A 576716-nucleotide genomic window follows, 5' to 3' on the forward strand; every position below is an offset into this window, starting at 1 on the left:
CACTATTTTTTAAAAGGAACCTCCATACTGTTCTTCATAGTTGTTTCATCAGCTTACATTCCCACCAACAGTGTAGGAGGGTTCCTTTTGCTCTGTACTCTCTTCAGCATTTATTGTTTGTAGACTTTTTGATGATGGCCATTCTGACTGGTGTGAGGTGATAATTCATTGTAAAATTGATTTGCATTTCTCTAATAATTAGTGATGTTGAGCATCTTTTCATGTGCTTTTTTTGGTCATCTGTCTGTCATCTATGGATAAATTTCTGTTTAGATTTTCTTACAATTTTTTTTTAAGAAAAATGGAACTGGAGGAATCAGGCTCCTTGACTTCACACTATACTACATATCTACAGTCATCAAAACAGTATGGTATTGGCACAAAACAGAAATATAGATCAATGGAGTTGCACACAAATCCCAGAGATAAATCCATGCACATACGGTCAACTAATCTATGACAAAGGAGGCATAGATTATTATTAAATTATTAAAGACACTGTGTCTTTAATAAGTTGTGCTTGGGAAACTGGGCAGCTAGATGTAAAAGAATGCAATTAGAACACCCTGTAACACCATACTCAAAAATAAACTCAAAGTGGATTAAAGACCTAAATGTAAAACCAAGTACTACAAAACTCTTAGAGGAAAACACAGGCAGACCACTCTTTAACATAAAGCACAGCAGTAGCTTTTTGATCAACCTCCTAGAATAAAGAAAATTAAAGTAAATAAATAAATAATAAACAAACAAATAGGACCTAATTAAACTTAAAAGCTTTTGCACAAGGGAAACCATAACCAAAATGAAAAGACAACCCACAGAATGGGAGAAAAATCTTGGCAAACAAAGCAATGGACAAGGAACTAATCTCCAAAATATACAAACATCTCAAACAACTTTACACCAAAAACTTCTACTGCTTGTTGGTTTTTCTTCTATATTTCTTATACAGGTCACCTACAATCCCTTTCTCTCAAAATGTCCCTATACTCTACATGCATTGCAGTTTATTGCCATACATTCTCATAATATACAGTGTTTTAATCAGTGTTGCATTAACTGACCAAGTGAAGCTATATTCTTTTATTGCAATATTTTGATTATCAAATATTACAGGAAAATTTGAGGTGGTGAAGAAAGCAGTTCTCTGCATCACGGAGTAATGAAGACAACCAGATTTTCTGCATAAAAGTAGACTGGATAGAGTCAGGGAACAGATGGGAGGAAAGGCTTGAAGTACCTTCTTACCTATTTAATATATCTCTCTTACCGAGAGTAAAGTCTGTGTATGCCAAAAGCAAATGCCTAGGATTATTTTATCTCCGTCCCATTCCATCTGCTTTTTAATTAGTGTCAATTCCATCTAGATTTTTGTATTAATTTCTTATGAGTATTGGCTTCCAATGCTATACACAGTGTTGGCCTTCTGTGTCTGCATAGATACTTTAATGACAACCCAGTGGTAGTTGGATTGGTTAGATTCTATTTTAAACTTGACCAGGATGCCTGTTAGATTTTAAAGGTTGAATAATAACTTATTATTGAATACTAACGAATTATCAATTAAAAATTCATGTGAGGTCAAGGTAACTTCACTTGTTCTTTCTTCCAACTAATAGTTTAAATGTCTATCATAAGCCAAGCATCTTTTTATTTTTATGGTGGACCAAAAACACATGTTTTTAACCTCATGACATGTGATATTTATTGAGGGAAGCAGATAAAATACAACCACATGAAAGAAAAACTGAACTCTTTAATATAGTAAAAAAGTGTGGTATATGGTAGCATATGAGTAGATATGGTCTAGTTTGGGATCTCTGGATTGTGACAATAAACTAACATATAAAGGACGAATCAGAGCAAATTATCACAGGAAAGAGGAAATCACCACAAGAATGGATGCGCAAAGGTCTGGGGTTGAATGGAACATGGTATGCCATAAACTGGTAGAAAAGAGTGAGGTGGGTTAATACTGACAAAGAGGAATATCTGCTAAAAATGCCGGGGGAATCTTACTGGTTATGTTAAATGCTTTAAATATTTTAAGAGAAACTGGATGTCACGACATCAAAAATTTAGTTTTTAATATGATTACACTAGAACTGTGGTTTCCTATGAATTAGCCACAGGGCTCATCAATAAATTTGCACTAGTTCTTTTCAACTGTTCAATAGCTAGATGTGGCTGTTGGCTATCATATTGAACAGCACAAATACAGAATATTTTTTACCATTGTAGAAGGTTATATCGGACCTTCTAGTCTAGAGAATTCAGTGTGAAATATATGGAAATCTAAATGCATACAATAAACCCAGCAGCAAGGAGTTTATTTTTCAGTTAAGAGACAATAGGAGTTAGGGTATGTATCAGTTTACTAGGACTGCTGTAATGAAGTACCACAAACTGGGTAGCTTAAAATATCAAATGTTTAGTGTCTCAAAGTTGTGGAGGCTGTAAATCTTTTAAAAAGGTGTTGGCAGGGTCATGCTTGCTCTGAAGGATCTTGTGGAGTATCTGTTTCTTGCCTTTTACTTAGCTTTCAGAGCTCTCAGCAATCCTTGGAATTCCTCGGCTTATAGACATATCACTTCAATCTTTCTGCCGCTGTCATTGCATGACCTCTTCTCTGGGTGTCTGTGTTTCTTTAGCTCTTCTCTTGTTATTAGAACACTAGTACTATTCAATTATGGCTCACCATAATGACCACATCTTAAGTTACCTTTGCAAAAACTTAATTTTCAAATAAGGTCACATTTACAGGTACATGCCATTAAGACTTAAACTTATCTTTTGGTGGGGGCAGGTTTCAACCCATAATAGTATGGAGTGAAGTTGACAGATATGAGTAATATTTAATAAGCAAATTAAATATAAAAAGGAGTCAGTGACAAGTATATTTTAAAGAAAGTTATTAGTAGGACTTATTAATAGGAGTTGCCTAATGGTCACCCATTCGTTCACGCACACAAATAACAAAATGTATCTTAAATATAGACTGCTAGTCAAAAAGTGATTGGGATACTTTTTAAAGAGCTATAGGCCTTGGAAGCTGGTGATAGCGGGGTTGTAAAAATTATGTTCTTTTCTTTCACCTAAATTTTTAATTCCCTGAACTTTGGGAAGAAAAAAAATCAAAGAATCCAATGCCTAACTCTTTCTTGGGAAATTTTGAAAATCAGAGGCCTGTTTTATTTCCCTGTAACATACAGATAGGAAAGTTAGTATGAGATGACCAACATGGGGCAAAACTATATGCTTTCTGTGGGTTTAACTAGGTCCTCTGGAAAGAATTCAGGTTATAACTTTCTTAAAAAAATACAAAACCCACCCAAGAGGACTGCTTTTGGAAAAGACACCTCGAAAGGAAGGGCTGATCTCAGATTAGGACATGAGGGAGTCATATACGATGTACAGGAGAGTTAACAAATAGGAAGTTTAGTTCCCAAATAACAAAGTTCCAAAGAATCTACAAAAGTAACCCACAAGAGAAAAAAGTATTTGAACATTTGTAATACAGAGTACATCAATGTACTCTGTTATGACAAAAATATTAGAAAATTTACACTGACAGTATATAGGGCCTACAGCCATCTTCCAAGTCAGACTTAAGGTCCATCTCTCTCTCACCTTAACAAATATGCATCTTTCACCCAGCTGGAAAAAGGAATGCCACTTGCTAGGGCCATTTCAATAATGAACATCTGTCCATGAAATTTGATGCATCTTCCACTCTATTTTTTTTCTTCTATGGCATTTAATAGCATTAAATGGCTATGAGACATATGGAACATCATATTTCTTATCTAGATATCACCTTTCACATGACATCCTTCCTCACATTCTGAAAATTTGATGTGGAGATCCAGTATGCACTGGGTATTAAAGGGAAAATCGCTCATAACATATAAACTTTAATCCACAATGCAGTGAAAGAGATACGGTGCAGGAGATATTAAACTAGCATAACTTCCATTCAGTAATCTACCTAAGACATATCTATATATTGGGATAATCCCAAATAAAACAAACATTACAAAATAAGCAAACATCTAGAATACTTCCAATACGTGCAAGTCATCTGGAGTGATCTGAAGCAGGATAATGCTCTATTTCCTACAAAGATTTTTATGGCGATCAGTCCTACTATTCATTTATTCAAGTATTATTTAACAAATATTAATTAATCAACTATCATGTGCCAAGTACTAGCCTATTTAGTGCCTTTTTCATGGACCTGTTGATGATAGGAACTTTTTTTTTTTTTTTTTTTAGTATATGTGCTGCTGAAGTGAGCACAAGGGACTTCTTTTTAAACTCTCAGTGATTTTCATGCTAGAATCTTGAATCTTACTGTAATTTGCTTTTTTTATTTCTAGTTAACATGCATTCACACTTCCAAACTTTAGCTTTAGTTCCTTTCACATGACATTCATATCATATTTTGTTTAATTCTCAAAACAAAACCATTGGATAATAATACTATAATCTTATTTAGAGGTGGGCAAATCTGTGTTCAGAAAGACAAGTGACTTTCTAAGTACTATTTTTTTTGGGGGGGGGTCTTTTTGCCATTTCTTGGGCCGCTCTCCCTGGCATATGGAGGTTCCCAGGCTAGGGGTCTAATCGGAGCTGTAGCCGCCGGCCTACGCCAGAGCAACAGCAACGCGGGATCCGAGCCGCGTCTGCAACCTACACCACCGCTCACGGCAACGCCGGATTCTTAACCCACTGAGCAAGGGCAGGGATCGAACCCGCAACTCTCAGGAGTTCCTGTTGTGGCTCAGTGGTTCACAAATCCGACTAGGAACCATGAGGTTACGGGTTCGATCCCTGCCCTTGCTCAGTGGCTTAAGGATCCGGCGTTGCCGTGAGCTGTGGTGTAGGTTGCAGACACGGCTAGGATCCCGCGTTGCTGTGGCTCTGGGGTAGGCTGGCGGCTACAGCTCCGATTAGACCCCTAGCCTGGGAACCTCCATATGCCGTGGAGAGCGGCCCAAGAAATGGCAAAAACGACAAAAAAAAAAAAAAAAAAAAGAAAGAAGTAAAGCAGAAGTTTGACACAACAAATTCATTATACACTCTTCCTTTTTTTTGTCTTTTTTTTTAGCCATGCCTAAGGCATGAAGAAGTCCCCAGGTCAGGGACCAACCCCAAGGCACTATAGTGACAACACCAAAACCTTAACTGCTAGGCCACCAGAGAACTCCACACACTCTTCCTTCTTAATTTCATGTGAAATATCGTTTTTTTGATCTGCTCTAAATCTGACTCTACCTTAGATATGTTGCAGCTTCTGAACTAAAACTCTCCCATCCTGCTCATGTCTGATCTCTGTTTTGTTTTGTTTTTTTTTTTCAATAATTTTTTTATTTTCCCACTGTACAGCAAGGGGGTCAGGTTATCCTTACATGTATACATTACAATTACATTTTTCCCCCACCCTTTCTCTGTTTTAATGTCAGGAATCACTCTGTTTTCTTCTTTGTTTTCAGAAATTGGACAGACCACTCCCTTCCTCTTCATGCCTCTCCTTATCTTTAATGTTCATTTCTATGGCCACATTCTGCCACTGTCCTATGCAATTTTAATGAAAGTAGTTGAAGGCATGATATACAATCAGTTTTTATAGATAATTTTTTACATTTGCTATGATGAAAATGTCCCATTTTAAAGAATATACAATTTCTCAAGGAAGACAACTGTTAAACCAAAAATAACATAATGAAACAAATACGGTAGGATTAAAAAAGACACAGAGGTGAAAGAAATTTTTAGAAGTTATATCACCATATTTTCTCATTATTATTACTTTGATTTTTTGTACCATACAATTCGGAACTTAATAGTTGTTGTTTGGAACTATTTTCCTTTGTGTTAGTGTTGTTACTTTTATCTTCCTAACTAAATTACAAACAATGTGAGAATTTTAACCTAACCACATACCTAAGACAGTGCTAGATAACTATGAAACATTCAATATATATTTGTTGACTGATCATCATAATTAAGTGATAATGATATATAGTATATTCTTTGGAATCAATTTTTCACAAAAGAATAATGCCATCTATAAATAGCAAGTAAATATTCCTACACCAAATGAATTTTTTTTGTTGTTGTCTTTTTTTTGGTCTTTTTTGCTATTTCTTGGGCTGCCCCTGCGGCATATGGAGGTTCCCAGGCTAGGGGTCTAATCAGAGCTGTAGCCACCGGCCTACGCCAGAGCCACAGCAACGCGGGATCCGAGCCGCGTCTGCAACCTACACCACAGCTCACGGCAACGCCGGATCCTTAACCCACTGAGCAAGGGCACGGACCGAACCCACAACCTCATGGTTCCTAGTCGGATTCGTTAACCACTGCGCCACGACAGGAACTCCCCAAATGAATTTTTAACACTGAAATCCATATCCTCAGATTGAATTTCACATAAAATTAAAAAAAGCCTTTTTGGCATATTTTGTTAATTAAAACTATCAAAAGTTAGAAAGGAAATGATATAAAGATTCATGTGTTTAGAAAAGGTAAATTTTGGAAGCCGTCATTGTAAAAATTCAAATGCCTACTTTACAAAAGTATTTAGAACATTAGAACAACACTTTAAGTCATGAAAAATAATGAAGAAAATGAAACTTATTATCTTTCACAAAAGCATAAGCCGAAGAACAGCTGCTCCAGTCAGTCATCGACATGCCATGAAATTTATAGACAAGGGGACTTGTCAACAGTATGTGTCATGGTCTGTGTGAACACAGCTGCAGTTGGGATTTTCAAGCTGACCCCCATCTGGATAGGATGATGATGCTTTCCTGAAAGATTCTCCACAAGCCCAAAGGACGGGCAGAGGAGGTCAAAATAGAAGGACAGATGGTAAAGTAAGTGAACATGACTTGATAATTCTCAACTACGAAAAAAAAAAAACTTAAACCAGTGATTTCCTAAAAATACACTAGTATCTGAATTTAATTCCCAATAATAAAGAACTTGCTTAGGATCCTGAGGAAGAGGAAGTTATGTGTGAATTAAAAGGATGCACTGTTCTTTTTTTTTTTTTTTTTTTTTTTTTTTTTTTTTTTTTTTTTTTTTTTTGTCTTTTGTTGTTGTTGTTGCTATTTCTTGGGCCGCTCCCGCGGCATATGGAGGTTCCCAGGCTAGGGGTTGAATCGGAGCTGTAGCCACCGGCCTACGCCAGAGCCACAGCAACGCGGGATCCGAGCCGCGTCTGCAACCTACACCACAGTTCACGGCAACGCCGGATCGTTAACCCACTGAGCAAGGGCAGGGACCGAACCCGCAACCTCATGGTTCCTAGTCGGATTCGTTAACCACTGCGCCACGACAGGAACTCCCACTGTTCTTTTTAATAATATTTTATAATATTTAGAGTCCATTCTTGACTCGGATCTGCAGAGCCATTGAGAAAAATACCTTGGAAGCCAAATGTTTAATCTCTACATTCAACTAATTTTTTTTTTCCCTTTTTTTCTTTCTTTCTTTTTTGGGGGGGGGGGGGCATGGCATTCAGTGGCTTGATGTTGAATCTCAGTTCCCAGACCAGGGATTGAACCCAGGTTGCAATGGTGCAAGTGCCAAGTCCTAGCCATTAGACCCCCAGGGAATTCCTATAAAATTTATTTTTAAAGGAACTGCAGAAGTTTCCACTGTTGCTCGGTGGTATCATAACCAATTAGTATCCAGGAGGATGTGGGTTCAATTTCTGGTCTCCCTCAGTGGGTTAAGGATCTGGCCTTGCTGTGAACTGTGGCGTAGGTCGCAGACACTGCTCAGATCCCAAGTTAGTTGGCTATGGCCTAGGCCAGAAGCTGAAAATCCAATTCAACCCCTTAACCTGGGAACTTCCATATGGGCTGCAGGTGTGGCCCTAAGAAACAAACAAAAAGAAATTGGAGATTTAATATTTTAAGCGATAGTTTCTAATGTAAATGTGCACATTTAAATCTCCAAAATTCACATTATAAAACAAAATCAAATCATTTCATAAATATTCTAGATATCACAAAATTTGAAGTAGAAAGCTCATATTGTATACTGAATATGTATTGCATAATAATAAAATCTGGTACACATTTTTAACCACTAAAAAAATGCAAGTTTTATAATAGTGTATGTGTTATATATAAAAATATATATGATGCCTGAGTTTTCTCTGCTACAAATTATGAGATGAAAAAAAATACACATTTCACATTTTTTTGTGACTATAGAGTATAAGCTTATTTTTGTTAGCGGCAACTAGAATCTACCTAGAAAACTGCTGGAGCATTCATATATTATTAGCGTAACATAAGATATTTAAATTGTTCAATATTTGAATCCCATCTTATATGTAGAATATGCTGTATAATTTACATTTTAAAAGTTTTCAAAATTACTAGAATAAACTTTTTTCCTAAAAATAAATCTGTTTCATTACTTCACTGTAAAACCATTTATTTATTATATGGTTTTATAGCCTTCACTGAATTTACATACTTTATTACCATATATGCATGGCATTTTGTCATCTGCATTGAAAAAACACATTTATGTAAGGTTAGAATAAGCTATAACTCTAAGGATTCATTATTTTTATCATTTTTTGAAATAGCACCATAATTTATGAAGCTGTCTACCTGTTTCAACAATACTACAATTTCTCAAATTGTGACTGCTTCTAGTGCTTGTACAATTTTCTGACCTTCCTCAATAGTTGTAAACATTTACCTTTTGAGGAAGCAAAATGTTGTGGAGAGAAAAATCACCAACTGATCCACACATTAACACCAACAAGTAAAGTTGAGAACTGTTAGCTTCTCCTCCATCAGATTATTTACATTACTCACTTGAAGGTACTAGATTTATGTTTCATTACTGATGCAGAAGAAACAATCTGTGTTATTTTAAAAACTCAAAGCAGTGGATTTATGTGAACTACTGCAAAGTACTTTGGAAACTGCTGTTATTTTAGTTTATATCATGATGTAATTGCAAATTAATGAGAAATGTTTTAGATAGTATAAAATAACCTAAAACTGAAGAAAATTCCCAAACATATTGATCAAAAATGGACTTGTGACCAAAAACTCTGTCATAATTATCAATGGCAATTTAAAGACTTAATATATAACATGGAATTAAATAAATGAAAAAGAGACAGAGACAGAAATTATCTAATGACAGTTGAAAGAATACCAAGTACAACCCTACATGCACTAGCCCTTTTCTTCCTCTTCACCTTTAAAAGGTGCATCCAACTCCCCATCATTTCCTGCATATTATACTCCAGTACTGGAACTACTTGCTGTTCTCCAAATATGTAGTATATGTGTTGCCTCATTGCTTTTGCACATGCTCCATATCTGCCTGGATGTTTTCCATTGCCCTAACTCGCTAACTCCCAACTCTTCCGTCCCTGAAGGATTATTATTTATTATTATTTTTTTTAATTTTCTAAACTTTCTATCACCTTCCAAATCTGAGTTACAAGCACATGTGTGCCCCTACAGAACTGAGTGCATTTTCCTATAACATTTCGGTGCTTCTCTATAACCTGCAGCTTAGGGGAGAGCAAAGACCATATTTGTCATGTATATTCTTGATCTCCAGAGTTAAGAGTAGATCTTAACAGAGAGAAAGTACTCTAGAAAATTTGCTGAAAGAATAAATGATTTCTGAAAAAAAAAAAAACATTAAAAGAAGATTTACCTGACACTGAATTTGGAGAAGTCCTTTGATTAAATGGAATTAAAAATAAGTTAAATGGCAGCAGTGGTCATTTGATAAGCAAATAAATGCATGCTAAATGTTTTTATTACCACTGTTTATAAATTTCACCCATTTGTTTTGTGTCTGTGTCTGTGTGGTTTTTGGTTTTTGTTTTTGCTCAGCACATAGGAAACTTTTCATTATATTGTAAAGTGATAATGCTTTTGAGTACTTCATATTTGTTATTTCCTGAGCATTATTACAGAGTTGAATTTGTATTACATATATGACATTTTATGTGAAACTCCTCTGAGAGACAAATAACATAAGGAGGTTATTATCTTTTTCAAAAATGAGCAAAAATCACCATTCTATTGAACTATACCCATCATAAAAATTTAAATAACATTTTACGAGAATATTATGGGTGTTTCTCTTTACACATGAATTCTCACACTAATAATTCAATATATTTACTGTTTAGGTGATCAGAAATTATTGTACAGAAGCTCCTATCCTACAATTGACCTACTCAGTGTCTCCCAAACCCCACTCAAAAAATCTAATCCAGCAAATGATCAGGGAGATAAATGAGACTAGAAATGATTCTTAATTTTAGTTTTCATTAGTTCTGTATTTGAAAGTTCCTTGCTTTGGCAATCGAAACCTTCAAACATATCACCATTTTGTTGTATGTGTTTGTGATTTTATTATATGTCTAATTAATGTATTATCACCTATTATATGCAACATTATATCAAAATATTCTATATGACTTGTTAAAATACAAAATTAGAAAGCACAGTAATAAAGATTTCTAGTAATTGAGTGGATTGCCAATGAGCACTTAACTCTAATTTAACATAGAAAAAGTGAATTACTATATATTAGGATATTTAAGTTCATTAAGTAGCTTCCACATTTATCTAGCTCATACAAGTGCAATTATAAAATGAATTAATACAAGTTTAAAATATGCTACATGAGACTTTTGTCATCCTAGTCTACAAAATTTCCCAATGTACTGATTACTATGATTGTCATTTTTCATTAAACAGAGATAACAACTATATTAAATAAGTTTCCCAGTTTCTAATAGAAAACATTAGCTGAGAAAATATGAGGATACTGCTTTTTCTGAGTTTCAATTACTTGTTCTTATTACACAATGGCGCCTAAAATATGTTTTATATAATTTTAGCTTTGGAGCAATTTGCAGAATCAGAAAAGGTGAAATTTCTGGCAGTTGTAAGATAAAATATTTTACTGCTTAATTGATTAGTAGGAAGTTGCTCTAGACTAAGATTGTGAAAAATATACACATTTTTCAATGTTTAGTATACATGAATAATTTATTATGTGATATAAAATACTTTTATAAAAGGAACAAGTTTACTGAATACAAATATTACAGAATTGGCACTTGGGCATAAGGAAAAACATGTAATTTTTTTCTAAACATTTCAAAAAAAAGAAGCTTCAGAAAGGAATCACATTTTCTTATAAGTTACTAAATTTGTTTTTAATTTGATGAAACATGGCAGAAAATATCTTGAGGTAAAAGCATCATCACTAATCCCCTAGGGAACTAGCCAGTTGTACCTTCCTTTTCAGAGGTGTCCTGATAAATTAAACATATTTAAGAAATCTCAGGTTTATATAAATTTCACTCCAATGATAAGAGGCATAATGGACTCTTCATATTTAGGATGTAGAAAGAACATGGCTATTCTCACTAAACAAACTGTTGCTAAAAAGCAAACTGAAAAATCATTTACCTTGATCTGAGTTTTGATGATAAGTTTCTATATTTTCATCCATTCCATCCATTAACTCTTATTTACTGGAGGTCATCAGGCACTATGCTACCTGATGGGGATACAAAAATCTTTAGGACACAATTCCTTTTCATGTAGAAACTGAAAGTAACTGAACAGAAAGGAAGAGGAATGGTATTTAAAACTCAAGAGTCCACAGGTACAAGGATAATATGCAGGAGGGAATTTGCCCAGAGAGAAACTGAAAATGATACATGCTTACCTTAAAACTTACATTTTAATTTAAACCATCTTCTACAATCCTCACTCAGCTCAGCAACACTGTCTCCTTGTTATTTCTCAAGGACCCCCAGGCAGGCTCCTGTCTTGGCCTTGACTATTACCTGCCTTACTCTTTCTTCCCATAATTCTAACATATCTACCATGCTTTTGCTCAAATCACCTTCACAATGAAATCTACCTTCTCTGTAGTGTTTTAAATTTTAACCCAAAAGTTATGTTCTTCATCCCATGTCTAATTGCTTGACCTACTCTCTTCATGGCATTTATTTTAATAAAGTAATATTATTTATTTTGTTTATTTCCTATGACTCACTCTTGAATATAAGCTACAGAAATGAAGGGATCACTGCTTATTATTTTCACATTTTATAACATGTTAAAACAGTGACGACTCAGTGAATGAACTCACACAATTTTACATTTGTTTTAAAATTTTTGTATGGAAGACATGGGTCTTTTCCTTAAATACAGCTTTTCCTTAAAAACAGCCTCAAGGGAGTTACTGTTGTGGCTTAGTGGTAACGAACCCAACTACTATCCATGAGGACTTGGGTTCAATCCCTACCCCTCTCAATGGGTTAAGGACCCAGTGTTGCCATGAGTTGTGGCTTGGATCCTGCATTGCTACGGCTGTGGCATAGGACGGCAGCTGCAGCTCAGATTTAACCCCTCTCCTGGGAACTTCCATATGCCACAGGTAAGGCCCTAAAAAGACAAAAAAATTAGCCTTAAGTATAAAAATAAATACAACTGATATTCTGCATAATAGTAATGGAATCAAATGTGCCTATTTTGTTTCATTTAAAATGCTGGGTCTTGGAGTTCCCGTCGTGGCGCAGTGGTTAACAAATCCGACTAGGAACCATGAGGTTGCGGGTTCGATCCCTGCCCTTGCTCAGTGGGTTAACTATCCGGCGTTGCCGTGAGCTGTGGTGTAGGTTGCAGACGCGGCTCGGATCCCGCGTTGCTGTGGCTGTGGCGTAGGCCGGTGGCTACAGCTCTGCTTGGACCCCCTAGCCTGGGAACCTCCATATGCCGCAGGAGCGGCCCAAGAAATAGCAACAACAACAACAACAACAACAAAAAGACGAAAGACAAAAAAAAAAAAAAAAAAAAAAAAGAATGAACATCAATAAAATGCTGGGTCTTAATTTCATTGCAGAGAAGAGAGAATGCAAAGATCTTCTAGTCACATATCTGTGTGGAAAATACATCTCAATAAGATGACTGAAAAATCTAGAATTGTGGGTATATTATATGAATATTAAAGATCTGGGGAGAAATAGGCCTTAACATTAGGCTATACTGGTTCCAAGACCTATTTACCTATCAACCCAGGAGAATATAGCTTTCATCAAGTCAAAGAATCCTACATAAAATGAAAGGAAAACAATGAATGATTTCCTATTTTTTCTGGCTTAGAAATATTTTGCGATCGTGATAAGTATATCCAGTATGACACATTTTCAACATCTATCATTTTTTTCAGAGCATGCAGGTCAGATTTTTACAGAAAAATAATATTCTTCACGTATATAATGTAATTATAATGTATAATACCTAACTATATTTTAAATTATTAGGTAAATGTTTTTGTTCTTTCTTCTAAGATCTTCTGCTTTTACAATGTTGTAATAAATAAACTCATTTATTTTACAAACCTGAACATAATATTTATTATACTGACAATCAGAATAAGTAAGTATCATTAAATTAAATTTAACTAAGCATTCAGTCTAAGGTTAAAAGTATGTGGCCACAGTTTTGGACGGAACATCTTTAAATCTTTTCTATTATAGTAGTTACAATTTTTTGGAAGAATTCATACTATCAAAATATATCACTGAGTTAAGCCAAAAGAGATGAGAATAATATATCGATTGAAACTTTTAGGATGACTTTTAAAAACTATGTTTTTTGATATTCTATAATCATTGTACCGTAAGGTGGCTTTAAAAAAAAAAGTCAATGATACTACCACTTGTGTTTTATTGTTTGGATGATTTCCATGTCAGAGATCATTATATTTTTATTACACCTTCCTTATGGAGAATGACAAAAATGTAATCATTTTTTTCTCTCGAGTAAATTATTTTTTTAGAATTATTAAGGCAGAATAATGACCCCTGATGATATCTAGATTCTAATTCCTAGAATGTGTAAATATTACTTGATATGGCAGAGGCAATTTTGGAAATGTAAGTAAAACTCTTGAGATGAGGAGATTATCTTGCATTGTCCCACGAATCCTTATAAGAGAGAGACAGAGGGAAATATGACCACAAAAGAGAAGAAAGAGAGATTACTCCAAAAGCAAAGGGACTAAGAAAAATCGAAAGATATTATACTGTTGGTTTTGATGATGTTCAAGAGAGGGGCCATGAGCAATGACTGCATCTTAAGAAGCTGGAAATAAAAGAAAGTTGATTTTTCCTTAGAGCCTCCAAAAAGGGTATATACCCTTTGATTTCAGAGCAGTAAAACAGCCCATCTGGAACCCCTAACCTCCATGACTGAAAGATGATAGATTTGTGTTATTTTAAACTATTAATAAGTTTGCAGTAATTTGCTAAGGCAGCAATAGGAAACTACAGAACATGGTGAATCATGGAACTCTTCATGTAGCCTTTTTGCCTTTGTCTTTAAAATGCTAGGATTACATTGTTATCACAGTTTTAATCAGCATAGTTGGCTGGCCTTAATGGTTTGCATTTTACCCATGAACATTATTCTCACTTTCACCTCATTTTCCCTTCATCATTTATGACTCTTCCAGCCTTATCTGATATTTTATTGTACTGTGTACATTATGTAAGGTTAGCCAAAGGCATCTGACAATTTCATTTACTTTCCTTGATTTCCTTTCTTATCATTTTCATCTTAACTATCTGGAACTTTGTAATGGATTTCTTAAAATCTGATTAACACCAAGGGGATTTTTATCTCCCTGTGGCCTAAGGCACTGCCTGGTAGTAAGTTAAGGACTTAAGAAGATACTCTAAATCTCACATACTCTAGAGTGCCATTAATGACACTGAAGCAATATGTACTAAATATACTGTTGTATATTCAGTACAACACAAGCTTCTCAGCAGGTTTCAGGATCTATATATTTCATTCTTTTTGAACACTAGGGTTTTAGACAAATTCCTAAAAAACTCACAGAAGGAGAAAGAAAAATAATAAAAGAATAAAAATATATTTAATACATATAAAGTACTTAAATATTAATACATATAATACATATAAGGTGCTATATACATATATATGTATATATAGAGAGAGAGAGAGTGTGTTTTAAATAATAGCAGTGATGGTAGTAATATTAGGAAGTGTACATGAAAATTAGTTACACTGAAGTATTTCAAAGTGTGAAGTGGTGTAGTTACTTGTTTAGACAAAGTACCTGATATTATTTGGAGATGCTTAATATAGCCAGAATTCAATAGTCTTAAAATATATTTGTAATAATGGTTACTTTGCTTAGTAAGATTCTGAAATTAAAATGCATACAAGGCCATGTACAGCAATGTAAGATTATCCTTGTAAATTTATTTTAAAATTGCAGATATGGCTAGGTAGCTCTGTGCAGAGATGAAATTATTTCCTGCTAAAACCACCTGAGGATGAAATTAAACATACTTTAACTGGGCTATGCCTGCGGGAGATCTCTGAAGAGTCTGTTTGTGTAGAAAATGTATGAATTGCTTTTCTTACCTCCTGAGGTGCTCCTGATGATGACCTCTATGGAAGAAATATTAAGTGCTTTATAACTTCCCCAAATAGAGGAAGTACCAAAAAAAAAGTAAAATAAATAAAAACTTAACCTCAAAATGATTTCAAACGGGAAGAGTTTCTCAATCAAATTTTCAGTTATTGAAGCCATTAACTATAATAAAAAAGCATGCTTTTTATAGAAGAGTTTGCCTTGTTTTTCTAATTTTTTTTCAAGGATGTTTTTTAAATCTTGGAAGACATTGTCTAACTTATTCAGCTTGGCCAATAATGCATCAAAATAATAAATAAGAACAACCTATCACAATTGAAGGAAAAAAAGTCATCGAAGACAGTATGTTTACCTACAGTAAGATATCAAAATAAAAATAAAATACAATATGCTAAGGCTCACTAAAATGATCATTATATAGAATTTTAAATTGTGTTTAAGTGCTGAAAATGGGGCTGTTTTCCTTATTATAGTTTATATTTATGGCCTAGATAATGAATGTGTCTAGGGGATCCCATCATGGTGCAATGGGATCAGTGGCATCTCTGCAGCACTAGGACATAAGTTCAATCCCTAGCCCAGCACAGTGGGTTATAGGATCTGGCGCTATCACAGCTGCAGTGTAGGTTATAATTGTGGCTTGGATCTGATCCCTGGCTGGGGAGCTCCATACACTATGGGACAGCCAAAAGTGGAAAAACAAAAAGTAAAAAACAAAAAAAAACCAAAAAACTTGGATTTCCCACAGCACAGTGGGTTAAGAATCCGAATACAGTGGCTTGGATTGCTGCAGAGGCACAGGTTCAATACTTAGCCCCATACAGTGGGAAGATCTAGCATTGTCACATACAGCATAGGTGAGAGCTGTGGTTTGGATTCAGTCCTCTCTTGCCAGGGAACTTCCACATGCTGAGGGTGTGGTCATAAAAAAAAAATTATTGTATCTATGGCCTGGGTGATGGTGATGATTTCACAGGTATATACTTACCCCCAAACTCACTTCGCTGAATACGATAAATATGTATAGCTTTTACAAGTCAATCACAGTTTAATGAATGATTTAAAAGTATAATAAAAAATAATTGTAGCTGTGTTTCATTAAAATGTTATTTACAAAAACAGGAATTGTGTCAGATCTCATCCATGGGCTATAGTTAGTCAGTACCAGATTTACATGAATGTGTCTATATGAATTGAACATACATAGAATAGTTTCTAGTATTTCTTGAAGGTAATATCAGCAATGGAGTGGTAAAGGAAGCCTTCAATTAGATGATGAGATGGAACAAGGTCTAAAGGTTGAGAAGATTCGGCTAGGAGAGGAAGGGCAAAGACTCAGGTCAAGAGACAAACTAAGAAAAATGTGGTGGTAGAGATAAAACCACACAATTTGGTCCAGCTGCCAAAGAAAATTTTTTGACAAAGTGTAAGGGAAATATTAATTGGTTTTGATTATTTCTTTCTATTCATGGGAATAAAATGTGACATCTCTATCCTAATGAATTTCTGGGAATTTAATATAGCACAACTTTTTAAGAGTTCTGTCCGCCTTCTCTCAGTGACATTTCCTGCTGAAACTGCAGCCCACATCACTATGGACAGCTGCAATAAAAATGTGAAGATCCATCGCTTTAACCAGGGAGATGGTTTAGTGGGTACTCAGGAACCATCATAACCCAATGATTCATTTTCTTCTCAGGCCTTAATCTTGAATTCTCTCTTTATAGTATATTGACCTTGAACAACAGACACTGTCAGGTATTTCTCTAGCAAAAATGGATTTACTGGGAATCAACAAAAAAATTGCAATTTGGGGTCTACAGCCTTTATCAAACCAAGTGCAAGGCCTCCACAACAATGGAGAGGAGAACTATTTTAAATGGAGAAAAAGAACTGGGAGGGCTATAGTAAACAAAGACTCCACTGGAGGAACTGAGACTTGAAAGTATAGTGGCTCTTTATTGGCTGAATTGTGACAGTCTTTCATTGGCTGAGTTTTGCCAAGAAGAGGAACTCCTTCTTCTATTTGTTAAAGGGCAGGACAGCTCCCTTTTCTGGCCTCCCAACTCTATTTTAATGGTGATTTCTGTTAATTAGTCAGCCCAGCAAACGGAAGAGCTGGAGAGAATACAAGGCTATAGTTTCCTAGTCACAACACAAGAAAAGTCACTTCTGAGGTAATAAACAACTGGCAACAGTGTAGTTTTGGGGGGAAGCAACCTTTTTTTAATTCATTTGAGGAAATGTTTATCCTTACAGTAAAGTTGAGCAACTGCAGAGAAGACATAAAAGAAGTTTTGTTAAACAGTAAGTCCTCAGAAACAAGATGCTGGTGTGACCTGGTTAGGAATCTTGTGGGGTTCACAGAGATCAGGGGAATAAATGAAGACAAGCTGGAGCAGACCCAAAAGAGACAATTTTCCTAGTCACATGGAACTTAAGGTTTGTGAAAGTTCCTGACCAAGACAGCCTTAAGGTTTCCTTCAGTTTGACTAAATTTAGACAGACTTATTTCTGACTCTAGGTCCTGACCTTTCTTTTCTTGGAGTGTTTTCTTTAGCAAGCCTGCAATAGTAAATTGTTTTTCTGCTCCTTTGAGATGTAAATCTCTTAAAAACCTCTTGCCAGTTTTATAAGCTAAGAATGTCTTTCTCAAGGACCAGGGAGGCTTTTATTTGAAATGTAAACATGAAGGAAGTTTGGCCTCTACCTCCCAATCTTCACTGGGCACCTTGCTCCAACTTATAAAACTACCTACTGTCATGAAGATAAAAGGGTGTTTGCCTTCCTTTGGGTAAATCCAATTAGCAAAACAGATGGTCTATTAACCTTATATCCCAGTTTTAAAAACTCTGTATCCAGTTCTTAAAATCCCTTTTAATCACATGATGCTCAGGCTCAAGAATGAGATGTCTCCCTAACCAGAAAGTGACTGTATTTACTCTCTATTTTGCAAAAGTCTGGAAGTGACTGGGCTAAACCTACATTAGTGAGATTGTGTGTTCTGTCCAGACTGTACAACACATTCCGATTATAAAAACTAGGTTATTCAGAGTCATGTTTCCCAGAAAATCAACAGGAAGATTTGAGCAGGGGGCAATTTCCCCCTCTACCCCCCTAGAGTTCTGTAGTTGGATTATTAATAAAATTAACACAAAATGGAATAACAGGAGAAAAAGAAACAAATTTTAATCTATGCACATGGAGATCTTATGGTAATGCGACCTAAGATGTAGAAAAAGGGCAGTTTTTATACATTTTAGCTACAGAAACAATAAATTTGACAGGAATTGACAGGAAAAAGAAACTTAGGTTTGAGTGCCTAATTAGTAAAAAATTTAAGCAAAGTTTGAGCTTGGGATAGTAAATTAAAATAGCAAGGTTCATGTGCACAGACTTCTCCTCCCCAAATTCCCATCTCTGGCAAAAAAGGTTATCCTTCTACCTCCAGAGGCAGGGACTACACCTTTCATATGAGAGATTTATTTTCTGCCTGGGGTGGTGGTGCGGGAGGAGGAGGTGGGGATGGTGGTCCAGGTGTCTCTCCTGCACTGGATCTTTCAAAAGTAACTTTAAATCAAAATAGTCAGTGTGCCATTAAGGCATAGTTTGGGTGAACTGCCTGGAGTCCCAACAATAGTATCCTGTGATAACTGTTCTGAGAAAAGGGTTTTTGTCAAAAAGAGTTGAGAAATGCTCAAAAATATACATTACTTTATAAATTTATTGCCAATAACTTAAAATTAAATGGAGAAACACAAAGACTGTGTCCTAGCATCTCACTGAGTTTCATTAAGATATTCATATGAGAAATATTTACTCCATATAATTCACGTGGTATATCACTCTTATTTAAATACAGATTTTCAGAGACCATTTTTATTTACAATTCCAAGCAGTCATCAAAATATGAAAAAAATTTAAAAAGGAGAAGTGGAGCCTCAAATAATATCATTAAAATAAGTTTATTACATCACTGCCCAAGTTACTATTTTAAAATAAAATAATTGGTAAACAATGCATACAATAGCATAATTTCTGGAATATGTTTTTATAGTTCTCATTTCTTCAAAGTTATATTCCTCTAATAATTTCATTCAGGCAACATATAAATAATAATATATGACATGAGTATGTGATTTTGGTACTGTACCATCATAACTTAAGGTAAGAAGCTTAGTGCACAGTGCATGAGACCTGCTTAAACATCTTTAAGTCTTCCCCTGCATCTGCAATTCTTTCAAACATAATGTTTTTAAAAATAATGTTTAAGTAATACAAATATAATATAAACTTCAAAATATTTAGTATCACTTACCTGTTTAGTCAATGGAACTATATATTAAAAGCATGCTTCAGATGATGAAAGAATAAAAAATATCACCTACAAACCATATCAATATTTGTAAATATTTCTAAACCAATGACGGTACCTCAAATGCAATAAGCACCAATAAAAGGATTATTTTATCACACAATGGTTTTAATTATAGATCTTGAGATTCAATTTTTGATTAAAAATATTGTTTTGCCTCTCAGTTGCGATGGAATTTCTCTGGAAGTAGTAAAGGATTAGAATTTCAGACTGAGCGTGTCTTCGTGTGTGTGTGTGTGTGTGTGTGTGTAGGGAAGAGGGAAGTGTATGAAAGCAAAACTTAGTATAATTAAAAGTAAAATGCCAATTTTGGCAATGTATAAATATTTTTTAGAAATCCCTTAAATGAAATTCTATGTGTGGAAAATGTAAGTATTCATATTTTTCATTGGCTTCCCTAATGCTTAGAGCTGTCCTAGTGACTAAAATATTTTATTCTTTTTAAAGCATTAATATTACACAAATTATTGCATTATATTTTCCTTTTTTGTTGCCAATTATCACATTTTTTAATTTTGTTTTGGCAGCAGCAAGCATTACATTTTTCATAAAGTATTTCAATTAAACAAGTTCTGTCTCCAATGATATACAGAAAATAAACTGATAATACTAAACACCAGGATTACTACAAATGTGTAATATATACATTCATTTATTAATACCCTATTATTCTATAAATATGAAAAGTTTGTCTAAGTTGATCTAACTTCTTTACACTGTTGAAATTTTAGTATATATTCGTCATTCAAAAATGAATGTACATGTGGAAAAAATATCAGAATAATGTAACATGATGTAGAGAAAGATACTATTGTCTCCATAGTAACAGTATATTTAGCCAGTTGCTGTAGCACCATGGAAACTGAAGAATAAAGACTATTGAGTACACAGAAAACATAAATTTACAAATTTAAAAGATTTATATTGGCAGATTGGCATCTAACTACAAAAAGATACCCTTGCTTAATTATATTTGGGATCAGGGTCCTGCTTAGTCTTACAGAATTGGGCTTATGAAGAGAGGTCAACTGCTGCAATTTTATAAGGACTACCTTATTTAATTGTTGAAATATGCATGGTGAGTCTCTCTGAAGGTTATTTTAAGAAATAAAGTGAGATTGTGTTCTCCATAAACTCTAAAGAGTTATACAAATTCATCATTACAATTCTTCTCAATCTTCATAATAAAAGTCTGTCACTTTTCTTAATAGTAATACTACTTGTTCATATATATATATCTTTTAATAAAATAATTATTTTGTTCACTTTATTTTACACAGGAAGTTTATTAAAGTGTTTTTTTCCCTAAATATTTAACTCTAGTTTTCTCTTTTATACGAGAAAAACTGAAAATTAATACATAGTTAATAAGAAGTATGTAATGGATGAAAGGATGGAGTGAACCTATGGCCTATAACCAATTTTCCAAGGACAGAGAAAAAAAATTGAATTTGAAGGTCCAGCACCATAATAGTTAATTTCTTGGCTTTTTACTTGTAGAGCTAATCTAAATGGAATATATCTGAGACTAACAATTTCTTCATGTGAAGATTAAATTTAAACAAGAAAATAATGTTTTGGCCATTGCTTTGTCTCTCTAGTTTCAGCAAATTTTTTTAAATACAGTGTTTCTTTATACTTTTTCCATCACTACAACAATAGCATAGAAAATTTTATGTGCGGTCTTAGTGACATAGTAAAATGTTATTTTATCTGTAGTCACTTTGCTGTGCATGCTGATGTCAAGAATCCTGAGTTAGTTTTCTGAAAACAATAGAAAGAATCATGTTAAAATTATCCAATTAGTTTTTATGGCATTGAAACAGAAAGTGGTGGTTAAGCATTTAGATTCTGGAGATTTACTGCCTGGCTACCAATACAGCTCTGGTGCTTACCATTTCTGACATGGGGTAAATTACTCATGTTCTCTGCCTCATTTTTCCATCTGTAAATTAGTGATAATAGTATGTACATCAGAGGCGATTTGAAGACTAAATGAGCTAAAGCATGCAAAATAATTAGAAAGGTTCCCAGCATGAAAAATATACCCAGTAAATGATAATTACTAATATTAGGGAAATGTTTATCTTTATTTTCAAATATTTCAGTTATGTTGGGCAATAAAATATGTTGATAAAAATGAATATATACATGGAGTTCCCATTGCGGCTCAGTGGTTAACGAATACGACTAGGAACCATGAGGTTTCGGGTTCGATCCCTGGCCTTGCTCAGTGGGTTAAGGATCTGGCATTGCCGTGAGCTGTGGTGTGGGTCACAGGCACAGCTCGGATCCCGCGTTGCTGTGGCTCTGGTGTAGGCTGGCAGCTACAGCTCCAATTTGACCCCTAGCCTGGGAACCTCCATATGCTGCAGAAGCGGCCCAAGAAATGGCAAAAAGACCAAAAAAATAAAAATAAATAAATAATATATACAGATATAATAATTTCCTATAATATTTTAATCCCTCTTAATTTAAGGATAGGAAAGATATACTTCTCAAATATATATATATATATTTATGCCTGACAAAATACATATATATGTATATGTATATTATGTATTTAAGCCAGACAAATAACATCTATTCCAGCCAAGTATGTGCACTCTATTTTACTAATGAAATTTTAGCTCAACTTGATTTGATTTTTATATTTTTCTACAAAGTACATAGTTTACTCGTACTTTCTTTTCTTATATTTTAATGCCCTATACTTCCTCCTTCTCAAAGTATTTTGCATTTTTAGAACACTATTACCTACAGGTAATACTGGAAGTTCTCTTTTTGATTCTTTTAAGGTGTTACTAATCTTTAAGCAGAAAATTTAGCTCTTAGCAAATACAGCATTAGGTTATGAGATTTTTCTATACTTTAGGTTACTGGCTATATGCAAATTGTTACTTTAAGTAAGATGGAGAAGACACTGAAAATAATAGAACAATTAAGCAAGAAGTGTGATTATGTATACTAAATGATTTGACGTCTCACAAACATGGATTCTAAATTCTGCTTATGTCTAGTATTAGTTTGATGGATATGGGCAATCACCTGAAAATCTTCATCCATACACTTGTGATAAGCCGAAATTTCAGGAAAATTGGAAATATTATTTTAAAGGGGATAAAGAACATAAAGTATTAAAAACACAATAGAAATTCACTTAGTAACAATAATAGATATTTAGTTACAAAGTTTGAATTCCCTTTTCCCTCCTTTTTTCCTTTCTTTCTTTCCTTCTTTCTCTCTCCCTCCCTCTCCCTCTCTCGCTTGCTCTCTTCCTTCCTCCTCTCTTTCTTTTCCTTCCTTCCTTCCTTCATTCCTTCCTTTCCCTTCCTTCCTTCCTTCCTTCCTTTCTTTCTTTCTTTCTTTCTTTCTTTCTTTCTTTCTTTCTTTCCTTCCTTCCTTCCTTCCTTCCTTCCTTCCTTTCTTTCTTTCTTTCTTTCACCACACCTATGTCATGTGGAACTTCCCAAACTAGAAGTAAAATTGGAGTTGCAGGCTTACATCACAGCCACATCAATGCTGGATCCAAGGTTGCAGCAATACTGAATCCTTAGCCAACTGAGGGAGGCCACAGATGGAACCCACATCCTCAAGGATACTATGTGGTTTCTTAATCCACTGAGGCACAATGTGAACTCTGAATGCACTTTTTTTTCGTGATGGTGATACCAAGTTTCTTAAGCTGAAAAGTCAATGAAAATTGTTAAATTCTCAAAGAATACATATTTTCTCAGAAAGGCTAGTGTTAACTTAGTGTCTGAGACCTTAAAAATACATTTTAAGACTTCAATCCCTAGTTGCTTTAGGTGTAAGGTTAGGTTGTTTATTTGAGTTTTTTATTGTTTCCTAAGGTAAGCTTATATTGCTAAAAACTTCCCTCTTAGAACTACTTTTACCACATCTCATAGGTTGTGGATGGCTGTGTTTTCATTTTAATTTGTCTCTAGGTATTATTTGATTTCCACTTTAATTTCTTCAGTGATCCATTGGTTGTTTAGTATCATATTGTTTTGTCTCCATATGTTTATATTTTTTGTGGTTTCCTTCTTGTAGTTGATTTCTAGTCTTAATTTCATTGTGGTCAGAAAAGATGCTCAATATGATTTCAATTTTCTTAAATTTACTGAGGTTTGATTTGTGGCCCAGAATGTGATCTATCCTGGAGAACTTTCTGCATGTGCTTGAGAAGAATATGCATTTCATTGCTTTGGATGGAATGGTCTATAAATATTGATTAATTCTATCTGGTACAATGCAACATTTAAGGCCTCTCTTTCCTTGCTGATTTTCTACCTAGATGATCTGTCCATTGCTGAAGGTGGGGGGTTAAAAGTCTTCCACTATTATTGTGTTAATGATAATTTCTCTTTTTACGGCTCTGAGCAGTTGCCTCATATATTGAGGTGTTTCTAAGTTGGGTACATATATATTTACAATAGTTATATCTTCTTCTTGGATTGATCCTTTGATCATTATGTAATTCCCTTCATTTCTCCTGTAACAGTCTTTATTTTAAAGTACATTTTGTCTGATATAAGTATTCCTACTTCAGCTTTCTTTTAATTTCCATTAGCATGGAATATTTTTTCCATCCTCTCACTTTCAGTCTGCATATGTCCCTAGAAAGGAAGTGGGTCTCTTTTAGACAGCATATATATGTGTCTCGCTTTTATATCCATTCAGCCACTCTATGTCTTTTGATTGAAGCATTTAACCCATTTATATTTAAGCTAATTATTTAGATGTATTTCTTACTGCCATTTAGTTGTTTTAGGTTCTTGTTGTTGTTGTTGGCCTTTTTTCTTCCCTTCTTCTCTGTTATCTTGTGGTTTGATGACAATAGTGTTGTGTTTGGATTGCTTTTTCATTTTTGTTTGTGTACATATTGTAGATTTTTGGGTTGGGGATATAAGATACTGTTGAAAGAAATCAGAGATGACACAAACAGAAGGAAAGATATACCATGTTCTTGGATTGGAAGAATCAATATTGTCAAAATGACTATACTACCCAAGGCCGCCTACAGATTCTATGCAATCCCTGTCAAATTACCAATGGCATTTTTTTTTACAGAATTAAAACAAATATTTTAAAAATTTATGTGAAAACACAAAAGATCCTGAATAGCCAAAGAAATCATGAGAAAGAAAAACAAAACTGGAGTAATCAGGCTCCCTGACTTCATACCATATTACAAAGCTACAGATATCAAGAGTATGGTACTGGCACAAAAGCCAGAAATAGAGTTCAATGAAATAGGATACAAAGCTCAGAAATAAACCCACCTAACTATGGTCAATCAATTTACTACAAGGATGGCTAGGATATACAATGGAGAAAAAGCAGTCTTTTCAATAAGTGGTGCTGGGAAAACTGGACAGCTACATGTAAAAGAATGAAATTAGAACATTCTCGAACACCATATACAAAATAAACTCAAAATGGATTAAGGACATAAATACAAGTCCATATACTATAATCTCTTAGAGGCAAATATAGACAGAACACTCTGAAATAAACTGCAGCAATATATTATCAAAGCTACCTCCTAGAGTAAAGAAAATAAAAACAAAAATAAACAAATGGGACCTCATTAAACTTAGAAGTTTTTATACAACAAAGGAAACCATAAGAAAAATGAAAAGATGACCCACAGAATAAGAAAAAATTATTTGGAAATTGATTGACTGACAAGGAATTAATCTCCAAAAGTTATAAACAGTACTTGAATCTCAATATCAAATAAACAAAACACCCCCCCCAAATGAGCAGTAGAGCCAAATAGATATTTTTCCAAAGAACACAATCAAATGGCCAAAAAACACATAAAAGATGCTCAACATTGTTATTATTAGAGAAATTCAAATCAAAACTACTATGAGGTACCACCTTACACCAGCCAGAATGGCTATCACCAAAAAGTCTACAAATAATAAATGCTTGAGAGGGTGTGGAGAAAAAGAAACCCTCCTAGACTGTTGGTGGCAATGTAAGCCAATACAACCACTATGGAGAACAATATCAGGGTTCCTCAAACAAATAAAAAAAAAAAAGACTACCAAATGACTCAGTGATCCCACTGCTGGGCATCTATCCTGAAAAAAACTGTAATTAAAAAAGTTATATACAGTCCAATGCTCACTGCAGCATTATCTACAATAGCAAAGACAGGTATACAACTTAAATGTGCATCAACAGAGGATTAGATAAAGAAAGAGGTAATATATATAATGGAATATTACTCAGCCATGAAAAAGGAAAGAAATAATGCCCTTTGCTGCAACATGGATGGACCTAGAGATCATTGTACTAAGTCAATTTAACCACAGAGTGAAAGACAAACATCACATGATATCACTTATATGTAAAATCTAAAAAAAAAAAAAAGATACAAATGAACTTATTTGCAGAACAAAAACTGACTCTCAGACTTTGAAGACAAATTTATGGTAACTAAAGGTGTCAGGTGGGAGGGTAGGAGGGATGGATTGGGAGTTTGGGATTTGAGTATACACACTATAGTATAAGGAATGACTGACCAGTGGGGACCTGGGTATAGCACAGGGAACTTTACTCAATATTATGTGATAATCTATATGGGAAGAGAATCTGAAAAATAATTGATGTGTGTATATGTATAACTGAATCTCTGATCTCTGTTGTGCAGCAGAAATTATGACAACATTGTAAATCAATTATACTTTGATGAAACTTTAAAAAACAGAAGAAAAGAGTTCCTGTTGTGGTTCAGTGGGTTAAGAATCCAACATAGTGTCCATGAGGATGCATGTTTGATCCCTGGCCTTGATCAGTGGGTTAAGGATCTGGTGTTACCGAAAGCTGTGGTTAAGATTGCAGGTATGGCTCAGATACTGTGGTGTAGGCCTTCAGCTGCAGCTCCATCTCAACCCCTAGCCTGGGAACGTCCATAGGCTGCAAGTGCAGCCATAAAAAGAAAAGAAAAATGAGAAAGAAAAAAAAAAAAAAAAGAATTCATTCTCATTCCCTGCATGGATGCCCTGAATATGCCAAATCTTTCTTTGTCTGAATTAATCACTGAAGCCAGGGAGATGAATTTTTTGCTTGGCACGTACAGGGTAACATGGATGTCTCCTGTTCTAATAGAAAGAAGTAGATTAAACTCCACCCTAGCCTGTAATGAGTTCATGGGTTTACCACAGTAAAGAGAGGTGCTGTTACTAAATACAGTGAAAGTGATATTAGTTGATTTAAAAAATATACATATCCACTATTTGTGGAAAATTTTAGATATATTCGTAGATCAGTTATTCGGTAACTTGAAAAATTATTGTTACTTATTACCTGACCTATTTAAGGGCTTGAATTTTGGTGGCAGGAATAACGGCTTTTCTGGTTGCCCTAAAACTGCTCAATAAAGCCTAAAGTTGAAAGAAAACAGAAGTTCCCGTGTGGTGCAATGGGTTACATTCCCTTACTGCAGTTGTGGTACACACTAGAATGAGGTAGAGGTTCAATCCCTGGCCCAGGAACTTCGACATGCTGTGGGAAAATAAAAATAATGAATAAACAAACAAAAAAGTAAAGCTTTTATCCAGTTTCCTGGGTTAGAACATGTAGACCATGATGGAATATAAGAAAAAGAATGTGTGTGTGTGTGTGTGTGTGTGTGTGTGTGTGTGTATACATACACACAAATAATATCTACACATATATATACATAACTAGGTCACTCTGCTGGTGTCAGCAGAAATTGGTACAACATTATAAGTCAAGGATATATTAATTAAAAAAAAACAAAAACAAATGTGAACTACCCACTTTCTGAGAACTGTATCAATATTTGCACTCAGACACTCTGCCCCAGCCCCCCTAATATTTTGTTGCACCTGAGAATCCATAAAATAATAGTTTTCACTCAGTATCTGCAGGGGATTGGTTCAGGATGCACCTCAGATACTAAAATCTGCAAATGCTTAAGTACTGTAGTGGTCCCTCCATATCTATGGTTCTGCACCTACTGATTCAACCAAATATTGACCTTTTGGTTCTACAGTATTTATTGGAAAAAAAAAAAATCTGTGCATAAGTACAAGTAGACCCAGGGCGCTAAAACCTGTATTGTTCAAGGGAGGGACTATTATGACTATATGCAGTAGTAACTATGCAGTAGCCCTTACAAACACCAGCCAGTATTCTGGTATATATACGAGGATATACTCAAACAACAAAGTGGGATAGGAAATATCATCATTATCCCCAGAAGAGTAGAGGGAAACACACAGAAGGTAATATTAGCCTAAGGTACACAGCTAGGAAGTGGTGGAAACAGAACTTCATCCCAGGGAGTGTGAGTCACAAATTCACAGACCACAATCTATGAACCCTAACCCCATGCTTTTCTTTCTACAACACTTGCAGAGATCTGTGGTGTGGAGATGGAGCATGAGAATAGTCACTTGTTACAGAACTTGTCTGCTAAATAATCTGGGGAAAAGTATACCTCAGTGTGTTCACTAAATATTTTTATTTCAATGTGCTACATTTATCAAGGCATTGCAGGGAAGTATCAGAAAAGAATTGCCCACTTTGCAAGCAATGAACACAAGAGATAAAGTCCAAAATTTTAGAACTTCAAGTGTTGCAGGAAACAACTTTCTCATTTTTCTCATGCTCAAATAGTTAAAAATAAAACTGAGACAGCCTTTGATCAATAAAAGCAGATTAAAATCTATCCTTGTGTTGAGAATCAAATTAAGAGGATGATCAATATACTTGATATCAAAAGCTTTAAATGCCTCTGAGTAAAAGTCCATCTAAGTGTGTGGAATCAAGTAAATCCAATTTGAAAAAATTGCTCAGTGGAAATAAAATAAAATAAAATAAAATAAAAGCTATCCCACAAACCTTGATAAATTGAAAGTACTCTCAATTAATTTGAGGAGGATAAAAGTTATTCATTTAGACTGAAAGTTCTAGGTAGGAGTGGACCCAACATTCAAAGATAGGCAGCTGAACAACACATATTCTTGCAAAATTTCAAAAGAAAAACATTTAACAAATCCTACTAAAAACAATAGGAGTGGTATAATACCTAATTTATCATCAACAGAATTTATAAGAAAAATAAAATTATATCTACCAAATTCTGAGAAAAATAAATCTTGGGTCTAGAACTCGATACCCCATAAATGTATCTACCAAGCATAAGAATAAAATAGACATTTTCAAAGATACGAAGACTCAGAAAGTTACTTCTCTCACATTGCTTTTTAAAAAATTCACGTGAGAATGCATTCTTTTAGAAAAAAAAATACAAAAGGAAAGAAATCATGGCATTCTAAAAGGCTTAGTACAAAAGGGACGTTGCAGAAACTTCTTTTAGACTTTTCTCTTCTGGTCATAATTTAGCTTCACTTTCAAAAATAACAGTCAATTAGTAAAATACCAAATTTAAACAATTTTAATTAAATAACACACAATGAAATGCTTACCCTGTAATTCTAGTTATCACTTTCATATAGGATATTTTTAATGAACTATCTGGATAATTATTGTAAAATTTTATTTTTACTTATTTTCCTGAAAAAAATCAAATATAGTAATATCAAAATTTGAAGCATTACTTCATTATCATTCCTTACGTCTCTACATTTTAAAAGATAGCACTAAGGCCTTCAACTAATCCTCATCCCCAAACAGAAACAACAAAAGGCATGATCACTGAATCTCTAACAATTATGCCTATATAGCTGATTAGTAATTTTTCTATTTACCTATCATGATCAATGTAGTAAGTTTTAACATTACTAATAACAATTTAAGATTCTTATAAAACTTTATGATATAGGCCAGATCAAAACTTCACACTGCTTAAATAAGCACAAAACATTGGGGGTATTATTTCAAATTGAGCCTTTTCTATTATTTTTGCCTCCATTTTCTATGGCGGATCTAATTCATTTCAAATTATGCTCTTATTCTAGGTATACTTATTTAACTGAGACCCAATTTTGCTTTCTAGAGACCATTCCAAAACTTCAGAAAAGGTAAGCAGGCAAATGACATGTATCCATATCCTTTAGGTTTGGCCGGATAAAAGTCATTGCTTAAATCTGCCCCCAGCCCATCCTCCAATGTTGAAAGCCACAACCACTCCAGAATACTATCTTTTGTATAACCATTTATATTTTCCTCATAGGATGGGGTGCAGAAGAAGGATAGTATTTCATGCATCATAGTGCCATTATATGTGTCATGATACAGTATGTTCATAGGTGAATCCACTCATTGAAGAAACAGTCAACCTTCTGAAAATATATTAAAGGTTGTTTTAATTTAACTTAGTTTCACTGAAATTTCCGAGCTCTTTTCATTATCCTAAGCTGCTGTATCACTTTCTTCTTCTCTTGCCTTACTTAGGCTTAATGGACTGCTTTCTAGTTACATACCTACATACCTTTCTCAGTAACTACTCAACGTGCTATTTCAAAGTAGAAACCATATTTTTGTAGTATCTGTAGATCCAGCATTCAGAAAATTTTCTGGCACATGGTAGGTGCCAAATGAATATTTATTAATCTGACCTAGAAAAAGACTATTTGTCAAGAAGCATTGCCCTATTTAATCAGTGGACAAGCGCATTTTGCTTTTTTTGAAGACTTTCCAAGAAATAAATTATTTCTGAATGCACACATTATTCCTTTCTGGCACGCCTGGAAGGATTATTTGAAGCCCTGTAACTAATATAATCAAGGGAGTGTGACTTAAAGGATGAACTGACTCGTTGGGCTCAGGAAAGCATTTGGCAACTTAACTCACTGACATGAACTAATAGGTTTAACAGTTCTTCCAGAATACTGAGGTACTTTTTGAGAGATGCTACAAAAATTTTGCATATCAACAGTAATAGATATAACTTATTAGTGTTTCTACATGCTTTAAGAAGTCTGATACACATAGATTCTTATCAGTTGCGTTCAGGTGTTATTCCCACGCAAATGGGAAATGCAAAAAGAGCATCACTGAGTATACTTGAACTCCACAGTTAGCTGCATATCAAGTCATTTACACTTTTTGGCAGCTTCCTGCAGTATAGCAATGTTGTTTCCTGCCATTAACAGATGGAGTCTCAATATGAGAACTGCTACTGTAAAACCTGCAATATGTCAGGTGAAAGATTAAGTGAAATCAATGTTAGAAGTTGCTATCATATTATATTATACAATTGTATGTACTGTGCCACTTATAAGCTTCATGAATTTACTTATTAAAGCTCAAGATTTATGACAGAAACTTAGTATAGATAAGGTGCTCTCTGGAAACAAACTTAATGTGCCCTATGTGAAAGACAGATGCTATGGAAGCTATAGAGCATCATGCTCCTCTGCTTTCCAAATTAAAGATGTACAAAACGAGAACGTTTTTATGACTTGCTGTTAAGGTTGATGGACCTAGAAGTTGACAGCTTTTAAAATGTTTAAAGTGCATATAATTGCATATATCAACATCAAGATTTTTTTTCCTTCTTTTTCCAGATAAATAGCTTAATAATCTCAAAGAGCATTGTTCTGAAATTCATAAACTTTACTAGACAAGCTGCTTAAAATGTATGATTTTGAGATGCCTATTTAATATTTATGTTTAAACTCAAATGTCTTTGTACTAATACAAAGGATTGGACTGTCAAACTTTGTACTAATACAAAGGATTAGACTGATTCAAACAAATCAGAGATCTGGTCCCCATTACTGAGCTTTATTACAGTTTTAATGGTCCAATCAATATGAAGGCACAAGTGAAACAGAGACTGGCCTAAGCCATCTCTTTCTTCAAATATCAGACATAGATCTCTGTCCCACAGTAATGAATGGGGTCTCTATCTAACAAGGTATACTGGTTATTACCTCACACAGCAGGGAGTATAGACGTTATGAAACAGCCCTGTATTTTTTGTCCCACGTGTTGTATAGCTTATGTGATATTCTACAGAAAACCATACATCATAAATCCATTGATCCTAAGCTTGTTTGACATAAGCAGTTTCTAAACCAAGGACATCCTGCTCAAGGCTCAGGGCATTTCGTAACAAGCATCTTCATCTAAAAAAAAACAAACAACGGTGCCCATTTATAGGAGGATAATCATTAGCAAGTATCCAAAGAAACTGGGTTCTTCATCTACATTCCCTCCCTCCCAAAGAGTAATCAAAGAGAAATGAATCAGAGACCATGTGCATTAGCCCTTTCTTTTCCAACTGTCAGTAAGTCCATTTTTTAAGAATTTTGTGACCATGGATTTCCCATCATGGCACAGCGGAAACGAATCCAACTAGGAACCATAAGGGTGCGGGTTTGATCCCCGGTCTCGCTCAGTGGGTTAAGGATCCGGCATTGCCCTGAGCTGTGGTGTAGGTCGCAGATGCGGCTTGGATCTGGAGTTGCTGTGGCTCTGGTGTAGGCCAGCAGCTACAACTCTGATTAGACTCTAGCCTGAGAACCTCCATATGCCACGGGTGCAGCCCTAAAAAGACAAAAATGACAATAAAATAAAATAAAATAATTTTGTGATCATGGAAAAAAGAAAGTTACCATCTCTGACAAGTGATCCTGCATGTCACATATATTCAGTAAATAGCAATAGGAAAAACTGTATAAAAATCACATTTAATACCTAAATTTATTTAATTAAATTTAAATGTAATCATTCCAGAGCATATTAAATATTTAATAATTTTATCAACACATATGACACAAACTTACTTCTGTAGTGTAGTATTACATACTTATAAAATCCTTACGATTTTAGGAAAACAGATAACTCTGATTTATAAAACAATTTGGCGCCTGAGTCAGATATTTTAAGGAAATTATTCTGTTTATTCTGCCAAAAAATTATCTATTACGAGACAGGCATTTAATTTATAGAAACAATTAAATAGTTAATCAGACCTCATCTTCTCATTCACATGCCACAGAACCTGAAAATGTGCAATCTGTATTCCTTATTAAATGATAGTTCAGTGCATCCATTCACTTTGTCACTGTACAGAGCGAGCATCACAGGTATGCCACCAGAATAATTGCACGAAATCCCATTTAGAAGGAGTCTAATGCTCTGTTACTACCATCTTAAAATTCTTAATAAATTTATCTTTGAATTAGTGCTCTACATGTGAGATGGGACAACGACTCATATGCCTGAGGCTTGTGTCTTTTGTTCACATGTGGACCAGCTTCCCATTGCCTAACTACCTGCGCCTGGGTCTCAGCTGCCTATTTCCTGATCCCTGGTGCTCTGACCCTTGTCCATTTTCCTTTCCCCATTGGTACACTGTTGCTCTCTGCTCCAGGGAGAGTCTGTGCATGACCTGGGGAAGGTTGGGGTGCCCACCTGATGCATCTCATGGAGGAGCGAGTGGCAGCACTATGGCACATTTGGCAGAATAGGTGGGATTCTCACCCACATCCAATCCCAGTACCAACTGTGTTGCATAATATACAATTGTAATTTACGATTTTTTAACTGCAAAATTTTAATCCTGCCTGAAGACTATATAGCAACAATAAGTTGAGGTTATCTGAACCTAAACATTTGGAAGAGAGGCTCCAAATTTGTGGGATCCATGTCTTTAAGAAATGGTGTCATCTAGATAGTGATGATATCTGTGAAGCCTGGAGGAATGACTTCATAAGAGTGAATTCTGACCAGGTAAAGGGCCCTTGCTAGAGGGAAGTTTCTAGCATAGCAAAACTAGAGGAAGCAAGTCCCCTCTTCCATGCTGGCCTACAAATCTCCATCTAAAGCAAACAAACTGAAGAGTATAACAGGGAGCTCTCTAGCAAAGGAAGAGAGTGGTGTGAGTTTGGAAGTGAACAAAACTTTAATTTCTAAACAGTATATAGCCTCAGTGATCCATCCTGCTCACATGTTCATTGATTCTTGCCATGTTTCAATATCTTTTACTAATAGACATGGTATTTACAGATGCCTCATTCCAAATGTATAGAAGCAAACTAACTTCTCAAAAATAATTACGATCGTTCACCCCAACCAATATAGCAACCTCCATCTTAGCCTCTGGTCAGTGGAATAAGGACCCAAAGCTTCAAGTGATTTGTTGACCTCAGGTTCAAAAGCATTTTGTTGCATCCTCTGGTATAACTCTGCCTCTGAGAACAAAGTCTCTACATGTACAGAGTTCAAAGATTCATAAATATAAATCAATACCTACTCAGTGAGAAACAGAGCCACTCCTACTCCCATATCTTGCTTCCTATACTTGTTCAGTATGACAGTAGGAGAATCAAAAGGTATGTATTCAAATCATCACTGATTCAAATCACACATTGCTTCCAATTAGGATATCTTAGACTAGGTGTTATAAATGAATCCCCACTAATCTATTCCACTGGGTGTGACTATAAAGCAAACCACTTGAATGTCATGAATTCAAGCCCATTTAGTAATTGTTTTTATTTTTAAAGTTTTTGTTTTGTTTTGTTTTGTTTTTATGACCGCACCTACTGCATACAGAAGTTCCTAGGCTAGGGGTTGAATTGAAGTGGTAGATGCAGGCCTACAGCACAGCCATGGCAACACCAGATCTAAGTCACATCTGAAACCCATGCTGCAGCTTGTGGCAATGCCTGGATCCCTAACTCACTGAGCAAGGCCAGGGATTAAACCTGCATCCTCACGAACACTATGTCGGGTTCTTAACTAGAGGAGCCATAATGGGAACTCCTCTTTTTAAACAACATTTAATTCAAGCTGGGTGTTGCACAATTTTTTTTTTTTTTGTCTCAAGTAAGTTGTTTAGGTAGAATTTTTATTGGCTAAAACTGTGTGGGTTTTGTATTATTTCATTTTATAGTAGGTTGGCTAGTTTCTTCACTATATATTTCTTATTCATTTTTGCTTTTCCTGTACCAAAAAGTTAGGGTGGGAGTTAGGTTAGATAGCATTTTATGGTTCTTAGTTCATGGGTATTTTTTCTTTCGATGAAATTAATACAATGCTTTTAAATTATGATACCTTTTGAAACAGAGTGGGATAGGGTATATTTTTAATATTACAATTCATTTTTGTTTTGTAGGATCTTTGATTTTCACTATTTGCTTCTATTTCTCCCTCTCCCTCTGAGTTCCAAAGAATATCTCCTCATTCCAAATTGCTTTACTTCCAACTCCTGATCTTTAATAATAATTCATTTCTAAGATTATCATCTCTTGGTCTAATATTTTGCTTTTATTAGTTAATATTTATAGTGTTGTTAAGAAAATTTTGAGAGATTAGGATTTAGGCAACCTCATTATCCTAAAAGAACCCAAAACTTTGCACATATTTTGAGGCTACAAAAAAAATTATAACTATTATTTAGGTGTTTTGTTTTTGTTTTCAGTCAACATTAATTAGAATTATGAAGGTAAGCGCCCTTTTTCTGCCCATAAGTCTTGGAAACATTTCCATATTTTTATTTGAAATAATTTTCTTTCTACCTGAAGAAATTATTTTGGTATAACTTTTACTGCAGTTCTATAGGTGACAAATTTGTTTGGTTTTATTTGACTTGTGAATGTCTTTAAATGTCTTTAAAGTTAACTTTAACTTAACTTTTTTTAATTTACATATATATTTTGGCCCCACCCACAGCATGCGGAAGTTACTGAGCCAGGGATCAAACCCACGCCACAGCAGTGATCCGTGCCACAGCAGTGACAACACTGGATCCTTAACCCACTAGGCCACCAGGAAACTCCTGATAGATGTTTTCATTAAAATTAGGTTTCTAGGTTGGAATATATTTTTCAATCTTTTGAGTTATCAGTTCCAGTGTTTTCTGAATTCCACCGTATCATTTGGAAAATCATCTCTTAATGTCAGTGTTGATACTTTAACAAAAGTAATATTACTAACTTACATTTAAGATTTTTTTCTTATCATTATGTTTAAATGTTTAATCAGTTTAGTATGGATAGAACTAGATACGGTTTCCTTTTAATTTATCATACCTAGATTTATAAGGAATGTTATATCTCTGGGTTGATGTCATTCACTAGTTTTGGAAAGTTCTCAATCATTATTTCTAAAAGTATTGTGTTTTCCCAATTCTCTCCTTTACTTTGAAAATAGCAATTACACATATGTCAGATCTTTTCACTGTTTCCCATAGGTCGCATATGTTCCTGCCATTTTATTCTCTATTTGGATTTTTTTTAATATTTTTTTCCAGTTCATAAATCTTCTGTAGTAACTAATCTTCTGTTAAGTCCAGCTATTGGGTTTTTAATTGAATTTTTGTATTTTACAACCTTTGAGTTTAAAGTTAATAGCCAAATTGATACCAAATTCCTGGTGAAATCACCTATCTTTTCATCTATTTCTTTACATAAATCACAATAATTTAAATATCAGCTATGACAACTTTAATACTCAAATTATCTATAATTATTTTTCACTCTGTTGCTTTTTATTTAACATTTTGTACATTTGGACTTGCACCCAGGCGTATCTGGTACTTTCAGTTTAATAGCAGATCTTATGTATGAAAAAGGAATACTTAAAGTTCTAGCAGATGCTATATTTATTAGGAGAATATTGTTTTATGGAATACTATTAGAATTTATGGTATCTTCCAGCTTTAAAGAGCTAAAATTGACATACTCTTAACTCCACTTGATTTCTTAGATGATACAGAAAGTAGGAAATACTTCAAGTTACATCCATTTTTTCTGAAATCCTTCCAAACTGATGCTTGCTCTCTCAGGAGAATTCCAGTTTTCCCCAAAAATGAAACTTCTATTTTGTCCTTTCTTCTTAATTTTGCATATTTTCATAGAAACATGGTTTGTATGTGCAAGAAACTATAAAGCTCTTTCCCATCTAATGATGCATAATTTTGTAATCCAGACATTAATACTTTCAACATAATAAATATAATTTTAAACTATAAAGTACTCCAGAATTTGTAAAGTAGCATATCTCCCCAAATTCAGAAGTAACAGCAAAGGCTTTCTAAATTATATTTAAACAATCGGCACAATGGTGTATTAGCATGGTTGCTGGGTCACTGTCTAGTCTTAAACAGTGATAACTAGGTAACTTTTAAATGAACCTCAGAGCAAAATATTCAAATTTAGAGCTCTGTCAAATCCTAGATTCCTACACATTGAAAATTTTAGGTCATTCAGGATAGCAAAATTTAGCTCTGTCATTATACAATAGTAACAAAGAAGCACAAATTATAGTTAATCCAATTTTCTTTACCTTACTCTATCAACTAGTCAAAATGAGCATTTACCACTAGAATTTCAGTAGAGAATAAAGGGGGAGAGGAGACAAGATGGCGGAAGAGTAGGGGGACACGCTCACCCTCTCCCACAAACACAACCAAAAAAACCACATCTATAGGATAAATGACTCGCACAGAACAGCAACCAATTGCTGGCAGAAGAACCTAAACTCCAATAATGGCAAGAAGTTCGTGACATTACTAGGTAAAACAAGAGAAAAGAGGAGAGTGAGAGAAGGTGAATCCAAGCTGGACAGGTGCTCCCGAAAGGGAACTGCGGAGGAGAAAGGGATTCCGCACCCTGGAAAGTCACCTACTCGGGGGAAAGATCAAACGAACCAGAGGAATCTCCAGATACAGAGAAGAGTGTAGCAGTAAGTTGGAGTTCTGAAAAGCAGATCGAGAACTGAACGGACCATCTGAACTATGGGCACAGTCACCAAAAATTGAGACGCCTGGGTGGGGGCTGGGCACCGAGACCTCGGCTCCGGAGGTTAGTCCCCAGGAAAGGGCTGGGGGGGGCGGGGGCAGAGTGGAGCGGAGACTGCTTGGGAGGTCTAGAAACCAGTCTGTCAAGTTTGATGGGGCAGAGACTGCCTGGGAGACTAGAAAGCAAAGCTGTCGCAGGGGAAGGGACCAATACTCTAGGGGCGGGGAAGTGGAAAGCCACATCAGAGGGATCCTGGGAGAAGAGCCTGGTCTGCGCCCGTGCTGGGGAGGGGAGAGAAAAAGGGGTGGGTCCCCATAGAATACTCCCCATGCCACAGCAAGCTTACAGACCCGCTAGCTAGCAGAAAGCTGTGCTTCCCAGTGCATCCCCTCCCCCCACCCCCACCACCCCCTACGCACTTGCCGGACCTGGGCAGCCCGGCCTCAACAATTGCCTGAAGTCTACCACCACAGGGGCTGTCCCTGCACAGGCCTGCTTGCCCTTTGGAGGGGCTACACCCCCACAGAGCAGTACCAAACACCATGAGCCCCCGAGAAAAGGCCTGCAGCCCAGAAAAGCTAGAACAAGCCTAGCCAGGCCGTGAAAAGATCTGCCTAATTCTCTGACAGTCTTTTCGAGTCAGCCTGCCCTGGGGAAAAGCCTCTTGGGTTTGCAGCAGCACAGCTAGCCACCCAAGCCCTCAGGGGGAGCCAAGTTCTCGTGGATCAGCTGCATAGGACTGCCAGCTCCAGGCAGGACCCCCTGCAGCCCAGAAAAGCTACAACAAGCCTGGCTGGCCATGAAAAGATCTTCCTAATTCTCAGACGGTGTTTCTGAGTCAGGCTGCCCTGGGGAGGAGCCTCCTGGCCTCACAGCAGCCCAGCTAGCTGCTCCAGGTCTCAGGAGGAGCTGCACTTCTGCAGAACAATGGCACAGGACTGCCAGCTCTCTGCAGGACCTCCGCACACCAGAAAAGCTACAACAAGACTGGCCGGGCCATGAAAAGATCTGCCTAATTCTTGGACGGTCTTTCTGAGTCGGGCTGCCCTGGGGAAAAGCCGCTTGGGTTTTCAGTGGCCCAGCTAGCTTCTCAAGCCCTCGGGGGGAGCCACACTCTTGTGGAAGAGCTGCAAAGGACTTCCAGCTCCAGGCAGAACCCCCTGTGGCCCAGAAAAGCTACAATAAGCTTGGCCAGACTGTGAAAAGATCTGCCTACATTCTCAGGTCGCCCTTCTGAGTTGGGCTGCCCTAGGGAAGAGCCTCTTAGGTTCTCAGTGACCCAGATAGCTGCTCCAGCCCCCAGGGGGTGCTGTACTCCTGAGGAACAGCTGCCCAACACCGCCAACCCCCTGCAAGAACCCCACAGCCTAAAAACACCAGAGCAAGCTCTGCATGACCAAGTGAAATCTGCTACCATCATGGTATGGATCTCTCAGTCCTGTCTGCCCTCAGGAAGTCCTCCTTTGCTTCAAAGAAACGCTGTTAGCCCCATCAACACTCCAGAAAAGCCACACTGCCTCAAAAAAGACTGACCAACAATGCCAGCCCTCAGGAAACATTCCACAGCAGTGACAAGGCAAACACTGCCCGGTCACGGAGAGTACAACTCCCTCAGGAAAAAGAAAACAACAAGCAAGATGAAGAAGCTGAGAAACCACCCCCCAGTCAAACCAACAGGAGAACTCACCTAAAACAGTCAACAATGAAATAGATCTCTGCAGTCTGACAGACCTGGAGTTCAAAAGAGAAATAGTGAAAATACTGAAGGGATTAAGAGAAGATATGAACAGTAATGCAGATACCCTCAGAAAGGAACTAGAAAATATAAGGAGGAGCCAAGAAAAACTAGAACATTCATTTGCAGAGATACAAACTGAACCAAGGGCAGTAAAAACCAGAATGAATAATGCAAAAGAACAAATCAGTGATATGGAAGATAGAATAATGGAAATCACCCAATCAGGTCAGCAGACAGAAAGCCAAATCAAAAAACAGGAAAGCGATATAAGAGACCTATGGGATAATATAAAGTGGGCCAATCTACACAACAGGAATTCCAGAAGGAGTAGAAAAAGATAAGGGGATGGAAAATATATTTGAAGAAATTATCACTGGAAACATCCCAAATCTAAAGGATACTGAGTTCAAGATACAGGAAGCACAGAGGGCCCCAAACAAATTGAACCGAAGTAGACCCACACCAAGACACATAAAAATAAAAACGGCAAAATTTAACGATAAAGAGAGGATCCTAAAGGCAGCAGGAGAAAAGCAGAATGTTACCTACAAGGGAACCCCCGTAAGAATATCAGCTGATTTCTCTACAGAAACACTACAGGCCAGGAGGGAATGGCAAGAGATGTTTAAAGTGCTAAAAGGAAAAAATATGCAAGCTAGAATACTCTATCCAGCAAGAATATCATTTAAAATAGAAGGGGAAATAAACATATTTTCGAACAAACAAAAACTCAAAGAATACAGCAACACAAAACCCAGGCTAAAAGAAATACTGAAAGGGCTTCTCTAAACCAAAAAGAAAGGAAGGAAAGGGAAGAAAAAAGAAAAGAAAAAAAAAGAAGAAGAAGAGGAAGAACTAGGTCTGAGGAAACCGCAATCAGAGAGCAGTCACTCAAATAAGCCAGCATACAGATTTAATCATGAACATGCTTCAAACAAAATAAAATTAAAAAGAAAACAAATAGGAGTTCCTGTCGTGGCGCAGTGGTTAACGAATCCGACTAGGAACCATGAGGTTGCGGGTTCGGTCCCTGCCCTTGCTCAGTGGGTTAACGATCCAGCGTTGCCGTGAGCTGTGGGGTAGGTTGCAGACGTGGCTCAGATCCCACATTGCTGTGGCTCTGGCGTAGGCCGGTGGCTAAAGCTCCGATTCAACCCCTAGCCTGGGAACCTCCATATGCCGCGGGAGCGGCCCAAGAAATAGCAACAAAAACAACAACAAAAAAGACAAAAGACAAAAAAAAAAAAGAAAAAAAATAGTCATCAAAATCATAAAATGTGGGCAAGGGATGTTAGGAAATAAATAGACTCTTTTTGTTTGTTTGTTTGTATGTTTCTCTTCTTAATTTTAATATACTAATGAAGTGTCTGAACCTACAGGACCATCAGGCTAAAACACACAATTATAGGAAGGGGTTAGCATACTTAAAAAACAGGGCAATCACAACCCAAAACCAAATATTGCATTCGCAAAAAATGAAAAAAAAAACACAAAAACAAAAAGCACTCAAGCAGATAATAACAGGAGACCATCCAACCAAAAAAAAAAAAAAAAAAAAAGAAAGAAAGGAAGAATGGAGAACCATAGAATCAACTGGAACACGAGGTCACGAGGTTCAAAATGGCAATAAATAATCATCTATCAATTATCACCTTAAATGTCAATGGACTGAATGCTCCAATCAAAAGACACAGAGTGGCTGAGTAGATAAAAAGGCAAGAACCTTCAATATGCTGCCTACAAGAAACTCACCTTAGGACAAAGGATACATATAGATTGAAAGTGAAAGGGTGGTGAAAAATATTTCACGCCAATAGACATGACAGAAAAGCAGGAGTCGCAACACTCATATCAGACAAAATAGACTTTAAAACAAAAGACATAAAGAAAGACAAAGAAGGACACTACTTAATGATTAAGGGATCCATCCAAGGAGAGGATGTTACTATCGTCAACATATATGCCCCAAATATAGGACCACCCAGATACATACAACAAATATTAACAGACATAAAGGGAGATATTGATGAGAATACAATCATAGTAGGAGACCTAATACCCCCCCTCACATCAATGGACAGATCCTCTACACAGAATACCAATAAAGCAACAGAGATCCTAAAGGAAACAATAGAAAAGTTAGACTTAATTGATATCTTCAGGACACTACATCCAAAAAAATCAGAATACACATTCTTCTCAAATGCTCATGGAACATTTTCAAGAATCGACCACATATTGGGACACAAAGCTAATCTCAATAAATTTAGGAGCATAGAAATTATCTCAAGTATCTTCTCTGACCACAATGCCATGAAATTAGAAATCAACCATGGGAAAAGGAAAGAGAAAAAACCTACTCCATGGAGACTAAACAACATGCTACTAAAAAACCAATGGGTCAACGAGGAAATCAAGAAGGAAATTAAAAACTACCTTGAAACAAATGATAATGAAGACACAACCTCTCAAAATCTATGGGATGCTGCGAAAGCAGTGCTCAGAGGGAAATTTATAGCAATACAGGCCTTTCTCAAAAAAGAAGAAAGATCCCAAATTGACAACTTAACCCTCCACCTAAATGAACTAGAAAAAGAAGAACAAAAAAGACCTAAAGTCAGAAGAAGGAAGGAAATTATAAAGATCAAAGAAGAAATCAATAAAATAGAGACTCAAAAAACAATAGAGAAAATTAATAAAAGCAAGAGCTGGTTCTTTGAAAAGGTAAACAAAATTGACAAACCCCTGGCCAGACTCACTAAAAAGAGGAGAGAAAGAACCCAAATCACCAAAATTATAAATGAAAAAGGAGAAATCACAACGGATACTGCAGAAATACAAAAAACCATAAGAGAATACTATGAACAACTCTATGGCAACAAGATTGACAATCTGAAAGAAATGGACAATTTTCTAGAATCTTACAGCCTGCCAAAACTGAATCAAGAAGAAACAGACCAACTACCAGACCGATCACTAGAATGAAATTGAAGATGTCATAAAAACACTCCCTACAAATAAAAGTCCAGGACCAGATGGCTTCACAGGTGAATTATATCAACCATATAAAGAGGAATTGGTGCCCATCCTCCTTAAACTCTTTCAAAAGGTTGAAGAAGAAGGAATACTCCCAAAGACATTCTATGAGGCCACCGTCTCCCTAATTCCAAAACCAGACAGAGATACCACCAAAAAAGAAAACTATAGCCCAATATCATTGATGAATATAGATGCAAAAATTCTCAACAAAATCTTAGCCAACTGAATCCAAAAACATATCAAAAAAATTATACATCATGACCAGGTTGGGTTCATCCCAGGTTCACAAGAATGGTTCAACATATGCAAATCAATCAACATCATACACCACATTAACAAAAAAAAAGTCAAAAATCATATGATCATCTCAATAGACGCAGAAAAAGCATTTGACAAAGTCCAACATCCATTCATGATCAAGACTCTCGCCAAAGTGGGTATAGAGGGAACATTCCTGAATATAGTCAAAGCCACTTATGATAAACCCACAGCAAATATAATACTCAATGGGGAAAAACTAAAAACCTTCTCACTCAAATCTGGAACAAGACAGGGATGCCCACTCTCACCACTGCTCCTCAACATAGTTTTGGAAGTCCTAGCCACAGCAATTAGACAAACAAAAGAAATAAAAGACATCCATATAGGAAGAGAAGAGATCAAACTGTCACTGTATGCAGATGATATGATACTATACCTAGAAAACCCTAAGGACTCAACCCAAAAACTCCTGAACTGATTAATAAATTCAGCAAAGTAGCAGGATATAAGATGAACATTCAGAAGTCAGTTGCATTTCTGTATACCAGCAATGAAACATTAGAAAAGGAATATAAAAATATGATACCTTTTAAAATTGTACCTCACAAAATCAAATACTTCGGAATACACCTGACCAAGGAGGTGTATGCCCAGAACTATAAAACTTTAATCAAAGAAATCAAAGAAGATGTAAAGAAATGGAAAGATATTCTATGTTTCTGGATTGGGAAAATCAATATTGTAAAAATGGCCATACTACCCAAAGCAATCTATAGATTCAATGCAATCCCTATCAAATTACCCATGACATTTTTCACAGAACTAGAACAAACAATCCAAACATTTATACGGAACAACAAAAGACCCAGAATCGCCAAAGCAATCCTGAGAAACAAAAACCAAGCAGGAGGCATAACTCTCCCAGACTTCAAGAAATACTACAAAGCCACAGTCATCAAAACAGTGTGGTACTGGTATCAAAACAGACAGACAGACCAATGGAACAGAATAGAGGACCCAGAAATAAACCCTGACACCTATGGTCAATTAATCTTTGACAAGGGAGGCAAGAACATAAAATGGGAAAAAGAAAGTCTATTTAGCAAGCATTGCTGGGAAACCTGGACAGCTGCATGCAAAGCAATGAAACTAGAACATACCCTCACACCATGCACAAAAATCAACTCCAAATGGCTGAAAGACTTAAATATACGACAGGACACCATCAAACTCCTAGAAAAAAACATAGGCAAAACACTCTCTGACATCAATATCATGAATATTTTCTCAGGTCAGTCTCCCAAAGCAACAGAAATAAAAGCAAAAATAAACCCATGGGACCTCATCAAACTGAAAAGCTTTTGCACAGCAAAGGAAACCCAAAAGAAAACAAAAAGACAACTCACAGAATGGGAGAAAATAGTTTCAAATGATGCAACCGACAAGGGCTTAATCTCTAGAATATATAACAACTTATACAACCCAACAGCAAAAAAGCCAATCAATCAATGAAAAAATGGGCAAAAGACCTGAATAGACATTTCTCCAAGGAAGATATACAGATGGCCAACAAACACATGAAAAAATGCTCAACATTGCTGATTATAAGAGAAATGCAAATCAAAACTACCATGAGATACCACCTCACACCAGTCAGAATGGCCATCATTAATAAATCCACAAATAACAAGTGCTGGAGGGGCTGTGGAGAAAAGGGAACCCTCCTGCACTGTTGGTGGGAATGTAAACTGGTACAGCCACTATGGAGAACAGTTTGGAGATACCTTAGAAATCTATACATAGAACTTCCATATGACCACACAATCCCACTCTTGGGCATATATCCGGACAAAACTCTACTTAAAAGAGACACATGCACCCGCATGTTCATTGCAGCACTATTCACAATAGCCAGGATATGGAAACAACCCAAATGTCCATCAACAGAGGATTGGATTCGGAAGAGGTGGTATATATACACAATGGAATACTACTCAGCCATAAAAAAGAATGACATCATGCCATTTGCAGCAACATGGATGGAACTAGAGAATCTCATCCTGAGTGAAATGAACCAGAAAGACAAAGACAAATACCATATGATATCACTTATAACTGGAATCTAATATCCAGCACAAATGAACATCTCCACAGAAAAGAAAATCATGGACTTGGAGAAAAGACTTGTGGCTACCTGATGGGAGGGGGAGGGAGTGGGAGGGATCGGGAGCTTGGGCTTATCAGACACAACTTAGAATAGATTTACAAGGAGATCCTGCTGAATAGCATTGAGAACTTTGTCTAGATACTCACTCACGTTGCAACAGAACAAAGGGTGGGGAAAAAAATGTAATTGTAATGTATACATGTAAGGATAACTTGATCCCCTTGCTGTACAGTGGGAAAATAAAATAAATAAATAAATAAATAAATACATAAATAAATAAATAAATAAATGTGCTTGATGAAAAAAAAATAAAAAAATAAAATTGCTAGTGGAGGGAAAAATAAAGAATAAAGGGAACATTTTTTATATTACATTTGATACATAATTCAGTGATGTATCAGATATAAATGAATCACTGCTTCCATATGTTCCTGAATCTCTTACTATTGGTTCCATTACAGAATGTTCTTATTTTCACTGAGTGAATTTACTGGACTATTATATTATCTCTATTGGTATAAATCTTTGCTTGGTTATTCAAATTTAAGAAGATAAGCTATCCAGAGGGCTCAAAAAAAATCTTAAGAAGCAAGAAACATACTTTATTGATATCAGTATTTCTTCCATGCTCTTTCCTTCTACCATTACGCTAAGGAGTCCTGATTTTCACCAGTTAGTTTGCTTTATGTTGTTCCATTGCAAGCAAGAAAACAGTCCTCATTCACTTTTAAAATAAACATTTTTAGAAGACTTTAAGATTTACAGAAAGGTTGCAAAGATATTATGGAATTAAAATACGCACACACCCAGTTTGGGCTTTATTTATTTATTTATTTATTTAGTCTTTTTATGGCTGCACCTCCCAGGCTAGGGGTCAAAACAGAGATACAGCTACGCCACAGCCACAGCAGCATGGGAACCGAGCTGCGTTTACGACCTACACCACAGCTCATGGCAATGCTGGATCCTTAACCTACTGAGCGAGACCAGGAATTGACCCCACATCGTCATGGATACTAGTTGGGTTCATTACTAGTGGCCATGATGAGAATGCTCCAATTTGGCCTATTTTTAACATCTTATTATGGTATATTTGTTAGAATTATTGAACCAATTCTGGTACATTACTATTAATCAATGTCCATAATACTGTATTCATATTTCCTCTTAACTTATTTACCTGATGGTATTTCTGATTCAGGACTCTTTCCTTGGTTTTGATGACCCCAACAATTTTGACTATTACTAGTTGAAGTAGTTTATAGAATATCCCTCAACTAAGAATTGCTTGATGTTTTTCTCATGATTAGACCCAGGTTAGGAGTTTGGGGGTAGAAACCACACAGGTGAAATGTCATTTTATCACATCACGTAAAAGATACAGACTATCAACCTGAATTAACACTCTTGATATATACCCTAATTGTCTGGGGTAGTGTCTGTCAGGTTTCTATGTCACTAAGCGCAGTTCAACTTTCAACAGTACAGACCACACAGCTTAAAATAGAGTACTTTTGTTTTGGCTGTGCCCCTTGATCCCTGGACCAGGGGTCAAGCCCACGCCACAGCAGTGAGCTGAGCCACTGCAATGACAATGCCAGATCCTTAACCTGCTGCACCACAAGGGAACTCCAAAATAGAGCATTCTTTTTTTTTTTTTTTTTTCATTTTTGGCTGCCCCGTGGCACATGGAATTCTCAGGCCAGGAATTAGATCCAGGCCAAAGTTGTGACCTAAGCCAGAGCTGCAGCAATGCTGGATACTTAACCCACTGTGCTGGGCTAGGGATCAAACTTGTGTCCCATGCTCCCAAGATACCACAGATCCCATTGCACCACAGTGGGAACTCCAAAATAGAGCATTCTTAATTCTGTCTCTTGTGACATTTCATTTATCCATGTGATAATTAGCCAATACGTTACTATTATTATTTATACAACTATATTTTAGACTAGGAATAAGTTAACTTTATTTAATCCTTCTCTAATGCTCTTTAGTATTTATTTAGATCCAAGTTTCTGACCTCTATTACATTTTCTCCTGCCAAAATAACTTTAACATTACTCATTGGAAACATCTGCTCACAATAAATTACATCAGCTTTTGGCTGAGAATGTCTTCATACCTCCTGAAATTCTGAAGAATAATTTGGCTGGATACAGAATTCTAAGTGAGTGTTTTTGTTTGTTTCTACCACTACTCTAAACATTTGACTCCACTGTTTCTCTCCCATAGTTTCTGACAAGAAATTTGCTATAATATGCATTCTGTTCCTCTATAGGATCCCCATTCACTTGCTTCATTCAAGATTTTCTCTTTATCTTTGCTTTTCTGCAATTTGAATATGCTATTCCTATATGTTTCTTTTGTTTTTTTATACTGCTTGCTGTTTTCTAAGTTTTCTGGATCTGTGGGAAGGTGTCTGTCTTCAATTTTCAAAAGTTTTCATCCTTTATTTCTTCAAATATATCTTCTTTGCTCCCTCCCCCTCCCTCCCTCCCTTTCTCTCTTCCCTCTATCTTCCTTTCTTCTGATATTCTAATTATATGTGCACTTCTACATGTGGTATTGTCCTACATTTCCTTGATACTCTGTTTATTACTATTATTATTTTCTCTTTGCTTTTCAATTTGGAAAATTTCTCTTAATGCATCTCTGGCTCACTGATTCTTTCCTCAGCCATGTCATGTGTACTTAAGAGCTCATTAAAGGTATTCTTCATTTCTTAGCTATTATGTTGTTAACTTCTAAGATATCCTTTATTACTATTATTATATCATTAGAATTTCCATTGCTTTGCTAATATTATCTATTTCTCACATTGCTTGGTTTTTCAATTAGATCTCTTAACAGGATAATTATTATTTAAAATTCTTTGGCAATTCTAATGTCTGTGTCACAACTAAGTCTGGCTGTTATACTTGCTTTTTTTGTTCAGAATTTTTTTTACCTTTTTTTTGTGTGTGTCTTGCATTTTTTTTGTTAAAATATGGGCAATGATATATAAGGTAATAGGAACTGAGATAAACAAGACTTTAGCATGAAATATTATGTTAATCTGGCTAGAAGTTGAGTTGTGTTTAACATTGTAAATACCAAATAAAAATGTGACTCTGTTCTTAAAAAACAAATAACCTATGGCTATTCCATTCAAAATTACATTATCTTCAACATCTTTCAATTCTTGATTCAATAGTGTAGTAGCCAAACACATATGACTTAGAAATGCTTTTTAAATGCTGGTGCAAATAACCACATATCCTTGTAATGTATAGAACAGTGAGATCAATAATGTCACAAGTCATAGGTTCTACATGGGAAGGATACTGAGGTTACAGAAGTCCTATTTTATGTGAGAGGTTATTATTTCAGAAAAAGGCACTTCGATCTTTTAAAATCAGTTTTGCAAGATAACATCATCCCATGACATTCTCAACCCACCTCTATTTGATACAGTGCTTAATATATCAGAGTACTGTTTTCAGTACTCTTTACTGTTATTGTTTTCATCCCATTTATAATATAAAATCATTTTATATTATAAGGATATCAGAGGCTTTATCAAATCTGAACATTTGGTCATGATTATACACAAAGGAAAAAATATTTCTAGGTTAGGATTTTTAAAGAAGTAGTCTTTTTTTTTTTTCTTTCTCTTTTTAGTCTTTCAAATAGTGGTTTTTAGTTGTCATTTCAGGATTTTTTAGTCTCATTTTGTAAGTGGTCACTGGATTGTAGTGAACAATCAGATTCTAATGTAGGGTTAAATCAACATGAAAATGCCTAAATGCATAGTCAGTGATTTTGATGATTTTTCATCCAAGGTTGAAGTCAGTCTTCAATCACAGAGCTTGGAAAGCTATACAAAATGTTCCTCTGAGATGACAAGTTTTTTGTCAATTTTCTGGTGCTGCTTTGAAAACCAGGCTGCAATGCATACTTGCATGGCCTTGCTGACCAGACTGCAGTAGCTTACCTGTTTTTGTTTCTCTTTCAGCACTTCTCTGAAAGGGTCAGAGCATAAGTGAGAGCCAAACCAGTAGCTCTGTTCTCTTTTATTCCAGCCACAATCACATGGTTTCTGGGTTCCTGTGTTAATTATGGCTACTGGAGTCTTAAAAGCATTTGGCCAAATGATAATTATGGCTACTGGAGTCTTAAAAGCATATTGCCAAATGGTATTTGGCAATACCTCTCATCAACCCAGGCACAGTTGGATTTCTAGTCAAGTCCATTCCCTGGACTATGAGAAGAACAGGTAGATTGTCTGTTGGCAAGAAACGTAACCTCATTCAAACCTTAATTTGCCCCCAAAAGGAAGAGATTTATCCTCTAGCTCATATCACACAGTTTTGCCAACAGACGAATTTGATTCTATTTCACCCACCTAACTCAGGCATCAATATATGTTCATTTTATACTTCACAGTACAGTTGAAATTTACCAATAATGTACTATGATTTATATATTGTATATATGTATTTATATTTACAATACAATATATAGTGTATATATATATTATATACATATATACAATGTAATATATATTGTAATGTATACAGATATAATATATATAGTATATACATATATAATATATACACATATACACTATATTGTATTATATATATTATATAAATTTATATATAGTGTATATATATATTTATATTTATATTTACAATCCAGCCACATAAACCCTGATTACTATGTCTGTGGATCTGTTTCTATTTGTATATAGGTTCATTTGTGCCATATTTTAGATTCCACATATAAGTGGTAATTCATAGGGTATTTGTCTTTCTCTTTCTGATTTATTTCACTTAGTATGAGTATCTCTAGGTGCATCCACGTTGCTGCAAACATCATTATTTCATTTTTTTAAATGGCTGAGCAGTAGTCCATTGTGGTCCACTGTACAACATCTTCTTAATCCATTCATCTGCCTCAGAGATATAGGGAACAGACTTGTGAGAAGGAGTGGGATAGACTGGGAGTTTAGGGTTGGGAGACGCAAACTATCACATTTAGAATGGAAAAGCAATGAGGGAAAAAGCAAGAGGGAACTATATCTAATCTCTTGAGACAGAACATGATGGAAGACAGTATGAGAAAAAGAGTGTATGTATGTATGACTGGGTCACTATGCTGTATAGCAGAAATTGTCACAACACTGTAAATCAACTATACTTTAATTTCAAAAATAATGGTATTATAATTAAAAAGAAAAAAGAAAAGATGACTGCAGCAGCTCAAGTCATGAGTTTGATCCCCAGCCTGGAAAGTGGTTTAAAAGATTTGGTATTGCCTTAGCTGTGCCATAGGTCACAAATGTGGCTTGGATTCAATACCCAGCCCAGAAACTTCCATATGCCATGGGTGCAGTCATAAAAATTTAAAACAAAATCTTTTTTTGTATAACGATTTTTATTTTTATTTTTTTCCAAAATCTTTTTTTTGTATAATGATTTTTATTTTGATTTTTTTCCATTATAACTGGTTTACAATGTTCTGTCAATTTGCTAGTGTACAGCATGGAGTTCTAGTGTACAGAATGTAAACATGTATACATTCTTTTTTGCCCATTATCATGCTCCATCATATGTGACTAGGCATAGTTCTCAGTGCTACACAGCAGGATCTCATTGCTATTCCATTCCAAAGGCAATAGTCTGCATCTATTAACCCTAAGTTCCCAATCCATCCTACTCCCTCCCTCTCCCCCAAGGCAACCACAAGTCTATTCTCTAAGTCCATGATTTTCTTTTCTGTGGAAAGGTTCATTTGTGCCATATATTAGATTACAGATATAAGTGACATCATATGGTATTTGTCTATTTCTGACTTACTTCACTCAGTATGAGAATCTCTAGTTCCATCAATGTTGCTGAAAATGGGATTATTTTGTTCTTTTTAATGGCTCAGTAATATTCCATTTTGTATATATACCACTTCTTCTGAATCCAATCGTCTGTTGATGAACATTTGGGTTGTTTCCATGTCTTGGCTATTGTGAATAGAACTGCAATGAACATGCGGGTTCACATATCTTTTTCAAGGAAAGTTTTGTCCAGATATATGCCCAAGAGTGGGATTGCTGGGTCATATGGTAGTTCTATGAGGAATTTTCTAAGGTACCTTCATACTGTTTTCCATAGTGGTTGTACCAGCTTACATTCCCATCAACAGTGCAGGAGGGTTCCCTTTTCTCCACGCCCCCTCCAGCATTTGTTCTTTGTGGACTTATTAATGATGACCATTCTGACTGGTGTGAGGTGGTATCTCATGGCTGTTTTGATTTGCATTTCTCTAATAATCAGGAATGCTGGGCATTTTTTCACGTGCTTGTTGGCCATCTGTATATCTTCCTTGGAGAAATGTCTATTCGGGTCTTTTGCCCATTTTTCCATTGGGTTGTTGGCTTTTTTGCTGTTGAGTTGTATAAATTGCTTGTATATTCTAGAGATTAAGCCCTTGTCAAATACATCATTTGAAATTATTTTCTGCCATTCTATAAGCTGTCTTTTTGTTTTCTTTTTGGTTTCCTTTGCTGTGCAAAAGCTTATCAGTTTGATTTGCTCCCATTGGTTTATTGCTCCTTTTACTTTTGTTGCTTTGGGAGACTGACCTGAAAAAATATTTGTAGATTGATGTCAGAGAATGTTTTGCCTACGTTCTCTTCCAGGACTTTGATGGTATCTTGTTTTATATTTAAGTCTTTAAGCCATTTTGAGTTTATTTTCATTCATGTGTGAGGGTGTGTTCTAGTTTCAATGATTTGCATGCAGCTGTCCAGGTTTCCCAGCAATACTTACTGAAAAGACTGTCTTTTTCCCATTTTATGTTCTTGCCTCCTTTGTCAAAGTTTAATTGACCATAGGTGTCTAGGTTTATTTCTGATTCTCTATTCTGTTCCATTGGTCTGTCTATCTGTTTTGGTACCAGTACCACTCTGTCTTGATGACTGTGGCTTTGTAATATTGCCTGAAATCTGGGAGAGTTATGCCTCCTGCTTGGTTTTTGTTTCTCAGGATTGCTTTGGCAATTCTGGGTCCTTTGTTGTTCCGTATAAATGTTTGGATTGTTTGTTCTAGCTCTGTGAAAAATGTCCTGGGTAATTTGATAGGGATTGCATTGAATCTGTAGATTGCATTGGGTAGTATAGCCATTTTTACAACATTAATTTTTCCAACCCAGGAGCATGGAATATCTTTCCATTTCTTTACATCTTCTTTAATTTCCTTGATTAATGTTTTATAGTTCTCAGCATATAAATCCTTTACCTTCTTGGTCAGGTGTATTCCCAGTATTTGATGTTTTAGGTTGCAATTTTAAAAGGTATTGTATTTTTGTATTCCTTTTCTAATATTTCATTGTTAGTATACAGAAATGCAACTGATTTCTGAATGTTAATCTTATATCCTGCTACTTTGCTGAATTTGTTAATCAGTTCAAGTAGTTTTTGGGTTGAGTCCTTAGGGTTTTCTATGTACAGTATCACGTCGTTTGCATACAGTGACAGTTTTATCTCTTCAGAAGTGAAGATATTAACCAACTTTTATGTGAGACCAGAGAAGCCACTATCTCACTATGGTTCTTGAGTGGACCCAGAAGACACTGCCATTTAAAAGATAGTTTGAGTTAACTTAGGTTCTCCTACAAACCAACTGCCATGGCTGGTTCATTCTAGAGCCCCTTGTATTAGCAATACAATGACTGAAGTGGCAGGCTGGCTAGCATGCAACAGAGACAGTCATCCCATTCTCTCGACTACTGTGTGACTTTTTTTTTTTTTTTTTTTTTTTTTTTTTTTTTTTTTTTTTTTGGTAAATACTTACCAGAGAACAGAATGTCTACATATTTAGAGCTTAGAAACACATGCCACTCTTATCAAATTTTCCTTTTCTCTTTTCTCTTTTTTCACTTCCAAGCATTTGTATAAGGCAACTTATTTGCTACTGTTTAAGACTCGGGAAAAAAAAAAAGACTCAGGTATTTATCTACATCTTGGGCACTTCAGCTTGAATTCAAAGTGAACATCTACTGTTACCACTCTTTGGCTCTGCCCACACTCTTTTCCAGCATATTTTAGACAAAATCTTCAAATAGGTCTATCCCTAGTATCAAGATGCCATTTCAATCCCTAGGTGAGTAAAACTCTTTTGATGCCTGGTCCTAGGACTTTTTTCTTCTGACAAATGGTCCTAGGAAAGTCATCATATACCACTTTTCATAAGTGTAAGCTGAGAAAAAGGCACCAATTCAACAAATAGATGTTACTGGAACCTGGGGCACTTGTCCACATGATTTATTTTTGATGTCTGAATTTGTTTGGGCCTTATTCTGGATGTATCTTTCCATCATACAATGGATTATTGCAGATTCCACTCATTATAGCCTGCATTTTTGTGCTCCCCAAATTCATGTTGATACCTTAACTCCAATAGGATGGTAATGGATGGTGAGGCCTTTGGGAAGTAATTAAATTATGAAAATGCAGCCCCCATAAAGGAATTAATTTATTTATAAGGAGAGGAACAAATCCAGTCTATTCTCTCTCTCTGTCATATGAGGATATAATATCAAGACAGCCATCTATAAAGAAGAAAGAAAGCTCTCACCAGAACCTGGCTGTTCTGGCAATCTGATCTTAGACTTCTAGCCTCATAGCTATTAATCCATTCAGTCAATGTAATTTGTTATAGCAGCCCATGCTGACTAAGACACCTCCAAATTTAATAACTCAGTGAAAATCCAGCTCTGGTGAACAACTCTAATCATCACTTGATTCATAGACTCTACTAGAAAGTAGTAGCTGTTTTCAAGAGTGATTAATTCTCTGTCAGAGAAGACATAGTTTTGTTACAGAACCTTTGAGGTCTACATTAGAGTTCTTCAAAGTTATAAAATCAATAGGATAGATATAGATATAGGTATATAGAGATACAGAGACAGAGACGTACAGAAATAAATTTATCCTGAGGGGCTGACACATGACATTAACCATTGTAGGGTGTTTCTTCCATGTTTCCATCGGGGCCTGAAAAAGACTCCACTCAGCATCCCCATTGTCCTTGTCACCTCTTATATAATATGGCCCAAGTGGCAGAGCAGATTTCACAGTAGCCTCTTTCAATTGAGCCCTACTAAAATAGTTTCAAATCCAAACTCTGCCTCTTATTAATTGTTAGATACTTTGAAAATTATCATGTTCCACGAAGGTTCTATTTCCTGAAATAGTAGTATGCTGCAGAAGAGACACTACTTTCTAAAATTATTGGGAAAAAAATATAATTAGTTACCTTTATAATATTTCATTGTTGATATGATCTATAACAACAGTTTAAACAGTGGAAAAAGTCTAGATCTAATTGGTGTTTAATCTAAATCCAATTGATATTTTTCAGTATATATTTATTTTAGTTGTAACCCAAGGCATCTTTGTTTTCTGGTTTTCCTCTTTCTCACTAAGGTTATTTATAGGATAATGACAAAGTTTTAGATTTTTTTTGGTAATTTTTTTGGTAACTATTCTTTTTCACACATATAGAAAGAAGACATTTCTGAGGTTTGTCTCTGTGGCCTCTTTCAAGTCTGATCTACATTCTCTCACTTTAGATGATCTAATTAATTTATGCCTAAAGTTTTATTTCTTATCCATGTGCTGACAATTCACAAATGTTTCTCTGTCCACAAGTCTCTTCCCAGCAGAACATTCACATGTGTATTCCAACATCTTCACAGTATCTTCCACTCATGGTTCTCTCCCATTTTAACCTCAACCCACAATTACCAAATTTGATAATTTCAATTACTTTTTCTTGTAACTTAGCTTATAAGAAAATTATTTTATTTTTCTACTATCTCTGGTACAAAAAAATTAAATCTCAGGAGTTCCCGTCTTGGCTCAGTGGCTAGTGAATCTGACTAGGAACCAAGAAGTTGCAGGTTTGATACCCGGCCTTGCTCAGTGAGTTAAGGATCTGGCATTGCCATGAGCTGTGGTGTAAGTTGCAGATGCAGCTTGGATCCAGCGTTGCTGTTGCTGTGGCTCTGGCCTAGGCCAGCGGCTATAGCTCCAATTCAACCCCTAGCCTGGGAACCCCCATATGCCGTGGGAGAGGCCCAAGAAATGGCAAAAAAAAAAAAAAAAAAAAAAATTAAATCTCAGTTCTTTTGAGGGTTGTCTCTCTCCGGGGCCCTGAGAAGGTTCAGAGAAAATTAATTTCTGAGAACACTCTTGCTCAGTCCAGTAGTCTCCAGGCCACACTGTGTCCTGGAGACATGTTCAGTCTGCAATCTCAGGTTTCTATGCAGGTGGTTACTCTGGTTATTCCTGTGCCATAACTGAATACAAGGAGCTTTGAAAAGTTTAGCAGCTCTCTGTCTAGCAGCCTTCATGAGGAACACGCTATCTCCATTCCTTTCTAAGATTCTGGCTGTTCCAGGTAATCTCTGCAAAAGAATGTGTTTAAAAACTCTAACATCAACAAAATTCAACACCACAGTCCTCTTACCATTTTTAACTCTGAGGACTCTTCCTCTACCCTTGTCAGCAGTTTCTGCCTTGCTCTGCCAAGCATTTTCTTTAACCCCTTCCAACTCTGTGAAATTCTGCATAATCTCCTTCTACAATATACTGGAGTAAAAGGAGAATAAGAAATGAAATGTCATATTTTTATTGTTTATAACTCACCTTGTTTTGTCAGTATATAATTCAGCTCTCAATTTAATCAACCACAAGTGAGATAAAAGAATTATTTAAGGTTCTTTCCTCTCAGTTTAATATCAATTCTTAATGATTCTGTCTCTAGATCTCTCAAATCCATCCCCTGCTCACTAGCTTTACTGCCACTACCTTAGCATAACCCCTATTTTCCCTTTCTAGCTCTATTGCCTCCAGCCTCAATTCCCTTCAAACAATGTTCTTATCTATTGACAGACCAATATTTATAAAATGTAAATCTCATCTTGCCATCACCTTCTCCACCTCCAGCTATTTATATCCCTTATTGGATCTTGTAAGAAAAGCTGTTTTTGTCTTTTTTTTTTTTCCCCCTTTGCCTGGAAAGGAAAAGAAATCACCTAGTTAATGACAGCTACTAATGTACAAGCTTTATATCCCTTCTGTCTTCTGGTCCATACGTTACCCTATTCTAAGACGAGGAAATTGAGCTTAACCAACTGGCCCAAGTCATCTACTCAGTCACTGATAGAGCCAAGATTCCTACCCAGGTCTCTCTTAGTCACTTATCAGGCATATATGGATCTTCCCTCTTTCTTCATATTCTTGCCAATGCCTGTCATCCTACCTGTGTTCTAGTCAAACCAAAGTACTTGGGTCTGATTTTGTTTTCTTTTTCCCTTAAAAGCATGTCATAACTTTGTCCCTTTGGATGTATTTTTCACTCTACTTCACTAATTGTAGATGCTTTCTCCACTCAATCCAACTTGTATTTAGGGCAGCAAAAATATCACCATCTCTAGGGAGCCAACTCTAAAGGTCAGTGTTTGATGTCAAGTGCCTCATTTTATGCAGCTGGAGATTCCTGTGTACACCATCATAAAAAGTATGATCCACTTTTGTAACTGGTTTTCCCCTTAAATATTTTCCGTAGGAGTAAAGGCGCTCCTGGAGAATAAGAAACTTTCTCATATTTTTATAGCACCACAAGGATGGCAAATAGTGCCAGATATCTGGAAACATATAAAGACACATTTACTTAGTAAATGAATATATCTATATTAATTTCATCTTGACCATAATAAGTTCCTATTTCTAAATTACAAAGTAGACCTCTGATGGCATCCTTCATGGCCCAATGATAGGTCTTTGCACCACAAGGCTCATTTTCTAAAGGCCTCACTCCCTCTGTTAAGATTTCTGTATAGATTGTAAAACTCCAGAATTGTAGCATGTATATATTTTTTTTCTTTGGAGTCTCAGTTCTCTACATATCACCTACTTAAAACCCTTGCTTTTTATAAGAATTACTACTGCCCTAATATTTTATTATTATTTCATATAAGAATTATTACTGCCCTAATGCTTTATTATTTCATTCATTCTATTCAATAATTATTTATCTTCTTTGATGAGCTGGATGAACGAGATTTTTAAAAGTTTCTCAATCAAGGAAATGCTTATTATTTTTTTTGAAAAACATAGCTTCCCATTGTCAGAATTTTAAGATGATCCCTATGACTCCTGCCAACTGGTGTATACACACGGTATCATTCTCTCTGCTTGAGTGTGGGTAGGACATATAAATATGATGAGATGATCACTTCATCTATCAAGTAGAGGAGGTTTTTCTGCTAAATTTTAAGACACAATTTTCCATGTTGTAAGAGGGGTACATGGCTAGGACATCAGGGAAATTCCTAGGGGCTGAGAACTACTCCTAACCTATAGCTACCAAGAAAATAAGAACCTCACTTCTATAACTAAAAGGAACTGAATTTTGTTAAAATCTACCTGAACCTAGAGTGAACTCTAAATGTCAGATGAGATGGAAGTCTCTGCCAACACTCTAAATTCAAATGGTGAGACTCGTAGGTAAACTATATCTGGACTCGTGAACCATGATACTGTCATGTAATAAAAGTTTGTGTTCTAAGCTACTAATGCCTGTGGTAACCTGTAACACCACAATAGGAAATGAATGCACTGGTCCTCACTCTGGTCAGTAACGTTATGGACATTGTCACATTTCCATACTGTCATTTCCAAATGTCACTGCCATATTTCTTACAAGTGGAAAACATTTTACAGATATTGTATGGTCTCTTTCTTTTTTTTCTAATGGATTCTAACCTTAGAACTGCCTATATGCTATTTTTTGTACTGGTCTCCATCAGATCTCAGTTTTTGCTGAACAATGTTTTCCTCTGCTCCACTAACTAGATACAATACTGTCTGCTTCTAACAAATTGCCACCATTTATCAGCAATTAGCGGCAACTGGAACTAGAAGAGAAAGAAACCTCCAAGGATTAGAGAAGAAAACTTCACTTTCTGACCTTCCAATCTGTGTGTAAAAGGCAAACTTTGCGTCTGTGTGGTTCTAGAGTATTATTAAATGGAATAATGCAAATTCATATTTGCTGGAGTTCCCATTGTGGCACAGCGGAAACAAATCCCACTAGGAACCATGAGGTTGTGGGATTGATTCCTGGCCTTCTCAGTAGGTTAAGGATCCAGCATTGCTATGAACTGTGGTGTAGGTCGCAGATGCGGCTTAGAGCTGGTGTTGCTGTGGCTGTGGTGTAGGATGGCAGCTGTAGCTCCAAATAGACCCCTAGCCTGGGAACCTCCATATGCCACAGGTGTGGCCCTAAAAAACAAAAAAGGCAAAAAAAAAAAAAATTGCATAGTGATTGCATATCTTATCAAAATATTTAAACGTATAACAGTAATTTGAACATTCGTCTTCAAAATACAACCTTGAGAAGTTATAGAACAAGCTATTATCTTCATTTTATCATTCATCTGACTTCACCACAGTTATTTAAAGAATCACGGTAACATTGATCCTACTGTCAGCCTCTTTCTATATAGCAATTCTATGTATGCTGTTCATCTGCCTTCATTGCTTCCTAAGAAAATATAAACACTCATTTCATGTTTTCTATATCAAACTTCATAGTATCCATGAAACTCTTATTGAGACTTTCTCTTTTAAAAAAATAAGTTTGTTATTTTTCTAAATATCTTATCAAAATATTTAAACATATAACCATTGAAAGAATTTTACCATATCCATTCACATATCCATCAAGATGCCAGCATCAACATTTTGCCATACTGCATGTATCACATATCTATTTATTCTTCTATCCATTCACCCATCATTCCGTCGTATTTCTGGGATACTACAAATTAAATTTCAGATGTCAATGGAGTTCCATAAATAACACACATATCATCGGATTTCATCATTTAAAATATTTTTCTTTTTTCCTTATTTTTAAAATTTTTTTATTATTTTTATTTTTTCTATTATAATAATATTTTTTCTTTTGATATAACTTTTACACGCAATTGAATGAATAAATCTTAGGTGTACATTGTTTCAGTGTTGACAAAGGCATGCACTGAGCTTAAGATACACAAAACACAATGACAACTTCTTCCTAGTTGGTATAAAGATAGTTTTGTGTAAACTCCTTCATCAACATGCCCCTAGCCTAAAGTATTTGTCCAAACCCAAACTTGCTTAAACTGTCAGTTTTCCTTGTTAAACTTAAACCTACAGAATATACTTCCTCAGCCTTGCTTACCTTTAGGCCATTTACTTTTGAGAACTGTTTTTCCTGGCATCTCACATCCTTGTCTCCTTATTCCTTTTATTCCAGATCAACTGTCTACCTTGAGTTATTAAAAAGAGAAAAAGAAAAAGAAACCTTTTCTTTATGACCAGAAGGAAAAGGGAATCTTGCTTTTCAAAATGAACCCTGATAGTGATGAATACAGATGTTCTCTTTGTGGGTCCACTGGTGGGGAGGCGAGGAGGGGCTTCATTCCAGGGCATTTTGACAAGCAGAAATAAAACTCTTTGCTTAATATTGCAAAAGAGCAACAAATCATCACATGTTTATTAGAAATGCCATTTCCAATTTACTGAAACATAAATAGATGATTAACACGTAGGCAAAGTTTTATTTTGGCACATTTTCTATATTCTTATATTATTTAATTTTTTAGATACTTGCAAGCAGGAAATAATACAGAAAGAGCACAGTACCACTTTCAGAGTGATAGGCATTTGCCGCAAATGGAATTTTAGCTTGACACATAACTCTCCATTAGAGATTAAAATAATAGATATTTGAAGGTGAAAAGGTAATGCAAATGGGTAGTTAAAAATATGCGAATATACATTAGTGAATCCTCATTCTTTTTTATAACCTGGATCAGTCAACATCCAGTTCACAAAATAAGATTCTAGTTAATTTAATGAGTAAGGAATTTATTACGAGCTTGGTGTTTATAAAAACAACGGGGAGCTTGAAGGAACTAGATCCTTGGTTAAGTCTCAAAGAATATTTCTCAGAATATATAGAACTTGCTCCAGTCCACCCTTAGTGATGTATGGACATCGGGAAGACACCACTGCTCCTAATGCTGTCAAAGCGACAGGTTCTTGACATCTAGGAACCTGGAGAATGGACAGCATAACTCCAATGCAAGACTTAAAAAGCTATAGTAAAGAAATCTCCATTGTAACTACTCCTGCCATTGATATTGTCACATCTGCACATCAAATAAACACAGAAAATTCAGAAATGCTTTTCTAAACTCATTTAGAAAAAAGTCAGGGTAAGTAGCAGCCAAGTTCTGTGGCAAGCTATCTAATTAGTGAAAGAATACTCCTCTTAGATTTGAACATAGACGTGCAAACTAATATGGGATCTATAGTCTGTAGATCACACATATCTCCAACTAGGAAAAAAAAAAAGCTGGAATAAGTTGAAATGCTCCAATCTATGTTACCATAAAAGCTATGACCTAGTTAAGCCCAATAGCTGATTGCATATTTAAGACTGTATACAGAAATATTCCATTTTTTAGTAAGAGAATTGTATTCTTTACAAGTCAATTTTCTTATTTGGAATAGGTCATGTTAACATAATTTAAATGAATCTGAAATTACATTAGAAAAGTGGATGACAAGGCAATTGATGTGGAATGAAAATGACTGGTTCCTTTTGAAGTGAAAAATATACAAATAAAAATGTTTCCAATGAATTGTTGTAAGAAGAGCTTTATTAGTACATAGAGGCAAAATACAATTTCCACTAATTATTCATTTTTTTTTAAATAAAAGAAACGGCATGAAATGACTGAACAAAAATGAGCACACGTTCCCCTAGGAGTTTCTGCTATATTCTTTAAAACCAGTTCATGGTTTCCAAAAAGGGATGCCCCAAGCATATCCTTCCTCGATTAAGCTAGTTCATAGCATTTGGCAGAAACTGAGAACAAAAGGGTTAACCCAATTTCAAGTTTGTCTTTGTTGCACTCTCAAATCTCTTTTGGTGAGAAATGAAAGTGAACTGCCTTAAGTGGTTAAAGAGTAGAAACAGATCAGTACAGCTGATCTCTGGCCTTGGTAAGAGGATGGTTTAGTTTATTTCTTCCTTAGAACAATGTGTCTTAGTTGATTGTCATTGCCTCTTTGAAACAAAAAGACCTCCTGAAGCAAATTCGTCTTTCAACAAGTACAGTCTTCTCCAAGGAAAACTTCTAATCAGAGATTACACATTAATCACAAAGGTAAAAACACTTCATGCTTACTGGAGAGGGTTCTTGGAATTTAGTATTTTCTGATTCATGTGCTTTTTATTTAATTCTAACAGAAGCTAGAAAAAGCAACAAAATTGGCAAAATAAATTAATTATGCAAAGCTTAATTGGAAAATACCCAAAATATTTCACAGTATGAAAAAAAAACTGTTTTGTCTTTGAACGTGATTAGTGTTGCATTTCTGATAAAGACGGCTTCCTATTAAGATTGAAAGTGTTCAAAACATCCATGGGGTTCCACAGTCCCCTTTGAATAGGACCTTCTTTATATAAAAAGAAGCTTGGGCAACACACAAAGGTTATAATTCACAGCAGAGAATATTTTGATGCAACCTACCACAATGAGGGGTACCACACACTACTGTCCTATAAGACGCTATCACAGTACCTAATTTTTCACATGCGCCCACATAACAAATAATTTCAAAGACATGCAGCAACTGGAGCAATGAGAGTAGCATCAACATTTATTTATTCAAAAAGCTCAACTGAAGATTTTTAAAAGCAACAATAGCCAGGCAATTATCATATCGCCAAATACCTCTTCAAAAAGTAGAGTAGAACAAAAGCCTACAGGTAAAATATATTACTCAACTAGAGAACTACCCTCATGAACTCTAAAGCCCGAGCAAATGGTGACAAACAATACCCACATGGCAGAAGCACCTGTTTAGGAGGAAACAGCTGCGACAACTGGGCCTCAATAAAAGAGGAAATTAATTCCTATGCTTTACAACACTTAAAATATGTCTAAACCGGAGTTCCCGTCATGGCGCAGTGGTTAACGAATCCGAATAGGAACCATGAGGTTGCGGGTTTGATCGCTGCCCTTGCTCAGTGGGTTTACGATCCGGCGTTGCCGTGAGCTGTGGCATAGGTCGCAGATGCGGCTCGAATCCAGCGTTGCTGTGGCTCTGGCGTAGACTGGTGGCTACAGCTCTGATTGGACCCCTAGCCTGGGAACCTCCATATGCTGCGGGAGCGGCTCAAGAAATGGCAAAAAGACAAAAAAAAAAAAAAAAAAAAAAAGTCTAAACCTAAGAGTTCTTAATTTTACTTTAAAAATGTTCAACTTGGAGAATGACAGGAAACCACCTTGTAATTTTGAAAATTAATAAATAAACGACAAAAAATCTAGCATCTCTTTTGTTTTCCTATATGAATCATACTTCACGGGACCACACAGTTAATCTGAGATATTTTCATTACTATAAGTTGTTCAGGGGAGTTCCTATTGTAGCTCAGCAGGTTAAGAAACCGACTAGTATCCATGAGGATGCAGGTTGATCCCTGGCCTTTCTCAGTGGGTTAAGAATCCAGAGTTGCCATGAACTGTGATGCAGGTGGCAGGAGTGGCTCGGATCCTGCACTGGTGGAGTGTGGCTGTGGCGCAGGCTAGCAGCTGTAGCTCCAATTTGACCCTTAGCCTGGGAACTTCCATATGCTTCTGGTGCAGCTCTAAAAGAAAAAAATAAAAGTTGTTCAGCCTACGAATGAATAAGGCAGGACAGGATTACATTATTGTCATTTGGAACCATACATGAAGAAATAAATCTATATAATAATTATTAATACTTAAACATATTGCAGAAAGATAAACAGCAGAACATTAGTCTTTGTTTCCTGAAATACATGTCACCTATTCCTGACCCTCCCTTTCTCCTTCCTCCCCCCAAAAAATCATATCTTAATTTGATCAAGACTCTATAACTATTTACAAAATATATAAGGAACAGAGGGATGCTATATTACACTATACATATACTACCAGAAATAGCAAAATTATGAAAAGCTCCATAGGATAAATGACGCAGAAAATTTTGTGAACTCTCTCAATCTATAGACCCAAGGGTACCCAGAGGAGGATAAGTACAAAGGAAATCTAATCTATGCACACCATGACATTATTGTAAAATGTCATGACAAAATTTCAAAAGCAACTTGAGTGGTTAAAAACATGCTACACACAAAAGAAAACGATTATAGGAATAATGGCTGACTTTTCATAAACTTGGATGGTAGAAGGAAAACAAAGGATACTTTTTAAAAGTTCATATAGAGGATAAAAAAAGTTAGCTCAGAATGTTATACCCAGTGAAACTAATCTTCTAAAAATAAAGGTGAAAAAAGATATTTTAAGATAAGAAAAGCTAAGTGAATTCATTGCCAATATATCTGTGCTACTAGAAATTCTAAATAAAGTTTTTAAAGTTTAAGGGAAAAACTCATCAGATAGAAACTCATATCTAAAACAAAAATTGGAGTTCCTGTTGTGGTGCAATAGGTTAATGATCCAACCTGTCTCCATGGAGGTACCTGTTCAATATTTGATCCTTGGCTGGGGAAATTCCATATGCCTTGGGTGAGGCCAGAAAAGTAAAAAGGAAATGAAAGAAAGAAAAATGAAGAATGTCAAAAATGATAAAGATATGAGTAAATACAGACTACTTTTGCTTCCTTCAATTCATTTAAAGCAATTAAACTGAAAAAGTTGTAGTGTAGGGTTCATTATATGTGTAGAAGTGAAATATGTGACAATAATAAAATCAAGTATGGCTAGGGGTGCAAGAGAATTGTACAGCAAAAAAGGTCTCAGATTTTACCAGAAGTGGTATAATATAAACTCTCAGTAGATTGTGAAAATGAAATATGTTTTTGTCTCTAGATTAGCCACTAAAAAAAGTCGTTTGAAAAAGCAAACAGCAGAAATAATATAGAATAAAATAAAACAACTTAAAAATATCCAGAAGTAAGGCAAAAAACAACAACAAGGAGCAAATGGTTAAAAGAGGAAAAAAACAGAAATAATTTGCTTAAACGTGAAGAATTAATCACTCCACTTTAAAGTAAGAAAATGCCAGATTGGCCTACTATATTCAAAGATGGAATGAATGCAAAAAGATGGAATAAATAAACTGAACAAAATGTAGGCACAAGGAAGTTAATGGCTATAGCAATATCATCAGAAAAAAATGGACTTTTAACACAAGATATTTTATGATAACGAGATAATGTAACGCACTGAAAAGGAGATTTCTTTAGAAAAATTTAACAGTACAAATGAATTGGAACAGAGTTGCAAAATACACAAAGAAGGTAATAGAACTAAACCTAAAAATAGAGATGGCCACATCACATTTAAAGATTTTAACACCTCCCCTCAGTAATTGATAAAACAAGGAAACACACAAAAATCAGAAGTATTTATACTTTTGAACAACACTGTCAACATGAATATAATTCAAATATTTAAAAAAAAGAAATACTTCCACTACTGCAGAATACACATTATGTTCTGGTGCACATGGACCATTCACAAAGATATATCAAACTGGGAATATAAAACAAGACTCAATTTTTAAATGAGTAAAATGTTACAAAGTGCCTTTTATGTTGGCAATGGAATTAAAAATAGTAATAAGAAAAAAGTTTGAAAGCATCAAATTCTTGAAAATTAAAACATGTCTAAGTAACCCATTTGTGAAAGAAGAAACACAAGGAAATTACAAATATTTTTAAATAAATGAAAATTAAAACTGCACTTATCAAAATTTGTAAGATGCACTGAAGGAGCACTTAAAAGTAAGTTTATAAATTAAATGTTTATAATAGAAAAGAAAAAAAATGTTTAAATTCAGTGAGCTAATGCTCACATTAAGGAACTAAAAATTATATGGCTATCTGAATATTTATTTAAAAAAATCTTAAAAAAATAAAGTACATGTAAAAAAAAACCTTACAGTTAACGTCATACTTAAAAATGAATAAGAAACAAGGCAAAGGTGTCTTCTCTCAATGCTTCCATTCAACACTATCTTTGTCAGCAGGAGAGAGCAAGAAAAATAAATAAAAATGCATAAAGACAGGAAGGGAAATAGGAAGTCTTTTTCCACAGAAGTTACGATCAAGTATATTATGAAATATTAGGAGTCTACAAAATTCATAACTAAAAAGTAAGTTTGGATAGATTACAAAATAGATTACAAGGTCTAAAAATAAAAATTAGTAGCACTTTATATACTAGTAACAGACAACAGGAGAATTAAATTTTAAAAATATAATTTATAATAACATAAATATCTGAAAAAATTACTCCTTAAAAGATGTGAAAGATCTTTACATTTATAAACTCAAAACATTATTAAGACAACTGAATGAAGAAATGTAATGTATTATAGATAGGAAGATGTAGTAAAGATGTAATACTGTTAAGATATCAATTTCATAAAATTGAGCTACAGATTCTATTCAATTCCAATCAGAATAACAACACATATTTGGCGAAATTGATAAACTATGTGTAAAATATGTATAAAAATAAGAAGGATCTAGGGTAGTCAAAATATCCTGACAGAGAAAAATATAGGATGGTTTTCTGACTTTCTATAGGGCTACGATATTTCGAGAAGTGTGTGAATGATATAAAAATAGATATCTCAGTCAATGGAACAGATAGAGAGCCCAGAAATTAACCTCACATAGAACAGCAAATTAAGATCCATCAGAGTTGCTAAGGCAATTGAATTGGGAAAGAAAAGTCTTTTCAAAAATCTGCTGCTGTAATAAATAGATGAGCATTAAAAAAATAAAATCTTAATTTTCATTGCATAGCACACACAAATATTATGGAATTTCTATAGTAAAAGTATTCTAATAGTAAATGTTTAAATTTTTAATTTTCTAAAAGAAAATATGGTAGACTATCTTTGCTATCTTTTAGTAGTAATTGATTTCTTAGAATATAAAAAACACTAGCTATAAAATATAAAACTATAAAAACTGGACAACAACATTGATTTTCAAATCAAAGAGTATAATTAAAAAATGAAAAGCAAGTCACAGATTAGGAACAAGTATTTCCAAATATCTAGTACACATAAATAACTCTTACAAAGAACATGTACCCTAAAATGTAGCTGAACAGGGAACTATATATATATTTAATATGTATTATATATCATAATATACTAGGCTATATTATGGTAAATACTATAATTTATATATAATATTTTCTATTATACCTATCTAAGTATAGTTATATATGTACCTATAACCATATGTACATTCTATTATACTATATATATTTATATTATATAATATATAATGTACTGCATCTATATTTATATATATTTTTATATTATATGCCAGATAAAATCAATATATAGATTATATGATCTTCTACATATCAAAAATGAAGAGTCAAAAACCCAGTTGACTTTGGCCATGATGTAAAGGACCTAAAATGCTTACAAGAGAAAAAAGTTAAAAATATACATAGACTTTTCTTAATAAAGTCAAATTTACATGTACATTATGACCGAGCAATTCCACACCCAACCTGAGAGAAACGAAAGTGTATGTCCAGAAAAATAATTATATATATCACGTTTAAAGAAGCTTTATTAATTGTTAAATCAAAATTAACTCAAATGTCCATCAACATTAGAGTGAAAAACTGTGTGATATAGTCACATAGTGAAATGCTACTTGGTGGTAAAAGACTGCTATATGAAAAAACATGTATGAAGCTCATAAACACCTTGTGAGAAATAATTTTGTCACAAAGTAAGCCATTATATATGAATTTCAATATAAGATGAAATTAACTTATAGTGGAAAAGTCAGAACCAAGGGTTGATGGCGATTAACTTGAAGGAGGCACAGGGGAAGTCTCTTGGATGATGGAAATGTATTCTGATCAGGGTACTGTTTACAGGTATGTATACATTAGTCACAACTCACAAAACTGTCACAGTCTCTGTGCATTTCATTATATGTAAATTTTACTCCATTTGAAAAAGTAAATGGAGAGAGAAAATACAGATTAAAACATTAAAAAGACATCCTGTTCCAATATATGGGCATTCTTTGTATGCAGATTCAAAGATATCATATGTTAAAATCACTTATAAGACACCATGAGGAATTCCTGCTGTGGCGCAAAAGATTGGGAACATCTTGGGATCACTGGGTCTTAAGTTCAATCCCCAGCCGGGAACAGTGGGTTAAAGATCTGTTGTTGCTGCAGCTTGGCTTATGTTGCAACTACCCCTCAGATCTGATCCCTGGCCTGGTAACTCTATATGCTGCAAGATGGCCAAAAATGGGGAAAGAAAAAAAAAAAAAGGACCATGAGAAAAGTGAATATGGATTAAAACCTATTACGTTGTTGTTAATTTCTCAGGTACTTTGCACAATGTAGAAAGCTACTCCAAAAAATGAGAGAGGAAGAAATTCTAAGAGATCCCCAAGTCCCTGATAGGTGGGGGCTCTTGTACCACCCCTGGACCATTTCTGAACTTCTGGTATGTGGGGGGAAAGTGAACATCAGTTTAAGTCAGTTTATCAGGCTCTTGGGTGTGAACAGATGATTTATATGACTGACTAGATTGGAGATACCTCTGTTACAGAGTCAACTAAAAGTTGCTATAAATTTAAACAATAATCACTCTAGCCAATCTACTGGCATGTTCTAGGAGGAAAGATTGATAATCTTAATAACCAGTGGGCGAATTAAGACGGAAAAGTTTTCATTGCCTGCTTCACCTTCAACATCACTTAGACCAGCCAGAAGAAGAACAAAGGACAAGATAACTTTACAGACTATTTATCCCTTTACAGGCCTTCTGGAAGCCTTGCCCTGTGAAGTCTAGTTACATCTCATTGGCCAGAATGGAATTACATGATTGCAGAGACCAACTCAGCAGGTGAGGGCTGAAGAACAGATGCTGTGAAACTTAAGAAAAAAGTTAAACATAAAACAAGACAGAGACATTTATCTTAAGTAAAGGTGGGAACCAGGGGACTTAAGGTCTCAGGGACCAAGAGAGGTGCCTCAAGAAACCACAATGCTTTTATTGTGCTCTTTATGATTAAGTCAAGTGAGGAGGGGGTTGTAGGTGCAGGATATAGTTTTTTTTTATTATTATTATTTTAAAAGTTCTTTTATTATTTTAAAAGTCACATAGCTGGTAGATGGTTAAGCTTTTATTCTGACCTTTAGGCATTTAACAATCATTAGCATTTGAGGAAGCTTGGCATTAGCTGTCTATGCATAGCATCTAGAGAATCATCACTGTGCTTCCACAAAAGGAATGCCTAACTGCAGCAACCCTGTGTGCCTAGGTTTGCACCTCCTTCTCCTTGCTAATGCATATTCTGCTGATGACCACTCATAAACCCCCTGGGGCCATGAGGTTCATCTTCCTCTTATTCTTAAGAGGATATATCATGCTGTGCAAATAGGGCGTGCCTATCTGCAGAGGTCAGGCATGCACAGACCAATGCATTATGTCCTCATTCAGCTGACCCTTTGAATAACTTATGCCTTTAGGTCTTTGTTCTTAAGCTTATGTCATTTGCCAGCACTGTGACTGTTTTTTAAGCAGGAATATAGGGTAAAGGTAAAGCAGGACAAGATGGAGTTTTTAGCATAGAAAATAGAAAGAGGGAGGCTAAGGAAAGATTGTAGAAACATGTCCCCTGACACATGATATCCTGAGAATAGTGATTACATTTTGGATAGTGTCACAGTCAGAATGAGAAAAGTAGGTGGTCATCAGAGCTGCACATCTTGCTCAACCTCTCCATGAGGTTATATGTCTATATTTGTGTATGAGGGGTTAGTATGACAAATTAAGACAAGTCTCTTATGAAAACAAATCTATAGCCACTTTGCCTAATCCACTCAGTTTCCCATGGATAATTTCAAATTACTTTATTTTACATAATTCTATTAATAATGAATGTCATGGCATAAAATTTAGGCAAGGAAATTGGACATTTAGAATAGCAAGTTTATTCAGAACAGAATCCAAATGGAAGGTTCTGGAAGAATAATTTAATACATAAATCCAAGTTTTTAAAGGGATATATTATACATTTTTTTTCCCTATTTATCGAAAGAGCAGCTAACTAAGCAGTAAAGTGTCATAGAAACAAATTTGAAAAATCCTAGGTGGTCATATAGTCCAGACTCCCAAACAGTTTATAAATTCTTTTACATGTATACTACAATTGTAGGCAGGAATAATTTTAAGCAAATGGTAAACACATCATTTTATCTCCTAAATACCTAGCTATACGGTATTTTTAATGGGTCAAGGGATTTTCTGAACTTTATTATAAAGTTATGCTTTCACTTCAGAAAAGGAGTAAGATATTACCACTATTGGTAATTTAACAAATTAATACCAATAAGTTACACACAATGATTATTGCAAGGCCCCAAAGAAACCAAACCAAGAACAGGTAGTCTTCAGAGGTAGGAGACAGGGAAGAAGAAACTTTTTCAGAAGTCCCAGGCTGAAGAGAGCTCTGCAGTAAAGGGATTGTGAGGCAAACCCAAAAGGAAGCTAAGGCTTCAGAGGATGACAAGGCCAATTTCATCAACAACAAAATCATGTCTAGGTGAGGCTCTCAAAATACAGTTATTTGGACAAAATATTAACTACTCTAAATTTCAGTGTGGTGACGGTGAATAATGTATCTTATTTTGAAGTCTTTTTTCAATATTTCTAGTGAAAGTGTCCTGAAACTTTATGGGATTTCTTGGCCTTACCTAGTATGTTAAATCTCTTTCTGGGTCTTAGGAAATGTTGACCATCAACTGACATAGTAGGAAACACTGACATTAATCCTTTGATCGTTAAAGTTGTGCTGGCACATCACAGAAAGCAATAGCAGGTAAAAGAGACCTGTTACAAAGCATTTTCCTTCTCCCTTCTACCCCCATTTTCCCTTCCTCCATGCACATATGTACATCTGCACAGATTATTTTTTAATTTATTGAGATAACATATTGATTGAAATGCATAGTGTGAACTATTATTAATAGTAGAGCCACTACCTTTTCACTAGGCATATCGCTATGTAATTCCCATAGAAGTCAAACACTCCAAAGATGTGGATACAGCAGAAACTGACAGAACATTGTAAATCAACTATAATAGAAAAATTTAAAAAAAAATGCCTTTGTGCTTTTTCCCCTTTTATAAACTCTTGCTCAATAATAAGGTAACCACTTTTTAATCTATTAATGTTGATTGCCTGTCTTGAAATCCATGTAAACAGAATCACACAATATATACTCTTTTGCATCTATGTACCTTTATCCATAAAGTTCTTTCATGTCATTATGTGTCTGGACATTTCATTCTTTTCTATTGATGTGGAAAATGGGTTCCTTGTGCTATTCCTGCTATTACTCAGATCATGATACCTTCAGTAGCATATACCCTGGTAACTTTTAAGTTACAAAATCAGGCTTACAACTACCAGAAACATTTTCTTTCCAGCAATCATTGATTCAGCTACTATTATTCCAGGCAAAACTTTGAGTTAATGTACAGTTTAACTGCTTTTTAACTTAAATACACTGAAATTAATTTTAATATTTTGGATATTGAAAAACTTGCACATTCCCTTTCAATAGTAAGTATAAAAATGGCAAAATGGGTTAATCTATTTCCAATAGCAAATGCATGCTGAAATTCACGTTACTTATGCATTAATTCAAAGATTTTAAAAATATACATTGAGATCTAATAAGGGCTATAAATTATGTTCAGTTCAGGTAAAGAATTATAAAGGAAAAAATATCAACTATAACAAGAAATCTATTTCAGGCATATTTTTCCCTGAGGTCCACAAATGTAAAATCTGACAACAGAATGTGGAAAGTATTAGGACAGAAGCATATACTTTTTGCTAAGAAGGTACCGATGACAAAAGATTAAATGTGCTGGAGCTAAGAAGGAGAGGCAGAGGTGGTGAGTAGAACCATTAAACAATCTTCAAAGGAAAGTACACAAACAACCTTAGATGAAAAGATCGTTATTAGACTAAAATTGTCCTGAGCTTATGTCTTAATAAATAATTGCGTGTTCTCAATAAGGAAATTTTTAAAAAATGTATGCAATACACCTCTACATAAAACATAGCTAAGAATTATTTTTGAAATACACATGAATTAGAAGATATTGTGATTAATTAAAACAACTTTTTTCAGCAGTCATAACATTGTGGCGTTCATTCATACTAGTTTTGGCTTGCACACAAGTTATATCAAAGTTTTTTGTGTGTGTCTTTTTAGAACCATGCCCACAGCATATGGAAGTTCCCAGCCTAGGGGTCAAATCAGAGCTGTAGCTAAGGGCCTAAGCCATAGCCACAGCAACTTGGGATCTGAGCCCTGCATCTGAGACCTACACCACAGCTCACAGCAATTCTGGGATAGAACCCATGGATACTAGTTGGGTTCATTACTGCTGAGCTACAACAGGAACTCCAAGTTATATCAAAGTTCGATTAAGTTGATCATCTTTTAACTGGTTTCTGTACCTTTTTTTCCCCCCATAACCATGACATATAATTATAACTAATACTACTAAATATTTTGAAATAATTGAGTTCTAATAGGCACATTAAGGCACTCACACTGAGATATAATGTTCTGTATTTCCTCTTTATTGCTATTCATTCCTAAGTGTAAACCAGATCCTTATTTGTTATCTCAGACTTTAGAGCAACATTAGCTTAAAATAAAGTAAGTGCAAGTACTGAAAAATTTTTGGTTGACTTGAAGATTTTTGTGACAGATTTTCTTTCTTATAGAATATGTTATTTCACTGTATTTCCTTTTTGTTTGTTTCTCTTTTTTTGCTTTTTAGGGCCGCACCTGCAGCATATGGAAGTTCCTAGGCTAGGGGTCGAATCAGAGCTACAGCTGCCTGCCTATAAAACAGCCACAGCGGCGCAGGATTCGAGCCATGTCTGCGACCTGCACCACAGCTCACGGCAATGCCAAATCCTTAACCCACTGAGCAAGACAAGGGATCAAACCCACATCCTCATGGATTCTAGTTGGGTTCATTAACCACTGAACCACAAAGGCAACTCTGCAACTCCAGTAACTCCTTTTGTAAAAAAAGATATAGCCTATAATTGAGATTTTAAACATACAGTTTTAGATATTAAGAGAGAATATGTTTTTAAGTTATATTCACCCATAAAGGGCTCACATACCTATGACAAAAATTTTTAAGCTGATCAATTTCAATACTGATAATTGGTCTGTTCATATTTACTGCTTCTTCCTGGTTCAGCCCTGGGAGACTGTACCTAAAAACAATCAAGTCTATTATTTGTATTAATAATTCTAATTAAATATCAATAAGAACAAACCACAATAAAGTTTTATGATAATGGGCAATTTTATCTGAAATGATTTAGGATTAAGATTGTTTTAATTTGTATTCAAAACCTCTCCTAGAATAAAAATAGACATTTATGGGCATCTTGATTTTAAAATTTCAAAGTACTTACTTTAGTTTCCATACGAAGACACGGAAGAAAGGAAACTTAGCTAAAACATAGAGAATTTAAAACCTATGGCTGGAGAAATTTTATTTTTGAAGGCTTTTATAAAATATTTACCCACAAATAAATACAATGAAGGGATCACAGAGCTACAACACTCAGATCCTTCAGTTGCCAATCTCCATCAGAGTTGCCCTCAGCCTCTCCAGAGAAAGCTGCACATCAAAGGAAAGGTGATGAAGTTCTTATCAAACAGTTAAAAACCCCTGCAACTCTCCTTGACTTTCTTTTCTCTAGATGGTTTAGAAGTGATTGAAGTAGGTAACATTCTGTCAAAATGGTGTTATGTGAAAGGAATTTTTTAAGAAAACCTAGCCATTACACAAAGTTTTTCATACAGTTTCCATCAGCTTTTATACATAGCACCATTTATGCAAACGGGATTAACTGAATTATGAACATGCTTAATCAGCAAGGTTTCCCTTGTGAGTTATAACTAAGAAATTATGGTAGTTAGCATTAAAAAAAAAAAGTCTTCTGAAATCAAGCCAGGTTCATGTTGAATTCTGGATTCTTTAATACGTAATTTTCCATAAGTGTCAGATCAGTATTGTGCATTATCTGCCTTTTAGAGTTTAGTATTAAGAAAAGAAATGTTTTGCCATTTCAAGTCTATTTCTTTTTTGATATTTTCAAAATGCTGAATGATAATGTATAGTGCAGGCTTGACTGGCCATTTTCATTCAAACATTCAAGAAAAATACTTTATAGCTGTTTATCATACACACCTCCTCTATTAGTTCAAGTAAGCTACGTTCCTCTGGACGTAGATGTCAAAAATATTTGATTATGACATAGATATATTTGAATGGGAAATAAGGCATTAGTCTTCCACTGAAGAAGATTTTCTCCCCAAATCTAGCTTATTTAGCTAGAAAAAAATTGCAGAGAAAATTGATTTCAAAGATAGGAATATTTTGTTCTTGAGTTTGGAATGGGAAAAGCTGCAAGGACTCAGAATTACATAATCTTTGTCTTTGTAACTCTTATGGTACTTTTTCCACAGGTGAAATTAGAGATATGAAACAGCCTACCAGTGACACTCTCACATGGCTTATTTCAAACACATTAGTTTTTTATTTTATATCCAATATTCTACCATCCTCCTTTTATTTATTTATTTATTTTTATATTTTGGTCTTTGTTCTTTTTTTAGGGCCGCAGCTGCAGCATATGGAGTTCCCAATAGCTGCCAGGAACTGTTGCTGCCGGCCTATACCACAGACAAAACAACTCGAGATCTGAGCCGTGACTGCAACCTACACCACAGCTCATAACACCAGATCTTTAACCCACTGAGCAAGGCCAGGGTTTGAACCTGTGTCCTCACGGATGCTAGTCAGGTTCACTAACTCCCGAGCCATGACCAGAACGCCTACCATCCACCTTTTAAATAAAAACCTTTATTAATATAGTGACCTTAGAAAGATAAACTCCATAAACTTGAATTTTAGAACAGAATTTGAATTATATTCAGATTATCTGGTGCTGAATAGCATACACCAATATACTCAGTGTTGTCCCACATATTATACCAATGAGAAACGCTTCTGTGAGAAAGGTTTTCATGGTAGCAAACTCACATTTTTACTTTGTAGAACAGTGAAACCTGAAAATGCTAATTTTTACCATGTTGTAGTTCAGGAATAAATAAATGAAGACTCAAAATTCAATATTTGATATCAACAGGAGTTTAAGAGATAAAAGTAATTACATAATATCTTGACCAATTTAAAGAAGATGACATAGTAGACAGTAATGGGTTCAGTTATCTCAGCCAGCCTCCAGAGGACCTGGATGCTCCTACTAGGTTCCTACAAGGAAACTAAGAAAATTATCTTCCATCCACTCAAGAAATTCACTTGGCTGCTGCCAAGACTCTTTTCTAGGTGGTGCTGGCAGCTAATAAAAACAGTATTTCTATACGTTGAAATTCAGTGTGTAACCTGGGTTTCATGTTGCTAGTCAACAGCTGTTACAGGTTTGCAAGCATCATGTATATAGGAAGCAAAAGAAGTTGAAGACTAAATAAAGGCAAAGGTGGTCCTCCAAAGAAATTATGACGATTTTTAAAAATCACTGCCACTAGTGTTGCCTTTCAGTGATATTTATATTCATCACAGTTTCCTGTTTTCCCCCTTTCTCTTGTGAGCGCCTGGGTTAACTGCAAGATGGAGAACCTCACTTATGCTTACAAAAGGGGCATTTCTCGTTATTAGGTAGTCTCTCTCCATTTACTTCTCCCTTAAGAGAAGTAAACTCTCTCTTTTCTGTTCAGTCTTCTTTACTTTCATGTAGTTCTTTTTATACCCAGTTTTGTACAATAATCTTAGCTCCTGTTCATTCATAACCATTTTTATAGATAGTTTTGAATTTTCACATATCCAACCATGGCTTTATCTGTAAACAACGTTTAAATTCATTGAGCACTAAGGACATTATTTAAGTCTCCTGTACCACCTCAAACTCCAGAGGAGCTCATCCTCAGGAGCTAACAATCAAACAGTAGCTTGATGACTTTTCTCTGAAGAAAATGAGGACATGGAATACTAATTCAGTTTAGTACATTACTACTAACTCCACAATGCCTCACTTCGCTCCATAATTGAAGTCATCACCAGAAACACAACTTATCAGGTCCTTTTATATCAAGCAATTCTAATACTTAAAATGATTTGTAAACACTACATCCAAAAATTTGGGGCATAAGCAACCCCCCTTTAAGTTTTAACTAGCTCTCTAAATGTAAATATTCTTTCTCTAATTTACTAAATTTCTGTCGAAGACACCTCTTCTCTGAAGCTCTCTTGAGCAGAGACTATTTTTTTTTTCTTTGCCTAATTTGCATTACTCAGTTCTTAATGGAGAGATACGGAATTCACACTGTTCTCTGTTATCACTTGGAAGTCATTTTCCTGTCTTCTTCCTTCAAAACTCGCAGGTCATTTGACAATCATGTCAAAAGACTATAATATCTAGTATTTTTCTATGTAGTTTTAATTTACCTCCTGGTCACTCTCACTGTTTTTTTATCTATCCCTTCTTCCGTTGTTGTTTTAAGTGATTTTCATCTTCATTCACATAAAAGATCTACCCAAAACCTTCTGAGTTCCTTAACTTTTTTGGTCAGACAGCATGTCTCCAATTCGTTTTAGCTTTTAACTACCATGGTTACCCTTTTTATTAGCAATGATAGCCCCAAATCTAATACCTCAAGTTTTCTGACTATAGCATTACCATACTAACAATTCTACAACCTCTTTCAAGCCACCAAACCTTTTTTAAAATTATAATTGATTACACTGTTCTGTCAATGTCTGCTATACAGCAAAGTGATCCAGTCATACATACATACACACTCTTCTTCTCATATTATTTTCCATCATGTTCGATCACAAGTGATTGGATATAGTTCCCTGTGCTATACAGGACTTCATTGCCTATCCATTCTAAATGTAACAGTTTGTGTCTATTAACCTCAAACTCTCAGTCTATCCCACATACCCCACCTCCCCCTTGGCAACCACAAGTCTGCTTTCCATGTCTATGAGACTTTCTCTTCTGCAGATAGGTTCATCTGTTCCATATATTAGGTTTCACATATAAGTGATATCATATGGTATTTGTCTTTCTCTTTCAGACTTGTTTCACTTAGTATGAGAATCTCTAGTTTCATCCATGTTACTGTATGTGGCATTATTTTGTTATTTTTTATGGCTGAGTAGTATTCCATCGTGTATATGTACCACATCTTAATCCATTAATCTGTTGATGGACATTTAGGTTCTTTCCATGTCTTGGGTATTGTGAATAATGCTGTAATGAACATAGGCATGCATATATATTTTTGAATGAAAGTTCTGTCTAGACATGTGCCCAGGATTGGGATTGCTAGATCATAAAGTAGTTTTACATTTAGTTTTCTGTGGAACCTCCATACTGTTTTCTGTAGTGGTTGTATCAATTTATATTCCCACCAACAGTTTAGGAAGGTTCCCTTTCCTCCACACCCTTTCCAGCATTTGTTATTTATATTCTTATTAACGACAGCCATTCTGATTGGTGTGAGGTTGTACCTCATAGTAGTTTTGATTTGCATTTCTCTTATAATTAGTGATGCAGAGCATTTTTTAATGTGCCTGTTGGCCATCCCTGTCTTCTTTGGAGAAATGCCTATTTAGGTCTTCTGCCCATTTTTCAATTTGGTTGTTTGCTCTTTTTTTTTTTTTTTGCTGTTGAGTTGTATGAGTTGTTTGTATATTTTGGAGATCATGCCATTGTTGTTTGCATCATTTGCAACTATTTTCTCCCATTCTGTAGGTTGTCTTTCTTTTCTTTTGTTTTTTTTAATGGCTTCCTTTGCTGTGCAAAAGCTTTGAAGCTTGATTATTTCCCATCAGTTTATTTTTGTTTTTATTTCGATTGCCTTGGGTTATTGAAATTGGAAGAGAAGAGGTAAAACTGTCACTATATGCAGATCACAAGATACTATATATAGGAAACCCTAAGGACTCCACATAAAACCTACTCAAAATGATCTGCAAATTCAGTGAAGTAGCAAGACACAAGATTAACATTCAGAAATCAATTGCATTTCTGCACAGTAACAATAAAACATTAGAAAAGGAACATAAAAATATGTTTAACCTCACCAAGAAGGTCAAAGACTTATATGCTAAGAACCATTAAACATTAATTAAGGAAATTAAAGAGGATTCAAAGGAATGGAAAGATATCCCATGCTCCTGGATTGGAAGAATTAATATCGTTAAAGTGGCCATTCTACCCAAAGCTATCTACAGATTTATAATATCCCCATAAAGTTACCCATGACATTTTTCACAGAACTAGGACAAACAATCCAAAAGCTTATATGGAGCCATAAAAGACCCAGAATTGCCAAAGCAATCTTGAGAAAAACAAACAAACAAACAAACAAACAAAAAAACCAAGTAGCCCTCAGATGGTACCCTGCATGTATACATTAAAAGACTGAGTGGATAGCTGAATGCAATGCAGCATTTGGGCTCAGGTACCATCAGAGCAAATGTAGATTATCCAGTATTATCTACCACATAACTTCTTATATTTATATATATATTTTGAGTCATACTATTTTATTTAATATTTTAATATATTTAAATAATATAATATAAATATAATATAATATAAATATAATATATTTAAATAATTTTGAGTTTGAACACTATCATAGCTACCAAAACCTCATTAATCTTTTGAATTTGATATTAGAATTTAAAGGTGTTTATCTTGACATACAAGCATGTGTTTGTTAAAAAGAAATATTTTAACATATTATAATTAGGGCTCAAATGATGTTAAAATTTTAAGAAAAAATGTTTCTTTTAAATTCAAATCAGTATAATAAAATTATATATTTCCTTATATTTTCCATTTATTTACATAATTTATCAAAAATATTTCTCTCAAACAACATATTACAATCTCTAATTAATGAGAAAGCAATGGGAGGAATGTCCCTTTTTCTGTCTTAAAAATACTATCTAATATATATCAGGAAATGTTCATGATAATCCTATTTAATTTTATGCTATTTCCTTAGAAGATATTATTTTCCAGACACTTTAATACAGGTAAAAATTGAGCTTAAAATCATGAAGTAGATAATGAATGAAAGAGCATTTTATATTAACTTTTACTCATTAGCATTTAATTAGAGGCATTAGGTGTAATTTTTAGTAGCATAAGACTGATTAATAATTTTGAAAATTTCATGAAATTTATGTTTTATCTTCCCACTCAGGAAGTCACAAAATTTTGCTTATCTTATGAGAGAAAATAACTGGAAATCTGTTATTTATAAAAATATGATAGCTTTAGGCATAGGTAGGAAGGTAAGGTGTGGAATTGATGTCTTCCTTAGCACACTTTCAGATTTTATAGACCAATATTAAAATCTTAAACTGAATCCAGGGTTAAAAAAATGATCAAGAAATACTGACTCATTTTTAACAGAAAGAAACATCTTAAAAAGTTCTAGTCTTCTACCAAAAAATTCCACCTTGAGGTAGTCAGGAAGTAAATAGTGAGGAAGTTAAAGGTCCTTGATAGAGCTAAGTCATCAATGATTTCCTTCACTTGCTTGCTCTAACCAGTACTCTATTGAAAACTTGAAGAGGGTGCTGTACAGATCCAGAATTTTCTTTCATGCAGCTCTCTTCTTCTCATACTCTGTCTCATGAATTCTAAGCACCTTAGTACCCTTGGCCATTTCCATCTGTTCAGCTCAGGGAATGTGCCAAGATTTCCTGGGTCCTCTCCCACTTCACCTTATTGCCTAAAAGCCACTTTATTGCACTCTCAAGGCTGTCAGCTGATAAAACTGCAGGACTCACCTTGTTGGTTTCCTTTCTTTCAGGTCTTGCTGTCTCTTTTTGCCTAATATTCATTGTCTTGAAGACTGTTGTTTTAAGTGTTTTGGCTTTATTTTTTTAATTGGTTATACAGTAGTATCAATCTTATTCTGGGTTTGCCTTCTTTCTTGAACACGGCATTATCCAAGAAAAGGCTGCAGCATTTCTTACTTTTTCTGTTTGCCTCATCTTTTTTTTTCTTTAGTGTTCATTCATCATTCCTTAGTTTATTCTAAAAACACATGTTGAATCTCCATCATGTATTTGGCAATGCAGTAGGTGCAGTTCTTTAAGAGATTACCCTGATAATTCTTCTCACATACTATTCCTGGATGATGCTGAGATCATAATCTATGTTTTTACAACATCTTTGGGGATGAAAAGGGGTGCTGAAGTACTTACAACTGGTGATTTAAGCATGTAATTTGCATTTAGACAGAGTGGGTTATATAAATCTAAGATGCCTAGAAAAGAAACAAATTTGAGGATTAATAAGATGAACCGGGCAAGAAATGCCTGTACTTGGTTAGTAACAATAAATGTGGATGTTCAAGTAAAGAAAAATGTATCTAGAAGGTAAAATTTGAAGTGTTTGATAAATTTTTAGCTGTGGCATATGAGGGAGATAAAGGTTTCACTAGTGGCAGTGACTGAAATCTGGGAATATAGAAAGATGGGCCCTTTAGGGATGAGAGAACATGAGTGGAGCATTTACCAAGTTCCTTTCAGGAGAAAGGTTTTCCCAATACAAGCAGGTGTGTACTTGCCAGACATGATCCTTTAGAAACACTAACTGCACTGGGTACTATTAGTCAAAGAAAGGCAAATCAGAATTTCAGTCACTAGTAGCTATCAAATATCTAATTACACAGGAGGGTTCTTAATTCTTTCTGACCCTTCAGTTTCCTTTTTCTATATGTGACAATATTATTATAAATATCATGTTTACTCTGGGAGAGTAAAGCAGGATAGTAAGTAGGAGAACTTTTAGCACAGTACCTAGACATAAAAAGCAATATGATCTTTATTTTTAAAATTCTTAGGACATGTTATGTCTCTTGTTAAGCAAGCAGCACTATAATTATAATTTTGAATAAGCATTTAGGAAGCTTACAGGCTAAATACTTATATATATAATAGAAGAGAGAGAGAGAGAGAGAGGCAGAGCAAGATGGCAGAGGAATAAGAGGTCATGCTAACCCTCTCCCACAAACACATCAAAAAAACTCACATCTACATGTAAAATGACTCACACAAAACATCAACTGAATGCTGTCAGAACTTAAACCTCCAAAAAGGGCAAGAAAGTCTTGACATACCATGGTAGAACAAAAGAAAAAAAAGAGAGAGAGAGGAAAAAGGAATCAGGATGGCACTAGCATTCCAGAGAGATGCTGTGTAGGGGAAAAGGAACCCACACCCTGGGAAGCCACCTAACCAAGGAAAGGATAGGTGGAGCCGGAGGGACCTCAAAGTTGCTGAGAAAAGCGCATCAGCAGGACTGAGAAAGAAAAAGCAGAGAGCCACACAGATCATCTGAACCACTGGCCCAGAAACCACAGCCTGAGACATTTGGGGTGCAGACTGACTCAGGAGGTCAGTCTCCATGAGGAGGCTGGGGTTGGCGGTGTGGAGACTGCCTAAGGGGATAAGGAGCAGTGTGCCATGGGTGGAGGGAGCGGTACTCCACTGGCTAGGGAGTGGAACGCCATGGCGGAAGGAACTGGGGAGAAGTTTGGGACACGTAGGAGAGGCAAGGCGCCATTGTTAGGGAGGGAGAGAGGAGGAGGGGTGGACCTCCATTGGAAACTCCTTGTGTCGGAATGTGTGCCTGTGCCTGTGGGCTCTCAGAGGGTGGGGCAGTTCTGGAGCAGGCTGCCCAGGGTGAGAAGCCACTTGCTACTCTGTGGCAGAATGGATGTCTCTGGCACAGGCAGCCTGCAGGGTGAAGCCACTTGCTAGTCTTCAGGAGACCAGACGGCTCTGGGGTAGACAGCACACAGTGAGAAGCCTCTTGCTCGTATATGAGGGATTGGGCACTTCTTGTAGAGGTTACCAGTGGCCAGGCACCTCAAGTATGGTCTAAAGGCATCAGGGGGCAAAGTGTGACACGGTGCCCACCAAGAACCATATGCTCTTGCTCTCACTCCCCTGGAAACAATCCACCCTAGAGCTTTCACTGTCAAACACTCTGGGTGGCACCAAGACAATTTGTCACTGTCCCTTCCCAAGACCATACAACCTCCTGCGTGGGCTAAGTGAGACAGGGGCTTCTTGCATAGCCTGCAGGTGGTAGGGGCAAACCATCACAGTTATCCCTAACTCCAGAGGTAGGTGTGGCCCACCGCCACTGGGGACACCTGAATAAAAATCACTTTCAGCCCCAACCACCTCAGAGGGCACCACAGAGAAGGACATTATGACAGAACACCACCTGCTATTGCTCTTGTTCCCCTGGGAGCACACGTGCCCTGCTGCTGCCACTGACAAATGCTCAAGGCAGTGCCCAGATGCTTGTTCACCAACCCTTCCTAGGAATCTGCACCTAAGAGCAGCTTGTGCAGCACATCCTCTGGGGGCTAAACAGGACAAAGTGCTTCTTGCATGGTCTACAGGAGGTGGGGGCAAACCACCAGAGTTTTCTCTGGCTCCAGAGGTGGGAGTGGCCCACCACCACTAGGGGTCTGTGAACAGGCACCACTTGCAGCCTGAATCACATCAAGCACACACAGAGGAAGGCATTGAGACCAAACACCACCTGTTGGTGCTCTCGCATCCTGGGGAACACAACAGCCCTGCTCCTGCCACTGCTGAATGCTCTGGGCAGTACTCAGATACCTGATCTCTGTCACTTCCCAGGATCCTGCAACTAAGAGCAGTCTGTACAGCACCTCCTATACGAGCTAAGTGAGATGGGTTGCTTCTTGCATGGTCTACAGGTGGCAGGGGCAAATCACCGCAGTTATCACTGACTCTAGAGACAGTCATAGCCCACTACAACTAGGGGTTCCTGAACAGGCACCACCTGTGGTTCCAGTCACCTCACAGGAGGGCAATGTAATCAAACAATAGTTGTGATTGCTCTCACTCCCCTGAGAACTCACACACCCTGCTGCTGCTACTGGCAAATGCTCTAGACACCTTCTAGATCGGCCTAGATCTTATTATCACTTACCAGGACTGTGCAACTAGGAGTAGACAGTGCCACCTTCCCTGCAGGTCCTTGCTGCTGGTGAGAGCCCAGCAACCAGGCCCAGACTACTGACCCTACCCGTTGTGCCCTTCTCTCTGAAAACACACTGAGCATTTTGGGACTAGCAGCCTACTCACACCAAAGATAGAGACAGAAAATAATCAAACTCCTACACCGAAAACAAATAGTAACCCCCCCAAAAAAATACAAAGGTGTGCTCTTCCTTAGAAGTAGCCTTACAAGACTACAGTTTGGTTTCCCCCAAACTCACAGAAAAAGAAAAGCATAAGCAAGATGAAGAAGCTCAGAAACCATTCCCAGTTAATTCGCCTAAAGCAGTTGACAATGAAACAGACCTCTGCAGTCTAACAGACATCAAGTTCAAAGGGAGAGAGTGAAAATACTGAAGGAATTAAGGCTTAACATCAAGGAATTAAGAGAAGACACAAACAGTAATGCAGATTCCCTTAGAAAGGAGCTAGAAAATATAAGGAGGAGCCAAGAATAGCTAGAAAACTCATTTGCAGAGATGCAAACTGAGCTAAAGGTAATAAAAAGCAGATTGAATAATGCAGAGGAAGGAATTAGTAACATGTAAGAAAGAATAGTAGAAATCACCCAATCAGGACAGCAGACAGAAAATCAAATGAATAAACATGAAAGCAATATTACAGATCTACGGGATAATATAAAGTGGGCCAATCTATGCATAATAGGAATTCCAGAAGGAGAAGAAAAAGAAAAGGGGATTGAAAATATATTTGAAGAAATAATGTCTGAAAACTTTCCAAATCTAAAGGAAACTGACATCAAGATATAGGAATCAGAGGGCCCCAAACAAGTTGAACCCAAAAAGGCCCACACCAAGACATATTATAATAAAAATGGCAAAAGTTAAAGAGAGGATTCTAAAGGCAGCAAGAGAAAACCAAAGTGTTAATTATAAGGGAACCTCAGTAAGTCTATCAGCTGATTTCTCTCCAGAAACACTATAGGCCAAAAGGGATTGGCAAGATATATTAAAGGGCTGAAAGGAAAAAATCTGCAACCTAGAATACTCACCCAGCAAGAATATTATTTAAAATAGAAGAAGAAATAAAGATTTCTCCAACAAACAAAAGCTAAAATAGTACAGCAATACCAAACACTTTCTAAAATAAATTCTGAAAGGGCTTCTCTAAATTAAAAAAAAAAAAAAAAAGAAGAAGAAGAAATAGAATGGAGGAAACCAAAATTGGAAAGCAATCATTTAAAAAAGCCAGCATACAGATCCAAACATGAAATGTTCAATAAATAAATAAATAAATAAATAAGACTTCAAAATCATACAATGCGGGAAAGAAAAATAAAAAAACATAGATTCCTTTTTTTTAAATGTTTTAAAAAAGATTTTAATGACGTGTTTGAGACTATATGACTATCAGGCTAAACCAAGCGGATATAGGAAGGGGTTAACATACTTAAAAAACAGGGCAACCACAAATTAAACTGAACATCACATACACAAAAACTGAAAAGTACTCAAGTATAAAATAAATGGAAATCACCCAACCAAAAGAAGAAAGGAAGAAAAGAGAAACACAGAATCAACTGGAAAACAAGGCTTAAAATGGCAATAAATACCTATCTATCAATAATCACCTTAAATGTCAACAGACTGAGAATGCTTCAATCAAAAGACACAGAGTGGCAGATTGGATAAAAAAGCAAAAACCTTCAATCGGCTGTCTACAAGAGACTCACCTTAGGGCAAAGGACACATACAGATTGAAAGTGAGAGGATGGGAAAAGACATTTCATGCCAATGGACAAAACAGGAAATCAGGAGTTGCCATACTCATATCAGACAAAACAGACTTTAAAATCAAGGCCATACTGAGTTTATTTTTGTGTATGGTGGTAGGGAGTGTTCTAATTTCATTCTTTTCCATGTGGCTGTCCAGTTTTCCCAGCACCACTTATTGAACAAGCTGTCCTTTCTCCATTGTATATTATTGCCTCCTTTGTCATAGATGAGTTGGCTGTGGGTGCGTGGGTTTAATTCTGGGCTTTCTATCCTGTTCCACTGATCTGTACTTCTGTCTTTGTGCCAATACCATATGGTTTTGATGACTGTTGCTTTGTAGTGTAGCCTGAATTCAGGGAACCTGATTTCTCCAGCTCCATTTTTCTTTTTCAGGATGTCTTTGGCTATTCTGGGTCTTTTGTGCTTCCAAACAAACTTTAAACTATTTTGTTCAAGTTCTGTGAAAAATGTCCTTGGTAAATTGATAGGGATTGCATTGAATCTGTACTATTGCCTTAGGTAGTATAGTCATTTTGATAATATTAACTCTTCCAATCCATGAGCATGGTATATCTGTCCACCTATTTGTGTCATCTTTGATTTCTTTCATCAGTGTCTTATAGTTTTCAGAGTACAGGTCTTTTGTCTCTTTAGGTAGGATTATTCCTAGGTATTTTATTCCTCTGGATGCAATGGTAAAAAGGGATTGCTTCCATAATTTCTTTTTCTGTTCTTTCATCGTTAAGTATATAAAAATGTTGTCAAATTCTGCATATTAATTTTGTATCCTGCAACTTTGTCAAATTTGTGGATGAGCTCTAACAGTTTTCTGCTAGAGTCTTTGGGATTCTCTAGGTATAGTATCATATCATCTACAAATAGTGATAGTTTTAATTCTTCCTTTCCAATTTGGATTCCTTTTATTTCTTTTACTTCTCTGACTGCTGTGGCTACGACTTCTAAAACTATGTTGAAGGGTAGTGGTGAGAGCGGACATCCTTGTCTTGTTCCTGATCTCAGTAGGAATTCTTCATCTTTTCACCATTGAGAATGATGTTTGCTGTGGGTTTGTCATATATGGCCTTTATTATGTTGAGGTAGGTTCCTGCTATGCCTACTTTCTGAAGGGTTTTTATCAGAAATGGGTGTTGGATTTTGTCAAAGGCTTTTTCCGTGTCTATTGAGAGGACCATGTGGTTTTTATTCTTCAGTTTGTTAATGTGGTATATCACAGTGATGGATTTATGGATATTGAAGAACCCTTGCATCCCTGGGATAAATCCCACTTGATCATGATGTACAATCTGTTTAATGTATTGTTGGATGTAGTTTGCTAGTATTTTGTTGAGGATTTTTGCATCGATGTTCATCAGTGAAATTGGCCTATAGAACTAGATATAAGACCAGACGCTATACAACTCTTAGAGGAAAACACAGGCCAAACACTCTCTGACATAAACGACAGAAACATCTTCTCAGGTCCACCTCTTAAGAGTATTGACAATAAAAACAAAAATAAACAAATGGGACCTAATCAAACTTAAAAGTTTCTGCACAGCAAAGGAAACCGTCAACAAAATGAAAAGACAACCCAGAGAATGGGAGAAAATCTTTGCAAATGAAGTGACTGACAAGGGATTAATCCATTAAATTTATAAACACCTTCTGCAGCTCCATACCAAAAAAACAAAAAATCCCATCCAAAAATAGGCAGATGATCTAAACAGACAATTCTCCAAAGAAGACATACAGATGGCCAAAAAAACACATGAAAAGATGTTCAACATTACTCATCATTAGAGAAATGTAAATCAAAACCACAATGAAGTACCACCTTACACCAGCCAGAATGGCCATCATCAAAAAGTGTACAAACAATAAGTGCTGGAGAGGGTGTGGAGAAAAAGGAACCCTAGTACACTGTCAGTGTGATTGTAAATTGGTGCAACCACTGTGGAAAACAGTATGGAGATTCCTCAGAAAACTAAACATAGAACTACCATTTGATCCAGCAATCCCACTCCTGGGCATCTATCCAGAGAAAACCACAACTCACAAAGACACATGTACTCCAATGTTCACTTTATCAGTCTTTACAATAGCCAAAACATGGAAACAACCTAAATGTCCATTGACAGAGGAGTGGATCAAGAAGAGGTGGTACATATATACACAATGGAATATTAGTCAGCCATTAAAAGGAATGAAATACCAGCATTTTTAGCAACATGGATAGACCTAGAAATTATCATGCTAAGTGAAGTTAGCCATACAATGAGACACCAACATCAAATGCTTTCACTGATATGTGGAATCTGAAGAAAAGGACAGGCTGAACTTCTTTGCAGAACAGATGCTGACTCACAGACTTTGAAAAACTTATGATCTCTGGGGGAGACAGTTTGGGGGGTGGGGGGATGTGCTTGGGCTGTGGGATGGAAATCCTGTGAAATTAGATTGTTATGATCATTATACAACTACAGATGTGGTAAATTTATTTGAGTAATAAAAAAAAAGAAAATAAAAAAAAATAAAAGTCAAAAAAAAAAAAAAATCGGAGTTCCCATCGTGGCGCAGTGGTTGACGAATCCGACTAGGAACCATGAGGTTGCGGGTTCGGTCCCTGCCCTTGCTCAGTGGGTTAACGATCCGGCGTTGCCGTGAGCTGTGGTGTAGGTTGCAGACGCGGCTCGGATCCTGCGTTGCTGTGCCTCTGGCGTAGGCCAGTGGCTACAGCTCCGATTCAACCCCTAGCCTGGGAACCTCCGTATGCCGCGGGAGTGGCCCAAGAAATAGCAACAACAACAACAACAACAAGACAAAAGACAAAAAAAAAAAAAAAAAAATCAAGGCCATAAAGAAAGACAAAGAAGGGCACTATTTGATAGTTAAAGGATCCATTCAAGAAGAGGATGTTACAACCATCAATATACATGTACCTAATAGAGGAGCACCCAGATACCTCCATCAAATACTAACAGACATAAAAGGAGAAATAGATGGGTATACAATAATAGTAGGAGACTTTAACACCCCACTTACATCAATAGGCAGATCCTCCTCTAGTCAGAAAATCAATAAGGTAAAAGAGATGCTAAATGACACAATAGAAAAGTTATACCTAATAGACATTTTCAGGACATTACATCCAAAAAAATCAGAATATACGTTCTTCTCAAGTGCACATGGAACATTCTCGAGGATAGATCACATACTGCGGCACAAAGCTAACCTCAACAAATTTAGGAGTACAGAAATTATTTCTAATATCTTCTCTCACCACAATGGCATGAAACTAGAAATTAATCACAGGAAAAGAAATGAGAAAAAACACACAACATGGAGTCTAAACAACACAGTACTAAAAAACACATGAGTCAAGGAGGAAATCAAGAAGGAAATTAAAAAATACCTCGAGAGAAATGATAATGAAGACACAACCAATCAAAAGCTATGGGAGGCCACAAAAGCAGTGCTCAGAGGGAAATTCATAGCAATACAGGCCTTCCTCAAAAAAGAACAATCTCAAATCAACAATTTAACCCACCATGTAAATGAACTAAAAAAAGGAAAACAAACAAATCTAAAGTCAGCAGAAGGAAGGAAATCATAAAGATTAGAGAGGAAATCAATAAAATAAAGATGAAAAAAAAATAGGAAAAAATCAATCAAACCAAGATCTGGTTCTTTGAGAAGGTAAATGAAACTGACAAACCTCTGGCTAGACACATCAATAACAGGAGAGAAAAAGCCCAAATAAACAAAATAAGAAATGACAAAGGATAAGTCACAACAAATACTACAGAAATACAAAAAACCACGAGAGAATACTATGAACAATTGTATGTCAACAAATTTGACAACCTAGAAGAAATAGACAACTTTCTAGAGACTTAGAGCCTGCCAAAACTGAATCATGAAGAAACAGATCAACTGAGCAGACTGATCACTAGAAATGCAATCGAAAATGTCATAAAAACACTCCCTACAAATAAAAATCCAGGAACAGATGGCTTCAAAGGCAAATTCTACCAAACATTCAAAGAGGAACTTATACCCATCCTCCTTAAACTTTTCCAAAAGGCTGAAGAAGAAGGAACACTCCCAAAGACATTCTATGACGTCACCATCACCCTAATTCCAAAACCAGACAAAGACACCACCAAAAAAGAAAACTATAGGCCAATATCCTTGATGAATATAGATGCAAAAATTCTCAACAAAATTTTAGCCAACTGAATCCAACAACCTATCAAAAAGATCATACACAATGACAAGGTTCACAAGGATGGTTCAACATAGGCAAATCAATCAACATCATGCACCACATTAACAAAAGAAAAGTCAAAAACCACATGATCATCTCAATAGATGCAGAAAAAGCATTTGACAAAGCCCAACATCCATTCATGATCAAAACTCTTACCAAAGTGGGTACAGAGGGAACATTCCTTAACATAATCAAAGCCATTTATGACAAACCCACAACAAATATAATACTCAAAGGAGAAAAGCTGAAAGCCTTCCCACTAAAATCTGGAACAAGACAGGGGTGCCCACTCTCACCACTGTTATTCAACATAGTACTGGAAGTCCTAGCCACAGTAATCAGACAAAAAAAAAAAAAAAAAAAAAGAAATAAAAGGCATCCAAGTAGGAAGAGAAGAGGTAAAACTGTCACTGTATGCAGATGACATGATACTATATATCAAAAACCCTAAGGGCTCAACCCAAAAACTACTTGAACTGATCAACAATTTCAGAAAAGCAGCAGGATATAAGATGAACATTGAGAAATCAGTTGCATTTCTGTATACTAATAGTGAAATATTAGAAAAGAATACAAAAATACAATACCTTTTAAAATTGTCCCCAAAACATCAAATACCTGAAAAATACACCTGACCAAGGAGGTAAAGGACTTATATGCTGAGAACTATAAAACATTAATCAAGGAAAACAAAGAAGATACAAAGAAATGGAAAGATATCCCATAGCTCACGACCTTGAAAAATTAATATTGTAAAAATGGCCATACTACCCAAAGCAATCTACAGATTCAATGCAATCTCTATTAAACTACCCATGACATTTTTCACAGAGCTAGAACAAACAATCCAAACATTTATACGGAACAACAAAAGACCCAAAAAGAAAAACCAAGCAGGAGGCATAACTCTCCCAAATTTCAGGCAATATTACAAAGCCACAGTCATCAAGATAGTGTGGTACTGGTACCAAAAGAGACAGACAGACCCATGGAACAGAAGAGAGAACCCAGAAATAAACCCAGACACCTATGGTCAATTAATCTTTGACAAAGGAGGCAAGAACATAAAATGGGAAAAAGACAGTCTTTTCAGTAAGTATTGCTGGGAAGCCTGGACAGCTGCATGTAAATCAATGAAACTAGAACACACCCTCACACCATGCACAAAAATTAACTCAAAATGGCTTAAAGACTTAAATATAAGACAAGACACCATCAAAGTCCTAGAAGAGAACATACGCAAAACATTCTCTGACATCAGCCTTACAAATATTTTCTCAGGTCAGTCTCCCAAAGCAACAGAAATAGGAGAAAAAATAAACCAATGGGAGCAAATCAAACTGATAAGCTTTTGCACAGCAAAGGAAAGCAAAAACAAAACAAAAAGACAACTTATAGAATGGGAGAAAATAGTTTCAAATGATGTAATTGACAGGGCTTAATCTCTAAAATATACAAGCAACTTATGCAACTCAACAGCAAAAAAGCCAACAACCCAATTGAAAAATGGGCAAAAGACCTGAATAGACATTTCTCCATGGAAGATATACAGATGGCCAACAACACATGAAAAAATGCTCAGCATCCCTGATTATTAGAGAAATGAAAATCAAAACTACTATGAAGTACAACCTCATAACAGTTAGAATGGCCAAATGCTGGAGCGGGCATGGAGAAAAGGGAGCCCTCCCGCACTGTTGGTGGGAATGTAAGCTGGTACCACCACTCTGGAGAAGAGTATGGAGGTACCTTGGAAAATATACATAGTACTACCACATGACCCAGCAATCCCACTCTTGGGCACATATCTGGACAAAACTTTCCTTGAAAAAGACCCATGCACCTGCATGTTCATTGAAGCACTATTCACAATAGCCAAGACTTGGAAACAACTCAAGTGTCCATCAATAGACTACTGGATTAGGAAGATCTGGCATATACACACAATGACTACTACGCAGCCATCAAAAAGAACAAAATAATGCCATTTTCAGCAACATGGATTGAACTAGAGATTCTCATTCTGAGTGAAGTAAGTCAGAAAGAGAAAGACAAATACCATATAATATCCCTTATATCTGGAATTTAATATAGTACACAAATGAACCTTTCCACAGAAAAGAAAATCATGGACTTGGAGAATAGACTTGGTTGCCAAGGGGGCGGGGGAGGGAGTGGGATGGTATGGGAGTCAGGGGTTAATAGATGCAGACTGTTGCCTTTGGAATGGATGGGCAATGAGATCCTGCTATATAGCCCTGGGAACTATGTCTAATCACTTTTGATGAATCTATACATGTATGTGTAACCAGGTCAACATGCTGTACATTAGAAAATTGACAGAACACTATAAACCAGCTATAATGAAAAATTAAAAAAAAATTAAAATCATAAAATAAAATATATTTATATATAGTGAGAGACCAATGTAAATTATATTAATATTTGCACTTTACACATTTCTGCAGCTTTCTTAGTTTGGATAAATTCATCTGAGTTCAACTATCTCTACATATTCTGCTCAGTTTATTTTTTTTTTTTAACAAGTTGAAGCTAAGATGGACCAAGATGACCCTCCAAGGTGCTATCACTCTGAAAGTTTGTTTCAGTAAAATAAATGATAACTTTGTTTCAGAAGATATATCTATTTTATTGCTCCCTAACTGCAACTCTAATGACCTTAAATTCTCCTAGAGAACCCTAGAAAATATGAAACCAAGACTCATTTGCTCCACTGAAGAATTAAAGATCTTTCTCCTCATGTATGTTAGCAGTTTTAATAATCTTACATATAGTTCTGGAAAGGTAGAATAAAGACCTTAGTGAATTCTCTTTCTCTCTAAAGCACTGAAAATATAAGCAAAACAGCTAAAATCAACCACGCAGAACACTAATAATTAACAAACCTGCAAAACAAATGATCCTAGAGAAACTACTGAATCAGTGATACAGCTAGGTCTGTGAGTTTTAACTGGGCTATTCTTATTACTCCTTCCTTCTTTGCTCAGCAGCACACTAGCTAAGAGTCAGCAGCATTTCAGACAATGGAGAAATGTGACCTCTGTAAGTATTCCCTTAAAAGCACCACACCCAGAAGAACACAGTCAGTATTTTCATCTGAACTTGCAGATTCCCACAAAATCTCTGTTTTCATGGTGTAGTGATTCTTTTTTAAATTTAACTCAGAGACCTTAGCTCATCTGAGGGGTGGGGTACAGGAATAGACTGTTAATAATAACTGGAGACTTTGATACTCCACTTTCAACAAAAAAAAAGGAAAAACTAGGGAAAAATTCAACAAAGAAATAGAAGACGTAATCAGTATTATAAACCAGCTAGACCTACCATCATCTGTCAACCAACCAGTCATCTGTAGAACACTCCACACTATAATAGCAAAATATGAATTCTTCTCAAGCATACATAATCATATAAATATAGAACAAATTATAATAATCAAAGATATATGATATGGTTTTAAGAATGTGCATGCAGAAAAATGGAATAGAATTGAGATTCTAGAGGTAATCCTTATATTTATGGTCAACTGATAGTGAACACGGATGTCAAGAAAATGCAATAAAGCAAAGAATAGTTTTTTCACACATAGTGATAAGAAAACTGAATATTTACATTCAAAGAATCTCTTCCTCAAATCATACACAAAAATTAACTCAAACTGGATCACAGACCTAAACCTAAAGGTTAAAATGAAATCTACAGAAGAAAACATCAAAGTAAATCTTCATGACCTTGCGTTAGGTAATGTTCTCATAAAAATCACACATAGTAAAAGCACAACTGGCATAGAAATAAAATAGACGATTTAAATTTAATAAAAATTTAAAAAACTTTGTACACCAAAAAAAAAAAAAATCAAGAAAGTGAAAAGTCGAATTTAAAAATCAGAGAAAATGGAGTTCTCATTGTGGTGCAGCGGAAACAAATCCGACTAGTATCCATGATGATATGGGTTTGATCCGTGGCCTCACTCAGTGAGTCAGGGATCCAGCGTTGCTATGAGTTGTGGTGTAGGTTGCATATGCGGCTTGGATCCTGCATCACTGTGCTTCTGGTGTAGGCCAGCAGCTGTAGCTCTGATTCAATCTCTAGCCTGGGATCTTCCATATGTCACAGGTATGGCCCTAAAAAGCAAAAATTAAAAAATTAAAAAATTAAGAGAAAACATTTTCAAATCATGTATCTGCCAATGGCCTTGTATCTAGAATATATACAATTTTACAACTTAACAATAACCTCAGGAGTTTCATGGATGAAATGTTAAACTAACCCATATACAGAGGAAAAGGGGAAACCAGATAAAGGGGCAGACCACTCCAGATTGGTAGGTGGCAATTTTAATAAGCAAGGGAATTTACATATGAGACTTCTCTTAGAAGTAAGATGAATAGCTCTTCACATCTGCCTGCCAGAATCTCAAGTGTTTATATAAAGACCATAATGGGGTTCAGTCACTATACAGTCCATATAATCTCAATAACACATTTATCTCTCAAGGCTGCATTCTTGAAGAGTCCCTAGTATGGAAGCATTGAGGAGAATATACATTCCCAGGACAGGGGAGGGGTAAGGAACTTCCGATATCCCGGATCCTGTTATCAGGTCAACTTACAGTCATGTATTCTAGATGACCTCTTCCAATGTCAAGTAACCAAATAGGTAATGAATTAGAAGAGACATTGCTCAAAAAGTTTGCCAATAAACATGAAAAGATATTTAACACTACTAATCATTAGGAAAATATAAACCAAAACTACAATGAGACAGTACTTTTGTATGCCTTAGGATGCCTAACATAATATTGAAGAAGATGCAAATAAATTGGGGCCTTCATGTATTGCTGGCAGAATATAAAATGGAACAGACACTTTGGAAAATTGGGAGTTCCTCAAAAAGTTAAAAATAAAGTTGTCATATAACCCAGAAATATATATATATAACCCACTCTTAAATACAGACCCCAAAGAAATAAAAATCTAAATCTACACAAAATCATATAAGTGAATTCATTGTGAAAATGTAGACATGACGTTCCCATTACCCATTAATGTATAAGCAGATGATATATTCATAATATGGAATATTATTTAGCAAAGAAAAAAAATGAAGTGCCAATACATCCTGCAACATGGAACAACTTGGTATACATTATTAGTGACTGTCTAGGGCTGAGGTGGGAAGTGTGTTCTGGAATGGCAAGGATGCAGGATAAGAAGCTAGAATGGAGCTGCTAACATTTATGAGATTTCGGGGGTGATGTGATGAAAAAATTCTAAAATTAGATGTGATGATGGTTGCAAACTGATTCCACATGAGGGTTCTGATCTACAGTCCCTTCTAACCAAACTACTTAAACGATACACTTAATTTTATGAGTACCCTCAGCCTATGGACATTTCTGGGCTAGTGGTTGAAGCAGAGCTGCATCTGTGACCTACACTGCAGCTTGCAGCCACTGAGCAAGGCCAGGGATGGGATGCATATCCTCAGGGAAACTATGCTGGATGTTTTAACTGGCTGAGCCACAACAGGAACCCCTTTATGAGCAATTCTAAAATTGCATATATCTAAGGCAGTTCTGTCCCCTTCCCTTTAAGTGTGTAAACTATGGGACAGTCAATGCCTTCCAAGACCATGCTCCTTTATTTATGGCCATGTACCTGTGCTCTAAACACTAAAGTTAAAGGAAATCTTGCTTTTGGTTAAGTGGAAGGCACTGCTTTATTCTTTCAAATGAGCAAAAATAAAAACATTATCTATAAGGCATTTATAATAAGCAAAACAATGCAATGATTTTGAAATATAAAATTATGGTGGAATTGAGGTGTTTTTCCCCCACTAATAATTTAATACTTATGAGAACTTAGGTGGCTTTGAGAACTTTGGATGACTAAAATGCAGATATAAATCAGATTCAGATAAAACAGACACAGAATAATGATATCATCTTTAAAAAACTAGTAATAATTATTAAAGAACAAATTGTTTTTAAGTCTTGAAAAAGTTACCAATAAAAAGCAGTCTTAAAATTTTTTAAGTATTTATTTTTTATGAAAATAAAACCACCAATTTTTTCTTTAAATATTTTTAAGATGATTTACTGTACTTTCAATCAAACTGAAGGATATAATCTTAGAATAGTTTGTCAATAGTTTGACACACTCGAAGCATTCACCCACAATTATAAGAGTTTTCTAATGTTGTATAATTAAGGTCTTTTCCTTCTAAATGTAAAGTTCTTTTGTTTTACTTAATTAAAATGGTTTTTCTTGAACCTATGATGATTCTAAGGAACTTCTGTTTTCATCTTTACAATCAGCTTTTATTTTTCCCTGTGTTTAAAATATATATATATATATTGTTCAATATTTTCCACTTCTAAAAATGGTTGAGAAGTGAAAATTCCCTAGAAAAGAATAAGAAGTGTTTATTCATTCTTAGTGAAAGGTTTAATAAAGTGTAGTTCTATATACTAATTTATTGTTAGTACTATGTTTAGGAGAGTGAAAATTTAGCATATGTTAGAATGAGGAAGAAAACAATCCAAATATTTTAAATGTAAATGAAGAAATACATTGGCCATGGTCTATGCACTCTGCAGGGTATATTCACTGGTTACAGGGTTTCATTTATTGGCATACAGAGATTCATGTTAGGACTTAAAAACAAATTGGATTTTCCCTTGAAATTCTTAAATGAACTTGTAATGTCACTATTAAAGACAATTTGTCCCTAATATATCTTACCTATCACAATATGTTTATATTTCATAAAACTTGAAATGTTAAATTTCTTTCTTATTTATGACAAAACTTGAGTCTCAACTCTCATCAAAATGGGCATATATGATTGTTTAAAGGATTTCTATTTTTCCGAAAGGACTGGCCATTGTATCATTATCTGTAAAGTTAGGTCACTGCCAAAATAAATGATTCCTAGGGTTCATTCAAGATCTTACCTTTTCTTGATATACTAAAACCTTCTTGAAATGTAAGTGAATTTTCTTTTTCTTTTATATTTTTGCCTTCTTATCAGTGAAAATGAAGAACAGCTGTCAAAATCCTTGCTCTAAAGATGTATTTATAGCCTGAGAAGGGCCTTGGGAGATCATCGATCCTCTCCGCTTATGGGTAAGGTGTTGGGTAACAGTGAAGGTCACTCAGCAAATTCATGGTGAGGCTGAAGTGAAGGAGCAGTCTATTGACAAGCCTGAGCTCTCTTCAGTCCTCAAAGCTTAAGTACATTATTGAATCACCCCAGAGTTCTTTCTTTCCAGTCTAAAGAAAAAGAAATCATTTCATGATTTTCCTTAAAGCTAATTTTAGAACCATTGGATAGACAAGCAAAAAATATACCAATGTAGTCAAACTTAATAAACTGTGCAAGGAAAAAACTTAACCCCTTTCAAGCTGGTTACCTCCCACACCTAAGTCTAATGGGGGAGAATCATCACATATAGTCAAAGAATCCCTTCCAGAATAGAGTTTGTATTTATATTGTATTTCATATATTTAAGTTTTGTTGAAATTAAGACATCATAAAATAAATTAGCAGAGAATTATGGAATTGTGCACTGCGTGCATTACTGTTGGTGATGAAGGAGCCGATAATATTGTTAAATATTTTTTCCTTTTTCATTAAAGAAAATGAGATAGTTCAGATAAGTTTGATCACTTAAGCATCATCAGCTTATGATTTAGGCAAAATGTCTATGATTAAACAGAGGAAAACATAATAAATGTATTTTTAATAAATAGGCATATTAAGTTCTTGGTATTTGTACTAATTTACTAGATAGTATGTTATTACACTAACAATATAAATGACTAGTTTTATATATTTTTCCTATGGTAAAAGATATATTTTAAATCTGATTACTTAACATAATTTCTGGTTAGGAATTTATTTCAATGCTATGCACAATGCAATAGTTTTAGAGATATTTTCATTCAGAATTCACTCTTTTTTAATAATCACTATGATAATTTATCATATTACGTACTTTTTAGCTGACTTAATCTGTCGATATTGTAATTGCATCAGATACCTGAGCTTTTCAGAGTTAGTAAGTATAAACCATAAGGAGACTATATCCCCCATCTAGATTTTATTAAAAAAAGCAACAAAAATGATGCCAACGTCCATTGCATTTTTCATTAAAATAATAAATTTTGAAAGTCTTGATAGAAATCTCTAAAAGAAATCATAGGTAAGATGGATAAATAAAAACACTTGAAATGAAAGTTTTAATTTTGTTGTTTTTCAGATTCTTATAGCATCTCTTTCTCTCTCTGTTTATCTCCACATACACACACAACTATGTTTATATAAATTATGCACACATACACTTACACACACACACACAGTTTATATTATTCTTAAATGCCCTGCTTGTAAGGTTTTCTACTGTGTCCTGAGACTCATATTCTAGAAGAAACCAATCTGAACTGTGAAAATCCTCATTTCCACTGGGAATTTTATTTTTAGATTTTCACTCTCCTTCCATCTGCCTTTGAGCAATTTTCCGTGCTTCAAGCATGAGCAAGCAGTATTAATCCAATTTCTAGTTTCTGTGAAGCACATTATGTTAGATCATATGAGATCATATGCACTTCAGTGCTTCTTCTTAGAAATTCTGTGTTTACTTAACTGTTTCACTATCAAACTTTATCAACAAGAGTAGCAAGGAACTACAACAAACTAGGTAAAAATGTGACTAATTTTATTTTCCATCTAACATAGAGTCCACTGATTCAAGAACAATGGAATCTTTCTTTTTTTTTTTTTTTTTTTGGTCTTTTTGTATTTTTTAGGGCCAGCCACACTCGCAGCATATGGAGGTTCCCAGGCTAGCGGTCGAATCAGAGCTGTAGCCGCTGGCCTACACAAGAGCCACAGCAACAGAGCCACAGCAATGTAGGATCCGAGCCGCGTCTGTGACCTACACCACAGCTCACAGCAATGCTGGATCCTTAACCCACTGAGCAAGGCCAGGGATTGAACCCACATGCTCATGGATGCTAGTCAGGTTGGCAACCACTGAGCCAAGACGGAAACTCCAAGAACAATGGAGTTTTATGATATGACAATGTACTCTTTGACACAGAAGAAAATTGCACATTGGGAGTTGAGCAAATATCAATAAACTGCAAAAAAATAGCTTATTGTTCTAATGCTCATATACTTTAATATTGTTTGAGGGAACACATGAAAACTTCTTTAGTATTAATAAGACAACACCATTTAAATGAATTCGTCAGATTTATACAAATTTATTTCCTTCATTTAATTTTTTTGCGATATTAGAAAAATGCGATGTCCACTCAATGTGTAAAATTGTCCTAGAAATGGAGTAATCTAAATTTAAAAGCTATATCAACTCTTACAAGTCAAATAAAACACTGTACAATTTAGCCTTTAATATCTTCCAAATACAGTCCCTGCCCCCAAAACATATTTACTATGTACATATCATAAGCATTTTTGAATACATATTAAAATTTTGATTAAACAGTAGACTGTATTGATGATAAATCAGAAATAAATGAACTTCTCATGATACCCAAATTTCCTGGGTAATTCCAGATATATTAACAAGGTTTATTGTTTTATCAAAAGGGAGTGTAATTTGAGCATATGGTGTCAAACTACCAATGTATTTAGTAGTGCTACAAATAAACAGTTGGTCTTGAGAATTTCATGTTAGGAATTATAGAACATATGTTCTTCAACTTAAAACAATCTGTACAAAATTTAATTCAATTTCACACATATTTAGGTAATGACTAAATAATAGGCACTGTACTGCAAGCTGTTAGTCAAATCCCTCAAAAAATACTGTATAGCAATAAAAAGAAATAAAATGAAAATAAAGCCTAATACAAATGGAAAAAACCAAACAAATCATATACTATTTTTTTTCTAGATTTTCTGCCATCCAACTAATTAAATATCCATCACCTCACACAGTTATCTTTTGAGGGGGATGAGTGTTCTTAAGATCGACACTCTTAGAAAGTATCAATAAAGTACTGTTAACGAGTTCTTGCTCTTTATCATATATGCGATTTCCAGAATATATTAATCTTGCATAAGTAAAACACTGTTCCCTTTGGCAAATATCTGTCCATTCTCTTCTTCCCACCTAGACCCTGGTAACCACCTTTCTAATCTCTGCTTCTGTAAGTGCAATTACATTAGATGCCAAATATGAGATAATACAGTATTTTGCTTTCTGTGTTCAGCCTATTTCCCTTAGAATGATGTCCTCCAGGTTCATCCATGTTGTCACAAATGGCAGAATTTCTTTCTTTTGAAAGACTGAATGATATTCTATTATATGTGTATACATTCATATATATATAACAAGTGTTCGCAAGAATGTAAAAATACATAAATACCACATTTTCTTTAGAAATTTATCTGTAAACATCTAGATTGTTTCCACATCTTGGTTATTGGGAATAATACTGCAATAAACATGAGAGTGCAAATATCTTAGATACTGATTTCATTTCTTTTGGATATATAGCAAGAAATGGGATTACCTGATCATATGTTATTTCATTTCCTGAGGAACTATTTTCTATAACGGCAATTTACATTCTCATTAACAGTGTACCAGGGTTCCCTTTTCTCCACAGCCTCACTAACACTTACCACTTGAGTGAAGATGTGAAGTGATAGGTCTTTATTGTTTTGATTTGCACTTCCCTGCTGATTAACAAAAGTGACTACCCTTTATATACCTGTTCATTTGCATGTCTTCTTTTGAAAAATATCTATTCAGATCCTTTGCCAATTTTTAACTGAATTATTTATTTTTTTTGCTACGGAGTTGTGTGAGTTCTTTACATATTTTGGATATTAAGCCCCTACAAATATTTTCTACCATTCTATAGGTTGCCTTTTCATTTTGCAGATTGTTATCTTTGCTGTGCTATAGCTCCTAGAGCTGGTACAGGCAGTGTTCTGCCTCCTCAGAGTGCCAGCAAGAAACTAGGTTGTAGTGGTGGATCCTGTTCCCTTCTTTCTGCACCCCCAAACAATGGCTCCTAGCTTCTATGCCAGTCTGGATTTTCTCAGCTTGCCCCCTCAAATGTAGTCACCCTAGACTCTAATGCCTTTAAGCTGGCTGTTTCCATGCTGCCAACCCAGTTCCCCCATCTTCCTCACCCAGCCCCAGTTCAGTTTGATCTCCAAAGCCTGAGTTTCAGTTTCTGGCAAACATGCCTTCTGGGGCTGGGGAGTATAGAGCAGTAGCACTGACCATTTGTGCAGGATGGTTTTTGTTTTAATTGCTAAAAACTGATTGCTGTGTTCTCCTCTTAAACTCTGAGTTCCTCCTCTATCCCAGTTGCTCTCCCTGCCAGTGGGGAGACTTTCCAGGATGCAGGAACTTTTCTTCTTTCCCAGCTCCAAGCTAGGAGCGCAGGTCCTGTGCCCCTTCCTTACTCAGTTTCTTTTTTCTTTTTCTTTTTTCTTTTGTCCTACCCAGTTACATGGAGATTTTCTTGCTCTATCAGAATCCTGAGGTCTTTTTTCTGCATTCAGTAAAATTTTCTGTGTGAATCATTCCACATGTAGATGTGTTTTTGATGTATTTGTGGGAGGAGGTGAGTTTCACACCCTGCTACCCTTCATCTTACCCCCCCCCCCAACTGTTAAACCTAATCAGAATCCAGCAAGTAAAGGCTGCCTGGTGATACTGTCCATAAAGGTTGACACCCTGGTGGTAAGTGGCTAAGAACCAAACATGTGGGGAAGGCAAGCAGAAAAGAAAACCCACATAATTCATCTGCTGCTCCCATTCTCAAGGTTTACCGTGAAGAAAAAAAAAAAAAAGACTAGTTATTCTTTGGTAGTTACATTTTTATGAATTCTTTAAGTAGCTGCAAGCAGTCTAGAGTGTCCACTTCCAGTCTGGAAACTCACTAGCACTTCACGCCAATGTCCAGGCATTGGAGGACAGAATCACAGTGTCAATGGCACCGCTGATATTTACATCAACAAGACACTGTGATTTGGGGACTTTACATTGCCTCACTTTCATTAGTACTGAATTTCATCTTTTAGTTCTTATTTTCATCTAACATGATCATTTTCAGGCCCTACTTTTTTTTTTTTTTTTTTTTTTTTGTCTTTTTGCCATTTCCTGGGCCACTCCCGCGGCATATGGAGGTTCCCAGGCTAGGGGTCGAATCGGAGCTGTAGCCACCAGCCTATGCCAGAGCCACAGCAACGTGGGATCCGAGCCGAGTCTGCAACCTACACCACAGCTCACGGCAACGCCGGATCGTTAACCCACTGAGCAAGGGCAGGGATCGAACCCGCAACCTCATGGTTCCTAGTCAGATTCGTTAACCACTGCGCCACGACGGGAACTCCTCAGGCCCTCCTTAACTTGGTAGTGAACAAATTTTATTTTGTTAACCCTCTACTTATAGTTGGAAACTTTTTAAGAGACTAAACATCTTTTTCCTTTTGGGACAATTTAAATATAACTTGAAGTTTGAAAAAATATGACCTACTTCCTAAAAGCAGAATACTATCTGAACTCTGGATTAGATATTTTAGTTTCTCAATTATGCAGTGATACTGTGTCAGAATGTTTGTATATTTCTTATCCTCATGCTCACACAGACCACTCGATATAAAAATGACAATCTGTCTTGATAAGCCAAGAGTAAAGGAAGCAGAGAGCTGACATCTTTCTAATGGCTGCTCTATTATTAATATAGTTTCATATGATATTATTTATTAAGAGACCTTTAATTTGAATTGTTTCCTGAGTCTTCTCTTTCAGTGACATCTGGGTATAGTGAAAATAATGTTATATTTGAAAATAGGACACATCTGAGCTCAAATCCTGATCAGTCCTCTTTTTCAACCCTTCCTCCAGAAACCCACAAATAAACAGGTCCACCAACTCATATTCTTCCTTTCTGATTCTAGGTTTGTACAATGATAGCAATATTTGGCAGTGAATATCCTTTTCCCCATTCTAAAATTAAAGCAGATATTGCTGATTCATGAAGAGTTTTTCCTATTGAACAGAGATACAGTGAAAATTTTCTTCTCATCATTTTTCTGCAGCCAGAATGAATTCATAGGTAGTGGCAAGAAAGCTGAAACTTACTTTTCTTCCCTGAGCTAGTTACTCAGCTTTTTCAAATTTTGGATTCTTGGGCAGTAAATTGAAATTAGAACACCTATACCTCAGAGTATTTATTTATATTTCATAAGATGAGGTAGGTAAAGTGTCTGACATTTCACAGGCACTCAATAAATGTTAGCTTAGGTCCTACTTTCTCCCTCTACATCAATATCATAAAAAACAGCTACTTATACAATCTCATTGTTTCTAAGTCATGTTACTACATAATTGTTTTATATTTAATATTTATACTTTTTTACATTTAATTCATGTTACATAATTAAATTTATCAAGGTTAACATATACATGTATACATATCTGGTTAGTTTAACATTTCAGTTCTAAAATATTCCTGGTGCACTTAGCATTTACACAGTTTCAGAGCTCCTTGGAAGATGCTGATGTTAAAAGAAAACTAAGGCAACATACTTGAGATCTAAGACTTCAAAAATTGTGTGAGAAGAGATGGATACAAAAACTAAGTACATTCAGCGTCTTTGTTAATATTCCCACTGCTCTTTACACTGGTTTTTAACAATTGTTCACCTTTCACAGTCAATCTATAGAGGTTGATCTCATCTCAGATTAAATGTCACTATCCTGGTCATATCCAAACTAGAATAACAACTGGTCTTAATGGAATACTCAGGGATTGCCTATATCACACTTCCCTTCATGCAATCCAGGAGAAGCCCTAGGCACTTTAACTTAATCCCCTTCAGTTGTTATCTAAATTTCAGATGGCATCACAAACATTCTGTTCCTGCAATTTTCAAATTGTTACATGTTGGAAATCTTTACCTCTCTGTCTCACGCGTGCGTGTGTGCACTCTCATATGCACCTATACACACGCACACTCCTCTACAATAGTGCTGACTCTAAAGAGGAAAAATAAACACTCTCCCAACTGCCCTATAACTTACAAGCTCACAAAACTATAATGGAATTAACATGGCCTCATTATTATGCAGTGCTGTGATGCATCTTCCCCTTCATCTTTCCACCTCCTCCCCTTTTTAAATGTGCTATTTCAGGTCTACCTGGAATAATAAATTGGCTAATGCTGACTCATATATCTCTTACAACCTGCTACCGTGGCTCTACTAAGACCAGGTGGAGGCTCTGAAATTACTTCTTATACATACTTGATTAAATTCTTAGCCAAGGGCCATTCTTCTCCTCTACCTCTCTATGGGGAAGAGACAGTCATTTTCTTCTTCCAGTTATAAGAGCTTTTCAAGAAGGAACAAGTGGTCTGTGATTTTGATTGCTGTGGAGAGGTCTAGTCAAGTAAGGACTTAGAAGAGACTGTTGAATTTGTTAATTAGTAGGTCGTTGGTGAATGGAGCTCTCAAAGACTGTAGTTTCAGCAAATTGGTAGGAGGAAAAATAACAAAGAGTAAGTTGAGACTGGAAGAAAAAAATAGTGGAGGCAACTGTACTATTTTGAGAATTTTTTTGGTGCACAAGTTGAAAGAGAGAGAATGGAGATTGGGGAAATACTGGTTTCAAATGGTGACATTCTAAGATATGATATTTAATAATGTTTAGTATTCCTGACTAATGAGCCATTATAGTTCCCTCCTTTTTTTAAGAGCCTGAGCTTAAAAAAACAAAAACAAAAACAAAAAACATTAGAAACAGAAGCAACTTGTATAGTAATTAACTTCTCTTTGGGGATGGTTATATAAGTGTATATCTTGATTGGAGAGTGTGTACAAATTATTTTTTTTCCTAGGGACTTGTTTTATGTCCAAACCATAATCAAACTCTTAAGACTGTATAGGATGTCTGCACACCATTATTCCTTCACTCTTAGGGGTGGAGGGAGTACTCCTTAGTTGTCTTCAAGAGTGTTGGGTCAGCCCTATAGAAAGGATGAAAATAGAAATAAATAAAGCTTTCACAGTTTTGGCAATGTCCCAGTGAGGCCTGAAAGATGAGGTTATTAGTAATAGGCTCTCCCAAATCTCATAGCATAGGGACTCTATGTTAATCTCATCTCTACCCTAACTGCACTCCCTATATCAAGAGTTCCTCCTAAGCAGTGGAAGCAAACTGGTAACTGAGGAGAGCTCCCTTTCCTCACATCAGGGATAGTGACAACGAATTGGGCAACAGGCATTCTTTCTCTTTTCTTTGGTCATTTTCCACTGACTTGGGTCTCTACAAAACCTCACTCAATTCTGAGGTCCTAAACCAATCATTCCTGCCTTTCAGCATTGTATAAGGAGCGCTGACATGAGGCAATAGAGCCACTGATCACCAGAAAATGTGGGCTCAAGGGTTAGTTCACCTCAGCCTTGGTCCTATTCTGTTGCCTGCTGGGAAATCACAGTCAAACACCTAACCTATAGAATTTTAAGTCTCCTGGAGTTTCTGTCTTGGCTCAGTGGTTAAAAAATCCAACTAGGAACCATGAGGTTGCGGGTTCAATCCCTGGCCTCACTAAGCAGGTTAAGTATCTGGTGTTGCCGTGAGCTGTGGTGTAGGTTGCAGATGCGGCTCAGATCCTGCATTGCTGTGGCTCTGGCATAGGCTGGTGGCTACAGCTCGCATTAGACCCCTAGCCTGGGAACCTCCATATGCCCATAGGTGCAGCCCTAGAAAAGACAAAAAAAAAAAAAAAAAAAGAATTTTAAGTCTCCTTACCTAGGACATAGAGGAAATTGTGCTATCTTTGCCCTAGGGTTCTTGTGAAAAATAAATGAAATCTGTATGTGATCTTCTAAGCATAGCCAATAGCATGGAGAAAAAAATAAATTAAAAGCTATTGTCTGTCCTCTTAGTTCCTTTTTTCTATTTTCCACATACATTAAAAATAAATTAATATATATTTTTCTAATATTCACCAAAGTGTACTCATATGTGATCCCAACAACTGTGAGTTCATTGATCAGATCACATGAAAAATGACTACAAAAGTCTGGGCAGACCTGCAGAAACATAAATCTGGCCAAGATTAATAATAATCATGAGCAATAGAAAGACATATCTGTGTGCATCCATGTGTATAAAGTGCTGCATACCATATTTATCCTTTTCTTAGTTATACTTCTAAAAATAAAAATTATACAAGGTAAAACAATGAGAAGAAATCAACATTATTGGCTACTAAAAGATGAAATGATTTTTGATTATGTTTGTTTTCAAAACAAGATTACAGTGATGGAGTATCACTTACATTCTATAAAATATGTTTGTCTAGAATTGCTTCTTAAGAAAAGAGCTGTATCGTCAATATGACTACTACCAAGGGCTCTTTGCGCTTGGGGAGATTTGGAAAGCACATATATTAAATACTCTGAAAAAAATTCTGAAAGAACCCAATTAATTTTATCTAAAATTTACCCCCAAATACTGAAATCTTACAACAGTAATGTTTTGAGCAAAGCACTCCAAAATGTGCTGAACTAGTTAGAAGCAGGGTTTTTTATTCCATCTCTGACCAAACATGCTAATAAACTTCTGAATGTACAAAATCTATGCTCCTGCTAAAAACACACATGGATGAAGTAAGAACTTGGCTGTAACAGTAACGATTACAGATAAAAAGACACAAAGAACAAGATCAAACTGTACTTTGTGCAGGTCAGTGGTCAAAGCTATGAGGAACAGCCAACTTTTAAGAAAAAGTCTTCTTTCTTTTCTTATACAAATACACTCGGTCATCTTGCCTCAGGAAGTGTTTCATTTTCTGTGAAATCTGTTTATACTTTGCACTCTTTTCACAATTTCTCAAAGAAGTGAGTTAGGTGGAGCCAAAGCAATCTGCTAGTTGTTACAGCTCTGACTCCATAACCCTTGGTGAAATTCACCATTGGAGATGTCTCCATGCTGTGCTATTACATTGCAATTTGACACTACTTTGTTGAAAAAGAAAAACAAATTACATGACTGTGCTGTTTGGAAAGCAACATTTCCAGATAAAATCTCTTTTGATGTCTTCTCTCCCCTAGTGATTGAAACATTTACAATATCCATTTTAAGCAAAAAGCCATTGGTCATAGTTTGGCACCAATTACAACTCTGGACCCCATATATGTATTTCTTTCATCATTATGGTTTTTGAGATTGAACATGCTTTTGAAACGTCAAGAAATTTAGTTGAACTTTTATCTTCCCCCTAGTATACCATTCTAAAAAAGACTATTTTACTCTCCAACATAAAGTGAATCTAGATGGTTCTCTTTTTCAGAAGTAAGAAGAACTGGATTATTTGCACGTTATATTATTCATTACTTTTTTGATTTATGTAGTGTTAACTGAGTTTCAAAGATAAAAGGTGAAAATTTCCCATCTCCTCAAATCTTAGAGACTAGTACAGAAGACAGACTTTTATAAAAATAAGTCCTATGAAGTGTTTGAAGTACTATAGTAGAGGAATGTCCCAGGTGCCAAATATTGTGGTAGCACCAATACTGAAACAAGCAATTCTGCTTAATGTGGAAGGGAATGAAGAGTGGATGGTAAGAATGAAGAGTGGTGCTAAGTCTATAAATTAAAAATAACTTTTAAGTTAACTAGATCTACATGACTGAGATGCCAGGTACATAGTTCCAGGATAACATATATATTTAAATCTTGGGAATCTAGGTACCTTGTTGGATTGTTAACTCATCTATTACACAAAATAACTGATCTAGAATACTGAAGAAATAAATACTTTGCTGAAGATGAGATATAAGTTTTGATAATGCCATGTTTGAGGGGTCTGGGTGTATGCAGATGAACTATTGACTAGAGAAAGATATTTTGGTTTCACTCTCAAAAAAGAGGTATTGGCTATACTTAAAAATTTAGGAGAGGTCATCTAATCTGTAAGAACAATTCTATATGCATTATAAGGTAGGCACTTTAATAGTTTCTAGGAAAATATTCTGTGAACAAAGCAGGCACGTTCTTTATCTCCTTCAAGCTGGCAATCTTTTGGAGATAGAGAAAAAATTTTGCTTCCATGTGCACTGTAAAATACACTCTTCAAAGTTATTCAATTCTTCTCTCTCCTTTTATTGGAACAATTTTAAAACTCCATAAGTTGTAGATATATGATATTAGTGAAAAATAATTACTACTAATAGATTTAAAAATTCTGTTCAATTCGGTCTGTTCAATTGACTTCCATGCAGTACCATGTAAACACCCTTCACTGCTTCCATTTACACATGCACTTTGAGATTCCTGAACTATAAATCGATTATTTGGATTCTCCATTAACTTGGTTAAAACATCATCTTAGTAATTCATTACATAAAATCTTGAATACTTATGTTATATTCATGTGATACTGTCTTTTGAAAATTGTCTTTCAATAAGGAGACTATGAACACTGAGCACACACTGATATATGATGCATTCTCCAAAATGAACAGCAAGTCTAATCTGGTAGTGTGCCACAAGGACACCAGCCTTTGTCCTCCTCGTGAGACAGTACTAACACAACAAAGTTTGGTAGTAATTATCCAGGTGAATTTTGGGAGGGTTCAAAACAGAAGAAACAGAAAACTTAAGGACCTAGAGGCAAATAAATGAAGTGCTGAATTTAAGGAATAGATTCCAAGTTGGATGGAAGAAAAAAGGGGGAGAGTTTCAAATATAAAAAGGCAGTCAAAACCAGGCACTCAAGCTCTTCCAAGAATGTATAATTCCTCTCAAATCAATAAAATGACATTCAAAAAAATTTAAGCCATGAATGTAATAATGAGTATTTCTTTTTTTTGTTTTTGATATTGAGAGGGAAATAAATTTAATAGTAACAAGATGGATGCATGGAAACTGATAGGAGTAAGCAGAGAAACGTTACAGAGGTATTTATAAGAACAACATCTTGAACATATAGTTAAATATATATTTATTAAATGAATGAGTATATAATGAAGAACCCAAAATAATTCCTAAAACTCTGGATTATTCAGTTGGGTAACAGGAAGTGTTATTTACTGAGATGGGGTTTACTGCGGTATGAGAAAGCCTTAAATTTAAGTGGTGACAGTATATAATAAAGAGAAAAGTTAAAGTCTAAAAAATAAATAAATAAATAAATAATCAATAATGTTTATCCAGAGAAAGTAGAAGAATATAGGATAACAAAGCCCAGGATTGTAACTGAGAAGGACCCTGTCAGGGCTCCTGGGTGCAAAAAGGCTTTCTGTGTCTCCCATTTCTTATTTTTAGGAAATGGGCCGCATTCAGCCCCCAATAGCCTTTCTTGAGTTCCAAGGGACAGGTTCAGACAGTTGCCGATCAGGGAAGGGAAAGGATGCAAAGACAAGGGAAGAAGAATCAAGAAACAATAATAGAGCCTTGGGCAGAATCCTGCTTCCCTCTCAAGGGATACACATAATGATGAGGGCATCTTATATAACTAAGAGAAAAGTTATATTCTTTACACTTTTTTTTTTAGAAATGAATACTTTAAAATTGAACAGCTTAGAGTGTTCCTTGTCCTTCTCCCTGACCTAATTGTGCCCTAAACGCAATTACCCATAACCTAAAGATTAGGCACTTTGAGCACAACTGCCTGTGGGTTAAAGATTATTAGCACATATTTTTCAGGAACTTTTGTTCTAATCTCTGATCAATATGCCCTTCTTGAAAGTACTGTTATTCTAGGCAATAACCCAGATATTACGGTCACGGGCTCTCTCCTAACACCAACTTTGATGACTAAGATTCCCCCAAAGAAAGGAGAATGAGTGCTTGTCCCAATCCTGATTGTTACGTAAAAGCCTGTTTTTCTCTTTTTTTACTATAAAACTTCCCAATTCTTGCCAATGGAGGGCACACTCTTTAAGGCATTAGCCTATGGTGGCCTACTTTGCCTGGCAAGGCAATAAAAGCTCTCTTTTTCTCCTTCACCCAAAACTGTGTCTCTGTTTCTATCTGGCACCGGTAGACAGAGGCTGAGTTTTAGCAAAAAGATGGAGAGACTGTATTCCTCTTCCATTGTGAAAGGACGGAGAGAGTGTATGGGACAAGTTTCTTTAGGTTCCTGCATTGAAGATGTGAAGGAGTTGCTATTGATTGCTTCTATTTCATCTGAGAACAGAATGCAAAGTCATGACTTGAGAGAGAGGAAGGAGGTGGCAGAGTCAGCATAGTTTGAGACAAGTACAGAAAATTAAAACAGACGTTGTGAAAACTATGATGGAACGTCAACAAGTGAAAAAGTGAGTAACATTTGGCATTGCTGAGATCCAGCTGAGGTTGGTGATCACTGTGGCTCCTATGCTACAAGCTTCACTAGTTACTCCCGGCACTATCAAGCTGCCTAAGTACCATCACAATAGAAACTGATATTCAGGTACACATGGAAAATCAACAAGGAGGTTAAGAAATAAGAAATAACTCAGTTTAAGTGATTCACCATAGATTTAAAGTTCACAGAGAAGAAAGTGAAATTAGAAGTTTTGTTCAGTAAGGAGAAAGTAGAGAGATCAATATATTGATGGGGCTGATGCGGTCAAAGAATATGTGAAATGAGAAACTGAGCAGGGAGGCTGGTCACAGAAATGATTTATGAATTAGTGAATTAAAGATACAGGAGTTTCTGATGAAAATATTTCAGCAAAGACAGTTAGATATGAGCAGAGAAGGGGGGTGCAGGGCCAGATGGCAGGAAACCAGACATCATGCAAACAGCCGAGTCTGGGGTCAGACAAAGAAAAACAGGAACTTCCAGACTGATAGGAAACCATACATTTTAGGACGATAATTGCCCTGGAGGCAAAGAAAGGTGGAAAAGGGCCCAAAGCTCCAGCATCTGAATGTAACCCGTTGTTCATTATGCCCTCATTACAATAAAATTATAATAAATTTAGCTATGCAGATAAGAAGTACCCATCACGCACTGACACCATGACACCTCCGATCAAAGCTAAATAAGGACAAAAATCCCTCCTCCTTCAGGAAGGTAGAGCTAGAATAAAAATTGAGGAATCTGACCAATAAACCCCTCCTTCTCAGTGAATATTCCACCTCTGCAATTTGATGACCCTAATGACCGGTGTGCCAAAGAAATGCAGAGCAGCTGCTTGCCTTTCTGCCTGCCTCTCTTTAAGAGGTGTTTTTCTCAAATAAATCCTCACTTTTCTTTCTCAGTTTGTCTCATTTCTGAATTCCTTCTGAAATGAAATAAGAACCTTCCCTTTGTGAACCAAAGGAGGGAGTCTACTGATTTTAGTACCTGTTGGGCTGCACCCTGCAGGCCTGCAAGTCCTGTACTTGCCCAGAATCAAGACCTAAGAAAGCTGGAGTCATGACAGAGACATCAACAGTTTAATGGATGGGGGAATCTGACATGATTGAAGCAAGGTCCTGGAGCAATACCCCACCATGAGGTAGATGGCAGGCAAGAGTGGGCAGCAATCTTTACTCTGGGAGGGAAGGAAAGGTTACCAGTAAAACCAAACAGAGGGGCATGGTTCTCACTGCCTTTTTGATAAGCAAGTTGAGAGTTCTGATCTAAAGCAAGAATAGTTATTAGTTGGGGCCTGGGGCAACTATGTGGGAAGGTCAGTTTTGTGAGTTGGGTGTGGGTGAAACAGGCACTGGCTGAACAGGGGATGTACAGAGAACAAGAAAATAGTCATCTTGAGTGGCCTGACCAAACAGTACTCACTCCCATTCTACATATCACTAGCTTCACTAAAATGGGCTGATTGCTTGATATTTCTGACTCTTTTCTTTTTGGTACTGAAGCAGGAGATAGATGGATCCCAGGCTGAGCAACTGTCAACTGTTTCCTATGGACAGGTAACTTCAAGATCAAAATTATGGCAGGAGCAAGGAGGAGCTGTGACCTGCTTGGATAAAAGATAGAGGCCACCTATTTCTCATTCTTGGGGTCAAGGAGACCTTCAGAACTGCACACTCACAGAAAGGTTCCTCAGGGGTTGGAGAGGGAGAGTCACCAGACAATAGCACATCCTGTCAACTTCCTAGAGACCCTGCAGTAGAATCCATCCTGGCTAAAGATGTGTGTGCCCACAGCGGAGGGCCTGAGTCAGGCCAAATGTGGGCTTCAGATCAGATGAAGCAGATGATTGGCCAAGAAAGATCAGAAGGAATATCCCCATGCAAGTGATTTAAACAACCTCAAGCATGTGTCTCTTCCTTCCACTCTTGTTCTTTCTGTCTCTCTCTCTCTCCCCCTCTCCCCACCAACTAGAGCCTGCCTGTGCTCTCTCCACACCTACCTTCCCTCTCTTCTTTCTTAATAAACACACCTGCCTCACTACTCTCAATCTCTTTGCTGAATTCTTTCTCTGAAGGGACAAGTACTGTGGACCTACATCAGGTGGTTAGAAGTCACCGTTGCACCCCGCAGCCACGGAAGAACAGTACAATGGCATAAACCAGAGGTGTCCCAAATTGTAGTTTTATAAGAATCACTTCATCTTGTTAAGCTACAGATTTCAGAGATTCTGATTCTTTTGATCTGCGATGGAGCCTTGGAATATATATTTTCAACCAGTTTCCAAATAATGCCAGGCCACAATTTGAGTAGCACTGCTACGGACAATATGATCAAATAGATATCACAACCTAATGAGATAATGTGTATAAAGGTTACTTGGTATATAGTAGACAATTAAATGTCGGTTGCTTTTCTTCTCTCAACAATATTTACTTATTGCTATTATTAGAAGTGGAGTATAAACATGTAAAGAACTGTAATAAAAGGATTAGCAGAAGAAATCGCAGTCACTCAAGCAAGTTGCCTCAGAGTCATTTTCAATTTCTTCATTTTGACATTCCCAATCTCTCTTAGGTGAAGAGAATCCAGATTAAGATGATAGTGCAAAAGGAGATTCACAAACGTTCTGAGGAGTTTTGATCTAAGCATTGAGTTTATGTATCACAGATAATATGGTTCTGGAATTATTCGCTGTTATTCCCTAACCGTTTATCTTATATTCCTTTGCCAAATACCAATTCACTCTGATAACACCTATATAACCATTGCTACCATGGTCCCCCAGGGACCCAATTCAAAATTCTTTATAACTCATAAATAAAATATTTCAACAATTATGAGCTAGGCTTTAAGGAAGCAACAAAAAGAAGCTGATTAGCCCTTGCTTTTAAGGGTCTACAAGCATTGCCTCTATGTTGTTTCCTTACAAAACAATTTAGGTGATGTTAAAAAACACTTCCAAACAACAAAACTGCTAATATAGAATGCTTATAAACAATACCATGAGGAGTTCCCGTCGTGGCGCAGTGGTTAACGACTCCGACTAGGAACCATGAGGTTGCGGGTTCGGTCCCTGCCCTTGCTCAGTGGGTTAACGATCCGGCGTTGCCGTGAGCTGTGGTGTAGGTTGCAGACGCAGCTTGGATTCCGCGTTGCTGTGGCTCTGGCGTAGGCCGGTGGCTACAGCTCCAATTCGACCCCTAGCCTGGGAACCTCCATATGCTGTGGGAGCGGCCCAAGAAATAGCAACAACAACAACAACAACAACAACAAAAGGCAAAAGACAAAAAAACCCCCCAAAAAACAAAAAAACAATACTATGAGAAAATGGAGAAAAATATATAGGATTATATGCATAGTCACTGTACCTGAGTATTCATTTTAGCTCTCAGATTAGGTACAGACAAAACTATAAGAGCTTCATAAAATTTTCATTGTGTGATAAAAGGAAAAAAAAATAATTCCTCAGCAAAATTAGAATTATTTCTTCGAAATGACTTTAAAAAGGAATTTATCACTTGGACTTTTTCAATGGCTATGGAACAAAACAATAGACAATGAAGTTAAAAGTGCTTTTGCAGTTGAGTACAGAGCTGGCGGTAATATAAAGTGAATGTGGACTTTTACCTGGGCTCCACGTTCTCAGAGATTAGTGATGGTTAAGAACACTCCCCACCCCATGCACATACTTTTGTATTCCAGAAAAAGCTAATTTCAAAAGAACCTCTCTTCTCTATAACTTGCCATCTATTCTTGCTCACAACTCTTATAAATTCAAATATGATGCCTTTGTTTAAATGCGTCCATGAAATTCAGAAGCAGATAAACAAAGGCACTGCCTTTTGAGACCTTCCTCATTGATGATCATTCTTCCTATGCATTAGTCTAAATAAAATCACACCCTTAGTCATGAGGGTCATTTTGCCTGTCCCATCTCTTGGTGCTGCATAGGAATTGGGAGTATAATACTCTGTATTATTAATATTAATATTTAATATTATTTAAATATTTTAATATTTTTAAAGCACTTTTCTTTACAGGGTCTCAACCTTACTCGGATAACTTCTTTTCCCTATTAAAAATGTTTAGAAAACAAGTCAGATATCTAATTCCCATCAGTTAAAAAAAATTAATTTTTACACATATATTTTGTGAGTCTTTGTAGAGTATCTCTACATACTTACTAGTCTATATCTGAGAAAACAACAAGTAATTTTTGAAGAGGTGAATGGATAATGAGGTCAAATTGAAGAATGTAAAAGTAATTAAAAAAAATAGCTTTGTTCTCCAGTTTTTGTTCTCACCAGGTCTTCAGTCTTGAATTGCTAATTTTTTTTTAGAATTTTCCATCTATGAGCTAAACATTCTGTAGTGGCCATTTCCACAGAAATGAGTTCAGCATGACACTTCTACTTGTATATTCTGGTTTACTGCCTGTACTGCCTGTACTCTTCTGGTGAAAATGAATTATGAAACAAGACGTTCTCTTCTCAGGATTTAAAATTTGGGTGTTGGCACTTCCTGTTAAGTTTAACTTCCAATTCTGTTATTTACTCGATTGTCCAACTTAACATATTTTAAAAACTTCTTCCCTTTAGAAAATATCAAAGATTTTCTTTACTCGGGTTTCCTTTCAATCTGAAACTAAAATGAGCTACTCTAGAAAACAGAGGCAATACTCTATTTACGTGAGAAACACACTAGCCTTGACGTCTTCGCTGGACTTCAGCTCAGGTGCCTTAATCAAGACCACTGTAGAATCAGTCCCAAACAGTCTCCACATTTTCTCCCCATTCAGCCTCCAATTCCAGTACCATATATATGATACTCATTCTCACAACTTTACATAGCAACTATATAAGCTAAGAAAATACGACACCATTGCATGATATGGAGCATTCCACTTGTTTACTGAAACAGAAATGAATCTGTCCTCACTATCACATAAAACTTTGGCTGGCATCGGAATCAGAACTTTTTACTTCCTATATTTACTATTAATCATTACTATACATTCGTATTCTCATAAACTTGCATGACAGCAAGTTTATTTCTTATAAGACTTAATGAATTGTATTTGCTGAGACCAAAGGAGACATGGCCTCTGTTTCACCCTAACACAGTCAATTCCTGCTTCCCCATAGTAACTGTAGTTATTGTAAGTGATCCTTGAAGAGATTGGAAAGAAAAATAAATCATGCATTGTATTACCTTTCCAAATGTTATCTCCATTCATTTTACAACCAGGTCTCAAGAATAGCATTCTCATACTGTTTAATTATATTGTGAATAACACAGAAAAAAAAAGGAGGTGTATAAAAGGAAATGGAAGTTTTAGCAAAATATTCAAAAGCCAAGCATTTATGACACTGGATGTAAATATCTTGATGAAAATTGCTATATATTGCACATAAACATTTCATTAAAATGTTGAAAGAAATGTGAAAAAAATTTACCACTCTAAACTAACTGCAGGCATTTTTATTAGCCACTTCACCATAAACAAATGCTCAATTTAGGTCTAATATTTACTTGTCAAGTTGCCAATCAAGTTGAAATTATTCCTGGGTAAAACACATCATCACTTTACAAATATTTAGTTAAGTTTGAGTAAGTCATAGTGGTGTAGGAGGAAGCACTTGAAACATCAGGTTGCCAGTTATAAGCATTCCTTTTAAAATATATATATATATATTTTTACTGAAGTCAAATTAAATGGTTGTGCTGAGAACTTACTGTTCAAATTGCTCATAGTCAATCAATCTTTTCAGAAAGCATTATTACTTCAGCTGCTAAAGATCTGAATGAAAAAAAGTATATGTAAATAGCACAACGCCATGGGGAAAAGACTACATTGGTAGAAATCTGTCACTAGGGAACCCCATCTACTGATGGGCTTATTAGTAACCTTAATTTTAAAACTTCAGAATCTAAAAAGAGACAAAAAATAAACCAATAAAAAAGAGCATACATGAAAATATAAGCACCCCCCCTATTTTACTTAAGCAGACTGAAATTAAAATAATTATCCCTATATATATACCTTCATTTAGATTTCATGTAGCTTATTTTTAACTACAGAAAAATAATAAAGAATGTCTTCAATAAGTTTTGAGAAGTCATTATGAGGTGTTTATTAAATCTGCTAGAGTATCTTACTGTGATAAATGAATATTCCCTTTGGCTAGTAATCCACTTTTCACACAGAAATAAAAGAAATAGTTACTACATCTCTCACAATACTGGTTTAATAATAAAATAGAAAATATTCCTAGAACCTGTCACTGGGGAGATGGTTAGATAAGTGATAATTTACTTATGCTATAAAATACTTTGAAACATTTCAAATGAATAAAGTAGATCAATATGTACAAAATGAAAATGGGAACAATGCATTAAACAAGATGTGATACTATATTCATTATTTATAAGAAAAAAATCAAGTCTGTGCATGTGTACAGTGGATACAAATTCATACTTCAAACTCATGCATTCAAAAAATAACTTTTAAAATATTTTCTGTAATCCAATGTCATCTTTATTTTGTCAGTTGGAAATTTACTCTCAATAAACTTGAGAGTTCATCAGTTTATTTAGCCTAACCTCTCTCCCCCAGGGGTTCCATATAATCCTGGGACAGAGTGCTTAGGCACTGATAGAAAGCAAACATCTAACCCTTATTCCCTGGCAGCCATCCATGCTGGAATCTGTTAGGGTTTATTTATCATTTATTTGATCTTCCACTGTCACCCCACAGACTGGAATTTATGGTTCCCTTGACTATAAGATCAAAGTCCTTACAAATAAACAACTTTTTTGTAAGGAAGTTAGAGAGATGCTTAAGCAGCAAAGTTATACATGTGAGACATGGCCAGGTAATCACTCTCCTTCTAGGATTAAAAAAACAAAATCAAAGTGTGTGGGGGGGATATCAAATTACTCCTTGTTCCATCAATTTAACATCAGTCAAAAATAGTTCAAGCCAAGGTGGGTTCATAGTAGAAATAAAAACAAATTCCAACTAAAATTGCTACTGAAAAACTCTTTATGAAGGATAAATCCTTTTAACATAAGGTAGAATTTTTTTTTTTTCATTTAGAGTTCAAGAGAGAATGATTCAAGAGAGAGTGATTCAAGAGAGAATGCGGCAAACAAAATCTTTCAAAGCATTTGCCAAATTTAAGCACAAGCAGGAAAGTCTTGCACAAAATACCTAATAATGAACTAATAAGCTGATCCCAAATTTTTGCTGTCACAGATTTGGGGCCGGGAAGACAAAATTAGAAAATATTCCAAACAGAATAAACAAGAGAAAAACTGAACAGTTCCATGTCTATGAAAATGTAAATATGTGATTAAAATATTTCTAAATTATCAAATCCCAGATGTCTTTTCTGTCAAATTTTGTGAATATGTAAAATCAGAGTTTTTATACAGATACACACATACGTATTTCTTTTCCCACTTTGTTTTATGAGGACAGCAAATTCTTAATTCTGAAATCTTAACTAGAGTATCAAGAAAACAGCAATCAGAGGCCAAACACTCTCATATGCATAGTTGAAAATCCTAACCAATACATTATCAAATTGAATCTAGCTTTATTTGAAAAGAACAATATATGCATCATCACCAAGAAAGGTTTATATCAAGAAACTGCAAGAATAAAAATCATTTATTTCACCACATAAACAGAAAAATGTTGAAAAACTACTTCAATAAATATAGAAAACTAATTGGATAAAATTTAATACCCATTAATGGTAACATCTACCATTTGAGAAAACACGGATATAACTCAAGGGCAAAGTGAAAAAGGACAGAGAAAGACAAATTCTGCATGCTCTCTCTCATATGTGGACTCTAAAATAAACACATACATATATACATACATACATTAGAAAAACACACTCATGGATATAGGGTACAGATTGGTGGTTGCCAGAAGGAAGAAAAGTGGGAGAAATAGGTACACTATTTGTTTTTATTAGTTTAAATACATTAAAAAAATATTGCTCAATTGTTCTAAGGGAATGAATAAGCTTTGAGAGGTATAGGGTCTCTCTAGTTAAGAATCAAAAAAAAAAAAATTCTGCTAGCAAACTAAACTAAAATTAAGTTTTATTTTGTTTTTTAATACTTGGGAGGTATATGTTTATCAGAGGTCAGAAATCTTGGAGCCATTTTAGAATTCTGCTTACCACAGGCACCTATCAAGAACTGTCAGGCTTTGGAGTTTCCATCATGGCTCAGCAGAAACAAATCTGATTAAGATCCATTAGGAAGCAGGTTCCATTCCTGGCCTCACTCAGTGGGTTAAGGACCCGGCATTGCTGTGAGCTGTGGTTAGGTCATAGACGCGGCTTAGATCCAGTGTTGCTGTGCCTGTGGTATAGGCCACCAGCTACAGCTCCAATTTGACACCTAGCCTAGGAACCTCTGTATGCCACATGTGTGGCCCTAAAAACCAAACCAAACCAAACCAAAAAACAACGACAACAAAAATTGTCAGCATTCAATAAATTCAATGGTGAAATATTTTTCCTAAGCTTTTTCCCTAAGATTGAGGTGGAATACGAATGCCTATTCTCACAACTTCTATTCAAAACTCTCTTATCCAATACAATAATGCAAGAATAAGAAATGTAAAACACAAAGCTTAAAGAGGAAGAAATTAAAAATGTCATCTTTACAAACTCAAGATTGTACACATAAAACTTTCAAAATGATCTACCCAAAACCATTAGCTGCAGCCTCAATAAATCTGTTTGCCATTTAGGGTGGCCCCATGCCCCCCAAAATAAACAAAAACAAAAACAAAAAACAAAAAGAAAAACTCCAGTATAACTGCTCAGTGTTGCTTCTATTAAAATCCTTAACTGAATTTTTGAAGTGTGCTGAATGAAATATCAATGCACAAAATTCAAATGTAGTTCATTATACCATAAACAAAAATGAAATTAACACGTGAATCTATTTATCACAGAATCAAAATCTTCTATACCTAGAAATAAACCTATGAACACTGCTCAAATATTCAACTCAGAAAACTATAAAATAGTGAAAATAAATAAAACCTGTATGCTTTTATTATCCATGTTCAGGTATTGGAATGTTCAACGTTTACAAATGTTCATTTCCCAAATTACTCTATAGATTTAATGCCTTCCCAAATAAGATTTCAGAATTTTGTTTGTTGGGTTTTAGATTCCAAAATTCATATGGAAATCCAAACCACCAAAGAAATCCAAAATGCTACAGTATCAGCAATTAAGGCAATGCGATACTGACACCTGACAAAAAATAACATGCATATGCTCTTGAGACATGAAAAAGGTGTTTAATCTCATCAGTCAGTAGGAAAAGTCAATTTATATCCCCATGATAAACCACACCAATAGAAATCATCAAAATTAAAAAGACTAACAAATAATTACAGAGACAGTGGTACTATTTATGCTGAAGCTGGTAAGTTATATATTTGTACAACCATCATGGAAAACTATTTAGCAGTATCTTATAGATTAGATGTTTTGTATGTTCTAGAACCAGCAGATTTACTCTCTGGTATATATCAATCTAGCATGGCTGATATATACCAGAGAGCATATGTGTCAAAATATGTACAAAATTATATGTAATTATATATATAACATATGTATTACCTATATAATGTATATAACATATACATAATCATAGGCTATATATATATATATATACATTTTTTTACAGAAGCATTATTTGTTATAGCCCCAAAATAAATAAGCAAAATATCCTGCAAAATATATGTAGAGCACATATATTTTGGTATGAGGATACAATGCAATACTAAATGATAAGTATAAAGAAAGCAAAACATATGCAGTAACACGGTTGAATAACACACACACACACACTTGAGTGAAAGAAGCCAGAAAAAAAAAGTACATAATTGTAAAATTTCAATTGATACATAAATTTTAAAAACAGGAAAAATATCCCATGTTGCATACAGGGTAATGATTATCTTTGGAGATGAGTGGGGATGGGACTGGGATAGGTCCTGACAGCTGCCATTGGTGTCCTGAGATATTATTTTATTTCTTGATCGTTGTGTTGATTACATGGGGATGTTTAGTTTGGGAAAATAATTTAAAATCCAGGCTATTGTTAGCTAGATATCATTAGAATGCTCTTCTATTTTTAAAGGTAAAGAAACTTCAGGCTTAATATATTAGCATTATTCTGCTACCTCATGTTATTAAGAAAAATCTCTTATCACCTGGCATTTAACACCTCCCATACGTGTATGACATCCAATCATACATCTTCCTTGGGCCCTCGCATAGGAGAAATAACATTCCAGCCGTTCTTTGCCCCTCTGAAATTAATTCCTGAATAACATCAGCTGGCTTAAACACAAATCTATTTTTACTGAGGTGATGCTTAGAGGCAAACATCTAAGTCTTTAAAAAGTGACCAGCAGTGAGGTCCAACAAAATAGATGCTAACTTTACATATTATCCATGCTCAAATCTGATCATACATGACAGCAAAGTGTTTCCAAGAGGTTAAAATGCTGTATCCCAGATGCTTATAATCAAATCTGCACTGTGATCCAAGTTAAAAGGTTTTACATTTGTATTACATTCTGCCTGACATATTCAGACATGATGCATAGTAATAAATAAAGGCAGCAAAAGTTATTCCAAGAGTTGGTGGCCATATAACCTGGAAGAAAGAATGTAGTTGTCCAATCTTCATAGCAAGTTTCGAACCTATGTAATTTCACAGATAATTCTAACCCACCCAGCCCGTATGCACATCTGCCTAATAATCTATCTTCTTTGATTTTATTTGTAAATTGCACTCTTACACATAACCAATGATTTCACTGGTTTCAAGTTTTATTTGTAGGGTTGATTTCATTGGCACACTGTAAAAATCAAGGCTTCTTTATAAGGGTAGAGGGTCACAACAGCTGATTTCTTTCATGCTTAATAATACATTATTTGACAGACTATGTAGAAGATATTAAATAGATTACACAATTAAATACAGTTATTTTAAGTGCTAATGCCACCTTACTGTTAGTTTTTACTTTCCTTCCCTCCTTCCCAAACTGGTGGAGTACAGCCTGTACTTCTGAATTCTGCAAAATCCTTGATGCAACATCATGATATCATCTTTGCTATGGTACCTTCTCCCAACTTGCATCATGAACTTCTGTTCTTAACATAAGGAAATATATTCATTCCTTTTCTAATTGAAGATTTTCCTTGTGACTCACTTAATTCCCTTTTGCTATTCTCTGGTGTGGCATCACTATTCTCTAAAGCAAACTTGTAGCAAGTCATGAGCCACAAACAACTGGTCTCCAGATACATAGTTTTAAAATTATATATTTTATTTGATATTTACAAACAAATGCTTCTTAAATCTCCTAGAAAGATGGAAAACCCACGTGGCAACTGCTGCCATGGACTGAAGAGAAGCTACCTAGTAGGCCACACACACCCCACTTAGCAGCATCCCTCCCTGACATAATTTTTACATAAGCATTTATCTGGCCACACCTCAGTTATTTATGTTATTTCATGGCCACAATGGGCATCTGAACTAGTAACTCCTATTAAAATCCCTAACAGGCTACTCAACAGTCCTTGCAATTTCCTTTACTGAGAAAAACTTAGAAATTTCTCTTGCCTCTGAATCTGACTTCTTACAATGGTCAGAAATGATCTGTCAATTAGCTATTAAGACCTGCTTTTAGTTTATTTCCCTTGTAGGGCCAAAGATGGTTCAACTCTCCCAGGTTGATTGGCCATGATTCTCTTAGGTGAGTAATCTGATAGCAACTGAGGTGTCCATGACTTCTTTTAAACCTCTTTTCCTCCACTGAAAACTGTTATTAAGGCTATTTGCTACACAGTATTTTAGAAAGTTACCTTTCCATTTTCAGCCTGAAATCACGTGTTAGTTTTTCTGGTGGTGCACAAAAATTACCAAAAACTTAGCAACTGAAAACAGCAGACATCTATTATCTTAGGATTTCAGCAAATCAGTCGCCAGGGCGTGGCTTACCTGTGTCCTCTGCTTAGGGTCTCGCGAAGCTGCAATCCAGGTGTCCTCCCTGCCTTGGCTCCACTGTTAGAAGAGTCCATGCCCAGACTCATGGAGAGGGTTGGCACAATGAAATTCCTTGCTCTCGGGGGCCTGAGGGCCCAGCTTCTTGCTGGCTACTGACCAGAGACACACTGAGCACTCGAGACCGCTCGGTTCCTGGAGGCCAGCAGCTACCCTGAAGGCAGCCCACAGTTCCAGGCCTCCATGGCCTTTCCCAACACGGCCACTGTTGCTTTAAGCCTCCAGGATTTTCTAGAGCAGTCAACTAGCAAGATGGAGTCTGCGATGGCATATCAGCACTGAGTGGCGTGTGTCACTTTGCTACCCCCCACCGTTGAGAAGCAAACCAGGCAGCCTGCACGCGTTCCCACCAATACCGCTGGACCTGCGCCTCGCTGAGAACTGCGCCCGCGCAGAAGCTGGGCTCTCAGTACCGACACGTAAGTCCATGTGTCTCGAAGGTTCCTTCCCAATAAGGCCGTAGAGTCCACCCTGGACCTGAGCCTGGAGGAGCAGCCGGTTCGCGAGGCCCTTGGGTGCTTCTCTTCCCAGACGTCTTCTGCTGGTGGCCCTTCAGCCCCGGCGGCCACAGGTTCAGGCACCACAGCCTCGGCCGCGCAGCCTCAGCAGCGCCCGTCCAGGGCCTCAGTTCGGCTCTGAGACGGAGCAGAGACACTCCTGAGATGACTGGCCGAGCACACCTGCTGGGGAGCATGCCCCGCCGACAGACCGAGCCGCAGACAGGGACACGGTGTGGCTCAGGACACCTGGCTCCTCTCCGGCCCACCTGCCTGGGCCCGGCTCCCGCTGCCGCGCCGCGGAGTGAGATCCCCGCTCCTGACCAGGACTTCCAGCCGCTCCCGCAACTGGGGCTCCTGGGCCGAAGGTTCCTGCACGAAGGTAGGAAAGCAAAATCTGTTTTCATTTTTTAAAGAATTGAGAATTGCGTTCAAAAACGTTGCATACCTTAAAGGAGGAATAAATTTACAGGTGTAAATGCAGACAGTTTTCCAACTCAAGGCAAGTAACTGCCCACGGGGTTCTGGCGGGAAAACCTCTGGTGAGAAAGGAAACGAAGGCTCAGATTTAAGGGCAGTCAAGGGGTTTCATTCACAAGGGAGTGACCACCAAGAACCTGAAAGGTCACTTTAGAGTTGTAGTATTATATGCAATACTGTATTATATAGAATATACTATGTATTTATTATGTGTAGCATATAGTATAATATATGGTGTGTAGCATGTTTCCTCAGCTTCATTGAAGTATACATGACAAGTAAAAATTGCATATATTTAAGGTGTACAATGTGATGCTTTGATATATGTATACCTTGTGAGAGGATTACCATAATCTAGCTAATGAACATGCCCAGCAGGTCACATAGTTATATTTGTGTGCATGTGTGTGGTAGATCAACTTTCTTAGCAAATTTCAAGTGTACAGTACAGGAGCATTAGCTATAGTCAATATGTTTCTTGATCTGTTCCTTTTTAGCCTTGAAATTAAGGCTACTGCATTAGTTACATTAACTTCCCACATACTGAAGAAACAAATTGATGACATTTGGTGTAAATTGTCAGATTTCTTGAACTCTGTCTTTTTAACATTAAAACCAATGATCCCAATTTAGGGAATAAAAATATGACCTTCTAGTTAAATTAACTGACAGACTTTTCCACATATAATATGCCAACATTAATTTGTGTAAATAGTAATAAATGGAGTTACTGGAAATAATGATTGACGTAGATGCCATTAAAAAGAAACAAAATTCCCACTCGTCTTTCAAGCAGATAAATAAATGTAAATATATCAATAGTCAGGAGAGTCAAATAAGGAAAAACTGAAACTTTAATATAGATTCACAGAAAAATAGTTATGTAATATACATTTAATCTGGATTTATGCATAGGAATTCAGGAGGCCTCAAAGTAGAAATTGAGGGCAGTAGGATTTTTATCATTGTTTTTACAAATAACCAAAATCCATAATGATAAATAATATATAGGAACCACAAGTGTAAATGTTTTCAAGAAATGCTATAAAACAGTCTTTTAGATTCGATTCAGAAAAATCTTTTAATGTGTGTTTGAGTTTGGAGGCGGGCGGTGATGTCAACTAATTTATCAGAACTGCAGAGTTGCTCAGATGGTTCAAATCAATATACCTTTGAACTTAGTGACTAATTTATTCAAATCTGTCTTTCTCTCTCCCTCTTTGTTCCCACCTCTCCCTCTCTCTTTCTCCCTTTCCTGTTGAAGTTAATAAAATATCCTGTGGTGGATAATGATGTAGCCTCTGGGTTCAAATTTAACAAGTCTGAGTCTTCACTTTAAAATACATTGTGCGATGGTTTGGTAATGAATGGGCAGTGTACCTGTTAAGTTGTATAACATCTCTTACATAAAAAAAATCCCCAATCTATTTTGACTTTTTTTATTGAGGAAAAATGCACAAATACACATACGCATATGAATGTGTGTATATTACACATATAGGGTAGGTGTATGTATACATATGCTATCATATATAATACACAAAAATATAATATGCACATATAACCCTTTTTAACACAAAAATTAATGAAGAAATATAGGCCAATATATACCTAGTTGTACTTTAGCATTCCACAGTAACCGAACATACAAAATGTTGAATTGAATTGTGTTTAAGCAAGAGTGGGACCTGACAGCTTCCAAAAATCAAGGTGAAAGAAAAAAGTGTTACTTGTGGAAACCATATTGTGGCCTGCTTAATGCACTTTGATGTTAGCTAAATAATTCTTAAACTGTCAAAGACGAATAACTGTCAGAAGCCCCCCCAACAAGACAAATTTATGACTTACTTTAGTATTAGCTTCTATCTTTATATTCTTCAACTTTTTGAGATTATGACATTTTATTATAAATTTTCCAAATAACAGCAATTTTATTCCTTCTAATGAAATTCTGTAAATTTTATGTACTGTCAATTATGTCAAAAGCATATGCAAGTCCTACTCTTGCTTAAACACAATTCAGTTTAACATTTTGTACGTTCAGTTACTGTGAAATGCTAAAAAACAAGTATATATTGGCCTTTATTTTGTCATTAATTTTTATGTGAAAAAGGAGTAGTGTCAATATTATATTTTTGTATAATTTTAAGATAGCATATGTATGCATTTACATATAGCTATTAAAATCTATTGTCTCTTCAAGTCTTTATAGGTCAAGGTTGAGGCCTAGCAGAAAAGAAGGCTCAGAGGAGCCTGGCTAGAGCTCAATCAATGAGTGAATCTTTGTCAACTGTAGTTATATAGTTGTCACCATTGGAAAAAACTGACTGTACTATCTTTACAACTTCCTGTGAATCTATAATTATTTCAAAATAAATGTTAAAAATCTGCAATATGTTATATTGTCATATTCTAAGGTTGATAATCTTAAAATGTTTAGAATTTGCCTTAATTATTAGCAGTGTAAAGGAGGAAGAATTTCCTGATCAGCCAGTTTTCATTTAGGATCCATAAAAAGTCTTTTTTTACCAGTAAATTCTTAGCACAAGGCAATGTGCCTTCTGTTTTAGGTGCTTAATTAATTAATTTTGTATGGCAAAGCAATATATGGATGGTCAGCTTATCAGTATTTATTAGTACTGTCTAACTCTCTTTAATATGATTTTATAACAGCCTTATTTAGTAATAAGCAGAGCTGTTGTCTTGTTCTCTGATAGTATACCTAATAGTCTAGGCAAACAAGGCTCCCCACCATGGACTTGCTATTTTTCAAACGTATGTATTGACTCATTTATTTTTCAGTGTAAATCCATAAATCGGTATTCAGTTTCATTCAGTGATCACCTTTGGGTTACAATACAGCAAATAAGTTTTCTAGATTAGGTTCTTACATTAATGGAATCAGCAGTCCAGAGAAGAAAACTGAAAATCATATCCTAGGCTAATGGTAATGATTTACAATCCTGTGAAGACATACAAAAAGCTCCATTTTTTAAAAATCTTATCCTTAAAAAATAAATGTACACTATTTTTATTAACAGCTTTTTTAACTGAATAAATTTATTTCAAGAGATTAACATATGAAAAATGAAGCAATACTACCTAAAAAATAAAAATGCTCCATATCAGTACCTTGATATCTAAAGACAATAATTTTTTAAATAATTAATTATTTGAAAAAGAGGCACACTCTTATTTGACCTCCTTTAAACTCCAGCAGATGCAATGCAATAAACAAAAGAACTTGAAAAAATTTTGCAATTTAATAAAAAATTTTAAATACATTTTTTTCGATTTGAGTCTTATGATTGCTATTGATCAATGAGCTGAGGCCTAGTTTTTAATTATATTCTGTAGTCATAGTAGTTACTTAAAATTTTTTGAATTATTCTTTAGTATCTTCTCATATACTAAATAATAACCGTGAGAAAAATTCAGTCAGAATCTTTTGAAGCTGATAGCCAGTTGACTGACATATACACAATAAGTATACATTTCCTTCTCAGTGTGAATCACATGATTTATTAATTCTGAACTAGAATGATGATTAGTAGAAATCAAACTCCTTTTCAGTGTCAACTAATATGGAATTAGTGTATCAGACATGTACCAGAGATACTGAAGAAGTGATGATATTAATACATTTAAACTATTGATACATGGCAATACTATTTCTTCTACAGCAGTGGTTTTCAACCAAGGGTGATTTTGCCACCAGGGAATGTTTAATAATACCTGGATACATTTTAGACTGTACATTTTGATTTTCACTCTTTCTGGCATCTAGTAGGTGGAGTCCAGGAATGTTGCCAAACCTTCTACACTTCCCAGGATGGTCCCCAAAGCAAAGAATTATTTGACTCAATGTATCAGTAGCATTGAGGTTGAGAATCACAGTCTACAGCCAGTTGTATGGATTTAATATGTTCTAATTAAGTTAGCCAAATATTTAAAGGCAATACAAATACAGTATCTATGAAAAAGAAGGTCGCTTGTTACAATTCATTTAATCCAAACCCTCTGTACTTGGGATTTAGACTAGGTTTGCTTAAAATAGCCTGCCCACGGTCACTAAGCCCATTCCGATTATCTGTAAACTAATTGCTGGACAATCTGGTCTCTTGATTTTTAGGCTACTACACAGAGGTTTTAAAAATTAAATATTCAAGAATTCATGTTTTTGCACCTAGAGTTAATATTTTTATGCAAGAAGATAAAATGTATTTTGAAATTCTTAATTTTGATGACAATGCTTACTTTGGTAACATATTTACTTCATCATACTCTGAAATAGAACTGAATTGTAAAGAGAGTCAAACACATCATTTTGGTAAGAGGTGACTTTGTCAAAAGAATAGTTTGATGAAATGAGAGCATTTTACATTATGCTTTCATATGGTATTGTGCATGTTTCATTTTTTTCATGATGTTAAGTACTAGCTTATTTTAATAAATTTACCTTATTTACTCCTCTCTATGTACAGTTAATATGATTTTTGTCTTTTTGTTTTTGTCAAGCCTTATTGTTACGCTGGTGATAAAATTTTAAATTTGAATTTTAAAGTTCATTAGGATTTTGGATAGTGAAAAAAACTTGTTAAAGATTATACTGCATAAAATGCTTTATAAATTATTTATTCCTTGCTTTTTTAAGATACATGTTGCTCTTTAGGAAACCGAGATTACCACAGTAAGATATGAGACGTTTCTTTAAAGTTTTCAATCAGTCTTTCTCTGTGTTAATAACTGAGTCCTTAAGGTGAACTGCTTGTGGGAATGAGTGTTCAGTAACAATCTGCATCTTGGTGAAGTGAGGTCAGCAGTTAGGGTATGCTGACCAAGAGAAGGAGAATGAGATGAAGGAAAAACTTGAGTTATTTGAGAGTTCTGTCTCAGGAATTGCACTGAAGTCAGACATGACTCAAACCATTCAAATGTGAGACCCAAATATAATAGACTCTCTAGTCTTCTGTGAAATAGTCCTTAATTAAGCTTACAACGTATACAGTCTTCTCTATTGCATATTTCTATTTTTGCGAGGTACAAGCACAGTTGTATAGATTGTCCTAGACTCTCAAGGGGCAGAGCCACATGTGCAGTGCACAGTCTGTACATTGGCTCAACTCCATGTCAGCACACTGTCAAAATAAGGAATGATGTATAAATCTATACACTCTGCCAACAGCAGCATATAAACTATCTGGCGATCATCCAGCACTGCAAAGAGGGCAACTTTATGCAGCAAAGCCAGAATATTCTTATGATGTCATGTTAGTGAAGGATGCTATCAAGGGTAGAAATTTGTGGAATTTTTCATGGGATATGCAGCACATCTTTCCAAATTCTTATGTTTCGTATATCTTTGTGTTACAAAAGAATTATTTTTTTGTTATAAAGTTTATTCATATCATTGTGTATATTTTAAATATATATTTGTAAAGCATAGAGATATATTATGCATCAGAAAATATTAAAAAACACCTGATATAGGTGAAAGCCAGGCTCTGTAAAGGAAAATAGATGATCACAGTGAGAATTGTAAGAGAATAAAGAATGAATTGAGAGGAAGGGAGATGAAAGATTGATGAAGTCAAGTTCAGTTGATTTCTAGTTTTGCAGTACATGGACTGTAGCTATAATCTTGGGTTACTAGAAACTGTTATTTGAGAAATTTCTACTTTTTACTTCAAAGTATTTCACAAAAATATAAATTGAGGTAACGTGGGAGAAGATAAATACTCTATCACGATTGGATCTGCTTGCAACTGAGGAATTACAGCAATCCAAATATTGCAGAAATTTAATGATATAGCTATTCAGAGCTGACCTCTGTACCCATGATTGCACCTTGAGCTTTTTACACAAAATAAAATCTGATATCATTTCTGTATATACCAGATAGCTGCTTTCCTGAGAGATGATCTCCAGGTAGGAAGATGGGGGAGGACAGGTGCATGTAAGTATATGGAATTATACTGAATGAGGAGCAAGAGGAAATTCAAGGCTTATAGTCATAAAGGTGGAAAAACCTTTAATAGTGAAGTTGATACTGTTGGTAAGAAAATCAAAAGAGAGCTTCCTGTTCAAAATGTCCCTCGTGTTTTCCTTATAGTAATTCTCTATGAAGCTGAGACTGAGATAAGCTAAAAATACTAGAGCTGCTGATTCCTTTAAACTGTTTTCAGAAGTGAAGGGTGATTTGGGGTTGTTCTGGCCCTATCTGTAAAGTCTAAAGCATTTCTCTTTCTGATATTTTAAGGAGGGAACTTTAAAAAAAATCAGGCTTTCATATATTTTAAATATGAAAAAGGGAGATGTTTTGGATATAAAAATGTATGCTTTATAACATACAGTGAAATGCCACACCCCATGCTGTTTTCCACTTCCAAAAATATTATCTCCAATAAGAACAGATAGGACAACAATACTATTTCATTCACTTCCAACTGGATGTAAAATCTTCCAGATACAGTCCTTCTCGAATGTAAAAAGCGCTCTACATTTCAACCTAACTTAGGAAAATGCCATTCACTGATTTGCAGCATGTACAGAACCATACCAAGTAAAATGTTCCTTTTTGGCTTTACCATACAACACTTTCTGTGTAAATTTTTGGTTTTATAGCAGTGGAGCTCATGTCACAATGGGGTGTTAATTCTGTGTCCCAATTGTTTCACAGAAAGAAAAAGAGAAGTTTTATAATAAAATCTGAGCTTATTTACTTATTTACTACTGGGGTCCAACTCTTAAAGTATTAACTGCAATAAGATGATTTTATAGCTGATGGAATTTGATGCCAAGCTTTTAGCTTGATGCCTCTGGCTAGGTGTGTATAGCCTACAATTCAGCTCACTAAACATAGTGATTCATTTCTAAAACTACCTTTCAACAGTTCTTTTATTAAGGAACTTTATTGCATCAGTTACTAATGTTGTCTCTATCACTGATAATACCTTTCATCTAATTTGCCTTATCTTGGTAGAGATGCACCAGCTTTCCTGTGCTTATTTTGGTAGAGATGCACCAGCTTTCCTGTGCTTAGTTTTATGTGGTAAATTGGCCTCCATCAATTTTCTTTTTTTTTCTGTCTTTAGATTTATTTAACTATTTTATTTTTTATATTTTTATTTGAAACAATCTCAAACTTGAGAGAAATTTGCAAGTACACTATAAGGAAATTATTTTCCTTAACTATGTTTTCAGCCCTGAAAAAGACCTGTTGTACTTTCCTGTGTATGGTCCCTCTTCAGACATTTCAAAGAATATATTTTGCATCATTTTTGGAATTTGTTAACTTCAAGAGGGTTATTCAAGTACTACTGTGTCGTTACCAGCACCAGATAAATTTAATTATAAAATCAACAGTCTTAAAAGAATAATTTTAATACATAAAACTGAAATTCTACATGTTTTCTGTATGTTATGAGAAAGTTAGAAGCGGATAGCTTAGCCTACTGTTTGAACATAATTTAATTAAACCAGTATAATCATGAGAATTTAACAAAAAGGAAGGTTTTAGACACTGGAATCATTTACATTTGCAGAGCCAGTGAAACTGAGCAGAGCACTTAAAAGTACAGGTAGGAAAAGACAAATATAATTACCTTTTATTCCTACAAAGGGGAAAAAATGAAATAATCTTCCAAAAATATGTATCTCTCACTGGTGCTTTACATATGCTAATTTAATTAACCCTTAAGACAGCTAAGTTGTCTGTAAAACAATTACTGCTGCTTTACGGATTGTTTAGAAAGAATAATACAAGTTTCAGAGGGATGAAGTCACTAATTTGAGATCTCACATGTACTTGGGGGGATAGAATTTAAGTCAATTTTTCTGTGTCCGTTGACCATAATACCTTAAGCTTTAGTTTCTTCGTATCATTCACTTTATAGACAAGGTGTAAGCTCACTTTTGATTGCAGTGGGGAAATGTTTACTACTTTTTAATGAAAATATGTCCCCATACAGTTTTCAAAAGGTATAAACTTATTTTATCTACTTAGTTTTATTCATTTATTTCTTTTATACTCCCTTCCTAGAATACTTAACTGAAGACATACAGCTATATTGCAACATGGTTTCTGTAGTATGAATTAACTAACATTCAGTGTTGTCTAAGGGAAAGCTGGAAAGTCAAAAATAAAAATAAATTACTTTTTATATCACCAGCTTTGTCATAGTCAACTATGGAAATATTAGAAAACATAGTGACAGAAAGGAAAAATAAATATATCCATGATCTCATCATACAGTGGTAATAATTAGTCATATTTTTTATATTCTACCTACAACTAAGCTCTTTAAAATTTTATAAGCTTTTCAAGAAACACACTTTTGTTATGTACATTATGCTTCAATATGCATAATAAATGCCCACCATTTTTTAAGTTGTTTATGATTTGTTTTTTCAGTTCTTTCATGTTATGTGATTCTAACAAAATATCGTAGGATATTTGCTACTGGTAGCAAAATGAGTAATACATGCTTCATTATATTTCAGAGTTTTTGCTTTTGCAAACAGCTTTTTGATACTCTGTAGAGAAAAAGGTACAGAAATTTGAGTAGTATATAGTGAATTGAGTATTTTTTCCTTGTATTTATTTATTTATTTTATTTTAACTTTTCTCACAATCCTTTTATCATGCCTTGATGTTTAGTTTATGAATTATTGATCAAAAACAATGTTGAGGTATTGCAATTTAAGATGCTGAGTAATTTTGGTAGAACCCAGTTTTCATAAATTTATTATTGATATTTATATGGGAATATATGTTTCTATTATTAGTGTAGGTAAGGAAATATTCATTAATGTATATTATCATTTTTATTTTTCATAATATTTAATTTTGTAGTCATTCCAAATTTATCACATTAGGTGACATTTTTGATGCAATTAAATGAATCACAAAACTAAAATGTGTTTAAAATTATTGGAATGCTTGCATATCATGTAGAAAATTTTGATAAAACATATGCAGAATTTGGGATAACATAATTAGAGTTACAAACAGTATATATTAAAATGCTACTATATGCTATTTCTGTGAAGATTATGCAAAATACTACTAATATTTTTTCTTTAAAAAGTGAGTATTTATTAGAGGGCCCTGTATAATATATGAACAGCAACAAATAAACAAAAACCTCTAAAAACTCAATGATAAGACAATTTACCAGAATTGCTTTCTGCACAACTTACATCAAAATACAGCAGTTACATGAATGAAAGTATATAAAATGCCTTAACAATACTATTTTTACGTTGCTATTTACCGCTATAGAAGAACAAACTAAGAAAGATGTGATTTTATACTCATAGCATCTCAGTTGTCTAATAATAATAATTTAATCTCATCATTTTACCAATGATAATTTTGAAAAGGTAAAAAACGATTTCTACAGAATAAGGTAACCTTGCAACTTAGCTAAAAATCTGTAGGAAAATAGGAGGAGAGAGACAGATTATATGAAAACTCTTTCTTTCTTCCTCATATGTGTAATTGTATAACATTGGAATACAATGAATAATCTAAATTAGTTCAATTTAATTTTTTTTTTCTTTTTAGGGCCTCACACACATGCAGCATATGGTAATTCCCAAGCTAGGGGTCAATTGGAGCTGCAGCTGCCAGATGCCAGCCACAGCCACAGTGACAGCAATGCCAGATTCAAGCTACATCTGTGACCTGCATTGCAGCTCACAGCAATGCCACATCACTGAACGAGACCAGTGATGGAACCTCCATCCTCGTAGATGCTAGGTGGGTTTGTTTCTACTGAGCCACAATGAGAACTCCTCAATTTAATTCTTTTTTTTTTTTGGTCTTTTTGCTATTTCTTGGGCCGCTCCTGCGGTACATGGAGGTTCCCAAGCTAGGGGTTGAATCAGAGCCATAGCCACCAGCATATGCCAGAGCCACAGCAACGTGGGATCCGAGCCGCTTCTGCAACCTACACCACAGCTCATGGCAACGCAGGATCATTAACCCACTGAGCAAGGGCAGGGATCGAACCCACAACCTCATGGTTCCTAGTCGAATTCATTAACCACTGTGCCATGACAGGAACTCCTCAATTTAATTCTTAATGGCAAAAAAAAAATGAATGTGATGAATCCAGTTGAATAATTTAGAAAATATTTTTCTAATATATTACTTATGGAAAAGAAATGCATTTAAACTATGGTTTATTTTGATGATTCCATGGCAATTCTTTAAAAAGGATGTAAAGAACAACACAGCACCATTATATATTTTATTTATTCATTTCTGTTATTCCATTTTCTTTCATCCATGAATTATGGTATATTAGAAATATTAAAAATAGGCACTGTGAAGGAGAGAAGAGTATATATCACCCCAAAATGTGCCACTCTGTCATATTGATTATTTTGAATTAAAGTTACTTAAGAAACAACCAGTATAAGAAGGACACCCCGTGACCTTTCTTTGTTCCTCCCAAATGCATAAGATAAATCTCCTGTGTGGAAGATAGCCTCCCTGTACCAGGAGGGTAGAAGGTATCCTTATCAGCAGAGACAGGGATTTTAGGACTGAGAAGGTTGTATGAACAAACCTGTTGCTTCTTCATTAATTCACTGCTCCACACCCAAACACTTTGTCTTTCAATTCTTCATAAATTTATTGTTTCTCTGTCTGAAAGACATAAAAACCACCCGCTTTGGTCACTTTGAGTCTCATATCTTTAGGACTCCTGTACATATAAAAATAAATTTATTTTTCTCATGTTAGTCTGTTTTACATCAATGTAATTGTTAGACCAAAGAACCTTGCTAAGAATGAAATCTTTCTACCTACAACTATAAATCTATCACAGTGTATAGTATTTGTAAATTTATAGTTTTGAAATTTGATGACAATATTATATTTTGTATAGTCTTCCTATTTAAAGTTGTATTGTTGTATTCTACCAATTTTAAAGGCAAAGAAGTACAATATATACTGTTTGACATTGTCATGTTGAATTTTTGAGTACTTTATAGCATATCCAAATGTTAATTGATTTGTCTTGTCTGTAGTTAAAACTTCTTGGTTTAAAGCACTCATTTTGCCTCAGAAAAGTTATTTCTTCCTGTTTGTCAGAAATAAAATGAAAAAGAATGATCTCCCTTATAAACTGAAAATCCTTTTTCTTTGAATTCAAATGAAGCTTCTTCTTCATTCCAGAATTTGAATTCTCTGAAACATTTAGATGTGTTAACTTGAAAAATATCCTTTACCTAAAAAGATCTATTGAACTGTTTAGTTTATAAACAAGTGATTTGTATATTTAGTTTAAATATTTAAAAACCAACTTATGTATTAATCATAAAATGAGGACAGAAGTGCAATCTCATTACACGCTTGGAAAAATTCTTATCATTTACCTCAAGAAAATTTACGTTTAAATTGTATTTCTACCCATGCAATTCAAATAAATGGTCTTCTTAAATTTCTCAAAAGTATTTTTACATATTCTAAGAATTTACATTAAGCAAACAAGAAGTCCTTCTTATTTTTTTTTATTCCACTGCTACTGAACTGTGAGGTACAAATGATGAACTCATAACACTTCAGTTTTTTTGGAGAACTAGTATAACTTAGTGAAGACTTTCAGTAGAAAGATAATATGTAACTACCAAATGTAGCCTAGAATAGTTATAAGTAGAAGAATATAAGTGATAGGTTGCTACTGTTCTATTTAACTTGCTCTTAACTCAAGGAAACTTTGGTGTGTAATTTCAAACTATATAAATTCTTACAATTTATTACTTATGGATCAGCTCAGAAAACATGCTGCATTCTGTTAAATCATTAAACATTTCCTTCTGAGAACTATTAGGTATACAATACTCTGTTTTGGCGATTAGTTGAACTAAATAAAGATGTATTGGAGTTCCCTCGTGGCTCAATGGGTTAAGGATCTGGCATTGTCACTGAAGTGGTCTGAGTCTCTGCTGTGGCATGGGTTCAATCCCTGGCCCAGGAACCTCCATGCAATGCAGGCATGGCCAAAAAAGAGAAAAGATTTATTGCTATGTTTATCTTGCCTGAGGCTAAAACCTCTGATTGGATAAAACAAAGTTATTTTCCTAGTGCGGAGTTTTATTGCTCTGATTAAAATTGTTCTTCCTGGAGTTCTTCTTGTGGCTCAGCAGTATCTGTAAGGATGCAAGTTCGATCCTTGGTCTCACTCAGTGGGTTAAGGATCTGGCATTGCTGAGAGCTGTGGTGTAGGTCACAGACACGGCTCAGATCTGGTGTTTTTGTGGCTTTGGCATAGGCCAGCAGTTGCAGCTCCAATTTGATCCCTACCCTGGGAACTTCCATACGCTGTGGTTGCAGTCCTAAAACGACAAAAAAAAAAATTTCTTCTTTTCATTGTAGTAACATAAAGTAAGAGAAAGGGCATTTATTAAATACTGCCTCTCTTCTGATAGGCAGTTTTATAAATATCTTCTCAATTTGTATTAATAAAAAATCATTTATTGCAAAAGTACTGTATGTTTATTTCTGTTTATTTTGCCCAATATAATATGGCTAATAGGAAGCATAGTTTTTCACATATTTACTTCAGATCCCAGATTCTGTCCAATAAATGTAATTATGTTTTAGAAACTATATAATCTAGCAGTACAGGGAATAAATGCTCATAAACAAACTAGTGAAAAATATAACACCTAAAAAACGTGTTATATATTAGAATAAAGAACTTCGAATGCAAAAAGGCAATATGTATAAAGTCCCCAAATCAAGAAGCATCATTGCTTATAAACTTCAAACATCATTTTGCACACAAGTAATTTTTAATGCCTGGCATATTTTTTCCTTTGGTAGTTCTTTAAATAATAGATTCTAGCCTTAGGTATAATCCTAGTTTTAATTTAAGTGAAATATAAAAGCATGAAATTCTCTTTTGTAGACAATATTTTGGTTCCGTACTTACCGTTAAAGGGATGGGCCATGACTGACCTTGAAGTCTTCATGATAAAGAATTTCATCTCCATTTATTCACCTTGTAGCAGAGAATAATAACCCCCCAAATTTGAAGATATATGTGATATTTTTATATGTCAAAAATATTTTTAAATATGGAAACATTTAAAAATGGGGACATATGGAGTTCCTGTCGTGGCTCAGTGGTTAAAGAATCTGACTGGGAACCATGAGGTTGCGGGTTCCATCCCTAGCCTCGCTCAGTGGGTTAAGGATCCGGCGTTGCCATGAGCTGTGGTGTAGGTTGCAGACACGGCTCGGATCCCCCGTTGCTGTGGCTCTGGCGTAGGGCGGTGGCTACAGCTCTGATTAGACCCCTATCCTGGGAATCTCCATATGCCGCAGGAGCGGCCCCAGAAAAGGCAAAAAGACAAAAAAAAAAAAAAAAAAAAAATGGGGACATGATGTAGGTTTTGCAATCCTCAATAAGTTTTTCCCAAATGTTGTATCTATGACAACTTAGAGAAAAGCTGTATCTCATGAAACACATTAAAATTTTAGACTAATAGTAAGTAAAACTATTGCCAGAATCTGAGAGTTTTCTGAGCTCTAATCAGATGTGACTGGAGCTAGTCTCAAAATTTCAAGTATTAGCTCAAAAAATTTGGCATTTGAAACATTTGCCCACTAAGGGGCTTGGTTTCTATGCCAATCTGGATATGAGACAGAGAAGTCTCTTCTGAAAACCGTCTGTTCAGGTACACTGGTCCATGTCTCCATGGTAGCTCTCCTTGGGTAACTGGGCTTTTTGTTTGAGGACGAATTCTTAGAATATACAGTGGTGTCTGTCATTTAATTTTGTAATGTTAATACCTAGCCCATCTTTGGGTCCTTCTTGATATCATGCCTAATTCTCTGGGGGGAAACAAATAAATAACAAATTAATAACCAAAATTGAAAAATAAATAAACGCCCAACCAAACAAACCTATAATTTTTTTATATAATTTACATTGCAGATACAATGTATTTCCCCCAGCAGTGTCTTAAAAACAAATCTTCAGATGACATTATGCAACAGATTTGTGGTGCAATCAATCTAAAATTCACTGTTTAATAATTAGTAGAATGAAGAGACTTGATAGTCTCAGAGATGTGGTAAAGAAAGCCTTACACTCTTTAGTCAACAATGGAAATTAAAAATTTTATGGAGAAAAATATTGGCTGTATAACCTAGGGTCTAAATATGAAGGAAATTAAAAGGTGACCTGACTTTATGCAGTTAATGCCCTATTTACAAAGTGATTTCAATTAGTCTTGACTGTTAAACTAATCTCCTAAGGAAGAGCAAATTTTAGAGAAAGCTGATTTCTTGTCCTTTATAAGTCCAATAATATGGTTGTTCAGCAGGTTACATTAACATTACTATATTGTAATAGAAAGTGTTTATGATCTTTTGTTTTTCAAAATCAAAGACAGGGTATGAAAGAATTATAGCCATGTAATGAAATGCAAATGTTATAAGTAGTGACATTGTGAAAAAATGATGTCATCGAGGAGCTGAGAGGAAGAAGAGAAGGAGGCGTTGAAGAGTACAGCAATACTAGCTTTAACATTTCTTATAAAGGGAAGTTGAAATATTGGATGGCTCAAAATTACATTTTAACCCACTGTTCAGATTTTCAAGTGATAATCAAAAAGGAAAGAGGAAATCAAAAATAAATCTAACAAATACTGGAAATAATGGAAAAGTGGGGATAGAAGCTTGTACAGTTAGCTACCTCTTCCCTTTAATAGACTGTAGAAGGATAGGCTTGATGTTGATAAGGGGAAATGATGAATAAACATATTATTTACAATTATAAAGATGACCACTAGAAGAATAACAGAAATTATCAAATATCATTATTTCTAAGAAATAGGATTAGAAACTAGAGGAAGTTTTTCAACACTCTTCTTTAGTTTTGTAATGCTTATGTCAGCTTTAGAATTGACCAAAAAATGGAAAAAAAAGACAAAGTTCTGGGTTAACTCACAAATGCGTAAGAAGCTGGCAGGAATAAGTACTAAATTAGTGCTCTACTTAAATATAACCTCTCTTTAAGCCATAAAATAGAGTGTATAAATAGTGAATAGTCATTTAGCTTATGTCATTTATTTCTCCCTATAATCATTAGCTTTTGAAAGCTGCTAGATAGGGTTAAAAGTGAAATCACATGCTTCTCCAGGCCACGATTACATTTGTAAAAATTCAATTCATGATGGACAGTGGTATACAGAAGTGTATGTATATAGGATGGTGAAACTACAGTATTCAAGTGGCTGGAGTCAGCGGGGGTGTCAGATTCTGGGGCAAAACGATTATGCATAGATAGAATAAATGTTTTCTGCACTTTGGGAAATACTTTCCAGGTATGACTTAGTCTAGATGCTATTTTCTTTCCCCTAAAACTAGGTCAGTCTTTAAAACTTCCCTCCTGGCATTGGAACACAAAGAGGAAATTATTCCTTTGAGGTCAAAGGCAGTCGTGACAGGCACAACTTTATCAAAACTGAAGAAAAGAAATATTGCCCTTTAAGTTTCCAGATGAGATGAGATTGTGCAGTAGATAGTAGAGCAAAAAAAGATATAACCAGAGCTCTAGAAAATTAGACAGTGAAAAAACCTCTACTTAGCGCCTGAATTTCTTGTAACTGTAGGCAAATAAATTAGAAAACTTCATAAAACTTTTGCTATAAGAAGAAAATGATTATTGATAAAGACTAATTTGAGACAAGCCTTTCAAAATTTAGAACCAGGAAACTAAAGAGAATGATAAATGTCAGATGTAAATAGAATAGTGAAGTTTCTCATGCATACATCCCTCAAGAAGAGAAATGTAAATTCCCACATGAAGCTGAAAGAATTAAAAATCACATTGTACTTAGAACCATATGTTAATTTTAGGTATGGATGGATAGATGTGAATATATGTGTGCATTTGTATATGAATCTTCTAGAGTATGTGTGCTTATGTATTCTGATACTAAATTGTATGTTTTTCATTACCTGGTATTAATGCAAGCTCTAGTGATGTATCTGTGTCTATGATTCTATAAATGTGAATATAAATTTATTTATTAAAGATATTAAATTTGGAAAATATTTTAAACTGATATTTTAAGTCAGATTCTAAATAAAAAAAGTTCTCAGCATTCCTAAAGAATGTTGATGGTGACAGGCAGAATTATGCCTACCTAAAGACATCCTAATCTCTAAAAACTGAGACTATATTAATATACATGATATACAGGCCACCCCCCAAAAAAATGGAATCAAAGTTAAAGACTTAAAGACACACAGAACATTTTAGATTATCTTGGTGGACCCAATGTAATTATGTGGGCCTTTATAAGTGGAAGAGAAAGACAGAAGAGTGGGTCAGAGGTATGTGGCAAGAGAAGAGGCAGAAGAGATTGAAAATAGAGGAAAGGGCCATGAACCAAGGAGTGTGGGCAGCTTTTAGAAGCAGAGAGCAACACTCAGCTGAGAGAGGAAACAGGGTCCTTGGGCCTATAGCCGCTGCTGACAATTCAAATAAGTAAGGCAATAGGTCCTCCTATAAAGCTTCTAGGAAGTAACTCTACTTTCCTAATATATATATAATTTAACCTAGATAAACCCTTGCTAAGCTTCTGATACAGAGAACTAAAAAAAATATATATATGTTTTAACATATTAATTAGAGATTAGGAAAAAAAGATGGCAGAGTAGAAGAACTTGAGCTCATCTCCTTTCAATAAAAACTTCAAAATCACAAATAACTGCTGAACAACCATCACCAAAAAAGACTGGAACCTAACATAAATAAATAAATAAATAAAACTATACCCAAATACAAAGAAGAAACCACAACACGACAGTAAGATTGGCACTTTCATGATGTAGTCAATTCCCATATGATCTGGTTGGGCACTCACACACAGAAAAATAATTATGTCACTGAACTTCTCCCACAGGAATGAAAGTTCTGAGCCCCACATCAGGCTCCCCAGCATAGGGTTCTGGTATCAGGAACATGAGCATTTGCCTCTCAGAGCATTTGGCTTTGAAGGTCTGTGTGATTTGAGTGAAGGAACTCCACAGGACTAGTGTAAACAGGGGCTCCATTATTACAAGTCACACACAAATTTTCACATGCACTAGGATCCAGGACCAAGCAATGACTCCATAGGAGCCTGGGCCAGACATACCTATGAATCTTGGAGGCTCTTTTGGAGAGGTGGGGATCGGCTGTGGCTCACCCCTACCAGTGGGATGGGGACAAGGACACAGGTGGCAGAGGCCCTAGGGAATATTGGTCATCATGAGCTTTTCCAGAGGTCATCATCTTGGCACCAAGACCTGGCCCCACCCAATAGGCTGTAGGCTTCAGCTTTGGAACACCTAGGGCCAAATCATTAACAGGGTGGGTACATAGCCACTCCCATCATCAGATAGGCTGCCTAAAGTCATCTTGAGCCCAGAGCCTCCTTTAAACACACCCCTTGACATGGCCCTACCCACCAGAGGGACAAGACTCAGCTCCACCCACCAGTGGGCAGATATCAGTCCCTCCTACTAGGAAACCTGCACAAGCCCCTGGATGAGCCTCACCTAGCTGGTCCTAGCAGATACCAGGAAGAAGAGTGACTTGTAGTCCTGCAACCTGTAGGCCTGAGACCACAAACACAGAAAGTTAAACAAGTGAAATGGCAGAGAAATACATTACAGATGAAGAAACAAGATAAAACCCCAGAGGAATAACTAAGTGAAGTGAAGATAGGCAGTTTGCCTGAAAAAGAAATTCAGAGTAGTGATAGTAAAGATGATCCAGGATCTTGCTTGCTTGGCAAAAGGATAGAGGCACAGATTGAGAAAATACAAGAAATGTTTAACAAAGTCTAGAAGACTTAAGGTACAAGCAGAGATGAACAATACAAAACCAAAATGAAAGATACGTTAGAAGGAATCAATAGCAGAATAAATGACACAGAAGAATAAGTGAGATGGAAGACAGAGTGTGGAAATCACTGTCCTGAAACAGAATAAAGAAAAATAAATGAAAAGAAGTGAATACAGTCTGAGAGACCTCTGGAAATGCACCAGTGTTTGTATTATAGGGCTCCCGGAAGAGAAGAGAGAAAGGGCCCAAGAAAATATTTGAAGAGATAATAGCCAATAAACTTCCCTGAAGTGGCAAAAGCTAGGGATTGTTAATTCCCATGCATTGGAACCTAATGATGAAACTGTTGGGTTTTCCTTCCCGGATTTCAGAACTGAGTTGAAGCAACAGTCCTTCTTCCACTTTTTGAAATCAAAATGTGTGTAACTGGTAATTTATGCATGTCCTGATATTGTGTGTTGTGAGTGTTGAGAACATATAATTTCTCTCTTTAGTTTCACATGTCCACAGATGGAGAGGAATTATGCCTAACAGCTGTGCTGAGATGAATTACATGGCAAGGCCTCATCCACACCTGATTTAGATAATTTAGTGATGAGAATTTAGACTTTGAGCTGGTAGTATAATGGGATGAGGCTTTTGGGAGAGCTAGGAGTAGGGGTGAGTGAATTTGTGCCTGGGTGAATAAATTTGCTTATGGAAGCAGCATAAATCATTGGACCCTGGCAGGCAGAATTCTAAGATGGCCCCAAGATTCCACCCCCTGATGTATGTGTTCCGTATGTTCTCCCCTTCAGTATGGGTGGCACTGCAAAAAACTATGGAATACCACTCTCATAATTAATCTGTAAGTGTGGGAAATTTTTTAGAGGTAATCAAGATCTCTACACAGTTGATTTTGAGTTAATCAGATGAAAGACTGTCCTAAATATGCCTGAGTTACTCAGATATGCTCTCTAAAAGGTGAAGCATTGTAGTTATTCTTCTGCTAGCCTAGGAAAAAGAAAACTGTATTTTTTAATTTTTTTAATTTTTTTTCATTTATTTATATATGTATTTTAAATTGCCTATGGGAGACATCACATGGCTAAGAGCTAACAGTGGCCTCTAGAAATGAAGACGATCCAGCCAGAAAGAAACAGAAACTTCTTTCCTGCACCTGCAAGGAACTGGAGTCTGGAAAACAAATACAGAGGTTGGAAGAGGACTCTGAGCTCCAGTGGAGGATTGAACCTTAGCTGGCACTTTGCTGTCAGTGTAAAGATCCTGTGCAGAGAACCTAGCTAGGTAGTACTGAAACTTCTGAGCTACAGAGACCATGAGATAATAAATTTGTTTTGTCTAAGAACCCAAGTTTGTGGCCATTTGTTTCACAACCATTGGAAACTAATATACCATCAATGGATGTTTTGAGTGGAAATTGCAATTTTCCTACATTTCCATTTCATGGGCCATTGACCCAAACTGAGCTATCACTCAGCCTCATCCCAGGGAGCAGTGATTGCTGAAGGTCATATACCTCAATCAGGCTGGCTACCTGTCATCTTTTACTTGGGATTCTTACATTGAAATAGATGCCTTTTATCTATCTGGAATAGAGATATAAGAGACATATGACCTTGGAGCTTCCTGTGGCCATGTTTCCTTCCTTTAGCCATGGATGAACCAAGTTATCACAGAGAAAGGGCAAATGGAACTGATAAGCAGAGAAAAGCACAAATTACGACACTGAATGATGGTGTCAGTGTTGTTGCTCTGATTATTGTTGGCCTGTGAATTTCCCTAGATATTAAGTTGCCAAGATTTGATTATCTTCCCCTTTAACTTCAAAATGACTCTAATAATAAACCAATAAAATTTTTTATAATTGTTTTTGATCAAATTTGGTCTCTTACTTGAAACCAAAAGTTTCAAAACCAATTCTGAACCAAGAATTTCAAAAACTAATGTCTGTCTAATATAACTTAAACTATTATAATTTTGTTTATTTATGACGTCAATCAGCTGTCCAAATGTTTACTCTTCATTCAGATCCTTTTGTTTTGTTCATTTTGGCAGATGTTCACCATATTCTTTAGTGAGAATTAAATCTCTCTCTCTTTTATCTCTGTTCTACGTTCTCCTTTGAAAACTTCCCTATAGCATTAAACTGCTTTTTAACCTGTTCTTTTTTTTTTTTTCCTGCTTGTTAGGAAGATGTCACTTTCCTCTGTTTTCAGACTAATGACATCTTCCTTACCCATTAAACTAAATGGCTACATTGCCTCTGAGGTTAGCCTCATTCATTCCCTCCATCTCATCAGTTCTTGAGCTTTGTCATTCCACTTGCATTTCCATTCTGTCTCCAAACTTCCTCCCATCTTTCCGATGCCTTACATCCATTCTTTTGTCATGGCTGTCTCTGTTTTCTTTATTGTCAAGTCACTTCTATAAAACTATATTCAATCTCTGCTTACTTCCTTAATACATACTCCCCTCTGTATCAGAGTTTAGTCAAAGAACAAAGGTATCCAGTTATTGTAACAGGGAGAATTTGATACAAAAATGTGTACCTAGGTATAAAGCTGAAATGGTAAACAGAAAACTCCAGTGTAGTGTGGAGGTAACAGCTGTAGAAAGAACTATCATTTCCAGGCTTGGGGAGCCAAGGAAAGATGTTGAAGTTGTCAGAACTTAAAAACTTGGAGTGTGTCTACAGAGATGAAAGCAAGACTCCTGAGGTTGGAGTAGCTGTTTGGCTGGTGTTGATGGACCGAAGCTTGAAGAAGGGCCCTGTGGGACAGAGCACCACTTAGTTGTTTATTTTATAGCAGCTACAAAGCTGGTTTTGTAAGAAAACTAGGAACTAGATTCAGCTGCTGCTACAAAAAGAGGTATCTGCTGAGGCTATATTGGGGTGGCACGAGTTGCAAGATGAGAAGAATTCTCTAATTAGAGTCCAGGAAGGACAAATCCCTTCTTGATCTTCCAGCTATAGAACCTACTCCCAGCACTCATTGGCAAATCCTAATAAATGGTATTCAGTTTCCCTTCTCCTGTACTGCAAAGCCAGTATGAAAGGCTGAGTTTGGTGCTGACAGTAGCCTGAATCTATTACATTTTGGCTTTAGTGATTATACTTCCATAATAATGTCTTTCTAATTACAATTACAGTATTTTTAGAGATTACTCATAAGCTCAAAATGCCTACTTCAAATGACATTTTGTCTGAGTTTTCTCTTGCCTAATTACATATCTTCCTGAAAGAGTTCATAATTGTTCTCTCTGATGTTTGACTTATAGTTTACATAATATATATCTAGATGTTAGCTGTCTAGATTCTTAATTGATTTACCATTACCTTTAACCACTTTAATATATAACATGTATTTATTCTTTCAGTAAAGTATTAACTTTAACAAATATTAATTCAGAGCTCATCATAGGCCAGCCACTGTGCTATTTGCCAGGTTTTTAATGGTCAAGATTGCTGTAGTTCTGCCTCTGAGGATTTTACCTGGGGCAACAATTACACCAATAATTATTCAACTGCTGGAGTTCTTGTCGTGGCTCAGTGGTTAATGAACCCGATTAGAATCCATGAGGATGCGGGTTTGATCCCTGGCCTCGCTCAGTGTGTTAAGGATCTAGTGTTGCCTTGAACTGTGGTGTAGGTCACAGATGGGCTCAGACCTGGCGCTGCTGTGGCTGTGATGTAGACCAGTAGCTACAGCTCTGATTCGACCTCTAGCCTGGGAGCCTCCATATGCCATGAGTGCAGCCCTAAAAAGACAAAAGAAAAAAAAAGTATTATTATTATTCAACTGAAATTTATAGTAAGGACTAAAAAGCTAAGACATAGGGTGTAAACAAGAGATGACAGGCACACATACATATATACATATTTGTGTATGCATCTATATGTATATGTATGTATACATGTGTATGTGGAAGTATATACACACACATATTATCTCTTTGTATGTATGCATGTGTGTATATATGTGTGTATGAATGTATACATGTATGTGTATATATATGTGTGTGTATAAATATACTCGTATACATGTATGTACTGATTATGCTTATGAATACATATTTTAGAACAGTGTGTTTGTATGTATGTATGTGTTATAATAGAATTATCTGACTTAGAGTTCCCATTATGGCTCAGCAGTAATGAACCAACTAGTATCTATGAGGATGCAGGTTCAATCCCTGACCTCGCTCAGTGGGTTAAGGAACCAGCATTTCTGTGAACTATGGTGTAGGTGGCAGATGTGTTTTGGATCCTGTGTTACCGTGGCTGTGGCCAGCAGCTGCAGCTCCAATTTGATCCCTAGCCTGGGGATTTCCATATGCTGGAGGTGCAGCCCTAAAAAGAAAAAAAAAATTACCTTACTTATATTTAAGCATCATACAGGGCTTCCTTGTAGAAATTGTATTTTAAACTTGAGGAAGAATAATAAGCTCAAAATGCCTACTTCAAACGACATTTTGAAAATAATGTATGTAATTGAGAAAAGTTTCCACGAAGTGGGTAAAACAATGAGGTAGGAGGTGATTAATGTCATAAACATCCTACGTATTTAGTTTATGATTTTTATTTTTCTGTCAGTTGCCTACATCCACTGTAATTCTTCAGGAGCTTAACTCTACTTTTTGTTGTTGTTTTTCAGATTTGTACCTCTCTTTGATTCTGTCCATTCTTTTTTCTTTGAGGATACCTAATTTTCTATTATAACATTAGAAGAGAGCAGAGAAACACCTATGCCCAGTTGACTAATTAAAACTAGAAAATTCATTTTGATAATCTGTATGTTTATCCCTGATGATGTATCCATATTGGCATTTTCAGGTTTCTATTTTCCCCTAATTAAAAAAAAAAAAAGCTTATGAGTGATTTTTCATATGAAAAATTAAAAACCACATTTTTCAGCGTGTAGTAAAGAATTTCAGTCTTGCCCAAAGAAGTCTGCATTTTGTCCTTGGTTCCTGGGAGGTAAGCTCTATGGCCTTGGAATGTCCTGCCTAATAAAAGTGCCTTTTTGAGGTCCTTGGCCCGTGCCAGCTAATCTAACTGTGTGATTTATGGTGGGGGAATTTTAGAGACAAAGAATCAGCTTAGTACCTCCAGAGGGGCTAGGGGCCAAGATCAATCACATGGGCAGTCTACCATGTCTACCTGAGAGAGCGCAATAAAGACTCTGGACGCCAAGGCTTGAGAGAGCTCCCCTGGCTGGCAGTGCTCAGTGCTATGGTCATATTTCATTGATAAGAGGCGTTCCTGTGGTCTGTTACTCTGTGGAAAGAGCAAAACTGAATCCTCCTCCACTTTTGGAACTCTCCTCCATATGCATCTCTTCTCTTGACTGATTTTGATCTGTATATTTTCACTATAGTAAATTGCAGCCACAAACATAGTAGCTTTCAATGAGTTCTGTGAGTCCTTCTAAAAAATTCCCCAAATTGAAGGTGGTATTAGGAATCCCCAAACTTGATATTAATGAGAGAAACAAGGGTGGTCTTGGGGACTGTTCACTAATTTGTGCTCAGTTCATTGGAAAAATATTTCATGCACTTTTATATATAAGAAAAAATAACATTTGCCTTACAATGGCACTATTTTAGGGTGGCAGTATTTTAATATTTCTAAAATGACAAAATAATTAGGACAATATAATTAGTGTCTATTGATGTCATTTCAAATATTACTTTTATTAATTGTTGAAGTATATCTCTAAAAGAAACACTATTGTTATTTTATTTTAAAATTATTTTTATTTTATTTTATTTTTTAATAATGATTTTTATTTTTTTCCATTATAGTCGATTTACAACACTGTGTTGTTTTAGACAATCCAGAATTTTTTTTAAAATTCAGAATTCTGATATTATAAACAAAAGGTAGGAAGTCAAAGACCAATTCAATAAGAATACTAGACACTGCCCAGAAAATCAAGGTAAGTGAATTTCAGATCTAACTCTTCAATATATATGAACTCACAAGTCCTTTGGCATATCACTTAAACATTTTCATCCCTTTTATAATTTTTCTGAGGGGTGAATAGCATATGACATGTATAAACCATGAGAAAACTATTTTTAGGGACATTTTCATTGTAACACTTTCATTTCTATGAATTTATCTTTTTAAACCAAATAAGTTATGTATTAAAATATTAGAGATTGCTGATTTTTATGAAGTCTAGAATATGTGAGTTTCCTCTATATAATAGATGAAATAACACAAAAGCATCTGAGAATGGATTATTTGTTGTTTATTTAGAAATACCCACTTATATTACAATGTCTTGGAGTTCCCTGGTGGCCTAGTGGTAAAGGAACCAGTGTCATCACTGCTATGGCTCATGTCACTACTGTGGCACGGGTGTGATCCTTGGCCTAGTAACTTCCACATGCTGTGGGTGCCCACCCCCCAAAAAAAAGAATGTCTTTTCTAAGCCAAATAATCATTGGCATTACTTTCAAGCATGTCTACAAATTTTTACTCAGGTTATATATCCTGTTTATAGGTCATAAACCACCCCTATGCTATTTTTCCTGGTGTTTTAGCTTTTGCTAACTGGAAATATTTTTAATATTTAAAAAAAATAATGGAACAGATTTCAATCCCTTTCCAATAGATTATTGACTAACCTCATCAAGGCTTTAGAAGTCGAAGGACTCATTTTCATCAGTATTATCTGAGTGGAGAGAAATTGGGTAAGCTAATTTGCCATACCTGCCTAACTTTAATGCTGAGTGGAGTTTTTTTGTTTTGTTTCGTTTTGTTTTTTTGCCTTTTAGGGCCACATCTGCAGCATATGGAAGTTCCCAAGCTAGGAATTGAATCAGAACTATAGCTGCCAGCCTTCACCACAGCCGCGGTAACGCCAGATCCCAGCCGAATTTGCAACCTACACCATAGCTCGTGGCAATGCCGAATCCTTAACCTGCTAAGCGAAGTCGGGGATTGAACCCCCATCCTCATGGATCCCAGTTGGGTTTTTTAACTGCTGAGCCAAGAAGGGAACTCAGGTGATTTTTCTTGAGCAATATTCCCTGCTCAGTTCATTAGCAAAGATGTATCCTCAGGCTAATTACTGTGTTCTGTAGTTGGACCCAATCATTCACTTGTTGAAACTCTGAACCAGTATGGGGGGAAGGGCAGTTTTAACTATTGATTCCCCTATTCATTTGTTTATTAATTTATTTATTTAATTAGTTAATTTATTTTTTTGCCTTTTCTAGGGCTGCACCCGCAGCATGTGGAGGTTCCCAGGCTAGGGGTCTATTTGGAGCTGTAACCACTGGCCTACGCCAGAGCCACAGCAGTGCGGGATCTGAGCCACGTCTGTGACCTACACCACAGCTCACAGCAATGCCAGATACTTAACTCATTGAGAGAGTCCAGAGATCAAACCCACAACCTCATGGTTCCTAGTCGGATCCGTTAACCACTGAGCCACAACGGGAACTCCGCCCCATTCATTTAATACATGCATTATATAATGACCAAGCACTTTCACCTAATAACAATAAATAAATCATTTCTGAATACGATCACAGTGATAACCTGATTCTGCATTCCAAATTCTAGTAACGTGTCTGGTTCTCCAGTCTTTTCTTGGAGCTGGTTTCCCATCTTGCTTTCTCCAGTTTATTCTATAGAAATTGAAGTTCACCCCCAAAGACTAACTTGGAGTTAATATGCAGGAAGACAAAAATAAATGACAAATAACAGCTTTTCTTCACTCATAATAGTGTGTCTTTATGTTTTACTTGCCTGATTTGATACCACTAACTTGTGACAGATTCCTTGAATATTTTCATGCTGGGTCTTCTGTTGTATTATACTCTACTCCCCAAATATAACCTGCCCTTACTACCTGAAATCTAGATTATTTTCCTAGCATTTTTCCTGCTCTTATGGACAGGCTGTTGCAACACTTGATCTTAGGAAACTATTAACATACTTCCACCCCCCACACATAGATTTAACTGCTGCATAAATTGATACCTCCGGAATTACAGCTACATTTCATTAAAGGTGCAACTCCATCTATAAATCTTAATAATAAAGTAAAATTGAATGTAACATTCATTTAGTACTCAATAAAATCTATGAATATATCATATCATAATAATCCTTTAGGAGCTCTTTACTTCGATTTCACTCTCAGCAGTACTGATCAGTGTGAAATCTCAATTCTCCTAGAAATAACTGAAAATTCAATTTAAGATATGGAATTTAGCTAGATCAAACCAAAAAGAGGTTATAATACTTATACTAAACATGGAGAAAAAAATCAGAAAAGATGTAACGCTCAAATATAGACATACAAATCTCTAGTCAAATCAAAGGAAAGTTAGATGATGAATTAGTTTGTTTAAAGTATCAAGAAAAAGTTTGAGTAGAAGATACCAATGAAAATGATAATCTGCTATCATGCTCATCGGCAAACATGTTGTAAGAACACTGATATTGAGTAAAATGAAAACAAGTAAAGTGTTCTCCCTTATTAGCAGTAAAAATGCCCCTTTTGGAAAGCCAAACATCAGAAGTGTAAAAGTTAGATTGCATAGTAAATAGGGTCCTCTTCCAAGGAAGCCAATAAATGTAAAAATCACTGTAATATTTACCTCTCTTTCTTAAGCAAATTCAGAAGATGAGGGATAAAATTTATGAGAACTCAAATATCATGGAACCAAACCCATTCCTCCATCTTTTAATCCTCGTAGGCCATAATCCCTTTAAATCTCTGGAGTGAAATGGGAAATGAGAAATTTGTTCCCCTGCTGGATAACATATTTTTGCTATTGCCTTCCTGTTCCTATATGACTAGAACCTCAAGGAGAGGCCTCTGAATTCTTTACTCACCACCCCTGAAAGAATGGTAAGAGAAGTTAAGGATATATAAGAACCAACCAGCTCTGGATATCTATGATAGATTCATAGGATACAGAGCTCAGAAGCACATGGAAAAGACAAGGGAAAGTAAAATTTAAGGCCATTTTGGGGTGGGACTTGTGACAAGTCTGCACATCAAGAATCCTCTTCCCTAAACTGTGTTGTATAAACAGTCTTTATATCTCCGTAGAAGCCATTTCTCCTACTCTAACTGGTTGAGAAAACCCTACATAGGTGGTCCAAATTACCTTTTGACAGCGAAGGCATGAAAGACCTAACTGAACAATAAATAATATTAAAATAATAAGTGATATCAATGAAAAGTTATGTGAAACTGAAGTCATACAGACTGCATCAAAGTTGAATATAAAATATGTTGGAGCTAAATGCTAGGAATGTGATGCAGAAGATGTACAATTATGCATTTTAGAAAAAAAAATCTGATCATGACTTAGTTGGTCAAATAAAAATAACAAATTGAAGAAGTGTAGGAAGAGGGTTTTATGAACCTAAGAGTCAGCAGAGCCACAGATTTACAGTAAAGCCATTTTGCCATGTAAGCATTAAATTGTTGAACAAGTAAGATTTTCAATATTCTGTGAGAATACAGTTTTCCTTAAGGAATAGGGACAATTAAAATTGAATTTAATGTGTTTTCTTGATACTTAATGCCTAAATAAATTAAGATTGCTGTCATTCATGGGGACTACGATCATACTGAAATAACCCCAACGTTGGTACTGCTACTACATGCTTTAATAATTAGAAACAGAAGGAGCAAACCCTGTCGGTTTGATTCTATACTTTTTATGAACCATTTTGTGACATCAGTTCTGACTAAAAGATACAATTTAAAATACAGTTATGGCTCACGAAATAAATGAAAACAAAATAAAATATTAAAAAAAACAAATACAAAGAAAAGGAAGCAAAAAAAGCTCTGAATAGGATAAATGATTACAGAAATATCTCTATTTTGATGCCATGTGCATTTAACTCTTTGAAAGTTTTGTACACATATGGGATAGTCTCTTTCAAAACATTTTTTTAACCTACTGAGGTGAGTCACTGCAAACTAAGAGGGAAACAAAAGACTATTAATTTGAGGTTATTAAGACAGAAATGCCAAAAATGTAAGAAGGAGTAAAAGAGCTAAATGGTAAAAACAGGACATTAGAGAATATTCCTTCTTATGTCAACAATTACATTATCTCAATAATGTCATATTTATTAAACATATATATGTGTACATATCTAACGGTTAATATGTTTAGCTACCTATTTATGACGTGTATACTGACTTTTTTGAACTTGGCATTAAAACGATTAAAATGAGTCTACCCCAGCACCCAGATCTTGGTGTTTACTACTATTTTCTAGTAATGGAAGAAGTGACTTATTTTAGACCAGGGACAGGGAACATACAAGATAATCTTGAAGTGTCTTGCAATGCCAGAAAATAAGGAACTGCTAAATAAACAAACAAAGAAAAATGATGGGGACATGTAAAAGCGACACAGATGCCAATTTGAAGTAGCTCCCAATGACCAAACTTGGAAAAACAATTTGAGAAACAAAATAAATAGCTTAGTATTGAATTATAATCCACTTGTATACAGATAGTATTTGTGAGTCTATACTGATATAAATTAATTATTAACTAAATAAATTAGGTAGTATAGGAAAATTTCCAGTGCAGAAGAATTATACTCCGTAAAGGTGGGATGTAACTCTTAAACCCTTAAGTGTGAGATGGGCATGGTGAGTTCATTCTAAGGCGTACACTGTATAAAGAGGGGGAGTAACTTAATAATAAGAAAAACCTAACAATGACTCCCTCAGTGAAGTGGTCAGAGGTTAGCATTAACAGCTGTAAAGCATGTCAGTATCATACACTCTTTTTTTTTTTTTTTTTTTTTTTTTTTTTTTTTTTTTGTCTTTTTGCCATTTCTTGGGCCGCTCCCGCGGCATATGGAAGTTCCCAGGCTAGGGGTCGAATCGGAGCTGTAGCCACTTGGCCTACACCAGGGCCACAGCAACGCGGGATCTGAGCCGCGTCTGCAACCTATACCACAGCTCACGGCAACGCCCGATCCTTAAGCCACTGAGCAAGGGCAGGGATCGAACCCGCAACCTCATGGTTCCTAGTCGGATTCATTAACCACTGTGCCACGATGGGAATTCCCAGTATCGTACACTCTTGATGTCATGTCAGGAGGATGGCACTTCTGCTCTGTGGCTGGTGTCTTCTCAAAATCCTGTAATTATGGTCTTAGCATGATAAACTTGTCAGACCAATCCCACTTGTGTTTATTCTATGAAATACCTAATCAGTATTCCTGAAAGGTGCCACGGTCATCAAAAACAAGGAACATTTGAGAAGCTCTCACAACAAAGGGGAATTAACCTAAAAAGATATGATCACTAGAAGTACTGTGATAACCTAGATGGGATTCTGAATCACATAAATTCATCAAGGGAAAAACTGAAGAAATATTTTAAAAAGTGGACTTTAGGGAATAACAGTGTACCCACATTATCTCATTAATTGCGACAAAGGTACCCCCTATTAATGTTAACAACAGGAGAAATGAGATGTGGCATATGTGAGAATTCTTTGTAAAACTCTGCACCATTTTTGTAAAGCTAAAACTCTTCTAACGATGAAGTTTATTAAATTTAAATAATACATGGAGTTCCCGTTGTGGCGCAGTGGTTAACGAATCCGACTAGGAACCATGAGGTTGCGGGTTCAATCCCTGCCCTTGCTCAGTGGGTTAATGATCTGGCGTTGCCGTGAGCTGTGGTGTAGGTCGCAGACGCGGCTCAGATCCCGCGTTGCTGTGGCCCTGGTGTAGGCCAGTGGCTACAGCTCCGATTCGACCCCTAGCCTGGGAACCTCCATATGCTACAGGGGCGGCTGAAGAAATAGCAAAAAGACAAAAAAAAAAAAAATAATAATAATAATAAAAAATTAAAAATAAATAAATAATACATGAAGTAAAATACAAGATAAAATGATTAAAACTAATGAAACGATTTTACATTCCACTAGATAAAGTGCGAGAGCCATATGCTGTCAGAGGTCCTTCATGCTTACTATGATAGAATGCATGTAATGTCAGTTAGAGAGACACTATGAAGAAAGTAATATCAAGGAATTAAAATGACAACTACACTAGATACAGCTTTTGATTTATAAGCAATAGAGCATCAACTCAGGGAGCCTTAAGCAAAATGTTGTATTAATTGAATAGCATAGCCAAACCACAGCAAGAACAAGGATGTAGATAGCCTTAGGAATTACTACAATTAGTTATTCTAGTACCATCTGCACTCAATTTCTTACCTCTTTGTTTTCAAGATATTGATCTTATTATTTTAATTAATCATTTTCTTAGCATGTACATTCAGAACTACAGAGCCCTGGCAAAAGAAGAAAGAGGACTCTTACCTTCCAGACATACTTGAAAGATCTTAGGTAACATCACTGGTTGGCAAATCTAGAGTCATATGTGTAGCTGAACCGCTCACTGAGTCCAGAGTGATGAACATCTGTCATACATCAGCCTGTCATTGCAGGCAGGAGAATAGGGTCATGAAAGAAAAGGTAGCTGTTAATCAGACAACATAACTATTGCGGAGAGAGGAGGTGGAAGGCCACTTTTCCAAAGGAAGGAGGTGGTGGCACAGAGAAGAGGCTGTTAAGTGAGGCCAAACTTTTAAACTAGATGGTCAACCTAAGTAATGTTTATACTATGAAATTTGTATAATTTATTGATAATTTTCTTCAGATGCTAGGAAATTCAGAGTTACATTTGAAAATTATACTTTTCTGGAGTTCCCGTCGTGGCGCAGTGGTTAACGAATCCGACTAGGAACCATAAGGTTGCGGGTTCGGTCCCTGCCCTTGCTCAGTGGGTTAACGATCCGGCGTTGCCGTGAGCTGTGGTGTAGGTCGCAGACGCGGCTCGGATCCTGCGTTGCTGTGGCTGTGGTGTAGGCTAGTAGCTACAGCTCCGATTGGACCCCTAGCCTGGGAATCTCCATATGCCGCGGGAGCGGCCCAAGAAATAGCAAAAAGACAAAAAAAAAAAAAAAAAGAAAAAAAAGAAAATTATACTTTAAAAACTATTTATATGGTATCTATTTAAAGTATTTTACTGGTTTGTAGTTGTTTATTAGTCAGAGTCTCCTTGGTCTGTATACCTTCAGATCTGTCTCTCACATTTTCTTTTTTCTGATGCTGTATACATTTTTTTTTTTGATGAGCCCTATCAATTGCTTTTCAGGATTAGGAAATCCATCAGTTTGGATTCTCCAAGAAGCCGATGCCAAGACAGGATTAGAAATGCAAGCGACTAAGTGGGGGAACTTTCTGTGAAGGAAAGAACAAACAAGCAAGCGTTGGTATAGAGAGGCTGCAGACTACAATATAAGACTGACTTGTGACAGGACAGGGCAGGGGAAGAGAACTGGGCAGTTAGAGAGTCTCAGCACAGTTTCTACCAGGATAGTGAGGAGTCCACTGCCAATGCCACCTGTTAAAGCATTTGGTAAACTACAAGAGTTCGCTAGCACTTGCATAGGGACCCGGCCCAGGTGTTGGCTGGGAGCAATCTGGGCAGTGGGACTTGAACATAAATATGGGCTTGATCCCCAATAGTGATAGCCGGTGCTGTGAGTCAACCACATCCTATTCCTCATGGATAGGAGTCTGAGTGATATATTTTAATAGCTTCCTCCAGGAGGGAAAAAAATTGTAAACACATAAAATATAGATTTTTCCAACTTCAACAGTAATATAATTAAAAGTCATCAGGCAAAGGACAAAGATAAATACCAAAGCAAGGGCTTGGGGTGTAGGCTAGGAATCTCCCAAAGAGATAAATAAGCACAGGTAGTGGAAACAGTTTTCACAGGGGTAGAGCTGAGTCTCAGTAGGGCTGGGTGCCAGCCTTGTCAACAGGTGAAAGATGAAAGTTTATATGCTGGAGATTTAAAGGGGTTCCAGGCATTTGAAGACTTGAGGAGTGTTCCCCCTGCTCTGTGGTGTGGAGGAGAATATTTCCCCTCTCCTTAGCAACTAGACGGCCAAGCAGAAAAAGTCCTTGGTTAGTTCACGTGGCACCCTCTTCCCAGGTGTGATCTCTTTGAACTTTTAAACCCTGGGATTAAGACAAATAGAAGGAAGTATATTATTCTCATAATAGAAAATGTTAATTCAAAACTTCCTATAAAACAAAGCTCAACTAATTTATGAATGTGCTCTGAGAACAAAACAGGTTTTTTAATATCGGTACAGTAGATCTCATGTCTGTGCCCTTCCAGAGAACAGACCTTCCATGTTCAAAATCTTGTTAATCAAGATACTGGTTATGTGATTTCTAAAGGTGAGCTTAAAAACCTGATCGCATTAGGCAAGATTCTCCAGAGAAATAAATTCAAGAGGGGATCTGTAGAAATATATAAAAGGATATTTATTACAGGAATTGGCTTCTCTGGTCATGGATCCTAAGAAATCCCAGGATCTGCAGGCTGAGAACTAGGAAACAGGCAGGTGTAATTCAGTCCTACTCTAAAAAGCTGAGACCTGGGATTGCTGGTTTAAGCCCTGGAGTGGAGCCTGAAGGCCAGAGAGCCAGGAGCTCTGAGATGGGAGGGTGTCCCACTCAGAAAAGAGAGAAATTTCACCCTTCCTTTGCCTTTTTGTTCTATTTGGTGCCCTCTCCTTAGCAACTAGACGGCCAAGCAGAAAAAGTCCTTGGGTAGTTCACGTGGCACCAGTAATTTGGATGATGCCAGCCCACATTGGAAGGAGAATCTTTTTATTCAGTCTTCTGATTGAAATGCTGATCTCTTCCAGAAAAACTCTCACAGACACACCCAGAGATAATGTTTTACCAGCTACCTGGGTATTCCTTAACCCAGCCAGATGATACATAAATTTAATCAACACTTTGATTATGATATGCCCATGAGTTTCAGGAGTGGAACAGGCAGTAATGAATGTTTAGATAAATCATCTCATGAAGGACCGAGTACACATTGTTGGGCCTTTGGCTCTAAACAACAAAGAATGACAACCAGGCAGTGCTTTCTTGCAGGGATGTTGTTACCAAAGTAATAACAATAATAATAATGAATCACATTCTCATCTTTCATTCCAGTGTTTCAGATCATCTTTTTATGTCCCTGTGGTTTTCAAAGAGAAGGGCAAAGGCAGGAGAATAATGGTGGTGGGTAGGGGTGATTTGTTGCCTCCTGCATCTGAAAACATAACATCACAGACATTACAGAATGAGCAAAAAATATACAGTGCAGACAGCAGGTGGTATCACATGTGTCAAATTAACTATCCAAATAAATCTTTTGTCTATAATCACCAGCTGTGTAGAAAAATGGAAACCTATGAGAGTCTCCCCATAATGACATTTAAAAGGAAGATGCTATGGATAGTACCTTGAGATATAGCAATAAGTTTATGTTTGAGTATTTAGAGAACTTTTCCATTTTGTCTGTCCTTTATTTCTGCCACAGCATCTGTTGTGATTTCTTTCATCCTCATTGTTAAAATTCAACGCTGGTAGTTAGAGTATAATCAGGATCAATGATGGATAATTTTCTCCATTTTTTCTGCTTTCCTTGCTATTATCTCTTAAAATGGAATGGAAGCAGAGATATATTTAGAAAATATAGTGTTAAGAATTGCTGAATTAGAAGGGACATTAAGGTTTATATACATAAGTATTCTGTGCAGTATTCTCAGAGGCTTTTGTGGGTTACAAGTGACAGCTATGGGGAGCCAGGATTGGATACAGTATCTTTGTATTCTCTGCCCAGTGGATCCATACCTCTACCAAATATAATCGTCTTCACTTTTTCTGTTATAACCTCATTAATCTTTTCAGTAATTCCCTCTTCCTCTGAGTACTCACACCTCTACAGAGATGTGACTGGCTTTCCTAGGTAGGCTTGGTCATACAGACAGTTGTCAGAGAAGTTTCTCTCCACTAAGCCTTTGTGAGTTTCTCACAAATTTAAGTCCCTGCTCATATTTGCATGGAATAATCTGAGTGACTTGGTGCTCAGGGTTCTCATGTAAATGTTTGTCTTGAGTGTCTAAATCCAGAGAACTGATAGGAAATGAAAATGTCTGTTTGAATCTGAGGCAGAAATGTTTAGGAATGTGTGTATATGGTAAATGTAGAAAGGATTAGATGGTGAGGCTTTTCTGGAAATATTTCCGGGATATTTCTCCAAACAAACGAAATAGGTGGTTTGACCAAGCCTAAAGTCATCCACAGTTAGGAAGAAAAAATGATCTAAGATAAGAATGAGGTTTCTTGAAGTTGGCAAAATCTATTTAACCCAATATTGAATTTTTGTTTTCTTCTCTAGGTGAACATCATTAAAATGTGTCAGGAGAGCCAATATTGTACAGTTTCAAAGTTGAGGAAAACTTATGTTAATTCTAGAAAACAGCATAGAATTATAATTGAGTATAAGACGTCTTGTATTCTAAAAAAATGGAATAATCCACTCTACTACATTTAAATAGTTTACAAAATATTAAGGTGACAATTAGATATATTTCTTAGATTTGATTATTTATGTGGAAGAAAATCAGGCTAGGATCAAGCCTCTTTTGCACACAGGGAGCGTTGCTGTAAATGCATTAAATTGAATTACATTGAGCCAATAACTATTGTGAGTTAAAGGAAGAGTACATTGTTAGTAATAATGAAAACATTTTGGAAACACAATGCTCTTGTGATCCTGTAATAACCACTATTTTCCTCTTTTACCTTGAGAAATGAAAAGCAGGGTGACTAAGAATATCATGGCAACTATTATGGACTTCAGATGAATTTATGTCTCACTTAGAATGAAAAAGGGGAATGTAGTTCAGCAAAGCCATTATGTTCTCAGCAAGCAAACACATGCGCACGAATATGCACACAGGTACAGTTAGAACAGTGAATTGGGCATATGGTCCTAGTTGTATAGTCTTTGCCCCTAAAATTCTCAGAGGTATTTAATGGAGTTCCTGAGGATCATGAATTTGTAGTGATTTGGAAGCATTTCCCTTCTATCACAAATCTCAGTGCTTTAAAATAATCGTATTTTAAATATTCACATTTTAGATTCTGTTCTGTAGGACACAAAGTGGCAACATATCTTTACCGGGAAATTAAATGCAGATGTGATTTCTATTTTTAATCCATTTCCTAATCCTCAAGAACCAGATCTTATTTTTGTTGTTGTTGTTGCTTTTTCACTCAAACAGATAGTAGAGAAAATTGGACTTAACAAAATCAAAGGATCTAAATTATACAAGTTCATTGCAGTATGGTAAATTTTGAAATTTTGATTGAGGATTCTTTGATTTAAATCATGTGAGGAAGAAAGATGTTAATCATGATATTTTCTGTTATGCTTATATATAAACAGTAATGCCAGTATATGTCAATATAGTTTTTTTTTTTAAATTAAATGACAGAGATAAGTCATCCAAAAAAAAAAAAAAAACAAAACAGCAGAAAGAGCAGACTCACTTTGACACTTTAAATGGCATTTGCAAGTGTGACTGATCATAATGTGATAAAATGGTTTCCTTCTGTCAGTCTCTATGTGAGAAGTACAATTGGAAATAGTGTGAAAAATTTCTCCCATGTTATTTATGTTTCAATTCAAAATCAGAGAACAATGCAATAGCATTTTCTATGCATGAAAATGCGTTGAAAGAAAAAAGGTAAATGCAGTCCTGAGAAGAGATGCTATTAGCTGCCTAATGTTCAGTAGAACACATGGTTTAGAGTATTACAGTGAAATGATTTGGGTTCCCATCACAGTCTCACCACTTCTAGTTGTGCCAGCTCTAGCAAGTTACTTACCTTTTTATGAGATAATAAATGCTTCTTAAATTTTTTTGATAAACATATTTTAATAGACTTAGCCCAGACTTGGCATTATTTAATGAATTAATGTTATTTTTAACATGCTTTCATGAAATTAGAAGACAAGTTTTGTGTTTTTCTCTTGCAATGTTCATTGCTAGCTATGGCTGCTACTTTTATGAGCTTTTCTTCAATACTTGTATGAATACTGTATAAGAATATCTATATTCGATAGTTCTTACAAAAGATGGTCGTTAATTGTCAATTCATACATTCCTACTTTTCCCTCCAGAAAGAGTCATGCAAATTTGGAAAATCTAATGCAGTTTTTACACAGAACAATTAAATTTGAGTGGCAAAATCATTCTCCCTCATTAACAATGTTGTTTATTTGTAAAACTGTTTCTTAATTTGAAGGTCCATTATCACATTTTTAACATGTAACAAATGAATATTTAAGAAATTCTAAGTTATGTAAAAATAAAATAGTGGAAGGGAGCATTGAAAAACTCCCTACTTTCTGTGAGTTAACTTTTAAATTGTGAACATGCTAGGGCATACAAACAAGTGATTTATAACAGATAAGAAAAATTTTAAAAAGCTAATATGGTATTTTGAATATATCTATTTCTGATTCTTTAATATGACATAAAAATAAGCTACTTGAGATAATCTTAAAATGTATTGATCACTTTTGTTTTTTTTAAACATAATTACCTCCACACAGAGGCCTTACAAGTCAAAATATACCTAAATGTCATTACATACCCATCAGGGCTGTGTAGATCTGTCATGATACCTGTTATATTAAGATTGACTTTCTTTGCATTAGGACAACATATTTCAGAAAAACCACCATTATGTGTTTAGTCTGTCTGGGTGCCTGCTGCACAAAGGCAGATTTCATATGGATTTAAACATGCATAGCACAGATGTTCTATGGCTTATATATCACACTCCTAGACTACCCAGTGCTGTTTGTTTTGTCTTGCTGTTCAGACATTTATAATCATTTCTATAATTTTTGCAAAGGTCATAAGGAACTTTCAGCATTTGCAAATATACAGTTATGGGGACTTGGCAATATTAAAATGCCTTTGACTACATATTAACAGAATGTTCACATGACTGACTAGGTTATAAAATGGATTTTTGAAAGTATAAAGCATAACATGATTGAAAGTTTGGTTATATTTATGTATAGTCAATTAGAAAGCACACATTAAAAAGACAAGTGAATTAGATTTCCTTAAATTCAAAGATAAAAATAAATGTAAGGAAAATGCTGTATTTTACTCAGATGTAGTTATTAATACAGCTTTTAGGCTATCCCAGATATCAAAGCCATGCTTAGATTATTCAAAGGAACCAATTTCTTCAAGTCTTAAAATATTTAAAAGCAAATTTTTATTAAAATAACCTCATGCACTGTGGAAGTATGTACTGGAGCTGTGAACACTTATATGAATGTGTAAGTCATATCAATAATCAGTAATTCACAATCCTCCCTGAAATTTCCTTTAAGATCTGGAATAATAGATTTTCCAAATAACCTATCATGTTATTATTTTTCTTCCACAAATTATTAACTCTAATTTAAGCTTTTAGAAATGTCAAGAGCTGCAAAAACTGCAGAAGAAATTGCTTTGTCATTGCTAGGTGGAAGGAAAAAAATATAGGTGGAAGGAAAAAATATAGGTATATCTTTTACAGTGTTTAGAAAGTTGTCAGTTTTATTCTGGGTGAAATGCTATTGAAAATATTTAGTCCTTTAAATAGCATATGTTTTTATTTACCTTGTTCATTTTTATGTATGTGTCAAATACATTCTTTTTTTTTTTCTTTTTTTTTTGGTCTTTTCTAGGGCCGCTCCTGCGGCATATGGAGGTTTCCAGGCTAGGGATCTAATTGGAGCTGTAGCCGCCGGGCCTATGCCAGAGCCACAGCAATGCAGGATGCAAACTGCATCTGCACCATACACCAAAGCTCACAGCAATGCCAGATCCTTAACCCACTGAGCAGGGCCAGGGATCGAACCTACAACCTCATGATTCCCAGTCAGATTCGTTAACCACTGAGCCACGATGGGAACTCCACATATATTCTTAATTACAGGGTTTTTTGTATTTCTATGTATTGTACTTCTATATATTGTACTTCTATATTAAATGTATTGTGAAAACAGATATTAAATACTTTAAATGGAAACTCTCAGACTTTGCAGTATTTGGTGTTGCTGGAATTATTAGAAAATAATACTCTTTGTCATTTGTGTTTTTATACTTCAATAAAGTTTAGGAGTAGCTATCCAAATGTTTGAGTGCTACTGACACAAAAGGCTGTGGTTACTTCTGATCTGGAGCAGGGGACAGACTGAAAAAAAAAAAATGGTCCTAGAAGTTTCAACTTGGACATAAGCGTAAACACACAGCAATGAACTCTGATAAAGGCAATAAAGTCTTGTCAGTCTTGGTATGAAGAAAGGGACCAATGCCAAATTTGCCACATGAGCTTCTGACAGAAAATGATTCTACTACACAGGCAAGACTTTCATTGCTTCCCATTTGATTTAATTTTAATTTCCAGAAAAACTGAATAAATCAAGATATTAAAGTTATATTCTAGGTGTGATTCTGTTTCCAGAAATGGAATCTAACAGTAAGCTTCATTATTATACCAGCTGCTTTAGAAATTATTTTGAATGCTATCTTTATAGAACTCCATATAGCTTCTTTACTTTTATTATTATTATTATTATTATTTGTATTTTTACTATTTCTTTGGGCCGCTCCTGCGGCATATGGAGGTTCCCAGGCTAGGGGTCGAATCGGAGCTGTAGCCACCGGCCTACGCCAGAGCCACAGCAATGCGGGATCCGAGCCGCATCTGCAACCTACACCACAGCTCACGGCAACGCCCGATCCTTAAGCCACTGAGCAAGGGCAGGGATCGAACCGCAACCTCATGGTTCCTAGTCGGATTTGTTAACCACTGCGCCACGACGGGAACTCCAACTTTTATTATTTTCTTCACAGCCAAATTTATAGTTGGAGAGTTTAAGTTCAAATATTGTCCATTTCAGGCTAACAATTTTAGACATACCTAATGAATTTCGTTTTTGCTCTACTTTTACCAAAGATCAATGAACCATGCTTTTCAAGCTGATAATTTTATATTTGTTTTCATTTTATACTCATTGTATGAAGTTATATGAAAAGAATGAAATATGTCACTCAAAATACACATATTCTTATATTCTAAGTTGTGATTTGACAAAACTGAATTATTACAGCCAGCAGGCAGCAAAATCAAGTAATAGCTCAAGATGTTCTTTCAATAACTGAGGTATGAAAATATGAAAGTGGCATACAAATGAAGATAAGGGGCCAATGTACAATGCATGAATGTTGAAAGGATGGAAGTGAAGTATACTTTACTAGACAAGCTCATCCCGTCTCTTAAAGAAGTAGAGAAAACGTATTCACACTTAGAAAGAAAGAAAAATGCTATTCTGAATTAGTAGATATGAGACCAGATTATGCCAAGAAAGAGCAACAAATAGCTTAAAAACCATTTTCTTCTCCCTGTTTTCTTGTCCTGTGCATTTGCTGTGTATGTTTACTATTTAGAAACTGATATGAATTCATATTTAACTCTAATTTATACTATGTATGTCACTCCCTTTGTACATTTTTAATGTAAGTTGGCTATAGTTTACATGTAGATATTTGACTCTAGTTAAAAAATGAAATTCTTACCTATGTATTATTATATTTCTATATATTTCTGATTTTTCACAGTCCCTTATAATGTGTGGAAATCATATTCATTTGAAAGATCTCTCAGTGCTTTGAGATTTTTTTTTTTTCTGGAAAAGGAGACCCAAATATAACTTAAAAGCCATTTTTTGTTGTTCTTAAAATTTTTGCACAATAAACCATGCTTTTTATTCTTTCCTGGTATAAAATTAAAGCTAACAGCTAGGAAATTATAACACATGTTTGAGGGACTTATAATAAATGTAAAACCAGTCAGTTTATGAGGAATATAGCACACATATGAAGAAATAATAACTAATAAGTTAAAAGGGAAAGCTGAGGGGAGTATAATGGCAAACCTTAACTGGAAAACAAAGGAGCTCGATTTGGTCAACTTAAAAAAAAATAATTGACAAATAATAAAAAGCAAAATTGAGTTTATTCAGAAATGGTAGAGGAATTGTAACCTGGGGCAAGGCAACTATTGCAAACCACAGACAAGTCCAAAGAAACAAAGAGAAGATCAGCTTTTACTAGATCGTAGGAGGAAATGTCTTAAATAAAGAGGTTACTGGAGAAGAACTAGAGTTTAAAGTTGTTTCCATTTCTCATTGTCTGCAAGGAGTGGTTATAATATTGTTGTTGAGCTAGGGAGGGATCTTTCTTCTTTTTCTTAAAAGCAGAAGATAAAATTGACGGGTGAAAAATGTCTTTCTTGGTCAGAAATAATTGTTACCTTCTTTCATCCTGCTGGTGATGTAAGCTGCAAGGAGTGGTACCTGCTGAGAGCTCCCTTTACAAGGCTTCCCCACTCCATTTTAAATGAGGTTTCTTTTTTTCCCCAGTTTATTTCAGTAAACAATAGAGAATTGCCAAAAGTTTGTTGGGCAAGAGTTAATGTGATTATGGAAGTTGAATATAGCACAAATGATTAAGAGCCAAGAAGAAGGAAGTTAGAAACTTTTTAGCAATTACAGAACAAAACGAAATGTGTATGAATAAAGCTAATACAATTAGGAATGAATAAGATGGTGAATTCATTCTTTCCTATGTCATAGTCCAGTTTTCCCAGCATGAGTTACTGAAAAGAGTGTATTTTCTCCATTGTGTATTTTTACCCTTTTGTCATAGATTAATTGACCATGGGTGTGTGGTTTTATCTTTAGGCTTTCTATCCTATTCCATTGATCTGTATTTCTGTTTTGGGGCCAGTACCAAACTATGTTGATGACTGTGGCTTTGAAGTATAGTCTGAGGTCAGGGAGCCTGATTCCTCCAGCTTCGTATTTCTTTCTCAGGATTGTTTTTGGTATGTTTTGGATCTTTTGTGTTTCCATAAAAATTTAAAAGTGTTGTGTTTTAGCTCTTTGAAAAAATACCTTTGGTAATTTGATAGGGATTGCATTGAATCTGTAGGTGCCCTTGGGTAATATTCAACAATATTGATTCTTCTAACCTAAGAACATGGTATATCTTACCATCTGTTTGTGTCATTTTCAGTTTCTTTCATCAGTGTCATAGTTTTGAGAGTACCATTTTTTTTTTTTGCTTCCTTAGATAGGTTTATTCCTTTTTGATGTGATGATAAATCAGATTATTTCCTTATTTGTTCTTTCTCATCTTTCACTGTTAGTGTATAAGAATGTGAGAGATTTCTGTGTATTAACTTTGCATTCTGCAACTTTAGTGAATTCTTTGATGAGCTCTAGTAGTTTTCTGGTAGCATCCAGCATTTTCTGTGTATAGTATCATGTCATCTGCAAACAATGACAGTTTTACTTCTTCTTTTCCAATTTGGACTCTTTTTATTTTCCTTTGATTGCTGTGGCTAGAACTTCCAAAACTATGTTGAAAAAAGTGGTGAAAGTGGACATCCTTGTCTTGTTCCTAATCTTAGAGGAAATGCTTTCAACTTTTCACCATTGAATATAATATTAGCTGTGGGTTTGTCATGTACCACCTTTATTGTGTTGAGGTAGGTTCCCTCTGTGCCAACTTTCTGGAGATTTTTTTTTTTTTATCATACACTGGTATTGAATTTTGTCAGAAGCTTTTTCTGCATCTATTGAGATGATCATATACTTGTTCCTTTAATTTGTTAATGTATACCACAATGATTGATTTATGGATATTGAAAAATTTGCATCCTTGAGATATTCTCTAACACCATACACAAAATAGCTCAAAATGGATTAAAGACCTAAATATAGGACCAGATACTATAAATCTCTTAGAGGAAGACATGGGCATATGTATTCTCTTTGACATAAATCACAGAAGTATCTCTTTTGGATCCACTTCCTAGAGTGATGACAATAAAAACAAAAATAAACAAATGAAACTTCATTCAACTTAAAAACATTTGCACAGTAAAGGAAACCATAAACAAAACAAAAAGATAACCCACAGAATGGGAGAAAATATTTCCAAATGAAGTGACCAACAGGGGGTTAATCTCTAAAATATACAAACAGCTCATGCAGCTCAATATCAAACAAATAAGTAACCCAATCAAAAATGGACATAAGTTCTAAACAACCATTTCTCCAAAGAAGACATACAGATGTCCTAAAAGCACATGAAAAGAGTTCAGCATTGCTAATTATTAGAGAAATACAAATCAGAACTAGCATTAGGTATCACCTCATACCAGTCAGAATGGCCATCATCAAAAATTCTACAAACAATAAATGCTGGAGAGGGTGTGGAGAAAAGGGAACCTCCTCCTACCTTATTGGTGGGAATGTAAATTGGTTCAGCCACTATGGAGAACAGTATAGAGATTCCTGAAAAAACAAAAAATTGAGATTCCATATGAATCTCACTCCAGGGCATATATCTGGATAAAACAGTAATTGGAAAAGATACATGCACCCCAGTGTTCATAGCAGCTCTGTTTACAATAGCCAAAACCTGGAGGCAATCTAAATGTCCATTGAAAGAAGAAAGGATAAAGAAAATGTGGTACATATAAAAAATGGAATATTACTCAGGCACGAACAGAACTAAATAATGCCACTTGCAGCAACATGGATAGACCTAGATATTATCACACTGAGTGAAGTAAGTCAGAGAAAGACAAATATCATATGATAACATTTATATTTGTAATCTAAAAAAATAAAAATGAAATTATTTACAAAATAGAAACATGCTCATAGACTTCAAAAACAAACTTATGATTATCAAAGGGGAAACACTGGGGGAAGGGATAAATTAGGAGTTTAGGATTAACGTTTACACACTACTTTATATAAAATAGGTAATTAACAAGGACCTACTTATGGAAGGTACAATGATAATAGCTTAGCCATTTTAAAAGTTTTCACTCATAGACTTCAAAAAAAACTTGTGATTATCCAAGGGGAAAAGTTTGGGGAAGGGATAAATTAGGAGTTTGGGATTAACATATATATAAAATAGATAATTAACAAGGACCTACTTATGGAAGGTATGATGATAATAGTTTAGCTATTTTAAAATTTTAAATCCCTAATGATAAAGTGAATGCTTCTTTTGAATAGCAGATAATTTCTGTTCATTTATAATAGTTTGGATAATGGAAAAAATATCAAGCATTTGCAATGATTTTGTGAACATAACATTAATATAAAAACGATAAAATAATATGAAAATTTTTAAATAAAATTAATATAAATTTACATACAAATTGAAATATATATAAAATGTTAAGAATTGAATTCAGTAGAGATTCAAAATAAGGTACAGTGAAAACTTACCTCCCCTTTTCCTCAACATTAGATCCTAGTAACATAAGTCGCTGCTTGAACAAATAGTATTATCAGTACAAAACATTTGGTAAAATTTAGGGTGAATTATGTGATGTCTAAGCCACATGAAAATAGAAAAAAAAACAATTATCTTTAGGCTTACTTAGCACCTACTTGGGCAAACTTTGAACCCTTTCTCCATTGAAATGAAAAGAGATTCAGAGATACACCTTAATTTTTATATTTAAAATCATTTATTTTTAATTCCTCATGGTTAATATAGTAAGATTTGTAAAAGTGTAGCCAATATAAATATTAAAAAAGAAATACCTTTATGTAAAGAAAATGATTTTGAGTATCTAAAATCTACAATAATTAAAATATAACAAATATAAAAGAATCTGAGATGGTTACATCAACATTTCAAAGCTTTCCCTGGCTACCAACAAATACTAGGCTTTTCTATATGCCAGTTATGAACAGAAATTAATCTAATTCACATAGTAATTAAAAATATGTTACAGAATTGTGTACGTCCAATATGAACCAAAGTCTGTAACCTTATTTAAAGACATAAAGTGAGACCTGAAAGAGTGCAGAGGTATCAGGCTGCCAGATAAAGGAGGAAAATCCAACTAAATCCTTACTTATCTATAGACATAAATTCATACCTGATGGATAAATTTCAAACCTAAAATATTAAGCACTGAAAAAATTAGAAGGCTATTCAGTAGTGTTGGGATGAACTCACATCCATAAGCAAGAATAAAACTATAAAAGTCCTGAAAGAATATATGCATTCATAGATCATGTGAAAATGAAATATTTCTGAGGCAAAGAAAGCATAATTCAAAAGAGAAAAATAAACAATAATCACAACCCATTATATACATCATAAAGGGTTAATTAAAAAATCAGTATTTTTACACATAAATACAGCAAATATAAACAACACAATAGACAATAATATACATAAACAATTTACAGAGGAAAACAAATGTCTACCTCCACTTCATGAAAAAGGAAAGATGTCCAGTTTGTCTAGAAGCTATGATATGATTTTCTTTTTTTCAGTGGCTATATCCACAGCATATGGAAGTTCCTGGGCCAAGGATTGATTCCAGGCCACACTGCAACTTACCTTGTAGCTGCAGCAATGCCAGATCCGTTAACCCACATCTATGGGCTGGGGCTCTAACCCACATCTCTGCAGTGACTCGAGCTGCTGCAGTCAGATTATTAATCCAGTGTGGGAACCCCAATATGGATTTTCTAATGAGCAAAAATTATATAGTTCATCTTTCATTCATAAGAATATAAACATTATTTGAAGCGTATAATATCCAATATTCATAAAGATTTCGGGAGAAACATACTCGCATATTGATATCAAAAGCTTAAACTGATTGTTAGTTTCAAGAGATCTAGCAAGATCTTTTAAAACTTAAGACATAAAGCAGGGTTTGAGTCACAGTTTGGGGGTTTTTTGTTTGTTTGTTTTGTTTTGTACATTTATCTTATCATTACACAACCCAATCCCAAAATGTATGGACATGGTCATAAGGAGATTCATTACATCATTGTTTTGGAATTGTTAAAAAGACATAACTATTAATGTCCATCAGTTGAAGAATGAATAATTTTCATTCACTCAATACAGACAACGTCTCTACATATGTGTAGATTTTACACAATTTACTTGAAAGAATGACCATGATAGTTTATCAAATGAGAAAAGCAAGTTCTAAAGTTGGTATTGAATTTGAGGTCTGGAAAATTTATTTAGTATAAGCCTACTCCTTTACCTCTAAAGAACAAATACCATATTGTACAGTTACTCAGATTTCTTCATTGTTCTAGATATTAAATTCCAAAACTTGAAAACTATCTAATTTTATTAATACTGCACAAACCTATTTAATAACTATTGCTGCATGAAATTAGTTAAACAATTTCTTCTTCTAAAACTTAAGAACTAGAAGAATGTGACAGATACGAAAACGTAAATCTGCCATGTAGGTGTTAGTTTTCTGTCTGATCAGCAATCACATGATATAAAAGTTGTGCAAGAGTCAACCATTGATTTTTGCATTATTTATTTATTACTCAAGCAATACCACAATAGAGAGGACAGATGACTTTCATCTAAGCATAAAATCACCATCTCACAGAAAACTTGTTATTAAAAACCTTCTTCAAAGAAAAGTGTCTAGAATATTTTAAGGAAAGAGATTTTTTTTTCACAATGTTCTTCCTACCATGTCCCACAGATGGCTTTGTTTTTAGTTTTCTCTATTAAAAATTTCAACTATCCTTCACTGTCCATTTTGCCAGTCAGCAACTCATAAGCCTCTCTCAGGCATCATGGCACCAAATTTTCTTTGTTCTCTTCTGAAAAAAAAAAAAAATAGCTTTTTTCCTTATGCCTTTGTATCTCATTGTACTGTGATTATATGTCTATATGTCTTAATGCTTTTACCTGCTTTGGGCCTTGCCTTCCTGATGGCCATGTAATACATTCCTGAAAATATATGCCTTAGAACCAGGCACATATGGGTTTAAATTCTGTTTCCATATATTCACCTAAAATGGAATTTTGAATAAATCAGTTACTTTCTGTGGGTAATTTTCTTAGCTATGACTAGAATTAAATAAACATCTCATGGTTAACATTAAATGGAATATAATAAGATGGTGTTCATGCTATTTCTGTATTTCCATACCTTACTTAGTTTGTTGAAATCAGGGACATGTTTTATTCATATTCTTAATCTATCACAGTGTTTATAGTACAGCTGTTTTCAAATACTTCTCAATAAATATTTATTTAAAATAAATTTAATAGTTTATTTTATTTGAGTAATAGAAAGCACTGCTTCCTTGAATTACAAAATGATACTGTGCAAGGTTACAGTATTGATTTTATCCAAAGAAATGAATTCAATATAATATGTAAATATTTTAAAGCATTCTCTAATATTTTTATAATAGCTCTTTGTAATCTGCATGTCATAGTGAATCTTATCTGATGTTAGTTTTTTCTATCTTAGATATTTTCTGTTCGATGATTTTAATCAGGTTGATACTTACATGCTGTCTTAAATATTAAGTAACAACAGCTACAATCAAAGTTTTACAAAGGCGTGTACATAACCCTTACAACAGTGTGAATTCTAATGCACGATTTGATTTTATAGCCATGCACGTAACGTAAGTTTAAAGATCATTATTAAACTTTGATATCCAGAATGGTAAAACTCACTTTCATGACTCCACTTTAAGTGTTTATATTTGAGTTAGAATGAAAATTATTTAACTTGTAATTTTTGATGTATCACTTTCATGTTAAAGCTTAGAACTATTTTAATTTTTTCAAATTTTATAGTATGTAAGTTACTTCATAAATATCTCATTTACAGGTTAAAAAAATACAGATAATTTCAGTTAAAATTGGTGTTTTTTTCTGATGCAATGAACATAATCAATATTTAGACAAAAAGATCTGAAGTTTACTTTCCCATTCAAAATGAAATGGAGGTAATCCTTAAAAAATGTGGGGTTACTGTGTTGTACACCTGAAACTAATAAAATATGGTAAGTCAGATATATTTCAAGTTAAAAGGTGAAATGGAGGTTTCATGGATAATCAATGTTTTTATTTTTTATAAGGAAGCAACAACCAAAGCCACTGTTCATTGTCATTAGTGGAGTAGTGATTTTCATCAGTTGAAAGTAGCTCAGTTCCTCATTCAGGTGTAGTCTCCTCTCCACCAGTCAGCTTCATCACCTGGAGTCTGAATCCACAGCCATCAGGCTACTTCATCGCTCTCTCTTTGTTTAGTAAACATTTTCACTGTGCAACTAAAGGGTTTTCAATTTTTGCCAAGTCTTAAAGTATTTTTTGGCTGTTCTCAACCTTTATATAAATCCTTGCTTTTACAAAATGATCTTGAAGACAATTTATTCTCAAATGGGTATCTGAAAAAGAATGTGTTTTACAAAGTGGTAGGATGAACTGTAGGGACAAAGGGTACAAATATTTTTTAATTAGGGAAGATATTTAAGAATGACTTGACACTACTCAGCCATAAAAAAGAACAGAATAATCCCATTTTCAGCAACATGGATGGAACTAGAGACTCTCATACTAAGTGAAGTAAGTCAGAAAGAGAAAGACAAATACCTTATAGTATCACTTACATGTGGCATCTAATATACGGCAAAAATAAACCTTTCCATAGAAAAGAAACCCATGGACTTGGAAAAAAAAAAAAAAACTTGTGGTTGCCAAGGGGGAGGGGAGGGGATAGGATGGTCTGGGAATCTGGAGATGCAAACTGTTGCCTTTGGAATGGATAAACAATGAGATCCTGCTATATAGCACTGGGAACTATATCTAGTCATTTATGATGGAGCATGATGGAAGATAATGTGAGAAAAAGAATGTATATATGTATGTGTGACTGGATCAGTTTGCCGTATAGTAGAAAATTGACAGAACACTGTAAACTATAATGGAAAAAATAAAAATCATTTAAAAATGAGAATCCATCTTGTAAACCTAAGAGGGATTTTCCTTTGATCTAATTAAAGGAAGAGGTGGCATACTCAAAATTTGTGCCTCTCTGACATAAATTAACATATTCATAAATGAGATAGCTGGATATTTTGCAATTAATATGGGACAACCAGAATAAAGCCTAATTAGTACAAAAAAAAAAAAAGACTTTAAATAATACAAGAAGGAAAGCCTTAATCCCCCCTCCTCGCATGTCCAGTGCTATTCTTCTCCAATCCTGGAAAAGATCAAGATGAATGTGAAAATTTGCTCTCTGTTCCGCACAAGAGAAGTTACACATCTGACAATTCGCATGGATATTTTATTTTATTTTTTTTATACATTAGTTAGGGTTTAGATGGCAAAGGATCGACAATTCATTAATTTTGATCATAGCACCTCTTTGACCTAGTTGAGCCTAGAGTGAGATGGAGCTCATTTTCTTGTTTCTATGAAATGAGTAGCCTTAATTGCAGCTGTTGGGCAAACCACTAATTCACTTTGTAGAATCTACTCATTCTCATTTTTTTGCCTGCAAGTGGGTAGATATATGAGGTTGACACTACCTTGTGAACCCAGACATTGTCAACTCAAGGTGGGGAAATTAACACACCAGTACTATCTGCTTATAGCCAAATACTCAGATTTGTGATGTTAACAGGTTATTTCTAGCCTACCTATTGAACCAAAGCATTGACGTTCATTTGGCAATTAGTGTACTACACAAAGAGCTTGAAGGGATATCAAATATTGTATTCTGAATACAATTACAAAGTTTATACATTACATTAATAAGACTCTCATGAGATGATCCATAGCAATATTTTCTTATAAAAAGGTATTGAACCTCAAATCCAAAAGTTGTCTGCATGTGTGTAAAGAAGACATTGCAGTTTTGACTCAGAGTAAACTCATTATACATATTCAAAACATACTATTTTAAGTGTTGCCATATAAAAATAATAGGAAGAATGACTGAAATGTTTTTAGTATCACTCTCTTGTGTTGTCATGGCATGCTTTAAGTATTGGGTTTACAAATAATCATTAATTCATGCTTGCATTGAGCAGTTCAATGCATTTTTGTTGTTATCTCTTATGTATGAGGCAATCCAGGACCAGATGTAGGCAATAGAGAACGAGCAGACAATTAACAAGAAAATAGACAAATTATTAGTTAAACATACTAATAATGTTTAGTAAGCAATCAATTGAATAAAATTATAGGGTTGGAATATGGAAACCCAGAGGTTTGGTGGCCAGTTATTGAAACCGTGACAGCCAAACAAGGCTGAGAATAGGCGAGCATGGGAAACACAGAAGAGAGCATTCCAGGCTCTGATTGAAAATCAGAACTAGGAAAAAATTGGCAGCTTATAAAAAGTAAACAGAGTATGCATTGAGTCCACAATGCGAATTAGCAAGAAAATAAGAGGAAACAGAGAAGGTAGAGCCCAGTTTATGCTGTGTCTTTTTGATCTGTAACGAGTAATATTGAATAGTTACTGAGCAATTACTATGTGCCAGGAACGATTCTAAGTGCTGTTTTTGAATTAATTTGTTTATCCTTCGCAATGATCTTTTGAGAAAGGAATTCTTCCTATTTGTGTTTGACAGTGAAGAAATGAAACAGAGTTTAAGTGAATTATTCAAAACCACGTCATAAGTAAGTCTGTGTGAGAGAATTCTAAACCCAGCAGGCTTGCTTTTAGAGAGGCTTCTTTCTTAACTAGTACAGTATGCTTGTTGCAACCAGTGGATTTCCTAAGTTTTATTAAAGGCATAATGTGATATGCTTCAAAGTTTGTAAACAGTGGATTAAATAGGACACAAGGCCAAGGATCATACAGGTTATGAGTCTTTTTATCTTTAATATTTACCAGAGCCTATATGCCAAAAAAAAAGGTTTTAAAGACAAGAAGACAGGAAGGGAGATCAAAAAAAAAGCTGTCACTCATTATGACCTGATGGTGGCTTATACTAGACAAGGATCCCTGGCAATATAGACAAGAGGAAGGATGGACCTGTGGTATTTGAAGCTAGAACGTGATAGGACTTCTTAATAGAGGGAAAGTGAGCAATCAAGAATGCTACTGAAGATTATGGCTGGGGCAACTGTATGAAAGCTGTTTCCGCTGACTGAGGTTACATAGACTAGAAGCATTCCAGGGATATAGAGGTGTTCGTTTGACCTGCCTATGAGCCATTCAAGTTGTCAATGGTTTATGAGAAATATAAGTGAGCTGCTGATAGTTGAGGGAAAAAGAAGTAGCCCCCCCTCAAAAAAAATCAGAAAGCTTAAGTTGAAAAATAAAATAACACTATAAAAGCTAGAAAGAAGGGGAGAGGAATTGGGTGAAGGTGGCCAGAAAGGTACAAACTTCTAGTTATCAGTAAGTACTAGGAATGTAATTTAGAGCATGATTAATAAAATTAACACTCTCCTATGGCATATATGAAAGTTATTAAGAGGAAATCCTAAGAATTCTTATCACAAGGAGGAAAAAAACATGATTTTTTTTCTTTTTCTTTGATTTTGTGTGTATGTAAGATGATGGAGTCCACTAAACTTATTGTGGTAATCACTCCATGATGTATGTAAGTCAAATTATTATGTGTTAGTGGTATATGTCAATTATATCTCAATAAAACTAGAAAAAAATAGTATGAAGAGGTTTCATATAAAAGAAGAATTCTTCCATATCAGCATTATTCAATATCGTAGCACTGGCTTCATGTAGCTCTTGCACCCTTGAAAAGTAGGCTGATATGAGAAAGGAACTGAATATTTAATTTCATTTCACCTTGATTCATTAAATGATTTAGATAACAACATGTGGCCAGGGCTATTGTATGAACAATACAGACATATATAAATTTAAAAAGTAGAAATTTAAGTGTTGGCTAAGCCTAAGGTAGGCATTTCAAGGGAATAGATAGGGATGTCTTTTCTGAAAAGATAATGAATAATCTTCCTAGTTGACTATTAAGATTTCTTTGCATACTGAAAGTTGACACTATGAGATACTCTCTAACCCTTGAAGCTGATATGGGCCTCTTGTTTGAATTGTACCATTTTAATAATCTGTTCATTTATTTTAGCACAGTTCTTAAGCGGAAGAATTCAGCGGTTGCATAATCCTTGCTGTCATACATCATTGCTGTGGTGCAGAGCTTGACATAATATTGGTGGGGGGGTGGCTGGAGCTAACTCTGAAATCTGCTGTAAAGGCCATTGGACCATTGCCTTTCATCCTATTCTCTGGTACTTGAGTCCATTATATGCACTAGAGAGGAGCACTGCAGAGCCCATCCAAATACATGACCACTCTGTGGATACCTGTCCCAAACATTGTTACAACTTCAAAGTATCCATTTTGCTCAAAGTTTGAAAATTCAATATTTAATCTAAATATAGTCTGTACGTGCCTATTTTAATTTAAAAGATGTATATAAATTGTTTGAATTAAATTGTATTTGGTAGTGAGTCGTTTTTCTGTAATCAAGCTGAGTATTTACACCACACTGAATCTGTAGTACAGAAACTCATTGCCCACATAAAGGAGCCTTGAAGCTTCAAAGCCAGGCATTGACTTCTCTCTAACTCTGAAAGTCCTAAATGTCCTAGATGGTATCTTCTTCCAATAGAAGGCTGTTTTGTCTACTTTGAAAAATCTATTGTTTAGTGTAATCCCCTTCATTAATTATCTTGGCTAGATCTTCAGGATAATATACTGCAGCTTCTACATCAACACTTGCTGCTTCTGCACTTTCACGTCAGGGAAATGACTTCTCTCCTTAAACCTCATGAACCAACCTCTGCTAACTTCAAACTTTTCTTCCGCATCTTCCTCACCTGTCTGAGCCTTCATCAAATTCAAGAGAATTAGAAATTTTCTCTGGATTAGGCTTTGGTGTAAGGGAATATTGTGGCTGGTTTGATCCTCTATCCAGACCACTAAAACTTTCTCAATATCAGCAGTTAGGCTGTTTCGCTTTCTTTTCATTTGTATGTTCACCGAAGTAGCACTTTGAATTGCCTTCAAGAACTTTTTGTTTGCATTCACAACTTGACTGGCACAGGAAGAATAGCTTTCATGAAACATTTATAGATTAAGTTCACTATCTTGTATGGGTGCTACTCATACCATCCCAAAACAATTACAGTAGTAATATCTATGACCACTGATCACAGATCTCTATCACACATTAAATAATAATGAAACATTTTGAAATACTGTGAGAATGACTAAAATGTGACCCAGAGACATGAGGTGAGCAAGTGCTATTAGAAACATTACTTTAGTAGGCTTACTCAACACAGGGTTGCCAAAAAACTTCACTTTGTAAAATATGACGTATCTTCAAAGGGCAGTAAAGCAAAGCAAAACTGTAGTTCCCTGGTGGCCTTATGGTTAAGGATTCAGCATTGTCACTGCTGTGGCTTGGGGTCACTCCCTGGCCCAGGGAACTTCCTCATGCTATGGTATAGTGTTGTCACTCCCACCCCCCAAAAAGCAAAGCTCAATAAAATGAGATTTGCCTGTATATATTCTTTTTCTTATTACCATGTATTATACAAAGGTATATACCCACGAGTAATCATTTTGTCATAAGAGAACCATTGAGTCTATTACTTTATTTTTTTAAAAGGCAACCACAAACAATTTAGGGCAACGCTTTCAATTTTATGATGTAAAATAAGAATTTAGGAGTTCCCATTGTGGCGCAGTGGAAATGAATCCGATTAGGAACCATGAGGTTGCAGGTTCGATCCTTGGCCTCTCTCAGTGGGTTAAGGATCTGGTGTTGCCTTGAGGTGTGGTGTAGGTCACAGACACGGCTCGGATCCTGCATTGCTGTGTCTGTGGCATAGGCCGGCAGCTGTAGCTCCGATTAGACTTTTAGCCTGGGAACCTCCATATGCCATGGGTGAGGCCCTAGGAAAGACAAAAAGACGAAAAAAAAAAAAAAAAAAAAAAAGAATTTACCCAAAAGACCAATAGCTAAACATAAATATGAGCATTATCCTCAATGCTCATTTAACCAATACTAAAACTTTTGTAGTGTATATTTTTGCATATTTTATTCTTTTAAACAACAGTGATTAATTTCAATATTAAATAACATTTTTAAAGAAATGGCACAAGCAAGTGTAAGGTTGTAAGCATTAATCATTTGCTTTGGAAATTCAGTATATTTAGTTTTGTTAGGGATTTCAGGGTTAACATTTTCTTCCAAGAAAAAATTTTTAAAAATTAATTATGTTATTTCTTTCTGAATTATAATACTAGGGAGAGCCCTGCTGGCAGAGTTTTATAGATGCAGCAAGTGGACTCATAATTGAAACAAACTGTCTTAGAAACACAGTAGTAAAGTGTAGAATACATTTTATTGTTTTTTGACTCCATATTTTTTATATTCTTGAATTGAATTTCATTAGCTTTTAATTCAAAGTGCACCTTGCTTTTGAAACTATATAGCATATTTCCTATAGTTTTCCTATTGGCATAATCTTGAAATGTGGCATAAACTTTCCTTGTGGATTTTATACATTCAGAAATACATTGTCTATTTTTAAGTGCGGCAAAGCAATTCTACCAAAATGTTGAATTTCTAATATCTCTATTTCTTACTAAATGTATTTAAAATATTTTGACTTTTTTATTTCCTTTGTTTACTTTCTGTACTTAAATGTTCTTTATAACTAGCACAAGAGAACATTCTAAAAAGAGAGAACTTGTACTAACTGAAAGAAAATAGCTCATTTCCAATGTAAAATTGCATTTGGGTAGGAGATGAGGAAAGGAGAGCAACAAGAAACTGGACAGAGTGTAATAAAGATTCTATTAGTTCTTAATTGTGGATTACTTTACTTGTTATTTGTTTGAGTGAATGTGGAGAAACAGAAAAATATACAAATTTAAATATGATGGCAAAGCTTTCTGAGTCAGGCATTTAATATTATTTATAACACTGCACTGCACACCTCACTGCTCTTTATATTTGAGTGAATGTTTGAGAGTTAACTATATATTTAGGAAAATGATAGTAGCAACACTTTATACTTGGAGATATAAAGCTGAATAATGTATTAATGCTTGAGGCATTGTCCCGAGAAATGGAAAATTGAAAGCTAGCAAATATATTAATACAAAAGCAAAGAATGGAAATAAGTTTTTTATCATTAATCAAAATTTTGGAGTTGCTGGTATGGCAACATAGTAAGCAGAATTATACCATAATGGAAAGAGTGAGCTACAGTATTAATTTTTCTATTGTTTTAAATGTTGATCTATGGAAATTTTCAAACAAAGTGCTTAGGGCAAAATAGTTTCTTGTAAAATGAAGAACTAAGAAGAATTTTTATTTATATTCAGTTTTTATTAAAATAAATTGTATTACTAATAGTGTTATATTATCATGTAGTAAAATAAGCATGATAATATATAAGCAGAAGGATTTATCATATATTTATAGTTATAGATAATCTAATATAATAAGACTCTTTTTTCAAAGTCTGTGTTGCATGTGAGCAGTAATCAGGCTTTAGCATATGCGTAAGGTTGATTTGATATGGAGGGAAGCTACACTGCTAGTTCCATAGTTGCTTTAGTTTGGTATTATGCACAAAAATCTGGCCTGAATTTGGGCACTAAGAGCTTCAGGTGTCTGAGGAGAGGGAAGGGGGAGTTGGAGGAAATTTAGTAATTCAAAAACAAAGCAGAGCTTCTTAGTACTCTTTAAAGGAGACTGAGTCTTTTTATAGGCAGTTCTCATCATTTGAGCTTTGGGTTTTAAGATTCAAATATCCAGTCTTTGGCTTGTAATTACTTAGACTTCATTCCTTCATCTCTTCCAATAATAAAGAGAAGATTAAAAAAGAGGAAAGGGAGAAGAAAAGAAAGAGAAGAGGAGGGAAAAGAAAAGAGGAGAAGAAAGATGAGAAGGAAGAGAGGAAGGAGGAGGAGGAAGGAAGAGAAGGATGAGAACAAGAGGGACCAAAAAGGAGAAAGTTATGAAAAAGCAAACCAACTGTTAAGAGCAGCTATGAATGGTCAGTTCATGCTGTGTCAATTCACCCTATTACATGGTTTTATTTCCTTGCTGTTGCTGTGTGTGTGTGTACATGTGTATATGCATGGATAATAGACTCTGTATTAGAAAGAAGGGACTATGTTTATGGGAAATGACTCAGATTATCCCTTTATACCTTCTGTGGTCACACCTGAGCTTGAACCAGTGTCACACTAGACACAGACATCTGAAAAATGAGATAAATGTTAACATTTTTACAATAAAGCACCTGGTTCAATGGTGGCTTTACCTTCGTAAAATTTCAGAGCTCTCCAGCAATGTGCTTCATATATATGTATGTATGTGTGTGTATATATGTATGTACATGTATGTGTATGTGTGTATGTATGTGTATGCATGTGTATATATGTGTATGTGTGTGTATATATGTATACACACATACATACATATTTATATATGTAGTGATATTCTTACAGTTTTCTGGCTTTTTCCTCCCTGATGATTGTCATGGATTCTTATTTCTACTTGCCCCTTAATGGTGGTAATGTGCCTCTCACCATTCTATCCTTATCATTCTATGTGATCTCTCTATGGCCCCTTCATAGTAGTTAAAACTGCTTAAAATAGTCTTAAATATTTATGGAAATATTGATTAAAGTAGTTAATACTCCTTTCATTCTTATTTTTTTTAAATCAACAACAAATAAAATATTAAGAAATTAACACTCTTGAATCACACACACACAGCAAATAAAAGCATGGCACTCAGAACAGGCACCTGATTTATCAAAAGGGAAGCCATCTACTATTCGTCAACAAATTGATTTAACTCCGTACCAATTCTGATTTAAATATCACATCTGTGGATATCTACACTCTATGTATGCAGTTAAAGCATTCATCAAAACTACAAATCTACTTAGAAAACTTCCCACCATGTAATTACAAAGTAATTTCATTTAAATACTAATGGACAATTAAAGACAGCTTTCCAAAAAAAAAGAATTAATCCTCTCCTGTAATCCCAAACTGAAATTCCTCTTGTGTTCTCTTTAGATTGCACTATCTCTCATAACATGAAGCACAGCCATCAACTTGTCATTTAAGCCTGATGCCTATAGTCATTCTGTATTTCACATTTTCACTACAAAATCCATGCACAGAGTTCCTTGATCTTTCTTACCACAACTATCATATAATGCCCTAATCGCTTTTTGCTGATATCCCTTCACTAGCCACACTGCTTCTTGCATGTCCTGATGCTACTTCACCTCTCATTATATTGCAAGTTAAATAGACCTAAAACACAAATCTGATCCCAGTATGCATTTATTTGAATCATCTATATCAAGCACATTAACTTAGTCCCAGAGCCCTTTATTTATACCATGCTCCTGCCTTCTGTGCAGGTCTCTTTTAGTGAGCCTCTCCTATTTATAACACATCTCATGCCTTCCCCAGAGTGAAATGCCATTTTACCAATCTTGGTGCTCTTCAGTTCCATCAAATACCGTGTTTTCTTTGCTCGGAATGCCTACTTCCTTTCCTTTGAAGTCAATCCCTGTGTGTCTTTTAAAGTCAAATTCACTTGAACAATAAGCAGTTTTTAGTTTGCCAGTTTTTTCTTCTAGAGCACAAGTTTAATTCTCTGAGGTACAGTTATCTCTTACGTAAAATGGGGGTAATTTCAATATGTTCATAGAGCAGAAGTCAGCAAATTTTTCCGATATAGGAACACATAGTAAATATTTTAGGTTTTGAAAACTATATGATCTTTGTCACAGTCGCTCAGATCAGCTATTATAGGATGAAAACAATCATAAACAATAAGAAAATGAAAAGTGGGGCTGCGTTCCAATAAATACTTACAAAAACAGTTGAGGGCCAGATTTAATCTGAGAGACTTAGTTTGCTACTTCCCTCATAAATTCATAACAGTTAGTGTCATTTTCATTATATAACTATTCAAAGTTGTTAAATGCAAATCCATAAGCCAAACTTTGTATGTGAAAGTAAAGCAGCCAAATTAGCTCAGAAAAATATGCTCATATCAATTTTCCAAAACCTAAGGTTTTTTCCAAATACTATGGATAAAATTTTTTTTCTTTGTATTTCAAAATGTGAAATAAACTTGGACCATAACACTGCAGTTTATGGGATGATCAAAAACAAAGCATGTCTTCCTTTTTCTTTAAAGGAAATCTTTTTTTTTTTATAATTTTTTTTTTTTAATTTTCCTACTGTACAGCAAGGGGGTCAGGTTATCCTTACATGTATACATTACAATTACATTTTTCCCCACCCTTTCTTCTGTTGTAACATGAGTATCTAGACAAAGTTCTCAATGCTGTTCAGCAGGATCTCCTTGTAAATCTATTCTAAGTTGTGTCTGATAAGGATACTTGAAACAAGATCAGATATTCTGAATGTATAAAAAACTGGCATCTTCTTTGATGACAGATGAAATTCAGCCTGGATCACATTTACATTTTACATTGATATTTTAAGTTATTGTTTCTTTCAGTTTTATTGAGATACAATTGACATAGAGCAACTTAAACGTGTAAGTTTAAGGTGTACAGTATACTGGTTTGATTTACACTCATTGTACAAAGTTTAGTGAACATTCATCATCTCATATAGATAGAAAATTAAAGTATTAGAAAAAAGTTTCTTTGTGATAAGAACTCTTAGGATTTACTCTTAACAACTTTCCTATATTATTACGTTTAGTAGTTTAATTATATTTATCATGTTACACATTACATTCTTAGTGGTTATTTATCTTATAACTAAAAGTTTGTAACTTGTAATTGCCTTCATCCATTTCCTCATCCCTCAATGTTCTACCTTTGATAATCACAAATCTGATCTCTTTTCCTCCGAGTTGGTTTGCTTTTGAAGTATAATTGACCTGTAACACTATTTAATTCCTGTTATGCCACTTGTGATTCGATATATCCATACATTTCAAAATGATCACTATGATGAGTCTAGTTATGTCACCGTAGAAAAATATTACGCAATTAATGACTGTATTCCCCATACTGTATATTTCATACCCATGACACTTTTATTTTACAGGTGGAAGTTTGTACCTCTTAATCTTCCTCTCCCTTATTTCATTCTTTTTTTTTTTTTTAATCTTTTTAGGGTCACACCTGCAGCATATGGAAGTTTCCAGGCCAGGGGTCAAATCAGAGCTACAGCTGCTGGCCTATACCGTAGCCATAGCAACGCAGGATTCAGGCTGCATCTGAGACTTATGCCTCAGCTTACGGCAATGCCGGATCCTTAACCCACTGAGCAAGGCCAAGGATCTTACCTGTATCCTCATGGATACTAGTCAGGTTCATACCCCACTGAGTCACAGCGTTTATTTATTTATTTATTTCTTCTACCACCCCCTTCCCTCTGGCAACAACCTGTTTGTTCTCTATATCTATATCTTGTTTTTGTTTTGTTATATTTGTTCATTTTTTGAATTATTGATTGGAAAGAGTATTGAAAAACTGGCTTTATATTAAAGTGACTCTTCCCTTATAAGTTGCTTATATTTTAGGTAGAAGAAGCTTTAGGTCAACCACTTTTTATTATGAAAAACGAATACATGTAATTGTCTTGGGACTCATGTAAAACATAGGTTTGAGAGTTCAATCATACATTGCTTCTAATCTACTTAAAATTTATTAGATTTAACCTATGTCTCACAATTTCATATTATCTTGTTCAATAATCTATTTGGAAATGTAGATTAATCATTTTACTAATCTGCAGAATCCAAGGGAGCAAAGGGCATTGAGGATAGCTACTGTTGTATATCAGTAAAGAGAAAAGGTAATTGAGATATATATGATTATCTGTGAGTGTAGATTGGCCATTAGAATTATAAAATACTAAAAAGCCAAGAAAAGATCAATGAAAATAGAAACTGGATGGTATTATGTGCTAAAGGGCTTTTTCCCTTATTTTTCTAGACCTTAGAGTCAAGAACTACAACTGAAAACAGAAGGTACAGATCCCACATTCTAAGTTCAGCAACTCACCCTGTGGTGAGGACAACCAACTCCCTATACTTGCTAAGATGCCATTTTAACAGAACCTGAACAACAAAGCATCTCCACCTCAGCATGGTGAGATGAGCTAAGTCTTTTTTGAAGAAGAGAGCATTTTTTAAAAAAATAGAACGTGGAGTTCCTGTCGTGGCACAGTGGTTAACGAATCTGACTAGGAACCATGAGGTTGCGGGTTCCATCCCTGGCCTTGCTCAGTAGGTTAAGGATCCGGCGTTGCCATGAGCTGTGGTGTAGGTTGCAGACGAGGCTTGGATCTGGCGTTGCTGTGGCTCTGGCGTAGGCCGGCGGCTACAGCTCTGATTCGACCCCTAGCCTGGGAACCTCCTTATGCCGCTGGAAGCGGCCCTAGAAAAGGCAAGGACAAAAATGAATAAATTTAAAAAATAATAAAATACAGCATGGAATGTGTTTAAAAAAAAAATAGAATGCAACCTTTTCCCTTTGCTTTTCTACTAATGGAGGAAGGATATAGTAGGTTCCCTTCCTTAATCCAGGAGGGAAGCCCTAAGAGAAACATTCACAACAATAGGGCAGATGTTAAGAGGGAGACTTGCTTACCTAGCTATTAATATGGAAGATATTGGAGGATAACAGCTTGGAGAAATGGGCAGGCAGAGTGGGACAAGCACCAATCTTTTGTTTAACTAGTGTCTGTGTTGTGTGGCTTATACCTCCAGAACCCAGAGTGGAAATTCTAAGCTTGCCAGCAATGCAGTGTGAAGCATAGAACTTCATCAGTCAGAAGTACATCAATATGAGGTCAGCAGCTGGAGATTGTTCAGAAGGAATTTCCAAAATTTTCAAAAGACCACCAATATCTAGAGAAGCTGCTTAGGACTGTACCTTCATCATCAAATCTAGTTAAAGCAACTGTTTGTTCATTTTAAGTTCATGAACATTGGGATAAGTGCTTATTAAGTAGAACTTTTGTTTGTTTGTTTGTTTTTGGTCTGTTTGCCTTTTATAGGGGTCTATTCAGAGCCACAGCAATACAGGCTCTGAGTTGCATCTGCAACCTACACCACAGCTCACAGCAACGCCGGATCCTTAACCCACTGAGCAAGGCCAGGGACCTGAAACCACAACCTCATGGTTCCTAGTCAGATTCGTTAACCACTGCGCCACGACGGACTGTTGCACTTTTCAGAACTATTAATATGATTATATATACTGTGAGCACTTGAATGGAGAGAAATGACATACAGCATTCCTTAAACTTGCTTTGGTATATATAATTTGGACTACATTGATATTGATATGATTAAAAATCAAAATTAGATTAAATAAAATGAAATCATGAAACAGAAATAATACAACATAGTTGAAAACTAAATTGAAAGTTAGAAACTATTAATAACTCATTACTATAAATAATTATTTAAACTTATCTACATAACTTTACATCTCAGAATGTTGCTTTCATAACTCAAAAGTGATGACTAATGAAATAGTCTATGGAGATCCTTTTAATGAAATAATCATATATTTTAAATATATACAGAACAAATCTTTACAATTGTCCCTCTTACATTTAAATTCCAGAAAACATCAGGTTATGAATTTGGGCACTATAAATTTTACTAACACAGAAACAAAAATTTTACTAACACAGGGCAGTTCAATGAAACATCAAGTAAATTTAACAGGAAAAAAATCAATCGAGCATCTTACTTCTCTGCACTAATAAGCTTCAATAGTAGAAAGTCAGTCTAGAAAACTCTTCAGAATACATAGTCAGTCATTGGAGATTAATGGAATTACTTATGAAAAGAAATGCACAGAATTTAAGGTGAAATGAAGTAATGTGTTTGAGTGAAGAGCATGTCAAATTACTCAAGAGATCTGGTGCAGGAATGACTGACATGGGTTACATGAGCTTGAGCAAGAGATTTAATCTTTCTGGGATTCATTGATCACATCCGTAATATAGGAAGACTTAAAATTCAGTGGCTTATCAATTTATCTAGGTTTTTGAACACCGGACACCATTCTGCAATCTAACTATTATAAAATTCCTAATGTTAGGCTTTAAGCGAGGAGGTTAGTTAGAGATGCATAGGACTAAATCTAGAGTTATGCTTGCTCATTTCTCTCTCAATTTCCTTAAGGAACACTCTTGTAAAATAGAAACAGGAATTCTGTGGTCTCATGCCCTAGAGTTTGGAGTATGTATTTAAAATTGCTTCTGCCTAACTTGTATTCTAATCCCTCTTGCCCTACTTTATTCTTTTTTTCAAGGTGAATATAATTTTATTTTTAATATAATGATTTATTATAGCTGGTTTACAGTGTTCTGTCAATTTTCTACTGTATAGCATGGTGACCCAGTTACACATACATGTATACATTCTTTTTTCTCACATTATTATGCTCCATCATAAGTGACCAGACACTGTAATTCTCATATAACTTATTGAAATGTGACACACTGTATATATTTGTTATTCATTTATTTTATATAGAACGCACTACAATGTGAGCTCCAAGAGAGCATGGAATTTTCCCATTTTAGTCACTACTCTTGTATCAATAATTGAGATCAGGAGTTCCCGTCGTGGCACAGTGGTTAATGAATCCGACTAGGAACCATGAGGTTGCGGGTTTGGTCCCTGGCCTTGCTCAGTGGGTTAACGATCTGGCGTTGCCATGAGCTGTGGTGTAGGTTGCAGATGCAGCTCAGATCCCGCGTTGCTGTGGCTCTGGCGTAGGCCGGTGGCTACAGCTCCGATTCAACCCCTAGCCTGGGAACCTCCATATGCCGCGGGAACGGCCCAAGAAATAGCAACAACAACAACAACAACAACAAAAGACAAAAAAAAAAAAAAAAATTGAGATCATATTAAATAATAAATATTTAGTGGAAGAAAGAATTGTTTTTTTCTTCAGTGCTCTTCTTTCCCAGAAGTCATCCTCTCTTCAATATTGTTAATAAAACTATCCTTAAGTTCATATAGGAAATGCACTTTAAAAAAATATTTTATTAAAACTGTGATGAAAACTAGAAAAACTAAAGCTAGTATTTAAATATTTACAAATTATTAAGGAATGGAAATTGGAGGAGTGGTAATTTCTAGACTTATGAGAATCCGATTGTAGAAAAGAAGATATGTGTTTTCATGTTAAATCAAGACAAATGCTCTTTACATTTTTAAGAGAAAGGTTATATCAAAGGCTAAGTGATATAGAATTTTGAAAAAAAATTTCAGGTGTCACATTACAAAAATAGTAAAGACACAAATGAAAAATTAAATATTCTTTACTATAGAGTGTGTCCTTATCCTCTACTGCTGTGAAACAAATCACCTCAAAATATATTAGCATGAAACAATGACAGTCACTTATTGCACTTACTAATTTGTAATTTGGACTGAGTATGGTGTTAGTTCATTTTTGCTCTACATAGCGTCATCAAGATTCTCTGCTGGGGCTTGATAATTCATTTGCAGGATGCTAATTCACCACATTGGCCAGGTGGCAGTGGCTTTCCTTTCTTGTCTACAGTGGTCTCTCCATGAGGTAGCTTGAGCTTCCTTATGGCATAGTGACTGTGTTCCAAAAGAACCTAAGAAACCCTGTCGCCTTTTCTGACATAGCCTCACAGTCACACATAGTTACTTCTACCATAGTCTCAACTCTCACCCTGAAGTCAAGGTGAGGAAAACTTCTCAATAATAGGAGTGTCCAAATTACATTGTAAAAAGAACATGAGGAATGAATAATACTTATGTAGCCATTTTGAGGAAAATACAACCTTCTAGTGAAAGTAAAGGCTAACAAAAACGTAGGAAAGGGTTTGCAGCTTGTCTTGTCAGTGTGAGACAGGTCTCGTCCCCAAAGAAGAATGTTCAGTGTACCTGTTACTCTTAGTAAGTCTGAATTCTTTTTAGGTGGTTTTATTCTTTCCTGGAAGATCCAACTCTTTTGAGAAGAAATAACAATTCATGCTAGATGCTGCCTGTGGGTTTGGTGTAAATCAGCTGTGAATAATAAAACTCCTGGATAAGAAGACATGTTTCAATGGATCATTTGAATCTATTTTTCTCTTCAGCTAGGAGCTAGAACAACCAATAGCAATAATATTCCTATATGAATTCTGTGGAATTGATAATCAATTACCCAGGCACCTCTACAGTCTGTCTATCAGTAGGAGTAATTAGTGAGCTTTCATGGAGGCAAAATATTATTCCTACCTTTGTCATGCTGATAGAGAATGGACAGGAATTCAAAATGAGAAAGGCATTTTAGTTTTCCTGAATTTAACATTGTTAGCAACTATTTGGTGAATTATTTAAAAAAATTATTGAGACACTGTAAAGTATGTTATAGATAGATAGCACAGGTAGATATAGATACATACATACATATATACATAGATACAGATAGAGATAGATAGATGTGAGCTTGTTTAGAATCAGTTTAATACCTGAACCAAGTCAACACTGCTTTAAGTTTTCATTTATTTTTAACAAAAGCTTTATGTGAAAAAATGTTTTAACAGCTCATAGAGTTGTCTCATGGTTTTCAAGATGTGAAACATGAAACTGAAAAATCTCTCATATGTCTTTTTTACCAAATGTACTAAAAAAAAAAAAAAAAACCCATGATACCTGTATTTTTCTCATTAAACAAGTGAATTTTTAAAAATTCAAAATTAATTGCTCTTCAGATCTAATTTGCCTAAATCCTTAAAAATTGAGAGAACCTTTCCTTGTAATGGTCAGAGAGAGAAATTGAAAATTGGAAGGTCAGAGAGATAGGACCTTGCTGATTTTGAAGCTAGAGAAAGGGCAAGAAATGTAGGTGTCATCTAAAACCTGGAAATGTTAAGAAAATAGGTTGTCCAGAAGGAATGCAGGCCTATTGACATTTTTGTTTTAGCCCTGTGAGACCAATTGTTGGACTTGAGACACTCAGAACCATAAGATAATAAATTGGTATTATATTGAGCCATTAAGTTAATGGTAATTTATTATTGTAGCAATATGAAAATAATATACAATGTAAGAAATAATATTAAGAAATACCACTATAAATCATTTTTTAAGAAATCATGTTATCTATCTTCTAGAACAAGGCAATTATAAAATATTAAAATAGTGAATCTTTTAAACTATTTCTCAAGCTCTTAAAATTATATTCACCTTCAGGAAAATACAGTAAATCTATTTCTACTCTACGTATCATTTTATACCTTACATTCAATTACTAGATAATTTAGTGCAGTCTCCTTAGACGGTCCCCCTCAAAATTGGAGTTAAATATGCCTGCATTTGATTTCTGTAAAAATCCAGACATATGCCACACATTGCTTTCTCACAGCTATAGGGCATATTGAAATTGTTTTTAATTTAATCAAATTTTGAAGTATCTTATACTAACATCCTAAACTTTAACTGAGTATTCATTGCAATTGAAGAGAGGCAATTAAAAGGTTATTTTGTATACAAATTTAGGGCTCCCGTCTTTATTGTTGTTGCTACCTTTTTAAACATTTTGAAAGACAGGAAAGTTTAACTGATTGAGTAATCCCATTGATTATATATATTATCCCTGTATTAGTCTTCCACAGCAGAGTACCAGAGTCTAGATAGCTTACACAGCATTAATGTATTTTCTCAACAGTTCTGGAGGCTGGAAGGTCAAGATCAATTTCTGGTAGGGTTGGTTTCTAGTGAGACTTCTCTTCCTGTCTTGTAGACAACTGCCTTCTTTCTAAGTCCTCTTGTGGCTTTTCCTCTGTGCTGGGACACTCCTGCTGTCTTTTCCTCTACTGGTAAGGATATTAGTCCTAGTTGATTAGGATCCCACTCCTATGACTTCCATTTAACCTTAATTAACCCCTTAAAGACCTCTCTGCAAATACAGCCACATCAGGGATTAGGGTTTCAATGTAGGAACTTTAAAGGAGCATCTAGGGTGGGGCAGGGGGTGGGAACTGTTTGGTCCATAACATTCCCTAACACTCTAATTTCATTGTGTGGAAAAGGAGATGCTGCAATTATGTCTACTAGAACATATGTGCAAAGTACTGTTAACTGCTAAATAGTGATCTCAAATAATGGTTCATGGGATGAATAGGCCATCTGTTTCAGGAAGGAATTCCAAAGTGCATATATGTTAATGAACTGATCTCATGGGATCCCAGGATCATTACCTTTAGTAACCTAAACAAAAAGTATGTTTATAAAGATACATTTAAAAATCAGAGAAGAGAAGAGGTTAAGAGAGAGAGAATGAGGGAGAGGGAGGGCCATGGGGGGGGGAATGGGAAGGAGGATAGAGTGAGAGAGGAAGAAGGGTAGGAGGAAGGAAGAAGAATGGGAGGGAGACTGATAACTACTGCTAATTGGGGAACACAGGACTAGATAAAGGATCACTAAAAATATTCAACAGTAGGTCATGTGGGAGAATAAGATTCAGTATTTAGTCATTTTAGAGAAACGATTTAGGTGTGGATTATGTAACATTTAAAAGACTAAAGTACAAGTTTGTAATGTCAAACTATGTATTATAGCCTAGTTCATCAAAAAACAAACCCCATTCACCCCAGTTTTGAACTCTATTAACCTTTAAAGGAAAAGGCGACAATCGTGATCAAGATTGTGGAATATAATCATACCGTTGGTCATGAAGGCAAGTCTTATAGAAAAGCAATAAAGTAAATATCTTTTAATGGACCCATGTAGAGAATGGATGGCTGTATGGCTTCAGAATACTGAAAAAGGACTCCAAGAATAAAGAAGAAAGATGGAAAAATTAGACATTCTGAAGTTCAGTTCTAAATAATGTGAAATAATTTTTATTATTATAAAATAATTCTCTCATATAGACAGACCAGTGTTGCATGGAACCAAAAAAAAATTTGTTTCAAGGAAATGCTAGTTTGGTTTTAGGGGGGAATATACAAGACTTTGAATAATCCTGCCAAGGCTCTTTGTATCTACAGATAAAATGTACTGTTTATACTTACTATGATAGACCTGGACAAAAATGTCCATACACTAATTTCTGGAACCTGTGAATATATTACAGGTAAATGGCAAAAGGGATTTTTCAGCTGAAAGAAAGGTTATGGACCATAAAATAGGGGGATTATTTTAGGTTTTCCAGATGGGAAAAAATATAGTCATACTTGCCTTTAAAAATGCAAGAGGAGGGAGTTCCCTTCTTGGCTCGGCGGTTAACGAACCCTACTAGGATCCATGAGGATGTGTGTTGGATCCCTGGCCTTGCTCAGTGGATTAAGGACCCGGCATTGCTGTGAGCTGTGGTAGGTAGGTTGCAGATGCAGCTTGGATCCTGCATTGCTGTGGCTGTGGTGTAGGCCAGCAGGTACAGCTCCAATTCAACTCCTAGCCTGGGAACCTTCATATGCTGTGAATGTGGCCCTAAAAGGCAAAAAAACAAAAAAACAAAAAAAAAAAAAACAAAAAAAAAGAAAAGAAAAGAGAAAAAGAAAAAAATACAAGAGGAAAGCTGAAGAGTCAGAGACAGTGTGGTATGACAGAAGGAGAAGCAAGAGATATTAAAGCATTACAGGTACATTACCTACTACAAGCTTTAAAGATGAAAGGGACCGTGAAGCAAAGAATGCTTTAATCACTTGAAGCTAAAAGAACGGCCCTCAGATTAAAGCCAGTGAGGAAATGGGGACCTCCATATAAAGCCACAAGGAGCTGAATTCTGCCAACAGCGAGCACATGCCTTAAAATGAGTTCTTCCCAGAGCATCCAACAAGGAATACCACCTTGCCGACATCTTGATTTTATCCCAGTAAGATCTGTATCTTCTGATCTACAGAATTATGAGATAATAATATTATTTCAATCGACTTGTGGTATTTTTTTTAATAGCTGCAGTTGAAAACCAATACACATACTGTTTCTTAAAACCACAAACATGAATAAAAAAACTACACTCAAAGTGTTCCTGCTATAGCACAGTGGATTAAGAATCCCATTGCAGTGGCAGGTTGCTGCGGAGGCACAGATTAAATCCCTGGCCTGGTACAGTGGGTTAAAGGATCTAGTGTTGCCACAGCTACGATGTACATCGCAGCTGCAGCTCAGATTCAATCCCTGGCCCAGGAACTTCCATATTCCCGGGGTGCAGACAAAAACAAAAACAAAAAAAAAAAAAGGAAAAAAGGAAAACAAAAAACTACATCAAAAACACTGCATTTTGAAATGTAAGTTAAAAGTTTTGAAAGATATAACTTTCTAGTTGGAACAAATTTTGTTTCATCTATGTCTTCATCATTTAAGCACAATAATATCTACAGATCAGTAAAATGTCCATGAATGATAGATATTGTGGACCTATTAAAATGAGGGTTGATCTTGTGCTAAGTTAAGACCTATTAGTTAAATAAATGTATTGGAAGGTATAAATTGGCCAGATAGCAATTGAGTATGAAAATATTTATTTTTATCTGGTCAAATCACATAATTGAGTATCTTAATAATTAATGCAACCTAATAGAATTTTTATAAGGTTGACTTAGTGATTAAAATCTATTTATATTTTGATAATATTACACCTGATAGAGCTATTTCACAGTCATATAATTCAAATTCAGCATATAGAACAGTGTTTCATGTTTAGCATATTTTGTAGGAAAATATTGCTTCTTAACATATATAGATAGCTTATTTGGGAAAAAAAGTAAGTAATATATAACTTAAAATGAGAAACATATTCAAAGCAGTATCTATCTATCTTCATATGACTATAAGTGGAAAAAAAATCCAAAAATATAACCAGGTATATTTAATTATTGAACTAAAACAAGCCTGCACTGGGAAAGGAACACTTATTTTTCTTTTATAAAGATAGCTGTTTTCAAGGTCTGTCTTACAAAGTCTAAATGTAAAAAATAAAATGATTTTTAGAATTTCATAGCTTAATTTGAAGTAGAAACAATAGGATTTTGACATTCACTTACTTTAATATGATGTTTTAAAAAATAATAACAGATTCCTAAACATTTATATGAATTAAAAAAAGCATTTTAAAATGTGGCTTTTTATTTATAAATTTAAATGAAATAAAACATTAATACCCTTAGAATTTTTACCTGAAAACTGCTACAGCTAAAATTTGCTTTTTAATGTGCATGCTCGAATCCACTTGATTTTCTCAAATACTCAACTTGATTCACTTGAATGAAGAAAATTGTTGAAAATAAAGTCTATTCTTGAAGGAGGTTGACAATTTAGAAAGAAATGATTTTATTAATGACATAACAACCTATACTTAGTCCTTCCTTACTGCTTAGTAGGTAGTTGGAAGTATCTTAGTTCTAAATGTTTACCTCTGCTTTTTGCTCCTAGAGTAACATTTGCTCTTCTGTTGTTAAAGACTTCCATCAGAATATTCAGTGGAGAACTTCCCATTGTGGCTCAGTGGAAATGAATCTGACTAGCATTCATAAGGACTCAGGTTTGATCCCTGGCCTCGCTCAGTGGCTTAGGAATCCAGCATTGCTGTGGCTGTGGTGTAGGTCTCAGATGTGGCTTGGATCCTGCATTGCTGTGGCTGTGGCGTAGGCCAGCAGCTACAGCTCAGATTCAGCCCCTAGCCTGGGAACCTCCATATGCTGTCGGTACAGCCCTAAAAAGACAAATATAATAATATTCAGTGGAATCTTGAAAGTACTCTGAAAATCATTGGTTCTAAGTACTATTATTTTTGAAGAATTCATTCAAATTGTTTATAGTGTTATTGGATGAGAAAGTATGTATGTCTAAAATGCATGCCTGGGAAACTATATTGAGTACCTTATAATAACCTATAATGGAAAATAACCTGAAATATATATATATATATATATAGTAGTATATATATATAACTGAGTAGTTTTACTATATATACCTTAAACTAACAAAATATTGCAGATCACCTATACTTTGACAAAAAATCTTTTTTAAATGCATGCACTTATGATTATATAAGTAGATTTAAACACACACACATATGTACACTTTCAGTTAAATGTTGTAAAGTGTAGATATTAGGTATATTTATATGAAAGTCATAAAAATTAGCATTAACTTTTGTGTGTGTTGAAAAATGGGTTCATAGTATATGTACCTTTTGCTCATCATTCAAAATATTGGTATTTGTCAAATTCTCACTGCCATCTGTGCGCTGTGTTGCCCAAAGCATAATGAATGCTTTTTAAAAAAAAAGCTGTCTAATTTCTAATTTCAAAGTCTCATAACTGAATTATTTAATTTTCTTTTAAGCTGCTTGGTGTCACTTATTTTGTAAATTTTGCATTTACAGCAGTTATTCCAACAAGGTATCTGCACAAAAGCATTTTAAATTTACTTTTTAATTAGAACTACCCTGACTGGCAGAAGAACAAGGGAAATGGCAGATTGGAGTTTTAACATGATTTTATATTCATCTTGGCTGCCAAGGCTAAAGTTGTAATTAAGGAATAATCCCATAGAAAGACCAGACGCATAAACAAGTAAACACAACACAAGCCTATGTTTATGGGGTACCTTTATTAGCTCTTGATGCAGATAAATATTTTTAAAAAGGTTATGAAAATAATTACCATAATAACACAATGCACTTTAAGAAGACCTTTTTATGCTGAATCCTAACATATCACCTTCTTCATTTAAAGAGAAATCTTTTTTTAATGAGAAACTGTTCCTCAATCATAACTTAAAAAAAAGTAACTAAAACTAAAATCACAAAAAGCTAAGCTTTGAGATTTTTAGAATCAGACAAACTTTGGCTTTCTCACTAATTCTGTTACATAGCTTTTCTTAATTTTTTTTAAGCTACTGTCAAAAGAGGATGTAGTACACAGATAAAATAAATGATAATGTACTGAGTTTTACTTATGACTTACATGTATCTGACTTAGCTTCTAAACATAAATAATTATAGAACAGGAAAATAGACCCCAAACAGCCAAAGCAATATTGAAAAAGAAAAGTGGAAATGGAGGAATTAGGATCCCTGACATCAGACTATACTACAAAGCTACAGTCATTTAAATAGTATGTTACTGGCACAAAAACAGAAATATAGATCAATGGAATAGGAGGGAAAACCCAGAAATAAACCCAAGCACCTTGGTCAATTAATCTATGACAGAGGAGGCAAGAACATACAGTAGAAGAAAGTTTCTTCAATAAGTGGTGCTGGGAAAACTGGAAAACTACATGTAAAATAATGAAATTAGATAACTTTCTAACACCATACACAAAAATAAACTTGAAATGGATTAAAGACCTAAATATAAGGCCAGATACTATAAAACTCCTGTAGGAAAACATATGAAGCATTCTCTTCAACATAAATCACAGCAATATCTTGTTTGAGCCAACTCCTAGAATAAGGTATGTAAAAAAATAAATAAATAAACCAGTGGGACCTAATTAAACTCAAAAGCTTTTGCACAGGAAAAGAGACCATTAAAAAAAAACAAAAGACAACCCACAGAATGGGAGGAAATCTTTGAAAATGATGCAACAGACAAGGGCCTAATCTCCAAAATATACAAACAACTCATATAACTCAACAGTAATAAAAAAACAACCCAATTGAAAAATGGACAGAAGACCTAAATAGGTATTTCACTCAAGAAGACATATGGATGGCCAATAGGCACATGAAAAAATGCTCAGTATCACTAATCATTAGCTAAATGCAAATCAAAACTACAATGAGGTACCACTGGTCAGAATGGCCATTAATAAGTCAACAAATAGCATATGCCAGAGAGGGTGTAAAGAAAAGGGTACTGTCCTTCACTATGAGTGGGGATGTAAATTGGTACATCCACTGTGAAAAACAGTGTGGAATACCCCGATTATGTATCTATACATGAAAACTGTATATAGATAACTGCAAAAATAAAAAGAAATCAAAATGTATCAGAGACACACAGTTTAAGCGTAAATCTCCAAAGCTTCTAGAAGATAACATAGAGGAATATTTTCATGATCTCGGGTAGGCAACAAAATCTTAGGATGAAAAATGAAAGTATTTTTCTATTCCTTTTCTAATATTTCATTGTTAGTATACAGAAATACGACGGATTTCTGAATGTTAATCTAATACCCTGCTATCTTGCTGAATTTGTTGATCAGTTCAAGTAGCTTTTGGGTTGAGTCCTTAGGGTTTTCGGTATATAGTATCATGTTATCTGCATACAGCGACAGTTTTGCCTCCTCTCTTCCTATTTGGATGCCTTTTATTTCTTTTGTTTGTCTGATTGCTGTGGCTAGGGCTTCCAATACTATGTTGAATAACAATGGTGAGAGTGGGCATCCTTGTTTTGTTCCAGATTTTAGTGGGAAGGCTTTCAGCTTTTCTCCATTGAGTATTATATTTGCTGAGGGTTTGTCATAAATGGCTTTGATTATGTTAAGGTATGTTCTCTCTATACCCACTTTGGTAAGAGGTTTGATCATGAATGGATGTTGGGCTTTGTCAAATGCTTTTTCTGCATCTATTGAGATGATCATGTGGTTTTTGACTTTTCTCTTGTTAATGTGGTGTATGATGTTGATTGATTTGCCTATGTTGAACCATCCTTGTGCACCTGGGATGAATCCCACCTGGTCATGGTGTATGATTTATCTTATATGTTGTTGGATTCGGATGGCTAAAATTTTGTTGAGAATTTTTGCATCTATATTCATCAAGGATATTGGCCTATAGTTTTCTTTTTTGGTGGTATCTTTGTCTGGTTTTGGAATTAGGGTGATGGTGACATCATAGAATGTCTTTGGGAGTGTTCCTTCTTCTTCAACTTTTTGGAAAAGTTTGAGGATGGGTATAAGTTCCTTTTTGTATGTTTGGTAGAATTCACCTGTGAAGCCATCTGGTCTTGGACTTTAATTTGTAGGGGTGTTTTTATGATATATTCAATCTCATTTCTAGTGATCTGTCTGTTCAGTTGATCTATTTCTTCTTGATTCAGTTTTGGCAGGCTATAAGTCTCTAGAATGTTGTCCATTTCTTCCAGGTTCTCAAAGTCATTGGCATATATAATACCTTTTAAAATTATACCCCAAAAAATCAAATACCTGGGAATACACTGGACCAAGGAGGTAAAGGACTTATATGCCGAGAACTATAAAACATTAATCAAGGAAATTAAAAAAGGTGTAAATAAATGGTAAGATATTCCATGGTCCTGGGTTGGAAAAATTAATGTTGTAAAAATGGCCATACTACCCAATGCAATCTACAGATTCAATGCAATTCCTATCAAATTACCCATGACATTTTTCACAGAACTAGAACAAACAATCCAAAAATTTATATGCAACCACAAAGGACCCAGAATTGCCAAAGCAATCCAGAGATACAAAAACCAAGCAGGAGGCATAACTCCCCCAGACTTCAGGCAATATTACAAAGCCACAGTCATCAAGACAGTGCGTTACTGGTACCAAAACAGACATACAGACCAATGGAACAGAATAGAGAATCCAGAAATAAACCAACCCAGACACCTATCGTCAATTAATCTTTGACAAAGGAGGCAAGAACATAAAATGGGAAAAAGACAGTCTTTTCAGCAAGCATTGTTGGGAAACCTGGACAGCTGCATGTAAATCAGTGATACTAGAATACACCCTCACACATGAATGAAAATAAACTCAAAATGGCTTAAAGACTTAAATATAAAACAAGACACCATCAAAATCCTGGAAGAGAACATAGGCAAAACATTTTCTGACATCAGCCTTACAAATGTTTTCTCAGGTCAGTCTCCCAAAGCAACAGAAATAAAAGAAAAAATAAACAAATGGGACCTAATCAAACGGACAAGCTTTTTCACAGAAAAGGAAAGCAAAAACAAAACAAAAAGACAACTCACAGAATGGGAGAAAATACTTTCAAATGATGCAGCTGACAAGGGCTTAATCTCTAGAATATACAAGCAACTTAATACAACTCAACAGCAAAAAAGCCAACAACCCAATGAAAAAATGGGCAAAAGACCTGAATAGACATTTTTCTAAGGAAGATGTACAGATGGCCATCAAGCACATGAAAAAATGCTCAGCATCCCTGATTATTAGAGAAATGCAAATCAAAACTACCACAAGATACCACCTCAGACCAGTCAGAATGGCCATCATTAACAAGTCCAAAAATAACAAATGCTGGAGAGGGCGTGGAGAAAAGGGAACCCTCCTGCACTGTTGGTGGGAATGTAATCTGGTGCAACCACTATGGAAATCAATATGGAGATAACTTAAAAATCTATACATAAACTACCATATGACCCAGCAATCCCACTGTTGGGCATATATCTGGACAAAACTTTCCTTAAAAAAGACACATGCACCCTCATGTTTCTTGCAATTCTATTCACAATAGCCAAGACACGGAAACAACCCAAATGTCCATCGATAGACAACTGGATTAGGAAGATGTGGTGTGTATACACAATGGAATACTACTCAGCCATAAAAAAGAATGAATTAATGCCATTTGCAGCAACATGGATGGAACTAGAGACTCTCATCCTGAGTGAAGTAAGTCAGAAAGGGAAAGACAAATACCATATGATATCACTTATACCTGGAATCTAATATATGGCACAAATGAACCTTTCCACAGAAAGGAAATCATGGAATAGACTTGTGGCTGCCAAGGGGAAAGGGGAAGGAGTAGGGTGGTAGGGAAGCTTGGTTTTAACAGATACAGACCATTGCCTTTCGAATGGATTAGCAATGAGATCCTGCTGTATAGCCCTGGGAACTATGTCTAGTCACTTATGATGGAGAATGATAAGGTGTGAAAATAGAATGTGTACATGTATGTGTAACTGGGTCACCATGCTGTACAGTAGAAAAAAAATGTACTGGGGAAATAACTATTAAAAATATTAATAATAAAAAATAAAAGTACTAACCATTAAAGAAAAAAAAAGTTGGATTTTATCAAAATTAAAATGTTCTGTGTCTCAAAAGATATTTAAAATAATGAATGGGCCAGCTATAGTGACAGGAAATAATAATAACACATGTTTCTGACAAGCTTTTGTATAATATAGTAAGGATTCCTACAAGTTAATAACAATAAGAAAAACAATTCAATGAAAACAGACCAAAAAAGTGAACTGATAATTTTTAAAAAGACAAAAATGTGCAGTAAACACATGAAAAGGTTCTCAACATTATTAGTTGATGGCTAAAGTTAAAAATGTTGAGTACATCCAATATTGGTGAGAATGTGGATTAATAGGAACTCTCACACATTGCTGACAGATGTATAATAGCATAAATACTGCTGAAAACTAAGTGTGATTTCTTGCACATACACACAGATCCCTACTCCACCACTCAGCCATTCTATTCACAGGTATGAAGCAAAGAGAAATAAAAACTTCTACAAAATTTGTATGAAAATATTCATAGTAGTTTCATTTATAATAGCTAAAAACTAGAGACCGCCCAAATAGACATCAAAAGCAGAATGAACAAATAAATTGTGGTTTATTTTATAAACTACTGACAAATTGAACAACATTGTCAAACCTCAGAAACATTATATTGAACGTACGAAATTAGGCCTACGAAAGTACAAGCTCTGTGATATCATTTATATAAATTTCTGAACAAACAAAACTAATCTATGATGGAAATTTGTATGCCTTTCTAGAAGTGTTGTGATGACCCAGAAGGGCCTGAGAAAACTTTCTGAATTGGTGGAAATGTTTTTTGTTTTTGTTTTTGTTTTTCACCTTGATAACAGTATGGGCTATAGAGTATTGTTTTTGTCAAGATTCAAATAATTTACACTTCAGATGTTTGTGATTTGATGTATATGAGAAAGAATTCAGTAAAAAGGGGAAAAATGCCAGCATACTAAAACACTTAACATAGGGTATGACATATATCAAAGTGTCAATACAAGTTAGTACTCTGCATGTGTTTGTGTGTGTACCCGCATGACTTTAGAGGGAAAAATCTATGTGACGGAAAGAGTGCTTACCTCTCAGTTTGCTAAGTTAACCTCAAAGCAAATTATTATGAAAATAAACTCAGGATCAAAACAAAACACATATGGGATAATTTGTAATATATCATCAGTTTTTCCCCTATTTCCTCTTCCAAGTCACCACTGTACTTCATTGGATTCTACTCTCATGACATAATCACCTTTCAAAGGCCTCAGCTACTTAAACCATCACTTCTGGGGGAGGATTTCAAAATATGAATTTTGGGGAGACACAGACATTCAGATCATAAGACTGATGTGATAGGAAATTGTCATACAAGTATGGGAAGATGTTTTAAGAGAAGTAAGGAAGATTTAGAACGTTAGGAGAAGGCGTAACTTTTTGATTCATACAGTGTTTATGTAAGGGCTGAAAAAATATAATTTTGTAGAGAGGTTATATGAGTTAAAGGAATATGAAAATGGATTCAAATGTATTGTGGCCAAGATGGCCTTCATGTTCCTCTTAGCTCCACTAAACTTAAGACAGGTTTCTTCCTGCCCTTTAAATCCCCGTTTTTAGAGCATTTACTTTAGAATACTTGTAATGGCAAATTCTAAGTCTTGCTCCTTTGAAATGTTTATGAATCTCCTTAAAGTTTCTTGCCAATTTTAAGACCCAGAGTTGCCAATTTTAAGACCCTGAGAACTGTCTCTTTGAAAAATAAGTCTTGGAGTTCCCGTCGTGGCGCAGTGGTTAATGAATCCGACTAGGAACCATGAGGTTACGGGTTCAATCCCTGCCCTTGCTCAGTGGGTTAACGATCAGGCGTTGCCATGAGCTGTGATGTAGGTTGCAGACGCGGCTCGGATCCCATGTTGCTGTGGCTCTGGGTAGGCCGGTGTCTACAGCTCCGATTAGACCCCTAGCCTGGGAACCTCCATATGCCGCGGGAGTGGCCCAAGAAATAGCAACAAAAAAAAAAAAAAGAAAAAGAAGTCTTGAAGGAGATAACATCCCTATCTTCAGTCTCTATGGGAGAACAGGAGCCTCTCTGTGGTAGGTGCATTGCTCCTTGTTCTCCAACTCCTGTTATGCAGGTAGGAAGAAGTTTACTTTTCCTTGGTTAAAGCCAGGTCACAAATGAAGGTGGCCCATAATCCCTTTACCACCACCTCAGTCTTTTCTTTTTTCTTTTTTCTTTTTTTTTTGGCTGCACTCACAGAATATGGCAGTTCCTGGGGCAAGGATAAAATCTGAGCTGCAGCTGGGACCTATACCTAAGCTGTGGCAATGCCAGATCCTCAACCTACTGTGTTATAGTGGAAACTCCATGCAGTGGTCTTGAATAGTCTTCCATGGCTTTTTTACTTTGTCCAGTGCAATTTTTACTTAGACAGTTGCTTATTTATTTATTTTTTTGCATTCCTCTGGAGAGTTGTATTTCACCTGACTCTCCTTTATGTCCAGGAAGATCTAGCTTCCTTTCATTAGAAATAAGCAGACTCCCTGAACAGTGCTCCTTGAAACACAACCTTGATATGTTTATAGAGGCAGGTGATAAGTTGCTTTGGAGTAAACAGCTAGAGAAGAGGCACGTTATCTCCTGGCAGTCAAAATCTGTCTGAGGCTAAACAATTCTTAAGTAACAGTCTGTTTCATAAGTACTATAAGAAATCATTTCTTCCCAGATGCTAACAAGTCCTATTCGAGTAATTGTGTAAACACATGTGACTGACATTTAATGAGCTGCTTCTACAAGTCACCTATATGCAATGCTTATTTCTTTATGAGTACAGCTTCATAGTCACAGAAATCCTAGGGATTTATATAGTAAGATACAACAGAACTCCTTTCTTCTTAAATAATACTCTCTTATCTGTTCAGGCAGTTGGAGATTGACTGCTTCATTAGCAAATCAACACATGCCCATGATTCCTACTGATGCTAGGATGTTTCTATCAATGCAGATTATTCTCTAATTGTAGCTGAAGTGTGTTGTTTAAACGTTCTAAAGTGGAATGTTATCAGTTTAAGTCAATATATATCCTTAGAATGTGTGCATATTTTCAAATGTATGCCTCCTTACCCTTTCTCAAGCGCTCCAGATTTGCATATCAAGCTTACCAGAGAGCAAAAGTTCTAAATGGTTTAATTAGTCTATCTTCTTTGAAGAAATAGAAAGAGACAATGCTTCAGATAATCAACATTGAAGTTATTTAGAGATATACAGGCTGGATTAATCATTTTGAATTACTCTTGACATCTAATAATTTTTAGCTTGAAATAATTTTATTTTCTCTGATTTTCATGCTTTTCAGCCTTTTCAAAAATAGATCTTATTCAGTTACATTAGATAATCTCTATTATTAGATTGGTTTACAGATTCTTTTGAACATATATGTTTTTCTCTTACTCTTTATTCATTTATTATTATTTCTTTTAACTTGGAGAACTCTTTTATTTACTTTAGGCCTACCACCTAACTGCTCAAAGTCCATCACACTGATTATTATATTCACACACAAGGCAGCCAGATACAATTAAATATTAAGTTAAAAATAATATTTTGATGTAATTGTTTTTCAAATATTTAAAATATTTTATTATAATTTTTAGTTAGCTGAATAAATTGAAAATATGCTCATCAAAATCTTTTCTAACATTTCATGAAGTCCAAATGAATTAACAAGTCTCCATCCTGGACACTCAAATAAAGAAAGGAGGAGTTCCCGTCATGGCTCAGTGGTTAACAAATTCGACTAGGAACCATGAGGTTGCTGGTTCAATCCCTGGTCTTGCTCAGTGGGTTAGGGATCTGGCATTGCGGTGAGCTGTGGTGTAGGTTGCAGATGCATCTCGGATTCCTGTGGCTACAGCTCCGATTAGACCCCTAGCCTGGGAACCTCCATACACCGTGGGTGCAGCCTTAGAAAAGACAAAAAGACAAAAAAAAAAAAAAAAAGAAGAAAAAGAAAAAAAGAAAGAAAAGAAAGAAAGGATACCTATATATTTAAGCATTGTGAACAAAACTAAAAATATTTTTTAAAGAGAAATCAAGCTATGAATCCTCTAACTCCTACCCCAATCCTAAATTAAAAGAATATGGAGAGTTGAGTTTTTCCTCCTTTTCTTATGGTGGATGTTTCTAGCAAATAATGTGCTAATAACCCCTTTAGGAACTAAAGTGAGTGTGCCAGGTCCTGCATAGATTTGATAGGATGTTGACTTTTACTCATGGGAAAATTATGCATTACTGAGTTCTGTTTCAGAACATCATCTGAAAGAATAAGTGTTTTTTGGATCAGACATAATTCTTTAAGTACCCATCCATGTTACCACTTTGTTGATAACAAAAGTTGGAACCTGTCTTTTGTTGGCTTATTTCATACATCTGATCATAAGGATGGAGGAAGTCATCTTTTTGTTGGCCTTCATACTGCAGGAAACTAGTTTAGTCTGATGTCAGACGTAGAATGCACAGGAAAATTAAGGAGATGCTTCTATTCAGCCCGCTGAAATAGAATGTTCATTAATGAGGAACATGTCTAAGAAAAAGAAGGAACCCTAAGGCTTTAACTGTAAAGGAACTATAAAATCATCAAGAAGTCTCAGAGTAGTCATGTGGAAAGATGGGACTCGCAGATTTGGGGGAGCAGTATGGTCCTCTGTGGTTAACTACTTCCTGGAACACAGATGAGTAGGGGGATTTCTTAACTACTTCCCTTTTCCAGAACCAAAAATCAGATAAAGTTTAAGATTGTCAAGGCAACTATCTGTGAGATCCTGTTAAAGTACAAAGTTTTCTTCTGCTCATAATATATATCAAGCCTAAAATTATTTGAATTATTATCATAAAGTGATTTTTCCCCCCAATGAAAGTAAGTATAACTCCCAACCTCCCCGACTGGGTTAATGATACTTAAGCTTTTTCTCTTTACAGTAGAAATTTTAAGAAACAACAAGCATGATTCATTTCTTAGAGACATATATATACACAGTCTGTTCAAGAATATCTCACTCTTGTGTCAATTCCTTTTTTTATAAGCAATGTAAATTATTTTAGGGGAATGGAATGGCTCAGATTCTGTGGCAACATATTTTGGGAAAATTAACGCCCAGGTTTATAGGCTCTTCCTCTCCCAGTTGACAGAAAGACTCTTATATGGAAAATATCCAGTATCTTTGTTATTTGCAAAGGGTGTCTGGCTATGGTAATCTCCCCTTCTCATATGTAGTTCTTTCTCTCCCTACTTTGTACTGACAACTTGTTTATTCTTAATAATTCTTATTATTAATAGAGTCCTTGTTATGCATTAAATAGGTTTGAGCATAAATATATACTCCAGAAATTATTTCTTTTTCTTCCATCACTGATATTTTATTTTCCTTAAATCATTAAAATTTTTTTTTTTTTATTTCTGAAACTTCCTTTCTTTTCTCTTCTGTCAGTCATTCTCTGTGTTCATTTATGGCTTTTTGCTCCTGTTGGTCTTTGAATATCTGATGATCTCTGGATGACAGTTCATTTTTAGAAAGAGGAACTAAGTCAGTTGATTAACACTGCTGAAATGGATTTCCTGTTTTAGTCTGCTTTCTCATGAATGAAAAAATTAGCTATGTATTTGTATTACATTAGGATAGGGACACAACTGATAAACTCACTTTTAGGATGTGGATAAGAAAATGGCAAATAGGTTGCTACTTGCCCTGTGCTGAAAAAAGGGCTTATGCTAGAGACAGCTCAATCTTGAAAGCCAATTCATAGCTTTTCTCTGAGAAGCCACTAATTTCAAGGATATTTGTCTTCCACTTTGAGTGAAAACTCTACCTCTGCTTCTGCTGAGAAAAATAAGGCAAATGGTGAAGGTTTCAAACATCACTTTAAACTTGTTCTTTCTTTCCAGATTCATTTGTTTAAATAATGACTTTGATGACTGATGTTTTATTGAATTTTGTGCTTCACTAATTCAATATATATTTATTGGCCAGAACTATTCTAGTTCTGAAATCCTTATCACTGAAGAAACTGTACGTAATTCCAAGCCTCATGGTGGAGTTTCTCTTTGTTGGAGTTCAGAAAAGCAAACAGGTTATAGCAATAAAATTGTAAATTCTTCAGCAGATGAAGTAAAGGGTGGTATAAAAGCTATGCTATGGGAAGGGCTTCTGATGCCTGTTTTGGGAAGAGGTCATAGAAAACCAAGACAAAGGGGTAGGCTGGGGGAGGAAGGGTAGTATTTAATAGAAAAAGAATGGCATGCACATATAAGGAACTTTCCATCCTTGTGGAGTTGGTAAGAGTAAGCTCAGAGAGCAGTGTGGGTAGAAGCCTGACTAAGAAGTAGGACTTGAAGATAGTGCAAGTGTTGTTCAATAAGTTGTTGTCATGAAGAACATACAGATCTATTAGCATTGGATAATAGGTTATAGAAAATAAATTCTAGTCTTTCATAAGTCCCTTCATTCTGGAAATGGATCTACACATTCAAATATTTGGAGTTACATGCAAATGAAAAGTTAAATAATTGGGGTTCTCTGTGGCACATAGGGTTAAGGATCCAGCATTGTCACAGCAGTGACCTGGTCACACAGGTTTTATCCCCGGACTGAGAAATTGCACATGCCATGAGTGTGGCAAAAAAAAAAAAAAAGTGAAATAATTATTAAAATATGACCAGGAATTTCATAGTGCATGCCTTGATGGAAAACAGTTCAGGGAGATAATTATTTAGTTAAATGAATTGGATTTAGTAAAAGCCAATTTATGTTCTATAAACAAATATATAGTAGAGGATAACCTTGAGACAAATATCAGAGGGAGATGGCAGACTCTGCCAAAATGCCTTTTTTTTTTTTTTCTTCCTAAACGGAAAGAGATGTGGGATGGACAGATGGAATGGAACCCCACTGAAAACTTGGTTCAAATGTCAAGACAGGTAATGCCAAACATTTGCAGTGAAGATAAGAAAGGTTTTATTACTCATCTAATAAGGCTTTCTGGAGAAGGCAAATAGGTCTAAAAATGACTTGGGAAAGCAAAAGGTGATTGGGTTGGGTTTTATTCTTGGGTGGGGTTATAGTGAGAATTTCTTCTCATGGGGCCATGACTTAAGTAGTTTAAACACCATGCTTTTACCAAAGGAAGAAGTGTCCAGGCTTTCTTAGCAGCTTGCCCACTGTAGGGCAAGAGGGGCTAGGAGAGTGATGGGCTTGAACACTGTCAACACTCAACATAAAAAATGAAGTCCACCTTTAATGCAGAGAGAAATTTATCTAAAGCCCTGAATATGATTGAATGCTTTTTCTCCTTCCATGGTGATGCATAATACTAAAATCATTTAAAAATAACAGAAATTTTAATCTTTTTTATTCATCAACCATTTTCTAGAAGGAAAAGTCTTCTTTATTAGAAATTAAATTTTAGGCAATCATCTCATCTAAATTCATTCAACTATTAACTTTTTTTGATAGAATTGTTTTAGTTGAAAGAGCAGCTGTCTGCTGAGAGTAGCAGCCTAAGCTCTTCCCAAGGTATAACATTTATAGTTTGAAACAGATAAGACAATGAATAATCCATAACAAGTCATTGGCATTGGTTATAGTTTTCTGGTTTTTAAGACTAGGCCCACACCAGGATCAGGACTAGAAAGCATAGAGGTAGAGCTGGACCACAAAAGAAAGTAGCTGAGAGTCTGAATTCACAAGCAGAGAGACTTAATGTGAATGGTTTACAAATGAATGAGTAGAGTTAATCCACTCTAGAAAATCAAGAAAGTTTTCTTTAAATTTTTCCAAAAGGAAAAGGGAAAGTCCTTGGAGAATACCTCATAAAAGTGGCACAATTTTCATGATCTGACATCTGACATTTAGTAGGCATCTTTCAAGAACTCTCAACTAAGCAAAAATTATGCCTTTGTCATCATTCCTCCTTCTTAAGATGGACAGTCTTAGAATAACAGCCCCCCCAGAAAAAATAATGAAAAAGAAAAAGAAAACTGTTGTCTATATAACCACCAGATTTTTTTACACAAAGATCTTTAAATCACTAGATCAAAACGACATCCCAGTTCTTATAGTCTTCAACAGCATATATTGCTTTAAATTCATCAAAATTGCCTATATTAAAAATACTAGCAAAGACAGAATACTACTGTGCAAAGTATTTTTGGATTTAAACACTCATCTCCTGTTGAGCTTTTTAAAAATTTTCTTCTTGACTTTAGAATCGTCAAGAACTCTTATGTAAAATGAACGTATGTGAATAAATTATTTAATGAAGAGAAGTGTAAGAACGTTAATTCACATCCACTACTTTTTGAGATGCAATAACTAATATGTTTGTAATCAGTTAGTGTGGTTACAGAGGGTCAGTGATATCAACACACCCCTTCATTTATAAAGAAGAGTAAACATTCGGGAAACCAGAGAATCAGCCACGCTCAGTTTTGGTTAATAGCATTAAAAATTACTTGCTTCTAAGCATGGGCGTTATTTGGTAAGTAGAACTATCTCAGCATGTTTTTTTAGGGACAATGATGGAAAACCCACCCTAAAAATGATCCATAGCTCTCAAAATTAGATGCCAAAATCAATAACTTCCTCCAAAAATATGGTAGATAAATTAATTATCTGTACTTGGATTGGTTAATTTTTGGATTTGGTAATTGAATATGTTTGTTTTAATTTTTTATTTTCTTGTTCGGCCACACCTGTTGTATGTGGAAATTCCCTGGCCAGGGATTGGATCTGAGCTGCAGCTGCACCCTATGCCACAGCTGCTGGAATGCCAGATTCTTAACCCACTGTGCCACAGCAGGAACTCCCTATTTTGACAATTTGAAAAATTGCATTTTCTTATTCTGTGTGAGGAGTATTAATTCTATTGGACTTGTTATGAGTGTACACTGAGGGTCACGGACCAAGATTTTGTGACTGCTGCTGCCACTTGCTAGCTATATAAAATTGGTAGGTTAATTAATCACTTTGTGCCTCAGATTCTTTATCAATAAAGTAGGATTGATGTTATACCTATTTCATTTGGTTGCTGAGAGGACTAAATGCATGCTAAATACAAGCAAAATGTCTCCCACTCATAAACATCAAAGTATCAGTTCCTTTTTAAAGGGTATTTTCCCTTTGTTTGACATGGAGAAGACTTTGAAAATGAAAATACCAACTCTTCTTGCCATAACATGTTGAAACATTCCCATGTTTCAAATAAATATCTTGAGGTTTATGTAATCTTTTTTGCTACTTAATAAGGTGTTTAAGCTTATGGATGCTTCGAAAGAAAGTTGATCTTGTCAAAAGGAAGATATAAACCCCCTGTTTGATTTTAAAAATGTAATAGTAAAAAGGAGACATATCATCTGTAGCTAAATGTTCAGTCTTTCAGCCTCAAAACTTCATTCAGCACATGGAAAGTACTTAAAAAATAGTTGCCTATTAATTACTATTATTTGATCGTAAGTATTAATTTTGTTTGATTATATAATTAGTTTTAACTACTTGACATGCTGCAGTCCTAAGCTGGCATGCTAAAAAGTATGGTTCTAGGTTTTGTTTCTTTCATCTTCTCCATTATTTCTGACAGTTATTTACAGGCTTTAATTCTAAATTGTTTGGTTCAGAGTTACAACTGACAGTTTTTCATATTAAAGCTTAACATAATAATAAAAGGTCCCTGCATGTTCATATAATATTTCACTTATTGGCTTCTGCTTGTGTATGTTAATCATTCTTTTCATACATTGTTTTTAATATAGAAATTGTGTGATATACATTTCATTATCCCTTTAATTTCCAATCCCTGAGTTTTTACAGTTGCATATTTTTGATTCATGTGTTATGCATTTTTATGTATTACTCATCTCTGTCAGCTACCTTGAATTCACAATTTTATTTCTTATTATTTTTGCTTGATTTTCATTCTCTAATGTAAACTGGAAGTTGAGACTCAATTAAAATAGCCATTTGGAGGAGTTCTCTTGTGGGTCATCAGGTTAAGGATCTGGTGTTGTCGCAGCAGAGGCTCGAGTTGCTGCTGTGGCATGGGTTCAGTTCCTGGCTCAGGAACTTCTGCATGGCTCACGTGCAGCCAAACAATAAAATAGCCATTTGTATGTGTACAGATACACATACACATATATGAGCAAGTATTAGCTCATTTTAATACAAGTTCATTATATGTATATCCTCTAGCACATAAAAAGTAACTCATATGGAGTTATTGGTTGGAAATTTTACTCTTTGAAATCTTCTATTGCTAGCACCACTGCCTTTTGCCATTTACTGATGCAAAAGATAACTTGAAAGAGAACTTGGGCTTTTTGTCCAGTTATAGATTATTCAATATTGCTTTGAGTCTTTGTTTAATGAAATGCAGTGTACTGGGGAAGCATTCTGTTTCTTGATTTGTATTTGATCTCACTTGTGTTCCAGGAAGAAAATGTGGTTGTGTCTGATTTTCTTGTTGCTCCTACTCTCCATGTCATTGAAGAGCATCTAGTAAAGTCCAGTGAACCTACTTTTCTATTGTTTTGCCTGCCTCTGCCCTCAGGTTTCCCAGCACAATGCCAGATGACTGCAGGGACAAAAGCATATTCAAGTGTCCTACTTCCTTTTTGACCTTTTGTCTGCCCTGGGTTTTCTTCAGTAGTGGGTGAGATTTAGTTTTGTAGCAAACACCTTTTATGTCCTATGCCATGACCCCTCAATTCACTAGAATTTCATCACAACTGTGTTAAAGATCTTTGAACACTTTGACCCACATCCCAGCTCAAGTGGCCTCCACAGTGTCTCTCCATTTTCGCACCTCAGATTTCTCTCCAAAGTTTAAGAGAGGGCATTAAACCCTTCAGAGCTCAAAGTTAACACTCCTGGGAAGCAATTTTTCAGCAGATGGGGAGTGGCAGTTAATTGATAAATGCCCTAACTTACAATCCTTTGTGGGGATGATTTTGATAGTCATTCTGTAAGATTTCATTCTGGGTTTTCTTTCTTCTGTGTCTCACTCATGCCACGTCTTTCCTCAACTCTTTGGGATTTACTCTCAAATAAATTACTAGCTAGCTCTGAGGCGTATGTGTCAGGAACTGCTTGAGTTAAGTTATGTCATTTTCCTTCAAGTACTAAATGTACTCTAGCTAGCATAAACTCATTGATGTTTCTGGTATGTAGCAAATACAAGGTGCATTATTTTTGTCATTGTCATTTTCAATTTATTTGGTCATATTCAACATCAAAAGTATAAGAAGTGGGAAATTTCTGCTTCCATCGAAGATTGTGGAATGGTTATATTTATTATCCATTCTTAAAAAAAAAACAAAAAATTGAAACAATCCAATTTAAAAGTGCTTTTTAGCTATTTGTAACAAGCAGTACAGAGCAGTGAATTCTGAGAAATGGGAATATGAAAGCCCTACAATTGTCCCCAGCTTAATTCCTGGAGAGGAAGGTAGCATAGGCAGTCGTGAGTATTCCTGAGGTGAGGGTTAAGGAGGCCATGATAAGTACAGTTCACAAGACAGAAAATCAGAGAAGAGAAACTTGTATATAGAGAGAACTCTGGAGATCTTCAGAGGGTCCATTTCATCACAGTGGCTATCAGCAAAGTCCATGTGAAAAAACTAAGCCAGACCGTAGTTCAAGAGAGAGAAATAAACAAGTGTGGAAAGAAAAAAATGAAACTGACTCTATTTGAAGATTGTCTACATATAGAATCTCTAAGAACCTACAAAAAAAGTTAGTAGAACTAATTTGTTTTTAGTAAAGATGGAGGGTACAAGGTCAATATACAAAAATCTATTGTATTCCTATATATGAGTAATGAATAACTAGAAATTACTTAAAAGTCAAAACCTTTTGTTATAGCATTGAGAAACATGAAGTAGTAGGTGTATATCAATAAAATATGTGCAAGAACTGCATGCCAAAAACTACAGAGCTCTGGTGAAAGAAACAATAGAAGATGGGAAGAGATTGAAAAGTGTGCCAGGTTTATGGATTGGAAGACTCAATATTTAATATGTAAATTGTCCCCAAAATACATACAGCATCAATGCAACTCAAATCAAAATGACAGCAAGATTTTGGCAGCAATTATCAAATTGATTATATAATTTATGGGGAAAGGCAGAAGAGCTAGACAAGTCCAACGATTTGAAAAAGAAGAATGAAGTTGAAAGACTCAAACTATAAATCCATAGTAATCAAGATAGCATAATATTGATAATAAAGGTAGACATGTAAATCAATGGAATAAAATTAAGATTTTTAAATACACACACACATAAAGACAAGTAATTTCTCAGAAAAGTGCAAAGTCAATTCAGACAGAGAAGACTGGTCTTTAAGAACTTGTTTTTATACAGTTAGAATTCCACATTAAAAATAAGTAAGTAAAACTTTATATCTATATCATAATATTAAAAATTAGCTCAAAATGATTCATTGGCCTAAATGCAGTACCATAAAGCTTTTTTTTTTTTTTTTTTTTTTGTCTTTTCATCTTTTAGGGCCACACTCGTGGCATATGGAGGTTCCCAGGCTAGGAGTCCAATCTGAGCTATATCCACCAGCCTACACCACAGCCACAGCAACGCCATTTCTAAGCCTCATCTGCAACCTACACCACAGCTAAATGGCAGTGCCAGATCCTTAACCCACTGAGCGAGGCCAGGGATCAAACCTGCATCCTCATGGATGCTAGTCGGGTTTGTTAACTGCTGAGCCATGACGGAAGCACCATAAAACTTCTTGAAGAATATAGAATAAAATTTCTGTGACTTTGGGTTACACAAAAATTTCTTAGATATGACACCAAAAATATGATATAGCAGCTCCTTAGCTAGGAATGCATTCCAGGGTCTCCACAGATGCCTGAAGCCGTGAATAGTACCATACACTATACATACTATGGTTTTTCCATATATATGTATTTATGATTAAATTTAATTAATTAATCAGGCACAATAAAGAGATTAATAACTATAAATTACAACATTTGTAATAATGTATTGTAATAAAGGTTTTGTCTATGGGATTTCTCTCTCTGTCAAAATATCTTACTGTACCTTCTCACACTTCTTGTAATAATACAAAGTGATACAATGCTTAGGTGATGAGATAAAGTGAAGTGAATGAAATAGACAGTGTATTGTGGCACTAGACTGCTAATGACCTTCTGACGTATTGTCTGAAGGAAGAGCATCTGCCTCTGGATGATCCTGAAACCTCAAGCCGTGACAGAGTGGCATGGTGTGAGATTTCATCACATTACTCAGCAAGGCATGCCCTTTAAAACCGATGACTTGTTTATTTCTGGAATTTTCCATTTATTATTTTCTGATCTCAAGTAACTGAAACTGTAGAAATCAAAATCACAGATAAGGGGAGACTACTGTACATAAAAGAAAAAAATGATAGGTAGCTCTTTAGAGTGGAATTAGCCCTTAATCCTTAGCTGTTGCCTAGCATTCAACAATTTAAAACACAAGAAGCTTGTGTAGTTTTTGCACTGAATTCTTTTTTACTCTTATGCAAAGTTGTAAATTAATTGGAAACTACAGGATATTCATGGATATTCATGGCATCCCATTTGGATCCTTAAAAAGTACCCTGGACAATCCATTGTGTACCACTGTTATCCAGTTTAATATAGTTGGCTTTCACAATTTTCTAAAGCTGAGTTATAATGATAGATGCAGCTTTATCATTTTAATTTTTTAGTAAGTTCTTAATATCAACAAATGTATTATAATAGGGGGATGATAGCAGTTGAGAGCAGTGGAGATGAGGCATTAAGTGTTAATTTGATTAAATTAATGGTATTGGTACCTAAAATGCATTGTGACTTATCTCGGTGCAACCCTCCCTTTTAACTTCTTCCTTTCTGGAATTTCACGAGTGCAATTCACTCTCATTGTTCAAAGTGTGAAGAAATGAATCTCATAAATTATTAGAAGCAATTCACTTTCCTTCCATATACTATGTCTTGTATGGGTCATAGGAAGTAGTATACATAGAGTTCACTGCCAGTAGCAAAAAAAAATCACTTTGAATTCCATTTGTTTTTGCCAAATTCTCCTAACTTACTCCAAAAATAGGGTAAACAATTTTTGCAGTCTTTTCAGAAACTATAATTCAACATATCATTCATTTAAGCTTATTCTGTATATGACCATTTAAACACATAACCTTTCAAAATAATAGATCCTGTAGTTAAATGCTGGAACCATATTTCCTTGAGCAAGATGTGTCAAAGCCAGATGCAGATCAAGAGAGAGAAACTGGAGATGTATAGTTTTATGATACTCACAGTTCCCTGGGGAGAGCACAGCATGTCACACAGAACCCCTCAGGGAAGCACTGTTGTGGGTCACAAGGTAGAAAGACAAGTAAATCCCCTTACTGTGGTTTCACAGGAAGGAAGGATGAGATGGGGGACGTTCAGCTGTGTTTGAACGTCTCATCCCTACAAAATTCATGTTCATGAGAGCGTTAGACCATATGGTTTGGGACTGTCTAAGGTCTCCAGATGTTTTGGGGTGACCCGGAGTTTACTTAGAAAGAGCTCATAACCATTTTATAGATGTGAAGACATCAATTTATAGAAATTAAAAGTAAGTTTAATACATTAATCCCACATGAAAAGGAAAAACAGTAGGATATTTATCTTTAATATTTATAACTTAAAGATTTGTGATTTATAATTTAATGATTATTTATACATTATACTTCAGTAGATTCCATAGTAAAAGATTAACTCCCATGTTTTCAGATTTATTCCTTTAGATTTGCTCCATAATTTTTGCGTTATAATATTGATGTCCTAAAATCAACAACATAGGTGAGTAAAACTGTGTATTTTTGTGTTCATATTTGGAGAATAATATTTTGATACAAATAAAATCTGTAAAGGAGTAGATAATATTAGAACATATAATGACTAAGACTATCCTGTCTGGATAATAATTAAAAATTCATAATTGAGCTTATCAAAATAGATGGAACATGCAGACTGATGTCTTAAATATCAGTAATCTAGATATATCAGTTCTTGAAAAAAGAAAAGCAAGAAGCCATAACAATATAAATATTTGGCTTAGAGCCTTTTAAATTAAAAATTAACATTTCCAACTTAATCTTTATAAGTGAACACCTGAATCTGATCCAGCATAATCATAAGACTAAAAAGCCATAAACACATAATGTGGGCAATCTCACTGTGAAGGGACAATTTATCTTTTAATATAAAATATTCAGTAATTTTCTGAAAAGTTTGTAATAGCAAGTTTGTGAACAAACAGAATTATATGTTAAATCTCTAAACACCCAGGAATTGCTCTATGTGAACTAACATCATTTTTCCACTATGTTCATTTTTTTTAGGATGTAATAGGTAGTTATTCAAATTTTTCAGAAAATCTGAATAAAATATAATTAAAGAAGGGGAATGCTAAAGAAAGACCAAGTTAAGGTCTATATAGCCCTTCCTTTTCCCTTTCCACCTGCCTATGTGTAAGTTCCAACTACTCTTGTAAAGTCTTTATGGATGACAGATAGAGGGCTGTCTTCCTGCGGTCACACTTCCTTCCTTTCTACAACTTCCACTTTCCTCCTTCATCACCCTCCATCCTTCTCCACACAGACTGTTTTAATGTATAGGCACTCGTATATGGACAGTGCATTGTAAGATCACCTGCCTAAAATATTTCATCCACAGGTTTGGTATTATTCTACTGCTTTAACTCAAGTGAAGTATATACCCAGAAGAGACAACTCTTTAAATCCAGTGTGATAATCATAAGATTGCTAGAGAACAAGCTCTTGTATAGTACAAAGGACAGGCGATATTCATATATAAGGATGATGATGAACAAAAGGATTTGAAGAAAGGGAAGGGATTAGAAGAAAGTATGGTGTTATCTCAGAGATAACTTAAGAGTTTAGAATCAATTAAGTGAAACTTGAGTATACAGAAATGGCAGAAGAGCCTTCATATTTTTCAGAATATTACATACCCCTTTCTTCTTCATTGGAACAGAAATCTCTCTAAGTCTGCATTAATAGTGCATGGTGATAAGTAAAACACTGATGCTAGGAATTAACCCCTCTAATTTGCAAAACCATAGAATTCTAATATAGACAGCATTCAGAACCAGAAATAGGAAGGTAAAATACAATCCAACCTAGATTTAAATCCTATCCATCCTATCTACTCTTCACTTAAGGATTTTTCAGTATTTGATGAGAGAAGCACATAGTTACCTCCAGAGCTGTATAATAATTTTAACCCCAAATTCTTGCAATATGATACCATGTAAAAGGCTGAGATAAACTATTAGTAAATTGCATTTAACATGATTTAAACAAAGAACATAAAAATGGAAAGAATTGTGAGACAAAAGACTGGGATCTGAATAATGTAACAGCGAGTAGAACTGAAGGCAACCCCGGCCATCCAAATGAAGTAACTAATGAAATGTAGTGGGGAGATGAAATATATGAGGGATTCAAATAAGGAGACTTCTGATCAAAACTAGAGAAGAGTTCGTGAGCAACTCTGTAACTACAGAGTGTGGTGTGGTTGCAGATTTTAGGATGATTAGCTGAACATTGCAGCCTGGTATCGGGAAGGTTTGTAGGTACTCACAGATAAAGGGATTTTCTGTATGTTCAAGCTCCTTTTCTATGTAAAAAGACGCAGGGGGAAAAAACTCTAAAACCTCAGTATTATAGTAAATGGAACTAGAATTTGCAATTTTATACCTTTCATTGAGTTATAAATTGTTTTGTTCTTGTAGCATACTGTGTTCTACTAATACTAGAAAAATTATATTTTGGAGAAAGCACAAAATTGAGTTTATTATAATAAATGTGTACCAGCACAACACTTATGAGCTCATAAAATTACTAATAAGGTGCTTTTTTTTTCAGCTGAGTAACTGGAAACACAGCTAATATATCTCTAACCCAATGTCTGCCAAGCTATTCATTTGAAGTTTAGTTTATTCACCTCAGATTAATCCTGGAGTTCTCAAAGAGATAATCACATTTTTTTTTTTCACCGAAGCTAAACTAATGCCTATACCAGACTCTTCTTCTGCACATTTGCAGATAGCAAAACTCCTTTGAGAAGCTTTACTTCTGTCACAATCCTTTATGAGAATGCTAGTGTCTTGGCTAATCACACCATATCTGGAGATTCACACATTCAGAGCACCAAAACAAGGCTCTGTGGAGTGGTGAGGATATGTCCTACCCACAGTCAGGTATGTGTTGTCACTAGGGGATGCATTTTGGTCCAGAGTCACTAGAAAGGCCTCATGAACTTAGTTCCATCAGCTTTCGCCTCTAACATCTCCCCCTTGCCCATCAAATTGCTTTTCTTTGCAGAAGTTTCTGCCCTCACACATTCTTGTTATTTCTGACTTTGGGTCAAGAGTTTCACAGGTGGTTCATGTGAGATCTGAAAAGAAAAGGTGTGTTTTAAACATAGGAAGTTCCCACTGTGCCACAATGAGTTAAAGATACAGCATCACATTGCTGCAGCTGTGGCACAGGTCTCAGCTGCAGCTTGGATTTGATCCCTGGCCTGGGACCGTCCATATGCCCAAGGTGCCAGAAAGAAAGAAAGAAGGAACGAAGGAAGGAAGGGAGGGAGGAAGGAGGAAAGAAAAGAAAAGAAAAGAAAAGAAAAGATAGCAAATACATACACTCACACATACACCCCTACTCTACAAAAGCTTGAGTTTTACCATTTTAATTTTTTTTTTATGGCATATGCTCTGTACTCTTTCACTGATTTGTTTAAATTACAGGTGGGCAAGATTTTACTTTTTTTTCCATGAACCTATATAGAGGAAAAATAGATTAAATGGAAATAAAGAAAATAGTAAGAGAATTATTCTCTTAGCAGCTGGGCAAGGAATGAGGAGATCTTTGTTTCCATTAGAGATATATTCAGTGAGTGCATGTTTTTCATCTGGGAGAATTGTATTGACAAAGTGACCAGCTTAAATATCCTTAGCATTTTGTAGGACAATTCAATGATCAGGCACTCCTTTTTAAAATAGTCTTGCTTATTTATGCTGAAAGGAGCCAGGCCATTTTACCCTCCCTTGTCTCTTGAGATCTTATGAGAAATGATATACAAAATTAAATTCAAGAGACTTAATGAAAATGTAACACTGAAGAAAATCAATTCCTGCCTATTTGCCCATACATATTTTTAAACCGTTTTGAGGCAAAATGCTTCTTGCCCAGTGTTTTACATATTGGTCTCTATTTAACCTACATCATAATTTGGTTTTATTAAAAAATGTACTACTCTCTTGCAAAGTTTATTTTCAATTCCTTGCTAAAATACAGATACACAGATAAATGGGTGTCTTCATATATTATATATACCTATAACCAATCCTTTAAAGAAAAATATCTTCAACATATGTTTTTTGTTGTGTGGTGGTTTAAAACAGTCCTTCTATGGAATTCTCTTGTGGCACAGCAGGTTAAGGTCTGGCATTGCTACTGCAGTGGCCTGAGTCACTGCCATGATGTGGGTTTGATCCCTGCTCCAGGAACCTCCACATGCCACAGGCGCAACCAACCCCTCCCCCCCCAAAAAAATATAGAAAACCAAGTCCTGTAATTTATCCATGATTTATAATTATCCTTCTCTCAAAGTTGAGGAAACTAAAATTCTGAGAGGTTAAATCTACTTGCTCTAATTAAAACCAAGCCAAACAACTTTGTAAATGCCAGCCTCAGAACTTAAACCTAGTCTTTTAAAAGCATATCTTTAATCTTTTGCGCTAAAACACAGCACTTTCATTGCTTAAGTTGCTTAGTCTTTTTAGGTCAGTCTTTCCCTAGATGAATAGATTAAATTGTTCCTGACTCTTGAATGTCTAGCTTGTTGTGTTACAAGTGAGATCTCTTTCCATAGAGTAAACTGATGTTTTCTTTTTTAAAAAATTTTTATGTTGCAGTTAAGTGCAAACTAATATACAGCATAGTCCAAGACAGAAATTCAGCCTGGACTTAACCAAGAATAGCTTTGCTTATTAGACGGGTTAGTCATATTAACCCGTCTAATAAGGAAATGTGGGCTCTGTTATTAAGGCTTTTAGGTAAATAACCCAGCAGTAAAGGAAGATGGGAATAGCTTATGTATTGTATTTCAAGGTTTTAAAAAGAAAAGAAACTTTCCTTCTAAAGAAAATTGGTTGCTGAAACCCTTGTAGTGAACTAAACTGTTCATTTACCTGGAGGGTAGCTCAACCTGTAAACCAAATATCTAGTTTCTTAGAACTTGAATGCTTTGGGTTATGGATAAATGGGACATAAAGTCCTGGCTCCTGAGTGTAATGCCGGAAATTGATTTTATTTTCCCTAAAGAAAGAACCATAAAAGACTTTCTGTCTAGTAAGAGCATTTATTTCATTCTCCAGGCCCTGACCTTAGGAATAGCAGTTATTCAATTTTTGTTGTTGTCATTGTTTGTACCTCATTTTGGTTTTGTACATTTCAGATGCAGAGTATAGAGTAAATTAAATTCAAAAGCTAGCATATTATCATCAGAATCTACCTTTGGCTCCTCTCTTATTTTATTCAATTACTACTGAATATCCTTTTTTTTCCCACTCCCATTGGAGTGTAGGTTAATTAATTCAAGAAAAATGTTATTCCACTTTTATTTCATTCTGTTTTTTTTCTTTCTTTTACCTGAGGATCTGCATTTTAAGATCTATAGATGTTGTTCTGTGTGTATCTAACATGTTACTTTAACTGCTTTGTATTAACTGTTTTTGAGCATCCTACATTTTTGATCAGTCATCATTTGTAAAAGAACTAAATACTCTCTAGGTGGAAATTCAGCCCATTTGGAAGGCCTGCAAGTCTGCCATATATTTTTCCAATAAAGAGAGGGTACAGTAAGCCCAAATACACACAGCAGCATGAACAGAAGTTACGTTTCCCACAGGTGTCACTGAAGTGGAAAGGCAAGGTGATAGATGACACAAGCAATGGTTCACTTGGTCCTGGGAGATCAAATTCTAAACCATAGGTAGGTGATTTTATAGAATGCAGATAACACTTAAGGGCAGTGGAAAGGTGCATACCCTATGCCTCACTTGAACCAGAGAGATGCGTAAGAAACTGAGCCTTTTGAAAAATAGGGTACCTCTCTGGCACACAGAAGGACCTTGTAGTAACTGCTCACACACTGCCTATCTCTCTATGTTCTGGACTAGCCGATTCGGCAAAGGTTTGCATCAGACTGTGGCTTAGCCTGTGGACATTGCCTGTATGGAGACTTGCAAATTCAAGAGAATGACATGGCAGTGTCCCTCCCCTATGCCACCCCACTGAGAGATGCAACTTGTCCACAACTCCCCATATCCTTGCTCAGGAATGTTTGAGACTCTCCCTGGGGGGAAAAAAACAAAGACATGCATACTTATTTTGACTGAATTGAATCAAATTGCTCTGTAAAGTAGCTTTAGCAGTTTGCATGCTCAGCATCAGTATGTAAAAGTTTTACATCTCTGCTGTATTCCTGCCAGCACCCAGCACTACCTAGCTTTCTAATAATTACCAGCTTATAAGTATAAAGTGATGAGTTGTGTGTTATTATTTACTAATATGTGTATGTCTCTTTGTATGCTTCTTACCCTGTCTGTACCTAAACACTCTGTTTTGTTGCATTTCGTTTTTTGTCATTTCTTGTGACGATACCATACATTCTTTCCTATGACTTTGTTGTAGCTTCCAATAGTGTTAGTTTTGTTCGTTTGTTTGTTTTGTTTCTCTTATTTTCTAAGGTTGAATGCTCTTGTGAAAAACACTTCTGATTCTGCCTCTAACCCTTCACTCTACAGATGCTTCAAATCTGTCCAAGGGACAGATGGGACAGATGCCAGACTTGTGTATCTAGCTTCTCACTCATCATTTCCATAAGGCTAAATGCTTAACATCTCAAACATACCACATCTAATACCATGCTCCTAATACTGCCCATCACAAACACTGTCTCCCTACAGTCGTTATGTTAGTGAATGGCAGTTCCATCTTTCATTTTCTAAGGCAAAATGCTTTCAAGTTATCTTTGTCTTCCCTCTTTTTCTCATAGCATGTAACTTTTTTATCAGCAAGTCCTATTAGTTAGATTCTCTATCAGGTATACAGTTCTTAACAACCCACTGTGATGATGCCCATCTGATCTCTTACATTTTAGCTTTATTTGTGATATCTGATACATATTATCCTAATGACTTATTTCATATTGTTTCATTTTTTTTTCTTTGAGTCATTACTATTCTCTACTAAACATAAGATAGTAACTCCTTATACTTAATGGAGAAAGTTTAGATATATTCTCTTTAAAATCAAGAACATGATAAGGATATCAGCTACCAGCACAACTAATAGCATATTTCTAATTTTGATCAGTATTTTGGTGGAAAAATAATGGCTGCAAATATTGAAAGAAAAGAAAAATTATACTTATTTGTAGATGTTATGATCATCTAATTAGGGAAAATAGCAGAATATATAGCTTAATAAATAGTAGTTACAATAATTCAAAGGAAAGATCCTGCTGGAGTTTTAAATTGGGAGTTATTTGTTGTGAAAGTTAAATCATTATGGAATTGAATGTTCATCAAGGGAATGATATAAACATAAAAGAAGTGCAAGACTGAGCCCTCAGCACTCAACATTTAGAAGTAGAGACATTATAAAGAACTGTGAAAGGAGTCTAAAAACAAGTGCCCAGTAAGTTAGAAGAAAATTGGTTGAGTGTTGTCCCTAAAATAAGAAAAAAATAAAGTTTTTCAAGGAGGAAATATTCATTAATTGTGTCATATGTTGCTGCTAAATCCAAGAACATGGAGACTGAGGGTTGGCATTTGATGACCTCTTATGTCATTGGTGACCTTGAGAGGAGCCATTTGGTTAATGATGGGAGAAAAAAACCTAATTTAAGTAATTATGATAAGTAGAAGAAATATTGATATATACATACAATAACTGCTTTGTCAGTATGTGTTTTCAGAATAAGATAAAGGAAGCTTATTTATTTTCTCACAAGAAGAATACAGTAAAGGGGAAAGGACATTTTTGATATGCAAGAGACACTAGAGAGGAATATTGGAGATAGGTCTTTGTCATGGACTGGTTTCTCAGAGAAATGGATACTGAAATATGTTTTCTTTCCATAGTAATTTTTTATTTATCAGGAAGTTTACTGGGGAATGCTCTCACTGCTAAGGCCTGTGGGAGGGGTGGGCATCCTGGCCATGTGACCTGTGAATAATTGTGTAGAGCCCCATGCTTAGAAGTATCTCTCTCTCGGTTTTATACTCTACGTATCACCATTTTTAAGTTGTTAATCATTTTTTTAAAAAGGGCTCCACAATTTCAATTTGCACTGGGCCCTGCAAATTATAAAGCCAGTCCTGTTTATGAGAAAGTAAAAGATACAGGATTAGGCAAGGCCAATCCAACAGGAACCTCTAAATTTGTGGTAAATTGGAGTGAGGGAGCCAGACTTATATGTTCTCTATTGACCTCACTGAAGGCCGACTGCCCTGGAAAGGGGACACAGCCTTGGTTAAGACAGCTCTCTTTAGCAGAAGGCAAACTCTGGAGAGAGACATAGATGAGGGAAGTCAGCCATCAAGACTACTAGCAACTGGATTTGCGTTCATGGCTCAGCAGTTAACAAACCCAACTAGGATCCCTGAAGATGTGGGTTTGATCCCTGGCCTTGCTCAGTGGGTTAAGGATCCAGCATTGCCGTGAGCTGTGGTGTAGGTTGCAGGTACGGCTCGGATCCCACATTGCTGTGGCTATGGCATAGGCTGGCAGCTACAGCTCCAATTCGACCCCTAGCCTGGGAACCTCCATATGCCGTGGGTGCAGCAGTGAAATAGCAAAAAAAAAAAAAAGAAGAAGACTACCATCAACTGAGGAAATAGTGCTTCAGCCTTGGAGGGGGTTCAGAGTAGGAATCAATGAAATTTACCACAGTGTTTGAGAAGGAGACTTGGGGGGGCTGTATAATATACAAGGCCATGACCTTGAATAGGAGTGCAAAGAGTTAATCATTGTAATAGGAGTGAAGCCAATGGTATGTGCTAGTAAATGGGTGTAATTGGAGGTGGCCATTTGTGGAAGAATTTTTATTTTTCTGTTTTCTTCCATGTGTTTAATAAAATAGTAAGCAAAGTTATCAGCTGTGATTTGGTGGTGAGTTGGAGTTGGAGTTTAAGAGAGAATAGTACCAAGAGCATATAAGAGAATACTAGATCAATCTTGAAAATCCAATATTATTCAAATAGAATTTCTATAAACAAGGATGATAAATATGTTTTGGAGTTTTGTGGAATGAGGAAATAAATAAAACAATAAAAATTATAAACATGGTAAATCTAAAAAAAACAAAACCAAAACCAAAACAAAGAACCTCCCTGTATAACATGTTTGTGAAATTTCTCTGCCTTAAGAATAAGAGAAAATTAAGACTTTCTCTTATGGCTCAGTGAGTTAAGAATGTGACATTGAGTCTCTGAGGATGCAGGTTCAGTCCCTGCCCTCACTAGGTGGGTTAAGGATCTGGCATTGCTGCAAGCTTTGGAGTAGGTCACAGATGTGGTTCACATCCAGTGTTGCCCCGGCTGTGGTGTGGGCTGGCAGCTGCAGCTCCAGTTCGACCCCTAGCCTGGTAACTTCCATATGCCACAGATGTGGCCATAAAAAAATAAAAAAGGAATGAAAAGAATAAGAGAAGAATCATGAAACATGGAAGGAGAAACAGAAGAGCACATGTACAAAGACACTGTGAACAGAGGGCATGTGAATAACATCAAACTCTAAACGTTGTTGGACAAGCGTTTCAATTATCTGAGGGAACATTTTTAGAACCTTCGAATTGCATATTCAGAAGTATTTTTAATCAGTGAAAGCACATAAATACACCTACCACTTAAAAATATTCAAAAACTGAGCTATTTTTCCTCCCATACAATTTGCTGTGAATTGTATTCCTTGGGGAAAAAAAAAAAACAAAAAAACTTGCAGTAAATGGAGAAGTCCAAGAGAGAGGAAACCACGGGATCAGGAAACATATTCTAAATCCAAAGCACATCTCAGGATGGCAGTGAGAAAAGCCTAAAGAACAAGTGATTCATTTTGGAACAATAATACAAGGAATTCTAGGAGAATATTCCTGGAATCAATTAATAGCATTGATTAATTGCTATTATTGAAAGCCTAGGATAGTTAGAAGTAATGTGAAAATCCACTGTTCTTTTATAGATGAGGAAAAAGAGGAAAACAAGTTCAAATAAAAATTTGTTATAAGAATTACAGGTTTCAAACATAAAACAGATAATTTTGTGACATAGTTTGAGCAGCTGATGATCAAATGACTCCATATGACTTTGATTGTATGTCTACCAAAGTGAGCACCTTATGAATTGATGGTAAGGGCAGTCTCCATTGAGAAGCACAGGTAAAGCAGGTAAAGCAGAGAAGGAAATGTAATTGTAAAACATTATTTGATTCCACAGCAAAGAAGAAACATAAATTAAATTGCATAGTCTAAAATTCTGCTTAAATATTTCCAATTTTTATTTTTTATTTTATTTTTTATAATGATTTGTATTTTTTCCATTATATGTGGTTTATAGTGTTCTGTCAATTTTCTACTGTACAGAAAGGTGACCCAGTCACACATACATGTATACATTCTTTTTTCTCTCACATTATCATGCTCCATCATAAGTGACTAAGTATAGTTCCCAGCGCTACACAGCAGGATCTCATTGCTTACCCATTCCAGAGGCAATAGTTTGTATCTATTACCCAAAATTCCTATTCCCTCCCATTCCCTCCCCCTCCCTCTTGACAACCACACGTCTGTTTTGCATGTCCATGGTTTTATTTTCTATGGAAAGGTTCATTTGTGCCATGTATTAGATTCCAGATATAAGTGATATCATATAGTATTTTTCTTTCTCTTTCCGACTTACTTCACTTAGTATGAGAATCTCTAATTCCATCCATGTTGCTGCAAATGGCATTATTTTGTTCTTTTTGTGGCTGAGTAGTATTCCATTGTGTATATATACCTAATCTTCTTAATACAATCGTCTGTTGATGGACATTTAGGTTATTTCTATGTCTTGGCTATTGTGAATAGCGCTGCAGTGAACATAGGTGTGCATGTGTCTTTTTCAAGGAAAGTTTTGTCTGTATATATGCCCAAGGGTGGGATTGCTGGGTCATATGGTAGTTCTATGAAAAGTCCTCTAAGGTACCTCCATAGTGTTTTCCATTATGGGCTGTACCAATTTATATTCCCGCCAACAGTGCAGGAGGGTTCCCTTTGCTCCCACCCTCTCTAGCATTTATTTGTAGACTTATTAATGATAGCCTAGTGACTGTTATGAGGTGGTACCTCAATGGCAGTTTTGATTTGCATTTCTCTAATAATCAGGGATGTTGAGCATTTTTTCATGTGCTTGTTGGCCATCTGTATATCTTCCTTGGAGAAATGTCTATTCAGGTCTTTTGCCCATTTTTTGATTAAGTTGTTGGCTTTTTTGCTGTTGAGTTGTATAAGTTGTTTGCATATTTTAGAGCTTAAGCCCTTGTCAGTTGCATCATTTGAAACTATTTTTTCCCATTCCGTAAGATGTCTTTTTGTTTTGTTTTTTATGATTTGCTGTGCAAAATCTTGTAAGTTTTGTTTGGTTCCATTGGTTTATTTTTGCTTTTGTTTTTGTTGCTTGGGGAGACTGACCTGAGAAAACATTTGAAAGGTTGATGTCAGAGAATGTTTTGCCTATGTTCTCTTCCAGGAGTTTGATGGTGTCATGTCTTATATTTAAGTCTTTCAGCCATTTTGAGTTTATTTTTGTTCGTGATGTGTGGGTGTGTTCCAGTTTTGCTGATTTACATGCAGCTGTCCAGTTTCCTCAGCACCATTTGCTGAAAAGACTGTCTTTTTCCCATTTTATATTCTTGTCTCCTTTGTTGAAGATTAATTGACTGTAGGTGTCTATGTTTATTTCTGGGTTATCTATTATGTTCCATTGGTCTTAAGGTCTGTTTTGGTATCAGTACCACACTGTCTTCAATACTGTGGCTTTGTAATATTGCCTGAAGTCTGGGAGAGTTATGCCTCCTGTGTGGTTTTTATTCCTCAGGATTGCTTTGGCAATTCTCGGTCTTTTGTGTTTCCATATAAACTTTTGGAAATTAAGAAATACCTTGAGAAAAATGATAATGAAGATAAAGCCACTCAAAATATATGGGATGCCACAAAAGCAGTGCTCAGAGAGAAATTCACAGCAATACAGGCTCTCCTCAAAAAAGATGTTCTCAAATCTACAACTTAACACACCACCTAAATGAATCAGAAAAAGAAGAACAAACAAAACCTAAACTCAGCAGAAGGAAAGAAATCATAAAGATTAGAGAGGAAATCAATAAAATAAAGTTTCAAAAAAAATTAGAAAAAAATCAGTAAAACCAAGAGCTGGTTCTTTGAAAAGGTAAACAAAATTGAAAAACCTCTGGCCAGATTCACCAAGAAGAGGAGATAAAAAACCCAAATAAACAAAATAAGAAATGAAAAAGGAAAATCACAACAGATACTGCAGAAATACAAAAAAACATATGAGAAAACTATGAATAATTGTATGCCAATAAATTTGACAACCTAGACGAAATGGACAACTTTCTAGAGACTTATAGCCTGCCAAAACTGAATCAAGAAGAAATACATCAACTGAACAGACAGATCACTAGAAATGAGATTGAATATGTCATAAAAACACCCCTACAAATAAAAATCCAGGACCAGGGAGTTCCCGTCGTGGCGCAGTGGTTAACGAATCCGACTAGGAACCATGAGGTTGCGGGTTTGGTCCCTGCCCTTGCTCAGTGGGTTAAGGATCCGGCATTGCTGTGAGCTGTGGTGTAGGTTGCAGACGCGGCTCGGATCCTGCATTGCTGTGGCTCTGGCGTAGGCCAGTGGCTACAGCTCCGATTCAACCCCTAGCCTGGGAACCTCCCTATGCCACAGGAGCGGCCCAAAGAAATAGCAAAAAGACAAAAAAAAAAAAAAAAAAAAAAAAAAAAAAAAAAAAAAATCCAGGACCAGATGGCTTCACAGGTGAATTCTACCAAACATACGAAGAGGAACTTATACCCATCCTCCTTAAACTTTTTCTAAAAGTTGAAGACATTCTATGATACCACCATCACCCTAATACCAAAACCAAAGATACCACCAAAAAAGAAAACTATAGGCCAATATCCTTGATGAATATAGATGCAAAAATTCTCAACAAAATTTTAGCCATCCAAATCCAAGAACACATAAAATAGATCATATACCATGACCAGGTGGGATTCATCCCAGGTGCACAAGGATGGTTCAACATAGGCAAATCAATCAACATCATACACCACATTAACAAGAGAAAAGTCAAAAACCACATGATCATCTCAATAGATGCAGAAAAAGCATTTGACAAAGCCCAACATCCATTCATGATCAAAACTTTTACCAAAGTGGGTATAGGGGGAACATACCTTAACACAATCAAAGCCATTTATGACAAACCCTCAGCAAATATAATACTCAATGGAGAAAAGCTGAAAGCCTTCCCACTAAAATCTGGAACAAAACAAGGACACCCACTCTCACCATTGTTATTCAACATAGTATTGGAAGCCCTAGCCACAGCAATCAGACAAACAAAAGAAATAAAAGGCATCCAAATAGGAAGAGAGGAGGCAAAACTGTCGCTGTATGCAGATAACATGATACTATATACCGAAAACCCTAAGGACTCAACCCAAAAGCTACTTGAACTGATCAACAAATTCAGCAAGGTAGCAGGGTATTAGATTAACATTCAGAAATCCGTCATATTTCTGTATACTAACAATGAAATATTAGAAAAGGAATACAAAAATACAATACCTTTTAACATTGCACCCCAAAAAATCAAATACCTGGGAATACACCTGACCAAGGAGGTGGAAGACTTATATGCTGAGGCCTATAAAACATTAATCAAGGAAATTAAAGAGGATGCAAAGAAATGGAAAGATATTCCATGCTTCTGGGTTGGAAAAATTAATATTGCAAAAATGGCCACACTACCCAAAGCAATCTACAGATTCAATGCAATTCCTAAAAAATTACCCATGACATTTTTCACAGAACTAGAACAAGCAATCCAGAAATATTTCCAATTTTTAGAATCACGCATGACCAAATAATGAATATTTAACTAGAATTACCAATGAGAATATCAACATAATGCATCTTAACATCAAAGCAGTGGTACAGCTGCTAAAGTCAGGGGGCAAAAAACAGTAGAGGTGGAAGAAGGGATTGGAATAGGGCCACTTATACAGTCGTGAGTCAGAAGACAGATAAAGGTAATGAAATGTTAAAAACAATTTAACAAAAACTGCACGAGTGGTGAATTGAATACGGAGACATAAGGAAGATAACACTTATCTACTACTGGAAACATCAGTGACTAAAGGTACAAATATATTATTCAGAATTATATCAGTGATAGTGAAAATCCATGCTGAATAATTATAATTTGAGGAAGGAAGGTGAAGAGGGCAGCTCTTCTGTATTAAGGACATTTATAATATTTGCATATATTACTTTTATAAAATAGCCTTTTAATTAAAGAACAGCAAAATAAGCAAATGCATAATAGAAAAGTTCAAGTAATTATATATTCTGATGTGGAAAAATATCTTTGATGTGTTCTTGAGTAAGAAGTTTGAGAAAATTGTGTAAAATATAAACCCATTGTTAAAAAAAAAAAAAAACTACCAGTGCATATAGTGTAAGTCTGCATAAATAAAATTGTGGCAAAACATACTTTTTTTGAATGGCGATTACTAATACAAAGATGAAATATGAAAATGGTGCAAGAGATTTAAAGAGCAGAAAAGTTCTTACTGATACATTCTGAGTTGACATCAGATATTCTTGGGCTTAGTAGGTGTTTATAGGTGACAGTCTCATAGATTATTTTTGTCACTTATTCAAGAGTCATCCCGGAGTTCCCGTTGTGGCCAAGCAGAGATGAATCTGACTAGGAACCATGAGGTTGCAGGTTCAGTCCCTGGCCTCGCTCAGTGGGTTAAGAATCCAGCATTACCGTGAGCTGAGGTGTAGGTCGCAGATGCAGCTCAGATCTGGTGCTGCTGTGCCTGTGGCATAGGCCAGCAGCTGCAGCTCCAAGTGGACCCCTAGCCTGGGAAACTCTGTATGCTGTGGGTGCACCCCTAAGAAGACAAAAGACAAAAAAAATATAATAAGAGTCATCCCTCTTACCTTTGGCATATTCTTTGAGATTTCATTGGTGTTGCAACATGTTTCAGTATACATTCTTTTCTACTACTGAGCAGTAATCCATTGTATGGATATACCACATGTGTTGTTTATCTGTTACTGAGATGGTCTATCTTGTTACTGTGGCTTCATAGTAAATTTTGAAATTGGGTAATATACATCTCCAAATGTTATTTTTTAAAATAATTGTTGTTATAAGCCACTTAAATTATCATATACATTTTCTGGTGACCTTGACAATTTTTATAAAAAATTCTGCCAGAATGTTCACAGGGAACATGTTAAATCTTTCAGTAAACTTGAGAATTACCATCTTGGTGATCATCAGTTTTCCAGTACATAAAGATAATTTGTTCTGTAACCTTGCTTTACCCATTTATATTAATTTTAGTAGGAGTGTATATCTGTTCCTTTGTAATTTCCTAACAACAAGATCACACAATCTGAAAATGAAGATTTATCTTGCTTTCCAAAACTAGATAACTGGATGTCTTTATTTGGTCTAAAACCTCTGGAACAATTTCTAATTCATCTTATTTCATTTTATCATTGGAACTATCAAGAAAGCATATCCTGCCCTCAAGAACTAAATCCCCAGTCATATTTGCCAAACAGTGAACACCTTGCCATATGGGAAGCAGATGAGGCTATTGCTAAAATGATAATAATCTGTCTTGATCCAGAAATCACATGGTAATAAATTTCAGGATTATGTGTGTGTGTAACTTAGCTGTTGCGTGTCATCCCAAACATACACCATACCTAAGATATTCAGTTATATAACATGTTCAAAATTGATTTGTAAACTGCCAAGGTCCTTGCAATTGTATGCTAATTTCTATTTTTATTGATATGCATATTATAGGCAGCAAAAAAGTTTGAATTCACTAGACCAGCATACATTTTTTCAGTGTTGCTATGGCAGGACTTGGACTGGGCCCTCATCCTCCATCACATCTGTTATTGCAATAATGTTTGACTTGTTTCCTTGTTTACAGTCTTCCTGTTATGTAATCCATCTTCAGCATGTATTCCAAATGCATCTTTATTTATTTCTTTGTCTTTTTTTGTAGGGCCACACTCATGTCATACGGAGGGTTCCAGACTAGGGATCGAATTGGAGCTGTAGCCACTGGCCTACACCACAACCACAGCACTGCCAGATCCGAGCGGAGTCTGTGACCTACACCACAGTTTATGGCAATTCTGGATTCTTAACCCATTGAGCGAGGCCAGGGATGGAATCTGCATCTTCATGGATCCTAGTTGGGTTCCTTAAACGCTGAGCCATGACGGGAACTCCCAAAATGCATCTTTAAAAAAACTATATATTTCTCCCTTGATTTAAAAATTATATTAAGAAGTTGAATATTTAGCCTTTCCTTTAATAAGAGTCATTTAGATAATTTCCAAATTTTTGTTCTTATAACCACTGCAAGTTATAGAGCCATGACATTCTGACGCTGGTCTGGTTTGTACAATGACGCTTCTATTCCAGAGCATATATTATTATAAGAGACTTACCAGATTAAGTCCACCACACAATTTCTAAACACTTTCTAAATTTTTAAATATGTAAACAAATGTTCAGACTTTAGGAGGTGTTTAGAAATTGGGTGTGTATTTAAAACTAGGAAAAAGACTGAAAAGATATCCGCCAAAATAATAAATGTGATTATCTCTGGGTGGGTAGTCAAGGGGTCCTGTGAGGAATGGTGATCAAAGGAATTTTACCCTTGTCTAATGTGTATCTACATTCCAAATTTCATATGAATTTACATTTGTACATTAGGCTTATGTAAGAATCTGTTCCTTGTGGAAAATAGTTTTAAAATAGATAACAAGGTATTAAAATGTGACTTTAAGCGTCTGTAATCTTAAGGAAAAACAAAAACATTTGCAATGAATTTTTTTTTTTTTTTGTCTTTTTGTCTTTTTCTAGGGCCACTCCCATGTCATATGGAGGTTCCCAGGCCAGGGGTCTAATTGGAGCTGTAGCCGCCGGCCTACGCCAGAGCCACAGCAACGCCAGATCCAAGCCTCGTCTGCGACCCACACCACAGCTCACGGCAATGCCGGATCCTTAACCCACTGAGCAAGGCCAAGGATCGAACCCACAACCTCATGCTCATAGTTCCTAGTTGGATTCGTTAACCACTGAGCCACGACAGGAACTCCCTATAATGAATTTTTAGTGCTATGATTATCTGGGACATATTAGATTTGCCAACTTTGAGAAAAAGAGAACTAACCAATCATGACTAAATGGTGGCCACCGGAAATATTTTCTACTAATTTTCCTGTCTGAAAGTATTTCTAGTTGCAATTTTTTTGGTTATTATTACTTTCTTAATAGTTATTTCCCCGATACATTTTTTTTTAAGTGTTCAGAAAGTTGGTCATAACATGACAAGTAACAGTTCGTTATTGGACCCTTTTTTTAGTGATAATGAGGTTAATAGTCATGAAGCCTTCATTACATTTCACTGAATTAGAGGCACACTGTTGTCAGTAAAAAATAGTGTTGAACTAAACTCAGATATAAAGCAGTGCATACCTTTAACCTCAATATACATGACAAGAATTGCATTAGACCAACTACCTAGTTTTTTTAAATAGTTGAATACAAATGTGAACGCAGTAAAGAACTGCATACTGATATTGTTATGAAATAATGTATACTTCAATAACTAGTTATTAGGCTATTCAAGGAACAATATTTATCTAGGAAATGAGAATTTTGTCCTCAAGTGTTCTCCTTCTGGATGAATGCTTGGATGCAGATTACTGCCAATTACACATGTAATGGAGTACATTTGCAGTTATTACTGGATTAAGATTTGTCATTACAGTTTGCAAATGACCAATTTCCTTTCAAAATAGTGTAGTAATTATTGTCAAAAAGGAACATCAGCACAACCACTTAAGCACACTGTATATTTTTTCCTTTTCACAGAAAACAAATGATCTCTAAAATCAGCTATTACCATGGCTAATGAACACTTTGTCACAATGTAAAGATCCCCTGAATTTCCCTCTGGACCAATCTCATTAAGTCCAAAGCTTAACACAATTTAAATATCTGAGTTCTCATCCACCAGCATTGCTTTCTACATAGAAGGCCGTCAGGAAATAGTTGAGGACAGGAAATTGATTCTTTCCTGTCACTATTTCTCTCTCCACTCTCAATATTTGCTAAGTTACCAAATGCTATTATTTTCTCCTTTCCCATCTTCTCTGGACCCGCTTTTAATATTATCACTCAGACCCTTATCGCCTGAGTGCATAGCCACGTTTTTTTCACTTTATGCTTAGTCCTCCCTTATCTAGCTACAAATGTGCTATAAATATCTTTTCATTAGTATTTTCCCAATAACTTGTGAATAGTATTGTCAAACTAGATTAACAAGTCAGGATATTTATTTATTCATCCAATCTATTTATTAAGTACCCTTCCTGGCTAATTTTCTGTATAAATTTAATCCATGTATTATTTTTGTATTTACACATTGTAGTTAATAGGTAGGCTTAATAAAACAAAACAAGCTGTCTTGATTGCCTCACTCTGAGCTTCAGAATTTTTACTTGAGAGATCCAGAATCTTCAATCTGTATGTCTTAACCTGTGGGTATCTTTATGACTGCCTGTCACTGCATAGATCCCTATAAGTATGTGAAGTTCAACCAAGCTTCAGTTATAATAAAGCTGATTGCTCCGCCTTCTTTTTGACTGCATGGGTAATGCCACCCTCATGTAACTCCAATTATGTCGTAAAGAAAGCAACAGTTCCTCTATGAAAATGGGTGACCAGTCAAGGACTGGGTGGTTGGTCTTAATTTGTCCGTCAGCTTCTTGAATTACTTTCTTTTTGTAAAATTTTGGTTATAGATTTACAGAATTATTGTGAAGATAGTACAGAGTCTTTATATACTATATTTCAGTATCCTCTCATTAATATATTTATATTATAATGATATTAGGATGGTACATTTACTTAGGATTGTTTGGTAATACTCTGTATATCTGAATATTTTGCATATGTATCCTTATGAGAAAATATTTTACAATATTTTCTCTCCTTGTGACTTATTTTCCATTCTCTTAATAGTGTCTTTTGCAGAGCAGAAGTTTAATTTTTTTTTTTTTTCCTTTTTGGCCGCTCTGTGGCATGTGGAGTTCCTGGATCAGGGATCAAATCTGAGCAGCAGTTTTGACCTGTGCTGCAGCTGCAGCAATGCTAGATCTTTTAAGCTATTGTGCCAGACTGGGGATCAAAGCTGTGGCCTGGTGCTGCAGAGATGCCGCAGACCCTCTTGTGGCATAGCGGAAACTCCACAAATATTAAATTTTAATGAAATTCATCATATCAGTTTTCCTTCATGGGTTGTGCTATTGGGATTATATGCACGGCCTTATAACCAAACTCAAGATAATGTAGTTTTTCATATTTTTTAAAAATTAAAAATTTTTGCATTTTAAATTTAATTTTATGATTCCTTTTGAGTTAATGTTTTGAAAGATGTCAGGTCTATGTCAATTTTCCTTTTTCTTTCCCATAAAGAAGTCCACTTTTTCAGAACCACTTGGGAAAACATTTGACATCTTAATGAGTCTTCCAGTTGATGAACACAGAATTTTTCTTGATTTATTTAAATCTTCCTTAATATTTTTTTGTTTTTACAGCTTTTCATAGACAGATATTAGACATACTTTGTGATATTAATATCTAAGTATTTAACTTTTCAGGCTGCTACTCTAAATAATGCATTTTTCAAATTCCAGTTTTTTTATTGCTGATATGTTGCTGGAGGGCAATTGATACTGTACATTAACTTTTTTATTCTACTACCTCTATCTTTCCCAAGAGGTTTTGTCATTGATTTTTTTTTTTTTTGGATTTTAATACATAGATAACCATGTCATCAAATAAGGATTGTTTTACTTATTTTTCAGTATCAGACCTTTCCTTCCTTCCTTCCTCTCTTTCTTTCTTCCCTCTACTTCCTTTCTCCCTCCCTCCTCCCATTTTTCTTTCTTTCTTTCTTTTTTCCTTCCTTTCTTTCTTTCCTTTCCTTCCTTCCTTCCTCCCTCCCTCCCTCTCTCTCTCTCTTTCTTTCTTTCTTTCTTTATTTCCATGTGTACTGGTGAAAAAGTCCAGTAGGAAACTTAGTAGGAATGATGAGATTGGATTCCTGATCTAAAGGGAAAACATCTGTCTTCTCACAATTACCTATACATTTAGCTGCACTATTGTCTTGCTTTTACCTGTTCTTTAGCAAATTGAGAAATTTTGTTTATTTATTTATTTATTTATTTATTTAATTTTTTTTTGCATTTTTAGGGCTGCACCCACAGCATATGGAGGTTCCCAGGCTAGGGGTCTAATGGGAGCTACAGCTGTGGGCCTATGCCACAGCCACAGCAATGCCCGATCTGAGCCGTGTTTGCAACCTACACCACAGCTCACAGCAATGCTGGATCCTTAACCCACTGAGCAAGGCCAGGGATCAAACCCACAACCTCATGCTTCCTAGTCGTATTTGTTAACCACTGAGCCACGTCAGGAGCTCCTTGTGAAGAATTTTAATTATGAATGGATCTTGGTTTCATCAAATGTTTTTGCCTTCTTTTATCTTTTTTTTTTTTTTCCGTTGCCACACCCACAGTATGCAGAAGTTCCTGTGCCAGGGATAGAATCCCTGCCACAGTAGCAACCAGAGCAGAGCAGCTAGTGAAAATGCCTGATCCTTAACCCATTGCACCACAAGAGAACTACCTCAAGTGCTTTTTCCGTGTCTGTTGATATATCAGTAGGTTCTTTTATATGTGCCTGTGGTTGATTGCATTGATTGCTTTTCCAGTGTTGAACCAGCCTAGCATATCTGGAATAATATTCCTCATGTTCGTTGTATATAATGCTCTTTATACCTCTTTAATTCAATATGCTAATATTTAGTTGAAGATCTTTAAGTTCATGAGAGTTATTTCTTTTTTGTAATACCTTTTTCTAGTTTGATGTTAAGGTACTGCTGGACCCATGAAATGAATGAGAAAGTGTTCCTTCTGCTTCAATTTTGTGGAGAAGTGATAGAATGTCTTTCTTAAATAAACTCACCAGTGAAATTATATAGGCAAGTTGATTATTTATTTTGGGAGGTTAGTTATTGATTTTTTGTAAAGTTAATTATTGATTAAATTTCTCTAATCTGAAAAAAATAAATTTTAAGATAAATATAGGCTTTTGAGGTTACTTATTTATGTTTGCAGGAGTGTTGGTATTTGTGTCCTTAAAGGAATTATACCAGTTCATCTAAATTTTTTAATTTTGGGCATAGAGTCATTCATAACATTTTTAATTATTCTTTTTACTATTCATGGGATCAGTGGTGATGATTGTTTATTCTTTTCTGGTAAGGATAGTTATGTCTTCTCTCATTTTTGTTAGATAGCTTGGCTAGATTGTTGTTAATTATAATGATCTTTTCAAATAAAGAGTTTTTGGTTTTGTTGACTTTCTGTTATTTTTCTGTTTTTATTTTTATTGATTTCTGCTCTAAGTTTTATTATTTCTTTTCTTCTTCTTTCTTTTGTTTCTGGCTTAAATTTCTCTTCCTTCTCTAATTTCCTGGCCTGGAAGCTTAGGCTATTAATTTTATACATTTCTTATTTCTCATATAGGGATTTAACATTGTAAATTTCCCACTAAGCACTGCCTTTCTACCTTAACTATGTCATATAGTGTTTGTACATTGTTGTTGCTTTTAATTTAGTTCTTTTTGTGTCTGAGAACATATATTGTACAATATCTACTTTTTTTCAAATTTGCTAAGATTTCATGGCCAAAATGAGTTTTATCTTAGTGAATGTTCCCTTCATGTTTGAAAATAATTGGTATTTTTCTCCTATTATTAGATAATATATTTGATAAATTTCAATTAGATCAAGTTTATTAATAATGTTGTTCAGATCAACTATATCCTTATTGATTTTCTGACTGCTTGATCTGCCAATTACAGGAAATGTTGAATAATAGTGTCTTAATAGAGTAGTGGTGTATTCTTGTAATTTAATCAGTGTCAGCCTCATGTAGTATGATCCTCTGTTGTTAGCATCATGCATATTTAGTATTGGTATAACTTCTTGGTGAATTGACAGTCTTGCTATTATGTACTACCCTTTCTTACTTCTGATAATTCTCCCCGTTTTAAAATACGCCTTTTCTGAAATTACTGTAGCTCCTCCAGCTTTAACTGTTGTTAACATGCTAAATCTTTCTCTTCCTTTACTTGTACCCAATAAGAGGAATTCCTTTACCCCCCATCTCTGGGACAAGGCAGTGCGAGCCTCTGTTACGGAATTGGTTGTGGCCCTGTTTTACAAAGATGACTTGTTTCTTCCCCCGTTGAGTCATGAGGGGTCCTTTCTTGGCTTTCTTAACCCTTAGATCCTAGTGGGGTTTACAGGGATAAAACACATCAAAGTGTGGGACACCCCCTAAAATTTCAGACCCTTGGAGTTTGTCATTCTCCGGCTAGTCTGCATTCAGCCTCCAAAAAGTTAAAGTTTTCATATACATGGTTTTTTACAAATTTATACTTCAGCAGCTTGTGTGTAAGGAAACAGATCTTGGTGGTAACTCTCTCAGTGGCATGTTAAATTTACCTAAAACCAGGTCAAGTGGCATAATAACATTGCTTATGCTTTGGAAATAAATATTAACTGCCAAAATTTTGACTTTAGAGTCCATCTCGTTTGATTGTGCACTCACTCTGTCTTCCAAATAAACTTTAAGCCATCATTCCAAAAAATCAATATAAACCATGAATAAAATCATGGTTACTGCCTGTGTCCTGGAGTTTATGAACGCAAAATATTTTGGAGTTCCCATGTGTGATCAATAATTTTATGAGTCAGTTTGACTGGGCTGTCAGCACAGATAGCTGATAAAACAGATTTTGAGATGTGTCTCTAAGGGTGTCTGCAGAATTGATTGGCATTGAATCAGTAGTCCCGGTCAGGAAGATCCACTCTAACTAATATATCTTGCAATACATAAAGCAGTTTATATGAATTACTGGAAGACACTTTTACTATCTGTCACAAAATTAATCTTTGCTGATATATTTTTTATATTATCTTGCTTCGTATGTTTTAAAGGTTAGCTGATAAGTAGAGTTACGTGAATTTTTTTAGAGCACACTGCCTATTGTTTGTTCTTTATTTTTTGTCTTGAGTAAGAACAACGGTATGCATTGATACATTTTATAGTATTGAGAACGATTTTACACATTACCTCAGCATGGTAAAAATCCCTAAATATTTAGTCAATTACATATTAAATTAGTGCACTACAGTGTTTATAGATTATAGAGAATACCTGTGTAGCCTACATTGTCGTACTCAGTTCTAACATAATAATTTAAAAATAACATTTAAAGAACCACCAACTAGGCTGCTTTTACATGAAACTAATGGTAAATCTTGACTAACATACAATGGAAAATTCAGTTACAGAGAGAATGCACTTTAGTGAATTTAAAACCAGTTGAAGCAAATTAATTCAAAATCATTTTTAAAACTACATTTTTATAATATAAATGTCATCTGATCAGCTTAAATAATATACTCTTTTTATGGAAACTAAAGTTTTAGACCTAGACTTTAATGCAGCTTGGTAACAATAAAACAAACAAACAAACAAAAAACTACTGTTTTTCTAATTGGAAAGGCAAAGGAAGATGTGCATTTTTACCTAGGGGTATTCAGCAGAAAGACATCTCCTTGTAACTGACATTAATGGGAGTTTCACATGTGTATTTGTGAAAGACAATCTCCCTAATTAGTGTTTTTCCTCCCATACATTTCATTTCTCATAAGGTTTACTTGATGAGCTGTATCAGCAATACAATTTTAGAGATGTTTACCAAAGAAAGAATGAATCATGAAAACGTTTCTTCCTTTGCATTTAGTGAGAAATCCAATATAATTTCATGCATAATTAGAGTTGAAATGATGCCATTAAAACACATTGTACAAAAAGTAAACATATATATTTCCCATCTCAGAATTATAAGCCTTAGTATTTGAAATTATGCTCTTTTTAGAGCTAGAAATTAAAATAGATAGTGATTAATGAATATAACATTCTAACATGGTTCCATGAAGCATCCTAAAATTAAGTGCCTGTCATTGTAAAGTATGAAATTATTTGAACTCATTCTATAAAATCACTTTTTCAAATGTTTCCAAAGTTTTACAGAACTGATAAATTTGAAATGCCTTATTTTTCAATTACAGGTTATTCTATTTATTGGTATAATTACTCTGCCATTAAGTATATTTTTAGAATGAGATTGTAAATTTTTTTCATATAAATTATCAAAGCTTAGGAGTTCCCATCATGGCTCAGTGGTTAATGAGCCTGACTAGTAACCATGAGGTTGCAGGTTGGATCCCTGGGCTCCCTCAGTGGGTTAAGGACCTGGTGTTGCCATGAGCTGTGGTATAGGTTGCAGACGTGGCTTGGATCCCACGTTGCTGTGGCATAGGCTGGCAGCTACAGCTCTGATTCGACCCACTAGCCTGGGAACCTCCATATGCTACAGGTGCAGCCCTGAAAAGACAAAAGAAAAATAAATAAATAAATAAATAAATAAATAAATAAATAATCAAAGCTTATTAGAGAGATTTGGGTGCTCTAGCACTTAGCATTTTCATCCCTCATTCCCTTCTTATATCATTTTTTCTTTTCCCCACTCTAGCTACCATTTTCACCATGAGACTAAATATATGCTTTACATAATAGCTTCTTGTACAATATGTCATTTTTAGGCAACATAATGGCCCCCTAAAGTTAGCCACATCTTAATCCTAGAATCTGTGAATGTGTTATGTTACACGATAAGAGGAATTAAGGTTAGAAATGAAACTGAGTTTGATCATTAAAAGAGCTTAGAATAAGAAGAATATCCTCAATTATCTGGGTGGACCCAGCATAATCACAAGAGTTCTCCTAAGTTAAAGAGGGAGGCAATAGTGTCAGTGCTCCATAGATGCTACCTGAAAACAATGTCTCTTTCTTTGAATCTCTCACCTTCTTTTAATGTCAAAGGGGCTGTAAGCCAAGGAATGTGTATAGCCTCTAGGAACTGGAAAAACAAGAAAATAGATTTTTTTCCGCTGCAGCCTCTGAAAGTAACTCAACCCTGCCAACACTTTGATTTGAACCCACTAAGACCCATTGAGGACTTCTAACACTCAGAACTATAAAATGATAAATCTGTAATGTTTTTAGCCATCAAGTTTAGCAATTTGTTATAACAGCAATGGGATACTATCCAAAATGTGATTAATAATTCATCCAGACATGCTGACAATGAAAACAATAAGGGCTTCCTCCTTCTCTTACTCTTTGCATTATTCCATTTGTTTCTTCCTACACCTGTTGCAAGTTTTTAGTTTGTCTTTATCCACCCCATACATATTTATATTTAGTGATATAGCTTTTTAAAATGCTTTTAGTTTGTCTGCTTTTTGATTCCTATGTGCTTTCTTGAGAGACTGGTTCTTAATTCCTTTCAACTAGGCAGATTCAATGGCTTCCTGAAAAATACCCACAGCTTCTTTCTTTCTTTGCAACCAAATGTACTTCATATGTCCAACAGAGATATAGGGTCCTCCGGAGATTTGTTATTTAAATTGCTCTTCTCACAAATGTTTGGTGAACTGCAGTATATTCCCTTTAAATCTAAATAAATTGTAGTGATGATAACAGTCACTCTTCATTGGATGCAACACTGAATAAATGATAGACACCACTCTAAGTGTTTTACTTTCATCACCTCATTTCTGTTCTAAGATACCTTACTAACTAGTTACTTCTCTATGATGAATGAAGACATTGAAGATCACGAAAGTGAAGCAATTAACCAAAGGTCATCCAGATAAATAACTGCATATCTAGTGTTTGAAATAGGAAACATAAATCTAAGCCAATTGTATTTAACCTACAATAATATGGAATACACCAATGACTACCTAGTCTCAAAATCATGCAAAGTACTTCCATTTATCTCACTCCCCTAAAGCCATAGAGGTTTGCCAGGTTGCTTTCATGCAGTTATTCACTTGATAACCATAATATTTTAAATTTAATAATTAGAAATATATTCATGTTTTCAAAAATTTTTTAAATATATTAAAAGTTTTCCTATTAAAAATCCTCTTCCTGATTCACCCTTTGTCATCTGTTTCTCACACCCTCATCAATATCTTTAATTCTTATTCATTTCTAATTTTATGCAAATACAAGAAAATACAAACATATTATTTACCTTTCATACATAAAAAGAAGAAAACCAGATATAATATTCAGCACCTTCTTTTTTTTCTTGTGAAAAATTTGAAAACTATAAAAATGTGAAAGATAGTACAATTATCACACAAGTGCCCTTCACTTTGAGTCATCAAGTGTTTTGTGTAAGATTTGGAACTGTTGTGAAATATTAGTATTAATAACACTTCCAAAACCAAATGTTAGAGCACAGAAGGAAGTAATAAAGTAAATGATTAGAAATATAGAGAATTCTATGTTAATGTGAGACTTTATTGGAATCCTGTTATCTGGAGGTTGTCTTAATTGAATGAACTGATAAAATTTAAAAAAAATGAAAACGAAACAGTGTGTGGATCAAAGGAACTGAGTACATTTTATAAAAAAAAAGAAAAAGGTTTTAACCATAAAAAGCAAGTTTTCTTGTGAAATTCAGTGAATTATGTGTAATGATATAAAAGAATAACCACAATAATGAAAACATGAACAACTTTCAATCTTCATGAATTTTCAATCTTTGTTTTCTATTTTCTAACTTTATTTATGTGGCAGATACTTATGCCTCAATAACTTTGTGGTTGAAGAAATCCTGTGTTAATCAGGGTTCTCCAGAGAAATAGAACCAATAGGAGCTATATATGGAAATTTATTTTAAGGGATTGGCTCAGTAATTATGGAACTCATCATGTCCAAAAGTTGTGAGCAGGCTGGAGACCAGGAAAGAGTCATGCTACAGTTCAAGTCCAAAGGTCCCATGCTGGCAGAATTCCTTCATGTTCCAGGGAGCTCTGTCTTAGCTCTATTAAGGCTTTCATTTGATGGATGAAGCCCACCCATAGCATGGAATGCAATCTGCTTTACTCAAAGTCCACTGATGTACCTGTTAATCTTATCTAGCAATACTCTATAGAAATATCCATAATAGTATCTGACCACATCTGGGTACCATGGCTCAGCCAAGCTATCACATAAAATTAATACTCTCAAATGCATTGAGTACTGTATCCAGTTATTATTGAAATAAGGAAATAACAAGATATTAGGTAAAGATTAAATTTAGCCTGCTTGTAATAATTTGTGATATTGTACTATACTTGTGAAGTCAGGAAACACTAGATTTACCAAGACGCACACATGCACACACAAACACGCTGAAATTTATTTAGAACTCAGAAACTTGGCTAGGCTATGGTGCCTAGCTGTGTAGTAAAACAATAATGTAGATGTTGCTGAGAAGATATTTTTAAATGTGATCAACATTTAAATTAGTATATTTTGAGTAAATTGGTTTACCTCCATAATGTGGGTGGGCCTCATCCAATCAGTTGCAGTCCCTTGAAGATGAAGGAATTCTGCCTTTGAATGGACTTCATGCTATGACTATAGCATTAACTCTGGTAAGAATTAATGTCTAGCCTACTTACCTGTTCTGCAGATTTCAAACTTGCCAGCCTCCACAATAATGTGAAGCCATTTCTAAAAATAAATCTATCTGTTTAAATCTATCTATCTATCTATCTAGGTTCTCCAAAGAAACAAAAATGGTAGAATATGTATACAAGAAACTCCAGAAGAATAATTAGATTCCAACTTCGGAACCATAACTTGACAATATCAGAGATATCCGGAATATGTGATTACAGTAGTAGTGAAGTGAAAGTAGAAAAAATAAATGGACATTATCAAGAAATGTGAGACAGTTGCCATTTAAAATATAATTATCAACATATTATTCTAATTCTTCTGGGTGTTTGGCATCCTGTGACACTCTGTCAGAGAATAGTTGGAACCATGAACAATAATTTATCTACAAATGACACAAAAGCAAAAAAATTGTGGTTCAAAATATATCAGTACATTCTTATCTCACAAGACTGGCATTAAGCACTTATGGGCTAATGTAGAGTGTCAGAAGTCTCTCAAAAACCTCACACATTGCTGTCAGAAGTATGCAGTAGCACAAACAGTGGTGAAAACTATGTGCAATTTCTTACACACGTACACCCCTACTCAGCAACTCAGCCATCCTGTTCAAACATATGGAACAAAGAGAAATAGAAACTTCCACAAAATTTTATGAGACCATTCATAGTGGTTTCATTTATAATAATTTTAGTCAGAATTATCAGAAATAATCATGGTTCCTGAGAGCAAGAGGAAATGAGGCATATTTGGGATGCCATTATTTAAGTGTAAATTATCTAAAGAATACTATTTTAAATTTTATGTATTTTAATGCAAATTTTTGTGTATATATTTCACTGTCACTTTGTAATAAACCATTTCAAAACAGAGAAGTTCAAAATAAGAAGTTTTTTTTTTTTTTTTAATGATCCATTGAGTTGACCTCCTGGCTTTTCTACTTTATGCCTTAGAGAGGGAGGCCATAACTTGCTAACCCAGCAGTGTGGCACAGTTCGCTGCCCAGGAACTCAGGTGAGGCTGTCAGCCAGTTTCTCTGGGGTGTCTTCATATAGGTTTTTTCTCTCCATGTTTCTGTGTATAGTTCCTCAGGTCATCTTGGATGATTTAAAAGAGGCCTTCTGAGTGCCTCATAATGCCTAAACGGCATCACTTCTGCTGCATTTTATGCATCAGAAGGAGTCACAGGAGCAGACAGATTCAGGAGGAAGGAAATTAGATATCACAGCTCTGTAGGACGAGTGGCAAAGAATTTGTAGCCATCTTTATTTTTCCAGAATCTACTCTCAGTGGCTAATTATTTATATTCCATTCACATGCAAAATACATTTATTTCTTTCCAAGATCCTTCCAAATATTGGCTCATTAAGGCACCAGGATGAGGGATACTTCATGGATGTTTTTACCTAAATAATGTCCAGGTGCAAACGAGGCTGTTTGTGTGTGTTTTCATGAATCTAGCAACCAGTGATTTAAAAGACCTTGTATTTTTCTTCTATATATCAAACCCAGTAGAGAAACAGACACAGAATAACCACAATATAAACTCCTATTCATAAATAGGGAGGAGTAGGAGCTACAAAGCTATCACTGATGGATAATAATTTTTCTACCCAATCGTATGGCAATTAATCAGAGTCAGAAAATGTTTCCTGACTAAGTATCAGTTAATCTCCCTGGCAGGGACTATCCATGACTGTTGGCTCTACCTTCTAGGCTCTTGATTTTTCCTTCTGACTCACTTTCTTTCTCTTCCAAAGATGTGTGGGCTTCCTATGTATCAACATTTTTTTTCCTTTTTTAGGGCCACACCTGCAGCATATGGAAGTTCCCAGTTTGGGGGTCAAATTGGAGCTGTAGCTATTGGCCTACCCCACAGCCACAGCAACATGGAATCCAAGCCACGTCTATGACCTATACCACAGCTCGCAGCAACGCCAAATGCTTAACCCACTGAGTGAGGCCAGGGATTGAACCCTCATCCTCAGAGATACTTGTTGGGTTCTTTAGCTACTGACCCATGACAGGAACTGTCTATTATCAACTTTTAAATCACTCAACTAACAAAATATCACATGCACAATCTCTGTGAATTAAGCATTTCTCTATTTTATCCTGAGATTTGGGAGCTGTGAGACAATGTCATTTAGATTGATTGAAGTCTGTTTTTTTTTTTGGGGGGGGGTCTATCTGAATAAGTCTGCAAAAAAAAGTTATAATATAGAGGTTCTTGAATGTACCACCACAATAAATATTTCTGATCATATGACCCACACTTGGGGCAGTTTCTTAACTTTGAGTGTCTTTTGCCAGATGGAGAGCCTGAGGATGAAACCCGGTTTTATTTTCCAACTGTAATAATAGGGATGGAAAAATTGTGATCGGAAATTTACTGTAGATTCTTCCTGAAGTTTAGAATTTCCTTCTCTAGGTTATTCTTCTCTTTATGCATGCTTTAAAATAAGCAGCTAATATAATCAAAATGATAGCTTTCAACTTTTGGTCTGAATGTACATGTAAATCCAGAAGTTCACTAGATAATTTTTAAATTTTCTTTTCTTTTCTGCCAGTACATAACTCAGTTCCTACTTTATCAAACCTCTAGTAGCAATTTCTTTACTACCTTCTCTCTTTCTGCTCTTCAGACCTCCGGCTGTGACCCCCACTCGAAGGCAATATTTTTGTTTTTGTCTTTGTTTTTGTTAAGGTATCATCTTATGCCCAGATGCCAAATTCTGATTTAGCTATCAATAACAGTAGCTCCCTCTCCCCAACTTATCTACTCAAAGAAACAGATGCTTATTATTTATTTATAATTCAAGGGGAAGCACGTGTGGTTTTTTTGTTTTTTGGGTTTTTTTGTTTTTTGCTTTTTTTTTTTTTTTGTCTTTTTGCCTTTTCTAGGGCCACTTCCGCGGCATATGGAGATTCCCAGGCTAGCGGTCTAATCGGAACCCCCGCCAGAGCCACAGCAATGCGGGATCCGAGCCGCACCTGCAACCTACACCACAGCTCACAGCAATGCTGGATCCTTAACCCACTGAGCAAGGCCAGGGATCGAACCCGCAACCTCATGGTTCCTAGTCGGATTCGTTAACCACTGCGCCACAACGGGAACTCCGAAGCATGTGTGTTTTTTTCTGCTTCTCGGTGTTGGCTGGAGTGCAAGCATGGCTGGAAGGTCCAAACTGGCCTCTCTAAGAAGGCCAAAAGTTTGGAGTTCAACTGGGACTGTTGGGAGAGTATCTCATTTCTCTTTAGAATGGTTCTGGCCACATGGCTGCTTGAACTTCATCATGGTGCTTAGGTTTCATAAATAAGTTATTCATGTAGTGAAAACCTAAGCTGCAAATCTCTTAACTCAGTCTCTGAAGTTAAAGAATGAATTCTGCCAGATTTGCTTGTTCAACAAATCTTAGAGCTGGGGAATCTGGGGTTAATGGATGCAAACTATTGCATTTGGAATGGATAAGCAATGATATCCTGCTGTATAGCACTGCGAACTATATCTAGTTGCTTTTGATTGAGCATGATGGAGGATAATGTGAGAAAAAGAATGTATGTATATTTGTGTGACTGTGTAGAAAATTGACAGATCACTGTAAACCAACTATAATCGGAAGAATACAAATCATTTAAAAACACAAATCTCAGAGCAATTTTAGATTCAAAGAGAGGAAATAGATATATCATCTTTCAATGAGAAAAATGGCAAAGGATTTGGATCAATTTTCCTTCACCAACATGAATCTGACTGCATTGTTGGAAACTTTCTAGATCTGAACAAACTAAAGGAAAGAGAAAAAAAAAAACCTTTAAAAACCATAATGACTGTTATGGCACAATTTATACTTAAGGTTTCCATCTTGATTCTGGGTTAATTTACATTAAAAATGAACTTCATGTTGAAGACTTTTAAAGTCAATATTGCTTATATACTTATTTTTAAACCAAATTTAGTTTTCCTGTTTTCACCAAAAATGAAAAAGCAGCATCAAAGTTCAGATTTTCCTGAGATGTATATCCTACCTCCAGTCATCCCTCAACCTAAATCTTTTCCCCCATAATCTAAAGGGAAAAAGTGTTCTTTAAATTTTAATTTTTTAAAAAATATTATAACCATTCTTTATCTGCTTACATATGGGAAGATGTTAATAATCTAGGTTTTCTTCTTTGATGTGTTTGTGGCTGGCAAAAATATGAAAATATGAATCATCTTGGGCCATAATATGAATGCTTCTGAACCACATATTTAAAAATTTATCCAAATAAGCAAGGTAGGGAGTTCTAGTCTCAACTCAGGGGACTAAGAATGTGACTAGTATCCATGAGGATGCGGCTTTAATCCTTGGCATCAGTGGATTAAGGATCTGGCATTTCTGTGAGCTACAGCTTAGGTTGCAGACATGGCTTAGATCTGGTGTTGCTGTGGCTGTGATATAGGCCTGTAGCTGTGGCTCTGATTGTACCCCTATCCTGGGAAATTCTATATGCTGCAGGCTTGGCTCTGAAATAAATAAACAAACAAAGATACATATCAACACCATCTCATCATGTGGAAATTAATCCTCTGGACTCACTCTTCTCATCAGGTCTCCTTTTCATTGCTTCATCAAGATCAATGCTATTGATAAAAAGGGATAGTCTCTCTGACTCATTTATTCCTCAGTACAATTCATGAGTAATAGGGAAGCTGATTGTTTTTACTTAACTTCTTATCCTTTCTTGAGATGATGTATTTATTGATAAAAATATTTTTGCTGTGTTCATATTTCATTGATCAGTTATTCTGATTGTTGTATTTGTGTTGTAAATATTTGCCATTCAAAAATACATTTTCTATCTGTTTTCCTTTGCTCAGTTCTAAAATGAAGATAATGACAGCAGTACTGTTTAGAAAATTCCATTTATAGTAAGGAATTTATATCACTTTAATCAGTACGAGGAAACTATGGTGACTAGTAAAATTAGAATGGAAGACACAAATGCTTTAAGATCTTTATATAGCGGAAGCATTAGCAGGAAAACACTAAAGATGGAAAGGAGAATCATAGTCACGAGTCAGTCAGAAAAAACAGAGATTGGAATAGGCAAAGAAAGGGAAAAGCATGAGAAATTCTCTTCATCTTCATATATTCAGACTACCCATGCCGAAACATGTGCAGCCACATTTGGAATGCCAGCATCTCTCAGGGACATATATCTGTTTGAGTCACAGAAATACCCTATACATCCAGTACAGTATCTGAAACATAGCAGGCATGTGATAACAATTTCTTTAATTAGTTAGGGGTTGTACCCAACCTTTGCAATTTACAGCATCCCACATGACCCTGTACCACAAAAGATCATTGTCTTTCATATTTCTTAGTCTAAAAGACTTAAAATCATGTCATATTGATTTAGATACCCATTACTGCCCTAATGTTTCAGAGATTTTCAGTTCAGGCCACATCACTCTCCAAGCAATAGGAGTAATGCCTTGAATCAGTCAGTTACCTCATTCCTAGCAATACTATCCTTATAGGGCCAAACGATCCTATGCTACTTTCCTATGTATGGTGCTCTGAGTTAGGAGACTTGTGCTAAGAGGGAAGCTGAACATGGCAAGAGCCAATAGCCGTAATGCCCATGTAATGATAATAATGCAAGAAATATTTTTATAATATTTTAAAATATTTTATTAAATATTTTATAATAAGGTATGGGAGATATGTTCATAGCAAATAAGACTGTTTTGGTTGAGCTTTTATTTATTTATTTATTTATTTATTTATTGCCTTTTCTAGGGCCGCACCCGTAGCACATGGAGGTTCCTAGGCTAGGGGTCCAATCGGAGCTGTAGCCACCAGCTTATGCCAGAGCCACAGCAGTGCAGGATCCGAGCCACATCTGACGCCTACACCACCGCTCACGGCAACATGGAATCCTTAACTCACTGAGCGAGGCCAGGGATTGAACCCGTGACCTCATGGTTCCTAGTTGGATTCATTAACCACTGAGCCATGACAGGCACTCCTGTTTTGATCCATCTTAAAAGTACCTGTCAAGATAAAACTCAGATTTTAAGACAAGATCAAAATCCCTCTTAAAAATATTCCATTCAACATTAACTTCATCAGAGAACTCCAATCTAAGTTTCCTTTAGAGAATGTCAGCAGCAGTTATTGTGCCTGATGAACTTAATTACTCTGGATGCATGGGTCGTTACACACTGAATGCAGGGGTGACAAAAAGTCTTGGTTATTAAAAGTATAGTAGCAGAATTGGTTTTCACAATGGAAAAGATAAAATATTACTATTTATAAGCAGGTATCTTATCATTTTAAGATTTATTTTCCAATTGAATTAAATGCTCATTACCTCTTTTAGATAGTAACCTTTAGAAAGAGTTGTAAAGGTAAAAATCTTTCTCATATACAGCTGTTCAATCAGACTCTTCTAAATTGGAAAGTCTTCGCAAAGGGAAATTCAGGCTTTGTGATAAACCTTTTTTCTTTATTAAAATTGTGGATTACAAAGTGAAAAAAAATTACCATGTCCCTTATTTTCACATGTATTCATTATGCAAAACTACTATTTTCCCACCCATCAATTAAGTAAATGCAGAAGAGTCATTTTTAGTGAAATGTAAGATTCAATTGTATGATTTTCAAAAGACAGATTGGAGAACTAACCTCTAAAAATGTAGAAAATTTTTCTCTAAGCTAGGGGTTGTCAAACTGGTCCAAGGACCAAATCTGCTCTCATCCCACCTCCAGTCTCACTTGGTTTGGGTGGGTCACCACCTAAAATGTATTTTTAAAATATTTAAAATTTTTATAATATCCCATAATACCCCAATTTTTCCCTTTGGCCTGGCAAGTCTTTAATATCATTATCTTGCTCTTTATAGATAAATTCTGTCCATATTTCCACTAAATATACCCTATGCATGATTAACCTAGTATTTAAAGATACCAACATGTCTAAATTCAGTCTCTTCTTTCTCAAATGATAACAAGAGTTTCACCATCCAATTTTTCAACAATCACAGAACTAGCCTTTGATATACAATCTCATTTTGAAGTTTATGAGCACATAGCATGAAATTTTATATTATTGTAATAATAATAACAATAACAGTATAATAGGTTCATCAAGCAATTTCATACATAGTATAATATATAACACTGATGAAATATATGAATTAAACAGAGCTATTTCCATAAACTTATTTTATAGGTGGAAAGGAAATTAGTTTCAAAGAGGTTAAGTGGCCCAGGACTACAAATCTTATAAGTTTGACGGCTTTTCCTGCAATATTCTTTTTACATGGATTCATGATATCTCTTCAAATTAATCTGAATTCTTAGTTTATTTAGTTAATTCTGCAAGAAAAATAATCATAAACTAGTTATACACATAATATGGAAGCCAAAAGATAATGAATATAATGCAATTAACAATGTTTTGTTGCAGTTAATTAATAAATAAAGTCACCTGTAAACACCCCATTAAAATGAACAAAGAGAGTTAACTACATAACATGTACCATAGAAGATAAAATAGATTAATGGATTAATTAAGTAATCTAAAAATAGTGATCTCAATTCTGCCAATGGGAGCAGAACTCTTAAACCAGTTACTTATTTTCATTAAATCCTTGAAAAAAATTTAACAATGTAATTTTTGCAACCACCTATCCAGTTACTAATGACCTCTATGTTAAATTTCAATTTCACTAAGCAATTCTAAGTCAAATTAACAGTTGATTTGTATTTCAATAATAAGCATTTGCCTTACGTGATTCCAATGTTGTTATTACAATTACATAACCATAAATTTAGAAAATTTACTCTAAGTTTCCTAGGGAAATCAAATGGTGCATCATAAGTCATAAAGAAAAGCATCATGTGGGAGTGAAAATGGGATATTAAAGCTCACTGTTGTGAAAAGTTAGGGAATAATTAAAATACAAAATATACATATATTTCACTGGAGTGATAGTTTAAGCTTTATTAAGGCCTAATGTCATATTTAATTTTTTAAAAAATATTTAACTTTATTTTTATATAGCATGACCAGCTATAAAGTCACTACTGTCAGTTCTTGACTTTATGTGATTGCTTATAACAGATGACTTGAAAATGTCTTTGAATAATTTTTCAGAAAACACAAGAATTTGGTTATAATTTCCAAGTCTTAAATATATATTTTTTCTAGTTATCTTTGAAAGTGAGCGAGTAGGTAGGAAATTATTGTCGCAAACATTTTCCTCAATATTCAGTAAATGATGTGACGTTTATTTTATTCATTTAATATTTAATAAAAATGTGGGTATTCAGTTCAGGGTTGTTTTTCCTTTATTCTTTAATCTCAAAAAAAAAAAAAGGGTTCCCCACCCTCACCTAATTGTTTGACAGAAGTTTCAGGTACCTTTTAAGGCATTTCTTTTGATTATAGCTTTTTCAAATTTTTCTGTTTCCTAGCAATCATCTTATCTAATATTTAAATTCTTTTTTTCTTCTGCATTCTAGAAGAGCATTTTGAGAATGTCTTTCACATTACTGATTACATTGTCATTATTGTCATTTCTGTTCTTGTCTACATGCAATGCATTTTTAAATTATTACCATATTTCTATTTTTATACAATCATATTTGGTCTCATCCAGTTCCATTTTCACCAGTAGCCTTTTCATGACATATTTATATCTTGTTTCATATTTTTCTGATATTTTGTTGAGAACAAACAGCAGATGCCTTTAAATAATGTTTCTATGTCCCTTCTTCCAAAGCACTGATGCCCTTTAACTTTGATACGAACTGGGGAGCAGTCTTACTGCAACATCCATAATAATTCCTTTCCCTTTTCTTCTCTTCAGTTATTTTGATCAAGGAACACTGAAAATAGCCAGTGTGGAAATCTAGGACCTGAAAATCTCCTTGTTCCCTTTCTCTGCTGACCCATTTTCTCCTTGAACCTTTCTTTCAGACCTTATGATGAAAGGCAAATTAGTATCAACAGCCCAAAGTTAGCCTTCAGTAGTGTCAAACTACCTATTTATATGATTTTATAGAAAATTCATGTTTTTCCTGAGGCTCTCAAGGGTGATCGAAGGCTTCTAATTAAAAAAAAAATATGTAGTTTACCCCTTGCCCAATACACTAAATAAAAATTTGCAACTTCTAGACTATAAAAGTTTCAACGTATTTTTTCTACCTCTGTAATGTGAGTTACTACTGAATTTACATTCTGTGTTTTCAATGTGTCACCACCTCCTAATACATAACTGGTGATGTTTAAAATCACATGGATTTGAAATACTTTCATCAATATGTGATAAGGGTAGAGCTGAGGGAGTGAGGAGTTATACAGCCCTGGATCTCTGACACTCTGTCCAACCCCGCATGAATAACTTAGATATTTAAATTTAAATCTGAGCACTCAAACTCATAAACAGTACCATCTATACCTTGAGGCTCAAGTGCAGTAGTCTAATATTTCATCCACAGTAGATTGGAAGCATTTCAAGATATGGTGTACCTTGGGTATAGCAAGAAAAGCAAGATTAACAGCAGTAATGTTAGCACAGACTTAAGGAGTTTGAAGACTATGTATGTTGATTATCAGCTTCACTTATTAGTGGAAAAAAACTCAATTAAAATTGGTTTAGGATAGAGAAGAATATGCTAACTCACAACTCAAAAATCCAGAAATAAAAGCTGGACATAGAAAACAAGCTTATAACTACCAGAGGGAAAAGTGGGGGTAGAGAAAGGGATAAATTGGGAAGATAAGATTAACATATAACATACTACTATATATAAAATAGATAACCAACAAACACATACTGTATAGAACAGGGAACAACACTCAATATTTTGTAATAACCTATAAAGGAAAAGATTCTGACACATCTTTATAAATGTTTGTATTCATATATAAATATATATATATATATATATATATATATATACACACACACACAGACACATATATTTAACTGATTCACTGTGCTATACACCTGATTTACACATGAGAGTGTAAATCAACTATACTTCAATAAAACAAAAAAATATTTCTACAAAGGAAAAAAAAACTGGATTATTAATGTAGGTATTTCACCCAAATGGAAAATCCTTTAATTCTGGCATTTGTTTGATTTTGAACTACCTGTCTATGACATTTTAACAGGACCTCTGGTTCTGTGGTCTCCCAAACTCAAGTAAGTGAAGAACATTTCTCTTCTGTATTGTATGCAAAACTCTTAGGATTCATTCTGTTTGGACAAACTTAGTCATGTGCCATCCATGAAACAGTCACTGTGGGTGGGAAGATTTGATACACCGCTTGGCAGAATTTGCTCAAAAATCTCTCTTATGAAGCTGTTCTACATCTCATGTCTGTAGTACCATGGTTTGCATGGAGTATAAATAAATATGTAGGCTTCATTTTCTCTTGTTTGGTGGGAAGGGATAATAGCATCTTTAATAAATTTGATTAGAACATCTTAAACTATTAATTTCTTTAGAAGATGGTACGGTATAGTCTTAGGCTTCATTTTGGTTCCTATCAATAGAAGCATATCTCCAAATAATAGACTTTTAAACTTTTTTCTCATTTGGAATGACTCAGAAGGGTGGGTCAGTAAATTAAAACTTTCCCACAAAACAGTGGAAACTCTAAGCCCCCAAAGAGTATGCCAGCATATATGAAAGGTGCTCTGTTATCCAGGTACACTGGGAAAGAAACATAGCAAAGTGGAGAAAAGCAAGTGTTCAGGAATCTGGATGCCTGTGTTCAATACTGATCCTGCCCTTTAATAGTTGTGAGTCTGGGGCATTTAGTCTACTGTCTCTTTGAAGCGCAATGGCTAACTCATGCAAGTCCACAGAGCAGTGCCTCTCACCTAGTAAGACTCGACAAAACATCTTACATTAAGCAAAGTAATCAAAGATGTTTAGCAGAGTCCAACTTGAGAAATGGATATCTTTTCATTGGTTAGGATGTACAAGGCTTCTTAGGTATTGTCCCAGTTTATATGATCTTTATCATGAAATAACACTGGTCTGAAATATCTCTAAATGTGCTGCAATTCTGATGTGTCAAACCTGTCAGAGGCATGATAGTCTAAAGAGTTTTTTGAATATTCAAAAAACTGTCTATAATATCTTCTGAAATCTTCAGAAACACATTTTTTTTTCTCAAATAGATGGGATGGAGTGACGACATGAGGCCATACTTTGTTTTGAATCTGTATTTACATCTGTTGAGAAATGAGTGCCTGCATACTTCTCATATATGAAGCAGAACTACACTTTGTCAAATTATAGTCTCAACTTTATTGCTTATTTCTTCCACCCTAGAGTTGTTTCCTCAAAGTATTTCTTCACATAATTGTGCTTCCAAAATACGCTAACGAATACAAACAATTCATAAGCTTCAAACCTTTTTAATTATGCCCAGAAGGTAGTTGGGCCTCCCTAAATATGTAAGCAATTATTGTTCTAGATCTTTTAGGGAGATGGATGATTATCCTTTAAAAGATGTTATGTCTTCTCTTTTATTTTATAGTGCCAAACTCTGGTAATTTTATCCTGCCATCTCTCTGATCTTCAACATTGATAATCTATAGTTTTCTAGAATAATGCTGTCAATAGAACTTTCTTTGATGAATATGGTAGCCACCATCCACAAGTGGCTATTAAGCACTTGAAATATAACTAGTGCAGCTGAGGATCTGTTTTAAATATTATACTGTAACTAGATGGGTAGTGTACTTTATGGGACAAGATGGTCCTAAATTATTCTTCTCTCACTCAGGAGGGTCTTAATCTGCTCTCAGGGTTTGAAATGGCCACTGCTATTTTCCAACTGGCCTCTTTGTTGTCTTTTCCGGCTTACCCATGAACAGCTCCCATCAAAACTTTAGCATGGTCGGAGTTCCCATTGTGGCTCAGTGGTTAACGAATCTGACCAGGAACCATGAGGTTGCAGGTTCGATTCCTGGCCTTGCTCAGTGGGTTAAGGATCCAGTGGTGCTGTGAGCTGTGGTGTAGGTTGCAGACGTGCCTCGGATCCCGCATTGCTGTGGCTCTGGAGTAGGCCAGTGACTACGGCTCCGATTGGACCCCTAGCCTGGGAACCTCCATGTGCCGCGGGAGCAGCCCTGGAAAAGGCAAAAAGACAAAAAAAAAAAAAAAAAAAACTTTACCATGGTAAAGATTGCATTGTTCTGCATTGTCCTTGGTATTTGCCCTTTTTTCCTGCATTTCCTGTATTGGTATATAGCAGACTTATTTATGAATTAATTTAGTTTGATTATATATCTTAAATATCTCTTAACTCTGTCCATTCCCTTCCTTCTCGTTACTACATGCTTAATTTAGGCTCTCCTCATGTCTTTCCTGTACTAACAGGAAAGTCTTACGTTGTTTAGTATCTTAGGTCTCTTGGTGGGATCTTGAAAAGCTGCAGTGAAGATCAGAAAAAAAAAAAAAAATTTAGATATTCACAACTCTGCTTTCCTTTGTGTTCCCATACATTTTCTAGATCTTCATTATTATGCGTAATCTCAGATTTTTTATACTATATTGTAATCTCCTTGAGAACAGAACCATGGGAAAAGCATTTATCAGAATGCTACTCGTCATATAAGAGTCTTTCAGTCACCAGTTGAAGGAATAGATATGTCTCCATTTTAAAAAGATTATTTAAAGTATCAACACTTTAACTCAAAAAAATATATCACAGGGGAAAAAAATGCCAAGTATTGAAAAGGAAACATTTAGAAACTAGTTTTATATACGCAGAGAAAACATATTTGAAAGCTAGGAAGATTTAATTCAAAGTTAGGGAGTCCCAGTTGAGAAAAGAAAAATATGCCAGGTTAAGAGAAAAAAAAAAAAAAAAAAAAAAGTAAGAGTTCCCCTCATATCTCAGAGGCAACAAACCCAACTAGGATCCATTAGGACTTGGGTTTGATCCCTGGCGCCTTGCTCAGTGGGTTAAGTTTCCACCGTTGCTGTGAGCTATGGTGTAGGTCACAGACACAGTTCAGATCTGGCATTGCTGTGGCTGTGGTTGTGGCTGGTGACTTCAGCTCCATTTCAGCTCCTAGCCTGGGAACCTCCATATGCCAGGAGTATGGCCCTAAAAGGTCAAAGAAAAAAAATGTATACATATATACATAAAGTGTATAAAGTATATACTTCACTTTTAGGTATTGAGTAATCAAAATGTTGTAATTATTTGTCACAATTCATTTTAATTTTTTAATTAATTAATTAATTAATTGCTTTTTTAGGGCTGTACCTGTGGCATATGGATTTTCCCAGGCTAAAGGCTAGAGTTCAAATCGGAGCTACAGCTGCTGGCCTACACCACAGCCACAGCAACTCCAGATCCAAGCTGTGTCTGAGACCTACACCATAGCTAACAGCTCACAGCAAAGTGGGATCCTTGACCCACTGAACGAGGCCAGGGATTGAAACTTCATCCTCATGGTGGGTTCATTTCAGCTGCTCCACAATGGGAACTCCATTTTTTAGACATTTTATACAAAAATTATTTTGACATCATGTGGTTTATTTTTACTATCTTTACAGTAGTACAGCATACTTATGAGCAGGCTGAGAACATCTCAGGAATGCAGACAAAATTTCCGCACTCTAATCATATCATCCATGACTATATCAGGTAACAAGCTCAAAAGAATAAGTGCCTACTGGAAGCTCTGAGCAACTGAGGGAGGGGGTTCAGAAACTGGAAGAACTCATTTTGAGAAGAGATTGGGACAGAGAAGAGAAATGTAAAGAAATGTTATTAATACAAAAGTAGTAGATATTTGAGGGTGGATCTTGACAGCCAGTATAGCCAAATGAGCATCTTAGACATGTCTTTGGAAATATTTTTAAAGCATAAGCAAGCCATAAAGATATTCCAGTATATATTTGGTCAAGTAAATATATTCTTATTATGAATATTGGATACTTATTTTTCCACTGTGAATAACTGTATATTTATAAAAAATAAATATAGTTATTCACAGTGGAAAAATAAGTATCCAATATAAGTATCCCTGTATATTTATAAAAAATAAATATAGTTATTCACAGTGGAAAAATAAGTATCCAATATTCATAATAAGAATAATAACTTATCTATGATAACTGTCTCATAAATTTGTAAGCATACTTTAGTACTTGTAGAAAATTCGCTTTTGATTATTAATCGATTTGTCTCTATCTCCTGGTACTACACTTAAGAGTAATAAAGATTGGAGTTCTCCCATGGCTGTACAGGTTAAGAATCCAGCATTGTCATTGCAGTGGTTCTGTTTACAGCTGTGGAATGGGTTCTGTCTCTGGAACTTCTGTATGCCATGGACATGCCAAAAAAAAAAAAAAAAAAGAGTCGTAAAGGTTTAATAAATGATTTTGGATGTCATAAAAATCTTTATGTCTTTAAGGAAAATAAAATGCCTTTACAAATTCAATCATATGTTTAATAGGATCATATATGTATAAAACAAATAAACAATCTCATCTCAAAAATATGCATTAAAAATAACTTGAAATAAATACACCAATACATGTTTTTTGTCATTGAGTGATTGGTATGTGTTTGGATTTTGATTCTTCCCGTTTCCCCATTTTTAAATTATTTCTAAAGTATTCTAAAATGAACAGAAGTAAATTCATCAACAAAGCACAAAATATAGTCAAATCGTTATTATATATTAGGAGCTAACAAACTCCACAACTTTGCCAGTGATCTCGTTTTCAAAAGAATTTGTACAAGGCTTAATTTTCATTAAATACAAAGGAGGGAAGACATACATTATTACACAGCTTCAAATTTTATTTGAGTTCAGATGTAAATGTCTTTGAAATTTATTTTTCTTCTTTCAGTTGTTTAACTCAGGCTACTGTATATAGTATAAAACTCCAAAAAGATTTGAAATCGTTTGCCAGGAATAGCATAGGACCTTTATATGAAAAAATAATTTAAGAGAGTATTTTAAGCTTTGACTACACCGCCTCTGCATTTCAAGGTACAAGCAGAGTACTCTCTCACTTTTATTGATGTGTAAGAAAGGAAAGCATTAAAGCTTAAGGGAGGGAAAGAAATTTAAAAATTCTCATTTGTTTCTCTCCTTCCTTTATTACTTTTTGTTGAGGTGCCTGTCTTTGCTTTTTTTACTTAAAATATACACATTTTTACTAAAATGTATTGTAGTAAGCAAACCCCAAGGCAAACCCCAATAAATTACACCTTTGTATAAATTCCCTCTCCTTGAATAGGGGCAGAACCTGTAACTGGCTTCTAATCAATGTAATAGGGCAAAAACAAAGGGATTTTCAGATTTAATTAGGGTCTCTAATAAGTTGTTTTCAAGTTAATCAAAAGAGAGATTGCCCTGTGCAGTGGGGGAGGGTGATCTAATCAGTGATTTTTTTTTTTCTTTAAAGAATATCCCAGCCATGCCTCCAGTTTGAGGATCAAAATGACAGAAACTATACATGTATGTGTAACCAGGTCACCACCATGTACAGTAGAAAATTGACAGAACACTGTAAACCAGCTATAATGAAAAAAATAAAAATAATTATAAAAAATTTTTAAAAACTGACAGAAGCATTCTCACTTCATCATTGTTTTTAAGGACCATAGCCACAAATAAATGAATTTTGCCAAAAACTTAGGATTTAGAAGCAAGTCCTTCCCTAGACAAGAGCTTCCAGGTGAGACTGCAGCCTGGTCAACCTCTTGATTCCAGCCTTGTGCGATTTTCAACAAAGAACTGATCTTGGCCAGAGCAGACTTCTAACTTAACTTCTTAAAGCTTGAAAATCACTATGAGATAATAAATGAACTTTATTCAAATCATTGTTTGTTGATTTGTCGCATGGCTCAGAAAATGATTACAAGGATGAATTTGTTACATGTCTTTCAAGTAATGTTTTGAAATCTATGCTAATATTTCATTCCACAAATATTAAAAGACCATTCTGGATACATTCAATGCATTTAATCCTCACAACAGTCCTGTAGGTATTATAATAATTTTGCTCTTCAATTTCTCATCTGAGAAAACTGACATTAACTGAGTTCGGACACATAGCTCCAGAGATAGTGGGTGATAGAGGGTTAGGTCTGTCTTACTGTAAAGCCTGTCTCTTGCAGACTGCCCTTCAGTGCTGTTCATTCACTAATCTGTATCTGCGACACAATGCTTGTGCATCTGCAGATAGAACTGATTACACAGTTAAGAAAAATCTGTCATAAAGGTGTTTGTTTTGCTTTGTCTTCTGTTTTTGCATTGTAATAGCATTGTGCATTTTGGGAGAAAAGTTCTAGCTTAATTTTCGATTGAAGGAAAATAAACTCATCATGGCAAAATGTTACTGATGTAAACATTTTGGGGACAGAATAAGACAAATAATGTTGCAGGTGTGGTTTATCAGACAAGAATGTTTGCATTCAAACTGGCACTGTGCCTTTGAGAAAGACTGAATTGCTAAGAATAGTGCAGAACTGGGGCACTGCTAAGAATATGTGCAGGAGAAATATTCCATTACTTATCACAAGCAAAATCACTGTTTCTAACAGTAAGAAGAGATTGGTTGGGATGATCCAAATAAGTTCTCTGAGAAAAAGTCTATGCCTTAACCGTGCTACTGTGATTAATGATTCTTGCTTTATTCCAGCACAGCTCTCTCCTTAAAGAGATGAGAGAGGCACATTAGAATTATGTAAGGTAAAAAACTGAATGCAGTTTGTTTTTTATCATTTTTTAAAGCTTGAAAATCACTGTTCAAGCCCCTAACTCTTAAAAAAAATAAAACAAAAATATCGGTGTGTTATGACAAAGTAATATATCCTGAACACACTGTGATTCATCCTTGGAAATCATCTTAGAAGAAAAGGAATTGAATTGAAGTAGAAACATTGTTACTAAATGAATGCAAGGAAATACATTGATCTATATATATATTTTTTTGTCGAAACGTTCCAGGATAAAATAATGACCAAGTTGAATTCCCACTAGCTTCTTTTCCTACCTTCAAAGACTTAATTGAAATTCATTTAAGTTGTTCCAGTTAAAACATTAAATACTACATATATATTATATATATTTATATCAATGTAAGTAATTGTTGTTATAAAATTAGTCATTCAACATAGTATTTTGTTCCCCCCAATAGATTAAGAATTATAAAAAATTATTTACTTTTGGGAGTTCCCATCATGGTTCAGTGGTTAACGAATCTGACCAGGAACCATGAGGTTGCAGGTTCAATCCCTGGCCTTGCTCAGTGGGTTAAGGATCTGGTGTTGCTGTGAGCTGTGGTGTAGTTGCAGATGTGGCTCAGATCTGGTGTTGCTGTGGTTCTGGTGTAGGCTGGCAGCTACAGCTCCAATTGGACCCCTAGCCTGGGAACCTCCACATGCTGTGGGTGCGGCCCTAGAAAAGACAGAAAAAGAAATTACTTACTTCCTTTAATTGTAATCGTAGCTGTGTAGTTTTGTTTTTAACTCTCTAGAGAATTTTGTAGATAAAGTCCCCTCTGGAAATTCAGGCTGTATTAAAATCTTCAAATTCATAAAAGTACCATTTCCTCTATTACTTAAAGGTATCTGCGTGACAATTATGTGTATGTAGTTGCTACTTCTACTTAGAAAACACAGAAGACTAAAGTACTGAAAATGTCATGTTTTGGTGATACAATAAAAAATGACCAATGTTAATGCTTGTGATTCATGAGGAACTAAATAAATGAAATTAATAATCCTCTAAAAATGGGCGTCAGAATCATAAGGACACTAATAGCAGCAGGTGATGAAAAGTTGCAAGTAAAGAAGCTTATTTTCTTTTGCCATCATTCCCTTAGCTGTGAGATCTACTCAAATTTCCTATTATTTGTGTCTTTTTTATACTCTCGAAAGGGTAAATAGAAAAATGTCTGTCTACACAGTATTAAAATAAGCATGATAAAAATAGAATCAATGATACAGCTAGTCCATAGCCAAAGTATTATTTTTCTAAAGCAAATCACCTTTCCTCTTCCTTCCATTTTGTCAGTACACAGAATCAGATTACCCAACACCTCTGTTCTATATTTTAGTTTACTGTAGAAAACTGATGACTCTTTTTTTAACCTGGCCCAAGACAGGTTGTTCCTGACTAACTTGATGGGTCATTTCATTCATCTTTCGCATGTTTGTGTTTTTGTCCTATTCATTTCATAGTTTCCTTGAAAAATTTTTACCGTTTTTTTCCCACCACACTCAACATCCCACCTTCCTTTTGATCAAGATAGAGTATCTTAATTTCTACTTTACTGAGTGTAAAAACATCAAGCAAAACTATCTAATTTTCCGTCTTCTCTACCTTTAAATCTCTCTCTTCACACTCATCAACTCCTATATTATTTGTGTCATATGAAGTATCCTTGTTACTTACTTTTCAAGCCTAATCTTTCCTTTTTGATCTCACTTCTTCAAATATCCTCTTACCAACATTTTCAGCTTCTCCTTCTCCCTCAGCTCTTATATTGCAACATAAAGTTAGATTTGCCTCACTTCTATTTAAGGAAAAAATGTCCTAGAATGTCTAGATAAAGCAACAACTGAATAAGTTTTAGATACATCCTCTTTTATGAAAGACAGAAATATAAAAACACAGCGCCATGGAGAACTAAGTTTCATAGTCAAGCAGTTTATCAAATATGGAAATATTTCCACTCATAATGTGATAATATGAAGCTCAGTCACGCCTCAGCTTTGAAGACTTATCTGTGGTACACCCCCTTGAAGCAGAAAAAGTCTGCCACTTTGCAAGAAGATGGAGGAATATTACATGCCCTTTCTATCCCTGCCTCTACCTAGGAGGTCAAGAGAATATTAATTATGGATGGAAATAATCAAATAGTAGTCAATCAGAATATGTAAGCTCCATCATTTCTGTTGGATCTTGTTGATCGTAGGAAGGATTTTTTTATAATTGATACTAACCTATTCTTCTTGAATATCACATGCATTTCCTAAGCCAATTTAAAAATCTATTCCTTGTGATTGGACCAGTAGGTCCCTCGCTATTTCTCTAGAATGTTTCATGCTTTCCGTTTCCCATACCATATAATATATTTTATATTGATGAATGCAAGTAGTAGAAAAGTCTGATTCAGCATAACACCGGTGAGGATGATTGTTGACTTTCTTAATCATAGTCCAAATATAGGGGCCCTTTAAAGTTGGAATATTTGTTAGCTTAAAATATTTGTAATCACCCAAGGTTTTTCTTCTTTTCCTTTACTATATTTAATATATGAACTTTTTCATCTAGCTACATATTCTTATTTTGACAGAATACTACAACAATTGCAGGACATAAATACAGCAGCAGAGAGTATCTAGTCCTTATATCTATTTTTTCCTTTCATTAAGCATGACCAAGTCTCCAAAGAATCTCCTGAATTTCTCTGGCATCATACTGGCCAGAACTAAATCACATGGCTATGGTTATATCTATAGCAGAAGAAATGGGAACCACTGATTTGATTAAAATAACCAAAGCTCACTCTTTTTAGAGTTTGGAATGAGCTAATCTTCCTTGGATGAGGGTGAGCATTGGGACATAATTGGGGAGCAGTTAAGAAGGAGAAAGGGTAGAGGGAAATAGGTGTTGATTTGGCCACCAACAAAATCTCAGTGTCTTTTCCATCAGTAAAAATTAAATCTCAAACAAATATACATAGCTTTATAAAAGCTTATCTATTAGGAGTTCCTCTTGTGGCTCAGCAGATTAAGAACCCATTGTAGTCTCCCTGAGGATGTGGGTTTGATCCCTTCCTTGCTCAGTAGGTTAAGGATCCAGCGTTGCCACAAAGCTGCAGGGTAGGTCACAGATGCAGCGTGGATCCAGTATTGCCCTGGCTATGGTGTAGGTAACAGTTGCAGCAGCAATTTGACCCCTGGCCTGGAATTTTCATATTCTGTAGGTTCAGCCATTAAAAGAATAAATAAATAAATGAATAAATGAATAAATAAACCTTTGCTATTAGAGATGGAGATCTTAGATCCCCTCAAAACTCTGAAAATGTAATAACCTCTATTATTCAGATGAAGCTTAAGGTATACCGCATTATAATTTTATATGTGTATACTATGTCTAAAAGTAGATATTAAGCTCTTTAGAGACAAAAATATTTGATTTGTTCTTACTGCTTCTGATACACAGGAAAATTACACAAGTACACAAATTGAATTTAAGAAGTGTTTTATTTACATTTATTTTATGCTTTTTAAAAAAAATTTACATTTTCCATCTATCATTAAGATTTTTTTGTGTGTTTTTTTTGCTTTTTAGGGCCAAACCTGAAGCGTATGGAAGTTCCCAGGCTAGGGGTTGAAATGGAGCTGCAGCTCCCAGCCTATAGCAAAGCCACAGCAATGCTGGATCCTTAACCCACTGAGCAAGGCCAGGGATTTAACCCACATCCTCATGGATACTAGTCCATCTGCTGAGCCATGACAGGAACTTCCTCATTGTGAAATTTTAGAAAGAGACTAAACCAGTGAGAAAATGGATACTTGAGCAAAGCAATCTAAAATTCACATATATTCTAAAGGAATAGTTTATTTCCCAGAAAATTTTGTATGTTGGAATGGCAAAGTGTCCAACAGAACATGTTTATTTACATAATAGATAACCATGCACTGTATTCACCATCAATTAACCCAACTATATGATGTGAGATTTGTCAAATAATGTTATGTAATAATTATAGAAACCACTTATTCAATATAATTTAAAACACAATTAACAGCAACGTTTTTTGTTTTCTGGTTTCATGACAGCAGGCAAAGCACAGAACTGTCTCAGTATGCAGTGCCATTTAGGTGATCTTCCAAGGCCGCATCTTGCGAAGATGCATAGATTTTTTTTTTCTCCCCCTTCTTTCACAGCTTGGGAACTAGCAAGACTATTCTCACTCATCTTCAGCTAGGAAATATATCCATAAAGTTAACCAGTAATAAATTAACTGAGTAAATCAAAGGTAAACTTTAAAATTATAAATGATACATGCATAATGTGTATGATTAAACTTGAGTTGTATAAGTAAATTGCAAGAGTTTTTGACACATTGTGTTTATTGATAGAGCTATGCTTGTGTTTTTAAAATTTCAAAGTTAGAATATTTTGTGAAATATGAGGAGATAAATGGTCAAAATAAACATGGAGAAGATCTGAAGTTGGTGATGGGGAGGAGAGTGAGCAAATAGCTGATATACAGGATAAATGTGTAAAAAGTAGAAAAATAATATTCAAAAACCAGTTGGTGCTTTAGAGGGATGGTTACCAAATATATTTAGGCATCACTCTCAAAGGAAATGAAAACCTATTGTAACACCCCATATCCAAAACAGATTAAAGGAGAAATATTAAGATTGGTGTTAGGATATGAGCCTACAATTTATGTATGTATCTGCCCTCTTCTGTCTCTCATACATGGAAGTAGCTCCAGAGGAAATTTTGAGGATCTCCTGACACATCAGATAGTACAGTCTGAAAATTTTTAAAGTTTAGCGAGGCAGGTAGATTCCTGAGGTAAAATGAACTTGGTAATAAAAAATGATAGAGGCAATTTTAGCAGAAGCGCAAATCACGAAAGACTACAAGAATTTGAAAGAAAAAAATATTATAGCCCCCAACTTACAATAGTTTGACTTAATTTTTCAGCTTTACGGTTGTGCAAAAGCAATACATAGACATTCAGTAAAAAATGTGCTCGGAATTTTGCATTTCAGTCTTTTCCTGAGCTAACAACATGCAGTCAGATCCTCTTTTGTGATGCTAGGCAGAACCAGTGAGCCTTAGCTCCCAGTCAGACACACAATCATGAAGGTCAACAACCAATATACATACACAACCATTCTGGACCCATACAACCATTCTGTTTTTCACCTTCAGTACAGCACTCGATAAATTACATGCAATATTCAGAACTTTATTATAAAACAGACTTTGTATTAGGTGATTTTTCCTAACTAATGCTAATGTATGTGTTCTGAGCATGTTTAAAATAGGCTAGACTGCATTGTGATGTTTGGTATGTTACGTGTATTAAGAGCCTTTTTAAAAACTTACAGTATTTTTAACTTACCGTGGAATGATTGGGATGTCACCTCATCATAGGTTAAGGGAGATCTTTCTTAGTAAAAATGAAATGCAAACTCAATAAATATTTCTTAAAGTTTAATACATTAATAAAATTATACTGAAACAGTGTTCTTCAATATAAATATACTTAAGCAAATGTAACATAGGAAAAAACACAACATAGGTGAATAAACCACTATGTAATTTTACCTGTATATCGTCCAAAGACCCTGAAAGTTTTTTCATTAACTCCAAAGACTTCAAATGTGAGGAAGATTTTAGACAACTGGGTTTCCCAAGTTAAAAAGAGGAAGTGACATTAATTTACACTTTGATTTTGTTTCTGTGGAAGACTAATTAATTAAAAGGCTCCCCATAGTACCTTCTAGCTCTCTAGTATATTTTCTAGACCAGGCAACGTAAAATCGTGAAAGCAAAAATATTCACGTGCCTGAACAATCAAACTGCTATTTACAGTGTAGAGTTCAGATTTATGATAAAGCCAACATTCTAGAAAATGTGTACAAAATACATGGGACAGATTAATAATAAATATTGGGTATAGCAATGTGCAAAAACTAAGATGATAAAAGCTTTACCAAGCTATTATTTTATGTAGGTAAATTAGGAATTAAGAATGAAAAAAATACTAAAATGGCAGGAAGAATATTCAAAGGATAAATCAGAAAAGTATTCAACAGTGGCCAGAAATTACCCATAAACATAGGATGAAAGGACAAAGTAGAGTATTTATCCTTAAATAGCTAATTTTCTCAGAAAGAATAAAGCTTTTACTTACTTGGGTTAAATTGGCTCCCTGGTCATGAGCCCTCACCTTGGAAACAAATGAAATTGCCTTCAAATAAAACTAAGCACAGAATGGTAATTCTATAGAGCAAGGGAATTTAAAGCTGCATGTGAGTTGAAAAGCTTATGAGTAAAGGTACATTTATCTGCCAAGATCTCAGTGTTGTGTTAAATCCCTAACATTCAGCGCTGGAGTTCTCAGGGGACTGTTGTAGACTTTAATCAAAAGAACATTTTGCAGTTTGGTTTAAAAGGTCAAACTTGCTAACTTATCCTTATGCGATGGTAGTTTAGTAATGGTCTAGTAACTTGGCTTGTAGATTGTCATGACCCAGATCATTTTGTGGCAATAGGAAATTGATGTGAATACTTTCAGCCTCACTCAACCATTCAAAAGAGCATTAGCCCAGCTTTTGTGTCAAACAGAGTACAGCAACTCACAGAAAGGCTCAGAAGTTGCCAATAGAACAGATCCAAGGATATTAAAGCTTTTTCTCTTTCATGAACATTGGAATATAGGATAAAAATGTAAACATCAGGCTGCTTCAAGAAGATTGGGGGAAAAAAGTTTTTAACAGAAGACAGAAGGGCCTCAGGGTGCCTTGGAGTGCCAGGAGTATCTGCATTCCTCTTAGTCCTGAATATCTTCTCCAAAATGGGAAGGAACGGTCTCCCGGTCTCCCGACCTCCACTATTTGCATTTCAAAGGTACTTAAGGCCGGATTGGATGTTAAATGATTGTCTAACTGTATAGATAATTTATGTAAATGTTGGCAGCACAAAACTAGGGAAAATTATCTACTGCTTTAAAAGACAATGATCTCAGAAACTGAAGGGAGAATTTTAGTCAGACATTCTGGACCCACTGCATATGTTAGTAAACAGAACACTTGAATTATCAGCATAACTCAAATTGGACAATCTTAGCTATCTGGAACAACAGTGCAAATAAATGGATCAGCACAAAGACCATTTCATAATCAGGACATTGTTGAATTCAGGTTAATTATTTCATTATAATAGTATATATGAAAGCAATGTACTTTTAAAGTTTTGCAGGCATTAATAACAGTGGCTGCATAATATTTACTTAAGTTCTTAACTATCTATAATATATAGGTGATTTTTTTGGGGTCTTTTTGTTTTTTTAGGGCTGCCCCGAGGCATATGGAAGTCCCCAGGCTAGGGGTCCAATTGGAGCTGTAGCTGCTGGCTTATGCCAGAGCCACAGCAAAGTAGGATCCCAGCCGCGTCTGCGACCTATACCACAGCTCATGGCAACACTGGATCCTTGACCTGCTGAGTGAGGCCAAGGATCGAACCCGCAACCTCATGGTTCTTAGTCGGATTCGTTCCCACTGCGCCACGATGGGAACTCTGATATATAGATGATTTTTTTTAGATAAATATACTGTTGTATTTTTTAAACTATATCCATAAACTCTTAAATACTCCTCCCCTCAAGAGGTGGAAATTAATTCCCCTTTACTTGATTGTAGGCTGATTTCAATGGCTCATTTCTGGGGAATAAAATATAGCAGAAGCTATGTGATGTCACTTCTGAATTAGATTCTAAACTGATGTTTCGCATTTTGAATCCCTTCTCTCTCCATCTCTCTTTCTCTTTCTTTCTCTCCCTATCCCTTTCTCTCTTGGGTTACTTACTCTAGAGGAAACTTGCTGCCGTATTGTGGGGAAACTCTGGGAGTTTATGGAGAGGTGTACATGGAAAGGAACTAAAGCTTATCAGAATTCATTGGACATGGGAAACAGGTCCTTCCCCAGTCAGGCCATGAAAAGATTGCACCTGTGGTCACCTGCTTAATACAAGTCTGTGAGAGAACATGAGCAACAATTTCTGAACTAAGCTTCTCTTGAACTCTTGATCCACAGAAAATGTAAGATAATAAGCATTTGCTTTTATAAGCCAGTGATTTGAGGTAACTTGTTTGTGGGTAACAGGTTATTCCAAGTTACAGAGTAATGTATCCCAAAATGCAGGTAGGTTCAAATCAATCCTAAATAAATGTCCATATTTATATAACTCCCATGGATCATATTTTCAAGAATGAAAAGGAAATATTTTGAAGGCAACAAACCGGTAGTCTTCATTTTTGCATTAAGCCAGGGAAATATTTACCTGATTTTATTCTAGGCAATTTAAGAGGCCTTTGGACTAAAGGACACTGGTGGCTAATCACATTTTAAACAGGAGAGCAATCATAGGGGTGGTTCCAGGCCAGGTGAATAGTTTGCTCTAGTTTTTTTAAATTTATAATCTGCCCTCATATATATTTATTAAGGCAAGCAGAGGTAAAGATATTTAAGTATCAAAAGCGGACCAAAAGGAAAAATATATTTGAAGATACAATTTTACATGATTACTGTCAAGGAAGATATGTCATTCCAACCTTTTTTTTTTTTTTAACTGGTTAATTCACATGACTTTTGCATAGATGTGCAAGATGCATAACAATCCATTCAAAGGTAAAACAATGGTAATTGCATTAATAAACCATCATGGACCTAGTCTACCCCACTAAACAATCTGGATAAGAAGAGAGAGAGGACTGAGAGCACAGACTAGGCAACCAACCTCCCGTCCTTCCTTCTTTCCTTCCTTTCTTCATTTCTCCTTCCCCCCCTCCCTCCGTCCTTTCTTCCTTTTTTTTTTTCAAACAAGGAGGTTGTGGAACTGTCTTGTAATGACAGTGACTCCTGTATCATCTGGGATAGCAGATACAGGCACTGTAACTCCCAGGCCAGTCACCTGAACTGTGTTAGACAATATAACTAAATAATAATTAGGTCAACTATTTAATAATACTAGGAGAATCATGAGTCAATCAGAGTTGTTATTTTTAAACACACAACTGAAGAAATATGTCTGAATTTTTCACTTTTGAAACAAATTATTTAGTCGCAGACTGTGATGACACTCTTAAGTTACCTGCCCAGTTAAACACACACACACACACACACACACACACACATCATCGGCACTCACAAAAATCACCTTTCAATCTGTTGACATAAGTCTCTTAAATTAAATGAGACCCAAATCAGTGCAATCAAAACAGCTGGCTGATTGATTGGGTATTTCCATCAGTAATTAACTATTGTATATGTGTAGCTTCACAATTGTGATGCTAACAGACTCTGAAACAGATGCCAACTCTGTGGTCTTGCTTGGAAGCAACTTTTAATTTCATGCTTTTTCTGCTATATTATTTTGGAAATTCTTTCAAGAAAGCATGGATTTCAGAAAAAGTATTATTTTAGGCATGTAGCTTCAGCTATGTGAAGATTGCCTGTAACAAAAATTTATACAAGCATGCAAGTCATTATGTTCTAATTTATTAGAAAGTTGCTTTCTGGAATACTTTCCCTGCCCACTTCAGATCCTGTTTCTTAAATCCCATCTTCTGATGGACAAAGAGTTTAGACTTCTGAAATGTGTGTTCCTCTTCCAAATCATTTTAAATTAAAGCATTTTATTGACATTAAACTAAGAAGCAATACTGAATTACCATGATGGTCACTTTCTTCAAAATAGCTTTCCATACAATCTTTGAAGTGATAGATAGAGGCTTTATTTATCCTGAAGCATCTGTCTGTGGATAAGTATTTCGTCAGAAGATCTGCAGAATCAGAAGTAAAATCTCAGGTGGTAACTGTACCAGAAGTACCAGCTTGAGGATCCTTTCTTCTCAAAGCCCGCCTGCAAGGAAGAAGAGCGTATTGTGACCTTCTAGGGTAAAGTAATTGTTGTGGCCTCAAGGCACTTCTTTGATCTGAACAACACTGTTCTAAATGTAAATTCCAGTGCCTCTTGGAAAGCAATTGACGGTTATTCCACTAGTGGGTTTTTTGTTTGTTTGTTTTATTACTGATAGAAAGAACCAACTACTGTCCTAAGTCTATTTTCTTGAAAAGGAAGAAAAAAATTAATTACTCAGAGTGACGCATGCTGCTTTCCTAGCATAAATTCTAGGTTGTGGTTAATATTTTGTAATGGGTTTGGTGACTGGAACACCTGAGCAGAAGTCCAGCCGGGGGACTTTGTCAAACTGCTTCCTGTCAAAACTCAGTTTCTTTCCTTTTCTGTGACATTCCACCCACACTCGGATGGTCTTTGTGAGGATGAAACTCAAGTAAATACACAAATCCTTTGGCCAATGCGTGACACCTAGTAAATGTTCAATAAATAGTTAACTGGAATTTAAATTTTCCGTTTAGCTCACTTTTATAAACAGAATCCTGTCACTTTTCACCAGTACTTAAGCAAACACCTTCACATACTTGGCCTCTTATATTTTCCCAGCTCTTACCTTCATGTCATGGGGTAAGTACCTATGTTGTAATACCATTATTTGGCTATTTTCAGTATCATCTTATGCCTTTTTTGCACTATTTAATAAAAAGGAAAATAGATAATACAGTGTAATTATTAGACCATAATTATTCAGAGGACATGTTTCCAGTAATTCAAACCAACAGTTGAACCTAAACCATCCCAGAACAATAAGAGCAACAAAAGTGGTTAGAGAATAGGATTCAAACCTTATTAAATTATAGGCTAAGCATGGATAACATCTCTTGAGAACAAACAGTATTCTTTGATAATCTTGATGAAATTTGTTTTGAATGATTTTGCTTAAATATATATAATCCACCTAGGCTACAAAGCAGAAATAAATAAATTTGGTGCCTACTAAAACAGCATTTATTTGAATGAGATTTAATAAAGTATCTCAAAGTTAAAATATGATAAATTTTTCATATATAGATCCTGTTTGAGGAAAAATATATTATGCTTATTCCTTTCAGAGGTAATTAAAATATTATAGTTAGATGTAAGGCAATAATGATGATATTAGACTGTTCATCAGATCTCACATGTATAGGCCTCATTTTCCAAATTTATTGAATGGAAATAATGGCATTTATTTTCTTGCATGGATACATTATAAAGAAATAGTGGTAATATTCTATGAAAAAATATTAGCGCTCTATTTTAATATAATCAAAGCTGAATTGTGAAAACTCATGGAGAAAGGATTTATTGGAAGCCAATGATAGAACCATCATTGTTGTCTTAAGTTAGGGACAAAAGTCTCTCTAAATATTTATGGCAGTCCTATTTCTGATTATGAATTAGAAATTTTCTCTATTCTTCTTTTTCGGTCTGTCTCTATCTTGTGAATGACAAACTTCATCATATATAAACAGAATGTAATTTAAACGTTTAATTTTTATATGATCAGAAAATCATGTAAATTTCCAGTCATATATGTGTATAATCAATATCCACAAGAATATCTAAAATACATGCATTCTTAATTTTCTTAGATTGATTGAGTCATGTTTACTCTAGCCATATATTATGTAGTATGTTATATTTAATTTGTCATTATTAATATGAAGAAAATATTGAGGATCAATGAAAAGAAATGGACCTTGTTACATGGGAAGTTTAGAAGTCTCATTCATGTTTCCTGTGTTTTTATCAGTGGAACCTTCTTCTGATTGTATAGTGGAAAAAATAGGTTATTTAAATAAGTTACTTAAATTTGAATGGTGTACAAAATTAAGTTTTTTAAACAGTCAACTATACAACTTCTTATATGATTCTGTGATAACCTCTGACCCAGGTATAGAGAGTGATAGGGGTTGGGAAGTTTGGACTTGTGGCAGCAGCTGCTATAAGGTGACCAGGGAAGTCAGTTCTGAGTGGGTTATACCAAATGTACATACAGATATATAATTTAAAGTTCTGCTCTCACTTTTATTTGATATGTTTGTTTATTGCAGTATGGAAAACTGTCTTCATCATTTCTTGGATATTTTTCCATGTAGCACTATTGATCTTACAGTTTTAAAGAGATTTTCAAATATCCATCTGAAGACTGTAGATTGTGCTCTTTCTGTCTCTCCCTGTCTCAGCCTTTTAGTCTATCTTTTTGTCTCTGCGTCTCTCTACACAGATACACACACACACACACACACACACACACACACACACACACAGAGGCAGCATTCTCATTCCCCATGTTTCTAAGCATCTTTTATTTCTGTGAGGTGATTTTTAGACAGTAAACCTTTTTTATGTAATGAAAGGTAACTTAATTTATGCATGGAAAATACAGTTTAGAAAGTTACCACCAGTCTATTTGTATCTTTTAAAGTATTAGTATTAATAGAGCTATAGTAGCTACAGTACAACAGCGATAGAGATACAGTTATTCTGTAAGTAGTAAGCAAATCAGATTTAGGATAAGTATAATACATTTTTGTTATTGTTTTTAAAGTTACTCATAATTTTATTTTCTCTAAATCTGTTTTCTCTTATTGGTCTATTTATTATTTCCAGATGGCATGATTAAATGTTCACATTTCTAAGATTTTTCCGTTATTGTTTAACTTGTTTTATTTATATCAGAACAGCTGACTTCAACAGCTGTTTTTGCCTGAAATACTTTCAGTCAATAATTTTCCATTTCAATCAATTCAGATCATCTGATTTACTATAGTAGAACAAGTCTGTGGAACATTTTATGAGTGTTTCTTGTACTTGAAATGAAAAATTGATATTAGATATGCAAACCATTTGCCTAATACCACTCTGAAACTTTCTAATGGTCTCTAAATGCTACACACACATCTGACCACAGTTATTACCTATTAGATGATATGGATTCAGTAATTGCTCTTATGACAGGTGATTGGACATATCGTTGACATTTTCCATTAAATTCAGATGTCTCATGTTTCTTAAACATCAATTATAAGTTATGTTGGGCCAAAGTTAGGCAATTTTATGAGTCTGTGTCCTCTGGATTGGTAAATCTCTAATGGATGGACATTGACTTTATTAAAAGAAGACCTGGCTACTGCTTGGTCTACACCACAATTTGCTTTATTTCCTTTTATGGGAGATATCATAAGCAAACTAGATGGTCCTCCAGGACAAAACTGAATAACATATTCAATTTATCCTCCCTCCAAATTTTTATACAACTTCTATTTATCAGAAACAGGCTTGGCTTTAACTAGTTCCCACCACTCTAAGCAATCTCACCTGACATCTGAAGTAGAGATGTATTTCCATTGGCATTTTTTTTTGGGGGGGGGCACACCCACGGCAAGTGGATGTTCCCAGGATAGGGGTCGAATCGGAGCTACAGCTGCTGGCCTGCACCACAGCCACAGCAACATGGGATCCAAGCTGCATCTGCGACCTATACCACAGCTCCCGGCAACGCTGGATCCTTAATCCAATGAGCAAGACCAGGGATCAAACCCTCAACCTCATGGTTCCTAGTTGGCTTCATTAACCACTGAGCCACAATGGGAACTCCCTCCATTGGCATATTTATACATAATTTGCTTTCAGAAAAATGATACGAAAGTGTTGCTAGGTGGTCAGATAAACTGAAGGCAAATGTTACCCTCCCAAATAAAAATTACTATTCATGGATCGGCTGCTTTATTTAATGAAAGTAACAAATTTTGGATAAACAGCAAACATTTCTCTGGTTACACAAAATGACTAGGATGATATTATCTGTATTTATCATCTATTGTATTTCTAGACATATTCACTATTAGAACCATAAATTATCTCTCTGACTTGTGTTTCTTTTTCTCAAGCGTAAAATATTGTAATAACATCAATCTGTAATTTTAAATTCCTCAACTAGTATTTGTTTTCTGCTTTTTCATTCTCTAATGTAGTGCTTGTGCACCTGAAGAACTTGATAAAACCAAAATTGTTGAGAACTTTCTCCAGGGTTTCTGATTGAGGAGGTTTATATTTAAGTCTGAGAATCTACATATATAATAACTTTCCAGTTAACATCAGGGTTCTATAGATTAAAAACAAATAGATTGTTGAGACTATCCGACCTGTATTGTAATGATAGCTTATAGAGAAGATAGATATATCCCCTAATCTCAAAAAGAGCAATGTGTTTTAAGCCTGTAGGTTGTAAATTGCAGGAAAACGATTCTAACTGTGAAGGAGAAAATAAAATGTGCAATTCATTCTATATACTTTCTCTCTCTCTTTCCGTGCAATATATTTATATATACACCATACCCAAGTATACAGGTAAACAAGGCATTGTGTGTGCTTACAAATAGGGCAGAATCATGACAAAATATATATAGAACAAAACAGGACAATACTCTTTTTCCCTGTCCCTTCTTATAGTCTCTGGGATTGTTTTTAACATAAAAATACATAACAAATACAACATAAGTGCAAAGTAGAATTCAGTATTCGCTAAAGAGAATTTTCTTTGCTTGTTATTTCTTAAATATTAAGGTTCTGTATTGTGATCACAGGAAAAAAAAAAAAAAAGTTAAATGTCTCTCTAATCTAAGCCATGAGGGATTATCTGATATCCTCGGTTTCAAAATAAAAGGCAAACCCGGTTCCGTGACATCAACTAAACTAGCCCTAAACAGGATGAAGCCTGGATTCTGTGCAGTGCAGAAGCCAGATAGGTAAAAGAAAAGAAGAGCCTAGGAAATCAGGAGACTCCATGAACTCACTTAAAGGAGAATGTGTATAGACTGAAAGGCTGCAGGAGCAAAGAGAAAAAGCAATATTTTGCACCACATCCTGGCCTCTGAGTGCTCGGGATCAACTATAAATAATAATGGTTTCTTTCTGTTAAAGGCCTACCTGCACTTCTGTGGCCTGCCAAATGCCATGGGCATAATGGAAAGGTTATGTTTTTGTGCACCATCACCCAGAGTTGTTGAACTGTGTTGCAATAATCAGCAGCCTCACTTGAAAACTCACCATCAAATTGAGCCAAGCACACTACACCATTACATCCAAATTGCTGATGGAGGAATGCCAGGGAATGAGTAGATCCAGAAAACAGTATTGGTTCCAAGAGTATGCACTCAGTGAAAAGAGGATGCTGTGTAGATCACTGGGTAGTGCAAGATTCAAGCCTGAGTGTGTCAGTGAGAAAACAAAAATCACACTTTAGAGTTTCCATTCTTCTGGAAGTTTCCTGCTGGAAAATTTCTTCAGAAGTTATTAGGGCAATGGAAGTATCAAGGGTCAGTTTCGGTGAAGTGAGATTGATTATAGTTCTTATCTTCCTAAGTATATGTTCAATTTAATTAAAAATTAATAGTTTTAAGGAACAACTCGTCAGCCTATTTTACCAACTGCCACTGTTTCATCCCTTTATAGAGATGCCACCAAGCAAAAGTGAGAAAGAGTACCTGCTCCGTATTCCTACATTTTCCAGTATTACTGGGCAAGAGTTAACTTAGCAGACTTAGGTTGCTAAAAGTCTTCACATTCCGGGGGTTTTGAGGACCGACCATTGACCAGCTCCTGGTTGAAGATCTCTGAGCCTTTGGAATATCCTGCCTGATAAAAGAATCTTTGCATATTTGGATCTTGAAGCCTGCTGGACAGTTTACACTTAAACACTATAATTTAAGGGTGAATATGTTTTTTTGTGTGTATTCCTGGGGCTTTGGATCATGCTACACCACTTTGAATTCTGAGTAGCTTAGGTCAGTCGTGTGAGAGCCACATACCTCCTTAGCTGACCTCCAATAAAACTATGCAAGTCAAGGCTCAAGTAAGTGATCTTGCCTAGGTGGCAGCATATCACATGTGTTGTGACACATTGTTGCTGGGAGAATTAAGTGCTGTCCCTACAACTCCATGGAGAGAGGATGATTGGAAGCTTGTGTCTCATGTCCCTAGGACTGATCATAAGCATCTTCTTCCTTTCGTGAATTTAATTTGTATCCTTTCACTATAACCATACATGTAGCAGCCTTTCTGATTCCTGTGAGATTTTGTAGACAATCATTTAACCTGAAAGCAGTCTTTGGGATTCCTGACACAATTACTTTCAAAACAAAGCCTAAATTCTCTCCTAGAGTGAAAGAAGAATGGATAATGATTGCTTTGGCAAACCAGTGGGAAGACTCAGAACACTTTGGATGTAACAAAACATCATAGACACACACACGAACACATCAGGACACTGTGCTGGTGGTCTTGGGTATTGGTGCAAACATAAAATTCATAAAATTCCAGTGTAAAACTACATTATAAAAGTACTAGCATTCAGATCATTTCTTCTTGTTGTTTCTTTTTTTTTTTTTTTTTTTTTTTTTCCTTTTAGGACCGCACCTGTGGCATGTAGACGTTCCCAGGTTAGGGGTCAATTGGAGCTTCAGCTGCTGTGCTGGCCTACACCACAGCCACAGCAACGTGGGATTCAAGCCATGTCTGCAACCTACACTGCACCTTAGGGCAATGCTGGATCCTTAACCCATTGAGTGAGGCCAGAGATTGAATCTGCATCCTCATGGATACTAGTTGGGTTTGTTACCGCTGAGCTACAATGGGAACTCCTGGATTGTTTGCTTATTCTTCAGCTTAGTTTTAGTTATGGGTGAGAGTTATAGTTTTGTTTATTTATATTGGGTTATATGTGAGACTTCCACACTTAACATTTTACTAAATGAGTAAATGCCAAGCATGATGTAGAGCCTGTCTGTTAAAGAGGAGAAACAGATATACCTGCTCACCTAAGTATAAAATTAACCAGGAGAGATAGTAAAAGGTCTTTTTGCTTTTCAAGAATAAAGTAATAGGGGAAGGTCAGGTGAATTGAAGAAAGTGATAGGTGTGGGAGAAAGTGATAGGTGTGGGAGGTGCTGCTTTCAAGACTTTCACGAGTGTTAGAACAAGTCATCCTATTCTATGGAGAATTTACTGCCAGTTGTCAAAAACTGTCACAAGTGTACATGTCTATGAGACAGAGAGGTGAATGGTGGCCCCTTACAGAGTGCATTGTGCTTGCTGTATGTACTATGTAAGCAGTAGTCCAGGCTATTCTGAGCCTTAGACAAGTTCTTGGTTGTGGTTGTGGTTGTTTTAATTGAAATATATTTGACATAAAGCATTGTATGAATGGTTGGTCTTTAAAGTTCAGATCCATGAAACTCACAGCTAGTAGAAAATTGATCCAAATTCAGGGAACATGTTGCATGTGAGTCTTCGTTTTACTACCATCCTTTTATTTCTTTTCAAATGTATAAGCTATGGATAATTAAGAAAAGCTGTTTTAGAAACTGTCTAGACATGACTAAAATCCAAGCTCACTATCTAACTCTATTTTATTGTAAAGCCTGGATTTGTCATTTTGATTAGGATCAGTAATTGTCTGATCTTTGCTTAGCATTTCCTGATAATTGCAGTGGCATGCATGAATTAACAGAAGCATATGGCACTTAAATATATTTCTTTATTAATTATTACTGAACTGATTTCTTTGCTAATTAATACAAGCATACTCTAGAGGGCAAGAAAAAAATCAATAACTTCACAAGTACATCTCCTGTCTTACAAATACCTGGTTCAAAGAAAGTTTATTTCCTAAATGGTATGCAGTAAATTATATTAAAATATTAGGCATACTTGATGTGATATTAGTTTTCACTCTAAATTTTAATTCAGTTTTTTTTTTTAATTTTGGATCCTAGGAGTAAAGGATCATTGAATTTCCCTTTAGTAGCACATTATATATATATATATATAAATGTACATTATTTATATATATATATATATATATATATATAAACATATAAAGGGAAATTCAATGATCCTTTACTCCTTTATATATATATAAATTTTCTCTCATATATGTTCCCCATTTATATTTCTCTCTATCTTAAGTGTTTAATACGTATCCTTGGATTTTTATGAATTCTTTTAAAATATGTAGCTTGGTACATATTTTGATATGCACTTACATAAATGCAATCTTGATATAGGTATTTTTCTATATCATCCTTTTTTACTCAGCATTGCTTAAAAATCTAGTTACACTGTTTATCAGACAAGTAGCTTTTTTGGCTTCTGAGCACTTCAGAATATTTCACAATTTGTGTCCTCCTGTGCTCATCCATTACTCAGTACTGGGCCCCTAGATTGCCCCTACTCCTTACTACCAGGCAATAAAAATCTCACTCTTGGCTTGTCTGGGAAGTTGATGGGAATTCCTCTGGGATTTCTTAGCTATGTATTTCAAAATTTAGTTAGCTAATACTGCCAAGTTGTTTTCCAGTATGGAAAAACCCAATTAAAGGTAAAAATTATCACATGGAATTAAAAAAAAAATCTAACTCTTTCCTACCTAAAAGAAATGTACTTTGAGCAAAGATACAAATTAATTAAAAGTAAATGAGTAAAAAAATATAGCATGTTAGCACTAATCAAAGGAAAGCTAGCTTAAGATATTAGTATCAAAGTGTATTTCAAAACAAAAAGTATATTATCACAATAATAGAGTGCTCAGTGTATCAAGAGGACATAATAATCCTAAATGTTCATGTATCTGTTAACTAAACTCCAAAACACATGAAGCTACAACTGATAAAAATGCACTGAGAAATAGATAACATCACAATTACAATTTGAGACTTCAACACAATTCTGATAATAATTAATGGAATAAGTGCACCTAAATCAGTAGGATTATATTGACAAGTTTTTACTACAATGATATGTATAGAACTCTGTACTTCACAAAATAAAATTCACATATGTTTCAGGTGTGCATGGGATATTCATTGAGATAGAACTTAATCTGGGCCATAAAACAAATATAAGTTAGCTTAACAGTGTCTTCTCTGTTTGTGATGGAATTAAGTTATAAAGCAATTATAAATCTCCATAAAAAGCACAAAATACCAGGCAGTCAAATAATGCACTTCTAAATAACCCATAGTTCAGCAAATAAATAAAAATAAATTAAAAAGTATTTGACTGAGTAAAAATGAAAACACAATATTTAAAATTATATTGGATGCTGCTGAAGAAATATTTAGAAGATAATTTATAGTGCTAAATGCTTATATTAGAAAAGCAGAAACATCTTATTTCTCAATAATGTCTGTAAGAAACTAGAAATTAGAAAAGGAGGAAATGTAAATTTCAGAGGAGAAGAAGGGAAAGAATAAAGATCTGAGTAGAAATAAATAAACAAGAAAATAGAGGTATTTGCTGGTGGCTCAGTGGGATTCAGCATTGTCACTGCTGTGGCGCAGGTTCTGTCCCTGCCCTGGGAACTTCTGCATTCTGTGGGCATGGCCAAAATAAGTAAATAAATAAACAAATAAATAAGCTAGGTTTTTTTTTAAAAAAAAAAAAAAAGAAGAAGAAAATAGAGAACTACACTAGGTCCTCTCTCTTGTGTCTTGGACCCAGGAACTTAGGAACCAGGCCTGAACACCTGACATAAAAAAAGAAAGAAAAAATAATAAGAAAATAGAGAAATAAATGAAGTCAAGAGCTAGTTCCTTGAGAAAAATCAATGAAATTGACAAACCTCTAACCAGATAAATCAGAGGAAAAAAATAAAGAGACAAAAGTTATTATATATCAGGAATGAAAGAGGATACTAAAGAAATCAGTGCCTTATTAAAACACTTAACATAAAGAATACTCCTTATCCCAATGGCTTTACCAGTAGAATGAACAAAATATTTAAGGAAATATAATACTAAATCTAAAAAAAAAAAAAACTCTTCGAAAACTTGAAACAGAGTGACTAATTCTCACCTCATTTTATTAGGATAGCATTACCCTAATATCAAAAAAGATGGACACACTGCAGAAAGGAACAGTACAGAACACTATCTCCCATGAATCTAGATGCAAAAATTCTAAACAATTTGTTAGCTTATTTAATCTATCTACTTACCTATCTACATCTGTCTACCTATATTTCTATCTAAATACTGCATGATCTAGTGTGGCTTATCCCACCATTGCAAGTTTAGTTTAATATTTGAGAAGCAATAAATATAATTCACCAAATTAAAAAAAAATTAAAAGAGATATAAAAGGCATCTAGAATGTAAAGAAATAAATTACAGTTGTTTTTATTTATACATGGAATGGTCATGTATATAGAAAATATAATGACATTTATAAAAAAGAAATCCTAGAACTAATAAATGAATTTAGCAAGATTGCAACATGAGTAATATACAAAAATCCAAATTTTATACACTATCAATAAACAATTGCAAAATGAAAAAAAATAGTATTTATCATAGCAGCAAAATACAAAAATACTTAATAGTTAAGGATAATTTGACAAAAGGTGTGAAAACCACAAAATATTGGTGAGAGAAATTCAAGGAGCTCTAAATAAATGGAAGGCATCTAAAGTCAATGACTCTGAAGAATCCATATTGTTAGAGTCCGATAACCGCTGCACTACAGAAACACACACGGAGTCAATATTGTTAAAATGCTAATCCTTCTCAAATTTATTTATACATGGAATACAGTCCTTTTCTTTATATCAGCAATTATTTTTCAGAAATTGATAAGCTGTTTTTAAAATTTGTATGGAAATGCAAAGGAGCCAAAACAGTCTTAAAAAGTAAGAACAAGTTGGAGGGCTAACAAAGTTGATTTTAAGTTCTAGTTAAAGATAGACAAATGAATCAGTTGAACAGAATGGAAACTTGGGAAAAATACCCTGACCTACATGGATAACTTATTTTTGACAAAGAGGAAAAGGCAATTCAGGGTAGAAAGTATAGCCTTTTCATAAAATGTGTTGGAAAAATTGGATATTTGCATATATTTTTTAAAGAATGTTATTCCCATACTTCACATCGTATTAAAGTGTTAAACCAAAATGAATTATAGACACAAATGTAAAATGTGAAATTTTAGAAATTGTAGAAGAAAATCTGGGATAAAATCTTTATGAACTCAGGTTAGGCAACAGTTTTCTAGATGCCACACAAAATCACAATCTAAAAAAGAAAATGCATGATAAATTTGCTTCATCAAAACTAAAAACTTCTGCTCTTTGAAATATGCTGCTAAGATAACAAATATAAGATATGGATTGTGTGAAAATATTTGCAAATAATTTATATAATAAAATGCTTGCATCCAGAATATACAAAAATAAAGATTCAAATAACTCAACTAAAAATAGGCAAACTATCCAAACAGATGTTTCATCAAAGAATATATGCATATAAGTAATAATACAAAATAAACATGTGAAAACATACCTAATATCATTAATCATTAGAGAAATGCATACCCATTAGGAAGACAAAAAGCAAAAAAGACTGACCATGTCAAGATTTGAAAATTATATGGAGCAACTGGAACTCTCATACCTAATAGTGGGAGCATAAAATGATAAAAGCATTTTGGACCATAGTTCAACCATTTCTTATAAAGTTAAACATACGTGGTCTATATAATTCAGCAGATGTACTTCTTCATATGTACCCAAGAGAAATAAAAACATTTGTTTTTATAATGAATTGTACATAAATAATCATAAGAGCTTATTTGTTACTACCAAAAATTAGAAATAAGTTATCCATCAATGAGTGACTAGACAAATGCCACGGTATTCCCATAACATGGAAAGCCTTCTTTACCAGCACCAGTACCAGTGAGGAACTCTAAAAATCCTGTAAATCCCTCAGCTTGCTCATCACTTCACTGAAAAGCTATTTCTTCTTACTCTATGTATAACCGGATTCCCTCTCACTTGCTATATATTTGTTATATATGTAAGGCATCTCTACCATTGTCCTTAAAGTGAATACAAATATGTGTTTAGCCTCTAAACAAGAACAAGAAATACGTCTTTATATTTGTCGTTTCAACATCTAGCAGAAGGCCTTGAAGTTTGCAGGTGTTTGTATTAGTACATAATTTGTAAAAATCATTGTTCTATTCTAAAATGATAACCTGGATAATTTAGAAAATCAGATTTTATCATAGAGCTGAAGACACAAAGAGATCTAATTGATCTAAATTCAATAGAGAAAATGGCAAGCTCTTCGCAGGAAGGAAATGGTCTCTGGCTGCTTTCATCCCTGCCTGAGTATCTAGTTCTGCATTTACTCTAATGTGACATGTGTTTCTAGATGTTAACAGTGCTTTTCCAGTATACCTGTTTCCAAAAATTTTACTGAAAACTATTTTTGTACCTACTCCTATTGCTCCTACATTATCAGTCTAGATAAGAGATAAAATTAGTAGTGAGATAAAAGCCTTAAAATATAAGCATATGAATCCCAACTTTCTATAATAAAAATGTTGGATCTAGAGTTGATCTTGCAAATTAAATAGAATTAAGACATTACTTTCCATGAAAGCATGAAATAGGTAAATTTATTCTTACAGAAAGCTTGCATTTCTTTCTCTGAATTGCAAATCCAAAGCTTAATTATTTCACAGAAGCTATGATTTGGGGTGTATATAACAAGGATGTACATGTTTCATAAATCCTGCAATAAAGTGGTAATCAGTGAATCAGCAACCTTAATCTCTTGCATATTTCAAAAGCTGAGCAAACACTTTCTGGTAAAGGAAATCAATAGAAAAAGATACTAAACAATATAAGGAGATTTGATTGAGGAACATATGTGAGTCATATACCACAACTGTGTCACTAGGCAAACAGGTTTAAATACTCAAAAGTTTAGCAGGAAATTGGATGAAAGGATTATAATATGTTTGCAGGCACCGTCATACCTGTTATCATATCAGTAAATCAGAGTATCACACAAAACAAGTCTTTAATTCACTGTAGCTTACTAATTCTTAAATTTATTTGTGTAATTATTAAATGTACATGGGGTTTCTTTTATTATGTCACCTGATAATAAAAGTGATGTAGTATCTAAAAGTGATGTGGAACTTGGCAAAGAATCATCTGATAAACTTCTTGCATATATCCATTCACTTGGTCATTTTGGAAGACTGGCATAGTCAATGATAGGAAATTAAATGATAGGTTTTAACTCATGTACCTGATTTTATGTCACTGTAATTTGGAAGTAGAGAGCTTGATCAGTCAGATACATTCAGTCTCATTACAAAACTGTAAGACATGAACAAATTAAGCATACAAGAAGATGGGACTAGTGTTTATCTAAAAGAGAGAATTTATCTTGTTAATTCCCTCCTCTGAGGTGGGACAAATAGGAGTGCTTATTTGTTGGGGTTATATGAAGCTTAACTTTACTATCATTTATAAAATACTTAGCAAAATGATAGCATATACAAGGCACTCTTTTTTGTATGAATAAATTTATGTCAATGATGTTGAATTCTGAGTTGAAATCACAGTTTTAAAATGCACACTAAAATAATATTGGAAATGATAATTGAATAAGGGAATGTGATATTCTGTAGTTTCTGATAATCTTATAATAAATGGTTAAACATGGAAATTTATTTTAACATGTACCCCGTCTAAATTTCCTTTAATGTTAATTGTTTTTAATGAGGCTTTAATGGGAGATCCTTGGAAAAATCACACTCTTTCTAGCTTCACTTGTTAATGAAAATGTGAAAAAACTTAAATCCTTTCCATCTTGTAACTTCTTTGACTCTTGGCTTTAATTTGTAATAAATATAATATTTTATTTATAAGTTTAATTTTAAGTGACTAGAAGGTGGTTTATAAACAGTTCCTTATAATTTCTAATATTAATGCTTTAATAATATTTTGATAATGAAGGATTTTTCCAATGCCACTAATAATAATTTAATAAGAGAAATTATTTCTGAAAGGTTTGGTGCTTATGATAATTTAATAAAAATAATTGTTAATATTTACCAGGCACAGTGCAAAGGATATTATTTGATTACTTCATTTAATATTCCCCCAAATTATATCAGTAAGCATCTGTAGTCTTTCCTCATTTGACTCGATGATTAGAGAGGTTAGGTAATACAGCTCTATGGGTTGTTGAAACTGTGCAAATTTAAACAACAGTGATAAATGCAAGGATGAAGAATTGAGCTTTACAGAGAAAGATCATTACCTCGAAATTTAAAGCAAACTTGAGGCCAATGAAAGAAAGTGCTTCTAGAATATGCCATTTGGGCTGTCTAGTACAACCTGAATGGTAGCTGAGGTGCGAGGTTTAGGATCCCTAGTGCTGGTCTTTGTCTTTTTTCACTTGTATTAAACAGAGCATGAGTAGATCAAGCAGATGGTAAATGGTCAGTTTGATTAGATTGACCAGATGGAATCAGAAGACAAACTTGAAATAGTTTGAGAAAGAAGGCAATATGGAATTGAGTACATAGACCAACAAATCACCAGAGAACATAAAAGCAGCTGTAACAGAATAAAAGAGGGGAAAGATCTATGAAGAACAATAATGATGTCTCTTATTAAGGGATTAGATGACTACAGAATCTTCCAGCCAAAATTCTATTCAGTTAAAGATTTTAAAAATGAAAAAGAAAAGATAAAACTGGTAATATACAGTGTAATGATTTTGTGTATCCATGTATATGATAAATTTATACAGAGGAGAAAATATATGAATATGAAAAAATGTTCACTGTATTCTTTTCTAGGCGATAAAGAATGACTTGGAGTTTTTATAGTATTATTTTTGTGTTTGCCCTGTTTCCCGAATTTAATTATGCTCAATAATACCTACAAACTTTCAGAAAAATAGAAACTGATAGATTGATTTTGTTTTTTAATTTAATGGCTATTAAAGAGAAATGAATACATTTTTCCAGGAAAAATCAATCAGTACTATAAAATATTTATTTAGAATATAAATATGATAATGCTAAAGTATAAGATACATAAACTTTGAATGTTACAAAAATAATTCAATCATAATTCAATAGAATGAGCAAAAATAAAATTTCTCTATCTCTGGATAAATGTTATCAGAAGGACATTGGTTATCTGATCTGATAGAAAAATATTAATTTAATATCTGATACCAGAACACTTCTAAGGAAGAGATTGTATTTTTTCATGTGTGAAAAACATAAAATAAGCCTTTTGGAGGATAAAAGTTTCAATGTCAAGGCCACAGATGGAAGAAAATACTCGTCATAACACTAAATGCCTTAGCAGATAATAAGAGAAAAGCAAAGGAATTTAGAGAAGGTGTAGTTTTGAGAGAGAAGTGAAAAGGTGAATTTGCTTTTTAAAGCTTAAGTTACTAAAAGTGAATAAAGAAGGGAAGGGTCTCAAAAAATCATTTTCACTTATTTACCATTACTATGAATCATTATTATTTTATTTTTATAATAAAAATATTTTCAAAACCATTTTCTGTCAGACCTTATGCGAGATAAAGGTAAAATTTAAAAGATACTTTCAGGATCATACTTTGAATTGGTGGAGGGAGAAAAGAGTTGGCAATAGTGAGTAGAAATATAAATTAAAATATGTATTCAGGATGAGAAAAGTGATAAGAAATAATCAATTAAAATCACCTTGTGTTGAGGATATGAAAAGCAGAAACTTCAGCATGGTGAGCAGGAAAGGCCTCTCTGATTTGGTAGTATTTGCAGTGAAAGTAAATGGTGAGAAGTGATTTCCTCTGGGAGAAGACAATTCCAGGTGCTGTGTTTGGAAAGCCGTTGGGGTCTGTTTTTTGAAACATTTTTGGAAATTTCAGCAACTATGAGACTTTTAGTGGGGAGATTTATAAAGATGTAGCTGGAGGGATAGCAGCATTGTCCCCAATGTTAATGACTTTGGATTTTATCCCAAGTGCAAATGGAAGAAAATTAGTATTTGTCAAGATGAATCCATCTAGTCTGATCACAAATCTGTCTCAAGAAGTGTTATTAATAAAATGTCTGTCTAGTGTGAGAGATATTTTGAAGTGAAAACATTACTTGTCATCAAGAAGGAGAGAGTGTGTAACCCATTTTGTTCTACTCTAAGACCAAAATAAAATAACTATTATAAGATAGAGAAGAAAAAAAAAGATACTTGAAATTATATCCAGAAATGTTATGAACATTTGTGTTCACATTTTCTAGATTTGGGGGCTACAGTTTGACAGATGACTTTTGCAATGCAATGAGTATCTTCTTTCTTTTTGTTCAAAATAGTTTAAAAATATGGTAAAGACACAAAATTCCAAAGTATAAACAAAAATTTGCTTCAAATTTCTGATAAAGTTTAAGAGGAGACAAAATGTGTAATTAAGCAATGCCTTCCTTGTACATTAGTCTTTAGTATTAAACTGCAGTGAAATAAAGCCAGCCTACATTTTGGTGATATAAAAAATGTTGCTAATGTTTGAAAGATGTGGCCATAACTGTTCACACTAAGTGTTACATTTATGTAATAGTTTTGGTTAGAATCCATTTGGCTACAAGGTAACTGAATACCAAATCAAGTTATCTTCAATATTAAGATAATTATCTTAACAAAAGAGTCTGGAAATAGATGATACTGTGAGTGGTTCCATAGTCAAAAATATCACAAAGAAACCAAGCTCGGAGTTCCCATTGTGGCTCAGCAGAAACGAATCTGACTAGTAACCATGAGGACGCAGGTTTGATCCCTGGCCTCACTCAGTGGGTTAAGAATACCGTGTTGCCATGAGCTGTGGTGTAGGTCGTAGATGTTGCTTGCATCTGGCATTGCTGTGGCTGTGGCATAGGCCAGTGGCTAGAGCTCCAATTTGACCCCTAGCCTGGGAACCTCCATATGCTGCCAGTGTGGCTCTAGAAAGAAAAGAAAGAAAGAAAAAAACAAGCTCTTTTCATCTTTCTATCTTCGTTTACAATGTATTATTTCTTTCTTCAGAGTCACAAGGTAGCTGCCATTAACCCCAGTGATTATACCTTCATAGACCCATTAAAAAAGAAGACAGCCAAAGGGATTTCTCTCCACCTATTTCTATTTTTATCAAGAAATAAAATATTTTCCATAAGGCATTATGGATTAAATCTTACCTCTTTGAATAGAAATGAATAGCATAAAGTTCAGTGCTCTAATCAGAGGCAAGATGGAAACAGATTGTTGTGACTTGCTGAGATCCTTTGCTGAGGTTGGTTATTTTTGGCCCTGAGAAAAATAGGAATCCATTCAGTAAAGAGGGAATAACAGAAAAGTAGCCTATGGGGTCTGCCACAGTAAAGACATCGATGTATGCTAAAAAAAGAAAATTTTAACTTGTAAAGAAAAAAACTAAATCTGACCCACCAAAGAACAATTAAGAAAGTATTTTCAATAAATATGGTTATTTAACTGAAAACAATATAAAGGGGGGAAAAACAATTATTGCTGTCTTCAGAGAAATAAGCAATAAGAATATTAAGAACATCAAACGGGAATAATCACTGGGAAACTTCTTTGGCAAATCACTGTGATATATTGATGTATTCATAGAAATGGGCTTTTTTGTCATGTATTTTTATGATTAGATACTATATATAGGGCATCTTTTTATGAAGAACAAGCCAAAATAACAGGAACATAACAGCAAGGCATGTGAAAAACAACATAATTTAAAATACACAGCAGTGTGAGAATGGCTAAAATCCAAAATGCTGACACCACCAAATGCTTGTGAAGATGCGGAGCAGCAGCATCTCTCATAGCCTTACCATGCAACCCAGCAATCCTCCTCCTGGATATTATCCAAATGAGTTGAAAACGTAAGTCCATATAAAAACCTGCACAAATGAACCTATCTACAAAACAGAAGCAGACTCAGGGACTTAGAGAAATGACTTGTGGTTACCAAGGGGAAGTGCAGAGGAAGTGGGATGGATGGGGATTTTGGGGTTGGTAGATGCAAACTATTACACTTAGAATGGATGAGCAATGAGGTCCATCTGAACAACACAGGGAAATATATCTAAGCTCTTGGGATAATACATGATGGAAGATAGTAAGAGTAAAAAAATGCATATACATGTTCATGTGTGTCTGTGTATGTGACGTCACAACACTGTACAAGAGAAATTAACACAATACTGTAAATCATATATACTCTAATAAAAATAATTTTTTAAAAAATCTGGACACGTATGTTTTATTCATAATTGCAAACACTTGGAAGAAACTAAGATGTCCTTCAGTAGATGAATAAATAAATCAACTGTGCTTTATCTGTAAAGTGTACTATTATTTAGTGGTAAAAAGAAATGAGCTAGCAAGCCATAAAAAGATTTTGAGGAGATTTATTTATTTATTTATTTGTCTTTTTACCTTTTCTAGGGCCGCACCCACGGATATGGAGGTTCCCAGGCTAGGGGGTCTAATCGGAGCTATAGCTGCCAGCCTACACCAGAGCCACAGTAACACCAGATCCGAGCCTTGTCTGCAGCCTATACCACAGCTCATGGCATCACCGGATCCTTAACCCACTGAGCAAGGCCAGGGATCGAACCCGCAACCTCATGGTTCCTAGTCGGATTCGTTAACCGCTGAGCCACGACAGGAACTCCAAGGAGGAGATTTAAATGTATATGACTAAATAAAAGAAGACAATCACAAAAGCCTACATATGTGATTCTGACAATATGATGTTCTGGAAAAGGTAAAACTATAGAGAGTGAAATAAGTAGTGGTTACCACAGCTTTGTGTGGAGGAAGGAATGAATAGGTAGAGTAATAGCGTATTTTTAGGGAAGGAAAACTATCTTATATGATCCTATAACAGTGGATATATGTCAAATACATTTGTTAAAAATCATAGAACATTGCAACACCAAGAGTAAATCCTAATGTAAACAATGGACTTTGGGTGATAAAGATGTGTCAGTGCTAATGTATCAATTTTAACAAAAGTGTTATTCTGGTAATATGTAGGGATAGCAGTTATATTGAAACTCTCTGTGCTTTCCACTCAGCTTTACAATAAAATTGTATCTGTGCACAAAATACACAAGCCTCATATTTTGACTTTTATGGGAATAAACTTGAAAAGCATTACTTTTCAAAGCTATTTCAAAATATATGCTGCTTAGGCTGAAAATGTGGAGCACTTATACATTTAATAATGTGAGGTAGAAACTAAATGTATGTATTAGAAGCACCAATATTTAACAGAATTATTTAATTACCAAAATTAGAAATGTATGTAATCCATCTTGTGATTAAAGTTGTTAGTATTAATAACCAAAATCAGGTATTTAGCATCTGATGAAATCAGTGAAATAGTTGAAGAAGAGAATAATTTCATAGTTGTCTCTACAATAAGGGAATACTTGTATAGTTGTGTGATTATATAAGTAGGTGTGTACGTGTTTATGACATACATACATAAAGGTTAAAGAATAAAGCAAGTTCTTAGAAACCCAGTCTGACTTGCCATTATTTAAAAAATGGAATCTATTGGAAATTATCATTTAGTTTATAAAAGTCAGTGGGAAGAACATTAAGGCAAGCTTGGAAAATATATAAGAACTAAGGTCAGATCTCAGAGTAATTGGGATCTAAAAAGGTCACTACTATTACTTTGGCACTGTACTCCCCAACATTTCCACTGTAAATTCTAAATAATCCAGTGTTAGATGTGTTCCACTTGCTCTGGATTTAAAATGCTGAACAAGAATTCAAATTAAAATAAGTGACGAATGATGTTTCAATCCCAGGTTAGTGTATGAGGAGAACAGAAAGAACTGTTCAAAAGTAAGGATGTACTGGGAATGGCAAAGGCTTGGTTCTCACCAGCTTAAAGTCTATCAAAATATATTACAGTATTTACATATTGCTTGTCATGTTCCAACATTGAGATGGTAAACTTTGTTCAATGCATTTATAATTCAATCTAATTTACATCTTAAAAGTGTGTTAAATCCCTTATACGGATTCATTCCTTCCAATTGTTTTTATTGTGGTAAAATACATATAAAATTTACCATCATAGACATTTTTAAATGTATTAGTGATAGTGATATATATATATATATATTTTTTTTTTTTGCTTTTTTTTTAAGGCCACACCCACAGCACATGGAGGGTCCCAGGCTAGGAGTCTAACTGGACCTACAGCTGCTGACCTACGCCACAGCCACAGCAACGTCAGATCGAGCCACTTTGGCAATCTATACTACAGCTAATAGCAATGCTGGATCCTTAACCCACTGAGGGAGGCCAGGGATCAAACCTGAAACCTCGTGCTTCCTACTAGATTCGGTTCCACTGTGCCGTGACAGGAACTTCGAGTGATACTGAATGCGTTAGTCACGTTTGCTACCATCACTACCATCCATCTCCAGAAATATTTTCATCCTGAAAAACTGGAACTCTATATACATTAGACAGTAATTCTCCATTTTCCTTTTCCTCTTGGTCCTGGCAACCCCCACTCTACTTTCTGTATCTGTTATTTTGACTTCCTTATATACCTCATGTAAGTGGAATCATGCTGAATTTTTCTTTCTGTTGGCTTAATTCATTTCACACAATGTCTTCAAGTTTCATTCATATTGTAGCATTTGTTGGAATTCCCTTCCTTTTTGCAATTGAATAATATTTGTATTATGTGTACGTACATGTATATGTGTGTGTATAAATATATGTATACGTTTAGTATATATACATTTTGCTCATCCATTCATTTAATGATGGACACTAGGATTGCTTCTACATTTAAACTACTGTGAATAATGCTGTTGTGAACATGGGTTTACAAGTACCTCTTTGAGACCCTGCTTTCAATTATGTTAGTTATATACCTGGAAGTGAAGTTGCTGGATATTATGGTATTTCTATTTTTAATTCTTGGAAGAACTATCACACTGTTTTCTGTAATGGCTGTACAACTTTTTATTCCCACCAACTGTGCACAAGCGTTCCAGTTTCTCTACATCCTTGCCAAAATTTGTTATTTTGATAGTTGCCACCCTAATGAGTATGAGGCATTTTGTCCTCCTTCTTAATTCAAAAGTCACTATATGAGTTACTGCTTTTACGTAAAATGAAAATTTGATTTACATGTAGAGAATAATACATAAGAATTTGCACTGAAAAGGATTTTAATAATTAACAGAAATGATTATATTGGTGTATTTATTCTTTTTCCTATGTTGCATCAATTACCATACGTTTCTCAAGGTAAATCATGTAGATATTCAATGTTAGATGTAGTAATGAAATCATATTTTGATTAATTATTTTTCAGTACAGTGACAAAGGTCCATCGGTTGATTATATTGACATTTCCTCAAAAGAAAGTACTTAGAAAGATAGCAAGCAAAATACAAATTAAACATCCCTCAGAAAGAAAATAATTTGATCTATGTAAACTATGTGTCCTTCTGATTGAAAACATTGTATGAAATGTTAGAGAAATGCATATTAAGAAAATGATCAAATCCTTGAAAAATGCAATTAATAACACAGAAATACAGTACTGGAGAATATAGTAAAAGATTGAAGTGATACTGAGTTTTCACTGATATTCTAAGAACTTTAGGCCAGTAGCAGCAGAGTGTATATTAAAAGATTAAAGTGATGGTGAGTTTTCATTGATATATTTTCTGCCATAGGAAGTTTAGGCCATTGTTTTTCCAACACCTTAAGTGGGAAAATAAATACCTCCTAGGCAAATAAAAAGTTTCTGTAGGCCAAGGTAATTTTGTATCTGCTCTGGCAGATGACATATGCAATTTTTCATCCTCTCTGAGACCACCTGAACAGCTGTCCTTGTGTGCTTAAATTGTTATTAAAATACCTCTTTGGAAGTATTTACCTGAGGGCTATAGAAAAAGTGAGATGTCTCCTCAATTCCAGAGAAATTCAATTTAATAAAGTTGATTTTGAAGCTCTATTATACCTCAACTCTGTTTTCTCCACGGTTGTTTCAGGTGGAAGGAATGAGTGTCTTTGTTGGAAAACTGATCTGTTGTGTCAAAGACAGCATTTGGATTCCCATCATCATAACTGTGAAAGTAATTCATAGATAATCTATAAGTCATCCTGGAAAAATAAAAATAGAGAGACTCTTATGAAGGGAAGACAAAGTAAAAACACATGTGGATTCTTGATAATATTTCAACAAAGATTATATCTGTTCCTTGAACATGCTAGATGTTTTCCTGCTTTTTTCTCTGCCTGGAGTAGTTCTCCATTCAGAATTGGGATAGAAGCCTGATTCATCTCCTGCAGATTTATTCTAATCACATTCTCTTTATGAGGCCTATTTTATCCTAGTGCCTGTGCTATCACCCCGAGTCCTTCTTAACCTGTCCTTTTTTTCCCCTTTTCCTATAGTGCTTCTCTTTCTAACACAATGCATGATTACTTAAATGTGTTTATTGTCTGATCTTTTCTTGCAGAATGTAAGTTCCACAAAGGCGGGTGCTCAGTAGATATCTATGAAGTTAATGAGTAAATGAATGAATAATTATTAAGTCAGTAAATACCTAATTAGTATTTAGTGTATCCCAGGTCCTATTCAGATTTCTGTAGGTAGATATTTTTATCCGCCTCTTCATCCAGAAGTCTTTCTAATGGGAAATAAAGCTGTTAGATGAATGATTATAAAGTGATCAATTAATATGAAGCATTATGGGAGATTACTAAAGAGGAAAATATCACATCACCTGGGATTCAGAGAACTTCAACCAAGCAATTGAGCTAAAATTCTGTTCTGATAGATAAGTAGAAGGGCTTACGAAGTTTAAGCACAGCTTTTTGTTCTCAAAAATTGTTTGACTCACCTTGTTTGCTGACCTAGGGTTTTCACACTATATTCCACTTTTTTTTTTTTTCCCCCAGAAACTTGGTCTTACTTTTTGTGCCCCATATTCTTCAGAATAAAAGCGAAATCATTTTATTGGTTGGAGGAGGTAGTCAAGAAACATTTACAAATGAGTGACGTTTAAAATGTGAAATTTAAGAGTTCCCATTGTGGCTCAATGGTAACAAACCTGACTAGTATCCATGAGGACATGGGTTCAGTCCTGGGCCTCACTCAGTGGGTTAAGGTCTGGCATTGCCACGAGTGCGGTGTAGGTCGCAGATGCAGCTATTATCCAGAGTCGCTGTGGCTGTGGTGTAGACAAACACAGCTCCAATTCAGCCCCTAGCCTGGGAACATCCATATGCCATAGTGTGGCCCTAAAAAGACTAAAAAAATAAAATTAAAAAATTAAAATGTGAAATTTAGATATAGCAAATATTTGTCTTATACCAAAGTGAAAGGGGTGTGAGATTAGGATTACTGCATCTCTTACTTCTCTGCAGTAAATTTATCCAGGACTGCTGATTAAACCAAATCCTGTAAAACATAGTATAAAATAGGACCAAAAATGTCCCTGAAATACAAGAACAGGTTTTGCTGCTTTCATCATGATGCTAAATATAAATATTCTCTGAAACAGCAATCAGAGAGGAAGTCATATACACACAGGAAATGCTAGTGGAGTATTTGGATGCCCATCAGAGAGTTTGCCCCTCTTTTCTTCCCTTTCTTCTCTTCAGGAATGAAGCAAAGGCTAGAAAAATGAAAGAGGTCTGTGTTGCAAGTACCACCAGGCTTCCTGGGTTGCACTGAATGTAACGGGGAGAAGGTCAGACACATACAACCTATGAATTCTTATAGTCGAGTTCACAGACTCACTTATGTCGTCTTCCAGCAATCCTCTCACAGGATAATTCCTTTTTGGCAAAGATCATAACAGCCTCTTTAAGAAAATTTAGAGGATAGGTCTGCTTATACAACTGTTCAGCTAATGTACTAGTGAGAGCTATCCTTATGCTGTGGAAAAAACCAGAAAATGTGGTGTTCCTGTTTTGGCACATTGGAAATTAATCTGACTAGTATCTGTGAGGATATGGGTTCCATCCCTGGCCTCACTCAGTGGTTCAGGGATCTGGTGATGCCATGAGCTGTGCTGTAGGTCGCAGACATAGCTCAGATCCTCATGTTGCTGTGGCTATGGCGTAGGCCAGCAGTTGCAGCTCCAATTCAGCCCCAGCCTGGGAACTTCCATATGCTGTAGGTGCAGCCCTTAAAAGCAAAAGCAAAAAAAAAAAAAAAAAAAGACCAAAAAATAAAATGTTGTGTATATCAATATGTGATACATATGTTAATTGATATATTTTGATAGCATTAAAAGATGAGAGAACAAAATGTTTGATCCTACTACTTCTGAGCTTTGGGTCAACTCCGAGTCAAAAGAGTATGTGCTCTTTATTTTTTCTCTCTCATAACTTTTTTTTTTTTTAAGCAGGACAAAATAAGAGATGGTTTGAGGCTATGTGATTCTCCAAAGAACACACAAATGTCTGGTGAATCAGTCATCAGATGTGTGAAGTGTCCTTTCTGGACATCTATTTAGTGTTCTTTTGACTGTGCAGGAGAAGAATCTTGATTAATTACCAAGTATTTGGTACTTCTCCAGATTTATATAAAAGAAAGGACACAATTTAGTGTGAAATCTACAACTAACCATATTAATCTTAGAATCGTCAAAGATCTGATTCTTTTTACAACTTTAGGCTTTTCACTTTTTTATATACTGAACACTTGAAGAAATAATAGTATGCATGCAATATATTTTGTACCAGGTGGGCATTTTCTTATTCTCCATCTAAACTCTCAGGTGGGCTTACTGTATTTTATTTTTGTGGTAACGTATATTAATATTTGAAATTCAAGCCAGGTGTTCCTGTTACTTAGTTAGCTGGTTTATTTAGCTAGTTAGTTTACATCTAACTGACTATGGTCTTTGTGATTCCCACCAGCTGCACACTGAAACAGCTGTGCCTCCCCCTCTTCCACTCAAGAGCAATTTCCAGGGACTCGTATTTAAAGGAGAGTGAAATGCTGTCTCTAATTATAACAGCAATCTGTTCCGCAGCAGTTTTCACACTCTATTTACATTCCCTACTGTGTTTTTCCAATAGTTTTACTCTTTCTTCCATTTCTCTAATTTTGGTTTTAAACCCATCACATTGCTCGTTAACTCAATTAATTTTTAACGTACATTACTTCTAGCACACTTTTTGGGAAATACACACAATTGTTTATACTGATATTTAAGGTCAAGTTTGAGTAATTTCTTCAAGTATCAAGGACAGGGTGAACTTTATGGTATTGTGAAAGTGGTTAGTCCCAATATTTATTTATCTTCTGCCATTGGTACCACCTGCCTTACGATGACTCAGGAGGTATGAGTGGCAGATGAAGAATGACTCATGTCAGCACAGAGACCTTTTCAAATATGTTCTCTCAATTCTTCCACACAATTACTATTTAACAGAAAAAGAAAACAATATAAAATAGTTAGCAAGCATCTGCTTTAGGAAATGTGGCAAATAAATTAAATCTCCACTAACTATGCAACAAAATATGTGCTCAATTTCCAAAGTATATTGTAATGATACGATTTTAGAGTAGTCCTTTGTAATTAAATCTATTTCTTAATTTCATGATATGATTGGTTACAGGTCAAAGAAAAAACACACAAACAATCTCTAAACATATGTTTTGGATGATATGATTTTACTGTACTGATATAAAGATTTAAAAATAATTTTGTTTAATATTCAGATGTTTAATACCCAAAACATTAAATTATCTTATAATCCAAATATTTTATTGTCAACCAGATTGTTACTTTAAAAAGAAAAAAGAAAGGGTCCATAAATTGCTTAAAGTGTATTTTATATGTTATTGCTTTAAAAAGTATTTTGTTGTCTGAGATCCTAATGGGTTTATCATTCTTACTTTTCAGATTTTCATGGCAAACTAATTCATTCTTCACAGAAAAGTTAGCATATTTTATCTATTTCTAAAAAACGCTTTCAGTGATTTGTTATTGTTTCAAACAGATAGATTAAGGAAGAACTGCTGTCTTTGTGGCATTTTATTTGGTATTGAAATAAGATATTTTCTTCCAAAATATTACTTATCTTATGCTCATTCATATATTAAAAGGTCTTGATTATTAATTTATAATCTGCTACCTTATTTATTGACTCTAAAATTTTGATTCTTTGAGATTTTCTATGTACATAAATACATCAACCAAGGATAATAAATTCAGTTCTGCCTTTATTCATATTTACATCTCTTGCTTTTTCCTGGCTCTAAGATCATTTTCCCTTAGTTCCAGAACAATGGTGATAATAGGTGATTTTAAGCATTCCTGTCTGTCTCCCAAACCTAAATAGGTGCTTTCAGTGTTTTAAACTTTAGATTCTGACTTAAAAGAGTGCTCATAAATAATCTTTGTATCAGTTTGCAACACCATGGAGCAGAAACTAAGGTGAAGTTGTGGTGGGGGATGGGGAAATCTTAACTTTTTTTTTTTGGCTGCACGCAGAGTATTTGGAAGTTCCCAGGCTGGAGCCCAGCCTCAGCTGCAACCTATGCCATAGCTGTGCAATGCTGGATCCTTAATCCACTGTGCCACAGCAGGAACTTCAACATTCCTTTTAAGTGATTGTCCTGATAATTTAGAATCTATACTTTCTCCAAAACATATTTTCATCCAAAATCTAAGCATAGTAATATTTCTAACTTACTTCAGTGGCTACTTCTACAAAATGTTTTAGTTCTTTTTTCTCCTACTCAGTTGAATTCTATGTAAAGGATATAAATAGATCCTTAATGACCTCTAATCCCCATATCAACATAAAAATAATCCTCAATTAAAAATAATAGTGCAGCTTTCCACTTCCAATAAATACAAAATTAGTTCCCTATCACAACATCATACATAGTTAATTTCAATGGCAGAAAATACACTGAGGTGCTTTGGTCTATATGTTTCCCCCAACTGGACATGAAAATATTTACCGCATCACAAGAGTGTTTCTCCTTTAAGTATTTTACCACATTCAGCACAAATTTATACAAAACAAATATTCTGGATCCTTGTAAAAGTTCTGGAAATAGACTATAGTTACTTCCCTTCCACAGAAAACCACATTGAAATACAGAAAGTAACAGAGGTTTTTGAATCAGAATGACCCTGTTATGAAGCCTCTTGTTGTTCACTCTCTTATGTATCAGGAGCAAGAATAAATGAAATGGAATAAGAGGATGGAGTAACTTACCACTAATGTGAACATGAGGACACATGCCATGTCTGTGAGTGAAAACAAATGTATTTGTATTGTAAACATACACTATCAAGTCTCAATGGGATAGTTCGCAAAGTTAAGACCCACAAACACCAAGCCGTTGAAAACACGTCCATTCATAAATAAAAGCATTCCCAATCTATTCCCCCCATCATAGTTAGTATGCATAAAATAAAATTAGGTACTGTTTCTTATGAGGTATAATAATGTATATTCCTCAAGTTGCGCTAGTTGTCATTCTTATTCAGCCTATATTTGTTAAAACAAACACTAAGTCCGTATGATAGATCTTATAATAAATAAAGACAATAAAGATAGTTTTATTCTTCATTTCTTGTTTCTTATGGCTGTGGTTGTTTTTATATAAAGCATAAAGACTTCATGTCAACCTCTTTCATCAACAAGATGTCTTTGGGTAGAAATAAATAAACCATTTTAAGGCAGGATATTTCTTTTCATGGCACTTGTTTTCTGACAGTTATTCAGTGACACATAGCTGAAAGTCTCTGTGCTTTGGTAAAAACAATTCCCAGGATTTGACAGGGAGCATGTGTTCATTCCAAGGCCAGGGGAAAAGTCTGCTGAGATTAAACAGAATGAAGATAGTGTACAAATTCATCAAGACCAATATTATATATTTCTCTCTCTGGTCTGATGGCTGATGTTACATGATTCCTACAAGCAACAAAACTGTAAAACCACTACTACAAAACAGAAGCACCTGTAAGTCAATGGGAGCACATTTTTGCTCAACAAGAGATCCTGACAACTAACAACTCACAACCATCTGCCCGAGACACAGTTTGAGTTTTTAAGATTCATCAGTTCCCCTTCCCAGCTTCCAGCCTCATGCCAGTAATGTTTCCAGTGCCTGAAATCTTGAGTCATAGAATTATAATCCCTTAGAGCTCACCCAGGAGGCAGTTATTCCCAGATAAGAATAATGAGCATAGGTTAATTAGATAACAGTTCAAGGTCTAGAGCTACTTAAGGAAACTGAGTGATCAGAATAAAAATCCTGATTCCAAAATCCTACTCTAGTGTTCATTTTTTTGTATGCTGCCTCCTTGGAGCAGTTATTTTTTAAATTCCTGATATACTTTATTTTAATGCATTTCTGACCAGCATTCCAAATTGTGAAGCCATTTTTAGATCTCCATTCGTTCCTTCAATGTACTATATTCATTATTCCTCCTAGCTCCACGTCATGTTTAACCTGATAAACCTGCCCTTTATAACTCTATCCAAGCCATTCATAAAATGTTGACCAGGACAGATCTATGGCTGGGTTGCCTAATTATTCTTGCCTCCTTTTTTTTTTTAATGCCAATGGAAATTATTCCATTTGATCAAGTTATGAGATTTTTTTAAAAAATGAATTCATTGTAAACTCCATGAATGATTGTCACATATTTCTTTAACAGTTAGTTAACAATCAATAAAAATCAGTGAAAGAAATACTGTGTTCTGAGATATGAAACCCTAGGGAAGGTTCTAGGAGGTGGCACATGCACTGCCTACAGTTTTAAGGTAATATGCAAACACTTTCTCTACTATTGACTGTCCTATCATCATCCCAGCCTTATTCGAGTGGCATATGCTATTATTCAGTGTTTTCCACATGTCAGTGTCCATGGGGAACAAATCCAGGACTTAATGCTTTGGAGACTGGAGATCTAATGGGACACTGATAATTTTCAAAAGTGAACAACATTTGTGATTGAATTTTGTAATGTAAAACTCAAAGTAATCATGTCAGAGGAAGCTTCTAAATTAACTTGAAGAATATGATGACTGATTTTTCCAAGTAAGCCTTCTTACCTCCATCCTCAGGCAAGCAGCAGTAGTTTTAATTTTATGATGAATCTTCCATGCTTTTTTGCCAGATATCCCTGGTGGATGAGTGGGAAATCTTTGAGTTGGCAGCCCAAGTTTAAGAAAGCAATCCAAAGCACTGGAGCAAACTGAAGCTAACTGGCACATGTGGGAAATGAAAACATGACCATGGCCTCATTAGCACCATGTGCTAAAAAAACTAAGCTAAGCAACCAAGTGTGAAGGTGAAACAGAAATGGAAAAGTTCTGGGCACCTAAAGTGGATGGGTTTGCTTCACTGTGGAATTTTTCCTGTGTGTAATTAAAGCTTGATCCTTTCCAGCTGTGGTGGCACAGATTGTTTTAAGATAAACTCAATCTATAATTAAAAATCTCATTAATCATTTCCCAAATTATTTGTTGTAATATAAAATAGAGGTTGAAGCCATTTCTCCTGTGGAAAAAATGGCTTTAATATTAATAGCCATGACTGTAACAGATGTTAATGGCAAAAGGACCGTTATGTTTCTATTTATAGTCTCTATTTTCACACCTCCCTCTCTAAGCAAGCAACTGAATACTCAAATATTCTTTATTCCAGTGTGTTTTCTTTCTTTAAAATACATTCAGCCTTTTTTTAAACTTGTCATAGTGTGCAATAAGAGTAGTATACAACTACAACTCTAGATTAAGTTAACTGGATTAAATGTAACTGGATTAAAAGTGAGATTATTAAACTTTTTTTTGTGGTTGGCAATACATCCAGATATTAATACTCAATATTTGTAGCTATACGACACTGAATTTTTCTCCTTCCTAGAACTTCAGTCTTCATATCAGCTTTTTCATATACAATTTTTAAGGTTACACTCCGTTTACAGTTACTATAAAATATTGGCTATATCCTCCACATTGTGCAGTACATCTTTGTAGCCTATTTTACACCCAATGGTTTATATCTTTCATGATCCTACCTCTGCCCACCCCCTCTCCCCATAGGTAACCATGTATTTATTCTTTATATCGTGAGTCTGTTTTTGTTGTTTGTTTTATTGACTAGTTTGCAGTATTTTTTACATTCCACCTATAAGTGATATCATACAGTATCTGTCTTTTTCTGTCTGACTTAATTTCACTTAGCAGAATGACCTCCATGTCCATCCATGTTGTTTCAGATGGCAAAATTTCATTCTTTTTATGGCTGAGTAGTAGTCCCTTTTATATATATACCACATCTTCTTTATACATTTATCTGTTAATGGACACTTTGGTTGCTTCCATGTCTTGGCAATTGTAAATAATGCTGCTATGAACATTGGAGTACATGTCTTTTTGAATTAATGATTTTGTTTTTGTTTTCAGATATGCATCCGGGAGTGGAATGGCTAGATCATAGGGTAGTTCTACTTAGATTTTTTGAGAAACTCCAATACTGTTTTCCATAGTGGCTGCACCAGTTTACTTCCCACCAACAGCATAGGAAGGTCCCTTTGCTTCACATGCTCACCAACCATTATTTGTGCTCTTTTTGATGATAGCAAATCTGACAAGTGTGAGGTAATAATCTCTTTGTGGTTTTGATTTCTATTTCCCTCATGATTAGCAACGTCAAACATCTTTTCATGTGCCTTTTGGCTATCTGCATTTCCTCTTAGGAAAAATATCTGTCCATTTCTTCTGCCCATTTTTAAAAAATTTATTGTTATTAATTAATTTATTTTTTGGCGATACCTATGGCATGCAGAAGTTACTGGGCTGGGGATCTAACCCTCGCCACAGCAGTGACCCAAGCCACTGCAGTGACCACACTGGATCCTTAATCTGTGGTGCCACAAGGGAACTCCCTTCTGCTCAAATTTTAGTTGGGTTGTTTGTTTTTAGATGTTGAGTTTTGTGAACTACTTATATATGTTGTATATTAACCACTTATTGGTCAGAAGATTTGCACATATCTTCTATTCGGTATGTTGTCTTTTGTTTTTGTCAGTGGTTTTCTTTGCTGTGCAAAAGCTTTTAAATTTAATTAGGTCTCAGTTGTTTATTTTTGCTTTCATTTTCTTTAGGAAACAGATTCAAAAAAAAATTCCTGCAAATTATGTCAAAGAGTGTTTTCCTATATTTTCTCTAGGAATTTTATAGTATCCAGTCTTATATTTAGGTCTTTAATCCATTGTGAGTTTATTTTTGTATATGATATTAGAAAATGTTTTAATTTAAATTTTTTTTATACATAGCTGTCAAGTTTTGCCAGCACCACTTATTGAAGGGACTGTGTTTTCTCCATTGTATATTCTTGCTTCCTTCGTCATGGGTTAGTTTACCCTAGAATGGGTTTGGTGTATCTCCACTTTGTACATTAATCTGCTGTGGTCCCTGTAGCAGTGTATGTGAGAATCAAGGCCAGTGAACTGAGTTGTGACATATAGTTAAATCTCAAAAACAATTAAAAACCTAGTTTGTATTTCCTGATCTTTCCTAGGACCAAGGGAACACACATCTTTAAGAATAGTATTCTAACTAAAAAAAAAATACTTTCTTCTACATGGCTTTCCTTGCTGACCACTTGATAAACAGCTAGTTGTGCTACAGCCCTTGCTGAAGTTTAGAAGATACCGAAAGTCACAGAACTAATGAGTAGTGCTTGAAAACATTTATTAGTTATATTTCAAATATATATTTTTATAGAGACTGAGTAGAACTGCCTTAGAACCCATGGATGAATGCTTTTGTCATATTGTTATAGTGATTATTTTTATCCTTATGGTTAAAAGCTACTACCCTATATTCATTGTTCATGCTTTTCTTATGGTTGTTTCATATAGTAAAAAAAAATTTAGTCACATTCAACTATATGTATATAATTTATATATATATACAATAGAAAATTAAGTTTTGAATTTTTATTCAAAAAAGTTAATGTTGTTTATGTGATTACACATAATAGTGATCCACAATTACTATCCACCATGGGGACAAGATTGAATACAGGAAGTCTAAGAGATCAAATCTATAGAAGAATTGGTATAAAGCTAGTTGATGTGTGAAAGAAACACATATACAAATATAAGAATTTTGCAAGTGAAGCCACAGAAATTGTGTTTACATATCACAATGTAAAACAAATTTTTACTCAAAGATTTCTTTCTTTATTATTTCTGTTTTGTTTCATCTCTGATTTTTCTTATGCCCTATGAAAAATGAAGTAGTAATTAATGTGCTGTGTTATCAGGAGACTTCCATAGATGATGGAATTATTCTGACTTTTTGTCAATAACATCAGATACTTCAAATAAGAAATGTATTAATTAAGCATATGGGTTGCATTTTTTCTACCCAATTTATGAAATCAGATTGAAACTGAAACTGTTAGAAGTTCATTCTGTCAAAAATTAAACATCCAATGTTACTCTGAATGCTCCTGTAAAGTCAATATTGAAGATAAATTTGAGGGCCAGGTGTCATGATAAAAAGGCAATTTAATAAATTTAAAAACATAGAGAAAAGGATACTTAAAATTGGTTATACAAGGATATGATTTACTATTATATTTGAATAAGTTGCCATATTCTTGAAATAAAAATGGTAGTTGTTAACTATCAGAATTTATATATGTGTATACATACACTTACACAGGTTGAATGTCACTGAATTATAAAATTTTAGTTATGTAGCTCTTGAACTAAAAGAAAATTTTCTACATTGTATTATGCCATTTCTTCTAATGCCCATGATTAATTGTATTTTAAAAATGTCTGCCCCTTAGAAAAACTATTTTATATAAATCACTCTAAAGAACATAATGTGGTATTACATATTTTTAAAACAATATTTCATATTTTGTTGAAATTTATTTGAAGTTATAGTCAGAAATAAAATTTGAAATTTATTCAGAAATTTTACAAGAACATTCAGTAAATGAACAACTAATTTTATCACCTTTTAATACTATAGTATTAATACTATAGCATTGTATTAATGTATTATACTGTTATTAATATTATAATATACAATTAATTGTATCATAGTATTATTTAATACTGTAGTGCTGCAGTTATTTAAAGCAAATTTTGAAAAAAAGAGCTAATAGGATGGCTTTTTTCGCATATAAATACTTTCCATAAAAAGACACTCTGGAATTCACAGGCAAAAGACAGTAACTGTACACTGGGTTTTAGTACTTTATTTCAAGAGGTTTGTTAATATCAATTTAATAAAATAATTTGTCAGAATACTTCAAATTGTACATAATTTCAGTTACTTTTAGCAAAATTTTTGCTTTCAAAGTTGTCCTTGTTTTAACAAGGTCAAATTATTAATAATATATAATTGTATATACCTTAATAATATATATATATGTGTCTTTAATTAAACAAATGTTATATTAGCATGTCAAAATACCATCCCTTGATTTGAAGTTACATAAATAAGTGAAATCAAGGAGGATGAGGTTTTCAAGACTTTAAAAAACCCTCATAAAAATAATCATGCCATTAATTTGTAATGGGCAGTAATTATAAGAAAAAAATCTGTTATCTAATACTATAGTGGTTGTTATAAATTAGAATTCCCATGTAGTGCAGTTGTACTAATAGGTATAATCTAACTTCTTTTACAAATATCTTACAAATCTCCATGAGTTAGTACTGTACAGCTTTGTGCCTTTCTTATGTCGTACTACAATGCACATAAGCAGTTCCATGCTGCCAAAGACCTGAGCCCCCTTCATCTCTTGGTTTGCCACGTTTTGTGTCTCTGAATCTTCCATTTTTTTTTTCAAAGAATTTTATTATATTTAGAGTTATACAGCTATCATAACAACCAAATTTTACAACATTTATATCCCAAATCCCCAGCCCATCTCCACCCCCAACCTGTCTCCTTTGTTTTTTAAAACCATAAGCTTTTCAAAGTCTGTGAGTCGGTTCCTGTTCTGTTCATTGTATGCTTTTTAAAGATTCACATATAAGTGATAGCATATGATGTTTGTGTCTTGCTGTCTGACTAACTTCACTTAGCATGATAATTTTCATGCTACAAATGTCAATATTTCATTCCTTTTTATGACTGAGTAATATATTCTATTGTGTATACATACCACATCTTCTTTATCCACTCTTCTGTCAATGGAAATTTAAATTGCTCCCTTCAGACTTCCTGTCATAGCTCAGTGGTTAACCGACTAGGCTCAGTGGTTAATCTGACTAGGAACCATGGAGTTGCGGGTTCAATCCCTGGCCTCACTAAGTGGATTAGGGATCCAGCGTTGCCATGGCTGTGGTGTAAGTCACAGACACGGCTCGGATCTAGCGTTGCTCTGGCTCTGGCTTAGGCTGGCAGCTGCAGCTCCAATTGGACCCCTAGCCTGGGAACCTCTGTGTGCCATGAGTGCAGCCTTAGAAGAGACAAAAAATAAAAAATAAAAACTAATAAGTAAATAAATAAATTGCTCCCTTGTCTTGGCTACTGTATGTAGTGCTGCAGTGAGCACTGGGGTGCATGTATCTTTTCAAGTCATTGTTTTCTCTGGATAGATGGCCCAGGAGTGGGATTGTTGGATCCTATGGTAATTTTCTTTTCACTTTTGTGAGGAATCTCTGTACCATTTTCCATACTGGTTGTACCAATTTACATCCCCACCAACAGTATAAGAGGGTTCCCTTTTCTCCACACCTTCTCCAGCATTGTTTGTAGACTTTTTGATGATGGCCATTCTGGCTGGGGTAAGGCAGCACCTCATATTAGTTTTGATTTGCATTTATCTAATAATCAGTGATGTTGAGCATCTTTTCATGTGCCTTTTAGCCATCTGTATATCTTCTTTGGAGAAATGTTGGTTTAGATCTTCTGCCCATTTTTTGATGGGGTTGTTTATTTTTTTTGGTAATGAGCTGCAATTGATATTTATATATTTTGAATATTAATCCCTTGTCAGTCACTTCATTTGCACAAATTTTCTCCCATTCTGTGGATTGTCTTTTCATTTTGTTTAGGGTTTCCTTTGTTGTGCCAAAACTTTTAAGTTTAACTAGGTCACATTTGTTTATTTTTTTTTAAATTTTATTGTCATTATTCTAGGAGGTGGATCTGAGAAGATATTCTTATGGTTTATGTCAGAGAGTGTTTGGCATATTTTCCTGTAAGGGTTTTATAGTATCTGGTCTTATATTTAGGTCTTTAATTCATTTTGAGTTTATTTTTGTGTATGGTGTAGAGACTGTTCTAATTTCATTCTTTTAAATATAGCTGTCCAGTTTTCCCAGCACCAATTATTGAAGGGACTGTCTTTTCTACACTGTATATTTTTGTCTCATTTGTTATACATTAGTTGACCATAGGTGCATGGGTTTAATTCTAGGCTTTCTATCCTGTTCCACTGATCTATATTTCTGTTCTTGGTGCCAATACCATACTGTTTTAGTGACTGTAGCTTTGTAGTATAGTCTGAAGCCAGGGAGCCTGATTACTCCATTTCTGTGGTTTTTTTTTTTTTTTTTTTTTTTTTTCACCCCTACAGGATTGCTTTGATTTCCTCTTTGGTTTCTTCAGTGATCCATTGGTTGTTCAGTAGCACATTGTTTAGTCTGCACATGTTTCTGTTTTTTTGCAGTTTCTTGTTGATTTCTAGTCTTAATAGTGTTGTGGTCGTAAAAGTTGCTTGATACGATTTCAATTTTCTAAAATTTACTGAGGTTTGATTTGTGGAACAGAATGTGATCAATCCTAGAGAATGTTTTGTGTGCACTTGAGAGGACTGTGTATTCTGCTTTTGGATGGAATATTCTATAAATATTTATTAAGTCCATCTGGTCTAATGCATCATTTAAGACCCAAGTTTCCTTGCTGATTTTTTGTTTGGATGGTCTGTCCATTGCTCTAAGTGGAGTGTTAAAGTCAACCACTATTGTGTTATTGCCTATTTCTCCGTTTAAAACAGTTAGCAGTTGCCTTATCTATTGAGGTGATCCTATTTAGGAGCATATATATTTACAATTATTATGTCTTCTCCTTGGATTGATCCTTTGATCATTATGTATGCCCTTTTTTGTCTCTTACAATATTCTTTATTTTAAGGTCTATTTTGTCTGATATGAGTATTGCTACTCCAGCATTCTTTTGATTTCCGTTTGCATGGGATATTTTCTTCCATCCTCTCACTTTCAACTTGTATATGTCCCAAGAAGAAAACTGAGTCTATTGAAGACAGCATATATATGAATCTTTTTTTAGTATCCATTCAGCCAGCCTGTGTCTTTTGGTTGGAACATTTAGTCCATTTACATTTAAGGTAATTATTGATGTGTGTGTTCTTATTGCCATTTGTTATTTGTTTGGATTTGTTTTTGTTCATGTTTTTACTGTAGATTTTTGGTTTGCAGTTATCATGAAGTTTTGATATAAGGATATATATACACACACATAAATGTAAACAAGATTCTTTTAAATTGTTGGTATCTTAATTGCAAATGCATCTCCAGTATCTTGCATTTATACCCTCTTCTTGCAATTTCTGGTTTTCATAGCATATTTGTGTGTGGATGATTTCCTACCTTTACTATATGTATGCCCTTACTGGTGAGCCTTGTCATTTGTAATATTTTTGTTTTTAGTTGTGGCCTTTTCTTTTCCACCTAGAGGAGTTCCTTTAGTATTTGTTTTAAAGCTGCTTTAGTGGTGCTGAATTGACTTAGCTTTTGATTGTCAGTAAAGGTTTTTATTTCTTCTTTGTAATAACCAAGACATGGAAACAACATAAATGTCCAATGACATATGAATGGATTAACAAAATGTGGTACATATACACAATGGAATACTACTTGGCCATAAAAAAGACCAAGATGCCATTTGCAGCAACTACAGATTCTCATACCTAGTGAGGTAAGTCAAAAGGAGAAAGATGAATACCATATGATATCATATATCTGGAAACCAGTATATGGCACAAATGAACCTATCTACAGAAAATAAACAAATTCATGGACATGTACATGGACATGGAGAACAGACTTGTGGCTGCCAAGAGGGAGGAGGAGGGACTGGGAGTTTGGGATTAATAGATGCAAACAATTGCATTTAGAATGGATAAGCAGTGAGATTCTGCTATATAGCCCAAGGAACTATATCTAATCCCTTCTGATGGAACATGATGGAGGATAATGTGAAAAAAAGAATATGTATATATACACACATACATGTGTATATGTATATATATGTATAACTGGGTCACTTTTCTGTACAGCAAAATTGACAGAACATTGTAAATCAACTATTATAAAAAAAAGTCTATGTATTTAAAAAAAGTCTGAAAGAGAGCCTTGTTGGGTAGGGTAGTCTTGGCTGGGGTTTTTTTCCCTTCATTACTTTAAGTATATCATCCCACTCCCTCTTGCCTCCAGAGTTTCTGCTGAAAAGTCAGCTGACAACTTTATTGGGTTTCTCTTGTATGTTATTTGTTTCTTTGCCCTAGTTGTTTTCAGTGTTTTCTCTTTGTCTTTAATTTGGTCAGTCTGATTAATATGTGTCTGAGGGTGCTCCTCTTTAGATTTATTTTATATAATATTTGTTGCTCTTCTTGGATTTGACTGAGTGATTCCTTTCCCATATCATGGATGTTTTCAGCTATTATATCTTCAAATATTTTCTCTGGCCCTTTTTCTCTTTTTTCTCCTTCTGGCATCCCTATAATGTGGATGTTGGTGCATTTAAAGTTGCCCCAGAGTTCTCTTAGAATGTCTTCATTTCTTTTCAATCTTTTTCCTCTTTCCTGGTCCACATCAGTGATTTCCACCAGTCTGTCTTCCACTCATTTATTCATTCTTCTGCATCCTGTATTCTGCTATTGGTTTCTTCTAGTGATTTTTTTTTAAAAATTTCAGTTATTGTATTTTGCATCTGTGCTTGCTTAAACTTTAATTCTTCTATTTCTTCATTCATTGTTTCTTACAATTTATCAATTTTTGTCTCCAGTTTATTTCCAAGATCTTGAATCATCTTTACTATCATTAGTCTAAAGTCTTTTTCATGGAGGTTGGTAATCTCCAGATCACTTAGCTATTTTTCTGCATTTTTTTTTCTTGTTCCTTTACCTGAGTCATAATTCTGTGCCTTTTTATATAGATATTTTGTGTAGTCTCTTTTTTGCAGGCAATAGGGTTTATCCTCTCTTGCTGCTGATGTCTGCCCCCCTTGTGGCTGAAGTTGGTACAGAGGCTTGCTTCAGCCTTCCTGATGGGAGGGACTGATGCCTGCCCACTAGAATCCACCCCTTAGTTGTTATCCTCAAATAAAGTGAGAGCTTAAAAGATTTCAGGAATGTATAGGAGGCCATGCCTAGGAGGGGATCAGTCATTTCCTTTCATACATTACTAGTGAGGACTCAATCACTTGGACTTACCTAACTGCAAAGGGGCTTGAAAACATAGGCTAGAAGTGTGTTAAAGAAGAGAAGTCACAAATATTGGTGAATAACTGGCCAGTTTCTACTATAGCCACCCAAGTGGATACTTATTCTTTGAATATTAACTGATTAATCACTTTACAACTTAAACAGTATTTTAGTGCTTACAGCAAGACTACACTATCAAATGCTTCTGGGGAACAACTAATTAAGAGAATGAGTAGAGCAGCTAAGGAAATATATAATAGGGAGTGGTGGAGACTGAGGAAACAGGCAAGCACATGTCTTAACAAAGAAGCAGCAGATGCTGCCAACTTTCATAAAAGCTGACCCAGGTTACTAGCCCATGGAAATTTAAAGATAAACTGGTTATACAGGCTTTTTATGAGAAAATATTTGATATTCAAATTTATTTTCAAAATCAAAATTTCTTTTGAATATACTTTACTGGCTATGCCAATGCTTATGGGTCATTTTTACAGGGATATAGGAAGGGGCTCAAATGCATCGAATTGCCTAAGTCATAAATATAAAAGAAATAAAGAAGGTGAGAGTGTTATAGAGAAGCAATACATAATACAGTCACAAACATAAAATCTCTATTTATCTAGAAATGTGGTTTGAAGTGAAAAAGATGTACTATGTCTCTAAATAATGACTAAAGAGAGAGAAGTTTAAGGCACAGCCTCATCACCAGGAGGAGAAACTGAAATGATCAAAATGCCCCCAAATAAGGCAAGGACCAGTGTTTTAATATAGGGGCAAATCAAGCTGATCAAACTGGCCAGCAGACTAAATGAGAATGAATAAATTTCTGTTCATTTTATGTTCCCTTTTCTACCTGATATTTATCTCAGTCTCATCATAATCACTTCTGTTTATCCATATAGCTAAAAATCACCTTTTCAGAAAATATTTTTCATGATGAAAAGCTGCTGTTATGTTTTGGAAAAGAGCTGGTTTTAACAAATGCCTGTGTGCTTTATGTTGCACCATATTCAGTCTATCTCCTGATGAGGGGTTCCCCAGACCTGCCTGAATTAGTTCCATTATATTTTCAGTATCTGTAGAGGCACCTTGTTTTAGCACCAAGAGATATTTAGATATTGTTGACATAAGTAGCAATACACAGTGAGACTTTTCTATTGGGAGTTAGCCATACATTGAGAACTGTGTAATAAATGATAATAAATGATAAGTAGTATAGATATATAAAATAAATATATATATTGTTATTCTATTTTATAGTATTTTTTTATAATACTTGCATTGAATTTCAAAGGGTTTGTAGCAATATTATTCTGTTCCCATAATTTACATTTAGTGGTTCAAAAGAATTATTTTCTATAAAAGTAGGAAACTGACATTATTTTATTAGTGGAACTGATTGAATAACTTAAGACCGAGTTGGTAGCTTTCTCTTATATTTCTATTTGGAAACTACATTAAATGGTTAATTGAATTTCTTTTATTTATGTTGCCTCGTGAAATAATGAAACATAGGGCCTATGTGTAGATAGAAAGCCTTTAAAGGAGTGATTTAAAGAAATGATATGTGGATTGTTTCTTTCATGGTACTCAAAATCTCAGCATCAACATAGCTTATGAGGAGTATGGCATTCCCAGTACATGTTTCAAAGAATAGAAAGGCAATGGGGTCAGAGAGCAATATGTAGGAGGGAAGAAATATCTCCGGGTTAGACTTTGGATGATGAAAATCATTATATGTTATAAACCATATGGAAGGGAAAGAAGGGAGTTGATTCAAATGGCAGCTGAATTTTGGTTGACAGACTTACCTTGTCAATTCAATCACAAAGACATATTACTTTGCTTACCAGCAGCCTCCCCTGTGTGTCTGTTCCTATTCACCTAGGATAATGTGATGTTATAAGGAAATATACAAGAGTGTCAAGATCAGTCTTTCCTCATTTGATCATTTTGCCCAGCATTGACATTTTTAAAAAGTCATTTAAATAGTACAATAATGGCAGCTTAGAAGTATCTGTGAGAAGAGTGACTAGTCTACTGTCTGAGCAATTGGATCATAGAAGAACCTCTATATATTTTAATAAGAATTTTCCTCTAGGATTGGGAGTTCCCATTGTGGCTCAGCAGAAACGAACCCAGCTAGTATCCATGAGGATTTGGGTTTGATCCCTGGCCTTGCTTAGTGGGTTAAGGATCTAGTGTTGCCATGAGCTGTGGTGTAGGTTGCAAGTGAGGCTCGGTTCTGGTGTTGCTGTGGCATAGGCTGGCAGCTGTAGCTCCAATTAGACCCCTAGCCTGGGTACTTCCATGTGCCTCAAGTGCGGCCGTAAAAAGACCAGGAGAAAAAAAAAAGAATTTTCCTCTAGGTGATGCTCTTAAGATGATGATTAGCATATGATGATATTACTAATTACCAGTTTTCTCCAGAACTTCTTGAAAGTACTTTTTTCAAGTTTGAGGGTTTTTTTTTTAATCTAATGATTTTTTACTTTTTTGCAGTATAGCTGGTTTACAGTGTTCTGTCAATTTTCTACTGTACAGCATGATGACCCAGTTACACATACATGTATACATTAGTTTTTCTCACATTATCATGCTCCGTCATAAGTGATCAGACATAGTTCCCAATGATACACAGCAAGATCGCATTGCTAATCCATTCCAAAGGCAATAGTCTGCATCTGTTAACCCCAAGCACCCAATCCATTCCATTCCCTCCCCACCCCCTTGGCAACCACAAGTCTATTCTCCAAGTCTACTATTTTCTTTTCTGTGGAAAGGCTCATTTGTGCCTTATATTAGATTCCAGATATAAGTGATATCATATAGTATTTGTCTTTCTGACTCACTTCACTCAGTATGAGAGTCTTGAGTTCCATCCATGTTGCTGCAAATGGCATTTTTTCTTTTTTTATGGCCGAGTAGTATTCCATTGTATATATACATCACATCTTCCTAATCCAGTCATCTTTCAATGGACATTCGGGTTGTTTCTATGTCTTGGCTATTGTGACTAGAGCTTCAATGAAAATGAGGGTGCACATGTCTTTTTCAAGGAAAGTTTTGTCTGGGTATAAGCCCAAGAGTTGGATTGCTAGGTCATATCATAGTTCTATGTATAGTTTTCTAATGTACCTCCATACTGTTCTCCACAGTGCTTGTACCAGCTTACATTCCTATTAACAGTGAAGGAAGGTTCCCTTTTCTCCATACCCTCTCCAGCATTTGTTATTTGTTGACATATTAATGAAGGCCATTCAGACTGGTGTGAGGTGGTATCTCATGGTAGTTGTAATTTGCATTTCTCTAATATGATGTTGAGAATTTTTTCATGTGCTTATTGGCCATCTGTCTAATTCCTTGGAGAAATGTCTATTCAGGTCTTTTGCCCATTTTTCCATTGGGTTGTTGGCTTTTTTGCTGTTGAGTTGTATAAGTTGCTTGTATACTTTAGAGATTAAGCCCTGGTCAGTTGCATCATTTGAAAGTATTTTCTCCCATTCTGTAAGTTGTCTTTTTGTTTTATTTTGGGTTTCCTTTGCTGTGCAAAAGCTTGTCAGTTTGATTAGGTCCCATTGGTTTGCTTTTATTTGTGTTGCTTTGGGAGACTGACCTGAGAAATCATTTGTAAGATTGCTGCCAGAGAATGTTTTGCCTATGTTTTCTTCCAGGAGTTTGATGGTGTCTTCTTATATTTATGTCTTTCAGCCATTTTGAATTTATTTTCGTGCATGGTGTGAGGGTGTGTTCTAGTTTCTTTGATTTGCATGCAGCTGTCCAGGTTTCCCAGCAATAATTGCTGAAAAGGCTATCTATTTCCCATTTTATGTTCTTGCCCCCTTTGTCAAAGATTAATTGGCCATAGGTTTCTGGGTTTATTTTTGGGTTCTTTATTCTGTTCCATTGGTGTAAGTTTGAGATTTTTTTAATTGCAATTGACATAATCAATATATTTATCTTTCTATCAGTATCTCTAGTAAACAATTTTTAATTCAATTTTCTTTATTAATTTCACTCATATTTGCTTGCTTAATACTGTACTAGTAATTATATAGGGAGGTTCTATTTAGAGATAATTCAGTCAATTACATAAACTCAGGATTTAAATTATCTAAAATGATCTAATCTGTTAAATTATCTAAAAATAATTTTAGCAAATGCAAAGGAGTTGAGCAATATTAGAAATAAAATATAATATCCAGTTACTTTTTGAAACAATGTGTTTCAAAATATACTTTTTATATCTAGTTACTTTTGAGCATATGTCATTTTTAGAATATTTGCATTCTAAATCCAGTTTAGGATTTTGAATACTAAATTTGATAAAAGGTCATTTTATCTATATAAATAAAAATCACTTTACAAAAAACAAAATTTGATTTTTAGAATTATTTAAAACATTGATTGAGAATATTCCAATAACAAAGCAAGGCTAAATTTAATAATATATTATAAAATATTCAGAAATAATATCTATCCTAATATATCTGATTCTTTTATTCTGGAAAAGAGTAAGTTGAGAAATGTATATTGTACAGAGTAAACTATGTTCATGTTAAAATAAACTAAATTTCTATGTGCATATATATACACATATATGGACATATATTTTAATGTATATTACATTTAAATCTCCAAATGTTTGCATAGAGTACAGTTGATATAATCTTGGGCCCTTTTTAAAATGCTGGAACAATCATTCTAATCTTGGAGAAATGTCTGTTCAGGTCTTTGTTTTTCTTCTCTTACAAGATTATATGTAAGATAAAATGAAAAGCTTGTAAATTACCATAAAATATATGCAGCACAAAATATTTACCCAAAATCAAAACTTTTTATACAAAGGTGGTACTAAAATAATGCTCTCCTGACTTTTAAGTACAGAGACTTTTTTTAAAGTAGAATACCTAAGCCGTAATTTATCAGCAGTGTTTTATTTACACAGCTATTCATGAACATGTTTGTGTATGTTTATATATATATTTATATATATATTTGTACATGTATATTGAGAGCTTGGTATAATGTACCCAATACAAACTTAATTGAATTGTTTTTCTACTGTAGCATTTGCATCATCAAACTTTTCATATAGCGCTGATACTTAGTAACACAATCTACATAAGGCTACATAGGAAAAACTACAAAAATTGTAGGTAAACCAGTATGGCTCTTTGTGCAATAAAACCTTCTGGCCATTGAGTCATTCATTTCTCCATTTTTCCTCACTTGTAGCTCTCATATGCAAAAGAGAGCTCTGCTTCTTATGGATTATAGCATTTTATAGCAAGTGCATAAGTTATGTGTTGGTATTTTCCAATGACTCTTCCCCTTACTGTTGAACTCTGTTAGTTTTGCCTGACTGGTTTAGCAACTATGAAGAGCTATTTTGTACTCTGTAGTTGGATGACATTTTAGTAGAAATTTTAGGCTAGAGACTTCATTCAGTTGGCCCTTTTGAAACTTATTAATCTTGTGCTGGTGGTGGTGAACAAAGGATAAATTAGGATGCTTTTATTATTGATCTACCCAAAGTATTCATGTTACTTGATCATGCCCTATTGTTAATACAGCTAAAGGCAATTAATTTTAGAAACAAGACAAGTTGTTAACATAGAACAGTTTGCAAGTCTTCCATTGAAGACACTGAACTTTATTGTAAAGTGTTGGATCATTTCAATTAATTTTCTTTTAATTTTAAATTAGCAGAGAATTTAAATGTGTACTTGTTCTATTCCATGAATCTATCTCTTCTCTGATCTTTCAAAATTGTCATCGTAGAGTTTAAACTGGAGGGTCAAATGTAAAAGTAATGAGTATCTTAAATTGTTTAGCAGCTTGATAGCATTGCATTGCTTACTTTCTTTTTATGTTTGGTCATTGGAATCTTGAGTAGGTAAGTATTTTGACTAAAAAGATTGGTTTCTCTTAACTCTTGTATTTTTCTGATTTTAGATTGATAATTTCTTCATCTACTCAGAATTCAGATATTGGCCCGTATTTTTGATACATTGTTAATGTTATAGCAAAGAATTTATTAAAATGACAAAATAAAATTGATAATATTAATTGTATGCAGTTTAAATGAGAAGAAATTAGTTTAACTTGAATAAGTTAAAGTTTTTTTATCATTTAAAAGTGTGTAATTTTTATGTAACTGAATTTCCTTTTTTATGATACCCATCCCAAAGAAAATGTCACAAAAAACAAGTAAGACATATCATCCAACCTTCTCTGACTTTCATTCAATCCTCCATCTATTCTTTCAATTTTAATCTGCAAGACTGACTTCTCAGAACAAAATTAGATAGGTTAAAATTTGTGATAACCTAGTATTTTTATGGGTGCTATTCCAAGGAATTCTATGCCAACAAATAAACACAGTAGAGATGATGTGTCTCTCAGAACCATAGCTACACAAAGTTTTGGAAATATAAGTATTATATTATCATTTATTTCTGACACTTCTTTACTGAGGTCATAAATATCAGTATCAAAATTTTAGTTCAAACTTGGTAATTATTTTGAATGCTGATCCCAGCATTGCCAGTTAACTGCTCTAAATAGGTTAAGTGTCAACATAACTAATGAGTTAAAAAGGCTAAGTACAAAGCAACTGGATATAGTACTTTCCAAATATAAAGATAAGTCTATCTTTATGAAATTTACTAAATTGGATGTGGCCTTAATTGTTTTCCTTTTTCTGAATCTATTTAAAGTTTATCTTCCTAATTCTACACTAGGGAGATATTTGTATTGTAACAATAGACACCAGAAGTAGCTTCACTGAGTTAATTTATGTGTTGCATTAGAGATAAATATACAAGAAATCGTGTTTACACAGGTCATGAATTAATAGATTTTAAGGGAATGGTTATTTGAGGTTAATTACACAATTAAAGGTAGGCTTCTTTGTTTTCATCATGACAAAATTAAAGCACTAAATATTACAAGAAGTAATGGATAAGGAAACAACTTCTGTCAGCATAATATAGAAACAAAATAGATGGAAATTTCTGAAGAAAGCTAAAAATAAATTGTAGTTGAAAAACTACAATAAATGTATTTTTGTATCTGTCCTGCTTAAAATGGTATTTTGGCTCTACCATGTAATAATGAGAAGTTTATGGAAAATCGTGAAAATTGTCTATAAGTTAAAAAAAAAATACAGTGCACTCCCACATCTTTCTTTCTAAACAAATTGCACATATTGTGAAAACTCTGTAATGTTTTTAATGTACTTTTATTTTTCCTAACACTAATTTCCAAGGAGGTTCATTTAATTCTGGTAAAATGGAATTTGATGAACTTACATGAACCCTGGAAATAGAGATAAAATTTAATATGACATTTATACATTACTTAAATTGTATCAAGATGATTAAAGTCATAAAAATTTGTATAATATGTCAGCAGCAGTAATGAATACCTTCAAATCATTGCATAAGTAAGAGAAAATGTACCCAGACAATGAGGATAAGTAATCAGATATCTGAATTATTTTAATGGACATGCATGCTGTTCAAAAGATAAATTAAGACATAGTAAACATTTTTAAGAGTTTATTTGAGGAAAAAATGATTTGAATCATAAAGTACCCAATTTGACAGATGGAAAGGAGCTCCAAAGAGCAGTGCAAGATGAAAGAGGAGATCAGGAACAAAGAAGTTATATTAGGCGAAGGCTCAGGTTGTTTATAGCAAAGTTATTTTCCTTTAGGGGAATGAAAGAGCTCTTTAGGCAGATTCCTAAGTAGTGCTGGATGGGTGATTCCTTAATTGACTGGTTAAGTCATGGATTGACAATTTGAAGAGTCCATCTTGGACTTATTTGTCTTGTTTTTAATAGTTATAAAATGTAATTTGTTATGAATTAAGTTTAACAAGTAAGATATTTGAATTTAAAAGTCAGTAAATATATTTCTAATAATTCTATCACAGTCATTAGTCAAATGAAAAACTAAAATGGTGGCTTTTCATCATGATTCAAGTACAATTAAGACATTTATTAACCACATATATGAAATCTCATGCATACACTATGGTTTTAAACTTCATTACATGAGATGAAGTTGAAATACAGCTAATGATTCATTCTGAATTTGAAATATGAATGGGTAAAAATTGAGAATTCAGGGCATAGAGTCCAATAGTATTTCTTTTGTTTCAAGGTAAAAGTTGAGAATACTGGGACTTTTTATGTATACGAAGAGTATTACCAGAGCAGCTTTAGTATCTCATAAAGGCCCCTTTAATCCTTTCAGCTCCAGTCCTTGACTAATTCTGGGAGAGACAGACACATGGCCCTAAAGCCTACAATTTTCAACCCAATTGCTTTAAAAGCCATAGGGCATTCACAATGTTTGAATTGCATATGGTTTTAAATTTTGTTATGATCTCTAACATAATTTATGTGAAATTTATGTGGAATATGAGAGATAATTTGATAGATTTTCTTATGAGATATGGTTATATGTAGAATCCACTCCTTATTAAATTATTAAATTATTGTAATCATTTGCTTTATTAATTCTTCAAGTATGTACAGAAAATTGAGCAGAAGTAACAATTATAGTATATAATTATGCTATATAGTATGTATATTATAGTATTTCCTCCTCTACTTGCCTTACTATATTGTATTTTATTTTAGACCTAGGGTATATAGTTATACAAGAAGCAAAATTTTTTTATAGTATCATTACCAGAATTTAAATAAGAATTGAAAATTCTTCCAGATTCTGATTATATAGATTCAGATGTTACATTTGATTTACAAAAGTGGAATCCTATGATACATACTGTTTTGTAACCTATATATTATTTAAATCTTCTATTGGAGACATATTTTCTAAGTCGTATACGTATACTTTGGTACTGTAGAATATTTAATGGCTTCCAATTATGCCATTGTGTGTATTTACATTCACTTAGCATACTACCTACTGATGGATTTTTAGATTGTTTTCAATGTTTGCTATCATAAACAATTAAATACCTTCCACAATAGTATTATTCTATTGAAACCAAAGCTAAACTGTAAGATGGCTGATATTTCTTGATAAAGTTTCTTTCAATAAATGCAGTACAAAGTGGTTTTGCCTTTAGAAATTTATAAATGTACCATATGTATATTCACATTTCTTAAGGACACACCTGTGGCATATGGAAGTCGCCATGCAGGGGTCAAATCAGAGTGACAGCTGCCAGACTACAACACAGCAACACCAGGTCTGAGCTCGTCTGCGACCTACATTGCAGCTCATGGTAATGCCGGATCCTTAACCCACTGGGGCGAGGCCAGGGATCAAACCCACATCCTTGTGGATACTAGTCAGTTTCCTTACTGATAAACCACAAGGGGAACGCCCCTAATTTCTGTCTATTTTTATAATTAGCCTAAAACATTGGGATGGAAATGCTATAAAATTAGGTTGTGATGATCATTATACCTATAAATGTAATAAAATTCATTAAAAATAAGCCTAAAATATTTCCCGAATATACATGTAAAAAGAGTTACATACAAACATACACCTATATTCCATCATCCAAATCAGACCTGCACCTAAGTGTTATTTGGAGTGATTTAAGCACGGCCTCCCTGGAATCACCATATCTCCTTGTATTACAAGATCATTTATCACACACACACTTTTAAGACTTTAGCTTAGGAAATTATGGCCATTTATACCTTTGATAATTATATTAACTGATGTTATGTGTTAGCTCTATCTCTTTCTGTCTTTCATTGAAATAATATAAAATAAGAGGGTTTTCAACCATGTAGCCAGATGTACAAACAAAGAAGAGCATGGAGTGTCCACTGGCTATATGAGATTGACACATATTGGTGAATGTGAATTTGCCAGTCTTGTCTGTGAAATAAAATCATCTTATATGGTGTTTCTGATTCTGATAGTCTTCACACCTCTCTTTAAAATGTAAAAGATCTCAGTTAGATTTTTGTCAGCATTACCAGCACAGAGTATATGTTTTCAGGACCATCTGGCCTGTTGGCCTATATAAGAGCAGTTTCAGAGTGAAATAAATGTTGAAGCCAGATGGATAATACATAGAGTGAGAAAGTAAAGTTGGGGAGCATAAAAACTTTACTTGTAAAATTAGAAGAGAGATACATCGTTTTCTGGAATTTAACTCTCGGTGAAGAGTTGGGTGATTGTGTTATTTGTTTAGTTTTTAAGATGGAGGAGGCTTAAGTATTACATATTTACAAGAAAGATTCTTTGGGGGGAAAAGAAAGTTGATGCCACTATAGAGAGAGAGATGATGAAGTCAGGCCTACTCAGGAGTCATAGGAAAGGATGGAGCCATGAACCGAAGGAAAATAAGAGCAGATTAGAAGAAATACACCAAGTCCACTTAAAATGAAGGGAAAGAGGAAAGAAGAAATTTATCAGTGGAGGAAGTAGTTAATGAAATGCATGACAGATAGCTTCAATTATTTCTCCATATAGGGCAAGGTTATCTGGTCAAAGTTTGAGATGAGAGGTTATGCAAAATCTTAATCAATGAATAAAAAAGTGAAAGCTGGCTGAAGATATGTTTTCAAACAGTGTTCAGAACTCAAACTGAAAATATTTAAAGCATTAATGAAAATCAGACAAACATGTCAAGTGAGCTCAAAAATCCATTGTAAAGTTGGTTGCAAAATACTTGAGAATTGTCATAATGTTTGAGAAATATTTAAAAAACACTGTTTTAAAGAAATTTAAACAAGATGGATTTTTTTTTTTTAACTGAAGAGGCCTTAATATAATAAGATTCCTGGCTGGTGAAGAAGGTACACATAGAAAAGATAAAAAGGAAAAAAGATGATTAAACTAAATGTGCTGCTAGAAAAATGGTTAGAGTCATGAGGCAAAGGGATTATTCCAAGCAGGGTAGGCAGTGAGAATCGTAGATAGGAAAAAAAGAGAGCGATCAAGACATGGTCAGTGTAGTGATTTTTATTTTTATTTTTTTCCAAATCATTATACATTAAAACAAACAAACAAACAAAAAGACATGGTCAGACTTGGAATTCCCATAGTGGTGCAGTAGAAATGAATCCATCTAGTAACAAGGTTTCGGGTTTGATCCCTGGCCTCGCTCAGTGGGTTAAGGATCTGGCATTGCCGTGAACTGTGGTATAGGTCACAGACATGGCTTGGATCCTGCGTTGTGGCAGTAGTGTAGGCTGGCAGCTGTAGGTCCTATTAGACCCTTAACCTGGGAACCTTCATATGAAACGGGTGATGCCCTAAAGAAAAAAAAAAAAGACATGGTCGGATTTGTTTTAGAGATGGATAAAAACTTTGATGAGAGAATTAGCTACTGGGGAATGCCATTATAGTGTGGGAAAATCTAGTAGATGTAAGGCCTTGCTGATGAGCTTCTGAGGTTGACTAGGGTTGCTAACTTGTCACCGTGTTTTAGAGGAAACTAGGCCTGAGGATGGCTTAGCCTTGTGCGTTCTGCAGATGTTAAAAATTCTGGAAAAAGTGTGAGAAAGAGAGAGATTGTCTTGTAGAAAAGCCCTTACAAATGAATAGGAATAGGCTAAACATTAATAGGCCACAGACACAAATCCAGGGGGTAGAGTCCATTTAAATGAACCGCAAAGCAAAAGATATTTTCATCTGAGGGTAGAGTCTAGAAGGGCCTTGGACAATTAAGGGAAACAAGAATAAAGAAACTTGTGTTTTCAGAATCACTTTTTTACCTAATTGAATATTACTTAAAAGCATGTATAATAACATTAATATTTATCATTGTTCACGCAACTGGGATTGAACTCTTAGCCCTGTGAACTTGTACAGAGTAACTAAATATGTTTATGGTTTAGCTCTGTGAACTCCATTTTAAGAAAGTGTTATTTGGACCATTTATAGATGAGAAAATCAAGACTATAGACATTAAAGTAATTTTTTGAAGGCGAAGCAGCCAGAAAAGGAGGAAGGAGGAGCCTGTATAAAAAGCCATTTCTGTATGTCTGTATGATTATAAAACTGCCTATAGAGTAGGTGTGGGAATAGGGAGGGGGAGGTTGAAAGCAAAATAATTGTGAGTTAAAAGAGTTATTAAAAGGTAATTAATATAATTAAATTTTCTTTGAAAACATTAGTGAGAAAATGAGTTACATAGGTAAGAAGAATCAGAATGGAATTTGTTTTATTTTGTTTTGATTTTTGCATAAAGAACTAATGATATTTAGTACCTTTGGGAGAGAAAGGATACTAGCAGAAAGATATGGCTAAGGAGAGGTGGAAGATAAGCTAAGATAAATTTGATGAGAGGATTTTTCAGAGCATGACATGCAACGAGAACATAAATATTGAGAGCAAAGTGTCAAAGGAGAAAGAAAGATCTGTAACGTATATTAGTCTCTTGTCAGTTCTTAGTTAAACATGGACTTGGTTTTGAAAGTATTGTAGTTCTTTTATTTATGTAAGTATTACTATTAAAAATTATTTCCTTGCATAGATGTTTCTATTTAAAAGACTTCATTCAAAATGTATTAAATCAGTTTTCTGTCAAGAAAGATCAAGGCCGACAGGAAAATTATACAGAAAGAATAAATGAAAGAGACAAAAGAGAATGAAATGATCTCATTATAACAATGTTGTTTAACTTTTTAAAAAAATAAAATGTTATATGAAACTCAATTCTGTGTCTATATAACATCTGCTGATAGTATATAAATATTAAAATAATTGTTTTTAAATAGCATTAAAAAGTGAGCTTAAATATAGCAAAAATTGCATAAATTTTATTGAGAAAATTTATTATTGAAAAATATTAAAGAAAGCTAAACAAAACAGAGATCATAATTTTAATAGGCTATAGTCAGATATAACATAGAATGTATTTATTATTAAATATTACATTTATAGTACCAATAATACCGTCTTTAGTTCCAGTCCCCCTGATGTATTTTAGTAATTTAGGGAAAGCAATATATGATATATTTAAATCAATTTGTCTTCCTAAAGTAACTTAAGAAGTTAAAATGCTTTTCTTTTTTTCTTGTTTTCATTAAAAATATGTAATTTAGTTATATACTAGGCAGTTGCTGTGGCTACTGAAGGATTATTTTGTCTGCTTTGTAATATAGTTTTATATACTGCTAAGTGTCTTACAGCATCACCCTATTTTCCAGAGGAAATGAGCCATGAATCGGTAATAAAAATTTCCCCAAAAATCTTAATTTACAAGAAAAAAGTGAAATTTTGGGGTTTGCTTACTCTATACAGCCAGCTTTGTTGGATTGGTACTGCTATATTCAGAAAATCAGGATTGGTATTTCCTTTTCATAATTTAATTTCAAATGACCTGAGAAAGTCAAAACACTTTGATGTTTATGAGAAATAGGGCTGTGTATTTTTCATTATTCTAAAACTGCAGATTATTAAATTGCTTATTAACAGATACACTAACTTAGCATCTTTAATTTTTCAAGATCACCCTTCATGTGCTTTGCAGCTGGTGCTGATTGTGTGACAAAAATAAATGACACCTTTAATTATCTGGTCCATTTAATAAGTAAAAATAACCTATAAATTCATTTGTAGGGGAACAAAATTTGCAATTCCAAAAATGTCTCTTTTGCATGGGAATTATTTCTATCTGAAAACAGTCAAGGCTCACAATACTCAAGAAGAACCTTTGTCCTTCCCTGCAACTGCCTAAAATAATGTAGATATAGGACCTGTTCCAAGACGGGAAGTATCACCAGAGATAGTAGTGGCACAGAATATGGGCTAGGTATGATGGAGGGAACATGTGGCAGAGCCTGCAGTCAGAACGTCCCCTTCTTTGGGCATGGCCCAGCAAACATTTGTTTACCAAATGCCTGTTTTCTATCTCCATGTAAACTGGCTTCCTCCCCTTTAAAGTCCCAAATGCCTACCCCCAGCATCCTCTTGTCTCTATTTGAGGGTGGTATTTAAGAGGAGGATTTCAGCCATTAGGGGGAGTTAGTTTTCCTTAGTCTCTCCTACGCATACATGCTATTAAACTTGGGTTTAATTTTCTCCTGGTAATCTGTCTCATGTCAATTTAATTCATAGACCAGTAGAATAACCTAGATGGGTTGAGGAAAATTTCTTTCCCCCTAACCCATGCAAAAAATCCCAGTAAAACTAAATATTTTCCAAGTCCATGATTTTCTTTTCTGCTGTGTAGCACTGAGAACTCTATCTAGTCACTTATGATGGAACACATAATGTGAGAAAAAAGAATGTATGCATGTAAGTGTAACTGGGTCACCATGCTGTACAGTGGAAAAATATATATAAATAAATGATTAAAAAAATTAAAAAATATTTTATTTAAGATAAGCATGCTACCAAATTTCTACTTGTTAGAAATTAGGTTAATAACATTTCTATACAATATATTTTTAGCCAGAGATTTAGGGTGCTATGGTCAATTTTACTACATCCTTTAGCAGAAGTAACAGGGGACTTCTCTCAAGATTTGTCTTGTTTTTATTCTACTTGGCTGGCTACAGGCCACAACAAAATGTTGGTTATGTAGTTATCTATTAATGTAATTTTGTTTTTATTAATGTAATTAATGTACATTTTGTTTTTGTTGTTGTTTGTCATGCATTGACTTTCCATGGACTCAGCATTTTCCTAGAGTTGTCATTTATACATTTATGAAATAATTCAAGTTTGAAGGAAGTTCTGTTAAAATGATTTGTGTCACATCTGCATGATTTCCACAATTATCAGATGCAGTTACTTACAATTCCACTTTACTCACATAATAACTCTATGTCTACCTCTAGTACAGCACTTGAATTTTATACTTTAATTTTGAATCAATTTGGATGGAAATGAAGTAGAGCAAATAATTACAGGTTTTTTATCCAGTGGACACCAGCACATCTCTGCAAGTTTATTTCAGAGGTCTGTAAAACCAGCTGTTTTATTGAGAGGTCATAGTTTTTTTCTCTTTCTGACAAAAAGATTGTTTGTTTGGGTTTTTAATGCAAAATTTTAGTAGCTGTAGAAAACCGCTCAATTTTAGAAGCTGAAAAACATCTTTCCATGTTGGTTTCTAGAAGATAAGTGAGAAACAAATTGGAGCAGGATTCTGAGATAATTATGAGCAGGTAGGCATGGTTCTTTGGCAGCACACATCAATGTACATTCCTTTCTGCCTAAATGGTAATTCTTAAAGATGTTGATTCACACTATATTTAAAGACAGTGTGCGCTTGGGTTATTCTCAGTTTATTATTGTCTCTGCCTCTTCCTTTTTTTAAAAAAAATCTAATTAGTAATTTAATCCAGAGGCGTTTGTCAGATTTTACTTTCTTTTGTCAGGGAGGTGGAAATTTTCCTTTACCTTTCTTCTGGCTGGTCTAAGAATTAAATTGACATGATGCAGATTGAGGAGAAAACTAAACCAAAGTTTAATTACCTGTGTATAATAGAGAGATCCGGGAAAACTGCGTTAACTCCTCCAAATGGCTGAAATCCTCTTAAATACCATCTTCAGCTTAAGACAAAAGATGCTGGTCTTGGTGTCATAGGTCTTTAAAGAGGAGGAAGGTACTTGACATGGAGCTGGACAAGCAAGTATTTGGTAAACTAATGTTTTCTGGATCATGTGGAGACAGGAAGGAATTTTAACAAATGAACTTTGCTAGGTTCCTCCCTGTCCACCACACCTAGTTTGTACAATAATGAACTAGGTATCTCTGGTAATAGCCCTCTACCTGGAATATATTCTCTGGCTACATTCTTTTAGGCAGTTAGAGAGCAGTCTTTAGGGCCTTAAAAATAATTAGGCTAAATCAAACCTCCTGCTGAAGAGACACAATTTGGGGTGGCAAGTTTTGCACTCCTATACTTTACTGTGCCAGTTATCCAAAGATTTAACATAAAATAGGATAATTTTGCAAGAGGAGATTTTGAAGAAACAAAACTTCTGCCACGATCACATAAATATGAAGCACTAAGATTTCTTACTTTATCTTATCTTGCAAATGAACCACTTTACTAGGCCATAATATGTTGTTCTGTGGTATTGTTGTGTAAAGAAAGTACATTGTTCTGTTGTATATTTTCAATTACATCATAAAATAATAAAGCATGCAAACAGTTACATGCTTTTGAAATAAATGTTATATAATGGAGCATCCACAGAATACTCTTTTTTAAAAAGTTAGAGTATTGTGGTTTTTAGAGCAAAATATTAGAAATTTACACACATATATACACAGTTTTCCTTTACCTTTCTTCTGGCTGGTCTAAGAATTAAATTGACATTTTTGGAATTGCAAATTTTGTTACCCTACAAATGAATTTATAGGTTATTTTTACTTATTACCTATTCATATATATATAAACACACATGTAATTTACTTTCTCTATAGTTTATTTTACATAGGGAAATTAAGAAAATGTTGAAAAAATAATGCATCAATATCAACTTGAGAATAATTCCTGATAAACTTTTGAATAAAAATGATGAAAATGTTGAGTAACAAACATTGAGTACATGTTGAGTACATTCATGGATAATACTTTCTATTGCATAATCTGTTTCCTAAAATTACTTTAAAGTGTTTAGTGAAATCTCTAAGTTCTAAACAGTGAAATGTCACTGAACATTCTCCCAGATAAAGGCTCTAGAACTTGTTCAATTCAGCACATTTCACTGGTTGAATCCCCAGAATTTTTCCCTGTAATTTCTTCAGTCCCTGACTTCATTTCCTGTACACATCTATCTGCACGAAGAGATTCATAGACAGATGGGATTAAGTTTCTTTTCTTTTTATTCCTTTTTATTTACTTTTTATTATTTATTTATTTTTATTTTTCGGGCCATGCCATATGGAAGTTCCCAGGCTAGGGGTTGAATTGGAGTTTCAGCTGCCAGCCTACGCCACAGCCACAGCAGTGTCAGATCAGAGCCGCATCTGTGACCTACACCAAAACTCAAGGCAATGCTGGATCCTTAACCCACTGAGCAAGGCAAGGGACCCACATCCTCATGGGTACTAGTTGGATTCATTACTGCTGAGCCCCACGGGAACTCCCTATTCTTTTTTAAATTCCAAGGAACAAGTTAAAATACCAGTGACATCATTCTCAGTGGCATTAGAGATATATAAAAATGTGATGTGCATTCTCTATTTCCCCGAGCAAACTGGCAACTGCTATGACAGTTTGTACCTAACTAATCAAGCCTGAACCTAAGGAAAATAATTGAATATCAACACAATATTTCCTGTATTCTGACTATATCGTTCTTAGGCCAAGGTTTTCATATATCCTAATTCCAGAAACTTCTAAATAGCATCTAGGTAAGCCATTACTGCAGAAAAGAGTCTCAGATTTAGGTTTGATTTCTTATGCCATCTGGGACCAGATAAGTTGGGTCCATATCAGTTTTAGAACCATTTATTTTCCAATCAGATCAAATGGATTATATGATGCTCTAAAAACCAGGCATTGATATTCATTTGGAAACATCAATTATTTCCTTTGTTTTTGCAGTTACAAATTAATACAGTGCTCCATTAGTGAGATGAACTGCAGGTTAGTAATTAGCATAGCACCCCATTAGTGAGCTCTATTTGCTTTGTAATTTGGCAAAATGTAATTGTCTTTGGAGAATGTTCTAAATATTTGGCCCAGAGTTTATGTTGTTTTACTCAAATCTATCCATTATGCCTCTTCTTCTTCTTTTTTTTTTTTTTTTTTTTTTTCCTATCTCAACTGAAGTAATTGACTCTACTGCTTCCCTAGCATGAGAAGGAGCAAAACTTTCTCAGCCTCATATTTTACACCTTCTATTCCTAGTATCAAATTATTCTGTTCTCCTAATACAAATTCACTTGAGTAGCACGCAAGTGGATCCATTTATAATAGAGACTTAATATCCTTATTGCTGAAACCTGTTCTTTACTAAACCTGAATCAGCACTTGTCTAATAGTGGAGAGTAACTAAACACCTTTGTCAATGAATTATTCATAGGCCTTCCTTCAGAGCGCCTCTAAATATCTTTCCCCACATCGTATCAATAGATACTGGGAATTCTCATTTGAGATTAGGGTATTTTTTAGATTTACTATTCATTTGCCACTGACTGTTAATAGCTATTAGCCAGTCATCATCTCCTCAACATGGTATAGTTACATGATATATAGATATCAAATCCATTACAACTTTCTGGATAGAAAAGAGTCTCCTCTCCAAGACGTCCCCAAATGTTGGGAGGATTGGGACAGCATGAGTTCCTGTAATCCCCTATCATTTCTACATTTTCTTCAGGTTGACCCAGTAAAAACTTAATGTCTTCAAGGAAAGTATTTTAATAATTTACCCATTGGAGAATAATCCTTTACAAATATCCTGTGGAAACAAGTAACCCCAAATTCTGTTATTCTCTTCTTTCCATGGTGATATCAATTGATTATAGCTGACTTCTCTTTGAGCGCTACGTCCACCTTGTATGAAGACATTACTTGCTCAGAGTATTTGTGCAGGTCTGCATCTAACTGTAACGTGAGGCCTGCCTGACCCAGTATTATTTCACCCTTTTTTTTGCTCACATTCTTCCAGAGTCCTTCCTAGTACATTTATGTATTATAAATAAGTAAACAGATCTTGATAGATCTTATGTATTTTAAATAAGTAAATAGATCTTGCATCTCCAGATAGATTTGTGTAATAAATGCTAAAATGTTGCAAGGACCAGGAAGTACCTTGGGATATACTTTCCAAAGAAAGGGCAATTCACAATGTGTACAGCAATGACAAGTCTTTCATAACCTCCCTTCCTCATAGAAGTACTAAATATCACTGGCTCCCTGGGAAATAGTGTAGGGCAATCTAAAATTAGTGAAATTGTTCAAATCTTTTCATATAGCCACTTGATTACCTAAACTTATTTTGTCTAATTTATTAATAACTACCATTGGGATGGGAGTGGGCACAGAGATCATGCCATTAATTATTAAATGTCAAATACCTTCTTAGAAATACATGATTTCAGACCACTCAATCGTATTTGACTTTTTGAAAAACACAGGGCATCATTCAACTTTTAATCTCATTGTACATATTTTTAACTTAGTCCACATTCCTTTCATGGAGGAGATAAATGTTTTTCTTGGCTTAGGGTTTCTTCTCAATTTCTCTTTGCAAAACTTTCACTCTCAAATTTTCATTTGGGAAGAGTGGAAGGCAGGATCCAATAGCCACACCTGAGGGTGGAACCAGCGACAGGTATCCTCAGCATCTTCTTGGTGTCTTCATCTAAAGACTGCATATATAACATGAAAGGGAAAGATATGTAAGTATCTGGTGGAGGCATACTGCCTAAAGCAGTTAGAATCTGTTCTATGCTGAGCCCCTCTTCAAGTCTCTTAGCTCTGGTCAAAATACAGTCGTGGTATTTAATTAACATTCCTTCCTCTTTCAGGAGATATTTGGCTGGTGATCACATAAACCATGTATGTATAGGTTTAGACAGACAAAGCCACAGGGGATCGCAATTTTACAATATGGTATAGTCTATGTTTGTCTAAAATTATTGGAACACAGTGCTCATCTGCACTGAGATGACCATCCTTCAAAATCCTTTTCCCTTTGCCTCTCTCTCCAGCTTCACTTAGGGCCCAGTCTGTTTTGTGGAGAGCGGAAACGGTCACAGGAGTGACCAGAAATGAAACTAATTTCAGGAAGACAGAGGAAAGATTCCTCTTATCTTTAGAATATTTGCTATTCGCAGCATATTTTTAGTGCCTTTAGCCCTCCGAGATGTCAGAAATGATTTCTTTTCACATGTCCCTGTCTTAGCTTTAGGGAAATTCCAAAGTTAAGAGGTTAAGTTGGTGCCTGATTTTTGGTTTACTCAGTTTCTCTACTTTTTTTCAGCCAGCATCAAAGCTTAAGTAAGAGCAAACAGAACTCAAGTTCCCAAAATTATGCTGGCATGCCTTTAAACCATTTAACTCTTATTATATTTTCTGCTCTCTTTCACTGCCTGTCAGGGTCACTACTTCCAAATTACATGTTACCTCCTCTCAAAAGTGAGGGCTGGTCTTTCTCTTCCATGTGCCCAAACAGTTTTAAAAACCAGCAAATTAGAGCACTGTCACATTGTGTCAGGTTAAATTCAGACTGAAGGTTAGGTTTAATAATTAAGCACAGCCTAAAACTGTATCAAGCTTGTCTATTTGTGAGTTCAAAGTCCTTTGGTCAGAGACCCCTGCACCACAATCTCCAGCCACATGATGTATATAGACATTTGCTTTTAGCTTTTTGGTAGATATTCATGCTTTATTGCTTTATAGCTCCATGGATCCTCCCTGCTCATAAATATTTATACATTTTGACTCAGTCATTATAGAACTATTTTTTAAAGGGCTCAAATGATCTCACAGGCTGGGCTTTTAGCACATTACCAGTCTCTGTCATATTTCCATTCTGGCAGCATCTCGGAAATACTCCCCAACCATGAATAAGTAGCACTTCCTGGAACTAGCCCCAGCTTTCCATAACACCATTTCTCAGTTATAAAAAAGCATAGTTTCTCTAAGGGTCTGCCCTACTATATAGTTAATCTTTGATCATTCAAAAGAAGCTTTGCACTCAAAAAGGAACTTTATAAATAACATGTATAATGAAACCCTCTAGGAGTTAAGCCAGCATTTTAAAGAAAGCTACATTAATGTGTATGGTTTGTATGTCATGTCTTATTCCTTTCACACTTTCTCTCCAAATTATTCTTGGGGAACACTATATGATAGCGAGTACTAGTTTCCTATTATAACATTCTTTCTATTCTATTTTATAAGAAGGGTGTGCATATATTCCATTTTGCCTAAACAGAGTTGGGCTTAATCTGTTGTTCCAGAATAATTCTTAATAACACCAATTTCACTATCTGTCTGTGCTGGTTTTACAGTAATTTCTGTGATCACCCTATTTATAATAAAACCATAGTTGATCAGAATTGATACCAAATTTTCCACCCTCTCTTTTAGATAAGTAGTTGCATATGACTAACCTCTGGACAATAAGACAAAATCAGAGATTGTGTGGGACTTCTAGGAAGTCTCCTTGGAATCAAAAACACACCTATTTTGCTTCCCTGGCTGCTGCTGCCAAAACAGAATATAGAAATAATGACTAGAGTTGTAGTGACCATCCTGAATCATGAAGAAACTTTAGGATTGAAGCCATGTGCATTAGTTAAGGTGAACTCTAATAGCTATAGGAAGGAGAATAGTTTTGAAAAAAGCAGTGGTTTAAATGTATATAAACTAATTTCTCTTTCAGTTAATAATTTTCGAATGAGTGATCCAGGACAGAGACCTAAAGTTCCTCTGTGTGGACACACTGGGACCCTAGTCTGTTCTGTCGGTTTTCCACTACTGTCTAGCTCCTTGCTACTTAAAGTAAGATCTGAAACCCGGCTCCACTGATATCACTTGGGAGCTTGGCAAAAAAAAATGTAGAATACCAAGCCCCATGCAGACCTCCCAATTCAAAATCTGCATTTTAGCAATGTCTCTAGGTGGTTTGTGTGTCCATTGGATTAAAAAAAAAAAAAATCACAGCTCTATGATACTGCTACCATGTGTATGATCAAAAGAACAATTTTTTTAAGTTAGTTTTAAAATGAAAAAAAAAAGAAACTCTTTTTTTCCCCCCAGAACTAATAACTTGTTAAGCTTATGTATCTTAGAGAAAATGTAAAGTTTGGCTATTAATGAACATGTCTAAACTTGTGTATTATCCTTCTAAATAGATGCAGTAATGCAGGCTGGCAGCTAAGTCATAGAACTGTCACTAGAAATGGTTTCATATTATATAGGTGATACCAGGATGTGGATCTTATGCATAAAGAGAATCTCTGAAAAAGTCTAAAAGAGATAATCTTCTTAGAAAAAAAGTGAAAAGAGCTTTCTGGAAAAGTTTCCACAAAAGTAGAAACCAAATTAGTGTGAAAAATAGAAGGCTGACATGAGAAGATAAAGGTAAAACTTAGTCATATTTTTTTTTCTCAAAAAGCCTACTGGTGTCAAATGTCTTCCATGTTAAGTAGTCAAAGGAGGTAAAAACAGAAAGCATGGAATATATACCACTATCATGAGTAACCGAGAGAGAAATCAATCTTATTTTACATGATTTGGGTTCTCTATCATATATTGTAACATTCACATTAATCCAAATCCCAGAAGTTTTTGAAATATGTAAATATTTTACAAAAAAATGTTTGAGGACACTGATGAGAGTTACACAGTTTAACAAAACTTTCCATAAAATTTTCCTCACTGAGCAGCTGCTCCCTATCTTTATACTTTCCCTTGAAAATTTGTCTGAAAATGTTTACAATCTCCACGTTACTTATGGTACCCACCATCTTCTTTCCTTCCCCTTTATTTTTTAAAGAAATATTTAAAAGATAAATTTTAAAACAACCTAGTCTTCTCAAAAGCTTTTCTCTCTTTTTTAAAAAAGTATGTTTCTTTATTTTCTACCGGTAACATACATTTGTTATTCTATTTCAGTAAGATATCTGGACCCATTATCTGCATTTCTTTTGCTTTTGCTTTTTATCTTCCAGTTTGTTGAGATATAGTTAGCAAGCAACACTGTACAGGTTTAAGATATACAGCAAAATAATTTGGTGATCATCCATCATCTCTATTTTACATCTTATCCATTCCTTTGGCATCACTAAGGAAAGAAGGATAAAAAGAAGCAAGAGGTTTGTGGTTAAAAAGGCTATTAAAAAATACCACATTGGGGTCTTGTTCTGTGCAGTACTAATGGCAAAGCAACATCAGGAGGCTCACTAAGAAGTGATAAGGTCATGGCTAAAAATCCCTCACTTCATTTTAACCTTCATTCAAGGTTTAAATCAGGTGCTTTCAGTTCCAGATGCTCAGTAAAAATGTAATGTTTCTATCTAATTTTCTTTATAAGGTAAATCTATAGAGCAAAGATTGGTGAAAATTTTGGCCATTATTTCTTCAGATATTTTTTCTTCCTCACCCTCCTTTCTTTCAGGGGCTTTGATTATATTATTTACGTTAAGTCCTTTAAATCTATTCAATATAAAAGGTCATTTTTTTCTGGCAATTTTGCTTCTATCATTTTTATCCGCATTTAATTTTGGATATTTTCTGCTGCGATGCTTTCAAGTTTACCCATCATTTCTTCTGTACTGTCTGATGTTCAGTTCACCACATCCATGTATTTTTCATCTTATATAATGAAGTTTTATACCAAGAAATTTGATATATATAACTTATATAGATCAATAAATATTTAATATATATATGAATAACTCAGATATGATAGATTATAAATATATATATATATATATATATATATAAAACTTTGCCTCTTTGCATGCATGTTCTCCTCAGAATCCCTATGCTATCCCTCAGTTCAGGGAGAAGCCAGATACTCTCTCCTAAATTAGCAGGAGGCCAGGCTTACTTTTCTCCAGGAGGGAGTAAGCTGTGTCAAGCTCACAGCTCATCTTGTTTTCCCTTTTCAGGTATCACAGTCTTGTACTGACTATTATCCAATGTGTGAAAATGATTCCATCTATACTTTAAGGTTTTTAATTGTTTCAGTCAGGAAGATATATCTACTATGTTACGCACCTTGACTAGTACCAGAAGTACTACCACAATTATTTTTTTAATTTATTTCTAATATGACTTATACTAGAAAATGTTAAAGGATTACTTTAAGCCCCTAGTCATTCATTGTCTTATAGCACAAATAAGGTTATGTCCCCTTTTCTCACTTAATAATATAGTAATAGAGTTTTTTATGGATGGCTTATAAATACTCTTTTTGAAATTTTATATTATTGATGACAAATTTCATGAGATTCTTTTTTTTATTCAATTAAATCCCTCCCCCTTTTCAATATGCTGGATTTTGCTCATATTTTTAGTTCCTTTAGTAAATATCTTTGTTTTTTTGCTGATAGCGATTTTATTTTATTTTTTCCCCAATACATTATTTTTTTTTTCTACTGTACAGTATGGTGACCCAGTTACACATACAGGTATACATTCTTTTTTCTCACATTATCATGATCCATCATAAGTGACTAGACATAAGTTCCCAGTGCTACACAGCAGGATCTCATTACTAATCCATTCCAAAGGCAATAGTCTAAATCTATTAACTCCAAACTCCCCATCCATCCCACTCCCTCCCCCTCTCTCTTGGCAACCACAAGTCTGTTCTCCAAGCCTATGATTTTCTTTTCTGTGAAAAGTTTCATTTGTGCCATATATTAGATTCCTGATATGTGATATCATATGGTATTTGTCTTTCTCTTTCTGACTTACTTCACTCAGTATAAGAGTCTCTACTTCCATCCATGTTGCTGCAAATGACATTATTTTGTTCTTTTTTATGTCTGAGTAGTATTCTGTTGTATATATATACACCATATCTTCCTAATCCAGTCATCTGTCAATGGACATTTGGGTTATTTCCATGTCTTGGCTATTGTGAATAATGCTGCAATGAACATGCGGGTACATGTGTCTTTTTCAAGGAAAGTTTTGTCCGGATATATGCCCAAGAGTGGGATTGACATTTCTCCAAGGAAGATATACAGATGGCCAACAAGCACATGAAAAAATGCTCAACAACACTGATTATGAGAGAAATGCAAATCAAACTACCATGAGATACCACCTCACACCAGTCAGAATGGCCATCATGAATAAGTCCACAAATAACAAATGCTGGAGGGGGTGTGGGGAAAAGGGAACCCTCCTGCACTGTTGGTGACTATGTAAGCTGGTACAATCACTATGGAGAACACTATGGAAATACCTTAGAAAACTATACATAGAACTACCATATGACCCTTTAATAAATATCTTTATAACTCTAAGGTTTTAATTCTTAAAAAATGTTCTTTTCTTACTTCCTGATTTAATAAAATCACACAGAGTTGACTAAATTATTGCCATTAACAATAAAAACATGTGCCGGTATGCATTTTCACTTATTGCATCACTTACTTCCCCCCACTACTGAAGTGTATGTAATCATTTTATATTGTTAGCATAATCATGTTGTATTGGGGGGAATTGGCTATTGATTGTGAAAACTGATAAACATTTTTTACCCATTGATATTATATAACTATTATTCATTTTAACACCATTGTATCATGATTGGACAAACAGAAAATTAAGTAGAATTAGTCCATTATAACTTTGATATAGTGAAATTTATTCTGGCATCTAGTATTTTGCTGAAAATCTTGAGAGCTTATTATTTTAGTAATTAAAAAAAAAAAAGTCTTGAATGAGACTTGAAATTGCTATCTAATTCTGAGAATACAAAGAAATACTAATTTGTAAAATAAGGAGTTTAAGCTATTTTCTTTTCCTAAAATTCCCACACATATTATTTCTCTGGTCATTAGTTGAATGAAGAGAATAAATTGCTTTTTAATATTAATTTTAATTTTCTTTGAGAGAAACCACATTCTGGGTTATAAAGGAAAAGCATTATTTTCTTCATATTGTACAAAGGAAATATAAGCTAACCTCTGTAAAAAAGGTTTGTCTTTGCTTTTCTTCACACACTATTAAACGTAGTCTCTAAATTTAGATTAAAAACACATCTGAATGAGACCTATAGCCTAAAGTCTGATTTATGATACCAGGGAGTTTAATGTTCAGTCATTCATTGAAGATTACAGGGCATCAATCTCTGGGTTGCAAATTACTACAATTTAATAGTCAAATAGATTGCCTGGTAAAACACTTCATCCTCAACCTTGTCTGACTTTTAGAATACAGCTTAATTTTGCTCTCTGTACATAAACAATTTTAAAATACTGATTGCAAGTAGTGGTTTGCCTCTTTATGTAGGTAAGAAATTGACAATGTTCAGTCAAAGCAGCATTTCATTATACATCCGGAACTTTTGAAAGCAGCTTCGGTGTTCACTCAGGTTACATTCCCTCCATGCGTAAATAGAATGTTTATTGGTATGAAAGGACACTTTTCCATTCTTGTTTCTTGTGTCCCATGAATTTATTAGGATCTAACTTTACATCTTCAAAAATTTCAATAAAATGAATCTCATCTTGCTGCTCAGTTGCTATAAAAATGAATTCCTGACCCTTTGTATCAGCATTTCTAAACCTAAGTGTGGTTAACTCTCTGAATCTTTGCATTCCTTGCTGGCTCTTCAGTTTTCATCGGCCAATATTTACACTCTGCTATTTTACATTAATTATACTTACCAGGAAATTTGGAGATACATAACACTGACTGTATGTTCAATGTCAACTCAAGACTTGCTACTGCTTCAGAAGCAACTTTGTATGATTGAGCTTTAGGCAAAGCTCAAATTTTCCCCCCTGGATAAGATCCAGCCACACCTATGTCTGTTCATTTTTGCATGTAGCCATGCATCTAGAGGTTGAACTGCTGTACTATGCAATAAGGTATGAAATGGTCTAATTTACAAGAAAATACAAAACCATTTCTCAGAGTCTTGGTACTCATTTTTTAAGTTCCTAATAACTGAATGTAAGCAGAGTTCCCATTGAACCACCTATCAGATCCTTTATATTATCTGATTTCTTAATTATAAACTGGTGTTTCATTGTGGTCTTAGTTTACTTATAGTTACAAATGAAATTAAACACTTTTACCTACAATATGTGAAGCCAAAGTGATGATTTTCCTTGATGAATCTTCAGCTCATGACATCCTGGAATGTATGATAACAATAGAATCCAGATGGAATCAAGATGTCTGTTGGAAGATAAGGTTTATAAAGTAAGACTAAACCCATAATTACCTTCCTCAAAGAAACCCAGGAAAAGTTGTAAAATCTTAAGTTTCTCCTAGAAAATACTCTGGGAGAGGTTTAAAACAACACAAAGTCTAGGACCTCCCCTACTATTTTTCTTAGAGATATCCAAGAAAAAATGTTAACAGAGCATAATGCTTGGAAAAAACATGAAGAATTTGGTTAGAATATTTTATTCAAAAAATAGCTTGACCATTGGATGATTTTTAATCAAAAAACTAAATGTTTACAAAGTTAAAAAGTACTTTGTGAATTCAACTATAAAGAGAGAAACTTAAACATGCACAGGTAAAAATAAGTCACCTGGCCATGAGATTAAAAAAAAAGATTTGTCTTTAAGATTAAGATCTTAAAGTCCTGCCTCTAGGTAGTTGGATTTGAACAAATAGTCTCTAGCCTTCTTGCTGACTCATAGGTGGATTTTGCTGTTTTCCTGAAGCATTTATTGCTAAATGGGTAATTTATTAACAGGAACCTTTTATATCTTCAAATGTCAATGAAAATATTATAATAGAAGAAAATTGGGAAATTTAATGTTTCACTTTAATTTTAAAGTATATAATGAGGCTGAGGTTTTACATGGAACTATGTGAGTTCCTGAAGAGCTTGAGCAACCATATATTTAAGTCCATAAAAGACACTGAAATTCTACACCACAAACTAAATAGTTACAGTTTAATGATAATACATGGTAAAACATTGGATTTCAAAAACATAAAGATGAAATATGGCTAGCCTTGGTAAAGCTGCTATGTATTAATTTTTGTAAAAAAGTAGAAAATAAAAAAATATAGTAACAAAACCAAAAAGTTTTGATTTGAACTTTCTAAATAATATAAACATGGAATATCTGGCTTTTCTGATAATTATTCATGATTAAAAATTACTTTATTTTAATATAGTCTGATAATTTCAAACATCATCAATTGGATTTTGGGATTTTGGAGGGTTTCGATACCATAGAAATTTTATTATTTCAAATACCTTTTAGAAATTGGGAGTTCCAAATATTAACAAGTCATGAAAAATCAAATAGAAGCTGATTAAAATAAGTAAAAATTTAAGCATCAGGAGAAGGATAATAGCTCTACTTTAATTAAAATATACTAGACCAATGAAAAAGTCCATACTAGTCAACTAAGAGGTAAATTAAAGTATTTTAAAAGGAGATTAATATGAGAAAATTATGATTATTTGAGCCTTCTTATGTAATATTACTGACATTTATCACTTGAATATGTAGAAATTACTACTATAAACAAAATCTGGGATGGTTTCTTTGACTCAAGAAAGGATATCAGTTTAATAATTACATTTGTTGTAATGTAGGTCAAATAAAATCATGCAAAATATCTGAAAATCAGTTGAACATCCTTTTAAGTTTTTAAGTGTTCCATGAGCCTAAGAATGTGAAAGGAAGCAAGAACTCATCAAAGCTAAACATTTTTAAATTAAATCTATATAACTGTATTCTATTCAGTTTTAAAGTCTTAAGAATTAGGATAAAGACAGTTATGTAACATTTTTTAAGCAGAGTGGGAGCTGTGGATCTCTATAAATATGCAGATGATTAAGTAGTGAGTATAACGTAAATCCAAAAACATATGCTGAGTGATTATCTAATTCTTAAAGCAATGAAATCCTTCACAAAACCACTAAAACTATGGTTTAAAGTGACCAATCCAGTTACTACATCTAGTCTAAATTCTTGTACTAAGTACCTTCAATTAACTGGGATGGTAATAAATTCCTTCCTTAATGGTATTTTTAAACCTGAGAATATTCATAACTAAGCAGAGAAATGTTTATGAGTATCAAGCCTATAGTATAAGTATTGTGTGTTAAGAAGAAAATTTTGCATATTTTCTAATTTATATGCTTATTATGCATATAATATTTTGAGGGTTTTTTTGAATGATAGTATTGTAACTTTAATTTGAAAGATATATTTAGGTAATTAAATGTACAAATTTCATATGAAATGAATAGAAATATAGACTTGCAAACTGAATGTAAAAGTTATCATCTTATGGGAGATTTAGTCTACAGGGGAAAATGATTACCCTATATAATCTACAAAAAAATTGAAGACCAGTATGATATCTCCAGGACGGTAAAAAATATGTATACCAACTCCTCTCAGGACTTATGGTAGAGACTTGAAAAACCCTATAATTATTCCCCCCCTTGTAGTAAGGCATTTTTTCCACATTCTTTCCCGTCAGTGGTTGCTGCAGGAACCATTATTTCTGGAAAGCACTTTAATATAGTAATATGTACATTTGTGAGATTGTGACTACAAAGATAAGAAAATGAAGAAGAAATCAATATCTTCATAATAAGATTGAAATAGGTGTTGATAGTTAGAAAAAAATTTCCATCTGGCCAAATACTGTAAGCCTTTCCAAATGTATTTCTTTGGCACTCTTTTTAGATTTTCCTGGGTACCAGAAGGAGATAAAGATGGATTTGGGTTATAGAAAGGAAATGGAATGTGATCAGTCTTTCGTATGTGAGAATTCTTATCCTTCTTTTCTGTGATGAATTTTGGCATATTATAAAGGATTTTATAAAGGTATTTTAAAACTAGCTCTAAATTTGTGCTTTCAATCTCTACCACAACAGATCTGTTGGTTATTTTAAGGTCTAATTCTAACATAAAAATAATAAAAATCCAATTAAATTTTATATTATGAAGTGGGGTATTATTTTCATGCTATAATATATACTCCGTTGGCATATCAGGAATGGAGACAAGGTATCCTTTAGATGTGGAAAGGCTACTTATGGTGGCATCTAGGAAAGAAATTGCTGTGGACTAAATGTTTTTGTCCTCCCAGAATTCATGTTGAAGACCTACTATGTATTTGGACATATTCCCTTTGGAAGAGAGAATTAATTTACTTTGGAAATTAAATGAATCCAACATTCATCTGAATACTAATGAAAGTATTTGCATAAAGCTGAGAAAAATATATGACTAGTAATAAATAATCAAATCAAATCTCATCTTTTAAAATGCAATACGATTATGTGTAGTTTAAATTCTTTTCTTTGCAAAGTATTTAACATGTGAGATTTACACATACAACATAAAAAAGAAAAAAGACACTAGAGTTCCCACTGTGGTGATACAGGTAAAAGATTTGGCACTGCCAGAGCTGCAGCTTGAATTCAATCCCTGGCCCAGGAACTTCCATAGGCCATGGATGTGACCAAAAAAGAAAAAAGACACCAATTAGATTTGATAAAGCATTAGTTTGATATACTAATGCTTAACTCATGTTTCTCTGACAGTTTGTATTTTTTCTAAAGCGACTGTATACACAGATTCACAGTATAATGTGAATTCCTTCTAAGAAATCAACTTTTGTCCAAAAAATTATTTTCTTCTATTTAAAAGTATCATTTCCTATTTTATTATAAGCTTATCATTTCATAGTCTTCCTATTTTTTATGTCCCTGAGGCAAGAAGTTTCGTAAAATATTGTAGGCTTAATTCTGTATTTTTTAAAATGTATTTTCTGTTGATTCCCTTAGCAACTTGTCACCTCCCTGATATTTCTCACTTTCAAGCTCCATAAGAGAAAAGACAGGGGTCATTTCTCCCAGGCATCACCTCAAATGAATGTCCACATAACTTTTTGTGTTTTGAGCCAGGTCACATCACATGACACAAATCAGACTATAGATTATCTTCCTTTGAAGACAAGTCCACCCCTGCCACATCAGCTGAGGCCGGGATTAGATTCCACCCAAGTTTAAAGAATTACTGAATGCATCTCTCTGGAAAGGAGTCATTCATGTGGAAATTTCATTAAAGGAGGCTGATGAATGACTGACCTGCAGAGCATCGTATACTCTATTTCAGAGCACATATATACTCTCACATACATACAGAACTGTAATACTGTATATAGAAAAGTATAGTCTGCACAACTAGAGGAATAATGATTCTATTGTCCACTCCACTGGACAGCTCATATTAGAGAATCCAGTCACCGCTAAGTACCTGATCTATATAACAAGCACTGCTATGGCGCCTAGTGCCGAGACCAGCTCAGCAGGATGGGGCTGAAGAATGGGTGCTGTGGAACTTAAGGAAAAAAGTTAACATGAAACAAGACACAGAGACAGTAAAGGTGGGAACCGGGGGACTCAAGGTCTCAGGGACCAAGAACACTGCCTCAAGAAACCACACCACTTTTATTGTGGTCTTTAGATGAGATCAAGTGAGGAGGGGCTATGGGTGGAGGATATAGGGTTTGTTTACTATTTTATAAGTTCTTTTACTATTTTAAAAGCCTCTTAGTTGGTAAAAGGTTAGCTTTTACTCTGACCTTCAGGCACATAACAGTCTTTGTTCTTCAGCTTAAGTCATTTACCAGAACTGTGACTCTTTTTCAAGCAGGAAGATGGGATAAAGTAAAGAAGGGCAAGATGGAGTTTTCTGAGAAACATGTCTCCTGACAGCCTAGTACAGCAGTGTATAAGACAGGCAGAGTTCCTGCCATCAAAACCTTACATTCTAATTGCAGCATGCAGGCAGTAAGCACTCAAATGAATAAATGATTAAGGCAAATTTAGGTATTAAAAAAAAACATATAGGGGAGTTTCCATTGTGGCTCAGTGGGTTATGGACTCAACGTTGTCTCTTTGAGGATATGGGTTCAATCCCTGTCCTCAGTGGGTTAAGCATCTGGCATTGACACCTGTTGCAGCATAGGTCACAGGTGCAGCTTGCATCCAGTGTTGCTATGGCTGTGGTGTACGCCTGCAGCTGCAGCTCTGACTGGACCCCTGGTCTGGGAACTTCCATGTGTGACTCATGCAGCCTAAAAAGAAAAAAAAAAAAAAAAAGAACTGTATGGAAAGTAAATATAATTTAATATGATGGAAAGCTGCTTGCAGTAAGAAGCATACTATCCATGCTCAAATTCAGGAAAGATCTTTAGGAAATTGACATCAGACTTTGCATTTGACATAGAAAGAGACAACCATGCAAAGATCTGGAAAAATGTTTTCCCAAGTGGAAGGAAAAACAAAGATCAGAGAAATGAGATGCAAACCAGCTACTTGTGCTTGGAGACCAGGAAGAGAATGAAACATTTCAAGCATGATTCAGAGTATCATGGAGGGGTATAAGTGGAAGTGATAAGCAGGGATGAATAATATAGACTTTTGCAGATGGTGTTCAGAATGTGTTTTTATTCTAAGATTAATGACAAGCTCTCTCTACTTTAAAGCAGAGGTGTGACATCACCCAGTAATACTTTAGAAATATTGTATACAGCTATAGGAGGAAATAAGAAAAAAAATAGTAGCAAAGGTATTATTTAGGGGCTGTTATTATAATCTAGGCAAGAAAGCATGTGACCTTGGATCAAAGCTATAGGAAGATGGATAATGATGAAATATTTATTTTTTATGTTATTTTGGAAAGTATGCTGATATAATATGCTGAGAAATTGGATACTGAGTTGGAGGAAAATCTTCAAGTATATCACTTATGTTTGGGCTGGAGTGCCTGGTGCACAAGTGGTGCCATTTAACAAGATAGGGACAGACTGCTGGAGATAACTGCTTTGTTTTAGCCGTATTTAATTGAGATTGATGGCTGGACCTCCATGTAGACATGCCAAACATGCAGTGGATAATATGAATCTAGCACTCTATATATAAATCCAGGCTCATCAGCACATGAATAGTATCTAAGACTATAAAACTCCATGGTTAAATCACTTACAGCTACAGTGTAAATAGAGAATAAAAGCAAAGTGCCCTATCAATATTTTGATTACATAGATAAGGGAGTTTTCTTTGGACTCTGGTGTGGATTATACTCATCTTGCATATCTCTGTGGTTTCATTTCATTTCTACCTCTCTGAGCCTCTGACTCACTGCCAAGGATGTTTAACATCTGGAATTCATTCAAGGAGGCATCTCAGGAGAGTATTGGGACCAGCTCAGATTTCTTGCCACGACTTGAATCCTGAGTCATTGAAAATTACTTTCAGGTCTGCCTTTTGTTTTTTATTCTTACCCTTCCAATACCTCCTCAGAATCCATCTCTTCATATGTCATCTTTATCTTTCCAGTATATGTTAGCCAGATCCTACAAATCATTTAGTGTATAAAGTAAATCCTCCCTAAGCAAGATTAATTTATTTTTTTCGTCTATGGCTATCCTGAGACCTGACTCTAGTCACTCGTTTAGAGGCAATGAAGGGTAAATGATGAATTGATGTGGAAAGATTCCTGTGCTCAACCTCATTAGTAACCAGAGAAGGGAAAAAATTAAATCACAATGAGATACTACCCGCTGGCAAAAATTAAAAAGCCTGAGAAAACCAAGTGTTTGCAAAGATGCAGAGCAAAGAGATTTTACATTAACTACGGTCAGAGCGTGAATGGTAATAAGATTTTGGAAAACAGGCATTACCTAGTAAATTTAAACATGTATAAATATAATGAAACAATATTTTCATTTTTAGATGTATGACCTAGATGAAAACCGTGTGCATATGTGATAGGACACATGTACAAGAATGTTCATAGTATTCATTATAGCCCATAACATAATAGCCCAAAATAAAGCAAATGTCTAAGTACAGGAAATAAACAAATACATTAATTAAACAAGAAAGACAAAACAAATAAGATATCTAAAAACAAAAAGAATAACTGCATTCCATTTAAATAGAGTTCAAAAACAAATAAACTAAGGGAAATAAGCATAAGTAGTAAACTATGAAAAAAAGCAAGAAAATGATAATTATAAAATTTATCAGAAAATTTGAGTAAGAAAGCAGAGTTTTATTGGGAAAAGAGGCAGTGCAAGGAACAGAGGCCTCAAGGATTTTGACTGCCTCATGTGGTAAGAGTCAGTTCTCCTCAATTAGATGGAGCTTTTTTAATATACTGAGAGAAATAAGTCAGAAAGACAAAGACAAATACCATATGATGTCACTTATAACTGGAATCTAATATACAGCACAAATGAACATCTCCACAGAAAAGAAAATCATGGACTTGGAGAATAGACTCGTAGCTGCCTGGGGGGAGAGGGAGGGAGTGGGAGGGATCAGGAGCTTGGGCTTATCAGACACAATTTAGAATAGATTTACAAGGAGCTCCTGCTAAGTAGCGTTGAGTACTATGTCTAGATACTTATATTGCAACAGAACAAAGGGTGGGAAAAAAAGTGTATACATGTAAGTGTATCTTGGCCCCCATGCTGTATAGCGGAAAAATAAATAAATTAAAATGTAAAAAAAAAAAAAAAATATATATATATATATATTAAGCAAACTGTCTGATGTTGCTTCTTGCAGTACAGAAGGAGGTATAGGTTTCCATGTTGTTAACATACTTTATTATACCAGTAGAAGTCAGATACATTAATTGTTGAGATTATTACCACTAAGACCTCTTTAAAACACTTGGCACTTAAAATTATTACACCCAGTGACCATCCATCTCAGTTGACCCCAGACTATCCAGTAGCACTAAAAGTTATCGTCTCAGGAAACTCCCCAATCCTGAGCAAATCGAGGATTTAAAAAGGCATTGTAATTACATTGTTTATAACTATCAGGACGTTTAGATACTTAGCAAAACTCTCTCCAGGGAAAGCATTCCAGATTTTCCTACTGGGGAAGATGGGCTGAGCGACTCATATTCTATTATTAACTGGAACAAGAGTTATGGAAATAATCGCCCTCAGAAATTTAGCAGATCTTATTAATGAAGGCATCAGGTTCTGGTCATTCATTCCTCTCTAAGAATTTTTACAAAATCATTCCACTGGGAAGTTTTATATTATAATGAGTTTATTTTCTTCCTTTTAGTAACTGTGAAAAACAGCTAATCCTTTAAATTAAGTCAAGTAATACTTTGTCTTTGCAATAGGACAGTGAAAGCTTAAGGCCATAACAACTCTGCCAGTATGTGGAGAATGGCTGGGTGTGTTGATGGTAGTTTTTAGACATAGCTTGAATGTTATTGCTTGTGGGTTAACCACTGTCCAGAGTGTTTACAAAAAAACATACAGCTGCAAAAAGAAATTCAGGGATTAATAGCACTCTTAGAAGACCTCAAACTTTCTACTAAAATAGAAGAAATGCATTTAAATATATATAACAAAGGCAAAAATGAGAAACACCAATAATCAGGTTAACATATTTAAGAACTATGTAAACAGTTTCAGATCTGTGGTCTCTGAATATGCTAATAATATTCAAATAGATAAAACAATTCCTGTTTTAATTAAAACAATGTTTCTAAATAATGTATAAAAACATGTAATATAGAGAGAATTAAATAATTTAGCTTTTAATGTGAATGAAGTTTCACCTAGTAAAACCTATATTAATTTATATTATCAGCAATGATGTGTTTTTATTCTGATTCTACGTTTCAATATTGTGAAGAATTTTTAACTAGAAAAATTCCCAAGCTAACATATTTTTAAAACTGTACTTTTATTGAATAGTCATTTTAATCATAATATTTTATTATGTTTAGAATATGGTCTGATAAATGAGATAATTTTATGAAGCCAAGTTCAAATATCACCTTAAATCTTTCCTCTACTGTCTAGTCTACCAATGGTCCAACTTATTTTTTGTACTACTTACTGCATATTATCCACTCTGGCCTCCTCAAGGCTTTTGTATCTGAAATTATTATTTTTTTCTTTCTTCTGTCTAAACTCATGTATCCTCAGCAGTTTTCTTTCTTTATCTTCACTAGTTAATTACACAGTACTCAAGATTCTATATGATCTCCTATTCATAATAAGTATACAAACGAATGATGACAATGACAATAAAAAGTGATACTAATAACAATAATAATAACTAAACAAATGAATACATAAATAATAAAATAAAAAATAAAACTTCCCTAAATCTTCAAAAGATGATGGGAAAGTGAACTCATTCTTTCAACTAAATATTATATTTCCTTTTAAAAAGATCACTTAAGATTGTTTTTATTAAATAGATTTGGTTTTTATTAAATCTTTGGGCCATTTTTCTGTTAACCTGTACTGGAAGAAAGTTAATAGTGTCTATTAGTCCCCTGGATAAACCTCCTTTTCTTTGATAATTTTTGTTCACTGGCATTCTCCTACAAAAAGGAGAAAAATGTGTGTTTTCCCCCCTCAAAATAGAAAGAAACTTGTAATTGGATTTAAACTTAGGCCCAAATTCTGCCCTACAAAAGGTAATTAAATAGAATTAACAGTGTCACAGTTCCTAGCATGTTAACCTCAGTAGACTACAGTAACAATTTGTCATCTGCCCTCAGTCATTAAATAACAATCCTAGCTCTGCGCCACAGGGGCTTTCCTAGTGGCCATAGGGTAAACCCAGTACAGGTGATATTTGAATTCTATTTATCATTTCATCTGAAGAAAAATAAAAGGAACATGAAAACACTTGGCTAGTCTTTCCTCATGGTGATTACATTTTTTATTATATTTTGACCATAAGAAGAATGTTGTCTAGCCTTCCTATTCTGTTTCATTCTCTATTGGATAAATTAAATCACTTTGACTTGAACTGAATCCCTTTCTGTACATAAACTGCAACAGTGGTTATTATGTGGGTTGGGATAGGATAGCTGTAAATGTGCTTTTTTACTTAGAACTCTTCTGATATGAAAAAAAAGTTTAAGACTGTATTTGCCAAATAAAAAAAGTAAATGACAAGGGAACAGTTAAGGAATTTTCTGTATATTTAGGTTATTCATAATTTTAAAAATACCCTATAAAATACAAGAGGAAAAGATCTGTTTTCTAGCCCCAAATATCTAAATCCTGTCACTTTAGAATGTGACTTTTTAGACTCAAATTGGTTATTTTAGTGGAAACAGAGAAGCTACTCTTCAGAGAATTCACGTACTTGTTTACATCTTCCAATATGCCATTTACATGTGGTGTTAATGCTGAACAATTGACTTACATGTGGTATGAGAAAGCCAAACTCATGAGTTGTTTGGATTAAATGACAAAAATGTCTTCTATAAAATGTTCAGACCTACACTTGCCAAATTATTAGTAATAATTCTACCACTGATACTTCAAAGAAGCTCTGAGAATAAGATTAAAACCACTGTATAATGGGATTTCCCACTGTGGCACAGCAGGTTAAGGATCCAGTGTTGCCACAGCTGTGGTGTGGGTCACAGCTGAGGCTTGGATTCAGCTCCTGGCTCAGGAACTTCCATAGGCCATGGTAGAGAAAAAAAAAGAAAGGTTCTGTAGTGTAATAATGAAAAGACTGAGTTTGTTTGTTTGTTTTTTTCCTTTGAAGTAAGAAACATCTAAAGTATTCTATCTATTTATTTTTTTGTTTTTCCATTGAATAAAATCAACTGATAGTGTGAAAACAAAATAAAAGCCTCCAAAAACAAAGTGTTCTGTTTAATATTTTAGGGATAATTATTTGTAAAAGTTTTAATTATCCTTACTTTGCATTAGTTTGACTTCTAAGTGAAAATGTAAATATTTTTGAAAGTTTGATAAAAATTAAAACATTCTGTTTCTACTTATTCATCGCACAGTAGAACATAAAGGTAAAAACCATCATGCAGAGTTTAAAGTTTAAATCTTAATTATAAACCAGGCCAATGGGCAATTAAGATGTACTTATTAAGTGGTTCTATTATGATGAATTATCCTAATATGGCTCTGAAATTAGCTCAAATTTACATAATAAGTGATAATTATAAATATGAAGGGTCCTATCTACCACTCATTACCAACACTCCTTTGCATGTAGTAGCCCAGGTTAGGAGGGCATATTCAAAATATAATAATCATACAAATTGTCTCCTTGGCAAGCTAATCTCTTTTAATAAAGTACTAAGGTACAGACCCAAATCTGCTATTAGGACAAATAATTACTGCCTTTATGCCTTTATTTTAACATTAAACTTTTCTTGTAAAGTGTTTAGAAAATGCCTAAGGACAGAATCCAGCATCATAATTAAATTTAATCCAACAAACCCCACACAAAGCCCACATTTTCATAATAAAATAGAACCCCAGGAAATAACTCTTACTCTACATTTTGGTTTTCTTAGTGTAATTAAAGAAATCCAGACTAATAAATAGCTAATCAACTTGCATTGAATTGTTACAAGAAACAGTAAAAATAAAAAGATGTGTAGGCTCTATATGCATTCTTTATGCTGAGTCCTGTTCACAAAGGGAGCAGGAAGGAGGGAGGGTAAGATGGAGGAGGACAGAGAGAGAGAAAGAGTGATAGAGAAACCTCTCCTGTTCTTTTGCAGTTAAGAGTCAAATAAATCAAACAGAGGAAGACAAATAACATATTATATATGCAATATAAAAAAAACCTTATAGGTGCAAAAAACAAATTGGTTGGTGGTTGCCAGAGGAAAGGGGTAGGATTGGAAAAAATAGGTAAAGGGAGTCAAAGGTAAACATAAATAGAAGAAACATTTTAAATCAACTATAAAAATTTTAAACTATTAATTTTTTTAATTCAAAAAATGTAAAATTTTTATTTATAAAATAAGTCCTGGAGATGTCATGTACAGCATGGTGACTATAGTTAATAATAATACTGTATTGCATATTTGAAAGGTGATAAGAGAGTAAATCTTAAAAATGTATAACTATACTGTATAGTGATAGATATTAACTAGAATTATTGTGGTGATCATTTCATAGTGTCTACAAATACTGACTCATTATGTTGTACACTTGAAAATAATATGTCCTTTGTGAATTTTACCTCAATAAAATATCCAAAAGTATTTTTTAAAGGAGTAAATAATGGTAAAAAAACTAAAGGGAGAAGGAGTGGCTTGGTAAATTTTATGTCATTTCCTAGGACTAAATTAACAATGGTTTATGATATATATACACTATGGAATACTACTCAGCAATTAAAAAGAACAAAATAATGCCATTTGCAGCAATATGGATGGTACTGGAGACTCTCATACTGAGTGAAGTAAATCAGAAAGAGAAAGACAGATACCATATGATATCACTTATATCTGGAATCTAATATAGGGCACAAATGAACCTTTCCACAGAAAAGAAAATCATGGACTTGGAGAATAGACTTATGGTTGCCAAGGGGAAGGAGGGAAGAGGGGGATGGATTGGGAGCTTGAGGTTAATAGATGCAGACTATTGCCTTTGGAATGGATTAGCAATGAGATCCTGCTGTGTAGCACTGGGAACTATGTGTAGTCCCTTATGATGGAGCATGATAATGTGAGAAAAAAGAATGTATACAAGTATGTGTAACTGGGTCATCGTGCTGTATAGTAGAAAATTGACAGAACACTGTAAACCAGCTATAGTGGAAAAAATAAAAATCATTATATAAAAAAATGGTCTTGTAATACAACTTAAAGTCAGGAAGGAGGGAGATGCTCTATGTCTTAATAAGGTTAAAAATTATACTAGAGCTATGGGACAATATGAAACTTGCATATCGATCTCATAATAGCTATTTGTTTGAGAATGATGCTTGCAATTCCCATGTGTCTGATTATAATTTTTTAAGACATACTAGGCTATGACCAAAACAAAAACAAAAATAAGAGGGAAATGAGGGAGCAAAGGGAATGAGCAAAGGAAGAAGCTTCCGAAGGAAGGTAGAATGGGCCATGCAGAACAATTATTGTTCTTTCTTCACATCTCTAACCAACAGAAAAAAGAGGGGAAATATCAGTGGTTGACAGGCAACTACGCTTGATAAAAACTAATGGAATTTCTTTTAAAAATTATGCACGATGTAGACTGTCATCTAAAAAGTTTAATCGTGAGTTTAGGTACTTGGAAAGTATATAATTCTAACGTATTACATCACTGATATGTAAAAATTACATTTTAGCTTTTACCTGTATATAGTGTAATATAAAGACATAGTTCTATTTGATGACAGTAATTATCCATTTAAAAAATAAGTAAACAAGCACTTCTTTAAAGGGTAGTATATGTCTCTCTTTCATTTAAAACCTCTGCTACCACTCAGTTTCCCCAACAGAATTTTATGCCAGCATCTTGTATTAATCATTGTATCTTGCATTCCTGAAATTAATAACCCTTTGTAATACTCTGAAGTCAGGGAGTCTGATTCCTCCAGCTCAATTTTTCATTCTCACGATTGCTTTGCATATCCAGTCTTTTGTGTTTCCATACAATTTTATAAATTTTTTGTCCAAGTTCTGATAAAAATGCCATTGGTAATTTGAAAGGGATTGCTTGAACCTGCAGATTGCCTTGGGTAGTATATTCATTCTGACCATATTGATTCTTTTAATCCAAGAACACAGTATATCTTTCCATCTGTTTATGTCATCTGGCATGGAATAGAGGCAGAGATTTCATTTAAAGCAGAGTTCTTTTTAATCTAAGAACTAAATAAATTGACCCAAGGTTGTAATGAAAGAAAGAGAGTTTTCTTGAGGGAACATGCTGTTTTCTGAGGGCATGTACTTTTTTGAAGTCCCCAAATTCTGGACGGGAAGGCTCCATATCCATATAGTTCACTGGAATGAATTAGCCCATTCTCATGTTTCAATTATGAGTTCTCTTATAATCTCCAGGAACGCAAATTGTGAAGGAATGCTGTAGTCCTTTGTATATTTGTAATTTTCGTTTCACATTGAAATGGCCAATAAATCTTGGCACTTATGGGAATAGTATGAATCTGCCATTACAACATTTTACTGATAATTGTTATACAGATGATTTTTTTTTTTACTCAAGCAAGATTATTTTTGAGAGAATTATGTATTTTTAGTTGTTTTAAAAATACAGATATAGGAGTTTCCACTGTGGTCTAGCGGAAATGAATCTGACTAGGAACCATGAGGTTGTGGGTTCAACCCCTGGCCTCACTCAGTGGGTTAAGGATCCAGCATTGCTGTGAGCTGTGGTATAGGTCACAGATACGGCTCAGATTTGGCATTGCTGTGGCGTAGGCCAGCAGCTGTAGCTCCAATTCGACCCCTAGCCTGGGAACCTCCATATAGCGTGGGCGTGGCCCTAAAAAGCAATAAATAAATAAATAAATAAATAAATAAAATACAGGTATAAATTCAAACCATATGTTCCTTCAACAGTATTCCTTGACTTCAAGTTAAAATGCATTTAATGACCTGTTGACCTACAGATGCTCATGTGAGTCCTTAAAGAAATTATTAATGCCAGGGTACACATGAGTATCTAGGTTGGGTAATAGAGAGCTATGAATAGATCATTGAGAACTTTAAAATAATTTGATTAAAAAGAGGAAAATATATGCAAAACCTCGAAATCATTACTAATCAGTAGGGTTTTGAGTTGCTTTGCAGTAACAATTTATGACTTTATACAAATTCTTCTTTGAAAGAGTGGTATTCGTTTCACATGATTAAATAGACCAGGAATGTAATCTGTCCTCATGAAACAGGGTAATAGTATCTATCCAAGGTAGGAAAGAAATTTAGACCTTGTCTTAATAGCATTTGTGAAGCCACAAGTAAAGGGACTGAAGTCACCTTTTCATAGACAATATCTTCACTGTTTCAGTCATTTTACAAAAGTGGGTTAACATTCAATAGAAATTTAGTTGGCATTCATAATATTTCAGATAAAAATAATTAGGTCATTTTGGTATTATAAAGGAGCATTCTGGATACAAGTATAGTATTTTAGAAATTTTAGTAATAGTAAAGAGTGAATTGGTTTAGAAAAAAACAATTAATGATTTCTAATATATAAAATGTCTAATTTTATATATTATGACATGAATTTGAATTTCGGTGATACTACATTTGTAATGTTTTCTTAAAATATTACTGTAGGTTTTGTTAGAGAATTTAAAAACTTAAATATTATTTGTATAAAAAATAATGAGAGTGACAATCCTGCACATATATAGTTGTTTAATAAGTATGATTTAAGAATTCAGTTTCTCTTTGCAACATTCTTAAAATGTTCTTTAGAGTTCCCTGGGAAGAGAATAAAAACACTGTTTTTTTTAATGATTTCAAGACTTTGTGGTAATAGTAAACACATGAAACTATACAAACTTTAATCAATACATGAAGAATGATAGCAAAGTGAAATTATAATTCTTTTTTGGACTTTGAGCATATAGTACCAAAATTTTATATTCATTTTCATTAATTAGGCATAACCCATAAAACAATCTGAGAAAAAATGATTAATCAGAAACTGAAGTTGTGTGTTAATTATGATCCATTGAAACATTTTATATCGCAGCATAAGCTTTTTATATTATCTTCAGCTTGCAAAGCTAATGTTAATTACTGTATGGATTAATAGCTGTCAAGTGTGTCCTACTTTCAGTATAAATGAATATAAATTAGCTTCATATTTTGGCAATAAATAGAGTACATCGCTTTTAGAATTCTTTTAACTCTTATATGCACATAACCTCGTAAAATTTGGAGTAGCAGTTACATATTTCTCTGAAAATAAAATTATTCTCAGTTCTGAAAAAATAAGAAATAACCTTGGTTCTGTTTCTCCCTCTAATTGAGATTGCTGAATGAGCAGACAGCAGGGTATCAGGCCACCTCTGAGTACATACCATGGAGAATGAAGCAGGCCTAAGGCAATGACCCTGAGCTGCCACCATCAAAAACCCTTTATGTAATTTTTCTCTAACACTGTTTTGCTCATTAAAAATGAATAGACATTTAAAATTTTCATTTTTCCCATTAGTTATTCAAGGTTCGAAAACTAAATTTACTTCATTTAAGACAAAACGAAATAAACCTGAAAATTTTAAAACAGTACTCATTTTATTATGGGTAAATTTTAAACATCTCTCTTTTTTTCCTTAATATATTGAAAATAATTCATGGATCCTTCAATATCAAGGTTTTTCTCTAGAAATTCACCAAAAAATAGCCTGTAGTTTCTTTTCTATAGATTGTGGTTCTTACTTTACACAAACAGAGTTGAGCAACAACAATCCTAGAGTTTATTTCCTTGATTCCAGCATCTCTTTACTCTCATCTACATCATGGTCCATTGCCAAAGCAGTATTTCTTAATTTTTTAAATCATGGCCTCATGCAGTCTCCCTCTTTTTCCTACCTTTTCAGCATTACTGATACAACAAACAAAGCCTAGAAAACCAGAAAGTGATGATTAACCCCAAATAATAGGTTACCGTCAACCACAGTTATATTCCCAGTACATCAATCCAAAGAGATGGAAGCCTAGAGAGATACTGTCTCTTCAGTCTCAGCTCTGCCTTCAGCCACCCAACTTTCTTATCTGAAGGCTTGTCTTGCCCTCAGTATTTGACACAGCCATTTATAGCCAACTTTAGGAAATATTAAAGCCCTCAACTGGATAAGGTCCCTGTCAATAACCTCAAGAAGATGCTAGAATCAGAGTACAACATCCTAAACCTAATTTTGAAGACAAGAAACCAAGTTACCATAGGAATTAAGTTGTTCGACTAGTAATTCCTTTGACTCTCAGGGCTGTCGTAACAAATGCCAGGTGGCTTTAAACATAAATTTATTCTCTCAGTTATGGAGACTAGATGTATGAAATCTAGTTGTCATCAGGGTGCTGCTTCCTAAGACTCTAGGTGAATTTTTTCCTTACTTCTGGTAGCCCCAGATGTTTCCTGGCTTATAGATATCTCTCTCCATTTGCTATCTGTCTTCACATCATGTTTTCCTTGGGTCTGTGTCCAAATTTCCCTCTTCTTTTAACAATACCTGTTATACTAAATTACCTCTCCCCTTCCTAAAATGACCTCATTCATTGAATTATATCTGCAAAAAAAAAAAAAAAAAAAAAAAAAAAAAAAAAAAAACTCTGATTCCAAATAAGGACAAATTTATAGGTACCAGCATTCGGACTTTAACAGATCTATTTTCGAGGACACAGTTCAATCTATAACAGACTCCATTTTTGGAAAAACAGCTTAAGGGAAAGATCTACAGACTGTGGAGATAAATGGTTCTGGATGATGAGCTACAAAATACAACCATTAGAAAAAAATTTTCTTGGGTTGGATAAAAGGTCATTTTTTATTATTTAGGTCCTTTCATTTTTATTCTGTAACATAGTCATTTATGTTCATAACACTCTTGAAGAGGAATTATCAGGAACTGACCCTTATATTTTGGGAGTGGCTACTATATTATATACATAAAATACACACAACCAAAGAGGAATAATGAAAAATCCTAGTGTAACTGAAGAGGAAAAAAAAATCGAATAATGAAGCTTCTTGAAAGCTTCATTATCAGAAGAAGAATCTGAGGAGTCAGGAAGTTAAAGAGGAAAAGTCATTTGGTACCTGCCTTTGGACAGATTTTGTGTGTGTGTGATTTAGAAAGGGATTAGAGTTACTTTGCTCATCATAAGAAGGCAGAAAGAGCACAGAAGGGTCAAGGGCATAAGGAGACAAATTTCAGTTCAGTGTAAATAATGATGCATTTTATGATATCCAGACTCAAAATCAGATACATGTGACAGTAATCTTATTAGACAGCATCCTCAGAGGTAGATAATCCCTTCCTTTAGGTTCAAAAAATAATAAGCACAGGTTATGTGACAGTGTCTGAGGATGTGGCCAACACCAAACCTTAGGATGAAGTTTTGCTTGGATAAGTGGGTAGACTGGTTTGGATCTGCCTTCCTGAGGAGTCCTCTCCTCTCTAGGATTATGGCTTTGATATGCTACTAAGCCCTCAAAGACAGGTCTAACATGTTGTTGAATTTTAACTTAAATGCAATAAAGTTCAATTATAAAATACATAGAATGGAGAGAAATTGTCATTGTATATTAAGGCATTTTCTGACCAAATACATTTGCTCTCTGCTGAGAATCAAGGACATGGTTATTTTTTTCCACCATATCCTCGGCTTCATTGAGAGTCCTGATGAGGATACAGTATTGTGACCTATAAAATATGCTGTCTTCTCACCCTAAAGGAGAGAATACATACTAACACATTGGCTAATAAGAGGTGGACTAATTATTTTTAACTTAATTACCAGAAATTCTTGAACAGTTTATGTTGGTATCAATTTAGCCCTGAAAAGCAAATATGTAAATAGAATGCAGATCATAGTAATTAGTAGGCTAAATTGTTTGTTATAAATGTAGATATTTTACATTTCCTCTTGGCTCATCAGAAATGATTGAAGAATATAAACTATCTCATTGGAATTAAGGCATGTTCTCTACCGCCATTAGTATTTTCAAGTATTACTCTACACTTTTACAATCATCAGGCATTAAAATGGAAAAACAGTGCTCTTTTAAGATGTAATTATCCGCTATAGTACATTAACACTTTCAAGCTTCAGATTTGAAATAAAGACCAAGAGAACCACCTACGGCTTCCAAAACCATTTGCTAATCTGGCTTTATGGTTAAAAGATATGAATAAATAGGGACTTTTTTCATATTGAAATTGGTGAAAACATAGTTCAGTATTGGTTACACTCCAGCTAGAATGATGGAGAAAAAGTGAGAAGAAGCAGACAACAAATATCTGAAATGAAAGTGATATCATCACTACAGACTTACTGACATTTAAAAGATGATAGTGGTTTGGAGTTCCCGTCCTGGCTCAGGAAAAATGAATCTGACTAGTATCCATGAGGACGCAGGTTCAATCCCTGACCTTGCTCAGTAGGTTAAGGATCTGGTGTTGCCATGAGCTGTGGTGTAGGTTGCAGATGTGGCTCAGATCCCACATTGCTGTGGCTGCGGCCTAGGCCAGCTGCTACAGCTCCAATTCGACCCCTAGCTTGGGAACCTCCATAATGCCATGGGTGCGCCCTAAAAAGACAAAAAAAAAAAGAAAAAAGAAAAAATAATAGTGGAATATTACAAACTGTTATATCCTCGTAAATCTGACAACTTAGCTATACTGTACAAACATTTTGAAATATACAAACCATTAAATCATACTCAAGAAGAGATAACCTGAACAATCCTATATCTATTCATGAAATTCTATTCATAGTTTAAAACATTCAGTAAACTCCAAATCCAGAGAGTTTTACTGGTAAATTAAACCAAAAGTTTAAAAAAAATACCAGTATTACACAAACTATTCAAGAATATATTAAAAAAGTGAATGTTTCTAATTCACCTTTTGGGGCCAGCCTTACATTGATACCAAAAGTAGACATGGCATAAGAAAACCCCACTATTTCTCATAAATAAAGATATAAAACCATCAAATTACTAATAAATTGGATCCAACAATACATGAAAATGAAAATAGGGAGTTCCCTTGTGGCACAGTGGGTTAGGCATCTGGTTCACTGCAGGGTCTTGGGTTGATGCTGTGACATGGGTTCAATCCCTGCCACAGGAACTTCCACATGCTGCTAGCACAGGCAGACCAAGAGGGGTTTATCCAAAAAATATAAGCCTAGATTGATGTTTGAAAACTCTGCAATGTAATTCAATATATCAGCTAACTTAAGGAGGTGGATGACACTTGACAAAGTCATTACATGCAGAAAAAAACCACATTTAACTAAATTGAACCTATGCTAAAAACCTCACAGTGACTGTAAATGGATGAAAACTTTCTCAAACTAATTAGGAGCACATTAGAAACACTACAGCTACTGTTCCTCTTAGTGGTAAAATAATGAACGCTTTGCCCGTAACATTCTGACCAAGGCAAAGATGTTCAGTGTTTCCACTCTTACTGAGTATATTATTGGAATATCTGGCCAGAGCAATTAACCAAGAAAAAGAAATAAAACATGTAGTAGGCAAAAATATTGGAAACAAATAAATTGTTCCTATTTTCAAATGGCATGATTACTTATGTAAAAAATCTCAAGCACTGTTGAAACATTTAAACAGAAACAATTCTAAAAGAACATGGAAAACATAATCATGTATAACTTAGTCAAATAGCTTTAAAATAAATAATAATTGTTAGCATTATGAGAACAATATAACAAATTCTAATGTAGAGTAGGAGAAAGTTACGTCTCTATTGATAATTGTTATGGAACTAGCTTAAAAAGAATGATGATTTAGAAATTTGATTAATAAAATTAAGTATCATCTACTGGATAAACAAAATTTTGCACATACCCATCATATATATATATATATATATATACACACACACACACACACATATATATATACATATACATATTTTCAAACAAACCTGAACTATTTTCAGAATTGATCACATGAAAAAGCACAAAGTAAATGCTAACAAATGTGAAAGAATTATTTTCACACTAAACACAATGCAAATCAATTAGAGATTCTAAAAAAGAAGGAAATCTTCATATACAACTTCATGAATAGATTAAATTGTATTGGAATGGAAATACAAAAATAGAACTGAACACTAATTGAAATACTCATATCAAAAATTGTGGGACATATATAAGCAGACATTAGAAGAAAATTCATGCCTTAAATCATTACATTTGTAAGTAGAAGAAAATGAGTGACTATTTAAATAAAAGTTAGGGAAACAAAAATAGAGTAAGAGAAATAACAGTGGAAAGATAGAAATAAAAAATTGAAATTATAAGTTAATGAACTGGGAAACCAAGCATACAAAAGCTAGAGATTTCATAAGATCTATGTATATACATATGTACATGTATATATGGAATATTGATCAAGAAAATCAAAAAAGTGAATTTAAGTTAGAAATTTTAAACTTGGTGATTGAATGCGTGTTTAATCTTTAATTTCTCTTGTAACTCCACTGATATCACAATATAGGAATAAACACATGCACACATATACACACAAAGAGAATGAACAACCAGAGAGACAGCAGACAGGAGCTGGCAACATAATTTGAACATTGGCAATAGATGAGTAAACAGGAAATGAACAATAAAAAAAAATGGAAGATGGAAATTCAGCAAGGATGGGACCAACCTGAGTGGGCTCATATACATTCCAGAATCTTTGAAGGCTCTAAAATGGAGGACATTAGATTCGTTTTGCAGGATGAGGTGGAAAACAGATTACCCCTCTTCCACCAGAGTCACATCTACCTGCTATCATTCTGACAACTCTAGACCTCTGGATGCTAAGAAATCAGGCAAAGTTGACACGAAGCGATTAATTCAAGGTCTGCATATATAAACATATATACACATCTGTGTATATGCCTACAGATACACACCCTCTATTTTCTAGATAAAAAATTCAATAATCAGATAATTTAGTTGTTTTTTGTTTGTTTGTTTTGTTTTGTTTTGTTTTAGGGCTATACCTGTGGCATATGGAAGTTCCCAGGCTAGGGGTCAAATCAGAACTGCAGCTGCCTGCCTACATCACAACCACAGCACCGTGGGATCCGAGCCATGTCTGCTACCTGCACCACAGCTGATGGCAACGCCTGATCATTAACCCACTGAGCGAGTCCAGGGATCAAACCTGCATCCTCATGGATCCTAGTTAGGTTCGTTAACTGCTGAGCAAAGAAGGGAACTCCAATGTTGTTATATTTTTAATAAAACAGTGAGAAGGTATGGAAAATATTCCAAAAAAAATTTACAACAGTGAGTAAAATTCACTATTCACTATTTTTAGCTAACACTTCACTTATAATTCTCTGTTTTAACTTAGAAATAATACTCCGTACTTAAAGGCATTAATTTTTATCTCTTTAATTATTTAAAATATTGCTGTGTTGTGTTATATACAGATTGTTCTATTTTTTAATTAGAAATAAAACTATTGCTTTATGTAAAAGTTCTCTGACACTTTAGTGCGAATTTCAGAGCACAGATTGGGGTTATTTGACCACATAAATAAATCACTTCTGATTGAAAAAGGGACAGAGAAAGAAACATAATTACCTCCGTACTGGAAATGGAAGTTAACAACCACAGCTTTTTTGGAAAGCAATTTGGCGCTATGTACTATGGATATTAAAAATATTCACACAATTGGATTCAGTTCTACTTCTTTCCTGAGGAAAGTTTTTGAGGAAAAAAGTTAAAATAAAAGGAAGGCATAAATAAAATGGCATGATATTTAGTGTTACCATAGTGAGCAAGTGAAAACAACCTAAATGCTACCCAAGAGGTAAGTGTAAAATAAATATAAAAATGAATAGCTTAACCCAAGAGCATTCTCTAAGTAATTTATCAGATTTATACAAGTCTCTGCGTTAGCCAGGATCTACTCTATATTCAGATGCAAAAACAAGTTTTTTTTTAATCAACCTGATAAACAAATTAAACAAATAATGCTATGTTTGAGACACTTGAGCAACAGGCTTTGATTGATCAGTACTATAAAAGCATCCTCTGAATTGAACTTCCAGGAGTGATAAATACACAGGCAAAGAACAGTCATCCTAACAAGGCATCACCATTTATTTTATGGAATTAAATAATAAATACATTCTAGAAGATGAAATATAACTGAAAATGAATCCTAAGATCTGTTTCTCTTAAATTAGGCCAAAGTTGTTGCTCTAAGTTGACATAAAAAGTCCTGTTACTTAATTACATTCGTATTTGAACTTGATATGTTTCTTTGTGTTTTTTCTCTCTTAAAAATCTTTTCTTCTATTCTTTATTTTTCAACATTTTGTTTACTCTTTAAATACTAACTCAAAGATAACTTATCCTATTAATAATATCTTGGCATAATGCCTTTTTATGCCACTATTGTGACATGTATGACAATAAAGTGTACTAATTTATGAATAAATGCATCTCTTTCCCCTACAGCAGGATTCAGGAGCTGACAATGTACTATGTTTTTATAACTATATGTCTAGTAAACAATAGTAGTTACATACAATCTGAGTTAATATAAATTGAATTAAATATAACATAATTGAATTCCATCCACTCAAATTTTGGTCATCATAATATATTACTCCTTCTTTTAAAGAGCAGTGATTGCAAATATTTGAGAGACCACATTATGATGAAACAGGATTTCAGTATTCCTTGAAGTATCAGTAATTGATATTATTTTTGTTACTTTCCAGTACCTTCTTTTGAACATTTCTCATTCCCTGTTCCAAATATGGGGTTTTAGAGAGATTGGCCATACTTTTACATATATCTATAGTTGAAATAAGATGGTAATTCTTGATGATGGAAGTGATTTGCATGTGTCTAAAAATTTCTCCTTCTACTGGACTTCTGTTAACACTCTGCAGCTTTTCTCCCACTACCACTTTATGAAAACTGCTATAATATCAACATTTATAATATCAAGATTTGAGTGCTAACTACATGCCTGCATTTTTTTCTATAGCATTTATATTTAATGGTTAATTTTCCAAAAACTGAGTAGGTAATCCTCTTTTGCATATTATAAAATGTTTTAGCCTCCTATTTAATGCATTCTAGAAAAGATTGAGTAATTTTAAACAAAATTTTATTAGTCAAGAATATATTTCATTTATAAATAAAATATCAATGAAAAAGTGTTTCAGTTTTTTTTTTAACATTCAGACATTGGTTGCATTTCTTTTTTTTTTTTAATTGTTGTTTCCCTCAACACACTTTTTTTTTTTTCCACTGTACAGCATGGGGACCCAGTTACACATACATGTATACATAATTTTTCTCCCATTGTCATACTCCGTTGTAATTATCTAGACATAGTTCTCAGTGCTACATAGCAGGATCTCATTGTTAATCCATTCCAAAGGCAATAATCTGCATCCCTTAACCCCAAGCTCCCATCCCTCTCCCTTCCTCCAGGGCAACCACAAGTCTATTCTCCAAGTCCAATATAATAAAATTCATTGAGCGATTAAAAAAAATAAAAATGAAAAAAGAAATACAATTCCACAGAAAAGAAAATCATGGACTTGCATTTCTTTTTTATTTTTATTTTTTAATTACTCAATGTGTTTTATTACATTTATAGTTGTACAATGATCATCACAACCCGATTTTATATCATTTCCATCCCAAACCCCCAGCTTATTCCCCATGCCCCAACCTGTCTTATTTGGAAACAATAAGTTTTTCAAAGTCTGTGAGTCAGCATCTGCTATGCAGAGAAGTTCCTTGTGTCCTTTTTTTAGATTCCACATGTAAGTGATAGCATATGATGTTGGTGTCTCACTGTCTGACTAACTTCACTTATCATGATAATTTCTAGGTCCATCCATGGTGCTGCAAATGCTGTTATTTCTTTCATTTTAATGGCTAAATAATAGTCCATTGTGTGTATGTACATCTTCTTTATCCACTCCTCTGTCAATGGACATTTAGGTTGTTTCCATGTCTTGGCTATTGTATACAGTGCTGCAGTGAACATTAGAGTACATGTATCTTTTCGAGTCATGGTTTTCTCTGGATAGATGCCCAGGAGTGGGATTGCTGGATCAAATGGTAATTCTGTTTTCAGTTTTCTGAGGAATCTCCATACAGTTGTCCACAGTGGTTGCACCAATTTACATTCCCACCAATGGTATAATAACACTCCCTTCTCTCCACACCCTCTCCAGCATTTATTGTTTGTAGACATTTTGGTGATGGTCATTCTGGCTGGTGTAAAATGGTTCCTCATAGTGGTTTTGATTTGCATTTCTCTAATAAAGAGTGATGTTGAGCATCTTTTCATATGCGGTTTTTTGTTTTTTGTTTTTGACCATCTGTATGTCTTCAAGAGTGCTTCAGTTTTTTAAGCTGCTTCTAGTTCTGTATTATCATGAAATTGATTCCACTGTCTGTCAATAAGAAATAAAAGCAATATTGTCTATCAACTGATAAAGTTAATTGTATTAGATTACATTTATTCACTTAATTGGTAATTTTGTCTGTATTTTCTCAGTCTGTTGCCAAATTTGAAATATGTAATATTGCATTTTATGTGCATTTTTATATCTATAAAGTGTACCTAGTATCAATATATGAATAAATGTGATTAAATAACTTTAGGTATAAATTTGGGATGTGTTTTGTGTGTATTATTTAAATATACACATACACACATACTAGAATAGACACACATACCATTTAAAGTATTTTCTTTAAAATAGTAAATAGAAAAGAGGATTTTGTTGTATACCCAAATGCACCAGGACAGAGATTAACTAAGATTTTCAAAGTAGGAGAGCAGAACTTTGAGTTGGTGTATGTTATCAATATTTGATGTATGAACAGAGAACTAGCAAGGGCTAAGGAAATGGGGTAAAAAGAGTGCAAAATACATGCAGTAATTGAGGCTTTTGGAAAGCCTGAGAGGCATGATATTGGGTACTTTTTTTTTTTTTAAGAGGCCATTTTATTTGAAACCAGACACAAACTTTTAGAGATGCACAGTTGTTTATACTTCTGAAGCATGAGTTTGGCAGAAAAAACAGTACCCCTTGCTCCCTAACCCTCAGAACCTGAGAGTATGTTAAGTGACATTGCAAGGGATAGTTAAGGTGGCAAGTGGGGGAGTTCCCGCTATGGTGTGGTGGGTTAATGATCCAGCTTGTTTCTGTGGAGTTGCCAGTCTGATTCCCAGTGGCTTTGCAGTCAATCTGTGGCTGGGAACTTTCATATGCCAGTGGTGCAGCTGAAAAAGAAAAAAAGATGGCAAGTGGGAATTAGTTCACTTTTTACCAACTTATTTTTGGTTATTTTTCAAAATTGTTAAATTAGCATATGCTATTCTGTTAATTTCAGGTGTATGGCATAGTGATTATATATTTTTTACACTTTATAAAAAATAAGACCAGTTGCTGTCAATCATCATACAAAGTTGTTGCAATATTATTGACTGTATATATTCCCTATGTGTACATTACATCTCCATGGCTTATTTATGTTATAGCTGTAAATTTGTACCTCCTAATCCCCTTCACCCTTTTCACCTATCCCCTTCCCCTCTCCCCTCTGATAACCAGCAGTTTATTCTCTGTATCTATGTGTCTGTCTCTCTTTCTTTTCTAGATTTCCCAAGTGAGTAGAGTCATACCATAGTTTTCTTCCTCTGACTTATTACACTTAGCATAATACTCTCCAGGTCTATCCACACTGCCATTGCTGTAAATGCTAGGATTTGATTCTTTTTTTACAGCTGAGTTATATTCCAGTGTGTGTGTGTGTGTTACATCATTTTATGCATTCATCTGTCAGTGGACCAGTGGACACTTAGGTTGCTTCCATTTCTTGGCTATTGTGAATAGTGCTATTATTAACATGTAATTAACAATTAACGTATATCTTTTCGAATTAGTGTTTTCTTTTTCTCCAAATAAGTATCCAGAGGTGGGATTGCCTAATCACGTGGTAGTTCTTTAGTTTTTTGAGGAACCTCCGTACCATTTTCCACAGCAGCTGCACAATTTACATTCCCACCAGCCATGCACCAGGGTTCCCTTTTCCTTACACCCTTGCCAAACAATTGTTATGTCTCCTCTTTTTAATAATAGCCATTCGGAAAGGTGTGAGGTGGTAGGTCACTGTAGAGAATAAGCTGGATGCCAGGTGGGCCCAATGTATGTAATCACAGGCGTCCGTATAAATTGAAGGGAGGCAGGTGAGTCAGAGGAGAGGCCGGAATAGGTCGGAGTGGTGCGATTGCTGGTTTTAAAGATGGATGGGCCCAACAAGCCAAGAAATGAAATTGGCCTCTGGAAGCTAAAAAAAGCAAGAAAAGAAATTCTCTCATAGAGATTTCAGAAGGAACACAGCCCTGCCAACACCTTGATTTTAGCCCAGGTAGACGCTGTCTGGATTTCTGACCTCTAGAACTGTAAGTAAATAAGTTTAATTTGTTATAAAATACTAATTTGGGGGTAACTCACTATAATAATGGTAGGAAACTAATTCTCTAAGGCTTTAGGCCTGCCGTGTGCACTAGTTTAAAACCTAGATACTAAAGCTTATGGGGTTTCCCTTTTGCCCACAGAGCTGTTTTTATAATATGTTGCACTGGCTGCTTGTTGTTTCCTAAGCAAACACAGGCTGCAAGAGGGCCTCAGCCTGAGGATAGTAGAGCATCTCACAGGCCTTGGTAAGTTGGTAGAGCCTCACCGATATAGAGAGGCTAGTGGAGATTTTAAAAACCTGTTTTACCTAGAAGAGTTTCTGACTTGAAGGTGTGACCTGGGCATGGAAACACTTAAAATTTTCAGATAATATCCATGTGCAAACTAAATTGTAACCTTTCTTAAGAAGAGAAAGATGACAGTTCATAGGCCTTTTAGGAAAGATAAATAGAAAAATATATTGTATTTATTGCTAGACTGTCAAGATGGCATCTGATATGCAACACTAGCCTGGGAACTTCCATATGCCGCAGGTATGGCCCTAAAAAGACAAATATGTATTAGAAAAAATTCCAGCTTCTTTGAGGAATGATGGACAAAAATTATGTATTTGGGGCAGGGAAAATTAGATACACTTAAGGTGTCCAATGTGGTGGTTGTGGTTTCTTTTAAATTTTATTGGCATATAGTTGACTTAAAAGTTGTGTTAATTTCAGGCATACAGCAAACTAAATGAGTTCTACATATATCCATTCCTTTTCAGATTCAGATAATTTTCCCATATGTGTATTACATAGTATTGAGAAGACTTCCCTGTCCTGTACAGTAGGTCCTTGTTACCATCTGTTTTATATATAGTAGTGTGTATACATTAGCCTTAACCCCTAATTTATCTGTCCCCCACACATTTTCCCTTTGTGAACCATTAGTTTTGAGACCTGAAGAGAAGCACTAGACCAACTAGTGCTTAGACCCAGAGAAGAAAACAGTTTTTGATAAACCTTGGAACGACATGGCTGGAGATAGGGTCTGAGAGGGCAAATGGTGACTAATTTTGTGAGTTTCAGTTTGATGCCTATACACCAACATATAAAACCTACATTTCTTATTTCCGAACGTGTGACTAAAGATATGTGGTATCAAAAATGGAGGAGAGAGTGCCTTGGGTAGCTGAAGTTATTGATCCACTAGTCTGAGAAACAGATTTTAGAAGTAGCAGCAATGTCATCTTAGGAAACCATGCAGTTATTTTGTTTTTTCCCAGTTGAAATCTATCTAGTTGATTTTTTCAGGTGTTCGAAGTTATGAATGTCATTAGGTGACAGGTTTAAGGAGGCTAAACCTGTGTTTTTTCAAACTTGTCTGCATACTAAAGCCACCAGAGAAACTGCCCAGGTGCTAAACCAATCCAACTAAATAGGAACCTCTGGATTTAGAATTTGGGGTTCTTTTTGTTGTTGTTGTTTTGTTTTTAGTGCCTCAAGTGACTTTGCAGTCGATTTAATTCAGGTAAAGAATTCCTGGCCTAGACTTTGCCATAGCAAAGTATCATCTAGGGCACACAACTAAATATTGTGAAGGCTGTTTTACTAGACAAATCACTTTCTTAGCACCAGAAGCAAAACTGTAAACAACAAAACACAATTAAGATGTCTTGGCAATAATAAGTGGAGAAAGAGGTATCTCAAAAGAGCCCTGGGGTCTGGAGCTGCCCTTTGTCATTTTATAAACATTCAAGAAGGAAGCACTTGAAAACGCCATTTAGTGAAAGAGCAGATGGTTGGTGTTGGGGTATCGTATACACCCCAACCTCCTCTCTACCAAAATATGGCATTGAGTGATGCCTAAGCACTGCCTCTCAAAGAGTCTTCTATTTGAATTCCACATAAATAGTCTGTCTGACATCCCAGTGATACTCAAAATAAAATGACGTTCTCTCATACCAGTATGCTGCTGTGTGTTTGGGGAAGTGTGCTGGGTATGATGGAAACATAATTTAGCCTGAGATAGTACCTTACAAACCTGATATTGACTCTTCTAAATTAGATGAATATGGAGTCAGTTAATCATTTGAACGCTCCGCAAAGAGGCTACCTGGTGTTAGTTTAGCTTCTGATATTAAAGGACCTAATCCTTTGACTGCTAGAGACTATCTACATCTATTTAAAAAATAAAAAAAAAAAAATCCACGATTTTTTTTTTTTCTGTGGAAAGGTTCATTTGTGCCGTATATTAGATTCCCAACATGAGTGATCATTTGGTATTTGTCTTTCTCTTTCTGGGGAAGGGAAGGGAGTGGGATGGATTGGGAGTTTGGGGTTAATAGATGCAGATTATTGCCTTTGGAATGGAGTAGCAATGAGATCATGCTGTGTAGCACTGGGAACTATGTCTAGTCACTTTTGATGGAGCATGATAATGTGAGAAAAAAGAATGTATACATGTATGAGTAACTGGGTCCCCATGCTGTACAGTAGAAAATTTGCAGAACACTATAAACCAGCTATAATGGAAAAAAAATAAATATCATTATACAAACTAAAAAAAAAAAAAAAACTGGAATCTACCCTCAATGCAAAGAATAGATCTTTGTGAAATTGATAGAGAATATGTTGAAAGGAGTTTCATTGTTTTGGACTCAATGCAGAAAGTCGATAAACTAAGTTAGAAATGTCTCTCAGAGACACCTCAGGTTTGAACTTCTTGGGAGTATGACAAAGAATCTTAGGATATTTCTGTTATTAGTATTTTGTGTTCAAAATTCTATACATTTAGGCATTTGTTTGGGATATGTTGATGTCAATTCTTTCAAAACATTTGATTTGTATTGGAGAATGTGATAAGATAATTTGTGATGGAAAATATAAAATATTAAACCTTGGTTACCTAATACCTTTGAATAGGTTTAATGTAGTTTATTGAACTGTGTCAGAGTTGTGGGAATAATCTGTTGTTCACCAGTCATTCCCCTAGGCTCATTATTTGGTATTTAAGAAGTGGTATCAAGGGTAAGAATGACTTTTTAAAAACTATTTAGTTGATTGACAATATTGAGTATAGTTTCACCATACAGCAAAGTGATTCAGTTATACATATATTTTTCCAATTTTTTTCATTATAAGTTATCACAAGATATTGACTATAGTTCCCTGTGTGCTATGCAGTAAATAGTTTGTATCTGTTAATCCCATTTTCCTGATTTATCCCATTTCCCTCCCTTTCCCCTTTGATAACCAGAAGTTTATTTTGTATGTCTGTGAACCTGTTTTGTTTTACATTTAGATTAATTTATATTAATTTTTACATTCCACATATAATTGACGTCCTATAATATTTGTATTTCTCTGACTTCACTTAGTATGATAGTCTCTACAGTTAGCAATGATATTGCAAATGCCAATACTTTATTTTTGTGGCTGAGAAATATTCTACTGCATACACAACATCTTACGTCAATCATCTGTTGGTTGGTACTTGGGTTGTTTCCATGTCTTGGCGATTATTAATAGTGTAGCCGTGAACATTGTGGTGCATGTATCTTTTCATCTTTTGGAGCTGTGCATCCAGGAGTAGGATTGCTGGATAATACAACAGTTCTGTTTTTAATTTAAGGAACTCCCATACTATTTTTGTTTTGTTTTGTTTTTTTAGGGCCGCAGGTGTGGCATATAGAAGTTCCCAAGCTAGGAGTTGAATCGGAGCTGCAGCTGCTGGCCTACACCACAGCCACAGCAATGCAGGATCCAAGCCATGTCTACAACCTACACCACAGCTCACAGCATTGCCAGCTCCTTAACCCGCTGAGCAAGACCAGGAATTGAACCCACATTCTTATGGATACTAGTGGGGTTCATTTCTGCTGAGCCACAGTGGGAACTCCCATACTCTTTCCATAGTGGTTGTACCAATTTTTATTCCCTTCAACAGTGTCGGAGGGTTCCCTTTTCTCCCCATGCTCTCTAGCATTTATTCCTTGCAGACTTTTTGGTAATAGCTGTTAGCAAAGGGTTAATATCCAATATACACAAATGGAACATACCACTCAAAGACAAAGCAAAATATGGACATATCTAAATAGACATTTCTCCAAAGAAGAGTGACTTATTTGAGTAATAAACTGAGAAGGAAAAATTAACTGCGGGTATTCAGTTCATCTACGATTCTTTTTCCGCCAGCTATCCTCCTTTCTAGGCTTGGATCAGGCTCCTTCCCAGTGTGAAGAGGCATGTCGCATTCCACATCCTTAAGACCAGATAGCTGAGTCTCTGATTCTGAAGTTCAGTCATCCTTGCACAGATGACTATATTCTCCGTCCCGTTTTTGAGTTTTGATGGTATTTTGGCCTGCAAATGCCATTCTTCTTGAATTATTTCATTCCAAACGTGATTGAATTTCCCTTAAAACTTCAACATGATTACTTGAAAATTACTTGCTAGAGAAGCAGTGATTTATTGATCACTGTCTTATATACCCCAACCCCTGGATTGTTCTATTACCCTAAGTAGCAATGTTTCTTCAGTTAAGAACCCATTAGAACAAATATTTTTCGTACAAATAGAGAAATTCAGGTATAATTTGAATTGTGAATATATTCTATTAGTTACAGAACTTTCTCAAAATATTGATTAATAATTGAAAAACATAAAATTGGTTGAATGTAATTCTTATTTTGATTTGATATAAAACACTATGAAACCCTTATAGCTTTAAAAGAGAGCTGGTAATATCTACAGGATTTCTAAATGCATTTCTTCTGTGAACTGTTTACAAATATATTTTGCCACTGTTTACTGGTCACATAACAAGAATATTAGGCTTCTTCACAATTCAAGATCAAAATGTTTTTCTTCTTAGACTAATCAATTGGAACGTTTAGATTTCTTATTAACTTTAGCTCAGAGGGACCATGATCAACTAGCTACCACCAAAGAGCAAAGGGGTCAATTTTTTGTGATTACTGCTACAGCCCCATGGCTCACTGTGGTAACCATGACTACTTTGTCTCTGGCAGTTCAATGTCACCCCTTGACCTCTAGAGTTCTAGGGATCCCATTGCCAGAGAAGTTAAATTCCAGAAAGTTTTTCAAAGCTGACACCTCTAGCAGCCATCCTTTTGGCTGAGGAATGTAACCACACATGAGAGGTTCACGTATGTGGGTTTCCCATTCCTAATGTATTGTTGAATATCTTGATGGAGAGGGTATCCTATCAGTGTTCTAGGTAATGTAATTATTTAAGCAGACCTTAAATAAGAAGGTGTTTGATACTTCCAGTTCCCCGACATTTTGGATTCCTGACTCTGTGCTCACATTTTCTTTTATCTTCAATTCTAAGGTGGTTCACTATTGGGGAAATGTTTCAGTCAATCAAGCAAGCATTATACCTGAGCTAAAATGAGTCCAGAATTCTGTTTCCTGTACCAATATCACAGCATTTTGTCCAGTCCTATAGTATGACCCTTCTTTGGTATAGTTCCTTTAAAATCCATTCTCATACTCATCCCCCATCCAACTTTCTGTTGATATATATTATCAAAACTGCATTTCATGTGTGTGAACATCCTTCTGGGTCGGACATGTCTACTTGGAAAGAACTTGAATTTTGAACTTGGCTAAGGTACCTCAAATTAAGATGACCACATGCAGGTCTTGAACAATGACCATTTTCTGCTAGACATCAACTGACTCAAGAAGCCACGACCCAGTACTCTGGCAAGGGATAGAGAACTTCCTCAGAAAGGGAGAGATTATTTTTGTAGGCAGTGACAGCTAATCTATTTTTGGGGATTCGAAGTACGCAGATTCATTGGAATATGCCTAAATCACCACCTTCCAATCCCTGTGGTTCCATTCTTTTCTCGGTAACACAGTAACGCTAACATAGACAACTGACAAAGCTGTGACTGCATTATAATTCAGCCATCCGTGGAATAAGACCTTATTTTGTTTAAAAAAAGAATGTTGTGCCTTAACCATATAAAATAAAACTTTTTTTTTTTGAATCAGAGGAGTTCCTGGATTTTCTACTTGAAAATGGAACTATGAATTAAAATTCAGATGTATTGTCACTTACTTCTTTAAGTTTTGCTGTAGACTAAGGAATAGCAGGCCCACCCTATGCAATAATCTTGTATATTTTATGTTCACTATGCTATTTCAGTAATGACTTAGCCTCCCAAATCCTTGCTTTATGCATTTGTGTTCAGGCAACATTGAGTGATCATTTAATTACTGTTTGCTACTGCAAGCGATGAACCCCCAGTGACCTATCTTGTACTGGCTGTGAGGTCGTGATTAACTCCAAATCTAATCAAATCAGCGAACAGCTTCAGTTTTTATTTCTGCATTTCTTTTTTCCTAGATACTAAAAGTTTGGGAGAATAGAAGCTACTCAATATATTCTAGATATTTGAATATATGCATCAGGAGCTTAAACAGATCCAGGGCTTAAACAGCCATAGGAAAGCAAAAGTCAGTGACAGTTTCTTAGTCTGAAGCATCAGTGAAGATGGTCCCACAGGTGTGTCAGGACGCTGCAGCAACCTTCAGGCTCTGGAGATGTCTCATTAATTCTTTGGGTCTGAAGCAATGAAACAATGGTTTCTGCAAACTCACTAGTTAATCTACAAATCTCATGCCTATATATAATTTAGCCCTACCTGTCTCTAGATTAATATCTCCTCATCCTATTTCCAAGTCTTGTGTTGTTAATCTTCCATTGGAACATTCTAACCTGGAACCACAAGGAAAGACAATTATGCAAAACAAAGTTTTGATTTTCAGTGATCCAAAGAAAACCTTAAAAGGAGGTGGCACATGCCAAACTGACAACAGATAATTCACAATAATCAATATTTTAATAAAATTTTAAAAATTCTCCATCTATTATACAAAAATTTTATAGGCAACCTTTATTTTAAAAATTACTTCATAAGCACATGACAGTACAAAATCAGACAATATAAGGCAGATATTAAAATGCAATGGCCATGAACTTTTTCTGTAAGAGTATAATGAGTAAACATATTTTGCTTTTCAAGACATTTAGTCTGTCTCAAGTACTTCACTCAGCAGTCGTATCACCAAAGGAGCCACTGACCACTACATAAACGGACATGGCTGCTTTTCAATAAAATTTATTTAAAAAACAGGAGGCTGGGCATGACTTGAGGACCATAGTTTGACACCTATGGTTGAGGAAAAGTTCTTATTCACCTGAGTATTGGAGAAGGGGAGCCGGGGGTAGTTTCTGTTGCTCCTTAGCAATCAAAAAAAAAAAAAAAAAAAAAAAAAAGAACAATACAATGTTTTTTAGAAAATCTGTTAATTAGAAGATTCAAAGTTTTTTAAAGGTTAATGCTTCTTAAATTCTTCATGGAATTTGTCATGTTGATCCTTAAAAGCATTTATAGAATTACTGTAGTCAAAAGTAGACTTGAGGAATTCCCATTGTAGCTCAGCAGGTTAAGAACCCGACATAGTGTCCATGAGTATGTGGGTTCAATCCCTGGCCTTGGTCAGTGGGATCTAGTGTTGCCACAAGCTGCCATAGGTCGCAGATGTGCAGGGTCCTGCATTGCTGTGGCTGTGAGGTAGGCCTCAGCTGCAGCTCTAATTGGAGAACTTCCGTATACCACAGGTGCAGCCGTAAAAAGAAAAAAGTAGACTTAAAATATGTAAAATATTACTGACATGATTTTTTATAAAGACTTTTAGTAAAATCAAGCTTATAATAATCAACCCTCAAAGGAGTAAATTGCCACTGAACTTTAAACTGAGATAGTAAATAAAACTTTTCTGATTAAAAAAAATTCAATGTGCTTAAATTTTAGAAAACCTGAGATAAATAATTTTTATGCCCTATGGAATTTATTGAGTTTTTTTTTTTTTTTTTTTTTGTCTTTTAAGGCCGCACCTGTGGCATATGGAGGTTCCCAGGCTAGGGGTCTAATCAGAGCTGTAGCCACCGGACTACACTGGAGCCACAGTAACACCAGATCCTACCCATGTCTGCCACCTATACCACAGCTCATTGCAACGCCGGATCCTTAACCCACTGAGCAAGTCCAGGGATTGAACCCGCAACCTCATGGTTACTAGTCGGATTTGTTTCTGCTGCGCCACAACGGGAACTCCATGAGCATTTTTTAACAAACATTTTTGTAATAGCTGGGCAGCAGTGTTCCATTGAAATCTAACAATTTTCTGAAAATGAGGTCATAGTTTTATTCTTGTTTCAGTATCTACCAGCTTTATGGAACTAATGTCACTTCACACTTGTTCTTGGCTATAACAATTTCTAGGAAATATTGAGAAAACATTTCTTGAAATGCCTTATATTTTACAAGTGACATTATGTATTGATTTACTGACTGAGATAGAAATGAGATATTTTGAGAAGACCAAGAGAAATTTATCTTAAATTACTACTACTTGTAGCATATGTAAAGGAGGCGTTTTTCAAAGTAGTATTAAAATTTAGATTGAAGTTATGACTGTATTATTCTGGATCTTTGTGCCTCTGAAGTTTGAAGTGCTCCAATAAAAATGGGAAAAATAAGTAGAAATGTTTGGAAACATTTGAGTCATTGATTTTTTTTGTCATGATTTATTTTTTTATAATTTTTATTTTTTCCATTATAGTTGGTTTACAGTGTTCTGTCAATTTTCTACTGTATAGCAAGGTGACACAGTCACACATACATGTATACATTCTTTTTCTCTCACATTATCACGCCCCATCATAAGTGACTAGATATAGTTCCCAGTGGCTATACAGCAGGATCGCATTGCTTATCCATTCCAAAGGCAATAGTTTGCATTTATTAACCCCAAACTCCCAATCCATCCCACTCCCTCCCCCTTGCCCTTGACAACCACAAGTCTGCTCTCCATGTCCATGATTTTCTTTGAATATGTAATAGGCATAACCTAAGGGAGTGGATTGAAAAGAATGCAGCTGGAGCACTGACCACTCTAAGAGGCTTCCGTGTTATCAGTAATTTGCTTTCTTTATAGCAGTTTTTACCCATAAAATGGATTTAAAATAGGAAATAACTTCTAGACCTGGAAATTTATTAAAACAATTATAAAATTCTTGTCAATCTAAGTTTCTTGTACCTGAAAATCATGAAAATTGGTAAAGGAGTAAAATTTAATGCCAAATTAATGCAGTGAGGTTTAGCAACACAGATTAATGCTGCTGCCAAGGGCTGACTAGAGTAAGATCTTACTAGCTTTCTGAGCTGAGTTCCATGCCCGTCTCCTACTCGGAAATGAAAAAAGCTGGTTTATTTTATATACTTCAAGTTCCCCTATGGAAACTCCTTAAAATTTTCGCAATGTGTACTCCTTTTCCTTTGCTCTATTTTACCAACTTTATTACATGGTCCTTTTGTAAAACCTTTAAAGGATGCGTATTTGCAACAGACAATATGTATTAGAAGTTGTCGAAGATCTGTTCACTTTGGCCTAGTACTTTTATAATATTTTAATAAATATATATGAAACAAACAAAATGTTTATAATACAATTTTTTAAATACTAAAAATATATTCAAGTTAGTAATCTGTATGAACCACAGATAAGCAGATGTTAAATACTGTTTTCTAAACAAGTTTCATAACAAAAATCTCATGGGGATCTGTAGAGTCAATAAAATAGTATATGATGTATAAATGTTGGCAATACTGATTTTATGGCCACATGGATATTTTGTTTTATACTTTGTTTTAGAAGGAAATTCAGGGGCATCTTCTGCTCCTTCTGTGCCCAGTGGTGATGATAAGGAGACAGTTACCGTAACTACGAACTGATCAAAAGGGGTTCAGACCTCAGGGTTAAAGGTCCAGACAGCCCCAATGTAGAAAGTTACCTGGAAAAGTAGAAATGCTAGTGATGGTTAAGAAGTAAAAGGGTAGTAGAAGAGAAAGACAATATAATGAAAAGCCTTAAGTCAGTTTCAAAAGTATTGATTGTAGCTTGCATTTTGGCTTTAATGAATATTGAGGATGACTTCAAGCTTAAAGCCTCAGTGATAGGACAGATCAAAGGGAACACAAGTATGTCTGAGTACAGCGGAGTAGATGATAGCAAAGGCCTTCCCACTTCTGCTATCAGTAGGAGATGATATGCAAGCCGAGACCAACCTGCTGACCATCTGCATGCTTTCTAGTCTGCAACTTTCACCAAGGCATTGCTTCCTAGATCCACACACACAAATAAAAATGTGTAGCCTACAGGTGTTGGACTTAACACTCCAGAAGTCAAACCTCAGAAGTCATCCCATCAGAGAAGGGATCTGGCAGGCACTCCACCTGTCTTAGAGGTATTTCTGAAAGACATTCTTTGTACCCCTCGGGGGATGAAAGCAGAATTGATCTCCAAATCCCACAGACGTCGCTTTGAAATAAATCCTTTTTGGGATTTTCCTTCTTTCCTCCCTCTCCCCCTACTTGTATCCCTTCCCAAATATGCTGCCTAAACCTACTTCTCAGGTTCTGGAGTTTTTTTGAGGGAGAACCTAAATTAAGCTACTGTTAACTTTACATGGTTATGATGATAGTGGTTGTAATACTAGGTGAGAATGTTATAATAAATTAATAAATAAATTGTCCTATTAACTAGATATAGAAAAATTCTAGATGAAATACTAATAAAGTACATGAAAATTATGTCAGTTGTTATCCTTGAGTTACCCAGGAATAGATGCAAAAACCATAGTCATTTTTTAAAAAGTGATAGTCATCCCCACACAGAAGATCCAATAGGTTTAATGCAAATATTTCAAACAACCCAGTTAAGAAATCTTGCTAGATAAAAGATTAAGCTATGTGCCAATTTTTACATACCATTAATATTAGAAAATATGGCTTAAATATCACTCGAAATAGAAATTTAAAGTACCCATGAATTAACCAAAGAAGAAAGATTCAAGGCCTTTAAGAAACATTTAAAACTTAGATCTAAAAGAATGTCATTAACACATGGCATTAATTTTACATGACATTAATTTTAAGATGTTAATTTGTCTATTTTAGACTGTAAATTCTATCAAACCTCATTTGAAAGTTTAGCAAATATATTTTCAGAAACTTTTTCCAATTGTATCTGGATCATAAAGTACACAAACAGGAAAGAACACATATGAGGGACTTGCCCTACCAGATATGACATGCTATGTGCATAGCTGAGGAATAAAACTGGTGACATATAAATTTAGGAAGGAACTGTCAGACAGTGGAGCTGGAAAATAGGCCTAGAACAAACTTGTATGCATGGGGGTTGGTATATGATAGGAGTTACATTTTAGTCAGTATGGGCCAAGAATGGCCTAGTCAATGGTGACCAGGAAATCCTCTCTACCTATTTGGGGGGAAAAGTCTAACTTTTAACACAAATGTAAAAAAACTCTAAAATGAACTCACAACCTAACAGTAAAAGTTGAAACCATAAATAGAATAACCAAGGATGGTTTACATGACTTGAAGAGATAAGAGGTATTTTCTAAAACAATTGATAAAAACACATATAATAGCAGTTCCCATTGTGGTTCAGTGGGTTAGTGATCCAGATTGTCTTTGTGGTGATGCTTGTTCATTCCCTGGCTTGGTGTATCTGATGTTGCTGCAGGTGCTGCGTGGGTTCATAGCTATAATTCAGATTCAGTCCCTGGCCTGAAAACTTACATATGCCGTGGGTGCAGCCATTAAAAAAATTAGTACATGTAATAAAGGCAAACAATGGATTTGATTAGAGGAAGGTTTTATTTTCAATCAAATATGCTATGACATTTTAAAATGACAATGAAAAAGCATTTGACCTCTGAAAGTAGTTAGGATTTAATATTTAAAGCATATTTGGATACCCTGTTATCAATAAGACAGGAAAACCATAGAAAAACAGCTAACAGGTAGAAAAAATTGATTCATCGTAGTCGAATCCTAGATACCTAAGAAAAATATGAAACAGTGCTAAACTTCACAAATAATTGGAGGAATGGAAATGAAAACCAACTTCATATACTTTCATTTTTCAATATTCAGAAAGTTACACAGACTCTTACCAAGGACATGGGCAAACAAGAATCCCCATAGTGTTTATAGTACAAAATACTACATCCACTCCGTGCTTTAGAATGATATTTGGTTTTTTTTGTTTGTTTGTTTGTTTTTGTCTTTTTGCTATTTCTTTGGGCCGCTCCTGAGGCATATGGAGGTTCCCAGGCTAGGGGTCCAATCAGAGCTGTAGACTCCAGCCTACACCAGAGCCATAGCAATGTGGGATCCGAGCTGCGTCTGCAACCTACACCACAGCTCATGGCAACGCCGGATCGTTAACCCACTGAGCAAAGGCAGGGATTGAACCCGCAACCTCATGGTTCCTAGTCGGATTCCTTAACCACTGCGCCACGACGGGAACTCCAGAATGATATTTGTAATTAGTTGCCAGTAAGATAGAGAAGGCTTTTATTGAGCTAGATGCCAATATGAGTGTTTTAATATTTTATCTCACTTAGTCACCCCAACAATCCTTTGAAACATACAGTTATTCATATGATATAACCAAAGTTTAAAGAGAGGGCTTCACGATCACATAGCTGTTAAAGGGCAGGAATAGGACTCGAACCCAGGGCTATCTTGGAATTGACACTGTCTGATGTGAGGCTGATGCCTATCCTCCTGATTTCTTTATTTCATTGCCACTGGGCCTGGGGTTCAATTTGATCACCATAGAGAGGTATTTCCTCTAAGGGTTTGCTTTTACAATAAATGACTTCACTGTAAGCTCCACAATGGCGAATGGTGTTCCTAAATTACCCACTGCTAGTTATTTCCCTGCACGCTTAGCACTGTGAGTGGCAAAAATAAGGTACTTGATGCTATTGGATATACACTCCCAGAATTGCTACTAACACTCAATGCTACTGCCTACGTATATATATGCACAGTTAGAAAAAAAAAAAAAAGACTAGATAAAATATTCCCAAATACTATCATTGTAATAGTCTACATTTTTACCTCTCAAAATCTGTCATAGTGGGTTTGAATTCTGTGCAAATATGGAAAAAACAGTCTTTCTGAATTATAATCTTTCAAATGCTTTCTATATTGGCTATGAAAAACACAACTGATATTTATTCTGTAGAATTTGGAGTATGCATGTGTAAGTTGGTTCAGCCTTTGCAAAAATACTTTGTGTATTTAGAAAGGCCGGTGATACGTGGTTATCAGCATTCACAGTGGGAGTATGTAATTTGTTAGCTTGACGTTTTATTCCTATTGTTGTCAGTAGTTTATTTATAGCATCTGTTTAACCAGTAAGCAGATATTGACCTAGCTGATTAAAAACAGAGTAAATATGGATTAATAAATTATTCAGAAAAGCAAGTTAAAGTTAAAACCTCTCTAACTGGACCCCCAATTTATCATTGGGTCAGGCACTAACTAGAAGATTACAGACTTCCTCCTATCTCTGTCCTGATTACCCTTTTAGAAATTTGACTTTTCTACTTGCAATATCTGAGCTAATAGTTGGGAAATATTTTTAAACTGGGAAAATCTATTCTTATTGCCATTTTTTTACCATCAAAGTCAAGAACTATTTTCTTTACCTTATCTCTCTGCATGAAAAGGAAGAACCCTACTTAATAAACAGTAACCAACCCTCTAAGGTGATTAGAGATTGATTCTAATGAGGCCAGGGTCACAGAGTAAAGCCACATACGTACCAATTAGCCTTATGCATTGAAATACATTATTCCATGACTTCCCTCTGGGTTTCTACCTAGGCCAAAATTTATAAGATGGAGTTGGAGAATGCAGTGACTCAGCAGAAAACTTCTACAATTAGCTGAAGGAGGGGGCATTTCAAGTTCATGTCCTCTTGCACGCTGGTTAACTTTATCTTATTTTTTTAAGTAAAGGAAACATTTGAAGAAGTCAAGTGGTCTGCTTGTGAGTTGAATAAGTATAAATTGGGAAACATATGAGGTAAAAATACCGTGCAAAATGCAACTATCTTTTTTCTCCCCGCTATAGAATCTCAGTATCACTTCAGTAAGTATGTGTATTGCATAGTATATGATTATATTACAGAATTCAAAATTTTCTGAAGGATATGCATAAACTATTTCACTCTTTCTTCTTGTCCCACAGACTCCCAGTTCTCTCTGTAAATTTAGCAACTAACAAATTCCCATTTATTCTTTGAGGAAAAATGTATTGCTTGAAGGAAAAAGTTTCCTACTATAAGTTGTCTTTTTCTCCATTATTACAGATGGGCTTTATTGTTTGAATCATTCATGGGACAGTGTCGGGAAACTTGTGTCTTCCCCAAATCATTGTCAGAGAATTAATCTTCATAGCTTAACCTATGTACTGCTGAATCAAAATAAATGTTCTAAGGAATCCCTCATTTATTATTTTATTCAATCCCCAAGTCATAATTTAGCACTTACTGTTCATCAAGTACCGTGAGTAATGTATCTATATGCACCTTGAATTTCCTAGTAATATGAGTTCCAAAGACTAGTCTAATGACTTTTCCTAATGGTCAAATTTTGGGTAGTAAAGACATGTAGTAGAGAGCCACTCGAGTTTTTATAAGATTTAGCACCTTCTGTTGTTTCAATTGTAATCACAGATAATAGTTTTAATGCAGTTTTCATTACTTTGAATGTGTAAAGAAACATTTGAAACATATAAAATATTCAATATTCAAAGTATTATTAGCACAAAATAAAGCTAGCTTATCATCTGTCTTGTATCCAGATGCTTTGCACTAGAGTTGTCTGGTCCTCTATGTATCCTTCTCATAAAAATGTCTTAATACTATCCTTTGACTTTCTGCATATCCATGCTGAACCATCAGAGTTGCACAAGCTGTAGACTGAACAAAAATGTCTAGCCAGGAGGACAGTTAGGACCCAAGCTCATTCCTACCCTACCTTTCATTTTTGTATCCTATTGTATAGCTAGTTGCATTTGGTACAGGGACCATCTTCTCTGAAATGAACAATAGTCCAAAATGCTGTCTCAGCCCAAGGGAGCATTGTTAAATTTTTTAAATAGGGCAACATAATTTTACAGTTCCTCTCATCAAAAGGTAAAATCTATTTCCATAACCTTGAACTTTGATTGGCTTTGTATATTGCTTTGTCAAATTTAGGATGTGACAGAAGTGCCATTTTTTGAGTTACAGAGTGGGTACTCAGTACACTTTGTGGTTTTTGTACTTAGCCCTCTTGAATCGCTACTCTAGGACACCACATAAAGAAACCAGCCTAGGCTTTGGAGAGTGAGAGATTCCATTAAGGATGAAGCAAGGTGCTCTAGGTCATAACCAGCACTAATTACTAGACAGGAGAGAGAGAGATCATCTGGAACTTTCCACTCCAACTGATGTGCTATTAAATGCCTCCCTAAGAGGAAGGCCAGTTAAACCAGCTGAAGAAATTTCCTAGCCAGTCCACAGAATTGGGGAAAAAATAAACTCATGGTGTTTTAAACTATGAGCTTTTGGGCAGGTTGTCTAACAGCAATTATTAATTGATACAGTGTCTTTCTAGTCTTTTTTTTTAATCAACTTCAGCATCCAAGAACAGACATATTTTCCTAATTCTCAGAAAGGCACTATACACTAGGACTCATATGTAAGTCTGAATAATGTCCAATGAGATAAAACATATTTAGATAGTATGAATAACAGCTAAAACTTCAAAGGGAATAGTTCTTGAGTGACTGAGTCCTCCAGATAGCTTTTAGAGGGATAGTAGTCTTACTTCTATGTGAAAATTCACCCTAATTATCTGCCTGCCAAATAAGAGGAGTTATGAAATTACTTAGTCATTATAGGAAGCCTTTGAGGGAAGTACCTGCTAACAGCATTGAGGAATAGAAATGCTGAAATGTGTATGAAACATCTACTCTTAGACCCAGACACGACCCTTCAGGGTCTTTGAGATTTGGCTTCTGCCCAAACGTCTTTTGATTCAAGAAGAGTATTCAGTTCTCCATGTGTCTATATTGCTGTAAGCCTACAGTGAAAATTACTTTTTTGTATGGCTAAGAAAATTCCACAATGATTTGGAATGTAATATTCAAGGGGAAATTCACATAATCTTAATACAATTATTAGATCAGTGACTGCTTTTTTTTTTTCCCACTGTACAGCAAGGGGATCAAGTTATCCTTACATGTATACATTACATTTTTTTTATTTTTTAGATCAGTGACTATTAACCTGTACAGCTTATGCATATGAAAGTAATTGTATCATATTTCTTTGGTTTTAATATGACAAACCATAGCATTGTAACTTTCAGCTGCCTATAAAATATATCTCTAAATACAAAAAAGCAAAACAGCTTATTAGTTATAGATTATGTGCGTGTAGGAGTTGTATGTGATTTGGTATTTTGATATTTATGAATGTCTAATTGTGAGCTGTGTGGCTTTAAAATATTTTAAACGTTTATATTCTGAGAAATACCGAAGAGAGAGTAAAAATAAAACAATGAGAATATTTTTAAGACAAAAGGAAATGCAGAATGGTTGCATGAAATAAAATATTTACTTGATGAATAATTTTTTTAAGAAATTCTCAATTTTTTTAAATAAAAATATTTTACTGAACCTTTCTGACCAAACTTCTGTCCCCCAAATGAATCGGGAATGCTGAACTATTATTTTTATTGACAAACATAAATGGGAAATGAAAGGCTCTTGTTACATTTAGCTTCCTTTGTCAAAATAAGCTTATCACATATATATGAGAAGATTAAAGACATGTAGGAATCTTCCTGGAAGCTCAGTAAAATGACAAACTGGAGTAATATTCACATAGAAATATATAGTCTTATTTGGGCAAAGAAAATATATTCAACTATTATCAATAATACTGAATTACCAAAATAAATTGTCCTTACCTATTTTGGCTTTAGTCTTTATGTTCACTTTGGATGGAAACAGTTCTCAGAATCACAGTTTTTAAAAGAATATTTTCAAGGCATCTCAGTCAGAAATGACATGTACTATTTTAAGTATTTTTGAAATGTAATTAATGCATGAATTTTGACATGTTTGGATGCACTTTAGCTTAAACTCTTGACGATACAATCTAACCAAAGTGTGCGTTACTTTTCATTGTAAGAATTTTAAGTTGGTATGTAGTAACTAAACACAAACTATGGAGTTCCTGTTGTGGCTCAGCGATAACAAACCCGACTAGTATCCATGAGGATGTGGGTTCGATCCCTGGCCTCGCTCAGTGGGTTAACGGTCCGGTGTTGCCCTGAGCTTCAGTGTAGCTCACAGATGCGACTGGGATATGGTGTTGCTGTGGCAGGTGTGTAGGCCAGCCTCTGTACCTCTGATTCGACCCCAGCTTGGGAACTTCCATATGCCGTGGGTGCAGCCCTTAAAAAGAAAAACACACAAACAAAAAAAACTCATAAACCGTCTAACACCAGTACTTGCCGAATGCTAATAAAAACAGTGATTTGAAAATGACTTTTAAATTATTCATGTGTCTCTCCCATTAAGAACATTAATTAAATTTATTTTTATGGTAACCATACCAGATTATTGCAACCTTAACACTATACATTGTTGTAAGCATTATTTACTGCTGTCTATTACTAGAATTTCTTACCCAATATACCAGAACTACTCCTCTCACTGTTTCATTTTTCAATGTCTTATATCCTTTGTTGAAATGTAACAGGATTATTACACTAAATATAGTAACATTGATAAAAATAGCAAAACATTATATAATACAGAACAACATATACTATATGAGTATGTATTCAGGTATACTGTCAGCACGTTACATACATACATACATACACATATACAATACAAATAGATATTATCCATGTTTTAAAGATGAAAACTGAGGCAACTTACCCAAAGTCATACAAGTTAGTGGTTTAATCAAGATTCAAAAGAAGGCATTATATCTCTAGAGGATAGCAAATGCCTCAAGAATTAATAAGTTGTGTATTCAGTTCTAGAGAAACAGAAATAGTTTCACTCCAAAATAAAGCAAAAATGGGAAAGTTAGAAAAAGAGTTATTTTTCTCTTGATCTTTGATGGTGCTTAATCAAGGCAATTTATTGATGTCACTTCCAATTTCGTACACCTTCAGTGATGCCACATTATCTTGAGGTGGAAATACAGACGGTTACAGGACATTCAAGGAAACCAATAATATGACCTCTTCCAATTTTCTTAGAATTGTCTCTAGTCACCTTTTTCAGGGTAATCTCTCCTATATCTGAACTACTTGTTTTCTACCTAAACCACTTAATTGACAGTGCAATGGTTTGTCATGTTTCTTTTTCAGTTTTTAATTTCTACTTCACTAACTTTTCCCTTTTATTTACGACCTAATAAAAAAATTATATAATCTTTGGGCTCATGGAATATAGAGCATTTCTGAAATGTTAAGATTATTAACAAAAGTACATATTGACAGCATTTTGCTAATTTTACTATTTGCTTATCTTGTTATGCTTTAAAAATATCAAATTTTAAAGGTGTCTAAAGAAATTTATTGGACACTTGTCTATGACTATGCCATTTACCTTTTATGGTACTTAATCCAAACTTCTTCCCCATGAGTTAACTGTTGGAAACTAGTACCCTTAAAAAGGGTTATGAAAAGACTGGAAGTCAGTGTTAGTCAAAGTACACATGTGAATGATGAATAACTTGCCCATAGAAGAGCATCATTTATCAGATTGAGTCCACATACAAAGTAGGATCATTCTGTAGAACTAATAAAGTGTATGATGTGATGTAGGGTGAAATTCAAAGAATATGGGCCAATGCAATATTTATCATTATTATATTGTTATATACTCAAATTAATTTTAAGTAATATTTAGTAATTATATGACTTTAATAATAGTGTCAATATTACAGACATTCTGTGTCTTATATTAATACTCTCAAAGCTCACAAATAAGTACTATTTTCTCAGTTGTAGTGGCAAGAAGACTAAGACAACTAAATTGCTCAAGATTAAAAAGCTACAAAGAAGTAAAGATGATAATTACAATGTTAAATGAGTTTTTAAGTACATATGCAGAAACGTTCAATACTATTCTATACTGCCTCTTTTATCAGATTAGGTTTATGACCCATAAAGGAAGGCATGAGAGAAAAAAAATGGCAGAAAGACTGTAAGACTTACATGTGTGCTATATTTTACATTATCAATTTAGCCAAGAGGCATGGTCTATATAAAACAGTATTAAATTTCTGAAAGCCGAATTTAGAGAGGATTATGCAAGCATTTTTAATTGTCAAGAAAATAATAAAATAAAATAGAACATTTATTTCATCTGTGACCGATCATTGCTCAACTAATGCCTAGAACGTGGATACTTTCAACTGAGTCTTTTTTCAGTACTATGGACTCCTTAACAAATTTAAAGTACACTGGTCTTGTAGGCCTGTGATTCTGACATGCTTCATGACCTACCAATAACCAATAAAGATAATATTTATTGAGTTCTCTCTTCAAATTTATTCCTAAATCTCTTATTACTTTGATGCTATAATAAATAGAATCATTTCCTTTATTTTTTCTATCGCTCATTAGTATGTAGAAGCACTATTGACCTTTGTATGTTAATTTCGTATCCTGCAACTTTGCTGAATTTGTTGATTAGATCTAACTTTTTTTTTTTTTGGTGTCTTTAGGATTTTCCTTGTATCAAATCATCTGCAAATAGAGCTAATTTTACTTCCTCCTTTCCAATTTTGACTCTTTTATTTTTCTTGTCTGATTGTTCTGGCTAGAACTTCCAGTCCTATGTTGAATTAGTGAGAATGAAAGCCTTGTCTTGTTCCTGATCTTAGAGAAAAAAAATTTCAGCTTTTCACTGTTCAGTTTGATGTCTGTGCTTCTCAAGCTTTGATGCATGTACAAATCACCTAAACATTTTAGAAAAGCAAGGTGTGGGTGGCACCTCAGACATTGCATTTTATCAATCTCCCAGGCAATGCTACTGCTGCTGGTCATGGACCATATATCTAGCAGTAATTCTTTAAATCTCTGTATCTTCCTGCATCCAAGACTTTTATGATAGTTGGGGGAGTGGATTCGTATGTACTCCATTAACACTTTTTTTTGCAATAAATTCAATCTAAATATAAATATTCCAAGAAAACCTGGGTCAAATTAAAGTAGAATAAAGCAAACTGCCAGGATATTCACTGGTGTTGTTATTGAAGTTTAGACAGTATCTCCATCGCATGTCATAAACGCTGATGCCAGGGTCATACCACTCTTTCAGTGTCAGTAACAACGTATGAAAACTATATATCTTTACATAGAAGTTCTTGATATTTTTAAGCATTTTCAAAACTTAACATGCTTATTTGCTATCAGTGAAATAATGCAATTGTAAACTAGATCATGAAATAACATCTCTTTGTTTTGTTTCCACCTGCTTTCTTCCCTAGCCAGTTTATTTATATTTGTGTTCATTTGTGTATGTAACTGAGAATTAGTCATTAAAAGGTTTTTTAACATAACCAGCAAAAAAATTCTCAAATGTTTGTATTGTGAAATTTTTGTTTCCATCCACCACTTTCCTGATGAATTTAGATACCTACCTTCCATGGCAGTTGCAAATTTTATCAATGTGTGAAAGGGAATTATTTCTGAGCTAAGAAAACAAATCTGTCAACAAATTGGATAACTGGAGAAGCATTATTTTAAAACTAACAACTCAAATTGGCTAAGTAAAACTTTGATTCTTATCTTCCAAAGCTGAATATAAACAGAAATAAAATCCCCAGTGACAATATTTCTTATAAACTCAAAAACAAATGGGTGATTAGGAAATGATGTAGCATCATAACAGTGAAGAAATAACAAAGCGTCATTTTAATCCACAATTCAAATAATGTATGTCATTTCTGATTTTATAAAGGACGTCTTGCTTTACTTCTCCAAAATACCTTGTGCTTCTTTTGAAATGTATTTTAACCATATTCTTACTAATTTAATTTCTTATACAATAGTTCTGCATATATAATCCTATTATAACTCATAATACTGCTTGTAACTGGGATAAACATATTTTTATGGAGAACATATTATGTCTGTATCCCCAAGTTAAGATTGATGTTAAATGTTAAAACAGCAAGTTCCTATTATGTTAAATGAAGGATTTATTTTTTTCTATTGAAATATCACAAACTATTTTATCTGAAAGAGGACTTTTTTCATCGAACTTATGTTTGCTAACTATTGAATAGCTAAAGAATGCTTCTGGATTTAAAATGTTTAAAGTCCAAAGCAAAAGAATATATGAATAATATTCATAAAATATTAAAATATGAGGTCACTAATTTGACTATAAAGATATTTTTGAATAGACTAACATCTTTTTTAAAAGCAAAAAAGAAATAATTTGAAAATGTTTTAACACATGCTAAGACAACAAACCAGAAGTACAGGTGGTAGAGGTGAGTGGTGAGTCTACTACATGCGTATTTGTGAGATAAAATGAGCCCAGTACCTCTGAATCACTTGCATAATGTTCATAATTTTTTAATAATTTTGAATAGCATACCAATACTAAAGAATATATATATCAAATAACTTGTTTTCAGGCACTGTTCTAAAAATTTTAGACTGTTAAAAATAGATCATGCAAGTTAGAGTCAGATATAGTGTTTCTCTGCAATTTTATCTAACTTAATCTAAAATAAAGACAATGATACCAGCCTGAAAAGGGTCACTGAAAATTGAAGTAGTACATACTAATTCTAAACAAAGTAACACCTCTAAAAGAAATAGTATTCTAAACAAGTAAACAGATTCAATATTTAGTTAAAACATATATGGTTATAAAAAAAATGGACCTTCATGAAGTTCCCATTGTGGCTCAGTGGAAACAAATCTGACTAGTATTCATGAGGACGTGGGTTAGATCTCTGGCCTCGTTCAGTGGGTCAAGCATCCGACATTGCCGTAAACTGTGGTTTAGGTCACAGATGCAGCACGGATCTGGTGTTGCTGTGATTGTGTATAGGCTGGCAGCTGTAGCTCCAATTATTTGACCCCTAGCCTGGGAACTTACATATGTTGCAGGTGCAGCCCTAAAAAGCAAAAAAACAAAAACAAAAACAAAACAAAACAAAAAAAAAAAACAGAAAATCGACCTTTGCAAATGGTCCTAACCTTTGCTCAGGGTAAGCTGACAAAAGCTCATTAGGGCATCAGGAAGGACACTGACAGGTGCTGTTCTGAATCCCATGTGTTTTGAATATTGGCAAATGGACCACAAAACCTAGAAGAAAACTTAAAGAATTCCACATTTTCCTACTTCGCAATTCATAGACCTAAAATCATAAGACTTCCATTTGACCTTTCAACCTAGAATCAATGGCAGTTTCTTAGGATATCTCTTCTGTTAAGGTGAACCCTATATCTATTCCTTGGGACCTTTGAAACCCCTGAGGGTATAGCTGTCCACATCTAACAGAAATGCACCTTTCCAACAGATAGACTATGCGTTTTAGATAAGCAAGAAAGGAGACAGAGAATTCCAGAATGGAGAAGATTAAACCTACAAGTCCAAAAAGATCACATTCTCAATTCCTCTCACCATAACTCAGGTCGTTCCCCAAGTGCTTGGAATCCCATCCTTGTGTGTCACATGAATGTTTACAGATTTTATGCCCAGTGAATTTCCATCTGCAAATTCTGTGAAGTCCATGTGCCAAGAGATGCTAGCTAGAGAGTGGCAGGGCAGGCGAGAGTGCCACCGAGGATGTGTTGAGCCTCTCGGCTCCAGGTTTCAGAATAAACTGGTGGATGCAATCTCTGGGGAGTTCACAGAACATTGTCAGTTCTGCATTTGTTCTCTTGAGTTGATATTCCCTTCTGTTTAACAATTTAGGAAGCAAAAGACTTCTCTGTATCATCATATCTCTTCATAAATGGGTGAAATCTCCTCTCTTCCTTTCTTTTTCTCTCTGTACCCACCCATATATACATACGTTATTCATGAGATACCAAGGAATGTTGAGGTAACTTACAATTTAAAATTTTTATTAATAAATGATTTTAATAAATGATTCTTTCGTTTTACACATATTGAGTTAAAGGAGGTGCTTCCTAAAGAATACTTGTGATTGCCTGTCATACGTTAAAGCAAGGTTTAGACACATATGCCAGTGATTTTCTGCAGTATGTTCCTGCTGTTAAGGGAGGAACAGGGTCTTCTGTCACATGGTAATCAGGATGCAGAGGACACTGAGAAGAGCACCAGTCAGCTGACTGAGGGTAAACTCCAGAGGGGGAGCTTAGTCATTATTGGAAAATGGCCTTTTTTTTTTTTTTTTTTTTTTTTTTTTTTTAAGGATAGAAGGCAGTGATGACAATATCAGAATCAAACAATAAGGTTTATGGCTATTACTGAGAAGGTATTTTAAAGAAGTAGAAATGATTCCTAAGAGTAAAACGAGGGACACAAGTGCACAGGGAGACTATTGATACCAGCTCTCTACTGTTCACTATACAGCCTCTCAGGCAGCCTGCTAAGCTGCAGTAATCTCTCTCTTTCCGGGATCCATTGTGATATCTCTTCCATGTTTCCTGGAAAGTAGAATCAGTGAAATGCACTCAGTCAAGAGGACTGTTTTACAAGGAAAACTAAGCTCAGTTGAGATCACATCCACTTCAGCATGCAGTGGGACACACCTACCCAGGGTTTATGGGAAACCGAAGGGGAAGGACGCTAAAGTTGATATGCTTTCCCTCATTTTACAGCACATACATTAAGCACCCACCAAAATCCAGACTATAAACGGCACCATGAATACTTATCCAGACTCTTTTCACATAACTTGATACCTCATTCATTACACTCTGGCAGCAATGCCCTCGTCTATTCTTGGAACACAGCGTGGCCTGGGCATCCACGTGGCCCCTCTTCCAGGAACGCTCATAGGAGTGACTTCATCTTACTAAATTTTGTTCATTATTTTGGCGTTAGCTAAATTGATGCCTCTCTAGAGAAATCTTGACATCCATCCTAAACCTATTATCTCTCATAACACTCTTTCCTATCTCTTATAGGTCATAAAATTTTTGTATCTTTTTTTTTTTTTTTTTTTTTTTGCCTGTGATTGCTTATTGTCTGACTTTCCAGTAGACTGGAAGGTAGTGATTCTCAATCTTGGCTGCACATGAAATCAGGGCCTTTCAAAAAATTGCTAATATCAGAGACCTTACTCTAAGCGATTCAAATTTAACCTTGGGTGTGGTCTTGGCCTCACAGATATTTAAGAGCTTCTCAGATGAGTCAGATATGGGGTAGATGAAGCTGAAGATCTGATGTACAGCCTTTGAGACTGTCTCTGTGCAGACAAGAACTACATCTGTTTAATTTGCTACAGTGCCCCCTATGCCCAGTAGAAGACCCACCACATACAAGAGATTCCTGAATGAAATCAAAGGCTCTGTCATTTAGTTGCTGGAGAATGGCATCCAGAATGAATGTTTTTCCAATTGCAACTGAAAGGCTCCTGGGTATTTGTCATAGAGTAAGGGTCTGAAGACAGTTTCAGAGGCAAGTGAGGCATTATTTGTGTGGTATAAGGAGTTCAAGATACAAGTACAGAGGGTTTAAATATTCACCTTCTGACTGTAATACTACATGATCTTTGGTCATTTTTTACCTTGTTTGTGACTTAATTCCTTCATCTGGAAAATGGCAATAACCATACTATCCTCCTTATGCAATTGTGAGAATTAATGAATAAATGAATACACATGAATATATAGTAAGTGCTAAGTAATTGCCAGTTGTTATCTGCATCACTGTCAGTAGCTGAGTAGTTTATGCTGAAAATACATACTAACCCAAAGGGAATGACATAAGAGAAGTCACTCATCTACCTCCATCGCTCCCAAAAATGAGCTATATGTAGCAACATGATGAAAATAATGCTCTGAATGCTGACCCAGCCTGATGTGGTCACGATTGTATATCAGAGAGCACTAGAATGGAGTCCAGGCACACAATTTCTGAAGACATGGAGAATTTCTCTCCTTCAAAGAGAATCCTACATTTGTCCTTTTTCTTTACTTTCTGTGTTCTTATGACTCAGACATTTTTCTCCAAGATGTAAATTATATGTGTAAATACATATGTATAAAAATTACTTAAATATTAGAAAATAATAGTGTGTTAATGTAGCAAAAAAAAAAGAGGTTTGGAATTAAAGGAAGTTTGAAATGAGGGTAAGGTAAGAACAATATTGAGAGACTTTGTAAATACCAGAACTCTGAAGACCAATTTGGTGTCATCTCCTTCCAAACACATGCTATCAAGGACCGCCAAATTTATCAGAGGTAAAGAGTTCAGTGATGGTTTCCATCATTTTCCTTTTATAAAAAGCTAGTTGGGAATTCTATACAGCAGCTTGAAACTTATTAAACATACTCTCTGGTTCTGTAGGTGACTTTTGTTCAAAGTCATTCTCTCTGTGCTAAGGAGAACATAACCGAGTCCTGAAGTGCCGATAGTGGTGATAGTGCTGTTTCCTGAGCATGTGTGAGAATGTGGTCCTCATACGGTCCATAATTACCACTGCTGTTATTTACTAGCTCGGGGAATTGGTACATCCAAAAGATTGTTTTTTTCCAACATTATATATATATATATACTCACACATATACATACACACATATATATATACACACACACACATATATACACATATATACACACACACACACACACACATATATATATATATTTTTTTTTCTTTTTAGGGCCGCACCCGCGGCATATGGAGGTTCTCAGGCTAGAGGTCAAATTAGAGCTGTAGCTGCCGGCCTACACCACAGTCACAGCAATGCAGGATCCGAGCCACGTCTATGATGTACACCATACCTCACAGCAGCGCCGGATCCTTAACCCACTGAGCAGGCCAGGGATCGAACCTGCATCCTCATGGATGCTAGTCAGATTCGTTAACCACTGAGCCACAATGGGAACTCCTTCAACATTATAATTTTTAAACACCATTTTTGCTGCAATGAACACTCACGTTTCCTTGGAACTGAATAGCATTAAGTCACAGTGATGAGTCTGGTCTTCAGAGTGTGTTCTAATTTGGGAGTATAATTAGAAATGCTGCTGGGGAAGGTCATATTTCAGAAATAATGATGCTAAATCTCTTCTCCTGGAAATGTCTTCAAGCCAGGCGGGGACTTTCTTCCTCTATACATAGCTGACCAGTAATTCTCTACCATCATTATGAGCACATGAACATTGCCAGGGTAGCATGAGAAAAATTTCAAAGCTGTTGGCATCACATATTTCATGTATTTTCTTTCTAATATGAAACGTAAAAGTAATGAATGTTGGCTGTTTAATTTTTAGAGTTTAACAAAACTGGAAAACAAGATAAAAGCCTTGGTTTTAGAAGTTTAGTCACTTGTTATAAAGTGCCTCATATGTCCTGGAATTAAATTTTAAGAGGAAGCCAAACTTTAGACAAGTCAGAGTTTTTATTTTTTTTTTATTTTATTTTTTTATTTTTTTTTAAGTCAGAGCTTTTAATGTGGACAGGTTTCATCAACAGAGACTTAGTGTATGAGTTCCATTTTCATTTCTTTTTTCTCATCTCTTGCAATCTTTCTCCTCAAAACTCTATCTTAAGTACAATGTGCTCAATAATACTATCTTATACCTGTCATTTTAGAGGTGGACTTTCTGTTACCTTTAAAACATTTATCTTTTAAACAAAAGATTGCTGAAGATTTACTTTACACCCTACTTGGTATTTTGAATAAAGAAAAAGTTTTCTTGGTAAGCTCAAAAACTAAGGATTGGTTTAATGCAGGTTCTGTTATGCTTTCTTACAGAACAGTCACAAAACTCTCCTGCTTGTAACTTTTTCAGTCAATGCAGTCGGAACATTTACACATAACACACTAGCTTAAGTGCAGCAAGGTATGCTAATTGGGGTTTGGTCTGTCTTGCCTTATAAGCAGGTGGCAGCTGATTAGTTTGATCTAAAATGAGATCTCCTGTTTCTGCTAGTTTAGCAACAAGTAACTTCGGTTGGCTATCTAGCCATTGATTCTCTTAGCAAAAGAATTTATCAGCACAACCGTGATGTGGTAACTACAGCATCATTATAATAGCAGAAATGCGGCTTTTTAAAAATTTATAGTTGATTTACAATGTTCCATCAATTTCTACTATACAGCAAAGTGACCCAAATCATACATACATTATATATATATATGTATATATATATATATTCTTTTTGTCACATTATCCTCCATCATGTTTCATCACAAGTGACTAGATATGGTTCCCTATAATGCAACTTTGAAAGCCATGTTAAAAGACCTTAGACAGACTGAACATTGACTGCTTGCATTTGCATAATGCCTTATATAAAAATGTATTTATCTTTATGACAGACCCCTGGTGGCTTTATAAAATGTCATTTAACACCATTCCATGACTTATTGTAACTATATCTTTGTAAAATAAAAATCAATTCCTGTTTTGAAAGGGCAACGTTTTATCATTATTTATTCAGGATACAGAATCCCTCAATAATTTCCTGAAGTAAATCATCATTTTAGGCTTAATCTGAGTTAGTGAACTCAGTGTGTAGTTGTGGAAATGATAATGGCCCAGGGGCTTTCATCTGTACTAAAAGGTATGTATGAATAATAACAATTTAGCAGTTGCAGTCCTGGATTGGAGACTCAGAAATAGGACTGCATAATGTTTTTCACTGCATAAGTGACTGGAATAGGTGAAAGGATAAAGCCTATTAGAAGGACTGTATTGGTTTAGATTTAGAATGACACAGAACCTGACATTTCTTGGAAACCCAGTGTGTGGGTAGAAGAAATAGGAGGTCTGATTTTCTCTTAGGCACTCAGAGTTGGCATGCAAGAAGTAATACTACTTTAAAGTTCCCTGCGGCAGGAATCCCTGGGCTCAGCAAGTTAGAGGATCTGGCATTGTCACTGCTGGGGTGTGGGTTTGATCCCTGGCCCAGGAACTTTTGCATGCTGCAGATGTGGCCAAAAATAAATAAGGAAATGCATTTTTTAAAAAACAAATTCACTGAGTTCCCGTCGTGGCGCAGTGGTTAACCCTGAATCCAACTAGGAACCATGAGGTTGTGGGTTCGGTCCCTGCCCTTGTTCAGTGGGTTAAGGATCCGGCGTTGCCGTGAGCTGTGGTGTAGGTTGCAGACGTGGCTCGGATCCTGCGTTGCTGTGGCTCTGGCGTAGGCTGGCTGCTACAGCTCCGATTCGACCCCTAGTCTGGGAGCCTCCATATGCCGCGGAAGCGGCCCAAAGAAATAGCAAAAAGACAAAAAAAAAAAAAAAAAAATTCACTGGGGCAGTCTACATCACTGGCAAACTTAATTTTCTAAAGCCAAATTTGGGGCAAAGAGCTCAGAGACAAGAATAGCATGTTTGTTGCCTGGCATCTATTGGAAGCCTAAATTATAGATTTTGAACATAAAGCTGTCTTGCCTTCAAATAAGAAACTAGATATTTCAGAAGCTCTAATCTTTGAAATAAAAAGAGAAAACTATTCTTTTAGATTGAATTAGAAAGAACTGAAAGACAATGGGAAACTTATCAATGATAATACGAATTATGAAAGTGAGAGCACAGAATCTTAAACTTCTTGTAGCATATAGCATCATTTGGCATCCGTTAGTCTTTTCCTGTTTTCAAATTTTTACAAGAGCTTTTTTCTCTTTTTTTCCATCTGTAATGTATTCTCCTTAAGATGCTAGGTGGTAGTGGAAATATGAGGTTTATTTTGACTTTCATTTTCTTTATTTGATCTATGATAACCTCAGGAAAATGGTACCAATATGACTTTTAAAGTTTTGGGAAAAAGTATGTCAGCTGCTGTTTTAAAAATGATGATCTAGTTGACACTCAAAATTACATGTGACGACAAAAACTCCAGTATAGGTTGCCAAAGCTAACACATAGTTTTCCATTTTTTTTTCCCCTTTGCTTTTAAGTGAAAACTTAAAAATGGGAGCTTTCTTCACCTTTCAGATATAGCTGGGCTTCGTGTGCAGAAATTGTTTTGAGCAAGTCTAAGTTTCCTTCAGGCTGGATCGCCGCTTTGCGATATGAGAAAGGTGATGAGTACATTACCGTGTGTGTGTGTATGTGTGTGTGTTTAATACAGCCCAGAAGGCAAGTTATTCTGTGACAGAATTTTTATAGCTATTATGCTTTGATGTTGGCACAGACCTGGATAGTCCTGTAGGCCTCCTCCTTTGGAGATGAAGAAAAAAGGGGTACAGCAGTGAGCAACATCAATTGATTTTGTCAACTCTGTGCCTTTTGTCAGTGTGGACTAGGCAACCCTTCTCCCTCCCCTGGGGCCAGGCAAAAGGAGAAACTGAATTATTGTCATTAAGATTTTTGAATTTTTGGAGTACCCAAAGATGCTCAGTGGGTTAAGGATCCAGCATTGTCACTGCTATGGCTTGGGTTACTGCTGTGGCACAGTTTCTATCCCTGGCCCAGAAGTTTGTGTATGCCACAAGTGTGGCCGAAAAAGAGATTTTCAAATTTTTGAGTAGTATTTATGAATTCAGTTTCTAAGCATCATTCTATGGCTATCAAAAGACAATCTCTTTGAAAACAAAAATATCTTAATTTCTTTCAATTGACATATTAATCAGTAAAAAAACACAAAAATGTTAAATCTTAGTTAATGGCTTCAGGAACTCGCATGATTTGGTCACCTTCTCTGTATCAATTTCTTTATGTAATGGAAATGATAAATTACTTCTTCATGATGTAACTGCAAGGATTCAATAAGAAATACAAGAATATTGAACAGTGAATCACATCTTATAATTCCTCCAAAATTATCAAACATTACTATAATCATTAAAACTTCTAAGAGGCATTCCTGCTGTGGTACAGAGGGTTAAGCATCAGACTACAGCAGCTTAGGTCACTGTAGAAGCAAGTTGAATCTCTGGCCTGGCACAGTGGGTTTAAGGATCCAGCATGGCTGCAGCTGTGGTATAGATTACAGCTGTGGCTCAGATTCATTCCCTGGCCTGAGAATTTGCAAATACCATAAGCATAGCCATTAAAAATCAAAAACAAACAAAAACACTTCTAAGGATTTGCACAGAATTATGACCAAAAGTTGACACTGACTTTTGTATATATTTAAAGGGCCTTAAAATTTGGTTTGACAAGACTTTTGGCTTTAGTTCCTTTAAAAGGAATGTTAGCTTTTTTAAAATGTAATACAGGCACACCTCGGGGAGATTACAGGTTCCATTTCAGCCACTGAAATGAAGTGAATATCACAATAAAACAAATCACATGAATTTTTTAGTTCCCTGGTGAATATAAAATGTATGTTTATACTGTAGTTTGCTAAGTGCGCAATAGCCTTATGTCTAAAAAAAACATGTGCACCTTAGTTGAAAAATATTTTATTGCTAAAAAATGCTAACCATCATCTAGACCCTTGCCAGTTTGTAATCTTTTGGCTGGTGGAGGGTCTTTCCTTGAGGTTAATTGAGGTGATGATTACTTGAAAGTTGGGGTCACTATGACCATTTCTTACATAAGACAACAAGAGTTTGCCGCATTGACCAACTCTTCTTTTCACAAGAGATTTCTCTGTAACATGCACTGCTGTTTGATAGCATTTTACCTACTGTAGGACTTCTTTCAATATTAGAGTCAATCTTCTTAGATTCTGCTGTGCTTTATCAACTAAGTTTACGTAATACTCTAAATCCTTTATCATTTCAACAGTCTTCACAGCATCTTCACCAGAATGAGAAGGCTACATTTTAAGAAACCATTTTTTTTGCCCGTCCATAAGAAGCAACCTAATCTATAAAATTTTATCATAAGATTCCAGTGATTCAGTTACAACTTCAGACTCCATTTCTTCCAATTCTACTTCTCTTGCTATTTCTGTTACTTTCTGCATCGAAGTCTTGAATCCCTCAAAGTAAACCATGAGGGTTAGAATCAACTTCTTCCAAACTCCCATGGCACTTAAATGAAATTTCCAGCATCAAAAAGAAAGTAAGGAGTTCCCATCATGGCTATGGGTTAAGAACCTGACATAGTGTCCCTGAGGACACAGCTTGCTCAGTGGGTTAAGGATCCAGCATTGTTGCAAGCTGAGGCATAGGTCAAGGATACAGCTTAGTTCTAACATTGCTTTGGCTGTGGTGTAGGTCAGCAGTTGCAGCTCCAACTTGACCCCTAGCCTGGGAACTTCCATATGCAGCAGGTGCGGCTTGAAAGAGAAAGAGAAAGGAAGAAAATAGGAGTTCCCTGTGGCTCAGCAGGTTAAGGACCCAACGTTGTCACTACTGTGGTGTGGTTTTGGTCCCTGGCCTGGGAACTCCTGCATGCCATGGGCACAGCCAAAAATTTAAAACATTAAAAAAAATAAATAAATGTAGAGAAGAATAGTAAAAATTTCCACTTTCTCAGTTATTTCTGGTCACTAAAAGTCTAACACTGGTATACATGTTTGGTGTAGTATCATTTCATGATGATAAATGGGGCAAGGAACTTAGAAGGAGCGCATGTTCAAACCCATGCTGGTCTAGCAGATATACTTCTAACTTTTGGATGTTTTTTTAGAGTAAACTGAAAAGTGACCATATGGTAGGCATGCATTTTTGCTACTACCTCAAATATCCACCACTTCTAAAAGTCCTTAAAATTTTTGTTAAATTCTGTGCATTCCTTAAGAATCTGTAGGCATAATCAGGAACATATATGGTACATAGCAAGGCTCTAATAAATATTTTTTTTAATTTATTTTCCCACTGTACAGCAAGGGGGTCAGGTTATCCTTACATGTATACATTACAATTACATTTTTTCCCCCATTCTTTGTTCTGTTGCAACATGAGTATCTAGACATAGTTCTCAATGCTATTCAGCAGGATCTCCTTGTAAATCTATTCTAAGTTGTGTCTGATAAGCCCAAACTCCCGATCCCTCCCACTCCCTCCCCCTCCCATCAGGCAGCCACAAGTCATTTCTCCAAGTCCATGATTTTCTTTTCTGAGGAGATGTTCAAGGCTCTAATAAATATTAACAAAATGGATTCCTGAAGATTTCTGTTTCCTAATTGAAACAAATGGCTTTTCTTTGTTCTCCCTATCTTCTCACTTTTCTCAGCACCTGATGATGGTGACTGCTTCTCCAACAGTTCTTATCTCTTGGCTTCACTCAACTCTCCCCTTTGCTCTCCTATTTTTTTTCTTTCCATTTATTTGATTGGTTCTTTTTGTGATTCATAACATAAATGGACACAAAAGCCTTTAAACTTTAATGGTCTCTCCTCTCACATACGTTTCTTTGAAATCTTTCACCCCTGTGGCTACAACTAACACTTCTGTACTCATTATTTTTAAATATTTAATTATGAACTCAGCTATTTCCAGTACTGTTTCAAACTTGGAAAAGGACATGTGTATTGGAATATAGAGCTGTCTTTTCAAGCTGAACATGCCTGCTTATATGGATGGGCTCCTTCAGAACTGGATCACAGTGGGAACTGTGAACAGTCAGTTCTGTTACAGCTCTCTCTTTTGACTAACTAGGCTTGAAACCAGGAAGACGTTGATAATATGCCCCAGTTTTACCTGGTTAAGGAAAAATGGTCACCAGTTCCAGTTCTTTGAATATTACTAAAACTTGCTCTATCTCCTCTGTTTCCGAAGTTGGTGAGTTGAGACCTCTTCACTTGCATCATGAAAGCTGCCTTCTAGTTTCCCTCCCTGCCTTTGGCATTTCTACAGTCTTCTATAAATGGCATACCAACCCCAGATGAAATGTCTTATGAAACATCACTTCCATCATGTTTCTCCAGCTGCTCTTTGGTATGCAGTGCCTTTACTGATCTTCAGAGAACCCCCAAAATTATTTCCACCATCTCTCCAATTGCTGTTTCTGAAACTCCCATTTCTATTGCCCAACCCCAAACTCATAACAGACCATCTTTCTCCCACTGTGCTTGTTTATGTACTGCTCTTTCTCCAAAGCCTATTTCACACTCTTTATTCCTTATCAAGCCTTTGAACTGAAATTATTTCCATTCTTACTACATTTTTTTTCTTTTTCTATTTTTGCAGTGCATTTAGAGGGAGCACTGCATATTTAGGCACTTGTAACTTTTGTAGGAAGATTGATTATCCCAGGCAGATTTTAAATTTCTTAAGAAAAATCAACCTTAGACTTTCTTTGTATCTTCACAGTATTAGCACAGTTTAGGCACTTCAGAGAGGCACTTCATGCTTATTTGTTGATTTTTTTTGAGTTATGTAATCATAACAGGACTCTTAAAAATCCCTTTTTCCTCACTAATCTTTAGCACTACCCATGTCTTAGTAAAATTTTGTAGTTTATAACTTCATTAAATTTTCATGCAATGAACCTACCTTTGCTCTTCAAAATTCTACATTGGTTTTCAAAATCCCTGACCTTGCTGTGCCAGCCCAGCATATTCTTCAGGACTGTGAGTATGAGGAGTTTCACTCCTGTGTTTGGAATATGCTATATGCCTCAGGTGGCTTTAAGAAAGAGATTACCTTGGTTGGGCTTGACCTAATCAGCTGAGCCCTTAAAAGGGTTAGAGTTCTTCCTGAAGACAGATTTCTAAATATGAGAAAAATTGTGGCTAAACATAAGAAGGATGCAAGGGAAATCCTTATTGCTTTCTGGGAAGATGGAGGGGGCCACATAGCAAGGAATGCAACTTTAGTCCTACATACTTATGCATTAAAATTCTGCTATAATCTTGTGGGTTTAGAAGAGGACCCATAATTCTAGATGAGAGTCCAGTCCAGCTGATAACACTGATTTTTAGTTTTGGGAGACCTTAGGCAAAATAACGTAAAGGCATGCCATACCTAGACTTCCAACCTACAGAATTATGATTTGATAAACAAGTGTTTTAAGCTGCCATCTCTGTGTCAATGGAAAACTAATATCTCACTTAATTGTAATAAACATGCTTCTTGTAAACATACATTTTCAGCAACTCAGAAGCCCACCTATTATTGTAATTCATTAAAATGAGCCAAAATTTTAAGTTCTGTCATAGCTATGCCTTCTACCTCTTGAATTTTCTTTCTGATGCTTCGCAGTTCCATGGAGTTAGCTTTACCCTCCAGGAATATATTTTTCATTTCTAGAGACAGAGGAATGCCTATAATGATGAAAGCAAACAATATCCTCACATCTGCTCCACCCCCTATCAGTATCTCATAACAATGAGATGTGCATTTGAAGAAAGACCATCATGATAGGATTTGATGTTCACAGGTGCCTCAGTGAATGATTAAGCCTTAAGATGCAATAAAGTAAATAGAGTAGGATACAATCTCAAGCTCCAAGAGTAATTTTATGCTTTTGACTTATTCTTCCCTTAATGGAAGATGCTGTGATAGTAAAAACTCTGCAGAGATGGACTCTACTTCAGCTATCTTTTTAATAGTCTCTTTCCTGCCTTTGTGACACATGTATCATCAAAACCATTAAAAACTGACTCCTTTTTTCTGTACTGTTTTTACAACCTATCTCTTAAGCATATGTCACAAAATAAACTCTCAAGTACAGCAGAATGAAATACATATATGAATCTTATCATTTGCTATTCTTAATAGAGCTAACTCACTTAAAACAATACAACCCAGTTAATTTTATTTTTATTAGCTTCATACCTTTTCTATTATTTCTAAACCCATAATGGCAATAGCTACCCAAAACCTGAAGCTCTGGGATAAGTGGCAAAACATGTAAAAGACATTGGATTTTATACAATTCAGGTGCTATTTTAATCTTTTCTGAACTGTCAGGCAAGCCAATGCTCAGGTACTAAGCAAGTTTCAAATATAATTAAAAGGGAAAGAAAGCCTTTGAAATAAACCTGTCAACTTATTTTCCATAGGAAAATAAAAGGTTCTAATCCTTTCATAATGAATAGAAACAAAATTAAATTCTATTCAGCTCAATCTAATTTTTGAAAAGGTAAAAGAAAATATTAGTTAGAAAAAATGTTTTGCCAAGGCCCATGAGCTTCAGCTAAACTAAACACTAGCTCTCTAGCATATTTCTAATTAAATATGCAATTAAAATGTTCACTGCCCCCTAAGGTCTCCTATCCTATTTAAATAGCTTCTTGTCCTACTTTAAAAGGCAAGTTATAACTTTCTAAGTATTTTTTAAAATTCTGAGTTGCTATATGTTTTCTCCAAAAAACTTATTTCTCATTAAGGTGTACCATGTTAGACATATGAACAATTTTTTACACATTTAATAAGTGTAAATTGGACATCTCTAAGTAGCTGGTGTAAGTCAAAGTGCACACACAAAAATCTGAAGTGAGTGCCTTAAAGAAAATTTATGTTGTGGCTCAAATAATCATATATATGTGTGTGTGTATATATATAATATATATAATAAATAGTACCAGCGGAAAACTGTAAATCAAATGTGTTCCAGCTAATTGTGTATCAATTATATGTAAAGCTTTACGTATATCTATGATTTCTATGGTTTCAAATAATATTTTTCTATACCATACCTTTAAGCCACCTATCTATCTATATATATATATGTATATATATATATATATATATATACACACACCTATTTTATAACATCTCAGTATGCTAAAATGACCAATGTCTGAATAATATCAATGGAAATATTTCATTTCAGATTGTAAATATTTTTTACAAATGATTTGAAGTGAATCAGTCTCGGCACATAACAAAGGACAACTGATTAGTTCATTAGGGCTCCAAGCTTTCCATTTTACCACTTTCACCTGAAAGAATAAGGCAATGAATATAAGACAAGAATAAGACAAGTCTGTAGTTACTAGAGTGTTATTGTAAAATTTAATTGGTTATTGCTTTAAAATGTTTGTTTCTTTGACAGTAGTTGGATTAAAAAAAAAATCAAAATCTGTGGCAGTTCCTAGGAAAATACTAAACTATTAGCAGATTTTTGGCTCTCTCCTTAGAAGGCAATCCTGGTGATTTTACTAGGAAAATATAGATTTCTGGATTTCAGCTCATAAATAAGTGGGAAATATTTGGAAAGCAAAGATGCTTTTGCTTTGCTATCTGTCCCACCGCCACACTACATTTCCCTGGTAAATCACTGGCAAATGTATCACTTTTGTGAGTTTTTGTTTTTGTTTTTTTTTGGTTAAACTTTTTTAATATTTGTCTTTATTTTTGCAGAATATGAAAGTATCTAGAGTTTGGGTTTTTTGATTTGTTTATTTCTAGAAACTAAAAGCTAGAGCTATTTAGAAAATAAATAGCATCAGTAATTGATTAGAGAGTTGGTTAGAAAGAGTCATACCCCAAATAAAAAGCCAGTAATTATGTAGAGACAGTGTTCTAGTAAATACCAAAATATGAGCAATTTAATAGCGTTAAAATCTATAAGCAAAATCTTGTTTTAGTAAGAATAATTATTTTCCTTGTATCTAAAAATATCATTTCTGGTCTTAGCTACTATACCACTATGATATTCTAAAGTGCTAGGACAAGTTATTCTAAGGTAGCAAAATACTAAATCTTCCATGTTTTTCTGGTTTCAGGCTTTAAAATTATTTTGTATGATTGTTTCTATAATATATACAGCTGACCTTTGAAAAACACAGGTTCGAATTGCGCTAGTTCATTTACACATGGATTTTTTTTTTTTTCAATAAACTACTGCCTTCCCTCCTTGTCTTCAGGTTCTAGGGATTCAACCAACTTCAGATTGTAAGATTAATACATAATCTGAGGTTGGTCAGATCCGCTGGTGCAAATCAGTGGATGTGGAAGGCTGACAATGGCATTTGGGATTTTGTTGTCTACAGCAAGTGCTAGAACCTATTCCCTGTGCCTACCAAGGGATGACTAATAACATTTACTTACTAATATTAAATGTTACTGATTATTGTCTTAGACATAGAATCAACAAGAAAAGTAGAAAAAATATGTTAAATTTCACTTTATTTCCGAAGTATTTCCACCTTAAAAGTAGCATGATAGTGATAATCTAACTTTAGTCTAAAGCTAAAAGTTTAAAGAGAAGAGTATATTCATAAACCCATAATGTATCTAGAGTTTTATTTTTAATTGCCATAGTACAAAGCAGTACTGATGATGGGCTGAGAAACAGCCTAGAACGCAACATTACATCTAGAGGGTGTACCTTGTTAAATTATGTTTCAGAAAGGCATGAACAGTCTAGTTGTGTGCCCACTCAGATTATACAAGTTGGCAGCAGCTCATCTGTGAAAGGCAGAATTTCATAGCCAACAAACTTAAGAATATATCTCTCCAGGAACTAGGGAGATTCAGGAAGTGCAGTACTAAACTTACCCTTGCCAGATATACTCCAAAAACTGCTGCTGAAAGTCAATTCCTTTGGCTAATCACGGGGAAATGTAACTTGCTCAAGAGTTTTGTGCTAAAATGTTTATTTTTACCAAGGTTCTCTAAGGCTATTTCAGCTTCTTCAAAGGAATTACATATGGCATGATGTGAGTTTTGAAAATGGATAGGAAAAATTGGCAGGAAAAGATGAAGTAGAGGCAAGACAAGGGAACAGCTTTAGCAAAATCATGGAAGGTTTCAAGTGTGGCATGTGTTCAGAGATGTAAGAAATTTGGTTCAGGAGTGTACTGAGACAAGACTGGAAAGTAAGTTTGTGGGTACTTCATGTATAATTTGAATTTAAACTTGAGTGTTTAGATTTGAATATTTATTCCAGCATTCCCAGATTATCATTTCCCATTGAGCATACCCCCATATGTGTATATTTATTCATTATGTACATGTACTCAGCTATGAATACATGATAATGTATGTTTATAGTAAAACAAATATAAAGTTTTAAAGGATGTTATAAAAACACATAGAGATAGAAATTTTAAGACTAAGAACCCAAATGTATTGTTGTATTCTGAGTCACATACACCAATTCAAAACCAAAGTTATAGTAAATAATAAAAGTTATTGACACAAAGTAATACGGTCATCCCAAATGTTACATATTGTCAGCTTTACCCAATAATTGACTTCTGCTAGAAAAATTTTACAACAGGTTGATATAACAGTTGTATCAGTTCAGTAAGTTATAGAAGTGTAAGGGAAATATGAAACATAGACCTGAAACAACTCTTTTTCAGGTATACTATATAGCTCTGTTATTTGTTTTATCTTAGCAATTGTTATGAGGACAGTTCCTTTTGTACCAGTTCCCTAAAAATGATTTAGTGCAGTGATTCCCAAGCCATCCTTTTATATACTGGTGCAGGAACCTCAGAGGCTCTGGTTGGAGGAAAGAGGGTTGAGGAAGATTAATCTGGTGGATCTTTGGTCCCTCTTTCTACAAGTCTAATTAGCATCTCTAATCATCTAGTCTATATACTGAGACTTCAGGATGATTGCATTTGATAAAAATACCCCTGCTTAAGTAAAAAACACTAGTTAAGCATATTATAATGCTTAGAGGAAGCAGTATATCTTTGCAACTTAGCTTTGCTACACTTTCAAGCCACTTTCTATCAACTAGATATAGTTATAGTGCTGGTCCTCAACACAAATTTGTTTTTTAATTATAGTCCTTAGACAAGTAACATTAAGACAGAGCTTACCCTGCTAATTTGTGAGATATACAAATTACTACATTACAATGAAAAGCTCATATTTTTTCTTCTGATACACTAAACAAAAATAGAACAAGAAAAGAAATAAGATGTCTTATTACAGTGTGGAAGTAACTGAATATCTTCCTTTGAAGGAAGCATATTAATCCAGTTGGTTAAAAAAATGATTATTTAGTGGAGTTTCATATTGACCAAAAAATTATACTCTGGCAAAAACATCACATTTTGAATTTTATTCCTTTCAGAGAAGAGACATAGATAATAATCATGAGAGTATTTTCTGATTGTTTCATGAATGTTAACTGATATTATTATATAATACTGATATATATTATTCAGTATTTCTTCCTTCTGAAATACTGAAATGACAATCCTTTGAAGCTGAATATATAATTGTGATTAAGATATAAATATCATAGTTAATACAGTGACAATATATTGTGATTGTTATAATCATTCTGAATTAAATTTTGGAAGTATGGATGACATAGATCAAATATCAGACATTCTTGGAGATAAAGCTCTCAGTTTGCTACGTTACATGTGACTTGGTTGCAACTCATTACTCCCATAGCAATTATTTTTGTGCTATTATTTTTATTTGGTATTAGTGATTCAAAACTGGGTGAATTTCATAGTATCTAATTAAAAAGTTATTCAAAGTCACTAATAGAAAAGTAGTTTGAATTTTTCTTCTCATTTCTTTCCTCAGACAACATTTTCTATTAAGCAATGATCAGTTAACTCATAAATTCTCTGAAGAAATTGCCTGAACAAATTATTTCTTCCTCTCTCAGTTTCAGGGTTACTGACAGATTATACTGGATAATATTAAACTTTATCAGTTTAGGATACTGCTTTGTAAACTGAGATTTTACTCCATGATACTATGTGAAGGTGAGTTTATTTAAAATAAAAAGTTTTAACAGCTAACAGCTTGACGAAACAATCTCTTGAGCTACAAAGAGAAGTATGTAATATCTTTTATTTTGATAAATTTGTTTTGGTATATGAGAATTCTCCTGGTATTAACTAGGAAAGGGAATACCTCTTTCCTTCATACCAACCTAATTCTCAAGTCAGATAATTCTGATAATCTTTACAGAAAGCATCCTGTTGAAGTGCTTTATCCTTATCATATTTTTGGATATGAATTGTTATGGATATTAAGAGAAAATTTGTATTGACACATCATCTTGACAAATTTTTTCATGCCACAACAAAATCATATCTTAAATATTTTTAGGTGAAATTTGATAAATACATATCGATAATTTTTTTTTTTTTGGCTCTATCCATGGTAGATGGAAGTTCCTAGGCTAGGGATTGAATGTGAGCCACAGCTGCAACCTATGCCATAGCTGTAGCAATGCCGATTCTTTAACACAGTGTGCCACAGTGAGAACTCCCATATTTATAATTATTAATCGAATTTTGTTTGACATGCAGTCACACTAATACAAGGTTTTTCATCCTCAGAAGTATTGAGATATGAGACGAGATAGTTATTGTGGGGAGCAGACCTGTACTTTCTAGTACATCTTGCAGCATCACTGGCCTCTGTGAACTAGATGTCAGTAGCACGTCCACATGCATACGTGTGTGCATCTACCTACACCACACACACAATTACACAATAAAAAATGTGTCCAGATCTTACCTAGTGTCCTCTGGTGAGAAAAATTGCCGCTGGTTAAGAACCACTTCTCTAATATATATTTCATAAGAAGTTGTGCTTTAGGCTACAAGTAGTAAGTTCTATTTATTTGAACTATTTTGAACTTTCACGCTTCCATATTTTAACAACTAAATTTTATTCTTGGAGTTCCCATTGTGGTGCAACGGAAACAAATCCTGCTAGGGACCATGAGGTTGCAGGTTCAATCCCTGGCCTCGCTCAGTGGGGTTAAGGATGCGGCATTGCCATGGTGTAGGTCACAGACATGGCTCAGATCTGGTGTTGCTGTGGCTCTGACATAGGCTGGGAGCTACAACTCCGATTAGACCCCTAGCCTGGGAAGCTCCATATGCTGTGAGTGTGGCCCTAAAAAAGACAAAAGACAAATAAATAAATAAATTTTATTCTCGGCAGTGATAGTAAATTGACATGAATATACATATGATATTTTGTAGGGCAATAAGGTAATTATTTTACTAATGGAAAATTATTAAATTCAATGTAAAAACATTTATGAATGTGTCAGAATGGTGATGGATCTTCCTGAATTCACACTGAAGTTATGTATAATTGCAATAAACCAAATTAATACACGTGAAAACTCCTCTAATATACATATCAGAAAAACTATTTGTATCAAAAAGCTAGGAAAAAAAGATTTTCAAATACTAGCCAGGATTCTTTCTTTCTTTCTTTTCTTTTATTTTCTTTTCTTTCTCTCTCTCTCTCTCTCTTTCTTTCTTTCTTTCTTTCTTTCTTTACTGTCTTTCCTGTCTTTCCTTTCTTTCTTAATGGTCACACTGGTGGCATATGGAAGTTTCCAGGCCAGGGATTAAATCTGAGCTACAGCTGTGACTTGAGCCACAGTGGTAGCAAGGCGGAATCCTTTAACCCTCTCCACCCGGCTGGGGCTCGAACCCATACCTTTGCAGTGACCCAAACCACTGCAGTTGAATTCTTAATCCACTGTGACACAACAGGAACTCCTAGCCAGGATTCTTAATAATAATTACTATGTGCTCTGTTACACTATTATGGGAAAAAGAGGAAAGTGGGTATATAAATAAAATATAAACAAAAATTTAAGAGGAGGAAAAAGACCGTGGAAAAAGAAGTGGATTTTTCTGGAGAAGTTGGTCATCCTCACAGTCGTTTTTCCCAGAAGATAATTCTTTCTGCTTCAGATTGTAGATCCGTATGAACAATAATTCCTAGAAGGAGGCTCAAGTTACTCTCTAGAAAAAAAGACTCTTTCCTTGATGGTCTCCTGTTTCCTTACCCCTCATTAACGTTCATACTGTGTTTTAAAGTTTAACAGATTAAAAAGTTATTGCTATCTTAGCGAAATGACGTAGGTTCTCCCGAATTGGGAGAGGAGTATCATGAATAAATGTGAAAATATGAAGTGACTGGGCAGGATGTGACAACCATGGCATAGGCGTCCTGCAGCGGCAGTGGGAGCCACAGCATGGCAGCATGTGGGGTGGTCCTCAAGAACAGGACTCAAGGACCAGTGTTGAGACCTGAGGAAATCTTTATAGGTAGACAGAACTGTGGGAGACATGCGCCTACAAAAGAAAGTATCCGACTAGGAGCTTTGTATGGGATTCAATAAGTGATGAAATAAAAGAGGTATTGTAGTATAGCTGACAGTGCTTTTAAGTACTCATGGTTAGAAGATACAATTTTTTCTTCAGTAAAAGTTGAATAACTAGTATAACATGGTTCTTAAGGTAATAAGCAAGTAGCATTCTTAGAACTATCTTTATTACAAGTGATCCTTATATACTTCTCAGCATGCCTTGCAGAATTTGTAAAACTTCTAATCACTGATATAACACTGCTTTCAATGTGTCAAGCAAGGAGCATTCTTTCTTGTCATGAACATACCATACTGTATGTGCATGTAGAGCATTGTGTATGAACAGTTACAATAAAAGATGCTTCTAAGAAGGCTGAATAAAATGAATGACTAATGAAAAAATTAGGCTTAGATATATGTAAAAGAATATGTAACAAATTTTTTTAGTGGCTGCAAGTATAGTTATGTGGTATATGCACTTACATGTAATTTCATGAAAGTTATGCATAGGAAGGGCTGCTTTTCCCACAGTACCACCTGGCTGTTTTCTTGTAAAACCGAACTGCTAAGTGACTCATAGAGTGCAGCTATGCCAGAATTTTGGTTATTTTCAATTCTTTGATTTGTAAAATGATGCAATGAAGCATTGCTCTTAATTGGAAAACCAGGGAAACATTTATTCAGAAGCCCAGAAAGCTTATTCTGTGAAAATTTATCTAAGCATAGACAGACCTTTCTCAGATAGCAGTTGCTTTTATCTGGCAAGAGAGTAAAGACTCCATATGTTTCCCCAAACAGCCATTAAGTCACCCATGTATTCATTCAACAAATACTCACTGAATATTGTCTTTGTGCCATGCATTTTTCTGGGCACCGGAGGTGTGTTAGCAAAAAAAACAAAAAAAAGTTTCTACCCTCTGTAAAACTTATGTTCTGGAGGGGATGAGTAATATAAGGGGAATTCAGACAATAAATAAAAAAGCAAATAGTCACAGTATCTCCTCTCCAGTACGTACTATGATGGTGGTGATAAATGCAATGAAGACATTTTGTGTGGACTTTTAACTTAGCAGTGTACGTGCTCCATCAAATGCCTAGTCACATTTTGACCACGGTGTTCTTTAGGAATTACATTAGAGTGCATCTAACAAAGACATACTAAGGGGTGTCTTAACTAGATTAGTGTTTATTTTTTCACATAAAAGAAGTTTGTAGGGAGTCCGCCCATTGCTTTTATTATGTATCCATAAATCATGAAATTTACTTCTGTGTATTCAGATGTTCATGGAACATAGCTTTCATCCTGAAGGTAGCAAGTTGGACTCTGTATTCTATTTCCATCTCCTATATTCCACAGAAGTGGAAAGAGAATAGCAAGGAGGAAACATTGATCTCACTGTCAAGTCAGCTTCTTATGGACAGTTTCTGGACTCCTGATCCTGTGACTTCTATTTACATCATTCTTAATTACAAATAAGGGTGAGAAATGTAGTATTTTACTTGAAAACACTGTTGTCCTAAGTAAAATCAGAGTTCTATTACTAAACAAGCAGGGATAATGAATATCTGGAAAGATCTCAGCAGTCCTGTGCTCAGCCTCCTGAACTTCAGACTTCTTGAACAGAGCATCTTGGCATACTCCTCTTGCAACCAGCACAACATAAGGCCTGGTACAGAGGCCCAGAAACTGGTAGAAAACCCTGAGTGAATAGATGGTGTCTTCTGTTACGGGCAGTGGTTACTTCCTGTTTTCTCAAACAGGTAATGGCCCTAAGTTGTAGTTTAAGTGTTATACAAGGGCCTGTGGGCTTTATTGAGCTCACAAAGATAAATAAAGCAGGGTCTTTTCCAACTTTAAAATCTATCTTTAGGAGTTCCCGTCGTGGCGCAGTGGTTAACGAATCCAACTAGGAACCATGAGGTTGCGGGTTCGGTCCCTGCCCTTGCTCAGTGGGTTAACGATCCGGCGTTGCCGTGAGCTGTGGTGTAGGTTGCAGATGTGGCTGGGATCCCGCGTTGCTGTGGCTCTGGCATAGGCCGGTGGCTCCAGCTCCGATTGGACCCCTAGCCTGGGAACCTCCATATGCCGCAGGAGCGGCCCAAGAAATAGCAACAACAACAACAACAACAAAAAGACAAAAGACAAAAAAAAAAAATCTATCTTTAGAATAATATATACTCAGTCCTGCCTAGAATAGTATATACAAGTTTAAGCACAATGTTCTAGGAGCATTTAAGAGAGAGAGAAAGAGCGCGAGCACCTGCAAAGGACAGATAATGAATCGAAAATGACTTATTTAAGTATCTGAAGCTTAAATGTTAAGTTTGTATAGTGTATCTCAATTTTGGAGTATAAAATGTTACTGTCTGTACAAGTCGTACATAATTTGAAAGAGATGCAGATGATATCCTTATAGAATCTAAGTTTGTAACACCAAAAGTATTTTCATTTGAGAAGTAAGCATACAAACATTCTACAAGAAAGCTGTGTTTGCTATTTTCCTTGTCTAACTAGTCTACAGAGAAGCAGTACTTGAAGTTACAGCTCTGAGATCTATATGAATCTTGGGAGTTTATTTTTTTGGTTATGCCTTTCAGAAAAAGATAAATCATCTGACAATACTCTTATGTGGTAATTCCATGAACTCTTGTTTTCCACCAAAATGTGAATGTACTCTTCATGATTAGGGCTTGCTTAAAAAATAATAACTTTTATACACATATTTATATACATACACATACATATGAAAACTAAGAGTGACCATCATACATAGAAATTGAAGAATTTCTTCCTCATGCTCAGTTTCCATGGAGTTGATGAAGTAATCATGGTTGAGTTATTTCAAGATAATAGGTAAGCATGGAGCTCCCATAGTGGCTCAGTGGTAATGATCCCTACTAGTTTCTGTGAGGATATGGGTTCAATCCCTGTCCTCACTCAGTGGGTTAAGGATCTGGCTTTGCTGTGGGTTGTGGTGTAGGTCACAGGCTTGACTTGCCTCTGGCATTGCTATGGCTGTGGCATAGGCTGCCACCTGTGGCTCTGATTCAACCTGTAGCCTTTGAATTTCCATATGCCTTCGGTGTGGGTCTGATAAAAAAAAAAAAGAAAAAAAAAGATAATAGGTAAGTACAAAATCTAAGGAAAAACAATGAAAGTTCTCATAAGGTAGAAAATAATTTGCAAAAAGTGAAAAGGGGTTAGTATTTATATAGTTAAGAAGTATGCAAAAAGAAACTCAGTAACATTTCAAAGTGCATGAAAGAGATTATAGGAATGATGAATATTAGTTCTTAACCAAGGTGTATTTTTTGATTAAAGTGTGTAAAACTCAGATTTTCTGTGGAAAAATTACCTGGGTTTCACGTGTTTAACATTCTAGGAGTGTGCTTTCTTTAGATTCTACACTCAAGACATTGGGTATGATTAGAATTTGCCTTCTCCCTCTGAATGAGATGTGATTTATACTGTGCACTTAAAAAAATGCATTTTGCAGATCTGTAAAATAAGTGTAAAAAGCACGTATGCATGATTATGCATTTATGTACCAGTGCACATATGGTGCATAAATATATATATATATACACACAGATACGTACAGAGAGATAGAAACAACTTCCTGCAGATCTGATCTGTATTTCCTTGACAATCAAATTAGCCAGATGTCTTAAGTAAGCACACCAGCAGTGGTTAAAGGAAAGGAAAACAGACAATTTAATCAAATTTGTCTGCATAGCTACCTTGGAAATGCAGGGAATCACATACTGCTATGAAAAGTTTTCAATAAAATGTCCTATTTCCATTTCCTGTGTAATGCTTGTTGTTTAATCGTAGGACTAAATGTAATGTAGCCTTCCAAAAGTTTGCTTCACCTCAGTATTGGAAAAGAATTCCGGAATTTGTAATGATGCATCAGAATTGTTCTTTTTCCTCAACATGAATAGTACAGAAGAAAGGCAGGATGGAATCAGTTATTACTCATTTTAATTATACTCTGTAGCAATATTAAATAGTTTACGTTTCACTTGAGATGGTGCCTGGCCACAATATGTATTTAGGAATGTTTTTTCGGAATGAATGATTAAATATTATGCATGAAATCTGAAATGTATAGAAAAAAATACAAGGCCTTTTAAATCTTATGAGGCCAAAGAAAATATTTTCTCAGTTAACTGCATAGTCAGTGTTATCCATAATGTCCCCAGGTTAATTATAACAGTGAGTTTCATAAGGTGGTGTTTTATCCTCCACAGTAGAAGCAGATGATACCTTGTCAATTGTCTGCATTCAGCACAGCAAAAATGCATGGAGGTTAAAAAAGAGGAATCCCAGCACACAGCTTCCTCATCATCTAATTTGATCTAAGGGCAGAATTTGGATAACCCAAGACAGGAATTTTCAAAAATTTAGTATGCATAAGAGTTACATGAAGTGATTATGAAAACTGATATTTCCAAGGCTTTGATCCCAAAGGCTCTGATCCGATGGGTTAGAAGGGGGCCCATAAATTAAAAAAAAAAAATTATTCCTGTTAACACTTGATAAACCCTGATTTGTAGGAACAATGGCTATTTCTCAGATGTCAGCTTTTGACAATAAATGTCAACCAGGGGCCTTGAAATCATATTCAACTGCAATAAACAAGAGTTCAGAGATCCCATTTTGCTGATTAAGAGTAAATGTCATGTTTTAAATCCCAACAGTATAGGCTTGGGTTGATAATTTAAAAAAAAAAAATGGGGGAACTAAAAAACACGCTTAGCTAAAAAAGGAACTTTACGTGATTTCAAGTTAAGACTTTCATTAGAAAACATTTCTAATGTTCATCATTTTATAAATATGAGTCATAAAGGTACCATGATTCTGTGCCATAAAGACTGGATGCAAGTTGGGGCCTTTAAAAATTTTAAAATAGATGATAATTATTGGCTAATATGGCCATAAGATAAAAAACAGATTTAATAAATACTCCATAAAGCAAGACAACCATATCTGTATATGAGTGTGTACACATATACATGAAGGAAATTGGTTGACATAATTTTTGTTAAAGACCAATTAACTTTTGGAGGACTGTATTCAAAAATTTTAATTAAAAAATATTTGATAATGAACCACTGTTTATATAAACATTTAAAGACTGGAATCAATTATTGAGACCATTTTTTTTTTTTTTTTTTTTTTTTGGTCTTTTTGCTATTTCTTTGGGCCGCTCCCGCGGCATATGGAGCCTCCCAGGCTAGGGGTCGAATCAGAGCTGTAGCCACTGGCCTACGCCAGAGCCACAGCAACGCGGGATCCGAGCCGCATCTGCAACCTACACCACAGCTCACGGCAACGCCAGATCGTTAACCCACTGAGCAAGGGCAGGGATCGAACCCACAACCCCATGGTTCCTAGTTGGATTCGTTAACCACTGCACCACGACGGGAACTCCTTTTTTTTAAATTTTTTTTTTTTTGTCTTTTTGCTATTTCTTTGAGAGACCATTTTAAGTTAAAAATTGCAAAAGCTACAGCTCTGATTAGACCCCTAGCCTGGGAAGCTCCATATGCCGTGGGAGCGGCAAGAAATGGCAAAAAAAAAAAAAAAAAAAAATTGCAAAAGCATAAAAATATGTAATTTTTATTTTGCCCACTTTAAAAATGGCAAAATATGTGTATACACATTTCTATGAATTTTTAGCCACACCCCAGGCATGTGGAAGTTCTTGAGCCAGGGATTGAACTTGCACCACAGCAGCAATCAGAGCTGCTTCAGTGATGACACCAGATCCTTAACCTGCGGCACCACAAGAGAACTCATATGCGTTTTATATGCACATGCATTTTACATTTGTATATATTAATTCATAGATTAAAATTATCCAATATTATCAAATTATGAAGGCACAAGTTTAAAAAACATTCTTGGTCTCTCAAGTTGTTATTTGGCCTGCCAGAAGGTCGTTGCAGGTGACCCTGATCCACCTGGGGGTATTAAGTTCTTACAGGCATCATTTTCTGCCTGGTCTCTATTGACACTAAACAACTTAGCTATTGGTGGTCTCTCAGGGTCAAAGTCTAGGGAAAGATCAATAAAAGCTGCAAACAATCGCATGTTGTTTTCACAGAATTCACAAGGTGAGATAAAATAGAATGTGCATCTCAACTGTTGACTTCTGTGCCTGGACTCAGCTCAAAAAAGGAAAAACCTCAGTACTTAACACAAGAAAAACAATCAGAATCATTAACCTGCATGTTTAAGAACAATTGTGAGAAATACTGATGTATTCATATCTCAATCATCTCATCTTTAAAAAGAAAATTTAGTTTTTATATTTTCCAGCTTTACTGAGGTATAAATTAAAAAATTGAACATTGGATATATTTAAAATATGCAGTATAGTGTTAAGTATACCTGTGCAATGATTATCACAATTAAGCTAATTAACATATACCTTGCCTCACAGAGTTACTGTTTTGCATGTATGTAGTAAGAACACTTAATTTGGAGGGGGTGTGGGGGAAAAGGAAATTTTCATACACTGTTGGTAGAAACGTAAAGTGATATAGCTATTATTAAAAACAGTATAAAGCTTCCTCAAAAAATTAAAAAATAGAACTACCATATGATCCAGAATCTCGCTGGTGGGTATATACAAAGGAAATGGAAAGAGGATATTTAAGAGACATTGGTAGTCCAGTGTTCACCGTAGCATTATTCACAATAGCCAAGATATGGAAATAACTTAAGTGTTCGATGGCTAAAAGAATAAAGTGTTCTCTCTCTCTCTTTCTCTCTATACACACACACACACACACATACACATATGACACATACACAATGGCATACTCATCTTTTAAAAAAATATATCTGTCATTTGTGATAATGTGGATGAATTTGGATGGTATTATGCTAGGTAAAATAAGCCAGACATAGACAAACATTGCATGATATCACTTATATGTGGAATCTAACAAATTTAAACTTACACAAGAAAACACAGAATAGTAGTTGAGGGGGTCTGAGGAAATTAGGGAGATGTTAGTCAAAGGGGATAGACTCTCAATGACAAGATGAATAAATTCTAGAGGTCTGTTGCACAGCATGGTAACTACAGTTAATAATATATACTTGAAATTTTCCAATTGAATAGATTTTAAGTAGTTTCAACCACCTTTTTATTCACTGGACTGTCTGACAGCTCCAGGTAGAGAGCTATGCACCAAGTGATCTGATGTGGGTATGGTCTCCTTAGTTCTTACAGTCATGCAGTAGCATGTCTCAGGATGCTATCTCGAATTTAGTCAAAGCCAAATCCTTAATCTTCCCTTCTCCAAACTCATTCCTACCTAGACTTTCCAACTTTCAGTGTAAGCTATTCATTAAATGATCATCAGTTTGCAATCATCAAAGCTAGAGGAAAATAAGTGGCAATAAGTGGGACTTAGAAGAAACAATGCAAGCAGTGGAATAAAATTATCACTAATATCTTTGAGGTATAAAAATGTTTACATATGCAAAAATATGGAATAAAAGTAAATGAAATATTGTGAAGCAAGTCTTAAATTGAAAATGTAATAGCAGTCGTTCCCGTCGTGGCATAGCAGAAATGGATCCGACTAGGAACCATGAGGTTGCGATTTGATCCCTGGCCTCACTCAGTGGGTTAAGGATCTGGCATTGCCATGAGCTGTGGTGTAGGTCGCAGATGGGGCTCGGATCTGGCATTGCTGTGGCTCTGGTTAGACCCCTAGCCTGGGAACCTTTATGTGCCTCAGGTGCGGCCCTAAAGAGACAAAAGACAAAAAAAAAAAAAAAAAGGAAAAAGAAAAAAAGAAAGAAAGAAAATGTTAATAGCATGAAAAAAGGAATAGAGGGGTTGTAAAAATAAGTTGATATAGTTGCTTAGTAAATAGGATGTTGACAATGCTCAGAAAATTAAATCAGAGGAAAGAAATAAAAATGGAAGTCAATAAAGGACATTTATATCAAGCTAATAAGAATTAAAATATGTAAAACTATAGGAGATAAAACCAGAACTGAAGGACATTCTATTCTACATTGAAAGTGCCCAGTAAGTGCTGATAAAATAAAGACTACAATAAAACACATTATTATGAAACTCTAGAGCAGGAAAATAAGGTCTTAAGTTTCAAAAAAAATTTGCTATGCAAAGAATTGAGAACCAGAAAGAAATCTTTTTTTTTTTGAAGCGTAATAGTAGAAGATTGGAATCTCTAGGAAGATGCTTTCAAGAGAATGAGGAGTGTCAAAGAGTAACTGGCATGTTTGACAGTATAGAGATCTTCAAAAGTTCTTTCAGAAATTTGGACAATTAGTGATAAATTAGGTTAAAAATTAAGCTGATAATTAAGAGAAGTTTAATAAAATGTCTCCTACCTAATCTTTCTGGCTTTCACGATATAAATACTAAATATTATGATCCAATTATCATAAAAACAGAAGTATGTATTTATACATGTGATGGAGAGGTAAGCATATAAGGCTAAAAAAAGCTAAATATTCATTTATCACAATAAAAATAAATAAGAATGTAAGATATTAAATGGCAATATGGGGAGATTGATAAAGATGGAATTAGGAGAATATGGAAGTCACCAGCACTCCCCACAAATACATTAAAAATACATCTACATGTGGAACAATCCTCACTGAAAACTAACTGGAAACTAGCAGAAAGACCCTTATACAACCAGGGTCTAAGCAAGATCTAAAGGGACCAGGTTGAAAGGGAAGAGGTTTAGTTAGAACTTGTGCCCCAGGAAGAAGACTCAGGAAAAAGGAGGATACATGGGTGGACACCTGCCCTGTGGAGTGAGTGCTGAGAGCCAACTATTGGGTGTCCCATCCATGGAGTCCTCATAGAAAGATGAACCCCCTTGGCTAGTTGGAGGGTTGCTGGGACTAGCAGGAGCACTATGGGAAGCCTGAGCTCCATTCCTACTCCTAAGGAGTGCATATTGGCAAAACAGAAAGGGCAGATTTGCCACAGCTGTCTTGGCACAAGCCTCAGCCTGAGCTGAGTGAACTTTCTAGCCCCACTTACTCCATGTCACAGCTCTGCACGGGACCTAGGACTGCCAGGACAGGGGAGAAAGCTTTGTTGTGGATGCAGGGGTGACCCTGACCCAAGGCAGCATTTACGAGGAGTGGGGATGGCTATTATTGGTGCATACTCAGGCAGCGCATTGGAAGCAGTGTGAAACACTGATCGTGGCTGCTCCACCATAGCCTGTACTCTGATATATGCTGAGAGCCCATGTGGGCCCCACCTGCCTAATTTTGTGTCTCCACAACAGAGTAGAGTTGGTGGAGCTAGGGGTAGTGATAGGCTGTTAGGGACAAAGGGGACTTGAACCTTGAGGCTGTGTGTGAGCAAGACAAAGGTAACACTTGCTAGCACTATGCAAGCAGCACTTCTAAGGCAGCTTGGACTTCTGTCTGCAGCCATTTCAACACAGTATATGCTCCACTTTGAGCCAAGAGCTTATTTACACAGGTTCATCTGGTTTCAGCACCACTCCTCTCTGGGGCAACTCACTTGGTGCTAGGATAGGAGAAAGTACCCACATAAGGGGAACAGAACAAACTCAAACCCAACCCTCAGGGCTACTGCCCCAGCAGTTTGGAATCTGATCCTGCCCAGATGGGGCAGTGATGGCTATTGAGTAGAGGGGAAGCCCAGCTCTAGCCCTAGCCCCTCTACCTCCAGCCCCACTTACTGCAATAGTGATATCTGTCAGCAAACCTTGAGGAAAGACATTGCTGGCACCATGTTAAACCTAGCTCTTCAGCCAAAGGAACTGGGAACAAACAGCCTGTATATGGATGTTCCCACATAATTACACCCATTCAAGACTGTTAATAGGTAGCTATTTCACCTAAATTCTTATAAGTTAAGGAAAATGAGAAGCCAAAGCAACTGGTCTCAATAGAAAGAGCAATAGAAACACACAGAACAATAATGAACCAAACAATTTATAGGAAAAAATTCAAAACATCAGTAATAATCATAATTAGGGAAAGGAATAGATTAAACAGTGATCATTTCAACACAGATATAGAAAATATGAGAGACCCAATCAGAAATGAAGAATTCAATAACTAAAAAGACACTGGAAGGAATAAATAACAGACTAAATGATACAGAATCCATAAGTGATCTGGAAGATAAAATGATGGAAATCACCTAACGACAGAAAAAATTTTTTTTTTTTGTGAAAATAGAGATCATTGGAATAACATCAGGCATGCCAAAGTTCACATTATAGGGGCCTCAGAAGGAGAAGAGAGAGGGGAACTGAAAATAGTTTTGAGGAAACTATGGCCAAAACCTTCTCACACTTGAGGGAGGATACAAATATCCAGGTATAAAGAAGCATATCTTCCAAACAAGAACCCAAACAAAGACACATATCAAGACATACCATAATCAAAATGGCAAAAGTTAGAGAATTCTAAAGGCAGCAAGAGAAAAACAGAATAACATAAAAGCTCCATAAAGTTGTTTTATCTGTTGAAACATTACAGGCCAGAAGAGAGTGGCATGGTATATGCAAATTACTGAATGAAAAAAAAAACCCTGCCAACTCTGATATTCTACCCAGCAAGATTATCATTTAAAATCAAAAGATAAAGAACTCAGACAAGCAAATACTAGAAGAATTCAATACTAATATTAGAATTCAATGCTTTAGGATATGCCAAAAGAAATGTTAGAGTGTTTTCCCTAAGTGGAAAATAATACAGGAAAGGGAAAATCCCATTAGGAAAGGCAAATATACAGTAACGGCTGCGGATCAACCACTTAAGCGAATATGAATATTAAAGGACAAAAAATTATAAAAGTTACCATAATTACAATAAACAGTAAAGACAGAAACATAAATATGCAACGTAGGACATAAAAAACCCAACGTGGTTCACAAAGTCAATACCTGGGACTTTACCTTGGCTCCTCCACTTCCTTCTCCATCGCTTAGGAGAGAAGTGGTCTTCAGTACGTCGGTCCTCACTTTTGTATTGTGGCTACACTTATTCACAGTTGGTCATTATTTACTCTTTTCAATTGCTGAAGTGTTTCAACTTTAAAAATTTCTCTAATGACAGCATTGTAGATACCTGATCTAGAATAATCCAACAAATTATCCCAATAAGAATCTTAACTGTCTACATGTATCAAATATTTTAAAACATAACTAGTAATTCAAGTCACCTCACTCCTGTGATTCTACTCTAAAGAATAATTGGCTGTCTCAAAATATATGTTGTGGATTTTTCATCACCGCATTATTTATGACAAAAATTAAAAACATTCAATTTCCAGCAATAAGCCATGATTTAAATATATCAGGTATCATAAAACATTTTTTACCAAAACTATATTTTAAGATTCTGATAATATGGTAAAAGTAAAAAAAAAAAAAAAAAAAAAAAAACCCTACAAAGATAAAACTCTGTATACCTGTGGGTTAAAATCATTTAAAATGTGGATAGTATCCACTTATGTACATATGTATTTATTGATCTACTTTATGTAAATGCAAAGACACCAAAATGGCAACAGTGGGGTGATAACAGTTTTTCCTCACCCTCCTTCCTCTCTTTACTATATCCTCTTCTTCCTCTTTTTTATTTGTAAATATGCTGTGTTGCTTGAACAAGGCATATTTATGGGATAAGAGAGCCACATATGACATGAATTTACATTGACAGAGAGGAGAATGATGCTTTACCTTCTGTCCTCCTGCATCACTCCTGAGAAAGTGTAGCTCTGTCATTTCCTGGAAGGACAGGTGATATGGTTTTGTCACACTGGCACACAAACTGCTTTGACCTTTGGTTACAAATATCTGAACATAAGCTTGGTCATTAGCAAAAATAAGCCAATGCTCTGAATGTTTCCTAGTTAATGAGGGAAAATTTCTTAAGGAAAAGATTATAATGGAGCCTCCTTTTGTGAATTCTGGATAAAATCATCATACAGCAAATCAGGTATTTGGTATAGATCACAGGCAGCACAATTTAAAGGTATAAAGAATGAGCTTTATAACCATTGTGATTATTATTGGACTATAATCAGATATTGATAAGAGGTATATTAACTTGTTAGACATTATAGTGATTTCTGGAAAACAGCTTTTAAAAGGGGGATCCGTTAGTTAATTCAGGTAATTTTTCCTATTTCCTAAACATAACATTTTACAATTACTAACCTGAAGTTACTGATAATTTTATTAGTTTGTATCAATAAACCACCCTATCAAGCTTCTTATACTTATTGGGTTCAAAATTGTTTTACATAGATGAAAAAAATTGTTCTCTACATATTAGGTACATTAAATCTACTTCCCTGACTTGCTGGAGAGAGAAAAAATATATTCTCCTCAATGCAGGAGATATATTTGTTCTTGTTTCAAATCATCTAAATTCTAAAGCTTATTGTACACTACCAATCTTGTTTCCATGGTTACCATGGAAAAGAATGCAAACCCACTATTTTAAGAATGACCAAAAAGAGTAAGAAAATCACACATGCATTTCCATTATTTTTAACCCAGGTCATTGCAAGATTAGAGGGACAAAGGATAAAGTGGGAAATGAAAGTCAAAAGGGAAAATAAAAAGAAATGAAAAGAAAAATGTCCACAAAAATCTTTGAACACAATATGAAACTATTATACCCTCCAAGGACATAAAGCACACTATGTGTTGTGTGTGTGCGTGAGTGCACTTTAAAACCATGTAAATCGATAAGCAGTAAGTTTGATAGAAAGGCAATGAGTTTTAAAAATGACCTTCAGTATAAACCTGGGAAAAAAGAATAAATTTTTTTCTCTATTCAACTGTTAAGATAGTACTGAATTCTTGTTAATTATTGTTTCAAATTTGATGAGCAATTATATGAAGGAAAAAGAAAAGATCATAAAAGAAAACTTTTGTATGCACCAAGTGATATGGAATTTAAAAAATACAATATGTAGTTTCTATCCTAAAGATTATCCTGTGTTTGTGTTTGAGAAGTCAGTATGAAGTTACATGCTATATTAGATGTTAAAATGTGAGAGCACAAAAAGGATGCAATAGGCAAAGAACAAAAAGAGATCAAAGGAGTTGGGTCATCACACTGTAGACACATGTCACAGAGCATTCAAAAAACATTTTAAAATGTGTTACTAAGAGCAGTGTATTATCAGCTGCTGAAGAGCATGTGGGGAAATAGAAACCACATTTCCTTCTGGTAGGAATAAGAATCAAAGTACCCATTCCAGAGTGCAGTGTGCCATTGCTGAATAAAACTGAGAAGACTCATTCCCTAGGACCCAGCAATCCAGCCCCCAAATGTGAAGGCAGCACTTCCATGATAATGATGGATTGGAACGATGTGGTCAATTTCAAGGAAGAGGATAAGTTACATAGAATTCTCTGGAATATGCTTCGGCAGTTGGATATATGAGGACATAACATGTTCTGCTTTATAAAAAACTTTTATGAGTACGAATTTAAAAGAATGATTCTAGGATACAGTATTATTTGTGTAAAACAATACAGATGTACAGATAGCTTTGGACACTTGTTAATATACTTGTCATAGAGGGAACCTAAGGATGAGCAGGCAGAGGAGTTAGGATGAAGAGGGCTTAAGTATATTGAGACAAAGGAAACTGATTCAGTCTCTGCACTAACTCTGCACTGGAGTTGAAGGAAAATAGTAATAATGATAATAAATATTTCATATGTGCTTTTGAAATTTTGGAATTGTATTATTTGAAGGAAGCAATCGAGGATCACCAAGTAGCTTTCACTTTCCTGAGTGAGAAGAATTGACTGAGATTTCAACATCCTTATAACTAGGTAACCCAGCTGTTAGAGTTTTGGAGTTTTCTTAGCAGATGTTTACTAGACCAGTAATGTATTATATCTTTTTACAAGCTAGAATATTCATTTCATAATGTCTCTGCTTTTTTTCCTAAAAATAAAAATACAAAGGTCAGTAGCATAGGATTTAAGGACATCAAATACCCTCACCCTGGTTGGAGTCACGGATGATAAGATTCACTATCAAATAAATAGATTTCAATTTGCTAAAAAAGCTCCTTTTGTTTTCTAAGTAAAGAAATAATCTACCTGCAAGGAAGTCATACTCTACTCTGGAAAGAATTTTTTTTTTTTACTCAAGTGTCAAACTTAACAATGTTAAAATAGGAAGGAGATTTGGGAGTTCCCATCATGGCTCAGTGGTTAACAAATCCGACTAGGAACCATGAGGTTGCGGGTTTGATCCCTGGCCTCGCTCAGCGGGTTAAGGATCCGGGCATTGCCGTGATCCAGCATTGCTGTGGCTCTGGTGTAGGTGGTTACAGTTCCAATTAGACCCCTAGCCTGGGAACCTCCATGTGCTGTGGCTGCGACCCTAGAAAAGACAAAATATATATATGAGGAGATTTGGCAATTTATTTATATCTGTCCAATAGTTACTCCATTTTTGTTAGTATTGCTTTGAATTTTACCAAGACCAAAGTAAATGGGTATATATGGAAATATGAACATAGGTAGTTACCTGAAGAAACATTAACAAAGTACAACTACTACCTTTGGTGACTTAATTCCCTCATGAAGAAGACCAGCTATGAAGCAGATGTTTTCAGTATAGTGTTTTTGCACCATGAGGAGGAAGACATAATACTGAAGGCTATGTAAATGTTCATGATCTTAGCTTGATTTTCTCTGAGAGAAAGAGATACTGTGCTGAGATTTAAGGAACAAGTTTAATATATTCAGATGATCTGAGGGGCAAATGTATTTCTAGAAAAAGAAAAATAATCAGTAAATACACATAGGCAATACAGAACACAGTTTATTCTGTGAACTGCAATTCAGTAGGGCAGGATGTAATATACAAGGTGGCAAGTTGCATGAAATGAAGGAAACGAGGTAAGCAGGGCCCAGATAGTGAAGGGCTTTGGATCACTAAGTAATAGGAATTTATGCTTGAGGCCAGGAAAAGTCGTTTAAGCATGCCACCAGGATGATCAAATTGTGCATCCCAAAATCAACTTTATAAATAAGCAACAAGGTCCTACTGCATAGCATGGGGAATTATATTCAATATCTTATAATAACCTATAGTGGAAAATAATCTGAAAAAGAATATGTATGTATGTATGTATAACTGAATCAAATTGCTGTACACCGAAAAGCTGGTAAATCAATTATCAAAAAAAAAAAAAAAATAGGAAGGGAGACTTGTTAGTCTACATGGAGATTATTAAAATAGGCGTGCATATCCTGAGCTAAAAAAGAAAACATGAAAAGGCAAAACTATGACAACAGTAAAAGATTACAGGAGTTAAAAAATTCCAAGAGTTAAAGAGGAGAGAGGGATGGATTTCTAAAGCAGTAAATGTCCCTAAAGGACATTTTTAGGGCAGTAAAATTATTCTCTGACATTAAATTGGTGAATGCATGTCATCAAATATTTGTCAAAGCCCATTGAAATTTGAAAAAAAAATATTATAGCTGATTTACAGAGTTCTGTCAATTTCTTCTGTACAGCAAAATGATCCAGTTATACACATATATACATTCTTTTTGTCATATTATCTTCTATCATGTTCCATCACAAGTGATTAGATATAGTTCCCTGCACTATACAGCAGGATCTCATTGCATATCCACTCCAAATGCAATAGTTTGCATCTACTAACCCCAAATTCCCAGCCCATCCCATTCTCTCCCTTTCCCCCTTGGTAACCACAAGTCTGTTCTCCATGTCCTTGATTTTTGCTTCTTTTCTATAGATAGGTTCATTTGTGCCATTTCTACATATAACTGAAATCATATGGTATTTGTCTCTCTTTCTGACTTCACTTAGCATGAGAATCTCTAGTTCCATCCGTCTTGCTACAAATGGCATTATTTTGTTCTTTTTTATGGCTAAGTATTCCATTGTATATTATATACCACATATTCTTAATCCATTCATCCATTGATGGACATTTAGGTTGCTTTTATGTCTTGGCTATTGTGAATAGTGCTGCAGTGAACATAGGGGTGCATGTATCTTTTTCAGTGAAAGTTTTTTTCTGGATATAGGCCCAGGAGTGAGATTGCTGGATCATACGGTAGTTCTATATTTAGTTTTTGAGATACCCCCATACTGTTTTCAATTGTGGTTGTACCAATTTACATTCCCACCAACAGTGTAGGAGGGTTCCCTTTTCTCCATACCCTCCCAGCATTTGTTATTTGTAGATTTATTAATGATGGCCATCCTAACCAGTGGTACCTCATTGTAGTTTTGATTTGCATTTCTCTAATTAGTGATGTTGAGCATTTTTTCATGTGCCTATTGACCATTTTGTATGTCTTCTTCGGAGAAATGTCTATTTAGGTCTTCTTCTTTTTCAGTTGTGTTTTTTTTTGTTTTGTTTGTTTTGGTTTTTTTGCTGTTGGGTTGTATGAGTTGTTTATACATTTCGGAGATTAAGCACTTGTCATTTGCATTATTTGCAACTATTTTCTCCTGTTCCAAAGGTTGTCTTTTTGTTTTGTTGGGATTTTTTTTATGTCATTGAATTTAAAATACCAAAGATAAACCCTAATGTAAACTTTGGACTTTGGGTGATAGGTTCATTGATGGTAATGAATGGCCCATGTATTACAGGATGTCAATAATGGGAAAGATTGTGTGTGTCTGGGGCAAGGATATATGAGGATGCTCTGTACTTTTCATTCATTTTACTGTGAACCCAAAACTGCTCTAAAAATAAATGGTTTTAGTTAAAAAGTATTTAGTAGAAATGTGGAGAAGAGGATGTATTTGAGATCTAGTAAGAATGAGGAAGCAACAGATATAGTTGAAAGATTAGAAATGGGAGAACATAGGAGAAGTGAAAGTATCCCCCAAGTTTCTCACTTGAGGGTGTGAGTTAAGTGTGCTGACTTTCAATGGTAAATGAAGATGAGGAAGAGCAAGCTGGGGGAAGAGGTGTGTGAGCAGTGATTATTTCTGACTGTACTGACTGTACAACTCATTAGACCTTGAAGTCTAGATGGCTGGGAAACAGTGGCAGGCAGAAGCCACCCACATGATTTCATAGCCCTGGAAAAGCAAACTCCAAACATGGACTGGTTTACATTGTCTGAACTACACGTCACGCAATCTAGTCATGTAATACAGCTTGTATTATGACTTTGATATCAGTCATAGCAACCCTTTCCTGACATCTAGACCACATATGTAAATATAGAAAGAAGAGAAATATCTCTACGAAAGAGTATAATTTCCTCCTTAAATAATCACTGTAATAAGCCATCCAATTAGTAAAACCTTGCGTCAGAATGGATAAGAATAAGCTAAGATAGAGAAGAGCTTTACAGTAAGAAGAACTGATAAGAATTACCCTGCCTTTTAATCAGGAGATTAAATTACAATGACAGTTTGAAAAATTCCTATGGTAACAAAAATGGGCCATTTTTCACTACTATGCTGTGTATGCTTGCCCTGTTCACGTGTGTACATACCCTGAACTGAGTATTGGGAATCTGTTCATTGTACCAAAGTCTGTTAATTCCATAGTCTTTTTTTTTTTTTTTTTTTCAGTTAGACTAAGTTCCCTTTGACAAAAAAAAAAAATGCATTTGGGTAGATGTGCTTTCTGAAAAGGTCATTTAGTAAAAGAACTGGCTTATGCAGAGCTCTTACCACTGTGAAGAATGAATTAGAATTTAATGACCTGCTTTCAAACTTGCTCACGGCTTGGAACATAATATCCTTTTGAAGACTTGTAAAGGGTTCAGAAGATGACAATTGAAATAAAAAAATCTAGGAAGAACCCAAGAAATAAAATCCCCCTCTGTGGAAGGTATAGAATTTTCGCCAAGGAAATAGTTGGCCTTTGATGGCCACTTCCAATAATAGTAATAATAATAGCTTTATTATTATTGTTATTATTGAAGTCCTGTAGTGAGGAAGACAAACTGAGGTAGCAGAGCCAAGTTACAGCAGAAAAGCTTCCAGGAGAATACAGTCCTTATGAAAGATTAAATCTTCACTTCCCTTACATAGGTAAAGAGAGAACCCAACTTCACTGAAACTATGAATGTTCTTCCTTATGTAATTATGTAGTTACTTGATTGAATTAGGGTTCTTCAGAGAAATAGAATCAGTAGAATATGTATATATGTTCATGTATGAATACATACACAGATTGATTTTAATGAATTGGCCCATGTGGTTATGGAGCCTGGCAAGTTCCTAATCCATAGGTTACGCTGGAGACTGGAAGAAGAGCCAATATTTCAGCTTAAGTCCAAAAGCAGTCTGCTGTCAGGATTCTCCCTTCTTTCAGAGAAGTCAGTCTTTTTTCCATTAACTACTTCAACTGATTAGATGAGACCCACCCACATCATGGAGTGAGATCTGCTTTACTCCGAGTCTATTGATTTCAGTGTAAATCTCGTCTAAAAATACCTCACAGAAACACTGTAACAGTGTTTGTCCAAATATCTGGGTACCATGGTTTTGCCAAGTTGACACATAAAAATCAGTCATCACATAGATATTTTTTTCAAAACTTGTGAATCTAATTCTCAATCTCTGATGAAATTGGTCTGTGATGGTGGAGACAAAAAGAAGATGGCCAAAGAAGGATGAGTATGTTCTGCCTCATTTTCTTCTAGACTCACACTGAGAAATGGAGGCAGTCTAGCGCAAAATTAGGCCAGCAAAAGAAGAGATGGGAAACCAAAAAATACAGACTGTGCACATGCCAAAAATTATGAAAACAAGTTTTCTGATCTCCAATGAGTTTTGAAATGAGTTTTCTTTTCCCAGTGGGCAGGTTAGAAAGGACTTTTTGCCCCTCAAGGTATTTGGCTATATCTAAGTTTCAGACCAACCTTCTCTCTTTCTGTAGGACATCAATATGGTCTATATAAATAGTGTTAAACCTATGGTAGGTATCATCAAACACACACAAAAATATTTGTATACCTCTGGTAGCCCAATGGGCAACTCCTAGGAAAATTTCCATCTCTGCTAAAATAATCAATATTCTAGTCTCAAGAACCTAGGAACTTGGCCTTTAGACTTATAAACACAATAGTCTTTAATGTCTAGAGATGTTATTCCTACAGTTGGTTCTAGTACCACCCAAACATGTGGCTATGTGAAACCAACCTCAGGGAGGGTATTTTAATGTTGAATTTTTCAGTCACAGAAAATATGGCCAAATAGGATTTTGAATAGCTCAGGTCTTTTACAGCCCAAAGATCATTTCTCAGTCAGACTTTAATATAATGTAGTATAATGTGGTAATGGTCTTACTCTCTTCAAATGAAACAGAAGACTACCTGAAATCTATTTTTTTTTTAATCTTTCTCTCTTACCACAGCCTACATGGGGTATTAGTTTTGAAACTGGAGCCAGTAGACATCCCTTAAGATCAGTAATTTGGACTGTAGAGATCTTAACACAAGATAAATTCCCCGTTCGTATATTTTCCAAGGTATGGCAGATGAGGTTGAAAAGTTTAAAACCTGTTACCAAAGAGCACAGGCCTGTAGCTCTTCAAACAACCATTTCCTCCCCACAGACATGAAGAGCCCAGCGTGAACTCAGTTGCACAGGCAAAGTCCTGGTGTACAGTGAGCCCCCTGCCTCTTGTGTCTAAGGATTTCTTAGTGCCATCTGTGGGTCATCTTTAAGGTGGAATAGGTAGCCATAATCTGAAGCAAAATTTACAATTTGGTTAAGTAACAAAACTGGTGTTTGAGCAGTACAGCAGGTTCCTGTACTTGCCTGACCTGATTTCCATGTGGTTCCCATTGTGCCCTTGACCCATGCAGCTGCTGCTTTCATTATCGATGACCTGCCATTCAGGTTGGAGCCAGATACTTTTGATGTGGTCGGGCAGGATGTGTGAAGTAGATAGAAATGGATTTGAAAAGGAGAGAAGATCTTGCCCCCAAATCTTGAATATGAGTAAATGGTCTGCTAGAGTCTTACTGGCAAGGTTTCATCATTTTCTGATATACATGTTTAGTGTCATAGGGTATGTAGGTAAATGCTGACAACTCTGGTGTAATTCAAGGGCTGTCAGAGATATGGAAATAAATCTGTAGTCAGGGATTTGAGGTCCTATGAGTATGGAATGAGAAACAATGAGATATGCTTCTTGGCCTGGTTTTCTGAGGCCCACATAGGATAAAGGAACCATATAGGGCTGAAGATACAGGGCATCAACTTCTAACCATGAAATATTGACTTATCAGCAGCCATAGGGTTAAAGTTTCTCAGACATGGAATTCCTACAACAATTACATCCAATTTCTTAAACAGTTTTATTAATGTCATCTGTGAGGAATGTATACCTCAGTGAATCCACAACACCATATGGCTAAGTATGAAGTCTGGGAACATAGTGCATTGTCAAATGTAGACACATCATTTACTAAAACTTAATTCTACTGAGAAAACATATTTCATGGGTAACACCTATGTCCCCAAACAACTTCTAGCTGACAGCTAAGTTTGATTGGGTGGATATAAAGCAGTATACAAAAGAAAAATTTCAGAGACAAGCAAGAAACCTACAGTGCATGTTATATGGCTATAGGATGCCAGAGGGAGAAAATGAGCACATAATCAGCTTGAAGTAATTGCAGTAAGAGGAATGACTCATTTTGAGCAAGGACAGCCTTTGAAAGAAAAAGAGTCATAAACAGAGTTGGCAATGATTATTAACTTCCATTTGTATGCTGCACAGTACATTCCAAAACACTTCCACATGTTTTATCTTGGTTGAATTGGAAAACAATCCTGAAAGTTAGAAAAGGCAGGTATTGTTCTACCTGTTTTATATGCAAGGAAAGGAATACAGAGAGGTTAATTGAGCTGGCTGAGGTCACATTGCTAGTTAGAGAACCAGCAAGGAATAGAACCTAGGTTTCCAGCATCTCCGTGTAATGTATTTTAACAACCCCTGGCTACACACAGCAGTTTTGCTGAACAAAGAAATTCTTCATTCACGTACAGCTTAGAGAACATTGGCATTTCTGGCCAGTCTTAACCCATTAATAACAATGATGCCAGTTTCACCCTTCTCTAGCCAGGAAATCACAGGACCGCAGAGGTCGTCTGGTTCATCTACCATCAGTTGTGCCATAACACTCACCAGTCCAAGATCATATTAACCTTTTGGCAACCCCATCAAAATGTTTATTCCTATTGCTCTTAAGGCCAAACATGTGCTTCAGAGAAATTATGATACATAAAATAGTTTTACTCAGAAAAATAGAATCTTTCCTAAAGAATATATTCTGTTTTGCCTCCAAGGTGGGTGAGAAGAAAACCAGGTATTTGCAATGGATAAGAAGAAAAGGAGATTTTTGCAATGTAATATTATGATTGGACTGTGGATGTTTAAAAATCACCTGAAAAAAATACAAGAGTTCATGTTTATTTTCCAGCCTAACATATAATTTTCTATATCCCAAATATCTAAATCCAATTCCACAGCAGTAAGTGCTAGAAAGGGGAGAACAGCTGCAGTTGTGTATCTAATCCAAACCTGTCAAGACCTGCTATCGATCAGCAGTGGGTCCACATTTAATAGTCAAACAATTGATTTGACCCAGGCAATGTGGGTGAAGTGGAGGAGAAAAATCTCCTATATTTGCAACCAGGACAGCGTCTTCTGCTGGGAACCACTGAACCCCAAATCCAAATAATTTCACTTCACATCCTAATTATATCAGTTTTCAATGTCTCCAGCCTCAAAAATATCTTTTTTCTTTCAGTTGAGCATCTCAAGCACAAGAAAATATAATCTGAAGTGGCAGTGAAAAGCATGATCAGAATCAAGAGCGCTGTTTTGCATAAGGCAGAGCTGCACTTTAGTTTGCATTTGAATGTATTTCAGCTTTTGAAGATCTGCATTTCCCTCCCTACAATGGTATTATCATTGATTGCATGACTTGTATGAATAAATGAGGCTTAAAAGACAACTACATGACTTAAAGTCCTTTCACTGGAGAGAATACTTTTAATTTGTCCTCCAGTTGGAGACTTGAAATACTGCTAGCAAAACCTAAATTTGTTTAATGTTCTGCCTCTTTCCTCTTTGGCTGCCTAATGTTTTTCATCTAGTCACTTCAACCTATTTCTGATTGGTGTGCACCACAGCAATCTGGTTGCTGATGCCGTCCTTCTATAATCAATAGCAGTGGAGCATTGCTTCACATTATCTATCAAAATACTCACGTAGGTCCTTTGCCATGCTTTAGGGAGTTACATTTCCTTTTTCTTTATTAAGCAAAATCAATTCCATACATTTAAATTCCAAAGTAAATGGCAGGACAACTAATCTGAGTTCTGTGAAGAATAAAAGGAGTACAAGATAAGGTCCCTGATCTAAAAAAATGAGGAAATTGATAAATGTTGAAACTTTACAATCCAGGATATGCTAGGTCTTTTAAATGTAAAGATAGATGTCCTACTCATTCTTTTAAACAAGAAGACACTAAGTCTCAGAGATATTTAATCACTTGCTAAAGGTCACTCAGTGAATGCATTGCATGTGTCTGGTTCCAAAACCAGTGTTTTTTGTAACACTGCAGTCTCCCAAAACATATGGTATTATCTGGTTGAGAAATAAGACACAAAACTGCTAAAAATTACCCAGCCATAATGTAGATAAGATAACAAAGACTTTTCTTAGTGATCATGGAGATACTAGTTATAATAACTGTACTCTAGGAACATAGTGAAGCTTGATATTTTCAGATGAAAATATTTTTGAAAGACTTGGAGAGAGTTAAGATAATTCAGTTTGTTCCTGAAGAATAGTACAATTTGAATGATTGAGAATAATGGGCTGGGTATTCTACAAGAAGGGAAGAGTATGAACAAAACATGGGTAGATGTTTAAAGCAGTGTGCCCAGGTGCTTAGAAAGCAGGCTTGCTCCATATGCCCTCCTGGTCCTGAAGAGTGGAATGGCTCACACACTGTAGCCCTAAACATAGCTGGAGCAAACATCCACCCTAATGCATAGAGTGGGAGTCAGGCTTTGTCTATTCCAAAATATCTACCTTAATGGCTATATGATGACCTGAAATTCCCATGAATTTCAAGCTCTTTTTTTCATATTAAGTGTTACGATCTATTGGTTACCATGGCATCTCTTGACTACATGCCAGTATTTTCTTGATGTTCTTCAGGAATTCACCATTATGCTGTCACCATCAGGTTTGTTTTCAGATTGTCATGGACATGAGGCACAAGATTGTTAATTCTCAGGGTTGTGAGCAGATCACATGCATGAGGCATTGCCTAAGGAAAATAAAATTGAGAGTAGGGGAGCAATGAGGAGAGAAAAGATACCTAGGTCCTTTGAAATGGTGGGAGCAATTAGTATACTTGTTGGCAGAGGGAAGAGAAAAAAATTATTTCAGGAAAGGCAAAGGATATACTGATAATACATGAGAATATTTTTAGTGAAGTCTAGATAAGGAAAGATATTTCACTTACAATGTAACAAAAAAGTCAACATGTATGGTATTACTATTTATATCTCAGAGGTCTCTGAATTCATTTTAGTATTTCGTCCATGTGGAGAAACACTGGACCCTGGGAATAAACCTGTTCTTTACAACACTAGACATTAAATGTTGTTTTAATGTTGTATGATTAAAAAGAAAATACTGGTGGAATTTTTCATTAAATGTCAGTATTTTTCATTGTATTACACCATAGACTACAATAAAGTACCCATGTATTTAAACTTTTCTTTTGAGATACAATTGAGTATAACATATTAGTTTTAGGAGTATAATATAATGATTCAATATTTGTATATATTGCAAAATAACCACCACAATATCTAGTTAATGTCCCTCATGACACATAGTTAAAATTTTTTTTCTTGTGGTGAAAACTTTTAAGATCTACTCTCCTAGCAACTTTAAAATATATAATACAGTATATAATCACCATGCTATGCATTACATCCTTAGGACTTTCAATTTATGACTGGAAGTATGTACATTTTGTACTATCTTCACCCATTCCCCACCCCTTGGTCTGGCAATCATCAATCCATTCTCTATTTATGAGTTTTTAATTTTAGATTCCACAAATAAGTGAGATTGTATGGTATTTGTTTTTGACTTATTCCACTTAACATAATGACTTCAAGGCCCATTCTTGTTAATGCAAATGACAAGATTTCTTTAGTTTTTATGGATGAATAATTTATTTTATATATACGTCGTTTTCTTTATACATTCATCCATTGATGGACATTAGGTTCCTTCCATGTCTTAGCTATTGTACATAACGCTGGAATGAAAATAAGGTGAAGAAATCATTTTGAGTTAGTTTTTGTTTCCTTCTGAAAAATATACAGACGTAGAATTGCTAAATCGTGTGGTAATTGTGTTTAATTTTTGAGAAAACTCCATAGTTTTCTCATGTTTTCGATAGTAGCTGCACCAAGTTACATTCCCAATAAAAGTTTACAAAGTTTTCCTTTTCTACACATCCTTGCCAACATTTGCTATTTCTTGTCTTCTTGCTAATATCCATTCTAACAGGTGTGAAGTGATATCTCCCTGATTTGCATCTCCTGGTGATGAATGACGTTAAGCATCTTTACATGTACCTCGTGGCCATCGAATGTCTTAGAAAAATTTTTATTTAGATCCTCTGCCCATTTTCAAATATTTGTTTTTGTTATTGAGTAGTATAAGTTCTTTAATATTTATGGTTTGCAAATATTCTTTCCCATTTGGTAGGTTGACTTTCATTGTGTTAATTGTTTCTTTTGCTGCACAGATGCTTTTTAGTTTGATATAGTCTCATTTGTTTATTGTAGCTTTTATTGTCTCTGCTTTTGATGTCAAATCCAAAAAAATCATCACCAAGACTAGTGTTAAGGAGCTTACTGCTTACATTGTCTTCTAGGAGTTTTATGGTTTCAGGTCTTATGTTCAAGTCTTTAATCTATTTCGAGTAGGTTTTTGTGGATGGTGTAAGATAGTGGTCCAGTTTTATTTTGCATGTGGCTGTCCAGTTTTCCCAACACCATTTATTTGGAGAGTCTGTTCTTTCCATATTCTGTTCTGGCTTCATTGTCCTAAATTAATTGGCCATATTAGGCATGGATTAATTGCTGGGCGCTCTGTAAAATAGTTTGAAAGCAGGGACCATAATGCTTCCAGATTTAGTTCTTTCTCAAGTTTGCTATGGCAATTTGGGATCTTTTGTGGCTCCATTCAAATTTTATAATTATTTGTTTTATTTCTGTGGAAAATGCTTTTGGAATTTGATAGGGATTGCATTGAATATGTAGATTACTTTGGGTAATATAGACATTTTAACAATATTGATTCTTCTGATCCATAAGCACGAAATAACTTTCTATTTATTTGTGTCTTCTCTAATTTTTTCATTAACATCTTACAGTTTTCAATATATATATTGTTCACTTTCTTTGTTAAATTTATTCCTAGGCATTTTATTCTTTTGGATACAATTATAATTAGGGTGGTTTTCTTAATTTATCATTCTGATAGTTTGTTATTAGTGTATAGTAATGCAACAGATTTTGTATATTGGTTTTCTATCCTGCAAAATTGCTAAAATTCATTGAGTAGTGCTAACAGTTTTTTGTAGAGTCTTTAGGGTTTTCTATGTATAATATCACATCATCTGAAAATAGTGGTGGTTTCACTTCTTCTCTTCCAATTTGAATGTGTTTTATTTCTTTTTCTTGCCTAATTCCCCTGGCTAGGACTTCCAGTACTGTGTTGAATAAAAGTGGTGAACATGGGCATCTTTTTCTTGTTTCTTAGGGAAAAAGCATTCAGATTTTCACTTTTACATGTGATATTAGTTGTTGGTTTGTCATGTATGTCTTTATTAACTTGAGGGGTGTGTTTCCTATATACTCACTTTGAGAAATTTTTAAATAGACGTTGACTTTCATTAAGTTTTCTTCCTTTATTGAGATGATCATGTAATTGTTAATCCTTTAGTTTATTAATGTGAATAATGTATTGCCTTGATTTGTGAATGTTGGACCATCCTCGCATCCCTGGGACAAATCTCATGTAATCATTGCGTATATTCCTTTTAATATATTGTTAAATATAGTTCTATAATATTTTGTTGAGGAATATTTTTGTGTCTGTGTTCATCAGGGATGTAGCATCCTTGTCTGATTTTGGTATCAGCATAATGCTGGCCATGTAAAATGAATTTGGAAGTGTTCTCTCCCCTTCTATTTTTTATAAGAATTTGAGAAGGATTGGTATTATTTTTTCTTCAAATATTTGGTAGAATTCATCAATGAAACCATCCACTCTGGCACTTTTTTGTGGGAGGTTTTTGATTGCTGATTTAGTTCCTTACTAGTAATCAATCTGTTCTGATTTTCTGTTTCTCCATGATTCAGTCTTAGTAGGTTGTATTTTCTAAGAATTTATTCAATCCTTTTAGGTTTCCATGGGAATCTTAACTAAAATTATGGTGGGTAAATCATTGTGAGAAAGGATGAAATGAAACACAGAAGCAACTAATAATAGTGATTATTACTTTATTCAAATATCCATGCATTGCCTTGCTTTCCCCCTTACCTTTTTTTCACATTTGCAATGTCCTCTGTGTTCATTTATCTAATAATGACAAATAGCACAATTTTCTTTGGAGCAGTTAATGCATCTTGAACATTTTTTCATACCCTAAGTACCTAACGGTTTTTTATACACAATTATCACTTAAAGATGGTTACTTCTAAAATCTATAACATTCTTCTCAATAATAATAATATCTCAGATATTTTCAAAACATCTGTATAACTTTCAGAAATTACTGAAATCCTACTGGCACATATTAGATGTCCTACAACAACTTGTTGATTAAATAAAATGTATAAATTAAGAAGGAATAAAAGCATACACTTATAATTGTACCATGTGCTATTTTGCTTGTGTTACATTCTTTTAATTTCATATTTATAACAACTTTATAATGTAGGCAAATGATTATCTTATTTTAAATGAAATAAACTGAGTGCCATGTTGCTAGTAAATTACAGGGCCAATAATCAAACCCAGGAACCGTGACACAAATCATTTCTATTAACCACTATGCTATGAATGGATTAAGGTCAGTAAATTAATGATTGGAACTACATAATTTCCTACAATATGTATCATTCATTCTTCTATAAAATACTTAGCTCTAATAAATTTTACTATTTTATGTCACATTGTGATTCCTTAATGGAATTTTGATAAAATTAAATTAATGTTGAACTCTCTCATTTAGTCCTACTTCAGTTTATAAATATGTAGTATTTGTAATTCTCTCGACTTTAAGAATTATATCTAATGAGATACTATCTGGAAAGTGCAAACTACAAATTCCTTACCAGTCTCAACACCAGCAGCACACAGAGAAAAAGAAAGCCAACAATTGGGATATTGCTTCTTTTGAGTGCAGTTTACTTGGCATCTTTTAAATGTACTTAATCAAAGATTGATAATACATTTAATGAACAATCTGTTCTTATGCTGAATATGTATGATGCTATTATATGAAATGGAAACAACTGGAAATGTGTCAGAAATGCACTTTACAACATTAGTTCAAAAGGCCATTGATTGATTGATCAGTATCGCACTGTGTTTGACCCTCAAAACTACCTCAGCAGTTTGCAAGACAAATAACATATGAAAGAAAGTTTCAAGGAAAATCTACATTTTTAAAAAAACTCAACTGTTCTTTCCTAGAAAAAAAAGTCAGTGTCTCTTTAAAGCAATATGCCAATAAAATGTCTTCTGTCACATAAATGAAAGCAACTGTTTTGGTAAACTATGTTCTCTTATTTTTTTTATTTTTTATATTTTTTTTGTCTCTTTGCTATTTCTTGGGCAGCTCCTGTGGCATATGGAGGTTGCCAGGCTAGGGGTCAAATCGGAGCTGTAGCCTCTGGCCTACGCCAGAGCCACAGCAACGCGGGATCCGAGCCGCATCTGCGACCTACACCACAGCTCACAGCAACGCCGGATCTTTAACCCACTGAGCAAGGGCAGGGACTGAACCCGCAACCTCATGATTCCTAGACAGATTCGTTAACCACTGCGCCATGACGGGAACTCCTGTTCTCTTATTTTTTGACTCTGCTTTGCATTCATTTGGTCAACAGATTCATATAGTGTTTTACACCTAAAACTGTAAATTATACCTGGTTTCTTCTAAAATGCAACTTTTTAAAGTTTTATTGGAGTATAGTTAATTTACAAGGTTTTGATAATTTCTGCTGTATAACAAAACTACCCAGTCATAAATTTACACATCCATTCTCTCTCAGATTCTTCTCCCATATAGATTATCACACAATACTGGGTAGAGTTCTCTGTGCTATATGGCAGGTCTCCATTGGCCAGTCATTCCCTATACCTCAGTGTGCGTGTGCCAGTCCCAAACCCCTAGTCTATCCCTCCCACCCTTCACCTATCACCTTTGATAATGAGTTTTTCAAAGTCTGTAAGTCTGTTTCTGTTCTGCAAATAAATTCATTTGTATCCTTTTTTTTTAGATTCCACATATAGGTGATATCGCATGATGTTTGTCTTTCAGTGTCTAACTTCACTTAATATGATAGTTTCTAGGTCCATCCATGTTCCTGCAAGTGGCATTATTTCATTCTTTTTTTATGGCTGAGTAATTTCTGTTGTATATATGCACCACATCTTCTTCATCCATTCCTCTGTGCCGAGACCAGCTCAGCAGGTAGGGGCTGAAGAACAGGTGCTTTGAAACTTAAGGAAAAAAGTTAACATAAAACAAGACACAGAGACATTTATCTTAAGTAAAGGTGGGAACCAGGGGACTCAAGGTCTCAGGGACCAAGAACACCGCCTCAAGAAACCACACTGCTTTTATTGTGCTCTTTAGGATTAAGTCAAGTGAGGAGGGGGTTGTAGGTACAGGATATAGGGTTTTTTTAAGTTATTTTAAAAGTCACAAAGCCGGTTGCTGGTTATGCATTTATTCTGACCTTTAGGCATTTAACAGTCATTAGCATTTGAGGAAGGTTGGCATCAGCTATCTATGCATAACATCTAGAGAATCACCATTGTGCTTCTGCAGACTGCGTGCCTGTCTGCAGCAACCTGGCATGCCTAGGTTTGCACCTCGGTTCTCCTTGCTAATGCATATCCTGCTAATGACCCCTCATAAACCCCTTGGGGCCATGAGGCTCCTCTTTCTTTTATTCTTAAGAGGACATATCATGCTGTGCAAATGGTGTGCCAATCTGCACAGGTCCAGCATGCCTAGACCAATGCATTATGTGCTCATTCAGCTGACCCTATGAATAACTTATGCCTTTAGGTCTTGGTGCTTCAGCTTAAGTCATTCACCAGCACCATGACTGTTTTTCAAGCAGGAAGATGGGGTAAAGTAAAGCAAGACAAGATGGAGTTTTCAGCAAAGAGGCTAAGAAAATATTGTAGAAACATGTCTCTCGACACCTCTGTTGATGGACATGTAGGTTGCTTCCATGTCTTGGCTATTGTAAATAGTGCTGAGTGAAAGCTGCTTCCAGTGTAAAGACATCAGAATTAGGGAACTTTTTCACATCAACAAGTGCTAGTTGATAGGTCTGATTGATTAAATTTAGTAAAATGGGCCATTACAGCAGCCAGATGCAAAATGGCAGAGTCAGATCACGATCATAGCGTTAAACAAAAATTTGCAAGCTTATAAGCCTTAGCTTTTGACTGCCTAAATTGCCCCTACCCACTCAGTAGGGATGAGTGAGGATAGAAGTGCTAGTTGAGCCAAAAGAGCATTAATGCTAATAGAGTAAAGATGGCAGCATTTTCCTAAAGCATGAAGAGGTTTAGCTAATTTGGAGAGGGAACTGAAGTTTCCTTCATTATAATCAGCCAAGGACATGACCTACTTATTATCCAAACATGAAGATTGATCATTTCACAGAAGAAAAAAAAACCAAAAAAACAAAAAACAGAAACTGATTGGAGGACTTGAAGTATCAATAAATATTTCAGATTAAATGGAAGGCATTGATTTGAAATTATAAACTTTTAATATTTTTAAACATGTAAAATAGTGGTATCCAAGAATTTACATTCAAAATCAACTGTTCCCAGAGTTCCCATCATGGCACAGTGGTTAATGAATCCGACTAGGAACCATTAGGTTGCAGGTTCGATCCCTGGCCTTGCTCAGTGGGTTAAGGATCTGGCGCTGCCGTGAGCTGTGGTGTAGTTTGCAGATGCAGCTCGGATCCCTCATTGCCGTGGCTTTGGCATAGGCCAGCAGCTACAGCTCTGATTAGACCCCTAGGCTGGGAATCTCCATATGCCATGGGTGCGGCCCTAGAAAAAGACAAAAAGACCAAGAGACAAAAAAAATACAAAAACAAAAACAAAAAAAAACAACTGTTTCCACTTTCTCCATAACTTTGTCAAGTCTCCAGAGGCAACGACATTTAACCCCATCTGTTGTTGGATATTCTGTTAGTAATGGTCATAATTCAAAAAGCTGTGCACATGTGCTCTTTCATAATGTATTAGCTTTTTCCGTTATCTTTGACTCCTGCTATAAAAGATGAGATTGCAAGATGTCTTTTTTGTCACTTTCCCTCTCTTGCCTCATGCCTACTTGATCAACATTTTTGAATCACTTTCAGTGCTTCAGTTATTTTACAAATGCAAATGATACATATTCTCCATTTTTTGTTCATTGTTTTTGGATATTCTCTCTTAATTACTGTGTATGAATGTAGCATCCCTATAACTGCTTCATATCTTTCCCAACTCCCCATTCCCTTTGCATTTGTTCCTCCCTAGACTTTTATATTACCAGAGTGAATACATTTTTCCTTAAAAATAATTATGTATTTAGTCCTGTGTCCACACATAATTTCTGAAGGTTGAAAAGAAGCTTTCATATTAATCTGACTAAATATTTTTCATGGCAAAATACACAAGAGAAGTAAACAGCATTTCTTTCATTAGCTTCTCTAAGGTGCAGTGTCAGGGCAAGAATAACAGGAAATGTTCCTAACATCAAGGATAAACAAATTCTGCTTTCTTATAGTCCAGTATCGTTCCAAAGAATGACACTTATTACTTTGCTTCATATGCAGACCTTCATTATTACTTGTGTTTGGTTTAGTGTTTTGTATTGTCTTGTTCCTGAATTTCCTAATTTTCAATTCTTGTGGGGAGAAAACAGAGAATTCCTTCTATACATTACTTCGTATCTTCCAGCAGGTTTTTTCGTTTGTTTTGCTTTTTTGCATTCAGTTGCTTGACTCCTCACTAGCCTATGTCTTTTTCAGATAAACTCTCTGGAGCCATTTATACATTCATTCTGCCCTAGTATAATTACTTTCAGTGTACTATAGACTGAATATCTCTGCCCTCTCACCAAATTCATATGCTGAAAGCTGTTTCCTCAATGTGATGGTCGTTGGAAGTGGGAATCTTGGGATTTGATTAGGTTCACCCTCATGAATGGGTTAGTGCCCCTTAAAAAAGAGAGCCCAGAGACCTCCCTTTTCCTTTCTGCCCTTTGGGGTTACAATAGAAAGATTACCATTAGTAAATCAACAAGTGGGCTGACCTCAGACCTGGAATCTGCCAGTGCCCGACCATGGATTCCCCAGTCTCCAGAACTGTGAGAAATAGTTTTTGTTTGTTTGTAAACCACCAGTCTATGGTATTCTGCGGTGGCAATTTAAATAGCGTTAAGACACAAGGCCTGGTGTAAAACCATCATCCCAGGGTTTAATTTCCTTGGGCTCTTTAGTCATAGCCATTGTTTCTGCAATTCTGCAGCCTCTGTTCCACTTGTTTTTACCTCTGCACTGAGCAGCTGTCTCTGAAAAGGTGTGTGGAGAATAGTTGTTTAAGATGCTATCACTTAAGAAAAAGAAATTCACTTATTTTGAATTTATAATTGAACAGTTTTTCTCAGTGTAGAATTCCAGGTTGAATATCATTTTTCCTTAGAGATCTGAGGTTATCCTGCCTTTATTTTCTATAATCTAAAGTTGCTAAAAGTATAGGCCTTATCCATCTTTCTTTGGAACCGACCTGCTTTTCCCATTCAGGCTTGAAGTTCCTGAGAACTTCTTCCCAGTGCTTGAAAATTCAGAAAGTAAACCTATATGTGGGTCTTTAAGAATTTCCTTTGCATCACAAGTTGTGAATACTTTGATTTAAATCATTTATTGGGTCTGGCAAATGTTCTTCTCTAATTTCTCCTCTTTCTCTTTTTCATTCTAAAGTTTATGAGACACATGGATAAGTCTATAAACCTATAGACTATTCAATGAATGGTCCCAAAGTGTCTTAACCACATCAAAAAATAAAAGATTATAAAAAATAAGATTTTCTTCTACTGGCTTCTAATTGATACCTTTCCCATCCTAATACAATATAACTTTTTCCAATTGCTAAATATGTTAACACATTTTTATTTTTTTAACTTTCATGAAGAGAGTCATACAATGCTTACATTCATATGTCTGGATTCTTTTATCCAGTGTTAGTTTTATGAGCTTAATCCATGTTGTGAATGTAGTGGTGGTTCCTCTGTTGAGTATTTTATTTCAGTCATATTGATACATATTAGACGGTCTCATTGTCATGTTAAACTGCATTTTCCCAATGTTAACGCTTGATTAGACTTTCAGGCTCATTGAGTATTTAGATACCAGCTTTTTGTAATTCTTTGCTCAAGCCTTTTGTCCATTTTCTACTAATTTGTCTACCTTTTTCATACTGATGCGTGGTAATTTCTTATATACTATAGATTTGGGTCATTTGTGGATTATATATTTATTGCAAATATTTTCTTCTCTGTAGCTTTTTTCTTTTCCACTTCTTTAATGGAGCCACTTCGTAAACAGAATTCCTTAAATTTATTTTTATGTATTATTTATTTTGTCTTTTTAGGGCCACACCCACAGCATATGGAGGTTCCCAGGCTAGGGGTCGAATTGGAGCTATAGCTGCTGGCCTACACTACAGCTACAGCAACATCAGATCCAAGCTGCACCTGCGACCTACACCATAGCTCACAGCAACGCCAGATCCTTAACCCACTGAGGGAGGCCAGGGATCAAACCTGCATCCTCATGGATGCTAGTCAAATTTGTTTCCATTGAGCCTCAATGGGAACTCTCGTAATTCTTTAATTTTAATGTTGTCCACTTACTGTTTTCCTTTATATTCAAGGGCTTTTGTGTCCTGTTTACCTAGCCCAAATTTATAAAGATATTTTTACTGTATGCTAAATACTTTAATGCTACCTTTGATATTTTAGATCTACAGTCAACATGAAATGGATTTCTGTGTACACTGTGAGATAAAGGTCAAGTTTTATTTCTTTCATGAGAGGATCCAATTCATCCATAACCTTTTATTGAAAAGAACATATTTCCTTTAATATTATGCAATACAATTCTTGTCATAAATTAAGTATCCACGTATGTGTGGGTCTATTCTGTTCCATTAGTCTCTTTGCTATCCTTTGCACCAATTCATTCAGTATTAATTCAAGTAGCTTTAAAATATTTCTTGGTTTCTCAGAGACTAAATCTACACTGTGCAATTTTTCAAGAGTTGTCTTGGATATACTTTGCATTTTGATGAACATGATGAGAGTGATTTTGTTAAAATCCATTATAAAACCTACTGGGATTTTAAATCACATTGCATTAAAGCCATAAATTAATTTGGAGAAATGTCCTGTCTTTACAATCTTGAATCTATCAATATTTGAACATGGTATATTCCTCCACCAATTTAGGTCTTTCTTAAGACTCCTAATAATGTTGTATGGCTTTTGTAAAGGATTTCTAAATATTTTCTTAGGTTTATGCCTAACGCATTTGATGACTTTCCATGATAGAGTAAATGTGTTTAAATTTCATTTTCTAGATTACAGCTTCAAGACATAATGGGGACCTGATTTTCTGTTCCCAACTTAAGCAGCTAGGGAACTGGACAAATACCTGAAACAAGAATTTCAGACATTGAAAACAAAGCAGGATTGAGATTCCTTAGAGAAGGATACTATGAGGTGAGCCCTACAACTACCTCAGCTTGGAGACAACTTGGAGACCACAGCTGAGACATTGCAGAGGATGCAGAACCCTACCAGAGTCTTATCGTGTTGCTGAGTTGAGGAGGTTGAGATCGGAATTTAAGGAGGCCAAGGTAGCTAGAATTTATAGGATGGAAATACTAGGGAGAAGGGAGCAATTTACAGATTTCAGTGTATTAAACCAAGAATGCCTTCAATTATTGTCTTGATTGGGGTATGCATGACAAGAAATTATCTGAGACTAGAGGGAAAACTATTAGAAAGAAGTAGGCTACACAGTTTCTGAAGTTCATGCAGGACTGAGAATAATTTGTGTCCCTATCACCCAGAGTGGAAAGACTTTATAAAACTTAAAATACTGAGAATTCTAAGAGTATTATCTAGGTAGGGGCCTAACTTAGCCATAAGAAAAGAATGTAAACTGAAAAATATTCAGCCCCTGGTCCTGCTAAATTTCATAAATTTGGAAAAACAGAAAAACTTATGAAGTAATAAACATAGATCACCATGTCTTAGAGTTGGAAGGTACCTGTCGAGTAGTCTGATATTCATATCTGCCTCGACCTACAACTGGGTTGTGCCCCAATAAACTCATTGTAAGTTAAAATGGTCATTAAGTTGAAAATGCATTTAATACATTTAACCAGCCAAACATTTTATCTTAGCCTAGCCAATGTTAAACATGCTCGATGCACTCACATTAGCCTACAGTTTGGAAAAATCATCTAACACAAAGCCCATTTTATAATAAAGTGTGGATTATTACATGTAATTTATTGAATGTTATACTGAAAGTGAAAACCAGAATGGTTGTGAGTTTATTGACTGTCTACCCTCGTGATCATGTGGCTGATTGGAAGCTGTGCTGCTGCGGATGCCCAGGATCATGAGAGAATCATATTACATATTGCTGATCCAGGAAAAATATCAAATTTGAAACATGGTTTCTACTGAATGCATCTAACACTTTCACATTATTGCAAAGTCCTAAAATGAACCATCATAAGTCAGGGACATTTCTACTCACTTTTCAAATGAGTCAAAGTCTCCGAGGGAAAAAGTGACTTTCTTGTTGTAAGTTGCACGTAAAAAATAAATGCAGGTGTTCCCACTGTGACTCAACTGGATCACTGGCATTTGCTCCCCGGCCTGGTATGCTGGGTTGAGGATCTGGTGTTGCCATAGCTGTGACATGAGTCACAACTGTAGCTCAGATCTAATCCCTGGCCTGGGAACTCCATGTACCGCAGGGTAGCCAAAAAGGAGAATGAATGAATAAATGAATGAATAAATGCAAAGGGAAATTGAAAAGTATATTTAAAAATGAAACCTTTGGGGGAGTTCCTTTTGTGGCTCAGTTGTAACAACCCGACTAGTATCCATGAGGTCATGGGTTTGATCCCTGGCCTCACTCAATGGGTTAAGGATCCCACATTGCTGTGAGCTATGGAGTAGGTCACAGATGTGGCTCGGATCCCATGGTACTGTGGCTGTGATGTAGACTGGCAGCTATAACTCAAGTTTGACTCCTAGCCTAGGGAACTTCCATATGCCACAGGTGTGGCCCTAAAAAGACAAAAAATAAATAAATTTTTTTGTATCAGTCACTATTTTTCTCAGTCACATTAATTTATGTTTAGAATATTTTGAAAAATGCATCTTCAATAGCTAATCAAAACAAAAGAACTCATAGAGTAGAATACCCAAATGCAGTTACAAGGGAAAATTGAAACTTAAAAGCAAATTAGTTTTAAATAGATGTGGGTCAAGATCCTGCCAAAAGAGAAAGTTATTATAAAATGTTAACAGAGCAATGCATTTTACAAAAGAATAAATGTCATAAAAATATTCTCTATTTTTAACTTAAGCTACTTTAAACTTTTTTTTAAAGTTATTCTAACTCAAAATTTTTTGATTTCAATTAAGCTTAATTATTTTTTTATAAAAAACATCTTTCAGTTTATGGAATTATTTCAAACTTTAAAAAACACCCTTGTACTTAATCTCTGGATAAGTCATGAACTCAATTATAAATTTGTAAAGGTTTATTAAAGAACATTAACTAGGAGCTCTCTAGGACTATTGCAAATAATTATCTGATGGCAGCTGTTTCTCAGCATAATCAACACATACAAACTGGAGAGTTGACATTCTAATCTATAACAACCAATACAATAATCACTACAAACCTACATGGGGAATGAGAGATTTCCTTTTGAAGAGTCTACACTATAATATCTGACCCTCAAACTTATATCTTAAAGGCAGCATAAAGCCCAGTCAGCACAGATATACTTCTTTACCTGCTGACATTGCTTCTAAATTATGTCCAGTTTGTTCCAGCTTGATACCTATTCTGACCTTTGATTTGAACCTTAAATAATTTTCTGTTTGAGATTTTAAAGTGTTTTTTGCTTTCTTCAACTTTGACTCTTGGGCTCAGACTCAACACAAGGTTCCTTTTACTGTTAAAAATTTAATGTTTCTCTGGAATTACCATTGTGGCTCAGCAGGTTACAAACCTGACTATTATCCATGAGAATGCAGATTTGATCCTTGGCTTCACTCAGGGGGTTAAGGATCTGGTATTGCCATGAGCTGTGGTATAGGTTACAGATGTGTCTTGGATTCTGCATTGCCATGGCTGTGGTGTAGGCTGGCAGCTGCAGCTCTGATTCAGTCCCTAGTCTGGGAACTTCCATATGTCATGGGTATGGCCCTAAGAAGCAAAAAAATAAATAAAATTTAATGTATCTTCTCAAAAAACATTTTTTAGACTCAGAAAATGGGGTTATACCCTATATACCATTTGTAAGCCTCTAAGTATTGATATATTATGAATATTTTCTTTTCTTTCTTTTTTTTTTTTTTTGACTTTTTTGCCTTTTCTAGGGCCGCTTACCGTGGCATATGGGGGTTCCAAGGCTAGGGGTCAAATTGGATCCGTAGCCACCGGCCTACGCCACAGCCACAGCAATGTGGGATCCCAGCCATGTCTGCGACCTACACCACAGCTCATGGCAACAACGGATCCTTAACCCACTGAACAAGGCCAGGGATAAAACCTGCAAATTCATGGTTCCTAGTCAGATTTGTTAACCACTGCACCATGATGGGAACTCCATATTATGAATATTTTCTATGTCAGTGTAATTACTACACAAACATTAGGAATTCTTCTGTGTGCTTTACATGTATAACCTATTTTTTTTTACTTTTATTGGAATATAATTGACTTATAATATTGTGTTAGTTTCAGGTATACAGTAAAATGAATCAGTTATGCATATGCATACATCTATTCTTTTTCAAATTCCTTTCTCATATAGGTTATAGAGTGCTGAATATATTTCCCTGTGCTATATAATAGGTCCTTGGTACTTATCTGTATTATAGAGTAGTATGTATGTGTTAATCCCAAATTGCTAATTTATCCCTCTCCCCCATCTTTCCCCTTTGATAAACATAAGTTTGATTTCAAAATCTTTGGTCTGTTTCTGTTTGATAAGATCTTTTTATCATTTTTATTAGATTCCATATTATTGATATCATATGATATTTGTCTTTCTCTGTCTGACTTCACTTGGTATGATAATCTCTAGGTTCATTCATGTCGCTGCAATTGGTATTATTTCATTCTTCTTTATGGCTGAGTAATAGTCCATTGTATATATGTACCACATCTTCTTTATGCATTCTTCTGTTGATGGACATTTAGGTTGCTTCCATGTCCTGGCTGTTGTAAATAATGCTGCAGTGAACATAGAGGTGCATGTATCTTTTTGAATTACGGTTATCTCTGGATACATAGCTAGGAGTTAGAGTGCAAGATTATACAGTAGCTCTATATTTAGCTTTTTAAAGAATCTCCATACTTTTCTCCATAGCGGTTGCACCAATTTACATTCCTCCAACAGTGTAGGAAGGACAATTTTTTTTTTTTGGCTATACCTGCAGCATACAAAAGTTCCCAGCCCAGGGATCCAACTTAAGCCACAGTAGTAACTGGAGCCACATCAGTGACAAAACCAACACTGAGTTCTTAATCACTAGTCCATCAGAGAATTCTAAATACACAATCTAATTCAATCCTCACAGAAATACTCTTGCTTCCTCCTTCACTGAGAAAATTGAAGCCTAAGCAGATTTCAACCAACGAAATGGCTCCACCTACCATCATTTTTTTTTTTTTTTTGCATCTGTTGGCAGATATGATCTCACCAAACATCTATCTAAACCCAGCCCCTCTACTTGAGTACTAGATCCCCTCATGTTATCACCTTAACAATGTTCTTCTCTTGCTTCTGAATCAAACATATATTTAGTCTCTCCTGGATTATTCTTATATACCGTTTTCTAATGCACTTGATCAAAACCATACGTCCCCTGCCTCCCTCTTCATATCTTTCTTCTTTTTTTAGCAAAACTCTTCAAAAGTTTTGTTGTTCTATTTTTTTTGGAGGGGGGGAGCAATTCATGGCATGTGGAAGCTCCCAAGCTGCCACATTGACCGTGCTAGATCTTTAACCCACTGAGCCACAGAGCGACTCCTTGTTGTTCTAATTTTAATTATTTTCCTCCTGAGGCTTTCTTAACGCACCTCAGGCCAGGAAGCCACCAAAACTGCTCTCATCCAATATGCCAATGATCACCTGTTGCTAATCTAACAGTCAATTTTCAATCCTCATTTTACCTGATACAGAAGTAGTTCATTAAATCCATTTGATCATTCTTTCTCTCTCCCTGCCCCCTTTCTTAGTATATCTTTTAGGACACCAAAATTTTCTGATTTTTTCCTACCTAATTGACTATTTCTTTGCATTCTCTTTTAACTGGTTTCATCTTTTATCCTCTAGCACTTAATGTTCTAATGCTTCAAAACTCTGCTTTTGATTTCCTATACTCTCTAGGGAACTATATTCATTTTCATAGTTTCAAATATTCCCCAAATTTATCTCTAACTTTTCTATGATTTCCAAATTAAATATGTAATTTCCTACTCAAAATTTAATTTGGATGCCTAATAAACATCTCAAATTTAGCATATCTAAAACTGATTCTCTTTACTTACTTTCTCCCTTTATACCCACTCATTCTGTTTGTCCTTCTTCCCCATCTTAGTTGATGGCAAATCCACCTGTCTTTTGCATAGGTCAAAAATATTGGAGTCATCTTCAGCGTTTTTTTTTTTTTTTCTCTCACCTAAATTCAAGATGTCATCAGATTCTTTTGTCTTTACCTCTAAAACAGATCCAGAATAAAATCAAATAAAATAAAATACACCTTACCATCACTTTTGCTACCTTCCTGGGTCAAAGAATGCCCACCCATTTCTAACCTGAATTGCTATAATCCTAATAGAAAAGAAATTAAATACATCATAAGTAACTAGACAAAGTTCCCAGTGCTACACAGTAATGTGAGAAAAAAGAATGTATATATGTAAGTGTAACTAGGTCACCATGCTGTACAGTAGAAAAAAATATATATATATATAAATGATTAAAAAATTAAATACAAAAATTGCTGAAGGCCAGCTCCAGCAAGCAGGTCCAGCAGCCAGGGTGTATACGTCCCAATTGGAGATGGACAGCGTCGGCAAATGAAATGGAGACATTCTCTTTGTCCCTTCTTTCAGGGCACTGGACTGCTCAAACTTTATGGCATAACTGGTTGATTATATAGACAGTTTTTACTACAAATTACATCATAGTGTTAAAAGTACATTGGGTAACTATTAGGCTTTGTTTTTTCATCATATGGTACAGTAGCAATATGTCATGTTTTAAAATCTTTAGCCTAATTAAATTTAGAGAGTACAATTCAAGGACAAACAGACACAAACATATCATGTGGGAAAGAGGAGACTCAGTACAAACCATCTCATGGCCAGCCAATTCCCACAAGCTGAAGAAGTTACAAACACAAAAAATCCTGTCTTCAGACTAGTGTCTATCTTCAAAGTGTCCTTGGCAGGGAGACAGTGTGAGAAAATACAAATCAACTTAGCCAGCTACTGTTAAAAGTTTCTAAACTCAAGGACAAAACTCAGAGTTCCCGTTCGTGGCTCAGTGGTTAGTGAATCCGACTAGAAACCATGAGGTTTTGGGTTTGATCCCTGGCCTTGCTCAGTGGGTTAAGGATCCGGCGTTTCCGTGAGCTGTGGTGTAGGTTGCAGATACGGCTTGGATCTCGCGTTGCTGTGGCTCTGGTGTAGGCTGGTGGCTATAGTTCTGATTCGACCCCTAGCCTGGGAACCTCCATATGCCGTGGGAGCAGCCTTAGAACTAAAAAGGCAAAAAGACAAAAAAAAAAAAAAAAAAAAAAGACAAAACTCACAGCTGGATTTCTTTTGATCAAGAATAATATATGTCTAACTTCTATGAACCTCATTAAAATCCTAACTCTAAAGTTTACTGTATAACTAGTTAGTAGATAAACACTATGTTTTTAATTAAGTTGGATTTAAATAGGGGAAAGTTCCTCAGGATGAAATTCTTATTATACTATTATTGTAATTTTGTTAAATCACAAATCACCACAGGAAAATAAGAATGGGAAATAAGAATAATAAGCAAATAATCAGGAAAGATTGAGGAAAACTGAATAACAAGTAAAACAGCAGGAAAGACTAGGTCACCCGAGAAACAATCCATGTTCTCCGGCGCAAACATGGAAATTGTTTTCCCAGGAAAGCCCCAATTCTTCCCCATAGACATCAAAATGAGAGCTGTGTAACCTGAGGCCTGCCCTCAGCTTGTACTGTACAGGCAGGCTTTCATCCTGACCAGAAGCCCACCTTCGGTGTGCACCATTCAGGCAAGCTTTTACCCTGTCCAGAGTCACACCTTCGGCATGTACCGTTCAGGTGAGCTCCCTTCCTTGGTTAGGAACCTGCCTTCAGGGTTTTTCTGCTGGCAGGCAAGGTCCTTTTTTCTGATTAGGAGCCTGCCCTTGGTTTTGTACCGTTCAGACAAGCTCCCTTCCTCGGCTCTTTGTATCTTCTCAGCTCCCCTCAAAAAACAACCATAAAAACCATGTTTCTACCCTTGTCCTTTACAGTATATCTCCATGCCATTAGCCAGAATAATTTCTTTTTTCTTAAAACTTTATAGAGATATACTTGATATACAAAAAAACCTGCATATATCCAATTTGCTGAGTTTGGACATATATATAAACTCATGAAAGCATCACCACAATCAAGGTAGTGGGAAGGTAAACTGGTACAGCTGCTATGGAAAACAGTAAGGAGTTTCCTTCAAAAAATTAAAACTAGAACAACCATACGATCCAGCGACCTCACTCCTGGCTCCATATCCAAAGGAATAGAAATCAGGATTTGGAACAATATCTGCACTCCCATGTTCATTCACTGCAGCATTATTCACAATAGCCAATATATGAACAATCCACGTATCCAACAACAGACGAATGGATAAAGAAAATGAGCTGTATTTATACAATTAGTCAGCCTTAAAAAATGGAGGAAATCCTGCCGTTTGCAACAACATGGAAAGACTTGGACGACATCATACCTAGTGAAATAAGTCTATCTCAGACAAATACTACATGATCCTACTTATATGAGATATTTAAAACAGTCAAACTTGAGAGTTTCTTTTGTGGCCGAGTGGGTTACAAACCTGACTAGTATCCATGAGAGGATACAAGTTCGGTTCCTGTCCTCACTCAGTAGGTGAAGGATCCGACGTTGCCTCAAGCCTGGTATAGGTAGCAGACACAGCTCGGATCTGGCATTGATGTGGCTGTGGCTCAGTCCAGCAGCTGTAGCTCCAATTTGACCCCTAGCCTGGGAACTTCTATATACCATGGGTGCATCCCTTAAAAAAAAAGGCAAAAAGTAAAAAAATAAAATAGTCAAACTTGAGTAATTCTTTTAAAACCTGAGTTGGATGTCTCCTGTGCAAAAAACTATGCAGTGTTTGACTCATAGTCACAGTAACAGTTCCCCAAAAGGCCACCAAGGCCCATCATTATCCAGCCCACTTACCCGCTGACCTCCTCTCCATCCACATGCTCCAGTCACATGGACCATCCTCCTTTTCCTGCAGGACATCATGCATGGTTGCTCGTAGGGCCTTTGCTGTGCAATTCCTTCTACATAGGACACGCCTTCCTCAAGTATCTGCTAGACTAAATATCTGTTCTTCAATCTCTGCTTAAATTTTGCCTTTTCAATCAGATTTACCCTTTCTAGACCATGCTTTCTAATTGTACAAATAAGCTCCTACTCCAGCACTCATGATCCCTGGGAATTTACCATCTAAAATAGTAAATTATTTACTTGTTTGTAACTATGCTTCTTGGTTGACACCTCCTCAAAAATAAATTTCACAATTGGTATATTTTTTGGTCTTTTATATTCACTAACATATCCCAAGGGCCTAATTCACATTTTGCAACATAACAGATATGAAATATTTGATGAATGATTGAATATTAATAATGAGCATCTAATCCTTTTTAGTTTCTGAACTCTATATTCTATTTTCTGTGTAATACTTTTCCATTATGACTGATTTTTATTTAAAATACTCTTAATTTCTAAGAATATTATTAATATTAACTATTAATCAAGTTTTATCTGGTATTTATTTTGATATTTAAAAAATGAGTATGATCTTTTATAATGGTTAGCACCCTGTTTCTATACCATTTGTTAAGTAATTCGTTTCTTCTCCATCTTGGAAGCCAAGTGAAGAAAGCAAAATCAGCTGAGCCTGAAGCTGTAGGGTAAGAAAGTAATGCTAATTACAACTGAGTTTAGCAGCATATTATACCTAGCTTGCATATATGCATTTGTTTCTATTTCTGGACTTTCTATATTTTTTCATTATTTTATATGGTCCATTTCCAACCCAGAAGCTTGAGTTATTCTTTTAAAACATGATGTCATTCCTTCTCAAATCTTCTCAAAAAACAAAAACAAAAACAAAAAACATGGTGTCATTCCTTTGCTCAAAAACCTGCTCCTAAATTTTTCTCACAGTAAAAGACCATGTATGTCTACTATTTTCCTAGTAATTTATCTTTAAATTTGTTAATTTTATGGAAAAAATTACATAGGCAAATCTTCTCAAAACATGTTATTGCTTTTGCGCATAATATCAAAGATTTTTTTTGTCAACCCACTCTCAAATTTTAATTAGCATATATCAAGTAATTTTCCATGCAGTCTCAGAAAAGCCTTTAAGGACAAGCTGGCTCAAATAGTATATGTTGACACCTAGTGGGTTAGGTTGGAGGATGGATCACTGGTCACCATCATCCACTTTTCAGCAGATCAGTGGCTGTGACGTGGCCACATCTACCATATAGAACATGAAAATTCTACTCATCTGGAAAGGAGAAAATAAGAGAAGTGAAACCTGAACTAATATTGTATGTGACTCCCAGGAGAAGGCGGGCATGTCGTGCCTAGTATTCCACATCCCTTCCTTTCAAGGGGAGCAAGACCTACCCTGCCCACCCACTTCACAGCATAGGCCTAAGAGCAACTGGTTGACCATGAATCCTATGAAACAGGCTACCCTTGCATCGTGATGGAACCCCAGTACTGGTAGCTTTAGGTACCTTCTAAAAGAGTGGTCAGTAAGCATCTCTTTTGTAAAGAAGCAGAGAGCATCTTAGGCTTTACAAACCCCATACAGTCTCTCTTGGATCTCTTCCTCCTCATCTTTCTTTACTACCTCCTTTTTCTTCTTTAAAGATGTAAAAAAAAAATTTTTAAACCCACAAATCACACAAAAATAGACCAGAGAAGCTGGGTTGATTCATAGACTATATAGTTTGCCAACTCCTAATAGAAAGGCAGATGTCTTTTGTATTTAAATTTTTATCAATCAAGAATTTTTGGAGTTCTCATTGTGGCTCGGCAGAAATGCACCTGACTAGTATCCATGAGGATGCAGGTTTGATTCCTGGCCTTGCTCAATGGGTTAAGGATCTGGCATTGCTGTAAGCTGTGGTTTAGGTTACCGACATGGGGCTGGGCTGGCAGCTGTAGCTCCAATTAGACCTCTAGCCTGGGAACTTCCATATAACGAAGGTGTGGCCCTAAGATGAAAAAAAAGAAAAAAATCTTTTTTTTTTTTTCTGCTATTACCATATCTGGAAAGTACTCAAACATATAACTTATATTTCAACTGACCCTCAGGAAATAAATTCTTTACTCTCTTAAGGATTCCTCAGATTCCCAGATGTGGCAGCTGTGAAAATTCACTGCTCAGATCTCATGCTGTGGGGAGCATAGTTAGCTGACAGCCAAATAACAAGCCCTCTGTATCTACTGCTGCATTATATACGTGAGTGAGCATGGAAGGGATACTAAGAAAGTCCACCACTGCAAGACACGGGGTTCCTGGGATGGGTTTTGTGGGGTCAAGAATTCCCCGTTAGCCGGGTTTAACCTTTCTTAGAAATGTGCTGAGTAGTCTGAGCATATTTGAGACTCCTACTCAGTCCTTCTTTCTCCCCCTCTTTATTTTCATAGGACTTGCATTGTGGCCACAAGACTTTTTCTGTGCCTCCTTTTATCTCTCACAAGCATTGCTCCCAATAAAATCTCTTAGATATCCAATCCCATTTGGTAATTCCTCCACTGAGAAACAAAGTGCCTCCATGCTGTTTCTTGTCTTCATGGGTTTTAAAGCTATTAGTTGGCTAGAGCTGCCATAACAAAGTATTACAAACTGGGTGGCTTAAACAACAGAAATGTATCCCACCTCTGGAGACTGAAAGTCCAAGATCAGGTTGTCTGCAGAGTTGGTTCCTTTAGAGGACTTTTGGAGAAAATCTGTTCCATGCCTCTCTTCTGGTGATTTGCTGGCAATCTTGAGTGTTCCTTCCTGTGTCTTCACACCATCTTCCCTCTGCACATGTCCCTTTTTTCACATGGTACTCTATTTGTAAGGATACTTGTCATATTGGATTAGAGGCCCACCTTGTTCCAGTATGTCTTTATCATAATCAGTATATATAAACATATAAATTTTAGGGGGGCACAGTTCAACCCAAAACACCAAACTTACCTCCTCCTCGGGGACCACAGGAACAAAACTCACAAAAATTTCTCTCTCTTAAATCAAGAGTGAAGATTTGAAAGTGACATGGTTGGAATTAGAATTATAACAAAGCAAAAATGTAAGAATTTTTGTTTGACATTCTTACATTTCAGCGAACTAGCACTGAGACAGGTTGCCTCAGTAAACAATCACCTACTTATTACCTGCCTCCCAAGATTTTACTAGTCTATCTTTCCCTCCCATTTTTCTTTCCTCTTCCATCTGTTCTCTTCTCTTTCCCTTGAGGGAGAGAAACAAATCCTCATTTTCTCTTTCATATCTAATAACCTTTGCCTGGGAGTGAAAATGGGACTATTGCCATAAACAAGTATAGTCTCTTTGGATGCAGAATGCACCTTGAAATAATTTTACCCTCCTCCTCAGGCAGCAGACAAGCAATATAAAATGTTATCACAGAAGCTTATGGAGTATACCGCACAAATTTATTGCTTCATAAGACTGATGGCTCTAGAATACAGTGAACCACAAATGGGATATGGCACATTTTTATAGTAAGACAATTTTTCTTCAAACATTTTCATCGTAAGATTTTCTCCCATTTAGAAAAATATTAGTATTGATAGATGGTAATAAGTTTTAATGCCAGATGAAATAAAAATAAGTTGTAATTATCCTCCCATAAATGTGCACATTTTCATAACTATTTAACCTTCTCTCGGAGTAACAGTAGCACTAGTTCTGTACATAGGGGACTTTTCCAAACAGCATAGAATAATCAGCTGACAAACTCCATCTCAAGCAGAGCTGGTCATGCTCCTAAAATCCAAACTTATCAAGTTAATACAAATTAACAATTCCAGTGGTTAACATCTCTTGTGGATTACATGAATTTCATCCATTTTGCTCTAAATTTATTCCCTATCTGAACACCGGTTATAGATAACTGGAGTCTTTGAGAAGAAGCAATTATGACCTTTAAGCATGGCCATAAGAAGTTCCTGTTGCTTTTACTTGACCCTTACATGACTCAGGACTAAGTGTTGGTCATGTCAAATTCCAGTAGAACACAAACTTTGCCTGACAGCTTACCCCTGTTAAATTACCATATTGCCAAACTATGAGATCCTGTAGGTACACTTGATATCAACGCCAATTTACAAACTATATCAAAGCAATTTTCCAAACAGATTATTGCTGTCCTCTTTTGAATTGGAGCTAGGTATTAATAAATTGTCACTGTATTTCTTAATATGGGTAAGGCTAGCTTGCATTAGAATTACAGAGTTTGGAAATTCAAGGTCTTCAATTTCCCTCACACCTCACCTCATCTTTAACTCTATCTTTTCTAAGTTCTCTTCATGACTTTTTTTTGATTTCCACTGCTTTCCCTACTACTCATTCACTCTCCCTGCAGCTGAAATTTTAAAGTAACAGAAATGTAAAGAAACTTAAATGCATTATACTCTTGATATAAGTATTCATGCTTTGCTCTGTGTTTTATATGATGAGTATAGGCAATCTCCACACCACTACACATCAGCATAGGAACATTCTGGATTGTAGACAACTTTTTAAAATAATCGGTTTCTCATTCTACTCCATATTCTTTCATATAATATCCAAATCCTCAGTTTCGCCTTTGAAACAAAACCAAAAACTTCTCTGTATTTGCAGATTCTGTTTCTCTTTTCCAATTCTCTACCTTTAAATTTTAGGTTAAATTATAGTAAACATGCTATAGAATATGTAGGCTTATATGCTTATATCTAGGATAAAAACAACACAATGCCCTCCACCCAGGCTAGGCCATAGAGCAGAATAGCAGAATATCAGTGGGATGTCTGAAGTCCCTTGTAAGCTCTTTCCAGTTATATTCCTAATCATCTTTCTAGGAGTAAAATCCTGTCCTCAGTCTTTCTATTAATGGCAATGGTAGACTGGCTTCTTTGAGACTAACTCTCCTAGTGATAGAAAAACATAAACATTGTAATAATATTTTAAAGGAATCTATTTTAAGGAATTAAAATGCTAACAAGACAGAGTTCACTTGAGGACAAGTGAATCTAATATTCTAGGATTTTCTTCTACGCATTAGAAGCCTAATATTCTAGGACTTTCTTCTAGGCATTAATCAGAAGCCAGGAGGCTGAGAAACCAGGAAGAATAGGGCAAGTGGGACATTTAGCAGAACAGAAAACCTTTTGAGCATCTCACAGGACGAGGGGAAGAAAACTGAATTGCAGGCATACATACCAAGAAAAGAGGCCTTGGTAAACATGCCAGTATTTTAATTGTGAATGCCAGGAAACTAGTGAATGAGAAATAGATAATCCTAGCTTCAAAGAAACTTAAACTCTGCTTGGATTAAGAGTTGCTCTTCCACTAACTACCTGCTAAAAGCAAAGAATACTCTTTAGAAAAGATGATTCAGAGTCTCAAAATTTCTCTCTAAAATTTCATGCACATTTATAATTGAATTGAAATTCACCAAGAATACCACAGGTAAAAATGAGTAACAAAAAAAAAGGTGAAAAATACGACAAAAATACATCCGTGACTGGCATACCTCTTTGGAAATAGTATTCCATTTTGTTTTTAGAGTTTTAATTTTGACCTTCAAAAATTTCTCTTATATACTTAGTTCAGCTATGTAAAAAAGAGTTTTAAAGTACTTTAAAAAATTCAAATTTTTTGTTACACATTTTGTGTCTTTTAGTAGGAAAGATTTTTATAGTACTGGGAACTTTTAGTAGGAAAGATTTTTAGCCTACCAAATTACCTCTCGTCTACTCAAACTGTCCTGATTGCTTTTATCAAGAACTCCAGGTTGCTAAATTAAGAAGTTCTCAGTTTTCAGCTTGAGTTATTAGTTGCACATGACACAGTTGATCACATCTTCTGCTTCTTCCAGATACAGTCTCTTGATTTTGTTCCTTCATCACTGGCTATTTCTCCTCAGGTACTAATATTGGAGCTTCTCATTTTCTCAACACTAAAATATGAGACAACTTAAAGGCTCTGTACCCCATCGTATTCTGTACTCCATCTTACTCTCAGTTCTCTACTTCATTTCTCTGGGTGGTCTCATATAGTACCACGTTCAAAATACCATTTATTTACCAATGTTTTCTAATGAGTGTCTCCAGCCTTGACTTTCCCTTGAACTAAAGCCTTGTATTAACAATTGACCATTTGAAATCTCTACTTGTATATCTAAAAAGCACCTCAAAAATCCTGAATCTATTCCTTACCAGTTTCTCCTTCTACATTCTGTTTTCAGTAAAGTGTACCTCTATTTATTGAGATGTTCAGGCTGTTATTCATCCCTGGCTACTCTTTTGCACATACTCATATTCGATCCATCTGAAAATACTGTCAGTTGTACCTTCCAAATATCTGGAGTCCAACCACGTTTACCACTGTGCAATGACTGCCTTCATTCAAATCATCACTTTGATTCAAACATATTATTTCAATAGTGGTATTAGATCCCCTTTCACTTATATAAGGCTCATTTTCCCTCCATACAACAGCCAGAATAATCCTACCAACATGCAGGAAGACCTGATAACAGCTGTATCCAGCACCTCTAATGTGTTTTGAAATTACCGAGAATAAAATCCAGGCTCTTTACATGGTCCACAAGGCTTCATAGCATTTGGTCTCTATCATATCCATCCCGCTCTCACCGTTATTCATCATATTTCAACCACACTACACTCTTGGCTTCTCTGTGAGCACACCAGCATACTCCTATCTCAAGTAGTTCACACCTGTTATCTTCTCTGCCTAGACTTGCAACACAAAAAGCCACATGGAAACCTGAATGGCACTTTTCTCCTCAACAAGGTCTACCCTAACTATTTTAAATAGTGGCCTCTGTCACTCTCTACTTATAGTTTCTTTCTTGCCCCCCCACCCCCAACAGTCAACTGTAATAGAAAAAAAGACGGATATCTTTTTTTTTTTTTCTTTTTAGGGCTACACCTGCTTCATATGAAGTTCCCAAGCCAGGGGGCAAATCCGAGCTGCAGCTGACAGCCTATACCACAGCAAGAGCAAAGACAGATCTGAGCCACATCTGCCACCTACACCTCAGCTTGCCACATCCTTAACCCCTGAATGAGGTCAGAGATTGAACCAACATTCTCATGGAAACTATGTCAAGTTCTTAAACTGCTGAGCCACTATGAGAACTCTTAGTTTCATTCATAGAATTTATGTCCACATTATATATTGTAAATGGATTTTTTTATCTCTTTAAGTGCTTTTCCTAGGCAAAAAATTAACCTGGATGTAAACTTGGAATGTTTCTCTTCTGTTCACTGCTGTGTCATCATCTCTGAAACAGACCCTAGCACAGAGTAAATGTTCAAAAAGCAAAACATAATCTAATTTGTACAATCTCACTGTGTAGAGTAAGAGATGAAGATTAAGATAGTTCTGTGTGTTTCCCAATATCATTGAGATAGTAAGTAGAACAACTGGAAATTAAATCCTAGCTAATTTAAAAACAATAATAAAACAAAACAAAAAAGTGATACTTCCCATTGTCCCTCACTATATACTCATAAAAATTTCTTTGCAAGGTATTCATGACCTCACAGCCTGACCCCAATCTGTCTCTTGAGCCTCATCTTGCCTTATGGACCACTTTCTTACAGAAGACCTATCTAACCTCAAGCATGGTCATTTTAACTGCCTTTCTCCAAAGCAGTTGTGCCCTTACACACCTCTATGCGCTGCCTTTTACTTCTCTCTCAGCTTGGAGTGACCTTTTTGCCAATTTCTGGCTAATGAAATTTTCCTCTTTCTTTGACTGAGGTCAAATGTCTGTTATACAATTAAATCAGCTATACGCATCTCAGTAAAAATTAATCTCTTTCCACCCAGCCCTGCCAAGACACTTTATACTCTATTGAACTTTTGACATGTTATACTCTATGCCTTGTATTAAATGTAATGATGTGCCTGCCCAAGACCCTCATAAGAAACTAAGCTTAACTGTCCAGTCATATCCAGTTGTCCCAATATGGAAAATATCCAATTATTCTCATTTTTAATGTTTTAATGTATAAAGTTTCATCTTTATACTGTCTTCTGTTTTTCTAACTGGCATGTGTTACTATAATAGTCGATAGTTCAACCAATAGCATTTATTTATAACATGTTTATAAATAAATCCACATTACTTAGAAATAGAGACAGCCATTAAGAAAAAAATTTAAGGGAGTTCCTATTGTGGTTCAGTGGGTTAAGAACCCAGAAGAGTGACTGTGAGGATATGGGTTTGATCTCTGGTCTCACTCAGTGGCTTAAAGACCCAGCATTGCCACAAGCTGCAGCATAGATCACAGATGCACCTTGGATTTGGTGTTGCTACAGCTGTGGCTTAGGCTGGTGGTTGCAGCTCCAATTTGACTCCTGGGCTGGAAACTTCCAATGCTGCAGATGCAGCCTTAAGAAAAGAAAGAAAGAAAGAGAGAGAGAGAAGGAAGGAAGGAAGGGTGGAGGGAAGGAAAGAAAGAAAAATTAAAATAATACATAGAGAAAGAGGCAAACATGAATAAAAAATATGCTGTCTGGGGTGGAGGAAAGGAATTTGCTTTGAGATATGAAGGGAACCTGGGTCTTCTCAGCCCTTTTAATTCTTTGATTCCGGCCCATACTTAGTCCAGTGTATTTTCATTTTCCCTTGTATACATTTATTCTTGAGCCTTTAGGAAGTTGGAGTACATATTTATGAAAGAGCAGATGTTTTGATATAGTTAACACAGAAGATATTTTGTGGAGATACCCTAAGTAGGTAAATGACAAAAATAGAGTTCAGACTAGAGAGTACCTTACCATGCTAAGATATTTATATTTATTCCTTATTCACATGAAGAACCAATGAAGTAATTTGAACCGAAAAAATAGTTTTAGCTATACCTGAGATTTGAGACTATAGTCTCGGATTCAGCAGAAAATAAGAACAATCTAGTGAAGAATTTTGAATCAAGGAGTTAGAGCAAAGAATGAAGAGTTCATTCTGGCTGCATCAGTAATAGTGGGGAAAAGAAAAACAACAACAACAAAAAAAAACGGTGATTGAAAATGTGGACCATAGAGCCTACACCAGCAATTTATTAAAGTATTTGAAAATTCTAGCTTTATTAACATGTATTGAGTACTTACTCTAAGTCTCATGCCTGAGAATATAGTGGTATTAAAGTGTAAAATAGCGATTTCCTTTTTTACACAGTCAAGGAAATGATGACATTTGAGGAAGTAAGAGTTAGGGTTGAGTATGAGGTGAAGAAGAAAAAGAAGGGTATTTTCAAACTGTCAGAACAGCATGGGCAGTTCTGGTGGCAAGACGGGGCATGACAAGTCTGAGGAAATCAGACAAATCCAGCAGTAACTTCAGAAGATGGCAAGCGATTTTTTGTGTGAGAGGAGAGTGGAAGAAATCAGTAAGGGCTAGACAAGGAAGCTCATTACAGACTGTTTTAAGAGGGACTTTTCTCTTTTAATAATAAGATTTAGACATTCAAGCACCTTTGTATTGGTTTTACCCTCCTGAATGTATAAGAAAGATCCTGGGCAAATATTTTTGCTTTCATCCTGGGAATATTTGAAGTTAAAGCCTTTTCTGTCCTTTAGGTCAGGGAAAATATTAAAAAACAAAACAAAACAAATTTATGGTCTAATTTTAATGAAATGCCTTAAAAAAAAAAATGAAGAAAGAAAGAAAAAAGTTTTTTGTTGTCCCTGCCTCTCCCCTAAAACTTGTTGGAAAGATAGCATGTGAACCGTGAACCGAGGAACCCTAGAATTGACTGGGGGTGGGAGATGTTACATTTAAGGAATGAGAAGTCTGAAGAATATAATAGGAATTTTTTAAGGGTCCAGAAGTAAATAAGAAATAAATGAGTTGAACTTGCACAAAGTATTTGTGTGAGGTCTTCACAAGCACCTGGGATCTCATATCAGGACCAAACATGGGGCCATCTGATTTTGATTCAGACATCAGAGACTTGCATGACTATCCAGCAGCCTGTTACGAACCCCCTAGAGTGCTTGTACACGGTAACTCTAGCATGCTTCAGCCAGGAGAATCCCCTCCACATTAGAGGATTGGAACTACACCAACCAAGCTTGAGGCCCCTGGACCAAACAAACAAACAAAAACAAACAAACAAAACTGGAAATGCAATACATAGTTTTAATGCCATATTTGTGTTTCAGAGGAAGTGCTCTTGCTCAAAAATGGTAAAATATTTGACTCAGGAAGGAAAGAATGCACCCAGTATTTGCAGGCTATCATAAGGCATGCTTCTACAGAATTTGTACCATCCGGTAGTAGTGGAAACAAAAACATTTTTGAATGTAAAAAAATAAGAGGTAATTTTAAAAGAATGACTGATGGCATACTGATTGGACACTGAGGTCAGAAAAAAAAAAAAAAAAAAAACATTGAGCCAAAGGATGCCTAGTTATCTGAACAAGGAGGAAAACTAATGAGCTTGGACTTAAGCTGAGTAGAAAGTTTTCAAGTGATGTCTCTGTGTTGATGTCCAGCAGGAAGTTGCAAATGTAGATCTGAAACACAGTTAAGGAGTGTCTGTCATGGCTTAGCGGTTAATGAATCTGACTAGCATCCATGAGGACGCAGGTTTGATCCCTAGCCTTGCTCAGTGGGTTAAGGATCCGGCATTGGCGTGAGCTGTGGTGTAGGTCAGAGATGCACCTCGGATCCTGTGTTGCTGTGGGTGTGGCATAGGCTGGCAGCTACAACTCCGATTTGACCCCTAGCCTGGGAACCTCCATATGCCACGGATGCAGCCCTAAAAAGAAAAAAAAAAAAAAAAGGATGTAACACAGTAAAAAGTTGGAGGTTAGCGATTTTCATCATATGCATATGACCAATGACAACAGAAAACGTAATAAGAATTGCAATAATTTACAAATATCATTCCTTCTAGTCTTCAAAATAATACTACAGGATAAACAGTATCAGAACACCAACTTATAGGTGAGAACAGTGAAGCTTATAGAGGTTAATTTGCCTGAATCTGATTTCAAAATTCATCTTCTTTAATTACTATCCTTTTCTGCCTCTCTATGAAGGGTTGAGGTTGCCCAGAAACAGAAGTATTTCAAACAAAGGAGAATGGAAAAGAAAACTGGGGAGCACACAAAGAAAGCCAGAAGACTGAAGTACTATTGAAATAAAAAGTAGAAAATTGATATTTTTGAATGTTGATTTTCATGACATTTGTTAACCTTTAAAAGTGCTTCAAAGAAGTGTAGGATAAGGAATGAGAGTAAGTTATTTCAGTCAGTCACCAAAAATGTATTGAGCAACTAATCTATACCAACTACTCTTCTAGGTGCTGCAGATACAACAGTGAGCAAAACAGAAAAACCCCCTTCCTAATGGAGATTCAATTCTAGTAGGAGAAACAACAAACAGTCTTGAAGGAGGAGAAGATTTGATGCTCTTGAGGAGGGCATAGGAATTACCCACGTAAAGTAGCTTCTTTGGATAGGAATTCAGGTGGCCATAATTTGAAAAATGAAGAGGGGGCAGTGCTGGAGTGGAAAAAGGGAACATGGTTTATTGCTTCATGTTATGTGTTAGAAGAAAGGCTATAACCCAGAAGTTGCTGGATATTGTTGATGGCATGTACAAGAATCATATCAAGATATGACAAGATATATTTGGGGGGGATTCTTAGATATGTATGGCCTCTTTCTTTTGTGCAGTTTCCAACAGGGAGTTTTAAGTGGAAGTTTTAAGTATAGGTTCTCAAAATCTAGTGTTCATCAGGATGACATGGAGAGCTTATAACCAGAGTGCTTGGTCTCCTCAGCAGTTTCTGATTCAATAAATTTGGGTTAGGGCCCAAGAATTTTCATTTCTAATGAGTTCCCAGGTAATGTTAAGGCTGCTGGTGTCTTTTTAGGGCCACACCTGCAGCATATGGAGGTTCCCAGGCTAGGGGGTCCATCGGAGTTGCAGCCCCTGGCCCACACCACAGCCACACAATGCCAGATCCGAGCCGCATCTGCAACCTACACCACAGCTTATGGCAACACCGGATCCTCAACCCACTGAGCAAGGCCAGGGATTGAGCCCGTGTCCCCATGGATGCTACTCAGGTTCTCTAACTTCTGAGCCATGATGGGAGCTCCAGAAAGGTTCAGACTTTAATCACACTCCTGGTTCTCCTTTCCAACCAGTTTTTAATCAGAGGCAACAAGATCTTGAGCTAACTTGAAAAATTCTGTTCTTATTATTTAAAAACTGAATATAAGCCTTCAACAGACTGGCTTGCTCTATCCCTGAAAAAGTCTCTGTGTCTCATTATAATAGAGGTGCCACAAATTGCAAAATGTCGATTTTGCTTCTAAGGAGCAAGTTCTTAAAAGTGCATTTCACAGAGTGTACAAAAACAACCAATTAAAAAAACTTTTCTCACAGCAAGACTTCCCTTTAAGTATTCTAATCATAAAGAATACCTTGCATTCCTGCAAAAAAAGCTGGGTTATGGCTATTATTAACTTTACATGTGAGATCTTAGCATTTGCTTTCTTATAAAGGTTATTGACTTTATATATTTTTAGCAAATGTTCTTATTTTACTCACAAACTGTACCTGTAGTAAGCAACTTGCTTTGTCCAGATCACTCCAATAATTCTCTGGCTGATTTCTCCCTCTCTTTGTCCATTTGTGAACACTCTTTTGACCTCTATATCATTTTGTACACATTTCAGTTTTTATAATGTTACATAACTCTGGCTGGATTCTTCTATGTTTCAGGTCAAAGCTTAAGTGCCATTTCGTTGGGTGAACTCTATATGGCCCCCTTCGGGCTGGTCCAGATTCATTTGTTATAAGTACACACTGCACATTTATTTTTTTTTTATTTTTTAAACTTGATTAAATATATAAATACATATGTGTGTGTATTTACATATATATATATAGTGTGTGTATCTGTGTGTGTATGTATATACACACATACACATAAATTTAAGGGACACAAATGGGTATATTTTCTGGAAGCTACCAGACTTGTATAACAGCAGCCATCCAGATCAAGAATCAGAATATTACCAGAACAATATCTGCCATCTTGTGCCCATGAAAGGTTTGGATAAGAATTCCTATTACCCTCAGTTCCATGCTCATGTAGACAAGGTCTTTGGACACACATTTCCTCTGCCTGGGACCTGTCTTCCACGGTTCACTAGGGGACAGGTCTAGACTTTTCCCAGAGAATGCCTTTCCTGAATTATGGCCTACATTTACAGAGATTCTATAGCCCAGCCTGAAGCAGCATAAACATGGGCTTTAGAGTCAATAAGAAAGTTGCATTAAGCTCTTGGTGTCTCTGAACACTCTTGAGGGATGTGGAGACTAATGTGTCTACTTTATGGGAATTCTGTAAGAATTGTAAGGAAGGGGTAAAGTGGCCAGCGCAAAAGTGGCTCTATTTAATATGAGTTATCTAGAGTTCCTACTGTGGCTCAGAGGGTTAAAAAACCTATTAGTATCCATGAAGAAGCAGGTTCGATCTCTGGCCTTGCTCAGTGGGTTAAGGATCTGGCATTGCCACAAGCTGCAGTGTAGGTCACAGGCATGGCTCAGATCCAGTGTTGCTCTGGCTATGGTGTAACCTGGCAGCCACAGCTCTGATTCAGCCCCAGCCTGGGAATTTCCATATGTTGCAGGTGAGGCCCTAAAGAGAAAAATAAATTAATTTCTGTCTTTCTTTATATTACAATTGACCATCGAACAAAGCAGAATTAAGGCCACCGGTCCTCCACAATTTCCAAGATTCCCATATAATTTGTAGTGGGCCCTCTCTCCAAATCCCTGGTTCCTCTGAATCCTGGCATTCAACCAGATGCTCTTGGAGCAGAACTGTAGTATTTACTATCGGGGGAAAAAAAAAAAAAAACCCTAAAACTGAGTTTAGGTAGACCTGTGCAGTTCAAACTCATGTTGTTCAAAGGTCAACTGTATTTCAATTTCTGTTTAAGGAAGATTCTCTGTTCTTCCATAATTCTGCCAAATATTTTTGTTCTAGTTCTATAATTCTCTGTTATCTTACAGAGATGAAAAATATTTTCTTAAAAGATATAAGATTCTTTTCAGTCATCTAATGAAAACATCCACCTTTTTGCTTCTAATATGAGCCAATCATGTTTGGTCAATTTGTATTTATTTACTCCAATCCTCATAACCTTGCTTCAAAGTAGATAAAATTATCTCAGAGATGGGAAAGCTCATACTCTTGAAAGTAGGATTTGTGTGGAGGTACTTGTCATTCCTCTATGCCTCATTGTTTCTGTGTATATTGTGTCATATGAGGGTTGGGTGCCTGCAAGAAGAAACACCTAATGAAATCCTGAAAAATACAGTCATTCATGTGAATATTCTACTACAACTTTATAAAAATTCACTTTTATTTTTCAATTTTTTTTAAAATTTTTAATTTAGGGCCAAACCTGTGGCATGTGGAATTTCCCAGGCTAGGGGTCTAATCGGGGCTGCAGCTGCTGGCCTATGCTATAGCCATGGCAATGCCAGATCCAAGCTGTATCTGCCACCTACACCACAGATTGAGGCAATGCCAGTACCTTAACCCACTGCTTGAGACCAGGGATCAAACCTGCATCCTCACAGACACAAAATCAGGTTCCTAATGCACTGAGCCACAATAGGAACTCCAAGAATTCTTGTTTTAAAAAAAATATTTTGACTCTAACTAAAACTTTCTGTTTTAAATTGCTCATTTTTGTTGCAAATATTTAAGCAGTGACTGAATGATCTCTACCTGAAATCAAATGTGTTGCTATGATTGCTGTCTGAATGGAGCAAAATGTTTCAACCCTACCCAGAAGAACGTTTCATTTGTCAATTCCATAATATCTCTGAAGAATAGAATGACTTAGATGAATAAGTTACATGTGTAAAACACCTTTTTAAACATTGATTTCTAATCTCTACACTCCATTATAGCTTTATCATATCATGTCTCTCTGAGTGTAAAGATATACTTTTAGTACAAGTTGTCATTCAGTCCACAATTTCAGCAAAACTGTGGTTGATAAATATCTTCAAACAGGCATATTGCTATGTATGTCAAGAGTACTATGATTCAATGAAAGTGGTTTTGATGTATTTGAGTTTCTATATCTTAATGTTATACATTTCTAAGCATTGCAATTCCAGAGTAGTTTTGCAACAGTAAAAGACTGTTATACTGCAGGTCTTCCTGTTCCCTGCTGTGTGTTCAGTTTTTCTTATTTGTTCATGATTTAAGTGATACTTAATAATACCAATGATTCTAACTTAGTTTATTGAAAGTTCAATGAAAGTTAGAGATTAAGTAGGTATACACACTATGAAGGAAGTTTATATTACTGACTTTCTAGTTTATAGTGATATAAAATAGGTTTTGTGAGATAAGTATTATTAGAGTAATAAAAATCTACATGAGAAGCATTACTCTTAATTACAAAATTCCAATTTTTTTAATATGCACTATTTCAATTTTATAATGAATATAGACTTTTTAAAAGACCAACTGCTATTTTGCATTTTAAATTTTCATAATAGTGGGACATGAATACACATAAGATATCACATATACAACTAGTGAGCAAATATCGAGGGAAGTAATCTGAAATTTTCTGGAACAGTTTGATGAATGCCTTATGAACATTTTGGAAAGTGAAAATTCTTAAGATGACCTCTTTCGCATTAATTATTCTACAAATAGGTATAAAAGGGAGATTTAAAGTCAAATGACAAAGAAGATTTTTGAGAATTTTTTACAGTGGTATATTTTATAGGTCACCTCATGCAGTTTAATAAAACATGAAATAAATGAATGCATATTTGTCCTTGACACTAGTAATAGACAAAATTCAAATTATTTAAACTTCTGAAGCTCAAATATGGTTAGGGTTAGGGTTAAGAAAACTGATACATATAAAATATGAATTCTCAAGATACCATTATAAGTATCTCTTGCTAATCTTATCCTATGTTCAAAGTCCAATGTAGCATAGGGTATTTGGTATACTAAAGAGTAAGAAGAGTCACCTGTCTAGTAACTCATCAGTCTCAAGTCTTTAAACCTGTAGAACAAAGACGCCTAGGGAATTGGAAATGGAACATGAATTCCCTTCGTGGCGCAGTGGTTAACAAATCCGACTAGGAACCATGAGGTTGTGGGTTCGGTCCCTGGCCTTGCTCAGTGGGTTAAATATCCGGTTTTGCCGTGAGCTGTGGTGTAGGTTGCAGACGTGGCTCGGATCCCATGTTGCTGTGGCTCTGACATAGGCTGGAGGCTACAGCTCTGATTCGACCCCTAGCCTGGGAACCTCCATGTGCCATGGGAGTGGCCCTAGAAAAGGCAAAAAAAAGAAGACAAAAAAAAAAAAAAAAAAAAAAAAAAAACTTTATAGTTCATTGTAATCTCTCTGATTTCTGCTAAATTCTTCAAATTCTGCTAAAGTTAAGGGATAGCCAAATAAAAAAAGCTTCAGTAATGTGGTTTCATATTTCATTGAACATCTGCTTCATAGATTTTTATTAGGATCTCTTTTATGGCAGGAATAATGCTGAGGAAAGACTAATGAAAAATAAAGACAAAGTTTTTGGCCTCGTGGAATTCATAGTGGTAGTTTATACACATATTCAATAAGCAATTACATAAATCATTTCAATTTAATTGCTCTGTTACATGAAGAAAAAGTAAAATGTTATGATCTATTATAACAGAGAACCCCTAAAATAGCCTGAAGAGTCAGAGACAGATTTCCAGAATGGTAGAATTTAATCTGACCAAAAATGTCAAGGCTGAAAAAATGGGGAATACTTTTTGACGAAAGGATATGTATAGACAATGTGAGGAGGGAAGGTGAGGATTCAATTTAAGTAAAGAAATGGAGGACTAAAACACAGAGTTGCAAGGGTTCATTAAAATGAAGGTGACTAGCTAAGCTACGGTGAATAAGGTGGGCTTTTGTCAATCAAGTAAAAGAATTTGAATGCTATTCTAAGACTAACGGGGAGTCGAAGCACATTAAGATGAGACCTGGCCTGATTATTTAATGTAGAGTTTTGTGTAGAGGGGTTTTGTTGTTGTTGTTGTTGTTGTTGTTTAAGTTATTCTAGCTTCTCTGTAGACAATGGTATAAGAAGATGTAAGAAGGCAAACTCTGAGGCCACTGTAGTCATACCATATGGGCAACAGTGTTGTTATCTTGGCCAGATTATAATGCAAAAAAAGAGAAGTAGACAGATTTGAGATATAATCAAATGTAGAAAAAGTGGGACTCTGATTGATTAGATATGGGAAGGAATTAGTCATCAAAGATAAAACTAAGTAGTGAGGTTATCAATAGAGAAAGGAAAATGGAGGAAGAATGGATGGAGACAGGAAGAGCAACAAAGATGATGATCAAGGAATTCCCATCATGGCTCAGCGGAAACGAATCTGACTAGTATCCATGAGGACATAGGTTCAATCCCTGGCCTCTCTCAGTGGGTTAAAGACCCCATGTTGCAGTGAGATGTGGTGTAGGTTGCAGACATAGCTTAGATCCGTTTCTGTGGCTGTGGTTAGCCAGCAGCTACAGCTCCGATTCGACTTCTAGTCTAGGAACCTCCATATGCCACAAGTGTGGCCCTAAAAGGACCCACCCCCCAAATTTTAAAGATAATAACCAAGTATTCAAATTTGGACAGGATGTCTGTGAGCTGCCTGAGAGTTATTCATGTGGAGATACTGAGTAGTCCATCAGATACATGTGCATAGAACTCAGTAATGAAGTCTTAGCTAGAGTTATAAATTTGGCATTTGTTGACATGTAAATGATTTTTTTTTTAAATTCTGTGAGAAGAGATGAGATTCCCTACAAGCATAGTATAGTTTGAAAAGAAAAGAGTGTAGAGGACAAAAGCCCTGAGGCACTCTTGTCTTTAAAGTTTCAGCAGAAATGGAGAAACCAGGAAGGGTGACAACAAAAGAAGGATCAAAGGAACATAAACAAACATGGAGAAGTGCAATAACTTAGAAACCAAACTGCATCATAATGGAGGGAGCAGTCCACAAATCCAGTTCCTGGTTTTGCCTGGTGAAAGTCATTGGTGACTTGAGCAGAAATGATCACATTTATTTTACTGTCCTATAAGGAAGTTCAGTTGTGAAGCATCTGAAAGAAGAAATGAAGAAGAGTAGCTGAAAAGAAGATATTGGCATTGGAAGAAATTTTATAAAAAGTACTGGGTAATATTCAAATGATAGTTGGAAGAATGCACCAAAGAATAAGAGTTTGTAGATAAAGGATGTACAAGTCCAGTTTAATAGTATATACAGGTCCTGTGAAGGGAGCAAAGAAGGGATGAAAATACACATGGATGAATAGAAAAGTACATTCTGAATGAGAATGTTTTGTGGAAAGGTCTTTTTTCCAAGTGAATAGGAGAAGTGGATAAGAATAGATATTGATGACAGGAAGTTTATATAGTTAGTGTTTCTGATATTTTAAAAATAATAAAATATATTTGATATATTTTATTGTTATTATGTTACATATAATAGATTTTTCCTGTGAAGACATGATCTTTTTTAGTATGACTGGGCCATAAACAGCATGGGTGGTGTAGTAAGAGAGATGATGCTTAAAAATGTATGAGTATCGGGAAAAAAATAAAATTTATGTGGGGAAAGGAATAGAAATGAGATGTATGTAAAAATGATTTAGGATGGCAAATCTGGAAGTAAAGTAAGAATAATTTTTTTCATAAAGGTTGTTTCTAATGTTCTCGTTTTGCTTTTTACCCATCCATCCACAGCACACGCATGTGCACACACACAGAATGCTACCTCTGTCTTTCTCATTGGCCAAGAGGAATCATGAAAGATTGGTTAGAATAAAGCATTGTCTTGTGTCTGAGCAATAGTGATGTTAACCACAATTAACAGAGTTTCTGATTATTTATGTTACATGTAGTCAGTGCACGAGTGTACCATTAGGAATTTTTTTTTTTTTTTTACTCAGCACTATTCTGTCAGGTGCTCTGCTTGCTTTATACCAAGCACTGAGGTTAGCATAAAATCATAAACCAAAATGAAACGATTATTTTAATCATTGTGCCTTCAAGAAGTAGATATGGTCTCGCTCTCTCAAGACACGCAGAAACGTGCTCCTAATCACTGAAGTTATTTCCTTTGAATTCTATTTGATAGAAGATAAGAGGCATCGAGTAGATAATCCATGACTTCTTAGAAAAGGAACAAATGGAGTAGCATCTATTACTCCAGTTAGAATTAGGGGTGAACCTGATCCCCTCCATACCGTTGACTTTAAGGCACCAAAGGTAAAACCTGAGAATTGGTCCATTTATTTTGGACTTTGAAACAGTGGAGCTTAGACTACCTATGCCAACACTAATTCACATAAAATATCTAGCCACCCAGGGCTATTTCCATATATCCATAGTTACCTCTTTTTGGCCACTAAATGTATGTTGCTAAGTTATTTATATTGTTGTCATGGATAATTATATCAAAACTGTTAAATCTCTTGCGGCAGCTACAGCTTTTGTCATAAAACTCAGATGTAAGTTTTGATGTGTTGAAACACTTGATAAGCTCTTTTGGTAAATCATTGGAATTCACTTTAACTAGGAGTATAAATTATGAAAAATAATTAATTTTGGAATGCCTATTTATTATCTAATTGTTCTGTCAGACTATCTTTGTTCCAATAAGGCCTTCGACGCTTAATTTTTGGACTTTGGGCATATCAAGTAAACTTGCTCTTTTCTTGGTTTTCTCATCTATAAAGTTCATTTCATTATGTACAAATTCTGTCTACTACCCAAGAAAACCTATGGAGCATTAACAATTTTTTCGGGAGTTCCCGTCGTGGCTCAGCGGTTAACAAACCCTACTAGGATCAATGAGGATGTGGGTTTGATCCCTGGCCTCACTCAGTGGGTTAATAAGGATCTTGCATTGCTGTGAGCTGTAGTGTAGGTTGCAGACATGGTTCAGACCCCACGTTGCTGTTGCTGTGGGGTAGGCCAGCGGCTACAGCTCCGATTGGACCCCTAGCCTGGGAACCTCCATATGCCTTGGGTGCAGCCCTAAACAGACAACAGACAAAAAAATTTCAGAAGCCAATTTTTGCCTTCTGAAAAGTATCACTTTATAAAAATGTGTTACTTAGGGAGCTAAGAAATTTATAAATTACTCTCTGTGTATGGAAAAACCAAACCACATCTGATAAAGCAAATGAATTGAGTATGCTACATGATGAAATGATGTTTTTATTTCCCTTGATTTTCCCTCTCTCCTGGAAGACACCAATAACATAAGATCTACAGAGAAATCCGCAGAGAAAGAAGCTCCATCCCCAACAATGTTTGTCCACAGCCAGTCAGTAGGGAACCACTTGTCTGCAACAATGGCCACTTTGTAAAGCCTTTTCTGTGTTGTCATTTTTTTTTCCAGGGGAAATCATTTTAGAAACAGCAGTAGATCTCCTGAAGAAAGAGGTGAAGAATACCCTTGGAGGAGTGACAGTAAGTTTGGAACTTCACTGTGTGGGGAATGAAATGTCTCATTTACTTCTAGTAATACTTTCCACGATAAGGCTTATCATGAAATCGTAATTGTTTTTTGAACAAAACAATTTCTATACATCTTTTGTCATAAAACAGATGTAAGTTTCGATGTGTTGAAACACTTGATAAGCTCTTTTGGTAAATCATTGGATTTCACTTTAACTAGGAATATAAATTATGAAAAATAATTAATTTTGGAATGCCTATTTATTATTTAATTGTTCTCAGACTATCTTTGTTCCAATAAGGCCTTTGACGCTTAATTTTTTGACTTTGGGCATATCAAGTAAATTTGCTCTTTTCTTGGTTTTCTCATCTATAAAGTTAGACAAATGCTAGTAGTGAACTTATCCATCAAACTAAGTGTTAAGTATTAATAAGAAAATGCTTCAAAGTGTTAATATAAGTATTAATAAGAAAATGCTTCAAGGCCAAGCATGTGATAAACACAGGTAAGTGTATCAGTCATCGTTTTTGTTTTCATCATTATATTTATGAGCTTATTTTAATTAGACTTAATTTCTGCTATGTAATTGTTGAATCTTAGATAGTTTATAAGGTAAGATTGAACATGTCATCTGGGTGCAGGATTTTTACTTTGCTTTCTTAAATAAAGCAAAATTCCCATCGTTAAACTATTTTTAAATAGTTTTAATTAAATTGAATTCTTCCTTTGTTGAAAATAAGTGCAACTGCTATAATTCAGTTTTGAATGTCTTGATACATTTATCTTGTTTATAGAAAATTTATATATGACACACAACAGATTTGGTCAAAGTAATGCAATAGTTGTATTCTTCTGCAAGACTAAATATACACAGAGTGATGAAGGGAAATACGTTAAGAATCTAGGACCAGAATTCAATGCTAAATAGTAATTGAAAAAGATGTGTTGCTTAGAAACTGCAGAGAACACTGCTTTGTTTCAAGTGAAGGGTAATACAAATCATGCATTAAAATAGTAGAACCTTTTTAAAATTTCAACAATCCAATTGATGAGAGTTTTAATAAGCTCTGACACATAACTTAGAATAGTGCATTTCAATCATACAGATTGTTCACCAAGATAAGCCCACAAGCACTGGTAGATTGATTTATATTAAGGTTTGGTTACATATCTTATGAGGCCTCAGGTTATGGTTGTATAAACTGGACTCAGATTAAGGGTAATGAAATATCCCTTCTAAGAATAATCACCCTTTCAGAAAAAACTGCACCTAATCAGAAGTGTCATGCACCATTGAGTTTTGTGTGCGGAATTTTCTGTTTAATAGCTCTTTGGTGACATTTGCAATAGGATGCGGTTATTAAACAATGTGAGATGCTAATGTGTTACTTGGTGGGAGGACTGAGTCCTTTCACTCCCTCCGAATTTCAAAACATGATGACCCTGAAAGTTAATGGAAATAAAGAGATCCACAAAAGAGAGCAAAAATCACAATGGGGGTGGCAGTGACTCTTCATGCTTTGTTTGGCTGCTTGAGGGATAAAATTAAAATGCTTCCAGACAAGTCCCTGAATCGTAAGGTGTTGGTACCATCATTAATTTCTCCCTCTTGAACGCTGGATGCAAGTCTTTTCCTGTGGTCATGGAAGTTCTTCCAAACTGGAAAATAATTGGTCAACCAAGTTTCTGAGGCTCTGATAATTTGGAAATCCATTCTTTATTTGACCCAAAACAGTTTCACTACTCTCTATCTTTGCACATCCCATTCACTCCCTTTAAAATAGTCATTTTTCCTTCCTCTTACCACAACTTTAAGACCAGCTTAAATGATGATCTTAAGCTTGATGATACTTATGTGACTAGGCAGGGTTAATTCTCCATTATCTGGCCTTCCATGGTATATAAACTCTGTTCATCCCTCAGTAGAACTTACCAGATTTTCTCCTGTCCATTCATAGTCCAGCTATGTTAGCCGGTTCATACTTCATAGTACTCTAGTGTTAAAACACCCCTGGGACAAACACTGTATTATTAGCATTATATGATGTTCAGTACTTATCAGTTGTCCTAGTACATAGTAGTTGTTCAGTGAACACTTTTGCAATGTTCTTTGATGTGAAACATTTCACATACAAAGATTAATTTTCTAATTAAAAAATATATAGTCATCCATGTTGCTACAAATAAACCCACTACAATGGAAAAAACAAAAATCATTATAAATGAAAAATATATATATATTCAATAAACCTATTATGTAAATATATTCAATAAAGGTGTCAAACACCTTCTATATATGAATAGGGAAATCAAATTCATTTCCTGAAAAATGTTCAAGTTCATTGAGGAGCTTACTCTTTCCTAGTATACCAGACAGATGGCCATGACTTATTTAAGAGTAGGTGGAATGAACAAGTGTGGTGTGGACATCATCAGAAACCCCAGACCTCAGAGATCACCCCTGCTTCTTAGAGGAAGGAGAACTACAGAATAGGCTGGAAGGGGAAGGAACCAGCTTAGGCCAACTCCTGGGATGGAAGTCTTCTGCACAGGAAGAATAACACATGTAAAGACTTTGGGGCATGGGAAAATAGAGCATTGTCTGGAGACTACAAGTAATTGTGTATTCTTAAAGCATAAGATGTGAATGATGGGGTGGGAAATAAGAGAGGAGGCAAAAGATAAGTGTGAACTAATTAGTCAAGGAAAGCCCACAGGGACCTGCAATACCATCCAAGACAATTTAGAATTCTTCCTGTCTTGATGATGAAAATGAAGCCCCAAGTCTTTATGTGATTTGTTCAAACTCACACAGAGCCCGCCAGTGAGGAGAGGAGAAAGAACCTTGCCTACAGCTTGTTACTTAATGAGTGTTTGTTTCTTCAGAAAATGTTGTAATCAGTAATTAGTTAACACTGAATCCTGAAACCCCTATGAGATAGAGCTAAATTTGCTTCACTTTCCAGATGAGGCTGATTAACAGAACTGATGAGTCAAGGCCGCAATAGTGTCCTTTTGAATTAAGGATTAACATTAGGCAGATTTCACATTCAGTTTATTTTTCTGTCTTTTGCATCTCAGTAAATTATATGTTTACATCTTTGAATCAAGACCCCAATATTCCATCTAAATCTGATTTTTTAATTCATATAATTTTCTGACCCCCACCTCACAGATTTGTTGTCCAACTAAAGAGTCTGCTAACAATGAAATAAATACCCAATTAACATGGAGAAAATTGCACACAGTATAAGAAGAGGCAATACATTTTTTTTTCCTACACTTGCATATTACCTGACGAAGAAGAGAAATGTAATGTAATAGCCCTACCATTAGCTAATAGTAAAGGATAAAGCTAGTAACTTTTTTCAGTTGCAGGGACAGAGTCTACTTCCCAGTAGAAAGAATGTCTGTGTGCACATTGCAAATAAAAGTCATTCTCTCCTTTAAGAAGAATACATATTTCTTGAAAAGATTTTTAAATAATCTGTGTATAAATAAACTCATCCTAAGGGCAATTTGCTTAAATGAAATGATTGTACTGCTATCTGGAAGTGGTTGATGTTCACAGAATTTACAGTACTCTCCTCTTACTGTATCAAGAAGATCAGCTCGCCTCTGAAAGCTTTTGAAATGATTTTCATTTCTTTGTCCTTGGGACATGTGGAGATGCTGGGGAGTAGTGAGATTATTATAATGGGATTTTTTTTCCCTTCCTGGGATATGAATTCACATTAGAAATCTTCCTCTTCAGTGATAAACAGTAGATGTTTTGATCAAAATAATATGAATAATAATATACAGCAAGAATCCTCCTCGCTTTAAAAATAAACCACTGCTTTCTTTTCTTATTTAGACTAAAAACTTCATGGTAGGGAGGCTGCTCATAAACTTTGGGGTAAACAAAACTTCCTGTTTGACTTTTGGGCAGGATGGTTCATACCAATGAATTGATTTTCAATGCATCAGTGAGGACTCTTAAAAGTTTGTGTTTTTTACTCCCTCTTCTATAATTTTTATTGACAGCAACATGTTTATCACATCAGCTGAAATATAGTTATTTTGAATATTTTAGTTATTTTCACTTTGTTAAATCATATACAAAATTTTAATCATGCTATATTTTGTGGAAAACAATTAGCAGAGTAGTGAATGTATATAATTAATACTTTTATATGAGCAGTGGGCTCTGATTTTTTAATAAGAGTTTCATCAAAATTTGAAGCTCTCTGCTCTGTAAACTCGTCTAGTTCTAGAAATTAGCTTTTAATATAAAAATATGTCTAGGCCCATTTGATCTCTTCTCTAATAACATTTACAGGTTAAGGATAGTAATGGTATCTTTATTCACAGATCAGTCTTTTCATTCTTCTTTTTCCTCTTGGAATTGATTTGACAATAATTCAGTTTTGGGTTTTTTTTTTAAGTAACCCTATTAAAACTTGGCTAGTCAGACAGCAGTCCATTGATTTTCCTCCTTTTTCTCTACAGCTTGTTCCCCTCAAACTCCTGAGTCTTGGTTCTCAACCTAAGGGCAACATTTCTGAGAAGTTCGTTTTCACTTGTCTTCTAGTCTATATTCACTCTCTGGGTTACTACAGCCAGGCTCATTATTTCACCATCGAAGTAACAAAAATTCTCAACTCAACCTGCTTGGTTTTCACACACTCATCTCAAGCTCTACATTTTCAAAACTCAACTCAGAATCTTCTTTTCTCAAGTGTGTTCTACTTTCATACCCACCACTTGAGAAAATGGAGCAACCATCCACTAGATACCCAATCCACACATGCCATTGTTGTCCTGGATTCTTCCTCCCTTTCTGTCCTGATATCAAATCAGAAGTAAGGCATATACAATTATAATTCCTGATCATTTTTTAAATCCTTACTATCCTCTCTATCCTAATGCTTTTTGTTCTGACCCCATAATTCTTTTGCATGGATTATTAGAACGAGTGACTTTCCTGTTTCCCATCTGGCCTCAGTTAGCCCTTTTGCATGGTATTTGAATCACCTTTTAGTGATAAATCTAATTAAATTAATCCTTTTGCTTAAAAATGTTACCTCTGGGTCAGTATTGATTAAATGAATAAAATATGACCTTATCAACACACTCAGAACTTTTCATGATGTAAAACCTTTTTTATTCATTGTGTTTCAACCTGCTCTGCATAATAGGGCCCAAACTAACAGGCATCAATAATGTACAAGCCCTCAATTATGTACAAGGTGGTTAGTTACAGATGATTATTCAGTTAGAGATAGAAGTGATTATTCAGTCAATGACTAAGTATTTAATTTAAAATACTTTCTTGCATTGAACGATGGTAAAGGGGAGCAGAATATGCCACCCCCAATGATGTCACTTTGGCATACTGACTATTTTGAATTAAAGTTACTTAAACAGCTGGTGTAAGAAGGACACTCTGACCTCCTTGTCTCTCTGAAAACAGAAGGTACCCTCACTATACCTGTAGGTTAAAAGGCATCCTTATTATCAGAGAGAGGGAATTTAGGGTCAAGAGCTCTATATAAACAAAAACAAACGTTGTAATTAATTTCTCACCTCAAGCCCAAACCCATTTGTCTTATCAGTTATTCACAAATGTATTGTTTCCTATCTAAAAGGTATAAAAGCTTCCTGCTTTGGTCACCTCTGTGCGTCTTATATTTTCATTGGTGTCCTGCACTTGTAAAATTAAATTCGTTTTGCTCCTATTAATCTGTCTTATGTCAATTTAATTAGACCAGCCAAAGAACTTAGAAGGGATAAGGTTTCCACGAATGAGCCTGCTTCCATGGCATTACTTAAATCAAGATACAATGTTTATAAATTTAGACAATATCTAATAATGATATCAAGTCAACTCCCGTCATCAATTACTACTCTTTCATAGTACAGCTGAGTAGTAGACATTGGATTGTCACTTCTGTCATCACTGAACAGGAGTGATTTATTCCTAAGGCTGCATTTTGGGAGAGACACTTTCTTTATCCCTTTAATTCTCTGAGGACATCCCATTATGTAATTTTGATCTGCAATGTACCATTCAAAGGAGAAATTTAAAGATTATAACAATTTCTAAATGTAGGGAAGCAAAATTCTGCAATCCCAGAATGGGTCTCTTTAGCATGAAGATGAATTTAGACTGAATTTTTTTTTTTTTTTCTGCTGCACCCACAGCATATGGAAGTTCCCAGGCCAGAGACTGAATCCAAGCAACAGCTACAACCTATGCCACAGCTGTGGCAACACCAGATCCTTAACCCTCTGTGCCACAGAAGGAACTCCTAGATTATTTTCGAGAAACAGGAGACTCAGGAAGTTTTTCTTTTTACCTCCCCCTAAACTGCCTAAAAGAATTGCCTTTAGATAAAGAGCCTGTTCTGAAATAGATCTATCACCAGAGATATCTGCAATGAATATTGGCCAGGTGTGGTGGGGGAAACCCAACTTGGCTTAGAGATCAGAGTCTGCTGTGAGTTCATTCCATTATCTCTGCTTGGCCCACCAAGCATTTATTTACCAAATATTTGTTTTTCCATTTCCATGTGAATTTGCCTTCCTCCCCTTTGAAGTCCCAAACTACTCTTCCCCTTATCCGCCCCTGTCTTTAGTTGAAGATGGTATTTAAGGTGAGGTTTTAGGCTATGTCGGCAGGTTACTCAGTTTTCCTGGATATGTTATTATATTATTACATATTATACATGTTATTAGACTTTTATTTGATTTTTCTCCTATTAGTATGTCTCATGTAAACTTAATTTTTAGACCAGCCAGAAGGACTTGGAAGGGAAGAGAAAAATTGCTTCCTCCCCAACACAGTATGTTTAAATATTACTCTTGAAAAAAGGGAAGAAAATTGTCAGAGCTATTTGCTCTTTACTCTTCATAACTCAAGCACTGATACACTCAAGGTTTATTTTGATAATGATGCAGAATCCAAGTTTCTACCACAGATTTTTTTGTTTGTTTGTTTTTACTTAACTATTCCAATTATGATATACTCAGAATGCTTTGTGAGCTATTCAGGAATTGATAAAATAGAGTAAGTTACATAAAACTCATGAATTCTCACAGTGTCTTGGATGGACTTTTGTTTTTTAGGTATAACTGACATTTAGGGCAAGTTCACATCCAAGCTTTAGAGAAATTTTTCTTGATTCATGTGTTCAAATCTTTGAAAGACTCATTTCATGTGAGACACACAGATTTACATTGCTTATGATAGAATTGGTTCTAGAATGATAGAATTGCAGTTTCCTAGGTTCCTGCCCTGCCAGAGAGTGGTAGGTTAAAAGGCATTTTACAGATTTGTTAGAGCGAAAATACATTTTCAGAGAGAAAGAGCTCACACATGGGTAAAAAGAGCCCCTCCCAGCCTTTACACTTGTTTTTATATCCCCAAGCTGGATATGTTATTTGCGTTATTGGCGTTATTGGCGTGAAGAACTCCTTACCTAGAGTTGGGTGAGGAATGGGCAACATTCCTTCCCTAGTAGGGAGTGCACAGCCCAGGCTGCTTAAGGTGGGGGAAGGGACTTTACAATGAGACATGGCCAGAGGCTTTTGGGTTTAATCTTCTGGAAGTGGACTTGAAGCCTGTAATGCTTAAACTCACTTGGTTTCTTGTGCAGTATTATAAAACATGCTCTCTTTGGTATCATTTGGTTTTCATGTATGATTTGTTTGGTTACTTTACATGATTCCAGAGAGTTTTGCCCCTCTGTATCATTTCTTTCTCCCCCATCTTAAGCCAGACATGCTTTTATTTTTATAAACTTTCTGTAATTTCCGTAATTCCTCGTACCTGTAATTCCTTTAAAAAGTTAAAAAACAACAAATATATTCCATTTTCTGAAAAATAATATTTTAATCAAGATTCATGCATTAGATTAGACTTTGTTCTTCACAACTCTGATAGTTATAGATTTACTTGAGAGCCATCTAGTCCTTTACGTATAGTTGTAACCGGGTTTTATAGAAAACTAAGCTCTGAATCAATGCTTTTCTGCAGTTTGGGATTTCAGTTCGGGAGCACTAGCTAACCACCAGGTTTTCAGCATGATTACATTTATCTATATTTAAAGTACAAAGGAATCAACATGCTGGAAAGTAATTGCTCTGTTGCCATAGGGAAAAAGATTAGGAAAACTGTGAGTTTAAGGAAGAAACTGCCTGAGTAGTAATCCCTTTTATTATCTACCCTAAGCCCTAAGTGAGTCTATCCATAACCTAATAAATAATTATGTCATGAACTGTAAGGTCAGAGGACTTCAGCAAGATTGTTAAGACATACAACTATTAGAAACTTTCCATATTCCCAAGGTCCTTTTATCTCTTTTAAAAGTACGCATTTGACAGCACTGAATAAAATGCAGATGCTAATGCACACAGCAGGGGAGAACAATTACCAAAACCACTCATTTACTAGGTGATCTCTGAGGCCCCTTCTAACTTTAAAATTCTATGCCTATATCTAAATTAGAGTCATTTTCATTTGAATTGACAAAGCTAATCATATGTTTTAATTAAGATACCTTCCTTTCATTAAAGCACTGTGTGTGAGATCAGGGAATTATGTTAATGGGGAACCCCAAATTTGTCTGGAAAGCCAGGGTCATAGAGCAGGCAGAATTTAGACAAACAACCAGGAACTCACAAAGTAAGTTTGCTGGCAAAGCCTGCACTGAGGCTTCTGTCAATTGGGCAGGGGGAATAAACACATCTATAGACAAGGCCTGATGGGAGCAAGAATCAGGGGAGATAAACATGGAGAAAAATGTATAAGGCCAACTGGGGTTTCCTGAAACGGCAGACAAAGCAGGCTCTGGGGTATGAGTCTAATCCTATTTTTTCTATTGGGCCTCTTAGATTTTCCCCATCAGTTCTGCTTTGAAGACTTATTCTAACACTGTAAGAGTAATTTTGGATCCATTCTGCCGTTTCAGAAATCCTTAGTAGTCACACACAGGAACAGTTCAAAATAATATGGACAAATGATAAGAAGACCAAAAAAGCTAGGTTTGTGGGTATGGTGCATGTTAGGTATGTGAACTGGCTCAGTACTTGCTAATATAATTTAGTGACTTTTCAGTCATCTTCCCTGTCATTTTCTACTTCCAGGACCCAAACCTCTTCTCTGGGGCTGAGTTGGAGTCCAACAATCAGGCATTTCGCCAAAAACTAAGGGAAAATAATCAGCTTTAATGAGTAAATGGTGAAATTGACTCAACCTCTGTGGAATGTCATATTTTCCTCTTGCTTACATAAGACCTCCATCTCATGAATCCCACTTCTAGTTTATTGTCCTCAGAACAATACTGTGAAATCGCCACTATTGTAATCCCTGTTCTAAAAATGAAAACAATAAAGCACAGGTAGTTTAATTGTCCAAGGCCACCAAGCTGGTACTTTTGGGGGCCAGTTCTGAATGCTAACAATCTTTCTCTATAGGCCATGCAGTTATTGGTTGTCTTATTCTTTTCTGTTACTTCCATAATGAATGTAATGCTTCACAATCTATATGCTAGACTTTAAGCAAAATAGTTGGCAAATGAGAAAAGAATCAAAGGAACTTATGCCCATATATACTTAGAAAAAACGGAAGTATAAAAAACAGAAAACGCCACTGGTAAAATCAAGAAGCATAAGAAGACCTATTAGAAGTTAACATTGGGTAGAAGAGAAGGGAGAAAACATGGAAATATTTTCTATTTTAAATAACTCAGCCACGCAGCAATATACATGTTCTTATAATGATACTCTGAAGGAAAACCTTGAATTAGCGGGCAATTGCAATTTCCCAGAAAAATGTGCAGTGGTACAGAGTGAGGCTGAGGAATTTTAAAAATCTGAATTGGAGGGACACTGTAATCGAAAAGACATGGGAAATGAGAAAACATGAGGAGTAAATGTGTCTTGGTCTTCTGTTTTCGATGACCACATGGATGCTAGACCCAGGATCGTAAAGATATTGGGAAATTGGGATCATATTTTGCTGTGTGTAATGATGAGTTCATTTGGGGATTTTTTTTTTAAATTTTATTTTAAGATCCTTTGTGTATCTTCAGCCTCTTTTCTGAGGCAATATGCATTTAATTGCCTATTTAACAATCCTACTCATTTATCTCTCAAACCCTTCAAAGTCAACACAAGTGGTACCAGATGAATGAGCTCTTCCCAAACCTGCTGCTCTTCCGGTGTTCCCAGTCTTCGTAAAGGATGCTATCTATCATCTTCTTAGTACCCCATCCTCACTTTACCCTCTCCCCTGTCTTCACACGCATGCAATCACCAAATCTACCCTTCTAATACAGTCGGATACATTGATTCTTTTTTGTTCTCATTGTTTCTTATCTAGATTTGGTGCTGCTTTGGTAGATGAGTAGGTGTTCACTGAAAGAAAGCTGAGAAAGTGAACATTATGTTCCCCTCTGTTAAAACATTTCTTGCTTATCTCCAATTCACAAATCAACTCTATTTAGAATCCTACTGAAAACTGCTGCCACCGAGAGACCTTTTCTGCCTTTTCTAACTCTTAACGCTAGAGGAGGTCTCCATTATGTGTTCCTATGGCACATTTTTCTAACGTATAACACCTCTATAATTATTTGGTGTCTGTCTTTCAAATTAAATTATAAGTACCATAAAGATATGGTCTCTTTCTGTCCTGTGCACCTCTGTTTCTCCAGTGCCTGTCAATAGTAAATGTTCACTCACTAATTAAATGAATGAATGAAGAGAGACTAAGCAAGACATCACCAGAAAACATCGCTTTGCTTTCATAATGTGAAAATCATTCGTGATTCACCTAAGAACAATTTCAATGTAGGAGCTGTACCAGGAGGCATAAAAAAAATGAAATAAAGGGAAAAAATAGTTTAAATATTTCCAGGAAGTGCTGCTTGCTGACATTTTTGATGAGTTAGAAGAGGAAATTGTAATAATTGGTTAAAAAGAAAGTACCCTCTGCTTATTGACAGCTACCCACGGACTTAAATAACTGAGAGCTGGCACGCTTGTGACCTTGTACGTAATAAGATCAGGGAGACGTACTGCTGTATGCTTTGTTAGATTTCTTTGAAAATGCCAAATATAAATCATATTTTTTTCTGATTCCCAGATGGAGCAAAATGGGAATTTTGACAATTCCTAAATGATTTCCCATAGTCTAAAAAACACTGTGACATCCTAAGAGTCAGTCATAGACATAGAGCAGCCATATTCAGAGGAAAAACTTCCAGCATCTTAGCCCCCAAAAGACAAAAGAAAAACACGGCAGCCTCTCAGGCAGTCAGTACACCAGAGAAGCTTCTGGAGGTTGAATTTGACTTTCTTTTCTCCCTTGGGAGCCTCATATTCAAGTTGGCCCCACAATTCCTGCCAGCTAATCCTGTCACAGAACTCAACAGAATAGCAAAAAGGTATAATTGTTATTTCTTTTCAGTTAAAATTCTCCTGAGGACAAAGAAAAGAGGTCTAAAAAGTAGTTCTTAGAATAAATATTGCTCTCCTTTATTTAAAAAAAATTTTCTTTGTAGACCTTATTCTTTTCCCAAGTGAATTTTAACAGGCAGCTATTCCCCTTTTACTCCAACAAAACGTATAGTGTTGAATATAGATTAGTATAAGTTACTCAGAAATTTAAAATCTAAACAAAAGAGGGTAATTTAAAAATGAAATGTTAACTCATTTTGAATTTTTGTCACTCTGGGGACCTGGACTAGATAGGCACTCTCTTTTAAGTGGATCCAGTCATAGGACAGATGCCCTTTTACTCCCTTAAATTTTTTTTTGAATTGTAGATTGAAATAATATATTAAGGAATTTCAGTTTTATTCAGCATTCTCTATCTCAAAGGAAGAATTAAAATGCAACAGATTACTAAGTATATTGGAATGAGCATAATAACTCTACTCAGTAAAGAGTCAATGAGGCTAAGAATTCTGCAAAATGAACATTTCTAACAATTAATATGGTGAACAGGAAATGAATTAACTGCTAGCATTTAATAATGCAGAAATGTGATAGTGAGATTTCTGGTTCCAATTTCTAATATTCAAAACCTGAGTGGGGAGAGAGTCAGGGGAGGAAAGGCCCTTAAGAATAATTTAAAGTAGGTCCTCTTCTGATGATTAGGGCAGTCAACACTCAAGTTTGTCATTTCGTGCCTATCAGTTATCTTTATAATTTGTTTCTTTAATGTGTTTTTTAATACACGAATACAGATTAGCACCTATTTTCTCAGTGTGTCGTAAAACCAACATAATAGATTCTTTAGAGGTTTCAGCCATGAAAAATGAGGTTTTCTTTTTTTTTTTTTTTTTTTTTTTTTGGTCTATTTAGGGCGGCATATGGAGGTTCCCAGGCTGGGGATTGAATTGGAGCTATAGCCGCCGTCCTATGCCACAGCCACAGCAACGCCACATCTGAGCCACCTCTGAGATCTACACCACAGCTCAGGCAATGCCAGATCCTTAACCCACTGAGTGAGGCCAGGGATCAAACCTGCATCCTCATGAATACTAGTCAGATTCATTTACACTGAGCCATGATGGGAACTCCCAAAAATGAGGTTTTCTTATTGGAAATTACAAGGATCATTCTGCCAACTGTAAGGTCTCTTAATCTAAGAAGTAGGCAATTAATGATTCTATGTATATACTTATACAAAATAACTTTCAGAGCCCAATGTGCTGATCTGTATGTAGAGAAAAGTTCTTAGAGGAATTCTTGAGTATTTTTGTTGGGATGGAACAATTCTCTCCCCTATATGGTTTTACAAGTCACCTTCTGAGTTCTTTAGATCTGGCACAGCACTATTGATAAGGAAGATATGCCCAGTCAAAGAATGTTACTGTGAAGATAAGTGCAGTATAGATGTGGATCCCAAGCCAACAGGGCCGTACTGCAGTGTGGCATCAACTCTCTTTAACTGTGTTATCTAGTTATTACTATACACTTCTCTGTACCAGTAACATTCTCCTGCTTAAGAGTTCCTCTTCTGCATAACTTTGACTTGAATATTTGCTACTATGTATTTTTTTATTTTAATTCTTCCTGGGAACATTCATCTAATAATCTTATATAATTGATTCTCTCTGATTTAATTAATTCAAATTTTAGTCAAAGTAATTTGTTCATCTTTTATTTCAACAACCCCTGACCAGGCAGTATTTATTGCTTTTGGGTAAACTGCTTGCTCTGGATTAGTCAGCTGCAATCAAAGTGACAATGTGTGGTTAAAAAAAAAAATGTGACCACCAAGGGAATTGTGCTTAAGATTATTTAGTACTATTTTAGGGGTATGTATCTGAATAATTTATCTAACAGAAGAAAAAATAGACTTATGAGATACATCAGTTAATTAAGTTGCAAACATTTTTATTTAGATGAAATAAATGGCAATAGTGGAAAAAACACAAAAATGCTTTTGAGTTTTATATTATTTTCTATTTAAAACATTGGAAATTCATATTTTATATGTATAATTTTGAAGTATAAATTGTTTGAATGACTCCATTTTCCTTAATTTTTATCAAATGTTAATTTTACTAAAGAGTTTTCAATATTTCCTAACAAGGATACTAAGATTATTTTTGCTTCAGATCAAATTAGATAGAAACTCTTAGTAAAAGCATTTTCAGATGTCACAGGTGACACTTTTAAAAGTATATAGCTATAAACAGATGTAATTGTTACTTTTCTATAGCAGACTGTATTGTCAATAAAATTAACATGCGTTTCCTTCAGCATGTCTTTTAATCACAGACACCGTCAGTATTAATCACAATTTGCATTTTGTTCTCATAGTTACTCTTAAGTTTCTTGTTAGAATATTCAATTTTGAAGTAAAATGTGCATTTAACTCATGCATTTCTACTCTTTATTTAATTGTTCTTTCATTTTTAATTTTATTAGCTAGTTTTTTGTATTTCATCAGTACAAGTCATAATTTCTTTTATCTAAATCAAGTTGAATATTCAATATGTAAGGTCTGAACTTTAGACATATTGTCTTACATACTGTCTTTTATTACTCTAATTATTATGTTGCACATATTTTTCCAAGCTGACATGCCCATATACTGTACATTTTTCTGATATTCCTAAAATTACTGTTCCTTCTCACCTTTTCTTCACCTCAACACCTTTTTAGTGATATATTCTTGAAAGGATTTCTTAAGCTCAAATAACTATAAAGGTGAAATAATTTTTTAAAAATTAATCATAGCAACAACAACAACAAAAGACAAAAAGACAAAAAAAAAAATAAAAAAAAATAAAAAAAAAAAAAATAAAAAAATAAAAATTAATCATAAAATGGTATTTAAAATTTTGCATCTCTAAAGGTGAACATGTATAGAAAAATCAGATACAATGGGTGACAAAGAATAAAATAAATTATTATGATCAAGGCATCTTTTTTATTCTTTCACACTGTTGATTGCTATAATTGTAAAATGTATGGTGCTTCTGCAATATTAATACTTGTTCTATGTCTAAATAATTTTTTTATTCCCTTTGGAAATCTGCAGTAGAAGACAAATGATTTTGTGGGTAATAGACAATATCTCTATATTAAATTATAATAATATCATTAAAATAGGAATACCATTTTGTTCTATAGTCATTTCATGATAAAAAAAGTAGACTATGTAGGAAGGTAGTGTTAATTAAAAAAAGAAAATAGGTTACTTTTAGCACTGAAAATGTAAAATTTAACCTTTAAAATAGAAAAATTACTAATTTTAAAAATTACTAACCTACTTCTTATAAAAGGGATTATACACCATTGAATGTTTTGCAGAATTGCTTTCATATTTATAATGAAACAATAATTTACAAGAGCCCACATTTCACACAATACATGATAGAGTGTTTCATGAATTTGTGTGTCATCTTTTGCAAGGAAGGACCCAGCTGATTTTCTCTGCGTCATTTTAATTTTAGTATAAGTGCTGTCAGAGCATACATGATTTTTAAACAATTTTTTTCTTATTTTTAACCACTATCAACCACTTAATTTTATACTAGGATATATGCAGTTTCATAGGCAATGGTGCTCTCATTTATATCAATATTAACATGATAATTATCATTTATATCGGTATCAAAATAATAAATGTTTTTTGTTTAAGCTACCCAGTTTATGGCATTTTGTTATGATAGCTTGAACTCAGATAGATTTTGGTACTAAGAAGTAGGGTGGCACAAAAACCTAAAAAGTGGAAGTGGTTTTGGAACTGTATAATAGAGGCTTGAAGAGTTTCGAGGTACATGTTAGAAAAAGCCCATGGACTATTAAGAGTGATCTGGTGAGCTTTCAGAAAGGAAAAGAGAACACATCTTCCATCTTCTTAGAGAATACAAAGGTAGTCATGTACAGAATGAAGGTAAAAATATAGACAGTGAAGACCATTCTGACGAGGTCCAGATGGACATGAGGAACATGCTGCTGGACGATGGAGACAGGTGGTAACTAGTAGAAAGTGGCCAAGACCTTGGCTGCCTTGTGTCTGTGTTATAGTGTCTTGTGGATGATAGGACTTGTGAGTGATAAAAGGTTATTTCCTCCTGACTACTGATAGCAAAATGCAGAAAGAGAGAAATAAGTTGAAGAAGGAATTGTTAAACAATGAGCAAAAAGAAATTAGAACCTAAAGATTTGAAAAATTCTAACCCTATCCATATTGCAGAAAATGAAAAAGCATGCTCTAATGAGGACACTGAGGGTATAACTGACCATTTTGATGAGAAGGTAAGAGTGGATATAAATCATGGACCTAATCAACCATCAAAAAGGAGCCAAGAGGAGTTCCTGTCATGGCTCAGTGGTAATGAACCCAACTAGTAGCCATGAGGAGGACCTGGGTTCAATCCCTGGCCTCACTCAGTGGGTTAAGGATCCAGCATTGCCATGAGCTGTGGTGTAGGTAGCAGACATGGCTTGGATCCCACATTGCTATGGCTGTGGTGTAGGCCAGCAGCTGTAGTTCCAATTTGACCTCTAGCCTGGGAACTTCCATATGCCACAGGTATGCACCCCCACGCTGCCCCAAAAGAAGCCAAGAATAGAGATGGGATTATACTGGCAGAAATACTGCCAGCTGGGCTTAAGGAGAACAGAGACAATGGGACAGAATGAAGAAGGCTGTTGGACATTAAGTTTATAGAACAGGTTGACAAAGATTTTTAGCTGTGAACCTGTGCTATTCTTCAAGAAAGGGGAGAAATGGTACGATAGGTGATTCAGATATCATTAGAGCCTTAGGTCCATCACCTTAGGCCAGATGACCTGAGACTGAAACTGTGAAAGCAGATTTGCCTGGCACAATGGGGGTACAATTTTATCATTTATATCAATATTGGTATGATATAACACTATTTTCCTAGCAACAAGTTTTGTAACCTATTTTTTTTTTGCTTTTTTTACATAGAACATCAACTGTAGAATTGAGACCAGCTTTATAAATATTAAATATTATAAAGCACTTTATATTATTGCCAATAGAAAGAGGTACTGTAGTTGAATAAAATCTTGGCAGAGAATGAAGTTATTTTGATTCTAATCCTATCTTTATTGTAACTATCTGTGTGATTTACAGTTGGGTCCTGTCATTCTCTCTGCCTTGGAACTTTCAAGAGGACAATAATACTTAATCTACATATACTTCCTAGGGTTGTTATGAGCAAAATAACTTTGATAATACTGTAATTTGGATATGTGGCGAATGATAAAATATAGGACCTATTATTGCTGGTATAATTTTAGTAGTTAAAATAAATTTGATTATTTGAGTAATAACAGTCATACTTAAATATAGCTGCTTCTCTGCTGGATGTGCAATTAATTTGCTGTGAGTGTATGAATGTTTTTACCTTTGTGGTTCTTTAGTATGTATTTTGCGTCTTAAAAATATTTAGAGCAGAAAAATGTTTTATAAATTACTATCTCTTATATAAGAATTTAAGTTCTAAAGGTAAAGGTGTTTTAGCTTTAGCTTCAGGAATGCCTACTTATAATTGTCTCCACCTGCTAATGTCACTTAAGGTGTAAAGAATGAACTGTGAATTGGATTTTACAGTTATCACGAAAACATCACCTTGACATTTAAAGAGAAAGAAAACATTTTATGGGATTGCAAATGAGCACTTAAGATATTGAAATGTCTCCTTGATGAAAAAACAAAATGCTCTTCTTTTATCTTTTAAAGATGCCAACTTTCCTCTCCATAGTAACATATGTCAAAGTATCCGACATAGATTTGGGGTGAAGAAGCCAGCCCATAATTCTTCAAATTGTCATTGGGTTTTGCAGTAGACTAAAGCCATTTTTAATCTTGAGAGATTGACAAGCGGGATAGAACTTTCAAAATATCAGCTTTGGAAATGAGGAAATTATGCTTTGAGGAATAAAAGCAGACAAATCAGCCATTTTTAAAGTGACGTTTGTTCATTTTCATAGCATTATAAATTTGGGGGGTGACTGACAGATGCATTTGTCCTCTTCGAACAGTGGTTCATAATGTGAGAGCCAGCCGTAGGAGGAGGATGGAATGAGATAATGACACTGAGGTTAAGAGAGGTATTGGAAGGGGTCTGGAAATCCATGTGCCGTAACTACAGACTGAATATCTCATTTTTCAAGTGTATGCTGATATGTATGTTTATTTGCTGATATATATACTCATTCATTTGGCATTATCAATTTCCTTAATTAGTATTAAAATTACATTTGCTATCACTTGAATACATGTTTTAAGAAAAATATCAATACTGTTACATTAATTAAACAGGGAGGTCATTAAAGTGACCTGGTTCTAGTGCCGTGATGGCCAAAGCAAGCAAAGCAAACTAAGCCTGTAAATGCCTTAAGGTTACAACATCAAAACCTAAGAATAACCAGTCACAAAGAGTCAACTTCTCTAACCTGCAGTGAATCAATGATTTCCTAAATTTGCCTCTGCCTTTTCTTTATAAAATCACTCCCCTCAGGTTCCTGTCAATGGAGCTTTGCCAATCACTTTCCATTTCTCTGATTTCAATAATTTTTGCTCAAACTTTAAAATGTTTAATATGCCTCAGTTTACTTTTCAACACTATTGTGTGAATTCATCCAGCATTAAGAACTGAGAGGTTACAGAGCTTGGGGAAGGAATTGACAATACAAATTTGTAAACAAAATATAGTCAGATGAAGCAATCATTCTTGGCACAAAATAGGAAGGTTACTCATGTCAATTTCCAGTTCAGGATTATATGTGCTTAGTTTTAAAAACATAATTGTTTACACATTCAGTATGTTCACAAGTACCTAAAAATGTAAATTAAATGCAAAATCTATCAATAAAGAGAGATAATATAAAAATATCAATAGCAATTATGTTTGATGGTGAATCTATTCAGTCTTTTTCAGTTTCCCTTTTGAGTTTCAAATAATTTAGATACAAAATACAAATTGTTCTTACAATTGAAAAGAAAAAAAATTAAGCCAGCCAAATTCTTCCATGTAGCAAAAATCAAATCTTTTTTTTATTTTTTCATGTTTTGATTCTTTACTTTTAGCTTACCTGAGGTTGCCATATTTATTGCATGACAAACATTTTATGTTTACAGTTTTATAGTAGTTGAAATAAACTAAAGTTGTGGTTCATGTACTTACAGAACTTAAATTATAAAAGGCTTATGGAAATTGCAATGATAGTAAGCTACACAATCCGAAAGGTAAAATCTAAGACTAAAGGACAATGATGAGTTGTAACAAATATGACAAAGAGATCTCATAAAAGTTGATTGAAAAAGCGCAATAACACTATTCTTGTATGTGTAACTGGGTCACCATGCTGTACAGTAGGAAAGAAAGAATGTATTGGGGAAATAAAAAATTAATTAAATAAATAAAATTTTTAAAAAAGTTACCAGAGTTAGGAATAGACAAAAATATTAGTAATAATCATCAACTTTATTTTCTATAAATAAAATGAAACACAACTCTCTCAATACCTCTCATTCTCTCTCCCTCTCTCTACCCCCAGCCTCAGTTGACCAGGATAAGGTTGATCAGAATAGGCTCAGTTTGCTCCCCCACAAGCTTTCTAGAATAAAATTTATTAAATTACAAAGTTTAAGTTTTATTAAATTACAAAGTTTACAATAGGAGCAAATAATTTCTCTTGATTTACAAAAGTAGTCAGAAATTCAAACCAATATTTCCAGCAAAGGCATTTAATAAACAGTTATTGAGAGTTCCCTTGTGGCAAGTGGGTTAAGAACCTAGCATTATCACCACTGTTGTGGCTCTGGTTGCAGCTTGGAGCGGGTTTGATCCCTGGCCTGGGAACTTTCACATACCATGAGTACATGGGTATGGCAAAAAAAAAAAAAAAGAATTATTTATACATGTAAAACAAAGGTAATATACATATAAAACCTTTCCCTGTGTGGTTTCATATACTGGTCAGTCTTCTCCGTGGCTTCCTGAGGCAGTCCTCTGTGGGGAGAAGGAGAAAAGAGATGAAGAGGGTTGAAGGATAGGGCACAAGGTTTGTTGGAGCAAAGAGTTTCTTTTTTTTTTTTTTTTTGCTATTTCTTGGGCCGCTCCCACGGCATATGGAGGTTCCCAGGCTAGGGGTCGAATCGGAGCTGTAGCCACTGGCCTATGCCAGAGCCACAGCAACGCCAGATCCGAGCCGTGTCTGCAACCTACACCACAGCTCACGGCAACGCCGGATCGTTAACCCACTGAGCAAGGGCAGGGACCGAACCCGCAACCTTATGGTTTCTAGTCGGATTCATTAACCACTGTGCCACGACGGGAACTCCCAAGAGTTTCTTATTTAACCTCTGATATCCAAAACAGTATTTTTGAGTGTGCATCAGAAAAGCTCTTGAATGCTGAGCTTTGTGAAGAGAAACCCATTTTTCTGAATTTTTTAGGTTATATCAAAAGGTAGACCCAAGAGAACAAACTAAAGATTTTCCCAAGTCGTCTTATCTCTTCTGCCTCTGACTTAGGCCATGAGGCAGTAGGTGATGTAAGAAGGCCCAGGAGTCACAATGCTGGTCATATCCTGTGGCCCGCATGGAACCCTCAGTAGACCCAGAACTCTCACCATGCCCTGTGAGGTGATGCAGAGTTTCTGGAGGCAGAAGGGAAACAGGACAGAGAGGCAAATGGGTGGGATATGGGTTCCTACAACAGCTACCAGCTCCCCACCCCTAAATGTCCATAAGATCCTGTCATATTTTAATTGTCATGGATCTTGACCCAGATCAATCCAGCCATTCCACACAGAAACCAGGGAAGACCCAAAGGGTACCACAGGTGTCTGAAAAATTCTTTTCCACTTCAGTAAAGTAACAGCCCAGATTACAAAGTCTTAAGCATGTGGAACCCTCTTGAAATTGACACTCAAGAGTTAAGATTTAATTTTTTTTCTGTAGAGCAGCCACATTTAACATTTTTTAATCATGGTTTAGGCCACTCCAAACCAGTAATTCGTGATTATAATTGAAATGATTACACTTTAGACCTTTTATGAATTGTATCTTCACCCAGAGAATTATCTTTTCATTTAAGGCTATGGTGGATAGGTTTCATTTTCACCTTTTTTTTTTAATTTTATTTTCCCACTGTACAGCAAGGGGATCAAGTTATCCTTACATGTGTACATTACAATTACATTTTTTTCCCCACCCTTTGTTCTGTTGCAACATGAGTATCTAGACAAAGTTCTCAATGCTACTCAGCAGGATCTCCTTGTAAATCTATTCTAAGTTGTGTCTGATAAGCCCAAGCTCCTGATCCCTCCCACTCCCTCCCCCTCCCATCAGGCAGCCACAAGTCTCTTCTCCAAGTCCCTGATTTTCTTTTCTAAGGAGATGTTCATTTGTGCTGGATATTAGATTCCAGTTATAAGTGATATCATATGGTATTTGTCTTTGTCTTTCTGGCTCATTTCACTCAGTATGAGATTCTCTAGTTCCATCCATGTTGCTGCAAATGGCATTATGTCATTCTTTTTTTATAGCATTGTGTATATATACCACATCTTCCAAATCCAATCATCTCTTGATGGACATTTTCACCTTTTTAAAAAAAATACTAACCAAGAAAATTTTATTTTATAATAACATTTAGTCATCTTTACCACATTTTTTGTCTGTATGTCCCTGTTGACTTTAAAGCCTGAATTGTTAAAAACTTATTTGGGGTGCATTTATTTTGTCTTTTTAGGGCCACTCCAGAGTCATATGGAGGTTCCCAGGCTAGGGGTTGAATTGGAGCTGTAGCTGCTGGCCTACACCACAGCCACAGCAATGTGGGACCGAAGCCGTGTCTGGGACCTACACCACAGCTCATGGCAAGGCTGGATCCTTGACCCAATGAGTTAGGCCAGGGATGTGTCCTTATGGATACTAGTCAGGTTCGTTCCTGCTGAGCCACAGTGGGAACACCTGGGATGCATTTTTTTGCAAGACATGATTCAGACTCTTTTGGTTGACCTCTCCAACAAAGATTTTAGTAATACTTAATTTTGAATTTAAATGCCAGGATTTCAGTGTATAGTGCCATATGTCTCTTCAATTATGAATGTTATGATGCTATTAAATAGCAATACTTCTACATTTACTTTCAGAATTATAAGATTAAATAAAATATTACTGAACCAAAGCACATGCGTCCATAGAAATAATTGTATTTTATCCTAATGAATACTTGAACTTATTAAAATTCACCCAAAATTGTTGTATCATATTGAGTTAATCAAAATATTAAAATTCAGTGAGGTAATAGACAAGTCATTTTTAACTTCTCATATACCAACACTAATACAGAAAGTATTTCTTATTTACTAAGTACTACACCTATCACCCTGATGCTCAAGTCCTCTGTTTTTATGCAAATATTCATTATTGGTTAACCTCTTGGTAATTTTACAATAGTTATATACAAAGAAACAAATGAATCCTGGCAAAATATAAGATCTGATGAAATTAATATCAGAGTTATCATATATAAGATTTCACTACCCAGAAGGTAAACTAGAGATGTGTCTTTAAAAGATGAATTTTCCCCATTTTAGGAAAGAGGTAGACAGTGGAGTCTGTCTGTTCTACCATAGATTAATATCTGGTGATTACTGAGCTCTTAGCCTTCTGCCTTGAGGGATGGACCTCATCTTCTCAAATGCAGGCTTTGATTAAAAGGAAGATAAATGAAAACCATTTTCTTGGTTCTTTCCTGCCCATTTCTGAACCGACATACACATTTAAATTCCATTTATTTCTTAAGTGCTCATACCACCCATCCCCACAATATATTGTCACCTTTCTTTCAAGCTCTGCAGTAGCTCGGACCCAGTGAAAAGAATGCACACAAGCACCATCATTCTGTTTCAAAACTAATTAGGAAAAGATAAGGTACAAAAACTTTCATGGAAGGCTAAACCAGGACTTAGATAGAAGGGAGAAGTCTCAGGGGAATCCTAATTGGAAAAATTGTGAAAGGGTGGAAATAGCTTGCTCTATTTTTGCATATGAAAATTTTCTGGATTAGTGGAAAAGCCCCAAGACTCTGAATCAAAACTCACAGGTTGTCATCCCAGCTCTGACACTAAGCTGTGTGTCACCTCAGCAGGACTTGTAACCTCTCATTAAAGAGAGATAATGTCTCTCTCATAGGTGTTGAGGATTACCACTGACAATTAGTATAAGAGGACTCTGGAGTTCCTGTCATGGCACAGTGGTTAATGAATCCATCTAGGAACCATGAAGTTGTGGCTTCAATCCCTGGCCTAGCTCAGTGGGTTAAGGATTGGTGTTGCCTTGAGCTGTGGTGTAGGTCAAAAACACGGCTGAAATCCCACATTGCTGTGGCTATGGTGTAGGCTGGGGGCTACAGCTCCAATTAGACCCCTAGCCTGGGAACCTCCATATGCTGCAAGTGCAGCCCTGGAAAGACAAAAAGACCAAAAAAAAAAAAAAAAAAAAAAAAAGAGGACTTTAAGTAATAGACTGTAGTATGTTAGTATAAGCTACCATTGAGTTAGAAAGGTGGTGACTCAGTATTCTCATTCGCTGGCTAATGTACTTCAGTCACTTTTATAAATATGTAATTTAGCACTGTTACATTTAATTTCTGATAAATGTTTTCCTATATGTGTGTCTCTCCTCTGAATACATGAGAAACAGTAATTGTACAAGTCAATTCACTTAGCGTTATTGAGTGCTTACTGTATATCAGGCATTGTACTAGGAAAATTGGATACATTCTTTCCTGTGTAATCCTTACATTAATTTTATAAGTATGTTATTTTCTCTACACAGGAAACTGGTCTGGGGAGTGAATCAGGGTAATATTATTACATATTAGTGTGTTTCTTCCCCTTGTATTTCTTGTCTCTCATTCAGCTGTAGTTAGCGTACGATATGCCCCAATGCCTCAGGAGCAGTGAGACACCAGAAAATTTTGTAGTTTCTGGTTAGAATAATCCCCCTTTCTTTCTCAAACTATAGTCCAACAAGTAACTATTAATAGTAACTCGATTCTGATTTATTACTGTATAACAAAGTTTTATAACTATCTTACATTATTTAACCCTCTGAAAAACACTAGAAAATATGTGCTATGATTATGTACATTTTATAGACCCTTACCTATAATTTTATAATACCTTACAATGGACCTGAGTTAGGTTATCTTTCTCAGGCACATATTAAGAAGTAGAATGGGGCTTCAAAACTCTCTAAGCTTCACCTCAAGGAAAGACCTGAGATACTGCAGAGATTCTTATTCCCTGTGCTCTTCTGCCTTTTAAATAAGCCCATATGAGACGAAATTTTTTTTTTAAATATCAGACATAGAGATCCAATGATATAGTGCACTTGAGCTCTTGCAATGCATTGCAAGAGCCCAGAGGTCCCCAAAGCCCACCATCAGACCAGAGTAGGAGAAATGTTAGTGTGATACATCCAAGAAGATGGCCAAGGTGTACCTTGTTGACTTACTACCACTTCCATGTGTCCCAGTGATTTTTCCCAATCCATAGACAAGCACAGAGATGGAGCATGCCACAACCTGGCTAAATTTCTTAGAGCTCCAAAAGAGCATAAGATCAACCAAACCTGATCCACTGATGTGGGGGGGAGGGAAAGTGGCTGCCTAGAACTGAGATGCCTGATGCAGTGACTTCATGGACAGAAATGGGAGAACACAGTGGGATGACCACAAAGGCCGGTTTTTCATGAAGTCTATGGCAGCTTAATGTTCAGAGATCCTGACTTGCATGAGCTCTCTCAAAGACATGAAATGTGTTGCAGTGACCTTATTATTTTCTAATATTCTAATTAAATGAATGCATTACAAAAATATAATACACAGACATAAGGGTAGACTTTAATGAATTTTGACAGTTTTTTATCCTCATGTAAAACAAATCATATCAAGATATAGAATATTTCCATCCCCCCCAAAAAAGCTATCCTATGCCCCGCCTACTGTATCCCACATTCAGAGGCAAACACTCCTCCTATTTGTCCTATTTTTTTTTCTAGGTTGTTTTGGCTATCCTAAGTTTATGTGTTTCCATATAAATATTAGAATCGCTTTGTTAATATCTTTCAAAAGCCTTTGAACTTGGCAGAAATTATACTCTAAATTCTGTCTCTATGCTCCCCGCCTGCTGATACTTCTACTCAGTTCTCTCAGCCTTCAAGCCTTTGCTTTTTCTGGACAGCTTGGGGGACTCACTCAACATGTGCACAGTTCGAGAAGCACCAAAGGTCAGGGGAGTTTGTATGCAACTTTTGGGCACCTCAATATATGACTCACTTTTTTAATGGTATTTTTTTCTCACTTCCCGTCTGCTTTTGATCTTGAACTCTAGCATCTGATTTTTCAGTCCATTATGACTACACTGTTAGCTTGAGATATATATTATGGTCATTGATTAGCAGAAAAAAAGCTAAATAGATCTGGGTTTCACCTCATCTCTTTCCATTCTTTCACAAATTAGCTACCCTCTGGTTTCTACCTAGTTTTGGTCACCCTACAATATCTTCACACTTAAAAAAATACTTTGTCTAATTGGGAAATGTAATTCTCTTTGAGAGATGCTTTTATTTTCTGTACAATACTGACATTTCCAGAAATTGGACCTGTCATCATTCACTTAAAAAAATTTGCAGAAATAATATATTTTAACTGCTATCTGTTAAGTGTACTGCCTCTTTTCTCACTGACTTCTACTTTACCACACTTCCACTTGCATGGGGTGACATTAGAGTAGTTGCAGGCATTTTAGGGATCTGGCAAAGGAAAAATGGGGTTGGCAAAACATACAGTTTTAATTTAATGGAATATTTCTAGGTGAGTCTCAAATACATTATATTATTGCTATCATCCTGCAAAGGAATGGCTTCCAAGAATATTCTTACTGCCCATTGCACTCTCTCAGCTAATATAATAATGTGAGTGTGCAGTGCCAGAGGTTATCTGGTAAAAGGAATGCATGAATAGTGGTTGAGAACAAGATTGGAAACGTTCAAAACAGGAAGATGTTTTTTCCTTTAATATACTTTGTAAAAAATAAAATACATAGGAATAAATTTGATTGAGGAGGTGAAATTCTTATGTGCTGAGAACTATAAAACATTAAAAAAGGATATTAAATATGATTCAAAGAAATGGAAAGACATTGTATGCTTTTGAATTGGAGGAATTAATATTGTTAAAGTAGCTACTTCCCAAAGCAATCTACAGATTAAATGCAATGCCTACCAAATTACCCATGACATTTTCCACAGAACTAGAACAAATAATTCTAAAACTTATGTGTAACCATAAAAGACCCAGAATTAACTAAGTAATCCTGAGGAAAAAGAACAAAGCAGGAGGCATAATTCTCCCAGACTTCAGACAGTACTAAAGCTACAGTAATCAAAACAGCATGATAGTGGCACAAAAACAGACAACGGGATCAATGGAACAGAATAGAGAGCCCACAAATTAACCCACATACCTACAGTCAATTAATCTTCAATAAAAGAGGCAAGAATATATAGTAGAGAAAAGACAGTCTCTTAAACAAGTGATATTGGGAAAGTTGGACAGTTAAATGTCTATCAGTGAAGTTAGAACAAACCCTCACACCATACACAAAATAAACCCAAAGTGGTTTAAAAGACTTAAGTATTAGATGTGGCATGATAAAACTTCTAGAAGAGAATATAGGTAAGACATTCTCTGACATAAATCATAGCAGTGTTTCTAAAAAGACAATAGAAATCTAACAAGACAATAGAAATAAAAGCAAAAATAAACAAATGGGATCTAATTAAACTTGTAAGCTTTTTCATAGCAAGGAAAACCATAAGCAAAACTAAAAGACAACCTATAGACTGGAAGAAAATATTTGCAAATGATACAACCAACAAGAGCTCAATTTCCAAAATATATATACAACTCAATAACAAACAACCCAGTCAAAATATGGGCAGAAGACCTAAATAGACATTTCTCCAAATAAGACATACAGATGGCCAATATACAGATGAAACAATGCTTAACATGGTCAATTATCAAAAGAAACGTAAATCAAAACTATAGTGAGGCACCATTTCACACCAGTCAAATGGCCTTCATTAAAAAGTCCACAAAAAATAAATACTGGAGAGCTTGTGGAGAAAAGGGTACCTTCCTACACTCTTGGGTATAGCCCACTTTGGAAAACAGTATGGAGGCTCCTCAAAAAACTAAAAACAGAGTTACCATATGATCCAACATAGATCTAGACAAAACCGTAATTCTAAACGATAATGCACTCCTGTGTTCATAGCAGCTCTATTTATAATAGTCAAGACATGGAAACAACCTAAATATCTTTTGCCAGATAAATGGATAAAGAAGTGGTGTGTGTATATATATGTGTGTATATATTATATGTATATAATATATATATTATATATATATGAAATACTACTCAGCCATAAAAATGAAATAATACCATTTTCAGCAGCATGGATGAGATTCATACTAAGTGAAGTAAGTCAGAAAAAGAAAGACATACTATGTTATATCACTTATATAAGGAATATAAAATATGGCACAAATGAACTTATCTACAAAACAGAAACAGACTCACAGACATAGAAAACAAACTTATATTTACCAATGAGGAATGGTTGCAGAAGAGGGATGAATTGGGAGTTTGAGATTAACACATGCAAACTAATATATATAGAATAGATAAACAACAGAGTCCAACTGTATAGCACAGGGAATTTTATTCAATATCCTCTAATAAACCATTATGGAAAAGAATATATGTATAACTGAATCACTTTGCTATACACCAGAAGCTAACACAACATTGTAAATCAACAAAACTTCAATACAATAAATGTTAAATTTTTTTAAAAAGTATTTTAGAATAGCTTTAAATTTATTGAAAAATTATGATGATACTACAGAGGATTCTCTATGCCGCACAGCCAGTTTCTTTAATTACCAGCATCGTATATTAGTATGGCACATTTGTTTCAATTAGTGAACCAATATTGATACATTATTTTTATTCAAAGTCCATACTTTAGCGATATTTGCTTATCGTGTGTGTGTGTGTGTGTGTGTGTGTGTGTGTAGAATCCCATCCAGGATATCACAATTAGTCATCATGTCTCTTAGACTCCTCTTGACTATGACCATTTGTCCGATTTCCCCAGTTATTGATGATCTTGACATTTTTCAGGAATACTGGTCAGGCATCTTGTAGAATGTCCCTTAGTTGGAATTGTGTGATGATTTCTCGTGATTATGTTGGGATTATGGGTTCTGGGGACACAGGAAGACACTGAGTGGTCTTTTTCATCACTTCACGTCAGGGTGCTTGCTATCAAGATGACCTCACTGTCGAGGTGGACCGTAATCACCTCAGGTTTGTCCATTGTAAAGTTACTCTTTTCTCCCTTTCGCATTTTCAATACTGTACTTTTTGGAAGGAAATCACTATGCAGAGCCCATTCAAGGAGTAAAGAACTGTGTTCCTCATCCTTGATGGTGGAGCACTTACATAAATTATTTGGAGTTCTGTCTAGGAGATCTATGTCTTCTCCTCCACATATTAATTTATTTTTATCCTTTTAGACTCATGGGTTTTTCTTTTATACTCTACGTTTAATCCCATCCTAATTTGTTTATTTTTTTTGTTCAATTTATTTGAAGTTTGACCATTGGGAGTTTTTTCAGTTGGCTCCTGTGTTCCTTTGAAATACCTCATTTGCATGTTGAAAACCAGAAGATGCTCTGTAAAAGTCATCTCTGTCAGGAGGTTGTAACTTCCAGGAATGTATTTGATTATGCAGTTTATGTAGGTATTAATATCATACATAAAGAGAAGAATCACCCTGTATAAAATTTCTCAGATTCCCTTTATTTTTATGTCACAAATTTACGGTAGTAGTATAAACAATGAGTTTGTCTTCATGTGAAATCATATTTTATAATCCTATCAGTAATAAATAACTCCATCAAGAAGAAAACATAGTCTATTTCCTCTCTAATAACTGTATTAAAAATTTTTCATTTGATAAGAAGATTAAAATGTAGGCAAAAAAGATTGGAAAAGTCTAAACAATTATTTCTCTGGAGTTTGTAATATTTATGGTGCCAAAGCCTCTTACAGCTGTAAGTTGCTGTGATGTATTTTCTCATTCTAAATAGACATTTGCTTTTGTACCTAATTTAATCCTTTTTTTTTTTTTCTTTTTAGGGCCACACACGTGGCATACAGAGGTTGCCAGGCTAGGGGTCGAATCAGAGCTACAGCTGCTGGCCTACACCACAACCACAGCAATGCAGGATCCAAGCTTTTTCTGCTACCTACACCATAGCTCACAGCAATCCTTAACCCACTGAGCAAGGCCAGGGATCAAACCCGCAACCTCATGGTTGCTAGTCAGATTAGTTTCTGCTGCAACCTCATGGTTACCAGTCGGAACTCCCGTACCTAATTTTATGTCCATAATTTTGTATTTTTTTAATTAAAGCCTCCCTCCACCACTAAATATGTAATTTTCAATACGTGCAAAACCTGGATCCACCCCTGGATTGTGTAGCTCAATCCATCTGCATGTGCAGCTAATAGCTGAGGACCCTCCCCCTCCAACCCTTAGCAAGACACCACGTAGATCTCTAGTGCTCAGAAGCAACTAAAGAACAAATATGGTAAAGGATCTGAGTTAATGAAGGATTGTTTTATTTTTGTTTTTATTTTTACTATCCCATGGAATGGGTCCTATTAAAAAAAAATTAAGTTCAGGTGTAGAAGATTAAACTTACAGTTTGGCCTGACATAAATATTCATTATGGAGGTTACATAAATCCCTTCTACTCACAAAAAGGTAAATAGTGTAGCAGGATTTCCAATATAAATGTCTGGGTTTCAAAATAGAGCCTTTAATATGGGAATAATGAAAATACTGATGTGCCAGTAACAGTTAAAATTTATGTGTATTTCAAAAGTCATTTTAAATATAAAGATATTTACATATAAGTATACAGTCTTATGAGAGTCTTTTGGGAAATGATGAAGGTATATCGTTTATTTTTTGTTTTATATACCAGAACTTAGCGGATGCTTATATTGTATAAGTTACCACTCACTTGAAGGTTTTTACAAATGTTTGTGACATAACCTTTGTAACAGTCTTATTTGATGAATATTGTCCTATCCCCTTTTAAAGTGTCAGGAAATGTGGAGGGTCAGAAATTTTACCTTTCTTTCTAACTTATTGGTTACCCTGCCACAATTTTATAGATACTGGGTTAGAGACAAAGGACTTCATCTCTAACAGTATAGTAGAAGCATGAACTTCCTGCTCACATCAGTTCCCCATGTCCTCCCAACTCCCATGGGAAAGATGCCCAGGCAGGGTCAGGTGGATGCTGTGCACCCAGTGGGTTTGTGTCACAGTAAGAAACATTAAGCTTAGTAAAACCTCAACAGATAAGGTGGACTGCTACCTAACCTGCCCAGTTTCTGACTTGGAGGGAGTCATTATCTCTATTATCCTAATCAGGAAACAAATCTGCCTTCTGATCCACAAAGAGATGCTGTGTCTGTCTTTCAAAACTGTTTGCTACACCAGCACCCCTGGAAAGTTAGGCCAAGACATCATTTGTCACAAGACATGTATAAACACTTGGAGAATTGTCCTCCAACGTACAGATAAGGAAACTGAAAGTGAGTCACTTGTCCATGATGGTCAGTTCACAAGTGGTAGACTTGGGATTAAAGCTGGAAAGTTGGGTTCCAGAGTCCATATTCTTAACTATTACTGTTTTTTTCCTTCTTTGTACTACTTCTCCAGATACGGAGAGGATGATCAGCAAAGACTGATGAGTAAACTTCTGTCTTTCTCTTGGCTATTAAGCGCTATACAGCTTATTCTGTTCCCCAGGGGGGAGCTATACTGAATGCCCCTTGTAAGTCCTTAGAAATCCCTCCCTTAAACACTCCTAGAATTTCCCCTTTATTCCTCAAGACCCCATCAGGAAAGGCCACATCACACTTACTTCCTCCATACCTAGGAGGAGTCTTTCTCACACAAGTAACATTGGTTCTACAAATAATGCAAAGTTAGAAAGTCATAAAATGTTGCAATGAAAGCAAGATCTCTTGTTTTCTTGTCCTATCGTATAAATTACAAATAAGGAACAAGGTCAAAAGTAATTCAGTGAAATGCTCACAGTCATACATTTTATTAGTAATACAACCAGAGAGCACATCCACTTTTTAACTTCTGTTCCATGTGCTTTCTACCATGTACCATGTGTGGTAGGTAAGATAAGCCTTACATTTTGTCCTATGCTAGAGTTTTCTGTCCCTGAATTGTTTGAAAAAAACAATACTAGTCTTCTTGTGGCACACTAAGAAAGCCATACCAAAAAGACACTTCTTAGATTTGTTTTCCAATCTAAAGACAATAATTACAAAAGCCCAAATATAACTAATGGATTTTTATGAGATTTTTAAAAAATCTCTTTCTTTTTCTTCTTTTTTGCTTTTTATGGCCACATCTGAGGCATGTGGAAGTTCCCAGGCTAGGAGTCAAATTGGAACTGCAGATGCTGGCCTATGCCACAGCAGCAGCAGCGTAGGATCCTAGCCACATCTGTGACCTACACCAAAGCTCACAGTATCACTGGATCCTTATTCAAGGCCAGGGATTGAACTTGCATCTTCATAGATACTAGTCAGGTTCGTAACCTGCTAAGCCACAACAGGAACTCCCTTTCTTTAAAATTTCTAACTTTTAACTGGACTCAAATTATTCACCAAAACAGAAAGCATTTTCTGGGACCAGTAAAGCAATTACAGAAACAAATACTTTCTATTCAGTAAAATGAAATAGACCTACCCAGGCAGAAGACCTATTTAATAACTATTTCCCCTGAGGTTTGTTTGTTTGTTTGTTTGTTTGTTTCCTGGAATGAGTTTCAAGGAGAAATAAAATTTTGGAACTGGATGACTCAACTAGGTAAATATATTAATTACATTTGGAACAGATCCTATTTTATATTTTTTTTCTACTTATGACTGGGAGAATTGTTTATTGACACATCTATTTCCCAGCATTCTGAGAAGATAAATGTTCTATAAATGTGCATTCATTAGAAATACAGTTAGATTAACTGTGTCCTCTATCGCTTCTCCAAGTGTGGTTATTTTGTAATGGGTAATACAATTTTAATATCAGTGAGATGTATTACTAAAAATTTCCACAGACCTTCTCCCTAATTTGAAAATACTACTCAATTATGGCCTTATAAGTTAGGTTATTAGGCTTACATTTACGCTGGAAGTTTAAAAGTCGATACCCTCCCTCTGAAGGATCACAACCATTACTCTTCTTTAACAACCAAGTGTGTCAGTTTTCACTGTTGGGAAATAATACCATTTGCACCGTCATTCGAATCAAGATTGTTTTTGGTATGCACATACATACACCAAGGCAGAACAATAATACTTCTGTATGGTTATTTTGGGAAAAAGTAATTTTGCAAAAATTAAAAAGGATGGAAAAGTGCTTCTGAAAGTTAGAACTTTGGAAACACTGCCAGGAGTCAGTTCGAACTTGATTTTCAAGTAGAGGAAGAGGCACACGCAGCTGTCCATCTGCACTCTGCTCTTCACCCAGGGAGTCAGCGTTCTTACATCCTCTTTTCTATTTTCCTAGATTAAACCCACCTCTCTCTTAATTGATTACAATGATACAGTCAAGCCCTATTTCAAGACAAGCCATTGTAGGACATTTTTTATCTTAAAGGAGCTATAAAAACCTTTAAAATGAAAGCATTAAGATTCAATATTTGAAAGCATTAAGATTCAATATTTGTCTAGCAGGCCAGCATTTGGAGGGACTTGGAACATTACTTGAGTATCTCTGAACCCCCCTAGTTGTGTCCACTCTAAGTTAAAGAGTTCCCTCACAAGCACACTGTCTCAGTAGTCTCTGCCCCGTTCCACAGGACCCTGTGCTACAGCCACTCCCTTTCCAGGCCCCTCATGTTCTTCACAACGCCTGGGCAATATTGGGAATTAAATATTTTTACTTCAATTTTTTTATATACTCTCAATTAATAAACTGTAAAAATACCACGTTAATTTATTTTTGACCCTCGATTGGTTGTAGTCATCTTAGCAGCATCCATACTCTCTTCAAAAGATGACAACTACAGGGAGTTCCCATTGTGACTCAGCAGAAACTAGCCCCACTAGTATCCCTGAGGATGCGGGTTAGATCCCTGGCCTCATTCAGTGGGTTAGGGATCCATTGCTGCTGTGAGGTGAGGGGTAGGTGGAAGACGCAGCTTGGATCCTGCAGTCGCTGTGGCTGTGGCATAGGCTGGCAGCTGTAGCTCTGATTTGACCCCTAGCCTGGGAACTTCCATCTGCCTCAGGTGTGGCCTTAAAAAAAAAAAAAAAAAGGAAAAAAAATGACAACTACATTTCTCAGAATTCCTCTTATGAGTGACTTGTGGCTATTTGCTGACAAGAGGCACTCATGAGAGTTTGTAAAGTGGAAGGGAACCGGAAGTTAGGATTTTCAGCATGTCACTGAGGCCACTGAGGGAACACGCTATCAGAGCACTTCCTGTCTTGCATTTTGCAGTCTTCCCCAAGATGTGGGGCTCTCCTCCTCCAGTCTAGAACTCCATGCTGTTGTATGTAATAAGCAGATTTCTGGCTGCTCAGAACTGTAGCTCCTTCTCCTGTTGGCAGAAACCCAGATTCCTATGTGAAATGCCTTATTCCCATGATAGCTATAATAGTTTTGTTTCCCTAATCAAACCCGGCCTGATACCATTTTCAGAGAAAATTTTCACCATTCTTTGCAATGAAGAAAACGTCTTTCATATTTATTGGTGATAATGATGGCTGAGGCATAGTCTACCAAAAATAAAATTATTTTCAAAAGTTTATTTAGTTTTCCATGTGATTTGATTTGTAATAAGGAACAAAACTTAAAACTCTCTTTGTTTGATTTCTTTTTAATACACATCTGAAATTGAAAAAGTATAAAAACGGTAAATAATATAGCCAATACTGTACTATTATTATTTCATACAGTATTGAGATTTTTTTCAGATTTCAATATAAAACAGTTTTATAAAAACTTTATGTAAAAGTGTTCTGATTTATTTACATAATTTCTAGTTATATTCTATTTCCATAGAAAATTTAGAAACATGAAATATATTATGGGTATTTTCTAATGCAATTCTATATACTAAATGTAAAAAATATTGAAAATGTCAATATCTTTTATTTTTATTCAGCAAAAGGCAGCAAAACCTTATTATTTCACTAAGTGCTTTCAAACAAGAATTCTAATTTTAACCAAGATCTTTTCTTTCCATTTTTCTGGAAGTCAATGAGACATGAAGAAATTGTTCAGTTGGTGACTAAGACCATTCGCTTAGGTCAGGCTGAAGAGAAGCATGACCAGGAAAAAGCTGAGCAGAGTTTATTTACTTGATAAAATGCTAATTTCAAAGTTTTCTCGCATGAATTTCCCACTCTTAAAATATTTATGCTCACCATGCATCATGGTATGTACGAAAATAAGACCAGAACTGCATTTTTCAAACCTGTGCTCTTATCAATGAAGCCTTGCCATTTTCAAAGGCCATTTCATAGCGCAATTATATGAAACAACCCATATATCAAGAATTTTCTTATTGTGACAATAACGTGGGTCAAGCTAATGCTTCTGAAAGTCATTGTTTTAGTCAAGCAGGCCTTCCTTTTGCTGCAGTAAGAATCATAAAGCCTATTAAATAAATAAATGCCATGTGCCACTACTCACCATGAAACACACTAAATAGAGTTGTCCTGCTGGGAGACCATATTATCAACATGCAGTACACATGATTTAGAGCGTCTGCATTGTGTAAGAACTGAGAATGCAAACATGAAACAACTTGGTGTTCTGTATCTAAAGCATCTTTACACAACAGTGGCTTTCAGCGGACATTTTGCTGAAAGATGAATGGTTACATCTTTAAGTCAATATGTTCTTCAATATAGGCATTAAAGAAATTATTTCTATATTAAGGAATAAATTTAAGCTTTATCAAAGAACAAACTAGTGGTTACCAGTAGGGAGGAGAGAGAGGTAATACAGTAGTAGGGGAGAGAAAGGTACAAACTATTGGGTGTAAGATAGGCTACAAGGATATATTGTACAACTGGGGGAATATAGCTAATATTTTGTTACAACTTAAGAAAAAAACTTTTTTTCAAAATGTTTTAAGTCCAATTTTACTCTTTAAAATTTTAGTAGTCAAAATTTTTTTTAAAGTTTGATAATCTGTAATACAGGACTTAAATTCTTTTATTCTATTGTTATTTCCACAACACAATGTTTTTTTTTCCACTGTACAGCATGGTGGCCCAGTTACACATACATGTATACATTATTTTTTCTCACATTATCATATTCCGTCATAAGTAACTAGACACAGTTCTCAGTGCTATACAGAAGGATCTCATTGCTAATACATTCCAAAAGCAATAGTTTGCATCCATTAACCCCAAGTTCCCAATCCATCCCATCATCCCACTCCCTCCCTCTCCCCTCAGGCAACCACAAGTCTATTCTCAAAGTCCATGATTTTCTTTTCTGTGGAAAGGATCATTGGTGCTATATATTAGATACCAGATATAAGTGATATCATATGGAATTTGTCTTTCTCTTTATGACTTACTTCACTCAGTATGAGCATCTCTAATTCCATCCATGTTGCTGCAAATGGCATTGTTTTGTTCTTTTTTATGGCTGAGTAGTATTCCATTGTGTATATATAGCACATCTTCCTAATCCAATCATCCATCAATGGACATTTGGGTTGCTTCCATGTCTTGGCTATTGTGAATAGAGCTGTAATGAACAAACAAGTACATATGTCTTTTTTAAGGAAAGTTTTATCAGGATATATGCCCAAGAGTGGGGTTGCTTGGTCATATGGTAATTCTATGTGTAGTTTTCTAGTGTACATCCATAGTGTTCTCCACAGTGCTTGTACCAGCTTACATTCCCACCAATAGTGCAGGAGGGTTCCCTTTTCTCCACACCCCTCTTCAGCATTTGTTATTTGTGGATTTATTAGTGATAGCCATTTTCTGACCGGTGTGAGGTTGTATCTCATGGTAGTTTTGATTTGCATTTCTCTAATAATTAAGGATGTTGACCATTTTTTCATATGCTTGTTGGCCATCTGTCTATCTTCTTTGGAGAAATGTCTATTCAGGTCTTTTGCCCATTTTTCCATTGGGTTGTTGGCTTTTTTGCTGTTGAGTTGTATAAGTTGTTTGTATATTTTAGAGATTAAGCCCTTGTCAGTTGCATCATTTGAAACTATTTTCTCCCATTCTGTGAGTTGTCTTTTTGTTTTCTTTTTGGTTTCCTTTGCTGTGCAAAAGCTCGTCAGTTTGATTAGGTCCCATGTGTTTATTTTTGCTTTTATTTCTGTTGCTTTGGGAGACTGACCTGAGAAAACATTTGTAAGGTTTATGTCAGAGAATGTTTTGCCTATGTTCTCTTCTAGGAGTTTGATGGTGTCTTGTCTTATGTTTAAGTCTTTAAGCCATTTTGAGTTTATTTTTGTGCATGGTGTGAGTGTATGTTCCAGTTTCATTGATTTGCATATAGCTGTCCAGGTTTCTCAGCAATTCTTGCTGAATAAACTGTCTTTTTCCCATTTTATATTCTTGCCTCATGGGGCAAAGATTAATTGGCCATAGGTGTCTGGGTTTATTTCTGGGTTCTCTATTCTGTTTCATTGTTCTGTCTGTCTGTTTTGGTACCAGTACCAAACTGTCTTGATGACTGTGGCTTTGTAATACTACTTGAGGTCTGGGAGAGTTATGTCTCCTGCTTGGTTTTTGTTTCTCAGGATTGCTTTGGCAATTCTGGGTATTTTATGGTTCTGTATAAATTTTTGGAGTGTTTGCTCTAGTTCTGTGAAAAATGTAAATGGGTCAATGAGGAAATCAAGAAGGAAATTAAAAAAATACCTCAAGAGAAATGATAATGAAGACACAACCACTCAAATCTATGGGATGCTGCGAAAGCAGTGCTCAGAGGGAAATTCATAGCAATACAGGCCTTTCTCAAAAAAGAAGAAAGATCCCAAATTGTTCACTTAACCCTCCACCTAAACAAATTAGAAAAAGAAGAACAAAAAAGACCTAAAGTCAGCAGAAGGAAGGAAATTATAAAGATCAAAGAGGAAATCAATAAAATAGAGATTCAAAAAACAATAGACAAAATTAATGAAACCAAGAGCTGCTTCTTTGAAAAGGTAAACAAAATTGACAACCTCTGGCTAGACTCACCAAGAAGAGGAGAGAAAAAACCCAAATAAAGAAAATCAGAAATGAAAAAGGAGAAATCATAACAGATACTGCAGAAATGCAAAAAACCATGAGAGAATACTATGAACAATTATATGCCAACAAATTTCACAATCTAGAAGAAGTGGACAACTTTCTAGAGTCTTACAGCCTACCAAAACTGAATCAAGAAGAAATATATCACTAGAAATGAAATTGATTATGTCTTAAAAACACTCCCTACAAATAAAAATCCAGGACCAGATGGCTTCACAGTTGAATTCTACGAAACATACAAAGAGGATCTTATGTCCATCCTCCTTAAACTTTTTCAAAAGGTTGAAGGAGAAAGAACACTCCCAAAGACACTCTATGAAGCCACCAACACCCTAATTCCAAAACCAGACAAAGATACCACCAAAAAAGAAAACTATCAGCTAATATCTTTAATGAATATAGATGCAAAAATTCTCAACAATATTTTAGCCAAGTGAATCCAACAACATATCAAAAAGATCATACATGATGACTAGGTGGGATTCATCCCAGGTGCACAAGGATGGTTCAACTTACACAAATCAATCAACATCATACATCACGTTAGCAAAAGAAAAGTAAAAACCACATGATCATCTCAATAGATGCAGAAAAAGCATCTGACAAAATCCAACATCCATTCCTGATAAAAACTCTCACCAAAGTGGGTGTAGAGGGAATATTCCTTGACATAATCAAAGCCATTTATGACAAACCCACAGCAAATATAATACTCAATGGAGAAAAGCTGAAAGCATTCCCACTAAAATCCGGAACAAGACAGGGATGTCCACTCTCACCGTTGTTATGCAACGTAGTATTGGAATCTTAGCCATAGCAATCAGACAAACAAAAGAAATAAAAGGCATCCAAATAGGAAGAGAAGAGATAAAACTGTCACTGTATGCAGATGACATGATACTACTATATACAGAAAACCCTAAGGACTCAACCCCAAAACTACTTGAACTGATCAACAATTTCAGCAAAGTAGCAGGATATAAGATTAACATTCAGAAATCAGTTGCATTTTTATATACTAACAATGAAATATTAGAAAAGGAATACAAAAATACAATACCTTTTAAAATTGCACCCCCAAAAATAAAATACTTTGGAATACACCTGACCAAGGAGGTAAAAGACTTAGATGCCAAGAACTATAAAACATTAATCAAGAAAATTAAAGAAGATGTGAAGAAATAGAAAGATATTCCATGCTCCTGGATTGGAAAAATTGATATTATAAAAATGGCCCTACTACCCAAAGCAATCTACAGATTCAATGCAATCCCTATCAAATTACCAATGACTTAAGTTTTTAACACCACCAGCTACTAGGTTGCTATCTACTGTGCCTTTTATTTTTTTTTTTATTTTTAATTTTTTTTTCTTTGTCTTTTTGCTATTTCTTTGGGCCACTCCCACGGCATATGGAGGTTCCCAGGCTAGGGGTCGAATCGGAGCTGTAGCCCCCGGCCTACGCCAGAGCCACAGCAATGCAGGATGTAGTGCCACGTCTGCAACCTACACCACAGCTCACGACAATGCCGGATCGTCAACCGACTAAGCAAGGGCAGGGACCGAACCCTCAACCTCATGATTCCGAGTCGGATTAGCTAACCACTGCGCTGCAACGGCAACTCCTACTGTGCCTTTTAGACTTGAGTATCCAGATAGATGTTTATTTGCAGTTGGGGCACACTAAATATCACGAACTGTATTTTACAGAAGAACATGATTCAGGGAAAAAAATGTTTTTGTATAACATGTTTTTTTAAAGAGAACAAGTTGTCTCGTTTGTACCTTGGGTAGTTCTCAAAAGAACCTTGTTTTCAATTATTCAAAATATTTGGTATCCAACACAATCATTTCAGCAAACTTGATTACATCTTTACCCTCCATAAACTCAACACTCTGAGGAATTGCCTTGTTTTGGAACAAGTTTACTCTTGTTAAAATATTTTATACTTAATGCATTTTTGAAAACCTGTTGTTATGAAGTTTGATTTGTGAAAACAAAATATGTTGTTGTTGCCTCATTTCCTTTAACACTTCATTTTTCTTGCATGCTTCTTTCGTTCTTTAAACTGGATGGGAGAGGATTTATCATAGATACTCTAAGTCACTTTGTAGATTTTTCTCTCCAGCAAACTTAGAGGTAGCAAAGCCGCTCTTTCAACTTTACCTGATCCTCAAATATGTAAAGAATTTTTAATTGGAATTTTCTTGAAATAATCTTTGTCTAAGTGGAAATAAATAAATATAGTTTTAAAAGGTTATTCTTTTAAATTTTATGAGTCATAGTAAATAATCATCTCTATTAAACTTTTTATAAACATACTTTTGCATAAAGGGATACTATTTTCATATATATAACTTAGCTAACATTCTTTTTTAATATTTATATTAACTCAAGCTAATTCGCTAATTACTAAAATGTTTGAAAGTTCTTAATAATTGCTTTATTACAGTTAATTTATGTCCCAGCCATCATTAAACATTGTACACACTCTACTATTTTACTCAGAATATCTTTTCTTTGACTAATAGAATTTCAAAACATAAAGCAAATAATGTTTTTTTTTTCACTGCAAATTATGTCTGTAATTCTTACTTTAAAAAAAAAAATATTTTCATCTCAGGCCATGTTCCTCTTACAGATGTTGCGTTCCTTATGAGATATGATGGCAGCCTGCGTGCTAACATAATCCATGATCACGTACAAATTCAAAGATATCAGAAATGATAGTGAAGTTGATATTTCCTGATTTTGCCTGGAAAAGGCTAAAGCTGAAATGGACATTAAATGGCAGATTCTCTGATGACCATGGCCAGAATCAAACCAAAGTTATTGCTTTCACAAGTGTTTTTAAGTGCTTGCTTCCTGTGTATAAGGCACTAGTCTCTCCTAAAGCTCTAGTGGTAAACAAATCATATAGTAAAACATGTCCTCCATTCTGGGTCTGGGGAAGGAGAGGCAGGGAATTAAAAAGTAAAGAAGTAAATACAAAACTTGTCAGGTTGTGGTAAGAACTGTGAAGAAACATAAAGGATGCTAAGAGGCCCGAGTAAGGCTGCAGTTTTACAAATCATGATCAGGAAGGTCTTTAACGATGCAGTCATGAAGAAGGGACACATCTTTCTTCATCAGCAGTCCGTCATCCGGGTCTCTCTTCTTCTACAGTCTTAGTTTTGCCGAAGAATGTCTCCTATATCTTTAGGGAAATCTCTGGAACCACCCAAAGAGATTTTTATGAATATATCCTCTAAATTCAATGAGGCATTGAGGCATTTTACAAAATGTAGTAACAGACTATGTGTGTGGGGTTTTACAGATGATTCATTATGTTTTCTATATTGTGCTTTAAATGTTTTTTAAATGGATCCAACTACTGACTTTTTATATGTTAGCATCTCTCTACTTAGGCAACTTTATTAATCGAAGGAAGCAAATTACAACCTGTCCAAGTAAACAAGAATTATGATGTAACTATCTGGACTTTTAAGGGAATAGTATTACCGTAAAGAGCCGAGTAATGAACACTGCACTTCCTTTCAGCCCTTAATGAGCCTGTGCACTATTAGGTGAAAACTGAAATAACAGTGCATTTCACTGACTGGGCCAAAGAGGGTTTCTGATTTTCAAACCATGAAAGGTGTTTGTTTTCTTTATTTCTCACATCTTCTCTTATAGTCCTATGCTAACTTGATCTTCTCCCATCACTTCCACATCCATCATAAGTCTGGTTATCTTACACCCTCAGTCATCCTGGTTCTCCATTATAGAAATAGGCCTATGTTTGAGGCACCATCATTTCCCTCATGGACTACTAACTATTATAGTAAGTAGATGGGAACTTATTTCCCTTCTCTGGGACTTGTGGAATTCAAGAATGAGGTTTCAAATCAAGGAAGCTTGGAGGAAGTAACTACTTATAAGACCAGTATGTACTGTGTATACTTATTTCTCTTATTACCGTACAGTCCTTATCTTCTGTGGTCACATGTACAACCAGGCTGGACTTACTGTGCTCTGGTGAGTTGAGGGAGAAATCTGGCTCTGGTTTGGAGGGAACACATATCCACAGGAAGAACAGGCAGTTGATTTGGGGGGTCAGCAGCAGCAGCTGTTCCAAAGGAGGTAGGTAGCTGTCCAAATAGTTTTGTGGAGCATGAAAGCATTGTTCAGTACCATGTTTTAGGAAAGAAAACCCACTAGAAGACCAGACTTCAGACTTCATATTGTTTGAAATGTGGAAATTTAGACCGCTTGGAAATTAAAGTGTTTATTTCTGTAGGCCCAGAGGCTACTGAAATTTGGGCACAAATTCATTATTCAGTATTCTGAATTTAGCATTCCTAAGAGCAATCTGGGAATATTTACAAGGTTATGGTTATTGATAGAAATAAGCCACAGTGAGAACTATTTGTTTAAATGGGAGACTAAAGAAATTAGAATGTTCTGCCAGTGCATCTTTATAATCTCTATCCATGAGTCTATTTCTTGACCAATTATATCTCAGATGAAATGCCACTAGGCTCGCTTTGCAGTCCTCTTGATTAAGCTAAGATATAACTCAGTAAGGCACATGGATTGAATTCTTTTATACCATTTGAGCTGAATAGCTTCAATTGGTCTCTTAGAGACCTATCAGCTAAATGAACTGCCTGAGCATGCTTGCCATGGGGCAACAGAGCCTAAAGTTTAAATGCAATTATAGAACTTATGCATCAGATGTATATACAATCCTAATGAATTGGAATAATTTTGCTTTTAGATATTGGAGAGTTTGATTCAGTTGTCTTAATTTGGTATGTGATCTGCAGTTAAATTCTCTGCAGAAAATTATTGCTTATTTTTTTTTAAATCTATCTTAGCATTCAAATGGAATACTCAATTAAGGAGGAAAATAATAAATACTAGTTACCTCAGGTATAGATTTTCAACCAAGGGTGATGAACCACAGTTTTGAAGATTGTAAAGCTAATTTTCACTTGATGATTAAGCACTTAGCTTCAGACAGTTGTATTATGCCAATAAAGTATTTTCAGGTATTTAAAAATACCTGAAATGGGAATATCCTCTTTAGCTTGACAAAACGGAATACATTCCTATCTTCTATAATAGTTTTTAAAAAAGGGCAGGAAGGTAATAAAGAATATTGCAACTTTTATTAGATTGCTAAGGTGTAATAAACTGTTTCTTTAGATAAACATGAACATTTCCCTTCCCATGAACACAAAAAAGTTTTAAAAGCCAGGTCAAAACATTTAAAATTTAGAGTTTGTATTTAAATAATTTAGATTACCTTTGAAGTTTAAGTATTATAGATTTTTTAATAGGACGGATGTCATAAATTACGTAGTGCAAATTTTATAGGCTCATAGTAGCATTACTCCAAACTTGTTGACAAGCCTGAGCTTACTTTTCATAAAAAAGGAGAATTTGGCTATATGTATATATCAGAACTCTTAAGAAATATGTAAAGATTCTACTTAATTTTAATTAAAGGGGAAAAAGAGACATTCAAATTTAGAAGAAAACATTTTTCAATATCCCATGTTTTCTAGTTTAGGCTATCTGATTTTGTGGGAAAATGATTAAGGGGAAAAAAAAAAAAAGAAACCAGCTGAAGAGAGCAAAAGCTTTCCAGAGCCTATATTAGAGATAATTGTTTATTTTAAAAAGTATTGCTACAGAAAAGTCTGGCACAGAGAGGACACTGGTTTTAATATGCTCTATTACTTGCTAAAAGAGCAGGAATCATACTGGCATAAATGTACCAAAGATGCGAGGTAGAGTACCTATACAACAGTCAGTCGTGTGAAATGTCAATTATTACTCAGCCCTATTCAAAGAACCATGCATGATTTCTCCTGAAATTATTACTCCAAGCTTGATGGTTTCTTCTTTAGATTTCTTATTGCCACCTCTACATGGCGTTAAACTAGGGGTGAATAATGGCTGCCCTGCAGCCTCATAAAACTGAACCTTTTGCTAGCAGTTTCTCTTTAACTACAGAGCGAGAACACTGATTAGTGGTGGAGTGTTACTTCTAGGGAATTCAACTGGCAAACAATTTCTCTGCCATTATTCCAGGTAATTAGAAGGCAGGAAAAAAATGTAACTTTCTGAGTTATTTTGTCATTTAGAACATACGTGAAACTTAGTGTGGCTTTAAAGTTTATGAAAACATAAGTACTCTTCTGGGCTTCAAACATGAGATAGTCTTTAAAAAGTAAAACCAAGATTTATTTGACCTTTAGCTAAAAGCTAGTTTCCAAAAGCAGTATTTTTGGAACAGAAAAGAAAATAATGATTATACTCTTGAGTTTTAGTTTTTACTTCTGTTCAATTCTATTTTAGTAGTTTTCTACTGCTATGTAAAAAGTTACCCCCAAAACCTTGAGATTTCAAAGAACAAACTTTTATCGTCTTATGATTTTTGCTTAGTAGGCATCTGGGCTTAGCTGAGTGCCACTGGCTCAGGATCTCTCATGAAGTTTCCATCACGCTGTTGGGCAGGACTTCAGGCAACTGAGGCAGGGCTAGTCCAAGGCAGGAATAATACTTTTCCAAATTCATGTACATACTTCAGGGAAGAGCTCAACCTCTTATCAGGGCTCCCTGAGTGACCTCACAACTGGCAGCTGGTGATGAGAGGGGGAGAGAGAGCGAGAGAGAGGGAGTGTGTATGTGTCTGTGTTTGTGCCAAGAAGCACTCATGACAGAAGCCAAGTCTTTTTGGAACCTAATCTTAGAAGCAGCAACCCATCATGTGCGCTGCATTTTCTTTATTGGTAATCAATAAGTCCCTTACACACTGTGGACAAAAAATGGTTGCCTGCCATTTCAGTAAAGAAAGAATATTGTTCACCATCAAGTCATCAAGCTATTAGTCACTGCAGCCACCTCCAACTAGGTATGCTGTGGGGAATTCAGGATGGAGGAAAAAAAAAAAAAAAAAGATGTGTATATCAAAGGAGTAGTTTCAATGGGCCCAGACTCTCATATCTTCCCATACACAGAAAATCACTAAAATAATTCACTTGAGAAGTCTGTTTTTCGTGATTAGCAGAAATTTTTTGAAGTTCCAACTCCATGTTTTCTTTTCAGCAAAAATTCTTGGTTCTTCCCTTAGTCTTGGAATAGTTCCTTAACACTAAGAGGCTGCTTTCCTGGGCTATAGTCCTCAAGAAAGTCCCTGAATAAAACATAACTCACAACCTTTAGAATGTGCAGTTTTCTCCCCAATGAACAACACTAACACTCAACAAGAGGCAGTTATATCAGGGAAAGAACTTCAGGAGACCAGGATCATTGGAGGCCATCCCACAGGCTGCTTACAAACTCTATGCTTCTTCTTTTTACATTTATTACTTTTACTTTAGGAAGCAAATTCTAATTCTATTGAATGACAAATCTTTTTTGTATTCATACACATCCACATTATAAATATGATATTCTTATACTTAAGCGCATACGGAATAATCTTGTATAGAAAATATCTGTTGAATTTGTTATATTTCTAATATATATGAAAATTGACTGAAAAAATAATACATGTTCACATACAAATACCCCACAGATAAAATAAAATTTGATGGACAGCTTTAACAGCAGATGGAAGAGGCCACAAAAATTTATCAGTAAACTAAAGATAGATCAAGTAAATTACTAAGTATGAAGCTCCAACTAGGGTTGGATAAAGAGAAGTCAACCTAGAGAACAGGAGAAGAATTAAGAACAAAAGAAGTGGTATAAGACAGTATCAATCATTTTATCACATATATTTTGAATCTTCAGAGCAGAAGGAGAATGGAGTAGAAAAGCATTAGAAAAGTACTGGCTGTAAATTTTGCAAATTTGGTGAAAAACATAAATTTACAAACTAAAGAATTCACGATGAATCCGTATCAGGATTAATCTCTGCACTGTAAGAAATGCTAACCACATACAGGCAAAAACATAAAGAGATGTGGCTAAAACACCAATAAAGGAATTAAAATAAGATATTAAATAATATACAGTTAATCCAAAAGCAAGCAAAGAAATAACAAATGGGGAAAAACTCAAATGGGACATATGGGAAAGAAAAAGGTTTTAATGGCAGACCTAAATCTAAATATATTAAAAGTTATATTAAATGTAAATAAGCATTCCAATTAAAAGAGATCATTAGGAGTGTTATGGGCTCAATTATGTCCCCCTTAATTCATATGTTGCAGTGCTAACCAGTACCTCAGAATGTAGCTGTACTTGGAGATGTTTGTTTGTTTGTTTGTTTGTTGTTGTTGTTTTAAGATACTTAAGTTAAAATGAAGTATTTACAGGGACTCTTACACTGCTATGGCTGGTGTTCATATAAGAAGAGGGAATTTGGATGTAGACATATGCACAAGGTGGAAAGGCTATGTGAAGACACAGTGGGAAGGCAGTCATCTCAAGCCATAGAGAGAATACTCAGAAAAAACAAAACCTACCAAGATATTGGATACCAAGTCTTGGAATTCTAGCATCCAGACTCAGGAGAAAATAAATTTCTGCTTTTCAAGTACTTAGTCTATAGTATTTTTTTTTTTTGGTAGTTCTTGGATACAACTACAGTATGAGAAAGAAAAACTCAATTCTGTGCTATCTAAAAGAGATGCAGTTTGGAGTTCCTGGTGTGGTGCTGTGGGTTAAGAATCTGAGTGCAGTGGCTTGGATCACTGCACAGGCTCAAGTTCAAGCCCTAGCCCACTGCAGTGGGTTTGAGGATCCAGTTTTCCACAGCTGTGGCACAGGTCACAATTGTGGCTCGAATTCAGTCCCTGGCCCAGGAACTTCCATATGGAACAAGTGCAACCATAAAAATAAAAAAATTAATTTAATTTAAAAAATAAAAGAGATATGCTTTAATTGCAGGCCAAATTGAGTCAGCATTATAAGAACATTAGTAGAGGAACGTGAAATTGTTTAATATTTGTAAATCAATGTAACTTACCCATTAATAGAAAATGAGAAAATGCACATGATAATCTCAAAAAAAAGTTCTCATAGAAAAATGTCTGTAAAGACAATCAGAATTGAAAAATATGCTTATTCATAAGGATGGAACTGGGATTTGAGCAGTTAGTCAAAGAGGACTTATAATTATTAGTATAGTTTAATTTTTTTTTCCTTTTAAGCTTGTGTTCTTGATTTACTTACCTTTTTAAAATAAAAAAATATTGGGAAGTTCCTGTCATTGCTCAGTGGTTAATGAACCCGACTAGTAACTACGAGGAGATGGATTTGATCCCTGGCCTCACTCAGCAGGTTAAGGATCCAGCATTGCTGCGAGCTGTGGTGTAGGTCACAGATGCAGCACAGATCCTGAATTGCTGTGGCTGTGGCAGAGTCCAGTGGCTGTAGCTCCAAGTAGACTCCTAGCCTGGGAACGTCTATATGCCACAGGTGCAGCCCTAAAAAGACAAATAACAAAAAACAAAAAAACAAAAAAAATAAAAAATATTGGAATAATACCTGTTAGATACTACCATTTGATTCTAATACTTAGCCAGAATTCAAAAACATTTTATGGTTGTAGAATAAATGAATCAATGAATAAAGAAATAATATTTTAAAAATACTTAGTGCCATATTTGACACATAATTATGAGCTAAAAGAGATATCTCTAATTAATATTACTTCTGTTAAATTTTATTATATTTTACCCAATGGAAATTTTTATTTAAATTTTCAATAGTTTATTTCATTTTTTTCTTTATATTATTGTTCATTTACTTTCAAAGTGATGTCATCATGTATGGCCTGCTATATCTCTGCTATTAAAAATATAATGCACTTATTAAAATCTGAATATACACATCTTAAAATGTGTTATTTATTCAAATGCTATAAATTCAATATATATGTGAAATAATGTATCCTTATTCAATATATTATTTAATTCTAACTTTTATGACTCTTTTCTCTCAGTCACCTGTAATAAATTTTAAGTAATGTTTTCTAAACAGTAAATGATTTAAAAACTCACTGTATAGAGAGAAAAATCTGTTCCCTTCTCAAGTCATAGATAACTGTTACATATATTCTACTTTAACATTTTTTTTACAGGCTGTACCTCTCAGCTTATGATATAAAGATCTTGATCTATAAACTTGCCATCTATTATCTCTCCCAAAAGTCAAAACCTTCTTACATTTATTTGCCAGTTCAAGTTTCCCAGAAGTAATTTCTGCTTTTTTAGAAGAAAAGATAGAAAGAAAACTTCAGTGCACATAGAATGTATTATTGATAAGTACACAAATTTTCTTGCAGCATCCTCCATGCCTGCCATGGTCCCCTCCAGGGGAAAGCAGTGGAGATTTACACTTATCTGTTCTCTAAATGAAGAGATCAACTACAATCAACAATTCAGATTACTTGCGCTACAACCACAGCTCTCTACTAATCAGTTTCTATTTTAAAGATTTCTTGAAAGACATAACATTTGCTGAACATTGTCTGAAGGATACATCAACCCTTCCTTCTTCTAGATATTCTTAAATCTCTGGATTATCAGATTAGGAATATATTATAGCTCATCTCCATCTACTGCCACTATGACCCTCCCGACATATGCACACAAGATATACATCGAAGAAGATATATTGAAGGAGGGAAAGAGCACTTGAACTGACACTGGATGGGAAAGTGGGAGCCACCATTATAGCTTAGGTCTTGTTCTAAGGTCAGAAAGAGGGAGTTCCAGTTATGGTTCAATAGGTTAAGAACCTGACTAGTATCCGTGAAGATGCAAGTTTGATCCCTCGCCTCTCTCAGTGGGTTAAGGATCTGGCATTCCTGTGAGCTGTGGTGTAGGTCACAGATACAGCTCAGATCCCATGTTGCTGTGACTGTGGCTGTGGCATAGGTGCTGCTGTGAAGGTGGTGTAGACCAGCAGCTGCAGCTCTGATTCAACACCTAGCTTGGGAACTTTCATATGCCACAGGTAGGGCCCTAAAAAAAAAAAAAAACAAAAACAAACTTTGGCTGCTGAAGAAAAAATAGGTTATAAGAGGGAAATGAAGATAGATTATTTAAAATGTTTGTAGTAATTCATGAGGAGTTGATTTTAGCCTGAATTGAGGGGTTACATGAGGAGATAAGGAGTGGCAGTGGCAGGCAGTAGAGATAAGAATATTAGAATGAAGGTGTGGCCCTGAAAAGCCAAAAAAAAAAAAAGAAAAGAATATTAGAACAAAATTAAGATGTATCTCATACCTACAACCAGTAGAACTTGATAGCAGATTAGATGTGGGTAGTGAAAGAGAGAAATAAAAAGATTTTTTTTCAACACAATTGAGTGAACCACAGTTCCTTGCTCTATCTTTCCAATCAAGTTTCACTATACTCACTAATGAAATCAATAATTCAAGCTAGTATTAATGTAATACATAATAAATTATAGAGCATTCTTACATGCATTACTGTCCTGCTCTCTAGCAACAGCTTTGTAACATAAGTTAGTTTTATTATCCTCAGTTTACAGATAGGAAGCAAAGGCTCAGAGTTCAGAGAGTGCTCATAAGCACACAATTTATAAATTGCTTGTCATGACTTCAACCCAGGTTTACTGCTTCTAAATACTACAAGTGTTGTCTCACACTGACTCCCAGGTCAGGTTTAACAATGTTGGATTTGGAAACATGGGACGTTAAGAACTGTACACAATTCTGCATTAGGTTAACTCTTTATAAATAATAACCTTGACATGAGCATTATCATTAGCATAGCTCTGTAAAATAATTTAGATTCCTGTTTATAAAAGGAGATCTTATGTTTCCCGTGTATCACTGTTATCTACATTTTCCTAAGCAGAGGCAAATTTGGCGCACTACTGGGAAAAAAAGTATGCAGGCCCCATGTTCTTTAAACAAGTTGTATATTTAACATAAAATGTAAAGAATGACTCAGAAAATAGGAATAAAAAAGTATATACTTGCTCAATGTTGGGGCTTATTTATAGAGTTTACTGTAGAATTTTGGGGTTCCATGTGGAAGGGACCTAAAGTCACTCTTCATATTAAAACATGCTGAGTATACATGAACAAGTGTTTAATACATGGTGGATAAAGAGATGACACAGGAATTAGAGAATAAGAATATGACTAAGAGCAAAAGAAAGAAAGATGGATAGACTCTGAAGTTCCTTTGTCCTGTTGTACTGTTTCCAGATAAAATGTTTTATAATTTTTGATTAATTTCTTAAAGAAAATTCCCAATTGGTGATGAAAGAATAGATAGATTTAGCATCATTTAATTTCAGAGATCTCAGAAACTTTCACTAGAGTCACAAATGGTTTAGGATCACCTTTCCATGTGCTGCCTTCCATTTCATTTTGTTGATGGCTTAAAGAAAAATAATGTTGCTATGATATGCTTTGGGGCATTGAGCTATACTACATATACATACCTACTGATTATGTTATTTCAGTTTTAAAGAAAGATCTGAAATGAATGGAGTGGTGAAAAAGAATATGGGGCCATTTTTGAGGCAAGATATTAAATGTCCCTTATTAAAGATAGACAAAGAGATAAAAGATCATGCCCCAAACTTGGTCAATATTACACTGACAGGTTTGTAAAACAGAATGGTGTTTTGCTTTAACAACTTAATATATGTCTACTGAAGAATGTGTCCTGCTTAAAAAAATAATCTGTGAGTTGGCTGGCGAATCCGGACATTACATTTGTAGTCAAAAACATTACCCTTATTTGCCTAACTGGACCACTGGCAGGGTGTACAAACATCCCTCTGTCAGCACTACATTTGTATATTTATGGATGGTCCTGTTACACCCAAGTTCTCATAAACAGGATAATTTTAACCATGATTTCAAATGACTTACTGCATCTTGACAGTAAAATTTATGTCTGATTTCCTCACCTTGTAAAGTTGAGTCTCTGGTAACTTTGATATTTCAATATGCTTTTATATTTTTCTGCATTTGTTTTAAGGTGCATTCTGTAAGGCAACAGTGACTAAGAAACATGGAACCTCTATATTTAAATAATTTTGTCTGTGTTGGGTGATTTCCTGCCTTTATATATGAATATATTTATATATATCTGATTTATATATATTTATATATAAATATATATATTTATTTATTTTTATTTCCTTGATAAGAACTGGATTCTTGCAAGAACTGTGTATAGAAACAAAGGTTATTTCATTTTCTTCCCTGTTATTAACCAAGGTAAAATTTTCCATATTCCCATAAACTGTGAATCAAAAGCCAAAACAAGGTTCCCTATCAGAAACCAAACACTACAGTTTTATACATGGCTGCCAAATACCTCAAATCTATGAGTTCCTAAACCACTGTCCCTGTTTCACCATCATTTATAAAGAAAAAAATGAGTATAAGTGCTGTTTCCTTGAATATATTTGAAACTCCATTGTTGCTTGAGGGGAGAATATTTTTTATGTGTTGACATTTATTTCTTCTTTTGCCATTTTATATTTGTAACTTGTCTTCTCTTATTTTTATTGTCTCACTAATCTTTCCCCTCAGAAGATCCTTTATATTTTATTAGAAACACCCTGCTTTTTCGAGAAGTACTTTTTATGTCCCTGTGGAACTAAATTGGCCTCAGTTGTCTTTTTAGCACATCAGCTTTCTGGGGGATAAATTGGAGGACTTACAAGTGTTTCTTAATGCAAAGTCGATACTTCAAAGCAATCTCTAGAAGACATCTTATTTGGAAATAGCCATGTTTAAATATTCATAGTTTTCAAAAATATTTCTAGCTGTTTTATTTCAGAGCGTGTAAAAACTGGATTTTTATTTCTTTGTCATTAATCTGCTTTTACAATATTCCAAATCATATCATTATAACATGCAAATAGTTATTCATACTCCTGAACACTTGAAAACAGTCATAATTTTTTCTAGAATAAGCATGACATTGATTTAAGTGAAAAAGATATTACACACATTAGCTCATTTTTCCAATGTGTAAATGCCTTACATTTGTAAGAAATAATAATGCATAGATCACATCATATAACATGGTCGACACTCTAAGTCACTTAATATTGTGTTGTCATCGTAGTCTTCCAAAGGGTATACACGTTTTGCTAACCTGTTTTCCTTAGAATCATGTCTTTGCAAGTTTTTATACTAAATTCACTTTTAGATTCTTATCAGGAAATTCATTTTTATATTCTTATCAGGAAACGCCTTATCTCCCATAAATTCTTTCTAGAAAATCCTTTATACATAATAAATAAAAATAATAAACACTCATATTGGTTGGTGATAGTGAATTTTATACAAAATTCCATTAAATATGTAATCAATTATCTTTTTCTTTAATGTAACCCTTCTAGTATGTTACATGTGCTATAAGGATGAGAATGTGTTGGATTCTCTTTGGCTATAAGACTCTTTTTGAGTAGAAGGTAAAAAGAACCTAGGATGGTACTTTCTGTGGATTAAACATCTTTTTTTTTTTTTTTTTTTTTTCTAGGGTCGCACCTGCAGCCCATGGAGGTTCCCAGGCTAGGGGTCAAATTGGAGCTACAGCTGCCAGGGCTGGAACCCACAACCTCTTGGTTCCTAGTCAGATTTGTTTCCATAGCACCACAATAGGAACTGCTGTATTAAACATCTTAGACAGCTTTTTCTCATTATATCGCTGTTTAATATTCTCAACCTCAGTGCCATGTTGATTGGAGTTCCCCTTAATCTAAAGAATAATATACTAAGTCTTAGGTGCTAAAGAAAACCTGTATTTTCCACCCTGACTTATTTTTGTTTGTAGTTTTTTTGTTTGTTTGTTTTTGTTTTTTTTGGTCTTTTTGCTATTTCTTTGGGACGCTCCCACAGCATATGGAGGTTCCCAGGCTAGGGGTTGAATCGGAGCTGTAGCTGCCGGCCTACACCAGGGCCACAGCAACGCCAGATCTGAGCCAAGTCTGCAACCTACACCGCAACTCACGGCAACACAGGATCCTTAACCCACTGAGCAAGGGCAGGGACTGAACCCGCAACCTCATGGTTCCCAGTCAGATTCGTTAACCACTGCACCACGACAGGAACTCTTTGTGTTTGTAGTTCTATATGTCCTCATAGCTCACATTGAGTTGGCTAAAAAAAGAAAAATGAAAAAACGTTGAGTAAGTGAATAAAGGAACCAAATCAAGAGTGAATAAATAAAACCTACATTTCTTCAAGTCAGTTACCATCACTCCAGATAAAAAAGTTTACCTGATTGTTTTTTAAAAAACTTTGCTTTTCCATCTCTGTCACTCTGCTCTTGTCTTCCCCCACCCCCACCCCATCCCTGCCATCTCTACATGTTAAAATGCTGTTTATTTTTCAGGCACAGCTCATCAAGACACTTTCATGATCCATTTTATCCAAAGCAACTTCCCCATTTTCTGAATTCCCTAGAATCCTGTATCTCTCTTAAGAGGTAGTATTTTGCCTATTTATAGAAAAGCTAACTTGTAGTTATTATTTATTAGTTTCCATAATGGTACTTTGTTCATTTTTTTTCTCTCCTTTAACCTTTAAAAATTACTGGAAAAAGAAAAATTGTAAAGATGAAGACGTTGAGGCACAGATCATACATAATAGAATTTGGAATCCAACCAAGAGAGCATGATCCCAGAGTCTGCTTTATTAATACTATGCTGAATGCTTTACAGTAAAGTGCCATAATTACTTCTAAGTGTTAAATATTTCCTCAGTATTTTTTTATATTTAATAGTTTTAAATAGAAATCGACAGACGATTGGATTAGGAAGATGTGTATATACACAATGGAATACTACTCAGCCATAAAAAAGAATAAAATAATGCCATTTGCAGCATCATGGATGGAACTAGAGACTCTCATACTTAGTGAAGTAAGTCAGAAAGAGAAAGACAAATACCATATGATATCACTTACATATGGAATCTAATATAAGGCACAAATGAACCTTTCCACAGAAAAGAAAATCGTGGGCTTGGAGAACAGACTTGTAGTTGCCAAGAGGGTGGGGGGAGGGAGTGGGGTGGTTGGGGAGCTTGGAGTTAATAGATACAAACTATTGCCTTTGGAATGGATTAGCAATGAGATCCTGCTGTGTAGCACTGGAAACTATGTGTAGTCACTTATGATGGAACATGATAACATGCAAAAATAGAATGTGTACCTGTACGTGTAACTGAGTCACCATGCTGTACAGTAAAGAAAAAAATCGTATTGGGGAAATAACAATTTAAGAAGGTAAAAATAAATTTAAAAAAAAGAAATGAACTACACATATGGCTTTGATTTAAATGACTTGAATGAACAATGTGTTTCTCATGTTATGGCCCAGCAATAGTTCCTCCAAACCAAGTTGCTATCACCTGGTTTTCCTAAGATATTTCATGTTCTCCAGAGCCAAAATCTATTTATATGATGCAATTAGACAAATCTTGCTTTCTGTTTTTGAATAATTATCATTTTCTTCATGACCTTTATTCTTTCTGAAATATGTAAATCTCTCTGGAACTAAGTTTAGATAAGTACATTCATAAGAGGCTAATTAGTGAGATGAATTAATTACAAACAAGTTGAAATGATGACATATAATAAGCCTAATTATATTACAACAGTATTCTGAAAGATTATATTGCATATTTTATCTTACGGTTTATTTTCAAAACTCATTTCAAGAAGCCGATACATATAGACAGAAAAACAAATGGGTTCTTTGAACTGGCAGAATTTATTATCCTCATTTGTATTTCCACAGCACACATTTAAATTGTAGCATTTACCAAACTTTAATTTTTTTTTTTTTTTTTTTTTTGTCTTTTTGCCTTTTCTAGGGCTGCTCCCGCAGCATATGGAGGTTCCCAGGCTAGGAGTCTAATCAGAGCTGTAGACGCTGGCCTACACCACAGCCACAGCATCGTAGGATCCGAGCCACGTCTGCAACCTACACAACAGTTCATGGCAACGCCAGATCCTTAACCCACTGAGCATGGCCAGGGATCGAACCTGAAATCTCATTGTTCCTAGTCGGATTCGTTAACCACTGAGCCATGATGGGAACTCCACCAGACTTTAATATTATATTTTATTTTGACTTGTGTCTTTCTGCAGACTGTGAATTTATTGAGGACAAAGAAAACACCTTTTAAATCTATGTCAGCTACTATTATTTTATGTATAGATATATTGACCTAGTTTTTTTCTGATTACCTAACCTAAAGGAAACCTTCTCTTCTATAATATCTTTTTACTTCACTTTGCCATGCTATATTTTCTTAATAGCCTAAAAAAGTACCTTTCTTCATTTCTTTGATTATCTGAACATTTCCTGTCTCTGCTGTCTCCCACTCCCCTTCCTATGTCCTACAAGAGCAGAGATATGTCTTTCCTACCAATGAATTTCCTGGACAAAGAAGCGTACCTCTCCCTCAGTAGGTGCTCAATAAATAATTGTTTAATGAATAACTACTAAGTCCTCAGTAAATTTGTGAATTAATTTTATTGTGGAAGTAATGAGTGATGATTATCAAACTATAGCACTTGGTTATAATAAGCAGTACATTAAAAAATCACATTCATTAAGGAAAAAATTATTTGATCCATTTTTTTTTGCATCAGATATTTGATATAGTGGCCAATGCATAGGAATTTTCTCAGAAATACTTGGAATTTGAATCAGATAATGAGTAAAGAAGTCCAATTTTTTCAGATTCATTAATGCTGTAAATTTATGTTCTCATAAATTAGAACATTTTCCAAACATAAATAATTTGACATTTTATCTCAATTATTTTGTATTAAATGTTGTGGTCACTATAGCACTTGTTTCCTCCTTTGAATGACAACTTCTATAACAGTGGAGTTTTTATCTTTTGGTTTTTTGTTTTCTTCTTTAAACTTTGGGTTTTAGATCACTTTAAGAATCTGATGACAAGGATGATACTTTTCTTCAGAAAAATAAAAATATAATTCTATATAGATGATTTATATATAATTTTAGGTAGTTTTTGAAGTAGGAGATGGCTGAGTTTACACAACTGATATTTGTCAGATTCTGATAGAGAAGCAAGAAATGAAACATATATGTACCTGCAACATAGCAAGAACTAGTTACTGTTGTTATAAAATGCAGTTAAGCCACAGAGAAGAACAGTAATCTCTGGACTTCAGTTACAGCATCAGTTACATTCTTATACATGCTTATTATAAGATGTGTATAGTCCTACCAAAATCCATAGAATATCACTCATATGGTGACATAACATCAGCACACAGTATAAGGGCTACACTGATCATATTGGTTCTGAGCCTGGTTTTATCACCGTCCTTATCAAAATAAGCTTATCCAAATATGATTAACTCCCTAAGGCTCCATCTTTAAATATCAACACGTTGGGGGTTAAAGATGAATGAGAACTTTTAACACATCCATGGTATTAAGCCCCAAGAAGTGGATATTGACAACAAATATTTAAGAAACTCTCTAGCGATTATACCAAATAATCACAACTCTATAAATGGAAGAGTATAAGGTGAGCTTACCCACATTCCCTTTATTAGTTAAAAGTAGGTTTGGTGGTATGTAAGAGAAACCCTCAAATAACTAGTAACTCATCTAGTAATTTAATAAGATAGAGGCTTATTTCTTTCACATAAAATCTGTAGCTTTTTGTGTGTGTGTCCTAGAATGGCATAGTCTCTGCTTTATAAAATCGTCAAGAAAGCTGTCTTTTTCCAGCTCACTGCTCTTCCATCCCAAAGGTGGCAGCTTTGTCCTCACAATCCAAGGTCACATCCAGTAGCAGCAAAGACTGGGAAATTGTCTTAGTTTTCTCAGGCCTCCTTAACAAAATACCATAGACTAAGTAGCTTAAAACAACAAAAATGTATTTTCTCCCAGTTGTGGAGGCGGGAAGTCTGAGATCAGGATGACAGCGTGGTCAGATTCTGAGAGCTTACTTCCTTTCGGCTTGACCTTCTTCTCACTGTGTTCTCACCTGGTGGAATGAAAGTGAGAGCAAGTTCCTTGGTATCTCCTTTTGTAAGGGCATTAAATCTCCTCATAAAGACCCACCAACATGAGCTTATCAAAATGTGATTAACTCCCAAAGGCTCCATCTTTAAATATCAGTACACTGCAGGGGGGGGGGGGAGTAAAGCTTAAACGTGAATTTCAGGGCGATATAATTCAGCCATAGCAGGAACGAGGTTTTAGGTAAAAAAAAAAAAAAGAATATGTAGACAATGAAATATTTGGGGACTTCCTATAGCCTCGGGAGGTAAAAAGTGAGCTACACTGATTCTGGAAGCACTGGCTTCCAAACACCAGATGATTAAGGTGCTAGCAATTACAGCCATGTCCTATTCCAGTAGTATCCGGCATAAGCCTTAACAAACAATGGCTCAGGGCCAAATGTGGCACACTACATACCCTTATAAATATACTTTTATTGGAATGCAGTTGTGCCCATTAAATTGCTTATTTTTTTACAGCTGCCTATGTACAAAAGCAGTTGCGTTGCATAGCGCAACCTACACAAGACCCTGTGGCCCACAAAGCCAAGAATATTTTTGAACCCTTTTCACGAAGGTTTACCCGCTCCTACCCTGAAGCATGCATAAACACGCTTTATGAGTTTGGGCACCCTGTGAATTGGCAAACAGAGTGATTGTACATATGGATGTTTGCTATGGAGTGGGTCCCAAATTTTTATCAACTCCTCAACATATGTGTGATCCACTGAAAAATTTCATAAACTCTCTATAAACCTTGAGGAGCTACTGGGTAGAGATTCACTTACTTGTAAGAACATGCTGATATGTCCATAATAAAACAACTGGTGTATGAATGAACCACATGTTCAGATCACGTAGATTAGTGCCATAAAAATAACTAACGTAATTTTCAAGTTAGATTGCCAATTGAGACACCGGTAGAATTTGGACTACATAGTGCCATTTTACACCTTTGAAAAACTATTTGTAAATATTGACATTTTGAGATTATTAACTAAAACTTCAAGAAAACTCAGTAGCTGCTCTAATTCTGTGAGCATATTCAGTTGCTTTTAGATCATTTCATCAGTCAGGGTGCTCAGTGAAAAAAGTATCATATCATAAAAATACTACTTTTGTTCATAGCTATAATTATTCTAAATTGTTCCTAAATAAGACTGTTGTCTAGCCTCTATTTTTTTTTCTTTTCCTTTTGCTTTTTAATAAGATATAAAGCTTTACTCACTGGACTTTCTGTTTGAATTTAGGTGTTTTCCTTTTTCTATCAGCTCAAGATTCAGAAGGCTATTTTCTTCTTTAACAAGTAGATTAACCTATTGAATGAGAACTGCCAATATTGCTGCATTTTAGAAAATTTGTTCTATATCCTGGTTATTTCAAAATAACATCAATTCACTTTGTCCTAAAAAGGCATGTAGCATGGCAGTGTTAATGTTCAAGAAAGAAAGTTAAGCCAAGGTCAAAGTTACATTTTTCAAAAACTGCATGAGCCTTATTAAGTTTATTTGAGGCTGGAATGAGAAAGGCATTAACAGGTCAGACAGATTATACCATTGCCAGCTAAGCATTTAAAGATCATTTACATAAAACTTACATTAAAATTTATTATTTCTGTAGTTTGGTAGGCCAATCTTTCATTTTTATACAACAATGTCTTAACACCTTGGATTTGCATATCTTATAAAAATGTTTTAAAATGGTTTCACATCTATTAATTCACAGCCACGCTGTGAGCATAGCAATTATGCTCTCTTTTTATGGATTAAATATTTGAAGCTCAAAGAAGTTAGGTCTGTGATAGAGAGAAAACTGACTTGATGAATCAAAATCTCTAGTTCCATGCTCTTTCCCTAAACTACAGTCTTCTAATGCTTCTATTTTATGTACAAAAGAATAAAATAATGTTCATATATTGAATACATATATGCATTTATCATTAGGAAACAGAATTTATATAGAGGTCACTTGTCCAACCAAGTGAATGTCAAATTTCCTAGTTAACATTAAATGGCTCCAATTTTTAAACTAACAAAACCAATATGTGGTATTTTAGCCATTAGTAATGCATGGATATTTGACATATGGACTTTTTATGTCTGAATACTTATTTTTTCTCGGTTTTTATTTACCATTAGTGAGCATCTCTATTCTTATGTCTTCTCACTTCTAACTCTCACCATTGATGGTGAGAAGAATGAAAGAATATAGGTGAAGATTGTCAGAATAAAAAAGTTATTGTCACAGAATCACAGAAATGAATATTTGAATCAGATAAAAACATAGGCTTTCTTTTGAGTGGTTAAGCTACAACACCTTTTTTTTTCCTTTAATTTTATTCTGCTCTATATTTAAATGTAGGTTGTATATGGAAACTAGCATCTCTGTCTATAAATTAGGAGAATAAGGTCAATTATACAATTAAGAATCTCTGAGGCATTGAGTAATTAAAAGAAAGAAAGAGATAAAAACACCAAAAAAAAAAAAAAAGAATCTCTGAAGATTATAGAACCTTGATACAGCTTTTAGTAATGCTGACTATTCTAGTTCAGTCTACATGTAAATCAACCATCATAGATAAGTCAGCCCTGTTTCATTTTCTCTTAGCGTTTTAGTATTTATAATCACTGTTCCTACTAAGCCAATAAGCAAAAATAATTCAGCTACTTGGTTTCTGAGTAATTCAAAGATGTGTCAACTAATTAGGCTATTTGAAAATACAATTGTGATTAAAATAATGTATACTGAGGGGGTGCTGTCTTGGTGTTTATGGTTTTTAGGAGACCTGTAAAGTTACTGTAAATCTGCCGCACAATAGAACTCAGCATAATAAAAATGTTAGAATTTATAAAATGTCATCAAGTGCTTGTGGCCCACTTCTGTAAAAAACATGAATAATTCACAATACTATATATGGAATTAGATTTTGCTGCCCTGATTCCATTTAAATAAACGTGTTTATGAGTCACCAATTTCATTTTCCTCTACTTATACGTGGTGACCTTTCACGTATGAGCTGGAAAGCAGTCAACTCTGGGGACAGAATGAGATAAAGGAAAATAAATTTAAATATTTATAGTAAACATTTATGATGGCATGTGCATTAATGATTCTGAACACATTTTGTTTAGGGAAAAAAGATGTATAAAATCCATTCACTCCACAAATATTTATTGAGATGTTACCATGTGCCTATTCAAGCATGTTACATAATTCCAATGAAAATTATGCTACAGAATGTGTGGACAAAAGATGGGCAATAAAATAAAATAGCCAATGTACTTTATTTTAATTCCTCATACTTTTAAAAAGTGTGACTAAAAACTCAGAAAATGAAAATTGCCAATATTTAAATGATTCTTCAAATTTCTACCTATTATTTCTCTACCTCACAGTTATCCATAGGTATTCATTAGGATGATTTAATAGGATATATATATTCAAAACTGGAGGTTATCATGAAGACAATGTTAAAAGCCAAAAGGAGATCGCTCACTACTGATTATATCTTATGTGTTTCTCTTCTCATACTTTTTTATTTCCTATAAAGTCCTTTTCAATACCCTCTCCCTATTTCCTCTACATTCCAATTTATTCTGGGGCTTATATCAAGAGCACAATGCTTAGTGCTGTACAATTTTGCTTATACATTTATCAGAGAACCTATTTCACTGTGGCTTGTGTTGTTTACGTGGCTGTTGTCTGCCCTTGTGACAGTATCAGGATATGCCTTTATTGCATTGGTTCCTAATGTGCTTGAACAATATTTTTTACATGTTTGATGTTCCATAAATCATTGGGAGGTGAACCCATCACCTCACTCCTTTATATAAAAGCCTGTGATGACTCTCCATTGCCAACTGCATTTGACTTATCTAAGTAAACAAAGCCTTTAACCGCCTGCCTCAGATAGCTTTTCAAACTTCAGTCACTCCATTTCACACTTTCTAAAATCCATTGACAGTGAACAACTCTATTGTCTTGAACTTTCTCACTTTGCTTTGCTCAAGCTGTTCTAATCTGTCATAAATATCTGTTTTCCTATTCCTCTGCCTAGCCAATTTCATTCATACTTCACTTGCCAACTCAGCTGTCATCTTTTTTCTATCACATGTCCCAAACATTTCTTTCTCTTAAACATAACACTTCATATTTATCTCTATCTTATAATATCAGATATAATTTAGAGTTACATCTGATTTGCTATGGGTGCCTATATTGTATGCAAAGAGAATTTACCTTTCTCGCCTAAAGTAGGTTATATATTGAAAAAGACTCATGGTCTAAAGTAACTTATCATGTACATGTTTTGTTCAGTCAAGCAGCATGAAGAGTATAAGCCTTGGATTCAAACATGTATTTATATCCATCCCCTTTTCTCACTAGCTGTGACTTGGATATGTTACATAATATTTGAACATTAGTGTTTTCTCATTTGCATATCACCTCTAACCATGAGGTTATGGTAAAAGTTGTACACCTTAAATACATACAATTTGTACTCGTCAATAACTCTAGGAAAAAACTGAAGTCCCAACTTCATTATTGATAACAAGTAAGTGGCTGTGCAACAAAATTTAGACCCCATTACACCAAAACCAATGCCTTCAGAGCTTCTATAGATCTTACTTCTCCATTTCACTATATAAACATATATTAGCCAATTTTGAAGTCAGACTACCTGGATATGGATCACAACTCTGCTTCTGAAGCTTTGTGCAATTTATTTAACCTCTCTTGGCCTTAAAGTGTCTATGGGATTGTTGTCAAGATAAAGGAAGCTAATATGTATAAGGTGCTTGGAAGGGTCTCTCATATGTAGTACATTTGAGGTATGAGTTAGCTGTTATTTTAGTTCTTTTCTTTAAAATAGGATCACCTTATTAAGTATATTCTGTTAATCAACACTGTCACATGTAATTTTATAGGACAATAATTCAAAGTATCTTAGTGAAATTTTTTTAAATGGGGGAGATTTCTAAAACTAAGACAGTAGGCAGATCACAGGATCAAAGAACCTTGGCTTTACTCCTGAGACTCAAGGCCACCATAACACAGTGTACATTTTCTCTCATCTCCTCTTTTTTTTAAAGCCAGTTTTATATCTTGCCCTTACTGGAGCTACCATGGATATACTTTCTTCCAGTGCCATGGACTATGCCTTAGGCAGCCATACTTTATTGCTACCAGAAAAGTAAAAATTAAATTTTGTTCTTTCAGTGTCCATATGCCAACACCAGAGAAGAACTCAGGTATCCACTTGGCTTATTCTTTGTTGGGAAATAGGGTAATCTGATTGTAGAGGTCATATCACAATGCTGAGTTCTGCTATTTTTGGTCCTTTCAGAACCGTCTAATATAGGAAATGGGTGCTTTTACCTAAAAAATGGGGGGAGATTCTATTTATGTAAAAACCAATAGATGTCTATTTAATTTCTAGAAATAGAACACCCTGGCATGGAGAGAATAATGCCAAGCTCATGATAAAGATAGTGAAGGCTGTTTGTTTCTATCACCCTTTATGCCAGGTGCTTAATTTCTCCAAGCAGAGCTAAAATGCTCATTGCTCCACAGATATAGGCTTACAATTCAAATACAGTCATTTCTGAGAAGATATGGCGACGGAGGTGAGGACAATAAGTAACTGAAATGATGGTGTTAAGGCCAGGCAATGAAATACATAAGAAAATTCATTGAAGACCTTAGAATTTGGTCACCTGTCAATCATGTTTGCTTCATTCTAGTGAAATTCAAGTACAAGTGTGTATCTCCATACAGTTTCAGTGTTTCTGATCAATATGATCACAATCATATTTCTACTCTCTAGATGAAATTTCACATGAATAATAGTCCCCCAAATTGGAGAACATAGAATCTAAAGGAGAACATACATGCCTGTTAGGGTTAAAATATACCACATGAAGAAAGAAGGAAGATGTCCAACAGATTCTGGGTCAATATAAAGGAACTAATCCTAAGAGAAATGTTTTAGCATCACAGTGAGTGGGCTATTTTTTTAATGACAGTAAATAATGTGTCATTAGACTTCTTAAGGCAGTAGTCAATAAGTGTTTGTTTATAAGGGGAATTTATTTATTTTGGCTCTCCATATAGCAGAGCAATTGAAAAATAAAATCTGGTTACAATAATGTAGATGGGGCAGATGTGTAGACATTCTGCTACATCTAAACTACTGTGAAAAGTAATTATTCTGCTGGAAGCATATCACAATAAACCAAAGCAAGTCTGATGTAGCCTAGGTTGCAATTCCCTGTGAACATTTATTTGCTACAGTAATTATCTCTGATTAGGAAAATAACAATAAAAATCCTCATGTTCTTATCAAGGATTCCTGTTGACTGCTCTCCCAGTGGGAATGGTCATGATGGTGTTAAAATTATAACTGTTACAATGGACATTGTAGCTATGTTTTAGTTTAGAACCAGAGTCAAGAGACTGTAAGAAGGGAATTATCCTAATTCTATCAGCCTGTTCCCAGGGATCTAATAACAAGGAACCAGTATAGGAGCCAAAGATTGCTGGTAGTTGACTAGTGGTTTTGGCTGCCGATCCTGGGCAGTTACAGCCATCTGTTCCCCAAAATTGTTTTTTAGAAAGATATATAAAACAATTAGCAATTTGGAATTCTATAGACTAAGCCAAGAAAATGCAATTCAGTTGAGTTTGGTGCAAAAGAAGTTTCATTTTAAATAAAAGAAGGAATAGGATGAACAAAATTTGTCAAAAGCTGTTGGAGGTCAAAACAAATAGCAGTGATTCAGTGGCGGAAAAATTTGAAAGAGATAGGTGATGTTCTTTGACAAGAAAAACTATGTGGGTGGTGAAAAGATTATGATACTAACAAATAGAACAGGGAAAAGGAACAAGGTTAAAGATATAAACAAGGCAGTTTCTGCAGTTTTCATAGTGTGTTCTTTAGAACACATTACAATAAAAAGTCTTTATAAGTAGGTTCAGTAATGTCACTCATGAGTCATGCTTCTTACTAAATAGAGAAACAGATGTATTGAATATAAGCTACTAAAACTCAGCCAGTTTGCAAGCAAATCATGATGATTAATCCAAGATAAGTCTGTGGGATAGAGCTTACATGGAAGCTGATAGTAATTGCATATCATACACCACTTTGGATAATGGACTGCAAGCTGAATGCTGAAGAGAAACCTTTTGGATATAATAATAAGCATCTTAAAATTATGTTAAAGAGGAAAATAGAGCACAAAGAGAATAGGTATCCAGAGATGCACAGTTAATACAGAAGATATTGTTAGGCAAAGCCCCAAAATGCCAAGAGCCAAATGGACAGTAAATTCCAGTGTACCAAGAATCCAAGTCTTGGCACCTATACAGTATGGAATGGACATGTGACTTACCAGGTTTCTCAGTCACTCGGACATACATAAAAATGGTATCACTGTAGCTCTTTTTGAAACCAATTAATAAATTATATTTAGAGAAGTTCGTACCATGAATGATCTACTTCTTAAAAGCAAAGCAAGGAGTTCCCATTGTGGCCCAGCAGTAACAAATCCGATTAGTATCCATAAGGATGCAGGTTCGATCCCTGGCCTCGCTCAGTGGGTTAAGGATCCAGCATTGCTGTAAGCTGTGGTGTAGGTCACAGACACAGCTCTGATCCTGCATTGCTGTGGCTGTTACGTAGGCCGGCAGCTGCAGCTCCAGTTAGACCCCTAGCCTGAGAACTTCCATATGCCGCAGGAACATGGAAAAGGAACAAACAAAATGAAATCCATAAAGCCTTTTCTCTAATGCTCAGAGTAGATGGTCTGCTTTAGCCCTACATTATCTATAAAGTGTAGAAGTGTGGAAACAGATTTCTTCTTATATTTCTAAGTGTTCACTATATTAGACACAATTCAAATACTTCTTATGAATTGTACCATTGTTCTCTCCCCATTCTTCTAAGTAGTTTCATGCTACTGATAAATAGCACTTTCCTTCCTTCCTTTTTTTTTTAAACACTAAAATAACTGTAAATATTTTTCTTGACAGTGGTTAGTGAACTCAATTTACCAAATTGACTCTTGCCTTTTAAAAGTCTACATTAAGCATCTGAAAACCCTTCAAGAGAGCAGCTTTAATACATATCTGCTAATTCTACATCTAGCTATCCATATCACATTTTAAAAGAATAAGCTAAACTGAAAAAAATTCAACAGTGTAAATCTAAATTATAACTAAATTTTAAAAAGTATAGTTCCTGCTGTGATGCAATGGATCTGCAGCATATGTGCAGCAGCAGGATGGAGGTTCGATCCTGTGGCTGGCACAGTGGGTTAAAGGATCCGACACTGACACAGCTGCAGCACAGGTCACAACTGTGGCTCAGGTCTGATCCCTGGCCTGGGAGTTCCTTATGCCGCGGGGTGGCAAAGAAAAAAAAAAAAAAAGAAAAATTATATAAATCTTAAATGAGTTATTAACGCAATAAGGTAAAATCTATTGAATAGCATATCTTAATGATGACTGCAAATGTTTGCATTTCTATCACTCTCAATCACATTGATTCATTAGAATGATTAAGCCGTAAACTTCAAGCAATCACCGTGCTTCTGGTAAAAGTCACACTTTTTTAGAGGCTGAGCCAGATTAGATAATGAAACAAGTTATTTTCACTTAAAATGTTTAGCTTTCTATTTCTCTGAGCATATATCTATGTTTTTAAACCAAGACGGAGGACTACTGTAGCAAATTGGTACAGAATAAGTTCAACACTAAATACTTTACAATCAGATTTCATGAGAACCTGAGATTTCCTTGTCAATTACATGTTTGTGATGAATATATTTTTGTATAGGTTTTAATTTTCTTATATCTATTAATCTGGTTCTCACATTTTGGCCTAAGAATATTGCAAGAATTTTATAAAACAAGGATTTATTTCCTCATTTGGGAGCTGACTTCCCATGGAGAAAATTCAAGATGCATTTAAAATTTCATGGCCCTGGTGGCTTAAATACATTAAGAAGAACCTTTGCTTTATCCTAAATGTATGTAGTAGTCAGTCATTTTCTCTGCTGTGAAACCAAAAAATACTACTAACCAGAAAGTTAAATTATTTATGCTTTCAATCCCTACTGCTATTAGAGACTGTTAATTATTATTTTGATAATTAATTTATTCTGTCAAATAATATTCTTTTCTTAGCAAGACCAGTTCAATATCCCTAGTTTATTTCCTTATTATGGTTTATTAGATATGTTACAGCCAATTACATAAAATAATTAAAAATTGTGTTTATTTATTATTTAGAAAGTTTTTGGCATTAACAGTTATCAGACTTAAAATTGAATATAAAATATAAGTTTGAGTATAAAATTACTCTTGAGTATATGAATCATTTCACTGTCTTTGGTTCTGAAGCTCTGAAAGTAGTCTACTTTTCTCCATTTTCACAGCTACCCCTCTAAACTAAGCCAGCACACTTTGAAATCTTTAGATTTTACTTTTAGAAAAATTGTTCCCATAATATTTAGTGTATGACCCAGTAATCCCCATTCTTGGGCATATATTCATACAAAACTTTCCATGAAAAAGATACATGCACTCATATGTTCATTGCAGCACTGTTCACAAGAGCCAACACATGGAAACAACCTACATGCCCATCGACAGATTAATGGATTCAGAAGATGTGGTGCATATACACAATGGAATACTACTCAGCCATAAAAAAGAACAAAATAATGACATTTGCAGCAACATAGGTGGAACTAGAGAGTCTCATACTGAGTGAAGTCAGAAAGAAAAAGACAAATACCATATGATATCACTTATATCTGGAATCTAATATATATAGCACAAATGAACCTTTCCACAGAAAAGAAACTCATGGACTGGAAGAACAGTGGTTGCCAAGGAGAAGGGAGAGGGAGTGGGATGGGCTGGGAGATTGGGGTTAGTAGATGCAAACTATTGCATTTGGAGTGGATAAGCAACGAGATCCTGCTGTATAGCACAGGAAACTATATCTAGTCACTTGTGATAGAGCATGATGGAGGATAATGTGAGAAAAAGAATACGTATATATATGTATGGGTCACTTTTCTGTACATTAGAAAATTGACAGGACACTATAAATCAAATGTAATGGAAAAAATAAAAATAAAAAACCACTTAGCAAAAAAATAAAAACTATTCACTATGATTCATAAGAATCCAACATATTTTGGGTTCTGACTCCCTCTGATCTCATTTCCTAACACTGCTATATGTTCAGGCACACATGCCTTGTTCCTCTTCATCAAGCAGCATACCTCTCCCATTCCAGGATCTTTGTACTAGCTCTTCCCTCTTCTTGGAATATTCTTTACCCCTATCTCCACCAGCTTCTCTTCATCCATCAAGTGTCAGCTCCACAATTACCTCCCCAGAGGGCATTTTGCCTAAACCTCTCGTCTAATGTTGCCCAGTAGATTCTTCTCTATCACATTACTCTGTTTTTTTTAAATAGTATTTTTAAAAAGTTTTTAAAATTATATTATGCATTAATTTCATTATTTCTTAATTATCTGAATTCCCAGCCCCAGGTAAGGAGGTCTTTTATCTGTGTTCTTCACTATTGTATCCCTGGTTGCTATAAAGTGTCTATTACATAGTAAGTACTCAGGAAATATTTGTTGAATTAATGACTCATTTAGGATAGAAAATCAAACTGGAATTCAGAGTGATGTTTAGGAGAAGCTGTACAAATGCTTATATGAGTTTTTAAAAAGCGTACATAGGGCATTTTTTAAAAAGAAGAATGAAGATTTCAGGTACAGGACGGTAGCCTCTCAGTAGGTCATGAAAATGCATAAAAGGGATAATAAGAGATGTCAACTTGTTGGGGGACAGCACATCATGGGGTTGTTTGCATTTCTGTACTCATTATGGCAGCTTTTTGTTTGTTTGTTTGTTTTCTCCTGGATGATCTTTTCAAGGATATTTGTATGGGAACAGCCTTGGAAGATAGAGAAAGTATCTACCTTTGGAGCAAAGGGCAGCTTTGTTTGCTATCCAGGATAATAGAGATAATATTTCCCTCCAAGTTAAAAGTTGAGAGGAGGAGTTCACATTGTGACTCAGCAGGTTAAGGACCTGAGGTTGCCTCTATGAGGATGTGTGTTGGATCCTTGCCTCACTCAGTGGATTAAGGATCCAGCATTGCCATAAACTGTGGCCTAGGTTGCAAATGCAGCTCAGATCTGGAGTTGCCATGGCTGTGGCAAAGTCCTTAGCTGCAGCTCTGATTCAACCCCTAGCCTGGGAACCTCCATATGCCTCAGGTGCAGCCCTACAAAGACAAAAAAAAAAAAATGTTTAAAGGAAATACATAAAATTGTTTTTTAAAGGAAAAACTGAATTTGAATAGAGAATAGAAATTCTGTATTAAGTTTTCTGGAGAAGATATTTGAAATCTTGCATTCAGTCAACAGACACTAAATATCTGTAAAACATCTGTTTATTCCACACCTTGCTTTTGCTCTATGAAATGAAGTATGTAGATGTCCGAATCCTGAAATTGATCTGCCTTTCATACAAAATATAGTTATTTAATGGCCACTCTGCACAAGGCATTATACAGGTATTGGTCATTTTGAGGTATGCAAAACAGACACAAATGTCTGCCTTCCAACAGCTTAAATTGTGGTGAAGTGATTGGATTTAGGGTGTGACTGTATCCCTGGGGTCCAAGATAATAAACAAATAACTGAAAGCTAATGGATTGTGAGAGGGTGATAAGTAACAGGAAACTCTGGGAGGACAGGAGCAACATTATCCTGACTGGTCAGGGAAGCATCACCAGGCTTCACCATCTGAATGAAGAACAGACCTGGAGATGAATGCATGCACTGCCTTGGCAAGGTGCAGGATGAGGCATCATCTTTCTTGTATTAGTCTAGGGCTTCCATTACAAAATATCTCAGACTGGGTAATTTGAACAATCGAAACTTATTTTATCACCAGTTTTGGCGGCTAGAAGTCCAAGGTCAAGGTGTCAGCAGCTTAGTTTCTTCTGGGGCCTGTCACCTTGGCTTGCAGATGGCTGCCTTCCTGCTTTGTCCTCCTGTGGGCTTCCCTCTGGCTCACACATCCCTTGTGTCTGTGTCCTAACTTTCTCTTCTTATGAGGACATCAGTCAGACTGAATTAGGGCCCACCCTGAAGTCTTCATTTTAACTTAATCATGTCTTTCAAAGTCCTTTTTCCAAATACAGTCACATATTTTGGTGCTGAGGTTTATAACTTTAACTTACGAATTTAAGGGGACACTATTCTGCCTGTAACTTTTTTCTTACAGTTGGATATAGACAGCTGGGGATTAGAACTATGATTTTGGAGTTCCCTTGTGGTGCAGAGGCTTAAGGATCTGGACTGGCCTGGGTCACTGTTCTGGCTGGGGTTTGATTCCTGGCTCAGGAACTTCCATGTGACAGGCCAAAAAAAAGAAAAGAAAAAGAAAAAAATTAGATAACACCATGGTTTATCTTTCTGCAACACTACTCTCTGAACTATAATGAATTATGACACATTGCGTAACTAGTCCATGTCATTCTAAGCTCACAGATAGCACCTGTTTTCAGAATTATATATTTGAGCCCATGAGGTTTCAACTACCCCAGGAGGGATGTGGCATGGCACTCATGCCTGGTGAGGCTTCTTGGGAGTGTAGTGTAAGTGGTTGTTAAGGAAAAGATGAGTCATTTCCCTTCCAGTCCCTGCCCATTCCAGCTTTGTCTCTTGCAGTAGAGTGTACCCTGCATATAGAGTGGCCTGGTAGTTGGCCTGAGAAATTGCAAGAACTCCGCATGCAAATGCTAGTTCTTTTGCTACCTGATTTGAGCTTTTCAAACCCAAGTGAAATCATTGATGGGGACTACCAAAGACTTTTTAGGTCCTTTTTTCAATTTTGCTCATAAAACCAACTGGTATTAAATTAGAGGCCAGATAGAGTGCAAGAAGGGAAAAGCAAATGGTCACCAGGAGTTCAACAGATATCAAACTTGTTCACCAAATGCAAAAAGATGCTCTTTTCAGGGACAACCAAGGAAGCAGCATTAACAAAGTAAGAATGTATTCAGCTGTACAGTTCAAATGGTCAAGGAGTTCAGTATAGATAAAGCATAGGTGAGAGGCACAAATCAAGAGATTGAGGAGGAAAATAGGGGTTGAGTTCACTGACACTTCTTTAAAAAGTGCTAAGAATTTGGAGTTCCACCGTGGCTCAGAGGCCCATCCCTGGCCTTGCCCAGTGGGATAAGGATACAATCCTGCGTTGCTGTGGCTGTAGTGTAGGCTGGCAGCTGTAGCTCTGATCGACCCCTAGCCTGGGAACCTGCATATGCTGCAGGTACAACCCTAAAAAGACAAAAAAGAAAAAAAAAAGAATGCTAAGAATCCCATTCCTATTTGGTAGTCATCGGGTGTCAATTTATTTGAAAGACTTTAAGCTGAAAAAATTGATAACCAAATTTGCATTTTTGGAAATGAATTTCAGTAGCCAAATGACAGTCTATTTGAGATGCTTTCTTCTTTAATACTCAGAGAATATCTTTCAGGACACCATTAAACCAAGATACTATAATCCAAAACATTTGTTTCATTGTGCCCTTTAGAAATATGATACTGGCATATGAATCAGTACAGGAAACGAGAATAAACATAAAACCTTTTTGAGTGAGGTGTGCATTTCACATTACGGTGTTGTAGCTCTAATTTTGGCATGCCTCTGATCCAGGTGGAGAGGAATTTTTCCAAGGGTAAACCAAAAGATGCGGTCAAAGATGTTTATTAAAGCACAGCCAGAGAGTTCCCTGGTGGCCTAGTGGTTAATTAACAAGCCAAGAATTGTCAATGCTGTGGCTCAGGTCATTGTTGTGGTACAAGTTTTATCCCTGGTCTGGGAATGTCCACGTGCCATGGGCACAGCCAAAAAAAAAAAAAAAAAAAAAGGCCAAGGCATAGCCAAATTTGGACTGAAAGCATTTTATCAGTAGGAGACTGGATAAATATGTGCAAAATATTTATACACTTAAATCAGACATAAATAATGTACCAAAAATATCTTAAAAGATGTAATGTAGAATGAAAGTTTAAGTTGCTTCATACAGATTGACAGCATTTATGTAAATTTGCGAAAGCACAAAGTAATGGAACAATGAATATATAGATTTCCAATAAATATATACAGGAGTGCCCATCGTGGCTCAGTGGTTAACAAACCAGACTAGGATCCATGAGGATGTGGGTTCGATCCCTGGCCTCTCTCAGTGGTTAAGGATCTGGTGTTGCTGTGAGCTATGGTGTAGGTCGCAGGTGCAGCTTGGATCTCCTATAGCGTAGGCTGGCAGCTACAGCTCCAATTCGACCCCTAGCCTGGGAACCTCCATATGCCACTAGTGCGGCCCTAAAAAGACAGCTAAATAAATAAAGAAATGTATACTAACAAGGACTGATGAACTACACAGCAGTTTCATCATCATGGTTGACTCTTGTCTTTGAGAGGGAAGGTAGAGAATAAACTTTTAAGAGAGGAATAAAAAAGGAGAGGCTACCCTGTTCTGTTTCTCAACTCTACAAAATAACAAACTTTGTTAGTTATTGGCAGTAACTGCACACTTTTTTCAATCTCTGTATTTTTTTATAACTTTAAAATTTTCATAGTTATTTTTTTAGAAGAAAATTTTTTCTGCTATGATCCCTTGTGTTTAGATTATATTTTACACTCTGTCCTGCATTCCCAGATTTATTACCTCATAACCTCCCTTATGGCGTAGAGGGGTTAAAGTGAGAATCTTTATCCTTATTTCATCAACTAAGGCTCAGTGAGATGAGTGACTCACCACTTCCTTTTCTTATGACTATTCAAAGCTGTGGTAGAGGTTCAGTTGCAGCATTTTTGAAACCAAAGCAAGTGCCCCTTTTTCCTGCAGCACCTCTGTCAGCATTATGAGAACTTTTGCTGAACTTATCAGTGGAGAAGGATACTAAGAAATTTCAGTGTGCCCCTTTTGCCCTCCCTACTTCTGCGTTTTGTTTGTCTTGTTAAGAAAACTTGAGGGATCAGTGCTCTCAAATTTAGGTGATAGAGATGTAGATGAGAGCTCTGTCTGCCTTTGAATTTCACCTCTGCCTTATCTGTGCACCTTGTGAACCTACTTATTTACTCTCCACCCCAGTTTCCTTGTCAGTAACATGGGGAAAATCATAGTTCCTAAGCATGAGGACAAAGACAGCGAAATGGATACAGGTGTGCCTTGGAGACATGTGGGTTCAGTTCCAGAAACCACATTAAAGCAATATCACAACAAAGTAAATATTGCAATAAAATGAGTCACAAGAATTTTTTGTTTCCCAGTGCATATAGAAGTTATGTTTACAGTCTAGTCTACTCAGTGTGCAATAATGGCAATATGTCTTAAAAAACAATGTACATATCTTAATTAAAAAGTACTTTTCTGGGAGTTCTCTCTGTGGTACTACGGGATCAGCAGCATCTTAAGAGCACTGGGATGCAGGTTTGATCCCTGGCCCAGCATAGTGTGTTAAGGATCCGGTGTTGCCACAGCTGCAACTTAGGTCACAACTGTGGCTTGAATGTGATCCCTGGACTGGGAACTCCATATGCCTTGGGACAGCCAAAAAAAAAATTTTAAAAAACAAATAAATAAAAACACTTTCTTGTAGTTTCCATTGTGGCTCAGCGGGTTAAGGACCCAACAATGTCTCCGTGAGGTTGCGGATTCAATCCCTGGCCTCACTCAGTTGTTAAGGATCGGGCATTGCTGCAAGCTGTAGCATAGATCTCAGATATGTCTCAGATCTGGTGTTGCTTTGGCTCAGGCTGGCAGCTGCAACTCTGATTTGACCCCTAGCCTGGGAATATTCATATGTCATGAGTGTGGCCCTAAAAAGAAAAAAAAAAAAAAAACCTTCTTGCTAAGAAATGCTAGCCATCATCTGAGCAAGTTGTATCAGCAACATCAAGATTGTTCATCACAGATCACCATAGCAAATATGATAATGGAAAGGTTTGAAATATTGTGATAATAACCAAGATGTGACACAGAGACTAGAAGCCAGCAAATGCTGTTGGAAAAATGGTGCTGATAGACTTGGTGAATGTAAGCTTGACAAAAAATTTTCAGTTTGTGAGAAATGCAACATCTGCAAAGCACAATGAAATGAGCTATGGCTACAATTCAAATAGTATTAGGTTAGGTCCTGTTAGGACTATCACACTGCATGGTATTAGAAGAGAGTTAAATATAGAACTACATATGATGCAGAAATCCCACTCTTGGGAATATACCCGTACAAAACTTTCCTTGAAAAAGATACACCCATATGTTCATTGCAGCACTATTCACAATAGCCAAGACATGGAAACAACCTAAATGCCCATAGATGGCTGAGTGGATTAAGAAGATGTGGTACATATACACACTGAAATACTACTCAGCCCTAAAAAGAACAAAAGAATGCCATTTGCAGCCACATGGATGGAACTAGAGACTTTCATACTAAGTGAAGTCAGTCAGAAAGAGATAAACAAATACCATATGATATCACTTATATCCGGAATCTACTATGTGCACAAATGAACCCTTCCACAGAAAAGAAACTCATGGGCTTGGAGAATAGACTTGTGGTTGCCAAGGGGGAGGAGAAGAGAGCGAGCTGGACTGGGAATTTCAGGTTCATGGAAGCAAACTCTTGCCTTTGAAATGGACAAGCAATGAGATCCTGCTGTATAGCACTGGGAACTATATCTAGTCACTTATGATGGAGCATGATGGAGGATAATGTGAGAAAAATAATGTATATATGTATGTATGAATGCCTGGGCCACTTTTCTATACCGTAGAAAATTCACAGAACACTGTAAACCAGCTATAATGGAAAAAAATAAAAATCATTTAAAAAAAAGAAGAGAGTTCCAGTATGTAAAAACTCCAGGCTCGTAAGGAGAAAGTCCTAGAATTATTCTCTGAGAAAGCTAGTTTATGTTCTCCGTTAAATAGATATCCTCATAGAGATTCTCATAAAGGAGATGGGAGCAAGACACACTATAGATACATTAGCATAACCCCATTACACTGCTAAAATATTTTTAAGTAAATATGAACTTCATTTTGTTATATACTTTATTTTTAATAAAAAATGAAACTATGAAAAAAAGTTAGAAGAAAGGAGATAAAGTTACTCCTTCAAAAAAGAAAAAAGAAATCTCATTAAATATAGTGTATATACATCATAGAATACATCCTAAGAACACATAAAAACAAAGATACCCATGCATAAGAGAAATTATAGCCATTGAAAACTATTGCTTTTGGAATGGATTAACAATGAGATCCTGCTGTGTAGCACTGAGAACTATGTCTAGATACTTACGATGGAGCATGACAATAGGAGAAAAAAGTATGTATACATGTATGTGCAACTGGGTCCCCATGCTGTACAGTGGAAAAAAAAATGTGTTGGGGAAATAACAATAAAAAAATAAATAAAAATAAAAAAGAAAGTAGAACAAGTTTTGAAACCTTTTTAATGCTTTAGAGAACATTATATAAAAGGAAATAGTATTTATAGCTAGTAGCAGAGCTTGTCCAAAATTTGTTCAATGGAAATCCAGATTTCCAAAACAACACAAAAAAGTCAATGAAATATTCTCAAAGATGGAATCAATAATTTAAAAGATGAGGCTGTGTGTATTGTTTTCTGTGCCATTGTAAAAACAGTGTCACTTTTATCTCACTCTGATCTTGAAACACAGGTGACCTTCTTTGGGCTTCAGTAGAAAAACCTCTCATGAATTTACATGGCCATGTTAGCTGTATAGTGTTGATTGCAAAGATATAAAACCAAATAATGCCATAAAACAGCTCTTTAGGCACATTGCCTTTTTAAACCATCTGCATAAAGATGGACTGCACATTGTTATATGCATGTAGTTAGATTCCCAAATTCAAATGGAAGGATAAAATCCTACTTAGACTTCCCAGGCCTCAGAAAGCATAACCTGTACAATAATCTCACAAAGCAACTTTCAGAGAGAAAAGAAAAACAAAGCAGATCAAACATGCTAAATATTAGCACTTAGTTGTTCATGGTGTATTGCATGCAACACTAAAATACTTGCCACCTAAAATATCCTTTTTATGTAAGAAATGTGGAAATAAATGTTATAGACACACTGAGTTTGGTAAGAAAAACCAAACTAATTCTTCAAATAGGTAATGACAATTAAAAACGAAGTTAAGTGTGGGAATGCCCACTGTGGTTCGGCGGTAACTAACCCAACTAGTATCCACATGAGGGTGCGCTCAGAGTGTTAAGGATCTGGCATTGCCTTGAGCTGCGGTATAGATCGCAGATGCGGCTTGGGATCTGGTATTGCAGTGGTTGTGGCATAGGCTGGCAGCTACAGCTCTGATTCAGCCCCTAGCCTGGGAACTTTCCTATACTGACGGTGCCACCCTAAAAACAAAGAACTTAAGTGTTAAAATAAGGTATAAAATACTTGCCCATTAGTCCCTTAGGAAAAAAAAGAAACCTTCCCATCAATATGACTTTTTGAGATTTCTTCTTCTATCTAAATGTTTTTTTTTCTCTATGCATGTCAGGTAAGTTCTTAGGATTTATGCTTTGGTGAGAGATGTGTGCCTTTAAATGTGAATCAAAATTGGGTTGTAATGATTGTTGTATAACTATAAATGTAGTAAAATTCACTGAGTACTTAAAAAAAAGAAAAAAAAATGTCTAGTCAGACATGGTTCAAATTCTTGCTCTGGCACTTAGATTAAATTTTCAACAAACCAAAAATAAATAAATAAATAAATGTGAATCATAACTGAGTTATTATTTTAATTATATTTATGCAATTAGATTTTAATGTGTTCTAGTGAAAATTTTGGGATAGCTGAAATAAAGAGGTCTCTAGATAATGCACATGTATTTCACCACTGGTTTTACAAAACAGTGACCGCAAACATCATTCCTCCAAAGTGTTTTGAACTAAGGACTGTTTTACTTCATACCCCTGGAGAATATACTAAATCAATTTTCTTTTACTCTGTATCAATTGCAAAGAAAAGACCTAAGAGATGTGCCTCTCCCTTTAACTTTTATGATAAAGGACTGTTAATTTGCCTCTCAGGGATGGTTGAATCTTTTTTTTTAAGTTAGAGATTTGGTCTTTGGTAATGATGTTTAGTCTTTAACGTTCAATGAAGCTCATAGTTTCTCAGAGACATCTTGAAGCTGAGTCACTCCAGAGAAGAAGGAAAAGCTGAGTTGGGGGCACCTCAGGTCCCCTGCACATTTGAATCAGAGTAGTTATTCTTGTTTATTTTTCAAAGATATATTTTCTAATTAGACTAAGCAATCAACTAGTAAAAAACGATCTATTACCAGTTTTCTCCATAGTTGTTAAAAGCTCTTCAACTGTAAGAATTTGTCGGTTATTTTCTACAGTTGATGAATTTGCAAGTGAAGTACTAATAGTAATAAAAAGCTAATATATATATACATCATACTTTCTGAACACAAGGAACTCTTTAGAGGACTGTACAGTTAAGTCACTGAGATGTCATAGTAGTCTTCAAAAATGGTTATATTAACATATCATTAGGTCATATATATGAAACTTTTAATATTCATTAATGTTTTTATACAAATAATGTTCTTATATAAAGATTATGCAAATCTATCCAAATACCACCAAGACCACCCAGAAATTAATAAACTCATACTGCAAGAGTTTATTAATATTCAGATTTAAATTTAAAATCACTTTCAGCTACCACAATAGCAGATAGCAGAATCTGATAGTAACCCATTCCAATGAGAGGTGATAAAAAGGAGATTTTCCAATTTTTGGAGAGATTAGAAAGTGGTAAATTTCTGAAAAGCAAATTGTCTATAAGTATCAACAGCTTTAAAAATGTTACACAGTGTAATACTTCCAGGAATTTCTCCCGGGGAGATAATCATATTTAAAATTATTTAAGTACATGGTTGCTGATTATAGTGGCAAATGTAATTCCAAACCAATCTGAAAAAAATCCAAATAGGGAAGTTCAAAAGTGAGATATGGTATATTCATTTTATGAAACATTATAATAAATTAAAATTTTTTACTTGTAAATTTTTAGGGTATGGGGGAACAAATTATAACCTCATAAAAATTGAGACATTTTTATAATGGTTAAGAAGACCTCAACCACATATAAGGCTATATCCATACACATAGCATATGGACCAAAAACAAAGTTATTTTAAATATATTATAAACCACCTCTCAGCTGTGAGCCTGCTGAGCTAGATTAAATATGACTTTAGCTCCCGATGTCATGTCATATACTAAGCTAGATTACCTGTTCCACAAAACTTCTGGAAATTTTCAAATTCTGCACACTTTCTTCTCTCACCCTATCTTTCTCTGGACTCCTGTTCCAAATTTGCTGACACGGTTTCTCCTGCATCAAGTTAAACATGAAGCCTGATTCTTTAACCCACCTACCCACCTCACAATACAATGATTTGCCTCTAACATTTGTATTAATTTTGCTAAAATTTTGAAGGAACAGAGGATGAGGTCATCCATACTGAGCAAGAAATTTTACCCCTCACTGCCTACGTCATCACTTCTTTCCAAACTCCTTTCTGGAATAGCCAATAAAATATTCCCCTTCTTGCATCTGATGGTTCTACCAGTTTGAGACCCTGGAGGTTTCAACTTAACCTTCTGTGAGTTAGTTAAGAAATTTCTTTTGAACAAATAGAAAAGGGTCCTTGATAGGATTCCTGAAGAATACAAATTTCTTTGGTTATTATTAATACTAAAGATTTTTTTTAAATACAGTTTACAGGATTGGGAAAAAATAAAATTGTTTACCCTATTGAAAACCATTTCTGATTCAGATAATGCAAGCCATCTTCCCCGTTCTTCTGTATACATGTTGCTTCAGAATGCCACCTCCGATCTGGGGGCTATGCTAACAGCTCTCGCTCTCTGCTTTTGGAAAAGAATGATTTCTTACCTGCTACCACCAACACAGCCATTCCAATCACTGAGCTATCATTGCTACATCCCAGGCCCAGTCTCTTTCTCTGTCTCTTTTTTTTTCCTTAACCACCTCCAGTGTGGAATGATAACATTCGTGTTGCTGAAAGGATAAATTTAAATTGGCAGAAGAATAAAAGATACACAAGCAATCTTCACCCTCCTGTCATTTGTCTCCCTCACAGTAATATTTGGATTCCTTCAGCACCCTGCTGTGATCACCCTGTAATGTAGTCTGCTGCTCCCTGTGCTCTCTGCATTGCCTCCTCTCCCTTCTTTTTCTCCCTCTTCCTGTCATAGCGCCAAACCTACTTAAAAAGTTTTCATGTGTGCATGTGTGTGCTCACATACACGCATGCATCCCAACATGCAAACAATGGCATATGAATTTTATTTTATTTTTATTTTTTTATTACTCAATGAATTTATTTCATTTATAGCTGTACAATGATCATCACGATCCAATTTTATAGGATTTCTATCCCACACCCCCAGCACATCCCCCCACCCCCTAAACTGTCTCTTTTGAAACCGTAAGTTTTTTAGTCTGTGAGTCAGTATCTGTTCTGCAAAGAAGTTCATTGTGTCCTGTTTTCAGATTCCACATGACAGTGATAGCATTTGATGTTGGTGTCTCATTGTCTGACTGACTTCACTTAGCATAATAATTCTAGCTCTATCCATGTTGCTAAAAATGCCGTTATTTCATTCCATTTAACGGCTGAGTAATATTCCATTGTGTATATGTACCACATCTTCTTTAGCCACTCCTCTGTCAATGGCATATGCATTTTAAATGCTTGGAGTGGCCCAGCCATGCAAGTCTTTATTCTCATGCCTTAGACTGTGTAACTAGGGCCCTTGCACCAAGATGTAAATATGCAATGCATAGCAGGAATGGATTGTTTTACTTGACGCATTTATTGACTTTACTCTTAATGTCTCATGGATGTTCCCTTGGGATGCCGGGTCATGGGGCCATGACAGTGGCCCATCCAGGACCCTCCCTTCTTTTTCCCTGAACCCAACTTAATACCTAACCTCATCACTTTCTCCTTTATTGCACAATTTGAGAAGCATGTTTAAAACCTGTGTGGACTAAATAATGAACTCTATGCAGTGGTTACTTTTAGTTAGAGACTCTTGGTCCTACCTCAACTAAAAAAGATTACATAAACAAAAAAAAGAGTGAGAGAGAGAAACATCTCTAGGGAGTGAGAGCTATAATATCCCTCGCCTGGGAACTTCCATATGCCAGGGTGGAGGGGGAATGGGAGGAGAGGGAGAGAACATAAAGAGAGAGGGACGGAGATCTTCTGGGCCAGGGGCTCCAGCCTGCCCACCTCTTTGCCATCAGAACTCCGGCCTCCGTACTTCTTCTTCAGGTTGGAATACAGAGGACAGTGTGGCTAGAAAGAAGGATTTAAATCTCTTTTGATTTTAAATAGAGTGGTAGTTGGAATGTCCCTTTGGTTTTCAGCAAACCCGCAAGGAATAAGTGAGATCTGAATGGAACGTCGAGGAGGAGAGTGTGTCAGTGAGGAGAACCGGGCCTGATCTCTCAGGAGTTCCCCTCAAGCAGATCAACCTCGTAAGGATACCCTTGAAAAGGAGGGAAAGAGCCCCCGCTGCGGTCGCTTCTCATCTCCTCGCCTTCTGTTCTTAGTAATACAACAGTGGAGGAAAACATTAAGGAAAGAAAGGAAGTAGCAATAGCCATGTAGCTGTACCATAACAGTTCTTCCAGCCGCTTGTTCCCTCTCCTTGCATCTCCAGACTCCCACTCAGAATCCCCACTCCAAGCCCTTTGGAAGAGGGTCCCCAGCCATCAAGCATATGGTTTTGCCTAAGGTCACTCAGGCCTCACAGTGGTCCCCATGCCACTGTCTAACGGGTAGGAGGGAAGAAAACATGCAGTTCCAAGTGGAACATGTGTGTTGTGCTTGTAAATGAAAGTTTTGAGGCTGTGTCATCCTATACATGACCCTTAGGACTTTCAATGCTTTTAGTGTAATATACTTCCCAGGAATGGTCTGTGTTTGAAACAGGCTTGTCAAAGATGAGAAGGAAACATACCTATCATGAGAGATGTTTATTTTTTAGAGTTTCAGAGTTATAGGTTTACAAATAAATACAGATGCTACGAAACTGGATTATCTTCATTTCAAGGGGATTAGTGTGAATTTAATGCTTCAGAGTGCAGATTATCTGGTAAATTTTTATCACAATGGATGATAATATTTAGACTGGGAACCTCTGTTTAGAATAATTCTGTCAATACAAATCAGAACACCTCTAACGGCTTTTCTCTCTCCAGTTGCAAATAACCTTTTCTTGTTTGAATTTACAAATGTGTATGATACCAATTGCCGATGTCCCTGAGGATTTATTTATCCAGAAGGGTAACACTTTGATTCATAAAACCAATTTACACTTTAATTACTAACTTGGCAGGACACTTGGTCAAATTGCCAGCACAATAGCAAATAAGATCAATAATTTAAACTAGGGAGAAATGTGAAGTGACAAATTTCTCAACCTGCCAATTATTACTGGTGGTTGATTTCAATTTTATTAAAATCATTAATAAAAAATGTAATGGGCATCAGAATGGGCAAAAAATTATTTTCTTAAATATTCTGGCATCCATCAGTGCCAACATTATAGAGTAGAATTCATGAATTCAATCTAAAAATAAAGCAACTCCTGATCATTTGTACTTGCTCTAAACTGAGAAATTGAATAAGCAAGTAGAACTGGGGAGTTCCTGTTGTGGCTCAGTGATTAACGAACCCAACTAGTATACATAAGGGTGCAGGTTCAGTCCCTGGCATCACTCAGTGGGTTAAGGATATGGCATTGCCTGAACTGTGGTGTAGGTCGCAGACACTTCTTGGATCTGGCATTGTGGGGCCTGTGGTGTAGGCCAGCTGCTACAGCTCTGATTTGACCCTTAGCCTGGAAATCTCCATATCCTGTGGTTGCGGCCCTAAAAAGACAAAGACAAAAAAAAAAAAAAAAAAAAAAAAAAAAGGAAGTAGAATTGGTGCAGGTAACAGATTTAGGTTTTTGGTTTTTTTTTGCTATTTCTTTGGGCCGCTCCCGCGGCATATGGAGGTTCCCAGGCTAGGGGTCAAATCGGAGCTGTAGCCACCAGCCTACGCCAGAGCCACAGCAACGCTGGATCCGAGCCGCGTCTGCGACCTACACCACAGCTCACGGCAACGCCGGATCGTTAACCCACTGAGCAAGGGCAGGGACCGAACCTGCAACCTCATGGTTCCTAGTCAGATTCGTTAACCACTGCGCCACCACGGGAACTCCCAGATTTAGGTTTTTAATAACCTCATTCACAGGTTACTTGCTCTTTCAGAGAAAATCCACAAATATCTAAGACATGATTCTTTCCCTTAAGAAGTACCTGGGCAATTTGGGGAGATACATTCAATATACAGGTAATTATAATACTCCATCATAAGTTCAGTAACAGAAATGTGGCCATTGTGAGATGGTGAGAGCATCCAGCAGAATCCTAGAGCATCCAGCAGAATCCTAGAATGATCAGAAAGGCAGATATTAATCCCAAAAGATTGATAGGAATAAGAAAATGGGGAAGGGGCACATTAAAAAAAAAAGGAAGGTAAAATTTAAAAAAAACATAAGCCATGTCATCAAATGTTGCTTAAAAATGGATATTTTTCAACAATAGAGGCTTACAAAAATGCCCAAAGCTCTCTATAACCCAGTATCTATCCATCACTTTTTTTTGAGATTATTAAATGACTATAGATTTGATGTTGGCTATACATGAATAACTTTGTAGATATCTATAATATGCTGTGGGAAAAAGACCATTAGGCTGAGGACAAAGAAACCTGAACTCTAGTATAGTTGGGATGACGCTCGTATGATAATATAGAAGTGAAATGTATAGCAGAGGACTCATGAACATGTATCTGTGACCACCTAGTGGTGGATCCTGGGCCTATGTGTTCTACTAATTTTCTAAATTAACCTATTAAATAGGGAATTTAATTATCAGTATTAAAACAACATTGAAAAAATAGGTGGAAAACTTGAACACAAAAATATTTGCCTCGCTTGGAAAAAAGCCATTATGTAAGTATTCTTTCTGGGACTAATATTCCAAAGGTAGTATGTTAGAGATAATTCAGATATCCCTGCAGTGTATTCAAACTGCTTTATGTAGACTCTCTCTCAGATTTTTGGAGAGAACATCTTAATAGTTGGATGAGTGGAGTTCCTGTCGTGACACAGCAGAAACAAATCCGACTAGGAACCATGAAGTTGTGGGTTCAATCCCTGATCTCGTTCACTGGGTTAAGGATCTGGCATTGCCATGAGCTGTGATGTAGGTCACAGACACAGCTCAGATCTGGTGTGGCTGTGGCTGTGGCGTAGGCCGACAGCTGTAACTCTGATTAGACCCCTAGCCTGGGAACCGCCATATGCCACGACTGCAGCCCTAAAAAGCAAAAAAAAAAAAAAAAAAAAGAGTTGGATGACGATCACAGGCTTGTGAACCTATGATTTTGAGTATCTTTTAAAACTTTGTCTCACTATGAGAAGTGATTTTCTCATGAAATTCTACTTCCATGTTCTAGTATAACACACCTACACCTTATTATCAAGGGAACAGCGTTTTTTATTTGCTCAAATAAATGAGGATCTGCACACCAATAAAATTATTTGATTGGAACCATTTTGAATATCAGTGTTAACAGAGAAAGGTGAAAGGGTGCAGGTGGGAAAAAAGTTTTAAAATTTAGCAAAATCTGAATAAAGCGATTTTTTCTTTCTTTTTTAAGTCACTGGATTGGAATCACTAAAAATCTTACTTTGTAGTCTGATCACCTTTGCTGCTCCAGCCTGCACAAAGGAGAATTCTCTCAACATCATGTTGATCTATGGCCATACCATTTCTGAAACTTTTCTAAATACCCTTTAGTGTAGTATCCAACAATGTCAGAGCAGAAGCAACAAGCTTGTGCTGTGTGACTGGGATAATTCTCTGTCTTATTATGATATGCATAGAAGACATGGTATGACCAATATTCATCTCCAAATGGGATGTCCAAAATTTACTCTAAAATGTGGTGATATGGAGTTCCCGTCATGGCTCAACGGAAACAAATCTGACTAGTATCCATGAGGATGCAGGTTCGATCCCTGGTCTTGCTCGGTGGGTTAAGGATCTGGTGTTGCCAGTGAGCTGTGGTATAGGTCACCAACACGGCTCAGATATGGCATTGCTATGGCTGTGACGTATGCCAGCAGCTATAGCTCTGATTTGACCACTAGCCTGAGAACTTCCATATGCTGTGGGTATGGCCCTAAAAAGATAAAAAAGAAATGTGATGATGATAGAACCTGGCTTTGCAAGGCTGAGTTCTGCTGACTACTAGAGGAGGAGCACAAGATCTAGGCCTTTCTCTGCTTTTATGTGCAGTGGCTTGCTAACCTGGAAACTCATTCTGTCTCCTGGTAACATAGAACTAAAAAAGTTGCGTTGAGGATGTCATACCTTCATGATGCTAGATTCTGTTTCAAGAAGCAAATCACTGGTATTTATAGTAGAGCCATAAAAAGAAAGAAAAGGAAGGGAGGGAGGGAAGGAAGCCTTTAATTAACAGAGGAAAAGGGAGTATAATACAAAGGAAAGTTTTCATTGTTTTCATTGCTAATAAAAATATAAATCAAGTTCAAGAGTGGACAGAAATTTGCTCCATTGTATAATTTGTGGAGCCGTGGCTCTTTATCCTCATCTGTTAATTTGGTTAAAATTCAAAATATTGGATCATAATTATTCTATTCTTTCTTTGTTGTACTGTTCCATATGTTCCAGTATTTCCTTGCTCTTAAAAAGAAAATGACTTTGTCTAGCAACTATGAATGTCAAAATAGGTTTCCCTTTTTCTACTCCCGTTTTGAGAAGAGACACCGTGTTCTTTTTTCTGTTTGTTTCAGTACGTTGGAGGGAAATCTAACAGTGTTAAAAATAAGAAAGCCTATCATATTTTCAACTCATAAAAGAGTGCTTAAAAAATAGAAGCGCTTACTTTCAAAATTATCCAAACTCCTGAATTACAGTCATTGTGTACAACAAAGTTGAATGGCTCTTCCTGAACAATAGGTTAACCTATCGTTCTGTTCCCCATTTGCAGTGCCATCAGAAACATATAAATGTGTTTTGTTTTCTATTGATTTGTTCCTCTTATCAAGTAAAGATTTATGTCTTGTTTTCTAAACAGCCTTGAAGTACAAACTGCTTCTTTGGTCCCAGACATTTTAATATAACCTTATATAAACCAAATGATTTGGTTTCTTCAACCTCATTGCTAATGTCAATGCATTTTAATGTCTTTTTTTTTTGTCCATTAAAGAAATTAAACAAATTAGCATATGTGTACAAGCCAGAGACTTAAAAAAATCAATCCAAACCTTAAGAAATTGGGCAACAAACCAAAAAGAACCACAGCAGCTCTTGATTTATAAATTGCATCAATATCATGTTCCAAGAGTTATTAGTGAATTGTGTGGAAGATTGAATGCCTTTGTATTTTGAAAAATGTTTTTCATAATATTTGTTTTCTATGAAAGCCTAAAATATTAAATGAGATGTCTTCCTAGGTCAGTTTTATCAGAGGGTGTTCGGAAAACTCAGTGATGTTCCAATTTGAAATGTCAGCCATGTCCTCCTGCCCTGTTGTAAACTCAGTTGTGAAAGAAGTAAGTTCCCTTCTTATACTCAACTTTAATAGTAGAAATATTCATAGTAGAAACAAAAATTGCAAGGCTTCGGCTGCAGGAAACAGTCCAGGAAGTGGAGAGTTCATTGAATTCCCAGTCAAAGCAGAGCAAGGCCCTGTAGTCAGTATTCACAGGCCAGGCACAAATTGTAAGGAGAGTTTCTGGGCGGCTAAGGCAGGGAGCTGGGTGCCCAGTGAAATCACATATATACTATAGAAATGTCTGCCTGTATTAGCGAGGTTCCCCAAAGAACCAATAGAATATTCGTGTATGTTTGTGTGGGTGCATTTATACATAAAGAGATTTATTGTAAGGAATTGGCTCATGCATTTATGGAGGGACCTATGGAGGTTTGCCAGTCCCAACATCTACAGGGTGAATTGGCAAAGTAGAGATGCAAGAGAGCTGGTGGCTTAGTTCCAGTCCAAGTTCAAAGGCCTGAGAACCAAGAAAGCAGATGGTGTGATTCCAGTCAAGTTCTGGCAGGCTCAAGATCCGGAAAGTTTTAGTTCCGGTACAAAGGCAGGAACAAAAGCCAATGTCCCAGTTAAAAGGTCATGAGATAGGAAGCATTCTCTCTTATTTGGGAGAGGGGCTGCCTTCTTGTTCTAATTAAGCCTTCCACTGATTGGATGAAGCCCAGTCACACTGAGGAAGGCAATTTGCTTTACTCAGTCTACTGATTTAAATGTTGCACTTCTCCAAAAACACTTTCACAGAAGCAACCAGAATTATGTTTGACCACATATCTGGGCATCTCATGGCCCAGTCAATTGACACATTACAATAACCATCATAAAATGCCTAACATTCATCAATCAGAAATAGAGGAACTAGGTGTTAGCCAAAAGTCTTGTTTCCTCTTCAAGGGATACTTCTCTTCTTTTGGGTTATTGTTCTGTTGTTTCCACACTGACACTTAATCCAGCAAAGACCTGAGGATAGGGATGTAAGGTCAGGGCAGTAGAGAATGAAAGTATCTGGATTTGCACAATTCTGGCTACTAAACCTTACTTCCTCAAGAACTGTGTACTTGGACTGACATTATTTCTCCTCAAACTATGTAAATAAGGAAAGTTTTGGAGGCAGATTTTCTTTTTTTTTCCAAGTGGTTCTGGAAATGAAAGTATTATAGGACAAACAAACATTTAAACTGAAAACGCTCAGCTGGTGAAGATCTCTGCTTTAATCTACTACATGAGGTAACTATCACTCACTTCCAGATCTGTTATCAACTTGGAGTGTGGGAGTGGAGAGGCTCCTCCGACATAGTTAGTGGTCCTCACAGAAGAACCACTGCCTTCAAAAGAGACAAATTTAAGCACTGGTAATGAACTCATCACCTCCGTTAATATCTTATATAAGCAAAAAAAGCCCATTGTAAATATTCAGGAGATGGTTCTACATTTCCAGAGTATCTGGTTTGTTATGAACCACGGCGTGTCATCTTCTAAACTCTTGAACAGCCAAGAAATAAGAAAGAAGTGGCCAAATAACCTACACTAAGAGGTGACAAACTACAACCTGTGGGCTGGCCATCCTTTCTTTTTAGATACATTTTTACTGGAACATAGCCATGCTCATTTTTTGATATTGTCTATGGCTGCTTTTGCATTATGGCAGCAGGTTTATGTAATTGTAACAGACCCCATATGGTCAAAACAATACTTCATCTCTGAGTTTTAACAGAAAAGATTTGGAAGGCAGATTTTTGACAAAAGAATTTTTCAACATTTGCTATATACTGTGAGGTAGGAATACAGAAGTGGAGAAACAAAGAGGTAAAGCTTTCTGACCTTTTGTAGCTTTCATTCCAAAGTTAGCTCATTCTATCATTAAAATTCTATTTACTCTCCCCCTAGTCCCTTCCCTTTTCATGAAAATATTTCAGTTATTTAGGGTTGTTCTTGGTAACATAAAACTTCCAGTCACATGTTTTATTCTTCTTTTGAATTAGTGTCTAAGGTGTATTGCTGCTCACAAAATTTTGTGAGACTTGAGAGCATATAATATTTTCTGTGAATTTTACTTTCTTAGAAAAGGGGGGAATGGAACAAAACAGTGACCTTTGCTTCATAACAAAAAAGACTTGTTCGCCACCTAGAGGACAAACTGGGCATCACTAGATTGTTTAGTCCCCCACTGTTACCAGAAATGCAGGCTAAATAAAGATCATACCAACGATGTGGTTTAGTATGAAGATTATAAGAGGAAGCAGAAAAATATATTTATCACAGTGACTGGCACAAGGCAATTAAGCAACAAATATTTGCTTAATAAATGTCAAATTGCATGATATATCAAATATGTATATATATATATATTCAGATATATTGACGCCTAACGTAAATTCATAATTTTTGTCCCTGGCATATCAAGATACAAACCTCCCTGTATTATTCAGCCCCTCCATCATTCTGCCATACAATGGTTATATTTCCTCTTTATTAGGAAACTCTAAGCAGCTTGGTGGTATCATTTGTTCTCCATCTATAAAATTCATCTGGTTTTTAAAACGATATTTGTGATGAAGTCAGCACTCAAGAAACCTCTTTTGAATTAAATGGAATAAACAGTGGAATTCATGAAAAAGAACCTAACAACTGCATAGCTGAGTAAATATTTGCAAAGGTCCCCAAGTTTTATTTTTTGGAAGAAACAAATAGGGATTTTTTTTTAAAGACTCATGTTACAAAAATTATACATGCTATGTATGTATCTGCCTATTTGACATAACATTTTGCCACGTGGAAGCCATGAGAATAGCACAGAACTTAACCATTGAAATGTCATCTGTCTCAGAGTGTTTATGGAATCATTGATACAGGAGGCATGGCACGACTTAAAGAAGCACAATTTTGTCATAATTGACTAACAAGATGACATTTGGTAAAGAAAGTTTTTACTAAGGAAAACGAGAAGCCCCAGAGAGTGTGCAGGCTGCACTTCTTTCTTTCAGGTTAATGTGACCTGTTAATACATTTCAGAGTTTCTGGTGCGTTCAAAATTGGTTTATTAAATTCCTCTGCAAAAATTAAAAAAAAAAAATCTTCAAAAGTAGCATAATCCATTTTAAAGGAAACTCTGAAAATTAAAGCAGGGGAGCCCCCTTGTGGACTGACTGTAATGCCATCTACAGTAACTTACCAGTTAAATCAATGATTTCACCAGTATTTATGAGATAAATTCAATAACGGCCAAAGAGAAACAATTTATTTTCAGGTGGATATCATCAGAAACTTATTACAAACTATTTTGTCATGTTTTTTGATATGTACCTACTCAATAGGATGTAAATTCCTCAAACCAGCACTGCTTGGATGAATCCTGGATTTGGCAAAAAGCAAGCTGTTCTATCTCTAGAGTGGTTTCCCCCACAAAGCCACCCAAAGGATTTATTCCAGAATCAATGGCTCATTCAAGCCTGCAAAAGTGTAACTGGCATTGGAAATCAAATGTGTTTCTCCACAATATACTGAATTTAAACAATGGTAGTTGAATCTAGTTTATTTAACACAATCGGTTATTTAAAAATATACCATTAATATTTCTACCTACAAAGCTACTTTGAAAGACACATAAAAATATATCTTGTTATCTTAGTGAAACTTTTCTCATCTTGAAACTTCAGAATGAAGTAAAAGAACAGTATAACTAGATTTATGAGCAGTGACACAGAAACAAATGCACTTCCTTTAGGCTAAGCTCCTCTATCTCTCATCTCAGCAGCAGATCTGAAAGCAAACTTTTTTTTAAGTCTAGTTTTATTTTTCCCCATCTATCGTCAGTTCTCCCATGGCACTATATTTTGACCGGAGAATTTAAAAAAAAAATAAGAAAGTAGGTAGTTACAAAAATAACAATCATAGTTATTAATTAATTTTTCATATGTTGAATACCATGAACAATCTTCATGCACATTAAAGAAAGGAGCCTGCATGCTCTGGTAATAGTTTATAAATTTATTGAATTGTTATTACATTGGAATATTGCCCAGACATTAGCAGGTAGGGATAAACTCAATTTGATTTATATCATTGGAATACAACTCCTGATCTCTATTCAAAAGCTCCTCTGATGTTTTCCTTTCTTCATAAGTGATAGTTGTCTGTGTTTTTAAACATATGAAAACCACACAAATACCTGCAGTTCCCTCTGCACAAAATATTGTCATAATTTTTTCTCTGGTGTAGATTGCCTTTTTTAGGTTAAATATTTCCATGAAGAGAAAGAGCTAATACAACAGTGAAATGGTGACAGCTAAACTGCTCTGCATATGAAATTCATCGAAATTCAGGGCTTGGGAAGCCGTGTAAAGGGCCGGGAAAGAGAAGAGCTACTGAGAGGCTGAGAGTATGTGTAGTCTGAAGCAGATAGAGAACACCACTTAGCAGAACATTTCTGGCTGTTGAAAGAGGTGGTCAAATGTTTTCAGTTACAATAATGTCTAACTCTATTTTAAGTCTTTTTACTGTGTGCTGGATAACTCTTCCCATCACCAAAACGCCTCTGTAGAAGTTAGCAAATCAAAAATGTTTTGTGTGCGTGTTGTATTGAAGAAAGCATGGACAGTGAGCTGCACCGTGTGGCTTTGGAAGGTTAGGGCAGAGAAGGGTTTGGCAGTGTGCAGTGTGACAGCCCACATATCTCATGGAGCCCTCAAGTCGAAAAATGACCATCAGACCATAAGCTCTCAAGAATTTAAAGAAATTATGAGAACTGTATAGATTTCCTACAGGACGCAGGTTATTGGACAGTATAATCCCAGGCGACAGCCTAATTCCGCAATCATTGCAAACTCCTCTACTCTAGACTGTTGTCACAACCTTAGAATCATTCCACCTATACCTCTAACCCCTACCAAACAAACGTTATTTAACCCAATATTGAAGTTCCTTTGGTGGCTGAAAACCACTCCTGAGATACAGCCCCTGCCTACTCCTCTGACTCCTTCACATTCACAGTCCTGACAACTTTGTCTTTGGACTCCAGCCACTTTGACCTCTCAGCCTCTCTAACATGAAAACTCCAGCTCAGACCCATGCCGTGTGCTATTCCTAGACTGTTAACACCCTTCATTACTTGACTTACGGAAGCCTTTCTGTGACATCCCTGTTTTCTTTCCAGCCGACAGCAAAGTTACTACAGGCAAGGCATGTGTTCCATCATTGGGCAGCTTTTCAGTAACATATCCACTTATGCCATACTCCTCCAGCCTATCACTGCATCAGTCCACTTCAGATGCACCCTCTCTCATTTCAACATTAGCAGAAGAGGAAACAGTCTTCTGGAGGATTATCACTTAGCATCTTTCTCTGGGGCTGGCGTGCTGTCTACGGCTGCCTGTGAAAACAGTGTCACAGATATCTTTATCTTAGCGTGTGTTCCCTGTTAGACTGTCCTTCTCCCCTTTCTACAACCAACCCTAGTCTTTGCAGGGAGTTGTTATTCAGAAGCCCCATCCCATGAAGCTAAGCAATCATTAATCTTGTTTGAATTGATAGGCTACCTTCCTTCAGTTTTCAAGGCCAACCCAGTTACAACGTATGGTCATTCATGTCTAATTTCCAGAAGCCTCAGATTCCCGGAGTACCCTTCTTTTACTCTTCTGTGTATCCTCCACTCAGAGCATGACAAAACCTTTCCACTGCACTCTCCGAAATTCCTGTGGAATAACCCACACACCTCTATAAGCCTCAAATTTGTTTAGCTTTTGTATTACCTGCTTTTTCTCTATTATTTGATTACTTTTTTTTTTTTTTTTTTTTTTTGCGCTTTTTAGGGCCACACCCATGGCATATGGAAGTTTTCAGGCTTGGGGTTGAATTGGAGCTACACCATAGCCACAGCAACGCAAGATTGAAGCCACATCTGCGACTTACACCACAGATCCTCAACCCACTGAACGAGGCCAGGGATTGAACCTGCAACCTCATGGTTACTAGTCAGATTTGTTTCCGCTGAGCCACAACTCCTCTATTATTTTCTTATGTCAACTGAAACCTAACTCTCTTGAGGATACTGTTTCCCTGAAACCCTCTCAGGTGGAGCTTTGTTTTTGCTTATACTCAACATGGAGTTATGGAATCTTCTTATTATAAGGCTTTAAGGATCCATTTAATAATCATTACAATGAAGTGGAAGATACTAAGTAGTGATTGGCTCCACGTATATTAGATATTTCCAATATATCTGATATTTTTTCCTGCAACAAACACCAAATACGATCCATGTGAAACCATGTTTTCTTCTTCAGCATCCTTTTATATGAAGGGGAGACAAAGGTTCAGATGTTCAGTGTTTACCTGTCAATAATAAAATCAAATGTTTCTCTTCTACTCAACAATGACTTCTAAATTAAGTGGTATTATTGATGATGTCTGGCATTCTAGATGATGATGCATTTTCAGAGTAATGTGTTTCTCAGATGGATGAAATTCAACAGCTAATGTCAATAATTCCCTTTTTGGAATTCTGGTATTGTCTTGGAAGGAATTATCTCTTCCACCTAGACCCTGGACTGTACAGAATAAGCTGTGGCTTCCACTTCAGTTATAAAAAGAAAACTATGTGGAGCATCTAGCAAAACAGTAGCAATAGGACATAAGATTTAAGTACCTGGAGAACTTAAGCATCAACCATTATTCAGAAGAGGCTTGACATGTATGTGAAAATGGAAAACATATGATTTAGCAAGAACTGAAATAATTAAGAAACCTCTAAATCAACCATTAACACAGAGAATGGAAGGACGATAAGAAAGTTTGAAACTATAACTTTCGGTAGATATTTAGGTGATGGCAAATACTTGTAATCTTCAAATTCATTTAACTTTTTTTGTCACCTTCTCTTAACTGAAAACTGGCCTCAGAGAGAATGCTGTTGCCCTATAGCCCTTTCAGATGAAAGCTTGGCTTTCCTCCCGTGTATGTACTACAGAATAAGGGGTGGGAGTATTGTCCTGCTGGTTCTATTGCAACTTCCAATCCTTTTTTTCTCCTGTGTTTTTCAAGTGACACATTTCATGAAGGACATTTCTTGGCTACTCCCTCTCTGGGTGATCATATACTGAACTCCCAGTAATTCCTCTTCATTTGCAGAAGACTTCAGCACTTGCTCATTTTTTTTTCTCTCTACTATTAATATCATTCTTGATAATATTAACAATTGTGGTAAATCCAGCAGGCACAGTTAAGTCTATATTAATAAACTTGTTTAATCATTGCAGTCACCATGTACAGTAGGAATTATTATTATTTTCATTGTATAGGTGAGGAAACTGAGACATGAGATGTTACTTGGTTACTCACTTGGTTCCTTTAATAATAAGAGGAGATAGGATTCGAACCCATAGACCTATCTCCAGAGCCTGTGAATTGAACCAGTAACATCTCCGTGAGGATCATAGCTTTTGCTATTTGAGTAGAGTTGTGTTGTTGTGTTGTACCTCCATACTTAGTCCCTCTAAGAAAAAGAGCATTTATTTTTTCTATATCCTGCAAATTTAAGAACCCTTACATTTTGGTTATTTCCATTTTAAGCCCTCTGTGCTCTCAATCACCAGAAAATGGTTATTGAATCAGGGCAAAGAAGAATGGGGCAAATTTATCTGCTGATACAGACACTAATAATTATATTAGCATAGTCTTAACGTGCAGAAACGGTTTAGCATTCATGATGAAATAAATTTAAGAATGCAAAATATCGTTTGTAAGGAAGCTGATATACCAAACGTGGGGTATGCTTTCCTCTGTATTTGCTTAAGGTTTGTTATAAATTTGTCTCTGTGATTTCTAACAGCCAATATAAAGGGGCAGTCAAAATATCTTACAAAGTTCATAAGATCAAAGCAAGTCATTTTCTCAGAGGAAATACAGCTTTTAATGAAAATGAGATGAGAGAGACATTTCCCCAAAGTTTCTAATTAAGAAAACATTGTGAAATATTATAAACAACTGCCTCATCAGCAACCATGTGCAAATAACGCCAAAGATTCATAAAGATGGTTTCTTAAAATATCCCCCAAATATAGGCCAATGGCCTTGCACCAATGTGCAAATGAATAATATTCGCCAAGGGACTTATAAAATGTAGTCTTTGTAAGTGATTTTAATTCATTTAACCTAGTTGTTATTTCCCAGGTCATAGTAAAATTCATGTTTAATTTTTTTTCAATGTGTGTTATCCTAGATGTTTCTTTCTCCATGCATCCATTGGGTAAATAACTGCAGTCAAGATTTTGTGTATCACAAGAAGGGCTAACAAATATTGCTTCCAATTTTCAGAATAGGAGCAAGTTTTGAAGTAATATAATTAGTATATATCATTAAATATTGGTTCATAATAATAGAGTTAAAGTCAGAGGCTTGTGTTTAGGTAACAGGGTAACTACATTATAATGAAGACTGTTGCTCTGAAGCCAAAGTATTTGTGTTAAAATCCAGACCATGACCCGTGAGTAGCTGAGTGCCCTTGGGCAAGTTTACTTCTTTCTGTCCCAGTTTCCTCATTTGCAAAATTGGGATAATATTAGTACATAATTCATGGGGTAGTAATAAGAATTAAATGAGTTTGTATACAGAAGATAGTATAGTGACCAACAAAAGGAGAACTCATTAAGTATTATTTGCAAAGATAATGATAATCTTCTGGTCAAATTATCTAGCTTCCTTAACTTGTCAGCTTTCTCATCAATATAATGGAGATCATACTACTCAATTATATGATTTTTTTAGGAATTAAAATATAAAGGTAGCATGTAAAAAATGTACTTCAGTTTCTGGTCCATTGGAAGCACCCAATATGTGGTAGCTATTGTTACTATCATCCATTTTTCATCACATGTTAGTGTATGTATATTATTAACAAAACACCTTTCTAGTTCTAGAAAATGGAGGGTATGCGTCTTGGAGGATTTCGTCCCGGCTGATCTGTGGAACACAGCAGATAACCAGGACCAGCAGAACTCTAGTGGCATGATAGATGTCCGAAACGAAAGCTGATCTTTTCTTCCTTTCTGATCGTCAGGTATTGGCAGGCAGAGTAAGGGAACGTGACGTGGTCCTTTTCTGGGCCACCAAGGAGGCATTTCCTCCAGGATTCTGGTTGGCTGTCTGTCTTGATGTGCATGTGAATGCTCTGGTTAGCACATACTTGTTCCAGGGAGATCCAGGTGGATTGCTGTGCCATGAGAGGAGGGTTAGGTGAGGCATGGCTTTTCTCCATAAGACCTAGTTTCCCTGCACAAACCAGAGTGCTTTTTAGTGTTCCTCTGAATGGCTAGACAACCCTGAACTTATGTCAACTAGATTTTAACTCTCATCTCAGACTCATTTATGAAACATTAAGAAGTTTTAAAGTAGGAGTTCCCTTCATGGCTCGGTAGTTACAAACCTGACTGGGATCTACGAGGATGTGGGTTCAACCCTGGTCTCACTGGGTTAAGTGTATGGCATTAACATGGCTCGGATCTTCCATTGCTGTGGCTGTGATGTAGGCCAGCAGCTGTAGCTCTGATTCGACCCCCTAGCCTGGAATCTTCCATATGCTGTGGGAGCAGCCCTAAAAAGCAAAAAAATAGAAAAAAAGAAAAAAGAAAAAGAAAGAGAGAAAGAAAGTTTTAAAGCCACTGAGAGTGAAAGAAGCTAATTGGAAAAGTCTACTCACTGTACAATTCTAACTATATGACATTATGGAAAAGGAAAAATTATAGATACAGTTAAAAGATCAGTGGTTGCCAGGAGTTGATGGAGAGTAGATGGATAAATGGGCAAAATATAGAGGGTTTTTAGAGCAGTGAAAATATTCTGTGTGATTCCATAATGATGGATACATGTCTTTATGTAATTATCCCAATACACAGAATGTACAGCACCAATAATGAACGATAATGTGAACTGCAAACTTTGGGTAATAATGGCATGTCAGCGTAGGTTCATCAGTTGTAATAAATGCACCACCCTGGTGGGGGATTTTGATTGTAGGGGTGTCTATGCATATGTGGGGGTAGGTGATATATCGGAAATCTCTGTACTTTGCCCTTAGTTTTGCTGTGAACCTTAAACTACTCTAAAAACAAAACCTAAATACAATTTTTTGTTTAAAATTAAATCAGATAGGATCAACCGACTGAGGATGTGAAACCCATGGATATGTAGGGCCAACCTATTTGGAATCATCGTGGCATGCTAAATTTTATAATGACTATGGCTGGCCCTCACCTTAGAGATTCATATTTAGTAGGTTTAGGGAAGGGCCTGGGCATCAATATCTTTCAAAATTTTTGCAGGTCCAATGTGTAGCCAGTGCTGAAAAATCAATGTTTTAGATGATAAGAAGCAGCACAAAGAATTTAATTAGCTGAGTAACATGTGATTTGCCTTTTGGAAAGATCTGTCAGCAACATGGAATAGAAGGGGCACAATTGAACACAGTAGCATACTGTGGAGCTACTGTATTATTAGCAGCATCAAATTGTTAGAAAACAATCTAAAACCAATAACCAGGAAACAGTTAATTGAGAGGAAATATATCTCTGACTCCATCTCTGTATTATTCTTTATTGACTGGATAAATTGAATTACACATCACAGAAGACAATTTTTTTGTATTTTGAATTATGTGGCTTCTAAGGTCCCAACCCACTCTAAGATACAGTGAATTTTACGTCCTGGATTTAGGTATTTGTTTCCTGTTGAACATTAGCTGCTATACATAGGTTAAATATTAATTATAATTAGATTTATATATAATACATAAAACTATGTTTCCATATTTTTTGAAACTGTTTATGTTCATTAATAACTATGATAAATAAATTAAAAATCACAGGTTGCTGTGCTGATTAGAGGCAACATTAAGATATCTATGTTTCTGAACTACAGTACATTGAAAAAATTGGAATATTTATGGAGAGAAATATTTAATACTGGATTAGCTATGAGAGGGTAACTGCTCTTTAAAGCCCTAGGTGATTCTACACATATGTAAGGCACATGTTTAAAAATAAATTTAATTAGAGTTGATTTACAATGTTGTGCCTATTTCTGCTGTACAGCAAAGTAACACAGCTATACACACATATACATTCTTTTTTATATTATTTTCCATCATGGTCTATCCCAGGTAAAATTCCCTGTTCTGTACAGTAGGACCTCATTGCTTATCCATTCAAAATGTAATAGTTTGCATCTACCAACCCCAAATTCCCAGTCTATCCCACCCCTCCCCCACCCTTGGCCACCACAGGTCTCTTCTCAATGTTTGGGAGTCTGTTTTCATTTTGTAGATAGGTTCATCTGTGCTATATTTTAAGTTCCACATAAAAGTGATAATCATAAGCACATTTTTTTAACATTTGGAGATCATCTTTTCTTAATTTTCTTCTTTCTTAATCTTGTACTGAGAACTAAAAGTTCATCCATTTGGATAAAGGAACTGTTACAATTTTGTTTGAATCAAAGGTCAAGAAAGGATTATATCAGCTACTAAGACCCAGTGTTATCTGATGATTTATCAAATTGCAACTAAAAGAAAGTAGATCACTTTCTGGGTGACACATTTAAAAGGTGAGTTTAGAGGCATTAAGGTTGGAAATCCAGACTATTAAAAATATTAATAGTTAATCCCGGGTAGAGGAAATCACAGAAAATATCTTGAACCAAAATGAGAGGTATTGAGCTGTAGAACTAGAAGGAACCTTAGAGATCATCTGCACAATACAGTTGGTCTGAATCAGCACTGGGCCTCGAACGTAAAGGATGAAATTGGATGGACTTTTCCATCCAAGTTCAAAGATATTTTCAACTATGTGCAGCCACCTTTCTAGTATATAAAACATTATTTCCTGAAATACACAAACGTGTACACAAACACACACTCCTCCGAACTTGTTTTAGACCAAAACTAGTTATGAAGCTGAAAATATGATCAGGGTTTCTCTCTAATGCAGCATGGAGGGAAGCCTAAAAATAGGAACAAAGTGAAAATCTTGTCTATACAACTGGAAAAGCTCTCTTCTCTTCCAGGATTTCCATCTTTGTCCCTCAAGTAGGAATCTTCCACTTCAGAATTATATGGTGCTGATAGGAGAGAGTTTCTGTTTTTGAAGCATCTTACCTCTGCCTGCACATAAATGCTGCAACCTAAGGGGAGCTTTAAAAATACCCAGTTGTTCCTACTCTCAGATATCCTGATGAATTGGTTGAATCATGATTGAGAACCATTGCATGGGTGGATCTGAGAGGTAGGTTCTACATGTTTCCCTGTCTTTCTCTGGCAAACACAAAGATAGACATCAGCAGTTGCCTGTCTGCAAATCCTGATGATGCTTGGCTGGGTCATCCCAAGGACGAGACTCGGGGATAAATGTTGGGAAACATTTGGCAACAAGTCAAGGAGTGATATCAAATCTATTTTTGCAGGGACCCCATTCTTAATCTATAGGTCAGTTCAGAACCTATAGGAGAAAAAGTAGTATCATCAGTGGTTATCTTCACAGCCCAATTGTTAAGGTCTAAGCCTTCCAAGAAAAACATTTTGCAAACTTGCTAAATAAGATGTTATATTACTTAACACATGAATAGTCCACATTTTTTAAGTAAGTATATCTATAAGTCAAATGTAAGTAGGATTTACACCCAGAGTAAAAAGATCAATTTTTGTATCAAATTTACATATTATTTATATCAACAGACTTTAAAGCCATCCCCATAAAAAATGTAAAAACATTTGAATAGGAGAATACAGTTATATCTGTTAGACCTTTCTGTTGATCCAATTTTATCAAAACAGAATGTATCTTATTTCTTAATTAAATAAATATAAATTCATATTAATATCTTTAAATTTATTCTTTCTAAAAAACACTTGCTTGCCAAATGTTCAAATGAATAAGGATAATATAGCTAGAAAGACATGCCATCAAAAATACCTAGAAGTGAAAACTTGAATATATCTTTGCATTGGTTCCCAGTAGTAAATTTAATTTTAATCACTTTTTGGGTAAGTTAGCCTTTAAATTTTCTCAAAACCGCTGTATTCATTCAGATGAATTATTTTTTAAGTTTATCTCTGCTCTTATACCTATGTCACAGTTAAATATGTAAATATTTTAAAAATAATTATCAAATAATACAAGCTATATAATTCATATTTAATATAAAAGGGTAAGTTTGTTTTTTGGGGAAATTGAGTGTTTAAATAAATTTGAATTTTAGTACAATGTCTGTCTATACTACACACCACACCCATATACAGACATAAAGTATATATAGTCTACTTAATGAAATCAGTTTGTAGTTTTACTATCCATTTAATTTGGTTGTGTTTCAATGGAAACATAGTTATATGTTATTCTAGAAAAATAAAAAATGCATATGTATGTATACATATAAATATACATATGTATGTGTGTCTGTTAGAGGAAGTTAGTGCTAACATATAGCTCTTGCATATTGCATGCAACCAAGCTCTATCTAACATGTTTTTATTTATTTTATTTATTTTTTATTTTTTGTCTTTTTAGAGTCACACCCACAGCACATGGAGGTTCCCAGGCCAGGGATCGAATAAGAGCTGCAGCCACTGGCCTATACCACAGCTACAGCACCACCAGATCCAAGCTGCGTGTGTGACCTACGCCACAACTCATGGCAATGCCAGATCCTTAACCCACTGAGAGAGGCCAGGAATCTAACCTATGTCCTCATGGATACCAGTCAGATTCATTTCCTCTGAGCCACAACAGGAACTCCCTCCCACCCTTTTTCTTAACAGTGGTTTTATTTTGTTTCCCAGTTTTATTTGTTTATTTATTTTATTTTATTTTTTAATCACATCTGTAGTTGTATAATGATCATCACTATCTAATTAACAGTGGTTTTACATGGAGGACATCAGCTTAGGAATTCACTTTTACTTTGGAAGCAGCATGTATCAAAGATTGCTTTGGAGAGGCGTGTTTTCATTACCTTACTCTGCAGAAAATGTGTCCTGGAGGTTGCCTTCTCTGGGTGTAGTCCGTCCACGCTGACCATTATGGGTTCATGCTTCATCTCCCCACAGTGTCATGCTGAACAAAGGTCAATCCATCACTCAGCTGTACCCCGGCCTTTCTTATTTCTAGAAGCTGAGTAGTGGCATTCAGGGTTCACACTGGCAAAACTGAGATGTCTGTCTTTAAAGCCTTCTCTTCTTTGACTCCAGAAAAAGTCTCTCCTCATCTGCTGCCCCCTTCTCTGCTGTTCTTAATTCAGTCAGAGACACACAGGAGTGCTTTCTGTCCGGGCAGCTTACATCCCTCAGTACGTGCATAGATAAGCCTGCCTCTCACAAACCTAGGAATGTTATCCTCTTACTCTTCAGCTCTCCATCTACTGCATCTTATTTTATATGGGGCTACTTTCAACCAGCTGTGACACTGTGTAAGAAATGAAAAATATGTTTGCTCAGATAGCATTTTCCAAAGTGATAAAGTGTAGAATACTAAAGCCAGTAAATTCCCTGGTATAGACATATGGGGGCAGAGGGTGAGGTGAGGGAAGTTTTTTTAAAGTTTGAGAAGTTTATAGTCACAGTCCATAATAGCATATCAAAAATCCTGTGTGTTTCAGTAAAGAAATCTGTTTCAACTTATAAATCCAAGTTCTAAAGGACTTATCCATAAATTTATTTTGGTCATCTAACACCTATTAACATCTTTACAGGAAAAAGTTAAATGTGGATTCTTGTTCTAGTTAATATAAAATCACAGTCTCTGATGTTATGTAATAGGCCATTTACCCTGTCCAGCATAATGTCTAGTCTCTGAGAGAATCCAGCTGGAAGCTGGTAAGAAATGAGCATTCTCACGTAAAAATCCTATATACGTTACAGTTTATTGGGATGAGTTAAAAGGATGAATTCTCAGCAAAGCTGCCCAGGCTCAGGGATGTGGGCTCCCCAGAACTCCCCATTCCCCACAGCAGACGTGTTTGGTTGGTGGCGCTGGGAGTCTGCCTGTCCAGGGAGAAGGATGGCCACATCCCTTTCCCAAAAAGGAGCTTGTAAAGCTTTCGTACTTCCAGCCATGTCACCTGGAACTCCAGCATTTAGGAAGCCATACCGCCTGGATCAAAGATTAAGGTATCAGATACAACTTCTAACTTTGCCTCTTGTTTCTTTTGCTTCCTGGACCACACATTATGTAACAATGACTAGAAACTGGGCATGTCTGGTCACATTGCAACTTGAGGAGGAGAGCCAGCCTGTGGACCCATGCGGTCACATGATCTTACGTCAAGGCTTTGACGAAAGTGATCAGAGCCAGTCTGGGATTGGCCCACTGCACGGTCCACATGAGAATTTTCTCTGCAGCTTGAATACCAGGAAAAATATTATCTCCCATAATATTCCTCTTTTTATTCTGATGAAGTAAGAACATTTTAACAGAACATTTCCTTCTTGTCCCAGTCTGTCGAGGAGCTCAGAGATAGGTTTTCTGTTCAGTCGAAACAGCCTGTTTTGGGCGCGTCACTTTTAGTCTTCTTTACTGAGCTACCTCCAAGTATGTTTACCCCAAATTGAAATTACGACCTACTCAGAACTCAGATCTATTTTGAAACAAAGAAATAGGAAATAATTTAAACACACATGTAATTTTCAGCAGCTATCAGAAAATTATTAGAATTTTTAAAGAAATAGCCTCTTCTCTCTGAATTTATAATGTGGAAGAATATGTTTTTAAATGAAAACCTTGAAGATCATTAATTAAAACTAAATTTCTGTAGTATGTATTTACATGTTAAATTTATTCGATTTGTTCTAATTATTTTATTTTTGGTCATCTATTTGCATGTATAGACCGATGCATAGGTGTAGCAAAACACCAGAATTTGACTTTTATACTTTTTGTTTTCTTGAGATGCAATGTACATGCCCCCATAGATATGTTCAAATAATAGTTGATCACTGGAAAAACTATTGATCCATATACTTACTTGGGAACATAGGAACAGATATTACTAAGGAAATCTCTCATGTACACACACACACACACACACACACACACACACACACACACACATGCAGAATCACAGACATGCAAACACTTGTGGAATAAACAGCCCCTCACTCTCTTCAACACTGGATGAACTTCTCCAAGAGTGTCCAATGGTAGGAGGCATAACACGTATCCTTGTGTTGGATTCAGACCTGGTTCCCAGTACATAAGGGAAAGTCAGGCAGGAACTAGCATAGCAAAGAAGGATTCTGTTAATATAGGAGAGGATCAGGGATTCAGTCTGAAGAATAGAGGGACTAGCGCCTACTCATACTGCTTCCAGTGAGCTTCATCAGGAAGGAATAAGAGTTCCAGAAGGTAAAGGCAAGAAGGCCTTCTATTCCCACGACTTTCAGACAGAAGACATTCACAATGGGGGAGGGAAAACTCAAAACCTCAGAACTAACTGGAAGTCTCTGCTGGATCTCACATGGAAATAAGTGTCAAATATTTCCATTGCTAAACACTCTGAAGAAATATGATTCTGTTGAAATACTGAGAGACCCTATCATCATATCTATGTTCAAAACATCTTTTTTCTTTTATTCTGTCAAAGGTGATTAAAATGAAATTGGAAATGAAACAATCCATGCTTCTTTTCTAGATTGACCATTTCCCTTTAACAAAGACATTCTTGCCTGTACTATTTACTAATGAGCCTTTTCTGCTTTCTTTTTTTGTATGGTCCATCATATCATTTTGATAATACTTGAAATGGACTGTTATTTGCATCTGATATCAAACTTTTCGCAGTTATACCATCAAAAATCTGTTTGGTTATTTAATATCACCACTTGCTCAACTATTAGATGTACATTGGGGATGCTTACAAATGATGTTTAAGACCAAGAAAGTGGCGGGGGTGGGGGGTGGGGGGGAATGCTATCATCTGGAACAGTAAAAAAGTTATTTCAATTTGTTATTTCCATGCTAGCCCTGGATCTCTGTTAAAAGAGGAGTGACAAATTTGTTAACAGAGGAGGATTACATTACAAATAGTGCTTAAATAATACAAATCATCATTCGAGAAACTCGCCTTCAGACCTGTACTTACAGTGATTTATTCAGGATGCAAAAGTACTTTCATTTGTCTCTATTCATCTTTGGTCTTATTTTTGAGAGCTGGTTACAAATCTAATTCCGCATGTTGTCAGCTACTTGAACCCAACTCTTCCATTTATGAACTTGAACTTCAACTCTGTATTGTCAGAAGAATAGCGCATTATTTCAGTGCTAGCAGTGTGAGCCTATTGTAATGGAAACGATTTCATATTTATGATTTCAAATGAAAATCAATTATAAGTCCAGTATAAATCACAAATTGATTAATGTGGGTCTCTTGCCAGTTGAAGAGGTTTTTGAGGGCACAAGCTGCAGATGGCTGACTGCAATGTTTTGATCAGTCATTTTTTAGGATTTTGAAACAGTAAAAACTGGACATTAAATACTGTGGCAACCTTTTGGGCATTCAACAAGATAAAGGATTTAGTTATCAGGCATCAATTATATCTGTTTACTAAATTCATTTCCCTATAATATTTCAGTAAGATATCTCTACTGAAAAATGCAATTTTATTATTATTATCACTACATTACACATTTTCATGATTATAACTTAGTTAATGCCCTTTATTTTATTATTCAAAGAGAAAAGAACAAATGTGATTTCAGGTTTTGTTAGTCATTAGTGGACCCTTAAACTTGGTAGTGAACCAAAACAGATCTCTTTATTAAAAAGTATACAGTAATTTACATGATATGATTGCTATCAGGGGAAATGATAATAATGATTGTTCCATTTTAGTCTAATTAAAATTGATTTCCTTGAAAATAAAGAAGTTTAAAAAGCCACATGAATATATTTTTCTGAATTATTCCTTCACAACTGTATATCAACCTTAGTCATTCATCTTTCTAACATTACTTCAGCCCCAGGAAAGAGATCTTGAAACCTTTCTGTAGCATTCGGTCTCTCATATGGTCCTCTCTAAGCCTCTGTTTCTATCAAACGTAGTTGTTCCGGAGCTCAAATCTATGTATAAGCTATATTGTCTGAATTGGCAAACTTTTTTCTCATACAAAATGAAAGAAGAAAGGGAGAGAGGGAGGAAGGGAATAAGAGAAAGAAGGAAAAAGAAGGAAATATAGGAAGAAGGGAAAGAAGAATGGATAGAAGGAAAGAAGGAGGGAAAGAAAGAAAGAAAAAAAGAAAAAAGGAAGGAATAAAATTAACACATAGTACAGAGTTAAAAGAAAATATAAAGAATCATTTACAGTACTTGCTACATAGTAGGAATTCAATAAATAAATATCATTGTTGTTACTCCTATAAATGTATTGGTAAAAGTGTTTGAAATGGAGTCTGAGGCTCTAAAAAGTCTTACAAAGTCCTATAGCCTGGCTTCCCTTCTTGTAACCTCTGCTTATTAGTGAACTGACCATCCCAGATCAGCGAATCTATGTACTTCACTTAGCAGGATTCTGCTTTGACTAAGACTGTGAGGGCGTGGGGAAGAAATGTTTTAAACTCTTGCCTAGATTATTGAGGTGAAATAGGAATCAATGTAGGAATATTTGAAAATTTGACATGTTAATGACATTTTGTCTCAAAAAAATTCCTCAAGAAAAAATATGTTAATGCAAGGGCCTTACCATGATTTCTAGGACCAAAAATGATGATTAGATGTACAAAAGCACAGTTGTGTTAAAATGTGATGATTAGAGTGCATGGTTATTCAAGGAAAGGGCTTGGAGGAAAAGTTTAGATCCCAATTGATATACAGCAGGCTAATCCTAACAACAATAAAGCTTTTAGATCTTGAGCCCCTCTTAAATCTGAAACTGGAATAATACCTCCTCATTATAGTTGATTAGACCTAAAAATTGCTACTTAATCAGTGAAAAGATTTTTGTTGACTGACATTGTTAAACCTTGTTATGATGGGGAATGAGGGAGGGGGAATGACTTCATTTGGATGGAATAAATATTGCACATCACAATTTTCAAAGGGCCAATTCTTCCTTCCCAGATTAGCTAGTATTTAGTAATTGAAATCCTTCTCTTTCACTGTAGCCCAAATTTCTATCTGGGATTTCAAAACCATTATTTTACAGGTGAAGCAGGCATTTCAGGTGGGCTTACTCAGTTATTCTTAATCACTACATCCTTCAGCCATATCTGTCCCATACAGCCCTTTGCATTTTCATTGATTTTCCAATAATCGTTTTTGACTTGGGTTCACGGGAAATAACTATAAACTAAACTGTATAAAGTGGCTATCTAATTAGCTTAATTCCATCTAATTATGGAAACTCTAAAAGATCTGTAATTTTTTTTTTTTTTTTTTTTGTCTTTTTGCCTTTACGTGTGCCACTCCCGCGGCATATGGAGGTTCCCAGGCTAGGGGTCTAATCGGAGCTGTAGCTGCCAGCCTAGGCCAGAGCCACAGCAACTCGGGATCCGAGCCGTGTCTGCAATCTACACCACAGCTCACGGCAACGCCAAATCGTTAACCCACTGAGCAAGGGCAGGGACCGAACCTGCCACCTCATGGTTCCTAGTCGGATTCGTTAACCACTGCACCACGACGGGAACTCCAATATCTGTAATTTAATTCTCAGTTAAAGTCAGTAGGAACTGTCCTCGTGCATGTTAGGTAACAGGATGTTAAAAACAGTTATCCCTCACTTCTTTCTTCTTTTTACTTCTTGAGACTTTTTTTTGCCTGATTTGGATATCTGACTCCCTAAAACAAGAGAATATGTTTGGAACAAATTTGCATGTCAAGTTCTTTAGATAGGTTATGAACACATACATAGAAAGTAGAAAGTAAACGTAATGACCTGCAAAATGCAATCTGTAACGAATCTAAGACGAATAGGGACGCTTTGGCAACCCTCTTTCCAATTCTCCAGTTCTAAATTTAAGCCGGTGCTGGTGATATTGAGGTGATAAATGAGGACCACTTGTTCCTGAGTACAGGACACTGCTCAGCTGTGTTCTGTATTCATAGCATATATTGTGTCACACCATGATTGATGAGGGGCACCTACCTAAAATAAGGTCGCCCCAGGAGATGCAAAGAACTTCATCCATGTATATATAAACCTGGACAGGAAAGGAGATCTCTGAGCTTTCAACAGATTCTGCATATCCTTACTCAGACTTAGGATTTGTAACTGTGTATCCATTTGTAAAGCATTTGTAGGGTTCTTGGAAACTTAAAATTCTATCATTCAAAATTGTATGGATTTCCCTGCTGTATACCCTCACTGGCTCACTACATTCTGCATCTTTTTTTGAGCAAACATACTTGATTTACCTAGGTCATTTGTGTCAGTCTCCTTAGTCTAAAGCTCTAATTTACATTAGTGGGTATAAATACTTTGATTCTGAGGTTTCTCATTATTTCAAGTGAACACCTCCTATGAATTGAACAATATAGGTATTCCTGCTTTGATTTTACATTGGGAAAACTATATCATAGATTTATTTTTAAAATTATGTGAAGTCTTAATGTAGATAAAAGGCAGATCTGGGATGAAAGGGAAGTTTTAGGGATTCAAGCCCAGCACACTTTCTGTTATATCCCATTGTCTGTACAGAATTAGAGAACAACCTCAAAACTGAGTCTATAGCATTGTTGTGAAGATCAAAAGCAATGATACATGTGAAAATGGCTTTTGCACATAAAACCATTCAAGGTTTATAGAACTTTTCCCTGCTTTCACCTCTAGCCACTGATAAGTAGCTTTGTGATGAAATTTTAAAAATAGAAACAACTTCCCATTGTTTCAATTTTATTGTTTTTAAAATACGTAGTCTACCATATGATGATAACATTAAATTTAATATAAAAAGATATGGGTGGGGCATGGAGGATGGATGTGTTGAGAGGAATAGGTATAATTTAAAAAAACATGCAATCAGATAAAGATGATACTTTAACAATTAATATTGGCTTAAGACCAGTACTTTTAGATGGAAAATTGAATAAGGCAAGGATAAAATTACACCAAAAATAAAACTCACTGCGAAAGCCCTGTTTGGAAAGAGTCAATGATACAGATTAATCTAATAATGCTGAATCAAAAGCAATATACCTGGATACAGAATTGTGTAGACTAAGGCCTGGGTCAAAAATAGTTCTCGTTTCGAAAAGCTTTCTGAATAAATATTTTCTTAGAAAATTACTTGAGTCTTTGATTATCAACTGATGACCTTTTAAAGTACCCTTTACAAGACAAATTAAGATAATGAGAACAAAATATGCTTATTTAACTACCCATATTGGTTTCTTTATATGTTTTAACTTTCACTCCATCATCAAATAGTCTATAAGCAACATGGGGAAGACTTCATGTAAAGCATGATAAAGGTAGGGGAGGGGAAAGCCTTTAAAGCACAAATAATTGCATCTTTTTAATTCAGTGTACTTTTTTTGTGATTTTAATTTTTTCCATTATGGTCGATTTACAGTGTTTTGTCAACCAGCTGACTGTTTAGCATTATATGGTCACAGTCTAAGTTTGTCTTGACCACTATTCAACTAAAACCTTCTAAAGTACAAGCTCTATAACTTAAAAGTCAATGGTTTGCAAAAAAGAATAGATGCCCACTCACTTGCCCAGACATATACACATTCTCAAGGAAATACATGAAAAAATAAGAGGGAATGTGGACTTCTGATTTTCAGTCACAAATCATGGTCAAAGACTTGGTATTACTCCCTAGGCAAAACTCTAATATCATAAGTAGATATATATTTCCTCTCAAATTAGATTAATCTCCACAGAGTCTTGGCTAAATAATACATTTCCTTCTCTTTCCACCACTTTTGGGAAGAGATAGCATGTTAAGATAAAAAATATGGTATAAGATCAACGACATAATGTCATAAACATGACTCCACCAGCCTAAACCTCATACATTTCAGTCCCAAAATGTAGCCAAATGATATAGGCACCTTTACAAATACCAATATGAGTTTTATTTGTGTAGTTATCCAAGTGAGAAAAGTTGAAACTTTGAGATGAGTTTACTTACTCTCATCTAAATCTGGTTTTTAAATTAAACGAGACCTCATGATACATTTTTAGGGCAGTTTTCACCTTGAGACCTAGCTTCAGAATGAGAGATGTCCTAAAATTATGTCTTCTCATTGCTCCATATCCACATCTCCATATTATACATACGGATATGAAGCCATTAGTTGATCCCACCCCTGAAGTCATGCTATCTCTGCACTTCAGATTTCAGAAACTAATCCATTTCTATATTGTTTGTGCCACTTTGAGTCAGGTTTTACATTATCAACAGCCAAACACTTCCAGGTTGATCCACAGACTTATCCAAAAAAAAAATAATAATAATAATAATCGTGTCCACAAGCATGTGGTGCCAGCTAGACAGGAAGAAGTGAGCGCTTGGAACTGCAAACTGGCTGGAAGTGGAAGGAGCTGACTATACATGATGAGCTGAAGTCCAACTCAGTAGGAAGAATACAGTCAACAGATGGTAGCCCACGTAAACATTTGGCCTCCTGACCGTTCAACACAGTGTCATGAAGGGGCCTCTACAGGCAGTACTCTGAAATTGAGCAGAGCAAGTGATACATCTGTCACGACGTTCTGTCCCAGCTCCAGAACCAGGGTTGAGGAAGAATTCTTCCTTTCTTAGAAGGGAAGAGAGATAAGGGCAAAGCAGAAATCCAGCCTTAGACAGATTCTGCTACTAGTTAGATGACCAAAACAGGGCTTTGGCACTGGTAATAACAGAGGGAGGCCATGGTGGGAGGCAGGAAGACCTGATATGATCAAAGAGGCATAGTATGTTAAACTGGGGACAGATTTCGATGCAGCAGGTGTGAGTCTTAGAGAAAAAAGTGGCTTGCTCTTGAGTCATTGTGGTGTTTGCCCATTTTATTTTATTTTATTTTTAGTCATACCTGCCATCTGAGGCATGTAAAAGTTCCCTGGCCAGGGATCAAACCTGAGCCACAGCAACTAACTGAGCTGCAGCAGTGACAGTGCTGTGTCCTTAACCCACTAAGTCACAGAGGAACTCCTGTTTGAACATTTTATTTTATTTTATTTTATTTTTGCTTTCTTTAATTTCCCCAGTACATTATTTCTTTTTTTCCTCTTGACTAATTGTTGGGCTTGGTGCTATCATCTAGAACATGGGGAGGGAGTGTTTTGATGAGGTAAAGCATCTCTTTAATAGAGGATCAGGAAATTGGGAACTGAGATACTGGTGGGTCCTAAAATGATGAAAGAATCCTCTGGAAAATTCCTTATTCCTTAATAACTACTTGACCTTAGCAAGTTGATATTTAGAGTTCACTTACCCAATTTCTTGGGCTTTTCAAGAGGCTGTGTAGTTAATATTAATATCTCAGTTTAATCCCACAGCTGATCAGTGAGGAGGCTTGGACCTAGAGAACACCTCAAATTGAAACCTGAGAGAAGTGTGCAAGAGAGAATGAGGGATAATTCATAAATGAAAACTCAACTTGCTCCTCCTATTTTTCCTGCATTTGTTGAGCTTCATGTGCTTTGCATGTACTGAGTTCAGGTTCTTTGATCCTGCATTTGTAGGATCTACAACTAAAACTAGTCATACAAAATAAGCTTTAAAAAAGTGTCAAACCTGGAGTTTCTGTTATGGATCAAGGAGTTACAAACACGACTAGTATCCATGAGGATGCGGTTTTGATCCCTGGCCTTGATCAGTGAGTTAAGGATCCATTGTTGCCGTGAGCTGTGGTGTAGGTGGCCAACATAGCTCAAATCCTGCATTGCTGTGGCTGTAGTGTAAGTTGGAAGCTGCAGGTCTGATTCAACCCCTAGCCAGGGAACTGCCGTATGCCACAGGTGCGGCCCTAAAACACAATAAATAAATAAATAATAAATAAATAAATGAATAAATAAATAAGTAAATAACTGTCCAACCCAAACTGAGAGGTCAGGAAAGATTTCTAAGAGATATTCAACCAATAATAAAAATGAGCATTTATCCTGGAAAAAAATTGTCTATATTTAACCTAACTTCATCATAGGCCACCATCCTACTAGTAAGACACAGATAACTATCATTATTTAAAATTATTTTTCAAACTAATCTCTTTTGCATGAATTCTGCACTAATATACATACCATTCAAGGTTCCAGCCCCTATTTTGGTTGTTTCTCTGAGTCTTTCTCTACTTCTTAAAAAGGTGTTTAGATTCAAGAATAGAACATGGCACAATTCATCTTACTACTGGTCTCTGGTCTATGCTTGTCTTATACACCTGACCTGGTTTCCTGCTGATGAATTCAGAGGCTGGAGAAACACATGGAGCATTAGCACTGAGGGTCTGTGATTATAGCTTCCGGGCTCATAGTTTTTTCTCTGGCCGATTGACTCCGTCCTTAAATATGCAGGCACCACACTTCTCTAATTCTTCGGCACAAGCTCCATATGTTGCTTCAGTTAAAATGTCTGTTTTACAGCTTCATATTCATAGTCTCCTCACCCCTCAAGATGGAAGCTTCACAAGAGACATGATATCTCTCATCTCAGCTATTTTCTTCTTCTTTGTGGGTGTCCTAAGAACTTCTGTTACACACCAGTGAATGTCTGAGAGAAGTAGGGTTGTCGTTTCTGGGCTTTTCCACCAGATCACTAACCTCTATCAATGCCACAATATACCCTGAACAGTTTGTGTGGGTTTTTACTGATTTGGTGATGAGAACCAAAACATACATTTCTCTCACTGTGTCCTTTTGGGGTCTCCATTCCTTCATGACTCCTCTCAAAACCAGGTAAAGTGACCTTGCTTCAGTTTGCAGAGAGGTAAGAGGTGGTGCATAGGAGAGTTCCCCTGCATCTTACCCTCAATCTTCTCAATTCTATGGCTTAAATGCAAAGTAAAATTTAAATTTCTAAACTGTACTTTTTTCCCATTTCGTAAGATTTTTATTTTTTCTATTATAGTTGATTTACAACGTTCTGTCAATTTCTGCTGAACAGCAGTGACCCAGTCACACACACACATACACATCCATACATTCTTTTTCTCTCATTATCTTCCATTATGTTCCATCACAAGTGACTAGATATAGTTCCCTGTGCTATACAGCAGATCTCATTGCTTATCCATTCCAAATGCAGTAGTTTGCATCTACTAACCCCAAACTCCTAGTCCATCCCACTCCCTCCCTCTCCCCCTTGGCAACCACAAGTCTGTTCTCCAAGCCCATGAGTTCGTTTCTTTTCTGTAGAAAGGTTCATTTGTGCCATTTGTTAGATTCCAGATAAGTGATATCATATGGTATTTGTCTTTTTCTTTCTGACTTACTTCACTTAGTATGAGAGTCTCTAGTTCCACCTATGTTGCTGCAAATGGCATTATTCTGATCTTTTTTATTTAAGGTGGTAAAATATGTCTTGATATCCTTGGAGGGAAAAAGTACAAAGAAAAAAAAAAATGAAAGAGAGAGAAAGAGTGAAGGTGATTCATATACTTCAAATATATTATTTGTATTTTTCTAATAAAGTACATCTTACCACATTCTTGAGTAGTCCATTAAGCTTATTAAATTACAAACAATTTCTCTCATTAAATTCACTAATTATTAAGTATTTCACAAGTACATAGTATCTAATTGTAAGCCCTCATTTGGGCTGTTGATCACTTCCTCATACATGAAATTCCTTTATCTACTAATTTTACTGTCTCTGGTCATTTCTTCTCTTGTTCTTCTGGAGGGCTTCAGACACCACATCTTAAGTCCTCGGTTTCAAAGCTCTGTGTGTATTATCCTTAAGGTTTACAACTAAACCTTCAAAATCAGTAAGTCAAGGTCATAATGAGCATAGAAACAGTCATACTTGAAATATTATTTAAATTTTATTTTTATATTATTAATGTCTATACCTAGTTTTAAAAAATTGTTTTGAAAGGTTTTTGTAAAAAATAGAAATTTCTTATATCACCACTCAATATCTCCAAATCCTATTTTTCACTGTCAGTCATTTTCTGCTTTTTTAGTTATGCTTATTGTTTGCCTCCATATTTTCCTAAAATATGCTTATAACAGCTGTCTGGGATTTTCAGTTTTTTCATGTATTATTATTATTCCAAAGTATTTATGCCTCATATCTACCCTCCCTGTTATAAAGTGAAATTAAATGTCTCTATTGCTAGCAACATTGTTGCTTGAGTTTTGGGGTAACTCGTAGTCAAAAGCAATATTAAAAGATACATGATGACAACATATTTGGGAAATTCTATCTACTTTACCCAACTAACTACCCCATCCTTTACAACTCAGCTCTAGAGTTCCTTCTTCATATAAAACCTACACTATCACCACTATTACCCAACACACACACACACACATTCTGTTTGCATTCTGTTCTTGCATCTTATCACAGGAATACCTTTATCATTGCTTTCACATCATTATGTCAAAATTGTAAATCACTTGTCTGACTTTCCTAAGAGACCATATCTACTATATAGTGCAGTCCGGTGTCATTATGAGTAACTGTGGAGGGTTTTTAGAAATCATTCTGTGCACATTTACTGAGGTGAATTTTCCAGAGTCCCTGGTCCCTGTTGTTAATCTTTTATTTTATGCCTCAAGCTACTTGATAAGTGCTTCACACTTGCATCATAAATCACAACTCACCATAGCAGGAATCCTGGTTAGAAATTGGTAAGGGTGCATTCTACTTAGGACCATATCGTAATCTTGAAGGAGAGAGAATGGTACAGGTACTGTTTGAAACTGCCTCCCTCCAGATGATTCTTATAGACCTACCCCAGATTCTTATAGACCTACCCCAGATGGCATGGCAAGTCATTGTACTAAATATCTCACCCAAAGGTCATGAGGTGTGGATCCCACTTTTATTTTCTGTAACTTTTCTCTTGGCTGAACTCAAATCATGCTGAGTGTCTCCATTTGGACTCCCATGAACTTAAAACCTCAAATTTCCAAAACTTTTTTTTAAAAACCTGGTACTTTTCTTTGAAATACTATCTTTGTTAACAAAACTGTAATTTAACTAGTCACTCTGATCAGAACCTTGACAATCTTTCTTGGGCTTCTCTCTTTCCAATATCTACTATATGCAACCTGTTGTCAAAGTCAAGTTCATTCAGTTCTTCTAAGTCTCACAAAAATCTACTAAATCCTCTCCAGCCCCACTGCTAAGTCTTGAGTAAGGCCATGTGAGTAAGGCCATTTCCTGCCTGAATTCTTAGGCCACCTGACCACTTCTAGACTTGCCCAGTTCTACAGTGCTGTGAGAATGAGCTTTCTGCAATGAAAATCTGAGTATACAACTTCCCTGCTTAAAAGTCTTTGAAGGCACTTGGGAAAAAAACAATAAATCTTCTTACTTCAACTCTGACTAATATTCCAATTTAGTGACGCAGTTCCAAAGCCAGGGTGATACAGTGCAAGATGTCAACTTGGGAACACCATTTAAATTTGCCTGGATGGCGTTCCTGTTGTGACTCAGCAGGTTACAAACCCAACTAGTGTCCACGAGGATGCGGGTTCAATCCCTGGCCTCACTCAGTGGGTTAAGGATCTGGCATTCTCATGAGCTGTGGTATAGGTCACAGATGCAGCCTGGATCCTGCATTGCTGTGGTGTAGGCTGACAGCTGCAGCTCCAATTCAACCTCTAGCCTGAACTACCACATGCTGCAGGTCCTGCACTAAAAAAGCAAAAAAGAAAAAGAAAAAAAGAAACTTGGACAAATGGTTTCTCACTGTGGAAAAAAGAAATCACCACCAGCAATATGAATAATGTAGAATCCATTACTTCTTCCACCGGGGAGTGTGGTGCTTCCTCTGCTTCCAAGGCTACTGTAGCCCAGTCTCGCCAAGGCTGTGCACGCTCAAAGGCAAGAGGGTTGCGTGTCAAACAGTTGAATGGGCTTCATGCTGTGTCTTCACTTTTGGGAAAGGAACAGAATCAATTTCAGACTTGACTCCTTACGAGCAGCTGAGGTTTGTCCCTCAGCTTATCTCCAGGCACTCCCCACCACAGTGAGATGTAGCTCACCGCCCCTCCGTCCCATCCTCCACTCTCCAATATTTCTAGGTACTGTAAGAGACAAGCTCATGGCCAAAACAGGCCTGAGTGCCAACTGTACAATAGGAGTAGAATGGGGAATGGACTGAAAAGAATGAATCCTTTGTTGTCCCAAATTATATGTACATTTGAAAAAAGTCATCCAGCCTTAAGATAAAGGTGAGCCTGAGGAATTTCCTGAGTCTAGGAAATCTACCCAGTCCCTACAAACAGCCTCAGTACTGATCCAGGTTCTTGATTCACACAGTTTTCCACTCACACTGCCGTGAATCCCGCAGTTTCACTCCTCTGACTGGCAGCCACACCTTGGGAATAACTGAATATGGAATATTCATGGACCCCTTGGAAGTCCTCAGTCAACTAAAAATCTTCAATCTAAAATAGACCGTTTTTTTCATTTGTTTGTTTTTTCAAAACAGATTATTTTGAAATGAGTTGTGATACTTCTTGGGTCTTTACTCTTTGCATATAGTGAAACATGAGAACCAATTAAATACGGCCACTTCTATGTTAGCTCTATTTAGTTTTTCTTCTTTCACCTTAGCTACATTATTCTCATCCACTCCAGCTTCTACACATTCTTTTCTTTATTTTCTTTCTGTTAGTGACTCATTCGTCTAATGGTAGCTTTTTTTCATAATTGAGTTTTTGACAAAAATTAAACATTGCTCTTAACCCCTGAAAATAGTTTCCTTTTACATCTTTTTATGGTCAAATCCAAATTAATGATAGCAACTACTCTTAAAACAGTATCAACCATTGTATTTACCCCCAAAGAAAAACTTTTCAAAGGTTATATGCAAACAAATGAATCATATAAGTAAAAATTAATTTTTCCCACACTCATTTTAATTTTATTTTTTATAATTATTTGTTCCACATTATAAATGTTTTCATTTTATCTTTAGATAACATCTTATTTTCTTAATTTAGGGAAACTCTTAAAACTAAAGTGAAGAAGCAGGATTCTCAGAGTATTATTCTTACTTCTAATTCTTCAGAATATTTCACTGTTTGCTCTTGGTCAAATTCAGGGAAAAACACAGATATTTGAATGAAAAATTCCTTAGTTTAACTCTATTGGGTGCACTGCCTAGAAAGAAACATAGCAGTGTCCTCAACTCAGAATTCATAGACTAACTTCAATATGTCCATAAATCCTCTAAAGTTATATGAAAAAATAATCGTAAGTACTTATTATATACAGTCATTTTTCTTAGGATGATAGTTCAAATATTTCAAAATATTCTCAAATATATTTTTTAAAAGTATATTCCCAATGAAATCTGTAATACAAGATATACACTTGCAAAGGATAGCATTATTTTAGATAATATAAATTTCCCTTCAAACTTGGGTTTATTAGCTTTTTTCTTTGACAATATTAAAATGTATCTTTTCCAAAACTTCTCTTTAAATAATACTTAAAAAAAGACATTATAATTTTCATATCAAAGTCTAAATGTATTTGAACAGATTTATTGTTTAAACTCACTCAGGGTGAGAACACAGTTATAAAAACTATGTCTTCAAGAAAGTTGTAAGTTCATTGTTAGAAATTCATACTAATGACCCAATAAGATTCTGATGGTTTTCACTATGAATTACTAATTTTTTTCATGTATAGCCTTTTAAAGTGATATATATTTTAACTAGCATACATTATTTTATACATTTATAAAACTTTGACAATTTTATCCAGTCTGGTTCACACCAGATCAGTGTTCTCAGGGCAGATTCTTTTCATTTATAGGCACAGGTCTGCAAGTTTAAGTGACTTCTCTTCATTATCATAGAGTAAGTAAATCATGGAATTCAGTCTCATATCAAAGAATTTTAATATCAGTTAAAATGTATGTAACCACTCTATCTTCTTAGGCAGACAGAGGCAAAGACACTATTTTTTGTTGCCTATAGGAGGTACTCATAATTCCTAATATTTTAAGAAGATTACTCAACATAGAGAACATTGTATTGTATCATAATGCAAGAAAATGTCAACCCAAGTGTCAATTGAAAAAAAAAATACAACGGGAAAGTTGAGAGTTATGTTTTATTCAGTGGACTCAAGCCCAGGTCACAGCATCTCAGATAATGCTGAGAAACTGTTCCAGAGGCAAGGGGTGGCGGGGGTGTGGTGGGGGGGTTGCAGGATGTATAGCAGTTCTTTGCAATAAAGGCCAGGTAGTTGGAACATCAAAATATTATTGTTAATTAAGGAAAACCAGGCATTTCAAGTTAATGGGATCAGTGCTTTTCTCTGTATAGAAAGATGCAAAGTCTGAGCTCATTGAAATCATTCCTTTGATGTCCAGCTCAGGTCTCTGGGGCCTGTAGCCTGTGTTTTCTCATCCTGAGTCTCATCAGGGTGCACCATCTGCAGGGTGGCTGCAGCAGTTGACTGGTAGATGGCGGGCCTTTTTTGTTTTCATCCTGAGATCCCTATAATGTGATGGTTACAACATCCATTGTTTACTGATGTGGCAGTGACATTCTTAGTGCACACAAGTTAATTTCCCAAGTAATTGTTTTATTTATTTAAACATCAATTCATGTATGTACACATAGACACACACATACACAGAGTTTTGATAGAGAATTTAAAAACATATATACATTCATCCACAGAATTGTTGAGCACACTCTGTCCTCCTTATGATGAACCAGGAGCATCATTCCCATGGTTATTACTGTGCTAGGCTGAAATTCAATGATGAACAATGAAACTAGTCAAAGTAAAGACAACGTAGCAAAGACCACAGACTGAATTACAGTTGTCAGTTTTGTCTCTTGTCTTTCTCAACACCAGGTGTTTTGTCTTAAAGTTTTACTTTATCCTCTTGCTCTACATTTCCTCCATTTGCCTGCTGCACCTTCCCAAGGAATTGCTAATAGCCTATGAGCAGTTAACTAAGGGAAATCCAGATTACTGAACTTGTTAAATCAGTTAACTTAATTTTATGTATTTAGATCTTTTCTTCCTGGAGAAGTGAAGGTTAAGTCCATAAGCTGTCACAAGATATGGTTTTATACAGTTCCTATTCAGGGCCAATTGCATCTATGAGACGTTAGTAATATACTATATCATGCATACTTTGGGAAATGTAACTAGTTACTAAGGATGATAGAGGACAACACAGGACAGATTATCTTTTCTACACTAAATAAATTGTTCTTTCTCCATCTTCTTCTGCATAAAACCCATGCCTTTATTTTGACTATCATAGAAATGAATGGAATATACATATTACCCCTACTCTTTTTGATCAAATTGTGGAATGTTGCTGACAGGAAGACCTTGGAGGGCGTACCATTTCAGCTTACCTTCCATTGGTATTTTAGAGAGTGAGAGTTGGTAATAAAAGGGTCTCTCTCTTGGCCTGTAACATGATTCCTGAGGTATATTGTTTAATTATGGTAGCGTACATTTTATTTTGGACAAACAAATATTTAAGTTATGGCAATTTGCCTTTGTTCTCTCCCCATTTTATATAGACATGCCAGGCACATGTTAAGCAATAATTAATATTTATGGTTTTAAAACTGTATTAAAATCTACCTGAGAAACAGCACACATTTTACATTTTTAATCCTTCGGAAAATATGATTATCCAAAGCATATAGACTCTTTTGTTCCCACTGAAATGTTTGACAAACACATTTAAAAGATATATTATTGTTCAATATATGTCCAAAAAACCCTCAAACTTATTACCATTCACTTTAATGAGAATGAGTGGTACTAAAAATCAAATGCATGATCTGCCTGATTAAGTCAAATTCCATATTTGAGAGAACCAAATAGCTTAA

The 576716-nt window shown here is 35.3% G+C and overlaps 1 protein-coding gene and 1 long non-coding RNA gene across 4 annotated transcripts; one reads left to right on the forward strand and one right to left on the reverse strand.

Annotated features, from left to right (window-relative positions):
• Nucleotides 1–80568: 80568 nt before the first annotated feature.
• Nucleotides 80569–463146, forward strand: LOC146398665 (uncharacterized). Its single transcript, XM_084982447.1, has 4 exons — nt 80569–80742; nt 120845–121028; nt 121066–121488; nt 460874–463146. The coding sequence occupies exons 1-4, from the start codon at nt 80569–80571 to the stop codon at nt 461032–461034; spliced, it is 942 nt and encodes a 313-aa protein (XP_084838573.1). The 3' UTR covers nt 461035–463146.
• LOC110255772 (uncharacterized) lies at nt 259732–293312 on the reverse strand. 3 transcript variants are annotated; one of them, XR_014820105.1, is made up of 6 exons: nt 293168–293312; nt 286675–286758; nt 286002–286228; nt 281251–281362; nt 269272–269429; nt 259732–264180 (listed from the first exon to the last, which is right to left on the reverse strand). It is a non-coding gene; the product is annotated as an uncharacterized LOC110255772 (long non-coding RNA). The 3 variants fall into 3 exon arrangements; XR_002336582.2 differs by lacking the exon at nt 269272–269429; XR_014820106.1 differs by lacking the exons at nt 269272–269429; nt 286002–286228; nt 286675–286758.
• Nucleotides 463147–576716: the final 113570 nt, after the last annotated feature.

This window comes from Sus scrofa, chromosome 11, assembly GCF_054392235.1.
Source record: "Sus scrofa isolate SSC_HxYL_T2T_F1_AM1 chromosome 11, Sscrofa_HxYL_maternal_Yorkshire_Landrace_v2.0, whole genome shotgun sequence".
NCBI lineage: Eukaryota > Metazoa > Chordata > Mammalia > Artiodactyla > Suidae > Sus > Sus scrofa.

Excerpts from the sequence above, each read along its gene's own strand:
- LOC146398665 (XM_084982447.1), top strand. The coding sequence starts at position 80,569 with ATGGCGGAAGGAACTGGGGAGAAGTTTGGGACACGTAGGAGAGGCAAG. Across the intron at positions 121,029-121,065 it reads TGGGCTCTCAGTACCGACAC|GCCGTAGAGTCCACCCTGGA; the intron begins GTAAGTCCATGT and ends CTTCCCAATAAG. Across the intron at positions 121,489-460,873 it reads CCGAAGGTTCCTGCACGAAG|GGGAAATCATTTTAGAAACA; the intron begins GTAGGAAAGCAA and ends TTTTTTTTCCAG.